The 533,098-nt window shown below is 36.5% G+C and overlaps 1 protein-coding gene across 1 annotated transcript; it reads right to left on the reverse strand.

Annotated features, from left to right (window-relative positions):
• Positions 1-30,638: 30,638 nt before the first annotated feature.
• RIT2 (Ras like without CAAX 2) lies at positions 30,639-420,649 on the reverse strand. Its single transcript, XM_041765099.1, has 5 exons — positions 420,364-420,649; positions 336,927-336,983; positions 278,291-278,364; positions 220,977-221,168; positions 30,639-31,120 (listed from the first exon to the last, which is right to left on the reverse strand). The coding sequence occupies exons 1-5, from the start codon at positions 420,464-420,466 to the stop codon at positions 30,893-30,895; spliced, it is 654 nt and encodes a 217-aa protein (XP_041621033.1). The 5' UTR covers positions 420,467-420,649; the 3' UTR covers positions 30,639-30,892.
• Positions 420,650-533,098: the final 112,449 nt, after the last annotated feature.

Consider the following 533,098-nt stretch of genomic DNA (forward strand, 5'->3'; position numbering starts at 1 on the left):
TCCAGGGCCACAATTCTGTAATTCTTACTTTTCCTAAGGTGGCTTCATTCTAGAGACAAGGCTAAGATGTGGCATAATCACCTTTTTTTTTTTAAGGACAGGAATTGCTTATAAAATACATAAAGAATTTTCTTTCTCAAGTCCCTGAACAAAGAAAATATAGCCTAAACTTTTGAAGTAGGATTATCTTGACTTTCAGAGAAAAGACAAGGAACATTAAGAGAGGTAGCTAAGAAGATAATTGATAACCAACAGTGTTGAATTAATGGATTAACTATAATTAATTACATAAGTAATTATTAATCTAACTTAAAGTCAGGAAAGTTGTGGTGCTTTATAAAAATAAGTTCAGAAACTATTTGATACTCTTACCTTTGAGAATAGAATATGGCAATATTTATGGTTTGTCTCTTTTGAAAGTAGACTGTAAAAAAATGGAATCTCCCACCTCTTTCTCTTACTCTCTTTGGTCACTTGCTCTGAGGAAAGCTGGTAGCTATGTTGAAAGCTGCACTGTGGAGAGGCCCATGTGGTGAGGTAGTTGTCTCTGGCTCAGTGAGGACCTGGGGCCAGTCTACCTTCCCACAAGGGACTGAGGGTTACTAACAGCCACCTGATTGTAACTGCATATGGACTACTCCCCAGTCAGGCCTTCAGACTGGATATGGACTGCTTCTCAGCCTGCCTGCAACTTCTAAAATGACCTGGAGTATAAATCACCTATCTAGGCATTTCTGGATTCCTGACCCACAGAAAATGGGAGATAAAAAATTATTATTCCGAGGTGTTAAATTTGGGAGTAATCTGTGATGTAGCAATAGGTCATATGTATGGAGTTCTCAAATTCCCATTCCGTTTCTTTGGGATCTCATTTGTTTTGTTTTGTTTTGTTTTGTTTTGTTTTGTTTTGTTTTGTTTTGTTTAAGACTTTATTTATTTATTTATAAGAGAGAGGCAGAGACATAGGGAGGGGGAGAAGCAGGTTCCCTGCAGGGAGCCTGATGTGGAACTTGATCCCAGGGCCCCAGGATCATGACCTGAGCCAAAGGCTCAATCACTGAGCCACCTAGGTACCCCTGGAATTTCATTTATTAAGAAGTGAAATATAAACCTTTAAGTCTGATCCCCAAAGTCCATTTCAATGTGTTTTTCTAAATTTGTCACACTTTATTTCTATATATACCTTAGGTCTCAGTCTACATGAAACTAGATTTCTTGCTGAAATTGTGTTTTCAGGCTAAGTCCTTACCTGTGGTTTTCTGAAGCATGGAAGGAAAAAAAAGAGCCCTTCCCACCAAACCATCCCAGAGTTCCAAGCACATCTCATTCACTGTGGCTCCTAGGGTATAAATATTTTGACTTAGAGATAAATGGAACTGAATTTGAGTTCTGACACTACTCATTGAAAGTTGTGTGACTCCAAGTGAGTAGCATCCTTACATCTAAAAAATTTGCCTATTTCAAAGAATTGATGTAGAGATTAAGACAGTACACGTAAAGCACTTAGTGCCTGATATGTTAGCATTTAATAACCATTTCTCTTTGGTATTGTTATTCTACTCCTTAATTTGGAGTTTTTCTATGTTATCTAATTCAGGTACTGTTCCTTCTTTTGAGACTCAACTGTCATTTTTTTGTTCTTCTCCAAGGGCACTTACTATACGTTTTTTATTATAATTATTTTGATCTCCTAATAATGTTGTATTGGGATAGTATCTTATCTCTATGTTCTTCAAAGTGCCTTACACAAAGTAACTGCAAATAAGTAACTCACTCCACTACACATTTGTTGACTTGAGTTGAAACTTGACTGTTGAATTATTTTTTGCAAATGACATTGGCTCCTAATTTTTTTTTTTCAAATCTCACTGAAAATCAGGCCATCCAGATGAATAGATGTCTAACTACCATGTTCTTAAAAATCTCTGTTAAAAGACTTCCATGAGAAAAATGAACACATGAGCTCTAGCTTAGACTCTCATCTTGTCTCACTGTATGATAGGTCAAGTCAGTCAACAAACTTAGTTTCTTTCAACTCTCAATCAAAGTCAAGAGGTTTAAATTCCTTTTCAATTTTGACTTCTGAAAGGCATCCTTTCCTTGAATATAAGGAAAAGATTCCATCTTTTGCTTGGGGTTAATCTGTAGATAGACCAAGAGATTAGCGTTTTAGTAGTTCAGGTTTTTTTTGTCCCTTTCTGCCTTGTATTATAAGAAATCATTTCCTTACAGGACAAATAACATTGACTTTTTTAAATGCTCACTTCAGTCTCCTTCCTTTGGTTTTACAACACGAGTAGTCTGACATGTGAATTTAATGACACAGATAAAATCCTGGTGTATGCACACAAAAACTGCATTTATGTGTGTTCCAGTTGCTGAGCAGACTGAAAGCTTATGTGCTGGTCCAAGAGACAAAGGGGAAAATGGTTATTTGAAAGGTAGTAAAAGTTTATTTTATGTCCTAGTCTCATTTATGCCACTAGCTGTGATTACCTTAAAGTCTTTATATATACATATACATATATATTTCTTTTGCACATAATAAAAGGCAAAGAAAAAGACATTTTTGTTCCTAGTAGATTATGCTGTTTATTAGCCACATAGGTATATTGATAGAATATATTAAAATCATAAATTTTTGGAAAACTGGAAGAAAATTAGGTTGGGCATTATTTTATCTAGTGATTTTTAATCCAGGGTTCCTGAGAGCTGTTTTCAAATATTTTTCAAAGCCCCATATAAATTATACATTGATCTACAATAGAAATATACAAAAACTATTTTGAAGAAAATTTAGACAAGAGGAGAAGGAATAATAACTGATAATGTTTAGGCTGGTATTTTTCAGCCTTATCCTTAAAGATAAGGAAATTAAGCCAAAATATTTCAATTATTTTCTCAGGTTGAATCAGGATTCTGGTGTCAGGACTCACAAGCCACTTGCTGACTCTTGTTCAGAATTCTCTCTGCCTGGGACACCTGGGTGGCTCAGCAGTTTAGCACCTGCCTTTGGCTCAGGGTGTGTTCCTAGAGACCCAGGATCAAGTCCTACATTGGGCTCCCTGCATGGAGCTTGCTTCTCCCTCTGCCTATGTCTCTGCCTCTCTGTCTCTCTCTCTGTCTCTGTCTCTCCCTCATGAATAAATAAATAAAATCTTTTTTAAAAAAGAATTCTCTCTGCCTTATCTTTTGATTAAAAATCATCCTGAATCTGAACTAATTCTTTGTGGTCACACCAGTCAGGGCCTTATGCTTCTATCTGTAAGCTAGAGAGTACCCAGGTAAAAGCCTTCAGAGAAGTAGACTCTTATTTTTGTTGCCTCACACCACCACACACCACCATGTTTATAACTCTCTCATGGTCAGCTATCCAGTTTTCTTTTTTGTATCTCTTCCTCACTTCTTTGAATCTGTGTATCCCTTTGCTTTCTGTGCAGTTAGAACCTGTCTGATTCCTGACTTACATTCAAAGTTATCATTTTGATAACTTTGATAACTCTTATTTTGCCATGACAAATTATTTACTGAATATCTGTTATATCACCATCATTTTATTAAATACTTTGGACGCATACTTCATTCAAAACTAACAGTCCCATGAGGTTTCAGAAAGTAACACTCATCTAATTTAAGTAGAATGTGACCTCTCAGCTTTGAGCATTTGGTCCAGGCATACCATTCAGGCATTTTGATTCTAAAATTAATGTGCTCTTAGTTCATAACGCAAAAAACTTGGACCTGCAAAAATCATTTTCCTTCATTCAATCAGGATCAAGGTCGTCAAAATTACAAAATAGAAAGGATTGGTAGGTAATTAGTATAGGTATATGTATTTATAAATATTGTGTTGAGATGTGTATGAGTTTTTTTTTAAACTATCTTGCTGTAACCAGCTTTTTACATAACTTACCAACTATCACACAGTGAGCACTATTATAAATGAGTAGAATTGTTGGAAACCATTTACCTCAGAGTTATGGGTTGATAAATATAGTTATCTAAAGAGGGAATCTATGAATTCCATGAAATTATGTATGTTCTGGGGTAAGGTTCTGTAAGTGTAGTTGTAGGCATGTTGAGTGGGTGTATGTAGGTGGACATATAGGTGTAAGAACCCAATCACACATGTGTAGGTAAATATTTTTATTATATTTCACTAGACTCACAAAAATAACAGGACACGAAAAAGATTTTAAAACAGAGCTTTTGCCTTCTAAGAGATTTAGCATCCTTTTTCACAATGACTGCATCTAAACCCAGGCATATCCTGCCTCACTTATTTCTAAGGATTTCTCATCATTCTCCCAAATCCTTTTGTAGATCTAACATACACTTCAGGCTATAGTGCAGGCTCATTTTTATTAGAGCTCATTGTAAAAAATGACTATTTTTCTAGCAACTCTGCTCCTTTTTCCTTCCTGTCCTGCTCATTCCACTTGATCTCTCTAAATACTTTACTACTATTTCTTCTTCCTCTGTTTCCCCTAACCAAATGTGATTATCAGCAGTTATTATTCGTAATTAGAATCTCCAAAACACCTGTCCAAATCTCTGGCCCAATAACATCTCACTTCCATGATGATAATCTCTGTTCTGCATTCCTATCCAAGTCATCTCCACCTGAAGCTGGCATCCTGCTTCAGCATTCCCATGATATTCCTAACAATTTACATGAATTTAAGGAATACAGTGACAAATTTTCCCTAATGAAATAAATTTTTCTTTGTTTAACCTCATTTGTTCCTTATAATAGGGAGTTCGGTAGGGTTCACTATTCTTGTTTTTTGAAAAAGGCAAATCCAAAGTCCAGAGAAATGTAAAATGTTTTCATGATCAAAAGATTCAGTCACCGATAGACCTGACACTGTATCTCACATTTCTAAACTATTCATCAAGACCTAACTGCAGGCATCTGTTTAGCTTAGTGACTGGATAGAACCAAGTAAATCTGGAGTACCAGAAAAGACAATGTGTTTGTAATAAGAAACTAGGTGCACCTGGGTGGTTCAGTGGTTGAGCATCTGTCTTTGGATCAGGGCATGATTCCAGGGTCCTGGGATTGAGTCCCACCTCGGGCTCTCCACAGGGAGCCTGCTTCTCCCTCTGCCTGCCTATGTCTCTGCCTCTCTCTGTGTGTCTCTCATAAATAAATAAATGAAATCTAAAAAGAGAGAGAGAGAGAGAGAAAGAAACTAGATTGAAGTCATAGCATTGCTGTTTACTAGATTTATGATTTTATGCAAATATTCAGATAACTTATCATCTCTGGATATTATCTTCAATGTTTAAAAAAGGAGCTCATGTTTGATTTTCTCTAGTCACCTCTCTGCTCTAACACATTTAATAGTCTTTTGTTCATTGACTCTATTCTCCCACTGGTGGAGGAGGTGGTAATGATCAGGTCAGATGTGTGCATAACTCTGTTTTGCTTTTTAGCATGGAGGGTAAGAAACTTGTGCTTCCTTGAAGGAAAAAAGAAAATGCTCCTGTAGAATGTAGGCTCATATGACCTTAAATATCATGTAATTCAGCTTCATGGGGGCAAAGGGGACCAAATGACCTGAAGCAGGATTTTGACACGCCTGTCTTCACCAATTCCTGCTAAATTGCTGATACTGTTTCTCTTTGTGAATCACTCCGCACTCACTCATTTATGTGATCGCCAACTGCTCTTGTTGGCAGGACCCTCTGAGGGCTTTCCAGGCCACTGCTTATGGCACAATGCCAAATGGATTGTGGAATGGATGATTGACAATCAAATAAGCATCCTGCCTTGTGGCCACACAAAACATAACTGTTATTATTACGTATGGAGCCTTTCAAAACACCATGTTAAATAGCCCAAGTGAAAGGAAATTAATGCCAAATTACTATGAGGAGCTACTTTTAAAACAGATGAGTTGAGAGGCCAAGGATGCTCCCTTCTAATCACTCATGAAGATTTTTCTCACTTCTCCCTCTTTCATGTCTTTTATAGCTCAGTTACCCATCATTTATCCATTAATTTGCTACAAGAGCCTCTTAACTAGACTTTTGCTCTTGGTCTTGTCCATTTCAATCTATTTTTCACACTGCTATATCCTTCTGGAAGGTCTTTTACATCATTCAAAATAAAACCCAATCTGCTTGGTGTTCTAAAAAATGCTTTTCCTGAGAGACACCCTTCCAAACTGTCTAGCTTCCTCCTCTGCCCCATCTCACTGCTCACCTTTCATATAACCCAGCCAGTCTGTTGGTAGTTTTCTCAAGATGGGCAAGTCCTTAATAAAAATGAATACTTAAATGCAAATTTTTATTGAAATCAGTTAGCTTATAGAGTTCTAAGTCAGATATTCCTAGCAGGAGTGAGTTTGTTTCAACTTCAATGTATGCAGCTGGCCCTGATCATGAAGCACAGCTCAGAAACACATAGTCTATATTGAATGCACTACTGGCCTGAATTGTGGCCTCCAAAAAGCCCTATCTGCACACCAGTCCCTGGAACCCAAGCATATCACCTTAATGTGGCAAAAGTTGAACATTACTATATGGCTTAGTCTGTTTGGGCTGCTGTAATACAATACCATACATGGGTGGCTTAAACAACAGAAATTTATTTCTCACAGTTCTCAAGGCAGGGAAATTTCCTAGATCAAGGTGCTGGCGGGTCTGGTATGTGATGATGGCACTCTTCCTGGATTCTAGATGACTGTTTTCTCATATCCTCACATGGTAGAGAGCACAGCAAGCTCTTATGTCTCTTCTATAGGACACTAATCCTATTCATGAGGGCTTTATTCAAATGACCTAATCACCTTTCAAAGGCCTCACTTGCTAATACCATCACACTGGGAATTAAAATTTCAACATACAAATTTTAGAGGGACACAGACGTTTAGTACATAATACCACATGTGATAAAATATATGGTTAAGAATCTTGAGAGGAAGGGCTTATCCTGGATAATCTGGATTGGCTCTAACTGCAGTCACATGTATCCTTATAGGAGAGTGGCATAGGGAGTCTTATGACAAAAGAGGAGAAAGCAATGTGACCAGAGAGACAGAGAGTTGAATGATGTGACAAGCCTAAAAATTCCCGGAGCCACCAGAGGCTAGAAGAGGCTTGAGGAATTTTTTCCTAGAGGCTTTGGGTCATAGAGCATAGTTCTGCCAACACCTTGATTTTGGAACTTATAGCCTCTAGGTCTATGAGAGAATACATTTCTGTTGTTGTAAGCCATTAAGTTTATTATAATTTTTTACAGCAGCCACAGAAAACTGATACAAACACTTTAGTGAGAAACACAGGTAAATAGCATAGAATCAAGCAGAAGGATTAATAAAGATTTATAAAAGCAGATAAATTGTTTGCCCGATGCCAAATCATCATCCTCACACCAAAAGTAACTTAGATATCATTTCACTGTACATTTTATTTGACAAAAGAAAGCTCAAGGCCACCGAGGTTCCTTGGTTTCCCATAGCTGTCTGTGTGGTGAGTGGTAGAACCATGACAAGAGTTCAGGTCTCCTAAGGACCCTAAGTCTCCCTTAATCATCCCTCACTGGCACCCAGCTAAAAATGGCACACTGTTCAATGTAATTCTATTTGTAATTGTAAAATGTTGAAATATGGCTAAGTCTCCAACAATGAAAGTAACTTTAGATAAATTGTGTTGCCTTTAATGTTAGGATACAGGGAGGTCATTAAAAATATTCTAGTCATGAAATAGATACTATAAAAATGTAAGAATGAACATTTTTCCCAGTATATTTTTAGGGAAAACAAGAAGTTCACACAGAAGAATTCTGAGCACAATCTCATTTTTATAAAGAAATCATAAAAGATACTTCAAAGTACAGATTTGCAAGGCTATATACCACAGTGTTACTGATAGCTCTCTCTAATCACAAGGATTACAGGGGGCTTTTATTTTTCTTTATTTTATCATTTCTCTATAATAAATACATATTGATTTATAATAAAAAGGATTTTATTCTTAAGTTTCAAAGAATTCACATCGTATGTCTATCCCTCAGGTGCTGTTCAAGAGACCAGATATAGACATCTTATCTATATACTATCTTATCTATATTTCACCAAGATGAGGTTAGGGTATTGGGATTCAGGGCTAGTGCAAGGCAGGAGATAAAGTAAGAATGAATAGCAAAGAAGTGAGCATGAATATGGTTGACAGATGTAGAAAAAGGGGAGCAGATACACTGGCCAGAAGGTGGCAAGTTTGTTGATAGCTTCTCAGTCAGCTAGCTATATATCCTGTTTTATGTTGCCCTTACCAATTCCAACAAATAGATTACTTTGAAGACCCAAAGTTTTTCCTTTGAGTCCAGTCTCAGACAAGGCACTCTCTGGAACATCTAGGCAATATCATCTGAATGGCATGGAGATGCACCTTCCATGAAAACGGGCGTCTGCTGAAGTCAGCCTGACCAGGGAGAGGATGGCTAGTGATGACAGGGAACAGTGAGAGGTGCCTGGACCTGCAAACAGGAGAGAACTCAGTCAAGGAGCAAAAGTGTGTACAGATCTATGTCTGTATTCATGTGACATTCAGCCCTTATGCTACCCTTAGAAATTTAGTGAAATTAAGTTTTCGTTGAGAGTGACTTTTGAACAGGGCAGAAGAGAGAAACATTAGAATACTCCAGCCTGAAACTAGAATGATAAGAAAAGTAAATCTTAAAAAAAAAAAAAAAAAATTGCTGGTGTTTTATATCTTGCCCCATAGCAGGTTCTAGCTGTACTTATAGCTGAAATAAATTGTTATTCATAGCATCTTTTGGGGATTGTAAATTGATGTGACGTACTTTTACTGGGAAACAGTTTGGCACATTTAGCAATTTGTCCAAAATCTTAAGGACATACTTTGAAAAGCAGACAAAAATCATGTATAAATATGCCATCACTGTGATAGTCCTGACATTGAAAGTCTAAACAAATTAAATATTCAAAATTAGATGAATGATTAAGTATTACAGATAAATATAATGGACTATTCTGTAGTCATTAAGAATTATGTTGATAAATAATTTAGTGAAAACAAATTATTGTACATGAAACTTTATACTAACCATACATAATTTGCATGGGTGTATGTGCATGTGGGTATATATACATACACACACATATATTTACATATATATACACATATATACATAAAATCCTTCGAAGGGTAGCTTTCATTTAATAAATTTTTTAAAAATGATCTTATGCAAACCAGTTTTCAAGAATGTACTGGATGCAGTGAAGTATCTAAGTAATGTCATATTGATCTTTCTTTTTGCAAAGTAATGAATATCTTATTCTTTCAATATCAGAAGTTCCAAAATATTGAAGAAAAAAATACAGACTAATTAGAAAAATGGAGAAAAAAATACATCAAAATAACACATTTCCTTCTTTGTTTTAAAAGACTGACATATACTGACAGATGTCACTCATTTCCTCTGCACTTTAGCACGTTATCGTTTATAGGTAAATTGTATGAATGCTAGGGTAGTCCTTCATAGTTCTGGGCCTTAGGGAGACAAAATGTGAAGTACAAAATCTCCCTCACTGATGAATTCCTTAGAGGAGTGCCTTGACACAAAAACTGAAACAGGAAAGATTTATAGGTAGAATTACCCACATTAAAATTCCCTCATGGATATTACCTGGCCAACAGAGAAGTCCCTGGCATATAGAGGAGATTGCAGCTGTGGTGAACTACTCAGAAGCCTACTTTCCCCCCTCTTCCCCAGCAGCAGCCATTCCCTGCTAAGCTAACTCTGATTTTGTCATAGAACAAAAGGCTTTGCATTTCAAGAAAGGCTGGATCAGACGGCAAATCTTGCTGTGTCTAAATCAATCATGGTAGCAACAGTCCCCTTACCACTGATATGTGATGTCATTCTGATCAATGAGATGTGAGAATAAGTGCAGATGTTGCTTCTGGGAAGAGTTCTTATCTCTTAAAGTAATAGCGAAGGGATAATGTCTTTTCTTATGGATATAGTTGCAGCCGTCTTGTGACTGTGAAATAGCTAGTCAAACATTAAGAATGACAGAGTTAAAGCTCAACTCCCAAGAATATGTGTCTTTTTCAAGACACTTTTCGAAACCCTAAATTAACCCACTGGGATTGACTCCAGAGCCGTCCTACCTTATCCTTATTTTTATGTAATGTGACAAAGCTCTTTTATGGTTTAAATTCTTCTGAGTTGGATATTCTGTTGCTCAAATAATTTGAACTGATATCAAAGGTAAAGAAACTGTTGGGTTGAATTCAATTATAAGTATAATGTGAGGACTGGGTTCCATCAGTAGACTCTAAGTGCTGGGAGAAAGAGAGAGGGTGCCTGTTCATATAGGACTTTAGAATCTGCATTAAAGCTTTGCAGTGATGGGGAGCCTTTAGTGGTTTTGAACAAGAGTGGTAAGATTTGATTTTGCTGTTTTTAATGAATTTCTGTGTGCCTCCAATTGTTTTCTCTACCCTATTTAGACTTAATTCTTCAAATATAATAAAGCTGTTTGCTTCTATTCTTCCCATCTTTCCCCTTAGCCTTTTCCCTTTTCATTGATCTTTTATAAGTCTTGTGATCTTAACCCTAATGCTATTAATCCAGCTCTCGACTTTTTGACCATATTTCTCTTCTGTTCTCTCTTCTATTTGGCCCTTGGCTCTGGATATGCTTTTCAGGGCTTTTAGTGTCTCCAAATATAAAAGTCTTTTAAATGCACAAGGTCAGGGTGAGGGCTGCATTTACTAAAGTGAATACCAATGTAATTGAAGAATCTCTTTGCAAACTAAATAATTAGTCTTGAATGAATTTTTCTTTTAAATTGAATTTCCGTTCTTAGGATTGATTTTTTTTTTTTTTTAGAAAGGCCAATCTACAAATGAATTTCTTTTCCCATTCTGAATTCTTTCTCTTTTTCATAATATGGAGTCCTTAGATTCTTTCTGAAGACTTAAATTTGTTACTTGTGTTTCAGTGGAATTTGGAGCCTATGTGAAATACAACATATTTGAAATTGAGATGCCTTTTTCTTTTCCTCTTCCCTGCAATTATGTTGTGTTCTGTTACATATCCCCTGGAATGTGCCTGCTTAAACATTTAAGCAATATTCATCAAAGACCTTTTAGATTTTATTTCCTTGAATAATTAAAATAGAACTAAACAGATCTGTGCATAACAAGGGCATTGGTTTCAAGCCTGTTGGCTGTTCAACTACACTGGGGAAATTGCATGTTCAACATCGGTTTAATTATAGAGCATTTAATAAGTTTACTGATGTTATGACATCAGTGGAAAAGTTCTTTTTTTTTTTAATGCCTTGATTTACTTAAAGGTCGGTGACTTGATTAAGAAATGAGACATAGGCAGCAGTGATCTGCCTTTCAATAGAGTTGGGCATACCTTACATCCTTTTGAGACTTCATTCTTCACTTTCTGGGCATTTTAGCAGTGGTACACATCAGGCTGAAGTTTTAGAGGGAGAACCTTCCTTTTTGACCTTCCTTTGTAGAGTGCAAAAGGAAAAATAAAGATTCCCCTTGCTTCTGTCTTTTAAGGATCATAAATTATTTTTGTTTTGCTACAAGCATGCTGGCTGATTCACTTCTAAAAGGAAGAAGGCTAATATTATTTTCCAAATGGACCCATGTACTCTCTTTTGAAGTACATTATGGCAAGACTCTCTTCTTTTCTATGGAAAGTCCAGAGTACAAATGTGTTATTTCACCAAAACTAGCTACATTTATTTATTTACTTACTCATTTAACTCCCATTGTATAAGAAACTATGCAAGGTTTTTTTTTAAAATATACATAACCTCATTTATTATTCATGCCCATCTGTGAAATAGTATTTTCTATTATTTCCATTTTACAGATTAAGAAATTGAGGCTTAGAAAAATTATGACTTGCCTAATACCGTACTGCTTATTTGGTTAAAACCATTTGTTTGAAATTAGGATTAGGGGAGGAGGGGCAAGATGGCAGAGGAGTAGGGTCCCCAAGTCACCTGTCCCCACCAAAATACCTAGATAACCTTCAAATCATCCTGAAAATCTATGAATTCGGCCTGAGATTTAAAGAGAGACCAGCTGGAACGCTACAGTGAGAAGAGTTCGCGCTTCTATCAAGGTAGGAAGACGGAGAAAAAGAAATAAAGAAACAAAAGGCCTCCAAGGGGGAGGGGCCCCGCGAGGAGCCAGGCTGAGGCCGGAGCGAGTGTCCCCAAGACAGGAGAGCCCCGTCCCGGAGGAGCAGGAGCTGCACCAACCTTCCCGGGCGGAAAGGGGCTCCCAGGGAGTTGGAACAGGACCCAGGAGGGCGGTGATGCCCTCGGGCTCCCTGGGACACTAACAGGCACCTGCGCCCCTGGAGAGTGCGCCGAGCTCCCTAAGGGCTGGACCCGGAGCAGCTCGGAGGGGCTCGGGGTGGGAGCGCAAATCCAACAGGGCAGGTGCCAAAGCACAGGGCGCCGGGAGGGCCCAGGACAGCCAGGACGCTGAGCAGATCAGCGGCCCCGCCCCGGAGCCTCTAGGCCCTGCAGATGGAGATCCCGGGAATTACTGCGGGGGCTGACTCCAGGGCTCCAGAGCTGGCCCCGCCACTGCGACTGTTCCTCCTGGGGCCTCACGGGGCAAACAACCCCCACTGAGCCCTGCACCAGGCAAGGGGCAGAGCAGCTCCCCCAAGTGCTAACACGTGAAAATCAGCACAGCAAGCCCCTACCCCAGAAGACCAGCTAGACAGACCAGTTCCAGGGGAAGTCAAGGGATCAGAAGATACTCCCCCATGTTTTTTTTTTTTTTTCGCTTTTTGATTTCTGTTTGCTTCCCCCACTATTTTTTTTCCTTTCTTTCTTTTTCTTTCTCTTTCTCTTTTTCTTCTCTTTTTTCTTTTTCCTTCCTTTTTTCTTTTTCTCTTTTCTTTCCTTCTTTCTCTCCTCTCTTTTTCTCCTTTTCCCAACACAACTTGTTTTTAGCCACTCTGACCTGAGCAAAATGACTAGAAGGAAAACCTCACCTCAAAAGAAAGAATCAGAAACAGTCCTCTCTCCCACAGAGTTACAAAATCTGGATTACAATTCAATGTCAGAAAGCCAATTCAGAAGCACTATTATACAGCTACTGGTGGCTCTAGAAAAAAGCATAAAGGACTCAAGAGACTTCATGACTGCAGAATTTAGATCCAATCAGGCAGAAATTAAAAATCAATTGAATGGGATGCAATCCATACTAGAAGTCCTAACGACGAGAGTTAACGAGGTGGATGAACGAGTGAGTGACATACAAGACAAGTTGATGGCAAAGAGAGAAACTGAGGAAAAAAGAGACAATGAAAAGACCATGAAGATAGATTAAGGGAAATAAACGAAAGCCTGAGGAAGAAAAACCTACATTTAATTGGGATTCCCGAGGGCGCCGAAAGGGACAGAGAGCCAGAATATGTATTTGAACAAATCCTAGCTGAAAACTTTCCTAATCTGGGAAGGGAAACAGACATTCAGATCCAGGAAATAGAGAGATCCCCCCACCCCAAAATCAATAAAAACCGTTCAACAACACAACATTTAATAGTGAAGCTTGCAAATCCAAAGATAAAGAGAAGATCCTTAAAGCAGCAGGGGCAAGAAATCCCTGACTTTTATGGGAAGAAGTAGTAGGGTAACATCAGACCTCTCCACAGAGACCTGGCAGGCCAGAAAGGGCTGGCAGGATATATTCAGGGTCCTAAATGAGAAGAACATGCAACCAAAAATACTTTATCCAGCAAGGCTCTCATTCAAAATGGAAGGAGAGATAAAAGAGCTTCCAAGACAGGCAGCAACTGAAAGAATATGTGACCTCCAAACCAGCTCTGCAAGAAATTTTAAGGGGGACTCTTAAAATTCCCCTTTAAGAAGAAGTCAGTGGAACAATCCACAAAAACAAGGACTGAATAGATATCATGATGACACTAAACTCATATCTTTCAATGGTAACTCTGAACGTGAACGGGCTTAATGACCCCATCATAAGGCGCAGGGTTTCAGACTGGATAAAAAAGCAGGAGCCATCTATTTGCTGTCTACAAGAGACTCATTTTAGACAAAAGACACCTACAACCTGAAAATAAAAGGTTGGAGAACCATTTACCATTCGAATGGTCCTCAAAAGAAAGCAGGGGTAGTCATCCTTATATCAGATAAACTAAAATTTACCCCGAAGACTGTAGTGAGAGATGAAGAGGGACACTATATCATACTTAAAGGATCTATCCAACAAGAGGACTTAACAATCCTCAATATATATGCCCCGAATGTGGGAGCTGCCAAATACATCAATCAATTAATAACCAAAGTGAAGACATACTTAGATAATAATACACTTATACTTGGTGACTTCAATCTAGCTCTTTCTATACTCGATAGGTCTTCTAAGCACAACATCTCCAAAGAAACGAGAGCTTTAAATGATACACTGGACCAGATGGATTTCACAGATATCTACAGAACTTTACATCCAAACTCAACTGAATACACATTCTTCTCAAGTGCACATGGAACTTTCTGCAGAATAGACCACATACTGGGTAACAAATCAGCTCTGAACCGATACCAAAAGACTGGGATCGTCCCCTGCATATTCTCAGACCATAATGCCTTGAAATTAGAACTAAATCACAAGAAGTTTGGAAGGACCTCAAACACGTGGAGGTTAAGAAACATCCTGCTAAAAGATGAAATGGTCAACCAGGAAATTAAGGAAGAATTAAAAAGATTCATGGAAACTAATGAGAATGAAGATACAACCGTTCAAAATCTTTGGGATGCAGCAAAAGCAGTCCTAAGAGGGAAATACATTGCAATACAAGCATCTATTCAAAAACTGGAGAGAACTCAAATACAAAAGCTAACCTTACACATAAAGGAGCTAGAAAAAACGCAGCAAATAGATCCTACACCCAGCAGAAGAAGAGTGTTAATAAAGATTCGAGCAGAACTCAACAAAATCGAGACCAGAAGAAATGTGGAACAGATCAACAAAACCAGGAGTTGGTTCTTTGAAAGAATTAATAAGAGAGATAAACCATTAGCCCGCCTTATTAAAAAGAAGAGAGAGAAGACTCAAATTAATAAAATCATGAATGAGAAAGGAGAAATCACTACCAACACCAAGGAAATACAAACGATTTTAAAAACATATTATGAACAGCTATACGCCAGTAAATTAGGCAATCTAGAAGAAATGGATGCAGTTCTGGAAAGCCACAAACTACCAAAACTGGAACAGGAAGAAATAGAAAACCCGAACAGGCCAATAACCAGGGAGGAAATTGAAGCAGTCATCAAAAACCTCCCAAGACACAAAAGTCCAGGGCCAGATGGCTTCCCAGGGGAATTCTATCAAACGTTTACAAAAGAAACCATACCTATTCTACTAAAGCTGTTTGGAAAGATAGAAAGAGATGGAGTACTTCCAAATTCATTCTATGAGGCCAGCATCACCTAAATTCCAAAACCAGACAAAGACCCCACCAAAAAGGAGAGTTATAGACCAATATCCCTGATAAACATGGGTGCAAAAATTCTCAACAAGATACTAGCCAACAGGATCCAACAACACATTAAGAAAATTATTCACCATGACCAAGTAGGATTTATCCCCGGGACACAGGCTGGTTCAACACTCGTAAAACAATCAACGTGATTCATCATATCAGCAAGAGAAAAACGAAGAACCATATGATCCTCTCATTAGATGCAGAGAAAGCATTTGACAAAATACAGCATCCATTCCTGATCAACACTCTTCAGAGTGTAGGGATAGAGGGAACATTCCTCAACATCTTAAAAGCCATCTACGAAAAGCCCACAGCAAATATCATTCTCCATGGGGAAGCACTGGGAGCCTTTCCCCTAAGATCTGGAACAAGACAGGGATGTCCATTCTCACCACTGCTATTCAACATAGTACTGGAAGTCCTCGCCTCAGCAGTCAGACAACAAAAAGACAATAAAGGCATTCAAATTGGCAAAGAAGAAGTCAAACTCTCCCTCTTCACCGATGACATGATACTCTACTTAGAAAACCCAAAAGCCTCCACCCCAAGATTGCTAGAACTCATACAGCAATTTGGTAGCATGGCAGGATACAAAATCAATGCCAATAAATCAATGGCATTTCTATACACTAACAATGAGACTGAAGAAAGAGAAATTAAGGAGTCAATCTCATTTACAATTGCACCCAAAAGCATAAGATACCTAGGAATAAACCTAACCAAAGAGGTAAAGGATCTATACCCTAAAAACTACAGAACCCTTCTGAAAGAAATTGAGGAAGACACAAAGAGATGGAAAAATATTCCATGCTCATGGATTGGCAGAATTAATACTGTGAAAATGTCAATGTTACCCAGGGCAATTTACACGTTTAATGCAATCCCTATCAAAATACCATGGACTTTCTTCAGAGAGTTAGAACAAATTATTTTAAGATTTGTGTGGAATCAGAAAAGACCCCGAATAGCCAGGGGAATTTTAAAAAAGAAAACCATAGCTGGGGGCATCACAATGCCAGATTTCAGATTGTACTACAAAGCTGTGGTCATCAAGACAGTGTGGTACTGGCACAAAAACAGACACATACATCAATGGAACAGAATAGAGAATCCAGAAGTGGACCCTCAACTTTACGGTCAACTAATATTCGATAAAGGAGGAAAGACTATTCATTGGAAAAACGACAGTCTCTTCAATAAATGGTGCTGGGAAAATTGGACATCCACATGCAGAAGAATGAAACTAGACCATTCTCTTACACCATACACAAAGATAAACTCAAAATGGATGAAAGATCTAAATGTGAGAAAAGATTCCATCAAAATCCTAGAGGAGAACACAGGCAACACCCTTTTTGAACTTGGCCACAGTAACTTCTTGCAAAATACATCCACAAAGGCAAAAGAATCAAAAACAAAAATGAACTATTGGGACTTCATCAAGATAAGAAGCTTTTGCACAGCAAAGGATACAGTCAACAAAACTAAAAGACAACCTACAGAATGGGAGAAGATATTTGCAAATGACGTATCAGATAAAGGGCTAGTTTCCAAGATCTATAAAGACCTTATTAAACTCAACAGCAAAGAAACAAACAATCCAATCATGAAATGGGCAAAGACATGAAGAGAAATCTCATAGAGGAAGACATAGACATGGCCAACATGCACATGAGAAAATGTTCTGCATCACTTGCCATCAGGGAAATACAAATCAAAACCACAATGAGATACCACCTCACACCAGTGAGAATGGGGAAAATTAACAAGGCAGGAAACCACAAATGTTGGAGAGGATGCGGAGAAAAGGGAACCCTCTTACACTGTTGGTGGGAATGTGAACTGGTGCAGCCACTCTGGAAAACTGTGTGGAGGTTCCTCAAAGAGTTAAAGATAGATCTGCCCTACGACCCAGCAATTGCACTGTTGGGGATTTACCCCAAAGTTTCAGATGCAATGAAACGCCGGGACACCTGCACCCCGATGTTTATAGCAGCAATGTCCACAATAGCCAAACTGTGGAAGGAGCCTCAGTATCCATTGAAAGATGAATGGATAAAGAAGACGTGGTCTATGTATACAATGGAATATTACTCAGCCATTAGAAATGACAAATACCCACCATTTGCTTCAACGTGGATGGAACTGGAGGGTATTATGCTGAATGAAGTAAGTCAATCGGAGAAGGACAAACATTATATGTTCTCATTCATTTGGGGAATATAAATAATAGTGAAAGGGAAATAATGGAAGGGAGAAGAAATGTGTGGGAAATATCAGAAAGGGAGACAGAACATAAAGACTCCTAACTCTGGGAAACGAACTAGGGGTGGTGGAAGGGGAGAAGGGTGGGGGGTGGGGGTGAATGGGTGATGGACTCTGAGGGGGGCACTTGATGGGATGAGCACTGGGTGTTATTCTGTATGTATGGTAAATTGAACACCAATAAAAAATTAATTTATTTAAAAAAAAGAAAGAAATTAGTGAGGATTAAGGATAGGCAATTTTGAAAGAACAAAATAGGAATATGTTTAATAGGATTAAAAGGATAGATAAAACAGACAAAGTGGTAGAGGAAGAGAAGACCCTGGGAAAGTTTCCTTGATTGTCTTGCCATGCCCTGGTCCACAAAGCAGCCTATCCCAAGAGCAGTCCTCTGGGCAGACTTTCCTTCTGTCTAACCTCTTCTGCATTTACCCAGCCCTCTCCTTTCTGAAGGTCCCAGACGCTACCATTTTATTTCTCTCTGAAGAGCTTCCTGTAGCCATTCTAAGTACTAGACCTAAAACATCTGTTAGCAGCAAATTTTCTTCCTTTCCTGTCATCTGAGAATGGGTCTGTTTCCCTTCCCTAGAAGATCATTTCACCCGATATAAGATTTGGTTGGCCAGTTCTTTTCTTTCACTATTTGAAAAACGTTATGCCACTTCCCTCTGGTCTCCTTTGTTTCACGTGAGACATTGCCTATCATGGACATTGTTTTATCTTTTCCTGTTAATGTGTCATTTCTCTCCAGTTACCTTAAAGATTTTTTTCCTTTGTTTTTACTTTAATCATGATGTATCTTAATATCGATTTCTTTGGGCTTACCCTGTTTATAGTTTTCTCAGCTTTTTGTATCTATATGTTTATGCATTTCACTCACTTTGAAAAGTTTTCCACCATAACTTCTCTGAATAATTTTTCAGTCTGCTCTTCTCTTTTTCTGGGACTTTGATAGAATGAGTATTAGATCTTTTGTCATTAAGCCACAGAATGCTGATGCTCTGTTCTCTCTGTCTCTCTTTTTTTGAGTGTAATTGACGTACAATGTTACATTAGTTTCGGATATACAACATAATGATTCAGCAACTCTATACATTATGCTGCGCTTACCAGAAGGATAACTACCATCTGTCACTATACAATGCTAGTAAAATACTATTGATTGTATATATTCCTTTGCTGTACTTTTCATCCCTATGGCTTATTCATTCCATAACTGGAATGCTATACCTCCCCCTCCCTTTCACCCATTTTGCCCACCACCCGCCCGCCCCCGCTTCTCTGTGGCAATCATTAGTTTGTTCTATATATGGGTCTGTTTCTGGATCTTTTTGTTGTTTATTTCTTTATTTGTAGATTCCACATATAAGTGAAATCATATGGAATTTGTTTTTCTCTCTGACTTATTTCACTTAGCATAGTACCCTCTAGGTCCATCCATGTTGTCCCAAATGGCAAGATCTCATTTTTTTTCTATGGCCTAGTAATTTTCCATTTCGTGTGTGCATGTGTGTGTGTGATACACCACATCCTCTTTATCCATTCACCTATTGGTGGACACTTTAGTTGTTTCCTTATTTTGGTTATTATAATTGATGCTGCAGTAACATAGGGGTTATATTTGAATTAATGTTTTCATTTTCTTTAGGTAAATACTCAGTAGTAGAATTACTGGATCATATGGTAATTCTATTTTTAATTTCTTGAGGAACTTCTGTACTGTTTTCCATAGTGGCTGCACCAATTTACATTCCCACCAACAGTGCATGTGGGGGTCCTTTTGCTCCATGTCCTCACCACTTGTCATTTTTTGTCGTTTTGATACTGGCCTTTCTGACTGGTATGAGGTGATATCTCATTGAGGTTTTAGTTTGCATTTGCTTGGTGATTAGTGATGTTGAGCATCTTTTCATGTGTCTGTTGTCTTCTTTAGAAAAATGCTTATTCAAATCCTCTGCTCATTTTAATCATATTGTTTCCCTGGTGTTGAGTTGTATAAGTTTGTTAAATATATTTTGGATATCAACTTTTTATTGAATATGTTGTTTGCAAATATCTTCTCCCATTCAGTAGCTTGCCTTTTATTTTCTTGATGGTTTTCTTCACTGTACACAAGAGACGGTTCTTTTGTTTCAGTCTTATTTCTCTTGTTTACATTGGGTGAATTCTGTTGATCTATTTTCAGATTTACTAATTCTATCCTCTATCCTCTCCATCCTACTTTTGAGATCATTTAGTGAATGTTTTTTATTTTTTAATTTCAGTTATTGTATTCTTTTATGCTTTCCATATGGTTCTTTTTTTAAAAAATATTTCTTTGCTTAGTTTTTCTGTTTTTTCCTTTGTTTCAAGAGAATTCATAACTAGTTGTTGAAGCATTTTTATGATAGCTGCATTCAAATCCTTTTAAGATAATTTCAACATCTGAATCATCATGATACTGGCACCAATTGAATGTCTCTTCTTATTCAGATCATGATTTTCCTCATTTTTGGTATCTGTTATATCCTGGACACATCAGTTATTTGGATAAAAGATTGTTGATCCTACTTAATTTCCAATTCAGATAGTTATGTTGCTTAGGTACATTATATAGTTCTGTTCTACTTTTATGGGGTTTCATTCCAATGACAGTTTACAGATCCCTTACAGTGTTAATTTGCTCTGCTTCATTATTCTAGTAGTGGTGGGACTCTGTCTCTGCTGGTGTTATGTACATGGGCAAAAGGCACCTCCTTTCTATCTCTAGTCCCTGTTCTATGTAAGCAAGAAGACAGAAGCCACTGAGTCTGGGTGTCTCTGTAACACTAGGTAGAGGGCAGAGAAGCAGGGCTCTGCTGATGCTGTCACTTCCAGATTAAATTGCCACATAGGGCTCCAGTTATGGGGTGGGAGTTGTTTTGAAGTTTTGCTGTAGCTCCTAATGTTGGTAGTCCTCTACTCATAATGCCCTGGTTCCAAAGTGAAACTGTGATGGCTTGGGGTTTCCTACTGCTAGTGGATCAAATTGCTGCCCTGCTAATTTGTGAAGTAGAAGCTTATATAGTTAAGGTCTACTGGTGCTGTTCTGTTGCTGGCTGATTGGGCAATTGCTGGGGCCTTGGTTATGAAGCAGAGCCTGGGACTCCCCGTTTTGTCTCTTTTGGGCTTTACTCTTCCCTATCTGTCTTCCCTCTTTCCTTTCTTCCTCCAGTATATTGTCTGGGAATATATGAGAAATAATAAAGAGACTCTGGGAACTTAAATTGTCATTCCTCAGTTCCTGAGTTTCCTAACTGGTCTTACAGTTTTCAGAATTATCAATGTCTGATGAAGAATTTTAAGAATATTTTATTTATAGGAATCAGGGAATAGTAAGTTTATGCCCCATCTACCCAAATTCATTTTAATCAGTACTGTTTGCTGGGAACTTGGGGTTCTGAAATTTCTACAGTCATTTATACAGGTCCCCAATGATATTTATATAATAGCTGATGAGGGGTAACACCAACCCTCTACTTGTCTCTTCTATAGTGTATTAAAAAAAATCTGATCCAGCACCTCTTTCTGAATGAGAAGGGATAACAAAGGAAATGGAAACAAGGAAGAGGAGGGGCCTAAGATTTTAAGCTGGGAGCCTCAAAACTTGTTTTGAAATGCATTCGTTTACTGCATCCCTAGTAAGGGCTTAGTTTTATAGGATAAATAATCTGGACTTTGTAAGCATCGCTGTCTTTAGGTACTTTGTTTACTTTTGTTTTCTGTTCTCCTTCAGAGTTCCGAAGGGATATAAAACTGTCTTGGAAAATATGAACCCATTTAGGTTACATTAAATTAGAGAAGTAGAAAAAAAAATAAAATAGGAAATATAATGAAAGATCACAGTGTTCCTTCTCTTTCTTTCTTTCTACTGAGATCAACAATAAGGTCAAACTAGAGGCTCAGAAAGTTTGAGAAAATAAAAAAAACAACAATACCTAAATGCCTTATTCTCCTGTTTCTCACGGATATGATACACCCTAACCTCGTTCATTTTCCTTAGGTACAACCTCTGATGGTTTGCTGGTCTTCTTCCCTTATGACAAGAGTCTTCAGGTATTGAGCAAACACATGTTGTTCTCTATTAATGAGGTTTGATATCTTTATCTTCCTCCTTCCTTCAGCTCTATGAGCTTGATTGGCTTCTCAATTATAATAAAACATAACACAACAAAATAACCTCAATCACTTCCTACAAATTGTGTTCTGAGTCTCCAAGAAGTGGCCTTAATGAATTTAGATGTGTTGCAGACATCAAAATGTTATAATAAGCAAAGGACTGATGTGTGGAATACCAGCAGAGTAGGGAACACTCTAAGGATGCTCAGTGAAATGGTGACATGCAGTAGCCATACTTTCCTACATAGAGTCAAAAGGATCCTTTCCAAGAGAGTTGAACAGATATAGTTTATTCAGCTTATCTGAATAAACTCCTTAGTCTGTTCAGAGAAGGGCTTTGTAAAATTAGATGTGAAGAGGAGGAAAGAAGGAATGGTATTACTATGAAAATGACAGCATCACATTTTCCAGGGTGACCCATTTTCTAAAATTTTTATTCAGCCCTGAGTAAATTATAGGTATTAGATTACATAATTTCTGACAAAATACAGTTATAGTATTTCACTGTATTCTACTTCCAATCTATTCTCCAGAGCTGGAATTACCATTTTAAAAGGCAAACAATTTATAATTCATCCATTTAAATCCTTTAACAGTCTCTTATTTTTCTCAGGATAAAGACCAAACTCATAACTCTCACCTGAACAGACCTGCATGGTCTTGTTCTCAATTTCTCCTCCTGGTCTCCTCATGTCATAGACCTCTGTTATCTTTTCCATCCCTACTATACCAATCATCCCTGCTGACCATGCATCCACTTGGTTTGGGGCCCATATGCATGCTGTTCTTGATGTCTGGAACACCTTAATTTCATCCCTCTCCTTGTGGTCTAAATAAATGGTGCTTCTCCTTCATATCCCAAACAATCTTCATGTCTTCGGGGAAGTCCTCATCTCTTTAAATTCTGCTATTCTGGACAATATTTACACACCATAACTCTCCATCATAGTATTGGTTACAGTCCCATTTTAAAATTATAAATCTAAATATTGCTCTCTTTCTTCCTGATTAGACTAGATGCTCCAAGAGTCCAGGGACCTTCACTGTTTTTGTATAGGTATCTCCAGAGCTTAGTGCAGTACTTGACACAGAGTTAGGTACTCAGAAAATATTTTTCAATGTATAGATGAATGCTTTGGTTTATTATATGATTATTGATAAGATAATAAAAAACATCAAGCAAGGTGTGCTGTATACAACATGAGCTCAAAAATACTAATAAATACATGAATAAATGAATGTTGAGTGAATTAACAAGTGAGTATATGTGAGTGAATTAACTACTTGTGAATTAGTAAATCATCTATCCTTTTAGTTTGACTTTTTCTGGCCCTATATTTATATCTATAGAATTCCTCTTTCCTCTCAAACAGGAGGAAGAATACAACTAATTTCTATTATTGACCTTTTAAAAAATAATAAATTCACAGGATGTGCTATAAAATAAATTACGCAATATGTGCCAAAGGCCAAGACAAACCATTCAAAGAATATCCATCTTTTTGTGTCCTGGTCCTATCCCCATTCTATATGGAAACTGATTAGCTCTTAGAAAGGAGGAGGATTTGGGTGAGCCAAAGTCACAAAGTCTGTGTGATTTAGGCATGATGTGACTTGTACATCTGTAATTCATAGTTGTTTTGGTTTCTGTAGCGTCTCCAGGGCAGTGGTACACCAGTAGTGCTTTTATTCCTCTCTTTACCTCTTCTGCACATAAATATACACTATAATTGCTGTAAGTCCAGCACATCTCAATAGTGGTATGTTTTAAATCTTGAGTAAACTCCCCTTAATTGACATGCTCACCCCCTTGTTGAATGCATCATCCAGAAAGATGACTTATAATAGCATTGCTCTCAGTATCCTATTGGCCTAAGCTAAAAAGGGAGGTAAAGAGTCCTCATATTTCATAGATTTTAAAGAGACACTACGGATCTATTCTAGAAACCATATTTTTTTAGTTAATTTATTAGCTAGTTTTAATTACACCTCTAGAGAAAGCTGAATGATGCCCAAATTGCAACATACAAAGTCCAGCAAATAAATTATTGCTGTGATCTTAGTGGCATGCTGGGCACATCAGAAAAAATGTTTTCCCTTCATATGAGATAATTTCCACTAAAAATGGAAGATATAATAACCTAAAGTTATTCTAACAAAATTGGTGCTTGGAGTTGATGACACCTCACGAGCCTGAGGTTGTCACATCTCTCTTCCCTCTCTGCCTCTTCGAGAGACAAGAAAACATTAAAGGGACAGGCATTTTCATGCTGTTTTTTGGCCTTGTAGGACCCTAATGGACAGTAAGGGGTATGAAAAAGGAGAATCAGAATGAGGGTGAGGAGACATGCCTGGAGGATTGTCTTTGCTCTGAACCTCAGTTTCCTCGTCTATAGGAGGGAACCAGGTTATGATGATTTTTATGGTTGCTTGAAGCACTACTATTTAATTGATTATTTTTCTTTAAGGTTTTTTAAGATACAAAGGCTAATTACTATGGAATATTTTTTTTTGTTTAAATATTTATTTGAGAGAGCAAATGCATGCATGAGTTGGGGGAGAAGCAGAGGAGGAGGGAGAAGGAGAATCCCAAGCAGACTCCCTGCTGAGTGGGGAGCCCAACATGTGGCTCCATCTCATGACCCTGAGATTATAACCTGAGCCAAAATCAAAATTGGATCCATAACCAACTGAGCCATCCAGGGGCCTCAGTATAGAATATATTTTTTAAATGAATTGGATATATATCACACTGATATCATTAGAACTTTGCACCCAATTTTACAGGGCTGGAATGTTGATTGATTGATATGCTTTCTTAGCCATAAAATTTAATTATTTACACCAGTATTTTGAAGGGAGAGAGTAACATTGGGTTATCTCAATATGTAATGAGATATTAGAGGTGGAGTGGGACTTGAAACAAAAAGGGTGAGGAAGTGTTAGGATACAGTCTCTCCACGTGAATTTGTGTACATGCTTACATTACAGTCTGCCTAGCTTTGATGTTTAGTATCCCTTTATCTGTGCACAATCCTCTCACTTTGTGGCCTCTGTTTCCATTGTTCTATCCTGTGTGTACCTGGTTCTCATGTACAGGAGGCTACATAGACCTGTTATCCCTTAAATGATGCATGGTCTAGGTGTTCTTCACCCATAAAAAATTTACATGTTCTTTGTGCCTTCCATCATAGGTCCATCTGCTCTACTTTTAAAAATAGCAATTAATCATATGACAAATATATTTATGTTGTTGACATTTTAATGAGAAATTTTCTACTTTTTTTTAGAGCTTTTATTTATTTATTCATGAGAGACACACAACACAGAGGCAGAGACACAGGCAGAGGGAGAAGCAGACTCCCTGCAAAGAGCCCGATGCGGAAGTGGATCCTGGGCCCGGGGATCATGCCCTGAGCTGCAGGTAGATGCTCAACTGCTGAGCCACACAGGCATCCTGTAATTTTCTACTTTCTTATATTTACATTTATAATGGATATATATATGGCCTGAAAAAAATAATGGCATTTTGCTATCTAACCCCAGATAGAAACTGTAATGGGAAAACTTCAAAGAAAGTACAAGGGTTCAAGTACAAGCTGACAGTAGAGGATTTAGGCTAGTTTGGTTTTAGGATGTCTTCTAGTATCATGTGAAGATTCAAACCAGAAGAACTACAACTTCGGTTTATATAAATATGGTGATGGGGATCATTATGTTTTGAAATATTTTAAAATATATTCTGTCTTGAAATTTTTCTTGACCCGTGGCTTTTAAAAATATGTAACATCTTTATTAAGGTAGGTTTTTATAGTCTGAAACAGATTTTGGTGCTTCAGAAGAACATAAGCCACCTATAATAAGGCATTTCTCATCTTGGACTATTAAATTCTATTTTCTTGTTTATCTTACATGCCAGTATGTTTTTGAAGGATAACTTAGAGAAAAGCATGCAGCCTACTTCCTTCCAGCAGATGGCTTATGGAAGAGAGACACTGAAAAGCAAATGGACTATATACATCAGGATCCTTTTCCTAATCCTACACCCTGGGCCCCTCTGGCTGACTAATGGTGGGAGGTTCCTTACAACCAATGACAGGAAACCAATGACTTGGGCTAGTAACCAAGTTTCCCATTCATGGACACATTTTGTGTTTATAGCTGATATGGTACATTCTAATTTATCTGTGCTTGTATATCACTTTTGCTAATTAATAAATACTAGGAATAAGCTAGATTACTGGGGGCAGCCCCACATGAGCTCGATAGAGGTGGAGGTAGGCAGAGCTGCAGAGCCTTACTGAGTCATTGCTCAGGAATCCCCATGACCTGTGTGTGGCATATGAGTGATCCCAGAGAGAGGCACAGGTGCTGGTAGAGTTGTCTGGAAGAGACCTGGGGTCGAATAAAGACACTGTGTTGGGAAGGACCTTGAAACTCAAAGGCAAAGAGCAATGCCATGGATACCAGTAGAAAGCTCCTATTTATCATGGCCCAACCTGCCTACCTTCAACATACCTCAGAGTTAACCAGTCTGGTAACAGAATCAGATAGTTACCAGGGACTGCAGGGATGGGGAGGTGGGGGATTATAATCAAAGGCTATAAAGTTTCAAGCAAGATAAATAAGCTCTAGAGATCTGATGTGCAACATTTTACCTGGTCAGCAGTAATATATCATATAGTTAAAAATTTCTTGAGAGGGTAGATATCATGTCAAATGGTATGATGACAATAAAATAAAGTTGAGAAAAAGAAGAATCAGGCCAGACCCTTATACATTGATTTTTGTATCCTGTCACTTTACTGAATTCATTTATCATTTCTAGTAGTTTTTTGGTGAAGTCTTTAGGAGTTTCTATAGATTTTATCATGTCATCTTTAAATAGTTTTGCGTTTTCCTTACCAATTTTATAATTTTTCTTTATGTTGCTGATTGCTGTGGCTAGGATTTCCAGTATTTTGCTGAATAAAAGTGGTATGAGTAGACATCTTTGTCTTGTTTCTGACCTTAGGGGGAAAGCTCCTAGTTTTTCACCATTGAGTATACTATGGGTTTTCCATATAAGGCCTTTATTACACTGAGGTATGTTATCTCTAAATCTGTGTTGCTGAGGGTTTTTATAATGAATGGATGTTGTACTTTGTCAAATGCTTTTTCTGGACCTATTGAAATGAGTAGGGTTTTTATCCTTTCTTTTATTGGTGTAATGTATCATGTTGTTTTGTGAATAATGAACCACTCTTGCACCCTGGAATAAATGCCACTTGATCATGGTGTGTGACTTTTAGAAATGTGTCATTGGATTAAGTTTACTAATAGTTTAGAATATTTTGAAGATTTTTTTATCTATATTCACCAATATATTGGCCTGTAGTTGTCTTTTTGTGGTACTTTTATCTGTTTTTCGTATCAGGGTAATGCTGGCCTCATAGAATGAACTTGGAAGTTTTCCTTCCTCTTTTGTTTTTTTGGAATAGCTTGAGAAGAATAGGTATTAGAGCTTCTTGAAATGTTTGGTAGAATTCCCCCAGGAAGCCATCTGGTCCTGGACTTTCATTTGTTGGAAGTTTTTTGATTACTGATTTAATTTCAATGCTGGTGAACAGTCTGTTCAAATTTTCTATTTCTTCTTGCTTTAGCTTTGGTAGGTAGTATGTTTCTAAGGACTTATCCATTTCTTCTACATTGTCTAATTTGTTGGTAAACCTTGGCTAAACAGATTAAAGAGAATACTGAGGATACACTATAGAACTTGGAAGAAGGGGGAATTCTATTGCCATGAGCTCATGTAGGCCATGCCTTTCTCTTATACCTACATATCGTTTTGGAAAGGAAAGGAAGCGGGGCAGAAGTTTGAATGATCAAACACTGACCTAAGTACATGATGCAGAGATTGTGTCATTTAAAGATACTTCTTAAATTATTGTTTCATATTAGCATTAAATTACTGCACTGAATTAAAATTTAGTAACCCCACCCCCCCTACAGCTACCCATTAGTCAGAGGGCTTGTGAGAAAGAACAGATGAGTTAGAAATAAAGTAGCTATTTGTTCCTTGCATTTCCGACTGTTATGTGAGTAATGTTTGACCCAAGTGCCCATGTTTTTTCCTCACTGGCCTTTTCTATGGAAGTTCCGGAACTCAACCTGTACCCACTAAATACAAAATATAGTATTTTAGATGGCTATCATCTCTGATCTGAGAAATTATTTTACCATGGGGAATCACAAGATAAATTAATGAAAAACACCTCAAAATAGATAAACGATATATTTCTAGATGGCAGAAAACTGTGTTTAGAATTTCCTCAGTGCTTTGGTACACATGCACACACCCATATATACATGAATGTGGTATCTAGAAAACTGCTTGTTACATACTAGGTTTTTAGTTACTATTTGATAGATTGTGCTGGAGAATTACACATTCATCTAACAATGGAAATGGATGTTTATTTTCAAGAGTTTATTGACAGTCCCTTGGCAATGCAGGCATGTGTACTTTGTGGTTTTCTTCTCTGAGCTTTTGAGATTGACTTAGATATTTTAGGTCTGGTTGGAAGTTTTCAGGGATAATGATCAAAAATAAGATCTTGGCATTTCAGTCTTATGGCAAGAGAGTGAATTAATAGCCCATGGACAGAAATAGCTAGGTTTTATTCTTCTGGAACATTTCCTTCTGCCTAGAAGAATGCTTGAAGTCTGCCTCAATCTCTGCTTGTAATAAGTATCTCAAATTCATGCAGCTCTCAGGTGATACTTTGCAGATCCCCTTCTATAGAGTGAATGGTTGAACCTGGCACATGTTACCTAACCTAAACCCCTCTAAAAGTTCCTACAATTTATAAATTATTTATTAGTACTCAAGGAGTATAAAGAAAGAAAGAGGAGTAGAAGAGATTTAGAAAATTCTAGAGCCAAAAGACAGTGGAGCTTATAGTAATAAATTTATATAGACTGAGTTATGTTAGGAAATGCACCAAACAGTCTTAGTACTCATAGACTGGGCACTCATCAAGTTTTCAAAGATGGAGTTTCATCATATAGAACTAAGTGCCAAGTACTATGTTTCCTAGATTGCATCTTCTAGCAAACAGAAGAGTCTGACGGAATATAGTATTTATAGGGTCTTCCCAGGCTTGAAAAGGTTCTCTGGGGTCCGGGGCTGCAGAAGGAAAAGAATGTGCAGGAGGCAAAGAATGTACTAACCCATTTTTAACAGGACAGAAACAGATTATTAAACAGAACCAAGGCAGGAGGAAGCAAAGAAAGACCCAGTCTGTAACTTTAAGAATATCTTTAAATGATCTCTATGTGTTCTCTTTTTTACTTTTTCTCCTAATTATGAAAAGATGAAGTAGATTTGGTTTCAGGACACTATGGAATGGGGGAAAACTGATCAGTTTGTGTCCTACACCATAGAATATGAGGGTTGAGAAAACACCAAAGGGAGATAGCTGGCAACAGTTAATTGCACGTCTAGGACATAGGATCAAGAACAGTGAAGTCCCTGTGGTTTTGACAAAGGCCTTAGCTCTAAGCAACAAAAGGACCCACAGGTATATTATTCTGAAAGACTAAAATTTTAGTTCGCCAGTTGAAAATTTATGATTTCTAAATTCCTTCTAGTTGTATCTATGTTACTATGTAAAACGTGTCCTCTCATCTAATAATGTATAATCCCACTGTTCTTCAGCCAAGTGAGTCTTCCAGCTATATGTTAAGCTACCTTGAGTCATTCCTGCGTTTTCGGAGATTAACAAGTTCTAGGGGCATTGTGAATAAAAGAATAAGTGTTTACATGTTGTATGATAACTATGCTCTTCATCCTTCCTTTTCTCCGATTTATGATAAAAAACTGTCTCCAACCCATGAAGACTGGTTACATGGTTTCCATCTCATGTTCAACTCTTATTTAATACTTGTCTGTTAAACATTCAAAACTGGGTAAGGTGCTTTCTAAGTTTGAATTTGAATAAACCAAATCACACAGTGGGATCAATGAGTGAATAGACAATTTCATTTTCCATGATGATCATTTGTAACAAATAAGAAACAAAACCTTCTAACTGATGGTATTTCATGGTTTGAGTAAGAAGAGATAGGAAATTATGGCAGCATACAGAGAATATAGAGTCTCTGGATCAACAAGGCTCTTGCCTTCCAGGTGGTCCCAGTGTAGGTGAAGCAATCCTAAGAGGGACTCCTAGTGGGAGGGAGCAGGGTGTCCTTCTACGAATATCTGAACCACCAAGTTCCTATCAGCCTCTCTTTGCCTGCTACAAAGACAAGATCCTTTTGCCACAGCTCAGCGACTTCACGGTGATAATTTTGCTAAAGCCTAACAAGGCAGAGCACTGCAAATACAGAGATATTTTCTTTCAGCCCTCCAATGACCCACAACTGGTTCCTATTATTAATAATTCCTCTAAGATTTATCTTCACAAAAAAGCACCAAGACTTCCACAGTTAAGGAAAGACAGGACTGCAGACTCCTGCTCTGAATTGTTTCCTGAGCTTCTTCATTATTTACTGAGATTCCTGAAATGCAAACAATCAGAGTCTTATCAGGCAAAGGCAGATCCCCTGAGCCTTTTATCATTCAGTCTGCAATTTTGAATTTCCTCTATAACCAGACAGCATACCAAATGAAGCTAGACTCTTTAAAGGGAAATGAGGCAATTGGAATGTCAATTTTATTTAGTAATATATTGTAAAAACTTAAACAGCATATCCGGCTGATTGACAAAATCCATCCAACTGTTAAGGGCAAAACAAAACTATCTCAAGAGGTACAGTTATGCAGATCTTGCTTTTACCTATAGGCAGATATTTAAAGAGAAAGAGAGAGAGAGACAGAAAATATTGAAGCAGAATGCAACATCTGGAATTGTCCAACTGATAAAATTCAGAGAAAGAATAAGGGAGTTAGAAGCAAGGCTATCATGTCATGTTTTCTTTCTTCTTCTTCAATGAGCCTTTTAACTTTTTCCACAGGCTGTCTTTTCTCTTCAGTTTCTTTTCCATCAAGGATGGCATGGACTCCTTCTTGCGGATTTCTCTCACGAGACCATGAAAGGCATCATCAATGCAGAATCTGAGGGCTGCAGAGGTCTCAAAAAAAGCACAGTTATATTCCCGGGCCAGACTCAAGCCTTCTTCTGTAGAGACCTAAGGAAAAATAAATGGTAGTAAAAAGAGAGAAAGGAAGAGATGCTTAAATCAAAAACTATGCTCTCTATCAGGACTGTGGACATGTTAAATGGAAAAAAATGTAAAGGAAAAGTATACTAATGAGAATTTGTTGTAAAGGGAGATTTCTAAAATTTCTTAACTTGAAGGACACATGAGAAATCAGAACCTCTAAAAGCGCAACTGAGTAATTAAAATTCTCTAAACTTCCAAAAAAACGGTCCAAAAAAGTGGTCAAAACCATGGCTTTAGCATAAAACTGCTTGGTTTCTAAGTTTCAGCTCTCCAACTTTTGAGTCTTGCAAACTTGGGTAAACTTCCTAACCTTTTGGCCTGAGTATCTCATTTGTAATCTAGGATAATGACACCTACCTCCAAGGCTTTTTGTTAGTGTGTTTGATACACCTTTACAGATAATGTTGCTGAGTACATACTGAAAACTTTATAACTTCTATTATTTATTAACTATAGTCCAGAGATTTCAGTTAAGAATAAGCCGTGAAAAAGTTGCCATGAACTTAAAAAACAATCTTCTGACAAAACAAAAGCAAAACACCACCATTATAAGTCTCTAGCTAAGCACTTTAGAGCATGGTTAGAGCTTTACGTAAGTTTCATGGCACTAAACCATGATGTGGTGCATGTTATTGCAATGGGTCCTCTAGAGATGATAACCTGAAGTCATAATTATGCCTTAACATCTCTTTAATGTTAACTACAGTGCCTGGTACTTAAGTCACCATTAGAGGAGAAAGGATGATTAATAAAAATACCTGGATTAAGATGCAAACATAAGTGATGCACAAATATTTAAACAGGGAATTATATGACACTGTAGTTGGGTGCCAATGATACTGCTCAAACTTTAGCATTACCATTAAGCTCTACTAGAGTATTCACATTGGCTTGAAGAAAGCAGGAATAATGCTGCTTTGACTCAGTATGTTCTGATGGCCTCTTTGTCCATACTGGTCTATTTATTAAAGTAACTTACACGTTTGTTTATTTGTATATTCATGTTTCCTGCCAAATTTCCATTTGTATATGGTGAACTGGAGGACTCCATCAGCCTGCACTCTGAAGTGACTGTGACTATGGGGAGTAGAGCACCCAGTTCACCAGGATGGACATATTCACCAGGCATAACTAAGGAACTTTGTTCTGTTAAGCTGCTGACATTTTGGAGTTGTTTGTAACTAGAACATAAACCACTTTTTCTTAACTGATACACCGTATTGTATTGCCAAAAAAGGGGGGTTGAGCTGGGATATAAAAACAGGTCTGATTTCAAAGCCAGGTCCTGTCTAGTCTATGAAAGATCAACCTCACTAAGGGCTTTTTATTCCTGCTGGCAAACACACCAGTCCTTTTTTGAGCTCATGTCTATCTTATAGTAACTAAAGAACGCAGCTAAAAACAACCAACTGAAGTTATTAAGATTCTGTCTTACCGGCAATTAGACAAAGTCATACATTAAGTTGTCTAATTTCTAAGGAATCACAGGTGACAATCTTACCAAATGTTTTGACACTACATACCATGTGTTGCCATTTATTTTTTAGTCTCCTACAACATTTTTCCCAACTCCGAAGCTAACGGACACATATTTTATGTGCTTTTTATAGTAACACCACATTTCTGGTACGATTTTCTAGATTAATCACCTTTCGTTAAGCCATACACACACACACACACACACACACACACAACTCCAAAATCTCTGCTGTGGTTTACAAAAGTGTTTTTGTTCTTACTGCTTATTAGCAGCTGGAGGGCAACTGTGTCAGTTTAGCTCCAGACTATGGATTGAGATCTGGTTGATCCTTTCTGTATTCTTATTCTGAGACTCAGACTCAAAGAACATATCTTATCTGGGATATGATATTCCCATGACAGAGCAGTGGGCAAGAGGTAGAGAGTATTTTATCTACATCCTAAAGGTCAAAAGACAAGAAGAAGAAACCTGAAGTCAATGAAGCAGGATGTATCCTCAGTTCACAAAGAATTATAAAGAAATAGAATTTACCAAAACCATTTATTTGAAAATGGAGCATACTATCCAGTTAAAAGAAGACAAACATTGTCAGTTAAAAAAAGACAAACATTGTCAGATAATTTAAAAAAACCAAAAACAACACTGATAGTTAGAACACCTTCCATGTAAGGATATTGAAAATAAAATCTGAATGGAAATTAATACAAAAAGATGTTATATTGATACATTATCAGACAAAGTAGATTCATCTTTTTAAGTAATAATTTTTAACTATGATGATGGTATTATACATTTGTATGTACTAAAAATCTAGCTTCATTTTATGTTGACAGAACTAAAATACAAAATCGTAATGAGATATTTTAAACTTTCTCCCTCAGCAATTGAAAGAATACATAGATAGGTCCATAAGGATGTTGAAGGTTTGAATAAAACACCACATTTGATCTAATTTACATATGTAAGATGCTGTCCCAAACAACTGATTTGTTTTCTTCAAATGAACGTAAAGCATTTATAGATATTGACTTCATGCTAAGCTATAAAGCAAGTCTCAAAACACTGCAAAGAATCAAAGGCAGAAAAACTCAAACTTCATGATCAAAGTAGCCACCTCAAGAACTTACCCCAAAAATCAGCAAATTAGACCGAAAGAAGCAAAGGAAAGTATGATAAAGACAAAAATAAATGAAATAGAAAATAATCATTAAGTGGAGAAGACTAAATCTGAAGTTGTTAAATTGATAGAGCCCAGACAAGACAAGGTTAGAGGTGGAAAAGAGTGCAAATAAATAGTATCAAGAATGACAAAGTCGACATAAGTACAGATCCTACAATCATAAAAAAAGGTAATTAAGGAATATGATATTTATGTCAAGAAATCTGACAAATTAGATGAAGGATAAATTCCTAAGACAAAATTTACCAGAATTTACTCAAGAAGAAACAGAAAATCTATATTATCCTATATTTTAGATTGTAATTAAATATGTAATTAAGACTTTTCCACAATTAAGTCTCTATAACCAGAAGTTTTGATGAATATGTGTGGCTATATGTACCAAAATATTTGTACAGAACTGTTCTTATCAGCATTATCATAGATGCAAAAAAAAAAAGTAACACAAATGTTGTAAGTGAATTTGATAATTTGTTGTATATGAATAGAATGGAATACTATACAATGCAAATGAATATTCTTATATAGAACTTAGATAAATCTTACAAACATGATAGTGTTTAGTCAAATCAGATCTATGAAACATTTCTAATAAACTAGTATATTTTACAGAAATGTGGCAAAGATAGTACAGATAGTTTTCATATACCTAACATCTAATTGCTCTTGTTATATTAATATGGTACACAATTACACTTTTAGAAAATTGAAACACAAAAACTAGTATTGAGGATCAATATGTATTTCCTTTGGGAGATGACACAAGGGGGTCTTCTGGGTGCTTTTTATTATCTTACTTGATCTATATGGTGGCTTCAGGTGGATTCACTCTGATGATTTACAAATATATACTTATAATTTGTGTGCTTCTGTATTTGGTGCATCAATGAAAAACTCAACTGTACTGTATAATAGGAAACACACCCTCTGAATTTGAAGCATCACCATTTCCTCAAGTACAGTAGTATTTCTATAGCTAAATGTCTCAACATTCATGGTAAATAGGAAATGTACAGTCTCATATCACATCAATCATGGTGTGTCACAAAATGAATTGGGTCTGGTCAGATTTTGCAAAATACGTTGAAAAATGTGTATTTTAGATTTCTGAAATCAGATAACATCATGGACTCACGTTCCTAGCAGGAAAGTTCAATACCATAAAGATTACAAATAATCTCAAAGTAATGTGTAATTTCAATAAAAAATACATTCAAATCCTGAAATCATTTGAAACATAGACTGTTCTACAGAGATAGTAAAATTCATGGGGAAGAATAAAGGCAAAAATAGGAAAGAAATATTTCAATTCTAGTAAGGAGGAGGCAGAGAAAAGAACAATGGTGTTGGACTCATTCTACTATACCTCTCTGTAAATTTATAGCAGTCCAGAGAGTGGGGTATCAGTTAAGGGCTAGACATACCAATCCAGTGCAATGGGGAAATCTAGAAACAAGATGATCAAATATATGGGAGCTTTATATACTATTGGGTAGCAGTCTAAATCAAAGTTTGGAAGTGAAGATGCATTTAGTGGTACCCTGACATTGAGTCATCATCATTTTGGGTTATTCTTGATATATGGAGATTATTTCTACCAGCACAGTAAGGTAATTTTTCTTTGGAAAGAATAGAAAAGGAAAGGGGTTTAAGTCTTTAACTAAATGTATATTTTTTTCTTACACATTTAAAAAATTTCTTTATACAAACACGTTTATTAAATGTTTCCTACTTATAAAGATGAATTACACAGCATTGGAAACATCAAAATTCAGTTAAAAGTCCAATGTGATGGTCTTAAAAATTAGAAAAATTCCATCCAAAGGTTCATATTGAAGTCACATAAGCAAATAATAGATGACATACTGCTTATTATTATAGCAGGATAAAGTGTTTTCAAATTTGTAGCTCCTCATTGCATTGGTAAATAATCATGAATTCTATTTCAAAGCATGAAATGTATATATTCTTAGATTCATTATTGGAATATTAATTCCATGTTACAACTCAGTAATTTTCACATTCATTATAATGAAAACCAAAAGGAAATTAAACTTAGTAAAATATTTGATCTCTTCTATAATTCCTGAAAAAACTCTTACTAGATCAATTACCTAAAGATTATCTAAAGTTTTTATTTTTAAAAAAAATATTAAAGTGAAAGCATACTTTAAAATTCCCATGTCTCAATAAATTTTATCTCACATCAATTTTGACGAACCACAATATGTCATCCCTACACTTGAATCCAAACCTATAAAAAGAAAATAAGTTCAAAAAACAATTTTTACAGGGGATCCCTGGGTGGCGCAGCGGTTTGGTGCCTGCCTTTGGCCCAGGGCACGATCCTGGAGACCCGGGATCGAATCCCACGTTGGGCTCCCAGTGCATGGAACCTGCTTCTCCCTCTGCCTATGTCTCTGCCTCTCTCTCTCTCTCTCTCTCTCTGTGACTATCATAAATAAATAAAAATTAAAAATTTTTTTTACAGATTCTGGGCTTTTATGCTTAGTAATTTTGGTCTATTTGAAAGCTATAAATATTTCAACAGTATCACTGGAATAAGTTTTATTCCACTAATGGTTCTAAGTGGTTCAGAACTGGAGTAACATAAGAAGTAATTGCTTCTATACTAGGCTTCAAAACCAGGATATGTAATATTCATCCAATATATTATATCTTAACTATCCAAATTTTAAGTAAAATCAAATATTTTTAAATGAAAAATATTTATCCATGCCAAATAGTAACTGCTAAGAAGCACAGTGTTAAAAGGGAGTTAATTTTTTTTTCTTTCTCAAGTGAGGAGTTTCAGGCCCAAAAATGATCAAGCAAGTGGTTCAAGGTCACATATCTAATCGAGTAAAACAATCATCAAGTTCTACTCTCTTCCATCATGTATTATTTCCAATCCTTGCTGTTTCTCATAGGATCTCTCCAGTTCCCTCTCCCTTCCACAAATATATATATATACACACACACACATATACACACACTCACTATATATATATATATATATATATATATATGTAATTGATTATTCTGATCTGAGGTTTGCTAACTTGAGATGATTCTTAAATTACAAAGAAATGATATAGGACATTTTATATTGTATTTACAGAAAAAGAAATATTTTAAATACAGAGACAGAGGAGAAAAATAAATATTGTAGAAAGATTATTTGGGGGTCAGGGAAAGAACAGATTTCAGATCTGTTCAGATTCAGATCCCATAACACCATGCCCCTCAATTGCAAGGATGGGGAGTGTGTGATTAAATATGCCACCTGCAGGCTTTAGAAAGCATTGGCAGAAAAAATGGAATAAAGAAAAATGTTTTATACAATAGAAAATTTCAATAACCCAAGGGAACCATCTTTTTAATATATGTGACCTTTTTCACCGAGGAAGATCATTGTGTAATGTGCCAGGTACTCCCTGAAATGCCATTTCCCATCTGCCTGAGGAGGCATTAAAGCACAGCCACAGCTGCATGGGGGTTGAAGAAACCCCTGGGTGTGATGGCAAACACAGCCTGTTCCAGTCCTGGCCCAGCTGCTTGTGGGAAGCGGCAAGCATGCTGGTCAATTCAAGTTCCTGTCCCAGCAATCTGCTGACTTTAAGAGCTTCATCACTCTTTATTGTAAAGGTAAAGGTACTCAGGGTAATGGGGGTCGACTAGTAAGCCACATAAGTCTTAGTAGCACAAAGGAAACTCTGACACTGCTTTTCTATATTTACTAACCTTGAGTGAGGGGAGATTGGCAGAAAGATGGGTCTGGCTCTTCCAAGAGAAGCTTTGCAAGTGTAATCTCTTTGTGGTTCAGCCTACTGGGTACTGTTAAAATATTCAGTGTATAGAACAAACTCTTCAAAATTTGTTAATATTTTTTAATATCTTCCTGTGTTTCACTTCATTCTTACCTATGAAGATATTAATTTTCATTATAGAGCCTGCATAGTCTAGGTAATAGGAATCGGTTTCTTGAAGAGTTGGGACTGAAACATTTTATTTGTTAATAAGAAGGAAAATTTGCCCAAACTTAGCTTGTTCAGTTTTCACTTCATTTAGTTGTGTACTTGATTTTGATCTGTTTTAATGAAGAGTAGCCTTGCCAGTTTCCTTGACCAGCTCCAATGAAAGTGCTTTTGATTTGTTTGCTTTTTTAGTCTGGAAGTTCTTTCTTAAAAGGATTTTTTTTTTTTTTAATTTTAGAGAGAAAGAGAGAGCCCAAGTGGGAAGGGGTAGAGGGGAAAAGAGAGAGAATCCCAAGAATCCCAAGCAGATTCCATGCTGAGTGTGGAGCCTGACACAGGGCTCAGTCTCACAGCCATGTGATCACAACATGAGCTGAAACCAAGAGTCAGACACTTAACGAATTCTGCCCCCCAGGTGCTCCTACAAGTTTTGTTTTGTTTTGTTTTTACACATAGCTTCCATCTAAAGGTAAGTGCATAGATGTCACCTTAGACTCCTTGCAGGGAACACCAAAACACAGCAATGCACTGGCAATAATTTCCCACCCTCAGCTGCAGTCACTGACATATGAGAAACTCATTCTTTTTAATTTTCATTCAAGTGTACAGTGTTATGTTAATTTCAGGTATACCATATCGTGATTCAACAGTTCCATATATTACTCAGGTCTCACCAGGTGTACTCTTAATCCCCTTCATCTATTTCACCTCTCTCTCCACCATTCACCACCTCACCTCTGGTAGCCATCAGTTGTTCCCCATAATTAAGAGTCTGTTTCTTGATTTGTCTCTTATTTTCCCTTTGTGTGTTTTGTTTCATGAATTCAACACATGAGTGACATAATATGATATTTGGCATATTTTGCTTTGCATTCTACTCTCTAGCTCCATCCATGTCATTACAAGTGGCAAATTTTCATTCTTCTTTATAGTTAAATGATATTCCATTGTATATATAAACTACAGCTTCTTTATCCATTCATCTATTGCTGGACACTTGAGCTGTTTCCATAGTTTGGTCATGGGAAATAGTGCTACAATAAATACAGGGGTGCATATATCCCTTCAAATTAGTGTTTAATTAAGTATTAGTTGTATATTTTGGGTAAATACCCAGTAGTGTGATTACTGGATTGTAGGATAGTTCTATTTTTAATTTTTTGAAGAACCTCCATACTGTTTTCCACAGTGGCTGCACCACTATGTCTTTCCATCAGCAGTGCCCAAGGGTCCTTTTTCTCTACATCCTCACCAAAATTAGTTGTTTCTTGGGTTTTTTATTTTAGCCATTCTGACAGGTGTGAGGTGATATCTCATTGTAGTTATGATATTCATTTCCCTGGTGATGAGTGATGTTGAGCATCTTTTCATGTGTCTGTTGACCATCTAGATGTTTTCTTTGGAGAAATGTCTATGTCTTCTGACCATTTTTAACCGGATTGTTTTTTTGGGGGGAGTTGAGTTGTATCGGTTTTTCATATATCTTAGATATTAACCCTTTATCAGATATTGCATTTATAAATATTGTTTCATTCAGTAGGCTTTTAGTTTTATTGGCTGTTTCCTTCACTATGCAGAGGCTTTATAATATAGACACAATAGTTTATTGTTGTTTTTATTTCTCATGCCTCAGGAGACCCATCTAGAAAAATGTTGCTGCACCCAATGTCAGAGAAATTACTGCTTGTGTTCTCCTCTAGGATTTTTATGGTTTCAGGTCTCAGATTTAGGCCTTTAATTTATTTTTAGTTTATTTTTGTATATGGTTCAAGAAAGTGTATGTTGCTGTATGTATGGTTTTCCCCAATACCATTTATTGAAGAGACTTTCTTTTTTCCATTGTGTAGTCTCGCCTTCTTTGTCAAAGATTGATTGACCATATAATGGTATGTTTATTTCTAGGCTTTCTATTCTGTTCCATTGATCTATATGTCTATTCTTGTGCTACTATTATACTGTTTTGATTACCATAGCTTTGTAATATAACTAGAAAATTGGAATTGTGATACCTCCAGTTATATTCTTTTTTTTTCAAGATTGCTTTGCCAGTTCGGGTCTTTTGTGGTTCTATACAAATTTTAGGATTGTTCTTGTTCTGTGAAAAATGCTGTTACTATTTTGATAAGGATTGCATTGAAGGTTTAGGTTGCTTTGGGCAGCATAGTCATTTTAATAATATTTGTTTTTCCAATCCATGAGCATGGAATGTCCCTCCATTTCTTTGTGTTGTCTTCAATTTCTTTCATCGATGTTTTATAGTTTCAGAGTACAGGTCTTTCACCTCCTTGGTAAGTTTATTTCTAAAGTACTTTATTATTTTTGGTTCAATTGTAAATGTGATTGCTTTCTTTTCTCTTTCTGTTGTTTCATTATTGGTATACATACGTATATATGATTTCTGTACACTGATTTTGTATCTTACAACTACATTTAATTCATTTATCAGTTCTGGGAGATTTTGAGTGAGTCTTTCAGGTTTTCGATATACAGTATCATATCATCTGCATAAAGTGGAAGTTTTACTTCTTCCTTACCAATTTGGATATATTTATTTCTTTTCGTTGTTTAATTGCTGTTAGGACTTCCAGTACGATGTTGAATAAAAGTGATGAGAACGGACACCCTTGTCTCTTTTCTGACCTTAGGGGAAAAGCTCTGTTTTTCACCATTGAGTATGATGTAGCTGTGGGATTTTCATGTATGGCCTTTATTGTGTTGAGGTATGTTCCCCCTAAACCTACATTTTTTTAAATCCTAACTGTTGTACTTTGTTGGATGCTTTTTCTGCTTCTATTTTAATCATAGGGTTTTTTCCTTTCTCTTATTGATGTATCATGTTGATTAATATGCAAATATTGAACCACCCTTGTATCCCACTAGATCATGATGAAAGATTTTTTGATGTATTTTTGGATTCAGTTTGCTAGTATTTTTTGAGTATTTCTGCATATATGTTCATCATAGTTTGATGTAGTTCTCTTTCTTGGTGGTACTTTTTTCTGGTTTTGGTATCAGGGTAATGCTGGCCTCATAGAATAGATTTGGAGGTTTTCCTTCTGGTTTTGGAATAGTTTATTTACAAGAGACACAAAGAGAGAGGCAGAGACATATGCAGAGGGAGAAGTAGGCTCTCTACAAGGAGCCTGATGAGGGACTCAATCCCAAGACTCCAGATCACGCCCTGAGTCAAAGGCAGACATCCAACCACTGAGCCACCTAGGTGCCCCAAAAAGAATAGGTATGTTTGGTAAGAATTCTTGAAATGTTTGGGTAAGAATTCTCCTGTGAAGCCATCTGGTCCTGGACTTTTGTTTTTTGGGAATTTTTTGACTACCATTGCTGGTAATCAGTCTGTTCAAATTTTCTACTTCCTGCTTCAGTTTTGGTATATTATATGTTTCTAGGAATTTAATCCATTTCTTCTAGGCTGTTCAGTTTGTTGCCATATAATTTTTCATAATATTCTCTTACAATTGTATTTCTCCAGTGTTGGTTGCTTTCTCCTCTTTCATTTGTGGTTTTGTTTGAGTTCTCTCTGTGAGTCTGGCTAGAGGTTTACCAATTTTATTGATCTTTTCCAAGAACCAGCTCCTGGTTTCATTGTTTTGATTTTTCTCTATCATTTATTTCTACTGTAATCTTTATTATGTCATTGCTTCTGCTAGTTTTAGGTTTTGTTGGTCAATTTCTAGTGCCTTTAGGTATAAAGTGAGATTTTTCTGCTTCTTGAGGTGGCCAGTATTGCTATAAACTTTCTTCTTAGAACCACTTTTGCTGTATCATTTTCATTTGTCTCCATGTATTTGTTGATATCCAATTCTGATTTACAGGTTGACTCATTCATTGTTTAGTAGCATGTTTTTAACCTCTATGCTCTATGTATTGTGTTCTTTCTAGATTTTTTCTTCTGGTGGATTTCTAGGATCATAGTGTTGTGATCAGAGAGGATGCATGGTATGGCTTTGATCTTTTTTAAGTCACTGAGAATGGTTTTTCAGCCTAATATGTAATCTGTTCTGGAGAATGTTTTCTGTGCACTTGAAAAAAAGGTGTACCCTGCTGTTTTAGGATGGGATGTTTTGAATAAGTTTAAGTCCATCTGGTCCCATGTGTCATCGAAAGCCACTCTTTCCTTGTTGATTTCTTGTTTGGATGATCTGCTCATCAATATAAGTGGGGTATTAAAGTCCCCTACCATTGTTGTATTGCTATCAATTAGTTTCTTCCTTTTTTTTCAATTAGTTTATGTTCTTTATGTTTCTTTATGTTTTCAATTAGCAAATACTTTATGCGTAAAGTATTTGGATGCTTACCTTTTGAGTGCATATTTATAATTGTTATATCTTCTTGCTGGATTGTTCCCTTTATGCTTACACCGTGCCCTTCTTTGTCTCTTGTTATAGTCTATTTTGTCCCATATAAACATTTTTACCCCAGCTTTCTTTTGACATCTATTTGCATGGTAGATGTTTCTCCATCCCCTCACTTTCACTATGCAGGTGTCTTTAGCTCTGAAGTGAGTCTCTTGTAGACAGTGTATAGATGGATTTTTTTTAAATCCATTCTGTCACTTTGAATGTAATGGATTAAATACTCCAATCAAAAGGCATAAGGTGATTATTTTTCTCTTTTCTCTCTCTCTCTCTTTTTTTTTTTTTTTTAGTTACATTAGTTTCAGGTGTACAACTCAAGTCAATTGTTGTGTATGTATTGCCATTTTGGTACTTGTTTCGTGGCTGTTTGTATAGTTCTCCTTTGACCCTTGCTCTCTTTCATGGTTTGCTGGCTTTCTTTAGTGATATACTTGGATTCCTTTCTCTTAATTTTTTGCATATCTATTACGGGTTTTTGATTTGTGGTTATCATTAGGTTTATTAACATCTTTTGCATATATCAGTCTGTATTAAGCTAATCGTTGCTTAAGTTTCAACCCATTCTTTACTTTTCTCCTTTCTCATTTTTTTAGGCATATGTTATATTTTATGTCCTTTTATTTTGTGAATCCCTTGAGTGATTTTTACAGATACACTTATTTTTACTGCTTTTGTGTTCTCCACTTTTTTTATTCCTATTCATGGTCTTTCCTTTCCGCTCAAATAGTCCCTTTTAACATTGCTGGTTTAGTGATCATGAACTCCTGTATGTATCTTTCATTTGTCTAGGAAACTATCTCTCCTTCCATTCTGAATGATAGCCTTACTGGATAGAGTATTCTTGGTTGCAGATTTTTTTCCAGTCATCACTTTGAATATATAATGCTACTTTCTTCTGTCCTACAAAGTTTCTGCTGAAAAATCAGCTGATAGCCTTATGGGATTTCCCTTGTATGTAACGGTCTTCTTTTGCAGCTTTTAAAATCCTCTTTATCAATATTTCCTGCCAGTTTGTTACTATGTGTCTTGGTGTGGACCCCCTTGGACTGATTTTTGGGGGGATTTTCTGTGCCTCCTGGATCTGGATATCTGTTTCCTTCCCCTGCCCTGCCCCAGTAGGAAACTTTTCAGCTATTATTTCTTCTTATAAATTTCCTGCCACCTTTTCTCCTTCTCCTTCTGTGATCCCTATAATATAAATAAATGTTGTTATGCTTGATAGAGTCACTGAGTTCCCTAAGTCTGTTCTCATCTGGCATATTTTTTTTCCTCTCACCTGTTCAACTTGATTACTTTCCTTTACTCTGTCTTCCAGGTTGCTGATTTGCTCCTCTGCTACCTCTCGCCTGCTCTTTATTCCATGTAGTGAATTTTAAATTTAATTTATTGTGTTATCTCTGATTGGTTCTTATCTCTTTGTTAAGTATCTCACTGATGTCCTCCACTCTTTTCTCAAGTCCAATGAGGATCTTTATGATCATTACTTTCAATTTTTTATCAGGCATACTACTTACCTTTTTATTTAGCTCTCTTGCTATGGTTTTGTTCTCTATCTCCTCATTTTGTCTAACTCTCTCTATGTTAGGAAAGTGCTCTTGAAAATAATGGCCTTATGAAAAAGTCCACTAGTTCCCTACAATGCAATGTTCCTGTTCACCAGAACATGGTGCTTCAGGAGGTGTCTCCTCTGTGTGTTGAATGTGTCCTGCTGTTGTGGGCAGTGTTTACTAAAACTCTGAGCCCCACCCTGGTGTAGGGCCAAGGTGTGTATAGCTCTGTTTGCAAAATGAGACCTGCAGTCACCACTGGGACTGGGTCTGGCCTGGGCAGATCTGCAAAGCAAGCAAAATGGGTAGGGTGCACAGTTGTAACAACATGGTACACGTGGGCTATCTTAGGTCCTGCCACTGCTGGGACCCAAGCTACACAAAATGTGCAAGTGGGAAGTCATGGTTTGTGCCAGTCTTCTGAGGGAAGGGAACCCTAGCTCACAGACTGAGGCAAATGTGACTAGGGAAGGTAGATCTGCTGAAATGGGAGAGGCAGGGATTGGTAATGAATGTCAGCACAGTGCTCATTCCTACAGAAGTCCTTCAGCAATCCCTGCCTCTCTAGAACATGCTCCAACCTGCCCTGAGACATACTTCCTCACATGCCATCTGTAATATCCTGGCCTTTGAGTATTGCACATTTCCTCTGCCTGGAGTGTGCCCCTCCAGTACTTCTTATGGCTGATTTCTTCTCATCAGTCATGTCCCAGCTTAAATATCATCTTCACTGAGACACCTTGCCTAACTCTTCTCTAGAAAATATTTTGCCCATTGCCAGTGATTTGTTCCATTGTTCTGCCTTATTTCTTCCTTAGCACTTAATTACTCTCTAAAATCATTTTACTAATTTATTCCTATGTTTATATTCTGTCTCCCTTCAGTACAGTGAAGCTTTGTTACAGCAGAAATTTGTCAGTCTTGTTCACTGCTGTACCTAGAGCCATCACAGTGGCCAACACTTAAAATGACACTACTGGATGCCTTGGCCATAGAATACAGTATTGGGATTATGATAAATAAGGGAGCTAGTTGTCAGGGCAATAGGAAAATTATAGTGATTTGGAATTTCCTTTTTAATCAGTGCCACGACAGCACTATGGTGACATTTATAAGTAGCGCCCAGACCCTTATTAGTGGTTCTTGGCTCCCTCAGGGAAGACAGATATCCTTGTAGGAGACCTAAATGACAAGTAGGGAGTGTGTGTGTGTGGGGGGAACCGGAAGTAGTCTCAGATGGAAGGACTAACAATGGCCTAAGGCAGAGGTGATAATGGTGCTTTTGTGGGATCATCAGCTGTTAATGTGGTGTAGAGGGAAGCATGAAGGAGGAAAGAGAGAATGAACAGCAGCACTATCAGAAGGAATGAGTGAGCTTAAGTGCCCAATTTATGTAGATTCATATGAAATTTGTTAGATTCATATGAAATTCTTATGAAATCCATCAATTAAGTGATTTTTTTTTAAAAGGCCTATTTCTTGGGTGCCTACTCTGTGCAAAGAAATGTAAAAGGTTTTCTCTCTCCTGTTGAAGAGACATTGATTGAATGAAGAGAAAAGCAGGACATAATAAATGGTATAGTCAGTCCTTCTGAGGCACAGGATGGTAATGGCTCTAGGGTAAAGAGTTTAGACTGCTTTGTATAAGAGACATTTGAAATCTCCAAGGCCTTGTGCTTTTCATCCAAGAAGCCCTGGTATGCTGGGGGGTGGGGGGATGGGGATAAGGTTGCCATGGCAGCCAGTAGTTGCTATGAAGGGAAAAAAGAGAAGATTAATGCTAAATATTTTGCTAACAGCAATATCTAGCTGCGGCTTTGAATTTTTCTCCTAAGGACTACTTTTAAAATATCTTGTTAAAATTATAAATCAATAAAGTTAGGCAGTATATGAAATATATATGTCAGTGTGTATATATATATATATATATATATATATATATATATACACACACACACACACATACACACACACACACACACACACACACATGTATGTCCATGCCTTAGGATATCTTCATATATTTGGACTAATAAATAAATGTGTGTATTTGATGTATATTAAAGAATGGTTTTCCCACACTTTATGAATAAAGAGTAAAATTTTGGCCACTTGGAGAACTTAAGTATAAAAAACATATTCTAACAGTTAATTTATTACATTAATAAATTCATATTAGATAAAAATAGAGGGAACTTATGATTATATTTGTAACACATATAACAATTATAATTAAGCAATAAATTGTATAGCTGTGTGATATCTGGATCCCCTACAGAATATAAGACCATGAGGGCATGGAACATTGCTTTCTCAGCAACACCTCACTATTTTGCACATGAACCAAGCTCAGTAACCATCTTTTGTATCTCTTCCTTGAATGGGTGGTGAATAAAGGAAAAGAAAGGAAACCAAGGAGGAAGCAACCAACGACTACAGCAAAAACTCTCCATATATTAACTAGAGAGCTCAAAAGCCCAAATCCCATTTGAACTGCCAAAGGTTTTGAGTCCCACAAAAGCACTATTATTTATATTCTCTCCATATAAAGACATGTGCACTGCAAAATCTCTAAGCAGAGAAAAAAAGAAAAGGCTGGGGCATGATGCTTTCTTGAGTGGAGTCTAGGGAACACAGTGGTGGATGATTGATGTGATCCAAGGGAAAGCCAGAGGTATCAGGATTCTTCCAAGTTTATGGTCAACATATGTATCTTTTTGCATTATATTCAGAAAAGGTATGCTTTGCAGAGAAGAATGAACCTGAACAAAGTAAGTTTGATACAAGTTCTAACTCTGGGATCTGCAGAATATAAAACTGAACCAATGTTCCAGGGAGCTGGGCATTTTTTTGAAAAATTTATAAGCCTGTACTTATTGGCACTACTATAAATTTAGTTTTCAATTTTAGCAGAGCCATCAGTGCCCTTGTCAATCATTTTACTTATTATTAGCTAGTACACTTTCCTATTCTCATTTAGTTCTTCAAAATCTTCACTTCTCATTTTCAGCAGATGATCTTGCCCTCTTACTTCAACTCAATGAGAAAATAAAAGCATCCAAAAATAATAAGTAAAACATTCCAAACTAGCACCTAGAAGCTCACCTGTGTCATTAGCTACCTTATCTTACTCTCTGTGTCTCAAATGAAGATAGGTTACTGATTCTGTCAAGTCTAATACCTCCATCTGGACTCTGTCCTCTTCAGTATCTGTTTAAATCTGCCAGCATGAGTTGTACCCCTTCTGTTTTATATTTTAAGCTTTTTTAATAGCCCCTGTTTTTCCCAGAAAAAATAATCAAGTCACCTTTTTTAAGAGCCCAATTCTAATTACTTTCTTTTAACTGTAGATTCTTCAGGAAAGCACTTGTACAAGGTTAAAAAGGGGGAAGAATTGGACTGAGGCATGAAAATGTTTGGAAGAAGGATGCACAGTCTTAAAATAAGGTACTGTACTGCATGGGAGAGGATATTTACAAATGACATATTCAGTAAGGGGCTAATATTCAAAATACATGAATAACTTATATAACTCAACATCCAGAAAACAAATAATCTGATTAAAAAATGGGTGGAGGACCTGAATAGAAATTTCTCCAAAGAAGACATACCACTGGCCAACAGACACATGAAAAGATGCACATCACTACTCATCAGGCAAATGCAAACCAAAACCACAATGACACCAGTGCATACCTGTCAGAATAGCTAGTATCAAAAAGACAAAAATGACAGGTGTTGGTGAAGATGTGGAGCAAAAGGAGCCTCACATGCACTGTTGGTGGGAATGTAAATTTATATGGCCACTGTGGAACATAGTATGGAGGTTCCTTTAAAAATGAACAATATAAATACTATATGATCCAGTAATTTTACTCCTGGTATTTACCCAAAGAAAACAAAAACATGAATTTGAAAAGACATATGCACCCCTAGGCTTACTGCAGTGTTATTTAACAATAGTCAAGATATGGAAGCAACCTAAGTGTCCACTGATAGGTGAATGGATACTCAGTCATTAAAAAGAATGAATGAAATCTTGCCATTTGCAACACCATGGATGGACCTAGAAGGTATTATGCTAAGTGAAGTAAGTCTGACAGAGAAAGACAAATACCATTTGATTTTACTTACATGTGGAATGAAGAAAGAGAGAAGAAAGAAAGAAAGAGAAGGAAAGAAAAGAAAGAGAAAAAGAGAGCAAAAGGAAGAAAGAAAGAGAAAAAGAAAGAAAGAAAGAAAGAAAGAAAGAAAGAAAGAAAGAAAGAAAGAAAAGAAAAGAAAAGAAAGAAAAAGAGAAACAGACCCATAAATACAGAAAACAAACTAGCAGCTGCTAGAGGGGAGAGGGTTGGATAGGCAAAATGGGTAAAGGGAAGTAAAAAGTACAGGTTTCCAGTTATGGGATGAATAAGTCATGGGGATGAAAGGTACAGAATAGGGAATAAAATCAATGGTATTATACTGGCATTGCATGGTGACAGATGGTAGCTACACTTTGTGGTGAACATAGCATAACATATCAAATTATTGAATCACTATTATGTACACCTGGAACTAATGTCACATTGTGTTTCAACTATACTTGAGTTAAAAAAAGATGTCGGAGGTTTACGTGCTGATTTAATCACTTCTGATTTGCACATCAATGTTCACAATCTGGATTCAGCTTCCCCCCTCACCCATTCCCCTAAAATGATTTCAAAGGTATAAATATGACCCTTGCTGGCAAACCCAGTAGGTAATTCCAGTGATCTTTCAGCATCTGCATTTTTTGACAAATTGACTACTTTCTTCTTTAAACTTCTCATTTGACTTGGTGATCTCCTTTCCTGATTTTTCTAACCTCTTTATGATTATTTTTTCTGAATATCTGAATATTTTCAGTGTCTTAAATACTCTTCACTCACTCTTCCCATAATTTACTTTGCTTCTATTCTTATTTGGCATTTGTTCCTTATATATTTTTATTCAAGTCCATTGCTTTAGTCATCATTAGAGTGTTCATGAGCCCCTATTGATGTTTTCAAAGCTCATCTTTCAGGTTAAGTCCAGAATCACATGTACAAGTCTCTGCTGGAGAATTTTTCTGAAATGTCATATAAGCATTTCAAATTTGTGATCAAATTAATTATTTTTCCTTGCCACATGTTCCATCTTGGCTAATGGCACCAATGTTCTCAGTAGTCTAGGCAAGATCTTTAAAATCCCTCCAGATTCCTATCTCCCATATCCTTAAATCTAGCTGATAATCAAACCATTTCATTTCCATCTCTTGATTATTGTATACTGACATCTTCCTTCTCCATTTTCATAGCCAGTGCCTTAGTTTGGGGCTCTTGTAAATTTATCCTCAAAATGATCTTTCTACCTTCAGACTTAACCTCCTCAAATCTATCCTTCATACTCTAACCAGAGAGAAATGTCCATAACATAAAAGCAAGTATTTAGCTCTCCAAGTTGTTTTTGTGATTCTCCCTTCATCAGTAACAGAGTGGGTAGCACATGATAAGTGCTCAAAAAAAAAAAACAACAACAAAAAACAGTGGTTTATTCCTGCAGCAATTAGTACTAGATGAAGTCAGGCTTAGCTCTTATTTGGATAAATAACCCTGCCTCTCAAACCCCAATTTCCTTCTCAAAATAAAAAGGATAATACCATCTCCTTCAGAAGGTTGCTATACAGATTATAAGTTATGTAGTAATATGATCCATAGCCTTCTAGCACACGGAGTGTATTTAATAAATAGTTACTTTCTCATAATACTAATAGAGCACTCTGGACTCTTAGAAGAATCAAGGGCATCAGTTGAGCTACCAGAATTAAAGAGATATGGAATATGCTCAAAATAAAAGAATTCAGGATTGCAATGGACTTTAGAGTCATCCTTCAGCCACCAAGTCATTGTATGTCATTCTACAACAACTCTATCAATTATTATTTTTTGTAGGTTTATACAGATGGCACATTCCTCTGTAAAATGACCCCTCTTTTTATCAAAAGGTTCTCATATTTAGTCAAAAGAGAATTTGAATTATAGAGCTGAAATTGCCCCTAAATAGTTTGAGAATTCCTTAATTTTTGAGATAATTTTTGAGTTCTTCTATGCTGGGGTTGGCACTAACACCCAAGACTCTTTTTACCACCACAGATGCATCACTATCTACAACACAAAGACTCTAGCCTGAAGAAATGGTGCATGTGACAAGTAGAGCCCACGGGGTATAAAAGTCCAGAGAAGAAACTTCCTGAAGCAAGCAGGCTTGCATGGAGTGAGGAAGACAGAGACTAGGGCCTTTTCCCTATTTAGTCAGCAGCTGAGGACTCTTGAAGTCTGGATCTGGGGCTTTCACTTTACAAAATTTAAATTTTTATTTTTAAAATGCATATTCTATACATTTTTAATAATAGAACACGTATCTGCTAGTTCCACCACTTTAGATCTGGAAGATATATGTAGATTCAAGCAGCTGCACAGATGACAGCTTTAACTGTTACAAGAAACCCCTCTGTGGCCTTAGCAACACCTTTCATTTGTTGCTTCTCAAGCCCAGTTGCCCAGTCCCTCCCCAGGTGGACAAAAGGACCTGCCCCTAGATGGCTGTGCATACAGCATGCCAGAGAAAGGAAGGTAACCTTGACAAGTCTGTTAGGAAGCAGCGGCCTGAAACTGCATCTCCAAGTCAGTGACACCTGTTTTCTCTTCCAGATTCTGGTCATGTCAGAGCATAGAGCAAACAACACTATCACAGCAATGACTTGTCAGCTCACTGACATTATCTGTGCTCTATCTTCCGCAGAAGCAGCTAAGAACATAGTCTACGTTAGTCAAAACAGCAGTTCTTTCTAAGATACAGGGAGAAAAGTATTCTACTTAAGAGGATGGTTTGTGAAACCAAATGGCCTGAGTTCTAATCACATCTCTTCTGCTTACTAATCAAGTGACCATAATTGAGTTACTTATCCTTTCTAAAACTCAGTGTCCTAATCTTAAAATGGGGCTAATAAGAGACGGAAAGGAGATAACAGTATACCTTATACTAATTACATAGTAAATGTACTATAATTTGGACTTTTTTATAAAAGATTTTATTTATTTATTCATGAAGAGACACACACACACACACAGAGAGAGAGAGAGAGAGAGAGAGAGGCAGAGACACAGGCAGGTGAAGCAGGCTCCATGCAGGGAGCCTGACGTAGGACTCGATCCCAGGTCTCCAGGATCAGGCCCGGGGCCGAAGGCGGCACTAAGCCACTGAGCCACCCGGGCTGCCCTGGATTGTTTGTTCATTCATTTAATACATAGAACTGGCTTGTCTCCAGTCAGAAATTATGTAATGCTGATGAATGAGAAGATTCTTATCTTTACACCACCTATCAGAGTGGGGGAGGGGGCCTTTTACTGTCAAAGTTACTCTGATACACTTGACTCCATTGCCATGTCTATCCTTAGAATGGTTGAATTCTCCTTTGGCTATATTTTATTGAATGTGGCATAAAAGCATTTTGCTCAAACCACAAGTCTCCCCCTCACCCCAAGCCACCAGTTATGCTGTTTTATCAGTTAGGGGATGGGGTTACTCTCCTCAATCTACTAAAAACCATGATTACTACACTTCACTTCTTCAGTTGTTTTCCTCACCTTTCTCCTTCATAGCCTCTGAAATTTCTTGTTTTCTTCCATTTTCCTATCTTCTATCTCTATCTTTTCTTCTCATCCTTCCTTTCTTCAGATCTTCACCATACAACATTCTACTAATCCTGCAGGTTTTTTAAAGTAATTACCAGACTCTGTTCCATGAATTGTTTGCTGATCCCCAGGCCTTCTCCCCATTTTTAAGTCCCCAAGCATTTGGTTTTTGTCACTCAGTTTTTCATTACAATTAATGTTTTTCTTCTTCTGTACCAAGGCTAAGTTTCATAGGCACACAGTGTTCCTTTCAACTCTGTGTCTTCTACATTTGGGATCATCATCAAATTGGCTTCAAAACTGCTCCTCTCCTCTCCCATTAATACAGTGTTTGCCATAGGGATTCACTTTTTCTTTATCTCCCCTTTTATAGTATGTGACTATCAACACAACCTAAATTTTGCTCTTGTGGTCAGATCTTGGTCTTTCACAGTGACATCTAATTCAGCAAAATTCCCAATTCCCTTAATCAGTTGTGAATTGTTTAAGTGCAAGCCATGCTGAGTAGAGAGGTAGACCATGGAATCATGGAATCATAGACATTAGAGACAATTAATGTTGTAAGGAAGTCAGACATCATTGCTTTTAAAGCATTCCTATGAGATGGGGCATAGAGACCTTTTTACAGACCTTTCCAATGATGAGTCTATTCACATATCACAGAATTCCAGGCTATGATGTGTATCTCTCACTGGCTAAAATTCAGTAATTTTAAGAAGAAAATGTTCTCCCTAGATTTTCTATCTATTGTCCTAATTATAGCCTTGGAAGGACATTCCAAATATTATTCTCCTACACATAGCCTTTTCTTCCATATGACAACTCTTTTAATACTGGAAAACATAAGTGATGTCTTCCGCTCATAGCTTTACTACTGATTACATTCAGAAGATGGTGCTGTCTCATTTTCAGAAGATAGTCTTCATCTTCTGGAATCTTAAACAACAAAAATACTCAGAAGAAAAATGAGCAGATTCTTCCATTTTGCTTTGTTCTTACAGAGTAATGTGTGACCCAAAAAAGTGTCTATGAAACAGATAAATAGCAGCAACAACAATGAAACTTTGGTTGTAAGATTATTACTTTTCTAACCACAGAGGATGCCTAACTGCTTAGCCATATTAGACATTAGTTTTTTTAAAACCATATTTGTTACTTCCTCTGCTAGGATAAGGGGAGATAGTTGGGCCTCTACATTTTTATTTCTTTGATAAACAAGAAAAAATATAATAGGGTGAAATATACCTTTGCAATGACATTATCAGTACTGTCTGCTTCCTAGGAAGTAGCCTCCTTTGATGACTCATTCAAAAATACATGCATCTTCCCTATTATCTAGCCTCTTATGGATAGTTGCAATTCATTAATCCATCTCAAAGTAACCAACACACTGCATTTGTATACTATACAGTCTCAGTACGTATATACTACACTAGAATAGTAAGGTGACCATTAGCAAGAAGAGTCCCATAATATATCTGCTTTTTGTGTGTCTAACATGGGCAACCATAAATTGACAGAGAAAGAGGAAGGTGATCCAGATCAAATAATGCTCTAGGGAAGAGGAAACCAATGGAATTTAGAAATGACATCTACACATGAGTTTCATTCTATGGAGGTGAGCTATGTTCGTGCTCTGCAAGGACACCAGTGTCCTTATCTATAAAATCAAGGGAAATGATGTCCTAAGGTTACTTCCACCCCTGAGTTTCTCAAAACTCATTATTTTTTTCCCTTTCTCTCACCATGGCTGCCTACTCTCTTTTTTTGAATCAGACTTTTTTTTATGTCCCATTCCTAAGAGTATTGCCAGTGCTCACCCAGTTGCTAACCACTCCCCATCCTCTGTACCCTACCCATTTAAAAGTCCTTGCATTTTCCCAAATGCATCATTCCCTCTGCCTAGATACATTTGCAAGGAATGTACCACATCTGTTAATTAACCTCTGCTGTCCTTGAAGTAAAACATTAGCTACACTCTCCACCTAGTATATCTTCCCAGGTACCTTATGGGCTAGATGCATGCCCCTTTGTTGTCATAAATAGCACTGCTTGGAGGTAGAAACTATCCCGTTCACTTTGTATTCTCATAATTTAACCATAGCAGCAATTTGCTAAATATTTGTTGAATGAATTGGATTCACAAATAAAGTCATAGCATCACTAATGTTATCTTCTTTTCTTCAGATTTGTATAAGAGATTGCTATGGAAAAACTTCCTACTGACCTTGTTATTTCACTAAGTCTGTACCATTTCTGAGAAAGCTATGAAGTATTAGCATAAATGATTAAAACAAAGGCTCACTTACCAAACTAATTTTAATGCAGCCTTAGTTTATAGTGTTTACTGGCTAGCTGATCTTAGATATTTGAGAGGTCATTTATCTAGCTATCTGAAAAGCCCTTATTGCCTTAATATTTAGGGGCACTCAATCTATCCTTCTCAATGGGGGCTTGGAATATCCATTAATTTTGCCATTAGTTTCTGGATCTGATGTTTGGAATGCATAATGAATGCATTTGCAAATTAGTGGGGTGAATATTTTACAATTATGAAGGCAATTAATATTTTGTTTGTATCAGAAGAAAAATATCTTTCCATAATCAGGCATTCAATAATAAGAAATGTATGCCTAAGCTGTATCTCTATGTAAACAGAATCATTACAGTAGAGTAATGCAAATGATCCAACTCATGGACAATTTAAGTATAGTAAACTAACATGGAAAATGTCTTCATTTTTTCTGAGGCCAGTTGCCATACAGCCTGTCCTCATGTAAAAGGAAATATTTACTGTCTCTGTGAGGTATTTTATAACATTAAAATTCTGTTTGTGGCTTTTGTGAACCTCCCCTGGAAAATTACAAGTGAGATTAAAAGGAACTCTGACAGCCTGGGGAGGAATTGATAGATGACCTGCCATATTTAAGACAGCCAGCTCTCTGCTAAGGTCAGCCCTCACATACCGAGAGGACAAAAGCAAAACATGAGGTCTAGGGAGAGCCAGAAGGCTGAAAGAACAAAGTGTGTTGACATCAGTGATCTGTAGTCCTGGCCTAAGGGGAAAGACTATTCTCTTATGTATGTGTATAAATACACTTAAATGTTTACTTGCAAATTTATTATTTATATAGGCACATAATTATATATTTTTATATAATTTATGCATGACTTAGTATATAGAATATTGTGTGAGTGTGTGTGTGTGTGTGTGTGTGTGTGTGTGTGTGTATCCACATGAAGGTAGAAAACAAAATGCAGTAATTTTCCCATGTCCTTGACTTACCCTTACAGGAAGATTTCTGCCCCGCATCCTGATCTAGTGGAGTTTGTACATTTACCTTTCTGAATGAGTTTGTCAGAATGATACTGGGATCAGCCCAGGATAGATTTTGGTGGGGAGTTACCATTAACAAAAATCATCTAAATCAGGATGGCAGGCCCAAGTGCTGGTTTTGAGGCAGCCTAGCAATAAATTGCCCTCTGGGTACCTAAGCCTGCCGACCACCAGTCATTAGAAGTTCAAGGTTTCCATGGATACCACATCCTGGGTACAGGTGAAATGATAACTCTTTAGAAGCCTTTTGCGCAAACAGGATGGCTTGGAGTTAAGTGGAGGTTAGCCTAATTAGTTACCAGAGGGAAGCAGGTTTCTATGAATGGCTTCCAAAGCCCACTTTAATTAAAGGTCAAAAAGGGGTGAGAAGTGAAATTGTAGAAGGCAGTAAAGGAAAATTCTAAAACTCAGATCTGATTGTATTGCTCTTCTAATACTACTGAGTGTTTTCCATATTGCCTAAGACAGAAATCCCCAGGTTTCTAGTTTTCACAGACAAGGGTTTTTTCTTTTTCTTTCTTTCTTTCTTTCTTTTTTTTTTTTTTCAATTAGTAGGAGGGCTTCTGTAGGCATCTACAACAAGTAGGTATTCAATGATAGACATCTATTTTTGCCTACCCAGATGATCTTCTCCCTCTTTTTGAAATAGCATCCCAATATCCTTTGGGACAGCTATCCTTTTTCTATTTATCAGCCCAATAATTTTGATGATGGGATTAACCCCACTTCTTGTTCCAGAGATAAGCAAATACCCTACCTAAAATTTTGGTTGCAAAATTAAATAAGACCTAAGTAAGGCTAGCCACCTTCCTCCCTCAGAATTTTGTTAGCACTATTCAGAAATAATCGTGGTAGCAATAGTTAAGTTTGTGAAGTGCAAGTGCATGGTTAAGAATAAAGTCAATAGAAAAGTAACAAAAATGGAAAGGTTCTGATGATATTGTTAGGGGCTCTAAATCTAGGTATACCTGAAGCAAACATAATTGGGTTTTCCAGTTAAAGGACCTAAATAAATTTATTTTTTGTGTGTTTTGTTGTTGTTTGAACTAGTATAGATGGAGTTATATAGGAATTGAATAGTTTCTGCCTAATATACTTGTCAAGTTTTTATTTCAGCAAATATTATAAAATGATGTAAAGTATTACTGAGACTCCTTTCTGGTCCCCTGTGGTTACCAATAACTATAGGAACTGTAGGAATTACTCTGGAACTCACAGTTGGAACAAAGATAAGTTTCAAATTGCCAGGTTTAATGAGAGCGTGATTCCTGGTGCCAGGTGTTCATATTTTGCATCAAATTTCAGACTAGCTAGATATTATTTGATTCCAGAAATATTTTTAAAGAGACTAAAAAACAAGAAAATTAATTTTAAGTGTGTCAAGAAAACAGTGAGCAGGACACTATCTTTTCTGTTTTCTATCACATGTGACTTAGAGTGCTGCTTTCTCTGTGATTGCTTGTAAAAATATGTATCTATATCCCATTCCTAGCTGTGCACTGGATGTTTCTGAACTGCAGAATAGGCCAACATGTTCAGAGCCATTAGACTATGAGAGATGAACCTTAGGGAAAGGGCAGAACAATGTAATACATTGGCAACTCCAGTACTGATTTCCACAGATCAAAGGCAGTCATAGCTGAAATTCCTAGGCTATCTTGAGGTCTAGATTAGGTTTGGGAAGAGATTTCAGTTTCTAGTTGACCAGAGACTGTCCCAGAGACCCAAGAATTGGTTGTCTGGGAGACAATGCAGAGATGACTGTGTGAGTACAGGAAAGAAGTGTAACTACAACATGGGATCTCCAATGTTAGAATTATTTCACATCACCTGGGCACTGAATGACAAGCTAATAAAGCAGAGATAATTCAGGTCCTTGTCAATGTCAAAGACGAACCTATACAGTAGTCCCTGGTAACCACAGCCAGCAGAGAAACCACAATGACCTAGAATCAGATATCAATCCCTTCTCTCTCATTATCTTTCTTAAGGTTGATGGAATGGGAAGAGAGAGAGTAAGAGGAAGGTGAATTAGCACCCCCTTCCTTTGGCATGAGTCTCATTCTGGATTTGTGAAACATCAGCCCAGGCTTTTGAAGATAGAACTCTGAACCAGACAGTGGCAAACCATAACACCTAGTCTTGTTTAAATATTTGCCCAAATTAGGATAGCCTTAAACTAGAACTGATTAAAAAGACAACAGGACTGATATTTTTTGGAAAGGACAGAGATAGTGTTAATTGGCAGTATTAATTTCCCACTTTCTTATGCTAGTTTATGATGGGTAGGAACATAAAAAAGCAAAATAGATTTCCAATTCAAGTACAGACACTTGAAGAGGAATGAAGAAAGGAAGGGGATGAGGGAGGAAAAACTAAACCTCAGTTCATTAAAGAAGTTCATTTTCAAAGTAAAACATCAAATGAAGTAGAAAGAACTAATATGAAAATAAAAGATGTAATTTCATACAGGGTACATGTGAAAAAAATCACCTACATGTTCCTTTGTTTTTCCTGCCTATTTCATGGCAGAATGGTGCAGATTTCATCATGGATTGGCATTGGGACATGATACAGACTTGCATGACACTTCTGTGATTCCTGCCCATTTACCTTTTCCTGCCCAGAACCATCTCTCACTTTGCCCCTGGACTCTTGACTGAAACCATACCAAACTAATATAGATTTTCTTGAATGTGATTTGCTTGTCTTCCCTTCATTATTTTTGAATAGTGGAATTATCAAATTCCAAATAGAATTATCTTTCCTTTCTTGTCAGCCTTAACAACCAATAATTGTATATCAAGACAGAAATGAAATGTCAGTTTCATTGTGATGCCACTCTTGACTCCGCCAAGAAGAGTTAAAATTTTTTCTTATGTATTTTGTGCATTCTTCTACATAGTATTTATGATATTTCTTTCCCTATTTGTTTTCATATTGATTAACTTGAAGTTAAGCTCTTTAAAGAAAGGGAGAAGCCTAATGTAATGGTTATAAGCATGAATAACTTTTTAAAAGATTTTATGTATTTATTTATGAGAGACATATAGAGAGATAGAGACATAGGCAGAGGGAGAAGCAGGGTCCTATGCAAGGAGCCCAATGTGGGACTCCATCCCAGGACCCCAGGATCACAACCTGAGCCAAAGGCAGACGCTCAGCCATTGAGTCACCCAGTCTCCCTTAAGCATTGATTCTTATACTAAGAGTTCAAATGAAATGTTATAAATGTGAATTCAGATGTTTGTTAAAATGCTTGCTCAGTCACTTGCTAGTTAGTGGCGTTAGGCAGACTCTTTTACTTCTCTGAGGCTCAGTTTATCTGTTATTCATTTTTTAACCCAAAACTCAGTATAGTGTTTACCATATTGTATGTATGTATAGATTATTAAAATTATGGGTGAAATTCATTTGAACAAATACATTGAAGATACTAAGACAACCTTCACCTTAAATAAGAGGAAATGTCCCTAAGTAATTTGTAAGACTTTTCTTTTCCAAATGGAATTATGTTATAGCTGATAGAATATAGGATAAGTAATTGAGTTTGGTACTTATTGACTGGTAGCAGTGTGATTCTGGGCATATTTATCCCTCAAATGTGAGCTATATTATAATGAAAGAATTACATTGACCTTTCACGTAAGGCAGGAATTAGAAATATTGACAAATTTCCATTTGTAGCATTTTTAATAACTGTCAGCCCATGTATGTATATTGTGTTAACATGGCATTTATCCCAGGTCCAAAGAAATATACAATAATAAAAATAGGGTCATTGGATGATGATGGAGGAAGAAATTCCATTGAGTGTAGTCAAGACACTAGGAACTAAAGGGAACTCAGAAGTTGTCTGGTTATAGGACTTGGGATCTCCAGAAATTAAGTGACTCATCCTAGATCACATAGCAAATTAGTGACAGAGCTAACATAAGCCCACATGTCTTCTAACACCATGTTGAATGCTTAATGACACTAGCATGACATAGCAATTGCTTCTTCTTGCCTCAGATTGCTCTGTGAAAATCAGAGACAGATTTCTCTGGAGACAGAAAATACCTGGCATTGACACAAACCTCCTCACTGTTCTCAATGGCAGAGTATTTTTTACCTTGTTTTTTCTTTTTTTCTTTTTTCTCCCAAAATCTACATCCTCCTGAATTTTAGTTCCTTAATTGCCTATACTCAACTTCTTGCTTAACCATATGAAGGCCTCTCTAAGTGGCACCTTCAAGTCTCCAGCCTCTTATTATTTGATATAGAAATCCTATGAAGTTCTAGCGCCACCCAGGGATCCCTAAGCCTTCTGTAGGTATTCAAATCCTGCCAGATAAAATTGTTCAAACCTCCAAGTTGATTCTTGACAATTTCAGCTGGATTCTCAATCCTTGGTAATCATTCTTTTGCTTTTCTGTGGCCATTACCCCTGTATTTCATGTAACTGCTTTACACATTCCTCCTGTCCTAGAGCCACCTACACTTCCACCATCTACCCTAGCAGATGGCCTGCCCCTCAACTTCCCAGAGAATATAAGTGAATGTAAGTGGGCTATTTTCTATTATCAAACTTCTGAGTTTGGACTCCACTGTTTCCTTTTTAGCCCTGTTTAAATGCTCATTTTTTCAAGGCAAATTTTTACACTTGATCTATGGATTTTACTCCTTTTCATTTCCTCCAGAAGTTATTTCTTCTCCCATTCCCTCTTGCCCTCAACGTTTTCTTCCTATACAGCTTCTTTCTTTCACCAAATAAGTTGCATTATATCTTGTATGCTTGCACATATTTTCCTGGATAACTTTTATTTGCTCTGATCACTATACCAGTTTGATTCACTCAACCCTCCATATACCTTCCATAGATCAACTTGCTACAATTAGTCCTTTGCTTTACCTTTCCACTGAAACTGTTCTGGCAAAAATAAACAATTACAAATAAATGGAAAGACATCTTATGTAAATGGATCAGTAAGCTTAATATTGTTAAGATGTTAATACTTGCCAAACAATCTACAGAATAAGTGAAATCTACCAGGACTAATAATGTGTTTTTACAGAAAAAGTAAATGGAATGTATATGAAATCTTAAGAGATGCCAAGTAGCCAAAATAATCTTGGAAAAGAACAAGTTGAAGCTCTCATACTTCCAGATTTCAAAATTTATTATAATGCTACAGTCATTTGAACAATATAGTACTGGCAAAAAGACTGACATAGAAACCAATGGAATAGAATAGAGATTCCAGAAACAAAACCTCACATATATGGTCAGATTATTTTTGACAAGAGTCGCAAGATCTTTCAATGGGAAAGGGTAATCATTGAAAGAAAAGATGTTGGGAAACTGGATATTCATGTGCAAAATGACAAAGTTGGACCTTTACCTTACACATACACAAAAATTATCTCACAATGGAACAAAGACCCAAATATAGGAACTAAACTATAAAATCCTTAGACAAACAGGAAGAAAAGCTTCATGACATTGGATTTGGCAATTTCTTGGCTATAACATCAAAGGCACAGGTAATAGAAGAAAAGAAAATAAATTGGACTATACAGAATTTTTAAATTCTGTACATCAAAAGACAGAATGAAAAGGCAACCCACAGGAGAAAATATTTGTAAATTGTATCTGATAAAGGAGTTAACATCCAGATTATGTAAAGAATCCATCCAATTCAATAACAAAAAAAAAAGTAAACCTGATTGAAAGATGAGCAAAAGACTTTAATAGACTAATTTTTAGGGAAATGTAAATCAAAGTGACATACCACCTCATACCTATTAGGATGGCTACTAACAAAAAAAAAAAAAAAAGAAAGCATTGGCAAGGATGTGGGAAAATTGGAACCCTTGTACACTCAGTAGGAATTTTTTTTTTTTTTTTTTTTTACTCAGTAGGAATTAAAGTGGTATACAGACACTATGGAAAATAATACATCAGTTCCTCAAAAAATTAACATATGATCCAGCAATCCCTCTTCTGAGTACATACACAAAATAATTGAAATTAAGATCTTGAAGAGCTATCTGTATACCCTCTTCATAGCAGCATTATTAGCAATAACTAAAAGGTGGACGCAACCCAAGTGTCCATGAACAAATGAATGTATAAGATGTGGTGTATACACACAATGGAATATTATTCAGCCTTAAAAGAATTTTGATGCATGCTACAACATGAATGACAGAGGAATTTGCTAAATGAAATAAACCAGTCACAAAATGACAAATACTGTCTGATTTCACTTAGATGAGGTTCTTATCGTAGTCAAATTTATAGAGGCTGAAAGCAGAATGATAGCTTTCAAGGTCTAGATAATGAAGAAAGGGGAAGTTATTTAATGGGTATAGTTTGTTTTGCAATATGCAAGGACTTCTGGAAATTATTGACCAACAATGTAAATGTACTTAACACTACTAAACTGTACACTTAAAAATGGCTAAGATGGTAAAATTTTATGCTATTTATTTTACAATTCTTAAAAAATGTTGTTACTAGGAAAAAAATGGATTAGAGGTTGACTTAGTGTTTATCTTCCTTTAAAACCAAACCAAAACAAAACAAAACCCTTTGTTATCATCTCCTACCCCAGTATTGTTTTGCAGTCTTAGCTTTTAAAAAAAAATTCTCTGTAGTATTTATCACTACTACTCTTCTTTTAAATCCCATCCTCCACTCGATTCTGTGAAATATGATTCTCTATCTCTCCTGTTGGCTCTTTGTCGTCTATCCATTCACTAAGGATAAGAATTGCACATATTCTAAGGATAAGAATTGTACTCAGTATCTTAATACTGGTAGTAATGTCCTTGGGCTTCAGTGATCAAGGCCTTTGCCAGGTGGCTCCCGCCCTACCAAAGGGCCCTCTGTGGCTCTCCTCTGCTGATACCCATCCACATAAAGTAAAGGGGTCAAGATTAGCTACTAACCTGGATTCCATACCTTTCTAGTAATTCATATCTGGGACCTTGGAATTACCTGCCCCAATGGTCTTAAACCTACTTTCAGGCCTCATCTCTAGATCCATTCTCCCAATAGAAGTCTTCTTTTTATCAGCATACCCCTAAAGAGAGAGGTGGTCAATTGGTGGCTCTGAAGAAAATGGAGTGTGAGGGGGCATATAGAGCTTGGCTGTGTGGGTAGAAGTTCTTTTAAGATAAAATACAACATCCTAGACGAAAAGAAAGGATGGATCTTGGCCTTGGAACCTCCATGGGCATTTATTTTTACCCTTGACCTAGGAAGGTCAAGATTACTAGAGATAGACCTGACTGTGCACATTCCCTGGACACATATATTCACTCCATATTTTATAATCCCACCAGCCTGCAATGGATTCCTACATCTGTTGCCTTGAGCACTATTCCCTCTGCTAAAATTTAGGTATGAATTTCTCATTGCCCCTCTGAATACATATCCATTTGGATTTCCCTTACTTTCAAAATAAATATCTAAAAATAAATTCAGCATACCTCTTTCTCACACATTTCCCTCTCCCTTGTGCTACTTTACTATATTAATAGCAAACCAACTTCCTAGTGATTTATTTTAAATCCATATTTCTCCTTCACCCCCAACAACCAAATCAGTTATTAATAATGTCCCATTATATCCCAGGAATCCCAAATGCAAGGTTCAAGAACTTTTAGGATAAGTTCAGGAATAGGAGATCATGATGGATTTTAGAGGCCAGCTGAATGTTTATCCTTCTTTGTGGGCTATTGAGGCAAAACATATATAGTATAAAAAAAGTGTTAATAGCCACAAAAAAAACAATCAAGATCATTCAGGAAAAATTGATTCAAAGTAAAAGTGAGCAAATTTTCTGATTGGAGACGTCCATCAGAATGAATGAGGTTCAGGTCACGGTACCCCAAAATATATATTTGATACTGAAGGTATTTGAGAAAACAGCAGAAGCAGGAAGGTGACTCAGATATTTCTACTGCTGCTATCTCATGAATAGATCTTAATACCTTCATGTGAAATGTGCTCTCCCTAAACCTGGAGGAAAGAATGTTCTTATCTTCAAAGACAAAGAGACATTGAGAAGAATCCAAACAGGACTTGATAAGTTTCCCCCAGGTTCACTTCATACTCTTTAACCTATCCTATTCCTCCATGATTTTCCACTTCTCATCAAACCCAGCATAGCCCAAGTGGCTTAGCAGTTGAGCATCTGACTTCAGCTCAGGGCATGATCTCAGGTTCCAGGATCGAGTCCCACATCGGGCTCCCTGTGAGGAGCCTGTGTTTCTCCCTCTATGTCTCTGCCTTTCTGTATCTCTCATGAATAAATTAAAAATCTTTTTTAAAAAATCAGCCTAAAAACACTTAGATCTGTTTATTTTGGTCTTTATGTTCCTTATGAAGTCTCCAATGTCAGCGAAACTTAAATAGGTTTTTATGCTTTTCTCCTATTAATCTATATTTGTCAGAGAGGAGGGTCAAAGAATACCTTTTCCTTCCCTACAGAAACTAATACTAAATTTGTATATATTAATTTATAAGCATTGGCTTCTAATAAAAGTGGACCGAGGGAGGCAAAGGCTGGTATATTTGGAAGGATGTTTGTCTTTACCTTTGGGATATTCTTTTTTATGTTGCTGCCATACAGTAGGACTAGGGTGGCCTTGGAGAGACATGGGTCTGGGTAAAGGGTCAGGAGAAGAGAGCAGACATATATATATATTTAGAATTCTCCTCTTGTTTGACATGACTTATCTTCTGAAAAGAACCATATCTGTACACAGTATAAAAAAGCCTATGTTTTAATACACTTTAAATACCTACTCCTCCAAGGAATAGTAAAATTGTTTTTTAGCCCCCTTCTGTGCAAAGCAAAGAGTAAATATTGGTATTTTCTTAATAAATATTTATGTGAATGTAAATAAGTAAAAGTCTTTAAAACTCCTGATATTTATGAACTGATCATAAAGTTTGAGGCAGAACTGACATCTCTGACTCACTGAGAAAAACAGATCGAAAGGAAATCAATTCAAACCAAAGTAACGGAAGGTAGCTCTTTGTATATGCTTGGAATAAATGAGAGAAGGAGAGCAATTGCATTGGCAAACAATTTATGAATATCAAGGATATAAATTGATGGATGAGAAAATAGTTTATTTTCTAGATCTTAGGCATGGCAAGCTAGGGTATTAACAATGGCAGACTTCTGTAGTTAGCCCATACAGAGATAAACCAAGTGAAACGTCATTTTTTAGGTAAACTTGTTTTAAGTTCTTAGTGCGAAATCTGTGCTATATACTCGATGAACAAAATCAGATATAGTCCCTGCCTTCAATGAATCTATATTCACTGTGTAGAACACATAGTAATTATTCAATTTAAAATAACAATAATTGCTATGAAAGATAATTGAGTGAAGCTTTAATGAATACAAACATTTGAATATATCCTGTCAGTTAAGGCAGAGAAATGAGCCTTAAGAAGTAATAATTGAATAGATGAGAACGGTTGGCATTAACTTTATTTCCCGTGTCTATCTCTGTCATGTGAAAGCTGGATTAGTCCTCTATTGTATTCTTAATTATTTTAAAAATACAGCAAAATATATGCTTTCATTTTATTTTATTTTTCTGTAAGTTCTAAAGGCTACATAAAAGAGTTTGTAGAAAATCTTGGACCTGGCATGCATGAGAAAGTAATGGAATTGACAATTTTACCAATGCTGTGAAAAGCAATTAATCAGTGTCATTAGGAGCCAATAGGTTAGCACTTCCTTTAAACAAAGTTAAAAAGATATTTCCAAGCCCATAGAATTTAAAAGAAGGAAAGTAATTCAGATCATTTACAAAATGTTTTCTCTCCTGAAAGATATTTATTTTGAAGTTTCAATTCAGGACTGATTTTGTTTCAACATGTACATATTTAAAGGGTAGACTCAATGGAGTTGATTTTATTTTACTCCTTTTTTTAACTCCATTGGTGTCTTAGCTAGGTCATTTTCTCATACCACTATCTAATAATTTGACTCGAGGGCAAAAATCAGTACAAGGCCAGAAAGAGGATTTTCCCCCTTTTCCTTAGAGAGTAGCATGCTCTCTCCCTGCCCTACAAATTGACATCATTCCACTGTCTGTGAAACCTGGGCCTGAGCCCAGAAGACAAAGCACAGAAACCCAATTCTGTCTTTTCCCTAGACATTATCTATGTGGTATAGAGACATATGGTCAGTCAGTTGACAAGACATTTTCTCTAGATAGAATTAAGTGTTCAGATTGACTAGGATTTTTTATTAACCAAACGACTAATTGGACACCATGCAGATACAGCCTTATTCCATTTGTTCATTTTTTAATATCAATATTAGCATACAATACAAGGAAAATTATATTTCTAACTAGCTGTCGTTTTTCCACAAGCAAACATTTTGTAAATGAGAGGCTCTGAGTAGATTCTGAAGTTCAATGATCTTTGACCTATAGTGATAGAGGCACAAGCACACCCATGACCATATGTATGTTTTTCTTCTAAATTTATATGCAAAAGTATGACAGCAGAGACTGAGACTTAAAATCATATTATCTTTTTTAAGTACTTAGCATGTTTCTTATTTATATTTTTCTCATTGCAAAAGAAACAAGTAGAAAATGACATTTTTGTTGAGAAGAGCAACTTATGGTAAATGAGAATAGGCAAGGTCATGTTGTAATAATACACACCGTAAACCTCAGTGGTACAAAATGACAAACCTCAGTTTGTTGTCTGCACCAAATGTTTATCACAGGTTGCCTGAGGATTGCTAATTGTAGTCACTTAGGGACACCACCTATTGGAACAGGCACCATCTTTAATAAAGTGAGTCGCAATGCCTAAGAAAAAGAGCTCCATAGAGCATCACAGTAGCATTAAATGCTTTGGACTATAAGTGACACATATTATCCCATTTAAAATTCACTGGTCAGAACCAATCATATGCCTCCATGCAAACATAAGGAAACTGTTCAGAAGGCAAAGATCCAAGTATATTTTGTATACAGTATTAATGACTGCCATGCCTTCTTAGGAGGAAACTGATAGATACCTAATAGGCATCTATGAATTTCCTCTTTGCTCAATTTCCCAAAACTAGTTTCCAGATGGAAGAAACCTAATACATGTGCACACCCACCCACTTTTATACTGTCTCTTCATAGAGCTACTCAGTAGAGAAGTATAACATTTAAGGCAATAAATTGATGTGATGAGAACATGAGAGGTGCCTTGAAGACTCAAAGGTAGGTTCAGCTTACATTGGGAAAAAAAAAAAAAAAAAGAAAAGGGACAGCTATCAGTGCACTGACTTTTAAGTATATTGTAAAGCAGAGTAGAAGAGGGAGTAAACTGAGAGGAAGGGTAAATTCTGAAGAAAGATTTTCCTAAGACCTGGAAAAGCCTAAGTATAGGAACAGTTGGAAAACAGAAAACCAGAAGGAGAAAAAGGAACTGAGGGAACTGGAGGGTATTATGCTGAGTGAAATTAAGTGAATTAGAGAAAGACAATTATCAAATGGTTTCACTCATGTGGAATATGAGAAACAGTATAGAGGATCATAGAGGAAGGGAGGGAAAAACTGGGAAGTCATCAGAAAGCAATAAAAGCCATGAGACACTCTTAACTATGGGAAACAAACTGAGGGTTGTTGGTAAGTAGGCATGGGGTAATCAGGTGATGGGCATTAAGGAGGGCAGGTGATGTGATGAGCACTGGCTGTTGTATGCAATTGATGAATTGTTGAACTCTACATCTGAAACTTATGTACTCTATGTTGGCTAACTGAATTTTAAAAAAGGATAGACAATTTCTGTTAGATTATTATTTCATTATTTCATTCATTCAACAATGATTTACTGGTCCCCTGATATGTACTAACCCCATAGTTGGCTCTGGATATGGAGTATACAAAATAGACCCAGTCTTTGTCTTCATGGAACTCACTAGTTCATGGAGGAAATATCAACATCACCATGATAATCTTTAACTTTGAGAACTTACTACAAACTCATTCTCTGTGTTTGTTAAAAATGATATAAGAAAGTAGAAAATGTCAGTTTTAAGTTGATTCTTACCAAATACCTTATTTACTTCTCAAAACTAACAACCTTGAGGTGTACTATTATCATGCCCATTTACAGGTAAGGATATTGAAAGCTCAGAATCTAGATTCAAATCTAAGGATTTTGACCCCATATTCCATATTCCCAATTATTGATTACTGGGGGGAAAACAGCACACATAAAGTCCTATTGCAGGAGTTAAGTGTGATGAGAAGCCACAGGGAGATTAAGGAGAGAAGTGACATTATCACAGACACGTTTTCAAAAAGATCAATATGTATATCAATAGACCACAGGGAGCCTACAATAGATTTCTTCTTAACCTTCTTTTTTTCTATCAAGTACTTTGAAAATATATGATAGCAGTTTAGGATGATGGTAGAAAAGGTGATGGAAAATGGTCAGATTTGACTGTGAAGGTATTACCCTTGGGTTGCATGTGGGCTTGAAGAAACACTAGGGATTGTTCCTAGTTTTGTGGACTGGTTAGTTGGGTGAACAATGTACTGTTCCACCAGAATTATTTACTGAAATGAAAAAGTAGGAAAGAAAAGTTTTAGGGGTAGGGAAAATAAAGAATGTTGTTTGTAAATCTTTTGAGAGGCCTTACTGATTATTCCAATGGAGAAGAGATGTCAGTCTGGCAGTTGAAAATACACATCTGGATTTCAAAGTAAAGAAAAATAAGACTGGGGACAAAAATTTAGGATTCAAACGTGTATAGATAGTATTTAAGCTCTGGTCATGGGTGTTTGAGTGTAAATAAATCTCTGGGGCTTTCCACATTTGCACATCAGGCAAAGGAGAGAACAGTAAAAGGAGACTTAGAAGCAAGCCAATAAAATAGGATAACCTGGGGAATGTGGAAACTTGGATACCAAATGAAGGGTGCTTCACATTTCAAGGAAAAAAAACAGAAAAACATGATCATTGGCACATGTTGCTTATAGGTCAAGTAAAATAGTTTTGAAACTAAGCATGGAACTCAGTATGATGGAATTCCCCAGCAATATTCATAGTATAATTTAGTTAAAAGTCATCCATCATTTCTGATTTGTTAGAGATTTCAGAAACAAAGCCTTATTCTGGAGTCTTATTCTATCTGTGGAATGTAATATTAACAAAAATTGAATTTTCACAGTTTATCCCATCAAAGATGCTGGCTACCTCCTCCTAAAATCCTATCCTTACTAGGAGGAGTGTCTGGTTATTATGAGAACACTATGAGATTAAGATCATTACAAACAGAGAAAGCTAGAATATAGAAACAATACCAAATTCTAGTATAGTATTCAGGCATTATAATATAACTATTATAGGAAGCATTAACTATATAATCATTACTACAAAATAATCATAGATATGCAAAATATATTCAGTAAAATAATTGCCAGTTCATAAAAAACAGTGACACCATTCTAATTCCAACTTTACTATTTCTCTTATTGATCTTCATTTACACATTGATTTTCAAGAAAAATTTTTTTGGTCTGTCCTACAGCTACCATCAGGAACTTTGCTATTCAAAGGCCTCATGTTGTCTGTGGCTGGCTGCTGTGCTTTTAAGAGCAGAGGCATAGAGAGGGACTGATGTATACATGTTTCTAAAATCCTATCATTAAACCCCTTAGTTAATTAGGTCTGGACTGTTCCTTTCAGCAGTCAGAGCAGGAATTATATGCTCATTTTCTCTCTCATAGTGTCACACACACACAAAAAAATCTTTACAGAAAATATGGCAGCTCCAGATGGTGAGTTTCTGTCAATTAAGAGAACAGATAATTTTAGTTAACCCTTGGAAATCTCACTGACAGTCTTTCCTCCTCTCCTTTTCATCTATACACTCTGTAAAATGTCCTAACGTGATCACTTATGATTACTTGTACACAAATATCTACTGGACTTTCCACAAGGACCTTTTTCTAAAATATGCTGACACAGATTTAAAATGACGCTTACAAAGACCAAGATATTTTCCGGGTGAATGCTTGAAATATGTTTTGGAGTAAAAATGACAACACACAGACATGGAGTCAAACTCACATTTTTAGAAGCCATTCTGCTGTAGGGCTTCCCTAACCATGCCATGTCAGTGGCTTTCTAGTCACCATTCCCAACTTTATCATCTTCTACTTGAAGTCTGCCTCCCTTTCCCTTGAGTCCCAGAGGCTACAGCCAGCACATGAGCATTCCAAATGTCTATATCTGAATAGCCAATTTCTCATTTCATGCATTTTCCTTAATTATTTCTTGAGCATCTTAAAGCTTTTGAGCACTTCCACTAGGAAATGGGCAAAGACAGCACATGCACACAAAGAAGCAGTATATTTGTAAGTCACAGTACTAAAAAAAAATTGCCTGGGATAAGACATTTGTTATGATTCATTAACTCCCTGATTCATTTGACTTCTCTGTGTAACTCCCTCAAAAAAATATTAACACAACTCATACACATTGTAAAAATAAGTTTCACTAAGATCTTTTTGGATTCCAAAGAAGAAATTAAAGAATAAAATAATGAAGCATGAGAGCACTTATTTTGAAAATTTGCAATCGTAAATTCATTCTTCATGTTTTTGAGATGTAAGTCTTCTACAACACAGGAATGTTTTTCTTAAGGTCCTGGGAGCCATCCCTTTGAAATGTAATCACTAAAAAGGATAGGAACCCTGTCTCCCATCTCAGTGGAAGGACAGGAGTCTAACTTCAATAAGCAGACAAGTAGCAAACAGATGCCTTATACCACACTGAACAAATTCCCTCTCCATTTTCTAGCTCGATTGCTTTTTTTTTCCTCCATTACCTCACCCCGTATTTAAAAATCCTCCCACCTTTTGTTTCCAGGGAATTGAGTACAGTCCCTCTGCCTGATTGCAATGTCTTGACCCCTATTTCAATGGTTGTGGATAAAGTCTTCCTTTCCATTTTTAACAAGTATCCAGTGCAATTTTTCTTTTATAGTATTATAGCAGGGGCTGAGAAAGATATGGAAGAAATATAAATACTCTTATCAACCTACAGAGTTTATCATCTGTTTAATATTAGATATAAAAATATAAAAAGAATTGACGAAAAAGTAAGAGGAATAGAGGTTCTATGAAAGGAGAAGTCAATGTGATTTGAAAATAGTCTATAAATGAAATCATTAATTAATGCCTATGTGAACCGAATAGTAATAGTTGTCCAAAGGGCATCTCTGACTTTGCCATTGACTATTTTTTAACTTGAGCAGGTTACTTAATATTATTGAGGTGCCTAGATGATTCAGTTGGTTGAGCTGCCAACGCTTAATTTCGGCTCAGGTTGTGATCTCAGGCTCCTGGGATATAACCCCAAATTCGGTTCTCCACTCAGTGGGGAGTCTGCCTGAGGATTTTCTCTCTTTTCTTTTCCCCCTCCCCACTTGCACTCATTCTCTCTCTCTGTCTTCCTCTCTAAAAAAAGTCTTTAAAAGTAATAATAATAACTGTATTCTTTATGAAATAGGAAGAATTAACTGATTTACTTATGTTATGAAACTTAAAAATAGCCAATAATTATGGAGCACTTAGGATGGGGCTGATGTTATGTTCTAAAATGCTTTACCTGTACAAATCGTTTGAGTCTCACAACTTCAGGTGTAACTATTTTCATCCTTATTTTGCAGAGGAGGAAACTGAGGCACAAAAATAGTGAATACCTTGATCAAAAGTATCATCTTATAAATGGCCGCTCTACAGTGACAATCCAAGCACTACACCCTATTGCTTAAATTTGTGAAAGTGCTTTCAAACCACAAAAAACAAATACATGCAAAATAATACATGCAAATACATGCAAAATAAATAAATATAAAAAAGAGATGAATGTCCACTCTAAGAGAAAGGGAAAACTTCGTTAATTTCTCTGACTTTATGCACTCTGGTATGTGGGGAATAATAAACATAAACTCTAAATTATAATTTTCTGTTACACCTTCCAGTTTCTACATTCTAAAAGAACACAAACCTGTCTTTTTCTTATTTAAAATGCTGCTTAAAAATCTATACTCTTGGATCAGAAGCATCATCTCTCATGAATGTTTTTCTTCATAATACTGAGGACAGATGGGAATTTGTGCCTTCTCTCCACTGAGAGCAACAGGGAGAAAGCCTTGGAGCTGTGAACCCTTCCTTTTGTTTACCCTGCCTGGCCACCCGCCCATAGCAGCCTCTTGGATCTCTCCCTGAGAGCTTCAATGGCAGCTATTCTGAAGGTCAGGTCTGTGCTCCACACATCTGTCACTATATTCCTTCTGATTTCCAGGCAGAAGACGGGTAGAATTGAGCTGGGTTATTGATAAATATTGATAGATGTGTATGAAAATGTATGACTTCATATGAACTAGTTCTGATATTGGAGGGATTTCTGTTCTCTTGACTAATCTCTCTTGTTTTTGCTTTTCAGTTATTTGCATACATGTTAATGCACAGCCTGTAGGACAAGCAAGGACAAGGAGAGCTATGCAGACTTAAGTGAAACCATCCAGGCAGAGTTTTAAGTAGGGGTCTGACAGGACCATGTTAGAAATTACAGACTTCTGCTGTTTGACATTTGGTTGTGGAGCAATAAAGAATTTTCCTTTTTTTTTTTTTTTCATTGTTCTTTTCTGGCCTATTTTTCATCATTGTGAAAAAAATAAACATAACACTTTGCAAATACATTAAGTATTGGCTTTATTTTTCAGAAAAGCATTAACTGTTCAATGTCTTTTAAAACATAAGCAAAATGTGCAGTTTCTTTGTATGTTCAGTATTAATTTTATCTGGATGCAAAGTATTGGGTCAACCACAGAAGTCTGGAAGAAAACCATTTAACTATTGATTCAATAGACATTAAGTTCGGCTGTTGTCTCTTGCTCCTATAGATTATTAGTAGCATTAATAGGAGTTACTGCTCATGTATTATTGAGTACAAACTTACTGAGCACCTAATACACTCTCAGTAATTATAAGTGTTACATGATGTATTCTCGAACTAAATTGTTATACCAAACAAGAAACAAGATGATCCGACTTTTTATTGTAGATATTTATCCTATGTAAATTCTCATTCCTTCATATGTTTTGGCTACCTGGCTAGCAAGATGATTGATAGGTAGGTAAGTAGAGGATACAGTATATTATATAAAACAATATTGCTGTATAAATGTAAGACAATTCAGATAAAAAATAGCATACAAAACACCATATAAGCTATAAAATGAATGTTCTAAGCATAAGATTTCTGGAGGTCAGTGTTCATATGATGAATCAAGGAAACTAAAAAGTATTTAAGGTTTAGCAATTTTGATTGTAAGCCCAAGTACAATATGACCCCCAAGGGAATCTAAATGCTTCAGTGACAAGACAGAGAGCCTTAAATGTAGGGCCTGGAGGAAGTGGAATCTGCTATCTTCTCCTGAGAAAAGTAAAGTGTCAGAGATAGACACAGAATAAGGAAGATCATTTCTAGGGAGCTGGGAAAATAAATGATCATAAGGAGCCAAAAAAAATAGAAGGTGAGAAATAGAGGGCATTAACCAATGTGTACAGTCATACATGATCAATCATCAGCTAATAGAACAGCCAGATTATTCCAGGAACTAAATTGGCACTGACAAAGTCTATAGATTCTAGTATTTGGAATGTGTTTAAGTCTCGTTCCTTTGGTTCTAAATATTAGTGCTTTACCGAACAAACACATGTGCAGATTCTAACACCATAAGTGGAATTAATCATGTGATATATATGTATAACTCAAAATACACAAGAAATTAAGAGGAACGTGAAAAAAAAAAAAAAAAGAGGAACGTGAAAATTAGTGAGGGCTGGAGTAGCTAGGGGAGGCCTCATGAATGAAATGGAACCTGAACTAGACATTGATGAATGGGCAAAAATGGACTGGCAGAGAGTGGTGAGAGAAAAAATTAGGGCACGAAAAATTCTAGAATGTAAAGAAAGGACTCAGCAATGAGGGGATGTCAAGATAAGTAGAAGGAAATGAGGCTTTTTACATGAATTGATCCAAATTAGTTGGCCTGTGCAATTTTAAATGCACCCCTGAACATTAACTTCAAGGGTAGCAAAATTATATTATTTGCTCAACATAAAAGACAAAATTTTTGCTAGTTGAAGTAAAAATGTTGACTTTTTAATTAATTTTTTTTTTTTAAATTTCCAGTGGCTGAACAGAAAGGATGATGGCGTACACAGCCTAGTGAGGCCAGCATGTGAAATATATGTGTTCAGGGTTACATTAAGTGCTATTTAGTTCTGTGGAAAGCCCTCCATGGGCAACCGTGAGGAGAAGAGTGAGTCTGAAGATGGAGAAGAGAGAATCCAATAGTTTTTCCCTAAGTTTTTTCAAATATCAAGCAAGTCTCACAGAATATGACACTGTAGCTGTCAATGTTAACTTCACATTAACAAGTTTATGTGCAAACAGTTAGTAGACAGAGACAAAAGTGTCAGATTATAACTTGACATCCAATGGAAGGTGGCAATTCAGTTCTGGCAAGGTCATTTATTATTCATTTTTGGATAATATATTATGGATATTTGTTCTTCCAACCTTTGGTCAATCATAACTCAACATCCATGTAATCCTAGTTGTTCAAGGAAAACTTTTTTTTTTAAAGATTTTATATATTTATTCATAGAGACCCAGAGAGAGAGAGAGAGGCAGAGACACAGGCAGAGGGAAAAGCAGGCTCCATGCAGGGAGCCTGACATGGGACTCGATCCAGGGTCTCCAGGATCACACCCTGGGCTTCAGGCGGCGCTAAACCGCTGCGCCACCAGGGCTGCCCCAAGGAAAACTTTCAGTGGAAGAAAATTTCCCAGAATTAACAATGGCAAAGCCATGTTTTTCTTTTTCACTAGTCAATTAGGATGAATGCAGTTACACGTACACGGTGCATCTATAGTTATAAACTCACTCACATTACCATATCTTTCCATACCCCTTTTGCATATCTAAATTGTAGAGTGTATATCTAAGTCTCTTAAGGCCAAACTCAATATATAGTCCCAGCATAAAATCTTCCTTGCCAATTCCCATCTTCACTAATCTCTCCCTCCAGACATTTTTTTTAACCTTAAAATAGAATGAAAGATTAAGGCAACACAGCATTATGGTTTATGAACTCAGGTAATGGATTTAGATATACTTGAGTATGGACCATTGTTCTGCTATTTTCTTTATGCTATTAGGCAAATTACTTAATCTCCCCTTAGCCTCAATTTTCTCTTTGTGAGAGAGAACAGCAGCAATCCTGAGGAATGTTATATAAATTGAATGAGACATTTTTGCAATATGCTGTGCTTGGTGCTTGACTGTAAACTCTCGATAAATGTAAGACATCTTTGGTGGTGGTAATAATAATAATAATAATAATAATAATATTACTATTAGTCAACGAAAACAGAGAAAATTTTTTTTAAATGGAATGACTGTTTTTAATACTCACTGTGACTACAATGCCTTTTCTGTCAATAAAATCCTAATTGTCCTTTAATACTCTGCCCATATCTTACATCTATCATTTAAGACTACCTCAAATACCTCAGTAACCATTAGTCTCCTTTGAAATATCCTAGTATTCAGAGGAAATTATACAAAATTTTAACATGCTTTATTGAATACAGAAGGTGCTTTCAATTCTAACACACCTGTGCTTGAATCCCTTCTCTGTAATATCCTAGCCATGTATCATTAGACAAGTATCTATATTTGATCAAATACAAGGGACTTTCCAAATTCCAAATGAGAGGATCCAAAAGAAGTTTTAAGTTTGTAAACTGAATTACATATTTGCTTATACATTTAATTATAAATTTAGTAATAGACTAAAAAAGAATTAGTTAATAATGTTAAAAGCATTCTTTTCTCATGCTTTATAAAAATGTATCTATACTCTTCAGAATTATCTTGGACATCAGTATCTAATAAATAGAACCATTTGAAAGGTCATCAAACACTGTTTTCCAGATCTGATTGAGACATTGCACTTTGAAATTTCTGAAAAATGCTGTCAGTGGGAATTTTACTTCAAGTCTCAAGTTTCATTTGCAAAGCTTTGGCACAGTTGATTTTTTTTCCCCCATTTGTTTTGTAGAAATAACTGGGATCCTAATGATTTACTTTATTGGTTTTCTAAATGATCTTCAGAAGTCTTGTTTATACTCACCCCCATTACCTGGAATCATTATTAAATCCACGTCAAATTTCTTGGCACCAAGTGTTTTTTCCAGTTCTATTTCTATAAACTGGCTATGACTGAGGTTTTTCAAACTATGGTGTCTTCCTCACATGCCATTTACTTGTGGAAAATGAGGTAATTTGATAGAGTACTCCAAATTTTGAGCACAACTGAAGAATTCCACCATAAGGCTATTCCTTTTATAAGAGTTAGTTTCCTCTCTGAACATATATAGAACTTACCTTCCTTGAGCATCAGCCATCTTCTAAAATGGTGCTATCTATATCTACAGTTATAGAACAGTTACATAATTAGCTAAATGAGATGGCATGTAGAACACCTGGTATTGTGTCTAGCACATTTTGCTTTTTTTTTTTTTTTTTTTTTTACATTTTAGAATTATAAGGAATCACAATTATCATCAAAGAATACAGATGCCTGGATAATTTTCCCAAAGCAATGCAGCTAAAATGAGAAGCCAAGTTTTCCAAATTTATATTCAGCTCACCCTTGGGTAAGCATTTAAAATGCCTTTTTTAAATTTAATGTACCATGAATGAAAGTAAATCACTTCAGAACTAGATTAGTGGAATAGTAATTTGTAGTGGATTTTTAAAAGATGAAAAAAAAAGGTGAGTGGCCCCAATCTCTGGTATATGGGGATTAAAAAAAGGCCAATAACCAGGAAGTTCTCACAGAAATATAACTGGCAAGTAGACAATACATTGACAATTATGTTATCTGTTAGGATTTTTTTATAGTTGTTTGATTCTTGCTTGTATAAGTTTGAGTTTTCCAGTACATAAGAGATTTGAATTTATTCTGATCATGTTTGACCTTACAAATAAGGAGAATTTCCTGATCAAACTTGTTTAATTAGATATCTGCCTTTCATATGTATTCTTATTTACCTGAGGCATTTAACAATTGGCTCACTGTTCCAGAAGTAAATATATTTATAGAAGAATTTTATATCACTACAATTATATCCTTATAACTAGTTGGTATATTTGTTACTAATAGAAATTAAATTCACTCATTAAAATACATACACAGCTATCAAAACATACAGATATTAAAATGTAAATGGATGTTTATTTAAATGTGCTTGTCTTTGTCTGCCAGTTCACATAGCTGTTTGGAAGCACATGTCTGGAAATTAGAGTCCAAAGTCCTGAATCTTAGGACTGCTGATCATCCTGTTTTATCACTGGTGGTAATTAACATTAGCCTTTTATGTGAACTCTTTGGCTATAGTCAGAGCTCCTAATTTTCACTCACACATTCTTGTAAAAATTTTCAATATTATGGCATTGTGTTACACCTGAAAAACCTGTACTTTTCTGTCCACCTATCAAACTGGCTGAGTTTTCAGGTCCATCTTTATCACTCTAGAGAACTCCCCTATGACCGAATATTGTTTTACCCCCATCTTATTCAGAGTTCATTTAGCTCTTATTGTCATACTAGGTCATATAGAATTTGAATTTCAGAGCAGAAGGAAACCTGAGAGGTCATGAAAATTATGAATAGGAAGACTGGACCCCCAAAGGACAAAATGAAATTTCCAGTTAAGGGAAATATGTTCATTTCAGCCTGTGTTGCCTATACTTTATCAGTGTATTGAGCTTTCTTTCCTATTTTCTTCTAGGGATTGTATTACAGTGTTAGGTCTTACATCTAAGTCTTTAATCTATTTTGAGTTAATTTTTGTGAGCACTGTAAGCTAAGGTTCAGGACCACACTCTTGAAAATTATTGAAAAGCCTGTATATCTTTCATTCATGTGAGTTCTGTTAATATTTCTATATTATAAATTAAAACAGAGACTTTAAAATCTTAAAATAACTAATTTACAAATTTTACAAAATTTACAAATTTTTACAAAATTTTACAAAATTTACAAATTTTAATATTTGGTGAAAATAGTATCACTGTTTTACATTTTTGAAAATCCATTTGGCTTCATAAAAGACAGGTTTTCATATCTGCTTCTATGGCTAATTTTATGTGTAGACTGGGCTAAGGAATGTGTGGTAAAACATTATTTGTGTGGTAAAACATTATTTCTGGATGTGTCTGTGAGGGTGTTTCTGAAAAAAGATTAGCATTTAAATCAGTAGACTGAGTAAAGATCCACCCTCACCACATCAAGTGGGCATCCTCTAATCCAATCCCTTGGAAGACTGAATAGAACAAAAAGGAAGAGGGAGGGTGAAGTTGTTCTTTTTGCTTGGGCTGGGACATCCATCTTCTGCCCTCAGACATCAGACTGAGACTCAAACCATAGCATCCTCTGGTTCTCTCGCCTTCAGACTCAAACTGGATTATACTGTCCACTCCCTTGTTCTCCAGTTTTCAGAGATAGCAGATAAAACCGTGACTGATAAAGCTACTTAATTCCTTATTTGCCAATATGTTATTTGGTTAAGGTATATAATGAAATACTGGGCTCACACAGATAGATAATTGGGAGGGAAAGAAGTTTTTTTTTTTTTTTCCAGATAGTTGCATATATTCCCTTTTGGCACTACACCATAACTTGGAAGGAGTTGTCTCTTAAAGGCTAGTTGCGATGTGGAAATTTGAGACCATATCAATAAACTCTTTAAAACGGTTTCACTTAAAATCCATTGGCCTATCTTGAATTTTGAATTAATCTTTATCCATAACTGGTTGAAAACTCCTTCAAGTTTCATTTGGAAAACATTGGTTTACTGACCAAAGCTGAATTTCTAAATGTTGACACATTTTATTATAAGCTGTCAAGAAGTCAGATTCATTAACACTGCCAGTGATTTTATCAGATAAGAAAAGTTTTTAAGTGTTCAATAGCTATCTAGGTTCATGTGGTACCTACAGATTTTCCAAAGTCCTAATTTTTATTTGAAAGTTTGATAATGCTGTCATTTGTTTTCCTTGAAATAAGAAGCTTATTCATTGCCTTTGGAAAATATCTACATCTGAATAACTATATTTTGTCAGTCAGCCATTATTGCAAATAAAAAGTAGTTTTCTATGAACAGAGTGGTTAATTTAGCATGTTAGTGGATTACCCAAGTGCTTTTCCTGGAGTAACTATCTAACATCACTATGGGACAGAACTACTTTACATGCACCTCCCATTTTTTCGTAGAATATTTAAGACCCATTTTCAAGGGTAAAAGTTTAATAAAATTTCTACTAATTCATCAAAGACATTCTTAAATGAAACTGGTATATGTTTACTTCAAGGGTGTGGTGATCAAGAATAAAAAAATTACTAGTATAATTTGGTATCATCACATTGACTTACTCTAAGGCACCAGCAGTTTTATCTACCATAATTTCAGGACTGTCAGTGCAAATGTCAACACACTAGGAAAAAGAAAAACTGAAAATACTAAAACACACTGTTTTATTATTAAAATAATTTTCACATTAAGGATTCTCTGAATAGGTCTTGGGGACCCCCCGGTCAATGTACAGTGCTTTGAGAACCACTAATTTAAGGTTGTATATTTGAGTGAGAGAGAGACAGAGAGAGAGAGAGAGAGAGAGAGAGAGACGAAGACAGAGAGAGACACACTAATGCCACTACTTTGGCCAAAATATGTTTTCCATAGCCAACAGCAGTGCCAGCAATTTTATACTCTCAGAAAATTATCTCCTCCTCTTAAACCCAGGAATGCTATTTATAAGGTCTCTAGTAGCAGGAGTTTCTGTAGTTTGTTTTCAATTATACATCTGTTAATCAGTCTGAGCTACCAACTCAGGATCAAGCACAGACTCATAAATTGACAAGTAGCTAATGACTATTATCATCTTGACTGTAACCCTCTCTTCTGTGGAATCACTTTGACTCAAGTATCAAATCACCACCACAAAGCACTTCATGTTATCAATTTTGGAAATAATTGGGGTATTATAAATATATTTTTAAAGCAGTTTTTTTCATCTTTCCTCTTTAAGATTACTTACGAAGCATGGCACTCTTTTATGCAACACCAGGCTGACTTCAAAAGAGAGACAGAATACCAAGAAAGGAAAAGAGAAGAACGATATAATGAAGAGTGAACACATATCTACCTGATAGTTGATAGTAACACATCCCAAATACATATGCAAAGGTAAACATATTTTAGGAGAGACGGAGGACTACATATGTGAGCGAAAGGAGGGCTTTTTAAAAATCGTGTTCAAGATTAAAAACAAAACAAAAGCATAACACCAAGGCTCAATAATCTCAACATCTTGGGAAAACCATTTATTTTGTCACCACATAAAATAGCCTGATGATGAGATAGCTCTACAGATTCCTCACTTTATTTTATATGGGCTGTAAACTTAATAATTACCCTAACAAAGGCAGTATTTCCTGAGATAAGAAGGAAAGAGGTAGACTCATTTTTCAGTTCAGGAGGCTGCATGAAGTGGTTGTCATAAATGAGAGTCCTCTACTAGAGTCCCCAGATAAGATGCTTTTTCACTCACTGCATGTTCTTACTTGGGGGACCATAGTTTAAAAAAATTATAATAATCAGGAAAACCGTATCAGTCTTCAGTTTCTTATTGGGAGTTTTTCCATTGCCTCGTCTTACATGTTTTTGTGTTTGAGTTCCACTATTGAACACACTGATTTTCTTTTTAATGACATGTTTTTCTATTTTCTTTGAGATTCCAAGAGAACGCTATCATGTGCAAAATGAACAGGGCAGATAAGGTTCCAATGGTTTATTGGGTTAATGATCCATAATATTGAGATATCTAACATTTTCTGTTAAAATGTAATTCTGCTTATCACCTTAAAAGATAGTCAATTGAAAGGGAGAAAAACCTGAACCCCAAATTAATTTTTTATTGTAATAGGACATAAAAATTGCCGTATTAATGTCAGCTTATTAATATCAAAGGTCTCATTCTACTCTTCCTACCCTCCTGTGCAAAACTGTAGTAAAAGTCCTGTTTTGTTAACTATATTTTCCTTCTTCAAAGCAATAGCTGATTATTGAGTATTCTTATCTGAACAGCAGGGGAATTTTGGGAAATTCTCCTTTCCCATGAGCATCTTCACTATAAACTTAGAGCCGTCAAAAAGAATATGTGTTTTAACACTCATGTTTTCATTAGTTTCCAACTCCTCATTAGAATTGTTTGAATTTATTTAGTAGTAAGACAATCTGATGTACTGTAAGTGGTTCCTTTAAATGTGTGGGTTACAGGAGAGGGCAGCTATATGTAAAATAAAATTCATCTCTTGAATTTAATTTGATCCATAAAATGATCCTAATCAAATTTTCTAAGCACTTTTCTCCATGCTACCAAACATCGACTCTCCATTTAAACTGAACTATTTAAAGAATAAATAAATAAATGAATAAATAAATAATAAATAAATAAATAAAATAAACTGAACTATTTTACTTCTTAGCTGCTTGGAGAGGACTCAGGCATTTTTAACCAGTTCCTATAAATTACACATGCATATATCCTTCTTCTCTGTCTAGAAATCTACTCTATCATTTAAAACTAGCTCAGATCTCAGGAGCTCCACCAAGCCCATCCCCATATCTTAAAACCCAGTCATCTTTCTTATCTGGACTCTTCTTATTTAAGGGAGTGGTCTTACCTAGAGAATAGGAGGCTTCAGCATAGTGATGATAAATAATATCATGAAACTGAATGAGATCACATAGTTAGAAAACAAGGTCTGAACAGTGGTAACATGAGGAAGAACCAAAGGAAGAATAACTAAGGAAGATCGGGCAAGAAATAAAAAGGGGGGGGGGCAGGAAAGAAAGCAACAGAAGATAGTATTTCATGTAGGAGAGAGTTGATCAACTCTGTCAAATACTGGAAATCATGAGTCCATCTATTTCCACATTCTTTTTATTCAGTGATAGGAGATGAGGATGGAGATTAACTACAAAGTTTCTTGATTTTTTTTTTTCCTTTCATTCACATTTTTCCTAGGACAGCCTGGTAATTTTTGGGAACACTTTCTCTCATCTCTAAGCCTTTTTGTATTCCTCCTTAGTACCCCCTACAATTAGCACTTTTCCTAATATGTCTGTTTTCTCTGCTACAAAGTTTAGCACTTAACTAGTATACATGAAAGAGCACAGTAATTTCATAAACATATATTTACCCCCAAGAGGGCCAGGCCCTCTCCCCTTCCTTCCGCAGCAGGGAGCTCGGCCACACATTACCACTCAGACACAGTAAGAACTGCGCAAAGCTTAAGTGTGGAGGCCGAGAAAAATCAAGGCCATTCCACCTCAAGTTTAGCATTAGCACAAGTACAACCATCTTAGGCACCTGTGAATAAGAGCTGAACTTTATAGGAAAAACTGCAGAATGTCCTCAATGTCCTCACAGAGAATCCCATATCAGAAAGTTATGGTAGAAAGTCCCATATTAGAATGAGAACAGAGCTCAATGCCCTTAAGCCTCATATCATAATGTAAACAGAACTTGAGAAATTCCTCTACCCCTTCTGAAAATCCCCTAGACCAGCCTATAAAAAACTCAGCTGTAACCCACTTCGGAGTCCAAGTCCCTGCTCCGCTGTGTCAGGTATACTTGGACCCAAGCTCCAGCTTGCTAATAAACCCTCGTGCGCTTGCATCGGTGTCAGCTCCTTGGTGATTTCTCAGATTCGCAATCTTGGGCACAACATAAGGAGTAGAATATACTAGTCTGGGCTCTAACACAACTTGGGACTATCAGTCAAGTCCACTGTCTTTTTAATCAGTGGAGATCTCATTTTTAAAGCATAAATACCTAGGCCACATCAAGTCAGACATTTACATCACATAGAATGATATAAATCATTGAATAGTTTATTATGTGAAAATAATGGGGTTAGCTAATTAACTAGTCAGTTCTGCATTAGTTACAGTACTTGTTTCTACATTATTTTTCCAGCATTCTTCTAAAAATTCTCTGAGTTATGAGGGTTAGAAACACCATTAACAAGGGTTTGCTTTTCTTTTTAATGTTAAAATAGGTAAGTGAGGGATCCCTGGGTGGCTCAGCGGTTTGGTGCCTGCCTTTGGCCCAGGGCGCGATCCTGGAGTCCCGGGATCGATTCCCGCGTCGGGCTCCCGGCATGGAGCCTGCTTCTCCCTCTGCCTGTGTCTCTGCCTCTCTCTCCCTCTCTCTCTCTCTCTCTCTCTCTCTCTCTCTGTCTATCATGAATAAGTAAGTTTAAAAAACAATCTTTAAAATAGGTAAGTGATGTCTTGGAGACACAGGTTATGCCTCCGGCTTTTACTTCTGATTTTAAAAATGGTTTACATGGATACCTCAATGCAAACAGCTAAAATAAACTACAAACTCAATAAAGGCAATGGAATTGTTGTATGGTACACTTTTATTATAGGAAACAGTTCATATTGTATAGTAAAAGCTGATTCATATCATATCATATATCAAAAGAGGAATGAAAAATCTTCAAGTCCTGCCTTGCTAACTGGGGAGGATGTAATTTTTCTTTCAACATTATGAGAAATAATACATAATAAAAATGATGAAAATAACTGTCAAGTAAGCTGACACCAGTGAGAGGCATACACTGTAGGTAAACAGTTTACCTACAGTGTATGCTTCTTCCACAGAAAAATCTGGAACATGTCAAAGGCTGTAGAAAAATCATTTTGAACATTTAAATTGTTCCCCTCCTTTGAAACTAGGGAGAGGGACAGACAAGAGCACCCACATATGCTCCTGAACACAGTGAACTGGGTGTTAGGTGAAGGGGTTTATGGGAGTTTTCTCCTGGAGTTGTCTTTCATTAGGTATCTGTATGAGGTGAACACTATTATCCTGGTTTAAAATTTTTTTTTTTAAATTTTTTATTTATTTATGATAGTCACAGAGAGAGAGAGAGAGAGGCAGAGACACAGGCGGAGGGAGAAGCAGGCTCCATGCACCGGGAGCCCGATGTGGGATTCGATCCCGGGTCTCCAGGATCGCGCCCTGGGCCAAAGGCAGGCGCCAAACCGCTGCGCCACCCAGGGATCCCTATTATCCTGGTTTAAAAAAAAAAAAAAAATCACATAGTATGTGACAGGATTTAAATACAGTTCTAAAAGATAACCATCTTTTATTTTTTGTTTTTTTTTTTAAACCTTGGAATGTTATTACCATAGGTTTCAATATTTTTTTCCTTTCACATAAGACCTTCATCTAACTTCCTCTAAACAATTCTGAACAATTCTTCAGAATCAGTTCCTCTTCCTGTTACCTTCGTCAATAGGAGTGATATCCTTTGTCTTAAATCCTCTTCAACAAATTTCCCTCATGTGTGTATTCTGGATTCTTCCAGAGAATTCAGTTACCAGAACTGCAATATAAGATCTAAATGGAATGAATTGCAAAGATAATTTGTCGCTGGTCTTGTAAAGTACCCAGCTATGGTTTCTGTCTCCTTAAGTAAAGAGAGGAAGTAGCTTGGAATATCAGGGTAGTGGATCAAATAGACTTCTGGTGACAGAATAAAAATAAGCTAAAATCTCATTTTTTTTCTGCAGTCCCCTGCTGCCTAATCTTAGATATCTCCAAATTCTTATGTGCCCATTTGTAATGAGAACTAATAGAACCTCACAGATGACTGAGCATTTTAAGGAATATAAACATGTTTCAGAGAGCATCTACACATCAGGCCCTCACTATGTATTAACCTCTTCCTCTCCTCCTTTGCTTACTTTGTAGCTGTGTAGAAGAAATGGGAGGATAAGAAACGAGGCACATAATCTAAAGAGGAACTCAAGATCTCAAGGAAGAGGGTCATTTAGGAAATCAGAAAACTTCACCGTTGGGGATTGCAGTACTGAGAAGATAAACTTTAGTGGTGGCACTATCTTTTCTTTACTTGAAACCCAGGAAGAAACACACTTCTATGGGAAATCCTGGAATGTATAGCCAAAATTTCATCTTTTTCTATCCCACAAGGTTAAAAACAAAACAAAACAAAAACCTGGCAAGTGAATAAGATTTAAGTATTATGGAGATTAGTTTATAGCCCTCTTTTATTTTGTTATAAATAATTTGAAAAATTGAGCATTTTATATATTATTATAAATCATGAGGAAGAGCCCTCACAACCCACCTCAACACAGGCAGATCTAAGACAATCAAGACTTGGTTGTGACTATCAGTCTGGGTCACCATTTGACTTTGAAGCAAGACTGCCCCAGAGGCTTTCAGAATACATTTGCCTCTTTAGCTGATGTTCAAAAACATTGCCTTGTTATAAACTGGATTTACATGGGAAAAACACATGGGAAATAACATATTTTTCACTAGTGGGAAGAATAAGGAATTTACTTATTTAAAAGGCAAATTTAAATGTCTCAGAGAACACTAAAATGACAAAGTATAATCCCCTAGAATACAGTAGCCAAATAATGGTAACAGAAGTTAAGACCTGGATTAAAATTCTGCCTCTAAAAAAAAAAAAAAAAAAAAAAAAAAATCTGCCTCTATCATTTCGACTAGGCTTTGAGTTTACATAACTTAGATACCAGATTTTCTGTCCACTTATTGCCCATCTTAAAAAAAATATTTTATTTATTTATTCATGAGAGATACACAAAAAGAGATGCAGAAACACAGGCAGAGGGAGAAGCAGGCTCCAGGATCACGCCCTGGGCTAAAGGCGGGAACTTAACTACTGAGCCACCCAGGCATCCCACCCATCTTCTTTATTTGCTCTCATGTCTGCATATTCTGTTATTCCAGATCATAATTCTTCCGTAAAGATATGTAGGCTGTTACATAGTTCCATAGAATACATAATTTTAATGATCGGATCACTGGAGCCATTACCCACCCCACAGAACTAGCCTATGTTTCATTTGGCATATGTATTTGAGATTGTTGTTTTGTCTTTAATCATTCATTACTCATCACTGTCTACCCCCAGGTGTGAAGAATCATTTTGAGTTCAGAAAGCTCTAATCAACTGTCTCAAGAAATTTCCCTTTGGAGTAATTAATTCTGAAGGAAATAAAACAGTCTAGGATTTGTGAAACTCATATTATGGACAATTTTACTCTACAGTCATACAAAGTTAAAACTGAAATCACTTCCAGGAAACAACAGAACCTTTCTTATTTTTAAAGCTTTGAGATTATATATAGTGGATGAAAACTAATTTGCTTTCATTCAATTTGCAATAGTTTATTATAATATTGGCTTTCCCTCCTAATAAAGTCTATAGAGCCAAAATTAAGTATTACAAAAATAAATAGAATAGAGCACATAACCAATAGATATTAAGTTGGAAAGATAATTACAGATCTTCAATCAGACTGGCCCGTCTAACGGAGCTATAGGAAAGCAAACTTGTTAAAGGACATTATATTGTGCTTTATGTTCAATTCTGACCTAGTGTCTCCCTAACCCCTCCCCACTACTATTGGCACCTAGCCAATTAATGGCTACACTGCTTGTTGAAAATTGGGTTACCACAGATTTCCAGACAATTGGTTCATAAAAGGGTTTTGTGTTTATTCACAAAGGCTTAATTGGAAACCTTCTGTCCCTCTGTTAGAGAAAGCCTAGTGATAACTCAGATGCAGATGGAGCCATAAAGAACCCTCCCCTCAGGATCTCAGCATGCTGGAAAGAGGATTTTCACAGGTCTTTAATCATGATCAACCCAAGGAAATGCACCCAATCTTATTGCATAAACTGTTTATTTTAGTTTTAGTGTTTGTTTGTAATTACTTGTTATCCTCCACTACTGTCACACTGTCAACATATTAACTTCAGCAGTTATCAGGAGGGAATTAAGTATTCTGAAAAATAAATAGGGCACCTCTGTCAAGCCTTCAGAGCTTGAAGAAAGAATACAATGAATCATGAAATTCTACCTCTTTGCCCTCCTTGCCCCCTGTGAAGCTGTGACAATGGATTCAAAGTTTATTCCCTTTTCATGAAATTCCAATATTAGTGTGTATTAAGGTGTTACAGCATAGTAAGATTATATACTTTCCTGGAATGGACCTTGGAAATAACCTAGTCAAACCTTTTATCCAAAGCACAATTTCTCACTCCTGCATTTCTCATAAATATTCATCTTTCATATCTATTCACACACCAAAATAAATGTATAAAAATATACTGAATTCACTTCTTCACCTTCACTGCCATTACTGTAGCCCAAGCTAACACTGTTCCCTGATTAAACTATTGCAATATCATCCTAATTATAACATCCTTATCCTCAGCCTCACTTGTTTTCCTCTCAGCTACTGGAATGATCTCTTAAAACCAGTCCATGTCACTCTCTTTCTTTGATGATTAAGTCTTAATATTAAAGACTAACATCTCACAGAACCTTCCCTGCATGATCTGGATTCTGCATAACCTTCTGGTCCCATCTAAGAATCCCCCTCCCCATGATGACACATCTCCATCCTACTGCCTTTCTGTTTGTTTCTTATGTCCAATGATCAGTTTTCTTTGTGCAGTTTATGGGCTTCCTCTGCCTCTTGGTTTGGCAGGCTTCTCTGTCACAACATTGCCTCCATCCAGAGCAGCCTTCTCAGAGTCTCTGGGACTAGCCTAATTCTCCCACTACAAGTTATGATAGATCTTACACTTGTGTTTGAGTTTATCATAATTGAAATTTAGTTAATTATTTGTATACAGGTTTTATATCTCTTCTCCTCAACTAGGCTATAGGCTCCATGAAGTAAGGAATATTCCTATGTCAGTCTCCATTTTATCCTTGGCAGTTGAAAAAGTATCTGACATCTGATCTGGCTCAATAAGCATTGGTTAATCAAAAGAGTAGCTGAATAAATGACATTCGTTTAAAACAAATAGCATTTCCAACTACTCCTTTGTGAGAGAAATCATTGCGCTAATGGCACAACAGATTCAATCCATTCTTAGTTTGGTTCTGGAGCTACACACAGTTGATCCTATATGGGTTTTGAGATAGTATATTTCTTATGCACGTATTGTTTCTTTCTTTCTTTTTTTTTTTTTTTAGGATGACTTTTACTGTAACTTTATCCACTTTACATAGCATTAGTTTTCAACTGCTAGCTGCTCTCCTCAGGATCTTGATTTCTACATTACTTCAGGGATTTATATTTAAACCATTATTCACACTCACTTTAACCTGCTTAAATTGCTCGAAGAGGTAAACTTCAGAGTTGAATCCTTAAGGTAATTGTCCCTCCTTTTGTTCTCAGGACACTGATTACTTCTTCAACCTCCCTTACATTTTCCTCGTAGTTTCCCTTTCCCTCTGAACAGCTCCTACTTTTTTGAATTAACAATCATATCCTCTCCATTCTATCAAGTCTGCATGCATTCTCTTGGCATTTTATCTTCTCCCATAGGCTTCACTAGCATCCAATGATTGGTGACTGCCATTCTTTATCTCTCTCATATTCAGCTTCTGAGTTACAAGGAAGTGTTTTTGAAAGTGTTTCTCAAGACAGTCTTTTGTTTAATATGCAAAAATATTAATTGGATGCTAGCGCTAGTAAATATAGTTGCAGTTTGTTGAACAATGAACTCACAGCTTATGACATTGGACCTCTGCTCAGCATCAGTTTGGACATCAGATTCAAAGAACTACAGGGCTTTGCCTGTCTGTAGCTTACTTTATCTATTTGACATAAAAATGACTTATAAAGCAGGCCATGTAAATAATACAAGAAACACAAACTGCAAAGCTCAAATACAAAATATAGGAGGAGATCTAAGAATCAAAATTGGATAGAATTAAAAATAGGGTAAAAACTGAAAGCATGAATTTTAAACAGGATTATAATTAGGATGTTATTTATCCTAATAGTTTTATACTTGGGTTCAAAAGTCGTGAAAAATGCAGAAATTCTTGAGATCTTATTTAAAAACCAGTTCATTCAGAATGAGAGCAGTTTATTAGACTGCTCAATGTGATGGAGTAGGTGTATGGTGTAGTTACGAAAAGGAGATGCAATTTTAGGCTGAATAAATATAAAAACATATATATATGTATTAAAAATTTAAATATAAAAAATACAAAGACTAAAAAATCAAGCAATTTTATTGCTTTTGGCACAGGTCAGAAAACATCTATTGTCTTGTTTGTAGTTTTGGGTATCGTGTTTTGAGAAAAATATTTATTGAGGTATGCACTAACATGGAAGACTGATGAGCAACAATGTCTAAAAACATTTCCTGTTTGTGCACTGACAAGCTAAAAATAGGAAACATTGCTAAAAAAGAGTAAAGACTAAAAAGATAGAAGAATTATTTCTTTTGTAAATCCTTCCTGGGATTGAGAGTATGTTTTATCATAAAGTGATTCTTAAACTATATAAATAGAGGGATTTTCCCCCCTCTATTCATGGTTAGAATTGATTATCCTGATAAATTGATATTGCTTATGACATAGATGTTTATATTCTCATTTTTCTCTCTAGGTGGGTGTCCTGGAATCCCCAAACTATGTTGATGTCAGGCAATTTGAAAGTTTATGCCCTATCTACTCATGAAACAAAGCAAAACAAACCTCTAACATTTCATTTTAAGCTTCTTTTAGTGGCAGTAAACTATGGGTTTGGGAATTAGATAGCCTTCAGGGAATTGTGGCTCTTTCACTTACTGGCACTGTGACTTGGGCAAGATATTTAACCTCCCTACCAACAATAAATTCCAATAACTTCATCTTCTCAACCTAGGGTTTTGTTTGTTTCTTTGGATAAATCAATCTTACCAAATTTTCTTAGTCTCACAATATCCAAAGTAAATAACTAAGCCACATTATTTAATACTAAATTTAGGAGAAGAAAAGTAGGCTGTTACCTTTTGAATTCACTAATGTTTTTATCTTTTTTTATTACAGAAACCAATACCAGCAGAAGTGGTATTTTAGATGATGGAGTTAATTATCTTTCTATCCCATTTACCCTTTTATCAAAACTTTCCCTCAAGTTATCCATAATTATGTCTCCTTTATCTGGTAAGATTACTGTAATTTAGACTCAAAGGCATATTCAGACAGGTTGTGGCAGCAATTAATAAATTAGCAGTGATCAACAGAGCTAGTAAATTATTAGTCTAAATATATTGAAATAATCTAAAGAGTTTTGTAGGCAACTGCATTTGAAGTTATAAGGCTACACAATGTTTTTTAAAAGGTAAAACAAATCAAGAAATGTAAAAAATAAACATTTGGTTTAAAATAGAAATGTTAGGCGGCGGGAGCGAGATTCCAACAGCACAGTCCCGGGATCCCAGGGCACCAAGCACACACATTCCACGATCCTGTGCTCCCCCCAGGACAGGAGGAGGTGGAGAGGGCACAGGACAGCGAGGACTCTCCTGCCACTGGGCGCCCCACACTGTGCAGATCAGCAACCTCAGCCCCCAGAGCATCCAGGCCAGTGTGGACTGGGAGACTGGGTAGTTACTCTGGGAGCTGAGTCCAGAGCTGGGGAGCTGGCCGCTGCCAGTGGTGTTGTTCCTCCTGATGTCACTCACCTGTGCCTGGGATGGAGTGGGGGCGCCAGGGAACAGGGGCCTCACGGGGTAAACAGCTCCACTGAGGCGGGCACCTGGCGGGGTTGGGGCAGCTCCCCCAGGTGGATACACCTGAGAATCAGCACAGCAGACCCCTCTCCCAGAAGACCAGCTGGAAGGATAGGGGAAGAGCCAAGTTCTTGACTGAGCAGTGCTGGAAAGCTCCAGGGGAAGTCGAGGGACTTACAGTATATAGAACCAGAAGGTACCCCTCCTTTTTTTTTCCTTTCTTTTTCCTTCCTTTATCCAGTACAACTCGTTTTTAGCCACTCTGCACTGAGCAAAATGACTAGAAAGAAGAACTCACCACAAAAGAAAGAATCAGAAACATTACTCTCTGCCACAGAGTTACAGAATTTGGATTACAATTTGATGTCAGAAAGCCAATTCAGAAGCACAATTATAAAGCTACTGGTTGCTCTAAAAAAAAGCATGAAGGATTCAAGAGACTTCATGACTGGAGAATTTAGATCTAATTGGGCCAAAATTAAAAATCGGTTAATTGAAAAAAAAAAATTTTTAAAAATCGGTTAAATGAGATGCAATCCAAACTAGAGGTCCTAACGATAAGAGTTAATGAGGCAGAAGAGTGAGGGAAATAGAAGACAAGTTGATGGCAAGGAAGGAAGTTGAGGGGGAAAAAAAAAGAAAAACAATTAAAATACCACGAGGAAAGGTTAAGGGAAATAAACGACAGCCTCATAAGCAAAACTCTATGTATAATTGAGGTGGCAGAGGGCGCTGAGAGGGACAGAGGGCCAAAAGCATATTTGTACAATTATAGCTGAGAACTTCCCTAATTTGGGGAGGGAAACAGGCATTCAGATACAGGAGATAGAGAGGTCTCCCCCTAAAATCAATAAAAACCATTCAACACCATGACATATAATAGTGAAACTTGCAAATTCCAAAGATAAAGAGAAAATCCTTAAACCAGCAAGAGACAAGAGATCCCCAACTTATATAGGGAAAAAATTAGATTAACAGCAGACCTCTCCACAGAGACCTGGCAGGCCAGAAAGTGCTGGGAGGATATATTCAGGGTCTTAAATGAGAAGAACATGCAGCCAAGAATACTTTATCCAGCAAGGCTCTCATTCAGAATAGAAGGAGAGATAAAGAGCTTCCAAGATAGGCAGAAACTGAGAGAAAATGTGACCACCAAACCAGCTCTGCAAGAAATATTAAGGGGGACTCTGTAAAAGAAAGAGGAAGTCCAAAGAAATGATACACAAAAACAGGGACTGAATAGGTATTATGATGACAATTAATATCTTTCAAAGTAACTCTGAACATGAATGGGCTTAATGATCCCATCAAAAGATGCAGGGTTTCAGACTGGATAAAAAAAGCAAGACCCATCTATTTGCTATCTACAGGAGACTCATTTTAGACCTAAGGACACCTACAGCCTGAATGGTCCTCAAAAGCAAGCAGGAGTAATCATTCTCATATCAGATAAATTAAAGTTTATCCCAAAGACTGTAGTAAGGGATGAAGAAGTATATCATACTTAAAGGATCTATCCAACAAGAGGACCTAAAAATCATGAATATTTATGCCCCTAATGTGGGAGCTTCCAAGTGTATCAATCAATTAATAACCAAAGTAAAGACATACTTAGATAATAATACACTAATACTGGAAGACTTCAACACGGCACTTTCTGCAAATGACAGATATTCTAAGCACATCTCCAAAAAAAAAAAAGAATCTTGAAATGGTACACTGGACCAGATGTATTTCACAGATATTTACAGAACTTTACATCCAAACACAACTGAATACACATTCTTCTCAAGTGCACATGGAACTTTCTCCAGAATAGACCACATACTGGGTCACAAATCAGGTCTGAAATGATACTAAAAGACTGGGATTGTCCCCTGCATATTTTCAGACCATAATGCTTTGAACTTTGAACTCAATCACAAGAAATTTGGAAGAAACTCAAACACGTGGAGGTTAACGACCATCCTGCTAAAAGATGAAAGGGTCAACCAGGAAATTAGAGAAGAATTAAAAAGATTCATGGAAACTAATGAAGATACAACTGTTCAAAATCTTTGGGATACAGCAAAAGCAGTCCTGAGAGGGAAATACATCACAATACAAGCATCCCTCAAAAAATTGGAAAAAAACTCAAATACACAAGCTAACCTTGCACCTAAAGGAACTGGAAAAAGAACAGCAAATAAAACCTACAATAAGCAGAAGAGAGTTAATAAAGATTTGAGCAGAACTCAATGAAATAGAGACCAGAAGAACTGTAGAATGGACCAACAAAACCAGGAGTTGGTTCTTTGAAAGAATCAATAAGATAGAGAGACCATTAGCCAGCCTTATTAAAAACAAAAGAGAAAAGACTCTAATTAATAAAATCACGAATGAAACAGGGATATCACAACCAATACCAAGGAAATACAAACGATTTAAAAAACATATTATGAGCAGCTATACACCAATAAATTAGACAATCTAGAAGAAATAGACACATTTCTGGTAAACCACAGACCACACATTTCTGGTAAACCAAAACTGGAACAGGAAGAAATAGAAAACCTGAAATAGAAATAGAACAGGCTGATAACCAGGGAGGAAATTGAAGCAGTCATCAAAAACCTCCCAAGACACAAAAGTCCAGGGTCAGATGGCTTCCCTGGGGAATTTTATCAAACATTTAAAGACAAAAAAATACATATGAGAGACTCCTAACTCTGGGAAATGAATAAGGGGTAGTGGAAGGGAATTGGGCGGGGGGATGTGGTGACTAGGTGACAGGCACTGAGGGGGGCACTTGATGGGATGAGCACTGGGTGTTATGCTATATGTTGGCAAATCGAACTCCAATAAAAAAAATACAAAACAACAAAAAAAATTTAATCAAAAAAAAATAAAAATAAAATAGAAATGTTAATTCTCAATTAGTTTTGATATAGTTTTCTTCTTTTTTCAACTGATACAATAATATCTGAAATAATTTTTAAATTATTCACCAATTAGAGAAGGAAATGTTGAACTACCTCAATTAACTAATCTTTTTATGATGCATTAATTGACCAGCAATAATTTTCTAATGTGATAAGCATAAAAAATTCCTATGCAGATAAGTGACATCGGCAAGATGGCCAAATACGATGCCTTGTCTATATCCCTTTCTTCCTCAAGAATAACTTGGCATTCATCCATAGACAAAAATGCCTTTGTGGGAGCTGTGGGGTCCAGTGCAATACACCAAGGGTACTCCCACTGAGTCCTGCTGAACCCTGCCTTGTGAAATGGGAATGCACATCTCAGTCCCATGAGCCCTGAGATGGCTCATAAAACTGTTCCACTCCCTCTCAACTCTAGTCCAGTACTGTCTGGAGAACTCTGAATTAGATTATTTGCCCAAGGTCAAGAGAGTCTTTGTGGAGTCCAGAAGTCCAGTGGAGAAGTCTCAGTACACCGTTAGAGAAAAAACAAAATCCAAGTTTGGACACATTGTATAAGAGAAGGGAAACTATTTGACTTTTCCCACATCACCCCCTCTCACAGTGTGGCACAGCTGAGTGTCAAAAGAACCCTTCTCAGCCATGATTTCTTCTGTGTGGGAAAGTGAGAGCACACAAATGAGTGCCCAGATTACCTAGCTGTGCAGGATACTGACAAAGAAGCCCATTTCTCCCTTGTCTCATCCAGAATACTGAATCATAAGCTATACAACCAGGGGGCAGTGAGCTGTTGGGAGAGCAGCACCTAGAGCTCTGAATATATCTAAAAGTATGTAGATCCTACAGATAGTGTCATAGACTCCTTTGGGAGGTCCACTCATGAGCCATGGGGGTGTCTTACCTGTGCATTTCCCCAAATGGTCCATGGGCATTCCAGCACTGTGGAGTGATGCCTTACCGAAACACCTCCCCACCCCATGTGTAGCTCCCTGTGGCCATTTCACAGTGACTGTGAAAGCAAGCTTTCACAAATGGTTAGTGAACATGCAGAGAAAAAACAGCTAAATCTGTGGGCAGAAAGACCACAAATTTGAGCCTTTACACTGCCCTTGGAGAAGCAAAAGGGAAAGTGTTGCACCTGGCATGTTGTATTATAAGAAAGCATGCAATCTTGGGAATTTTGCCACAGGAGGGAGCAATAAGTGTAGGGTAGATGCATCTATAAAAGGGTTTGAGAAAGTCTCAGAATCTCTAGCAGGGCTAACAGAATGTTTTTCTCTCTGGAAGGAGTAATAACTAGAGGAGGTGATTGTTACTTCAAATGTGAAAATAACAATGCAGGACTTTAAGGAACAAGAAAAAAAATCAATGAAACATGACATCAACAAAAGATCACAGTATTCTTCCAGTAACTGATCCCCCCCATAAAATGGAGATGTGAAGTTTACCCAATAAAGAATTCAAAATAGCTGTTTCAAGGAAGTTCAATGAGCTATAAGAAAACACAGACAATTCAGTGAAATTAGGAAAACACCGACACACAAAATGAGAAGTTTAATAAAGAGATGGAAATCATAAAGAAAAATAGAAATTCAGGAGCTGAAGAATACAATGAATGAAATGAAAAATGTAAAGCAGAAATAAATGAAATAGAGATCAGGAAAACAACAAGAAAGACTAAGGAAACTAAAAGCTGATTTTTTGAAAATATTAACAAAACTCCTAAACCTTCAGCTAAACTAAGAAAGAGAAAATTTAAACAAAATCAGAAACGAAAGAGGAAACATTGCAACTGATACAAAAGAAAGAATCATAAGAAACTAAACAATTACATATCAACAAATTGGATAACCATAAAAAAATTCCTAGAAAAAAAAATTCCTAGAAATGCACAACCCACCAGGACTCAATCATGAGGACTGAGAAAATCTAAACAGACCAATAATGAGTTAAAAGATTGAATCAGAAATCTCCCAACAAATAAAAGCTCAGACACAGATGATTTCATGGGTAAATTCTACCAAATTCACAGAGAAGAATTAACTTCAATCCTTTTCAAACTCTTCCAAAAATCTAAGAGGGAACACTCCCAAACTAATTTACAAGGCCAGCAATGCCCTCAAACCCAAGCCAGAAGTACAAGCCAATATTTCTGATGAATATAGATGCAAAAATCCTGAACATAGTATTAGGAAACAGAATTCAACACCACAGTAAAAAGATCATATACCATTATTAAATTTTTTAAATTTATTTATGATAGTCACACAGAGAGAGAGAGAGAGGCAGAGACACAGGCAGAGGGAGAAGCAGGCTCCATGCACCGCGAGCCAGACGTGGGACTCGATCCCGGGTCTCCAGGATCGCGCCCCGGGCCAAAGGCAGGGGAAAACCCGCTGCGCCACCCAGGGATCCCCCAATCATATACCATTATTAAGGGGGATTTATCCTTGGGATGCAAGAATGGTTCAATATACACAAATCAATAAATATGATATACTGCATTAATAGAATGAGAGATCGAAAATCATATGATTATCTCAATACATGAAGAAAAAGCATTTGACAAGATACAATATCCATTCATGATGAAAAACTCTCAAGAAATTGGGCACAGAAGGAGTGTACCTTAACTTAATAAAGATCATATATGACAAACACACAGCTATCATCATACTCAACAGTAAAAGGTTGAAAACTTTCCCTCTAAGATTAGGAACACAAGTGATCCATTCCCACAACTTTTATTCAACATAGTACTGGAAGTATCAACCAGAGCAGTTAGGCAAGAAAAAGATATAAATGGCATCCAAATAGGAAAGGAAAAAGTAAAGCTGTCTCTGTCTCAAATGGTATGATCATATATAAAGAAAATACTACAGACTCCAACAACAACAACAACAACAACAAAAACCTGCTGGAACTAATCAACTAATTCAGTAAAGCTGTGGGATGCAAAATCAACAGGCAGAAATCAATTGCAATTCTGTATACAAACAACAAACTAAAAAAGAAATAATCCCATTTGCAACAGCATCACAAACAACAAAATATTTAAGATTATATTTAACCGAGGTGGTGAAAAATCTGTATACTGAAAACTGTATGACTGTGATGAAAGAAATTGAAGACAACACAATATAAAGATATCCCATGTTCATGGATATGAAGAATTCATATTGTTAAAATGTCAGTACTCTTCAAAGCTGTCTATAGATACAATCCTTATCAAAATTCCTTTGGAATTTTTCATACAAATAGAAAAAAACACCTAAAATTTATATAGAAACCTAAAAGACCCTAAATAACCAAAACAATCTTGAAAAAGAACAAAGCTGGAAGCATTACACTTTCTGGTTTCAAACTATATTACAAAGTTATAGTAATGAATACAGCATGGCACTAACATAAAACAAATATAACCAATGAAACATAACAGAGAGCCCAGAAATAAACTCTTACATAAAACTATTATTTGGCAAAGTACCAATAATACTCAATGGGGCAGGATAGTCTCTTTTAATAAATGATATGGGGAAAACTGGATAATCACATCCATAAGGATGAAACTGGATCCCTATCTTATACCAGTTACAAAAATTAACTTGGAATGGATTAAAGACTTCAGTATAAAACCTGAATCCATAAACTCCTCATAAAGAAAACTTTAGAGAAATGCTCCTTGACATTGGTCTTAGCAATGATTTTTTTCAATATGACACTAAAAGCACATGCAACAAAAGCAAAATAAATAAGCAGGACTATATTAAACTAAAAAGCTTCTGCACAGCAAAAAGATCAATCAACAAAATGAAAAGGCAGCCTACAGAATAGGAGAAAATATTTGCAAGCCACATATGTGATAATGTGTTCATATGCAAAATATAAAAAGGAACTCCTATAATTCTATAGCAAAAAACAAAACCCCCCAAACAATACAATTAAAAATGGGCAGAGGACCTGAATAGACAGTCTTCCAAAGAACATATTAAAATCACCAACAGGTGCATAAAAAGATGCTCACTATCACTAATCACAGAAAAAGGCAAATCAAAACCACCATGAGATACCACCTCACAACTGTTAAAATGGCTATTATCAAAAAGACAAAACATAAGCATTAACAAAAACGTGGAGAAAAGGGAATCCTTGTGCACTGTTGGTGAGGATGTAAATTGGTACAGCCACTATGGAAAATAATAATATAACCTAGTAATCTTAATTCTCAGTATATATCAAAAGAAATGAAATCAGGAGTTTAAAGAGAGATTTCTATTCCTATGTTCATTGCAGCATTATTCACAATAACCAAGATATGGAAATAATCTGAGCATCTGTTAATGGATGAATGCATAATGAAGATATAGTGTAGATATACAATGGATTCTTATTAAACCATAGAAAGGAGGAAATCTTGCCATTGTGACAACATGGATGGATCCTGAGGACATTATGCTAAATAAAATAGCTGAGATAGAGAAAGACCAATATTGTATTGTCTCACTTATATGTGGAATCTAAACAAACTGAATTCATAGGAACAGAGAGTAGAATGATTGTTGTTCAGGGCTTGGGGTGGAGGAAAAGGGGAGATGTTGGTTGAAGGGTACAAGCTTCCAGTTAAGATTAATAAAATCTGGGGATCCCTGGGTGGCGCAGCAGTTTAGTGCCTGCCTTTGGCCCAGGGCACATTCCTGGAGACCCGGGATCGAATCCCATGTCGGGCTCCCGGGACATGGAGCCTGCTTCTACCTCTGCCTATGTCTCTGCCTCTCTCTCTCTCTGTGTGTGTGTGACTATCATAAATAAAAAAAAATTTAAAAAAATTTTAAAAAAGATTAATAAAATCTGGGGACCTAAGGTATAACATGGTTACTATTGTTACCATAGGTGTATTATATACTTGAAAGTTGCCAAGAGTGAATCTTCAATGTTCTTACCACCCTCACAAATGGTAATTCTGAGAGGTGATAGAGATGTTACTTATCCCTATCATGGTAATCATTACACAATATACACAATACATAAATGTTTATTAAGTTAACACATTGTACACTTTAAATGTATATGATGTTATATATTAATTATACCACAATAAAGGTAGAAAAAATTCTTATGCACTTCTATAGTTACTCAAGGTATTAACTAACTGAAATCATTATAAATTCAGAATCACTTGATTCTGTTCTCTGAACATTCAATTAACGGAGTAAATAAATAAATCTTGACCTAATCAGTTATATATCATATATTCATTTTCTCAGAGATATAATGACTATCCTGATCAACATCATTGTTCCCTTCTAAATGTTATTTTTCAATGTACATGAGACAGTGTCAGTTGTCACTGGTAAGATATCGGGGAGATTTTTTTTTCAAATTTGGTATTTCAATATTACAGCAAAACTTTATGTGTTTGCCTATAATTCATACACTAGGATATTTTTAAAAAACAAATAGGAAATTATCGATTTATTATTTTTTAATAATTGGTTATTCGTTATATATTTCAGTACAAGGGATTCTTCAAAGCCCTAATACCACAATGAGTGAGACAAGATTTTCACAGGTGACACACATTAACTGAAAATGAGGCACATATAAATTCAGAATTTTAAGAATTTATATTTTCTAAAGAAATATAGAAAAGTAAAGAGTAGGTAAAAGTAGACTGCTCAGGGGAGTTGTCACAGGATAAGTGGGGTTTTAATTACTCTTTGTTTATTTCACAAATAAGCCTTTTTCTTTGTTAAACAGAATGCTTTGAATCTGGATCTTTTTTTTTTTTTTTTGACATAAACCATAGGTAAAATGTATATCAATTCTGGATCAGCTATTGAAAAATTCTACATAACATTAAAATAATCTCCCAACCTAGGAAAACATTTTTAAAGAAAGGCCAATACAGAGCCATTTTGAATATTTCATACGATATAACATCATAAAGATCAATTGCTTTTTTCAGTTTTTACTTACACCTGTTTTCAAGCCAGTGATCTGATTGGTGAACAGACAACATTATGGGGTCATAATGGAGACAATTAGGCCAAGATCCAGGTCTCATCTCCTCTTCTGATTAAATATTGAAATTATTTTATTCATTTTAATAGCTTGGGAAAATTATTTGGCTGATTGTTGAGGAATAAGTTGGTGAAGGAAGGATTATAATAGGGAACTGGACAATACTTAACTATAAATATCCCCCAATTATAATAAATTCTAGTGTCAGTTTTAGAATCTCTGCTGGTAAGACATGTTAAAAGTCTCCAAATTATGATTCATTAATCAGTTCTCTAGTGTGTCTCCAGTATAGATATAACTGTCTTTGGCAAAACTTCATCATTTTATTTGTCACATATATAAATTTGAATCCTCAATGTCTTAACTTAGGCTTTTAGAATTAGAAGGGAAATCAGAGGCCAACTATTGTATCCAGGAAAGTTCTCAGAAATGCTCCTGACAGATTGTTTCCAGAGATAGTTGTCCTTTTGATATGAAGAACCTCAACACTCCATAATGTAACTCTTGAAGTGGTTTGATGATTCCAACATCTATCACAGAATTTATTCTACTGAACATTATTTCCTGCTATCGTTCTCCACCAAATTGTGTCAGTTCCTCTTATAGAACTGTATATAAGTAAGCTTAATGTCTACTTCATGGGCACTTCTCTCATTACTTAAATATGAGCCTCATCTCACCCCAGTGACAGACATGGACTGAGTGCCTATAGTTTTATGGGCAATGTGCTAGCCATCATAAGTTTGTTCAGTTTTAATCCTATGATTTGCCCAGGGGCTTCAATCACCTCTGTTCTCACCAGACTCCACTGAGGGATTCAAATATCAACAAACATATATCCCCCTCACATCATATATTATGAGTTATGATTACTATATATTATCACATCACATCATATATATGGTATCATATATCATATATCATTATATATCATGTTATATATTATCATATATGATATATCATATATATAGTATATATGATATATCATATATTATCATATAATAATCATATATTATGATTATACAGGCAAAAGTTCTGTAGCGTAATCACATGTCTTTTACTATATAACCTTTATATGATACCTGAATTTATTACTGTTGTAGAGAGGGGGGGATATGCTCACCAATCCCATTTTCTCTTTGTGGACACGTAGGAAGACTATTTCCCAGCTTTCATTATTCATACAGGGGCCATGTAACAGGAAGCTGACAAATGTAGGGTGGTCAAAGTGATGGAAGCTTCTTCCAGGTCTGGCATAGACCCCTGTGTCACTGTCACTTTTCTCATTCCCAAATCACAATGGAATTGTCACAAACCTGAGAGAAGCCCAGATCCCTGAACAAAAACTGTCCAAACTACATCAGGTTCTAATATGAGTAGCCTGCATCAAGTCATTGAGAGTTTGTTTCTCTTTAACTTTATATAACAGAGTTTAACCTCCTTAAATTTACTGAGTAATTAATACCTGAAGTGGGTTACTGTTATAACCCCAAATTAGGTTCATGAAGTTGGCTTGGTAATTGGAAGGCATGCAAGCAAAAAACTGATATCAGATGCTATAAAGATGGAATTTAGTGATATACAGTGGAAAACATATTAGTGAAATTGTTACTCCATAGATCCTAGAATGCATTGCATTTGCCTAGTGAGATTATGGCACTAAGGCAAGATTTGGAAAATAAAAATGTTAGCCATATGTGTTGGGTTTTATTGTCTGTACTTGGCAAAGGGTTATAAGATAGAGATAAGTTAATAAAATAACTTGTTAGTTTCAAATGGATATGAAAGAGAACAGAGAGAATCCAGAAAAGTGGTACCTTACTTGGACAATTGCTACTAGAGCAGTATTTTCAAATAGATATATGAGTCACATAGGTAATTTAAAAAAATGTTCACTAGGAAATATGGCTACAAAGCCATATTGAAAAAGTGAAAAGAACGTGGTGAAATAAAATTTAATATCTTTTTAAAATTTATATAGGAAATATTATTTCAACATGCAATCAATATAAAAATGTTAAATATTTTACACAGTTTTTAATCCTAAGATTTCAAAATCCAGTGTGTATTTTATACTTACATCACATCTCAGTTTGAACTTGCTACACTTAAATGCTCAGGAGCCATACATGACCAGTAAGTAAAACATCAGACAGTACTATCTTTTTAAGTAGAATTAGAATTTTGCAAAGGCTTTGTGTAACAATGAGCCAATTAAAGTTCTCAGTTGAGTAAAGTGATTCAGAAGAGGCCAGGTTAGGGTACAGCTATTTCTGTTATATCTTTTAAAGTTATATTTTTCAAAGAATATTGAGAGTAGTCACTTAAGCACATCAATCAGAAGTTTAATAGCTTGTTCTGTGAAATGCATTGCCAAAGAACCCATACGTTCAATTTAAACATGCCTCACTCTTCAAGACTTAAAATCGAGCTTTCAGTTCTCAACTTTTCATGGACAAGAATCAGCTTTTAGGTCTATATAGGCCCTGAAGACAGTACATTTCCCAATGATCAAATCAGATATTAAGATCAGGTATTATAGACATTGATGAGCAGAAGAAAGAGGCCCTAATCAGGTAACCCACATTGACTCCTGGTAGCGAGTCCTTTAAAATAACTGTGAAGCTGAGTTTCAGAATTACTAGGGAGTGGTGACTACTATATTTCTCATTTGTTCTATTTTCTAAATGGTAAAGTCTATTGGATTATTCAGTTTCTATTCCTGTATATGCACTGTGACAGGAGGTATATAAATAATTTAGTGGTACATAGGTCACTGGATGAAAAAATGACACACACACACACACACACACACACACACACAAACCCATGGTGAAAATAACTGTACTTCTACCATAAAACCACTATGTAATCACACATTTTCTTATTCTCTGTGCCAACTACAGATATTCTGTGTTGAAGAAGACAGCTTCACAAGATGGAAGGAGCCTACTCTGTGAGTCATTACTTGGAAAAAAGTCACTCAAAAGAACTGTTCGACCTACATCACATGCTCTTAAGCTACAAGATTTTTCTTGGTGGTTGTAGTAGGACCTGGCGAGCAGGACCTTCAGGAACCCCTTACTCTAGTGAAGCTTTTAGACTTTAGAATCAAAAAGTAGCACCCTTCAGCCATTATCAAGATACTTTGTACTTAACAGACTACAGAAAAACAATGCATGAATAAATAATAAGCCAATAATTCAAACACCCTAAGGTGGATCATGCTTAGACTCTCACTTGAAACAAAAGATCAATTGCTGAATTTTCCCTGCACTGGGAATGTAAAGCTGGGAAGTTAAAAGAATCTCTTCACGTGTTGTGACTTTAGTGCCCACATAGAAAGCCTTGCTGTCAGTTTCAACAGTTCCTTGAAAATAGCTGGTATCTGACCGGTTTTGATCTCCATCTAATTTTGTAACTGAATACCTTGTGTCAGTGTGAGTGTGTTTGCAGTCTGGTGTAAACAATGAGAACTCTTCTTTTCTCTGCAGCTTTTCTGTTAGCCTTTCTGTAAGTGGAGCATGGAATGTCCTATGCCCTCTTTTAGCCAGAGTGGCATTGTAGGATGCAAGGGTTGCCTTGGCAACTCCACCTGATATAAGCAATAAGACACAACAGAGCATGTTTTATGGGGCAATTAATACATGTTTTGGTACATTTCAACCTGATGTTATTTGCTGCCCAAGGTGCTTATTAATAGTCCTATAAAGCATTTTGCAAACAACATTGCTCTGATAAAAATGGAAGCATTCATTTTATAAATTCAATTTCAGCAAGAACTCTGTTTTAATTACTTTACAGAGATATTTCCATTTTAAAAAATAGAATCTGATTATTAGCTAACATAGGACTGGGCCCTGAATAGGATGGAGCACAGGTAAGTTTTGAGGCATCACGCTTCTTTAAAATAGTCAGTTACCCATCACAATTTTTATTACATTCATATCTAAAAGGAAACCATGAGCCAAAGGGGCTGAAGGCATTCTGACTAGCAAGTGAATCATACCAGTTATAGGTGAAGAATTACAGTAATAATTGAAGAATGGAGTCACAGATGGTAGGTTACATATCAAAAAAAAAAAAAAAGAAAGAAAATAAAATAAACTTTTAAAGACAAGATGGCCCAAGGGAACTTTTTACAAATACATCAGCATCTCTAGGCCAACAATATACCTATTAAACATAAATTAGACTAGAAGGAACATTCATCCCAACATGGATTAAGATTTATATTCTTAGAAAATTGAAGATAAATATCTTCTATGTATCCCCAAGCTTTCACCCATATCTAACAAAATATATTTGATTAGCTTATGTCCTTAGTCCTCAAAGTAGGTGTTAACTCTCATAGCTCACTATGACCCACGCCAGCTTTCTCTACTTGTTTGAGACTCTATCATCACCAGCTGACCAAAGCTCATAGTCTCTAACTCCCATTTTAATTTCCAGGTAGGATGAATTTAAAAACCTATACTTTGTCATTCTTTTTTTCTACTTGTGTCCTAATCAGGAAAAGGGAATATGACATAGGATGTGCAGTTTGAGGATACAGGAGACCTAGGGTTCTTAACAGAGACTTGAAAGTTATTAAGACGATCTTCCTCAGCCTTTTTTTTTTAATAGCAAAAGCAAAACCAAAAATAAAACACCTTTCTTTGTATATCAAAATATAAGACTAAGGTTCTAGATCAGTGGCTTCTAATGATTTATTTGAATTACACCTGCTTATATGTGCCATTTTAGAAATTAAAACTAATAATTTTAATTATTAATTCATTCAAAATATTTAAATATTTTTTAAAATGATGATAAATCATTGTTTGTTACCATAAAATAACTTTTTATTAAAAGTGCTTTTTCCGGAATGCCTGGGTGGCTCAGCGGTTGAGCATCTGCCTTTGGCCCACGGCGTGATCCTAGAGTTCTGAGATGGAGTCTGCTTTTCCCTCTCCCTGTGTCTCTGCCCCTCTTTCTGGGTCGCTTATGAATAATTTTTTTAAAGTGCTTTTTTCCAAAGCTAAACAGGTTTGTAAGCCAAATGGCATTATGTTACCTTTCTACAATCTTGTTAATGTCTGGACAAATATAAGAAAGTTGGATTTTGGTATTAGGTTTTTCATTTAATATGTTAGAATATATTATTTTTGCTACTACATGCAGACAATTTGGGCTTAATGAAGTTGCAAAAGGAAGGAGTATTTGAATAGACTTTCTGTGTAATGGTGGATATTGTTGTTATTGTACCAAAACATGATTGTTAGTTATGATGCTACTTGCATCATAGAAACTGAAACTGAGTGAATGGCTTGTACCTTCTTACATTTAAACCTATTTGTCTATCTTATATATATTTTTTCTATCTTACATTTTGAATGGATTTTTTACTCTTGCTTGATTTTGTAACCTCGTGTATTGATCATTTGGAATATATTGGTTCACTGAGCGATGCTGATATTCCAAATGTTAACACATCGATTATATAATATCAGAGAAATCACATTTATTAATATCATGGGCAAGCACAGAAGAGAAATTTTCATGTAGAGAAGCTGCAACTACTGTTGAGCTTCTATATGCTGCAAAACTGTCTTTTGTGACTTTCCATCTCATCAATAAAATACTTAAAAAAAGACATGTACTCAAGGGTAGAGATTCAGTAAAATTCATAATTTTTACTGATTTATCAAGGGCATTTTTAAGTGAAGCTGGCTTTCTTTTCTTCTTTCTTTCTTCTTCTTTTTTTTGAGGGGGGACTGCATGGCCTTGAAGAATACAAGGACTACTAATGCAATTTAGGTACCACTGCCTTGATTTTTTTTTTTGCTAAAGAGCCAGCCAGCAGCTTCATAGTAAAGGGGCTAGTAGCAACTTAGTATTATTATTAAAATACTTTTGATGTCATAGGGTTTCAGGGATCTGTGGATTGTGTTTTGACTCAACTATACTAGATTAACATCTTGCAAGGAAATTAACCCTGAATTTACTTAAGTAAATAATTACTTAATTTTCAAATGCAATATTATAAAAATTTTCAGTAATCCTCTAATAAAGGAAGCCATAATTAAGTAACACTGAGGAAATGCAAAACATCATAAATAGGAATTTCTAGGCTTAGCGTGTGAAAAAAATTTTCTTTTGAAGGAAATAACTTTATCACAGTAATTTTGAAGGATGATTCCTATGATATGTTTATGGGGGGCTGTATGGCTTTAAAAATATCTTGTATTGGTCACAATTGTTCATATTTTCTTACATTTTTGTGTTGATTTATTATCCCTATGGTATTGATTTTTTAAATTATGTGTCTCCAAGTTTTCAATTTATAAATTTGTTACCTTAAATTAAAAAAAAATAAGACCCTTTTATTCTGGGTAGGTCATTTCTCCCTTAGAATTTTCTTGATAAGACACAGTCCTTAGACAATTATATTTTTTAAAATGTGTTATGCTATTTTATAGTTGTAGACAGCCTTGAATAAAGCATTCACGTTCTGAGAACACTGCTATTTTAAAACATGGTATCTGAATAAAAGAAAAGCATGGTGTCTGAAAACTATATCATAGATATAGTCAGAATAAAAACATAAATAAAACATTTCCAGTCCTTGTGCTTTTGCTATTATGGAAACTACTGTCCCTTAGAAGCACAAGGCTAGAGACAAATTATTTTTTTTTATGATTTTGTTTATTTATTCATGAGAAACAGAAAGAGAGAGAGAGAGAGAGAGAGAGAGAGAGAGAGAGAGAGAGAGAGAGGCAGAGACACAGGCAGAGGGAGAAGCAGGCTCCATGCAGGGAGCCTGACAAATGGGACTCGATCCCCGGTCTCCAGGATTATGCCCTGGGCTGAAGGTGGCGCTAAACCGCTGTGCCATCCGGGCTGCCCAAGACATTATTTTAATACAATATGAGTTGTACATATTGAGTAATACATATGTACAATATGAGTAATACATATCTCATCTGAAATAAAGTAAATTAGATGTGAGTTTGCTTGGGAGCTTCAGCAGGTATTGGTATAAGGTACAATCGATGCTAAAGATGTTAAGGTAGGGTTTTTTATTATACTGGCTTATAGAAAAATGAAGAAAGGTTCAGGACTGGTTCTTTTAGCATATGTGGATGATGTGTTAGGAAGAACCCAGCAGACTCTAATGAGCTGTCAGGTGGCTAGATAGTCAAAATTCTCAGTATGCTGGAATAGATATGAACAAAGGCTTAATGAATATCTGGAAGGCTTAGCATGGCATCTCTCAAAGTTGTTTTGCTCAATGGTGCAAAAGTAAAATCATTTAGCATCTATTCTCTTACCTCAATGTTGAATAAGCTAACTAAAAACACGGAGTTACTGCAGGGAAGAAGTAAACTATTAACACAAAGTTCTACATCACAGATACTGGCTATTTAGCATGATTTGAGGCCTGCATTCTGTTTTGATATATCACAAGAATCTGGAAAATGGTGTACTTCACAGGAAAGAGATGATGCACTCATGCAAAGAACACATGTAACGAACACGTAAAGTCATAATTTTGTAGTACATAATCCCTAAAGAGATGAGCTATTGTTTTCTCTCTAAAGAGAAAGGAATAGTTCTATATCCTATTTCAATATATGTGCCATGATAAAAAAAAAAAAACTATGTTTAAATAAGCAAGTACGTATCATATGAATCAAAAAGTTGGATAAAAAGGAAAGAAAAGGGATCCCTGGGAGGCGCAGCGGTTTGGCGCCTGCCTTTGGCCCAGGGCGCGATCCTGGAGACCCGGGATCGAATCCCACGTCGGGCTCCCGGTGGATGGAGCCTGCTTCTCCCTCTGCCTGTGTCTCTGCCTCTCTCTCTATCTCTCTGTGACTATCATAAATAAATAAAAATTTAAAAAAAAAGGAAAGAAAAGGATTCAGTATCTTTTTACTTGGGGAGCAAGAGGAAAAGGGTACTACCAACTGAAAGTTTGATTAAACTGAAAATTAAATCATCTGTGCTTAGTATATAGTTCCCTCTTAAAACTACTTTGGCCCTATTTTGTAAATATATGGAAGAATGTAGGACATGTAAATCATCACTCTGTATAAAAATTCATCAAAGGCTGGACTCAATAAATAATTGTGAACTCTAGCAATAACCTAAGTATAATTTTACTGTTCTATTTAGACTAGTTCTCTACCAGTACCAGTTACTAAATGTAAAATGATATGGATACTATCAGAAATGTTAGCTTCTTAAGGTTTTACAAAAAAAGATCTAGCTTTCCCAAATTTTATATTTGTACCATTGTAATAAGACTTTACTTAGAATATGTTTATATTGGGGGAAATTTGTATTACATTTGACCTTATTTTCGAGGATTTTACAATACTGTTGAAATAGGATAGGTAAAACAAAAAGCTAAGGTCATACGTACTCATCATATTATATGATTAATAACAAAGAAGAAACACTAAATTCAATTTTAAAAATTCTGGTTATATTATGGTTTGAAAATAATCTGAGTCATATTTTAGTACCAGAAAGAAATTTAGAGAAAATGAAGCAAATCATTTATTCAAATGAGAAACATAGTGAGAACAAGATTAAAAGACTTGACCAAAACTCTGTAAGTAGAGGTAGAGTTAAATTACTTAAATTCAAACCTCCTAAATCCCTGTGGTATTTTCTTTCCATCACACTAAGCTGCTCAGTTATATGTTATGTGGATTTTTGTCAAAGCTTCATTTTGAGCCATGAAACTGGAAAATTCCAAATGAATTTTAAAAGCCATATTGAATTATTTACTTAGTTATTCAGAATCAATTCTAAATAAAATATTGTATATCTCATCTATTGGGATAAATGTTCAACCTTTTCAATCTTACTGTATGTATCTACTTTGTACAACTAATTACTACCAGCCCTGAAAAAGGTTTTACATGAATCTGCATGTAAAAAAATAACTATCTAAAGAGAAAGGCAGGGCATTAAAGAATTGTAGAGTAATATTTAAGAAGGTATGATTTGGGGATAATAAATAATGGGATAAATAATAAATAAATAATGGGATTCATTGTTGTGGGTTATTACAAATACTCCTGTCAAAATTTCCTACCTATGGAAAAGAAATCATTGTTCGCCTTTATAGTATAACTCCTCCAGTGAACTTGCAACACAATCTAAGAAAGACATGCTCATTAGTGGCTCATTACTTAGCTGGATAATTGCTGTTCATATCAGCAACACAAATCACAGAAAAAACTTATTAAAGTAACCTATTAATTTTTTTCCTGACGAGCTTCATTATACAGTATCTTCTCCTAATTAATGTAATCAGTACCATAAAAAATCCAAGATGAAAGAGAACTATTAGGTCATCTGCATTCAACTACCTGGAAATGGAGAGGCTATTCTTTGCAATGACCAGTCCATTAATCTCAAGCAAAGAACCTCATAGATTCTACTATAAATAACATCTTTCCCTTTAAAAAGCCCTACCTATGACATTAAGTCTTTTTAGTCATGAGAAAATTCCTTAATTTCTTTAAGAGGAGACCAGGAGTTCAAGGTCAGAGCAATTCCTTCACATGAAACTTGCAATGCCTTCTCACTCACTCCAGTATGAGGCTCCCCAATCTTAAAGATACGAAACCTAAACTACTTCCTTTGTGTGGCTTTTAAACAGTGTGGCCCACACTAGCTTCCAGTTTCAGCTTCCTAGTATTGCCTGCTCTCTTCATTTGATTGCTAAAGCTCCAGGTAAGTCTTCCCAAGTGTTACCTCTCCAAGAGATTTTACAGTTTTCTCTAGCTTTGCTTTACTTTGTGCCATTCTCTCAGTTTGGAATGCCAGACTCATTCCCTTCAACTTCACAGCTGTGCAGGAAACTTCAGACTTTGGCTAGGGAATTAGAGTAGATGACCCCAAATCCTCTACCAATACTCAGATATTATTATTTGATTTCTTATCAATCCCTGAGATACCATCTGCCATTCAGATCATATAGACCATACAGACAAAATAGAAGATCTGGAATGGGATGATTAGCACAGACATGAAAAAAAAACTTAAATGCTGCTTTGATTCTTGACCAGTTGCAACATTATCTATGGTTTCCACTGAATATGAAATGATAGTACCATATTACCATAACAGAAAACATTTTTCAGAGTTTACAAACTGTTCACATTAAAGGCACATTTGTAGAAGACAACTATGTGCAAGGATACATAAAGCAGAAATAGTTAAGCATGGTCACAACCAGAAAATAAAGACCTGGACTAAATTTGGAGGATCCTACAAATGCTTGATGCTACAAAGGACAATGTAGTAACAATTCAGGAATGTCACCCAGGCTATAAAGATCTAGGAAGAATTGAAAAAGTTATAGTCATGTACAATCAAATGGTTAAACCTGTGTTTAACCCCCTTTATCATGGGATCTGAAAATCTTTTCTTTTTTTTTTTTTTGGTAAAAGAGATAAATTTTCAAATAATTAAAGTGATAGTCAATAGATAAATACTATCTAGAAATCTACAAATCACCCCGTTTAGTTGAACAATATAATGAGAATTGAATGATTCATTTGAAACATAAGATACTAGAATTTTGGATATATGATCACTGACAAAAAGATGTAAAATATGAGAACATACATAGAATGGTAAGGGAAAAATCAACAAATTATGGAAAGATAATTACCCAATGAGTTCAAGGACTCATATTTAACGGCAAGCAAGCATAAGATAAATAAAGTATGCGGTACTTGTAAATGTTGAACATTTTTTAAAGATTTTATTACTTTGAGAGAGAGAGAGAGAGAGAGCACACACTCATGAGGGGAGTCGGTGGAGGGGGACAGAGGGAAAAGAAGAAGGAGACTCCCCACTGAGCAGGTAGGCCTCCCTGGTGTCAATCCCAAGACCCTGAGATCATGACCTGAGCTGAAGTCAGATGTTTAACTGACTGAACAGTCCAGATGTCCCAATACTGAACATTTCTACATGAATATGGAAGTCCTAGACCTAAAAGAAGATACTTGAAAGCAGAAGAAAACCTAGAGACTTAGAAGTATATGGAGTAGTGTGCCACATGACATAGGATCAATACAAGTATCTTGGTGTGGATGTTATTAATTTTGCTCCACCAACTATTTCTATTTTCCAGTATACGTAGCATTGTGTATTCTGGTCTCCTTTAATGTTAGTTGTGGCCATGTGACATGGTTCGGCCGATAAGATGTGAGAAATTTTAAGAACTGGTGTACAAGTCTTCATATTCCCATTTTCCTGCCTTGAGAGCAATGGAAGAACAGATAGGGAGCTTCCCTCAACCTCGATCCTTTAATGAGGATTACATGAAGTATAACTTTCTACCAACCAAAAATTGATAAGAGTGTGGACAAAAAATGAAGTTTTGCTCTTCTAACTCAATGAAATTAGAGGAACATTTTCAGCATAAACTACATCATCTTGAATGATATATTTACCTTGGGGGAAAACTGTTAAAATGCATCCATCTCTTTAGCACACTTGCTATATTTATTGTATAGCATGGCAAATGTTTGGTTAATGACTCTTTCATGCATAAAGACAGAATGCGTATCTTCCTTATTTTGTATCCCTAGGGCCTAGCACAATACCTGTTGTTTAACAATATATCTAATGCCTTTTTTTTTTATCTAATGCATTTTTATGGAAATAGGGAAAGAGGAAAAGAAATGAAAAAAGGAAGGATTGATGCAAGTGTCTTGGGCTTTTCATGATGATTGCATATATGAAAGAATGATCTATTCCAGAGAGTTTGTGAATTCTATTTACCCCTTCCGAAGATGAATCCATTCTAAAAAATAAAAATAAAAATAAACACCTTCAAATAACTGTAATGCTGCAATCATACAGGGAATATTTCTCAAAAAATGGAGTCTGTAAACCTTTTAGGTTGTTCACAAGTTATACAACAAATTTTAAAATATAAGTTTCCAATGGATGTCCATATTGTTTTTAAAGGATATTCTGGCTTTATTTGCATGACCACCTCAGTGAATAATGGATCCTGAGATTATGTTAATGTTACAGTTGATTTTGGTCCACATAAAAGCTAAGTGAATTTATGGCATGGAATAAAAGAGAAGGCATAAAAAAGTGTAATGAGCAACCCTTATTTTGCATATACAAACTTCCAAGAATTCAATAGCAGTTAATTGAGTAATAAGAGTAAATGAAGAGTTTTTACTTAAAGTTATTTTTATATACTCAGTATTTTGTTTTGGAGGTGTTTAACTAGTTGCCTTATTTTCGTTGCCAACAAACTCTCAGAGGGTGCTATGCTGCTGGTCTGAGGACCATGCTTCAAATAGCAAAAATCTAGATTTTAGTAAAATATTTATTTAGTTTCCTCAGTCTACAATCTGTCTCTGAAGTAAAAAAAATGAAGAAGCTAGATTGACCTTTCTATTCAAACTTGGTCAAGTTGAAATCAGAGCCCAGATACAGGCTAAAAACAACTCCTGATCATCTCAGAAAATGGCATTTTTCTGATAGACTCACACAGGCAGAATGTAAGATTGGTGGAGGGAGAGAAAATGTGTTTGAATCACATCAGCACTTTTAATGGGTCTGAACACACATGATAGGTAAAACATTCACAATTCAGTTGAAGCTAAATTGATCATTTGATCACAGTGTTCTCAAAGTTTATTCTCTTTTAATACTTTTCATCTACTTAAGTAGTTTCATAGAATGAAAGACAATGGATTAGATTCGCAGAGTTTTGTTGGCATAATGGAAAAGAAAATCCATTTTGTGACCAGTTTGATCTATAATAATTAGTTTCACAATTATTATACAACAGTGTCTTTGAATAATTAATTGGATAATGTTCATGTAGGTTTGAAATTACTTCCATCAAAAGGTTAACATTTATTAGATGTCATAATTATGATATGTACTAAAGGAGTTTAAAATAACAGATTAGCATAGATTTGAAGGCAATTGCAATATAATGGAAATAAAACTGGTTGAAATTCAAAATCTGTCTGTGCTGGGATTTTTTTGATATTACTTATCTTTAAAGGGAGATGGAGAGATGGAACTTAATCCAGGGAAAGAGGGAAGATTTTGGAACCAATGATATCTGGGCTTGAAATTTTCATTGGCCAAGTAATTATGTGTCCTCAGACAAACCAGGTTGTCTGACCCTCAATTTCTTTATAGATGACATAGTAAGAATACTATCTTTTGGGACTGTTGTGAGTATAAGATAAAATAAAGTAGTTAGTGGAGTGCATAAACAAAGCAGGCATGCAATAATTCACCATTTATAATAACCATTATCATGGTTAGTATGGAAATTTTTATATTATTCCCTATGCTACACTTTTTATTAAATAATATGCAATATGAATAATTTATTTAAATATAAAGCTTACATTTATACCAGAATACATATTGTTAAAGTAATATATTAGTCATGTTATTTTGGTATTTAAAGAGATCAGTTTTTATTGAAAACAGTAATCACTATTATTAATGAAACAACTGTTTAGTATGCTCAGTTGTTAAGATAAAATGAGATACTATATATGAAACTTCTTTTAAAAACTGTAAGGTAGGATATAAATATGAGTTAACTTGTCACTCAGAATGAATTGGCCACATATTGCAAGATATACACAGCCAAGATACTGATGCTCAGAGTGGGCAAAATTAGGAAAGCTAGATTCATAAGGAAACTTTATAATTCTACTTTGCCTGTTTCTACTATGCATTTACAACTGGTACTATGAGAAACATTTTAAAAGTATAAAATATGATCCTTTGCTCCTGAGAAATTTGACGACAGAATTCACATATGAAGCATTTAGACTCTTAAATGGTAGACTGTATGGTGTTCTTTTTGTACATGTAAATATTTAGAAAAGAACGAGCTCTTTGGATAACACAATCATTAAATAAGTCTGTGTGGAAGTCTTGGTATCTAATGTTTTGACTTTGAAGGTTAGGTTAGATTTGGAATGGTTGCTGCAGGCAGCAATAGACCACATTCACTTAGCTGAGGATGTCAAGGAGCATGGACAAAGAACAATGAATAAGCAAAGAACTCTGTAAGCACATCACTAATTGCAATGAAAAGTGGATCCATGGAAGACATGGTCAGTATAGCTGGGTAGAGGATGGGGCAAATTATGGAGCATCTGAATTATGATATAGCAGCATTTAGGAGCCATGTGATAGGCAGTAACACAATAAAGGCAGTGCACTCAGTCAACAATTAGCGTGGTCCTACGTTAGAAGAATTGGAATGGAGAAAAATTCCGTTACCATAAGGCTCATAAATAATGAATCTTTAAAGTATTTTCCCACTTCTCATTTATATTTCAAGTGTTAAATGTGATGAAAATACTGTACAGAATTGAGAAGAGGACAAAGAGTCCTATCATTATATGCCAATGTTAGACCAAGAAGTCATTTGTTCAAGAAAACAAATTACAAATGAAGTCAGAGATGGTAAGAAACTCAGTTTGTGAGCAAAAGTGGGAGGTTCTACAAAACAAAGGTTTCTCCTTCTGCATTATATGATGATATAACTGAAAAGGAACTGGTAGCATCCAAAATCATGAGAGTTACTAAATTTGTATTCAGCATGTCACAGGATTATGCAAAAACAACAAATGCTACAATCCTTGCATTTGTATTCTAGCACTTGATGCCAAAGCCCCTTAGTTCCGTTTCATTAGAAATCACCAGTTATTTGGACTAGCATGTGAGCAATATGTCAAACATAGAAAATATTGCAATTCATAAAGTATTTCCAAAGAATATCTTGTTAAATCATCATTAATTTAAATGTAATTTTGTATTTCTTCTTCTAAAGTAAGCCTGACTGTCTTTATGGTGTTGTGTTCTCCAGCACAGTGGGCTTTTATCAACTGTTTTTATACCTAAATAATGTACATCATTATGTAAAACTCATTGTACTCTACATATATGAATTCACCCTGTCCATGTTATCCCCAGGTCTTAAAAGATGGAGCTCCTATTTTATATTACATAGGGAAACAATAATTTTGCTAACATGTACTACTGACATGCCTGAAGTAATTGCCCAATTCCATCCACCCAGTTAAATTCACTTAAGTCAATAGATAATTCAGCAAAACACCAACAACAAAACAAAAAGCAGTAGGTAAAAAATACGAATGAACATGTACACACACACACACACACACACACACACACACCAATAGACTATTTGGGTCACTAATTTTTTTTTACTCAAATTGCTGAACAGTTTAGTAAAGTTGGATATTTTCTATGTGATTCCAACCTGAGTATTCAATTACATTTTTATTCCACAACTGGCATTCACCTTTAGTTTAGCTTTGAAGAACATTTATTCATTCATTTGTTCACTACCTTACTACCTTTTAAGCATCACACACCATGCTCAAAGCTAGAGATTTAAAGATGAGTATCATCAGGACGCTGACCTTGAACAGAAACTGAGTGTCTAATGTAGGAGGCAGAAACAAGGCAGTTTAACATCATGGCAAATTCTGAGGGTTCTTACAAAAGGAACACATGAGAGGGCATATATTCATTCACTTATTTTTTTGTGGTTAAAGAAAAGAAGGCACATAAATTCATTTACAAGTGAAGGATGGAGGAGTCAGAGAAACCTTATTAGGTTTAGAGGACGGTTTAGCGTCTTGAAGGACAAGTAGTTTTCTACGTGGCACCTGTGGGACGTTCTAGGAATCAGGAAGAATGAAGGCAAAGGAGCAAAACAAAACATGCAAGCATGATACTTGAAGAATTCATCACTGTGCAGTATTAACTGTAAAGTGAAAGTTGAGAAAAAGTAGGAGCTTACACAAATGTGATTAGTGAAAGCAAAATCACTGAAAAGCTAGAGGGCTCTAGAAAGGTTTAAGTAACAGAGTGCCATGATAGTGCATCTATTTCAAAACACACAAGTGGCAATGAGGAGAGTGAATGGGAGTGAGGTACCACTAGGAGATAAACATTAATTAGCAAGTTATAGTCTATCTCAACCATACAGCATATTCAGAGACCTGGTAGTTCATTATGGGATGCAGTCACTCCATTGATATTTTACCTATTCATCCTTCACTTTCTCCCAGGGCTGACATACAGCCAAATTATAGTTAAGCTGTACTAATTCCATTCCAGATGGCAGAAAACCACTACCTTGAGCCCCAGAAGAGCCTTCCACTTGCTGTTCCACTCATATCAGTCTCTCTTGGGGCATCTCAAGACTTTCTAAATCTACAGGATCTTGCTTTAAGTCTATAGTCAGCATCCTTCTTGGTAGGTGAATGCCAAATACATAGATTTTTAAATATTTTGAATGTTAATCCTGCTAATCATCTATCTCTCATTTTATACAAGTCTCCCTCTTGTTCTTGACTCTTGGCTCTCTCCTTGGTTTATCATCTTGTTTATTTCTCTTTGGACTTCATGCATTCTGTCTCTCAAGCCACTGACCTTTTGTGTTCTAACTTGGTGCTATTTGACATTTTCTCACTGCTTTTTGACTAACTTGTTAATACTCTTGACGTTTTGAAAACTACTTCAAATCTCTGTGCTAGGAAGGACAGGACAGATTCCAGCCAGTTCTTACTTAGAATACACAAAAGACAGGAGATTCTGATATCAGATAATCCACAGAGACTCAGGATTTCATCTAAAACACATCACATGAAGGATGAGATACAGCAAACAGATTTGAAAGTTATTTAGAAAATAAACTACATATATTTATAAAGGATTAACTATGGATAATTAGAAAGGGAAGCTGGCTAGGGTATTAGTTAGGATTATTCAGAGGTTTCTGATTATTCTGAGGTAGATAGCATTGTTATCATTTGATACAGAGAAACCAGGAAAGACTACTTTGGGAAAGAAGAAAGACTAACCCTAACTTTGGAAAAAATAAGTTTGAGGTCCTCTGTGATATCACATGATGATGCTTGAAAATACAGACTGAGGACTTGTGCATATGTAGGTATAATTTAAATCAATGAGTATACATAGTATTACCTACAAAGAATATTTGGCAAAAAAAAAAAAGAAATGATTATAGAGAACACTACCATTTATAGAGTTCATAGAGAAAAAAAAATGGGACAAAATAGAAAAAGAAATGGTCTGGGGCATCCCAGGTGGCTCAGCAGTTTAGCACCACCTTCAGCCCAGGGTGTGATCCTGGAGACCTGGGATCGAGTCCCACGTCGGGTTCCCCACATGGAGCCTGCTTCTTCCTCTGCCTGTGTCTCTGCCTCTCTTTCTCTGTGTTTCTCATGAATAAATAAATACAATATTTTAAAAAAGAAAAAGAAATGGTCAGAGAGTTAGGAGGAGTATAAAATTGTCATAGAAACTAGTAAAAGACAGTTTTGAGAAAAGGACAATGTCATCATTGTCAAATAATGCAGGGAGCTTGGATAGGAAAACAAAATAGCATGTCTACTGATACAGACTAATATCAGACCAAATTCAGTGCCATGAAGAAAGTGCCATACTAATTGTTGTGGGGTTAAAGGGTAAATAAGAGGTAACAACCACTGCTAGATGGGCAACAACCATCTAGCTCCAACCAATGATGTGGATGGAGCTAGAGTATTATGCTAAGCAACATAAGTCAGTCAGAGAAAGACAAATACCATATGATTTCACTCATGTGGAACCTAAGAAACAAAACAAATGATCAAAGTTGGCAGGGGCGGGAGGGGCAAACCCAGAAACAGGCTCTTAACTATAGAGAACAAACTGGTGGTCACCAGAGGGGAGGTGGGATGGAGATGGGTGAAATAGGTGTTGGAGATTAAGGAGGGCACTTGTGGTGGTGAGCACTGAGTGTTGTATGCAAGTGTTTAGTCACTATATTGTACACCTGATACTAATATTACACTGTATGTTAACCTCCTGGAATGTAAATAAAACGAAAACAAAAGCATATGGGAAGAAAAAGAAGTGACAAGAAAGAAGGGGACATTTTGCTTTAGGAGGTTGGTCGAGATCAGAATAGAACAAGCAAGAGATGTTTGTACTTGTCATGTTTTCCCCACTTAGAAATCAAAACTAATGTAAACAATATTATAACTCATCTCTAATAACCAACTATGTCCAAGAGAACATACTAAAACACAGTCCCTGCTTTTAAAGATGTTCAGATTCACTTTCATTGTGCGCTAACACATAAACAAGGGAGGATTTGTTTTTAAAAACAAATCAAGGCAATTAAGAAAGAGCTATTGTCTAGCATACAAGTTAATTTCACAGGAATAATATGAATTATACGTTATAAATTCTCAAGACTATTGTTTTGTTTACAAAGATAGAGAGAAAAGGAGAGCTGAATGGTCTTCCATTTGTCTCCCGCTTCACGTTCTTATTTTCTGCACTGGATCTCTACAACAGTTTGATCTATAGGAACTATATCAACACACCTTCTTATTCTAATTTTCTGTAGGATTCAGTCAATGGGAAACCATGAAAGGGATTGATGTGAAAAAGGGTGATATCAGATATTTATTTCCCTGACTTCCTCTTCAAAGGGTCGTTTTGCCTAGGACACTCTACTGAGAATCACAGAGCCTGTCATACATGGTGCCCTTTCTTCCTGGTTTTGTTTACCATTCTAGCTCTCTACCTTGTCAGGTCTTAGGATCTTAACTATGGGATACCATATATTTATGTGTGTGTGTGTGTGTGTGTGTGTGTGTATTTTTTTTCTTGGCTATACTTTGCTGACCTTTGTATATAATAGTCCATTTATAAATTTATTATTTTTTTAATTTTTATTTTTTTGAGTGAGTCTTCTGTTTCCCACTAGGATTCTGTCTGATAGGCAAAAGCTTCACGAAACAGATAGAAACTAAAACCAGGCTCCATAGAAAGGATTTGAGGGATTGAAGCCCATGAGGAAGAGGTTAAAAGAGAAATGAACAAAAATACTTTAAACAATGGCCTAAGAATGGTACAAGGTGGATTTACAAGACTATAAGTAGGTTAATTTTGATAAACTAGACAATTCATGCTGTGAAAATGGGGGAAATAGGCTGTAATTATTACTTTAAAGCAATGGTTGTCAACCAGGGAGGAATTTGCCCCTAGGGGATATTTGGCTACATCTGGAGACATTTATGGTTGTCAAGACTGGTTGGGGGGAGGGGGCTGAGAGATGGTGCGGGGTGGGGGGGGAGCAGGGAGGGAAATGCTACTGATCCATAGTGGCTAGATCCCAGGAATGATGCTAAGCATCTTACTGGACACAGGATAGCACAACAAAAAATGATCTAGCTTCAAATGTCAATAATGCCAAGGTTACAAAACCTTACTTCCCTGCTAACTGTGGAGCACATTCAGTACCCCTTCACTGCTTGTCCTTCCAGGAAAATGTAGCTTGGCAACAAAGATTCATTAATTACTTCAGCAAGTACTGATTCTATGCTTTGTGAACAACATCAAAAAGAACACAGTACCTAACCTCCCAGAGCTTTGAATCACGTGGAGAAAGACGACACTTGTCAAATAATCATGCAAATAAATGTAAAAGAGAAGCTATGTTAAGTGTGGCCACTGAAAATATAGCAACTTAAAATGGGTATGGGAAGGGTTGGTCTAATCTGAGATCAAAAAAGACTTGCCTGAACAGAAATTCAGTAGGAATTAAGTAAGTCAGGGAAGAAAGCTAAATTCAGAGGAGACAGCATGTGTAGCCACTGGGGATATGAACAACTGGCCAAGCCCATCCATATATGTATATGTACATGTACATGTATGTGTGTACTTGAATTGTAAAGTATATTGCTTTCTTGATAAAGTATTTTTATTTGGGGGCACCTGGCTGGCTCAGTAGGTAAAGTGTTGGACTTCAGCCCAGGTCATGATCTCAGGGACCTGTGATCTAGCTCCAGGATGGGCTCCCATCAGCAGGGAGTCTGCTTCTTCCTCTCCCTCTGCCCTCCCCCAGGCTCGTGCTTTCTCTCTCTTGCTCTCTCAAATAAATGTTTAAAAATATATATTTTTATATCATGGCTGAATTTGTGTTTGAAACTGTTTTATCTCCAACTAGAGAATGAATTCACCAGAACTAAGAGCTGTTGCCTATTCTTTGGAGGCTTCCATATCTATAAGGAATAGTCTATAAATGGCACTAATTATAATCTGTTCAGTGGCTAATCATGTGCAAAACTCTAGATCCAAAATTTTTGACAATGTCACTCATATTGAAGAAAACTTGAGTGCATGTTCGTGGAGAGGTGAGGGTAACAGTTTGAAAAGGAGCTATCCCAAATCTCCTTAGACCTTATATTCTAGACCATTTCATCTGTAATGCTTGGTTCCAGTCTGCTATAGTACAACATTAATAAAAACACCAGAGCACCCTGCCCCAATTTGGAGCACTGGGTGAAAGCACAGGAAACTGAGCAGCAGACCCGGTATCTAACTCCAGCTCTGCTCTAACAACTCTGATACACAGCAACTTCCTCAAACTGTAGATCTGTTTCTCTCTTGCTAATGAGATGTATTAATAGAATTCTCATTCTACATTTTTAAGACAACAATGATACCATGTCTTTAAGACAGTACTAAAATGCATAAAGTACCATGCATATGTAAGGGCATATGCAGCAATTTGAGAAAAAGAATTGGGAATTCACAACTTAAAAAGCATCCACATGAAATTCAAAATGCAAAACATTGGCCAACATCCAAAGAGAGTAACAACCACAATAAAATTGGCAAGGCAAGCATTTACCCTTGAAAGCACAGTTCAAACCAGGAAGGAGCTGATTGATACCCACTGCTGAGACTGCCAGAGAAGGCTATTGTGGGAAGCCCATCTGTGATAAAGAAATCAACATCAAAATGGCCCCAATATGGCATCTAGATCCTAATAGAAGCCTTGCTAGGAGAGAGGTATTGATAACTTCAAATCAGACAACCCTGCAGTCTGCTTTCTGATAGGTAAGGGCAAATAATACTTCCATCATTAGAAAAATTTCTAGGAGTGTTTCCTCAACTGCACTATTTTACAACATAGAGCTAGTCAAATTCAACTGTAGAGGGCATGTATCAAAAAGTGTCTCCCACATTTGCTTCAAAATCATGGAGATGGATATGGCAAATAACTAATTCCTGACAGATATTTCGGCTTTCCCCTTACACAGTGTGGATGAAAAATCAACAAGAGAAATATGAACCTGTTATCCATATATTTGAATTTCACAGGCATTTATCAAATGCCTACTTTGTGCAAAGCATGGTGGTACTGTAGGAACAAACATTAGGCAATTAAATAATTGCTTAGATAAAAAGCCTATTTGGTGGAAACAGCATTGTAGGAGAGTCAATGATCAAGCTCCTTCTAAAATCTACCTCATATGCTTATCCCGGAGGCTGGCAACTTACCCCTGTATACTTCAGTTTGCTAATAGTAAAAAGAGAAGCGGATTGGAACAAAATAATAGTAAACCCAATGTGTATAATTTGTTGCCTCTTATGGATGAATACTATATGAGGACTTTTTACAACTATAACTTATTTAAAGCTCACAGCAAATGTTTGACGTAAATATCCATGTTTAATAAAGAAGGAAACTGAAGGTGAATTCACAGAGCCAAATTTACAAAGTGGACAAGAGACAGAGCTGGGATTGAAGCCTATATTCTTTCCCTTCCCATTCTAATATGGGGGGCAAGGTGGCAGCAGGGTAGGGGGTGGTAAACAAGCATGTATTCAATTTTACTACCATTTTGTAAGGTTCGATAATAACATCAATCATTGTCTTTTCAGATGAGGTCTTTAGGTTCATCTTCCTATAGCTCCATTCACCTCCTTATTTATATTAAAACAACTTGTTAATAAATCACAAGAAAAGATAATTTTACTATTATAATGGCTTTTAGATTCACAAGTTTAGGACTGTGGGAGAAAGAGTTGAACTTTCAATGCTCTCAACATGTAGCACATTATTAATTTTGAATAGGACACACTGAAGGAAATGAAAGTGGAATTGGATAAATTTTCTTGGTTTAATTTCATACGTTCACTCTTTATAAGTTAAAGAATGGATACAAGGTCATAACTCAGGAAGTCAATTAGACTGTAACAAAGAATAGTCATAAACAAGGAATGACTTATAAAGATATGTGCTTTTTTTCACTCCATTGTCCCTTCTTGCTTGGAATTAAGTCAATATAAGGGTGCGATATTCACAGCTATTCTTGACACTACATTTCCTACTGTAACAGTAGACAGAAGATTCATATCCATGCTACTTTTCAACCTTTTTTCTCAAAGATGCATAAAATTATATGGTAATCTAAGTATTAAGCTGAGGAGATAATAACTGACATTTCAGATCTAATAATGCATAGTTATAAATCAGATAATTTTATATCTCTGCAGATATATTAATCTAAAAATCCATTTGAAGCAGTGGGATTTTAATAATGATATTCATATCAAATTATTCTCCTAGGCGAATCTCTCACTAAAGCTAGTTTAAATCCTGTTTTTTTTTTTTTCTTTTTCATTACAGGGAGAAAGAACTAAGGAGAAAAATTGTGAGAAAGAAGAAAAATGTAGACCACATAATATCACTGCTTTATTTGTAAAATTTCAACAAGTTATGTCTGCGTCTGATAGAAGGTCACGTTCAGAGGGCCATGTACATGAAGCTGAATTAACTTCCATTTACAGGCTAAAAGGAAAAATATTGGATTGGGCCATTCTCATCAATTCCAATAATTGCAGGAATTTGACATTTTGCACACATAACCAGTTCTACAATTTTGACTGAATTCATAATTCTATTTAGTCAAATAACTTGATGATTTAGTTAAACTTATATTTCTCAATTTAATGAGAAATAATGGTCACTTAAGGTATTTTTTTAATTGGTCAAAGCAATTTCCATAAATATACATAATTCATCAAGACAAAACAAATATTAATTATATGGAGAAAATGGGGTGAGGAAAAGATAACAGTAAGAAAAATGTAGGAAGCCAAATTCTTTCCATAATGTCTTAAATATGTTAGAGGTGGATTATGAATTGAGCTCTAACCTTTTAGTAGACAATGCAAACAGGGAGACATGGCCAGCCAGCCACATGAGTCCGTGTCTTTAAGATATTAAATGATTGCTCTATGAATATCAAGTATTTCTAGTATTAGGACCAAATAAATATTTTCTTAAAGGAGTAATTCATTGAATCAATGTTTCTTAAAACATCCTCCAAGTACACACCACTGGTATAGTAACATATAACATTGGCTAGAATACATTTGATTAAAAATATATAAATAAGGTAGTCCATAGAAAATTATAGCCCAATTTACTTAAGCATATAAATATAAAAATGCTGATGTATAAATAAACCAACTTGACTATATAAAATAATATCAGGGACAGTAACCGCTATATGACAGTGTGAATTTTATGTTTTTACATATACTTTCACATATAACATACATACGTGTACTTTTACATACAAAGCATATGTTTTACATATACTTTTACAACAGTATATGTATGTGTGTATTTGTGTGTGTATATATATTCACAACAATCTCTGGGGAAAATTAGGATAGATTTTTAAATGAAACAAAAAAATATTTTTTGATTAAAAAATAGGGATTATCCAGTGCATCCTCTGGGTTTATCTGATTACATACAATCTGTGTCTTTCATTGTCTTTGAACTATTTCACAATTCTGAAAATTATAGAGAACTGACCTAATACAAATAATTCTTGAGTATAGAAATGTAAATATTTGTGTGCTGTGGAATACAATTTATTATTGCCAGTGGATAGACCAAATTGGCATATCTTTGTAAATTTATTTCAATATTGCCTATTGCCTATATGTGTGATACTTTTAATTCTTCTTTGAATCAGTTGTGACACTTGCTGAGTCCCTCATTAATTTGGAGCCTGTTTATTTCATATTTGTATGAAAGTCAGGATTTTATATTTTCCTTAAAAAAGTTATTTATACACACACATAAAATAAGGTAGGCACTCTTTAAAAACTAAAATGTAGAGATATTAAGTAGCTTCTCTGAGGCTATTCATATAGAAATGATATGGCCAGGATTGAAAGACAAGGACGGTTAGGTTTGTCCCAATATTAGGATATCTATTATTGTAATAGAATACAGGAACAGGAGCACTTGGGTGGTGCAGGCAGTTAAGCCTCTGACTCTCAGTTTTGGCTCAGGTCATGATCTCAGGGTAGCGAGACTGAGCCCTGAATTGGGCTCTGCACTTGGTGCAGAGTCTGCTTGAGATTCTCCTCCCCTCACCCTGCCCTTTCTGCTTGTGCTCTCTCTCTAAAATTAATAAATCTTTAAAAGAAAGAATGCAGAAATAGATTAAGTGAAAAAAAAAACATTAAATTACTACTATAAAAGATACAGAGAGAATCTCATATAATTTTATATTTATACCTCCCTACACCAAAGAAAAAGGCATTAAAAATAAACCATCTTAGCACCCTGATATACTGAGAGCAAATATCATGTTTAATGTTGACATTTTAGAATTATAAAGTATTATCACCTTAACAATTTGATATTATACAGAAGTTCTAGGTAGTGTCTCAAGATAAAATGAAAGATTTGGAATATGTTATTTATAGAAATTAGGATTATCTAAAATAGAATATACTAAGAATTTCCAGGAAAAAATACAAAGAATTTAGCAAATTTGCTACATATAAGATAAATTCTCAAATATCAATAGCATTTTATACACTACAAATAAACATTACAAAATATGAAAATTCATCTTAACAAAATAAAATATACTTAGGATCAAGTCTCATGAAACTAAATCTTTAAGAGAAAAAAATTATATATGATTGAGAACACAAAAAGAGATAAACCATGGTCATGATAGCATTTAAAATATGTCAGTTCTAAAAATTGGACATAAAGGTCCAAGCTTGCAAATCTTAAGACAAAAAACAGAATACTTGCATGAGTTCAAAGCTTACTGAAATTCTGTGTACTTATAGTAATTAGAACAGAATGATATTCATGCAAGAATTAGCATAACAGAGGATTTAGACAACCAAAAAGCATATAGGCAATATTATATTTTAGATGAGATATTAGAAATTGTTGGGGAAAAGAATAAAGCTTTAATAAAGGATCTTGAGACAATTGACTTTCCATTTGAAAAAAAAAAAAAAGCATGAGATTTCTTCACTGAATCACGTACAAAACAAACATCAAATGGACTAAAGACTCAAGAAGAAAAACTTTAAAACACCAAAATTATAAGAGGCTGACTCTAAGATCTCAGGGTAGTAAAAGATCTCAAATCAGATTTAAAAGGCAAAAATCACATATAAAATAAGAGACATTTTTGTATAAAAAATCAAACACCTCTTTATAACAAAGAACTCCTCAAGGTAAAAATCAAAAGATAAATAAAAAACTAGGTAAAAATACCTGAAGCGTAAATAAGGGATCCATTTTTGGGAAACATAAAAAGAATTTCCACACAAATGTGGAAAGCAAACAAAATAGAACACAATAGAAATTAGCTATAGGCTATGAATAGGCAACCCACAGCAGAGAAAATATAATAGACACTAAATGTCTGAAGATATTCGATCCATAAATAGAAAAAAAGTAAAACAGAACAACAATGAAATACCATATCATCACCACAGATTAAAAAAAAAAAGGCAAGAAGTTTGACAATGCCAAATGTTGATAACGATGTATGTTGATGAGGAACTCTGAGACTGCTAGCGATATCATAAATTATTACAGCCACTTTGGAGAGTAGTTTGTCAATATTTATAATATATTATACATGTATATTCATCAATCCTAAAAATAGCTTAGGAAATATTTAGTGCAATTATTATCCAACACTTACAGCAAGTCATTAAAATAAACCTCACAGTTGTATGCCAATAGAATAAGTATATTATCTTGAACTTTACTTGAAGCATCCTTAAAAATTATATATTTGCAAAATATCCACTTAAGGTGACTTGTTTAATTTGCCAGTGGATTTCTTAGCTACCATCCAATCATGTGATGGGAGGCTTCCATTTAAAGTGGTAACTCTAGTTTTAGAACAGTTGACGTGTAGCCCCTCATTTTGGCAGAAATTAACAAGATCATTTGACTATTAAAGCAATGTAATTTGTCGAGTTAATGTAAGACAATGAATCAGCCAGCTTAGACAATAATGAGCCAAGACCCTTCACAGAATGAGAACTGATCCATGGTGGTATCCTGAAAGGAGACTCAACATCAATCCCAAGGAAAGAAATGTGGAAAGTCAAGGGAATTGTCATCATGTCCTGGAGCCTGAAGGTTCACAGTATCCTGCTCTCTTATGAGAAACAAACAGAAGACTGAAAAAGCCTTGCCTCAGTCTTGTCATGTTTCCCAAAACATGGGAACTAAATCTATGTTCTAGAAGTACTATGAGCATCCTTCTCCTTAGGCTCTGATATCCAGTGCAGGAGAAAGAGTATAAGTCCTGGAAAAATGGGGTTCTTCCCACAGGAGCATAGCTTTTGCCTATTTTGAGTCTCCTTTCACCACTGTCTATTGGCAGCAAGCACAGAGAAGTGCCTTGAGACCCTGCCTGGATGGTTGCAGGAGACCTGTAGATATGTAGAAGTCAGTATACCAGAAACAGGTCGGTGCCAGAAACTTGACTATTCTCCTTACACAGCTTCCCTGGAGCTACAATTGTATCTGATTCTTTAGCAAAACCTGTCCTGGCAGAAAAGGGTGGTAAAGAGCAAAAAGAAGGCATGTCTCTGAGGAAGACTTGCATTTTTTTTTTTAATCTTTGTGTTTCTGGCTGCACTTAGAATTGAATAATGAACAATATATTTTAGAGGATCACAACTCTTAGAACACAGTTTTAAAAACTAAGATTATAGAAGTGAAAAGTAACCTTAATATTAGGAAACACACATCCCCTCATATCAAGTCTAGACTGTATAAGAAGGAAGTAATACCATCACAAGTCAAACTATGCTACCTGTTTGCTACCCTGTATGCTATGTGCAGGGATAATTAGTCCTTGTTGGAGGGTTGTCTTGTGTGCTTCCTGTGTCACTAGGTGGAGCCTAGTGGGGGATATACTCTGAGGAAGAGAATAGCTCAGGTATGGTTTCCAATACTGGGTAGCATATGGTAGCTGCTAAAGGTCTAGGAGAAAGCCCCCTGACTATGTATTATTGGACTGGACTTTCTCAAACCAGTACCATCTTTCTATATATGTTTCTTAAAAATCAGCCAGAAGAGCAATCAAACTTAAGGAAAACTGTAAGAACAGAATGTGAATGTTATGAGAGGTGAGGAGATGTGAATTAAAAAGTAATTAAAACTAAAGTAAATAGGGGCACCTGGGTAGCTCAGTGGTTGAATGTCTGTCTTCAGCTCAGGTTGTGATCCCAGGTCCTGGGATCAAGTCCCACATTGGGCTCCCCACAGGGAGTTTGCTTCTCCCTCTGCCTGTGTCTCTGCCTCTTTTTCTGTGTTTCTCATGAATAAATAAATAAAATCTTTTTTTAAAAACCCTAAAATAAATAAAAGTAGTAAAAACAAAATCTATCATACAATTTAAAGAATTAAAGGACCAGAAAATAAATCTATTGCAAAATTAAAATGAAAAAATAAATATAAAATTAGATGGGTTTAAAAACCAATGGTAGGAATTTAAAAATAAAAAATATGAATATAGCATAAAAAATAAGATGGAGTAAAGCCATATTTAAATGACAAAAAAAAAAAAAGTGAGAAGAATGACAGAGGAGGAAAGGGGGAGAAATTAGCATGTCCAAAAACAACCAAGAGTGAGAATTTGTAAGAGGTCTCAGAGCTGTCCAGCTTTCCTTCTTGTTATTCTATGGTGCCCCATCACATGATACTCATGGGCAGAACTCAGAGACAGTGACTTGCCAGCTATACCTACTCAGCCATCACTTCCTTAAGGAGCAAGCAGATAAAGTTATTATCTGGAAAGATAAAAAAACAAAACAAAACATGAGTTTATATCACAGAGCCATTGATACAGTTTCTGAATTACAGAAGCAACTGCCAGTGTGGGCTGCTAAAACATCTTAGTTTGGTGTTGCCCGGTCAAGTGTTTTCTATTCATAGCAACTGTTTGGAATAGCAGCATACACTACTCTCCACTGTAACATGGTCAGCATAGTAATGGTTTCACATGGGCCACATAAATGGATGCCAGTGAGAACTCTCTCAGTAAAAAAACTTCACTCAGTCGCTGAAGAATGTTCCAGGAGGAAGAGCCTCTATAAATTGGCTGAGAGGAAATTCTATACTGCCCATTCACTGAACTTGATAGACTAGAGGGAAAAGATTTAACTTTGGATTTATAAAATGTATAGACTCAGACTTTACTGGAACTAAAGACAAGAATTTGTATTATAATCATCTGGGGCTGGAAACAGTTTCTACTGGAAAGTAAACCTCAGGAGTCTTCCCCATCGCTCTGTATACCTTGGCTGAATGCTCTTTAAATGTAAAATAGGTGATCTAAGAATTTGAGGTAAGATAGGGAACAAATCCTATCCAGTCATAGATTGGCTTATAATAAATGCTTTTGATGATTGTTTGCTGGAGTTTTATCCTTACCAGGACCTTAAATGAATTGAAGTTGAACAAGGTCTCCACTTAAAACCAGAATCACTGGGTCACCAATATTACTTTTTTTCCAAAAGTAATTGTAGAAATGGATTCTTTTTCCAACAGTATTTTTTAATTTACTCTTCTGAAGAAGGGCACAGAACAAAGATGTAGGAACTGGAAGTGCTTTTCCTTATTGCATAATGAATTTCTAGCTTGCTGACCTCTTGACCGTGATATATAAGTCTAATGATTTTAAAATTACTTTTGCCTGCTGAGTTGTACATTCTAGCCTGGGACTAACTAATTATCATTTTAAACTGAACAGATTATGTAAATGAGTGTGCTTGATAGTTTATTCTTTTCTTTGTGTATACTATGAGAGGCAGGGATGGTTTCTCAAATAAAATGAATTAAACATCTGTGCTTAGATCATCTAAGTGCTAAAATGCTTGTTTTCTCATAAAGCTGGTTTTATATCTAAACCAGCAAATGCTTCAGAGGAAGATTGATTTGAAGGACAGCAGGAAGCTCCCATTCTCCACAAAACTAGCTCCTGTTTTTGTTTTTGCTTTTTCTCCTAGATTTTTCCTTTTGGGTTAAGAATTGGCCACACTGATTTTTTTTTAATATAAACCCTCTAATAGTTGGGACATATTTCCCTTGGTATGGTGGTTTGCCTTATTTTCTCTTTTGAATTTTTTTTTACTTATATTTAATTTAATTAACATATAATGTAATATTAGTTTCAGACATAGGATTTGGTGATTCATCAATTGCATGTGACACCCAGTGTTCATTCCAGTGACAAGAAGATAAGGGTATGAATGTTCAGAGTGAGGGTGGAGGTGCAGTCTGTTCGAGGTCCTACAGGAAAACACCCAAAGAGCAGACAGAAACTGACAGAGTCAAAGGACATTTCTTCTTGGGAGAAAAAAGATTAAAGGAAGAAGAAAATTAAGTTTACACCTGTGAATGTTAAGGATCTTACATTTGATCCAATTCCTGTAGGTCTGGAACACAGACAAAATACAAACTAAAGTTAGAAAGGGATCTCCAAGGAGAGTTGACTGTTGTTCCTCCTCTCCTCACCAGTGTCAAGTAAGAATACCAGTCAGGAAAATTGTCTGAATGATCAACTCTGCTACTCTTCACTGCCTCTCCCCTTCCCTGCAACTGCTGAGATCCTGCAATGACCTCCTGGTTTCTAGACCACTAATTTGGATGATCAGACTTCAAACCCACCTGAATTTTGACCCTACAAGCACTTGGTCAAACCCAAGCCACAGGAAGATTATGTCTCTTGTTTTTATACTTGAATTTCTTTTCTGAGGTCAGACGCAGACTTGAGGAGAAAGCTTCAGGGCAGGCTATGACCAGTGGAGCACTTTCCAGGAAATACTGGAAATGGAATGGAAATAAGCAGTCAGGAAGGAGGTTGGTGAGGAGGCAGGTAGTGGTCCAGGGTGTGCTGCTAGATTTGGCCTTTAATCATTCAGTGTAAGAATGAACCTTAATCATCTAGGTAAGAATGAACTCACCCAAAATCTCAAGTTATCTCAATTGCAAATTAAACTAGAATCACTTATTCAAAGTACTTTTATGAATCCAATTCAAATCAGTGAATATAATTCAAGCATCAACTATGTCCAGCATTTTCTCTTTTTAAAAATATTTTATTTATTCATGATAGATACGCAGAGAGAGGCAGAGACACAGGCAGAGGGAGAAGCAGGCTCCATGCAGGGAGCTGGACGTGGGACTCGATCCCAGGACTCCAGGATCAGGCCCTGGGCTTGAGGCAGAGCTAAACTGCTGAGCCACCTGGGCTGCCCCTGTCCAGCATGTTCATAAGCATTGACAGAAGAAAGATAACAAGATATTGTATGGCTCTCAGGAAATTGTACAGGGAAGATTGTAGTGAAACACATATATCTGAAAAAAGTGGAAGGGGGAAGAAACATCACATTATTCTTATTGTCTGCCAGATAAGGTGCTTGGTAGTTTAAAACATACTACTTTAATCTTATAATCACACAAAGCACATATCGCTCCATTTTTACATGGTGGAAGCACAACCAGAGAAGTTGAGTAACTTGTTACCACACCCTTTGAAGTTGGTGTGGAGAGGACTCCGTCAGTCTCCTTTCCTCCCCACCATACTATGTTCTTTCCCTGAGTTTATAAAGAAATAAAACGCAAAACTCATCTACTACAGGAGTTCACAAGGAGGAGAGAATAGGTACAGAAACATGAACAGAGAAGCACACATGAAGTTAGAATTGAAGTCCAAGGTCCCTATTTGGTTTATGGTATAGTTGAAAGTTTTCTAGATTGAGGATCAAAAAGTCTGCAGTCTAATTTGCTTCAAGCTCATTTTGCAGACTTGAGCAATTCATGCAAAATGTACTATGAACCTTAATTTTCCTACCTATAAATGGATGGGTTGGATTAGACAAGCCCAAAGGTCCATCTTATTTCTAAAATAGTGCTTTAACTGATCTTCGTACATCTACATTAATTACATCTCTAAATATTTGCGACTCCACTATTTATACAAGCAATAGGCTAGGCAATGGAATTTTGCAAGTTCTCTCTCTCTCTCTCTCTCACACACACACTTCCCATAATGGTTTTGAATAGCTTTCAAAATTTATTTCCAATGAAAACAGGATTATCTCTATATAAATTACTTTCTACTAAGTAACAAGGGGAAATAATTTGAATTACAGAGATAAAGATTTTAAAAATTAGAAGAGATTTAAATGTAAAGCTATAGAGAATCATATTTTTTCTCAAAAATATCACACTGATATGTACAATAATTTTCTCCACTTGAATACATACCTAAAAAATAAGCTAAAAGGGATTGATGCCACAGTGAATTCATTGCATCTTTCAGAATGCTTTTGACATGCTTGACATAAATTAGTCCCATAACAGACATGATTGCTAAACTATCTAAGCACAGAACAAAATTCATTAAATTTTGCTGAATGAACTGGTCAAGCAGGAGTCCTCGAACTATCCTCACTCTGTAGTTCAACATAAGGAGACAAATGATTCTACTTAAGGTCCCCATGCAGTTATAAGTCATGACTCTTCTGGTTAAGATCCCTCACTTTATTTCTTACCAGAGTAAAATTTCAAATCAAAACTATTTTAGAAATCCATGTTCTACTTTGTTTATACTCAATGCTACTTGTAAAGACATTTATTTCTCCTAAGCTTATATTAGCCCACTCTATTCATTAAACATTCTCTTTTAAAAACTTTCACTTTTATTTGTTGATTCAAAGGTATCTACCCAAGATTCAACAGATGTGACAGATTGTGTACAAACATGTACAGAGAAGCACACATGAAGTTAGAATTGTACCTTAGAATGACATCCTTTAAAAAGAAGGTTTTCAATATGAAGGAAATAATGCCTGCAAATATTGAAACCAACTTTAAATAACATGGGGACCAGATACTTTCAAAATGACTCAAAGGGCCCCTGAGTGGCTCAGTGGTTGAGCATCTGCTTTTGGTTCAGGTTGTGAACCCCGGGTCCTGGGATCAAGTCCCACACTGGGCCCACCACAGGGAGCCTGCTTCTCCCTCTGCCTATAGTCTCTGCCTCTCTGTGTCTCTCATAAATAAATAAATAAATTATTTTAAAAATGACTCAAAATTAATGAGTCTTAAATGAATGGGTACCACATTGCTCTGACCAGATATTTTATTTGTTCAAAATGGAATTACTTACATAAAATTAATAAATTTGTATTCCTCTAAATATGAAATTGTTTCATTATCAACAATAATGCATTTTTTTGTATGAAAGCATCCAAATCATTTCACTTTTTAGGGTCTCATTTTTCTACTTAGTAAAATGATGGTGGAGAACTAGCTACTCATTACGTTTTCTTCCTGGGTATAAATGTACTTGTTTCTTACCTAAGAACTTATTTCTTACATACTTCCTGTGAGTTGTGGATAGAAAAGCAATTGGGACAGTAATAATCCATAAAGGTATATGGTAGACAAACTTTAACTAGACCAAAAAAAAAAAAAAAGAAAAGAAACCTTGCTTCATATTTGATTGTCTTTTACTGTTTTTTTTTTTTTTTTTCCAAGAAAGTATCTGTACTTCGTGACTTTCAGCTCACTGCTAGGTTAATGCCTCTCTGAAAGCAATGATTTATACAGCCACCATTTTAGATTCAGACTCATCAGTGTCTGATAGACGCTCAAGAGTGGGATGGGTGGGGCTGAAGGCACAGCAGAAGTTTCCTGTTCTGTCTTGGGAGCCTGGGCCTGTGGAATAGTTGGGAACTGTGGGGGCAGCATGATTGTCCTGGGTGTTGGACGCCAGAAGGTCAGAAGACAAAAGAGAAAAGAGTGATGAGAAGGTGGGGTAGGCAAACCTCACTTTAGAGTTTTACCTCAAAAAGGTACTGAGCTGGAGATAACAACTCAACTTTTCCCCCAGGCTGGGTCAGTATTCAAAGGGAAATTAAGCCCTGTAGAAATGATATGGGAGTGCCTGGGTGGCTCAGTTGGTTAAGCATCTAACTCTTGATTTTGGCTTAGGTCATGATCTCAGGGTCCTGAGACTGAGATCTGTGGCAAGCTCTGCTGAGCATGCAACATGCTTGGGATTCTCTCTTTCTCCCTCTTCCTCCGCCCCTCCCCTCCATGCACTCTCTCTCTCATGCTCTCTCTTACATGCACTGGTGTGTGGATATGTGTTTATAAAAAAAAAATTGATATGAATAATAGGGAACAAAAATGTCACTAGGTTGTTTAGCTTTTGTGATAAATACCTGAGTCCTGGTAGTGTTCACTTTATTTTGTGATTACCAAATTAGTCTGAGAGAACAGATCATCCTTTATGTCATCCTTCAAAAGGGAGTCATAGGTTGAATATCTCACAGTTTGTAAAAATGTCTTGTCATTTGTATAAGGATTTAATGATGCCTTTCCCTAATATCAAGAACCTCAGAATGCTGTTCTCAGTAGTACGGGCTATGGCTGCATGCAGGACAGGCCTGGACTAAGAAAAATTTCAGACAGACCCACTAGCTTCATTAACACAGTGTTTTTCAAACTTTCTGTGGGTAGGGCTCTTTTTAATTTTTTTTTATCCAGCCATCACAGGTAGATACATAGTCCTACTGTGCTGGTATGTATAGCTCAAGCCATACGCAAATAAGCGTGTCAAATCAATCACGTTAGAAATGGTCTACACCCTCTTCAAGAAAACAGTTCAATGTGTTAAGCCCTTGAATGTCATGGGAATGTTAAAATGCTCTAAAATTTTTGAAGTACTTTCCATTTTTGTATTATTTCATCTCATACTACTAATACACAATTCATGGATTGGCACCTACCTCTTCAAAGGACTACTTTGAGCAGAAATGCTATTGAAAGCTGTTAATCTGAGTAAGACTTTGATGAAATCTTTTCCAATAACATTCTGTACATTAGGAGAGCACAACTACAGGAAAGGAAGATGAATAAAGAAAATACTAAAACTTAGAGCAAATCATAGTCTTCCTGGTCCTGGTTTGAGCCATTAAATAAAACTAGGACAAAACTATTTTTTATTAATTTTTAAAATACCTTATTACATTTTTAAAAACCTTATCTTAATTGAAATTAGGCATTTTAAGAACCTGCATACTTGAGGTTTGTGTCTACATAGTACTGAGGATATCAGGTAAATGTAGATAAACAACAGCGAAACATTGCACAGAAAAATAAATGAAGCATATTACTAAGGAAAACACTTGAGTGAACTAATCTGGCAGCAGGAAGGGTGGGTTATGGAAGAAGGGAGTACAGATGTCATGGCAATATAAAAACTTCACCAATTTAAGGATGACAAATTTCTTCTCTGAAGTGTGGAAATCCAAGGTGGCATACATAATCTGATCCCTGATTATATATTTCACTATATTGTTGATTGTTTTATGTTTTAGAGACTTTTATCCAAGCAGACTAAAAGCTCATCAAAGGCTAGTTTCATGTAATACTGTTCTTTTTCTTTGACTCCATAGAACTGATGTTGACTTCTGCTGTACAGAGCAGAGTAAGATTTCAGGGAATAGCCCTTTCCACTTTTTTCAGCCCTTTTACAAACGTTCTTCCAAAGGCTTACTCTGCAATAGCATTTCTTATTAGAAAATATGATGCACTGGAGCCCTGTTAATTTAAAAAAAAAATAACTTCTAGATGTCCTTTTTCATTTTCTAATTATTATTGTTAGTAGTAGTAGTACATGTTGATGCCAACACTATTATATTTTATAATATTACCTCTAATTTCCCTCAGCAACTGGGTATTATGCCCAACTTCATAATGAGAAAACTGAAGTTCAGAGAGGTAGAATGCCTTGTCCCTATTCACATAGCTACTAAATGGCAGTGTTATTATGAAGTATTAAAACAGCTCTGTCTGGATCCAAAACTTATTTCCTTCATAGTGCTTTGTTTTTTCCTATAAAGCATGTTACCTTTATAAATTTCCAATATCTCTTTGTCTGAAGGCCTCAGAATTTGAAAAAGTTTCAACTTTTAGATACCCTAAAGCCCATGGATTCTGATTAAGCACTAGATAGCTTGCTTCAGCTGTTATTTACAACCAAAAAGAACAAGCATCAGAAACAGCCACATATGTTATTGAAACTGGCATACACAACTTTCCCTCGCTTGAGAAGAAGGAGCTTGCCAGAGTTAGTGCACACCTCAGCTTGCAGAACTACTTCCGGCAACAACCGCCCAAGGCAGATGGGTCCTGGCAGTATGCATCACAACACCCGGCCCAGAATGACAGGTTGATGCGAACATGACAGAAATAATCCCAGCCAGTAAACATGTTAAAAAATCTTCCTTCATCCCAAACCAATCCATTGTACACTGGAAAATGAGAAGAGCAAAATCTCAATAAACCAATAACAAAAATCAAGAAAGGGCCAAGCTCCATGTCTGACTTTAGCTGACCCCCATTAGAGGGCCATTCCTTCAGAATCAATACCCCTAATGCATAACTATAGACACTACTAATCAATGGAAAGTGATAAAGGAAGCAGAATCAATAAACATTAGAGGGGCTAGAGAGAGCAAAGAAAGAAAAAAATGCACTGAAAATACTGTACTTTGTTGAAATGAGAGGTATGGGAATTGCTTGAGAACCACCTGTTTTCTCATTAATCTAAACTATTTCCTGCACCTGAAAAAACTTATGTTTTGGCCTCAGTTGATTTTATGAGCAGATGGTTAATAGCAGTGTGACTTGAGGACTTTATTGACTTAAAAAGTCTCCTTAAGAAAATTCCATGGTCTGGAATTACACCATAACAGATTTACTTTGTCACACTAAGGTGTTCTCTTCTCCTTGGTCTTCTTATAAAATGCAAACACTCCTGGAAGACTAACATGCCATGCCATTACTGCTGAAATATTAGTCATATAGCGTCAACGTACTTAATATTAGTATTGCCAGATGGTATTCACAACACCATACAATATTCAGGGCTAAGAAAATGAATATATGAATGGACAATAGCCCTATATTTTATCTATACATATTTTTATATATAACATTATATATATATATACACATATATTATATTATACACACACACACACACACACACACAGAACTCTGACCCATAACATTCAGCAACCTGTCAAAGAAATCAACCTTTTTTCTACAATAAAAAGCCCAAGGAGCCCAAGAAGTAAGGCTGCTCAAAATCAGACTTATAGAAAGTCAGACTGCCATCTTTAGTGACACCCCAGGAAGCCAAACACTCCTTCTTATCCACTGGCCCAAAATGGCCAAGACTTGATAAATAACTGATTAAGCTTCCCTAATTTTTGTCCCTGCTTAGAATTTAGGACCAGCCAAAAGAAGCAAACTATGCACCTTTTTAACCAAACAGGATGCCCATTTCTAGTTAGCATACTAGCAGCATTTCTTTTTTAAACCAACAGCCTCCCTCCATCAGGGCATACCTGAAAACTTTTTTTTTTAACCATAATTCTTTCTCACTACTTTGCTTGCTTTTGAATCTCTGACAAAATGCAAGTGACAGCGGCTGATTCCCTTGCTGTGAATAAATAGACCTTGCTTGTTCTCATGCTTTAGTCTTCATTTATTTTCACAGAACCTACTTACTACTTGTTTATCTGAAATTCAAATTTAACCAACATTCTTTTTTTTTTATCATCTACTAATTCTGGCAACCCTACTTATTATATACCAAGAACTGCTGTGCACATTTGATGTATATTGCTTTTAATTCACAATATTCTGAAGTAGATATTGTCATTCCCAAGTGGGGCAATGGTAGTGTAGTGACAGATAGCAACATGCTTCAGCGCTAGAAAGAAAGAGTAAAAACTGCATGTGTCAGCCTGCAAAACCCATGCCCCCTTTACTACTCAACTTCCAAAGCCTAGCATTTCCACCTTAAAATTTGCACAGAATTCCTACTTAGGAACACCCGAATGCTGATCTATGAGCCCGAGAGGTGGCAGAAATTGGGACATAAAAATCCTAAGTAGAGGAAACACAGCTGATGTGCTAGATTGGGGAGAGGAAAGAAACAAGAGTAAATGAATGATGTGAATAGCATGTTTCTGTAAATGCTCTGATGAAAATCCCATTTAAAAAATTTCAAATAACAAGCATAATAATTATGATAGACATCTCAGAGAAACTCACACATATTTTCCTTTCTCCCTATGCCTTGCTCACCTTAAACTTGGGGAAAAAAAAAACCAGCCTTCATTTGGCATTATAGCAGCTTCTCATTCATAAAGCCTAAACTAAATAAACCATCAGTTTCCTTGAAGCAAAGTGTGCAGTTTTTAAATATGGAATGATAGAATGTTTTCTAATTTTCCTTCTCTAAAGAGCTTACATGATGAATTTAGGGGAAATGTGGTTTCTACAAAAAAAGAAAAAGTTTCTCGCTCTTTATGGTTTGCTTCTTTCGTGTAACAACAAAAATATCTAACCCATAACTTTTCCTCTTTATATACTGGCAACCCCAAATCACAGTCTAATTTGGGACTAATCTGAATTCTAATCTAAACTCTGCATTTCAGATTGCATATCCTAAGCCTCCTTTAAGATCTTACCTTCTCTATTTTTATATCTACCATTCAATAATTTTATTATAAAACAATATTTTATTACAAAACACTCAGTATATTAATTTGGATTTTGTCATTTATTTTCTCTTTCCATTTATGGGTTTTAATTTTCTTTTAAAATTATAAAATATGTAAATGCTTCCATGATTGTACAAGAGAGCCTCCTTTATTTTTATTACTTCAGCCTAAGATTCTCAAGCTTTTAAGGCAGTTGATTTTTGCCATGATGGCACACTGAGTCTCCAGTTTTACTCAGCCTTCCAGAGCTTTGTTTAGCTCATGCCACCTAAGTCTTGCATATTTTGCATCCTATATTCATATAAAGAATGCTTTTAAACAAAGTTAGAGTTTCACATTTATTCCTACTAAATTTCATTTCTGCTGTTTCCCCACTTTTCCAGGTAACTTCCAGCCAACTGAGGAGGTAAAGAAGCCCTTATTTGCTCTGGGATGATATGCAACTAATTTGTCTATTAATGACATTTTCCTTCAGGGGAAAGTATTCTTCAGGATCTTTGCCAGATTCACCTTCTGCTGTGATGCACGTTTGACTGTCATTTGTTAATTTTATTTGCTTTCATTGATCCATTAATATATATCACACCCACAACTTAACTTAGTTTCCATCTGGTGGAAAGGGTACAGGGATGTTATCAAATTGTCTAGGAAATAAAATCGCCTTGGGTCTCTTATTATCGATGTCTGTCATCCTTTAACAAAAGTGTATAAATTACCTAGTCAGAAAGAGGCTGAAATTGAAGATGCAAATATAAATTACTCATGTAAAATATTTGCTTTTCCCTCAAACCATCATTTTATTGAATATAACTCTCTAAAAAAGTTAATTTATGTACATCTATATTATAGAAGTGACTAGATGTCTTATAAATGTGTTCCTCAGATGTTTATCAAACATATAGGTAGAACTGGAACTTTAAGAAAAAACTCACTTACTTTACTTTCCTACCTCAAGCTGAGACAAAATTTCAATCCCTCACTTTAAGAAGACATGTATTACAGCTTGATAAAGAAAATACTCACTCCTGATAGTTTCCACTATGGCAAAACTAACTTTCCACCAAATAACTTAGTAGCTGAATCAATAAAGAAGTCAATGCACATGTTAGCATATGGTGAATGTCCAGTGTTGCCCTTGAGCTAGGATGGATGTAGGGAAGTACAAATATGTGAAAATATTTTTAATGATATACACCAACAACAGATGTATGTCAGATAAGTACAACTTGAAAATACAAATCACAATACTGGGTAGGATCCATATTCTTTTTAACCTAACAAAGTTTCCAAAGGACATATATTAGGAGAGAATGCTTTCACTCCAGATGTTAAATTTTCACTTAACATGTTTGAGGCACTAAGTGTTAATGTTTATGGCATTCATTTTTGAATAGTGACCATGCTTTCTCCTTACCTAGGTTAACAACATCAAATTCTCCATATAATTATCTTATTAAACATTTATATGGTTTAAATGAGACTGACTCAACCTTCCAACACAGGTGTAAGTACATGATCCAGGCCTAAATCAATTAGTGAATTATATCTCCTCTCACAACAGTAATAATGGGCATAGGACCACATTTTTTCAGGTCGATAAGAATCAGGTATAAGACTTTCATTCAAGCTATTAGGGAAGAGAAAAATCTCTTTTCTGCTTGTATAGGCCTTGAGACGTACTACTGGCAAACAACGTGCAAGCATGAAGAATGACTATTTAGGAATAAAGTCATCTAAAAGAAAAAGTGCTCAAGAAATGAAGTCAAACCAGTTCTGATCACTTCAGCCCCTTAGAATTATGATCTGTTAGAGTGGAAAGAAAACTTGGAGATAATCTCTTCTAATATCATTCTAAGGTATAGCAACTGAGGCCCAAGAAAGTTCAGTGAATTTATCAGGTCCTTCATTGATCTCTAAGCCAGTGATGATATTTTATTATCATGTCTTTGTTGGAATCAGTTAAATTCACCATTTTTACCTAGCAGCTACTGTACATTAGCTATCATTCTAAGCACTATGGATATGATGGGGAATAATATGAAGTCTCTTGTCATCATATAGCTATTGACTACTGGTCAAGGCAGTAACCAGGCAATCACATAGAGTGTAACGAATGCCACACGAAGGGTAAGCACAGTACTATGGGAGCTCCAAAAAGAGACACCATATTTGAATTATGGGAGAGAATGAGAAAGGGACAACATGTTCAACTAAAATCACCACCCATGAAGACTTCTTATATTAATGAGTAATGCCTGAAACCTGGGAACTTTAAAATCTGCTATCTCTGCCTTTCAAAAAAATCTTCAGCCACTTATAGGTCTCTTCTGTGAACTTCTCCTGTGTCCCTACTACTAAGATACCAAAAGGAAGCAATAAAATGTTAATCTCAGGAAAATAATTTTGAGATTATCAGATACAGTTTTATGAAACTCTTTCATGCTCTGGCTAAGATCTCTTCCAGGGCATAATTACCCATCTGAAAACTTGGTGCATAGAACTCAGACACAGAGTCACAGAGGAAAAGAACTAAAGTAGGAATACCTACCTACCTACACACACATACACACATACACACACACACACACACACACCTGTAGAGCTCCATATTTAAAGTACAACTCTGTTCATTTATCATTTTATTGGCCTCAGTGACATTGGAATAAAGCAAGCAAGCTCAGAGGTTTCCCAATTTAGAAAGTTATTGTGACCTCTTTCTGTAGAACTTTGACAGATGTACAACTGAGACATGGATATCAGAAAATTGTTGAGGTTTGTAGCAATGACCACAGAGACCATGATGAAACACGGTCTCTCTGTTAAGAGAAGTCTCAGAACACAGATTAAGTTTCCCAATGGAATTGATATAAAAGACAGCAGCTGAAAGACAATTTGAGTTACTCTGGCAAAGAAAAGGGATAAAAATATTCTTGGAAGAGTTATAATGTTACTTGCAGCAGAGATAGGACTAGTGTGACTTAACTATTAAAGATACAAAACCTAATTGATAACTTAAACAGTGCCATACATGTTAAGAGACATTTGAAAATATGTGATTATTAATTGTATAGAAGGATGATGAGGTAACTAAAGGTAATATTAAAGTTTCTGTATAGGGTAACTTACTGCACACTGCTGCCATTAATTGCCACAAAAACATAAGCATGTTTGAGGAAAGATAATGACTTCAATTTTGAATGCCTTGAATTTGAGAAACCTGTAGGATATAAAAATTGAGAAGCTGGATATATAGGATTGTATGTCCTATATATAATCAGTAAAAAATATCTTGATGATATAGATTTAGTAGCATTAGCATATTGAAGACCATTGGAACAATGAGAATGGAAGAGATTGCTGAGGTGTTTATTTAGAGAAAAAGAGTTGAAGATAAAACTTCATGGGCAATAAAAATTAAGGGCTAAAAGGAAAAGAGATTACGAGTCTAGGCAGTAATTAACATTTTCCATCATGTGAAGAGGCCAAATAAGATACTAAATGAAGACAGTCAATCAAATCAGACAACAAATAATTTGTTATAAGTTATTTGTAAGCTTGACTAGAGTAATTCCAATATGATATTTGGAAGAAAGGACTGAATGCATTGAGAATGAAGAAGAACAAAGAACGAAGCAACTAATCACCATGGTCTCTGATAATTAGCAGTGGTTAAGTCAACATCCTTTGAGAATCTTCCACAAAGATCCCCTGATCTCATGTCTATGTGATGACTCTCTGATGTGCCTGCATTATTTTGTTTGCTGTGTAACAAACTACCACACATTTAATGGCTTAAAAAAAACAACCATTCATTATCTTACTGTTCTTTAAGTCAAATATCTGGGATGACACCAAAGTTCTCTGATTAGGATCTCGCAAAGCCAAAATAAAGATGTCAAGTAGGCTAGACTCTCATGTAGATGCTCAGGGGAAAGAGACCATTTTATACTCATCCAGCTTATTGGTAAAATTCAGTTTTTTGTGGTCTGTAGATCTGAGGTCCTTGTTTTCTTGGTGGTTGTAAGCCTAGAAGTGTTCTCTGCCCACATTCCTTCTTTTATGGCCATCTGCATCCTAAAAGTATCAAGGCTGGCAATGTCTTTGACTTCCCTTCCTTATGCCATCAGCTGGGGAAAACTCTACTTTCAAAGAGTTTATGTGATTAGATTGAGCTCACCTGGAGAAACCCCCTTTCCTCAAATACTGTGAGAAGCTGGATGAGTATAAAATGGTCTCTTTAACCTGAGCATCTACATGAGAGTCTAGCCTACTTGACATCTTTATTTTGGCTTTGCGAGATCCTAATCAGAGAACTTTGGTGAGTCATCCCAGATATTTGACTTAAAGAAATACTCACAGAAGTGAGATCTCATCATATTCATGCACAAGTAGAGGGGATCATATAAAAAAAGCAAGGGTCATTTAGGATCATCCTATGTAACACACTTCTTTCTTCAGGAGAACAGAAATTTTACTAGAATTGTCACTTTACTTCTGTACAGAGTCCAAACCAATGACAATAACTATAAAGTCTCTGTATTATAATATATATATGAGAGCATGTCTAAAGTACAAATTGAGCATAAACTTATGCTATGAATAATAGTAATAAAAATAAACATTCCAAATTCTAATAAAATAACTACTGGTATTCTATTTCTACTACCAATGTCATAGGAACTTTGGATAAAATTTCCTGTGAATCTGGGTAGTCCGGGTGGCTCAGCGGTTTAGCACCTGCCTTTGGCCCAGGGTGTGACCCTGGAGTCCCGGGATCAAGTCCCATATCAGGCTCCCTGTATGGAACCTGCTTCTCCCTCTGCCTATGTTCTGTCTCTTTCTGTCTCTGTGTATCACATGAATAAATAAATAAAATCTTAAAAAAAAATTTCCTGTGAATCCACCCACACACACATAACAGGGCAAAAAGGAAAAATCAAAGCATGGATTTGAAGGCGTGAGAGAGCTACAAAGACAGTAGGAGCTGGAAAATATGAAAACCCAGAGTAGTCAGCCCAGAACATGGTATCACTTTTCCCTTCTATGAAGACCTGCCCTGATTCTTAAAAATGTAGGTGAGAGTCTCAGAAACAGGAATAAAAACCCCACAAAAAAAAAAAAAACACAACAACATTCAGATTCTCTGGGAAATAGGAGGATAAATTTTGGAGTCCTGGATCCAGTAACATTTGGTCCTAATAAATCCATGTGCTCTGGATCGGATCATGGAAGGTTCCATCATAGGAATGAGTCCAAAATGAATGGAATCTTGCAAAGGTCAAACCCAAATTCAAATAATCTCAAACACTGAAAATAGATTGTTTACCCCAGATTTAAATTGTCCTTAGCCACCACCTAGAAAAAAAATAAATACAAATTTTGCTTGAAAGGAAAATATTATACTAGGACTTATGCTAGTTCTAAACTATTTCATATAACAAGTCTTTAAAAAGTCAGGTCTTAAAAAATTAAGCAGATAATAAAAAAAAAAGAAGTTAAATCCAAGAGAAAAAATTGGTATTATAAACAGAACAACAGTGGATTCAGCCAATACAGTTACCCAGCATAGACTTTTACATAATCGTGACTAACAAATTCAAGAAATAAGATCAAGTTGAGAATTTAAGGGATACACTTCAAAATGCCAAAGAAAACTTCACAGTATCAGAAAAATACAACAATTCCACATGTAAATAATCTTAATAACATAGTCTCAAACATATGATAAAACTGACCTAATTTGACAGATAAAATTGACAAAAAATTCAGTAGAAATATACATTTAAGGTGAATTGTTAGCAAATTTGATCTAATTAATTTACAGAATATATCCAGTAACTGTTATATAAACATTTTTCATATGCATGAAACAATTACAAGTATTGACCATGTATTTGCATTAAGAAAGCTTCAAATTCCAAATAATAGAAATCATGGAATATTCCACAATAGTGAAATTAAACTTAAAAATCATTAAAAAATAGAAGTAGGATATTTTTATATTTAGATATTATTAAATATATAAATAACCAAGGCCAAAACAAACATCAAAATAAAAAACTTCTTCCCAGCAAAGGAATCCATCAACAAATAAAAAGGCAATCTATTAAATGGGAGAAGATATATATCTGATAAGGGATTAATATGCAAAGTGTAGAAAGAATACCTACACTGCTGAAAATAATCTGATTAAAATGAGAAGAGGACCTGAATAGACATTTTTCCAATGATGACATTCAGATAACCAACAGACACATGAAAAATGCTCAACACATCACTAATCATCAGGAAAATGCAAATTAAAACCACAATGAAGTATCACCTCACACCACTCAGAATGGTAAATATCCAAACAAGAAATAACAAGTGTTAGGGCAGATGTGGAAAAGAGGAAACCCTTGCACACTATTGGTTAGAATGTAAATTGGTACAACACTGTGGAAAACAGTATGGAGATTCCTCAAAAAATTAAAAATAGAAATATCATGTGATCCAGTAATTCCACCACCAGCTATTTGCCTAACAAAAATAAAAACATTAATTCAAAAAGATATATGCACCTCTACTTGTCACAGTATTATTTATTTACACTAGCTAAAATATGGAAGAAACTCGTGTCTATTGATAGGTTGATAGATGAATGGATGAAGATGTGATTCCTCCCTCTCTCTGTCTCTCTGTCTCTCACATGCACAGTCACACACCGGAATATTATTCAGCCATAAAAAAGAGTAATAAGATCTTTCCATTTGGGAAAATGGGTGGACTTAACGGGGTATTATCCTAAGTAAAATAAGATAAAGATAAATACCATATGATTTCACTTACAGGTGGAATCAAAAAGTAAAACAAATGAACAAAAACAACAATAGAAGAACAGTAAAACACTTATAAATACAGAGAACAAATTGGTAGTTACCAAAGGGGAGGTGGGTAGAAGGATGAGTAAAAAAGGTGAAGAAGACTAAGAAGCAAAAAATTCCAATTATAAAATAAGTAAGTCATGGAGATGAAAAGTGCAGCACAGAGAATATAGTCAAAATATTGTAATAACGTTGCATGGTAACAGATAGTGACTATACTTATCATGGTGAATACTCAGTAATGCAGAGAATTTTCAAATCACTATGCTGTACTCCTGAAACTAATACAATATTGTATGTCAATTATACTTGAATAAAAAAAAACTAATGCATGCATCAAAGAAGAAATTGATATGGAAATAAGAAAATACTTTGAAATAAATTATGAAGAAAACCTTATTGCCCAGCTGCCAGGAGCATGGCGGTCACTGAACAGTCTTCCCTATTAGTCCTTTGGGAATTGGTTTTCTCCAAACTGCCTGGCCTAAGTGCCATCCCAATGTGATACAAAGTCTGAACTCATGTTGAAATACAAAGGCCTGGCCATCTCAACACAATTGAGGACAATCCAAAAAGACAATTCTAGGTCTCTCAGACGGAATTGGCTGAGACTTCCTTAGAAATTTATTACAGTACAAATTCTCCCTCTGCTGCCTTCTCTTTTCTTCTCTTCCCTTTCACAGGTGTGGGATCCCAGGAAACTCTTTAATAAACATCATACATGCTAAAGTTTTATCTCAGAGTCTGTTTCTTACAAAAATCCAAACTATAACAAGTCCTATGGTTTTAAAAGGGTTAGGTAGTATAACATGTACAGGAATGTGAAGCCTGAGAGATCTTTTTCAATTTAAGTTAAATAAGTAGATATCTCATCACATAAAGATCTTCCTATATTCAGAGGTCTAAGTATTCGCAATTAGAACCTGGCACTTAGCGTAGAATAATATAGTTAAAATTTATGCAGTACTCATCCTCTGGGAAGTTTCTGCATATTGAGCCAAAATTCAAGCAGGCTATATGGCCTTAGAGTGCTTTCATCTATTAGGCTGAACTGCTTATCATTCACAGAAGCACTTTGTAAAGTTTTGTTAAATAGTGATAAATAGTTTCAAAGTATAGTTCTGAAGGGGCTATTATTAGATCATTCCATTTTAGGAACTAGTAATTGGAAAAACTTGATTGAAACAGCTATTTTGGTGCTTGCAATTATTGACCTAATTTTAGGAAAAACAAAATCACTGATTGTGATTTTTCTAAGTCTATAAGTATGTAGATCATTATTTCCAGGCCTCCTATCCTTTTGTAATTATGAAATCAGATTATGAGAAACCAGAGAGATGATTTGATTTATTGTGTTTGCCAGTGCATCTAAACATATTCTAGTCAGACTACCCAAATTCAAATCCCTACACCCCTACTTACTAGCCTTAAGACCTGAGGCAAGTTATAACTCACCTGAGTCTCTGGTCTGCCATGGATAAAAGTGTACTCACAATATTTCTCAAGCTAACTGTGAGGTTTAACTGAGATTATATATGTTAAATGTTCATCATGTGTGTGGCATGTGGTAAGCACCCAATACAATTATTAATATTGATATTAATGTACCAAATTATATTTGAGAGTGGACTTTGTCAAGAAGAAAAACCAGAAAAACCCCCTTTAACACAGAACTCTCCAAATCATACAGGGAATCATGGGGTATACCATCAGGGAATAGCCTCTTTTAACTCTAACAGGATAATGTCCATGAGTTACCTAATGTTAGCTAACCCAGTATGATGACCTGGGAAATCCTGGGGAGACAGGAAATATACCAGGTTCTCACCTCAACAGCACAGCCAATAATGATCTATAGAACCTGAGGGAAGCCGTTTAACCCTTTTGGACCTCAATTTTCTCATCTATATGATTAGGACTGCATAAAATAAATTCAAATTTCCTCTGAAATGTAATAATACATAATTTTCATGGAAAGTATTCTAAAACTAAGGCCCAAAGGACACTTCCCTCCTAGTTCTAAAATATTCTATGGAGCAAAATTTATATTTAAGCAAAGCCACCCTAAAAGTATAAAGTAACAAAGTGAATAAAATGAGAATAAATCCATTTTGGGGCCATACTGGGATATCTAGGGAGGAAATATATCTGGCAATGATATTCTTTGGAGTGCTCCCCCCTCTTACCTCTGTTTAATTTGCTATCAAAACAATCAGTTAACATCTGGCCAGGAAATTTAAAATGCCACCAGTTTTGAATCATTTTACCCTGGGGCATGGCTATCACTCAGTTTCACCATTATCCACATTATCTAAATTGTTTGAACATGTTTATGCACAGTTAATGGATTATATTGTAAAGAGTAAGGTTGGTCTGGACATAAATCTGGTGGCAGACCTCATTTGATGATGAATGTGTTAATAGCCTTTATGCATGAATTCCTTTTACAAGTCAAGCAGAATCACTGGCAAAGATATTCCTAGAAGATGGAGTGATTTCAAAGGCTGGGACAGATAATTGAGAATGGATGAATGGGAAGAAAAATTTTCCATAGAAGCCAGGTGCAGAAGACTCAGTTTTACCCTTTACTGGTCCTTTGGCCTTCATAGGAGATCAATTAACGTTGTTTCTTTGACAGAGAGGTTCAGATCCCTACCTATTCTTTCTTCCTGGTTGCAAAAGTCCCACTTTGTCCAGGATGCTTAACTCCCTGCTCCCATCCCCAATGATCTCATCCACTTCTGAAATTACCATCTTGACAGCTCATTAGGCATTCTCTCTACTAATATCTCCTGTCTCTATTATATGTATCATTCTCCAACTACTCTCTAATTCTTACAAGTTAGGAACCAGAGGTTATATTCTTTTATATCCTCCACATTGCCTCCCACAGCAGTGTGCATATAAGAGGTAGTCATGACTGAGGAGATGAAGAAAATAAATGAACCCATGAATTTATGAACTAAAGTGGTTAATGCCAATGACAAAAAATTTAATCTTTGCCTAGTTTTGTCTAATTCCACTATTTTACTCAGTTAATGCCAAAAATCCAGCAAAAATGAGACTACCATTACTCAGATGTCCCTATTTCAGGGTGGTCATTCTCTTTTCTGCCTCTGTAGAGCTACTGGATACTTTATATTTGTGATGTGCTTATAATTTATAATTTACTTTCTAATATGGAATCCTGTTTAATCTTGACAATAAGCTAGAAGCAAATGTAAAAATCCTAATTTTGCCTGTAAATTGTCTTAGAATCTGAGTATTACAGAACAGGACATGGGAAAGTAATATGTTTTGGAAATATAACAGAAACAAGCATAACAACACAGAAATGAAAGGTTAGAGATTCTTCAGAATTGTGCTCAATAATGCCTATCTTATTTATAGAATCAGAGACACCAGTAGAATGGTTGGTTGAAAGGCAGTTGTTTTCAACATTTTCTTCCTTTCCTTCCTTCTTTCTACCTTGGTACTCTTGAAAGACAGGTAAGGGTCTCACAGCAGGAAAGTAACACTTATGGGTAAAGTTTGCTTTCTGAGGGGCTGTTGAGCTGCGATGGGGTGCAGGATACATACAGGGGATTCTGTGTATGTGTGCAAAGTCATCCCTGATCTCTGCCTGCGGGCAGACACTAGGCCATGCATCCAACTTCAGTTAGAAGCATAGCACAAGGATGCAACAGTGCTAACCTGCAAACACTGTCATTCTCAATGTTCCAGCATGGATTTGTAACCTCTAAATTAAGTCATTAATTCTTCAAGACATTGATTCAAACACAAAGTATACCTTAAAAGAGTTAAGTGGCATATTATGATACTGCTCACTTGCATTTAAAGTTTAAAACATCTAGATGAATTAGTTAATCAGGCTCCTAGCTGTTGCTTTAAATCCATGATATGGCTCTAAAACTTAGGAAAGCTCAGTTTTGGTAGAAATTTAAGATGGAAAAAAGGCTATAATGAATTTAGAGCATAAAGGATCACAGAAAAAAATCCTAGTGGATTAGGGGCATGAGGAAATACCAGCAGGCTCTGAACAGCTAACTGAGTTTGAAGTAATGTGGCTTTTATCACAATATTCAGACCAGGTCTCCTTCTTCATTTGCACCAGCTGTTTGCTGCTCAGAGATGGTGTTGAGCAACACAGAGTCAAAGCTAAATGACAATGAAGTCCATTTCCAAACATTTTCCTTTTCAAAGATTCACCCTCCTTTGTGATCACATGCCCTTCCTAACTCTATTGCTTCTGCCTATGCAGTTTATAATTTACATGTCTTGGTAAAATTCAGTGGATTAACTTAATTCTCTTTTGAAATTTTCTTTTAAGGATTCTGTAATAATGTAAGATAAATGTGTGGTACACCTTGTATGTATGCTTAAAGTTATATGTTTACTATTGATAAAATGATTTTTTAAAATAGATCTGCTAGGACATTTGGGCTACTTAATGAGTTGCTATAGAATTGTCACAACTGGGACTGCTTTGCTGCATATGACAAGCTCTTATATTTTCATAAACCCTTGATTATGCACAAGTCAGAATTTAAATGCATCACTAGCATAAATTCAGGCTATGTCTAAGCAGAGCAACTAAATCCATCATTTAGAATAAATGGATAATGTCTCTGTTCTCTGAATTCCTATAACTTCATCATGAGTATTTTCTAACGTTTGCATGTTAAAAGCATAAAATATGAAGGAAACAGATAATCATCTACTTAAACAGGTTGCCAGTACTGTGGGATCCATTTTCTCACCTATGACTATATTTTAGGCTCCTCTCCTCAGACCTTAAACTATTATTGTTTTAATTCTGATTCTGAAGAATTGCTGAGAATCTGAGTCCCTTTCTTACAGATGTGTCGCTCTAGCAGAAGCTATTAAAATATTGTGTACTTAATAGTTTTAACTAATTATATAGGTTTTTAAGCTAGTTTTGGCTCTCCAGAAAAATGTAACTCAAATATTTCTCCCTAAATCTCTGACTTGTGTGTTTAAAAACAGGTTGAAATAAATGCCGATAGAGGAATTCTGGGTTCATACACTGATCAAAGGGTTAAATTTGATCTATGCAAAAGAACCTTATCTTCCTCTTGGAAGTTCTATTGAACTTCATAGAAATATCCTTCTCTGCCTTCTTTTATTATAACATGACTAGCACAGCTTATCACCTTGCTTGATCCTTCAACTGTATCATACAATTTAGCAATTTATAACTTTAAAAATATTTTTTACAAATTTTCTGTCTCTACAATTAGGTTGTGAACTCCTTGAAGGTAAGAGCCACATCTTACACTTCTTTGGTTTCCATATTCTACGGATCAGAACTTTGCCCAAAGTGATCACACACTATATATATCTTTATTGCTTTCTTGGTTAATAAGGATCCCAATTCCCCACCCAATAAGTCAGAGAGAAAGATAATGTAACTTCTGCTTGATTGGCAGGGGCCTATGTATTGTTCATATTATATTTCTATAGCTCCTTGCCTAGGATCTTCAATATAGTGAGCATATAATAACTAACTGGCAAGCAAAAGATCTGAGGGAAAAAATTCTACCCTGTACTCTCAATAATCACAGGGTTAGAGTGTTCTTATGTGGGGTTGTTTTGAGCCTTCTCTTACCCAGAATGCTCTGTTTTTAATATTAGTTTCTACATTTCTTTTAGGGTCTTAATAGTAACTGTGAATTTAAATTGACCTTTGGAACAGAAATGGACATAATTTTCCTTCCCCTCCTTATTGGGATCAGGCATATTCTGTCTATGTGTTAAACAATAATGGGACCAGGCATAGAGCTAACAATACTGAGAATGAGCAAAATAATTAAATTATTTGCTCTGGGAAATACTTCTAGAAGGAAGACTATGACTCAACTAAGATGGCTTTGTATGAAGGATCAAAACTTACTTCTCAAATCTGCGCTAAGATCTTTACCTTGTTGTCCACCAATCCATGATGTGATAAATTCTGAACTATGTTGACCATTTACTGTCTTTGCTTAGACCCACCTAAAGATTACATATCCCAAGTCAAAAATCATAACCTCCTCTTGATCTTCCCTGAGACACAACTAAGAGCCTCTAAAGGTACTGCTCTCTCTTATTGCACTTGCTATAAAACCCTGAAATTTGGGCAGCCCAGGTGCCTCAGCGGTTTGGCACTGCCTTCGGCCAAGGGAGTGATCCTGGAGACCCGGGATCGAGTCCCGCATCGGGCTCCCTGCATGGAGCTTGTTTCTCCCTCTGTCTGTGTCTATGCCTCTCTATCTCTGTGTCTCTCATGAATAAATAAATAAAATCTTAAAAAAAAAACACTGAAATTCATTTTATTAACAAGTTTTTATGATGATCTTTTGAGAGAGTCAATGGTAAATTTTAGAGCAAGTAGGAAATAGTCAGGTGGGGGATCTACATATAAGTGTTCTCATTTCTGAAAAATAGCACAATATTTTGCATAGCTAAGACATGTCCTGCATCAAATGTTATTTTAGGAAATTTGAAAGATTTTTTTTTTTTACATTCTTCACATAACAAAGACTGTTGGGAACTTGCTTTTGTTTGAAATCAGATTATCAGTAGAAACTTTTCTTCATCAGGGAATTACCCTTAACCCTTCTAAGAATTTCACTTAAGAATTACCATCTGAAATTTATATAGAGATTAAGAGATAAATTTTTATTCCAGAAGCACTTGGAAAGGGCAGAATAGTCACTCAACATATACAATTATAAGAGAGGTTAACCATCTTCTGCTCACTGCTATAATTCACCAAATGTATCACACAATAAAATTCTGTGATAATTCACTTTTCCTGACAAAATCTGTAATGAGAACAGAAAATGGAATAAATTCCTCTATTCACTTGACCCAACATATAAGTAGAAAGGGGGAAATGCCATAGAATTACACCTTCTAAAAGTCACCATTCAGCTGTAATCTCATGGTTTTCCTTAGATTACTTAGCAATCAATTTATCTTTTATAAATCTTACCTCTCTCCCATTTAAAAAAGTTCAGAAAGTCTAGTCAGCATTGCAGACAGTTATAGAGTTTAACCTAAAAGAATACACTGAATCCTGTTCTTTCTATTGTCCGTAGTACTACCTTATTTCAGACATATTATCAAAAGCAATAAAAAGAGGGAGCTAGGTAAACATTTGATTAACAGTAAACTATGTACTTGTCACTAGTTCTGTTGAATCACAGTACAATTTCAGTATTTTAAGATTTAGTATGTCTTCACTGTCTTTATTGAGGGTGATATCAAGAGGAACGCTGGACCTGAAGTCACAAAGTCTTCTAACCAGATTTTACTTTTACTTGAATGTCACCCAAATCAACTAATTTGAAATCACTAAGCTTCAACTTCCCTTCTCACAAGGAAAAGACTAAAAAGTGATTCTCAGTTGGTGGGGAGAAGAATTATTGTTCTCTCACCTCAAAGAAATATTTTTGATCGCCATAACTTGGGTGCTGGAATATTAGCATCACGTGGGGAGAGGCTGGGAATGCTAAGCATCCTACAACACAGAGGATCCCCCACTCCGTGACAAAGCATTATCCATCCCCAAATGCCAATAGTTTCACGGTTGAGAACTCTGAACTATGGTACTAGGAGACCCCTTCAAATCCTATGATTGTCTAACTCCTTTGTCCATGAGATTCTTTTCAATTAATCTTTACATTAAACTACACATTTATACAAAGCACTGAATTGTTATGAAATACACTAGTATTATTTTAGTGGTTTTTTTCTGACCTAGTCTGATCTTTAGCACATAACGTTATACATATAAGAATAAAATATAAATGAATTACTTGACTAAAGGGTACATATTTCTAGAACAAGATATTTTAGATCAAAGAGCTCAGACTTGCTGGTGTATTTGTATGACATTCCATACACATCACAGCCAATGCCTGGAACGGGCCTCCATAACTCACAATATTAGACTTGTGCAATGAAGTGGCCATGTCCCAGAATGGTTTTGTATCCATTGACCTGGATGGGGGTCCTTACATTTGCAACTAGGGTACATAGGATGCATTGTTAAGAAGTAGGTTGTAGGCTTAAAAAAAAAAAAGCTTTATGGAGGGAATTGTATGGTGTTTGGTGTTTGGGCAAGAGCCTAGAAGGGTATCAGTAATAGCTGATGGAAATACCTTCATTAAAGACTATGGTTTGGGGCTCAGGTACAATTATTTTGGCATCTAGGCAATAAAATGTGACAGTTATGGAGAGAGGGCATTACTCTGCTCTTGTATGAACACACATGCTGCTCTGGAACTTGAGAGATTTCAGGAGTATAGGTAATAGAGCTGGGGAGAGAGAGAGAGAGTGAATAGGGCATGTGCAAAGCTTGGGAGAATCAGAAATTTTTCTTTAATAAATACTGACTGCTATAAGCAAACGGCTAATGTTCAGAGGTTTGAAATGTTGACATTGACATTTTTTGAAGGTGTCCTCATTAGGTTTATGGTGAAGATTTTTGGAAGCCCTTCCTTCAACATTTCAGAAGTGGTCTTCTGTTCCATTACAATTGGAACAAAAATTATTATGTGGTTCCCTTTGAGCTCAGTTTGGGAGAGGATGGTGATCCCTAGGTTGCGATACAGAAACATTTTTACCAGTCTTTGAGTAGCACTTGGTAGGCTATTGAGGCCTTTGTAATAAACCTGTTGGTTATTTTTTTTTTTTTTAAATTTCAGGAGCAAGCCATTAGGCAGAGCCTGAAAAAGATGAACTAAAGATAAAAGTGGCATCACTCTGCCCATCCATGTTCATATAGCCCCAGGATGACAAGGGTTACACTTTGTGTAAGGAAATGATTTTCTTCCTCATTACCTATCTCTGAGAATTAATCTTCATCTTTATGAAGGCTATGTGTATGTGTGTATCTGGGTCACAAGTCTATTCATATTATACCCAAACATATGGAGAAGATATAATAACCTGTCTTTTCTCTAACTGATCTGATCTTTCTTAGAAGGCTTATACCTATGCATAGTGAGGAAACAAAACAACCGTATTTGGGGGCATCTTGTTTTATAAAACAACCGTATTTCGGGCCATCTGCTTTTAAGTCTGTTAAGACATAATAATTCAAATGATCCATTTTGATTTACACTGGATGATTTACTCAGTAGTCCACATTCATCTCCTCTTCTGCCAGACACTCTCAAATGGTATATGAGTATAGTAAAAGTATTTGAGTAAGCCAGTAACTAGGTAAGGAGATTTATCATTCCTTTCCTGAGTAGAATCCTCTGAGATGTATCTGTCCCAGTTTTGCCTCTGGATTCCACCATTAAGAGACTAGGATTTGGGGGGCACCTGGGTGGCTCAGTGGTTGAGCATCTGCTTTGGCTTAAGTCGTGATCCTGGAGTCCTGGGATCAAGTCCCACATCGGGCTTCCCACAGGGAGTCTGCTTGTCCCTCTGCCTATCTCTCTGTCTCTCTCATGAATAAATAAAATCTTAAAAGAGAGAGAGAGACAGACAGACTAGGATTTGGATAGCTGCAAATACCTATTTTTTGGTACTCTGCCCTGCCAGCTGCTTCAATTTTCTCTTGTCTCTCATGTCTCTGCCATGTATTTAATTAGGTACTTATTTCAGACTCTGTAATCTGCGTCTCTGTGGTGATACCACCAGGTACTCTTACACAGTGTGACTGACATCAAGCATGCTACCTCTCAATGGAACATTCACAGGACAGGAGAACAAAGGAAGACTTAGAAATACAGAGTCCTGTTTGCCTGACAATGCTGTTCCACCCCTATTAATAATTTGACATTTTTCTTATGTTGGTTTGGGATCATTCATTTTGTTCAGAGATCCTGCAGAAAAGTGTTCTTCTACAGTTTCTAAAAGTGTGTTAATAATCTCTGTCTTCTATTTCTGTCAATTTATCTAATATATCTTCTCTCTTCTTTGCTAGATGCTAAACAGGGCCTAAACGAGAGTAGAAAATTATCTCAGTTATAGCTGGTTTTTGATCTTGTCATATTAAAGCATACTACTATTTTTGAGCTCCAAAAGTTCTAGCTTTCTCTGTATTCCTGCTACCAATCTTAACCCCACTTTCGACCCCAGAAGCTGGATTTTTAAACTCTATGGGGGGATAAGAGAGAAAGTCACGCATGTCAAAAAGCAAAAGAGAAAAACACAATACTCTGTTTTTCTTTTTAAAAAATACTGTCATTACATACATCTGTAATTCAATCCAGAGAGGCAGAGAGAAACTCTAATTTATGAAGCCAAACCTATTTTACCGTAACGCTTAATACAATTGCATTAATCTTAGAGTAGGAATCAATAATTTGAGGCCGTATTTTCCAAATTATAACTTGTGAAATTGTCACGTCAATTCCATATTTTTTTAGTCCATCAAAACCTAAACTAATGCTATTTCTCACAGGATCTCTGTATATATATATATATATATTTTTTTTTTTTTTTTTGCTAAGTCCTTATTCTATGTTACATGCATTGTGCTCTATAACCCAAATTAAACCTGACTCCATACCTGTGCTTGTCAACACCAGTGACTTAGTTTCCTGAAAAGGTCTTGCTTTTCACCACAACTTTACTCTATTGTGGGCATAGGTAACCCTCCTAGTGAGATTAGGAAACTTCTGAGAAGGAGAGATGTGTTAATTCTTTATATTCTTACTAACAACAATGCTTAGGTTGGGCATGATGCTGAAGACTATAAAATGCATATTAAGACATATATACATAACTTACACAATAAATACATCCCTCTATTAATACTTAGAATCTTTAAATCCCCACAAATATATCAATTTTGGATCTGCACATTTCTTGTTTTATTCTGTTACCTTCTTTGGGGGGGGGATATCAAAAAGATCAAGTATTTTCATGAAATGATTTGAACAAAAGCCTTAGTCAGGTAATTATAGACTGATAATTACATATCATGATCATACTCATAGAATTCACTATGTTGACATGCCAATTAAATTTTAGATTAGAATTCTCATATAAGTATATTTAGCAGAATTTCCTCTTGTTGACTTTTGGCATTCAAGGGTATGTGCATGTGTTTAAATTTTTGGACTTCTCATCATTCAAAAGGCCACTTTGAAGAATACATGTTTCGACTCAGTAACAGAAGGATTTCCATCCATGCATACTCCTTCATAAATCTCGAGTATTTGTTTTAAAATGCAAAATCTTGCATCCTATTCAAGACATACTGAATCAGACTGGGGAACAGGAAACAGCTTTTAAAAAACAAACGAAATGCTTTCTGGACTAGAGGAAGTTTGTGGATCACTAATTTAAACCTATTGTGGGTCTTTGGGGCATTGATTTAGGCTGTTGTGGATTCAGTAAAACACAAGATATATGACACATCAGTCCAAGGTTGGCCATAGGACAGCATAGGAGGAATTAAAATATTCCTTCAGTGAAGCTTGACAAAATCAAGGGACTCTTAATTGAAACTGTCATAGTTTATCATTATTTTCCCATTAAATATGCCAATATTTAACTATTCTTGATTTTCCTTTTGATGTTTTTAAGAAATGAGAAGAAAATTTTCCTTCTATGCTTTTCTTAGCTTCTGTTGCTCAGCTAGATAGAAATTCTCTGGATAGAGTAACAAGAAATTTAACTGGATCTCTTATACAATAGTAAAGCAAATACTTTCCAAATGAGACTTGAAAGTGAAAGACTTGAAAGTTCCCTTAGAAGCTCCAGGAAGTGGGTTTCCCAATTATTCTTCTATAATAACTCCTAGGATATTCATGGAATCTTCCCCATTTCTCCAGCCTTGTTTCCACTACTGCTTGTTGAGTTATTCTCCCAGTGCCTAAACTTGGAATACATCTGCAAAATACCTCATTGCTAATCTCAGGTCATGCTATCTAATTATTTTCAAATAACCACAAAGGATGTATATGTCAAGAATACCTCTAAATTAGAGAAAAGCAGAAATAAATAATTAATATCATGAATTGGGAGACAAAAAAAATTGAATTAAGTATTAGTTTCATAGAAAATGAACAAACAATAATGAAATATCATAAGACATCGATCTGGAGAACTAGCAACTCTATCCATAAAATGAATAAAAGAATGTTTTAAAAAATGGAGAAAAACTATAGGAAGGTAATACTGTTAAACAGAATCAATCAACCCTTTCAATAACTTCCTGACCCAAAACACACTAAATAACACTTTTTTATCAATCACTCATGCCTGCCTGCTGCTTATCATGTCTGTCTGCCTTTTACTTGAAAAGCCTAAACCATCACAGAAGTAGGACCTGTTATCAACTCTTGAGATACCCACATCACTAATGAGATTTTCAATTTGCTTTTCAATTTCATCTTTTTCCACATTATGCCTCTGAATAATCGAAAAAAAAAGTTTTATAAATTACAAATCCCCATGAAACCTCTGTGTACAATAGTCATTTAATTATTCAATCCTTTCTACTGTTATCATTAATAAAGCAATCGGCATTTCCACTGCACACTCTGTACTCACTATACTCTGAATGGAAGTACAGTTCTTTCACAGAAATTAGCCAAAGTCTGGACACTGCCTCGGAATGAGAGAAGCATAGGAAAGAAACTAAGAATTATTTCTTTAGTTAGTTAAATACTTCAAAGAGACTCATCTTATACTGAAATTATTGGTCATTTTTGTAAGAAATTCAATGCCATTAGAACCATATCACTTAATCTGCCATTCCCTTTATGCATCATAAAGAACCACGATCCTTTTTTTACTAAGCCTAAGTCTATATTATTTTTCTCATTCCTACCCAGCTAGAATTCTATGAATTTCAATCTACAAGTTCAACACTGCCCAGTCCCCCCCTGACTTACAGAGTCAGGTTATTTTTGGGAGCTTCCATACACATTGGCAGGTGAGGGTTGCCTTAGACCAAGGTCACCATATGACCTATGTGCCCCTGGTCTTTGCTGATCTATGAAAATCTTTGCCTAGTAGGAAACCCAAAACACTTCCTTTATTTATGAGATGGACTGCTAGCTATTCTTCTGGTACCTGAGTATCCCTGTGAATTTCAATCTGATTGACTACAGTCCAGACTTTGTGACTCATTCCTGTCAGCTCTCATTCCTAAGAGGTTTGACTCAATACTTCATACCCACAACTGATTCTAGGCCAGTTACTCATTGAACTAACTGAACCTGAACCACAAGCATTCTCAACTAGTTTTCCTAATGACCACTCATGTTAGACCCCAGCATATTAATGCTAATCTTAATCCAGCATAAGATTTGAGGATTGATTGTGATAGCTGTCACCCCGATGTCTCCCTAGACCATGGTCTTCTGGGTCTCATTCTACAGCTGTTGAAGTCCCTATGCAATCTAGATCCAAGTATATCTCTTATTGTGGTTACTGCATACAAAGATTGAATTTAATCCTTTGACAGAAGCTTTCCTGTGACTTTCACATGGTATATGATGGTATTTCTAAAAAATTGGCAGATGAAATGAGTAAGTCTATTACCATGAAATTAAGCATATGAGATCTTCCCCAAATTTCTAATACATTCTAAATATCATTCACTCATTAACTTAAGAATATGTTCCTAGATCTTTTGGCAAGATAATAAGCAGCAAAATAATTTAGTACATTAGTTAGCATTTTCCAGTATCTAATTTTTAAATAAAAAATAAGACATTAAGATGCTAAGAAGAAATTATAGTTTTGAAACAGTTGGCATGAAAAGCTTATGGGTTATTTCTTTCCACCCCACAGTCTTAAAACATTCAAGTTACCAATGTATACCTTAAAGCAATGCACATGTCTTATCAATCATTGCTCGGAAAATATTTAATGTTTAAAATGAACAAATGTACATCTATATTAAAACACCCATAATGTTGCTAATATTTGTAAACAAAAATACTTTATAGACAAGTAATCTGTGGGCAGAGTCAACACTGGGCAAAACTCTGAAGAAAATATTACATTCCTGTCCCTTCTAGCCCCTAAATTCTCCAACAAACTACCTTTTCCTTGTTCTTCTATCTCTATTTTATCCCCGAATCAAGCAAGTACAACCTCATGACTCATACTGAGAATGGCATGCTTCTTCTCCAAGTTCTAAGGTTACATTCTTTTAAGAATTGGCCTTAGTGCTGTTCAAGAGAACAATTATTTCAGTATTTATTTTGTGCTGGTAAAAGGAGGATGATGAAGACCTGGTCTTCTGGGGTCATTCTTTTTTCAGATAATGTATGAATGTAATTTTATAATCTTTAGAAAATATCTATAACATTTATTCTATTCATCTATAGTATTATTTAGCTCAGATGAATAATTGATACATATATTCAAAGCATTATCTTTTAGATTTAAACATATTGAGACAATTCAAAAAGTCCTTACTGTAGAAATTTATTTCTTATATTCATCTTATATACTTCTTTTGCCTTATCTTGCTTGATTATACCTAGTTCTAGGTCAGCACTGGCACTTATTCATTGAATCTCCTGCCTCGGTTTAATACCTTCACATTTTAAGTTTAAAAATCTCTATTTTGTTAAAGCTGAGCCATCATTTATTCAACTCAAAATATTATTTAATGCTCCTCACAAGACTGTTCTTTACCTTAATTGGGAGGGAAGCTTCTTTATGACCTCCTCCTGATTTTCTTTCACTTTATTATTATTTTTTAAAGGTTTTATTCATCCATTCATGAAAGACAGAATGAGAGAGAGAGAGAGAAAGAGAGAGAGAGGCAGGCAGAGACACAGGCAGAAGGAGAAGCAGGCCCCATGCAGGGAGCCTGAAGTCAGACTCGATCCTGGGTCTCCAGGATCATGCCCCGGGCAGAAGACAGGCACTAAACTGCTGAGCCACCCAGCCTGCCCTTTCACTTTAAATTTTAATTCCCCTACCCCATGCCATTTCTTTAACCTGAAAACATTAATTAAATGTAGCTGGTGACAAGAGGCTTTGCAGGGATCCTTTAAATTTCATATTTCCTGTGTCAGTGATATTCAAGTGAGAATGCATTAAAAAGCCTGAAAAAATAGTTTTTTTGGGTCCTAATCCTAGATTTAGGTTTTAGAAAACCTGGAGTTGATTTTTAAAAATGTGTACTTCTAACAAGGGCCCAACAGATGCAACTGGCTTAAGGACCACATTTTGACAACCACAGTCCTATAGAATTCAGTCTCATTGTGTTCTGTAAACACTTAGTCCAACAGGCAATCAATATCCTAAATAGAGCAGGTGATTTTAAAAAGTGCTATTCTCGCCCACACAATTCTCAGCAATGGCTGCATGCTAAAATTATCTGAGTGGGGGTGGGGAGGTTCTTAAATCTCTGGAACTCCAGGTCAATTGAAGTAGAATTTCTGGGGTTGGAGATCAGGCATAGTAGTTTCCATAGGTGATTCCAATGTATAGCCAACCTTGAGAATCATCACCTTATTTTAAGAAGTATTTATCACAAGGTAAGTCAAAATCAGGGACACCGGTGTGGCTCAGTGATTGAGCATCTATCTTCGGCTCAGATCGTGATCCTGGGGTCCTGGGATAGAGTCCCACATCAGGGTCCCCACAGGGTGCCTGCTTCTCCCTCTGCCTATGTCTCTGCCTCTCTCTGTATCTCTCACGAATAAATAAATAAAATCTTTTTTTTTAAGGTAAGTCAAAATCAGTAAGTTTTAAAGTTGGGAAGATGAAATTTGTCTTATCAATTTACACTATATGATTTACCAATCTACAAAATGGACACAAGCATATTCTCCCATAACTCTTTTAAAATGACTAAGTTTACCTACTTCCCTGCCCAATCACACACATCAAAAAGAAAAGTGATTTAGATGAACAGTCATTGACTTGTGTATTCCTGTGTTTATTTCCCCAGTAGGATCTCTCATATGTGCCCCTTTATTTCCATGGTCCTATTCAATAACTTATTCATAATGACAGCCAACATTATGCGGGCCATTTGGGGAGGAAAAACAGGCTAGATTCTACTTTGAAACCTAATTTTAAAGAAACAGAGAAAACCACGGCTGGCTTAAAGATATTACACAATTTTTAGAAGGTCTTATTACTAGCAAGTTTAAGTACAACAGACAATATTTTTGATTTCACACATTCTTTCATTGAAAAACTATTAAATGAGTGCTTGTTATTTACTGGGCAGCATTATAGGGACTGCACATGCTTTGGACTTCTACTCTGTAAGAAGTCAATAAATTCTTGAGTAATGCTCAACTATATGAAGGTGAAATATATAGAGATCTATCTCATGAGGCAACACCTCCATCTCTGTTAACATCCAAACAAACAAGATTAGTGCAGTGAAGCTCACCAGTGACTTAGAGGTAACCAGGTACCAGATTGCTACAATTTATTACTGGTAGCATTTCACTGGAAATTAGAATATCATAGAATCACTGTAGAATCAAGAATCTCAAAGGCCATCCTTTTTCTCAGCCTTCCTCCTAATTTAGTTATATCTATCATAAAACTTCTTTGACAGATGACGGTTTAGTACCAGCTTGATCACAGAATGAAGGGGCTCTCACTTCTCTGCTAGACAGCCTGTCTCGTTGGTAGAAGCTCTAATTGGCTAATTCTGCCCCAAATGTGTTTATTCGTGCATTTTCCTTTTGGTTTAAACCATAATATCATTTGTGGGACAAATAAATTTTTTTCCCATATGATAGTCTTTCAATTCTGGTTTCTTAGATGGTAATTATTTAGGGGACATTTGTCTCAATACTTTGCTAAGCATTAGAAAATATAGTTTGTCTTCTGATGACTTTGTAATCTAGTTCAAATTTACATACGAAGTAAATATTGATAATCAGAACTCTTTGTAGTAATAGAACCAAGTGAGGTTTACCTAGTTAATATTCTGATGTTCTACCTTCTAAAGTCCTTATTTCCTAGGATTGTACTTTGTTACTTAGTTGGTAAACAACATTCTAAAAAGCATCATTTTAAAAACAAAGACTCATCTTTAAAGCATCACTAATAAAGATGGCATACTTGCCGGAACTCTGAGCAGGAAGCCAATCAACAAGATCACCTCACTCATTGCATTCCATGTGAATGGTTCCCTAAAAAAATGGGTAATATGACAACTCTTACGGAGACAATTAAAAAAAGAAACTAATTGATAACATTCAAGATAGAAGTTTTACCTTAAATCCTGGGAACTTCACTTTTAGCTGTTTTGCCAATATCCCACTTCATAGTTTCATAGTACACAACTCCTTGATGACTTCATTTTCTTCCAAAAGACTGAGTATTTCATTTTAGGGATTAACTTCCAAATCAATAGAAACAGGTCTGTTATTATCATTGTTATGTGGGTTGCTATTAAGCTATTAATTAACAAGCTACTGTATGCTCTGACTCTGATGACCTATATCACACATTGGGGCACTCTTGCAATAACTATTTCATGATGGGAGATAATTATTCATAATTATTCAGCTTATAAAGCACTTCTGAGAGTAAGTCTTCTATAACTGCTCCAGCCAATATTTACCTAAACCCTCTTAATGCTGTTGCACTAATAAGCAATAACACATTTTCTAATTATTACTTAATATTCCTCTGTCTGATCTTTATCTCAGAAACTATATTTAAAAAACATTTTAAGCTCTTTGTGCAAGTCATAAAAATATTTATCATGTGAAGATGTGTGTATATAAAGAGAGAGAGAGACTATAGTGGTGGGTGGTATGGGACTTGCCTTGGCCAGCAGGAAGAAGAGCTTGCAAACAGAAGCATTTCAGAGAAACAGTGAACTCCATCCCTCCACGTGTAAAAAAAAAAATGTATAGGTTAGCATAAGAGTTGCTAAGTAACAGTTTTTCTAAGGAGCTATTTCAAATTATCTGTGAATCCAGGAACCATAGTAGGGAATACATACAAGTGTCCTGGAAACATCCTCATGTGTCAAGAGTAGGGACATCATCCAATGGCCTCGTTCCAGGCTTGTTCAATCCAGGGAACTAGCTCCCTGAGAGGCTGCCAGATGAAGGAAGCAAGTGAGCATCCAAGGCCATCCCCATTTGTCTCTCATCAAAGTATTATAAAAAGTGATCCCTCCATATCTAAATTTGATATTAATAAAATTTTCAAAAACTAGGGTTTTACAGATTTTTGTTTTTCAAGGTAACATTTTAAGTTAGTTACAAATAAACTGGTTTTCAAAAGGGCTAAGACAATAAAGGCAATTGCTTGGCTCATAGAGCTTAAAAGTCCAGACACAGCACAGGATTCATATGTGTCTTGTAGGAGTTGTTCAAATGTCATAAAGATGCCAATTTCTCTCCTTTTTCCTCTTGGTCTACTGTTTGGCTTCATCTTCAAGGTCCACATTGTAGACCTGTGAACATTCCAAATACTGTCCACTCCTATGATCACAAAATCACTGCCAAAGAAAGGGAGTTCCTCTTCACAATAGTAGTTGAATAGTAGTCTAGTCCTAGAATTCATTGGCTAGATTTGCATTTTATGCCCATCCCTGAATCCATCACCTAATCCAGGTGAGCTCAAACTTTTTCTGTACACATCACTCTGTGTGTCAGTAGTTTTTTCACGCCTCAGGCTAAACAAAATACAAAATGTTTCTATTTATTAAGTAATTAAGTCCAAACATCTTAATAAGTATGTTTTAACAGCATAGTAGCTGTTCAAAAAATAAAATGTTCCTAAGTTAAAATTTTGATTTTTTTTTAAATAATCACAATTACTAATGGGATGCATGAGGCCCTGCATAACTTCTCAAACCTTGGAATCAGATTGGACAACACCACCCTTATTCCTGTTCCACTTCGATTTTTCACTCAGCACTGAATTTTTTTTTTTAAATCACAACCACCACCAAAGAACCAATTTCACAAACATAATGTCACAGAAAGTAAGCCTTTATAGTCCAGTGTTATTTGTGATGTCCAAGAGAAGACATAGAATCACTTTGTTTCTCTTGAAATTTTAGAATATCCCATGGCCCACAGTTTGAGAACTATGAATGTCATCAGAATGGCAGGAGATAGTACTTAGGTTTGGTTGGTCATAACTCAGTCCCTGACCACTGGGTGAGGTTGACGTGGAATTGACTGAGACTAGGAACAAGGGCTTCTTCAAGGGAAATAATTCAAACTGTTGTTAGTTAAAAGCATTCAGAGTGTTGCTGGGCAGTAAGATGCCCATTATATCCAGTTTGTTTTCCTTCTGATTGAGATGTAACCATTATTTGCTTCTTGTGTTTTTTATATTAAATGAAACTTCTGGCTCCTCAAAGGAAGAAACTTTTATATGGTTGAAACAATTACATTTAAAGTCTATACTTTTCCTACATTAAAGTCCTTCCCATTCATATTATTAGATTCCCCTCTGTGACTAGAGCAAGGCAGATCTGATAATAGGTGGTATTCAAGAACTGATTACTGGCTGACAATGAGTGTGCCGAACTGTTACCAGTGAAAACGAGGAAGCAAATCAAGGAACATTTCATTCTAAATAGCATCCCCTACATTTATTTTACAGTTTTGTTTTGCAGTGATTTTTATAGTTCTTGATTTTTTTTTTGGTTCTTCTCTCAGCTGCTCTTTGATGTTTTATTTTTTTTTAATTAAAGCATATTAAAGAGAAATAATATTTTTCTTAGGCTGAACAGAAAGAATATTCAAGATGATGAAAGCAGATATTGGAAAATTTTTAAAGCAATTCTTCCTCAAAAATGAAATTAAAAGAACCCTACATTCCTAAAAAAGTAATTTCTCTGGAGAAAAAGGGGGGCATACTTCTAAGCTAATAAAAGAAAATTAACTTCTCTGTCCTTGGCAATGGTTTTGAAGCAGGAGGCAGCTAGATGGCATAATGCAGAGAATATAGATTTGGGAATCAGAAAACGCAATGGTGAATGATCTGTGGTCCCTGGGAGAACACAATGTCACTTACTTGCTGATAATTGCTGAGTTTAACTTTAGAGAGTGCAACTTTAGATACAGAATGGGAAATGAAAGCTGATTCTCCATCACAGCATCATTCCACTGAGAGATGGACGGGAGCAAATTATGAATCAACATAACCCTGCTCTCGCCTCTGAATTATTGAGTATAAAACTAAAACCTTGGAGAGGCTTAAACAATCTATCAGCTGCTAAGCTTTCGTTAGAAAATTAGCTCGTGATATGTAATGGTCTTTCTTATACATTTTAATTCCTTTAACAGTTTAAATAGAATTTGAGTAATAGCTTCTTAATGTTCACCACAGAAGGTAACTAAATCTTTAATGGACTCCTGCTGCAGCCTTCTTAATATTGTAATTTAATTGAGGACTATGTAAAAGAGATTTTTTTTTCATATTTATACTTGCAGATTTGTTGAGATCTGTGTTTTTGTCAAACTGTTTTGCATAAACACAACTAAAATTTGTATGTGACTGAAATGGAGATCTTTACAATAGCCAGAGCCTCATTCTCTTTTGCATTGTTGAATTCTTAGATTTGAAGATATTAGATTTTAACAGAAAAAGTAATGTTTGGCTAAATGCTTATTTTTTATTCACACATGTACAGAACTCAAAACCTATCTTGTGTTTTCCTGGTCTTGCCACTGTGAAACTACTGTTTAATTTCCTGGTAACCAGTGCACTTCTCTCTGTAACAAAACTTTAGTTACAGATTCTTCATCATACAAAAATAATTTTAAAAATTTGTTTTCTCCTTTAGTAGAGAATTGAAATTTCCTTAGGGACCAAAATGTAAAGCTGTAGTTATAATGATTTTGCCTTCCATCCATAGTTCAGAGAAAATAAGTGAAATCCACATAAGGGACAGTTTGCATAGACTGTGGAGAAGGCCTGGTGCCCTGAGAATCATGCCACATGTTAGCCTGGAATCTATTCCTCCTAAGTTAGAACTGATCCTGTACATGAAGCCTGTAGTTTAATAGTATACACTCATACTTTGTACTGAAGCAGGTAGAAAATTCAGAACCAGCACAAACAACATGTCACTGTGACTGGCACCATAAAGAGCCATGGCCTCCACTACATCACTTCTGCATGTTCCCTCCCTACCCGACCACACTTGGTGCCATTTCTGTTCTGCAGCCCCTTCCACTCATTCTTCTCTTTCTTCTCATGTTTTGTATTCCCTCTGTAGCTTTAGCATGCTCTTCCTGTTCTTTTAGGCAAATGACAATGGATATGCTCTCACTTTGTTTCAAATTTTGGCTCTCCCCCTTGGGCATATTAATTTACTCTTTCAAAGTCCTAGTTGGAAGCCTTCTTGTCTTCCCTGCTTTAAAAAAAGGCGGGGGGTAAGAGGGTTGGGTCAGGGAGGTTCCTGGCTGACTCAATCTGTAGAGAAGAGCTAGCCACTCTTAATCTCAAGGTGAGAAGTTCAAGTGGCAAGGTGGGCATGGAGCCCACTTCAATAAACAAACAAACACACAAGAAAGCTACCTGTTTCATACCACTGCTGTGAGGCTTAAATGAGAGTGTATAGCACATAGCAGTTTACAAACCATAATGTACTAGGAAGGGTCTCCTGTTACGGATGCTTTTATTTCTGCACAAATAAACTTCTGAAGATATAAGAAACAGAGATGATTTATATACAGGCAAAACCATTAGTTGATGCCATTTCTGTACTCCTTATTCAATATGTTGATTCCATGCAACCATGCTATCGTTTAAAAACTTATTTTAGATTTGGATAAAGCACATTTAAAAACCAGGGTAATTTTTAGTACCATTACAGATAGCTTCAGGAAAAAAATAGGAGAAAAGATGGAATAGACCCTTTCACTAATACCACCATCTTAGTCTCCTTTAACCAGTAACACCCAAACATTCTTAGCCTGCTTTTTCTGGTCTCTCCTTTGGGGTAGACAGTGACCTAATCAACTTAAAGAGTTCTAGGGACACACTACATTGCCTGGCTGCTATTTGCATTTGAGAGAGTACAAAAAGGGAAAAGAATGCTTTATACCAAGGATTTAACCTTAGGTGATGTCATTTTTATTATGGAATTTGGGAAGGAGATGGTTGAGCAGTGGATTGCCTTAAGCTAGGATTCCTCCTTAAGGATCAACCTAATGACTAAATGTCAAATCACTAATACACACAAAAAACTCAATTCAGTTAGTCATTGCATTATATTAGTCAAAAAGTTTAGAGCTGGAAAGGTCTTCACAGACTATCTACTAGTTCAATACTCTGACTTTTTAGTATAAAAATTAGGTTTCAGAGAAGTGAGATGATGAATACATCTCTCATTCAGATAGCCAAGACTATCTAACTCAGGCCTTCTCCTTATTTTCATCACATATTCAAATACACATAATGCATTCTTAAATAAAACATTAATTGAATTGTCTATGAAGTTTTTTTCAAGAGAATACACTGACTTGTTCAGAAAGATTATTCATATGAGTTATTACTTCTAAGGGAGTAGAGAGAAAGGGAGTATCTAGGATGATGCAGAAAAGGAATGAGGTATTAAATTAACTTTGTTTTCAATTTCATGCCTCTTTGCTCTCCTTGGTACCTGTCACTTGTGAAAAAAGTAATCATGAGAGGTGAAAGAAGTAAAAACATTGAATAACACTATTACTGAATATTGTAAAGTTTGTAAATAACACTAGAAAATATGTTTCTAAGTAACTTTGAGAAATTCATTCTTCATGTTCATATATTTAGAATTCTATATTTATTTTAGTTTTTTTTCTAATAAGTAACAAATGATGATCCTGAAAGCAATTATTAAAATGATAGATAACATTGTGCTCTTACTTTTTTATGGGTACATCCAGCTTTTTGTTCTTGCCCAATTTAATACTTTGTGGAAATTAACTGCTATCATATGAATGAAAATATCTGAAAGTCAATTCTTATGAAATTCAGAGATCTAGATTTTATAATTCCTGCCAGCCCTGGCAAGTGCAATGGAAAACTCTAAGCCCTTTGAGATATATCCCTAAAATTTTAAAGTCTACTTTCACTAGATGGACTACTTTCTGTACTGAAAAATGGCATGGATCATTAGCCCTGGAGGGAATTTCTCCTAGCTTTCAAAGCCTTTTTCTTTTACAGATTGTCTTAAGAGCTTCATATTTCCAGGGTACCCAAGGAGTAAAGAATAATTCTTCCTTTCTTTCACTTCCCACGACCAATAGAAGGTATAATTTTTAGACTTTCACTTTTTGTGAGAGAGAGGCATTCTTGAAGCAAAACAAGATATCTATCAAACTATTAAAAAGGATCAATGCAGCTCAGATATAGGTAGAAAATATATGATTAGGACGTATATATACATGAAGTTAATGTGATGTTTCTCTAGAAATTTTCAATTATGTTCAATATGCCCATTAAGTCTAGAGTTTGATGGTCCATAAGATCAAGGATGAGGATTGTATCTTATTCATGTCCAGTAACTGATTACTTAGGTAGGGGTAAGGAAGGTGTATTGGCTGAATGAATGAAAACAAACTTGAATGAGCAAAACTGACTTTAGTCATAAACACCACTTGTTGTGTATATATAGGCAATGAGTAGAAAGAGCTGAATATCCAAAGAGACATATTTGTAGAGAGGAAAAGGTTGGGAGGGAGAAGACCAAAATTGAATTACTCATAATTTTGTTCAGATCTAATCCTGCCTGTGTCCATCAGCCTGTGTGGAACAAAAGAGGGCTTATCCCTAGTTCAGATTACGGCAGGGCCACGCTTGAACTCAATAGAGAACAGTCAATTTACTACATTCAGTCATGCTTTATAATAAGTAGTGAGGCAAAAAAAAAAAAAAGTAGTGAGGCAGTTGATTGGACTTATCATGCAGCAAGACAAATATAAGGAACCAGTCATCCAAGACCCTCCATGTACTATTGTCCAAGTTCACTTTGAGTTTCCATTCTGCTTTTCCTCTACTCAGTTTATGCTTTGAATCACATCATCTGAATGTTTTATAATGGAAGCATGTATCTTAAATTTCTAATTGTATTCTGGGCATAGGAATGGATCATTCCAGAGCACATTGTTCATTTAATTTTTTTCCACATGATTGTAAAGATCTTATTTTCTCCTTGCTACAGAAAATAAGCATTTCATGCTTTTTCCAAATTAGCCTCTGGTTGCCATTTACACCTCCCCATTTCAGATGAATGAGATCATGTTGGACCCTTGCCTTCCATTTGATTAGTTTTTAACTATTTATTTTCTGCCATTCAAGTTTACTGCTGAGCAGTAAAAGACAAGCTTAATGGGCCAATATTCAAGGATGGGAAATCATCCAGCTACTGAGGCATTGAAGATATCAAATTAGAGGCAATGGTGATCCATTCCCTCCATACTTGACATCTGTCTGCAAATACTTGTCAGCCAGGATATAAACTGGATCTCTGACTTTGGTGTGCTATTTATTATAAGTCTGAGAATTTTCCATTCTTTTATTTATATTTAAAAATATCTTGGCAGCAGTGTTTGTTAAATTCAGTGATGACCATTTACTAAAAACTGGGACTCTGGCTATATACTTTTAAGTACTTTGACCTGGAATAAATCATCAGTTCAGTTAAACAGCCAGGTAATTCACACTGATGCTTTACACTGCACTTACTACTATTGGCTGGTGGAACTGACTAGGTAATTCAAAGGGGATGAGTTTTTCAAGTCAGCATGAAAAGCTAAAAGTTAGTATCAAGATCTCAAAGTCTAGTCACCAACACTGTTAGCAGGCTTGACTTGGTCAATGAAACTCTAAACTTCGATTTCTTCCTCTGATAAATGAGGTGGTTGGGTGCGAGGAGTACCACAGTCTAATGCTAAGCAAATAGCCCTACTTGGATAATTACTTCTGGTTCTGGAACACCTTTTGCAGTCTCTGGGTATGCTGCTTATAATTATATCAAACTATGGAGAACTAAGGACATTCTTAGATTTATAATATGCCTTTTCCCAAACTTAATTTTTTATAGTGGGTAGGAGGTTTGATAACCAAGGAGGTCATTGTAGGATGAAAAGTGTTTTTGCAGATAGGAACTTTACTGACAGCACTTGCCTATAGCCTTCCTTTTCCAAATAGACATTTTACTCCAATAAAGCTCCCATGTTTATTGAACATTCCTTGTTTGCCAGAAACTATTCTAGGTGCTAATGTCACAGTGATAAATACTCCAAAGTTCTTCATAAGCTCACATTAATTGCATATGTGAGTATGGATGTTTATCTATATGGGGAGTGATTTTCTCCACACAAAAAGTAGTTGGGGGGGAACCCCAAAGCCAAAACTATAAGTATAAACTATTAAGGTTTCCTATGTGAGGAAATTTTCTTTCAGGAAAATTTTTACTCTGGAATTGTACGTACAGGAGAGATGTAAGTTTGTTTTGTCTGGAGCATTTTCAAACCAAATAAAGATAGCATCCAGGAGGATTTTGATAAACTATTTGGAAGCAGTAATGATAGCAGGGAATCTGATAGTGCAATAATTTCTTCCTTGATATGGTCCCTCTGATATTTTAAAAATTTACACATGACATACAAATATGAAATTATCATGTATGAAATTATATAACAAAAATTATATATTTATATTATAAATAATTATAATTATTAACATTATATTATTAAAATTATTATTATATATAATTATATGTAATATAATTAACATTAATAATGTTAATAATATAATGTTAATTATAATTATATTACACATAATTATTACACATATAATTATATTACATACAATTATTATTAACATTATATTATTAACAGAATCATGTAAGGATTGAAAAAATTCTTACCATTCAATACATACCACTACTTAGGTCTATAAATTACAAAATAAGAGTACTTTTGAATTGCAACTAAAAAAAAAAGAATGGATTGTGTGTGTGTGTGTGTGTGTGTGTGTGTATGTGTGTGTGTGATTCTAAAAATGCATTTCAGAACCCTGGGTAGACCTAGTATGTTAGCATATGTAAAATCCTGACTGCTACACAAAATGCCACTAAGCTAAGTTAGTTTTGTTCCTGACAATAAAGCCAGTAACACAGGAAGCTGGTGATCTAATATTGCTTAATGGACTACTGCACAGTGCACGATGTCATTGTAATTGCTCTGTAGTTAATTTGAGGTACTCTCTGTATTTGTTCCATCTATGACTATGTTAATTTCCTTGCCAAACATTATCATACTTCATGTGTAAATCCTCTGTCGAAGAAATTGGACATTAGAGCCTCAGCAGGAGACAGATTCCAAATAGCACTTTTGCAAATTGGTTACTATAGGTGAATGCTTGAGGTTTTTCTGATTTCCTTTTGCTTTGTCCAAGATTTGTTGGAAGAGCAAATCTTTTCTCTCAGTGGGAAGCCCCAGTGCTATTTTCAGAAATCATTGAATTGTGAATATGTAAATAATCCTTTGAAGCAGCATTTTTTGATTCTGGGTATATAAAGAAAGCAAAGTTTTATTCAATTGGTGGGGGATCCCAGATGTTTGGGACATTTGACTCCCCTGTCCATCCTCTGTTCAGATGACTAGTCAGTAAAACTATTACTTCTATAGAAGAGGACTTCAAGGTCATATAGTCTAACTATCCTCATTTTCTGATTAGAATCCCAGTAGTATTAAATGGTATCCCTAAAAGGATGTGGCTCATTAATAACAGGTCAGGATCTTTTCTACCATACTGTACATTATAGAAGTTTAAGAGTCATTCAGCCTTAAAAAAAAATCTTTAAAAGTTTGCAAGACAATAAAATTATATGTATTCCTACAAATAAATTTAAATTATAAACATCACAACATTAGGAGTTCTAATGTCCTGAGACTCAATAGTTTAGAATTATGCTCTTAAAACTCCTGCCAGTTTAAAGACAGAGCGTAGCAGTGAATCTCAAAGGCTTTTCTAAGAAGACAAGGGTAACCGGGGTCTAAAGCAGTCCCTCCTAGGAGCTGACAGCTCTTGAACTTTATATATCTTCTGAGGCTGACTTTCCCCATGGACAGTCAGTTGAATTTTCGGAGCACAAAGGGTACAGACTCTCAAAGAAAATCAATCTCTCAGACTTCCCTAATGTTAACAGTTATAACTAGGAGAACCCAAAGGCAATACTAGTCATCTGAGAGAAGTTCCCTTCGGAAATCTCCATATAGAACCCTGAAATAAACAAAAGGAACTTAAAGTCTAACTTTTGTCATAGTTGACAGGTTTCTATCACATATTTTCTTCATAAAGGTTGTTGATGTTATGTAGACCTCTTAGGTTGTGTCATTCCAGACATGCTGGATACCTAGTTTTCAATATTCATTCTCCAATCCCACCCCCATTGTTAGAGATGTTCATTCCAACTGCATGGAGAGTCTTGTCAGTGCATATTTATGTTACCTGGAATAGTAATCCAGTAACCTGCTCTTGTCCATAGATCACAGATTCATTTGTCAGATGAGCAAAATGCCACCTAACAGGCTCTAGTTCATTTTTTACTCAATTGCCAGAAGCTTCTACTACAGAGTCCTATTGAAATTGTTCTCAGGAAGGTTATCAAAGTGAATGGCTTAATATTCATTAGATCATTCCATTGGACTGACTCTCAAGTCAGTTGTCATATTGAACTGCTTCTTTTGCTATTTCATCTTAAATCATGTTAACACTTGGTTAAAAGAGGTGTGGCCAGAAGCAAGCTAAAAAGAAAGCATTGAAATGGAAGCAGGAAGCAAATACAGACAACTCAAAAACTTTAGGTACTGCTTTTATGAATAACATTCATTTCAGAGGTGACAAATTGGACTCAATTACACCTCTAATAAAAACACCAATCACTAATGGAAACAAGATGGAAAGAACACGTTTTTTTTTTTGTTTTTTTTTTTTTGCCAATGAGAGAATATTCAATTGGAATCCACAATAGGGAGAGATATAAGAAATATCACAAATAAATTTTCATGAATGTTTACTATGACAAGAGAAGGCTAGTGGGATAGCAATAATATCCCAGTAGTCTTCATATTGTAAGACTTCCTAAAGAGATGTTAAAGACCAACAACCAAAGTCACTTAAAATAAATGTAAGACTTTTTTGAAAGACTCAAAACTTATCTGCGTATACAATTTCTGGAATTCTTGCTTAATAATCAATTCCACAGCTTTATACTTTCAAAGTTCCCATATTTTTACAAACTTCATCAAATGCAAGGAACCAGACATGGAAGTGAACTTACTACATTAGTTCTCTCACATGACAATTAAAGGATCTAAGGCTAAAAATAACACTGCTTCCTCCTTAGGAAGTGTTTTGTTAGCAACAAGAATGTGTGATTAAATTAATTTAGTGGTTTTTTTTTTCTTCAAAATGAATTCTTTTCATTCTTTAAATGAAACTGGGAAATAAAGGCAAAGTGGTCATCTTTGATTTACTGTTGCCCATGGTTTTCCATGATAGGCTGCTGATTGAAGCATACACTTTAAAAGTATAAATTTTGAAATATATTTCCATTTGTCAGTTGCAGTATTGCTTTCCATTTAAAACATGAAAACTCCATCAGACAACAGAGGGATGAATATTTGAAGTATATTTAAATAATGTATTGTGAACAGAATAACATAATGAGCTTAATAACAAATAGTGGGGTATAAATAGATTTTAATACAAAAATGATGGCATGCTAGATTTCAAAATAGGAAAAGATAGACCATTAATAAATTGAGCTGTCTGGATTTTATGAACCCATATCCCAGCTATTTTATGTCTATTGTGAACAGAGAGATTCTAATGCCAGCCTTTCACAGTCTTTCATGGTCAAGTAGGTCTGCAGGAACATTTGGGAAATTATGTACATTGTTGTGAATCTTAGAAAAGGGAAGGTAACTGGGCACTTAGGTTTTATTGCCCTTTCTTGATTTAATGAAATGTATGCAGTATGTGAGTGGATTGGCACGTTATTTTGTTGCACATAATGAATGCTAACATAATTTCTGGTGTGGAGCATTAATACAACAAATGAAATGAACCAATATAGAGAGTAATAGGAAGGGTATGTGTAAATTAAACTACAAATAATCTCAGTAGTAATATTGGCTGTTTTCTAATTATGAGATAATGTAGGGATGCCTGGCTGCCCCCAAATTTCTTTGGATTAGATACAATTTATTTCCAAGAGCACACAAGAGAGATCTGATATTCTGTTTTTGCAAGACCTCAGTAACACATTCAATACCAAAGAATTAGGATTGAAATCTTATATCATTTAGGGTTCTTTCTAAAAAGAAAGGTGACAGGTCTGGTGTGCTATGAAATTATGACGTATAAAACAATTTTGTGACTAAAATTTGTCTACATTTGTTTAAGAATAATATTTTGCTCTATTTCATTCATTTTAAGATGTGATTTGGAAGAAAAAAAATGTAATGCCAATGAGACTAATCATATCTAATCAGATAAAATGCTAAATAAAAGCACCAAAAATCTAAAAAATTTGTTAGAGGAGTTACTATGGATAAAATATATACAATATAAATAATAAATATGAAGAGAAAACAGGGGTTTTCCTTAAAGAAAAATATAGCTTCTAGATGGAAAAATAATGTTAACTAGAATTTTATAACAGGTGATGTACATATTTGATTCCATGGTAACCCCTCCTTGAGTTTTACAAGCAGTTGGACATAGGAAGTTTCATAGTTTAGGTTTAGTTAATGATGTAAGAACTTGGTCAAACAGAGGTTCCAGAGGTCCAGGGAAACAGATGGTCAAGTTCAGAAAGATTCAGAGGTGGCTGACACATAATGTTATGGAAATGTGAGAGTACTGGCAACATGCTACAGGGACTCAAACACTGAGTATGCAATTCAGTATAGAGAAATTTAATTCTCTGTCCTCATTGGAGAGTGCAAAGTTGCATATTAAAAAAGATACAGAATCATGTAGTCAAACTTCCTTCAGTACCTTCAGTTCCTTCCTTCCTTCCTGAAGTCAAACCATCCTTCAGTACATTGAAACCTCACTCCCCCATCAATTTGTTCTTAAGATCTTCCACTTTTGGCCGTCTGGGTGGTTCAGTGGTCTGCTTTTGGCTCAGGTTGTGATCCCTGGGTCCTGGGATCGAGTTCCACATCAAGCTCCCCATAGGGAGCCTGTTTCTCTGTCTGCCTATGTCTCTGCCTCTCTCACTGTTTCATGGGTAAACTTGTGTTTTTTAAAAGAACCTCCACTTATTGGGGCATCTGAGTCTAGTTTATGAAGCAATCTATCTCGCTCAAGGGCACTCTCTCCAAAAACCACCACTACATGTGGCCTCAGGTGGGTACACTGCACCCTAATAAAGTGCTACTCTTCCTGCTTCTGTACTCAGAGGTCCATTTATGGACATTTATATGCAAGAAATCCCTAGTGCCCAGAAGTATAAACTACAGATATAGGGACAGGTAAAAAGGTACAATTGAGTCAAGCAAAGGGAAGAAACTATAGTTTCTAAAACTTGATTTTTAGAAATCCAACTTGATAATGGGAGAATGTTCTAGAGGCCAGGTATAAAAAAAGTGCAAAGTAAAGAAAAGCATGGGTTTTGGAGTCAGGCTGACCTTTATCAGAATCAAGTATGCCAATACTACCTGTAAAACTTGAAAAAAGATACTGAGTTAACTCTAGGCTTTTAGTTCTTCACCTGAAAAACTAATATATTACAAATTTGGTTATTAGTACTAGCAGTGTATTGTATTTATATTATTTATATGTATATATTCATATTTACCCTTTGCGATGGTTGCCATTCAATGTGTGCACAATTAGTTAAATGCTTCTATTAGTATTTCTGCTATTAAGGTTGCTCCAAGTTAATTTGTTTTTTAACATCTTAGTTCCAGACCTGCTACCACCTTGATGCAAAGGAATTGGCAGCTTCAGGATCTTATTTATTAAGATGATATCATATTGAACAACAGAAACAGAGTCCTTCTTGATGTCCATAGTCTTTGACATAAGAAAAGTTTCTTCCCAAGAAGGATTTTATCATGCAGAATGAGAGAAAACAAATCATCCATCTGCTCTGGGCCCTATAGCCCAGGGACTGTTAAAGAAATATATCAGAATGATAAAATAACTTCCAAAGATATCATCAGGAGCCAGCCAAGTCACTGAAAAAATCCAATTTCTTTTCTTGTCAGTTAACATAGAGGAAATGGATAGTTAGAAAGCAAAGGACTAGGAATGAATCACATAAGGTGCTAATATGGTTTGTGTGTGTGTGTGTGTGTGTGTGTGTGTGTGTGTGTGTGGTGTAGTAAGGTATTATGTTTCCTCTTCTCTTCCTTTCCATATCCTCTAATGTAGCCTCCAACCTGGAATCCTCAGCTAGTGGCCTCAAGCTAATCTTAGTTTCTCCAGTAATTAGCCATCTGATGAAAGGGTAAGATGTGAGGGCTGATCAATATTTCTAAATATCCTCATCATATTGTATAGTAGTGATTTACTTTGTCTCAAAACATGGATTTTGGGAAAGTAATTGAACCACATCTTCACATGTATGGATTAAAATGGAGTGAGAGGTATAAATCCTTAGGTTAAGCCCTTCTTAGACGATTGCCAAGAAGATTGCTGATCTCAATCTCACGTTATAATATTTGATTTTAATAATGAACTAATTAATGGACTTGATATCTCTTGAAATGAAGAACAGCTAGTTCTGTGATACTATTATTTCATCTGTCTTTAATTTGTAGATCTGGATATACTATCACTATCAAAAGAGTGGCTGCTCTATTTTATAATAGTGCAGGAAAATAATATTTTTCTTTTATATGCTCCTCCACATCCATCTACCTTGTCCAAAGCATATCAAATAAGATAGGAAATTTTCCTTTAATAGATTCCTTACTCAGTATGTTAGTTATTGATAAATTAAAAGGATCTATAATGTAATCATTTTAGCACCTTCTCCATACCCGCGTATACATGAATGTCTACCACTATACCTATAATTGGTCTTAAATGTGTATTAACTTTGCTGTTGCAATATGTCCTGAGATAAAACTGATAGAAATCTGGTATAACTGTAAAAAGTAGATGAATCCCCTAATGTAATTGGAGTTTTTTTTTTTAAGATTTTATTTATTTATTCATGAAAGGCACAGACACAGGCCGAGGGAGAAGCAGGCTCCATGCAGATGCCCGACGTGGGACTCGATTCTGGGTCTCTAGGATCAGGCCCTGGGCCAAAGCGGCGCTAAACCACTAAGCTACTGGGCTGCTCTATAGTTGGAGATTTAAACACCCTAACAGAATTGAATATATCCAACGAGCAGAAAATCAGTAAGTTCATAGTAGAATTCAACAGCACTATCAACTGGATATAATTGGCATCTATAAGCAACAGCAGAATATGCATTTTTCTCAAGCTTACATGGAACATTCACCAAGATAGACCACATCCTGAGCCAAAAAACACATCTTAAGTTTAAAAGAATAGAAATCATGCAATGTCTGTTCTCAGAGCACAATGGAATTAAATTAGAAATCAAGTACAAAAAAAAAAATGCTGGAAAATCTCCCAATACTTGGAAATTAAACACACTTCTAAATAATATGAGTCAAAGAGGGAAATCTCAAGATAATTTTATATATACACATACTTTAAGTGAAAATGAAATCACATCAAAAATTTATGGGATGTAGCAAAAAGCAGGACTAAAAGGGAAATTTACAATATTGAATGCATCTATTAGAAAAGAAGATCTAAAATCAATCATCTGATCTTCTACCTTATGAAACTAGGAGAAAAAAAGAGCAAATTAAATCCACATAAGCAAAAGAAAAAGAAAAATTGGAGTAGAAATCAATGAAATTGAAAATAGGATATTCAAGAGATAAAAAAAAATGTTTCCTCTTTGAAAAGATCAATAAAATCAATTGCTACTTAGAATAACTAAGAAAAAAAGAACACACATCACTAATAGCAAAAATAGAAGAGATCATTACAGATCCCATGAACATTAAAAGAAACACAAAGGAATCTTATGAACTCTGTTCCCATAAATTTCAACCTAGATAAAATCAAGCAATTTCTTGGAAAATATAATTTGCCTAAACTCACACAAATAATCAGACAATTTGAATAGGCCTATATTTATTAAAGAAATAATATTTCAATAAGTGATAGCTTAGAAAGTACCAGGCCCAGATGGAGTCACTGTAGAGTGAAAATTTACCATAACTTTATCAAATTACACCAATTCTCTATGATCTCTTCCAGAAGTTAGAAACAGAGGAAATCCTTCCTAGATCATTCTATGATACGGGATTGCCCTAATACCAAAACGACACTTTAAGAAAACTCCAGACCACTATCTCCCATGAAAAAAGGTACAAAAATCCTCAGTAAAATATTAACAAATAAAATCCAACAATGTATAAAGAATTATACACCATGACCAAGTGGGATTTAACCCAGAGTTCAAGACTGGTTCAATATTCAAAAACCAATTAATGTAATCAATTATGTCAAAAGGCTGAAAAGGGAAAATACGTGATCATATCAATACAGAAAAAACATTTGATGAAATCCAACACCCATTAATGATAAAAGTTCTGAGCACACTAGGAAGAGAGAGAAACTTCCTCAGGGTTTGTTTTTTTAATCTCCATAAAAAAAAAAAAAGAAAAAATCTACAACTAACATGACACACAATGGTAAGAAACTTGAAGCTTTCCTGCTAAGATCAGGAATAAGGCAAGGATGTCTCCTTTCACCACATATTCAACATGGTAGTAGTAGTCCTAGCTAATTTGGATAAAAAAAAAAAAGGTGTGTATGTTGGGAGGGGGATAGGTGTATATATTGGGAAGAAATAAGACTTTGTTCATGGGTCACATGACCCATCTATGTAGAGAATCTAAATGAAAAAACAAAACAAAATCCTAGAAGTAAAACCACAATAGCTAAGTTGCATAATTCAAGGTTAAAAAAGAAGTAAAGCATTAAAAGGCTCTCAACTATGGAGAACTGAGGATTGCTGGAGAGGAGGTGTGGTGGAGGGGATGGGCTAAATGGGTGGTGATGGGTATTAAGATGGGAACTTGTGATGAATACTGGGTGTTACACGTAAGTAAGGAATCACTAAATTCTACTCCTGAAATCAATATTACACTATATGTTAACTACCTAGAATATAAATTTTTAAAAAATGATACCAAAAAGAATACAGGGTAAATGTAAAACAATCACATGCTTTTCATATACTAGCAATGAACAAGTGAAATTTGAAATTATCATAGTTATCATTTTCTAATGTATAAAGATATCTAATTCAGGAAACCTGGGTGGCTCAGCGGTTGAGCATCTGCCTTCAGCCCAGGGTGTGATCCTTGAGACCTGGGATCAAGTCTCACATCAGGGTCCCTGCATGGAGGCTGCTTCTCCCTCTGCCTGTGTCTCTGCCCCCCTCTCTCTCTCTGTCTGTCTCTGTTTCTCATGAATAAATAAATAAAATATTAAAAAAATAAAGATATTTAAATCTTACCTTATGCATCTGAAATATTGTATGTCAATTATAGCTTAAAAACAATACCGCTTACATTAGCACCCCCCAAAATAAAATACTTAGATATAAACAAAATATGCATAAGATTCATATGATAAAAACTATACAACTCTGATGAGAGATATCAAAGAAGTAAATAAATGGAGAGATACACTGTGTTCATGGTTAGAAAAACTCCGTAAGATATCAAGGTTTCCAAAATTGATCTGTAGATTCAATAAAATCTCAAGCAAAATTTCAGTAAATTATTTTGTGGACATTGACAAGAAGATTCTAAAGTTTATACGGAGAGGCAAAAGACCCAGAATAGCCAACACAATATTGAAGGACAAGAACAAAATCAGGACTAACACTATTTGATGTCAAGATTTCCTATAAATTGGTAGTAATTAAGGCAATGCAGTACTGGTGAAAGAATATACAAATAGACTAATAGAACAGAATACAGAGCCCAAAAATATACCCCCATAAGCACAATCAACTGATATTTGCTGAAATAATAAACACAATACAAGAGAGCAAAAAAATCTTCAACAAATGTTACTGGAACAATTATATATTCATATGCAAAAAAAATCTACAAGCAGACTTTTTGACCTCCACAAAATTTAACTCAAAATTGATGATAAAAAATGATGATAGATTTAGGTAAAACTATAAATTTCCTAGAAGATAACATAGGATAAAACCAAGATGATCTTGGGTATGGCAATGGTTTTTTTTTTTAGAAAAAAAATACTTTTTTAGAAAGAATTTTCCTCATAATCCATGAAAAATTAATTGGTAAGCTGGAGCTCATTAAAATTAAAAATGTGAGGCTGGGGGCAAGATAGCGGAAGAGTAGGGTCCCCAAGTCACCTGTCCCCACCAAATTACCTAGATAACCTTCAAATCATCCTGAAAATCTACGAATTCGGCCTGAGATTTAAAGAGAGACCAGCTGGAACGCTACAGTGAGAAGAGTTCGCGCTTCTATCAAGGTAGGAAGCCGGGGGAAAAAGAAATACAGACACAAAAGGCCTCCAAGGGGGAGGGGCCCCGCGAGGAGCCGGGCTGAGGCCGGGGCGAGTGTCCCCAGGACAGGAGAGCCCCGTCCCGGAGGAGCAGGAGCTGCACCAACCTTCCCGGGGGGAAAGGCCTCGCAGGGAGTTAGAGCAGGATCCAGGGGGGCGGGGATGCCCTCGGGCTCCCGGGGACACTAACAGGCACCTGCGCCCCGGAGAGTGCGCCGAGCTCCCTAAGGGCTGCAGCGCTCGGCGGGACCCGGAGCAGCTCGGAGGGGCTCGGGTGGCGGCTCCGCAGAGGGGGCTGCGGGGCGGGAGCGCGAATCCAACAGCACAGGCCCCGGAGCACAGGGCGACGGGACACAGCCCGGGATCCGGCCTCCCCCCGGGACAGGCAGAGGCCGGGAGGGCCCAGGACAGCAAGGACGCTCCTGCCCCGAGCTGAGCAGATCAGCGGCCCCGCCCCAGGGCCTCCAGGCCCTGTGGAAGGAGAGCTCCCTGGTTACTGCGGGAGCTGACTCCAGGGCTCCAGAGCTGGCCCCGCCACAGTGATTGTTCCTCCAGGTGCCTCACGGGGTAAACAACCCCCACTGAGCCCTGCACCAGGCAGGGGCAGAGCAGCTCCCCCAAGTGCTAACACCTGAAAATCAGCACAACAGGCCCCTCCCCCAGAAGACCAGCGAGACGGACAAGTTCCAAGGGAAGACAAGGGGCTTAAAGTATACAGAATCAGAAGATACCCACCCCCGTGGTTTTGTGTGTGTGTGTGTGTGTGTGTATTTTTTTTTTTTTTTTTGGTTTTGATTTGTTTGCTTCGCCCACCCTTTTTTTCCCTTTCTTTCTTTTTCTTTCTCTTTTTCTTCTCTTTTTTTTCTTTTTTTCTTCCTTTTTTCTTTGTTCTTTTTCTCTTTTCTTTCCTTCTTTCTCTCCTCCTTTTTTCTCCTTTTCCCAATATAACTTGTTTTTGGCCACTCAGCACTGAGCAAAACGACTAGAAGGAAAACCTCACCTCAAAAGAAAGAATTAGAAAAGGTCCTCTCTCCCACAGAGCTACAAAATCTGGATTACAATTCAATGTCAGAAAGCCAATTCAGAAGCACTATTATACAGCTACTGGTGGCTCTAGAAAAAAGCATAAAGGACTCAAGAGACTTCATGACTGCAGAATTTAGATCCAATCAGGCAGAAATTAAAAATCAATTGAATGAGATGCAATCCAAACTAGAAGTCCTAACGACGAGGGTTAACAAGGTGGAAGAACGAGTGAGTGACAAAGAAGACAAGTTGATGGCAAAGAAGGAAACTGAGGAAAAAAGAGACAGACAATTAAAAGACCATGAAGACAGATTAAGGGAAATAAACGACAGCCTGAGGAAGAAAAACCTACATTTAATTGGGGTTCCCGAGGGCGCTGAAAGGGACAGAGGGCCAGAATATGTGTTTGAACAAATCCTAGCTGAAAACTTTCCTAATCTGGGAAGCGAAACAGGCATTCAGATCCGCGAAATAGAGATTCCCCCCACCCCTAAAATCAATAAAAACTGTTCAACAACTCAACATTTAATAGTGAAGCTTGCAAATTCCAAAGATAAAGAGAAGATCCTTAAAGCAGCAAGAGACAAGAAATCCCTGACTTTTATGGGGAAGAATTTTAGGGTAACAGCAGATCTCTCCACAGAGACCTGCAGGCCAGAAACGGCTGGCAGGATATATTCAGGGTCCTAAATGAGAAGAATATGCAACCAAGAATACTTTATCCAGCAAGGCTCTCATTCAAAATGGAAGGAGAGATAAAAGAGTTTCCAAGACAGGCAGGAACTGAAAGAATATGTGACCTCCAAACCAGCTCTGCAAGAAATTTTAAGGGGAACTCTTAAAATTCTGCTTTAAGAAGAAGTTCAGTGGAACAATCCACAAAAACCGGGACTGAATATATATCATGATGACACTAAACTCATACCTTTCAATAGTAACTCTGAATGTGAACGGGCTTAATAACCCCATCAAAAAGTGCAGGGTGTTAGACTGGATAAAAAAGCAGGACCCATCTATTTGCTGTCTACAAGATACTCATTTTAGACAGAAGGACACCTACAACCTGAAAATAAAAGGTTGGAGAACCATTTACCATTCAAATAGTTCTCAAAAGAAAGCAGGGGTAGCCATCCTTATATCAGATAAACTAAAATTTACCCCGAAGACTGTAGTGAGAGATGAAGAGGGACACTATATCATACTGAAAGGATCTATCCAACAAGAGGACTTAACAATCCTCTAAATATATGCCCTGAATGTGGGAGCTGCCAAATATATCAATCAATTAATAACCAAAGTGAAGAAATACTTAGATAATAATGCACTTATACTTGGTGACTTCAATCTAGCTCTTTCTATACTCGATAGGTCTTCTAAGCACAACATATCCAAAGAAACGAGAGCTTTATTTTTTTTATTTTTTTTTTTAATTTATTTTATTTATTTTTTTTTTTTTTATGATAGTCACACAGAGAGAAAGAGAGAGGCAGAGACACAGGCAGACGGAGAAGCAGGCTCCATGCACCGGGAGCCCGATGTGGGATTCGATCCCGGGTCTCCAGGATCACGCCCTGGGCCAAAGGCAGGCGCCAAACTGCTGCGCCACCCAGGGATCCCGAAACGAGAGCTTTAAATGATACACTGAACCAGATGGATTTCACAGATATCTACAGAACTTTACATCCAAACTCAACTGAATACACATTCTTCTCAAGTGCACATGGAACTTTCTCCAGAATAGACCACATACTGGGTCACAAATCGGGTCTGAACCGATAACAAAAGATTGGGATCATCCCCTGCATATTCTCAGACCATAATGCCTTGAAATTAGACTAAATCACAACAAGAAGTTTGGAAGGACTTCAAACACATGGAGGTTAAGGACCATCTTGCTAAAAGATGAAAGGGTCAACCAGGAAATTAAGGAAGAATTAAAAAGATTCATGGAAACTAATGAGAATGAAGATACAACCATTCAAAATCTTTGGGATGCAGCAAAAGCAGTCCTGAGGGGGAAATACATCGCAATACAAGCATCCATTCAAAAACTGGAAAGAACTCAAATACGAAAGCTAACCTTACACATAAAGGAGCTAGAGAACAAACAGCAGATGGACCCTACACCCAGCAGAAGAAGAGAGTTAATTAAAATTCGAGCAGAACTCAACCAAATCAAGACCAGAAGAACTGTGGAACAGATCAACAGAACCAGGAGTTGGTTCTTTGAAAGAATTAGTAAGAGAGATAAACCATTAGCCAACCTTATTAAAAAGAAGAGAGAGAAGACTCAAACTAATAAATCATGAATGAGAAAGGAGAGATCACTACCAACACCAAGGAAATACAAACGATTTTAAAAACATATTATGAACAGCTATACACCAGTAAATTAGGCAATCTAGAAGAAATGGACGCATTCCTGGAAAACCACAAACTACCAAAACTGGAACAGGAAGAAAGAGAAAACCTGAACAGGCCAATAGCCAGCGAGGAAATTGAAGCAGTCATCAAAAACCTCGAAAGACACAAAAGTCCAGGGCCAATGGCTTCCCAGGGGAATTCTATCAAATGTTTAAAAAAGAAACCATACCTATTCTACTAAAGCTGTTTGGAAAGATAGAAAGAGATGGAGTACTTCCAAACTCGTTCTATGAGGCCAGCATCACCTTAATTCCAAAACCAAACACCCCACCAAAAAGGAGAATTATAGACCAATATCTCTGATAAACATGGATGCAAAAATTCTCAACAAGATATTAGCCAATAGGATCCAACAGTACGTTAAGAAAATTATTCACCAAGACCAAGTGGGATTTATTCCCGGGACACAAGGCTGGTTCGACACTCATAAAACAATCAATGTGATTCATCATATCGGCAAGAGAAAAACCAAGAACCATATGTACCTCTCATTAGATGCAGAGAAAGCATTTGACAAAATACAGCATCCATCCTGATCAAAACTCTTCAGAGTGTAGGGATAGAGGCAACATTCCTTAACATCTTAAAAGCCATCTACGAAAAAGCCCACAGCAAATATCATTCTCAATGGGGAAGCACTGGGAGCCTTTCCCCTAAGATCAGGAACAAGACAGGGATGTCCACTCTCACCACTGCTATTCAATATAGTACTGGAAGTCCTAGCCTCAGCAATCAGACAACAAAAAGACATAAAAGGCATTCAAATTGGCAAAGAAGAAGTCAAACTCTCCCTCTTCGCTGATGACATGATACTCTACATAGAAAACCCAAAAGTCTCCACCCCAAGATTGCTAGAACTCATACAGCAATTTGGTTGCATGGCAGGATTCAAAATCAATGCCCTTAAATCAGTGGCATTTCTATACATTAACAATGAGACTGAGGAAAGAGAAATCAAGGAGTCAATCCCATTTACAATTGCACCGAAAAGCATAAGATACCTAGGAATAAACCTAACCAAAGAGGTAAAGGATCTATATCCTAAAAACAACAGAACCCTTCTGAAAGAAATTGAGGAAGACACAAAAAGATGGAAAAATATTCCATGCTCATGTATTGGCAGAAAAAATATTGTGAAAATGTCAATGTTACCCAGGGCAATTTACACGTTTAATGAAATCCCTACAAAATACCATGGACTTTCTTCAGAGAGTTAGTCCAAATTATTTTAAGATTTGTGTGGAATCAGAAAAGACCCCAAATAGCCAGGGGAATTTTAAAAAAGAAAACCATAGCTGGGGCATCACAATGCCAGATTTCAGGTTGTACTACAAAGCTGTGGTCATCAAGACAGTGTGGTACTGGCACAAAAACAGACACATAGATCAACGGAACAGAATAGAGAACCCAGAAGTGGACCCTCAACTTTATGGTCAACTAATATTCAATAAAGGAGGAAAGACTATCCATTGGAAGAACGACAGTCTCTTCAATAAATGGTGCTGGGAAAATTGGACATCCAGATGCAGAAGAATGAAACTAGACCACTGTCTTGCACCATACACAAAGATAAACTCAAAATGGATGAAAGATCTAAATGTGAGACAAGATTCCATCAAAATCCTAGAGGAGAACACAGGCAACACCCTTTTTGAACTTGGCCACAGCAACTTCTTGCAAGATACATCCACGAAGGCAAAAGAATCAAAAGCAAAAATGAACTATTGGGACTTCATCAAGATAAGAAGCTTTTGCACAGCAAAGGATACAGTCAACAAAACTACAAGACAACCTACAGAATGGGAGAAGATATTTGCAAATGATGTATCAGATAAAGGGCTAGTTTCTAAGATCTATAAAGAACTTATTAAACTCAACAGCAAAGAAGCAAACAATCCAATCATGAAATGGGCAAAAGACATGAAGAGAAATCTCACAGAGGAAGACATAGACATGGCTAACATGCACATGAGAAAATGCTCTGCATCACTTGCCATCAGGGAAATACAAATCAAAACCACAATGAGATACCACCTCACACCAGTGAGAATGGGGAAAATTAACAAGGCTGGAAACCACAAATGTTGGAGAGGATGTAGAGAAAAGGGAACTCTCTTACACTGTTGGTGGAAATGTGAAATGGTGCAACCACTCTGGAAAACTGTGTGGAGGTTACTCAAAGAGTCAAAAATAGACCTGCCCTATGACCCAGCAATTGCACTGTTGGGGATTTACCCCAAAGATAGAGATGCAATGAAACGCCAGGATACCTGCACCACGATGTATATAACACCATTGGCCACAATAGCCAAACTGTGGAAGGAGCCTCGGTGTCCATTGAAAGATGAATGGATAAAGAAGATGTGGTTTACGTATACTATGGAATATTACTCAGCCATTAGAAATGACAAATACCCACCATTTGCTTCAACGTGGATGGAACTGGAGGGTATTATGCTGTGAAGTAAGTCAATCGGAGAAGGACAAACAGTGTATGTTCTCATTCATTTGGGGAATATAAATAATAGTGAAAGGGAATATAAGGGAAGGGAGAAGAAATGTGTGGGAAATATCAGAAAGGGAGACAGAACATAAAGGCTCCTAACTCTGGGAAATGAACTAGGGGTGGTGGAAGGGGAGGAAGGCAGGGGGTGGGGTGAATGGGTGACGGGCACTGAGGGGAGGCACTTGACGGGATGAGCACTGGGTGTTATTCTGTATGTTGGTAAATTGAACACCAATAAAAAATAAATGTATTTAAAAAATTAAAAATGTCTGCTCTGTGACAGGCAATGTCAAGAGAATAAAAACACAGCCACAGACTGAAAAAAAATTTGCAAAAGACATATCTGATGAAAGACTGTTAGCCAAAATACGCAAAGAACCTTTAAAACTTGACAAGAAGAATAATACAATTGAAAAAGAGTAAAGATTTTATCAGACACCTCACAAAGAGGATATACAAAGGGTTAACCATATGAAAAATTGTTCAATAGCGTATGTCACTAAAAAATGCAAATGAGATGTCACCACATACCTATAAGGATAAGCAAACTCCACAACAGTGAGAGCACCAAATGCTGGTGGAATGTGGAGCAATACAAACTCTCATTCATTGCTGGTGGGACTGCAAAATGATAGAGCCACTTTAGAAGATAATTAGGCAGTTTCTTAAAAATTCAATATTATCCTTATTGTTCCAAAAAGCTGTCATGCTCCTTGATATTTACCCAGAGGAGTTAAAAATGTATGTTCACACAAAAGCCTGCACATGGATATTTATAGTAGCTTTACTAATAATTTTCCACATTTGGAAGCAACCAAAATGCCTTTCAGTAGGTGAATGGATAAACTGTGGTACGTTCAGACGATGGAATATTATTCAACACTAAAAAATGTATTATCAAGACATGGAAAGACTTGAAGGAACCTTAAATGCATATTACAGTCAGTGAAGACAATCTGAAAAAGCTACATACTGTACAACCCGACTATAGGACATTCTGGAAAAGGCAATAGTATGGAGACAGTAAAAAATTAAGTGGTCACCTGACAATGAGGGTGCTGGGGACAGATAAAGTACAGAGGATTTTTAGGGCAGCTATTCTATATGCTACTCCAATGGTGAAAACGTATTGCATTACTCTAAAGTTGTCAAAATACATAGAATGCATAATACTAAGAATGAACCATAATGTACAAGATGGACTTTGAGAGAAAGTAATGTGTCAATATAGCTTCATCCATTTTGACAAATATACCACCAGTATATAGAATGTTGATAGTAGGGAAAATTATGCACGTTTGGAACAGAGGGCATGTAGAAGCTCTTTATTCTTTCCATTCAATTTTCCTATAAACCTAAACTTCTCTAAAAAAATAAAGTTTGTCAATTTAAAAAGATTTAAAAATTAAAATACATTTTACTATAGCAGACAGCAATTCAATCAATTGCATTTGTTATATATGTTCCAAAAATAAATATTATATACACTTTATAAGACATCTAGGTATCCAACTTCCCTTAGGTATACTGATATATGAAGAGATTCTACTAACTCAACATTAACCAATGTATTTGCCAAGGTATAGTTATAGTATGTAAGTTAATTTAAATAACCTCTTTTTAACTAGGGTTTCTTGCCTTGACCACATGCTAAAATTTTTTATTTCGCTTCACCTTAGATGCATTATATTATTTCTGTCATTATAATTGTATGTGGCTAGCTGCATTGCTTTCTCATAAGGAAATAAAGTAGACTCACCATTGACCATACAACATCATGGATATCTAATTTCTTAAAATCCCTGTCATGGTGGGAGACTTATTATCTTGAACATGTTAATTCAAAAGGGTTATTACTAGAAGAAAGTTGCTGTTTTTACAATGATCCAACGGGTAAGTCTGTTCTCTGCTTTAGAATGGGATGATGAATGGCAAATATGCCTTAACGCTAAGGAGAAAGTCATTTTGTGATGGACATATTATTGACAAGCTTCCTTTTAAAAATGTATACTGCTATCAAACATTTATACATACAATTACAGAAGATAAACACACACACTGTATCTCATGTAACATAAGTAGGCATGTGTGTTGACAACAAAGGGACAGAAAAATGCAGAAAGAACATTAGGTTGTATTGATATTTATACTCTTTTACTTTGAATAATCTCAAGCAGGGATAAGAATCACTGCTCGTTTGACCAGATTTGCCTTTGTGCCATGAATTTGTTTTGTTTGCTTCTAAGGACATACACATCTATAGAGAGTAAACCTCTCTCATTCCCTCCAAATGGTCAGATACTTTTGAGTTATTTCTTTTAATGATCATTAAATATATTTATATGTTTAGACATTATGGGATTAGATACTAAGCATTATGCTATCATGCAAGAAGCTGGGTGATCTGGGCACCATTTCTGGCTACCACTGAGATGATCTTAAGAAAATCATTTGACTTGAGTGGTTTCAACTTATAAAGTGAGTTTTATGGTGCCTTATTACTATATTGCCTTCCAGTCTATTTTTGAAGCAAACAGTTATTCCTACTATTCATTATACTATTTTAAGCAATGTCTAAGCAGAAACTTTCAAAGCTACCAGTAGCAGAAAAAGCATAGAAAAATATACCTAACCTTGAGAATATTTCTTTCTAATACTCCTTCCTAGATAGCATGAGAGCCATTTTGCAAGACAAACTTAGTTTTTGTAATTCTTTAAATGTGAAAAAAAGAAAAAGAGGAGAAAAAGGACTTAAGAGCTAATAATAAAAAGGTCCAGAATATTTGCTGTCTTAGGCATTTGCTATGTAGTGGCCAAGGTCATTAATACACCTACAATTTAGGCTCAGTTTGGTTCCAAGTTCTCTTAGCTACATTGCCAAGTCTGAAAAAACAAACATCAAATCAAAAAATAATAAAGATAAATAATCTCACCTCTGCTTTCTTAAGCTTCCATAAATACAGAGCTATTTTAAGGAATGGAACAGCTGCCTAGGGTATAACTGTGGGAGGGAATCTAAAATATCATTGGAAATAGACACAATGAAGAAATTTATATCTACCAGAAGTTATTCGGTTTGTAGTTGGAAGATTTTGATAAGCCTTTTTGCATGAAGGGGAAATTTGAGCCCTCTGACAGACATATTCAACTCAAAATAGATTATTCAATAGCTTAGAAAAGTAAATATCTAGTTAACTGCAGAGCCTGTATTTGGCAAAATCCAGAGTACAGGGGCAGGGCAAAGTGATAAAGCAAAGATCGGCACTAGTACCATTAGTTCTTCTTCCTTGCCTTTCCCTAATGCTATATCCAGCCTTAATCTTTTTCTTTTTAAAGATTTTATTTATTCATGAGAGACTCACAGAGAGGCAGAGACATAGGCAGAGGGAGAAGCAAGGTCCATGCAGGGAATCCGATGTGGGATACAATCCCGGAACTCCGGGATCACATCCTGAGACAAAAGCAGATGCTCAATCGCTGAGCCACCCAGGTATCCCCAGCCTTAATCTTCAATTAAACATTTTACTCATATTTTAAAAATAGCCACTTGAATGTACATCAATCTTACCAGATATTTATGAGCTTTTATATATCATAGTCCTCTATCTCCATATTTTTAAAAAAAGATGATTATGAGGACCTCAAGATAAGGTCACTCAATTTATTAAAATATTTTCTCTATATCTTATTTACATGTGTCATAAAACTCTATCACATATCCACCCAAAAACCTGCATAGAGATGTTTACAGCAGCTATATTCATAATTGTAAAAACTTGGAAGCACCTAAGATGTCTTTCAGTAGGTGAATGAATTAACTGTTGCACACTCAAACAATTGACTATTATTTAGTGCCAAAAAGAAATGAACTATCAATCTGTGAAAGGACATGGAAGAAACTTGAATACATATTACTAAGTGAAAGAAGCCAATCAAAAGAAGGCTATATACTATATGATTCTAACCATATGACATTCTGGAAAAGGCAAAACCATGGAGACTGTAAAAAGTTAAAAGTGTTTGCCAGAGGTTGGGAGGAAGGAGGAATGAAGAAGCAAAGGATTTTTAGGGCAGTAAAACTACTCAGATACTGCCATAGTGGATATGTGGGCATAGAATGTATAACACCAATGTAAACTATAGACTTTGAGTGATCATGATATATTGGCGTAGTTTCATTGATTGTGACAAATGCACCACTCTGGTGAGGAAGGTTTGATAGTCAAGGAGGCTATGCATGTGTAGAGATGGAAGGCTTATGGGAATTCTGTACTTTATGCTCAATTTTACTATAAACATGAAACTTGTCTACAATAATGGAATTTATTAAAAACAATAAAAATAACAATGAGCCTATCCAGGGTTGAAGGTCCAGATCAGTGTTACCTCCTGCCACATTTCACACTTGCCTTCTCTGATCTACACTCTCTGTGTTCATTTCTGAACTCTAAGCACTTCTCACTTGGACCACTAATTCAGACCTTAGCATATATCCTGGCTTGCACTGTTAAAAACTCTTTCATAGATTTAGGCCACATTTTCCACGAAGTAAACATTTTTTTCTGTAAAATCTAACCCAGAGTTGGACTTACTATGATTACAAAATCCTCATAAATTAGTGTATTTAATACTAACTTAATTGGAGTCCATTGAATTATACATATCCTTATGCTATTTAAAAAAGAAAAATCTCTGTTCTCAGAGTATCTTGCTGCTTCAGAGAAAATAATCCTGCTTAAGAAGTTGAGATCTGCATTCATAAAGGATTTTGCCCATATTAAATCTCATCTGCTATTGTGCTGCCTGAACCTTAAATGTTCAAAATCTGAAGTTGCTTTGTATCTTAACAAAGCCCACTATTTGAAAATGTAGTTGGATAAAACACCAAAAGCTGCTTGGGAAATAAAGCTACTAGAATTATTATATAAAATATGCATTAGTGACAAAATGTTTATGAGAAAACAAAGAACACCTATTTTTTCCTTCAGAGAAAGATGGCTAAATAAAATTACCTGCAATTATGTTTCTTATAAAAAAGACCCTCTAACTCATTCTACTCTGCCTGGGAAGAAGTTTGCATACTGAATTCACAGTGTAGCATTAACAGGTCTTTGGTTGGTCCATTCTCAAAGTAGTCTAAGTTAGGTCCCTTGAATTATGAGAAATAACACTGCTTATCTCTGCTTACTACTTCAACCTTTACCTGACTTTGAGGCAAAAAGGCATTACTACAGTATAGTGGACTTTATTGAATTTTTATTACATATACATAAGCAGTGAACCCTAAAATCCAAAGCCCAGGGCATTTGGAGACCTCAGGTTTACTCTAGGCTCTAAAACTCTGATTGTAGGATCTGAAAAATATGGAATTGGTTATATTAAGAAATGAACCATATTAAAAGTGAAACACCACCTTTGAAATATATTTCTGTATGTTGTTAGTAGGAGGGTTACAAATATCTGTAACAAGAATGAAAGAGAAAAAAAGAAAGAGGCAGTCAAAGAAAGATCCATCATCTTCATTCTATCATGGGCTGCTTTATCACTGCCATTTTTGTTCCCCTGGTTTTTTTTTTCTCTTAGTCAAAACTCAATTATGGAAATGTTTTTAGCTTATCAGCTTAAAAACAATGAACACTGGCATATGACTAAACTATAGGATTAATTTCTTCATGAAATCTTTGCATCTAAAAGGTCAAATTTTAGTAATAATGATTTATCAATGGAGAGATTGTGAGCTGTGTCCAGGGTAGCAAGCCTGATAGAGCTCTTTGTCTATGTCAGAAGGCTGACAGCATTCAGTGGCAACAGCACAGCTTAGCTGAGCCCTTGCAGCTATACATCACTACTGTCAGATCCCAGTGTACTCTCTGGTGTTAGTAACAGAAAAATGTGGAGATGGGACATTGCCATAGTCAAAGCAGTGAGTACTTTGTAAGGTAGCTGGCAAAACAAAAAGATTGTCTATCACAAAGGCAGAGATGTCACAGACGGTGAATTTCTTGGAGGCAAATTTTAGCAGAAATCAACAGAAAACCAATGGGAACCCAATCATCACCAAGACATATGGGAAAATTTCAATCTCCAGAGAAGAAAAACTTATCTCAAGTAAGCAGCAGGCAGAGGTTGGTAAAAGGGTACAAACTTCAGTTATAAGATGAATAAGATCTGAGGATCTCACATCTAACATGGTGAATACAGTCGATAATAGTGCAATATATAATTACAATTTGCTAAAAAGTAGAACGTAAAGGTTCTTATAAAAAAAATAAGTATGTGAAGTAATGGATATTTTAATTACCCCCAGGGTAAGAATCAAATCATCATGTTGTAAATGTTAAATATATTACAATTTTATTTAACAACTAACCCTCAGTAAAGCTGAAAAAAGTTAACTATTTAAAACTGTAACTCCAATTTGTTAAAAATAAAATATTCCCTTTTCTAGATGGTAACACTCACAGATTTTGAGGATTAAAATGCAGACATATCTTTCACAAGCACAATATTCAATTTACTACAAGGAGTAAGACATCTGACCAACAAGAAACCAAGTTTAGATGATAAAAAGGAATTTGAGTCCCTGTAAGCATATTAAGATAGTGATAAAGAATAAGCAGTTGAGGAGCAAAGGGTAAGTAAGAAAGGACCAAATGATGTAAGGGGAGACATACATTAATAGACTGGGCAAAATAAAGAGGACAGTTAGTCCCTGGATAGAACTAGGGTAGAAGTTCTAGATCGGAGCTGTCAAAATATTATACATGAATCTGACTTGATAAGTGGAGATTTGGAGATATAATATGGGCTCCATAGGGAGGCTGAGTTGGGCTGTATTTCTCACATTGTGGTCTGTAGACCATCTACCTACCTACAATAGCATCACCTTGACTCCTGGTCATCATACAGATTCTGCTGCCCTGTCATAGCTATAGGGTCACATGGCCACAGTGAATCTGAATCTGCAGATAAGAGATAGGAAGCTTCAAAATTGATGCTGGATTATTTGTATATCCAGAGAAATGTAGGAACTTTTGGGGTAGTCTCAAAGTTAAGATGCTTCCATTATGGGATTTGGTGGGTGAGACAGAGATGCAGAATAACAAGAGAGATGAAGATAGTTGAGATTCCTTGTATAAAGAACAAGGCTATGTTATCTGTGATGCCCACCTCTGCTTCTTCTGTACCCCTGATGTCTGTTTTCCTCATAATTTGCTCATCTATTCTATGCCTAAAAATTTTTCCTCTAGTATATATTTAAAAAAAAAGATTCCCTAATCTTCAAGACTCTGTTCATATTGGTTTGTTACACATGAGTTCTAAGATAATCACCTTTATGTTGATGCACGGTCAAAGGTGTAAGGTAATGCAAACCTGAGGTGCATTAAAAGCTCAACTTTGAGATATTCATTTCCTTCCTGAAATACCACTTAAGATATAAAAGTGTTTGAACATACTCTGGAATTTGGATATTCTAATGTTTAAAGCAAAAGCCTATCTTGGCAGCATTTCCTTTTCTTTCTAGTGGGAGAATTTCAAGGCAATTTTTCTATACATATTACTCATTCAGATGAGTTGGTTATAAAATAGCTAAGAAAACATGACCCAAAACATTTATGTAGTTAAACACATCAGGAAAGAGTATTTTTCTCCAAATGATTACTGTATTTAATTCAAAGAACAGCATTTAAAAAAATATTTAAGAAATTTTCATAATACATCTGGATTACTTTATGTCATTAAAATATGCCGCACCATTTAACAAGAGTTTACATTTTAAAAAAAATCTTAGTGAAAGAGCACCTGGGTAGCTCAGTCAGTTGAGGATCCATCTCTTGATTTCAGCTCAGGTATTGATCTCAGGAGCCGGGGATCCAGCCCTGCGTGAGGCTTGTGCTCAGTGCCGAGTCTGCTTGTCCCTCTCCCTCTGTTCCTCCCCCTCTAGCTTGTACTCTAAGATAAATAAAATCTTTAAAAAAAAATCTTAGTGAAAGTGCATTTTCTCAATGTTGTACTACATAGATAATCCCATATACTATTAAATTGAGCAAGTTAGACTAAAAATATGAAACTATATAATCTCAAAACAATGGGATTGAATAAATGAAAATGAAAATAAATAATCAGAAACGAATTGATTATTAAATATTATTACTGGGATCTAGTTAATCAATTAGTACATACTGAACATGCATATTTCTTAATCTAAAGTAAGTGTGTGATTAAGAAACTTAATTTATCTTTAATGATGTGATTATCATTTTATAAATTTAATGCTATACAATTTGGTGAAATTTTACTTCTCTTAGGTGGAGAATAATACAATATTTCACATGTGATAGATATTGCACAGTCAAATAATTAGTTTTAAAATTACAATGTCTCTGGAGTTTTTTACAAAACCTACTTGGAATCAATATTCTATGTGGGAAAGTGAGATTAGTAATCCAGCCATGACAGAGGTAGGGAAGCACCTGTTAAAATTAAGCTAATCCCCAGTTCTAAATGCAGGTTTAGGATGTGCCAGGTCAGAACTGCATGGCTAGTACATTCATTGTACCATAGCTTTCAGTGAGAAAGAAGCTAAGCAGCACATCTGTGAATGCCTTTTAGTGAAAGTTTCTTTTGAAGGTACTGGCTTTATCGAAATACCATGCCATCACCTCCCTGGTTCAGACTTCTACCACAGGCTTCCATAAAAGGATAAATATTCTATTAAGCAACATTCATTCCCTTTTCTCTAAGATCAGTATTGATAGTATTTCAGTGAACAAGATATATGAGGATAATTGATTCAACTTTGTAGGATGAGGCAGAAGGACTCAAAAGTAAAGGAAAAATTTGAAGATGTTAAATAGGAAAAAAAATTATGTAATGATATACCAGAAAAAATAACAAGAGATATAATCAAAAAGTAAATAGTGATTCTCAAAGTGTGAAACATAGAACTTTGGGCATTCTTAAGACTCTTTCAGCAGATCCAAGAGGTCAAAACTATTTTCATACTATTGTTAAGATTTTCTTTGGCATTTTTCCCACGGTGCTGGCATTTGTACTGATGTGTACAAAAACAATATTGGGTAAAAAGGCTGGGGCTTTAGCATGAATCAAAGTAGTGACACCAAATCAAACTAGTACTATTGTATTCTTTGCTGCCACATACTCATGGAATAGTAGTTTAATTTAAGAATAAACTTGATGAAGCAGTTGAAATTAATTTCATTAAATATTGACCCTTGAATTAACATATTTTAATGAAATGTAAAGTGTGCGTAAAGCAGTTCTCTGCTGCCAATATACAATGGCTTTCTTGAGTTAAAGCACTTACATAATTGGCTGGAGTTATGCCCTACCTAGCCACAGTTTTAGAAAACACTATTTTTTGCCTGAAAAACAGACAAACCATAGTTATTCAGGCGTAAATACCTGGCACACATTTTCTTGACAATTTAGAAAATGAAACTTTCATTTCAAGGAGTACTACTGACAGTATTTGTGGCCAACAATAAAACTTAAGCATTCAAGCAAAAATTAGAATTTTGGAAACTTTATATTCTCAATCATGAAGTTCCCAATTCTAGAAGACTTTTAAAATGAAACTGGTAAGTTAGATTAGTGAACCTGATACTTTTATACTATATAATTAAGTGTGTTATCATTTGGAAGATCTATATACCTTAATGAACCAACATTTTCCAAAAGACCAGTGCGTGATATTCGAAAACTATGTATGTATTTTCATTAAAGGTCTATTCAAAAATGTAAGATAAATCAATGAATTTTAAGGTACAAGAGTATGAAATGAAATGAAATGCCGGGACACCTGCACCCTGATGTTTCTAGCAGCAATGTCCACAATAGCCAAACTGTGGAAGGAGCCTCGGTGTCCATCGAAAGATGAATGGATAAAGAAGATGTGGCTTATGTATACAATGGAATATTACTCAGCCATTAGAAACAACAAATACCCACCATTTGCTTCAACGTGGTTGGAATTGGAGGGTATTATGCTGAGTGCAGTAAGTCAATCGGAGAAGGGCAGTGTATGTTCTCATTCATTTGGGGAATATAAATAATAGTGAAAGGGAATATAAAGGAAGGGAGAAGAAATGTGTGGGAAATATCAGGAAGGGAGACAGAACATAAAGACTCCTAACTCTGGGAAACGAACTAGGGGTGGTGGAAGGGGAGGAGGGTGGGGGGTGGGGGGGAATGGGTGACGGGCACTGAGGGGACACTTGACGGGATGAGCACTGGATGTTATTCTGTATGTTGTTAAATTGAACACCAATAAAAATTCATTTATTAAAAAAAGAGTATGAAATTCCATTGACATGGCTTATAGATTCTACTAGGCAACTTATTTTTAAGAAAATATCCCTTCTTGAATTTCCTATATTGTCAAAGAAGGATAGCCACAACTATCTGGAACAGCTATGAAAATGTCTTCCCTTTTCTAAGGTCAAATTTTTTCCATATGCTGAACCAAACTATGTTCATTGTAGATTGGATAAAAAAGCAGCTATGAGAATTCAGCTGTCTTCTTTCAGGCCAGACATTAAAAAGATTTGCAAACATTATAAAACAATATCACTATTAGTAACTTTGGGGGAAAATATAGGTTAATTTCATTTAAAAATATATTATTGATCATAACATGTAATTGGCTTACTATTAATTTTAATGATGTATAAATAATAAATTTAAAAGTTCTATTTTAATGTTTAATATAGTAAATATCAATAGATAAAATTCAGATAAACAGAAGATCTTTGGAGGTCTTCAATAATTGTAAGAATGTAAAGGGACCCTTGAAAACAACTAGCCTTTATGTTTTCTTGCCTATAAAATGTGTACAAATATGTTATGATGAGGACTAGTACATAGACATAGTAAGAATCTAAATTAAAGCAAATTATTAATATAAATTCAGAAGAGGACAAGAGGAAGATGAAATCACATAAAGGACGGTAGGGAGATTTAAATGTTACTAAGAAAGTTCTGATTCTCAAGTTGGACATAAAGCTTATTCATATGCATTTTACTACATATTTCACAATTTACATATATTCTGTTATATCAACTATCTCAAAATTTTAAAGTTAGAAGTAGGATTCTAAGTAACAACTAATTAGAATATAGGAATGGGAAAAATTGGAGGTCAGTTGAAGTATGCTAATGTTTTGTTTCTCATAAAATAAAAACACCTATGAATTTTGTCTTCTCAGGGGAAAATATGTTTGTGGCACACTGGAGGATGACATATGAAGTATAAACTAGAACTTCCAAACAATGAGATTTTTTTAAAGTTTGTTTTAAAGTTATTAAAAAATAAAAATTATTTTTTTTAAAATTGAAAAAGTTATTAACTAAAGAATGCATCAAAAGAAGTCATACCATGCATCTTTTCCAACCACAAATGCTATGAAACTAGAGATCAACAAAAACAAAAATACTTGAAGAGGTACAAATACATGCTATTAATAATGAATGGATCAACTAGGAAATTAGAGGAAATAAAAAAATTACATGGAGACAAATTAAAAGTTTTTTCCCTTTCAATTTATTGAGAATTGTTTTGTGACCTCATATATGATCTATTCTAGAGAATTGCATGTGCACTTTAAAAAAAATTGTGTGTTCTACTGTTTTACGGTGAAATGTGCTAAGTAATACACCTGTTAGATATATCTTGTCCAATGTGTCATTGTTTAATTGTTGATTTTCTGTTTAGATGATCTATCCATTGACATAAGTGGGGTGTTTAAATCTCTACTCCTAATGTATTACTATTGATTTCTTTGTTATTAGCTGCTTTATGTATTTGGTGTTCCCATGCTGGGTGCATAAATATTTACAATTTTTATATCTTTTGTGTGTTGTTCCCTTGATGATTCTATGGTGTCTGTCTTTGTCCCTTGTTACAGTCTTTATTTTAAAGTCCATTTTGTTAGTTCTAAGTATTATTACCTTGGCTTTCTTTTTACTTTCATTTGCATGATAAGTACTTTTCCATACCTTAACTTTCAATCCACATGTGTGTTTAGGTCTGAAACAAATCTTTTATAGGTAGCCTATTGATAGGTCTTGCTTTTTTATCCATTCTGTCACCCTATGTCTTTTGTTTGGAACATTTAGTCCATTTATATTCAAAGTAATTATTGATAGGTATATACTTTTTTCCATCTTATTCTTTTTGATGGCTGTTTTTATAGTCTTCTGCTTCTTATCTTGCTCTCTTCTGTCAAAATTTGTTGGCTTTCTTTAGTGATATACTTGGATTCTTTTCTGATTATTCCTTGCATATCTATTACCAGCTTTGATTTGTTTTTACCGTTAGGTTTGATATAACATTGTGTCTATATAGCAGTTTATATTAAGTTGATGGTCACTTAAGATAGAAACCATTCTTTACTCCTCTTCTCCCAATGTTTTAGGTATATGGTGTCATACTATATAACCTTTTATTTGTGAATCGTTTGGTTTTTTAAAAATTTATTTATTTGAGAAAGAGATGGGGAGGGGTTGACAAAGAGAAAGGGAGAGAATATCAAATATATTTCCTCTTGAGCACAGAGCCTGATGTGGGGCCCAATCCCATGACCCTGAGATCATGACCTGATTTGAAATCAAGTCAGATGCTCAAACAACTGAGCTATCCATGCACCTCTATAGATAATACTTAATTTTACTGCTCAGTGTTTCCCACTTTCCTTACTTCTATTTGATTATTTTTCCCACCATATTTTGAATATATCAACAATTAAACAATGACACATTGGACAAGATCTATTTAACAGGTGTATTACTCAGTACATTCCACCATAGAAGAGTAGAACACACAAGTTTTTAAAAGTGCACATGCAATTTTCTAGAATAGATCATATATGAGGTCACAAAACAATTCTCAATAAATTGAAAAAGATTGAAGTCATACCATGCATCTTTTCCAACTATAACACTATGAAACTAGAGATCAACGACAACAAAAAAACTCGAAAAGGTACTAATACATGCTATTAATAATGAATGGATCAACTAGGAAATTAGAGGAACTAAAAAAAAAATTACATGGAGGCAAATTAAAATAACACATTGGTCCAAAAATCTTTGGGATGCAGCAAAAGCTGTTTTAAGTGAAATCTTGAGCAGCCCAGGGGGCTCAGCAGTTTAGCACCACCTTCACCCTAGGGCCTGATCCTGGTCCCGGATGGAGTCCCACATCAGGCTCCCGGTATAGAGCCTGCTTCTCCCTCTGCCTGTGTCTCTGCCTCTCTCTCTCTCTCTCTCTCTCTCTCTCTCTCTGTGTGTGTGTGTGTGTGTGTGTGTGTGTGTGTGTCTCATGAATAAATAAATAAAATCTTAAAAAAAAAAAAAAGGAGCGAAGTCTTAGCAATACCAGCCTACATGAAGAAGAAAAACAACCACTACCTAACCTTACTCCTAAAGGAGTTAAAAAAAAATAAAAAGAAAAAAGAAGAAAGAAAGGAACAAACAAAACCCCAAACCAGTGGAAGGGAATAATAAAGATTAGAGCAGAAATAAATGACACAGAAACAAAACAAAACAAAACAAACCACAATATAACATATCAATGAAGCCAGGATCTAGTTCTTTGAAAGATCAACACAATTGACAAACCTTTAGCCAGACTCATCAATAAAAAACAAAAAAAAACAAAAAACAAAAAACAAAAACAGAGAGGACTCAACAAAACTACAAATGAAAGAGGAGAAACTGACACAACAAAAATACAAAGCATTATAAGAGAATATTATGAGAAATTATATGCTAGCAATTTAGACAATCTTGAATAGATAAATGCCTAGAAACATAATCTACGAACATTGAAGCAGGAAGAAATAGAAAACTTGAACAAATTACCAGCAATGAAACTGAATCCACAACCAAACAGCTCCCAATTAAACAGAAGTCCAGGACCAGAAGCCTTCACAGATGAATTCTACCAAACATTTAAAGAGTTCATATCAAATAAAATAAAAAAAAAAAATAAAAGAGTTCATATCAATTCTCAAAAAATTCCAAAAAAAAAAAAAATAGGAGTAAGAAAAGTTTCAAGTTCATTCTATGAGGCCAGCATTACCCTGAAACCAAAACCAGATAAAGACCCTACAGAAAAAGAAAACTGCAGACCAATACCTCTCATGAACACAGATGCAAAATTTCTCAACAAAATATTGGCAAGCCGCATTCAACAATACATTAAAAAAACCATTCACCATGATCAACTTAGAATGATTCTAAGGATGCAAGTATGTTTCAATATATGCAAACCAATGTTCTACATCATATCAACAAGGGTAAAAAACCATATGATCATTTCAATAGATGCACAGAAAACATTTGACGAAGTACATCCATTCATGATAAAAACCCTCAATGAAGTAGGTTTAGAGAGAACATACCTCAACATAATGAAGATCATATATGAAAAACCCGTAGCAAACAGCATCTGAGGAAAACTGAGAGCTGTTCCCCTAAGGTCAGGACCAAAACATAGATGACCATTCTTACTGCTCTCATTGAACATAGTACTGGAAGTCCTAGCCACTGTAATCAGACAACAACAACAAAATAAAAGGCATCCAAAAGTAAGGAAGAAGTAAAACTTTTACTATTTGCAGAAGACCTGATAATATATATTGAAAACCCAAAGGCTACACCAAAAGACTATTAGAACTGATAAGTGAATTCAGTAAGGTCACAGGATACAAAAATCAATATACAGAAATTTGTTGCATTTATATCTACTTACAATGCAGGACCTGAAAGAGAAATTAAGGAAAAAACCCCATTTACAATTGTACCAAAAATAATTAAAAACCTAGAAATAAACTTAACCAAGAAAGTAAAACACCTGTACTCTGAAAACTATAACACATTGGTAAAAGAAATTCAAGCAAACACAAAGAAATGTAAACATATTGCATGCTTGTGGATTAGAACAAAATACTGTTAAAATGTCTATACAATCCAAAACAATCTGCAGATTTAATGCAATCCCTAACAGAACACCAACAATATTTTTCACAGAACTAGAATAAACAATCTTAAAATATGTATAGAACCACAAAAGACCCTGAATAGCCAAAGCAATCTTCGAAAACAAAACTGGAAATATTAACAATCCCAGCTATCAAGATACATTGCAAAGCTCTAATAATCGAAACCATATGGTACTGGCACAAAAACAGACTAATAGATCAATGGAAGAGAACAGAGAGCCCAGAAATAACCCCATGATTATATGGTTACTTAATCTTTGACAAAGAAGAATATGCAATGGGAAAAAGATAGTATCTTCAAATGCTGTTGGGAAAATTGGTCAGCAACATGCAACAGAATAAAACTAAACTTTCTCACACCATACACAAAAAACACCCCTTTAAAACGGAGTAAAGACCTAAATCTGAGACCTGAAACCATAAAACCCTAGAAGAGGGCATAGGCAGTAATTTCTCTGACATCGACCAACATTTTTCCAGATATGTCTCCTGAGGCAAGAGAAACAAAAGCAAAAATAAGCAATTGGGACTACATCAAAATAAAACACTTCTGCACAGCAAAGGAAACAATCAACAAAACTAAAGACAACCTGTTGAATCGGGAAATATATTTGCAAATGACATATGATAAAAGGTTAGTATTCAAAATATATAAAGAACTTATACCACTCAGCACAAAAAACCCAAATAATCCAATTAAAAAGAAAACATGAACACACATTTCTCCAAAAAAGGCAGAGATGGCCAACAGACACACGAAAAGATGCTCACATCACTCATCACCGGGGAAATGCAAGTCAAAACCATGAGCTATCACCTCACACCTGTCAGAATGGCTGACATCAAAAACACAAGAAACAAGTGTTGGTGAGGATGTGGAGAAAAAGAAATCCTTGTGCACTGTCAGTGAAAATGCAAACTGGTGTAGCCACTGTGGAAAACAGTACAGAGGTCCTTCAGAAAAATAAGAATAGAACTACCCTATGATCCAGTAATTCCACTACTGGGTATTTACCCAAAAAATATAAAAATATGAATTCAAAAAGATATATTCACCCCTATGTTTACTTGGGCAATATTTACAATAACCAAATTATGGAAACACCCCAAGTGTCCATTGATAGATGAATGGACAATGAAGCTGTGGAACACACACACACACACACACACACACACACACACATATATTACTCAGCCATAAAAGGAATGAAATCTTACTATTTGCAATGGCATGGATGGATCAAGAAGGTATAATGTTAAGTGAAATAAGTTGGCCAGAGAAAGACAAATACCATAAGATTTCACTCATACATGGATTTAAAAAACAAAGAAAAAAAGAAACACACCAAGTAACAGACTCAACTGTAGAGAATAAACTGGGGCCACCAGAGAGAGGTAGGTGGGGGAGGGAATGGGGAAATAGGTAGAGGGGATTAAGAGTACTCTTATCCTGATGAGCACTGAGTAATGTGTAGAATTGTTGAATCACAATACTGTATACCTGAAACTAATAATACTATACATTAGCATTCTATCCTAGAACTAACATTTTATACAGAATTAAAATTTAAAAAAATGATTTGGACTAGAGCAGGCCTAAAGTTTACAATGCATTTTGGTGAATTTATAAATTAGTCTATTATTTTGTTCAGTAAAAAAGAAGCAATTTGGAAGATTCAGTAACATACACCCATGTGTTTCTAAGAAAATTATCTTGCGTATGACACAATCTAATGAAATTATTAGAAAAAGTGGACAAATCTTCAGTCTTATGAACCTCTCAGACCTCTTTCACAATTTGACATAGTAAAGAAAACAACTAGGAAATTTATATAATATATTGACCAGCAATACCAGCTCTATATCACTAGAGAAAAAATTTTTAGGCAAATCTCCAAATACAACTCACAAACTTAAGATAAGCTGAAAAAAGAAGTGACATATTAGTGTTTTGGGGTGTGTGTGTGTGTGTGTGTGTGTGTGTAAAATAAAGAATCAGAATATTTAAGAAACTCCTATTAATTCATATACAAAGGTATGTAATAAGAAAAATGTGGGCAAAGAGTAAAAGGGTACAACAAACATATGAAAAAGTGTCCAACTTAATTGGTAATCACAATAATGGAAATCAAAGGAATGATATATTTCACATTCGACTGGCAAAAATGTAAAAATCCAATAATTAGTATATAGAAAGGATTTTTAGTACATTCTACAGGGTGCAGAAATTGATACAATTATTTTGGAAACCAGTTTGTCAATACCCAGTACATTGAAAATATGCATGTCATCACCCAGTTCAGTTTTTTTTTTTTTTAATTTTTATTTATTTATGATAGTCAAAGAGAGAGAGAGAGGCAGAGACACAGGCAGAGGGAGAAGTAGGCTCCATGCACCGGGAGCCCGATGTGGGACTCGATCCCGGGTCTCCAGGATCGTGCCCTGGGCCAAAGGCAGGCGCCAAACCGCTGCGCCACCCAGGGATCCCAGTTTTTTTTAATTTATTTTTTTATTGGAGTTCAATTTGCCAACATATAGCATAACACCCAGTGCTCATTCCATCAAGTGCCCCCCTCAGTGCCCGTCACCCAGTCACCCCCACCTCGCTTTCCACTACTCCTTGTTCGTTTCCCAGAGTTAGGAGTCTCTTATGTTCTGTCTCCCTCTCTGATATTTACCACTCATTTTTTTCTCCTTTCCCCTTTATTCCCTTTCACTATTTTTTATATTCCCCAAATGAGTGAGAACATACACTGTTTGTCCTTCTCCGATTGACTTATTTCACTCAGCATAATACCCTCCAGTCCCAGTTCAGTTTTACCTCAAGCTATTTTTGCTAAGGTTGTTTTTGCACATATGCTTGAGGAGATGTGCAAAGAAATGTTCATGACAGCATTGCTAGTAATGTGAAAAAGCTGATGGAAACATTTAACAATAGATCAATATAAATTTCAATGTATTAATTGATCGAAATATTATGCAACCATTAAAATGAATGAGCTAGGTTCATATATGTCAAAATATATATATAATAAAATAATAACCTTGTGTGAAACAAGAGCAAGGTATTTGCATACACACATAGATAGGTAGACAGACCTGTATACCTATATATATGAATATGTGTATCCTATATATTTAAATATACTCAAATTCTACAATATGCAACCTATTATTTCTAACTACACATGGTTTGTAAATGTATAGAAACATGTATTTATGATTAGAGAGCAGATATGGTAAGGAGGCTTGCTCTAGAACCCACAACTAGGGATAAGGACTGAGGAGGAAAAGAGGAACTTCCATTTATAAGCAATATTTTTTTCTTTTATTAAATAAAAGTAACTGAGGTAAACATATACACATACATATATGTATATATATAAATATGTATCAGCCTCCGCTAGGAATATTTTCATTTTAAGCCTTGCCTCTCTTGGAATGAAAGTCTTTACTCCTCAATATTGAATAGTAAGTTTCAATAAGCAGGGAGAGATGTGTTCTGAGCTTGAGAGCAGCCAGCCAGTCTGAATTCACATTACATATTCAGTTATACGCTCTGCCTATTATTATGACTCTATGTGCCATCAGGCAAGAATCAAACACAAGTTTTCTTTTGTTCTAAAAACAAAAACCAAATCCATCCTCTCTTATAATGTCTCATTTTTATAGACACATATGCTGAATATACAGCAAAATAGAGTAAAAAAGGTGCTAAAATCATATTACATTAATGTCATTACCACATGAATTTCTTTATAAGAGATGTCTTTATAAGAGATGACTTCTTTGATTATAATGTCTATTTCTTGATCTTTTCTATTTAAAGCAAATTTTATAAGAAAAAGATAAATCTTTATTTAAATAATAGCATGTTATACTTAAGATATTCCAATGATGCTTCTAACATTATTGGTTTCTTAGAAAAAAATCATCTTCTATCCAGGCTCTCCCCTGCTGCTCCTCATGGTAATTTTAATTGCAGATTATTCTCATTTTGCAGCATTACTGATAGGTTGGAAACAGATGACATACATCATTAATTGCTGTGTATAGAACACTGCATTTCAAAAACCTGTCTTTTTTGCCCAAGATTTTGTCTGATATTAGAAATGGCTTTGTTTTCTTCATTAGGACAATCGCTACTGAAAACAATGCAGCTTTTCCAATTACTCCCAGTTTCCTTACACTAAACTCAAGGCTAGGACTAGCCTTCCTTCCTGTCTGGTCTCTCTCATCATTTCCTTTATATACTTAGTGTTGGTCCTTTAAAATATGTCCATACATATTTTTGAATTGCCTTTCCTTAGCATGGTGATGTTTCATGGAATTATCTGAAACTTTTTGTTTCTCTCCATCTTTCCTCAGTTTGCATCTAATGAAAAAAACAAAAAGGAGTATTTCTTTGCCTATTTTTGTTTATAGTCTTTCCTCTAGGGACACCTTGGTGGATCAGTGGTTGAGCATCTGCCTTTGGCTCAGATCATAATCCCAAGGTCCTGGGATTGGATCCCACATCAGGCTCCCCGCAGGAAGCCTGCTTCTCCCTCTGCCTATGTCTCTGCCAATCTCTGTGTCTCTCAAGAATAAATAAAATATTTTTAAAATTAAGTCTTTCTTCTATGTTTTAGTTTAGCATAAACTAGTTCCCTCTTCCACTTACTCTACAGACCAGTTGTGTAGGCAGATATATATAATATGGACAGTGTGAAAAGTACAAAGGCACTAGTGAGTGTAGAAGTCACAACAGGAAGGGCACCTCAGTGTGTGATGTTCAGTGATCAAGTGGTTTAGTGTGCTCATGGTTTAAAATTTAAGGCATAGGAAGTTGGCATGATAGAGGTACACAAGGGCTGTGCTTAGATTGGATCAGGCATTGGAATTAACTCTGTAGAATATCAGAAGGATTGTGTACAAAGGACAAAATTATCAGATATATATGCATTTGGAGGAAAAACAAACACTCAGCTCAAAGGAGGGACCTACCAAGGTTGGTAGGTGATAGTTAACGTATCATTAAAATTTGAGGGTAAGTTCCCCTTCTAGAAATTGCCTATGAGGTAATTTTGAACAACCTTCCAATGAAAAAAAAACCTACTAGCCCTGGAAGGACAGATCAAGACAATGTTCCCAATTAGATTAAGTTGATGTGGGATTTTTTTAAATTTATTTTTATATTTAAGTCTTTCTAGTTTCCTACCAGAAGTAAATTTGATAAGTCATAGTGACTAAAATATCAAAATAATTTTAAAAATCTAGGTGGATAAAAAAGTTGTTATTCATCACATTTTTAAATAAATGTGTTTAGCATTTTCAAGGACATAAAAGATTAAAATTTTTAGCAAGTAAGATGAAATTTTAAAAGCAGAATTGCTAGAATTTAAAAACAATCAATTTAAAAATAACTCAGTAGGTAAGTTCAATAAGATTAGGTATAAGAGAAATGGTAAACAAAAAGAACATTCAGAAGAAAATATCTAGGATGAAACACAGGGAGATAAAATGGAAAACACAGAAAAAAAAAGCATAGCTCAAATACAAGATAAGGTGAAAAGGAATAACATAAGTCTAACTGGAATACTAGAAGGGAATACTAAATAACAAACACAAAAGTAATGTAAGTAATATTTGAAGAGGTAATGACTATGAAAATTACAAATCTTTTTTTTTCAAAAAATAAGCCATAACTCAAAATGCACAAATTTTAACAAACACATACACAGAAGAAAGTAAGCAAGCAAGAGAGAGAAAGCCCACAGGTACATCAGAGTAAAATTCTTAAAAATTAAAGACAACAAGAAAAATGTTAAAATCACCAGGGGTGGAAGACGTGGTATAGCAGGTACAGTGGAGAATACCTTCTATTAACTATTCCTCTTTAAGAAGAAGTCCAATGGAACAATCCACAAAAACAGGGACGGAATAGGTATCATGATGACACTAAACTCGAATCTTTCAATAGTAACTCTGAACGTGAATGGGCTTAATGACCTCATCAAAAGGCGCAGGGTGTCAGACTGGATAAAAAAGCAGGACCCATTTATTTGCTGTCTACAAAAGACTCATTTTAGACAGAAGGACACCTGCAGCCTGAAAATAAAAGGTTGGAGAACCATTTACCATTCAAATAGTCCTCAAAAGAGGCAGGGGTAGCCATCCTTATATCAGATAAACTAAAATTTACCCCGAAGACTGTAGTGAGAGATGAAGAGGGACACTATATCATACTGAAAGGATCTATCCAACAATAGGACTTAACAATCCTCAATATATATGCCCCAAATGTGGGAGCTGCCAAATATATCAATCAATTAATAACCAAAGTGAAGACATACTTAGATAATAATACACTTACACTTGGGGACTTCAATCTAGCACTTTCTACTCTCGGTAGGTCTTCGAAACCCAACATCTCCAAAGAAACAAGAGCTTTAAATGATACACTGAACCAGATGGATTTCACAGATATCTACAGAACTTTACATCCAAACTCAACTGAATACACATTCTTCTCAAGTGCACATGGAACTTTCTCCAGAATAGACCACATACTGGGTCACAAATCGGGTCTGAACCGATAACAAAAGATTGGGATCGTCCCCTGCATATTCTCAGAGCATAATGCCTTGAAAGTAGAACTAAATCACAACAAGAAGTTTGGAAGGACCACAAACACGTGGAGGTTAAGGACCATCTTGCTAAAAGATGAAAGGGTCAACCAGGAAATTAAGGAAGAATTAAAAAGATTCATGGAAACTAATGAGAATGAAGATACAACCGTTCAAAATCTTTGGGATGCAGCAAGAGCAGTCCTGAGGGGGAAATACATCGCAATACAAGCATCCATTCAAAAACTGGAAAGAACTCAAATACATAAGCTAACCTTACGCATAAAGGAACTAGAGAAAAAACAGCGAATAGATACTACACCCAGCAGAAGAAGAGTGTTAATAAAGATTCGAGCAGAACTCAACGAAATCGAGACGAGAACAACTGTGGAACAGATCAACAGAACCAGGAGTTGGTTCTTTGAAAGAATTAATAAGATAGATAAACCATTAGCCAACCTTATTAAAAAAAAGAGAGAGAAGACTCAAACTAATAAAATCATGAATGAGAAAGGAGAGATCACTACCAACACCAAGGAAATACAAACGATTTTAAAAACCTATTATGAACAGCTCTACGCCAATAAATTAGGCAATCTAGAAGAAATGGACACATTCCTGGAAAGCCACAAACTACCAAAACTGGAACAGGAAGAAAGAGAAAACCTGAACAGGCCAATAGCCAGCAAGGAAATTGAAGCAGTCATCAAAAACCTCCCAAGACACAAAAGTCCAGGGGCAGATGACTTCCCAAGGGAATTCTATCAAACGTTAAAGAAGAAACCACACCTATTCTACTAAGGCTGTTTGGAAAGATAGAAAGAGATGGAGTACTTCCAAATTCGCTCTATGAGGTCAGCATCACCTTAATTCCAAAACCAGACAAAGACCCCACCAAAAAGGAGAATTATAGACCAATATCTCTGATGAACATGGATGCAAAAATTCTCAACAAGATACTAGCCAATAGGATCCAACAATACATTAAGAAGATTATTCACCATGACCAAGTGGGATTTATTCCTGGGATTCAGGCTGGTTCAACACTCATAAAGCAATCAGTGTGATTGATCATATCAGCAAGAGAAAAACCAAGAACCATATGATCCCCTCAATAGATGCAGAGAAAGCATTTGACAAAATACAGCATCTATTCCTGATCAAAACTCTTCAGAGTGTAGGGATAGAGGGAACATTCCTCAACATCTTAAAAGCCATCTACGAAAAACCCACAGCAAATATAATTCTCAATGGGGAAGCACTGGGAGCCTTTCCCCTAAGATCAGGAAGAAGACAGGGATGTCCACTCTCACCACTGCTATTCAACATAGTACTGGAAGTCCTAGCCTCAGCAATCAGACAACAAAAAGACATTAAAGGCATTCAAATTGGCAAAGAAGAAGTCAAACTCTCCCTCTTCGCCAATGACATGATACTCTACATAGAAAACCCAAAAGCCTCCAACCCAAGATTACTAGAACTCATACAGCAATTTGGCAGTGTGGCAGGATACAAAATCAATGCCCAGAAGTCAGTGGCATTTCTATACACTAAGAATGAGACTGAAGAAAGAGAAATTAAGGAGTCAATCCCATTTACAATTGCACCCAAAAGCATAAGATACCTAGGAATAAACCTAACCAAAGAGGTAAAGGATCTATACCCTAAAAACTATAGAACCCTTCTGAAAGAAATTGAGGAAGACACAAAGAGATGGAAAAATATTCCATGCTCATGGATTGGCAGAATTAATATTGTGAAAATGTCAATGTTACCCAGGGCAATTTATACGTTTAATGCAATCCCTATCAAAATACCATGGACTTTCTTCAGAGAGTTAGAACAAATTATTTTAAGATTTGTGTGGAATCAGGACAGACCCGGAATAGCCAGGGGAATTTTAAAAAAGAAAACCATATCTGGGGGCATCACAATGCCAGATTTCAGGTTGTACTACAAAGCTGTGGTCATCAAGACAGTGTGGTACTGGCACAAAAACAGACACATACATCAATGGAACAGAATAGAGAATCCAGAAGTGGACCCTCGAGTTTATGGCCAACTAATATTTGATAAAGGAGGAAAGACTATCCACTGGAAGAAAGACAGTTTTTCAATAAATGGTGCTGGGAAAATTGGACATCCACATGCAGAAGAATGAAACTAGCCCACTCTCTTGCACCATACACAAAGATAAACTCAAAATGGATGAAAGATCTAAATGTGAGACAAGATTCCATCAAAATCCTAGAGGAGAACACAGGCAACACCCTTTTTGAACTCGGCCACAGTAACTTCTTGCAAGATACATCCACAAAGGCAAAAGAAACAAAAGCAAAAAATGAACTATTGGGACTTCATCAAGATAAGAAGCTTTTGCACAGCAAAGGATACAGTCAACAAAACTAAAAGACAACCTACAGAATGGGAGAAGATATTTGCAAATGACCTATCAGATAAAGGGCTAGTTTCCAAGATCTATAAAGAACTTATTAAACTCAACACCAAAGAAACAAACAATCCAATCATGAAATGGGCAAAAGACATGAAGAGAAATCTCACAGAGGAAGACATAGACATGGCCAAGACACATGTGAGAAAATGCTCTGCATCACTTGCCATCAGGGAAATAGAAATTAAAACCACATGAGATACCACCTCACACCAGTGAGATGGGGAAAATTAACAAGGCAGGAAACCAAAAATGGTGGGGATGCAGAGAAAAGGGAACCCTCTTACACTGTTGGTGGGAATGTGAACTGGTGCAGCCACTCTGGAAAACTGTGTGGAGGTTCCTCAAAGAGTTAAAAATAGACCTGCCCTACGACCCAGTAATTGCACTCTTGGGGATTTACCCCAAAGATACCGATGCAATGAAATGCTGGGACACCTGCACCCCGATGTTTCTAGCAGCAATGTCCACAATAGCCAAACTGTGGAAGGAGCCTCGGTGTCCATCAAAAAATGAATGGATAAAGAAGATGTGGATTATGTATACAATGGAATATTACTCAGCCATTAGAAACAACAAATACACACCATTTGCTTCAACGTGGATGGAAATGGAGGGTATTATGCTGAGTGAAATAAGTCATCAGAGAAGGACAAGCATTATATGGTCTCATTCATTTGGGGAATGTAAATAATAGTGGTAGGGAATGGAAGGGAAGGGAGAAGAAATGAGTAGGAAATATCAGAAAGGGAAACAGAACATGAAGACTCCTGACTCTGGGAAATGAACTAGGGGTGGTGGAAGGGGAGGAGGGTGGCGGGTGCCAGTGAATGGGTGACGGGCACTGAGGGGGGGCACTTGACGGGATGAGCACTGGGTGTTATTCTGTATGTTGGCAAATTGAACACCAATAAAAAAATAAATTTATTATTAAAAAAACCAATTAACTGATTTTCCAAAACAAGGGATATAATAGAAATGAAATTCTATCTTCAAATTGTTGGAAGAAAATGACTGCAAATCCTGACTTACACGAATCACCATCCAACAGTATATATTCTTATCAAATATATACATGGGACATTTACAAAATGTGATCAAACGGCATGCTAAAAATCAACACTTTACAAATTTCAAAGGACTAAAATTATACAGATAATATTAAAAATAGCAGACAATAAGTAATAAATTCAATAACAAAATACCTCATAAATCACCATAAGCCCAGAAATTAAGGGCTCTACTTCTAAAAAGCCCATGAGTCAAAGCAGAAATCACAATCAAAATTAGAAAATATTTTGAATTTTATGGTAAATAGGATGTAACAATTTAGCGTATAACTATAACAAAGCCTTCATTAGAGGGACAGTTACAACCTTAAATGCCTACATTAAAAAAGAACAGATGAAAATCAATGAGCTAAGCATCCATATCATGCATTCACAAACAGAATAGCAAATAAAACTCCAAAAAATTAGGTAAAAGTAATTAAAATAAAAACCTGGCAATTATAAAATACAAAAATTCTAAGATAATCTAATAAAAACAGAAGATATAAAGGATAATATATTAAGATGTGGGCTTATTCCATGACTATATGGTATGTTTTACAATGAAAATGAATCAATAAAATTCGCTATTAATAAAATAAAGCCCAAAGTTGGTGCTTTGAAAAGACTAACAGTACTAAATTCATGCCAATGCTGTTCAGTAAAAAGGGAAGCACAAATTAATACTAGCAGGTATTTAAAGGAGCTATCATTTCAGTTTTTACAGACACAAAATGAACAGAAGAACTTATAACAATTTTATGCCAGTATATTTGCAAATTTGACAAAGAATACAAAAAAAATTAACAAAAAAACACTCACTGGATGGTCTCTATAGTAGAGAAGGCAAACGATAGAATTAGTAAATTAAAGACAGATCAATAGAACGTACTCAATCTGAACAGAGAGAAAACAGACAAAGGAAAAAATGGAATCCTCTGCTGAAACATTGTAATAGGGAAGGAACAGCCTTTTCAATAAATTGTGCTGGAGCAATTAAACATCCATCATCAAAAAAAAAGGGGGGGGGGGCAAAAAAAACCCAACCCAAACACTTTAAACAGAAAATAATTCAGGATGAATCATGCTCTTTAATGTAAAACATAAAACTTCAAGAAAAGAATAAGATGAAAATCTTTGGGACCTAAAACCAAGTGGTAGTCTTTGATTTGATACCAAAATTATGCTTTATTCGATAAAAAGAAAAAAAAAACAGACTTCATCAAAATGAAAGTTTTTTCCAGCAAAAGATCCTGTTAAAAGGATGAAAAGGCAAATTATACACCAGGAAAAAATATTTGCAAATCACCTATCTGACAAATGCCTTGAATCTCAAGTAAATGAAGAATTCTCAAAACTTAATATTAAAAAATAATCAATCAATGGAATAACTCAATTATACGATTGTCAAAGGACAGACATTTCACTGAAAAGGCTATACAGATGGCAAATAAACATATGAAAAGATGCTTAATATTATCAGTCATTGAAGAAATGCAAATTAAAACCATAATGGGTTATCACTATACACCTAACAGAATGTCTAAAATGGAAAATAGTGATAACATCTAATTCTGGCAAGGGTGAGAATGTAAAATAAGTACAGATGCACTGAAAAATACATTGGTATCTCCTTTCAAAACTAAAAATGGACATATTATAAGACCTAGCACTTTTCGGCCTTTTATCCCAGAGAATTATAGACTTGAATTCATTCAGGAATTTGTAAATAAATGTTTATAGCAGCCTTATTTATAATAAATGAAAACTGGAGACTACCCAAATGTCTTTAAAGGGTGATGGATAAACAACCTGTGGTTATACCCAGAATGCATGTTATTCAGTAATAAAAAGGAACAATTACTGATAAGCAAAACTTGGATGTGCCTCAGGATATAGTACTGAATGAAAAAAGCCAATCTCAAAAAGATGTGTACTGGATGATTCCATGTATGTAACAATCATGAAATAAACTCTTTGCATAGAGATGGAGAACGGACTGGTGGACTGATGGTTGCCAGGAGTTAGGGTTGGGGTGGGTAGGGGATGGACGTGGCTATAAGGAGTAGTATAAAGGAGTCTTATAGTAATGGTACAACTGGGTATCTTGACTGTAGTGGTGGTTATGCAAGCAACATTGATGTCAGAATTGCAGAGAATTATACACATATACATACAAATGAATATGTGTAACTGTTGAAATTCAATAAGCTCTATGGATTAAACCAATATCAATTTCTTGTTTTTGATATTTTATAGTTATATAACAATCATACTGGGGATGCTAAGAGAAGGGTACACAAGGCTTCTCAACATATTTGCTTGTAATCTGTGCCTGTATAATTATTTATTTATTTATTCATGAGAGACAGAGAGAGAGAGAGGGAGAGAGAGAAAGAGAATGAGAGGCAGAGCCATAGGCAGAGGGAGAAGCAGGCTCCCTGCGGGGAGCACAATGCAGGACTCGATCTCAGGACCCCAGGACCATGAACTGAGCCAAAGGCTGACACTCAATCATTAAGCCACCCAGGCACCCCTGTATAATTATTTCAAAGTAAATTTAAAAGCAAGATGATTGTGTAATTTCCTAAACACGTGATTGAAGTTGAAGAATTTCTAGTATGCAAACAAGAAGTGTTCCTCTTTCAGAAAATAGGTTTCCTTCACTACTAGAAAGTTCACTTTAGAAACTTTGTTTTTGCTAAGACCTACATTACTATCTGTTTTGGCTATTGGAATGAAAACTGAAGATGATTTTCACTTTTACAAAATGCTATTTACTTCTTTGCTTTACGCCCTTCTGGCTCACGAAAGGTTTCATAGGAACACTCTCCTATGCAGATAGAAAGGAAAACCTGTATTTGTAATTCAACCTATCAATAATATAATTCTTTTGGATTTAGGATTGTCTTGGTCTCTATGATAGCTATACTTATACATATAACTGCGCACACATACACACAATGTTTTTTTTTCATTTTTTTTGTGGGGGTTTTTTATATAAAGCCATAAGTCTGAGAATTTAAAATCATCACAAATATCAGAGTTTGTCTACAACAGGATACCTAGGGAAGGGCACAGAGAGTTGACATCTCCCATGGGATAATAAAAATTGTAAAGCTTCACTCACTTGGTATTTCTTTTCAGGTAGCTGTTTTAAGTGATTGGTTTGAAAATTTTCAAGAGATCAGAACAATTTTGCAATCTTGGATTTCACTTCAAAGCTCCAATCTGATTCCCCATGCACATTTTCTTTCCTCTTTTCCTTAAAAAGAAGCTTATTTCTATATGCTGCTTCTGACTTGTCAGTTTTACAAATGTGGCCAATGATCCGTGAAAACCAAACAATTCACTTTAACACCATTTAAATAAGGAAGGGAAGCAAACAGTTATGTCAGTTCAAGCCGAATAGACACAACCTGTGTTCCAATGAAACATGAAACTGCCAAATGGAATGCGACTTAGTTGTAGGTGAATATATGCAGCAAAATTTAGATTTTTTATGACACATTTGATTGGAGAAGTGGACTTAATTCATGTTATTTTCATCATTGTTCTTTTTATATAAGAATTAGTTTTTACTTTAAGATTTTTATTTCTTATGTATATAGGTGCTTGTGTGTGTGAGCATGCATGTGTGTTTATCTTTTAGGTTTCCAATAGCTCATTTAAGACTTTGAAAATGCTTCTAGGGTCTAGATTCTCTCTTATGGAGTCTTATAAATGACCTCATGTCTTTTCATCTATATTCCTTCTAGCCCAATGGTTTTCTAGCTTGCTGCAAAATCGCTCCATTTGTTCAAATAGATTTCTGTGCCTACTTCCATTGTTTCTGATTTATGAGGACTAAGATACAACTTGAGAATGTGTGTTTCCAACAACGGTTTTAGGTGATGCATGTTCTTCTGTTTAGGGGACTATAATTTGAGAACCACAGGTCTCATCCAGGGTGTTTGTCCATACATAGTAAAATTAGCTTTTCTGGAATAGCTAGTAATCTTTATGTCTTTCTCATTTATTGCCAGTTTTTACTCAGTTTGACTTTGTTCATGATCTAATGGGGAAAAAAAGCGCTGATTCCTCCAAAGCTCTGTTCAAAATTCATTTACTTAAAGTTTGTTTACCTAATTATCAGATGTGAAACAGAGTAACAATTTCAAACTTGAGTTTACAAAATCTGTGCACTAAAGCCTATATACTTTATCAGAAAACTCACTGGGCCTTCCTCCAGTTTTAATTACTCTTCTTTTTGACACACATCTTACACATTTCTTCCTGTGTGATTTTTTAAAAAAGATTTTACTTATTTATTCATGAGAGATACAGAGAGAGAGGCAGAGACAAAGGCAGAGGGAGAAGCAGGCTCCACGCAGGGAGCCCAATGTGGGACTCGATCTCGAGTCTCCAGGATCACGCCATGGACCCAAGGTGGAGCTAAACTGCTGAGCCACCCAGGCTGCCCGTCTTCCTGCGTGATTTGTAGTCTTTCCCAGTTCAGGGACCCCAAGGGTAATAAGGAGCTCCTTTCTGAGTCCCCCCCTACAGGCTGTAGGTTTCTTTCTGGGTTCTCTTGCTTTTTTCTCCCCCTTTAACAGAGGGCACCCTGGGTATCTGTCCTTGCCTTCCTGATTTTACAGGTTGGTGCTTTCCCAAGAACTAAGTCACGGGCTTACATGCTTCCCCCTCCCTTAGCGTCACCTCCCCTAAGGTGTGTGCTTTGGCCACCCCTCCCTCCTCTAGGGATGAGTCCCCCTCCAGAGGAGATTGAATCAACCTGTGCCGTCCTGGTCCCATCCCACTCAGACAGGTCCTGCTCTCATTTCTGGCTATTGAGTTAGACTTTTGCGTTTTTGAGGTTTGTTAGCAGGTCTGCTCAGGAACTAGACTAACCAGTAGCTTTAAATTGTATAACCCCAGTATATTTTGTTTTGGGGGCTGATAAAGCAGGTGTAGACCTCATTTTAGATCCCAGTGATATGCCCTTTAGCTCCCCACCCCCAGTCTCCACGGGAGTAACAGGAGTGATGATAAAACTTTTCATTCAAAAAAAAAAAAAAAAAGACACATTTGCTAGTGTCTAACTTGTAAAACAGCAGATAAGAACATATAAACCCAAAGTAAACAATCCAGGTGAAGGATGAGGATGTAGTACATAGTAGTTACTGAGTCCCTGGTTTGTACCAAGCACTGTGCTAGATAATCTAATGACATTATGTCATCTACCATACCTGAAAACCTATGAAAGTCCCTGTTCTACAGAAGCAGACACTGAGACAGACTTTGGAGTGCATAATACTGGTTAGGGATCAATACTTACAAAGGAAGGAATAGGAAGCTGGATCGGGTCGAGGGAAAAGCTGAATAACAATGCAAGTCCAACAAAGTTTGCCAAACCAGCATGGGGATCTGGAGCAAGATTTGCTTGTCATGGTGTCCCATTGGGTTGTAATGGCTAGATGTATATGCCCATACTTCACTGAAAATGGGCAAACCCGGAAAGAGTAGGACCTCAGACAAGGAGGCTTTGTTGGCTAAGGGATGTCCCTGAAGCAGTCCGTGGACTATGCCTCCTATCTCTGTGCTGGGAGTGAGGTACTTCTTTGAAGGAGCATTTGGGTGTTTATCAAGTTTGTCACTGATTTGTCCAAGGATCATCTCAGTGAAAATTCAAACTCAGGTCTGATTCTTTTTACAATATACTTCATTATTTTCTGAAAAGTATTTGCTAAGTATATGTCTTAACCTTGTCTTGAGGAATTCATCATGGACATTCAGTGCATTGTGTGACAATGCAACCATGACCTCAGGTATCACTGAACAATGTAGCAGTTTTTCCCTACATGAATGGTCTCCAAATTTCACTGTAATTTTGTCACCTGTCATCCGGTCAGGGTGTTGCATGAGTATGGAATCCATGAATAGTCTACTGCTTTCACCCACGCTGCCATCATTTTTCATCCTGATGACTAAATCTCCTGACTGGCCTTCCTGCTTCCATTCTTGTTCCCCTCCAACAACTAGATAGATTATGAAAATGCATTCTTGCCACAACTCTGCTCAAATATTTGAAGTTATTTCTCTTCCTATGTATGTATGTGTATATATATATATATTTATATATAAATATATACATATTCTAAGTGTGTATAATTTTATTCATGACACCATTTTTGCAGTATGCAGTTGTTACATACACACTCAAACTGGTCATTATCTGTATCTCCCATACTATAATTTCAGATTCTTCTAAAGTTTTTATCTGTCATGTTCACTCCTGAAAACCAAAATCTAACAAAAAAAACCTTTTGTTACCCATTGAGTAATTACTAAATATTTTGTAAATACTAATTGAATGAAAGAATGGTGTTAGTAAATATATATATCAGAAAACTGATTTGTAAATTGAGTAATTACTAAATATTTTGTAAATACTAATTGAATGAAAGAATGGTGTTAGTAAATATATATATATATATATATATATATATATATATATATATATATATCAGAAAACTAATTTGGGTTCAAAGTCTAGTTTTAAAACCTACCCATCTAGTTAAATTACACCAAACTCTAAACTTTGTTTTGTTTTCCATCTTAGTTGAAGTTAATACATTGACATTTAAAATATATATATTTATTTGAGAGAGGTAGAGACCGAGTGAACGAGAGGGAATGAGTGAGAGAGCAAAGAAGACTCCCCACCCTATCAGGAAGCCTCACATGGGGATCCCATCCTGTGACTCCAGGATCATGACCCAAGCTGAAGGCACACATCTAACCTAACGGAGAGAGCTACCCAGGCATCTCAATACATTGGCATTTTTAATGAAAAAAATAGCATATAAATAAAATGCTATGGAAATATGTAAAGAAATGCTTTATATATTTATGTTTTGTGTTTGACAAAGTTGGTCTTCAAACAGGTCCTTATCTATGAAATTATTTTGAGGCTGCTTGATATATATGTGCTAGGCAGCCTGGTCCTCCCAACTCCATGGCTTATGCACACTCACAGTACCCCAATTCATTACCTCCTTTCTACATCTACTTTTGTTGGCCCTATCACCATTCACCTGCTCCTTCTACCTGGTCCAGATGCTTCTCCATTCAGCAACTTCCCTCCTCAAAAATACTACCCACATTGATCTTTCCTGGTTTTCAGAAACAATTGCAATTATACATAGTGTCATACTGTTCAATATTCAGTTTTGTTGTTTAATAATGTTCTATATCACATGCATAGATCCCTTCTGAGGAGAGAGAAGTCCTTGAGGAGAGAGATGGGTTCTCTCTCATTCTTTTTACTGTGCCACAAACTTGCCATCTCTCCACAAAGATAAGCAGATGCTTGACAGAACTCTAAATAGAGGTTATTTTTCTTAACACAGCAATTTCTGATCTCTGCAGCTTTTATATGCCCCCTCTCAGTAAAGGAATTGAACCATTTTCATTAGATAGATTACTGAAGAATAAGCAAGGAATATTTCCTGATCCCAGACCTACATTCAAAGAGTCAGCCTGTGGAAAGCAGGGTTTCAAGGCTTCAAACTGAGTATTAAGCTCCAATTAGACTGCCTGTGCTGAATGGTTTGTCATGGTCTATCTTCAGGATAAAATAGTTTGTGGTCTGCGACTGATATAAAACTTTCCTAAACCAGCTCCCAGATCCTTGGAACTCACTCCATTCATAGCACCATTTTTACTTTGTACGAGTGGTCATGGTTTTGCAAAAACAAAAAAGCAGAAATTCTTGCCTTCTACTCCCTAGTGTGACAGCAGAAGACATAATAGAGATGAAGACCATGCAAGTTCTGAGACCTAATGTAGTCTGGGAATTTAAAAAGAGGACTTTAGAATCATCTGGATGGACTCTGGACAAAATTATGCTTCTAATAAGGAAACATTGCCTTTCAGTGGTTTTGAGCATCATTTCCTTGTCCTTATTTTTCCTCACATGCTTCCTAAGTTCTGGCTGTTACTGGCTTGTCCAGTACCTGGAGCTCGTCACTCCATTTCCAAAGAGCTATCATTTCGCTTCTTCCTGCTCCAATACAATGTAATTGCTTATGTTCTATCCTCTGAAGAGCATGGTAAGATCCTGAAGCTGATTTTAAAAAATTTAAGAAAAGAAAAACAGCATTGACTTGGAGCCCCAAAGTATAATGTAGTGTGATTTCAAATCAGACATACTGGACATGTTCTCGTAGCCCTAACTAGCTGTGTGACCTTGAGCAAGTCACAGAATGTATTAAAGCTTCAGATGACCCATCGGTAAATAGGTATCATAAAGGAGCCTACTTGGTGGCCTTGTAGTGAAGATGAAATGAAATTATGTGTGATAAGTGCCTGGTATGGAGCCTTGCAATACTAAATGCATCATGAATATCAGTATCAAAATGGATATTGTTCTTAGAGAAAATAAAACTTTAAACAGAGCCCTTCAATATTTTTGTTTAAAGACCTCATTAATAACAAAGGACATGAGGCATCAAAACTTGTTTCTTTTTCTTGGTATAAAGGGACTTGGATTCACCAAAATGCATTCAGGATGCAGCCACCTACTCTACCAAACAAGCATGACAAGAAACAGCTGTTATCATCAGTGCTTTCCTTTCAATCACTTTCAATGAGGGGGAAGAAGAGCCTCCAAGTAAAAACCCTAATTTCTCTGCCTCATAGCCCTGAACAGAAGCACCAGCATGATTTCCTTTAGAACCTTCCAGACTTTAACATTATTATTCTAGGATTCTTCACAAAACTCTTCTGAGCTAGAGATGATGCAGGTGTCAGCATCTTTGTTTTTACATTAAAAAAAATAAATAAAATGGAGACCTAACAGTTGAAGACTCATATAAGAAAAAGAGTACATGTGATCAGGGTTTTAGTCTCAAATTTGTCACTAATAACAGCATTATTTTACTAAAATTAATTTCTACCAGTATATTTACTTCTCAAATATTCTCGCCCATCAACTGCTTGCCTTACAACTACACAGGGCAGTTATAGGATTAAAATAAAGTGTGAATGGAAAGTATTTTGAAAAAGAACAACTACTCTACAATTATAGGAACAATTATTCCCATCACAAACACCACAGCCAGAAGCCAAATTTGCATATCAACACTTCATTATTGGAGACGTTGGTACGTGAGCAATTTTAAAAAGATTGTAATTTGAGTTTTCATGGTTTTTGCACTTTCTGTGACTATCTTGTTTACTTGCTTTTCTCTAAAAGGAAAAGTCTGTCAAATCTGCTAAATTACTCAGTTTACTGTCATTTTTCATATTTGTTTCAGTGATGTTTGTGAGTCACACCACTGCTAATCTGCAATTACCCAGGCTGAGACAGGGGTCCCATTGAACACCTTTGAGCCTGGGGAAGCAGAAGCAGAGCAGAATGGTGAGGGGAAAGCAAGTGTCAGCCAGTGTTGGAATGATGGAAAGCAATCATTCTATAGACAATCTGATTAACTTTTGCCCGAAAAAGGTTCCCTCATGTTCTCAAATCCACTAGCTTACAAGAGCCACTTGTAGCTCTCTTGACTGGCATTCAATTAAAGGTTTATGTTCTCTAGGAATTCTGAGAAGTGCAGTAAAGGTGGTCATATAATCACCAATGGTATACTTCCATTTCTCAGGGTGCTCCCTCATGTCACTTCCCAGAGGTCCTTAAAAAAAAAAAAAGAAAGTAGAATATCCCTACTTTTAAGAGGAGTACCTGAAAGGTTCATCACTAGACCTATACTTACTTCTCTTCTTCCTTTATGACAAATATCACACAATAGATTCATATTTAGCTGGTGAGACAAACTTGAATTCCTATCTAACCATATTATTCTAAACATTGCTTTGGAGAAAGAGAAACAACAAAGAATGTAGGAAAACGGGTGCAGAGGAGACATATTATAGCTCCTAAAAAACAGCTGCCACTTTAAGATGCTTAGATTTTCAAGTAAAATATAGAAAAACATGCAACTACAAAAATGTACTGCACTAAATCATAGAAATGTTTCTGTATTAAGCATAGATTTATAAGCATTGACTCTATGAGATATTTTCACTGTAAGTAAACATAAAATGCATTGGATACAAAAGTCCAAATATATATAACATTTAAAATAGAAAAGAATTGTTTTAGTAAAGATTCTTACCTTACCAAAAGGCTTTATTAGGAGGCTACTTTAAGTCTAAAAAACATTAACTGGAAACATACAAACTATTCAAATCCAGTTCAAATTTAAAGTCAATGCAAGTAAAGATAAAGTATCTAAAATTAGAACTAAACCATACCATTCAATTTAGAGAATTTGATTTACAAAAATTTGATTTGCATGCAACTTCTTAGCAATTTGATTTTGTACAAAGTAAGTCATGGCAATAGAATTGTGAGATGATTTGTCTGCTCCCTGAACTAGGTTTTGGTCATTTAATCTCTTTAGGAGTACTAAGGACAACTGAAGTATTATTACCCTGCAGAGATGAGGCCATCTCAGCTTGCACATCAGGCTCTGATAATGTCTCATCAGAGAAGAATAAACCATAATGAACTACGTGAAATCTGGTAATGGATCACAATCCATGGTTCCTATATTATCAGAAACTAGCCATGGTTTCTGCATTATCAATTTTGTTGGGAGAAACGAACTGAGATCACAATGAGATCTCAAGCTACAGGGGAAGCTTGAAGCAGATTGATGTTATATGGAAGCCATTTATACAATCTGACAAGTGGGGCTTGTTTTAATTCTGGAAGGTGGAAAGGGTCCTGTGAACTCTAATGGTTAGTCTGGTCTTTACATGGTAGCTGGATCCCAAGAGCAAGCATTTTAAGTGGCAAATGACGAAGCTACAGAACTCTTACAGCTCAAACTCTGAAAGTGTATAGCATCACCTCTACTAAAGTCTACTACCCAAAACAAATGGCAAAGCCAGCCCAGATCCAAGGAAATGGGAGAAACAGATTATGCCTCCGGTTGAAGTGGTGAGGATGCTGTAAAGTAGCATGTGGGATGAGATATTTTGTCGCAATCTACCACAGGATTTCGAAGATTTCTTAGAAAAGTCACAGCATCATTTATTTCTCATAATTCTCAGTATGAACCTCGGTAAGCGGTCATACTTTACCAAGTACTATATACCCTTGGAGTTAGGAACAAACAAAAATTTGGCACTCACCTGGCGGAATTGTTCTAGGTCGATTTTGTTACCCACCAGCACCAGGGGAATTTCGTAGGTGTGGCGGACTTGAAAAATGAGCTCTTTAAACTTGGCAGCTTCCTGGAATGATTGGCGGTCAGTGACAGAGTAGCAGATGATGAATCCCTCCCCACCTCGCATGTACTGCTCCCGCATGGCTGTGAACTCGGCCTGCAGGAAAAGAGCAAAACTGTTATGTAATTTAAAACAATGAAGCCAACCCGTCAATAAAATAAAAGGTCAAAAGTAGATAAATTATGAGATGAAGTAGTTGGGTGGAAATTTTGTAGAAGTTTATTTCTGGGTTTTGGATGTAGAAAAGTATGAGGTCTAAATGTATAATTATGAAATCTGAATGCTTTAAAGTGTGCTGAGTGTTGATCTTTAATCATAGAAAATTTGATTCAAGAGATCTTGGGAGAGATATGTTAAATAGTAGGTTAACGAACTCTTAGGGATTAGATATATCCTTTTCTACTTAATGGTCTAGTTTTAAGAAAGAGAATCTAAATTTGTTTACTTTAAAACCTAGAGGAACTTATTTTCTCCTCAAAAAGATGAAAAGAAACACAAGTTTAACCTTGATTATCCCTGTGAACCGAGGAAGTTATAAATATAGATAATCCCAGACCCAGTTATGTGCTTGGGTTTTCTTAGATTTGTCTCCCTAAGGAGCATAAAACAGAGGGCGCTTGATGGTTAGTTAAGTCATGGGGCACTTTCCACCTTGTGTTCACTCTTATATCCTTTTCTCTCTCTGCAGAGGACAGGATCACCTTCCAAGTATACCTACGTCCCAACCTGGGAGATAATGCTGTATCAGTTTTCACATTGCAGCCCACCTGAACTACAATTTCCTGGCAACTCAGAATTTAGGATTTGGTCTGAGATTCAAGCCAAAATATTTCTTTTAGTCTGAAATAGCTGTTTTCATTCACTGCTACTCTGCTGAATCTATTGTTAAAATCACAAGGGCTAGTTAGATAAAAGCAATGGGAAATATAAAACTTAAGACTATCTGTGGAACAAGCCATGTTAAACAAAAGAACACAAGAACACATTGTGAATTGGAAATAAAGTCATTGAAGAAAGAAAGATTCGCATGAGTTTGAGCTGTATTTGAAAATTTGAGGAGGTGTGAATTCTTCACCCCCCCCCCCCGTAAGCTATTTATAAGAATTACTAAAATGCCTTCATCAGAGTAATTGTTGAAACAAACGTTAATTTGATTTAACATGGCTTCATTTTTGAGAGGTAGGAGCATTTGCATAGATCCAGAAATTTTGGAAAACTGAGGTGCTTACAAGTGGAGAGAGGATAATAAAGCTAATGGGGTCTTGAATTAGTAGGCGAATCTTTCAACACATCTTCAGTTAAAGTGGAATGGATGTAAACAGTATACTAGGTTTAATCAATCATTTTAAAGCTTTATGAATTTGAACATGAATGCAGAAAGGAAAAAAAAAAAAAGGAAAGACTTTTCCAAGGATGAACGGTCAGCTAATATGAAGTTGGTTTGAATAATTTATCTTATCTCATTCACACTAAATCAATTTACTTAGTACTAAAGTTTACCTCAATCCTACATTTCACCATGTGAGTGTCATGGACTAACAGGGGAGAAAGAAATCCTACAGGGCCTCAGTTTCTTCATCTCTAAGACAAAGTTGGCTGATAAAATTTCTGACATCCCTCCCACGTCTGGCATTCTCTAATTCTGAAAACCATTTGCCTCAGTAAGAATCCCACAGTTGATGTGGGCTAACTAGAGCAGTATGGACTAAAATCGATAAATGAGTTTTCTCTGACATGTAATTATGTTTTTCAAATAGAAATGGTAGAATCATTGCAGAAAAATATGTGATACTCAGAAAACATAAATGGATGACATCCGTGTATATGATCAAAACCATAAAAGTGCAAACTAAACTGGAGAAAATTCACAATTTACAGTTCTATGTATTTGCCAATTACTGTCTTAAGCATCAAAATTATTTGTCTATTGTATATTGAAAAATAAAATACACATCACAAAATATCCAAAAGGTACAGAAGTATATAAAATTTAATTTCCTTATCTCCAACCCCAATTTTCTTTTCCAAATGCATGACAGTTAATAATTTCTTTACCCTTACAGAAAAGTAAGGGCATACAAGCAATATTCCACCTTTGCACACTTTTTAGACTCAAATGGGCACGTAATATATACAGTTTTAACTTTTAACCCTAATTAAGATTTAATATCCTTAATATACCTGGAAGATCATTTCACATAAACACAAGTATTATTTGCCATGAATGTACAATTCCTTTAAAGTATGTAGCATAATTTATGTAACTAGTTGCCAATGGATATTTAAAGGTCTTCCTTTTATTTCTCTAGTCGACTATGCTGCAATATAGATTCTTATGGAACTGCATTGCACAGATGTATATCTGAGAAGTAGTATTGCTACATGAGAGAGAACAAACATTTTTACTTTTGAGAAATAGTGCCAATCTCACCAAAGATACCATACCAACACTCTTTCCAACGTTGTATAAAAGTATCTGTTTCTTCTCATTTTCACCTATGCCACTTATCAAATTTTTCTACCTTTTATAAGTTTTTGAGTAAAAAATAGAATCTTGTTTCTTTTGTCTGTATTTATAGGAGTCATACTGAACATCTCCTATGTTTCTTATCCAATGACAAATTCTCTCTGGACATGGTTTTATTTTTAAAAATGAAATGTTTTTTATTCTTTGATTTGGGGATTTAAAAAATTTCTGAGAAAGTTCTATGTGAGACATAAGAAAAAAATACATTTGAAAAAATTAACAATAACTACATCATAGGGAAAATACTAATAAATTTGAAGAAGTCTAACACCTATTAGGAAGCCGGGCAAAGTACAGGAAAGTAAAATTCACAGAAAAGAATATTGGATGAATGAATGAGTGAATATCTAACTGTGCAAAAGTATAAATATAGAAGTATTTCTCAAATATTGCTTAATCATAAAATTAAGGTTTGGTTGTGTTTTTTTCCTCCAAATAGGAGAATCTTTCTACCAATAAAACAGATATAATTAAGCTATCCCAATGAAAGGGGAGGATACTTCCTCTTAGCTGACCTTAACTATACTAACTCTTTTCATAGCATATATATGTTTTTCTTAAAGATGCACCGGAGGCTGGTGTGGCAAAGAAGTTGAGCAGAATCTCTGCAGCTATTATCAACTTAATAATATATGATACTGAAATCATTTTATAAGAAAAATGCTATCTTCAACATGTTGCTTCCATCTCTCTACACCCATGAATTAAAGATCTCTGTGCTTTATGTTCGGTGTATCCTGAATGTTAATATCTTCTTCATTTGCTTCTTGCTATAAATGAAACTTGTTGGTTAATTATTCAGGAACATGACTAGGTCCCATTTGCTATCCATAAGTAGTAAAATATCTATGAAAGAGATCTACTGTGCAAAATGATACAAGCATAACCAGTTTTTAATATTTTTCTCTTTTTTTAAAGAGAGAGGGAAGGAGGGGCCAGGGGCTGAGGGAGAGGGAGAGAGAACTCCAAGGAGGCTCCACACCCAGCACAGAGCCTGATGTGGGGCTCGATCTCACAACCTCAGCTAAGATCATGACCTGAGCCAAAATCAAGAGTTAGACACTTAACTGACTGAGCCATCCAGGCACTCTTTCTCTAATATTTTCCAAGCTATTTTGGGTACAGTGCTGTGGCTTTATCAGTTCCCTTTGATAGATTTTCTTGTATTAAAATAGGGTGAGAATACTCTATTTTAAAAGATATTTTAAGAAGTTTGTTTATTCATGAGAGACACACAGAGAGAGACAGAGACATTGGCAAAGGGAGAAGCAGGCTTCTTGCAGGGAGCTCGATGTGGGAGTCAGTCCCCAGACCTGGGATCATCCCCTGAGCTGAAGGCAGATGCTCAACTGCTGAGCCACTAAAGCATCCCACGGTGAGAATACTCTTAATTCTGAACACAAAGTATTTTGATTAATCTCAGTTTCTTGACTATCAGAGTATTTTAAGCAGGCTATCAGAAATGTAGGGACTGGACCAGCTACCCATTGCATTCAACCAGTGCTACTCGATGTATAGGTGCCATGCTATTTACAAAATGCACTAGCACTATGGTCAGGCCAACTCTCAAATGCTTTCTAGCACAACACACACAGATATACCATTGTCTCTACTGGTTGCCATATTCATGATAGCCACATCTCCATACCAAACTTATGTTCCTAGTACACCAAAAGTAAATGAAAAAATAAGTCATTCATGCAGTTGACAGAATGCCAAGTGGTCAGATACATAAGTTAACAAAAAAGTCTGGCCTTGTCCCAATTGGGCAAACTTAAATAGGCCAGGAGAAAACATATGAAGAGCAAGGAAATACTACCTGAACCAAGGATTTAGAGAAATGCAAGAGCAGTTTGCAGGAGGGCAAAGAGCACTTGGTGGAAGAAATGAGATGTGTTATTTTTTCTTAAATTTGTCAACTGCAAAGGGCTCCTCAACTTTCATGCAATCCTACTTCCAAAGATTATGTATTGTTACCCTTAAATAACCTTTCATGATCCAAATTCAGCATCAGCATGGCACTTACACCTGCATATCAGTTCACAATTCAGTTTTCGAAGGCTGTCAGAGGAGCAAAATGGTTCTTGTTGCTTTTGTTTGCATGTTTTTTAAAAAGGAAAAAAAATTAAAACACTATAAAAGTGATGAAAGTGTAGGTATCATAAATTTTCTGTAATTGATACAAAGAACCAAGATTGAAATCAACAATAGGGTGGTTCTTCAGTCTCAAATGGATGCCTTATAGTAGTTGAGGATGTTCAATTAAAATGAAAATGAACAAAGAGCTTTTATAAATGCTGGTGACAAATGGTCAAAGATGGTATCTGAAAGGCCAAATATAATTAATGAGTTTATACTATTTTGTAGTTTTCAAAGAACATAACCATGTGCATTATACATTTCTCTGTCATTGTCTTTCAATATTTGACACTCATGGGTTTTCAGGAATGCATTAAACCATGGAATACTACCTAAACTCATTCCTCAAATATTTATTGAGCACTTATGTGTGACAGACATGTCAGATTTGAGATGGCTTAATATGTATAATGAAACAAAAATATGAGTAAATATGGAAAAGAACAAACAGAAATTAGAACATCAAAACCAAGATAAAGTGGTTTGATCTGAACATTTGACTCAACTTGTAGACAACCAAAGCTACACTGGAAACATGATCAATTCCATCATTCTTGTGGTCAATAACAGCAACATTCTAATGTGTCAAGTGACATGAGTCTCTCCCTGAGCACTCAGAGCTCAATACAATTTCTCTTATAAGGTTTCAAATAAGGAACAATACCCTCGATGTCAACAGGATCTGCAGTAGCAGGTTTTCTAAGGCTAAGTGTCTGTGATTTTGCAACTTAAATGTCACCAAGTATTTTGTAGATTTACTCAATGATAATGCAGCAACACTCAACTAGGGTAACAGAAAAGCTGTTCTGTAGAAAATACAACATGTTAAGATTGTGGATGATAGTTAAAATATTTTGATTTTAATGCTCAAAAAACTAGGAAGGCCCTAGATTTAATGCCCAGATATGGCATTGAACACTGGCAGATTCATAGTGCCTACAATCTGGCTATAATGAAGATTACTCCTACATGTAAGGCTCCTGCCTCAATGCAACTCAAAATAAGTGCTGATGTTGCGCTACAGGTTACATAATTCATGGGGCCCCATGCAAAATGAAAATGTGGGAACCCTTGTTTAAAAATTAAGCATTTCAAGATAGTGACAGCAAAACACGAAACCACTTATACGACGCTTCTCAGCATGGAGCCCTGATACAAGCATATTCCTGGGTGATTGCAAATTCCTGACCCATGAAGCCAGCCCTACTGACATGGTAGGATCACCAAAGAGCACCAAACACCAAGGATCATGGTAGAATCACCAAAGTGTATGTGAGAAGAACTTCAAAAAGATGGCGGTCCCTAGGGAGGTCTCTCAGTGAAAGGGACAATGTCAGTTCTGCTCTGAAGCTTCCTGACCCCAGTAAGGGACACTAGACTGGATAATAATAGATGTACAGGGTGGGAAGAAGTGTGATATTGGGAAAAAAAATGAAGGATACGTGTGTGGTAGGGGACTAGAATAGATACATCATATGGGAAATGTTATTACTGAAAAAGACAGAAATATGGCATAGGTAAAGGGGTGGCATGTTCCTTTTACTGAGTGAAGTCATTCTGGAAAGCCCTGACAATCATGTTTCAGATTTGATGTGATAGGAAACCAAGAACTTAAGAGAGTTTTGGGGTTCTTTATAGGAGTAAAGTAACCTGCAGTCCTATTTCAGTAGGATTGATCCAGCAATGGGAATGATGGAGAGAAGAGAAGTTAAAGGCAGGGGAAAACACTGAAGTTTTTTTTCTCAAAAATCCTGAAGTGAATTTCCATGGGGGAAAGCACAAGGGGAAAATACTTGAATGAGAGGTCACGAAACAGAAATAGAAGAGAAATATTTCTTACATTTCAAGGAATAAAAAGGAAAGACTTGATGCCCATCAGTTTGGGCATGAGAGAGAAGAAATGGAAACATGCTATTGATGGTTCTATCAAGAATACCAGGTTATTGGGCAGCCTGGGTGGCTCAGTGGTTTAGCGCCACCTTCGGCCTGGGGCCTGATCCTGGGGACCCGGATCAAGTCCCGTGTCAGGCTCTCTGCATGGAGCCTGCTTCTCCCTCTGCCTGTGTCTGCGCCTGACTCTCTCTCTCTCTCTCTCATGAATAAATAAATAAAATCTTTTTAAAAATAATAGTAATACCAGGTAATACGTTGGTCTTTTACACATGCCCTGACTAGCTCCCATATTACATAGAAAAACAAAAAGAGCAAACTATAGAAATACTAAATAATATGGCCAAAGTCCTATATCTGTCAGTTAGGAAATCAGAGACATATATCACATTTCCTCTCCAGAGACAAGAATGAAATTAAATATAGCATCGGTTTTGTCACTCTGGAGCCTGGGAAACTGCAGAAGTAGTAACAGAAAGAATCAGATTAAGAAAGTCAGTAACTTAAGGCCCATTTTGTCTCACATAGATTTGCACTTGTCTAGTCAGAGTTGACCCCTAAACACCTGGTAGGAACTGTCTATGAGTAACTGAAAATCTGGTTTACAGGAAATAATGACTGAATGAAAGAGTATGGAAAGCCACAATCAGAGGACATGTCTTTTGGGCCAACCAGAGGATTTGGGTATAGAGCAGCATTTGTATTTTCAGCACTAAGGGACCATGCCTGGATCAGAGTCCAATAGATAATTATATTATCATTTGGTTAATTACTTACTTTAAGCTAAATGTTTTTAAGCAAATGTTACTATTCCCTGGATGATGAATATTTAAGAAGAGGCTATAGGATGAAGACAAAAGGAAAAGGAATCAAATATCTAAACCAAATGGATAAGACATTTACTTACTCAACCCTATACATCTAAGGCCAGGTCTAGTTTAACTTTTTTTTTAAAAAAGATGATATTTATTTATTCATGAGAGAGAGAGAAAGAGAAAGAGAGGCAGAGACACAGGCAGAGGGAGAAGCATGCTCTACACAGGAAGCCTGACGTGGGACTCGATCCCGGGATTCCAGGATCATGCCCTCAGTTGAAGGCAGGCGCTAAATTGCTGAGCCACCCAGGGATCCCCTAGTTTAACTTTTATGTAAATGCATTTCCCATTGAATTCTGCATCAATTAAAAAGTAATTGAATGTTCCTTATTTCATTCTTTACTTGCAATCATCCATCTTATTCTGAGGATGAATCTTCTTGTCTTTGGATGCATCAAATTTCTTTCCCATAGAAGTCTGTTTGCCTATCCCCATCTGATTCCTTAAAACTTAGTTAGTTAGTATTAGTATACTTAGTTAGTATTCCTTAAAAACTTAGTTTCACAACTGCCTCTGGTGGTACAAATCCACTAAAAGATATACGTCATCACAGCTGGTTTCCTGTTGATGTTGGAGGTCACGCACACTGGGAGCTGCTTTCCTGCTGATATACAGAAATGCATTTTAGAAGGTTGCCTAACTGTGTCATGAAAGGATTTTGTCCACTGCATTTTAGTCCTTCTCAATGTGACACTGAAATGATGATCCTTCCAAAAATACAGTGACTAGGAAAACCCACATGGAAAATTGCATTCTCTAATTGACTTAGGGCATGTGATATGATAATACTCTAAGGAAAAAATGATATATGTACTTGAAATATATAGTATCTAAGAAAAAAATAGGTCATATATAGGTCACGTGCTCTAAAAAGCTTATCACACAAATTCATATTTCCATAGCTAAAAGGCAAAAAAGATACTGTTTCCTTCCAAAGTAAAAAGCAAATCATCTTGTTTTATAATACAATAATTTGCCTCTAGATAACCCCCAAAATTTAGAATTTATTGAGAAAGTGGGATAGAAAGGGGAAAAGATGCTCAGAGAAGATGTATTCATCCTCCTTAATATCAGAATTACACTGACAAAGTTTATTTCTTTGATCAAATTCTGCCTAAGCTCCCCTAAACCTATCAACTAAGTCTCAGCTTTCAAGCTTTTCTGTGTATATACTGTCAAATCTTAGCAAGAATCCTGCTAAGTTGATTTAGCTAGAATTTCCCATTATCCTCAATATCTAATTAGGGTCCTCAACCTCTACCAACCTCCAAGTGATGTCCGATTACTCTGGCCTGCCTTCAGTGAGACTCCTGCTTTGTCCATTTATCCAGTAATCCCCCCATCCCTTAAGGTTTCTTCTTAGCAATTTCCTATCCACAGAATCTCCACTCTGTTCCTTAGCTATAAATTTCCACTTGTCCACATGTATTCAGAATTAAGCCTGATGTTGTACTGAGGTCCTTTTCCCCTTTTGCCATATTCCTGACTACAGCCTACTTTCTTTTTTTTTTAACCACTTTAATTGTCCAGCTCTGATTTTCCTTCAACAACCAGGCAGAGATTGCAGGAATCCTGGCACTTGTCAAGTGCTAGCTCTACCTAACTTCTAGTTTAGTTACAGCCTCCTGTGTTGCTGCTGTAACCCCAGGCTCTCTTTTCCAATCAATCCATCATTCATTTATTTCCCTGTCCAACTAATCTTCTTTAAGCACTACAAATTCATTATGTAGCTCATCTGCCTCCAAAGGTCCAATGGTTACCCATTTGCTTTCACATCAAATCTATACTCATCTGCCTTATTTTAAGACCTTATGTAATCTAATATCATGCTGCATATCCACCTTTATCTCCAATTAATCCTGAATATGCACTCTCTGCTGTAATGGGGTCACTTCCTCCAATGGCTTGATCATATTAGTTGTCTCCTCTCCCAGTTGTGTATACTGTTCCACACACTTGAACTTTTTCTAGCTAATAGAGATTTTAGTGATTATCGACTACAACTCTTACTCTGCAAATGAGAAAATCTGAGCCCAGAAAAGTAATGATATTACCATTTTCTCATGCCGGGTCAGAAAAACTAGTATTCTAATCTCTTTTATATTGTTGGAAAGTCAATTTTCATCTCAGTGATTTAAGTGCATACTCTTCATGGTCAATTATTTTTTCTTCTTGTATGCATCTATGTTAACAAATTAAGCCCTGATAATTTTTCTGTTTTGAATAATTTCCTCACTTATAAATCTCAAAATTTAGCAATTGTTTCGTATATCATTATTTGAGTTAGATTTGTGTCATCAGGTAGATTCTGGGAGTCAACATCAAGGCTTAAACTGTTTTTAATGTTTATATTGCCCAGATTTTTGGATATATGAAAACTTCAATTAAATTGTTGCTATTTGAATGGCTAAATGCCAGTTAGGATAAATTATGCTTGTTCTATATAGAATGCATATGTTCTAGAAAAGATATAATCAGGCTTCTAGAACCATAGGAGTATGCAAAAGACTTAGAAGACACATTTTCCTTGATCAGTCTTAAAATTTGGAGGAAGAGTTTTAAAAATTTATACTTTTAAAGGACATGTCTGCATAAGCAAAATTAGAAGTTTTATTCATGTCAGCCAATATCCCTCTTTCAAAAACAAGTTTGACACCTTGTATACCAATATGTAAAAACAACTTTGAATACATACAAAATTATTTGCTCCAAATTATTTCAACTTCCTGCAGTAATTGTGCTTTCCAAATAATTTGGTTACATGAGCATAATTGTGCTCCATTCCATTTTTAAATTCAGTGAGTTCCTCAATGTGTTCCTAAAAACAAAATAACTTTGTAATTCTAGTTTGGTAATTTCAGAATAATTTTCATCTAGCTATTTAAAATGCAATAATTTCAAAATTACTCATTTAACTATAAGCCAAGAAAATGATATAATGAGAAAAGATAATGAGAACTGAGTTTTGAAACTATTAACATGGGTTACTTTGTGTTGTAAGATGCCTCAAAATGGATTTGGTGGGGAAGATAACAATTCTTATGAATTTAAGTTGAATAAAAAAAGCATAGATATTAATATAAGCTTACAAAACATATAGGCTTTATTATTTTAAAAATGTACTTTGGTGCCTAGTCCATATAAAAATTTGAGGCATTCTCAGAAACCATCTCTATTGCAGTGATATTTAAAATTTGGAGGTTTGCTGTTCAAAATGGTTAACAATTTCTCTGTCCCCTTTGCCCCTCAAAAATACAATTGAATTTTAAAATATATATAGTATCATTGGAAACAAAATGATGGCAACAGTACCTCAAAATTTCTAGGATGTTAAAGATGAAAGCAGAAACAAGATCATCAGAAGGCCTCCTAATGAAATTTTGGGCACTGTCACTGAGTCACCAACCTATAGAATAAGTAATAGTGGGTCAGGGGGCAGTTATAATCACTAAAGGAATAGCTGGGACAAATGATACCTCTTTGCCCCCCTTCAGCATCTATGGCTTTTGTTCCCTGCAAAAAGCCCACTGATGCTATTAAAGAGAGTGGACCCTCCAGCTAGACAGCTAGGGAATATCTTGATGGATTTGAGGAGGTGAGGAAAAGTGTTGAGAAGGTTAGAAAAATGTCTAGTGCCTCTGATTTTTAACCTTAGTTTTCGGGGAAACAGGCAAGATGGCGGCAGAGCAGGGTCCCCAAGTCACCTGTCCTCAACAAATTACCCAGAAAACCATCCAATCATCCTGAAAATCTACGAATTCGGCCTGAGATTTAAAGAGAGACCAGCTGGAACGCTCCAGTGAGAAGAGTTCGCGCTTCTATCAAGGTAGGAAGACGGGGAAAAAGAAATAAAGACACAAAAGGCCTCCAAGGGGGAGGGGCCCCGCGAGGAGCCGGGCTGAGGCCGGGGCGAGTGTCCCCAGGACAGAAGAGCCCCGTCCCGGAGGAGCAGGAGCTGCACCGACCTTCCCCGCGGAAAGGCCTCCCGGGGAATTGGAGCAGGATCCCCAGAAAGGCGGGGATGCCCTCGGGCTCCCTGGGACAGTAACAGAGGAACTGCGCCCCGGGGAGTGCGCCGAGCTCCCTAAGGGCTGCAGCGCTCGGCGGGACCCGGAGCAGCTCGGAGGGGCTCGGGTGGCGGCTCCGCGGAGGGGGCTGCGCGGCTCCGGGAACAGCTCGGAGGGGCTCGGGCGGCGGCTCCGCGGAGGGGGCTGCGCGGCTCCGGGAACAGCTCGGAGGGGCTCGGGCGGCGGCTCCGCGGAGGGGGCTGCGGCCGGGAGCGCGAATCCAACAGCGCAGGCCCCGGAGCACAGGGCGCCGGGACACAGCCCAGGATCCGGCCTCCCCCAGGGACAGGCAGAGGCCGGGAGGGCCCAGGACAGCAAGGACGCTCCTGCCTGGAACTGAGCAGATCAGCGGCCCCGCCCGGGAGCCCCCAGGCCCTGCAGACGGAGAGCCCCGGAGTTACTGCGGGGGCTGACTCCAGGGTCCCAGAGCTGCCCCCGCCACTGTGGCTTCCTCCCGGGGCCTCACGGGGTGAACAACCCCCACCGAGCCCTGCACCAGGCAGGGGCAGAGCAGCTCCCCCAAGTGCTAACACCTGGAAATCAGCACAGCAGGCCCCTCCCCCAGAAGACCAGCGAGACGGACCAGTTCCAAGGGAAGTCAAGGGACTTAAAGTATACAGAATCGGAAGATACTCCCCCGTGGTTTTTTTGTTGTTGTTGTTTTTGTTTTGTTTTGTGCTTTTTTTTTTCTTTCTTTCTTCTTGATTTCTGATTGCTTCCCCCACCCCACCCCACCCTTTTTTTTTCTTTTTTCTCCTTTCTTTTTCTTTCTTTTTCTTCTCTTCCCCCCCCCTTTTTTTTCTTCTCTTTTTTCTTTTTCTCTTTTCTTTCCTTCTCTTTTTCTCCTTTTCCCAATACAACTTGTTTTTGGCCACTCTGCACTGAGCAAAATGACTAGAAGGAAAACCTCACCTCAAAAAAAAGAATCAGAAACAGCCCACTCTCCCACAGAGTTACAAAATATGGATTACAATTCAATGTCAGAAAGCCAATTCAGAAGCACTATTTTACAGCTACTGGTGGCTCTAGAAAAAACCATAAAGGACTCAAGAGACTTCATGACTGCAGAATTTAGATCCAATCAGGCAGAAATTAAAAATCAATTAAATGAGATGCAATCCAAGCTAGAAGTCCTAACGACCAGGGTTAACGAGGTGGAAGAACGAGTGAGTGACATAGAAGACAAGTTGATGGCAAAGAGGGAAACTGAGGAAAAAAGAGACAAGCAATTAAAAGATCATGAGGATAGATTAAGGGAAATAAATGACAGCCTGATGAAGAAAAACCTACGTTTAATTGGGGTTCCTGAGGGCGCCGAAAGGGACAGAGGGCCAGAATATGTATTTGAACAAATCCTAGCTGAAAACTTTCCTAGTCTGGGAAGGGAAACAGGCATTCAGATCCAGGAAATAGAGAGATCCCCCCCTAAAATCAACAAAAACAGTTCGACACCTTGACATTTAATAGTGAAGCTTGCAAATTGCAAAGATAAGGAGAAGATCCTTAAAGCAGCAAGAGAAAAAAAGTCCCTGACTTTTATGGGGAGGAATATTAGGGTAACAGCAGGCCTCTCCACAGAGACCTGGCAGGCCAGAAAGGGCTGGCAGGATATATTCAGGGTCCTAAATGAAAAGAACATGCAACCAAGAATACTTTATCCAGCAAGGCTTTCATTCAAAATGGAAGGAGAGATAAAGAGCTTCCAAGACAGGCAGGAACTGAAAGAATATGTAACCTCCAAACCAGCTCTGCAAGAAATTTTAAGGGGGACTCTTAAAATTCCCCTTTAAGAAGAAGTTCAGTGGAACAATCCACAAAAACAAGGACTGAATAGATATGATGACACTAAACTCATATCTATCAATAGTAACTCTGAACGTGAACGGGCTTAATGACCCCATCAAAAGGCGCAGGGTTTCAGACTGGATAAAAAAGCAGGACCCATCTATTTGCTGTCTACAAGAGACTCATTTTAGACAGAAGGACACCTACAACCGGAAAATAAAAGGTTGGAGAACCATTTACCATTCAAATGGTCATCAAAAGAAAGCAGGGGTTGCCATCCTTATATCAGATAAATTAAAATTTACCCCAAAGACTATAGTGAGAGATGAAGAGGGACACTATCTCATACTCAAAGGATCTATCCAACAAGAGGACTTAACAATCCTCAATATATATGCCCCAAATGTGGGAGCTGCCAAATATTTAAACCAATTAATAACCAAACTCAAGAAATACCTTGATAATAATACACTTATACTTGGTGACTTCAATCTAGCTCTTTCTACCCTCGATAGGTCTTCTAAGCACAACATCTCCAAAGAAACGAGAGCTTTAAATGATACACTGGACCAGATGGATTTCACAGATATCTACAGAACTTTACATCTAAACTCAACGGAATACACATTCTTCTCAAGTGCACATGGAACTTTCTCCAGAATAGACCACATACTGGGTCACAAATCGGGTCTGAACCGATACCAAAAGATCGGGATAGTCCCTTGTATATTCTCAGACCATAATGCCTTGAAATTAGAACTTAATCACAACAAGAAGTATGGAAGGACCACAAACACATGGAGGTTAAGGACCATCCTGCTAAAAGATGAAAAGGTCAACCAGGAAATTAAGGAAGAATTAAAAAGATTCATAGAAACTAATGAGAATGAAGATACAACCGTTCAAAATCTTTGGGATGCAGCAAAAGCAGTCCTCAGGGGGAAATACATCGCAATACAAGCATCCATTCAAAAACTGGAAAGATCTCAAATTCAAAAGCTCACCTTACACATAAAGGAACTAGAGAAAAAGCAACAAATAGACCCCACCCCCAGCAGAAGAAGACAGTTAATTAAAATTCGAGCAGAACTCAATGATATCGAGACCAAAAGAACTGTGGAACAGATCAACAGAACCAGGAGTTGGTTCTTTGAAAGAATTAATAAGATAGATAAACCATTAGCCAACCTTATTAAAAAAAAGAGAGAGAAGACTCAAATTAATAAAATCATGAATGAAAAAGGAGAGATCACTACCAACACCAAGGAAATACAAACGATTTTAAAAACATATTATGAACAGCTGTACGCCAATAAATTAGGCAATCTAGAAGAAATGGACGCATTCCTGGAAAGCCACAAACTACCAAAACTGGAGCAGGAAGAAATAGAAAACCTGAACAGGCCAATAACCAGGGAGGAAATTGAAGCAGTCATCAAAAACCTCCCAAGACACAAGAGTCCAGGGCCAGATGGCTTCCCAGGGGAATTCTATCAAACGTTTAAAGAAGAAATCATACCTATTCTACTAAAGCTGTTTGGAAAGATAGAAAGAGATGGAGTACTTCCAAATTCGTTCTATGAGGCCAGCATCACCTTAATTCCAAACCAGACAAAGACCCCACCAAAAAGGAGAATTACAGACCAATATCCCTGATGAACATGGATGCAAAAATTCTCAACAAGATACTAGCCAATAGGATCCAACAACACATTAAGAAAATTATTCACCATGACCAAGTAGGATTTATCCCTGGGACACAAGGCTGGTTCAACACTCGTAAAACCATCAATGTGATTCATCATATCAGCAAGAGAAAAACCAAGAACCATATGATACTCTCATTAGATGCAGAGAAAGCATTTGACAAAATACAGCATCCATTCCTGATCAAAACCCTTCAGAGTGTTGGGATAGAGGGAACTTTCCTCGACATCTTAAAAGCCATTTACGAAAAGCCCACAGCAAATATCATTCTCAATGGGGAAGCACTGGGAGCCTTTCCCCTAAGATCAGGAACAAGACAGGGATATCCACTCTCACCACTGCTGTTCAACATAGTTCTGGAAGTCCTCGCCTCAGCAATCAGACAACAAAAAGATATTAAAGGCATTCAAATTGGCAAAGAAGAAGTCAAACTCTACCTCTTCGCCGATGACATGATACTCTACATAGAAAACCCAAAAGCCTCCACCCCAAGATTGCTAGAACTCATACAGCAATTTGGTAGCGTGGCAGGATACAAAATCAATGCCCAGAAATCAATGGCATTTCTATACACTAAGAATGAGACTGAAGAAAGAGAAATTAAGGAGTCAATCCCATTTACAATTGCACCCAAAAGCATAAGATACCTAGGAATAAACCTAACCAAAGAGGTAAAAGATCTATACCCTAAAAACTATAGAACACTTCTGAAAGAAATTGAGGAAGACACAAAGAGATGGAGAAATATTCCATGCTCATGGATTGGCAGAATTAATATTGTAAAAATGTCAATGTTACCCAGGGCAATTTATACGTTTAATGCAATCCCTATCAAAATACCATGGACTTTCTTCAGAGAGTTAGAACAAATTATTTTAAGATTTGTGTGGAATCAGAAAGACCCCGAATAGCCAGGGGAATTTTAAAAAAGAAAACCATATCTGGGGGCATCACAATGCCAGATTTCAGGTTGTACTACAAAGCTGTGGTCATCAAGACAGTGTGGTACTGGCACAAAAACAGACACATACATCAATGGAACAGAATAGAGAACCCAGAAGTGGACCCTGAAATGGACGGTCATCTAATATTCGATAAAGGAGGAAAGACTATCCATTGGAAGAAAGACAGTCTCTTCAATAAATGGTGCTGGGAAAATTGGACATCCACATGCAGAAGAATGAAACTGGACCACTCTCTTTCACCATACACAAAGATAAACTCAAAATGGATGAGAGATCTAAATGTGAGACAAGATTCCATCAAAATCCTAGAGGAGAACACAGGCAACACCCTTTTTGAACTTGGCCACAGTAACTTCTTGCAAGATACATCCACAAAGGCAAAAGAAACAAAAGCAAAAATGAACTATTGGGACTTCATCAAGATAAGAAGCTTTTGCACAGCAAAGGATACAGTCAACAAAACTAAAAGACAACCTACAGAATGGGAGAAGATATTTGCAAATGACATATCAGATAAAGGGCTAGTTTCCAAAATCTATAAAGAACTTATTAAACTCAACACCAAAGAAACAAACAATCCAATCATGAAATGGGCAAAAGACATGAAGAGAAATCTCACAGAGGAAGACATGGACATGGCCAACATGCACATGAGAAAATGCTCTGCATCACTTGCCATCAGGGAAATACAAATCAAAACCACAATGAGATACCACCTCACACCAGTGAGAATGGGGAAAATTAACAAGGCAGGAAACAACAAATGTTGGAGAGGATGCGGAAAAAAGGGAACTCTCTTACACTGTTGGTGGGAATGTGAACTGGTGCAGCCACTCTGGAAAACTGTGTGGAGGTTCCTCAAAGAGTTAAAAATAGACCTGCCCTACGACCCAGCAATTGCACTGTTGGGGATTTACCCCAAAGATACAGATGCAATGAAACGTCGGGACACCTGCACCCCGATGTTTCTAGCAGCAATGTCCACAATAGCCAAACTGTGGAAGGAGCCTCGGTGTCCATCGAAAGATGAATGGATAAAGAAGCTGTGGTTTATGTATACAATGGAATATTACTCAGCAATTAGAAATGACAAATACCCACCATTTGCTTCAACGTGGAGGGAACTGGAGGGTATTATGCTGAGTGAAATAAGTCAATCGGAGAGGGACAAACAGTGTATGTTCTCATTCATTTGGGGAATATGAATAATGGTGAAAGGGAATATAAAGGAAGGGAAAAGAAATGTTGGGAAATATCAGGAAGGGAGACAGAACTAAAGACTCCTAACTCGGGGAAACGAACTAGGGGTGGTGGAAGGGGAGGAGGGCGGGTGTTGGAGGGGAAGGGGTGACGGGCACTGAGGTGGACACTTGACGGGATGAGCACTGGGTGTTTTTCTGTATGTTGGTAAATTGAACACCAATAAAAATTAATTAAAAAAAAAAACAAAAAAACAATTAACCTTAGTTTTCTAAAATTTCTGAGAATGATGGCAACAGTACCTCAAAATTTCTGAGATGATTCTGAACTGCTTCATAGGACAACAGAGTGGGGCTGTGGTGAATGAATGATAGACTCCTTAGATAGAAAATGTACTAACAGAATATTTTACATCATCCCTAGACCAAACACCTCCACTCCCCTCACTTTTTTTTTTTTTTTTGATAAATATTTGCCTGCAAGTCTTTCAGATTTCAACATCTATGGATGCCTCCAGACTGGTTAAGTGCCATATGCTCTGTACTAATCTATCACAGTGCCTGATAGACAATATTAGTTCAATTGTCTATGGTACCCCGGTGTGACTGGTAGATCCATGAGGGAACCTGTCTAGTGTGTTCATCCTTATTTAGCCTTCACACGATAGCATCTGATATATTAGACACATCATATGCTTTTAAAAATCACAGCATCAGGAGCATTATTATTTCACTGATGAAATTTTCAGGATGCTATAAACTTCCATTTCCCAATCAGCTTTTGTAATAACAAAAATAGAACCCAAATCTCCAGTCATACTGGATATTAGGGAAGTTCCACTGAAATAGTTGAAACAACCAAGAAAAGTACAATACCCCACCTCCTCAGGACACTCATAAATAAGAAACATTCTCAGAAATTTTAGAAAACTAAGGTTAAAAATCAGAGGCACTAGACATATTTCTAACCTTCTCAACACTTTTCCTAAGTCCTGGTCACTCTGTGATACCCAGCTTTTAAAAGCTATCATACTTAGAACATTAACATAATCCTGAAATAAATGTTCCTCTATTACATGTGATGGTCTTAATCTACATCAAAGTCAGATTACAGATCATCAAGGTGATATAATAAAGAAGAGTCCTATAAACATGAATTTGCTAGGCAAACTTCTTCACTTTGCTGACCATCTATTTCCTCATCTAGAATATGGAAAATCAATGCTTCTCTAATACCAACAATGTAGAAATTAAGTGATATAATGTGTCATACATATATAAAAAATTACATATACTATGTTTGGTTCTAAAATGTTTTGCCACTGAAAAATACTAGTGAAAAATCCCTATTATTTTTATCCATCCCCTTGGAAATGAAAGTAACAAACCCTAAGTGCAATGTTTTATTACTAAGTAATTTAGTCACCAACTTAATTTGCAAAGCCTTTGAAAACACATCTGCTTTTATGTGCCGTGCCTATGTGGAGAGTACAGTTATCAGAGTGAGTCTAAAATTATGTTTTATGCTACTTGGACTTCAGAAGTATATTAGAGAAGCTGAAAAGGGGGAATAGTAAGAGTTTGACATCCCAGAAACATGGTAGCAAGTAGCTTGTCTTGCATAGTTTCAGAGGTAAGCAGAAGGGGGTGGGGGCGATAAGTAGGAGATGTGCTCTGGAGAACATCAAATCCATATGCAAAACTGATTTAGTTATCAACTAACCACAAAGCTTCCTGCTCTACATATTTCAGAGCTGAATCCAATTTGCTCAATTAAAAAAAAAAAAGCAACTAAAACATGGATGGAATATTTCTGGGAGTTACATAAATTTACAAATAGAGATAAAAATGCATTGGGGAAAAATAAAGGCCTATCTAATCTTATCAGATCAAAAAACCCAGGAAATGGTAATTGTGACTATTTAGGGAGGTAATGGGATAAATAAAACTCTTCAAGAGGCAAACAATTGGTCATGGTTATTTGAGAGGCAAATGTAGGATGGTGGCCAAGGCTTCAAGAATTCCCTACCTCAGATAGAGGACTCCAATAGCTCTACAAGGTTGCCTCATGTTAATAAAACCTCAGAATCAGGCAGAGAGTAGACAAATGGTAGACTGTTCAAATATGAATTACCAAGGTAATTTGAGAGTTTAGTATTTGACACAAAGGTAATAGGATTGATGTCAGAGAGAAAGGCAAAAAAAAAAAAAAAAAGGAAAACAGAAAGAAAAAAAGAAAAATTGCCACTGTGTTCTTGATACAATAAACGTTTAAAATTTGGTATTTGAAGTTTATAAATGAGAAAAGAAATCATTCATGGAGTGTGGTTGAGAGGATAAAACAATAATGAAAGAAAATAAAAACAAGACACTTTTAATCAACATATGCAGAAAATCTTACCGTAAAAAGGTCTGTCTAGGAGATATTTGCAATGAGACTGTGCAAGTTTGAACCCATATATTTCATGAGATTTCTGTCCCACATGGAGAAGAACAAAATGGCACTTGGTCTTCAGGATTGAGGAGAGGTGAGCACACTGAAAGGAGGCACTCGTGAAGTTTCCAAATCTTTTTCTCTTCTCCCTTAAAAATACCATCCTTCAAAGCTGCTGAAGGAAAACTTGACCAGGTGACAAATTTCAACTTTAAATCTCACTCTATGCCAATTTAAATGCCTTTAATGTCTTTTTGTTGCCTGATTGCTGAGGCTAGGACTTCCAGTATTATGTTGAATAGCAGTGGTGAGAATGGACATCCCTGTCTTGTTCCAGATCTTAGGGGAAAGGCTCCCAGTGCTTCCCCATTGAGAATGATATTTGCTGTGGGCTTTTCGTAGATGGCTTTTAAGATGTTGAGGAATGCTTCCTCTATCCCTACACTCTGAAGAGTTTTGAACAGGAATGGATGCTGTATTTTGTCAAATGCTTTCTCTGCATCTAATGAGAGGATCATATGGTTCTTGGTTTTTCTCTTGCTGATATGATGAATCACATTGATTGTTTTCCAAGTGTTGAACCAGCCCTCTTCGCCGATGACATGATACTCTACATAGAAAACCCAAAAGCCTCCACCCCAAGATTGCTAGAACTCATACAGCAATTCGGCAGTGTGGCAGGATACAAAATCAATGCCCAGAAGTCAGTGGCATTTCTATACACTAACAATGAGACTGAAGAAAGAGAAATTAAGGAGTCAATCCCATTTACAATTGCACCCAAAAGCATAAGATACCTAGGAATAAACCTAACCAAAGAGGTAAAGGATCTATACCCTAAAAACTATAGAACCCTTCTGAAAGAAATTGAGGAAGATACAAAGAGATGGAAAAATATTCCATGCTCATGGATTGGCAGAATTAATATTGTGAAAATGTCAATGTTACCCAGGGCAATTTACACGTTTAATGCAATCCCTATCAAAATACCATGGACTTTCTTCAGAGAGTTAGACCAAATTATTTTAAGATTTGTATGGAATCAGAAAAGACCCCAAATAGCCAGGGGAATTTTAAAAAAGAAAACCATAGCTGGGGGCATCACAATGCCAATTTTCAGGTTGTACTACAAAGCTGTGGTCAACAAGACAGTGTGGTACTGGCACAAAAACAGACACATACATCAATGGAACAGAATAGAGAATCCAGAAGTGGACCCTCAACTTTATGGTCAACTAATATTCGATAAAGGAGGAAAGACTATCCACTGGAAGAAAGACAGTCTCTTCAATAAATGGTGCTGGGAAAATTGGACACCCACATGCAGAAGAATGAAACTAGACCACTATCTTGCACCATACACAAAGATAAACTCAAAATGGATGAAAGATCTAAATGTGAGACAAGATTCCATCAAAATCCTAGAGGAGAACACAGGCAACACCCTTTTTGAACTCGGCCACAGTAACTTCTTGCAAGATACATCCACAAAGGCAAAAGAAACAAAAGCAAAAATGAACTATTGGGACTTCATCAAGATAAGAAGCTTTTGCACAGCAAAGGATACAGTCAACAAAACTACAAGACAACCTACAGACTGGGAGAAGATATTTGCAAATGACGAATCAGATAAAGGGCTAGTTTCCAAGATCTATAAAGAACTTATTAAACTCAACAGCAAAGAAACAAACAATCCAATCATGAAATGGGCAAAAGACATGAAGAGAAATCTCACAGAGGAAGACATAGACATGGCCAACAAGCACATGAGAAAATGCTCTGCATCACTTGCCATCAGGGAAATACTGATCAAAACCACAATGAGATACCACCTCACACCAGTGAGAATGGGGAAAATTAACAAGGCAGGAAACCACAAATGTTGGAGAGGATGCGGAGAAAAGGGAACCCTCTTACACTGTTGGTGGGAATGTGAACTGGTGCAGCCACTCTGGAAAACTGTGTAGAGGTTCCTCAAAGAGTCAAAAATAGACCTGCCCTATGAGCCAGCAATCACACTGCTGGGGATTTACCCCAAAAGTACAGATGCAGTGAAATGCCGGAACACCTGTACCCCAATGTTTATAGGAGCAATGTCCACAATAGCCAAACTGTGGAAGGAGCCTCAGTGTCCATCGAAAGATGAATGGATAAAGAAGATGTGGTCTATGTATACAATGGAATATTACTCAGCCATTAGAAATGATAAATACCCACCATTTGCTTCAACGTGGATGGAACTGGAGGGTATTAATGCTGAGTGAAATAAGTCAATCGGAGAAGGACAAACATTATATGTTCTCATTCATTTGGGGAATATAAATAATAGTGAAAGGGAATATAAGGGAAGGGAGAAGAAATGGGTAGGAAATATCAGAAAGGGAGACAGAACTAAAGACTCCTAACTTGGGGAAACGAACTAGGGGTGGTGGAAGGGGAGGAGGGCGGGGGGGTGGGGGTGAATGGGTGACGGGCACTGAGGGGGGGCACTTGACGGGATGAGCACTGGGTGTTATTCTGTATGTTGGCAAATTGAACACCAAGAAAAAATAAATTTATTATTAAAAAAATAAAAAAATATAATAAATCTCACTCTAGGGCAGCCTGGGTGGCTCAGTGGTTTAGCGCCGTCTTCAGCCCAGGGCCTGATCCTGGAGATGCTTTATCCTGGGATCAAGTCCCACATCAGGCTCCTTTGCAGGGAGCCTGCTTCTCCCTCTGCCTGTGTCTCTGCCTCTCTCTCTCTCTCTCCCCTCTCTGTGTATTCTCATGAATAAATAAATAAAATCTTAAAAAATAAATAAATAAATCTCACTCTAAAGAGGACATTGCCTCCATAAATAGGAAACTGTCTGCTCCAATGTTTGAATTTAGAATAATCCAAATATGGAAACTATTCTTTTTATATTAGGCCAAAAAATATAAACAGAAACATTAACCTACTCTGATAAAAGATTAGTAACACACATGATATATTACATCTGATTTGTTTAGAAGAGATCTAGTACAACTGACTTAGAAATTTTTTAAAGAGTCATTCAGAACATAAATAGAGGATTTGAAGTCTGAAAAGGTCAGAAAATTAAGACTGGGAGGAGAGGGAGAATAGAACACTGCTCCAGAGCTGCCTGGGTTTAATTTCTAGGACTCCCAGGGACTCTGCTTTTTAATTTATGCAATGAAGTTAACAAGAGTATTTACTTCATAAAGTTTTTATAATGATTAAGTGAATTAGTACAACCACGGCTTTGTGAAAATTTCTCCTTGCAAAACACTTCCAAGAGTTTCTGCTACACAGTGAGACCCAATACCACCTACCCCTGTCCTGCTAGGTCTGTTTCCTCTGCTTACCCCACGATAGACCCAATAGCTCTACTTGTCATAAATGGTCAAAAAAGGGATGTAGAAGATGCAATTTGGACTTTCCCCTTCTAATCACCTATTTTAGACTCACAGGGTTACAAATGAGTCTAAAGCCACAGAGAATTTTCTACAGGAGGAAATTTTAATTATCCCCTAAAATGATTTATTGATGATTAACCTGGTCTAACTACTAAAAGAAAATAACTATTTTAAATTAAAATTTTTGTTTTATTTCACATTGATTTCAAATGTGTATTTTTTAGCTTTAGTTCTTCAGCATTAGTTTTTATTTCCAAAAAGAATCGCAGTCTGATTATAGACCTTATTCTCCCTTTCAGCACTGTGCTAGAAAACGTGACTTTTGATAGCTCTTGGCACATCATATAACAGAAAACAAAAATACCTCAGTTTTTTTTTTAATTTCCATAAGTACCAGAGTTTGAATATAGGACTCGAGCCAGAAGGATCTGCTTGAGATGATTAAATACAAAAATTCATAGCAATTTGCATTAATCTGGCCATTTCCCTATTGTTTGTCTACCTGAATGAAGGTCTTGTAGGTATAAATCATATAGATTAACAGTCTGAGAAGCAGCCAACACTGGTGTTTTAACGCATTTGTGCAAGTTAATGTAACTGAGGCTGAATAACTATGCCTCAGGAAAGATTTATTTTAACGTCCCTGTGCATTTGCTTATGCAGTTCCTATGCCTTAAATTCCCTTTCATTCCTCAAAGTTCAGTTTAAATGTTGCAGGTCAAATCTCCTCAAGTTTCCTTTTAGAGCAGAAATGCTCTCTTAGATTTTCAATGTGTGTGTGTGTGTGTGTGTGTGTGTGTGTGTGTATATATATATATATATATATATATATATATAATATATATCCTTGTTCTACATTCTCTACTGCATGGTGGACTGCCTGATAAGGTGACTATACACTGCACTTAGTAGGCCCTCTACAAATAATTTGTTAAAGGAATGAAGATTCACACTTTATACGGTTTACTTAACATATTAGGAAAATGAAGCTCAGAAATATTCAATACTTGGACCAAAGTCATAGAGTTAATGAGTAGGATGAGGATTTCAATTGAACTCTACCTGATGCTAATTCTGGTGCACTTTCCACAATTCCATGCTGGTAAATTTGCTAACTCTTACAGCAACAATGCCATTTGTTTCCTTGTACAAAATCCCAACAATCTAGGACCTTAAATGCAACCGCTGATAGTGTAAACCAAGGCCCCATTTATTCCTAGTTTAGATCTTGGAAAATTGCATTCATTCATTCAGGCTTGACACTCGGGCTTCTAACACATATATTTGGCTTACTGACATTCAGCAGAAGGGGAGTTTTAAACCACACCTAAGGGAGAGAAGGAATAGTTTAATCATGAATGTGGAGAAGGGATATCCAGACTGAGGTTTTACAGAAGCAAAAGAGAAATGAGCAAGTGGTGTATATCATTTTAAGCAGATTTGCATGACTGGAGCCAAGAGCTTCTGTCAGGGAAGAAAATAGACTGGTTGTACACAGAATCGGGATAGGAAACTGTCAAGATGTTATGATTTGAGGGATACTAAAGCCATTCCCTTGCCTAAAAATACTTTCCCTACTGACCTCCCTCCCATCTAGTATGACTTATTTTCCTGAGTTAAAGCATCAAAAGTTTCTGTTTACAGACATATTCATTTTCTGAGGGAGACGAAACTTCTATTGTTTGCTGTTCATAGGCATAATATGAAGTAGTTGATTAGCAAAGAGTAGTGCAAAGGGTAATTAATTTCTTAGAACAGTGAAAGTAAATCCAGAATGAGGCACATAGACAAATGTTTCTAAAAACAACTCCCTTGAATTCATTACTCTTGTTACTCACCTACCCATTTACAATTTTGGCCAGAGCAGTCACAGATAAATAATCAGAACTCGAATAGTTTCAGGATACTATAATCCCACAATGTTATGCATGTCCCTGAAAGAAGAGAAACACTGCCACCAACTCATTATGTGATCTTCAGTAAGTAAGCCATAGTCCTCACAGGTCCAGTTTCTTCATTTTTAGAAAAGGTAATGATAATCCCTATCCTTCTTAACCAAGAGGACTTTGGGAATGAGTCACATCAATTTCCTTTGGGAGAAAAAACTCTAGACATATGTAATGGATTTAAAATCGATTATCTGATATATTTAATATAAGAACTCATTCATTTCATAGCTATCAGCAAGTGTTATTCTGGGACATATTATATATAAAATTTCACTTTATTTTTTAAAGACTTATTTTAGAAAGAACATGCATGCATGAAGGAGGGGAAGAGAGGAGAGAATCTCAAGCGACTCTACATTAAGTGGGGAGCCCATCATGGGGCTTGATCTAACAATTCCAAATCATAACTTGTGCCAAAACCAGAGTCAGACACTTAACTGACTGTGCCACCCAGGTGCCCCCAAATTTAACTTATTTTTAATAACAATCTTTTGAAGGAGCTAAGGAACTAAAGAGAAGAGAAACTAAGGAACTAAGAAGTTAAATAATTTGTTCAAAGTCCCATCGCTAGTCATGTGGTAGAACCAGGATTGTGATAGGTACTTTTATTTTTCTCATTTCCACTGTACCAGTTTATAAAAGAATAAACTATTTTCTTACTGATACTCAAATCCTCAAGGTATCATTTAAGTGTAAATCCTTAGACATGTCACTTTAGAACTGTCGTCTGAATTGTCCACGTTAACAAAATAGTATGTCAAATACCTACACTGATTTACCATTTGCCTTTCAAGGTAGAAACACTCTTGGAAGCTAAAAATAACAATTGAATACACAAAAACTACTCAGTGTGGATTGGCATACAGACTGTTTCTGTCTCATGCAGAGACTGGAGGATACTATCGCGAGGTCTCAATCTCTATAATTAGGCAATATGCATGACCTTCAAAATTTGGGACAGTAGAGAAGTAGATTCTCCTCCGCATCTGAAACCCAATTCAGGGATCCCATAAGTTGCCTCCTCATACACATAAGATACAACTGAATTTCACTGCTACATACAGTCTTTCCTTAATGATCACTCTAGCTTTCCATTGCTTCAGTCCTAAATTATGGAATCATCCTTGACTTTTCTTTAGTTTTCTATGACTTATATTAAATCAGCATATTTTCTCCATTTGCTGTCAAGATACATCCAGATCCCAGCTACTTTTGTTTTACCACCGATGTCACCTTGGTGCAGGTCACCATCACCTCTCATTCACTTGATTATAATAGTCTCTCAGAGGCTCTTCCTGCTCCTACACTTGCCCCTTCCAGGTCTATATCAACACAACATTCAGAATGAGCCTCTTAAATATGTCAGATCAGGTCCTTTCCCAGCTCAGAACAGGCTAATGTCTCCCCCTATCAAAGTCATGACAATGGGCCACAAGGCCTTAGGCAGACTGCTCCTCACGCCTTGACTCTCTAATCATGTCTCTGAATACATTCCCCTTGCTTTTCACACACTAGCCATACTGGCCTCTTCTCTGTGCTTCAAATATGCTGATCACGCTCCTGTCTCAAGGCTGTGACATTAACTGGCCCTCAGATGTCCACATGGCATCTTACCTCTTTCAGGGCTTTACTTGAATGTTGTCTTCTAAAAAAAGCCCCTCTCACTGCCTCCTTCTCCCTACACTCCCTGCTCATTTTTTCTCCCCATTTCCACTGAGTTGGCTTATAGGTCCCCCCTACTACAATGTAAGCTTAGGGAGGTCAAAGATTTGTGTCTCTTTTATTTCCAGCTATAGCCCTAGTCCCTAGGCTATGCCTGGCACAGGGCATGTGATCGCAGAGTTTAAGAAGGGGAGATCGGCCAGATGGGCATTTATGATTTGGAGAGCAAGTATAGATCTTAATGAGATAGCTTCTGCTTAGCTCTAGAATATGATTTTTACATGGTAGGAAATGTCAAAAATCTGAATTTTTGTGATATATCTCCTGATTTTAAGACCGAGAAATGATTTTTTTAAGTTGTTGTTCTAGCTCTTCAAACAATTTCTATATAGATAAAGTTACACCCACAAATCACTACTTTGGGGGCTCTACTCTGAGCCTCTGAGATTCTAAGAATCCCTTAGAGCTAACAGTCAAAAGATTTTACCTAGGTCCCGTTTACTGAATCATACTTATTTCCATGAAAATGTGTAATTTATTAAAACCAATATTTTCAAAAAAAAAAAAAAAAACCAATATTTTCCTTATGATTTTATTTATTTATTCAGGAGAGACACCCAGAGAGAGAGAGAGAGAGAGAGAGAGAGAGAGAGAGGCAGAAACATACATAGAGGGAGAAGCAGGTTCCTTGCAGAGACCCCGATGTGGGACTTGATCCCTGGACCTGGGATCATGCCCTGAGCCGAAGGCAGACACAGTAAACTGCTGAACCACCCAGGTGTCCAATATTTTCAACTATTCCAAGAGAGAGATTATATAGCTTTTGGGAAGTCTCTCTCCATTTACCCTTCTAGGAGAGATAAGAAGACAGTCCCAATGGCAAATAGAGTTTTGAGAGGGATTGTTTAAATTATTGCAAACCAAAAAATTTTAAGCATTAGTTTTGGGGTTTTGTTCACAAAATCCTATTTTGCAACATTTTCTTTAATTACTTTATTGAATGTAAAAGATTCCTACCTTTTTTGTCAAATGTAATTTCTTTCCATCTGATCATTTTAGTACTTGTACTTTATTAGATAGAAGTATGTTGATGTGACTGACCACTTAACATTAACTTAAACTGTTCATTGATATCTACTTCCTAAGAAATTTCCTGCATAGGGTAATCACATTCTATCACCAAGAGTAGTTGATGAGTGAATCTTACTATTTAAAATTTCTTGTCTCATGGAAAAGAAAATGTTGGGATAGGAGTTTAACACACGTTTAGGCATAGGACTTTTTCTTTAAGAGTCAAAGCAGATTGACAAAGATTCCTCTTGTTAGAACACTGCAGGCTTAACATGTCTCTGTGAATCTGGGTGCCAACACCACATGAACTGGGTATAGATTTTGACACTAGAAAACTACATGAGCAAACATGAGTTTTATTGTTGCACATTTCCCTATGACAGAATAAACACAGGCTTACTTCAATCAGGCAGTGGTCACCCTACATTTGATTTGGTTATTAATTATTTTGCCTTAGTGTGATCTTTGACTTCTGGTCACTTTCCTTTTCCAAAAATTTACTTCTCAGACATGTGCAATGACTTATTGTATCTTATCTGTTAAAAACAGGGTTTACCAGATGAGCAAGCTACAGAAAGCAAATCTGACATTAAGATCAAATCAGTTTATCAACAACTAAGAGGCAAAATTAGTCAAAACTTTTGGTAGATTTTAAGCTAGTTATTGTATTTGATTTGTTTTAGAAAACACAGAAAAAGGAAGTACCAAATAAAAAGAGTCATTGTAGACCAAAAAAAGCACTTATTGGGTAATGTTTTTAGTTCTTTTTAAAAAATCATACAGAAACAAAATTTAAGTTATGAATACTTTGGATACACATCTTATGCAACTGCACGTTAACCTTTAAAACAAAAGTTCTTCAAATATAAAATTAAATATGCTGGCCACGATATGTGAACACTATTAAAGAATATAGTAATTTAGTCTAAAGTGGTATAAAACTTGGGAGCTGATCAGGCATTGTTATCAAAAAGTCAAGCTTTAACTAACTTCTAATGTAGATCAGTGTTTTGGAAACTAGCAAGCATCAGCATCACTGTGAGGGCTTCTTCACACAGATTTCTGGGCCCCAGAATTTGCATTTCTAGCAAGTTCTCTTGGTGATACCTGATACTGCTGGTCTAGGACCTATACTTTGAAAATCACTGATGTAGCTGATGTGTTTCTATATCCACTTCTTTTTTGGAAAGTCTGTTACAAAACAGTATTAAACACAATACAAAATAAAATTCTTGTATTCAGGAAATAGTCTATGCTCTTTTAAGCTGCAGTGAATCTGTTTCCTATTAGTTTTGAAATTATTAGGGTATATTTTTTTAAACATTCTGTTTATTATACCTATAATTCAGAGAGATTACAATTGATTAAAGGCTATTCACATATTTTAAAAAGATTTTATTTGAGAGAGAGAGAGAAAGAGTGAACACAAACTGGGAAGGGGGGGCAGAGTGAGAGGAAGATGTAGACTCCCTGCTAAGCAGGGAGCCCAAGGCAGGGTTGGATCCCTGGACCCTGAGATCACGACCTGGAGCCAAAGGCAGATGCTTAACCAACTGAGGCACTCAGGCATCCTATTCATATTTTTTATTTGCTAATGGGGATATTATTTTAGGTATAGAACAGAGTATTCTTGCTAAAATGTTTAAGCAGCTTTATAATCTAAATCTTCCCAACTTTGTTCTTACTAAGAGAGTTGTAAAACAACTAGGAACTAAGAATGACCAAGGATAATGTACTGACCTAAAAATATCATTCTTGCTATAGAAGATTTAAGATAAAGTTCCCTACCAGTCCAAAGAGATGTAAATAAAAGTATATTCAGTCCATCACTAGGATCCAAAGATAGTAAAGAAAATTAAAAATCAGGGCCAAAGTTAGTCCTGACAGTCCCTTAGTAGCCTTGAATTTTCTGACCAACTATGCTTTTAGAAACTAAAAAAAAAAAAAAAAAAAGTAGAAAGGATCATCTTTTAACATCCATTTTGGAAGGTTCTAGACTTTCTTTGCCTGGCAAGAGTTATGTTGGACAGAAAGAATATGAGTCAAATAAAGGAATCTCTCTCATCTAAACTCAGGGATAGAATTTAGACATTGCAGATACAAGGCAAACTCACTCTATAGGAGCATAAGTATTCACAAAGTCAAGGAGGTTGGAAATTGAGGTGCATACATGGTGAATGATTAGTGGTTTTGTTTGGAGAGAAAGTTTACATGAGAGCGAACGGCATTCCTTTGTCCTGAAAACAAGATTGACAGATTGATTAATTCCTTTGTGGAGTTCTGGTCCAATCGTTTGTGAATGTTGTGATCAGTTGAGTCTTCTCAATTCAGTGGCAGCAAGCATTTCATTGCCCAAAGCTGAGCAGATTAAGGAAATGGAATTTTCTCTAGTGGCTTCTTTTGCATTTCCTGTATGGACCTTTTTACTTCCGGTGCCCTTTCACGACTGATTTTGCACAGCATGTTAGATAGAACAGCCCCTCAAAAAAAGTTACTGGATTAAAATTTACTGCACTTAAGAGGAACTTTAAAAGGTACAGACCTCAAGATGAAGGATTTTCTGTACAGAGAATGAGGCCATGAATAACAACACTGATATTATTCCAGCAAAGTATACTAAGCAGGAGCCCAAAGAGTGAACACATAGAAAAAAGGGTCAGTAGCACATGAATGAAGTATAGTTCAAACTCAATCAGAAAAGAGAAATGAAGCGCTGAAAACTGATATACAATACCACTGCTGAATGTTCTTAGTAACTGCATAGAAAAAATAAGTAAACAGAATAAAAAGTACGTAGTTCTTATCCTAGAGGGAAGGAGTTATCTTTCCATATTTTTTTGGTCCTATGCCTAAATATCTGAACTAAAAATACTTCCAGGTATAATCTGTATATATTTATATCTGTGTCTGTACCTATACAAATTAGATGGATTGTATCTAATTAAAAAAAGTTAACAGAACTACTTACAGAATGCCGTTTTCAACAGACTTATTTCTGTCTGTGTGATACATCATACCTCCTACCGTTCTAAATGTGGCACATATAATATGTTTTTAATTGGAATGAATTCAATTTAATTTTATGCAGAGAATATTGAAGCATTTGTGATATCTTTAAGCATAAAGAAAGATGGGAAGCAAGGTTTGGGAATAATTTTCTTATAAATACAATAGTCTCATATGTTGTTCAAATGTTGAAAGGCATTAGCAAGCTCAGAGGAGAGGGGGTGGTTTGGCAGTTCCAAGTTTACACCAAGTGCCAGATCTTTGGTATTTGATCTTCCTCAGCAGCAGTCTGAGATCTATAGAAGTACAGGAGGGTTTGCTATTTAGAGCAAAGTACCAGTTCTAGGGCCATGACAAACAGGCATTTTGTTGGATTTTGAGTCTTTCAGCCACATCAGATGATAAGAATGACAATCAGAACACAAAGCGTAAGTTCAGGAAGTACATATGTGTTCTAGCTAATGGCCCAGGGCAGAATGCAAACTAGGGGATATCCCCTTTGCCCAAGAAGTTCTGAATTATGCTGATTTATCTTGATTCTTTACTAATACATCCTTTATATACTGAAAAGTGTCTGCTTTGGATAATAATTACATGGTCATTTTAATCAGGGAAAACTCAAGAGAGAAACACTTCATTTAAAAAGGGATTGCTCCCTTAGCTAAAGTAAGCAAAACATTCTAGTACCAGAACCCTTCTCCCAAGTCTCCCTCTAGCCACCCACGTTCCTCTCCATTACACCTCAAGATACAGCTGCACCCTAAAGCATAGGGAGAGAAATGAAAAAGTAAGAGAATCCTGCCCACCCTGGGACCTTGGAACTCTCAGAGCAACTCTGCTTTTGTTAAAGCTTCATTGGTTTTTCAACTCACTTTTCAATTCTTCTGATTTCCCACAGCTCTACTTCCCATCTGTGTTTCAGCCAGTTGCACAGCTGGGGAGAAATTAAAATAGAGATTGCAGAAGCAATACTCACAACTAGGAGCTCTAATTAGATGCCCTGTGACACAGACCAGGGTTTCCAAGTCAAAAAGAACTACATCACTCATCTTCCTGCTACAAAAAGTGTGTGTGAGTGGGTGGGTGGGAGGTGGGACCCAATGAAGTGGCAATCCATCCTCTTTGACTTGAGGGTGGTAGGAAGCTGGGAATGAAGGACCTGTGAAAGGACAGGACAACCTGGGGCTTTGGATTTAACAGCCTGAGAGCTGTCTCACAGTAGGGAGAACATGTGAAGAATCAATTTCATTGAATACAAAAGGAAAAATCACACTGAATCTCCATCCCAATTGATCTGCATTCCAATCTGTTCCCTAAAGGGGCTCTCTTAGGATATGGACTATATATACGCAAGAAAAAAAAATCAATATCTGCTTCTCAGTTATATCCATGTGATAGAGAAGCATTTCCTAGCAGTTCTAAGTTTTTTTTTTTAATTAAAACTATTCAAGTGCAAGATGGAAAAAATTGAGTATTTCAAGACATATACCAAAAAACATCATTTTATTCCTCCCAATATTTTATCTTTCTGCATAAATCTTTAGCTAATTCCTCTATCCTTAACCTCAAACCTCATCCTTTTTAGCTAATAAAAGATATTTTTGCAATGTTACTAAATACAAAAGCTGATATATATGTGTGTGTATGTATCTCACAGATACATACAGTTATGATAGAGTATCTGCAATGTGTAAGGAATAATAGAGGCACCACCCAGCTTAAGAAATATATTATTCTTACTATTCAAATTTCCTATATATCTTTTTGAGAACAAGGCTCTTCCTCTTGAGGTATATATTATCTTGCTTTTTACCCTCTCTTTGTTTATAATTTTATACTTCTGGGTTTTTTCAGTACATTATACTTCCATTTCTTAGCTTTTCCAGGAATCTATAGAATAAATCACATTATTTTTCATTGTTGTCTTTGTCCACAGACACCTAGGTTGTAGTTTCCAATAATGTACAGAATCAGCCCATTCATCTGATTAGTTTCTTCCAAAAATGTGCCGTAATCTCTCATCTATTGTCTTCTCTTGTGAGTAAAATTTTAGTCTTTTAATATCAAGTTTCAGTCTTTCAATTTTAATGTCTTGAAAAAGTGAAAATAGGCATACTAATCTGTCATGTTTATCTGTACATCATGATACATCATGTAAGTATGAATTTAAATCTCTCCCAAAAACCTTCCTTTTTATTATGGTATTGATGCATGACAAAGGGATTCCAAGAGTCAACAATTAGATGGTGAAGATATTTTATAGAAGAATCAGACATCTCAGAATTTCCTAAAATTGAACGTTCCACACTAGGGCTAGATACAGCAGTTGTTTTGGAAGTATGGGAAGGGGACAAGGAGGACATTATTAGAGTGTGTGAGGTATTTTCAGAGAAGCCAGTGCTGCTTTGACTCCCATGGCCCTCTGATTCTGGTTTATCAGAGGTAGGAATGTTCTCAAAAGGTATTCAAGCTCAATATTTGGTTAAGACTAGTTGCTTCTTACAGAGTCATCAAAATATGTGCCATGGAAGGGTCTTACTATCCTTGTAAATGACAATTTTAAAGGCTTGGGACACTCCACACAGTCTCCTTTCCAATAATATACCAAGTTCTTCAAAATTTTATTGTATCCTTTTAAAAAATTCAGTTATTAGCCTTATATATAAAGGTTTAAAAGAAGTATCAGAAAGAATGGGATTTTAAAAAGTAAAATACTAAAGTATAACTGGTTAGGATATCTGGAATCCTTCTAGCTACAATATTTCAGGCTGAGCATTGACACAATTCTTTCATTATCTTCCAAAAGGGATTCTATTTCTCACCTAACACTTGAAAAGAAAGGCTCTCAAGTTTGCTGAACATGATTCCCTTGCAAACTACTGCATTTATGTTACTCAATTTTCTTAAATCAATTTTCTTAAATCATAAGAAAAAAAAGTCTCAGAAGAATGAAAAAAAGTAGTATTACATACTTTAAATAAATAAAATTTTAAGGGGTATCAACTTCAAAAAGAAACTAGATGAAGGATAAAAATTTGGTCTTATATAGGATTTTTTAGTGAAGCATGTTCCTTCTTATTCAAAATGTTCCTACAAGTTCCATGTTATGTAGATTTCAGTTTTTTGAGTTTTTTACTAGCTTGAACCAGAGTCTATTTTGAACTTTCATTTTTTAAAAACAACATTTAAGGGCTTAATGAAGTATGTAACCTCAGAGTATTTAATGGATTTTCCCAGTGCATTTTTTAGGTCCCTAATATCCAGCCCATCAATGCTTCCTCTATTTTCTACCAGAAAGGTCTTTCTAGGATAGATCTGGCTCATGGTAGGATGGAGCAATGATTCTCATAACTTCCTTTGGCTTACAAGAACTGATGTGAAACTGCATTTTCTTTTTCTAACACTGATACGGAGCTTTCAATTCTAGGGAACAAATATAAAAAACCTATCATCTCACCCCTATACTTGACAAAACCATTACTGTGGAAGTGTCCCAATTATTGACAGGAATGTCAATTGAAATGTTGCTCAGGACTATGCAAACAATCATCAATATACAAGAAACTGTCCCCATTCTTCTCTTCTCTTAGAATCATGCAGAGAAGTTTGGGAACTTATGTAGAATAGAGAGAAATGGCCAAAAGCAAGTGTGCTAATAAATGTAAAACAGTTGCTTAAACACAGGTAGAATTCTGAACAAATGTATTCATGAACTACATACAGCTAAACTGTTTTAGAAATGTATTTTTCATTAGTTTATTTCCAGAAGTATAAAACTGTACTAAACAACTTTTGGAGACACTGAACTGTGCCTCTATCAATTATCAAATGGAGCATGACCTCTGTTTCTATCCTCTCCATTAAAAACTTCTATCTTTATCTCCTCAAATATATAAATCATTTCATTTTGCATTTATCATCTCCCTTACCATCTTCATTACTTGAGATATGGTGAATCTAATCACAGATCTATCTTCATTACCATTCACCCCACTTTTCCCTGTATAAATAACAGAATTAGGTCACAGGAATGAGTAAGCAACAAGTTGTGTTTTTCTTGATAATACTCGTGTTAGGAAGTTTATCAAAGCATTTTACACCAGACAACTCATTACATGTGAAGCTCTGAAGGCCAATAGGGTAGACTATTGTTTCTGTGTTAGAGAAAAAGAGACTAAAAGATCACATAATATCATATTTTAACACATTTCTGAGGCAGTCATAAGCAGTGATCAAATTATCAGAAAAAAAATTGTGTATGATAGTTCAAGTTGAACATAGAAACCATAAGAGGCAGATTGATAGGTTGAAATTGTTCAATAGTACTATTGTTAATTCAGCCAAGAGTTATTGCTATTGGAGCCCAAACTGCATGAAGAAAGGGAGAGCCTGGAAGTACCCAAGAATTCAGATTAAATGTGTGATAAATGACTAAGAAATACCCAAAGTTTCTAGGTTGATAAAGAGAGGCCAATTGACCATGATTGTACATGTACAATAATGACTTGACCTAACCTTTCTTTGCTATTCAAGTTGCTCCAAAACTTCCTCCAGTAAAGTTTTAAAGAGGGTACTATCAGGTTAAAGCTCAACATAAGGGGATCCCTGGGTGGCGCAGCGGTTTGGAGCCTGCCTTTGGCCCAGGGCGCGATCCTGGAGACCCGGGATCGAATCCCACATCAGGCTCCCGGTGCATGGACCTGCTTCTCCCTCTCCCTGTGTCTCTGCCTCTCTCTCTCTCTCTGTGACTATCATAAATAAATAAAGATTTAAAAAAATGTTTAAAAAAAAAAAAAAAAAAAAAAAAAAAAAAGCTCAACATAAGGGTAAAAAAATCCATCCATTTCTCTCATCTGGTATGATTTCATGGTTTTTCCACATGAAAGGGCTAGTCAATGTTAGAACAAAGATCTCTATTACTTAGTTATATGCCTGAGTCTCTGAGTCAGATGTTCTGATGTAATTGGTTTGGTGTAGCCTGATCCTCAGGATATTTTAAAATTATAATTGTTTGAGATTTAATTCTTATACTATAAAATTCATCATTTTCAAGTACACAATTCAGTGTTTTAGTACACTTACAAAACTGTGCAACCATCAGCACTGCATCTAGAACACTGTCATCACCACAAAAAGAAACCCCCAGACCATTAGCAGTCATGCCTTATTCCCTCTCCCCTCAGATCTTGCCAACCAATGATTTACTTTAAGTCTCTATGGACTTCTATGCCACAAGATTCATATAAAACTGAATCACTGGGGGATTGGCAAGTCTAGATTTATTCAGGATATTGAGACAATCCTTGGCATTCAGGAGAGACTAACTTCCCTTAGCATCATAAGGGCAATGCTAGCTTCTACCTATGCCCCACATCCCTGCTGGGGGACACTAATGATTAAAAGAAATACATCACATCCCTACTAATCCAGCCACCACTGACTCGGGGACCCAGAAATAGAAGATCATTTTTATTCCTCTATGTGACCCCCTTTTGTGATCTTTCTACTGAATCTTTGATCAGTTAGGTATCAAAATAGTGCGTCTATAACCTCCACAGACTTTTCAGGCTTTGTGGCACAAGACGAAGGTTAGAGATAAATGAAATGTACTGAAATTGGATTTCTTCTCTGCCCCATTTCACTGGTTTGAGATACGGTGAATCTAATCACAGATTGATCTTATTAAGGCTAATGACCTAATGATTAACAAGAGAAATGCATCTGTAGTCAAATTGCCTGTTTTAATTATTCCAAGGAGCTGCACCATGAACGGGCAGCAGGCTCTTGGATGAGCATTTCCTTGCACCTGGTGCTATCTTCATTATTATTCTCTTGGTATCTAGTAGAGGAAAAATAGCCAAAAAGCTTTGGTGTACTTAATTTCTCTCTACTTAGAACAGGCAGTCTGTGGCAGAGGTAAAAGTTTTGATCCAAATATGGATCACAAATTGCCATGGAATCCAGGTGTCAGAGAAGGCAGCTAAGAGAGGAAATGAGAGCAAGCTATGTAGACATTTGGCAGGAGGCCAAGTGTTGTGAATCAGAGAAGCCGTATTCTGACCCAAGAAAGTAAAGTTCTAGAGGACAATATTTACAGGACAATATTTACAATCATATACAATGATTTGGGCAGACAACTTTTGGTGTCTGGCTGTCCTATGGCCAGGGACTCTTAGGGACAGTAAAGACTTGATCTGGTCTCCCCTCTAAATGGTATCAGTTAAAAAGTGTAGTAATTTTAGATGATAAACATTTTATATTCATTTTAAACACACAAGTGTGTATTCATCCATCTTTGATGGTGAGCCAACACACCCCTTTTTTAAAATAAGTCTGCCAAATGGAGTTATATTTTTGCACAAAACATCCATAATGCATCGTTCATGATTTCAAGTTTTGATATCTTTAAAGTAGAGCAAAAATTTAAGACACTTATGATTCAGAGTTTAGAATCATAGATTTTTAATGCCACATTTTAAAATCATCTTGCCTATCCCTGTTTCAGTGACCATTTGAGAGGCTGGAGAGCTGAGATTGACTGTTAACATGTCATTTTGAAACACTTAACTTTGCTTATTAAATGCTGTCTGTTCTATCACTCTTTTATCAGTACATTTAACTTACTTAAATTAAATCATTACAAAATTATGTACAACTGGGATAAACTGGTTTATCCCAACATCCCCAAATCTTGATAAGCCTACCGGAAATAGCTTAAGTGGAGAATAATTTGCCAGGATTGATAATATAATTTAGAGAGGAAGTAAGGAACACTGGTTAACCTAGTGGGTGAATTAAAGAGAACTCTGGTTAAGAACTGCTGTTATAACAGGTAGCAATAACAGGGTGAGATTTTGTCACAGGCTTTGGGAGCCACGGGACTGCCCATTTTTACAAGACAAAAAATGGTTTATAAAAATGAGTTTTTTTAAATCAAGGCTTTATTTCAAGAGTAGCAATTTGGAGATTTTTGCAGTTTTATAAACTTGGATCTACATTTCAGTTTTTAAATCTAATTTTGCAATGGCATCTTAGCAATTTTCATCTGTCAATCTACATAGGGGATAAAGTCCAGATCTGTTATGTTGCAAAATATATAGAAACTTATTGACCAAGGTATTAGCATTCCAATGCCTAAATATTCATTCAGAGACAAGAAATGACCTGTTAGATGGTTTAGGTTGCTGGAATAAGTACAATTTCTGATCAGTATAGTAGTATCAGCAAGCAGGAGTTAATAGAATAACACACCCCATGCTCAGAGTACCTAAATAAATTAGGAGTATTTGTCATCAAAATTATGGGAGAAGTGTTTTTATAATAAGATCATTTTGCAGAATATATAATTTGAACATGAAAAATATTGTCAGACCATGACTAGAGTGTCATGATATTGTCAGTTTTTTTAACTCAAACATTTCCCTGAATCTTATTTCTACATTTTATTTCCACATCTAAAATGATTCTAGAATTTGCCACTTCTTCCATCCAGCTGGCCAGACTATAATGCTTTGCCTGGAGTTCTATAAAGGCCTCTTAATGTTTTTCTACATTTACTCTATCTCCTTACAGTTCTTTCTCTACACCATACCAAAGTGAACACTTAAATACAATCCTGATACAATTCCTATCAAAATACCAACACTTTTTTACAAACCTAGAATAATCCTAAAATATGCATGAAACAAAAAAGATCCTGAATAGCCAAAGGAATCTTGATAAAGAACAAAGCAGGAGGTATTACAATCTCAGATTTTAAAAGATACTACAAAGCTGTAGTAATCAAAACAGGATAGCACTGGAACAAAAATAGACACAAAGAACAATGGAACAGCATAGAGTCCAGAAATCAATGATAAAGGAGGCAAGGATATACAATGGGGAAAAGACAGTCTCTTCAACAAATGGTGCTGGGAAAACTGGACAGCTACATGCAAAAGAATGAAACTAGACCACATTCTTATACTACACACACACAAAAATAACTCAAAGTGGATGAAAGAATTAAATATGAGACCTGAAACCATAAGCTCCTATAAGAAAACATAGGGAATTTTTTTGGACATTGGCCATACAAACATTTTTCTAGATAGGTCTCTCTCCTCAGGCAAGGGGAACAAAAGCACAAATAAAATATTAGGACTATACTACAAAAGCACAAAGCTTTTGTACAATGAAGGAAACCAATAAGAACAAAAAAAAATGTAACCTACTGAAAGATATTTGTAAACAATATATCCAATAAGAGGTTAATATCCAAAATATATAAAGAACTTAAACAATACAAAAATAATTCAATTAAAAAATGGATAGAGGGTCAAACAGACATTTTTCCAAAGGAGACATACAGATGGCCAACAGACACATGGAAATCTTTTCAACATCACTATTCATCAGGGAAACGCAAAGTAAAACCACAATGAGATATCACTTTATACCTGTTATAATGGCTAAAACCAAAAACACAAGAAATCAGTGTTGGCAGGGATGTAGAGGAAAAGTAACCCACATGCACTGTGATGAGAATGCAAATCGGTACAGCCATTGTGGACAACAGTATGGAGGCTCTTCTGAAAATTAAAAATAAAATTATAGTATGATTCAGTAATTTCACCACTGAATATTTACCCAAAGCATGAGAAAATATTAATTTGGTGGGGCAGCCCAGGTGGCTCAGCGGTTTAGTGCCGCCTTCAGCCCAGGGCCTAATCCTGAAGACCTGGGATCGAGTCCCATGTCAGGCTCCCTGCATGGAGCCTGCCTCTCCCTCTGCCTGTGTCTCTGCCTGACTCTCTCTCTCTCTCTCTCTCTGTCTCTCATGAATAAATAAATAAAATCTTTAAAAAAAATACTAGTTTGGAAAGATACATGCACCCATATGTTTTTTGTAGCATTGTTTACAGTGGCCCAGATATGGAAGAAACCCAAATGTCCATCAATACATGAATGGATAAAAATGATCACACACACACACACCCTCTCTCTCCACATGGTGGAATATTACTCAGCCATAAAAAATAATGAAATCCTACCATTTGCAACAGCATGGATAGACACGAGGGTATAACTGTAGTGCTAAGTGAAATAACTCAGTCAGAGAAAGACAAATACCATATGGTTTCACTCAAAAGAACAAAGGTTTTTTTAAAAAATGGACAGACCAAAATACAGAAAATAAACTGGTGGGTGAGGGGGATGGGTGAAATAGAAAAACAATATGCACAATCCTGATTACAACTTCTAAATTTGACTGGCTTAAAAAAAAATACAACCCTGATTTTATTACTTTTCATCAAATACCAGTATTCTTGAAGTAAAATTCTGAAGGATTAACTTCCCTTGGCATGATCAGCCTGACCTCACTAGCCCCAGCTTGTCTCATTTGTCCTCTCACATGTGACCTGCTGGCAAAGTACTGGAACCTCTCAGTTTGCAAACCTATCATGATCTCCCCTGCTACAGATACCTCCACAAGCCAATTTCTAAACCTGGAATTGTTTTTGTTATTTCTGCTTCTATCTGCTTCATGAACTCAAACTCCTATCTCAACTTAAAGCCTTCACTCAATCCTCCACATTAGGCCAGGTTTTCTCTGCATCGTTGCTGTTCCTTTAAGTTTACAGCTTTTCATCTGTCTTCTACATGGAACTTGGTTCCATGAGAGAAGAGCTTATCTCTGCTTTGCTCATTCACTTCCTCAGTTCAGTTGCATATGCTAACTATATAGTCTCCTAATCAACATTTTCTGACTAAATCCATTATTCATATTATTTACAAGATAATTCAGGGTCTTATTGTTTGACTGTTTAAATGCTGGAATTATAAACTGCAGTAAATTTGTTAATATTCAGACAGTCATTTTAAAACAACCAATAAAATACTTTTTATAGCAACTTTAAAAGTTAAGGTAACAGGTCATTTCTGGTCAAGGATTAAAATATACATGTGTGTCATATTCTAAGATATGTATCTTTTTCATATATAATGTGTATATAAAATGAGAATATGACAAGTATTACATCATTACTCTTAAACTCTATAATTGAAGAGCATTCACTGTAGATCCTCAGTAGACACTGTTAAGATGACAGCTTTGTGGCTTATTGAAAATTTTCATACCTCAGTCAACTTTCTCTGGGATTTACATGTTAAGAGGCAGTTTATTTTATTTTGAAGCAAACAGAATTGAAGGCCCAGACCAGAATGTTGCTATTTTCCTAATAGGCTATAAGGATGAGTCATCTGTCAGATTAGGCCACAGCTGTCAGTTTAAGATTAAATCATGGGATGAAATTGTTGCACTAATAAAAGTTTATAATTTACTTTTACTATGAACCACTGCTTAGAGGTTTACTTGTTCCAAAGGGAATCAATAGCCTAGTGAAGACGTTATAACTTTTGGAAAAATAACTGAGTCATTTATCTTATGCCTACATGGATTTCTAAAAAAATTCTGAGATGATGTCTATGCATGTGGACCCCCTGAAGCAATCAGCAGGTACCTCTTCACTATCGTAAATTTAGCAGTCAATTTCCAAGAAAATGCAAATGAGACTATGCACATTACCAATGAGAAAATGAGAGCAAAAATATTTTTAAAAAATAAATGGTATCAACAAATGATTAGCGGCTAGTTTCCAAAATCTATAAAGAACTTATTAAACTCAACACCAAAGAAACAAACAATCCAATCATGAAATGGGCAAAAGACATGAAGAGAAATCTCACAGAGGAAGACATAGACATGGCCAACAAGCACATGAGAAAATGCTCTGCATCACTTGCCATCAGGGAAATACAAATCAAAACCACAATGAGATACCACCTCACACCAGTGAGAATGGGGAAAATTAACAAGGCAGGAAACCACAAATGTTGGAGAGGATGCAGAGAAAAGGGAACCCTCTTACAGGGTTGGTGGGAATGTGAACTGGTGGCAGCCACGCTGGAAAACGGTGTGGAGGTTCCTCAAAGAGTTAAAAATAGACCTGCCCTACGACCCAGCAATTGCACTGTTGGGGATTTACCCCAAAGATTCAGATGCAATGAAACACCGGGACACCAGCACCCTGATGTTTCTATCAGCAATGGCCACAACAGCCAAACTGTGGAAGGAGCCTCGGTGTCCATCGAAAGATGAATGGATAAAGAAGATGTGGTTTATGTATACAATGGAATATTACTCAGCAATTAGAAACGACAAATACCCACCATTTGCTTCAACGTGGATGGAACTGGAGGGTATTATGCTGAGTGAAATAAGTCAATCGGAGAAGGACAAACAGTGTATGTTCTCATTCATTTGGGGAATATAAATAATAGTGAAAGGGAATATAAAGGAAGGGAAAAGAAATGTTGGGAAATATCAGGAAGGGAGACAGAACATAAAGACTCCTAACTCGGGGAAACGAACTAGGGGTGGTGGAAGGGGAGGAGGGCGGGTGTTGGAGGGGAATGGGTGACGGGCACTGAGGTGGACACTTGACGGGATGAGCACTGGGTGTTTTCTGTATGTTGGTAAATTGAACACCAATAAAAATTAATTAAAAAAAAAAAACAAAAAAAACAAAAACAAATGATTAGCAAGTTCATTTCTATAGATTAATTGGAATGTCCCAAACCCTGTTAAAGCTTTGCTTTTTTGTAGAAATTTCTAAAAAAAAAAAAAAAAAAAGACAAGTTCTTCATAAGGGTTCACTATTCTGAGGATCACCAACAGAAAATTTAAGAATTGTCACAGAACTCTGTATTACCCAACATCATGAACAAACTTACATCAGCAAAAATCCTTAGAAATTGAGAAGATTTGGGGCAAATTCTTTGAGTTATTGCCAACGTATGCAGTCGTTTTCATAAATGATCAAGAGTCCAAGCTAATGGTTAATACAAGCTCTATGATATTAATAAACTATGAAGGTATAGCCCAACTTAACTTTCTTAACAGATCTTATACCATGGCATAAGCTAGCACATATTCAAGATTATATATAGTTTACTATTATCAGGAAATATGTTGACTGTCTTTTTTTTTTCCAGACAATGCATTGCTCGTCATGCCCTGAGTATAGAAAGATCTTTGTGTTATTGAACATGCTTCTCAAATATATTAACATATTTGTAATTAAAAAAAAAAACTTTAGAAGAAAGGTGACTCAACACTTAAAATACTTGTTAGGGTTTTTTGTTTGTTTATTACTTATGCTTCTGAAGTTTCTCAGTGCATCTTAGAGAGTCTGATTTGTAGGATTCCAGATGTAGTGCTGTATTTCAAAACTATGTTATTCATGGGTTGGCTGCACAGCTAATATAGCTTTGGGGATTATTTTAAAAGTGATTCTGGTTTATAAGATTTATACATAAAAATGAAAAATCAAATGTTATACCCACCTAGCATTTACTCCAATTCTCTACTATAAAAGCAATTCAAGAATTTCAGTTTTTTTTCTGAAGTGACCCCAATCTTCATGGTCTTTCTTCCCTCAAAGATGGATAAATGCCCAGTTAGAAGTATTATTAAAGTTGTTACCGGTGATTGTAGAAGTGGAGTTTTGGAAATGCCTACACAATTTGTTGCTGGACATATAAATACAGGTTCAACACTGGAATTCTGAATCCCTAAAATGATTACCCATGTACTGAGAGTTCTCATCAAAACCTAGCTAAAGCTATTCAAGACTCAAGCAAGCTCATTTTAATTACCCCCACACACACACGTTTCCCTGCTGTTTCTCAGTTGTAACCACACATTTGTAATCCAGTACAAGATCAACATCAGAGCAGACATGGACCTATGACCAAGTCAAGAGAACAGTTGTGGCATCATCATATCTATCGTGAAGATATTTGACTGCATGAGTGATTTGATCTCAAGTTTTATAAGCCTTTCCCTGGAGCCACCACCTGTATCACTATTTAGATTACATTTCCAATGGTCTCACCAGAGCTACTAAGTGAAAGCAGCAATAAATTCTTAACCACCACAACTACTAGAATGAAGTCATCTGATAGTTTGATACCAAGTATTAGAAGAGCTTCCCCAATTGGTATTCATAATGATTAATTTTAGGTGTCATCTTGATGGGGCTAAGTGATGACCAGATACCTGGTAAAACTATCTCTGGGTCTATTTTTAAGGGTGTTTCCAGAAAGATTAGCATTGAATTGCTGAACTGAGTAAAGCAGATGGCATTCCCCAATGGGGTTGGCATCAACCAACCTGTTGATGGTCTAAATAGAACAAAAATGTGGAGAAAGAATAAATTCACTCTGCTTGAGCTGAGACATCCATCTTCTGCTCTCAGACCTTAGAGATAGTGGTTCTTGGGCTTTTGGACTCCTATTGGAATTTAAACCATTAGAAGGACCCCAGTTCTCAGACTTTGAGGATTTTTAACTTATACCATAGACTTTGATTCTCCAGACTGCAGACAGTATATTGTGGGATTTCTTGGCCTCCATAACTGTGTGAACCAATTATTGTAATAAATCTCCTCTTATCCATATCAATATTGATATTTTATTGGTTCTGTTTCTTTGGAAAACCCTAATACAGTATTCTCTCAGAAGAGAGAGAAGACATTCCTTTCACATAGCACTGGCACCAGACTTCCTGTCAATGTATTGGTTCCTTTGACTTTCTACAGTTTAATGAGATGTTCAACTGAATTTAGTTCATTAGTTTAAATAAAAATGAATGTCTCACTTATGTCTATTTTTTATTGCTCTATAATTCAGTGTTTTCTCTCCCTCTCCCCCCACCTTCTTTTTTTTTTTTTTTTTTAAGGTGCAAGACTAAAGGAGAGAAAAGTTCAGGAGTAAGAATGGATAGGAGCTATAAAGGTAGATTTATACCACATTTATACATGAAACCTGCCCCAAATAAAATAGTCATTCTACAAGGAAGCATTTTGGCTTTCCCAGAACAGCAACTTGGTTTTGAAATCAAAGTTCAACATTTGCAAAGAAATGTAATAGCATTTTATCGTAATGGGGCTTTCCTGTATTATAGTTGGAAAAAAAAAAGTGGGAAAGGGAACCTATTTAAAATGGTTTTAAAACTATTTCTAGCCTTTGAGGGACTCAGCTTATGAGCCATTAAAAATATTACTGATAAAATGCATTTTGAATTTCCATTAGATATTTTAGCTTTCATTTGAAACTTGAATTGATTCAGGATGAGAGAACAGCACTTTTGGATAATAAGCTGCAAGAACCTAGATAACTGTCAGAGCAACTCACAGAAGTATTATGTTTAGGTATGAAAGTGTATTTATCTGAAGAACCTTTGGGAGTTGAAAGCTTTGCTTCAAAGATGAAAGCAGGGTGCAAAATTTTTGGTTTAGGAGCCTGGCAGGAAAAACATGTCTCTTGATTTCTTAGTGATATTAAAGATACTTAGTGGGTAGACTCATCATTTAGTTTCAAACTGCCAGCCTAACAGAGACCCCCTATAACTTTGAGTAATCACTAAATGAGGTGCTCATTATCATTTTCATTTGTATTAAAAAGAATTCAGAATTTAGAGGATGTTGGAATACGGATAAACTTAGTCTCCAGGATCATTTTATTATTAAGTGGCTCTTCATCAAATTCCATTGATTAGAAGTTTCTTACTTTGAAGGCACTTAATGGCCCTGGGGCAATATATTTTCTAAATCTTTTGGTCACAGTTTGTCTCCAGTTGCTCATTGAAGCCAAAATCAGCATGCTATTTACCAGTAGTTGGTCCTAAGAATAACTCAAGTTACTTGAATGACAGCAGCTCTGCTGCCTATTTGCAGAATTGATTTCTAATGGAGAAGTTTGGTTTCCCAAACTCCATCTGTTTCTGAATTTCATATGAAATGCAGCACACTTATTTTCCAGAGCTTTTAAAGATTCTTAGGCATAGAATAGGTTTAACAAAAACAAGTTCACCAGGAGTCTTGAATCAAAAAACAAAAAAGCTAAATTCTTTTCTTCCCTACTTGATTTCAAAACAAAACAAAAAAACTAATGAGACACTAGACAGTGACAGAAGACATAGTCCCTCACTTAAAGAATTTTTTAATCTTCCAGAGGAGACTGGCACAATTTTGATATATTAACTATGAAGTATATAAGGGCTACAGGCATTTCCCAAATGATTTTCTACAGTATTGTATTTACCATATGTAGGATCCATAATCATACCAACCAAATTCATGTCCTTATTTCTGGATAAGTTTTCTTCCCCTTATTATATGTTCCCAACATGCCAACCTGGGCCATAAAGTATAGAAATATGATCTTCAAGGAATCATCAAGCTTATTTCTGTTAGGCCTTGATTTTTCAAGAACCCAGTTGGGTTTTTTAAAAATATTTTATTTATTTATTCATGAGACAAAGAGAGAGGCAGAGACATAGGCAGAGGGAGAAGCAGGCTCCCTACAGGTAGCCCAGTGTGGGACTTGATCCCAGGACTCTGGGAATCACACTCTAAGCCAAAGGCAGATGCTCAACTGCTGAGCCAACCAGGTGTCCCAATAACCCAGTTTTCTATTTTCTTTTGAAACTGCTTAAAAGCATAAGAAAACAAAAATCAAAATGGCTGCACTAATGCTTCGGTGAAGCTCCATTCTAAAGTTAACTTTTCTTGTCCACAAACCTCCCTTCCTCAGCCTTTTGTTTCAGGAACCTGGTACCACCCTGAAAACAACTAACTAGGCTGGCAGCACAGACAATTCCTGTCAAAACTGGATAGATCTTGTATTTCCCCATAAAACTCCCCAGCCCTTTCCTTCTGGTGGGCTTGTAGTTTTTGAAGGCCATAGCCTGCTGGAGCCTCCTTTGCCCTGCAAAGCAATACAGCTATTATTTTTCCTCTTTATCCCAAACTGTCTTCATGTTGTGTTTTGGCTCCAAAGCACAGAGGTTGATTTTCAACAACTTTCCTCTGATTCCTGTGCCTTTCTGGCTTTCCTGATTTTACATGATGCTCCAAACACACCCAGAATCACTCTATCCCCCACTCCAAAGAGAGAGAGAGAGAGAGAGAGAGAGAAAGAAAAGCTTATCATAATTTTGCTATATTCCTGAAGAAAAGAGAAATCAAATCAAGGGGAAAGTCTTTATAATACCTTTGGTTTTATCAAAATTATCTACTCCTGAAAGGTGTATGAGGACAGGGCATTATTACCCACTTGTTTTTAACATACTCAGGTGTTACAAGTTATGCATATAAATATACCTCTCAAAAACTAACAATTTACTGGGAGAAGCCCTTGCATGTTATCTTTATCTACTTATCATTTTGCCTGAGCAAAAACAGTGGATTTTCATTCTTTAACTTGAGAAGTATTTTATGATGAATTAGTGACATATTCTCTTAATTATTCAGGTATCTCTTGCCTCTACAACTAAATTGCAAGTTTCTTAAAGGCAGGAAACATTTTTTAAACTTGTTCCAATCTATCATAGCTACTAGAGCTGGTGAGAGAGCATGAGCAGTATTTGGTATGTAATAATTCACCGTTGAATGAATGCAATAGTTTTGAGAACATAATGATAGAGCACAAATATTTTTAGAAAACATTTAAGTTAAGCTATTTTAAGAATGCAAAGAGTGATTTAGAGACAATATTTGTCTAATTCTACATATCCCCCTTATGCTGGATATGGGAAATATATAGGTCATATGCCCAAATGTTTCATTCATATTTTTTGGACTACTTATTCTTAACTGGGTTACTCCTTAAGGATAGAGATGTATAGGAGTTCTACAAGTGGTATGGGCTAACCCTATTATTCTTGCTACTTTGATCATTTGTAGAAATATCAAATGTATGCAATATTATTTTTAATTTGTATCACCTAAATCCTTTCCTAATGGACCAATATACTGAATGTAACTCAAGGAAAAGAACTGCAAACACACACCCTTGAGATTTAGGATTAGGGATGATAAACTCTGTGCAAAATGTTATAAAATACATAAAGGGGATAAAAGATGGTGGCAAACAAACTCTTATACTGATGGTATTCTTTTTCCTTAGATTCTTCCTGGGTTTTACCAGGTTTAGTTTTTGATTCATTGTTCTTGTCAGCTTCCTGTACTGGGGGTTTTCAACTAAGATTCTTTTAATCAAAATATCATTAGTGCTGTCAAAAAAAAGTGATACACTAATAGCAAGCAGTACCAGTTGTGAACAGTTCAATATTGTCCACAGAAATGGTGTTTAGAGGAGGCAATGTAGCCACACCACTGCAGAGTTTCAGTAATGACTCCTGGGCATAGCATGACTTTCACTCAAATGGTGCTATTTAAAAGCCACATAACCTTGGATAAGCCAATTACCTCTTCTGAGCTCTAGCATCTGTAAACAACAGAATCTAAGACATTTGATCTCTAAACACCCTTCTAATTTCAAACGTTCACAATTAGAGCCATTTACATAAGTACTAAGAAAAGACATTTAGGAATGGACTAGAGATTCTACTAAGGACTTTGTAGAAGTTCTGTTTACACAGGAGCCCAGCAGTAATTATAGGCTGCAAAGCTGTGCATGGTCCACCACAAAAGGGGAATATGAAAGGAAATGTTTTGAATGATGAGGTCATTGAATGACAGTCTGTTTTTCAGCTATTTTTATTGAAAGTATACTTCAGAGTCTTGGTAGTCATTTTACTTAGTACATTTAGACTATATATCAATTTTTTTTAATTTGGCAGTTTTGGATTTGAAATTGCCAAGTTTCAGCTAAAAATATAAATGATAAATATAAATCTTACTGTTCCACATATCACTTTGGTGAGTAATTAGATGCTTAAAACATGGTTTAATAAGGAATACTCACTCCATATAAGAGAAAGCTAAAGAGGTGATATGATTAAAGACACAGAAATGAAATTTGACATGTCTGTCCTCAGTTCTGAGTCTAGATTCTTTCTTAAATATGTGCAAAAATAAAAATTCAAGCTCTTTAAGTCCAGGGACTATAATGATTTTGTTTCTTTTGTCCTTATAAAATGATTAATCCGGTGTTGTAAACCTATGGATGCCCAATTAATCATGTTGAGAATGAGATATGTGTATAGATATATATAGGCACAATCTCATCATTGCATTTCACATATACTGAATTACTGAGGACATTGTAATGTGCTTCTGTATCTCTTAAAGATTTTTATACAATTCTTGGTCTAATTATTTTCTCCTTATGTCAATAGAAATTTGTATTTAGAACTTTTAAAAATGGTCATCTTGTAAGTTTTTTATATCATACTTTGTCTTTAGAAAATCCAATATAATTTATAATTTTTGATAGTAGTATTATTTATGAATATCACTGTACCTAGCTACAGAAATGCCTGCATTTAAGTCAAATGGTCCCAGATTTACATGCTTCTAAAATATTACATTTCATTTTGTTTTAAAATAATTTTCTCTTGCTCCTAAATTATAGGTTGTCAGTCCTTTTCCAACTATAAAAATATTTACTTCCAGAAACCCACTTCTGAAAATGTGCTTCTAAAAGTACTGTAAGGAAAAAAGCAACCAGCATGGATTATATCTGCCTCCAACAAGAAATAGAGACTGAGAATGGAGAATTTCCCTCATCATGAGAAAATTCTCAAGGAATACAGGAAATTTATTCCATGGATTTTTTTTTTGACATTTGGTTTGGCTATTATAAGTCCTATTTTGTTTCTGGTTTATGGTTTTATTTACACAGAGGTTTGCTTTTCCCAGGCATCTCTCAGTTTGTACTTTAATCTCTGCCTATATTTTCAAAATGTATTTTAAAATTTTTCTTTTGCTTTTTCTTCATACATTTGACTATTATGGCAAGCCCTTATGACAAAGCTTTATTTCTAGAGTTAAAATAGTTTATATAAAAATTTACTAAAGGGAAATCCCACTTAAATACAGTCAGGAAGCTGGAAGGGGGAACCATATCACCAGTGTCAATTACAGGAAAAATTGTCAATTCTAGATCCCATCAGAAGAATCATCAAGGCCTCAACCAGGGAAGAGGTACATCAAAATCTTCTACAAGAAATCAACTACCTTTGCAATTCAGCGAATGATGAACTATCATCCTGAACTCTTGTTTTCCTCCAATTAACTTGCATTTAAAACAGTCCTCTCAGCTTCATCCTTCTCCATAAAAATAACATTCCTCTCCTTTGGTAGACTTCTCTACAATTTTGCCATAACTTGCATGTCCTGTCTTTTAATTCTCTACTATTTCTGAATAAACTCATTTCCGATGGTAAAATAAATTTTTAAGGATAACATTATTGAATGATCCGAGGTGGGTTCCAGAGATGACCTCTAATAATTGAAGCTAGTTAGGCAATAGGTTCTAGGACCCACAGAGCCAATTGAGTTCACTTGGTCTGTTGCTAACCCTGCAATTTGAAGTGAAGTTTTCTCCTGATTTTGAGCTCTACCCTGTGCATTTTGAGCTCTCCAGGCTTTACTCACCATCTGTTTTAAGGATTTACTTACCTTTTTGAGAATACTCCTTTTGCCTTTGGTCTGACTCCTGTCAGACTCTAGTCCTGTGGGACTGGACTATTCTTATTGAAACTGTGCTGTTTAGGACTTTTTTTTTTTTTCCTCTAGAGAAAAACCTCTAAGAAATGGGATCCCAACCATCCAAATGCTTTGAAGGTGCCCCACGCCCCCATTCTGGGACTCTGGCCAGACTTTGGTTTAAAATATTACTGTCTCCTCCTCATATGCATTTTTAAAAAAGATTTATTTACTTGAGAGAGAGAAGAGGAGAGTGCATGAGATGGGAAAGCTGGAGGGAGAAGGAGAGAATTTCAAGCACACTCCTGGTAACACAGAGCCCTATGCCAGGCTTAATCCTACAATCATGACCATGAGATTATGCTCTCAACTAAAACTAAGAGTCAGACACTTAACTGACTGAGCCACCCAGGGGGCCCCTGATAGGCATTTCTAACTAAATGGATCAACCCAACCAAAAGTAAATTAGAACATCAATGACCATTATGGGGAGTTTTTCATCTCCTCAAACTCTTCTCAAAACGAGTTGGACAGCATGGTTCTAAATTATCAGTGAATGGGATGTCTATTTTGATTGGTATTTTGAAACTCCCAAACACCATCAGGAGTCTAAAATTGCCGCTGTGCAAAATTCAATGGCTAGACTAACTGAGGCAAGCAAACAAAGAATAACAAAAAGGCTTCTGAGGCTTTTTCCTTTCCCATCTCCTTTGTCTCAGGACACATGGCAGCCACCTAATGCTGAGGTCCCACCTTCCATGATGTCATCCTCCCCATCTGCACTGGGTCCACCACCACTATACTTTAGTATCCTTATTCTAATTCTCTCACCAAACTTCCCTTTCCTTCTCATCTCTCCTCTGTCTCCTTCTTCTCCAACTAATTAAAACCAGCCCCTTTAAAGTTAAGTCATATGATTCAAATAAACCCATTTATTCTGTTCCCTGGACTAAAGGGGACTTGTGAGTCATGCAGTTTCCTGAAGTGAAAGTGACTGAAGTGACTCAGGAGCCTCTCATTCATTTGCTGAAGAATTTGACATAATTATTCAAGCCTACCAACCTGGTTTCTTAGATTTACATCTAAGTTAGCCAAACATCGGATGAAACTAGCCTGACAGAAACATTTTGAAAGGGATTTAGAGAAACTGACCCCTAATTTTTGGCAAAATGCTAGAACACTTGCTGTGTAGGTATCTCCACCAAACAGTTGCGGTAGCCTTTCCTAAGTCTATTGATCGAAACAAAATTAGGCTTGTACATAAACATCTGATGAACCTATTTATTACTATTTCAATCGACCCCAAATTGTCCTTTAGATGTTCAATCTACCTGAGTAATTTTAACTTTATTAATGAGCTGAACCATAATCTCTTAGTTAAACGGATGAGGATGGAATGGAAACTATATCCACACTCCAGATTTAGTTAATTTGGTAAACCAGCATACTTGTACCCTATATTAGTCACCTAAAAGAGACCTCTAAAATTCTTTATTTTCAACTTTGGTATAAGAAGGCCCCTACACAAAACCCAAACCTCCTGGCTTCTGCTATTATTGTCAGGGGCCAGGATGTTGGAAAAAAGACATTTTAAGTACTTCAGCCACCTTCAGCCTATCTTACATTCTCCTGAATCTCAAAAAGGGGGTTCTAAGGAACTACAGGGGCTCTTCACAATCCTCTCTTAATTGGCTCCAAAAAATCACTTTCCAGGAACGAATCTCTGTCCTTATTGACACTAGAGCAACATTCTCACTGTTTTAAAGTAGCTCCTGCTTCAGAGTACTGAAACAGTTTAAATAGTGAGGGTCTCTAGTAAACCTCAACAGGTTCTTGTCTCTAAACCTATTCCCATCATCCAGGTCCTTTGAGAGATACACACTTCTTTGTCCTTAGTTCCCTGCCCCTATTCATTTAGGACATAGAGATTTCTTAGAAAAATATACCAGAATTTATTTCTCTCGAAAGACAGAAATAACTCTAGAATTTGACAATAGTAATCAAAATAGCCAACTAAGTGAATTCAATGAACTTTCAACATCTTTTACTTGCTCAGTCTGACAGTACTATAGTTACCTTCAGATCTATGGTCTCAGTTTAGAACCACCAGATAATTTGGGATTGTTATACTACTTCTGTACAATTATTTTAAGTCTTATATTTTGTTGCCTAACTTTAACAATGATTACCCAATAAGATGATCTTCACTGTTTATGATCTTGATAAATATGGGCTATAAATGAGAAATACCTGAGAGTTTTCCATCATCACCTCCCTAGTCCCCCAAACATAGTCATAAGTGGTTTCCAACTCCTTATGCATTTGCCTTGTCATGTAGAACATGATAAGCAGGAAATAGTCTTTCCTGGCACTGAGGAACAAAACCACTAACGTGGTAGAAAATTGACTTTTCATCAGTGATGCTCCTAAAGAAAGATCTTGATCTAAAGGGAGAAATGTGACAATTAAAGAGAAACCTCACTAAAGTAGAATCAAGGGCTAGAAGGGAGAACCATATCCCTCAATATCAGTTACAGAAAGAACTCCCAATATACACCCCAACACAAGTTTCAACAGGAAAGAATTATCAACTGGAAACCTCAACAAGAAAATATATACATTGAATCTATAAGAAATAGACGACTCCTGCAACTTAGCCAATGAGAAAATATTATGAACTCTTGCTTTTTAATGAAAGACTTTCATTCAAAACACCCGCTCTCAACTTCTTTCCCCATAAAATAACATTTGTTTGTTGGGCTTGCCTATGAATCAGCAGCAGTGAGGAGAAGGACACAAGAAGGGGTATTAGAATCAGGAGAGCAGAAATCTCTAGACTCCCTTAGTGCCAGGATGGCTAAAGGACTTGCTCTGATTACAGAGTTGGTTAGGGGCTAAACCAAATACAATATTACAGTGACAATTCCCATTACTTCAGAATACATTAATACAGGCAGTAGCCAGGTACTAGTAGAATGGATAGGTCTAGGAAGTTTCAGTGACTGGATATATTAGCACATCTAAAAAATATAATTTGAAGTGTTTGGAGGACAACTAATATTATTTCTAATAAGGAAGAGTAAGATTCAATACATCTATAACTAAACTTACTTTGTTAGTTTCACTTAGATGTAAGAATTATTTTTAAGCCTCTCTTCCTTTATTTTTTATTTTTATTTTTTTTGTATTTAGGCCAGAACAAAAAATAATTTAGGCATCTTAGATAACCCACTGCCAAAATTTCTACATTTCTGCTATACTTCTTATCACAATTTGCTGCAAATTTAGTATTCTCCCATTGCCCCAAATCTCAAGCATTTTAAGAACACAGGCCCAAATTTATTCTATTCTGCATCTTTTAAAAGATTTAATTCATTTTAGAGAGAGAGTGCTTACAAGTGGGTAGAGGGGCAGAGGGAGAAAGAGAATCTCAAGCAGACTCCTTTCTGAACACAGAGCCTGATGTGGGGCTGGATGCCACAACACTGAGATCATGATCTGAGCCAAAATTGAGTCAGATGCTTAACCAACCGAGCCATCTAGATGCCCCTCTTCTGCATTTTCTTGAACTAGGATAATACTTCATACATAATAAGGGGTTGGAAATGAAATAAGAAAAATCTTGTATAGTAGTATAGACAGACTCTAGTAATAGCTGGCTCAATGGCTTGCTATTATTTTAGTTAAATCATTTAACCTCTGTAAGGCTTAAATTTTCCATTTCTAAAATGAGTAATAAAATTTTTTTAAAGGATCTGAGACCAATAGATAGATATAAAAAGGAATATTTAATCTTATTGTAAGAAAATCCTTAAACATAATTAAGTATCCTAAAAGCTCTATTTGTCTGTTTCCAGAGCAGAGTACCTAATCAACTGAAGTGGTCAAACATAGGCTTAATGAGGATTTGGCATGAGCATTGAGAGGAAAATTGAAATATTGGAAGAATGGTTAAGGTTAAAGTCCTTTCCAACATGGCATTTGGTGATGGCCAACAATTCTTCCATGGGATCATTGTAGCACTGCAAGGCTTTGTGCATAGCACACTTTGGAAGTTGGCCCTACTACCAGTATTGCCTCCAAGAGGTAATTTCTTTGTATACCATTTTATTCAAATTCTTGGTGGCAACAATAACTTTTCCATCTACTTCCTGGGTTTGTTGTAAGGATAATAAATTTTGACAAATGTTGAATAGGAATAGATATAAAAGAAAAAATGGTATTATTAAATGTGTTTCAGTGGTGTTCTCTACTGTCCCCTACCTTGACATAAGTCTTATTAATTCAACTGTATAGATTATCTCTTATATGTGAGAGGTTAATAGTTTGGAAGCCAATAAGTCACCACCATCTTTTGAGCCTGAGGCATTCCTAACTATGTTTGACTGCAACTGAAGCTAGCTCACAAAAATAAGGGTATACACATGTAATGATTTTTTTAATTGTTTATTTACAAGTTTTTCATTGATTGCAGAGCAAAGAATCTCAGAGTTAGAAAGCTCTTGAGTCAGTGTATGCAGATTTCTCTATCACTTAGCATTTCATCTATAAAAAGGTAATATTCTTGATCTCTAAGCATACTGCTGCATCAGCAGTCAGCTATTGTCATGATAATGCTGTGTGACAAAGCTACTCAAACTTAGGGGCTTGAAGCTAAGTCTTCATGTTAAATTAGAGTACATGATTTTTCTAGTTTGCCAATCTGTGCAGATGTGATTCAGGCTGTGAGTGGGCTGGGCTTTGCTCTAGTCTTTGATTTGGGTTTATATCTGTTCCATGTGTTTCCCTCCTTCTCCTGGGACCAAGAGTTACCTGCCTCATCTTCGTGCCTAGCAGGAGTACCCTAGTGCTTTTTAAGAACTCAAACCAGAATTAGGTTGAGTCATCTGCCTACATTTCATTGACCTCAGCAGTGACATGGCCAAGCCTACACGAATGGGGAAGAGAAACATCCAGTTATCCACGATTACATTAGTACCAAATGTGACCAGGTAAGTGCTCATACATACTTGTAGACTGTATAACTATTAGAAATACAAAGAATTTCACTTTCTTCCAAAGTATAATTCTAGTTAACTATTTTGGTTTGAGAATTTCAGTTGCTACAAATATCTTATTGTATTGAAATTTAACCTACTCTATCTTCTTCCAATTAGGTTTAAATTTCCCCTGAAATGGAGTATATTTCCCCTTGGATAATGCAACTCTTTCAAGTAACTGAAATAATTTCTACATTCTAAATAGACCCAATGGCTTCAGTCCTCTTTCACCACCATAAGCCCATCATCCAAATGTCCCTCGAAACAAATGAGTTTGTTAATATATGGATTTCAAATAGTCTTAATATATCTCTTAAGTATAGAAAGAAACCATGTATTTTCAGTGGCTTATACCAATATACCATTTAATACATTTTTAAATAGTTACATCAAATAAACATTTAAACATATACATTCTTTAAGTACAAAAGGAAAACAATATAATGAAGATCTGTATACCTATGACCTAGATTTATAACTATTAACATTCTCCTTTACTCAGAAATTTATGAAACATGAATCATTACATACATAGTTGAAGTCCACTTTGTATCTCTACCCTTCCTGCAGGAGAGGTAGCCAGTAGCTTAAATATATTCCAAAAAATGATCACATCCTAAGCCACAAAGTAAAATTAAATAATCAATCTGCAATAGACTACATTTTTTGCAATTAGATTTAAGAATCAAAAGTATAAAAACTTATATGAAAAGAATACCTACTCACATACTGACAGCAGCATTCAAGTTAAATGTGTTCTTAAATCTACAATTTCACTACTTTTTGATGTAGCACTTACTGACAGAAGTACATTAAAGTTTCCCACTATATAGGCTTTCAGATTTATGCTTTTTAAGATTTATACATTTGTCTTGAATATTATACACCAGAATTTATCTTTCATTTTTTTCTATTCTAATGTGACATTTTTATACTTTAATAATGCTTTTTGCAATAAAATCTATTTTGTCTGATATTTATACAGTTATACCCAGTTTAGGTTTGGTTACTTTTCACCTAATTTTTTTCCTATCACTCTTTGATTTGGCACCTTTCTGTATTCTTATGTCTCTTTTAAACTAAAGAAGTACAGTTAATTTTGTTCTTTTATTCAATATAATGCCAAAAATTTACTCGACTATTCTGGGAGAGACAGTATATCCATTTCCATTTATCTTAATTCCTGGTATATTTATTATGTTTCATTTATCTTCTTTCTTTTCAACTTTATATTAATTTTTTAATTTATTTTTCCTTCTCTTCTAGTTTTTAAGTTGTATTTGTAAGACTTTTCTTTAAAAAAAAAAAGTTTTAGGTTTACAAAGGAAAGGTGTTTTATGTCTGGCATTTGATATGTTTATATATAATGATTATATTTAAAGTAAGAAATGAAATAAAATCTCCATCTTCCACCCAAATACAGCAAGGTTTTGATTCTAACTCTTTTCCCATTTTACGTATAATTGCCACAGAGTATTTTAGTCCTATATTTTTCTATCACATCAGCTATGCTCTCATCATCTTTCTTCTTGTTCTTATCTACACATCTGTAAATTAGTGTATTAGATTATGCTACATCTTGGTTATGTCACGCATTCCACCTAAGTATCTCTAGCCTTGGTTTCATGAGCATATTTGCTAAGTAGACCTTCCCTTTTTTTATGTCACTAAAATTTTTAAATAAAAACTATCACCAGATTACGGTCTAAGACGAGCTTTGCATACATCTAAGTCAAAGGAAGCTATTCTGTTAATTATATAACCTTAGATGGCAATATTACATCTACACTCATTTTCATATTTCAAAAATTAAAGGAATGTTAAAATATTCTAGTTGGCAATGAGTCACATTTTCCTGCCAATTCTTATTTAATGTCTCATCACTATTGCAAATTTGCTCTTGTCCTGTTTGAATTGTTAAACTCTTCTTTGTGGTAAATGTATTTGAGATTAAAGACTAAACTGGTCTCAGAGATCGGAGAGATCTAAGAAAATTACCTACCTGACCAGCAGTGTCCAAAATGTCCAAGTAAGCTGGCTCATTGTCAATCCTAACCTGGGTCTTATAAGCATCTTCTGGAAAACACAAGACAGAGTTTACATTGAGATATATTCAACTGAAAAGGCATGATCCATTTTTAGATTTTATAACAAAGAATTTCTAAATAGGTTAACTAAGTAAGAGAACCCGATATTCTAGTCAAGTACACAAGGGGAGAAGGATATAACCCAGGAAAACATAAGAAAGAATTTCTGCTTAAAGTGAAGTCAGATTTATTTCTTCTTCATTAGGAGAATTATGATCTGAGGTACCTTGGTCCTATTACCTACAGAACAAATCTTGAAACAAATTCATCTGGTTTTCATCATGCACTGCAAATTTGCATTCCAACATCATATTCAATAAAAGACTGAAGGCTTTTCCTCTAAGATCAGGAACAAGACAAGTAGGCCTGCTTTAACTTTTATTTAACATAGTACTAAAGTCCTAGCCAGAGCAATGAAGCAAGAAAAATAAGATAAAAACCATCCAAATTGGAAGAGCAGTAGTAAAATTTTGTTTATAGATAACATGATCATATAAGTAGAAAACTCTACTGTACGCCAATAAATTAGGAAATCTAGAAGAAATGGATGCATTCCTGGAAAGCCACAAACTACCAAAACTGGAGCAGGAAGAAATAGAAAACCTGAACAGGCCAATAACCAGGGAGGAAATTGAAGCAGTCATCAAAAACCTCCCAAGACACAAGAGTCCAGGGCCAGATGGCTTCCCAGGGGAATTCTATCAAACGTTTAAAGAAGAAATCATACCTATTCTACTAAAGCTGTTTGGAAAGATAGAAAGAGATGGAGTACTTCCAAATTCGTTCTATGAGGCCAGCATCACCTTAATTCCGAAACCAGACAAAGACCCCACCAAAAAGGAGAATTACAGACCAATATCCCTGATGAACATGGATGCAAAAATTCTCAACAAGATACTAGCCAATAGGATCCAACAACACATTAAGAAAATTATTCACCATGACCAAGTAGGATTTATCCCCGGGACACAAGGCTGGTTCAACACTCGTAAAACCATCAATGTGATTCATCATATCAGCAAGAGAAAAACCAAGAACCATATGATCCTCTCATTAGATGCAGAGAAAGCATTTGACAAAATACAGCATCCATTCCTGATCAAAACCCTTCAGAGTGTTGGGATAGAGGGAACTTTCCTCGACATCTTAAAAGCCATTTATGAAAAGCCCACAGCAAATATCATTCTCAATGGGGAAGCACTGGGAGCCTTTCCCCTAAGATCAGGAACAAGACAGGGATGTCCACTCTCACCACTGCTGTTCAACATCGTTCTGGAAGTCCTCGCCTCAGCAATCAGACAACAAAAAGACATTAAAGGCATTCAAATTGGCAAAGAAGAAGTCAAACTCTCCCTCTTCGCCGATGACATGATACTCTACATAGAAAACCCAAAAGCCTCCACCCCAAGATTGCTAGAACTCATACAGCAATTTGGTAGCGTGGCAGGATACAAAATCAATGCCCAGAAATCAATGGCATTTCTATACACTAACAATGAGCCTGAAGAAAGAGAAATTAAGGAATCAATCCCATTTACAATTGCACCCAAAAGCATAAGATACCTAGGAATAAACCTAACCAAAGAGGTAAAAGATCTATACCCTAAAAACTATAGAACACTTCTGAAAGAAATTGAGGAAGACACAAAGAGATGGAGAAATATTCCATGCTCATGGATTGGCAGAATTAATATTGTGAAAATGTCAATGTTACCCAGGGCAATTTATACGTTTAATGCAATCCCTATCAAAATACCATGGACTTTCTTCAGAGAGTTAGGAAAAATTATTTTAAGATTTGTGTGGAATCAGAAAAGACCCCGAATAGCCAGGGGAATTTTAAAAAAGAAAACCATAGCTGGGGGCATCACAATGCCAGATTTCAGGTTGTACTATAAAGCTGTGGTCATCAAGACAGTGTGGTACTGGAACAAAAACAGACACATAGATCAATGGAACAGAATAGAGAACCCAGAAGTGGACCCTGAAATGTACGGTCATCTAATATTTGATAAAGGAGGAAAGACTATCCACTGGAAGAAAGACAGTCTCTTCAATAAATGGTGCTGGGAAAATTGGACACCCACATGCAGAAGAATGAAACTGGACCACTCTCTTTCACCATACACAAAGATAAACTCAAAATGGATGAAAGATCTAAATGTGAGACAAGATTCCATCAAAATCCTAGAGGAGAACACAGGCAACACCCTTTTTGAACTCAGCCACAGTAACTTCTTGCAAGATACATCCACAAAGGCAAAAGAAACAAAAGCAAAAATGAACTATTGGGACTTCATCAAGATAAGAAGCTTTTGCACAGCAAAGGATACAGTCAACAAAACTAAAAGACAACCTACAGAATGGGAGAAGATATTTGCAAATGACATATCAGATAAAGGGCTAGTTTCCAAGATCTATAAAGAACTTATTAAACTCAACACCAAAGAAACAAACAATCCAATCATGAAATGGGCAAAAGACATGAAGAGAAATCTCACAGAGGAAGACATGGACATGGCCAACATGCACATGAGAAAATGCTCTGCATCACTTGCCATCAGGGAAATACAAATCAAAACCACAATGAGATACCACCTCACACCAGTGAGAATGGGGAAAATTAACAAGGCAGGAAACCACAAATGTTGGAGAGGATGCAGAGAAAAGGGAACCCTCTTACACTGTTGGTGGGAATGTGAACTGGTGCAGCCACTCTGGAAAACTGTGTGGAGGTTCCTCAAAGAGTTAAAAATAGACCTGCCCTACGACCCAGCAATTGCACTGTTGGGGATTTACCCCAAAGATTCAGATGCAATGAAACACCAGGACACCTGCACCCTGATGTTTCTATCAGCAATGGCCACAATAGCCAAACTGTGGAAGGAGCCTCGGTGTCCATCGAAAGATGAGTGGATAAAGAAGATGTGGTTTATGTATACAATGGAATATTACTCAGCAATTAGAAACGACAAATACCCACCATTTGCTTCAACGTGGATGGAACTGGAGGGTATTATGCTGAGTGAAATAAGTCAATCGGAGGAGGACAAACAGTGTATGTTCTCATTCATTTGGGGAATATGAATAATAGTGAAAGGGAATATAAAGGAAGGGAAAAGAAATGTTGGGAAATATCAGGAAGGGAGACAGAACATAAAGACTCCTAACTGGGGGAAATGAACTAGGAGTGGTGGAAGGGGAGGAGGGCGGGTGTTGGAGGGGAATGGGTGACGGGCACTGAGGTGGACACTTGACGGGATGAGCACTGGGTGTTTTTCTGTATGTTGGTAAATTGAACACCAATAAAAGTTAATTAAAAAAAAAATAAAAAAAAATAAAATGCATTTTCTTCTAAAAAAAAAAAAGTAGAAAGCTCTAATTGCATGGCAGTGGGGGTGGGGGCTGGGCTTTTGGAACTCCTAAAAAAAAAAAAAAAAAAAAAAAAGCAGTTGTAGGACACAAAAATCAAACACACAGAAGTCAGTTGTGTTTCATACACTGATGATAAACAATCTAAAAGGAAAATAAGGTGTTTTCATCTATAAAAGCATCAAAAGGAATCAAATACTTAGGAAGAAACTTAACCAAGAAGGTAAATTGTATACCAAAAACTATAATATGTTTGTGTACTTGTTAACTTGTACAAGTTTATACACTCTGGATTCTAAACACTTATCAGGATTTGTAAATGTTTTTCTTCCTATTCTGTAGGCTTTTTTTTTTAAGTAATATTTTTTATTGGTGTTCAATTTGCCAACATACATAACACCCAGTGCTCATCCCGTCAAGTGCCCCCCTCAGTGCCCGTCACCCATTCACCCCCACCCCCTCCCCTTCTTTTAACTATACTAATAATGGCATCTGATGCATGAGAGTTAAATTTTATGGAAAATAATTTCTTTTGTTGTTCAAGTTTTTAGTGTCCTAGGGATCTATTCTAAAATCCAAGATTATGAATATTTAACCCTATGTTTTCTTCTAAGATTTTCATAATTTTAGCTTTGCCCTTAAGTCATTGATCCATTTTCAGCTAATTTTTTTGGGGACACCTGGGTGGCTCAGCAGTTGAGCCTCTGCCTTTGGCTCGGGGCGTGATCCCGGGGTCCTGGGATTGAGTCCCACATTGGGTTCCCCATACACAGCCTGCTTCTCCCTCTGCCTCTGTGCGTCTCTCGTGAATAAATAAAACCTTAAGAATTTTTTATTTGTTGTTTGGTAAGGATATAAATTTATTTTTATACAATACAATCCTATCATCCTTTATTTCTGTAAGGTTGGCACTAATGTACCCAATTTCTTATTTGCGTAAACTCTTTTTAGTCAATCTAGGTAAGGATTTGTTAATTTTGTTCAGCTTTTTGAAAAAGTAACTTAGTATCATTGATTTTCTCTTGTTTTCTCTATTCACCTCTTCTAATCTTTAGTATTTCCTTCATTCTATTTGCTTGGGGTTTAATTTTATCTCCCCCTCCTCCATTTCTCAAGTTTTAAAGTAAGGTAATTAGAGTTTTTTTTTTTTTTTTTTTTACATTTTATTTATTCATGAGAGACACACAGAGAGAGGGAGGCAGAGACACAGGCAGAGGGAGAAGCAGGCTCCATGTAGGAAGCCTGATGTGGGACTCGATCCCAGGCCCTGAGCCAAAGGCAGACACTCAATCGCTGACCCACCCAGGGTCCCATATCTTTTTTAATGTGAGCATCTAGTTATACATTTTCCCTTCAGCACTTCTTTTGCTCCAAATTTTGGAATGCTGTGTTTCATTTTCATTAATTTCTAATTATTTTCTAATGCCCTCTGATTTCTTTTCTTCACTGGTTGTTTAACTTCCTCACTTTTGTGTATCTTTGTTTTTCTTCTGCAGATTTCTAGTTTCATTCCATTGTGACTGGAAAAGATACTCTGTATGATTTCAATCTTCTGATATATACTTGAAAAGTCAAGGAATGCTTCATGGGAGAAGTAGCACCTAACCTGAGTAGGAGTTAAGATAAAGTTAAGACAGAGAAAGGCAAACTGAAAGCCAGAATCCCAAATGTTATAAAATTGATGAAACAAAGGGGCACCTGGGTGGCTCAGTGAGTTAAACATCTAACTCTTGATTTTAGCTCAGGTCATGACCTCGGAGTCCTGGGATCAAGCCTGGTATCCAGCTCCCCACTCAACAGGGAGTCTGCTTGTCTGTCTCTGCCTCTGCCCTTCCCTCTGCTCATGCTCTCTCTTAAATAAATACTTTAAAAAATGATGAAACAAAAGTAACCTAAATAATTTTAGTGTGATTAAATCCTTGAGTTTAGTGAAGAAAATATAAAATTTAAGAGCTAAATCAGGTTTACCTATGAATATATTAAATGGAATCATATTTCTGAGTGAGGTGGTCAGACTGCTGGGGTTTAATCCTGGCTCTACCACTACCAGCCATCTGATCTTAAGGGGGTGGAAAAATCACTTGGTCTCTCTAAAATGCATAGTACTCATTTGCAGGTTATAATATTTCTATTTAACTCATGGAGTTTTTCAGAAGATTCAGGAAGATAACCCATGGAAGGCATCTAGTACAGTGCCTTGTGTTTAGAATATGCTCAATAATGCTTATGCATAGTTTTTAAGAAATTTGGACTATCATAACACACATTATCAGATATTTTAGAATGCTCACGTGGGCTGAATTGTGGTGAATAGATTTTAAGGTGGGGAAACTAGAAAGATTAAGTTGATACTAGTAACCTAAGTGAGAAAAGATGGTGGCCTGTATTATGACAGTGGCAATAGGGTGGAAAAGAGTGGACAAAAAAAAAAAGAAAAAAAAGAGTGGACAGATTTGCAAGATATTTAGAAGGTTGAAACTATAGCACTTAATAGTATATAGGGGCCAAGGAAGGAGGATGATGCAAGAGTAGCTCCCCAATTTCTGAAATTTGCAGATGGGCAGATAGCTAGGGTGTTTACTCAGGGAGGAAAGGAGGACCACCACAAATGAAACTTAGAAAAAGACTTTGCCATGTCTCCGTAATTCAAGTGGAAACAGTAAGTGCCTGGGTCTGAGAGAGATCTGAGGGTTTTATTTCATTAAATCCATTTATTTTCTCATTTCTTCCAATCATGATTGGAAACATGGTTGGACCTCCTGAGCCTGGAATTCAAACTCCTAGAATCTGGCTATAGCTTCTGTTTTATCCACAATTTATGTTGTAAGTAAAGAGCAACTGAACTACTACTAAAAGCATTTAAAACAGCATTGAATTTTGGCACAACTTCAATAATTATTCATACTGTTGATTTTGAACCACAAATGAGTTATTTTCAGAACCTTTTGGTTTACAAATAATAACATTCAATAAAGGAGGCACTTTTGAAAATGAGCACTTCCTCAAAATTAGGTTTTTGCTTGCTGTTAGAGATATGAAGATAGACCCACACATGCACACACAATTAGGTCTCTACTCCTAAAAACTTAATTATGATGAAAGACATACACATGTAATGGGATGTTGAGATTCAATAATTTATAGGACATATACCTTATCCTTTTCAAGGAAATTCATTTCTTATGACTGTGCTCCAGAAATAAAGTTGTGGGAAGTATAACTTGCAGGGTTGTCAATCTGGTGTTGTTTTAGCAACTACCAGCCATTTTATAACACCATTCAGTATATGGACAACCACACAGTCTATTTTCCATTCCACCACTCTTTGTTCTTTCACTGATCTTGCTCTTACACAAGAGAAATCTTGTGGATTTTTTTTTAATGTATGTAGTTGTTTTTCAATTTCATAGGGAAATAAGAATAGTTACTCTGAAAAGAATGCTATGACCTGAGAATCACATGTGAGTCTTTCAGATTTCATGTTTGTTTATTTAACTCAAAGGCCCCAAAAGGAGCCTGCTGAGGCCAGGAGCATGCTGAGTAATCCAGACGAGAACTGCTCTGTGTGATTATCTGAGCCCTAGATAAACCCAGCACATGAAACGTATATCAAATAAAAGCTTCTCCTGGGATCAGAAAACCCCTTCAAAGAGACTTGATGTGAATTGGCTGGAAATTAAGCCAGGCCTTCTATCCAAGATTCTTTCTCTCTTTTAAGAAGTGTCTATCACAGTACACATTCCAGTGTTGTGAATCTAGGTCACCTCCCTGGCCTCCATAGCAACTAATCCCTTTCATTTCCTTCCAATAAACAATCTTCCCTCCTGTTTCCATCCATCCACTCCCTTTGAGACCTCCCATGTAGAAATGCAGTGACAGAAATACTCTCTTGAATACATATAAACACCTTCCTGAATTTCAATCATCTGCCTATAGATGCAACCCTGAAGTGAGCTCATTTATCTTCCAAAGCAAGAGGCCAAATGTATACAAAGCTTTATCAGGCAGAAATAGAAGCAACTGCCTGCTATGTTATTTGCACTGAAAAGCACAATGGAGCTACATTCTTAGAGGTATCTCTAAAATTCCACCTTAAGTTCTAAAATTCTACCTTAAATGCCACTTTAAAATTCATTTGAAAACACTGGTTTTTGAGATTCTTGCTTCTCTTAGGATAGGTCTTCAGTGTCCTTCTCCGGAAATTTACAGGAGAAAATTACCAAAGACCTGTATTAAAAAACCTCACATCCATCACTAAGTTTTACTGTTATAATTGGCCAACCACTTAATCTTACCTGTAAGACGGAGTTAATAGTACATGCTTGTCAATGCATAGGAAGGAGTTCTAGAAGGATCAACTAAAGTGGAATATAAAATGGTGTGAGAAAGAGAAAGAAAAGGAAGGAAACCACAATTCAAACTCAAGGCATGTTATTTAGTAACTTTTTAAAAAATATTGCTTTAAGTTAATCATAAAATCATATTAAAATTAAACCACTTCTACTTCTGCCATTTGTATTTACACATGTGGGAATGCTTTTTTTCCCCCCAACATGTAGATCAGAGACTTTGTTAGTATAGGTTAGTATAGGTCTACAGTAATCTTCCAAAATATTAATGTTTATATAAAAAACTTTAAGATGTTTATTTAATTCCTTTGCAGAATATATTTAAATATCTTTAAAGTATGTTTTTATAAATATAAAATTGGGATCATTTAAAACCGCAGTAATTAACAGAAAATATTAGGTTATTGTTGAATTTTCACCAGAAGACTCTTTAAAAAAATCTTAAGATACTTGAGTAATTTTTATATGGTTTACCTGAAAGCCTGAAATGTATGATAACTGGTATTACATTGAAGATATATTTCTGTAACTCTGAGGTAGTATACATCTCTAAGATATTAATCCTAAATCCCATGATCCTAATCGTTAATTCAGTTCTTTAAAAAATATGTAGGTTCAGGTTCAGATCATTTATAACAACTTTCTCAACGAATTTCCTAAATAAATCATCCTAATTGTGTATATGTTTATAAAGCTGATACATCTTGGAACAAAGTACACTGGAAACTTTCTCTTGAACAGAAAGAAACCATGGCTGAATCAGTATTGATATAAATCTAATGTATCAAATATGTGCTTCAGTAGATCATCTGTGCTGCACACACTGATGAGCACAGAATCTACCATGTTGAGAAAGATAGTGGATTTCTATCCACACAGTTGGTACTCTTGGGAGAATACATAAACAGGCAATTGTACTGTACTGGAATGAGTGCTCCATTAGAAGCATTCGAAAGGTGCTTATTTAGGAAGACAGCAAAAGACACCAAGCTGAAGTTGAGCTAAGGTCAGTCCTCAAAAGCAGCAGATAGAAAATAGAGTTTACAAGAGGGAGGCCTGGTTAGAGGTCAAGAAAGACAGGGAATTGCATGGATTCTAGCACAGCCTCTCCTCTTGAACATAAACATGCAGTGAAATCAATTGAGGGTATATATGCCTGCTGGATTTCAAAAAGGAATTGAAAAGTAGTTGAATTCAGCTTCAGAAAAGACTCAGAGTAAATGAGAACACACTTTCCTACCATGGTAATAAGAGCTGAAGAAAGGGCTGTCATTAGAAACTAAGTCCTGGAAATTCATGGGAATTTTCAGGCAGAATCTCGATTTTTTTCTCATGCTACAAAATTGAGGACCGGGCCAAATTTATCTACGTCCGGGAGGGGTAAGGACTCTGATAATGCTGCAGGGAAATGCCCAATGTCATTACTCTGGGAAGTTTAACTCCAAGGTGGACAACCACATGCATTCCGTAGGGTCCTCAGGTAGATTTTCCACGTAAGACCTTTTGAGGTGGTATAAGCAGGAGTGCTTCCATTTGGAATCAGAGGACACCACCTGGAGATTTCTACCTGCAAAAGGCCACTACTGGTAGATGCCATTCCAAACAACGGCTTCTCACAGAAAGGATAACCCAACAGGTCCTTAAAGAGAGGTAATAGTCCCCATTACTGAGTAGACCTGCAGTCTGGCAAGGTGTCGCAATTCTTCCCCCAGAACTGTCACCTACAAAAAATATTTTGGGACATCCACATCCTCTCAATGGTAGAGCCTTCTAACCCTTTCCTTTCAGCCAGTTAGAGGGGTTTTGTGGGAAACCTGATTTCTTGGCTCTCTTCTGCTACATAGAAATGAGAGGTAACAGGATTGGGCTACACTGACATTGAAACTTTGAAGTCCTTGGTCTCTACCTCACTTCTTTTGGGATGAGGAAAAGAAGAGTAGATTTCTCCTCTCCAGCTCCTTTAGCAAGACATGACAACATCTCATTTCTACCTTTCTTGTTCCCATTCATTGTAATCATGATGAATGGCTACATGATCCTAAGGCCATGATCTGTGGAATGGTTGTCCCTGATTTTAAAAGAGAGTGCATTTACATACAGACTATTTCTTCACAGAGATAACTGGCTTTCATGGTGAGAGCAATTTTGGGAGTCCCATAATTTCTCCAGCTCTCTCCCCTCCCTTGATGGACACTTTCAGAAGGGTTCCAAGAACTCCTGGAGCCCACAGATACAGTATGAGAACATCTAGTGCCAGATATTTGATTTATAGCAAAACCATGGTTCCTGGGAAGATGAAACAGATGTACTTTTCCCTATGCCTCCTGCTCCATACAACATAAAACCATGAAATTTATTTATAGGACAAACTCAAGACTCTGAAAGGTGGAGAGGAAAAGGCAAACTGGCTAGGAACTTCAGGATCAAAGTAATAACCCAGTGGGGAGTTCTCTGGGTTCTCTTTGCCTCAGGCTTGGAACTGAAAAAGCTGGCAGCCTGGAAATACCAATGGGTACAGAAAAAACAAAAGCCCAGGAGAAATGAAGCAGAGTAATCAGTCAGGACACTCTTAGATTATAACCCACCTAATAGTAAACCAACTTAGAACTCTTCAAAAAAAAAAAAAAAAAAACTTAGATGTAAGTAGAACAAAATATGTGTAGGTCTTATAGGCTAAAAGCCATTTAATACTGATGAAAGAAATTTTTTAAAAATCTTAATGCAGAGACATACCATTCTCATGACGTAGAGGCTTCAACATGGTAAATATGTTGATTCTCAACAATTGATGTAAAGATTGAACACAATTCATGGAGAATTTATGTGTACATATGGATATGGGCAAAATTCTTAAGTTTTTAAAATAAATTTATTTATTGGTGTTCAATTTACCAACATACAGAACACCCAGTGCTCATCCTGTCAAGTGCCCCCCTCAGTGCCCATCACCCATTCACCCCGATCCTCGCCCTCCAACCTTCCACCACCCCTAGTTCGTTTCCCAGATATAGGAGTCTTTGTTCTGTCTCCTTTTCTGATATTTCCCACATATTTCTTCTCCCTTCCTTTATATTCCCTTTCACTATTATTTATATTCCCCAAATGAATGAGAACATACACTGTTTGTCCTTCTCCGATTGACTTATTTCACTCAGCATAATACCCTCCAGTTCCATCCACGTTGAAGCAAATGGTGGGTATTTGTCGTTTCTAATGGCTGAGTAATATTCCATTGTATACATAAACCACATCTTCTTTATCCATTCATCTTTCGATGGACACCGAGGCTCCTTCCACAGTTTGGCTATTGTGGCCATTGCTGCTATGAACATCGGGGTGCAGGTGTCCCTGCGTTTCATTGCATCTGTATCTTTGGGGTAAATCCCCAACAGTGCAATTGCTGGGTCGTAGGGCAGGTCTATTTTTAACTCTTTGAGGAACCTCCACACAGTTTTCCAGAGTGGCTGCACCAGTTCACATTCCCACCAACAGTGTAAGAGGGTTCCCTTTTCTCCACATCCTCTCCAACATTTGTGGTTTCCTGCCTTGTTAATTTTCCCCATTCTCACTGGTGTGAGGTGGTATCTCGTTGTGGTTTTGATTTGTATTTCCCTGATGGCAAGTGATGCAGAGCATTTTCTCATGTGCTTGTTGGCCATGTCCATGTCTTCCTCTGTGAGATTTCTCTTCATGTCTTTTGCCCATTTCATGATTGGATTGTTTGTTTCTTTGGTGTTGACTTTAATAAGTTCTTTATAGATCTTGGAAACTAGCCCTTTATCTGATACGTCATTTGCAAATATCTTCTCCCATTCTGTAGGTTGTCTTGTAGTTTTGTTGACTGTATCCTTTGCTGTGCAAAAGCTTCTTATTTTGCTTTTGTTTCTTTTGCCTTCGTGGATGTATCTTGCAAGACGTTACTGTGGCCAAGTTCAAAAAGGGTGTTGTTGCCTGTGTTCTCCTCTAGGATTTTGATGGAATCTTGTCTCACATTTAGATCTTTCATCCATTTTGAGTTTATCTTTGTGTATGGTGCAAGACAGTGGTCTAGTTTCATTCTTCTGTATGTGGATGTCCAATTTTCCCAGCACCATTTATTGAAGAGACTGTCTTTCTTCCAATGGATAGTCTTTCCTCCTTTATCGAATATTAGTTGACCATAAAGTTCAGTGTCCACTTCTGGGTTCTTTATTCTGTTCCATTGATCTATGTGTCTGTTTTTGTGCCAGTACCACACTTTCTTGATGACCACAGCTTTGTAGTACAACCTGAAATCTGGCATTGTGATGCCCCAGCTATGGTTTTCTTTTTAATATTCCCCTGGCTATTCGGGGTCTTTTCTGATTCCACAAAAATCTTAAAATAAATTTTTGTAACTCTCTGAAGAAAGTCCACGGTATTTTGATAGGGATTGCATTAAACGTGTAAATTGCCCTGGGTAACATTGACATTTTCACAATATTTTTTCTGCCAATCCATGAGCATGGAATATTTTTCCATCTCTTTGTGTCTTCCTCAATTTCTTTCAGAAGGGTTCTATAGTTTTTAGGGTATAGATCTTTTACCTCTTTGGTTAGGCTTATTCCTAGGTATCTTATGCTTTTGGGTGGAATTGTAAATGGGATTGACTCCTTAATTTCTCTTTCCTCAGTTTCATTGTTAGTGTATAGAAATGCAACTGATTTCTGGGCATTGATTTTGTATCCTGCCATGCTACCAAATTGCTGTATGAGTTCTAGCAATCTTGGGGTGGAGGCTTTTGGGTTTTCTATGTAGAGTATCATGTCATCAGCGAAGAGGGAGAGTTTGACTTCTTTGCCAATTTGAATGCCTTTAATGTCTTTTTGTTGTCTGATTGCTGAGGCTAGGACTTCCAGTACTATGTTGAATAGCAGTGGTGAGAGTGGACATCCCTGTCTTGTTCCTGATCTTAGGGGAAAGGCTCCCAGTGCTTCCCCATTGAGAATGATATTTGCTGTGGGCTTTTCGTAGATGGCTTTTAAGATGTTGAGGAATGTTCCCTCTATCCCTACACTCTGAAGAGTTTTGAACAGGAATGGATGCTGTATTTTGTCAAATGCTTTCTCTGCATCTAATGAGAGGATCATATGGTTCTTGGTTTTTCTCTTGCTGATATGATGAATCACATTGATTGTTTTACGAGTGTTGAACCAGCCTTGTGTCCCAGGGATAAATCCTACTTGGTCATGGTGAATAATTTTCTTAATGTACTGTTGGATCCTATTGGCTAATATCTTGTTGAGAATTTTTGCATCCATGTTCATCAGGGATATTGGTCTGTAATCTTTTTGGTGGGGTCTTTGTCTGGAAGACCACACTCCTCAGACCATCTTATTTGTTTCAGGATAGAATCTGATTCATTCTGGAGATACTACCTCAAGATAATTGAAATGGAAGTCCGTTGTCAAAAATTATTAGCCTTAGGTAAGTGCAGATTAAAACCACAATGAGCTATTACTATATATCTATCAGAATGACTTGTAAAAAAGTTATAACACTTAATACTGGTAAAGATGTGGAAACGGGATTACTGATAAAAATCTTTGGCTGTGTATATTTTTAAAAAGATATTCCACATGCTGGGGTGTGTAAGTGGTTCAGTTGGTTAAGGGTCTGCCTCTTGGTTTGGCTCAGGTAAGGATCTCATGGATTATGAGATTAAGCCCCTACCCTAGGCTCCCTGCTCAGCAAAGATTCTCTGCCTCTGCCCCCCCTTATGTGTGTTTGCACGCATGTGTGTGCTAAAATAAAATCTTTGATTATTATATATATATATATATCTCAATATATATATATATATCAGTCTTGGAAAATATATATGTATATTCCACATGAAATATGTAAAGCAGCAATTGCATTCTTGGGCAATTATGGAGAAATGAAGACTTGCATTCATATAAAGATACTCATTTTTTCCCCTAAGTTGTTTGTAGTGGCTTTATTCATAATAGCTAAAAATGGGAAACATGTCAAATATCCTTTTTTTTTTTTTTTAAGATTTTTTATTCTGAGAGACACAGAGAGAGGCAGACACAGTCAGAGGGAGAAGCAGGCTCCATGCAGGAAGCCTGATGTAGGACTCGATCCCCAAACTCTAGGATCACACCCTGAGCCAAAGGCAGATGCTCAACCACTAAGCCACCCAGGCTTCCAGTCAAATATATTTCAATGGGTGAATAATTATACAATGTGCTATACCCATATCATGGAATGCTAACTATTCAACAATTTAAAAAAAAAAAAAAAAAGGAATGGAAGGTTGATATATGCAACAGCCTTGATGAATCTCCACAAGTATGCTAATTGAAACAAGCCAATTCCAGAAGGTTACATATTCTATGATCCTGTTTATATGATAATTTGTGAAGTGACACAATTATAGTATGTATGACAGATAAGTGTTTGCTGGGCATTATGAAGGGAGTGGGTGTTGTTTACAAAGTCTATGTAAAGGATCCTTGTGGTCATGGAAATGTTCGGTATCTTGACTATCTGTATCCTGATTGTGATGTTGTATTAAGTTGAAAAGTGCTACTATTGAGGGGAACTCGGTAAAAAGACATAGAATCCTTTTCTTACAGTGCCATATGAATTTATAATTATCTCAAAATAAAATAGATTATCTGCTTATGTATAAAAAATTCCAAAATCTCAAAAACTTTTTAGCAAACTAGGCATAGGGCAGCTTGCTTTACTTCTAGTACTGAGTAGTTAAATCAAATTTAAAGCCAATATTATGATTAATGAACAAGTACTAAAACCATTCACTTAGATTGGATATAAGATGAGAATTTTCTTTATAAATATACTTTATGTTGGTGGTCCCACCTGTTCAGTTAGGCAAAAATATGGCTGGTATAAAAAAAGTTTCAAAAGGTAAAATGTCACCATTCATAGAAAATGTCTTTTAGGTTTGTAGAACTTTCAAAGATTCCGTAGATAAATTCATATATTACTAATAAGTTAGCTAAATTGATTTATTCAATCAATTTTCTGGAAACAAAGTCAATACAGAAAAAAAAATCACAAGTCACAAACAGAATAAGTGAAACTATGGTATTAACATAGCATCAAAAAATATCACATCTTGGGACGCGTGAGTGGCTCAGTGGTTAAAGCGTCTGCCTTTGGCTCAGAGTATGATCCTGGGGTCCTGGGATGAAGTCCCCACATGGGGCTCCTGTATGGAGCCTGCTTCTCCCTCTGCCTGTGTCTCTGCCTCTCTCTCTCTCTCTCTCTCTCTCTCTCATGCTCTCTCTCTCTCTTTCTGTGTCTCATGAATAAATAAAATCTTTTAAAATATCACATCTCAAAGAATAAATCTTGCAAAAGTTTTGCAAGACTTAAGGAAGTTGTAAGACATTATGACAAGAATTAAAGATGACATAATAAGAAGTATATACCATGTTTATGAATCGGTAGATTAAATATTTTAATGAGGTCAATTTTCCCCTAATTGATCTATAAACACATTATCAAACAGACTTGAGTGGTGGGGGGATGTGTATAGATTCACCAACTGATTTTAAGTCAATATGGAAATGAAAACGGACAAAAATAGTTGAAACAATCTCCAAAAAAGAACATAAGCTCTACCATATATCTAGACTTACTGTTAATTTACAGCAATTAAAGGTGATATCATATTGGCACACAAAAATAAACTGACAGAATGAGAACCCACATACTAATGAATACTTTTTTTTTCTTTTGGAGGACAGAATTGGCATTTCAAAGCAATAGGAAAAGTATTTTCAATAGCACTGTCAAACAGGTATAAAATATTGAAGATAACAGAAGCCTACTGCTATCTCAATATATACAGAAATCAATTCTAGTTGGGTTGTGTGTAACTATGGCAAACAAAACTTCTAGGAGATACTGTAGGAGAATACCTTCACGGTTTGGAGTGATAAGACGTCTTAATAACTAATATAAACACTAACTATAAAAGATTAACAAATTAGAATTTCTACAAATCCCTCAGAGTCAATCTTCTCCAATAAAAAGTGGGTAAGACATTGAGGGATTATTTTTTAAAGTAATAGCATTTATTACTCTCATTCATTAAGCATTGAAATTGTGCTAGTGTGATAAATATATTTCACATTAATCATGTCATTTAAATATTGTAATAACCATATGAAGAATTATTCTCACCTCCAGTTATGGATGAAAAGTTAAAGGTCATAGAAGTTACATCACTTGCCCATTATTACACAACTTGTAAAGAAAAAGCATGCTATTTTAGAAACATTTTCCCTTATCCATTTATGGATAGGAGGCACCAGGGATGTGAAGATCAATAGCAACATGGCCCTTGTCTTTTTTTCTTTTTTTTAAGATTTATTTATTTATTCATGAGAGACACAGAGAGAGGGAGGGGCAGTGACACAGGCAGAGGGAGAAGCAGGCTCCATTCAGGGAGCCTGACATGGGACTCGATCCCAGGACTCCAGGATCACGCCCCGGGGAAAAGGTAGGTGCTAAACCGCTGAGCCACCCAGGGATCACCCTGGCCCTTGTCCTTAAATGAGAACACAAATGAAGTATAACAAAGTCTCTCTGGAGTTGGAGGTTGGTAAATAGGCAAAGACTTAGGGGAGGTGACCCCTGAGCTATCTTAGAAGTTACCTCACTGAGAGGGGTAGGGAAATAAAAATATCCTAGGTAGAAGGAAGAATATCAAAAAGAGTACAAAGTTTCTTCCTCTTCTTTCCCTTCCTTGGGGTTAGGAGGCATTGATAGTGACACCAGGGTTTGAGGAGAACAGTAAAAAATATGAGATGCTGGGACACCTGGGTGGCTCAGCGGTTAAGTGTCTGCCTTTGGCTCAGGGCCTGATCCTGGAATCCCAGGATTGAGTCCCACATCGGGCTCCCTGCATAGAGCCTGCTTCTCCCTCTGCCTGTGTCTCTGCCTTTCTCTCTCTCTCTCTCTCTCTCTCTCTGGCTCTCATGAATAAATAAAAGTCTTCTAAAAAAACAAACAAACAAAAATATGGGATGCCTCACAGATTTTCTTAGGACCATGCTAACTTTTCAATTTAAAATTCTTAATTTAAAATTTTTTTAAAGATTTTATTTATTTATTCATAGAGACACAGCTAGAGAGAGAGGCAGAGACACAGGCAGAGGGAGAAGCAGGCCTCACGCAGGGAGCCCGACGTGGGACTCAATCCCAGGTCTCCAGGATCACTCTCTGGGCCGCAGGTGGTGCTAAACCGCTGCGCCACCGGGGCTGCCCAAAAATTCTTAATTTTAAATTTTAAAACTGCTCCAATTTTAATAAATGTAAAGTGAGATTCAGATGGCTGATAAATTTAAAGCTGTACAACCTTCCTAATGATCAGTAAAAAGTGAAAACTACAGGATACAAATGTTCTCACAAGAGGACAGATTTAAAAAACTGACAATACCAAATATTGCACTGCTGGAACCATGGAGAATGGTCATCTACTACCGGGGACACATAAACAGAAAACTGTCTAGAACTGTCTGCTAAAGCTCATCATACTATAACATGTGTAACATGGAATTGTTGGTCTCACTTCTTCTCTGTATGGATATTGTATCTGTACACCTTACCATGGAGTGTAGGTGTACTTACACCTTATAGGGCATGGAGTATACTTACCCATTCTTTGATTTTTAAGCTTGATCATATGACCTACCTTGGCCAGTGGAATGCCAATGGATGTGATATGAGGCATAAAATATACATGTGCAATGGGACTCATGCTCTTTGATTCTTTTATCACCATAAAATTATACCCTGAGATACCCACTGGTTTCAGAAGATAAATACTAGTTTAAAGGCAAGACATTCCAACTAACAGAGATGAGGGGAAAAATAGGTTTTTACCAGATGTGGGGCAGTCTGTTATAAGCATTTGCATGCATCAAGAATATATACACATGTGCACAAAAGACATAAATGAAAATTTGTAGAAGCCTTATTCATACAATCTCTAAACTACAAACCCCAACTTCATCAGTGGTATAATATATAAATGAATTCTATTTCACTCATATAGTGGATTATTTTTATGTGAAATTTAGACAACTAAGCATCCAACATAACTGAATCTTAGAAACCATTTTGAAAAAGCTAGACATGTTTCCATTTATGGAAAATGGAAAAATAAACATCCAAACTAAACTGTATTTATTGGAAAATCCTTTCTTAACCAGGGCAGATATTATTTGGATATTTACTTCCTGATAAATCATTCAATTTTTTTATTTGTATTATACTTTATTTTTTAAAAAAGTTTCTGATAAAGGAATATTTTAAGCTCAAGTATAAAGAGGTAGAAAATACCTAGTTCTAGGTCCCTGATTGTTCATTTTGTTTAAGGTAATATAAGTAGAATCAGGGGGTCTCTGGAAAAAGACGTAACTTTCTTGACACAATAGTCCTATTAGGCCCCTAGCCATTTTGTGATCTACACCTAACCCATACTAGTTGCCCAAAGAACATTTCTTGCAGAACTTCCTGGGATATACAAAATAGACCCTGGTGGATAATGATTTTAAGAGAACAAAATAATGTGAGGACAAACACCCACTATCAGGCCAGGAGATAGCCTAATCATATCAGAGACAATAAATCAGTGGTCAAACTCCCAGTGCTGGATCAAAAGTAAAGATTGACCTGGTACACATTCTTGAGTTACCTTTGCAGAATTTAAACCCCTTAGAAGACTCAAATACCACATCAACTAAAGACAGGATTGATGATGTTGACTCTTGCTGTCCATCATGACTTTGACCTGGACTAGCACCTTAAGCTGACTTTTCCCCCAGTTCTATTCTGAACTCCCCATTGAGCAAGCCCCTTCATGAATATGTATGCACCCTCAGCTTAAAGCTGCCCTAGTTTTATTGCTCAAGGAGACACTGCTTTGGGAAATCTCTGATGTTCTCATTTACTTGTTGCAAGTAAAACCCTTCATTTTTCTGCTCTTTGGCTTTCTTCGGCTCTGTTGGATCCTTTGGCTTGACACCCACCAAGAGGGAGACCCAATTTCAGTTAACAGTAGCACAATATTTGCACAAAAGTAAATGATGACTTCATTTTTTCATGATCCTTTTTCCTTTGTATCAATTTTATCTCATGTACTAAATGACAACTTCAAAGATATTTAACCTTCATATTAAATAAATTCTGACAATGCTGGCAAATATGGATTACAGAGATGGAAACAGAATGGTGCCAAAGGATCTTTCTGTCCAAAATATCTTTCTCATTGGCCTGGCATGATGCCCCAAATTCTACCCCTCTGCTTCATTCTCTCTAGTTAAGAAAGCCATTTTATTTCCAGGAACTCTCTATTAAAATGCAATAAAACTACAGGAGAGGTAAAATATTAAGCTATTATCAAGCACAAACACGTTACTCTGAGATTACTTCTGCACAAAATTAGCTGTCATGAGAGAAAGCAGAAAAGCAGGGCCCAGGGGGAAGATCAGGAGGGATGATAAAGAGGAAGGATGGGGAGGGAAAGCTGCTAACAGTTGTGGGCAGATACTGAGAGTGTCAGGTAAGCAAGCAATGGACTTGCAGGAGGCCTGCAGGCACTGGAGGACCAGAAAGGACCCAAGGTTGGGGCAACAGCCTGCTGAAAACAAATGGGTACATAAGAGGAAACAGTTCATTCACCTTCCTCCTCAAAACTGATGACAAAATGAAGTTCTGCTCCCCAAGCTTGCTAACAACCAAACCCTACACACACACACACACACACACACACACCATATATATATACTATTCACAATGCTAGTCTTGCCTCTTGTGAAATTGAATAATCTTTCCTATGTCAGCCTCTCTCTGAATCAGAGCTGCAGTAAGGAAATTTTTACTACAGGAGAAGGATGAAGAGGGGTATTTTGAGGACAATGGGCTAAAGTTCACAAACTCTTCTGTACAGAGAGGTCTCCTCAGGATCTAGTTGAAGGGCACATTCTGATTCAGTAGGTCTGGGGCCAGGATTCTGTATTTCTAGTAAATATACCCAGGCAACTGGTCCAGGATGAATAGCAGTACTACCTAACAGAAATAAAACATGAGGGCAGCCCGCGTGGCTCAGCGGTTTAGCGCTTCCTTCAGCCCAGGACATGATCCTGGAGACCCAGGATCGAATTCCATGTCAGGCTCCATGCTTCTCCCTCTACCTGTGTCTCTGCCTCTCTCTCTCTCTCTCTCTCTCTCTCTCTCTCTCTGTGTGTCTCTCATGAATAAATAAATAAAATCTTAAAAAAAAAAAAAAAAAAGACAAGAGCCATCCACAAGATTTAATGTTTCTGGTAGCCATAGGAAAACAAATGAAAAAAAAATCTTAATGTGTTATTTAACTAAAAATTTAAGATATTTAACTGTGTAAGCAATATAGAAAACCCAAGAGATATTATACCTTTTCCTTGTAGTTTCTGAAAATGTATTTCACACAATAAGATAAGGAGATCTTGGTTTAGGCCAGTCACATATCAAGGGCACCACAGCCCCATTGGCTCATAGTTACTGTATTGGCCACAGTAAATCTAGAGAAAAGAATATTTTGGAATATTCTGTCATTCATTAGCAGCCTTTTTTTAATTATAGAGGAACAGATGTGAATTTAAAATATAAGTGACTATATATTAACTATAGGATTTAAAATAAAGTAAAATAAAACACAAGTGAATGATGGCCTTGTGTTCAAACCACTACTATTAAGTGGTATCTTATCAGTGTTCTCCAGAAAAACACAGTATGTAATACTTTTATTTAAGATTTTTTTTCTTTATTTTAGAGAGAGAGAGAGAATCTGAAGCAGACTGCCTGCTGAGCATGACACCTGATATAAGGGACTCAATCTCACAACTCTGAGATCATGACCTGAGCTAAAACCGAGAGTCGGATGCTTAACTGACTGAGCCACCCAGGCTCCCCAGTATGTAATATCTTTAAATAACATCCTATTTACACCTTTAAGTTGCATCTTAATATGTGGTTAATTTTAAAGAATTGGCCAATTCACTTATAGAGACTGAGAAGTCCCAAGACCTGCACTTGGTAAGCTGCAGACTGATAGTGTATATTGTAGTCCAAGTTCAAAGGCTTGAGTAACAGAACAGCCCAAAGCAAAAGTTACAGTTCAAGGGCCAGAAAAGACCATTTCTCCAGCTCTCCAGGCAGGCAAGATTCCCTCCTTTTACTCAGCTTTCGTGTTCTAGTCAGATATTTAAAACTGATTGGAGGAGGCCCACCGATGTTGGTAAGGGCAGTCTGCTCTACTCAGTCTAACTTTAGACCTTAATCTCACCTAGAAATACTCGTGCAGACACACCCAGAACATTTGACCAAATGTCTGGGCAACTGATGGCACAGTCAAGTTGATACAAAATTAACCATCACATTTCCCTTTGAAGCCTTCCTATACTTGCCCAATGAGAAACTTTATACCCCATCCCAGGCTCTGTAATATCTGCCAAATAGCTCTATTAAAGCACTTTAACCATTCTGTTTAAATAGCTTTCTTAATCTTAGCTATTTCAAAGCATAGAATCTGATTTATTTATCTTTGTATATGCATTTTCTATCATTGGGACAGGCACATAAGTGGTCAATAAATTCAGTTTACCTTCTGTGTGTAGCATGCTGCCCAGTTCTCTCAGATATATAGCTTACTTGTACATCACACTGTATACATAGCAATATACCCAATTTAAATATGAAAAACCCCAGAGGTATTAAACTTTACAAAGCTCATAAAGCTAGTAATAGGTGGTTGGAGACTAAACTTGGTCTGCTAAACACTAGAAGCTATTTTGCCGCACTGGTTGTTTGTCAAATATTATTCAAATGCATAAAGGGTTTTATATTGAAGATTAAGTCCTGCTTCTTAAATGAACTGAGTGAATACATAACTCCCAAAGCTGGTCCAATCTTAATACTCAAATATAGAGAGCTGAGTCTTTGATGAAACTACATTTAGTAAAAGACAAAAACCACCACCACCACGACCCAGCATAGTGGACAATTGTTAAGTTTATGGTCACTGTGAATTTTTCAGACCCTACATTCCATGACTGAAATAGAAGCAGCAACCCACTTTCCCAGCTGCCTTTGCAACAAGGCTACAGACAGGTGACCTAGGTTCTGCTAAGAAGATGTATCCAATCAAACTCTTGATTCAAATATAAACCACAGGTGGGTGCCTGTGCCATAGGTATTTGAATTTCTGGGAGTATGATAGAGCATGGAGAATACCATGTCCATGCATAGAGGCAGTAATACCAGCTTTATTACTTGACTGGTGCAACCACAGAATTTAGGCCTCATTCAGGATGCATACACTTGTAATTTCCTTCACTATATCCCCTAGTGATTATGTGAATGATGTATACCTAAGTTCTTTCTAATTTAGGGCACCTTCAAGGCATCCTGTGGAAGGGACTACCCATACTTTCAAGAGGACTTGAGGTTGGCCACCCACCAGCTTGGCTCTTCTAGTGAGATAACCCAGCACTGATCCCCCTTCCTTATTAGAGGATTCTACACCAGGCAATATTTAGGTTTCTCATCTTGTCCACAGCAGCAGTTCTCATTTAGAGTCTAGGTGTCACCATCAAACATCTGGTCTCCATTTACCTTTGCACTACTCAGTGGGAGCAGCCTAATGTTTCAGAGCTATGCATTAGAGCAGAAGACAAGAGCACACAGCTGCTGACTGACTTTTATAGTACATAATTTACATTTCAGCTTCTCCCTTCTCAGGCACTGAATGTAGAAGATATATGCCAAGTCTGGAGGCTGTGTGATTGGCACATGTCCCTCCGTACTTGGTTAGATGCTTACAGATGTGTGTCTCTTTTCCCACTTCCTCCTCCTCCTCTCTCTTTTATGTCCCATGTCATGGTTGACTTTTGGAAAAACAGTGTTTGAGAGACAAACTGACCTGAAGTTACTACCTGTCTAAAAGTTCACTTTGTTCCTCTCATTTATACCAGACATGGCAGATGATGATGATCTTATAAATCATATATGTTATCACGGGTTTCATTCATTCAAAAAAAATATTTTGACCACTTTCTATATATTTTGTTCTGGGGAATATTAAAACATATATCCTCACTGCCCTCACATGTTTTTTAACCTAAAAGTGGAAAACTTAAATACACAGTGATAAATACTCAAGTACAATTTTATTAAGTCAAAGTGTTTCCATCAATTCTTGAAAAATAGTGATTTTGAAGGGGTTCCCCTCCCCCTAAGAATGTTCCACTTTGGCATATGGATTATTTTGAGCTGAAGGTTCAAATTCATTTTCCAAACTTACTTCCATTCACTGCTGTGCATCCTGTATTCTAAGAACACTGGGGTAGTTTTTGCTAAGAAATGCCTTTTTCTACATCTCCAGTATGCAAAATACTGCTCATGCCTTAAGGCCCAACACAAGTATTATCTACTTTGTAAGGTTTCCCTTACCTGTCCTTTTCTGAATAATTAACAATTCTCTTCAGCTACTCCAAACCAATTTACCACACCTCTATAAAAACACAACTTTTACTTCTGCTCTGAAGAGTCTTCATGACTGAACAATAGAAGCTGAACCATAACACTCCACTACTTTGATCAGTTCATATTAATCTGAAATTCAAGATGCAGGATCACATTCAAAAAAAAAAAATACTGTAGATTATATATGGTAGAGTTCCAGATGGTCCCATTTCCCCTCAAACTCCAATGTGAAAGAAACGACCTGGAGTTGTGAAAAACAAAGGTGCAGACGTAAGGAAAAGGGAGGATAGGTAATATATTTAGGTGCATATGTACACCTCCCCCTCACCTACAGCTAGAGGAAGCGTTGGGATATTTGTAGAGCAGGAGAGGATGTTTCTACCAGAGAGCTAAAAATCAAGCTGTCCAACTTGGAAAATTAAGGACATGTTTCAAAACCAGAGATGGCCCAGATAATTATGAAGTGATTTAGGAGAAGAAACTGGATGAGAAACAGTACTTGGCCCACGGGGACATTGGAGATTTTATCAGGAGATGTGAAGGTTTTAATTTCACTTCTTTCAAACTTTAGAGATGATTTGCAAAAGATACAAAAGACAATATATCCAGAAAGATGACAAAAGCAATGTATAATGCTGATGAATGGCGAAAACATCAGAATTTCTCCTTTTTCTTAGAACTGTATTGAGAATCAAAAGATAAAACTAACATTTGTGAAGAGAATGAAATCCTAAGATTGTGATCAGATTTTAAAGCAGTATGTTGCTACTCCAGTGGAGTGCAAATCTGTTTTAGATTAATGACATTTTAGGCTTCTACAAAGTATATGGACGGCATTTTGAACCATTGCTGTGTAGGGAAATGGGATTCAGATGGATGTTGGACTTGTAATCTCAGTTGATAAAATGGAGAAGTATAGACTGGGCCCAAATATGATTGAAGGGATTAGTAAATGTTCAAATTACTCTATCCACAATGATAAATGGTAAACCATTTCAGTACATATGAAATTTTCTAGTAGTTATCTCTATACTCTGTCATTTGCCACAACACATTTTCCATTTTTATTAATAGTTTTGATGAAGGTACAAAATACTATTCACATGGAGAGATGGTTGAAAATAGAGATAGCAAATATCGTAAATGACAGAATAGGTTATGCAAAAGGTCATTGACAAGGTTGAAAAAACGGACTGTTTTTTAACAGGACAACATTTGCTGGGGATGGATATAATTTTCTGAGTATAGTACCTATCTCTCTTAATGTCTATGGACAGCATGAGGTTTGAATTCAGTTTTATCAACTATCTGAAAATTTTTCTATTGACAAGGATCCTATCATGAGTTAAGGAAATAAAGTATTTACAAAAACTGGGCAGAATCTCTTGGTTTGTAGCAGGTTAGAATTAGAAAGGTACAAATGTTTCCATTTATTTAGGACAAGGAGTTAAGAACACCATATTCTCTACTGGTCAGGCCATAAACTATTTTAGCTATTGCAGTGGGATACCATTCCAAGTGAGATATTGATAGACTGATGTGTACAGGGAGGAACAGGAGGATGGTCTGAATTTGAGATCTTACTACAGAAGAGTTTAAGGAATAGAGGATGTTCAGACTGGAGAGGAGAAAGGTCATGCAGTAGATGTTTAATATTTTTGAATATTTTAAATGCTTTCATGTGGACAAGAATTAAACTCTTTTGCATGTGTGGTTTTAAGGGAGGATAAAGAAGACAAAGTGGTTAAAGGACAAGGAAAAAATAAGAGCTGAATAGAAGGGAAAAACCATACAGGTAAGGAAGAACTGCAAAAAAAAAAAAATAGAATGAATTTTCTTGAAAGAAAATACATACATACAGGTAAACATGGGTTGTAGTCAAAAGAAATGCAGTACATCAGGTTCAAACAAGAAATTAGATATAACTTCCCAACTTAAGACTACTCCATCTCCTTGAGGAGGAACCACAGAAACAGATGAGTGAAATGGCCATAAGGACATTTGGGAATATAAATTGAATGAGCAATAAATAGTACTTACTCCATAGGGCATTTGGGATTTTATCTGGAGGCTTACAATTTTATTATCTTTTAAACTTTCTCTTTGTTACGCATCTTCTCATTACAGCTTTTTTTAAAAAAATCTTTTATCAAAGGTCTATTCTTCAGTTACCATGGGATTGAATATTTTTTTCAATTTTAGATTTGGCAAAATTAAGAAAACCAAGAATCCCTTCTACCTTTCCTGCTATGTATGTACACATACAATAGGGCTGAAATTTCAGAACTTCAGTAGGAAGAAATAATTCAAGAAGGATTCCTTCATATCAAAGGTAATTTTTAGAAATACCCAAATATTGCTGACAAAGTATCACCCCTCTTCCTGAAGATAGACCTCAAGACATGAAGGCATGAATAAGAACAAATTGGCTTCACCTTCCAGCTTAGCCCTTGTAGAGACTAGTATATCACTGAATCACTAGAGGAAGGAGTATTCTGAGCCACTTGAAATAGAAATCATGATCTAATATCTGTGGAAGGAAGAATACTACTCCCCCTCCCCCATCCAGCTGTATAGGTCTTGATTCTCAGAACCTCTAAACACATTATTGGGCAAGAGGACATTAAGGTTACAGATAGATTTAACATTGCTAATCAACTGACCTCAAGATAGACTCATTATCCCAGATTATCCAGATGTGCTCAAGGTAATCACAGGACCTTTAAAGAAAAAGAGGCCAAAGGGAAGAATCAGAGAAAGACTTAACTAAGGAAGCAGGGCTGGAGAGAAGCCATGTTGCCAGCTTTGAGAATGGAGGAGAGCCACAAGCCAACCAATGTAGGCAGTCTGTAGGAGCTGAAAAAGGCAAGGAAACAGATTCTTTCCTGGAGACTCCAGAAGGAAATGCAGCTATGCTGATGCCTGGATCTCAGCTCAGTGAGACTTATATCAAAGTCCTGATCTTTAGAAATTTACAACAAATTTGTATTGTTTTAAGCCGTGAGGTTTATAATTTATTATTAGCAGAAAGAGAACATCCAATCATAACCTTTATTTAGGAAACAAAGAACATATCTAAAATAGGATTTCACTTCAATGCAGTTTTAAATCTTTAAATCTTGCCAATGCTAGATTTCCCCTCATTTGCATAAATATGACATCTTTGAGTGAAAACACTAGGACCTCAGAATACCTTGAGAGTAATAGAGTTGATTTGTTTTATCCCTTCAAAATGAAACCTCTTAATATAGTAGGGAAGAGCCTCAGTTTTCCCCTAGCAAACATTCACTAAATCAAAATGAATTTCTTCTATGCTACTCACATCTACTTTGACTTCCATTTTGTTGACCCTGATGCCAAGGTCTATAATAATTTAAAAGGAAAGAAGCTCCAATTCTTTGGGGGTTTACTCTGCTTAGCCAGCTAGTAAATTAAAGACTTGAGATTAACACTTTTGTCTTCCTGATGCTAATTCTAATTCATTAGAATTATAATGTTCATTATAATCTGGAATAGTGTGCCTAATGCTCCACTTTGAAAAATCTCTCACACTCACCCACCTCCCAAGATCCTCACTAGGGCCTCCTTTTGTGGCAACAGATTTTCTTTCTCTGATGCCTCTGTGTCCCATTCAGCACATTAAGAGGAAGATCTGGGTATGATACAGACTGCTTCCCTCTCTGCCAAGATACCTCTTTTCAACTGCCAAGAGTAGTACAGAGTCCTTTAATCATCAGTAGTGATGACAATTTTGCTTAGTCTTGAAAACTTTTCTGCTTAAAACACTGTGCATTTATGAAAAGCGCTTTCATGTCAGGCTACTATTTATAAGCACACCTTTGAGATTGGAGAATTCTTTAGAATAGGGTCTATAAGAGGAGATCCAATTATTAAATTTTTCCCATTCCTGTGACCTAGGCCTGACTCAACATGCCTATCACAGGGAGACACACCCAGCAGGTCAGGTTTTCCTGCCCTGCTTAAAGTTTAGCTCATTCAGAACTGTGGCTAGAGAGGCTTTGTGAAAACATGACCTACAATCCTTGTGCATTATGGTATTTCCAGTACCTCAAGGGGTGCTATAAACATTTAAGACTTTTCAAAAGCTTTTGTTTTTATTGTTAGCATGAGCCATGTAGTGGGACTTAGCAATAAGCAGATTTAAATCTATTGGGAAACTTCAAATGCCCCCCTCCCATGTGCCCTGAGCTTTCTGGGAAGTACAATTAGTCCATTTTGCTGACTCTGGACTTTGCTCTTACACTGATCTTCCCTCTGGAATGCCCTTGTACCACCTCTGCTTCACAATTCAACCTCACAGACTCTGGCTAAGTACTTCCTCTTTTTCATGAAACCATTCACTAGATCGAAGAAGTAATTGCCCTTTGCTACTCTCACTCATTCATTATCCTTTGTTGTAAGGTTTTTCACATTGCACTACTGTAATTATTAATGTTGTCTATTATCTCTCTATTAGATCATTAGATCTGCAGGCTCTGTGACTGTCTTCATGTTTGCCTGTCTCCACAGCATTGACCATGCTAACTGGGTGACAGAATGGAAATCAAACTACCAAGAGAGGGGTCAGGGAAAAGCCTATTGTACCAGAATCTAGAAAAATTATCATGTGTAGCCCTAAGATTCCTTAACTGTGTGCCCTTAAACAAATCACTGCAGTCCTCTTAAGACTCTACTTCCTTGTCTAGCAATTTCTGCTATAACGTTTGTTTTGTAAATGCAAATTTGTTTCAAAGCAATCGATACATTAGGGGATCATTTGAACACAAGTTTCTTCTTTTTAAACACAATTTGGTCCTTGAGAAACAGGTGAAAGAACTTGACCTATATGAACTGAGTAAAAATATAACATGTTTACACACACACCCTAGCTACACCTCAACACACCATGTATTATGAGCTTCACTCATGCACATTGGGTTATTACTACTTTCTGTCCACATTCAGATCACTTTTCTTCCACAATGTCACTATAAGCTACAATTCTTGTAACACCTACTTCCACAAGCACCTTTGGATCTTTTTCCAAAGAAAATTATCATAGCACTTATATTATAACTATGTATAAATGCCTTATTAGGTTCCTATCGTATTAAGGTTTTAATAGGTCATTGATGAAGTTAGTGTTGAGCCTCTTTTTTTCCCCCCATAAACTCATTTTCCAGTTAGTATAACTTTATACAGCATGGTGATTTTTAGGAATGTATGTTTAATTTAGAACTGACTAGATAAGGGAACCTGGGTAACTCAGTAGGTTAAGTATTGGACTCCTGATTTCAGCTCAGGTAATGATCTCAGGGTCATGAGACAGACCCCTGGCATCTGGTTCTGTGCTCTGTGGGGAATCCGCTGAAGATTCTCTCTACCCCTCTCCCTGCTCACACACATGCTCTAGGATAAATATATTAATCTTTAAATAAGAAAAAGAACTGACTATATATAAAATAGAAATTTATATAACCTCCCTATTTCATACTTTATTGCAATATGCTTATGTAATACCAAAGTGCTTTGAAATGTTAGCATTACAACAAGCTTCCGTTAATATGTCCTCCCCCTTTCTCAGGCTTGCCTATGTTTATAACTGCCATTATTGTGGTGGATTCGTTAAAGTGCTTGCGCGCGCTCTCTCTTTCTCTTCTTCCTATTCTTGGATCTGTTCTCTATTGCTATTTAGCAGTTAACACAAACTTAGCAGCTTCAAACAATATTGTTATGGACAGAACTGTGGTCTTTCAATATTCTTATGTTGAAGCCCTAACCTTCTCTGTGTGACTCTATTTGAAGATAAAGTCTTTTAAGGAGGAAACTAAAATTAAATGAGATCATAAGGGTAAGGACCTACCTAGATAGGACTGATGTCCTTTCAAAAGAGACACCAGAACTCTTTAAGCATGTGCACGCGCGCGCACACACACACACACACACACACACACAAGGAAAGGCTAGTGGAGACACAATGAGAGGGCAGCCATCAGCAAGCCAGGACAAGTGGCCTCACCAGAAATGAGCCCTGCCACCACCTTGATATTGGAATTCCACCCTTTAATACTGAGGAAAAATAAGTTTTGTGGTTTAAGACATCTGGTCTGTGGTATTCTGTTATGGTAGCAAATACAAACATCCATATATTAATTCACAGTTCCTGTTGGTCAGAAGTCTGAGTATAGCACACTTTCTATTACAGTCTCATATTATTAGAATCAAGAGATAAGCAGAGTAAGGTTATAATCTACAACTTTGCATCCTCTAACAAGTTCACTCACATCATTGACAAAATTCAGTTCCTTGCAGTTATTGGACTGATATCCCAGTTTTCTTGTTAGCTGCTGACCAGAAGTCATTCTCAGTTCCCAGAACCCACCCACCTGCCCCTGCACCTCTGCAGCCCCACCACATGGTCCTCTCAAAACAATGCCTTTTGTTTTGCCAAAAGGAGAATTTCTGACTTCTTCGTCTCTGACCTCTAAACTCTAAGGGTTTATCTGATAATCTCCCTTTTGGTTGACAGACTGTATTGTAAATAGTACCTAAACCCAACTGATTAGGAAAGTTAAGACATTGGAGAGATACCTTCACATTTGTCAAGTCATGTAACATTTCATGGGAATGACATCCTATCACTTTTGCCATAATCTAGTCATCAGAAGTTACAGGCCCCTCCCACACTCAAATTGAGGGGATTACATGAAAACATTAGTCATTGAGGTCATCTTGCAATTCTACTTACTGTAAAGGAACCTTCAGTATGTTCAGAGCAGCAGTGTTCTGATACATACTAGTCCCCTAATATTCTCTTGCAGGTAAGGACAACAATAGGACGTACTTATGTCAATATCCTAGATGAGGCTTCCAGGAAACCATTTTAAATGGGGGAAGAATGGTCTTCCATCCATTTTATCCTTTGATGTATACCCTTCTGTCTTGAATGTATGTGTAATGTCTAGATTTCCTGGAGCTACCTCTTGTTCATAAAGATTATAACAGGAAGGTGGAATAGAAATTCACAAGAATATTGGGCCCAAAGTCCCCTTAGCTGTCACCATTTCTGGGTTCTATGCCTCCAGTACTTTTTATATGAGAACAAATCATTTTCTGATTAAACCCTGTAAGTCTCTATTATCATAGCTAAATAAAATAGAACTGGTAACACAATCAAGAGTAGCTTCCCCCTGTGGCAGTACTCAGAAATATTTCCATTAATATCCCTTCTTCCTAACACAGTTCACTTCAAATAATTCAAAGAATGTAAATTCCCTTATGTACTTCCTAAGGCTTTAGAGAAATAAAAAGCTCATGCTTTTAAGCAAATATTGTTTAACCTTTCTATGGGAGGGAGGAGTCACAATGTAGGGTAGTAAGTAAGCAGGGAAAATAAAACAGGGATAATCACATAAAATTACTAGATTATTTTGTCTCTAGTCTTCAACGCTTTACAACCAATGCTTGAGATAATTCTATCTCACTTTATTCAAACTGGTTTCAAAGCCTGCTGTGATTAACTCTTGGTAATCAAAGACTTAGAATATGAAATTTGATTGTAAAAAGGAGATATTTTGCAAGTTATTTTTTTTCTAAAGTTGATTCACCAAAATGAGATAAATTGGCTATTAACAATTTACAATAATCAATATACAATAGATAACTGTTTTCTATTTCTATATACAGAAGCAATTGTTTACAACAGCAATATTTTAAATATCCAAATTAAAAGTTTCTGTCATCTGAGATTAGAAGACAATGTTTTGAGGCTACAAGATTAAGGTCTGAAAGGATAATGAGAAAACAGTGTAACAAACATATCTATTTTCCCCATTATGAGGGATTCACTGTATTACCCTAAAATCCCATGTTGGCAGTGATGGCACTGCCCAACTCTATGGCAGTGATCTAAAACAAAACTATTAGTGTTAGTTTTCTCAAGATGGGAAGACGATGGTGGCAGAAGTTTTGAAGCTTCTTCAATCTCCCCATCCCCACACAAAAATAATCTCTCAGGGCAAAACCATAATCTAATTTGCAAAGTATCTCATCTACCCTAAAGAACTACAAGTCTTAATTAAGGTTGACATCTGTGCAGGAGAAAACTGAGGTAATCAACATGAGGCCTAATGAATCTGAAAAGTTTAGTAATGCCAACTAGCACACACTCAAAAGGTCAGACAGGCCACCTGGATAACAGTGGCTGAAAGTGGGAGTGATTTGCATACTTCAATAGCGGAAGAGGGCAAGGATACTCAGGAAGCATGAACATGGAGTAGATTATTCTCCCCAAGTACTTACAAAATTAAGCAGCTTTCTTCCAGAAACAAGTTCTACGGGGATCCCTGGGTGGCTCAGCAGTTTAGCACTGCCTTGGGCCCAGGGCATGATCCTGGAGTCCCGGGATCAAGTCCTGCATTGGGCTCCTTGGATGGAGTCTGCTTGTCCCTCTGCTTGTGTCTCTGCCTCTCTCTCTCTCTCTGTCTCTGTCTCTCATGAATAAATAAAATATTTAAAAACAAAGCAAGTTCTACAATAGAAGAAACTTGGGTGGAAAAAACTACTAAGCATGACAGGATTAATAGAGACAAAGGGAAAAAAGTTTTAGATAAAAAGTTTTAGGTAAAAGTAAGGGAAGAGAAGAGGCATCCAGAAAATAAGCTCCAAATAGGAAAAAAAAAATGTGCTTTATACCTGTAAAATGAGAAGAAACTATTCTAAACAGTGCTTCTTGATGGAAGTTTGGGAAAATATTTCCTGTAAAAATTTCTAGCAAGATTGAAGTTAATTTCTATACAACAACAACAACAACAACAACAAAAAGAACTCCTGTAGAAGAAAAGCAGGCTAGAAAGCCCACCAATTGGAAATGTTACTAAATATGTGAGTTAAAATGCATTAAGAAAATACAAAGTAACAAATCAGAATTAGTAGAACTGAAAAGTAACATGATAGAAAATTACAAGTGTCAGAAATAAAGGCTAAGCAGAAAAGCACATAAAAGTAAGTAAATGTCATGCCTTGGTTATAATGGAAGATTAATATTTTTAAAGGAAATAATTAAAAATGAAAATGATTTAAGTACAAATATGCAAAACAGGCAAAGAATTTCCAAACTATTAATAGTAGCCTCTAAAGGAAAACAAAGACAATATTAAAAACTATAATTCAAGAGGATTTCCTGAGATCAAAACAAATTTGAAACTACATATTAAAAAGATTGTGAACCTGAGAAATCAACCCAGAATCATCACTAAGACAAAGCCTCATAAGATCATTGGACTTTATAAAACAAAACAAAACAAAAAAATGTTCCTGGGCATGCAGGCAAAAAGCAGTAATAAAAAATAAAAAGATTATTAGAGTGTCATCATACTCCCTAGAAAACTGTATTTTCAGATACTTAAGGATGTGAACCAAACTTTCAAGTATAAAGGCATTAGAAACACTATCATCAGCATGCCAAAACTTAATGTTGTTTTGATAAGCTCTATCTTAAGAATATACTGATGGAGGACCTTCAGGTGTTCCCAAAACTGGAGAAATGGATATAAATGGTGATAAACATTATTTCTAAGTTATATTGGGAATTGTGCCTACATGAGGGAGCTTATATAATGGCCTTATGTTCAGACAACAGAGATACACTATAACCATACAAAAAATTAAGATAATGGGGCCAGCATATGTGAAATCTTAAGTTTCAGTAACCATTTCCCAGTTCTGCTAACTATAAAGGACTAGGAGCATTGAAGCTCAGTAGCAATGATTATTCCTAGCACATAGGTTGCAGTCTTAAATTATCATTTTGCATACAATTAACTAGGGCTTCTTCGAGAAATAGCTATATCAGGTTGTGTGGTGGGAACTGAACAACACACCCCTAGAATATCTTGTCTTAGCAGTTAAGAAAGCTATCAGTGATTACTGGAGATGTGTTCAAAAGACTCAGGAGTCAACTCGGAAAGGCTCCCACTGGCAAAAAAAAAAAAAAAAAAAAAGTACAATATAAACCTCACTAAGAACAATGATTGCAATGAAATAAGATCTACCAAATATGTTTATATCTATAAATTAATGTAAAAATCTGGGCAGCCCGGGTGGCTCAGCAGTTTAGCGCCACCCTCAGCCTGGGGCGTGATCCTGGAGACACAGGTCCAGTTCCATGTTAGGCTCCCTGCATGGAGCCTGCTTCTCCCTCTGCCTGTGTCTCTCCCTCTCTCATAAATAAATAAATAAAATCTTAAAAAAAAAATCTAAATAATCACTTTTAGAGAATCAATTCATTTCTTGGAATACTAGTAAATAAAGGGAAAGACTCAAGCAAATATTTTGCCATCCCTGTACAAATCAGGTCACTGAGTAACCAAGTAGTTTGAGATTAATTTAACTACACAATGCATAACATTAGAGGATAATTATAAATTTAAAGCCATAAATTCCTTGGAAACAAAGTGACAAAGGGGAGATCTATAGATTGTGGGATTATAAATCCTCGCATATAAAATCATACATACAGGGGATCCCTGGGTGGCGCAGCGGTTTGGCGCCTGCCTTTGGCCCAGGGCGCGATCCTGGAGACCCGGGATCGAATCCCACATCAGGCTCCCGGTGCATGGAGCCTGCTTCTCCCTCCGCCTGTGTCTCTGCCTCTCTCTCTCTCTCTCTGTGACTATCATAAATAAATAAAAAATTAAAAAAAAAAAATCATACATACATATAAATATTTGGGGGGACTCGGGAAGATAAGGCTAAATTACAGTGAATTAGAGGATAAAATTACAAAGGCAAGTTCAGAAATTATTTCATAAGACAAGATTTCATATAGTAGAGTGGGTATAGGGAAAGCTTTTGGGTGACTGCTAAAGTTCAGTTTTCTTTTACAGGTGGTTATTCCCCCCCTCCCCCCACCACAGGTGGTCATTACAAGAACGTTTTCCTTATAATTCATTCAGCTGTACCATGCTTTATGTATCTTCAATAAATAGCAATAAAAGTAAAGAAAACTAAAGTTGGTCATTTCTAGATCATTTATTTCTTTATGAAATAAGCCTTATTATATCATTCAATATTAATCCCTTGAGCACATCTTTATTTCCATGAATTTAAGATACAAAGTTTGGATAGTTGTATGTAAATGTTCTTAAAATACTAATATTCTTTAAAATAATCATATTACTTTAAAAAAAATTACTCTTCTAGTGAATAGCATAAATATGTTTGTTACAGCAAATGAAGAAAGGATTCAGAAAATTTTTTAAATATAAACCTGAAAAATCAGGTCTCTGTGGAGCTCAGTTTCCTAAGTGGTTAAAATATGTAAGGATTAGGTATATCCTGTGAGAGTTGTGTGGGGATAAGATGCAAGTGAAATGAAAGAGCAACAAGGCATTACTTTAATCAAGTATATTAATTTCCACCATTCCAAGTGATCTTCAAATTTTAATACAATTTTGAAGATTTAGTATTTGTTCTAAAATATGAATTTGACACCAATAAGAGGAATGTCCATACAGAATCTCAAACTTACCTAAACATAATCTATGGCATTTCAATTTCCCATGTCTAACTCCTAAGGATTTTGGCTAAATATGTACAACCCAGTCAAACGTTATAAAAAATATTTAGAAAATGTAATAGTGTTGTTTTTCAAAGAAGGAAAATAAATGCAAGAAATTTTGGTTCTATTTTTTAGTAAATTGATCTAGCCATATGAGTAGGTCATTTAAGACAAAATGGCCCAAATGGAATTTGTACTTAGTTTTCCTAGGGTACTTTGATGCCATCTTTGTGGGGATAGGAAGCAGTAGACTTCTTCAAAGAGTTAAAATGCTTCCACTTTCAATACAAATGGAGTAGAAAAAGGGTCAGGCAACAGAAAGTTTGTCATTGGTGGAATTTAGAGAAATTCAGCATGGAATAATCTCACAACCCACCCCTTCTTTCAACAGCTTGAATATTTCCATGGTCTTATTAAAGACAATTTCAGAAATATTTTTCTGCATCACTGGATACCATTTTAGCCAGACTAAATCTTATGGAAATTTATGTTTAATTCTAAAACATGTTCCACCCACCACCCTATTCCAATTAAAGCATGACATTGACACATCTCATGCCCCCGCCTGATACACTGTTCAGAATCCACACGATTTCACATGCTGGTATCTCTCCAAACCAGGAAGACACTTTCACCTCTAATTTGCATGATGCATTCATTCTCAGATCAGTCACGTGATTAATGAGCATGTTGGAGAGTGTCCAGTTTTACCCACTCTGTCATGTACGCCTTATTCCCATCACCAGACTCAATTAACTCTCCCAGCTGTTGCCAAGTGGTTGCACTCAGTATAAATTATGCTTGTTCATTTGTTCCAGAAAACAATCACATCCACTGCAATTTAAAAATTATTTTCCATTGGTGGGGATAATTAATTGTTAAAATGTGTTTCAGCAAGTATTTCTCCTTACTATACAAAGACCAAACCTTTCAACTATTCAATATTCAATATTTATCACACTCCAAACTTGTACTCCACAACCTTCATCTCTGCTCTCTGAATAAAACACTGCAGGTTTGTAGAGAAATTTTCATAATAAGCTATTGCTGTCGAACTTGAATTAGGCTTCAGGACTCTACTAGAAGGGAATTAGTATAAAAAATGGCTTTATAATGAGGAAACTGAAGAGATAAGTTATTGTTTTCTCACTATCCAATTTTCCCCCTCTCGCAACTCAATTGAACTTTGCACATTTTTATTCCTTGAACATTCAGCCACAATATGAAAATGAAGTTCTTTTTTTTGTCCTCCATATCATCTCAGTTTGATGACTTTTCCAATTCAGACATATCCAAAAGAGGAAGTATCCTATATCTTCCCTATTTCATTCATGTTGGGGCCCTTAATAATTATTACAAACTCTTGAAAATAATTTCTTTTTAAGATCATTTCATTTCAGTGGAAGTTCCAGGATGTACTTCTGTTTCACAAAGGAGGAACAGCCACTGGGGCATCTAAGATTGTGTTATTTGCGGGTAAAATAACAGTTTAATTGAAGAACTTGAGAATTTTTTTTTATTTGAAAATGCACCCATATGCACATGTAATCAGAGCTCTGGGCTGTGACTAAGTTTTATGGGAATAGAAAAAAAAATGCAGAGGTAATGGTGTGATCGAGAAGTTTCCACAGGCTCAGCTTTACATAATTTGGTGAGAAATATGGGAGAACATTGCTTTCCAAGAGATAACAGTTCCCAAGATACAATTCTGGGTGCTGGGGACACAGCACGGAGGTAGACGAGGTCTCTGTTTCTGTGATAAGACAATGAAACAAATCTATATCCAAGAAAAATAGCAGATATTGATAAGTGTGCTAAATAATTTTATAAGGTGGTATAATGGATGGATTCTAAAAAGGAAAAATTTATGATGATACTTGAATGACAGAAAGAATTTAGCCAGGGAATTAGGTAAAAAGATCTTTGGGTAGAATTAGTGGGTACGGTCACCAGAATCAGGATCAAGCTTGGGGTGTTCAAGGTACAGCATAAAGTTGATGCTATAGGACTGGAGAATAATGGGCAAGGGATAGGGTGGGACAGGATGCAGATCAGAATCACAGGACACAACTAAAGGTGCTAGACAGCAGGGTCACGAAGTTCAATATGAAGCAAGGGATGGAGAAGTCTCTCAGGCTGCTGGATGGAAGACAACAGACCAAAGTGGGGCAAGAGAAGAATCAAGGGGGCAGGGGAATTATCTCTACTGTAAATCACTATCTTTCCCCATTTTGGTTTTATTTCAAGCAAATTTATATCAAGAAGGACTTTGGTAAGGAGAACAGAAATTAAGATTAGGCAAATCATTTTTATCCTGAAAATGAGCTATTCCTAGGTCTAACTGAAGAAATGTACATTAAGCTCCACTGATATGAATTTGGTCCTTTTATCTCTGTTCACTCTCCTCTCTGCTTCCATGAATACTCCTTTCCTTCTACTAATCCTACAGTTATTTCAGGGTCAGCATGTTTTGTGTTCCTACCACTTTGAAAGTTCTCTACCTTCAAGAGATCATTTTGCTTTCTGCAACTTCTGAAAAAATATAAGTGTCATTCCCTTGAAACATTCCATGGAGCATTAATGGTTTCATTGTACATTGACCCTGGAACAACACAGGGATGAGGAGTACCAACCATTCCTTGTGGAGTTGAAAATTGGCTTAGAACTTTCACTCCTCCCCTCAAAAAACTACTGTTGATTAGAACACTTACCAATAACAGTTGGTTAATATATTTTATGTTAGGGGTACCTGGCTGGCTCAGTCAGAGCATGCAACTCTTGATCTTGGGGTTGGGAGTTTGAACCCCATGTTAGGTGTAGAGATTACTTAAAAATAAAATCTTTAAAAAAATATTTTGTATGTAATGTATACTATATTTTTACAATACATATTTTGTAGGTTTTGTTTTCTCAGTAATATCTAACATTGTTATTTTTGCTGTTATTTCTAGGGTATGTGTTTTGTCTGCCAGTTCTCAAATTGTTTCAAATCTCAAAAAATTTTTGATTTATTGAAAAAGAAATCCCTATGCAAGTGGATCCATGCAGTTCAGACACCTATTGTTCAAGGGTCCACTGTGCTTTTATGTTTTAATAGATGTCAATATTTTGATATTAAGTGAAAGATTGTATAAGTTATACATGGTAAGATATTAGGGTCAGAAGAGTTTTCTGGGATCTCTGATATTACTCCAGTGGCTATGCTTAGGTCTGCTTAACTTAGTCCATAACCTTGAACAGCATTAAAAAGAGTAGAGCTGTGAGCAACATCAGTTGTGAAAGGGTTAATATTAAAATTTAACGTTCTTTAATGCTCATCTCATTTCTTTCATATACAGTCTGACCCTGAAGTATAAATTACAGAGGACTGAGAGTTATTCTGTAAAGGTCAAAACTATTTGTTTAAAATTTACTGGATTGCCAAGCAATGGAAAAATACCTTATTGCCTTTTCTGCCTTTTTTTCTTTGCTTCTATAAATCAAAATTAGTGTTTTTCAAATGGGAAAAGTAATATCTGTATGTGACCTCTCCAGAGCTGCATTCTAAACTCAAATTGATGTACAATAGAGCAGTCATATTTAACATATAGTACAGATCATTTATTTTTGGGAGATTTGTATATCATACTTCTAAGGATACCAGAGAAAACTAATAAATTCAGATTTCAGTTAAACTTATGGAAATACAAATGGTTATAACTTTATTCCAGTATCTCTTTTTCCCATTTCTGACTTTTGGAGTGTTATCTCCACTCAGTTTTTTTTGGTTTTACTTTTAATACTCCATGCCAAGGATAATTCAGCTAAATATTTTATGTGTTTATATATAGTTAAGAGCATATATTTACAGGGTATGATTATAGAGGTTTTTATTTTTAAAACAGGACTTTTGATAGTTAAATCACATACTAGTTGACTCAGTCCTTATCACAACCCTATATTTTAATAAGACAGATAGATATTAACCATATTTTATGATTGAAGAGACTCTGGTCCCAAAAGGTTAAGTAACCTGCTAAAAACAGATAGTTGTGTGTGTGTTGGGGGGGGGGGGAATCCATCACAGAAAGATGCCACAAACTTATCAAAACCGATTTTATAAATATTTTAGTTATTCTATCACATAAATTCCAATGTGATTTGGTAATAAGCCATATAAGTGGGGGGGAAAAAAGCATTACTACACCGTTTGTATATAAAATGCACTTCTCCAAACCAATCACTTGTTTTCCAGATGTCCGATCCTCTTTAAAAGTGAACATTGTATGTGCATGTGAGTACAGTGTACAATAGTCCTATTTTCCAAGATTACAACATCATTAAAATGATGGCTATTCAAAATGATGGTTTTGAAGAAGCTCTTGTGAAGCGCTGATTCTGGTACTTTTATTTACAAATTGTTACACTATGATGATCAACCAGTGCTTTTGTTTGTTGTTTTAAGAGCAAACTGAATAGGTGATATAGCTAGCTAGCATGCATGTGTGTAATGAATATAAATATGTGTCATTTTCCCTTTTCCTGTGCTACTTAGTGATATAGTGTCTGGGGACCAGGACTAAGAAATACTGCACTTGTAGTTTGATTCCCAGTGGGGAGAATATTAATCTTTCATTATCCACTGACAAAGTTTGTTGCTCCTACTACTTGTAGATGAGCACAGAAAAAGAAAACACAGCTCTAACAGTAGAGCACACCATCATTTGGGGCCAAGACAAGCAGGGATATTTGTTATACTACCATTTTTTTAAAATTTTATTTATTTATTTATGATAGAGAGAGAGAAAGGGGGGGGCAGAAGGCAGAAACATAGGCAGAGGTATAAGCAGGCTCCATGCAGGAAGCCCAATGTGGGACTGGATCCTGGGACTCCATGATCACACCCGGAGTCAAAGGCAGATGCTCAACTGCTGAGTCACCCAGGTGTCCCATACTGCCATTTTTTAAAAAAACATTTCTGTACCATAACTGTTTTGTTTTGCATTAAAAAGACCCAAAGCATTGGGTTTTTTGGACTCATTTGGCTCTTTCATGGCTATGACTTTAGTACTGTAAGAATGACTATCAGTATAATCTATTATTCCACTAAAATTTTTGGTACCTAATGTTGTGGTCTAGGAAACTAGGTAAGTGCATTACAATTGCGGATGGGTAAAGAAAAAAAGGTAAATGCAGTTTGACAAGGGATTCCAGGTTCTCTTTTGAATATCTTTCATAAAAAAAGTCCTTTTTGGTTTCTTCAAGGTTCATCAGCTCTAGGCTGTGTATATGAAATGCTGCCATAATTTGATCACTAAGCTTCTCTTGTGGACTAAAGAGATCTAAATTGGCTCCACAAATACAAATTGAGTTTCAGGGCTCTAGGATTTCAAAAGCAAACATGATCTTGAAACCAGTGGTCACATTCATGAAGACCTGGTGTCTCAGGGTAAATGGATGGGAGGGGGGCCAACTTATCCTCAAAGAAGGGATATTTGTGATGAGTTCTGAAGCAAGAATAGATGTTAACTAAGCAAAGCCAAAAAAATGAGTTTAAATGTGGAGGTGGGCCAGCCCCGGTGGCGCAGCGGTTTAGCGCCGCCTGCGGCTCAGGGTGTGATCCTGGAGACCCAGGATCGAGTCCCACGTCGGGCTCCTTGTGAGGAGTCTGCTTCTGCCTCTGCCTGTGTCTCTGCCTCTCTCTGCCTGCCTCTCTCTCTCATGAATAAATAAATAAAATCTTTAAAAATAAATAAATAAATGTGGAGGTGGAACAAGGCATAACATTTTAAACCTTTTTTTAAGATTTTATTTATTCATAGAGATGCAGAGAGAGAGAGAGAGAGAGAGAGAGAGAGATGCAGAGAGAGAGAACCAGGCACCGTGCAGAGAGCCTGACGTGGGACTTGATCCAGAGTCTCCAGGATCACACCCTAGGCTGCAGGTGGCGCTAAACCGCTGTGCCACCAGGGCTGCCCCATTTTAAACTTCTAGATCACTTTGTGAAGGAGCATTGTGCATGGAGGAAAGGCATTGTATTTAGTACAAATAGGTAGTATTACTTAAGGGCAGAGAGAAAGGGGAGAGAGTCATACCCAGGAAAGCTTAAAAGGTTGACAAAGAGCAGCCAACTTACAGCTTAAAAAGACATTTATTCTCCAAAATGCCAGGAAAAGTCATTATGATAAACAAAATGTTAGGGTCTCCTCAAATACATATGTTGAAACCCCAATGTGATAGTATTTATAAGTATTATTTTTTTGGAGGTGATAGGTCATGAGGGTACATCCTCATGAATGGAATCATGCCCTTGTTAAGAGTTAGGGAGCTAGCTCTCCTTCTACAATAGTAGGATGGGGGGGGAGGGGAGGAAGCCACCTAAAAACCAGACTATACTGGCACCTTGACTCAGATATCCAGACTCCAGATAATATGTGAAGTTATTATCAGATTTGGAAACTTTATTCCGGACTTAAAAATCTAGAAGTGAAGAGTTAAGCATTATAATAATCCCTTAATTTGCCAAGAAAGAGTTAGTTGCTCCATGGATTAAGAACTGAATAATACTTGAAAAAGGAGGAAAAGTGGGAATAAAACTGAAGGAAAAAAAAAAACAGTGAATAGAAAACATAAAATAAGGCAGCAGGAATGTTTCCAAATACAGCACTAATTTTTTTAAAAAGTGAATGGACCAGACTATTCTATTAAAAAAATAAATTATTGAGAAGCCCGGGTGGCTCAGTTAAGCATCTGCCTTCAGCTCAGGTCATAATCCCAGGGTCCTAGCACTGTGTCGGGCTCCCTGCTCCATGGGAAGCCTGCCTCTTCCTCTCCTGCTCCCCCTGCTTGCACTCTCTCACTCTGTCAAATAAATAAAATCTTAAAAAATTATTTAAGTAGAAAAACTCATGAAAACTACATATGTAAATAGCAATAGAACATTTTGGAATCTGTACAGGGTCATATCATAGAAGCAAAAATTAATTTTTATAGCTTCATGCAAAACTAGTATGAATTTCACAGAAAATATTAAGAAGCCAGATGCAGAATAATACAGACTATACAGTTTCATTTATAGAAGTATTAAACAGTCAAAATTAAGTTGAATGTTTAGGGATGTTTGTTTGTATTCATGACTTAAGAAAACTAATGAATTTTAAGTTCTAGAGAGGGCAGTTATTCGAAGGTAGGATGATGAGGTTTCTGAGATGCTGACTCTATGCCATCTTAGTTATGTGCTGCATGTGAGTGGCTACTGTGTGATAAATGAGTGATTGGTACTTTATTTTGTACACACTTCCATAGGTTATGCTTTGAATTCAAAACATGTTTAAGGCAACTCAAAAATCAAGGATATAGTTCATTCATTTGGCCGAAAGTAAAAAGTGAATTTTTAGTATTGAGCAAGCTATAAAAATTAAGGACTCTAGTCCAGAATAGATAGTATAGGTGTTAGTGGGAGTAATATAGTAGAGATAATAATTAGTGGGGGTAAGAGGGTTGTCTTTTTTGTATGTTCAAATTGTCATTTTATTTTTATGTTGTTTGCGGATGGGAATATGGTAAGTGCGGTGCTGTGAGTCGTATGTAGAAGTATAGGTTGAGCAAGGCAGTGATGGCTATTAGTGTTGGGAGAATAATTATTTTTTGTTAGTTCTTGAATAATTATTCATTTGGGGATGAAGCCGGACATACACCAACAGGGAATTTAATATATCTGCTCCAAGGGTAATTTTGTGATTTTTCTTTAAAATGTAAAATTCATGTGCATTATGACCTAGCAATTTCTATATAGGAGTCTGTAGTCTACAGAAACATATACATACCCAAGGAGGAGGTTTATTGCATTGTTGTTTATATGTGAGAAAAGGTAGAAATAAGTCATCCATCCTTAGGAAGTGGCTAAAAATCACTTACAAATAATTTAATCATCCATAGTTACATATCAAGAAGACTATGATATGTAGGATATAGCTTGAAATACTACCTGTTAGCTAGTAAGGTTGACATAGCTATGTTCTGACCTGACAAGTTCTCTATCTACTGATATGACCAGCTCTAAGACAGATTTTTGACTTAAAAACACAAATTGTAGAAAGTTGCATCTGATCCAAAATCACTTATATATATAAGACGACATAAAAAGCAGTATTAGATCTTTTTCTCAGATATGGGATTATGTGAAGGCATAGCAGCTTTTCCTAGCCAATATTAGTCATTATCTCTGGAGTCCAGGGGATAGTCCAAGGGATGGTTAAAGATTACATAATATTTGTATAAAGTAAGCTACTGTAGATATACACTATTCTACAATTACAAATTTTCTACAATTACAAATTTTTTTAGCTACAGGGTAGGGATAAGGAGAAGCTGGAGCATGAGAAGGATGATACAATGCCCTCACTGAGAAAGCTGTAGGAATAATTTAAGAGAGAGGAGCTATAGCCTTTATGATAGTGCAAATGTATTAGATCAATGATAATATGGCTGTAAGTGGTAAGTAAGAAGACTTAAGGAGGACTCCTAGTTTTGGAGTTTGAATTACTAGGTGAATAGCAGTGTCATTCACTGACACAGAATACTGCAGGAAGACATTTTCAATAGAGGTCAGATCATGAGTTTAATCTGAAAGAGTCAAAACTGATACACATCAGGACACCCAATAGAGGTCAAGCTAGTAGTTGTATATGCAGGTCTAGAGGTGAGGAAAGAAGTTGGACATAGTTCTTTATATGTTAGATATACAAATGTAGGCATTAGAGGCATATTAATTCTGATAAACACCATGCTAATGGGAGAGATTGCCTAGGAAAAGAGCCAAAAGTGAGAAAAGAGTCTATGATTAAACCTTGAGGATTGTCTAGACATCATGGCTACATATAGGAGGAGGAGTTTTCAAATGCAGCAGAGGACTGCCTGAAAACTTAAGAACCAGGAGTTTAGGACGTCGAAGAAAATTAAGGCTTCCACAAGGTCCTCATCAGCAGTATTGGTTGCACCTGAGAAGAGTAAATAGACGATCAAATGTTTTTTGGATTTAGAGCATGATGAAGATTTAGGGGTCCCCCCCCCCCCCCCCGGCCAGTCAAATATTAGTTGTGGAAGCCAGATTAGAGTAGCTTGAAGAGCTAATAGGAATTTAGAAGGCGGAAACAACTAGCATAGACAATTCTCAAAAAGATGATAGCAAAGAGGACAAAGGAGCAACTCACTGGAAATACACAACTTCAAAAGTTAACATGGGGAGGAATATATGGAAGTGTAAGGTAGCTGCGCCGACCACATGCTGTTAATTGGAGCCTTTGCCTTTCTTAGTCTATTATTCTCCCTCATGACCATTGCTGAGCAGTTTCCTTTAGTTAACTTGGTTCTGAGAAAGGGAAATTTCATTATTCCTAGATGGAAGATATAAAGGAACATGAATTTTCTTTTAAAAAAAATGCTACTATCTAGCATCTAAATAAGAACAATGAAGGTATTTTAAAAAATATATGAAATATTTGGATAGCTAAGTCAGTATGACAAGGAGTCACCTTCGCTTAGGGTGGGCATGATTCTAACCCCTAACAACTTGGCAAATATGTCTGAGTTTCATAGACAAACTACATGTCTAGAAAATTAATTCCTGTCATTTTACACGACAAATAAGATAAAGGTAACATGGTCCATTATAAAAACAGTTGCTCTCATTGCTGTAGCACTTCATAATTTTCAAACTGATTTTCCACATAGCTAATTTTTGCCTCAAAACAGGTGTTTCCTTTTTAAAGAAAAATCTTTAAAATAATGTCTGACACTCAAAGACTCACTTGAAAACATACTAATTTGGACTCTGTGCTTCTGACATCTAATCTAGTCCCTTTACAGTATGCAATTTCTAATCTGTGCAGGACATACTGTAACATGAACTTATAAAAGAAGGTTGTGTTTCTTCCCCTAGGTAAATCATACATACACTAGCTTAAATAGCTGAGTCAGGGAAATAGTCTACGTCAAAAGAATATCTTTGTCCTAGTGAGGATGCATGCTAGGAGACAGTCTTTAAATAAAGGAAGAAAATTGTAGAACATGGATAGATGTAGGACATGTTCAATTTGATTATTTACATGACTCTAACAAACCAAAAATTTCTAAAGGTCTCTCATTTCATGCTGAGTCAATACATGCTGATATGGACAACTTTGATGTGAAATGTTAAAACTGTTGACCTCTATTCTACAGGAATCATTTTAACATAGTAGTTAAAGTTACACCAGTTAAATTAAGAGTCTTAAGTCAAATCAGCCATGATTAATAAAGATTCTCTTTGAAGACAGCGTAAATTAGGAGACAATAGTTAAAAAAATAGGTTTGAATTCTAGTTCTACAAATTTCTAAACATATGGCATTGGGTAAGTAGATCTACACAACACTAAAAGATGGAAATACCAAGAGGAACACTACACTTCTGAAAGTTTTTCCTGAGAATATTATACACTTGCCATCTTTTTTTTTTAATTGAGATTAGAGAATTGGAGACAGTGAACAAGTTGTGTTAGCTCTTTTAAGATATGCTTAAAATAGTTTTTTTGATCACAAGTTATAGCCATCAGCCAATTTTTAGGTCATGCCAATAGGAGTATTTCTTAAAAAAAAAAAAAGAAGATGATGATTCCACTTATTTATCTGAGCAAGAGCAGAAGGAAGGGTCAGAGGGAGAGGGAGAAGCAGACTGCCCACAGAGCAGGGAGCCCAGTGTGTCAGGGTTGATCTCAGGACCCCCAAGGTCATGACCTGAGATAAAGGCAGATGCTTAACCAACTGGGCCACCCATGTGCCCCCCTTTTATTATAATTGTTTAAGGAAGGGTGGTCATTAGGAGCCAACAGAATACTAAAGAGGTCTTTAAACTACTGGGGAAAAAAATGACAGTATTAATACAAGTCATTGGACTCCATACTAAGTTTCCACTTATTATAACTACTGAGTATAAAAAGAAATGTTGAGAAGTATTTCTGTTGTAGGCATGTGATTTTCCTCAAGGGCATCTATATCTACAAGAAATGACAGAATTGGTGCATGTCTTCTTGCTTAGGTTGACCGCAGATCATTTTAGTCAGCTGAATACAGTTGTCACAGATGGCTAACTAGACGTTGCCATGGTTATGGTGCTATCTCACAACTGCATTGATAATAATAAGAACATTGTTGTTACATAACTTTGCTATGGACTAGATTTTGGGCAAAGAGTTCTGTATAGGTCTATTTTTTTAAAAGCGTCCCCCCCCCACACACACACACACACACTTCCCCTTCAGACTCAAGCAATTTAGGGTAGGTTTAGTTATCTCATGGGGTGTATACATTTCAAAGAGGTGGAGCTTGACATCATCAAGGAATAAAGAACATGTGTTTTTTTTTTTCTTCTAAAATGTTAAGGGTATATTTATTATCAGAAGTTTAGGATAATTATTAAAGTTTTCTTTGTATGAGGGGTCACACTGCATGGAACTCTTCATCTCTTTCTTTGTTAATTACTTGAACATCCTCACCTGTATGTTCCTCATTTCCCCGGGGATTCCACCTCTTAGCTATTCAACTAGGTGTTGTCACAAACTCTCAAACCTTAATCTGCAGCACTTTGTGTCCTCCTAGCTTTGCAAAATGCCACTCTACGGTCTCCACTTTATTCTGCTCCCCCACCTTGCCTGCCAGCCCTGAGGCCAGCAGATTAGTAACAACCCCACACCCTTCTCTAATCTTAGCACTTCTTCCAGCCTTCCAACTATAGTTTCTGCTTCTAGTTGCACATCAGTAGCCAACTGAAGCACCTGTGAAAGGTCCATCCCTTTGCACAGCCATGCATTTCCCTCCTTTGCCACGGTGTCTATGCACAGTTCCTCAAACAAGAGAGAGCAGTTGTTTGGGGGGCATCACCATATGCATGAGACGGTGTCCAGAAGCAGGTACATGGGCCACCCCTCCCCACACAGAGGTCAATGGCCAATTTGGGACTTCCCCCAGGGCTGCCTATTTCCTCCAACCCATTTCTCTGATCTTTTGGCTGGCTCCCCAATTGTTGATTCAGAAAATGACCCTTGTCCATGGAGGCCATGGAAAAACCGAAGAAAGAGTCAGAATATTAAGATTAGTAGGTGGCAATTTTAAAAAAACAAGGGAACTTACAGAAACTGAGGTTAGGCTTCTGCAAGACGAGCAGCTCTCTGGACCTGCCTGCCAACATCTTGAGAGTTTATATAGAGGCCTTAACTAGGCTCATTCATGTGTTACCATCCAGATGGTGTCAATAATGCATTACTCTCTCAAGACTGCATCCTTGAAATGTCTCCAGTGATACAAATGGAGTATGAAACATTCCAAAGAGAGGGACAGGAGTGAGGAGCCCCCTGTTGCCCCAGGCAGGTTTTCAGGTCAACCAGAGGTCATGTCTTCTTGATGACCTTCTTCAACAGCAGTACTTTATACTAAGATTTACTTATTTATGCACTAACAGTACTTAGATTTATGGGATGATTACAGTATACTATGTTCTATGCTGGGCAATTCGCATCTACTATCTCAACTAATCCTTATAGTAGCTTTATGTAGGAATAGTTATTATTTTCATTCTTCAGGTGGAGAAATAGAGTCCAATGTAGGAATGTAAGTATCTTCCCTGGGGCAAACAGCTGGGAATCACACGATATTTAAAGCCAGATCCATATTCATTAGCGTTTCACATATGAGGTGGTAGGACTGGCCTTTAGTGGTATAGGGTTCACCTTATTTACAATGAGTCAATAATATTATTAATTTCGGTAGCTAAAGGGAGAAAATTCTCTTTGCAACCTTACACACACACACAGTCCAGAATTGCAAATTTGTTGCAGTGTTGCTGGGTTTGTGCCAATGTGAACTTTCTCCCCACCCAACTTTTTTTTTTAACCTCTTTATGATTTGGTAGGAAGGTGCTCTAGCAATGTAAGCACAAAATCAAATAGTTTCGTAAAATTAGTCAAAGTGACAGCACTTGGTTCAGGCCAATAGACTGTGACATAAAAAAAAAAAAAAAAAAAAACCTGAAGCTTCAGAGCTGCTCACCTGCAGTGGTCCATTCCAAAGCTTTTTCCTCATTTCATATTCAAAATTTTATCAGTGTTTTTCTTAAAGAGGTAGGAGTATTTCTGGATGCTATACCAAGTGAGCTAGCAAGAACTTGACTATACATGGAAGCGACTGCCAATCAAATAGATAATGTGTGATTACACTCAAATAAAATATGTCCCCAAATTATCCTCCTGACATTATGTGTTTATTTATTAGTTTGAGTGATCTTCTCCTCCACTGAATTATAATCTTTATGAGGGCAGAAACTTTGTCTTGTCCATGACTATAGCCCAGCTCCCAAAAGAGTACACAGTACACATTAGGTGCTTATTCATTATTTATTAAAGAATGAATGTAAGTGAGAATATTAATAGGCAACACAACCTGAAAGAGTCATAATTACTCCTAACCCACAGAACTCAATAGAAAAAAGATTATGTTAATTTAAATAAACAATGAATGTCAATTCAGTGAATGTCATTCAGAAGGGGATTAGTTTATCATATATACTGAGAAAACAGCAGGTGTTATTTCAATTATTTCCAGGAATGATCTAAGAATAGTCCACTCTGGAGCCAAGAAGGAGGTGCTGTAGCCTCCAGCTCAAAACCAGTGTGGTCCTGGTGATGTCCCTTGTTCTTAGCCTGACATCATTAAACTTCCAGTTCTATTAACTAACTCCCTTTGGACTGATTCAATGCCTAACAGGCAACTTTTATATTTCCATGTAAGATAGCTGTCATGGAGATAGTATGCTGCTCATATCTACTCTTTTTTTTTTTTCGATAGAGACTTTATATGGTAAATTGAATCAGGGATTTGTAATTATGATTTGTTCTCCTTTATGTAGGCTGGCCACAGGAAAAATGTTCATAAGCATACAAGCATACATGCTTTGAGTAATTCCAGTTGCAGTGACAGTAACATCATTGTAAGTTAATAAATTGTCATTCTGGTTACTTTGCCATCTGTCCAGCATGGATTCTCTGGGTCTTCAAAAAAAAGCACAAAATCTAGGTGGTCTTTTCCTGACAGCTTTTCTTATTATCATTTTTGTCTTACAGTTCAATTGACTTCTACTGAGGAAATTACAATATTCATTTTGTCTTGAGCAGAGTGTGAAGCAGTCATATATATATTATCTCACAGAACAATTATGAGAAATAGTGTCATCACCTCATCTTTATAGATGAGGAAAGGTCAGCAATGTATGCTAATTTATTCAAGGTTGAAAGGTCAGTATTTTAAACATTCATTCATTCAATTTATTGATCAGCTCCTATGAAACAGGCAGTGATCTAGATTCTTGGGAGTCTTTTGTGACCAAAACAGATTATGTTCTAGCTAAGGAACACAAATGTAACTATAGTGAATTAAAAGGTGATATATGCTGTGAGAAAAACGAAGATAGTGAGTGTAATCAGGAGTTCTGGTGGTGTTTACTATAAGCCTGACTGAAAAGAAGCATCCATACCCAAAGGAAAGACTTGAAGTAGGTAATGAGGTTAGCTCTGTGAGTATCCCATGGAAAGAATGTTCTCAGAAAGGGAAAATCAAGTGCGAACAGGCCAAGATTAGAAATTATCTGGCATGTTCCAGAAAGAACAAGGGGATTTATGTGGCCGAAATCAAATGAATGAGGAAGAACTGTAAGAAATAAAGTCAGAGGAGCAGGGGATGTTGTTTCTGAGGACTTCTAAGGCCTTTGCCAAGATGTTAGCTTTTACTCCCAGTGAAATAGGGAACTACTGAAGGGTTTTGAACAGTGTGATATAATGTAGATTAACTTTTTAAAAATAATATTTTGCCTGCTGTGGTGAAAATAGACTGGAGAGCAGGATAAAAGTAAAAGCAGAGAGACCTCTTAGAAGCTAGAGTAATAATCCATCCTGGAGATTCTGCTGGTGTATACCAAGATAGTAACAGGAGCAATAGTGAGAAATAAGCAGATGTGGGATATATTTTGAGAGAAAAAGCCCACAGGATTTCCTGAGGGCATGTTGTATGGACAAAGAAAGGATTCAAAGTAGACTTAAAAGTTTTAGGCCTGAATGATGGGATTGCCATAGAAATAGGAAAGGCTATAAAGAAAAAAAAATTCTTTTCCCTTGTGGAAAAAAATAGAAGTCAGTTTTTGACAGAGTCTATTAGGAATCCAAATGGCAGAGCTGAATAGAAAGCTAGACATACAGGTCTAGAATTCAGGAAAGAAAGAAGAGTTCGAGATAACATTCTTGAGTTGTGGCATATAAATAACATCCAAGCTGAAGGAGATCACCGACAAAGAATATGTGGATAGAAAGATAATAACAGGACCAAGCACTGAGTCTTACAGTCACTCCAATATCCAGGAGAAAAGGAAGAACCAGAGCCAGCCAGGAGTCAGAGAAGCTGACATAGTAGTTAGGAGAAAACCAAAAGTGGATGTCAAGTAAAAAAAAAATTTAAAAATAAAGAGGTTTGGATGAAATCTGAGAGTGGTAGACCATATCAAGTGCTACTGGTAGATCAAAATGGATAGAATGAAAATCAGCCATTGGATTATCCCCTATAGAGTCAAACTGACCTTGATTAAAGCAATTTCAGTGGAGTGATAGGATTGAAAATCTGGCTAGAGTTTATTGAAGAAAGTAAGAGAAGAATTAGAACTGAGGATATAAACAACTCTTTGAGGGGCTTTACAGCATAGATAGTGGGAATATGTGGTGGTAATGGCAGAGAAAAATCAATCAAAAATTAAATTCTTTTTAATATTTAAGATGCAAGACATAGCAGCATGTTTTTATGATGATGCAAAATGCTCCAGAAAAGAGAAAAAAAATTTACTTGAGTGGGATTCTTCAGCAGAAGAGGAGGATGGGATCTACTGACTGGAAAGTGTGGTACAAACTTATATAGGAACATGGATATCTAAGTAATGAAATTAGTAGGAGGACTAAGTATGGATGTAGAGAGGTGGGTAGCTTTGGAAGAGTCTTAGGGTTGAGACTCTTTGGAAATTTACCTTCTGATTGCTTCAATTTTTCTCAGTACAGAAACAAGCAAGGTCAGGGGTATAGCTCAGTGGTAGAGCATTTGACTGCAGAAATAAGCAAGGCCATAGAGAGTGTGAAGATGGGAGAAGTTGCTGGTGTTAGAGGTGTTAGAAAATGAGTAGACAATGGCCTGTATGTATTTGCTGAGCTTAACTCAAAGCCCACTTGAGGTATATCTAAAGTGAGACCAGGAAGCATGGTCATGCTCAGTTGACCCAATGCTGTTTCAGAACAAGCAAATGTTTGGGTTTAGCCTGGACAGTGCTTAGCATACTACATCAAATATGAGAAAGGAAAGAGATCTGAAATTCTGTGATTATGGAATATAATGTAGATAAGAGGGGAAAAGAGGACACCAAAGTCATTCACACATTCTCTAATTCAGCAAGTATTTTCAGCATTCCCTGTAAACCATTCACTGTGCTAGGTCCTGTGTAAAATACAGTGAACAAGGTAGACATGGTCCCTACCATCATTAAGCCTATATCCCACATGGAAAGACAGACAAAAAACAGCACAGTTTTCAATGTGGAATTTAATAAATATTATTAAGGAGAAAAGACACGTGTTGATATTGAGAATAAATTTGTATGTTACACAGGTGGTGGGGATTTATGTGTTGAGCAGCTAATTGAGGTAAGTTGGGAAAAGAAGACCTTTTTGGGGAGGTGATATACAAGCAGAGTGCTAAAGGATGAAACGGAACTTTGTAGTGAAAAGCAGAGGAAAGGTGTTCAAGGTAGACAATGGCATATTGGCAAAAGCTAAAACTCAAGGAAGAGCTTGCTTGGGATATTTCAGGAACTGAAGGAAGACTGGTGTGGCTGGAGAAGAGCAAACAAGAGAGAGTTACAGGATGAGTGGAAAGAAAATCAGGGGGCAGAGTGAAAACAGAGTTCAATTTCTGATCTGATTCCATACTTACCTCCTTTCTGTTCTAATATGTTTGGCATTCCAGAGCTACTAATGCAGTCCTTCAATTTCAGTTTTTTAAACCTTAATTTCCTTCAAGAATTATACTCTGGCACTTATTCTACTTGGTAATAATACCTTCCACTTCTCCAAATCTCATGCTATCCCTTCAGTGCTGCTCTAAGGACCATAGCATTGTGGTTTGCTCACTAGAATAATCAGACACATTAATCTATGCTAATGTATAAATGACTCCTAATGGTTCTGGGCATTACCTCTCCCCTGAACATTTACATTTTAACAGGGATTTTCTAGTGACACAAAGAGGTGACTCTATTAGTGTACATTTTAGACACTAAGCAGAACATTTCAGTTGATTCAAACACACTATTTCTTTAAAATTCTTAGCTTAGGAATTTTGTGTTTCAGCAAAGATACTGAGAAATGTATACTTAATGTGGTACCGTTCTCCTACACCGGTCTAATCACATTGATATTTTTCACACTCACATATTGTGGTACAATCATAATCATTAGACATGGTGCTATCCACAGATGACCTGTCCATATTGTTGATGTACTTTGCCACCTAAGTGAAGCCCTTGCTTTTTTTTTTTTTTTTTTTGAATTTCCTAAATCATTCAGGAAGACTTAAATCTCTATATGACATTTTCTTCTTTTCTTGTAGAGCTTGTTACAGTCTTTACCAATTGTTCAGAAAGAATATAAATCTTTCAGGTGAATGCATTATGCAGTATTCATGCATGGTCTGTAAGTGAAATTGGAGGTCTAAAACACTAAAAGAGGAAAAGCATTCACAGCTGAGTCAATTATAAAAGAATATGTACCTTGAAGATAGGATAGGTAAGTATAGCTGGAAACCTGTAGGTCATATGGATTTCTGGACACCATAAGAACCGAATAAATGTTTAGACAGGTAGATTACAAAGTGATAACTGATTCCTGGGTTGTGAAAGTTGTTTTCTTTCTGCAGGAAAAAGCAACCCAAAGAAACAATTGGATAGGTCCTTAAGACCAATTTTCTTCTAATTAAATTATGTGATTGATTTACTTATACAATGACCTCAAGTTATCCTAATGCAATGAGGGAAAAAGGATAATTTGACTCTGGATAAAGAAAAATTATCAACTCTTACAGATAATGAAATAAAATTAGGCAGAGAGGCTCAGTGAGGAATGCATTCCCGCTTATTTTTGGGTACCATTCATTACCATGCCTTGTACAATGCCCAAATCATGGTAGCTACCCAACAAATATGTGTTAATAAATTAACATTGAATAGAGAAGAAGAGGAGAAATAGTAAAAAGAGAAAGCAGAAGAAATTATAATTGACATTAGTATAGTGCTTTTAATTTTTCAAAGAAATTTTCTTCTGGTAACCATTTCAGGTCAAGAAATAGCCATTAACATGTATAGGGAGTTTCTAGGGAAGACACTAACACACTTTTGATTAATTATTAGTCTAATCACTCCCTAGGACTCTAAAGTTAACTGTAGCAAAATGTAAAAGCAATTAATTCTTTTCTAGAAATATTTATTCATCCAGTCTTTATTCAATAAATATTTATTGAGCATCTACTATATGCCTGGCATAACACAAGGTCTGGGGAAACACTAGTGAATAATATATTGAAGTTCCTATCCTTATGACACTTTAATTAAACAAATAATTTAAAAGGTTATTTAGTTATATATTGATAAGTGATGTTAAGGTAATAGTCAAGGTTCTGAATGAATGTATGAAAGTAGAACATATTTTTATTCCAGGTAATCAAAGAGGACTCTTAAGGAAGCAATATTTAAGCTGAAACTGGACCAATGTATGACCTACCCAGGCAAATATGGAGAGTGGAGAGGTAAAGAGCCTTTAGGGCTAAAATATATGCATAAATGTTTCGAGGCAGAAAGGGGCTTAGGAAGTTTGTTCATCTAAAATAAGGTAGATTTGGTTGAAACCCAAAAGGAGGTGGAATGTGACAAGTGTGTAAGCAACAGTAGCAAGACCATAAGAATCTTTATTCTTAGAATTTTATTCTTCATCCTAATAATAACTGGCAACACTGGAAAATGTTAAGAAGAGCAAATTTGTGTTTTTAAAGATATTCCTGGACTCCGTGTAAAAAACAACTGGAAGAGCTAGTCTAAATTGGAAATGGGGGATAGCTTAGAATAAGAAGGCAATGGTGGTTACAGAGAGATGGGGACAGTTTCAAGATATTTTTAGGAGGTAGCAACAACAGAATTTGCTGAGTGATTAATATAGGACAAGTTGAGATAGGTATCAAGAATTCTGTTGGGTTTTTGGCATGAAATCCTGTGGATAAAGAGGCTTCCTATGATAAATAATCCTAAAAGAAGTAAAAGTCTATTAAAGATAATCCATTACTAGCTAAATTTGAGGTTTACTCTTTTCTGCCACAGAGCTATCTAAATGTAAAAGTTAAGTGGACTGTCAATAATATATATATATACATATATATTATCTCAGATAATAGTACAGGACTGTAGATATTTAAACCTTTAGTCAGATGTTTAAAGACCTGGAGTCTTTCCCACCCTCTTGCAACTCTGCACATTGTATCATTATTATTTCATCTTTAGGACTTCTAATTCCAGAAATGCCCCAACTCAGTCACATGTTGTATCATATTACTTGGGTGCCTGTATTTTTTGTTCTTCTGGGAACGTCTTTTCTTCCTTTCTTCACTTGCCTAACTTCTATCCATCTTCAAAACTCAGTAAGGGGAATAGTTTCTCTCCACGTATTTGTTCCCCTTCAGGTCAGGTGAGATGTTCCCACATTGCCCTTCTTCTGCATCTTCTGTTTTTCTATATCATGAACTCATTGCATGATCTTGTTTGCTAATTTATCTTTTCCACCTAACTGGGAGTGCTTCGAAAGCACTTGTGTTTTTATCTCTATATATCCATGTATAGTATGGTACCTGGCACATAATAGGTGCTAAATATCTATGTGATAAAATTTTATAGGCTTGCAGAGAAGGGAGGCCAAAACATTACTCTTTGAGGACAGTGAGAGATAATTACTAATTATGTACATGACTTGATCAAAGTTATGATACTGTGTAACTGAGAGGGAACACAAATCCTTCATGGTTCAAAATTTTCCATCCAGTATCAAATCTCTTATTCAGAGCAATCTATTTGATGCTATATCTTGTTTCCACCCATATAATTTGCCAAGTAAAGTTACCTGGTTTCCTATGCTCACAAGTTTGCCTTCATTTGATTACCAATAAAACATGAAGAGAAACAATTCTCAACATATAAAGATATCAATAAATAATCATTTAAACTAAATAATCATTTGAACTAAATAATAATCATTTGAACTAAATATACAGTCTACAAATGAGAACCTGATATTTATATTGTTGGTTTTGAGGAAAGGAACACTGTACTGTATTTCAAAAAAAAAAAAAAATTTGATATCCAATTGATATTAAACTAAAATTACATACAATAAGATTTTTAATTTTGAGCAAGTTACAATGAAATTTAAAGGACATAGCAAAACAAAGCATCCTAGGTCATTTTCTCAAATAACTCAAGTCTTTGAGAAATTCGGACTTCTCTGAAAAGTCTCCTCAAAGGATCCTGAATTCTAGAATGGACAGCAGGAATCTCTTGGGTTTTTTTTTTTTAATTAGTTAATGAATTTTTTAAAGATTTTATTTATTTGATAGAGATAGAAAAAAAGAGAGCACAAGTAGGGGGAGCAGGAAGGGAGAAGCAGGCTCCTCACCCAGCAGGGAGCCTGGTGTGGGGCTTTATCCCAGGACCCCTGCCTCAGGACCCCCGCTGAAGGCAGACACTTAACTAACTGAACCACCCAGACACCTCCTCTCTTGGCTTTTAAACATTGGAAACTGTGATCTGAAATCACAGTGAATACAACTTTAGGAGGGGGTCACTGAACTTCCTCCCCATCCTTTCAAAACCTCTCAGCACTTTGCTTCTTTTTTATAGTAATAACTAACTTCATAGATAACATAAATATTTGTGTATTTGCCTGAATTCTTTTTGAGTTGAAAATTTCTTAAAGGCTTGAACAGTGCTGTATTAATCTTTTATTTCTAGAGGACAAGCAAATTGCTTGGCAATGTAGGCATTTAAATTTTTTGCCGATCAAATTACATGCAATAGTTATTGCTAATGATTTATTACTAATTAAAAAATAACGTGTGTTTATTATGAAGGGTTGAACATCAGGACTTTGGTCAAAACATTTCTTATTATTCCATAATTACTTTACTATGGAAAAAAATCAAACCATACTTAATGTCTAATGCTTAGATATACTCATTTTAAAGATTAAATTAAAGCTTCAATTTATCCATATTTGGCACCTAATTAAATTAAATTAAGTTCCTTAATTTAATTTTTGAGTGAAATCTTCTTATGAAAGAATAGAATCAATACCTTTCAATATCCCTTTCATAGGTATCTTCTGTGGATTTGCAGATGCTAGACCCATTGGTTACTAAGATTGAAAATGTTGGCACTTAAGAAAAGCAATTATGCCTTTGGGTACAACATTCATTGGTATCAGATAATATCCCTAATTCTTGTCAGTTAATAAAGGGAATCTAAATTTTCAGAATTGATGTAGATTTGAAAGAAAAATAATTTTAAGATGAATGTAAGGAAGAAAAAAAACATGCAAATCCTTCAAACATTTCAGAGAAAAGCTCTTCAAAAACCTCAGTCAGTAGGATGACAAACAAATCTGCACAGAATTGAAAAAATATTCATTTCCTATATAAATTGTGAAATAAGTATCCTTAATAGGCATATTCTTCTCTAATTTGTACGATTTCAAAATGTACTAATATGAATTTCCCCTTGAGGGGCCATTAAATCAGCCAGACTGAGTTATAGTTATGTAGCTTGAGCAGATGAAAAGTAAATTATTGGGATTTTTACCTTCCTCAAACAGGATACCAATGGAAAATTATTAACCAATATTTTCATTAGAAAAGACAAGACATAAAATGATGGGAAATCGAATTGATAGTAATAAAGTGCTCTGTGTCTCCACTTTCAAACTTCTTCCTTTAAAGCTATTTTATTTATAGCCAGATAAAGGTACAATTTTAGCTGTCTGTTAGTGCAGAATGTCCAGTTAGCTTAATTTCAAATGATGGATGTACTTTATGGAAATCTAAAGAAATCATCATCATATTCTTCTTATTTCTTCCTCTTGAAAGAGCCATTTATAATTTATTCACATATATTGTCCTATTCAAGCTGTAGATGGGAGAGGCTGGTGAGCAAAGGTAGCTTTTTCAAATACCAAAGCATAGAAAGCTTAAACGATGATGAAAAGTAATGAACAACAGAGTGAATTTCTGATTTCACAAATGATATATTATACTGTTGAATTTTCCAGACTAGAGATTTCTCCTCTTCTGTAATTCATAGTGGGTTATGCAAAGTCACCAGCATTCCAGAAGCAAGATATTTAGAAAATGGATTTAGAGGATTCCTTCTAAAACTTTACAAAGTGATTATTTTCTCTTCAGAAGTAAGACCCAACTCCTTGAGGAAGTGCTTTCTGATTAACAATGCATAAATTTCCTGCACTGAAATCTTACTAATTGGTTTAACTGATGAAGTCTTGCTGAATTGTGGGACATTTAAAAATGAGTACATTTTATTCATTTCAGCAGCAGTATTCAGGCAGATACCTTATATCTTATTACATATAGGATAATATTTTATATACACAGTAGGACCTTGAATTAAAATTGCTTGATGAGCAAAATAGGAATTAGAGGATCATACCCCATGGAAGTGATGGTAGAAGATACTCAGACAAAGGGAATAAAGAGGATAAGGGATGAGGTGTATAGTCAAAATTGCTCACAATCTAGGCAACCAAGCAGCCATGAGGGGTCCAGAACTATGTGTTTTCCTTCTTCCATGAATTAACATTTGATGTGTTTTCAACAGTAATATGTTTCTAGACAAAAAGTCCTATAGCAGACTCTGGGAATTTCCAACTGATCCTTCAGAGTAGCTCTTTGCAGGAGTAAAGCAACGTTAAAAACATCTTTTCTGCTTTGAGAGAGGAAGAAAACTTGTTCCTAATTGTAGTATTTTTGCTCTTAGCATGATAAAAAGAAAATTGGATAGGAAGAATGAAATATGCCTGGATTTTTGGCTCTAACAATATTTTGACTCTTTGGATCTCAGTTTCCGCATTTACCGGATGAGACTGGTGAACAAACTTATATCTGTATCTAAAGTCTTTTCCAAATGCACCATTAACATGGTTAACCAATTCTGCAATAGAAGATCCAGACACTGGATCCAGACACTAAGTGAGCAAATGACCAAATAAGCATACAATCAACATCAGTTATATTATCCAGAGCAGAGCTTTTCAAATGCAGGTAGATATCCATTAGTGGATCCTGAAATCAACTTAATGTATTCCAGCCATCATTTATCAGGAAGAAATAGAATAGAATGAAAAATATGAGAGTACACAGTCAGAAGTAGGTACAAATACTGTTTCTCAAAGCTTGTATTATGGTAGCTTATAAGCTCTATATTTATGTGTATGCGTACTGGGTCATAATGTAAACATATTTCTTATTCTCCATAAACATCAATGATATTTGTCAGCCACTTATTTAGACTGTCTTTATTTGGTCTAAAAGAGAAAAGAGGCTCATACTCACCAATAGTGGGGTCGTGATAATCAGGAAACTGATGGCTAATAAACTGCATTGTCATTGCTGAAAAAAAAATAAATTCAATTTAATAAAAATTCACCAATTCATCAATAAGTTATTCACCAATGTAGTTCATCAGTCTTTTAATAAGATCTAGTAAGTGACTTATTTCTCTGAGTGACTAGTTTAATTATGCAACATGAACCACCAAATGATAGAGAAAATTCTAGAGGAGAAAAAAGGTTTTCTAGAAAGAAAATAATGCCAGATACTTCTCTGGAATAAATATATCAAAACTTTAAGTGTATTTTAATAAAAATTACATTGTAGTAAAAATAAGGCTCTTGGCATAATGAGAATATAAAGTAGCTATAGAATCCTTCTTGGCTTGCCTTGGTGTAAAAGTTGGTATTGGTTGAGAACCTTTTACTAAAGGTTCTATACATATTCTGGGACTTACTTATCTCCCTCATGTTTAAAATAAGGAGATAATCTCTGAGGCTCTATTAGTCATTAAAGGTACATGATTATATGAGTTTTTATCCTTAGCCAGCTTTTTCATTAAAATTGTTTGTCACTGGGATCCCTGGGTGGCGCAGCGGTTTGGCGCCTGCCTTTGGCCCAGGGCGCGATCCTGGAGACCCGGGATCGAATCCCACATCGGGCTCCCGGTGCATGGAGCCTGCTTCTCCCTCTGCCTATGTCTCTGCCCCTCTCTCTCTCTCTCTCTCTGTGACTATCATAAATAAAAAAATAAAAAATAAAAAAAATTTAAAAAAAATTGTTTGTCACTTTTATTTTGCTACTTAGGTCCTTTTATTAATTTTCATTACTTTTGGGGGATATTTCCTCCAAATTCTCCACATTCTTTTCCAATCAATAATTTTACAAAATATCCATAATTTTTCTATTATAGCTTCCTCATGTAAATGTCCATTATTAGGAGACAAATAGGATGCTGAATAAAGCAAGAAACTTGGAAAAAGACTTGTATATAGTAGTTCTCTTCCTTCCTTTGCCCTTGCTAGACCTGCATAGCCCAGTGATAGCAAGAATCCTAAGTCAAGTTGGTGAGAAACTCCCACTCATGATATTTGATCCCCCTGGACTGTCTTCAGCAAGAATCATTTTAAGTCTGATTGGTAAGAATTCCCCTACTCCTGTTAGTAATTATCCATCCACCATTGCCTGTCCCCCCATTCCTTGCCCATAAATCTCCACTTTTCCTTGTGTTTACTTGAGTCCGGGTCTATAATGAGTTCTCTTTAACCTTATTGCAATAGTTCCTGAATAAAATCTATTTTTACCATTTTACTGTCCAGCCCTGGTTTCTTTTAACAATGTGTTCATGCTCCAGCAAATGTTTAAAACAGAGAAGACAGTTAAATTCAGCAAACCTGCACAAGGCACTAGACTAAACCTGCTGAGAAATGCAAAGAAACAGAACCTGACCCAGTGATAAAGAATTTCTGTTTACACTTTAATAGTGTTGACTGCCTGTCTTTGCATTGACAAAGGAAGTCTTCATATGAAAGTATTTCTTAATTTGACAGTTTAGGGCAAATTTTTGAAATGAAAATTAACATTTCTTAGAGATGACTTAAAGAGTTAAATATTAAAAAAAAAAAAAGAGTTAAATATTTCAGGTAAACAAACTGAAAGCAACATGTTTATTAAGTAGATATCAAGGAAAATTTGGATTTTTTTTGGTGAGTTTTTAAAAGAGCAGTATCCTCTATCTCTTACTGCTTGGCTGGTTTACTCCCAACTAGAGTGCGGAGATTGGAGGCCTAGCCTCACAATGAACTTTTGGCTTGGCTAGTCAATCAACTAAATTTCAAAGACAGCTCAGACTTAGTAACTTTAGAACTAAAAGGAGATTACCCACTCTACTCAAAGTGAAGAGATATGTACCTATTCACTAAGTGACAAAAGCTTCATCATCCACCTTATGATAATCAATTATCTAGGCTAAAATCTTGAAGATGTCTTTGGACATTTCCCCTCTCATATCTTGCATAGTTTCCATGAATTTTTATTTTACCTCCAAAATATCTTTCAAAATGTCTTAATTGTGATATTACGCTAGTTTAGAATCTTTTATTTTAAATCCCTGTTGCCATGACTTAAAATTGATTTCTCTGGAGCTCTTTTCTTTAACTTCCATTAACTTCCACAGTGACACCAGAATCTTTTTTTTTTAATCTTTTTTTTTTTTTTACCAGTTATTCATATGTAAGCAACTGTTAGGATAAAGAATAAATGTGGTCCTTCATGGGTTCACTACATCTCTTCAGGCTTGACCTCTACCACTACTCAAACCCAGCTACTCTGTGTTCTCAGACTTAAAGAAGGAAGGACGTTCTACTCATGAGTATGCCTTTATCCTGTAGTGTAGCACAGACTTCACCTTCTCCTTCATTTTAATATCATACTAACAAAGGCTCTCCTTGACCAAACCTTCATTAGGCTCCTCTGAAGCCTCCTTCTAAACCAGGCCATGATTGTCAGGCATCCATGCTCATCTCTGCTTTGCTAAGTTTTAGCAGTACCCTACCAAGTCAGTTTAGAGAGAATTTTCCACATTGATATATGGTCACCCTTGATATCTGATCAAGTTCTTCATTTCCATCTGCCATGTTTACTTTGGCTGACCTTCAGCAAGAATCCTATTAAGTTCATTCAGCCAGAATCTCCCCTGATTTTCCATTCACTAATTTCCAACTTGCTCCTTGGCTATGCATTCCCACTTGTCCCTATATTTGGAATTGAGCCCATATCTATACTGAGGGAGTTCTTTTTCCCCTATTATAATTTTTGCTGAAATCTATTTTCACCACTTCACTGTCCAGCTCTGCTTTTCTTTAGCAATATGATAATATCTCCACGCAAGTGTCATACTATTCAATCAACATATTTAAATTCTTCATCAACCAGGAGCCAGTACATGATAGTCCTCAAAGTTCCCAAGAAGCATTAGAAAACACTATGTATAACTAGTGTTTAAGTTAATTTCTATAAACCTTGGAAAGAATTTTAAAGGTGAAGAAGTTTGGGACAAATTTAAGGAAGAATATATAAGCATTTTAAAAACTGATATATGTATTTGATATAACACTTGAGAATCACAAAACCAGTATCAGAAATAAATGAATCAAAGATTTACTTCTTCACTTATTTATAAGAATACCTAGCATATATTTAGATGATGGAGTTTGTGCTTTCATGGAAACCTGCTGCTTATTGTATAATTGAAAAAGCCCTTCAATTCTCAAATCCTCTGACCTACCACTGAGACAGAACCAAAGAAAAGAGAGCCAGCTGAGCTTTGTTCCAGAACTTCAAAAGATAATTTTTAGAAAGATTGATTTGTAAAAGTTTCTTTTGTGTTTTACAAAGTGGATGCCTGATGGGATATGTAAGAGCCAGTTCCCTTTGCGAAGATGACATGTAAAACAAACAATTTTTAAAAAATCTCGCCTAAACACATGTCAAATTCAATGTCGGAGATAAGTAATCTGCTAAATATCTATTGATTGTATTGGAGACTAAATTTTATTTATTTTATAATATACAGGTTTACATCCTTAAAATCTGGGGATTCTACTTTCTTTTGCCAAAGAGCTATTCTGGCAGAAACTCAATAATAGCTCCTCCTTTCTTTTTAGAGATTTTATTGTATCTTTATACAAAGGCTTTATAATGTCTTATACATTGGTTTTTAAGTATCTAATGAAAACGAAGGTTTTTGCTGCCTTCCCCAAATATACCTTCCTATACATACATGTACACAATATATTTTTTAAGATTTTATTTATTTATTCGTGAGAGACACACAGAGAGAGAGAGAGGCAGAGACACAGGCAGAGGGAGAAGCAGGCTCCATGCAGGAAGCCTGACATGGGACTCGACCCCGGGTCTCCAGGATCACGCACGGGGCTGAAGGCGGAACTAAACCGCTGAGCCACCCGGCTGCCCACCTGTACATAATATTAAGAGATATTGTCCTAGCGAATAATAAATTTCAGAAGTCAATCTTTTGGTTAAAAAGAGGACATCTATAAATATTGTGATTTAAGAGCATCTAAAAACCCCAACCTCACATCTACCTCTCAGGCATTCCTAATATTCAGTGTAGATACCCATTTCTTATTATGCATTTTGGTTTATTTTTAAGGATTTTATCCATTTATTCATGAGAGACACAAGGAGAGAGACAGAGACATAGGCAGAAGGAGAAGCAGGCTCCCTCCTATGGGGAGCAGGACGTGGGACTTGATCCCAGGATTCCAGGATCACACCCTGAGTCAAAGGCAGATACTACTGAGCCACCCAGTGGCTGTTTTGTTTTTGTTTTTGTTTTTGTCTTTGTTTTTTTGTTTTGTTTTGTTTTTTTAAGTATCCCTTGAGGAGTAGTATACAAAATTCCTAAACTTGAATGTGAACCAGTTTGATGGATCAGTTGACAAAAAATACACCTGGAAATCATGAAAAAATTATATGTTCAGAAAGACTTAGGAAAGGAGGGCAATATATTACCAGAAATAAATTTCACAAATATTATCCTAGAGTTATTCTGTATGACTTTGTTGTTCTGTAAAAGATTATGAGTCACTTTGGAAAATTTTGAAGAGGAACAATCTCATATTTTCCATACACTTTAGAAAAGTTGCTGCATCAACAGAGTCAGAACATTTTTCAGGGATTACCAAAAAAAAAAAAAATAGTCTTTCAATAATGGACAGGCTTGTTGTGAGTTTTTTTGTATATAAGTATTTATTTGAGGGATCCCTGGGTGGCGCAGCGGTTTGGCGCCTGCCTTTGGCCCAGGGCGCGATCCTGGAGACCCGGGATCGAATCCCACGTCGGGCTCCCGGTGCATGGAGCCTGCTTCTCTCCCTCTGCCTGTGTCTCTGCCTCTCTCTCTCTCTGTGACTATCATAAATAAATAAAAATTAAAAAAAAAAAGTATTTATTTGAAATAGTTAAGAAATATTCTACAAAGTACTGAAACTCTGGACAATATAAAGAGGTTTATTGTATTCAGAGATTCACTCAGAGTCAAAATCATTGCCAGTGTACATTTAGCAGTTGTCTCAGAGATAGTATTACTGAACTCGGCTGTAGGCTGTGTACATCAGCCAGAAATAAGAATGCTAAGGAGGAAATGGGATGGGATGATGGGAAGCAAGCACAAAAATCGGTTGTATCCCTTTAGGTATCTTAGAGCCCTTGATCAATATAGACTTGTGTGTATGAATTAGATAAATACTGGCATTGGACCACAGAATCTCTGTATCAAAGGGAGCCATTGGGGTAGTTATTATTTATTTTTATGAAGGTTATTGATTTGTATATGCTAATTTTAAACTCTCTACCTTCCTAAAGGATTTTATTATTTGAGCTATTTTTATCATACATTTTAGGAGTTTCTATCATATATATATACAAATAGAAACAGCTTCCACTTCTTGTTTCATAATTTATCTTGTTAATATTCATTGGTTAATTCATCTATCCAGGAAAGAATTAAATAGCAGTGCAGACAATGATCATTTTGACTTTTTTCTTGATCTCAGTGGGAACAACTTTTATTTTCACAGTAAAATACTGGCAGTAGTATTGTGATATATTACATATTTCATCATATTATGGAAGTAGTAATTGATTTCTGCTTTTTTGAAATCAATAAGGAATCAGTTGTACTTCTTCAAAGATTTGTTTTCAGTATAATGTAGATAATCACATGATTTTTCTCCTGAAAACCATTAATGGATAACATTTTTTGATGACTTATTTTAATAGCCATCCATATATTAAGCCAAATTTGCATCCAGGATTGAATCTATTTTGTCACAATGCCTTATTTTTCTTAATGTGGTATTAGAATATACTAATAAGTTATTTAGGATTTTCAAGTTCCTATCCATAAGTAATGTTTGTTTTCTTTGTTGGGTTATCTTCACCTGGATTAGTATCAATCCTATGTTTCCCTTATAAAATAATTTGGTAGATTTTCATTCATTTTCTATGCTCTGAAACAATATAGCATTGGAACCATATGGCTTTGAAGGTTTAGTAGAACCTATGAAACCATCCAGGCCAGTTGTCTTTTTCATAGAAGTAGTTCCTTGGTAACCTTTCTCTGCTTATTCTGTGCATATTTATCTATTCAAGTTTTCTAACTCTGCTGGGCACAGTTTTAGGAAACTATTATTCCAACAACTTTTCCATTTAGATTTTCAGTCTTTTCAAAGAAGTGTGCCTTGTGATGTTTTCAATTTCCTTTTTATTAGTACAGTTTCCTCCTTATAATTTTTTCCTGTCTCCATTATTTCTTTGTTTAAAGTAATCAGTTTGTCTATTTTGTAGATTGTTTTCAAAAGATTTTAATGCTTGTTTCATTGTGATTACTATGATTAATAATAATAATATCCATGGATTTTCTTTTTTTCCTTTGTTGCTTTTGTCTGTATTATTTCCCTGGTTGTTTTATTATTTCTTTGGTTTACTTTTTTCATTAACTCATTCATTTATTTTTATTCTTTTAAATTTTGTTGATAAACTTATTGTAGATATGAATTATCCTCTGATCTCTACTTTCTATCTTCTATATATTCTATATTCTTCTTCAGAAATTTATGATTTCTACTTGTATTTTTCCTTTCATGTATGAGTTGATAAGTAGGAAGCTCTTTTCAATTTCCAGCTGGTGGAGATTTTTTAATTTTATTTTTAATTTCAGTTTTATTGCCTTGTGATCAGAGAATATTACTTCTAATAACTGCACTTTAGGTAACTTACTAATATTTGGGGGTACTTAAAATATAATTAATGTGTTTAATAAAGCAAAATATATTGATAAGAAAGTAGTATTTGATAAATATATCAATAAGATTTATTATTTTTAACTGTTTCATATTCTTATATTTTGTCCACTGTTCTTTGTGCTGAGAATGATGTATATGTTCATGAATTATAGATAATTATAGTCTTATTTGGTGTATAAGTATTGTCACCAGTAATATCTTTGCTGTGGTTTGTGGCTTTTATTATTTAAAAAGTGTCTTTCCTCATCTCATGTAATTATTTTTGTCTTTTTTGTCTGATACCAACATTATAATTACTGCTTTGTTTCTAATTTGCCTAGTTTATCTTTGCCAATTATTTTGCTTTTAAATCATTTCATTTTAGGTGGGTTTACTGTATACTACATTATACTACATAGTGTTGGATATTGTTCAAGAGGCAATTTGGAAATTGTTTTCTTTTAATAGGCAAGTTTAGTTATTCACACCTACCTATTCTTATGTTCCTCCATGTTTTTTCATGGCTTGATAGCTCATTTTGTTTTAGCACCACATAATATTCCACTGTCTGGATATACCACAGTTTGCTTATTTATTCACCTATTGAAGGACATCTTCATTGCTTCCAAATTTTGGTAATTATGAACAAGGCTATTATAAACATCATTTGCAAGTTCTTTTGTGGCTGTAAGTTTTCTTTTTTTTTTTTTGAATATTTTATTTATTTATTAATGAGAGACAGAGAGAGAGGCAGAGACATAGGCAGAGGGAGAAGCATGGTCCCTGCAGGGAGCCCGATGTGGGACCTGATCCCAGGACCCCAAGATCATTCCCTGAGCCAAAGGCAGATGCTCAACCACTGAGCCACCCAAGTGCCCTGTGGTTCTAAGTTTTCAATTCCTTTGGATAGATACCAAGAAATATGATTGCTAGATATGTTTATATCAAATATGTTTTAGTTTTCTAAGAAACTGCCTAACTGTCCTCCAAAGTGCCTGTACCACTTTGCATTCCCAGCAGAAATGAATGAAAGTTTCTTTATTTGAACTTTAGCTCCATATCTTTGCCAACATTTGGTATTGTCAATAGTTTTGATTCTGACCATTCTAATTGGTATGGAATGGTGCTTTGTTGTTTTAATTCATATTTCCCTGATGACGTATCATGTGGCACACATTTTTATATGCTTAATTGCCGTGTAGATTTTTTTTCTTCAGCAAGGTGTCTGCTAAAGTCTTCAGCCATTTTTAACTCATGCTGTTTGCTTATTGTAGGTTTTATGAGTTTGTTGTATATTTTGAATGTCCCTTTCTTTCTTCCTTTCTTCCTTCCTTCTTTTTTTTTTTTCTTTTTTTCTTTTTTTAGAGAGAGAACACACAAGTAAGGGTGGGAAGGAGGGGCAGAGGGAGAGGGAGAGAGAATCTTAAGCAGGCTCTACACCCAGCATATAGTCCACGCAGGGCTCAAACACATGGCCCTGAGATCATGACCTGAGCGAAAATTAAGAGTCAGATGTTTAACTGATTGAACCACCCAGATGCTCCTGCATAAGTCTTTTATCAGATGTGTCTTTTGAAAAGAGTTTCTCCTAGTCTATAACTTCTCTTCTAATTCTTTTGATATTGTCTTTAGGAGAAGAGAAGTTTTTAGTTTTTTTTTTAAGATTTTATTTATTCATGAGAGACACAGAGGCAGAGACATAGGCAGAGGGAGAAGCCTGATGTGGGACTCTATCCCAGGCCCCAGGAACACAATCTGAGCCAAAAGCAGATGCTCAACCGCTGAGCCACCTGGGTATCCAGAAGTTTTTAATTTTAATAAAGTCCAGCTTCTTATTTTTTTTCTGCCTTATGCCAAGATATTGAATCTCAAAAGACATTGCCATACCCAAGGTCTTCTGTTTTCTCTTATGTTATCTTCTAGGATTTTATAGGTTTTTATTCTACATTTATGTCTATGATTTATTTTGAGTTAATTTTTGATCTGTATAAGGTCTATGTCAAGAATCAGTTTTTTGTATGTGAATCTTCACTTTTTTCAGCACTGTTTATTAAAGAGCCTATCTTTGCTCCATTATATTGCCTTTACTTCCTTGTCAAAGATCAGTTCATCATACTTATGGGGCCATGAGGCTGAGATGTATTTCAGGAAGGAAAGGAAATGGATTTTGTTGAACACATAGTAATCTGTAGTATATGGAGTAAAAGATCATCAGAAGTAAATGTGAAAATGTCAAATGAAGAAAAATAAAATGTCACCCTTTTCACCCCCCCCAAAGAATAATCAATCATTCCCTGAAAAACTAAGGTCTTAATGTTACTATTTTTCTTTCTAATTTCCATGAAAGATGTTTCTACATTTTTTAAAAATAAAACATCTTTAAAGATGAACACCTCAAGGAATTATCAAAAAAAAAAAAATCCACACCTGTTTCACTTCTTACAAGTTGAAGCAGTCTACATGGTGGAAATCTACGTAGAACTTTGTACATTTTAAAATTAATTCTCTAGCTAGGAGTATTTCTGAAATGATGGGTAAAGGTTTTTTGTTTTGTTTTGTTTTGTTTTGTTTTTCAGCTTAATTCTGTGGTCATCATGAAAAATCTGGGACAGGAGATAGTGATGGGAGGTTTGTCACGCTCATGCACATCAGCACTTCTCCTTAAATTAGTTTGTCTTTCACTGGCTTTATGAATACAAAGAAAGAGTGGAGTGCATACAGGTAGACATTTAAAAATTAGAAACACTGAGTCATCCATTGTAATCTTAGTAAAAGTAATTAGGGATAGAAATAAAGAATATTTGGTGGACTTGTACTCTGTCTTTTTGATTTCTAAGATTATTACAGTTAGCGGATGACCTTTGCTAGCAAATAAGATACTTCCCCTCTCCCCACTATTGAAATGGACATTAACTTAATATTAAGCTACAGATCAGGAAGTACCTGATGGATTTTGTATCAAAGACGCTTTTCTGTTACTAGTGGTCATCCCATTAACATATGTTATGTAAATGTAGTGATTGCTTAGACTTTATAAAATATTCATTAAATACATACAATAAATAATAGGCAATTGCATCTTCAATGTTCATACAAGAGTATGGTAAGAGATGAAATATAATCATTTTTTTAAAAAACAAACCCATTTTGATTCGACTCCTCTTTTTTCATGCATATGTTCCTTATTTAAATTTTCATTTTATTATTCAGATATTCCAATAATTTACTCTTTCATTTTAAAGTTAAATTTATATCAACTGCTTCTTGTTTTGCATAATTCAGTATTAAACCATCAAATTTACCTACATGAAAAATCTGACAATATTATATTCACCTTGCTTGGAATGTCAGAGGTATTTGCCCCAAGGCAGAGACTAGCAGTTATGAAAAAGAGAATTTATAGAAAGGAGTAATTTTCTACAAATTTTTTAAAAGATTAAAATATTGCATAAAATCACACTACTTTATTATTACTCTCCTCAGCTTCCCGACCCCCAAAGGAGTTTAATATTTATGGGAAGTACTGAACTGAAACTTTGGAGAATGATATAATCTAATTACACAGAGATGGAGGTTGACAAGTCAATGCTTTCCCTTTGGGATATTGAAGCCTGTCAGTGGAGTAGGGAAGATGACGGGAATCTGGTCAGGTCACTAAGACATACTGCCATTTGTCTCTTGGTTTGTTGTGGTACCTTAATAAAATTACTTAAACTTTCTATGTAATTTTTCTTATCTACAAAATGAGAGGAAGACAGAAAGACAACTTAAAAATGCATCCAGATTAAGCATTCTGCAATACATCTTCATTTTATTCTCACTACCATCATTTGTTCTCTGTCCATTTAGGATCGTGTTCTGTTATCTCTATTCTAATTTTGTCTTCTATTGAGTCATTGTCATATGTTCCAGCCATACACTTCTTGAGGGTTTTTCAAGCCTCTCCAGCCATGACCCTTTCCAGGGAAGTCTTTGCTGGTGCTATTTCCTTTGCTGAAATGCTCTATGCCCAGATAACTGCTTGGTTTGCCTGTCTCAGATTATCAAACACATATGACCTCCTTTGGGAGGTGCTCTCTCACCAATGAATTTAAATCAAAACCCATTCCTCCTCACTAGAACTCCCTATGCTCCCTTCCTGATACTCATTCATTCTATTCAAAAATATTTATTATGGACCAGACACTGCTTTATATAATGTGCCACATCCTGCTTTCAGGTGCTTCAGACACAGCATTTAGGAAAATGGACTTCTGCCCCTTAGGGTCTTACATTCTAGAAGGTGGAAAATTGGAGAGAGATACAAAAATAAAAATGCCACACATTTGCATATACATCAACAGTCTGTTAATGGTGACAACTACTACTATAGAAAAAGTAAAATTATTATAGGATTATGTTAAAATATAAAAATATGTTACATTAGGATGGACTTCTGTGAAAAAAAATTAATGGAAATATAATTCCCAGGAAAAATAGGAACAATGTCACATTTTTAACTACTAGGAAACTTGTTCATGTAGTTTTTAAAAAGAGAATGTCTTTTATGCCTCAATGGATATATTTATTAGTAATATATCATTATTTAAAACATCATTGCTTAAAGTAAGCTGAGAATTATATCCTATAAAAAATTTAAATTTAGGATAAAATTTTTAGATATCAATCTAAAAGTATACAAGTTGAGGGCACAGGGTGGCTCAGTCGGTTAAGCATCCAACTCTTGATTTTGGCTCAGGTCATGGTCTTAGGGTCATGAGATGGAGCCCAGTATCCAGCATTATGCTAAGCCTGGAGTCTGTTTGAGATTCTCTCTCTCTCCCTCTCCATCTGCCCATCCCCCCACTTGCATGCTCTGAATAAATACATAAATACACAAATAAAATCTTTTTAAAAAGTGTACAAGTTGAGTACTTAATCCTTCAAAATTCCTTCATGGAATAATATAATAAAAATGTTTTAACATCTGTATTAACTTGATCAGGGTCACAGATCTATCATGGAATCAAGTTGGTTGGTCCATAGAACTCACCCCAAAGCCAGAGCTTTCCATTGTACTAATTGCTTCTTATTAATTCCCCTCTCTTTCTCTTTCTCTCTCTCTCTCTCTCTCTCTCTCTCTCTCTTGGTTTCATTTATCTTGGTTTTTGAGAGAGGTTAGGGAAGGGAAGAGGGAGAGAGAAAGAATCTCAAGCATGACCATGCCCAGCTCAGAGCTCCACACAAGGCTTGATCTCACAACCCTGAGATCATGACCTGAGCTGAAATCGAAAGTCAGCACTTAACTGAGGCTCCTCTAATTCCTCGCTCTTAACTGAAAATGTGTGCTCTCTCATGAGTGGGCCATTTGCTGAATAATAGCATGGATATGTGAGAAATATTTTTATTTTTGAATGGATAAATAAGTGAATAAGTCTAAAATTATCTCCTGATTTAAACTAAGGTGAAAATGGTTCATAGTTCTATTATTTTTGCACTAGAACTCCCAGTTACAAACATTTTATAAAATTCACTGAGTCAAGGGGTCAGAAACAGCCTCATGAAAAGCCATAGCATGAGGTATTTCTCAAGGAGGTCAGGCCATCCTGTAGAGTACTTGAGGTGGCTCTCAACCTGGAATGCTCCAAACAGGAATAAACAGGATCCTTTTAAGGTCAAGGTAATATGGAAGTATTAGTAACAGCAATATAAGAGGGTCTTTATGGAGTTTACAAAGCATCCAAAGATTTTTCTTTTCTTCTTTGAAGCTTTTAATACTGAAGAGTTTAAACTGTTGGGTAGACTGAAAAGAATACTGACTCAGAAATCAGGTGAGAGCACTCATCTTGACTCTGATGCCACCATTCTTTTTCACCAATTCATATATCTCTAACATGAATGGGGGTCTCCTGTTCATCTCTAACATGATAAGGTTCTCCTCATCTCCTGTTCTTTCTTTTTTTTTTCTCCTGTTCTTTCTAGGGCTACTAAAGTTTCTAAATTTTTACAAAATCAGCATTTAGAAAGTGGAATTCAGCAATGGGAATTTAGTGCCTTCTAAATCAAAAGTATAATTTGACACATTTATATGAGGATTCAAGAAGCTCAGTAACCCAGATGAATGCCAAACCTATGCCTACAAGATCTGGATTTTCTCCACTAATTATTATATTCTTAAACTAGAGCCATCATAGTTCAAAGGCAGACAGGTAATCTGAGAATATAATTTAAATTTTCATTTAGTTATAAAACATGTATTGCAAGTCTGATATATTTCCCTGTGCCCATACATCTGTGGATATAGGATAAAGATGGTTGAGAGGGAAGATTTGAGATCTGGAGGTTAAGGAGTAGATTAGAAAATGGTATCATTTGAGGGCACCTGGGTGGCTCAGTCATGTAAGCATCTGACTCTTCAACTTAGCTCATGTTTTGATCTCAAAGTCATGAGTCAAGCCCCACATGCCCAGGATGGTGCCTATATAAGGAAGAAGAAAGAAAGAAAAGAAAGAAAGAAAGAAAGAAAGAAAGAAAGAAAAGAAGAAAGAAAGAAAGAAAGAAGAAAGAAGAAAGAAAGAAAGAAAGAAAGAAAGAAAGAAAGAAAGAAAGAAAGAAAGAAAGAAAGAAAGAAAGAAAAAGACACCATGTGGTTGGGGGAATGGCACTAAACCAGGGAAATGAATGGGAGAGGCAACCTTGCAGTTCTCCATTTCCTTGAGGGTTTCCTCTTCCATGTAGTACTTCCCTTCCCTTCCCCTTTTCTTCTTCTCCCCATAAAGTATCTGCCAACAGAGAGAAATGGTGCTTTCTAGGACATTAAAAATTCTATTTATCTTCACTGACTGATTTTCAAGGATGATTGATGGGACAAAAAAAGAAGTGATGGATATTAAAACTCAATATTACCAGTCATTCCTTTTTGCTCTATTCTGACGGATTATTTTGTACTCAATGAAACAAAGAAGAAAAATAGACATTTTCACCAGTCATTTCCCAAGTATTTTATCATTTAGGATAAACTTCATCTCTTTAAGTAAATTAAATACTATTGATGCTGTATACACATGTACTAACATAGGTAAATATATCTTTATCCCTAATTCTATTCTTAGAGTATAATAATTAATGGAGACAATTATTGGAGTCTGATTCATGTGAATGGGTAATGGTAACCAGAAACTCTTAAAGTGCTCAGATTTTAGAATATATTTGGTTTGCCATGGGAGTTATAATAGATGTTAATATCTAGTCTATATCTTAATATTCTTATTATTTGCCACAGTAAGAATTTACTCTGTCTTGACACCTTGATTCTGCAGTCAAAGCATTTCCTGGGATTTCATCATGTTAGTAACTGATAGACATCATACATCTTGGGACTGAAGGCTTTTCTTTCATAGCTTTGGAAGATTCCCAAAGCAAAAAATACCTGTGATTTATAGTACTATAATATTTTCATATTTGCTAAGAATTTTTCTTTTTTTGGTGAATCTCCATCTTATTTCTAGGAATTGTGTACTACTCTGAAGACTAAGTCATAGGCCGCTAATGAGGTTCAGGACACACTACCCCAAAATATGGCATGGTGGCATATTGAATATTAAAGTGAAGGAATGGGGGATCCCTGGGTGGCGCAGCGGTTTGGCGCCTGCCTTTGGCCCAGGGCGCGATCCTGGAGACCCGGGATCGAATCCCACATCAGGCTCCCGGTGCATGGAGCCTGCTTCTCCCTCTGCCTGTATCTCTGCCTCTCTCTCTGTGTGTGTGTGACTATCATAAATTAAAAAAAAAAAAAAAAATTTAAAGTGAAGGAATGTGAGAAACAGCAGGTATAAGAAAGATTCTCAGTCTCCCTTGAAGCAGGTCATAAAGCCCTCATGTGAAGGCTGTCCTCCTATACTTAGAGGAAAAGAGTTGAAGAAGGAGGGATGCTGAGAGAATCAAAACAAACTGGCCTTAATAAGTCCCCCCACCTACAGCTCCCCCATTTACCACCCTTAGGTCGTATCCTTTTGTCCTATCACATTTTTTTGTAACTTTCCACTCTTCCTCCAACCTATAAAAATAATTAGGCTTACCCACTTCTTCAGGTCTTCATTTCCTTGTGAAGACTCCAATGTCATGTAAAACTTAAATAAATGTATATACTTTCTCTTATGAATCTGCTGTGAGTCCAACTTACAGGGCTCCAATTCGGGGACCTAAGATGGCTAGAGGAAGAGATGTTTCCTCTCCTACACTAGTTAGCTGCTTGCCTTACAAAGAAGGACATTGGAGTGTATGGATTATTTTCTCTTGCCCCATTATAGCTCCCTTCTTTCTAACTGAAAGTTCCCTTTTAATGCCTTAAATGACTCTGGATTCCAGGACTTTCTTCTTAAAACATTATCAATTTCTATCAGTTTTTATAGTCAGTCCTTCATGATACAATAGATGCTTCAGCCAGGGAGAAAAGCTCTGGAAAGGGAAGATGGGTGATACACTGAATAAGAGGCACACTTTTTCTGTGGCCTCACCCAGATCATCATTACATTAATAATTTTACATTAATAATGCTAATAATTATAACAACCTTTATAACACTGCACATTTTTTTTTAATGATAGTCACACAGAGAGAGAGAGAGAGAGAGGCAGAGACACAGGCAGAGGGAGAAGCAGGCTCCATGCACCGGGAGCCCGACGTGGGGTTCGATCCTGTGTCTCCAGGATCGCGCCCTGGGCCAAAGGCAGGCGCCAAACCGCTGCGCCACCCAGGGATCCCCACACTACACATTTTTAAAAATATGCTATATACTTTTAAGGACATCTTTTGGTTTATACAGTATTTTAAGCTATACACTTTTTTTCACAACAGATACGAAATGACATAAATCTAAAAGTAAAGGCTAATAGACCAGGTATCAGAAGGAAGATTTAGGGCAATCCTGACAGGATAGAATGATGGAACAAACTCAGAAATATGAAAAGTATCAGATTAATGCAAAAGTCTTACATCTTAGTTAGAATAATCAATTTTACAGTTACAAAAGCATAGAATGAGTTGGACCTGGTACAACATCTGTTCAAATGAAAAATGACATGGAGGTTAGGATTAGGTCTACATAATTATGACTCAAGATAAAATTTAAAGTAGATGCACAGTTTAGGGCAGATTGTGACTACACTATTAAATCTCAACATGTTGCTGGTTGATTCTTTATACTGGATTTGTGATGGTGACATGAATAAATCCACTGGCTGGATTCAGCACTCATCCAGCCTCCATGATAAACATGCTTCCATCCCAACAGAACTCTGAAATGAAGTCTGCCTGCAACTGGGGCTTCAGAGGCTTTCAAACACCTGATGGGTCAGGAGACCAAAAGCACAGTGATGCAGACAACACAGGTGCTTACTCTGTTGACATTTACAGAACTGAATCATGCTAATTTTGTCTACAGAAGTGGTTCTCAAAATACATTCAAAGAACTGAGGGATCTGAGAGGCCTTTTTGCAAGGGTTAATGAAGTTCTATATCTTCCATCTCTGTATCTGTATGAAACTGAATTTTTTTCATAAACAACCAAAACAACATACTGCAGTTTATTGAATACAGAAGCAGATAGGTAACTCCAACTGTCTTTTAAGCTAGATTATCTTTGGAAATTTTAAAATATGTAAAATACTGTCATTCTCCTCAAATTTTTTGGTTGTTCTGGAAAATATGGGTATAAAATATCATTTCTTGGGGCACCTGGGTGGCTTAGTTGGCTGACTTCAGCTCAGGTCATAATCAAAGGTTCCTTGGATTGAGTCCTGCATGGGGTTCTCTTCACAGTGAGGAGTCTGCTTCTCCCTTACATGCTCCCTCTGTGCATTCTCTCTCTCTTTCTCAAATAAATAAATAAAAAAATACATAAAATAGTTTTAAAATGTTATTTCTTGAAATATTTTCTAATCTTTTTATTTTATTTTATTTTTTTATTTATTTATGATAGTCACAGAGAGAGAGAGAGAGAGGCAGAGACACAGGCAGAGGGAGAAGCAGGCTCCATGCACCGGGAGCCCGATGTGGGATTCGATCCTGGGTCTCCAGGATCGCGCCCTGGGCCAAAGGCAGGCGCCAAACCGCTGCGCCACCCAGGGATCCCCTTGAAATATTTTTTAAATTAATATTTACTATAACTTTTTAATGCATTGCTTTAGTTCTATAAAATTTTAGTTTTAATTCATAATATGCTACATAGCAATAGAAATAATCCATAAAATCAAAAATTTGGGGGGTCCTCAATAATTGTCAAGTGAATGAAATGATTTTAAGATCAAAATGTTTGAGTACCACTCATCTAGAATAAAACCTCAGCCTTGGTTAAATAAAGGCAGTTGAAAAAAACTATGATTATTCATATATCAAATAATAATATTTTAAAGCCTATAATTAAAAATTAAACAATAGGGCTTTTGGGGCAAGATGGTGGAGGAGTAGGCTCCCCAAGTCACCCAGCCCCACCAACTTACCTAGATAACCTTCAAAACACCCTGAACACCTACGGATTCGACCTGAGATTTAAAGCGAGAACAGCCGGACCCTACAGAGAGAAGGGTTTTCGCTTCTTTTTTTTTTTTTTTTTTTTAAAGATTCTATTTATTTATTCATGAGAGAGAGAGAGAGAGAGGCAGAGGCACAGGCAGAGGGAGAAGCAGGCTCCATGCAGGGAGCCCCACATGGGACTCGATCCCGGGTCTCCAGGATCACACCCTGGGCTGAAGGCGGCGCTAAACCACTGAGCCACCCAGACTGCCCCAGGGTTTTCGCTTCTAACAAGGTGGGAAGGTGGGGAAAAATAAAGAAGAGTCCGGTGGGGGAGGGCCCGCGAGGAGCCGGGCTGAGGCCGCGGCCAGAGCCTCCAGCTCGGGAGAGCCCAGCCCGGAGACGCGGGGACTTTAAAGATCCGCCCGGATTCTCCCCGGACCGAAAGGCGCTCGCAGGGAGCTCGGGCGGGATCCCAGGAGGGGCAGCGGAGCCCCCAGCCTCCCGGGATCACTAACAGGAGGTGCGCCCAGGGGACAGCGCCCCACACCCCGCCGAGCTCGGGAAAGGGCTGGAGCGCCCCGGCGGGGCCTCGGGAGAAGCTCCGGGGGAGGGGGGGCTCCGGGGGAGGGGGCTGCGCCCTGCTGCCTTCGGGAGCCGAGGCCCGGGAGCGCGAGTCCAGTGGCGCAGGCCCCAGACCCAGGGCGCGGGGGACACAGCCCAGGGTCCTGCTCCCCCCGGGACAGGCGGAGGCGGGGAGGGCCCAGGACAGCGAGGACGCTCCTGCCAGGGGCCCCGAGCTGTGCAGATCGGCGCCCCCGCCCCATGAGCATCCAGGCCGGTGCGGACTAGGACTAGGAGCTGCAGGAGTTACTGCGGGAGCTGACTCCAGGGCTGGGGAGCTGGCCACCGCCAGTGTGGTCGTTCCTCCTGGTGTCACCTTGTGCCTGGGATGGGGCAGGGCCCCAGGGAACAAGGGCCTCACGGGGTCAGCAGCTCCCCCAGGTGCACACACCTGAGAATCAGCACAGCAGGCCTTTCCCCCAGAAGACCAGCTGGAAGGACAGGGGAAGAGAAAGTTCTGGACCCAGCAGCGCTGGAAAGCTCCAGGGAAAGTCGAGGGATTTACAGTGTATAGAGCTAGAGGGTACTCATCCTTTTTTTTTTCTTTTTCCAATACAACTCGTTTTTTATATCAGACTATAAATTTCCAATATGTTTTTCTCTTTTCCCACCTTAACTACAATATTTTCAACGTGGATGGAACTGGAGGGTATTACCACCTCTTCATTTTTAAGTTTTTTCCTCTTGACATCCATATTTCTACAATTACAGGTCTTAGATATATTGTCCACTTCTAGATTCCTTTTTACATACTCAACTTAATTCTGGGAGATATACAATATATGTTTTTGGTTTTGTGTTTGTTTTCTCTGCCTCATGTTGTTCTACAATGGTGGAAGTTAATACCTTCTAAAACATGATCAGCATGCACGCAGAAACAAGTGGCAAACCATGCTGGTTCATTCTGTGACATTATATTCTCTCTTCATTCCCATTCTGCCCCCCTCCTTTATCTCATTTACATTTTGGTGCTCAATGATGGGGCCCTCTACAAGTATTGTTTTTATAAACTTGGGACTGAGCATCTTCTAACATACAGAACTTAATATACTCAGAACCAAGAGGATTTACCCTCTAGGAACCCTCAGGTAGACTACATTCCCCCTCCACTACAACTTCGTCACCACCACCATCTCCCAATTCCCAGTCCCCTCCCTTTATTTATTTATGTATTTATGTATTTATTTATTTATTTATTTATTTATTTATTTATTTATTTATGATACCTGTATGATCCAGTAGATCTATTTACCATGTATGGACATTGCCCTGCACACTTTAGACACTTTAATTCATTTAATTCTCTCATTCCTACAAGTACTGCTATTACTACCATTATTTCCTATTTTATGTGGGAAGAAACTGAGATACTACTTTTCACACAGCCATAGTGGTGGAGCTTGGCTCTGCACATGGGCAGGCTGATTCTGGAATGCTGTCTTTTAACCAATGTGAGATCAGCTCCTAGAATGTACCTGTCAACATGTATTAGTCCACTGAGACTTTTTTTCTAAAACTTGGGTAGATTTGATGGTTTTACATGGAAAACATTGATGGTGAAAATTATTAGAACAGAGGGATAGGTTGGATTGGTGGAATAAATATCAGAGAAAGATCAGAGAAAACCACTTTATAACCGCTTTTTTTATAATTACAGCTTTTCAGGGATTTAGAAAGTGAGCTGCTCTGTTTTCTTGTATGTACATATATCTTTGACTTAGGGGCTGTATGGTGAAGAATGTGTAAAGCATCTTCCTATCATTTTTAAGCAGTTTCTGTTTCACTCTGCACTGAACAAAATGGCTAAACTAGAAGGAAGAACTCACCACAAAAAGAATCAGAAACAGTACTCACTGCTACAGAGTTATAGAATTTGGACTACAATTCCATGTCAGAAAGCCAATTCAGAAAAACAATTATAAAGCTACTGGTGGGGAATCCCTGGGTGGCTCAGTGGTTTAGTGCCTGCCCTCAGCCCAGCGAGTGGGCTGGAGTCCTGGGATTGAGTCCCACATTGGGCTCCTTGTGTGGAACCTGCTTTTCCCTCTGCCTGTGTCTCTGCCTCTCTTTCTCTCTCTGTGTGTCTTTCATGAATTAATAAATAAAATCTTTTTTTAAAAAAAAAGCTACTGGTTGCTCTGGAAAAAAGCATAAAGGATTCAAGAGACTTCATGACTGTAGAATTTAATCTAATCAGGTCGAAACTAAAAATCAACTAAATGAGATGCAATCCAAACTAGAGGTCCTAATGATGAGGGTTAATGAGGTGGAAGAAAGAGTGACATAGAAGTCAAATTGATGACAAGGAACAAACTGAGGAAAAAAGGAAAAACAATTAAGAGACCATGAGGAATGGTTAAGGAAAATAAATGATAGCCTCAGAAGGAAAAATCTACATATAATTGGGGTTCCAGAGAGCACTGAGAGGGCCAGAGGGCCAGAAAGCATATCTGAACAAATCATAGCTAAGAACTTCCCTAATTTGGGGAGGGAAACAGGCATTCAGATACAGGAGATAGAGAGGTTCCCCCCAAAATCAATAAAAACCATTCAACACCTTGACATTTAATAGTGAAACTTGCAAATTCCAAAGATAAAGAGAAAATCCTTAAAGCAGTGAGAGACAAGAGATCCCCCATCCCTTATAGGGGGAGAAATATTAGATTAACAGCACATGTCTCCGCAGAGACCTGGCAGGCTACAAAGGCTGGCAGGATATATACAGGGCACTAAATTAGAAGAAAACACAGACAAGAATACTCTATCCAGCAAGGCTCTCATTTAGAATAGAAGGAGAGATAAAGAGCTTCCAAGATAGGCAGAAAATGAAAGAATAGGTGACCACCAAACCAGCTCTGCAAGAATTATTAAGGTACATGATACTGTACATAGAAAACCCAAAAGACTCCACCCCAAGATTGCTAGAACTCCTACAGCAATTGGCAATATGGCAGGATACAAAATCAATGCCCAGAAGTCAGTGGAATTTCTATCCACTAACAATGAAACTGAAGAAAGAGAAATTAAGGAGTCAATCCCATTTACAATTGCACCCAAAAGCATAAGATACCTAGGAATAAACCTAACCAAAGAGGTAAAGGATCTATACCCTAAAAACTACAGAACACTTCTGAGAGAAATTGAGGAAGACACAAAGAGATGGAAAATTATTCCATGCTCATAGATTGGAAGAATATTGTGAAAATGTCAATTCTACCCAGGGAAATGTACACATTTAATGCAATCCCTATCAAAATACCATGGACTTTCTTCAGAGAGTTGGAACAAATAATCTCAAGATTTGTGTGGAATCAGAAAAGACCCCGAACAGCCAGGGGAATATTGAAAAGGAAAACCAGAGCTGGGGGCATCACAATGCCAGATTTCAAGTTGTACTATAAAGTTGTGATCATCAAGACAGTCTGGTACTGGCACAAAAAGAGACACATAGATTAGTAGAACAGAATAGAGAACCCAGAAATAGGCCCTCAATTCTATGGTCAACTAATATTCGACGAAGCAGGAAAGACTATCCACTGGAAGAAGGACAGTCTCTTCAATAAATGGTGCTGGGAAAATTGGACAGCCACATGCAGTAGAATGAAACTAGACCATTCTCTTGCACCATACACAAAGATAAACTCAAAATGGATGAAAGATCTAAATGTGAGACAAGAATCCATCAAAATCCTAGAGGAGAACACAGGCAACACCCTTTTTGAACTTGGTCACAGTAACTTCTTGCAAGATACATCTATGAAGGCAAGGGAAACAAAAACAAAAATGAACTATCGGGACTTCATCAAGATAAAAATCTTCTGCACAGCAAAGGATACAGTCAACAAAACTAAAAGACAACCTACAGAATGGGAGAAGATATTTGCAAATGACATATCGGATAAAGGGCTAGTTTCCAAGATCTATAAAGAACTTATTAAAGTCAACACCAAAGAAACAAACAATCCAATCATGAAATGGGCAAAAGAGATGAAGAGAAATCTCACAGAGGAAGACATAGACATGGCCAACAAGCACATGAGAAAATGCTCTGTATCACTTGCCATCAGGGAAATACAAATCCAAACCACAATGAGATACCACCTCACACCAGTGAGGATGGGGAAAATTAACAAGGCAGGAAACAACAAATGTTGGAGAGGATGTGGAGAAAGGGGAACTCTCTTGCACTGTTGGTGGGAATGTGAACTGTGCAGCCACTCTAGAAAACTGTGTGGAGGTTCCTCAAATTGTTAAAAATAGAACTGCCCTACAACCCAGCAATTGCATTGCTGGGGATTTACCCAAAAGATACAGATGCAGTGAAACAGCAGGACACCTCCACCCTGATGTTTCTAGCAGCAATGTCCACAATAGCCAAACTGTGGAAGGAGCCTCAGTGTCCATCAAAAGATGAATGGATAAAGAAGATGTGGTTTATGTATACAATGGAATATTACTCAGCCATTAGAAATGACAAATACCCACCATTTGCTTCAACGTGGATGGAACTGGAGGGTATTATGCTGAGTTAAATAAGTAAATCAGAGAAGGACAAACATTATATGGTCTCATTCATTTGGGGAACATAAAAAACAGTGAAAGGGAATAAAGGGGAAAGGAGAGAAAATGAGTGGGAAATATCAGTGAAGGTGATAGAACATGAGAGACACCTAACTCTGGGAAACAAACAAGGGGAAGTGGAAAGGGAGGTGGGTGGGGGGTTGGGGTGACTGGGTGATTGGCACTGAGGGCGGCACTTGACGGGATGAGCAATGGGTGTTATGTTATATGTTGGCATATCGAACTCCAATAAAAAATATTTTAAAATATACAAAAAAGTAACAACAAACAAATAAATAAAAATAAAACCATAGATAAGCTCGCTTCATCATGGTATGTAACTCTAATTTCAGACCTCTGTTTTGCTTTTCTCATTTCCTTTTTTCTGCCTTCTCTTCTCTGCATCTCTATGTCATATATTCATGGCTATTATTTTGATGTGTTTTCCTTCCTCATTTTCATCTTTCCCTTTCCCCTCACTTTTTCTCTCTTCCACACACACCTGTTTCCATTCTTTTATTTTTTTAAGATTATTTATTTATTCATGAGATAGGCAGAGGGAGAAGCAGGCTCCCTGCAGGGAACCTGACACGGAGCTCAATCCCAGGACCCCAGGATCACTCCCTGAGCCAAAGGCAGACACTCAACCACTGAACCACTCAGGCATCCCTGTTTCTCCCCATTCTTATCTTTCTTATCTTCAGAAGGAGATTTCACTACTACCTCAAATGCACATAATATCAAATTATGGAATTAAAAATAAATGCTTTCTTTAATAAATAAAATTTTAGTATATTTCTATCAGATCTCTCTCTCTACTCTTTCCTCAGGATAAATAAAATTAATATTTCTGAAAAACAAAACAAAAAAAAATCCACCCAATTAAATTTCTAACTTACACTTTAATGTAATGTTTGAGTTTCTCTTTAGAAACATTTTTAACATTCTTAGAAAAAAATGTAAAGAGAAAACAAGTATTTATTTATTTGTTTGTTTGTTTATTCATTCATTTATTAAAAGATTTTATTTTTTATTTGAGAGAAAGAGAGCACACAAGCAGGGAGAGAGGGGTGGGAGAAGCAGGTTCCCTACCAAGCAGGGAGCTGGACACGGGGCTCAATCTCAGGTCCCTGAGATCATGACCTGATCTGAAGTCAGATGCTTAACTGACTGAGCTACCCAGGCATCTCTCATTTATTTATTTTAAAGAGGAAGAAAGAGAGTAAGGTGGGGGGGGAGAGAGAGGAGGAGCTCTGGGAGAGAGAAAGAGAATCTTAAGCAGGCTCCACACCTGGGCAGAGCTCTACATGAGGCTTAATCTCACAACCCAAATATCATGACCTGAGCCAAAATCGAGAATCTGATGCTTAACCAACAGGTGCCGTGAGAAAACAATCATTTAAAATATATTTTTTATTTATGAAATGAGAAGTGAGGAGTTTATGTGTGAAGAATAAGTGAAATGTGAAGAAAAAAGGAAGAGATTACTCTGACAAAGTATAAAGCCAGGGGCTTATTAAAAATCAAGATTTGTTTTTAAAGTCTTCTTCTGAAATGATTTCTTTGATTTCTCCCAGAGAGAGGGTACATGCCAGGGAGAAACACTGCAGTGGGTTATGGCTAGAAAATTTGAGGCTACTTTATGACAGAAGTTAAATTTGAAGCTTGTTTTAGCTTTGTGTTGAAATTCCATTCTGTTGTTCCTTTTCTTTACTGAAACTATGTTATATATAAAATGCTGGAGCATTCTACTATGTAGACCCACCCTGAAGTGGAAGCTAGTTGCCTATGGATGATGGCAGCCTTAGGAACTGATCGCAAAACTGAGACCAGTGAAGTAGCTGCTAATGGAGGTTGACCCAGGGAAATTTAAGTCACCTTTGGAATCACCAAAGGATCCTGCCTTCACACAGTGTGTTGTGCTGGGGCTTAAACCATTAAACTGAGAGATTTTCTGACTCCTAGCCCAGGTATTTTAACTACCATTATATTACATCAATCAGTGTCTTCTTCTACTAGATGTCAAGTTAAATTCAAAGCTAACTAAGATCAGGGATAAGGATCCTATTTTTCTTTTGTAACCATATTGGTTTTATCCATTATTAAATGTGATTCTAAAGGTAGTAGGTGTTTGGTAAAGACTGGTGACTGATTTGCCACTGATAACAGATGAATACATCAAATTTTTTTAAACCAATAATTCAAAGAGATGGATGTTTAGGTTGTAATATTAAACTCAACTGTCAGTCTGGTGAAATAGTTAAGAAGTATTAGAGGATTGAGACATTTTCTGGATTTGAGTCTTGACTCTGGTACATACATGTTTGTGTCTTTGAGAGAGTCAGGAAATATTTTCTTTGATTTCTCAGTTGTCTCATTTGTAAAGCGAGGTTATTAATAATATGTATAATGGGTTGCTATAAAAAGTAATACATATAAAGAACTTAGACTAGTGAGTGGGCAATTCTAAACTCTCAGTGACCATTATTTTTTTTTCAGTGACCATTATTTATCAAGATTTTTAAAACTCTTTTATGTGGAATTATTTATATGATTTCTCTTTTCCAATATTGCATTGTGGTCTAAGGGTCAAATTAGCTAGAATACAATGTTTTTGTAAACTATGACTCACATATGTTCATATGATACTATCCCATATGTTTGAAATATAACATTTCAATCAACTGGTGTTTTGCTTTTATGAGTACACTATGTTTCATAGTCCTTGTATTATCCTGGGAATGCCTGTTGTTCATTTATTTTTGTTGTTGTTGTTGAATTAATGAGTTAGTAGAAGAGAATATAATCAATGCACTGGTTTCTAAAATTGTTTCAATCAGATTACACTAAAATGAAAAAAAAACTGTGTGTGCCTAGAATATGCACAACCAACCCTGCTTACTTGGTTAGGGTTATTTTCTGTTATTTGCTCTTCTCAGTATATAAATAGCAACACTACTAGTATAGCATCCAACTCTCTGGAGCAAAAGGTAAGTGAATTAAGAAAAAATAACCAGCAAACTGGCATTGATATTCATGAGGATAGCGAGCACTGGCACATGAAATCTCAAAGACAGGCTGTACTTCCCTCTATAAACAGTGACACAGTAAGAACTACCTGGAAATTGTCCAGGATTTGATAGAAAGATCATTGAGTAATAGTGTCAAGAGAGCGGAGTTCTCAGAATGGCTAATGCTAGCTCATTAATACAGACAAATCACAGTAACAGCTCTCATTCAATTTCTTTAGTGCTAATCCACAAGGGCCATACTAGATATATTGCTAATTTTTGTTCTTCTATACTTTTATTTAACAAACACTACACTTAGGTACTCTGTTAAGTTTTGGGACACGAATTGAGATAGGTAAACTCTTCAAGGAATTCACAGCAGAGTAAAGGATACTAAATGTTATGATAGTTAATCACAAGTTCTTATTTAGGCAAGGAAGAGAGACATACAATATCATCTCAGAGGTGAGTAATTATTTTTCTGATGGGAAGGGGCAAACCTGAATCTTGATGGTGAATATGTGTTAATAATGAGTATAGAGTAGGAACTAGTAGAGACTTCCAAGCAAAGGAAACAGCATGCTCAGGAGTTCCAAAGGCTCAGGCAACATGCTACATTTAGGAATTTCTAGTCCTCCAGTATAGAGCCCAGGGTATGGAAGGGCCAGATGGAGGATAGAGAGAAAAGCCATGGTCATATTACCAAGGGCCCATTATGCCATGCTAAACATTAGAAAGCAATGGGTAATCATGAAATGATATTTTTAGAGGGAAGTGACATATTCTAAATTGCATATTGAAAACAAAACCCATAGCAAAAATGAAGCAATAGATATGAAGTGGACTTACTGGGTGCAAGGAAGCAATAGATATGAAGTGGACTTACTGGGTGCAAGGATGCCTGTTAGGAAACTGCTGTGGGAAAGCAAAGTAAGAAAAAATGAAGGCTTGACACAAGACTCCAGCAGCAGAGATGGGAAGGGAAGAATGGAATTGATAACAATTACAGGAAGATAATTTGCTGGAAATTAGAGACTGATTAAATGTATGAGATGTGAAAGGTAGTTATTTTTCTAGGTGAATGACGTGGTACCCTTTGTTGGGAGGTCAGAGGAGAGGGAAAAGGTAGAAAAAGAGGATGGATTTCCATATAGGATAGGTTCAGTTCAAGGTTCCTGTGAATTTATAATGGAAGACATCCATCAAAAAATTGGACATGACGGGATGAGCACTGGGTGTTTTTCTGTATGTTGGTAAATTAAACACCAATAAAAGTTAATTAAAAAAAAAAAAATTGGACATGAATCTAGAAATCAGAAGAAAATGGCTCAAACATTTTTCAAATAATATAACTCAATTTACAAAAAAAAAAGAAAAACTAAGAAAAAACTTTAGTGTTAACTGTATGCTAATCACTAGTCTAAATATGAATCATTGAAAAAATATCATTTAAGTATTTGTTATATGTATTGCTCTTGCTTTGAAGTAGCTCATTAACTCAAAGAAATATGAGACTTGTCTAATAATTAACCCACAAAACAGATATCAGAAATGCAAAAGAAATGTTCAATTTTTAAGTCTTTAATGTGTTTATGGATACCTTTCAGTCACCTTTACCCAGACAAAATTGGTACTTTTTCCATTTAGAGCTTTGTTTCCTTCCCACTCTATCCTAATCTTTTTGTGTGGCATCTTGTATGATCACAACACTGCTCATATCCTGTATAACCTAGAGATAGACAGGGGATTCAGGGCTCTTCCAAAGTTTTACAAACCAAGTATTGCCAGATACTTCAGCCTCCTGAATAGCCTACCATGGATTCCTCCTAAGCTTTTTCTCCTTTTGCTGCCATTGTCCTTCTGTTCAACAATGACTAATAAATAACAATCAAGTCGTTTTTCCTTCTTACTATGTCAACCCTTAATTATTGCATTAACTTTTATTACATGTATAATTAAAAAGTTAAATAGTACCATTGATATATGTGAAAAATATATGAACCTAAATCATTATAAAAATATGGGTGCTCTAAGACGTTTAATTAGGACTGCATAAAGAATGAAGAGCTATGTATAGGGGTGATTTATTAATTGGACTTATTTGTTTCTATTACAATGTTCATGGTGATTCTTATGATATAAAATCTAATTTTAAAACAGATGATAATATTTCCTAACCTGAACTACCTGAATCATACATAGGGTTTATCATAAATCCCCCATGTAAAACTCTTATTGCATATTGAATCAATTCCAAACTTTCTGGTTTGATGCTCAAAAATCCTTCCTAATGTGATAGGTTGAATTTGAACATAAAACTGTGAACTCCACACCTGTGGTTTGGCTCCAGCCATGTCTCTTATGTGCCTATTTCCTTCTCTGTTCTAAACTCAACATTTAGCTCTGTTTTTTCCTAGTCTCTGAGAACTTCCCTGATCCTTCCAGTCTTCGGTAATTCTAAATACCTTAAGCCTTTATTCTCTGTCTCCTTTCCCACTTTCTTCAATTATCCATGTCTGTTTCCCCAAGTAGCCTATGAAGGAGTGAGGGGGGAGAGGTAAGTGGCTTTAGCAGTGAACCTGGAATAAGTTAGACCTTGCTTGCCAGTTGCAGACACATTGTATGTTTTCCCAACTTTCAATAGTATTATTGGATAGATATTAGTATTTGTGGATAATTAAATACAAGGTTCAAAGAGAGGTTCAAATAACTTGCCAAGGCATCCTTCAGTAGGGAGCTGGATTTGAATCCAATGCTGCCTGGTGTGTTCTTCCTCCCCTCACCCATGGCCTGAGTATAGTGGTTGTGGGCTTTGAAGACAGGGGGGGTAACAATGCTGCTGCACACTAACTGTGTGGCTTCACTTATTAAATACTTTCTATGAAAAAATAAATAAATAAATAAATAAATAAATAAATAAATAAATAAGCACTTTCTATGTTTTCTGTCAAAGATTTCACACACCTTATTACAAGTAGAATTGTGAGCAAAATCCCCAAGCCGTGGTACTAAAACTATCCTTGCTTTATAAATAAGAACATTGAAGCACAGGGAAGTTGGGTAACTTACCCAAGATCATGGAACAGGAGCCACAACTGGACTTGAATCTGAGCCCACACTTTGAATCACTCTGTTCATCATTATGCATCTATGGGAACGCACCTTAATTTCTTTAAACAGCAAAAGTGTCCTTATGGATATAGAATTGTTTTTGAGGATTAGATCGGATGATGGGGAAAGATTAAGCTTATTAGCTCACACATGGTAGTAACTAGATATATAATATTTGTTGTTATCTTCATTATTTTACTGAAACACAGAAGGGGAACAGCAATTCAACCTTTTTATCTTGTTCTTTTTATCAAAAAGTAGTCCTGTATCTCATAAATACTTACTGATTTCATTATTTAATATATTAGCTGTTTTGAAAGATAGTGAGGAGAAAAAGGGTGTTATCAAATATTGACATACATTTGTAGAGCACTAAACTACTTTGGGTTTAAACCATTGTAAATAATCATGCCTTGTTTTATGCTACCATACAATTTCTCCTTGGAGGAGAAATTTCCTCATTGGGTCTGACATCTATTTAATAGAAGAAGTTATTAACATAATCTACCTCAGAATCTGAGTACTTGTTTTACTCATATTTGTCTATAATACAATAATTTAAATATATTTTGGAATTTGTTCCATCATTTTCTATCATGACTCCCTTTAAGATACTCTGATATTTAAAAGTGCCCTCAGTAGAGCACCTGGCATGCATCAAGTATGTGGAACTCTTTATTTGCAATTCTATACCAGGAGAGGACAAGTAATGGTCAGCCCTTTGTTGAAAGTTAGTTTTTTTGTGCCTCCACCTCCAAATTCTAGTCAGTATCCCTCTAAATATCTGTCTATGATGGCAAAGGTGGCAAGGATGAAGGGTGCAGCTGGGTCAGTATTCAGATATGCCCCCTGAAAAAAAAAAAGGATGACCTGACGGTAGACAAAATAATGACATCACCCAGTTGAGCACACGGAGAATTCCAGAATGAGATCCAAGTGTCCCTTTGAGGCAATTTATAAATGTGTTACAAATAAGATTAGAAAGATTGCTGTATCTCAGAAAGAAGACTAATCTATAACTCCTGGGAGCTAAATTGGATGATGTCGAGTAACACGTTAAAAAAAAAGAAAAAAAAAGGCATATCTTCCTCAACTTGAGATGGTATTACAGTCTGATAAACCCAATGTAAGTTGAAAAGATAGGTTGAAAATGTATTTAATATACCTAACCTATAATCATCATAGTTTAGCACAGCCTATCTTAAAACTACTCAGAACACTTGCATTATCCTGCAGCTGGGCAAAACCATCTAACACAAAGCCTATTTTATAATAAAATTGCTGACTATCTCATGCAATCTATTAAGTACTGTACTTAAAGTGAAAAAACAGAATGGTTTTATGGATACAGAATGGTTGTAAGTGTATAGATTGTTTACCCTTGTGATTGCCTGACTCACTGGGAGCTGTGATTCGCTGCCTGTAACCTGTATTACTGGGGTATTGTACCACATATCACTAGCCCAGGAAAAGACCAAAATTCAAAACTCAAAGTACAGTTTCTACTGAATATCACTTTTGTACATTGTAAAGTCAAAAAATCATAACTCAGACCATCATAAGTCAGAGACCATCTGTAATAAAAAGGAGGGTCCATATGGAATCAAGAAAATTAATTGAAGAGTAATCACATGCCAGGGTTCCAATAATGTCTAAGGAGATATAAATGATATATGGAAAATGAGTATTTTAATCATCAGGAAGACAGACTCTTAAAATAATCTGGGTAAAATTTTCCACAGCCCTCCCCAATTTCTTATACTCTGTTTCAATTTTTAAAAACTACTTGTTTTCCTATTCTGTTTACTTGGTATCTTGATAATAGAAGGGCTTCCTGGAATAACAGAAAATATGTTTCTGGTCATTTGAAAAAGCATAATTCTTATTGTAAATTAGCTATTCTGGTTCTTAAATTACTCTCTATTTTATAAAAAAATTTGATTAGAGTGAATTAGTCTCAGGATTTATTAATCCCATGGTGTACTCATAAAAGTTTGTTTTTAAATCTGAAAAGCAAAGAAGATCTTGATTATGTAGAGATGCTCCCATGGTGATATTTGTGGCTTTCGATCTATTGATATTTTTTTATCCACTCTCTGGTTATTAAATCTAGTTGTGCCTTGAATTCACCTTGGTTGCTTTTGAATGCATCTGTTCATGGGTATCCCTCCAGACCTGTGGAATCAGCCAGGGGCTTATATATTATTATTATAACAATATCTTCAGCTGATTTTGATGGTGCATTTGCTGTGCCTCCTGAACTACAATAATACTATGTTTATGAGAAAAGGGCAGCCCAATAAATTAGGATAGCTGCTTGATTATTCATGCAAATAAACTAAAAAATAGAAAGATATGGGCATATTCTCCTTATGGAGAAAACCTGGGTGTGCAGTATAATTCCCTTTGTGTGGGGCCTCACCCAGGCCCATGTCCTCTGATAGTGCTTGATGGATGCCTGGTGACAAAAAAAAAAAAAAAAAAAAAAAGATGAAACGGCACTAAGAAACCAAGACAGAAATTATACTTGTGGCTGAATTAGAAGAAGTTAAGTTAGGTCAGTTTTCAACTACAAGTTATCTACCTCAAGGTCAGAACATGATGTTCTTCAAGTTCTCCAGAAAATAATAAAAAATTATTAAGTAATAAAGTCAACCTTATCCACAACAGGGAGGATGCTACTTTTTTTTTTCCTTGGTATTTCCTTTAGTAACTCCTTTTTAAAGTCACAGACAAAAAAAAAAAAAAAAAAAAAAAAGATTCTTCACCGTGTTTGAGGAAAATGATGTAATTTAAAATATAGCACAAAGTGGAAGTCCAGTTCTCACACGGAATGGATGATATTGTCTAGTAACAGGGGCACTATTATAGGACTGATTTGGGGGTTTTGTGCACGCTGTTAGCTTAAGAGGGAAGAATTGGGATACAAAGGAACATAAAAGTTCAACCAATGGGAAACCATGGGTCTACTAAGCAAGGAAGTAAACGTAGAGAAGGAAAACAAATGAGCAAGGGGTAGGCAGATACTGTAGCTTTTGGCAACGGGTCTTTAGAGGTTTTGGGTTAGTGATATCAACCTAAACATTAGGATCCAATTACGTGGATACTGTACTTAGCCCTCAGCTGTTCTCTGAATAGTATTGGCTTCCTTGGTGTATGTTCATGCAGAGGCAGAGTCCAGTCCTGTTTGTAAAATCAGAATTAAATGAGGTAATTCTCAATAACAAGTGTGCATCTACTCATAGTGTACACTCAATAATTGGTCATTAGTATCACACCTAGAGAAGCCAGAGCTGACTAGGAGTGTCTTGTACAATGATATATGTAATGGTACAAGAGGTTTTTACACTTTTAAAAGTTCCTGGTAAAGACAAAGTCTAGGATGCTAAAGGATGATTCAAGCTCTGGGTAAAGCTAAGCTATCACTGCAAAATCCATCAATACCCCAGCACACTGAATGTGAAAACCAACAAAAGTAATATTCCTCCCAAGACTGTGCAGACACTGTCATCAAAGTTAATAAACATTTATTGCAAAAGATTATTGGGAAGCTTCCCAGAGCTGTTTTCTCCCAGGGAAATATATACTTACAGAAGCTGTGGTTTAAAGGTAACTCGATCACCCATCATATTTTAGGTTGAGAAATGACCAATAGGGACAGTGTAAGCGGTAGCACTTATGAAACAAGAACTTGGCACTTGACAGCTGTTTTATTACACTTTGAACATATTGAAGAAATAAATCAGGAAGGTAGTAAAGAATTTGGATTTCTAAAACCCTACGCTAGGGAACTCAAACCCTATAGAGTCTCAGAAGATAGATTGTAGGCTCTGAATGTGTGCAAATTGCTCTGGGCATCAGTAAGGACCTCTGCCATCATGGGTCCCCCAGGCCTTGCCAGGAGGAATGACCAGGACAATAGCTTTTCACTGAACAAAACTGTTAATCTTTGAGTTACCTTCAGCAAACAAAGCAAACTCCCTCTTCCATTATTCTTGTCTTCTCTTACTAAATGTCAAAATATACTTTTATTTAAATATATGCATGGAATTTTGCTTTTCCATGGTCTGAGTTCATAAAAAAAGAAGGAAAGCAAGAACTAAAGCAAGCAAGCGGGGAAGCAAGCAACAAAGAAAGTTCTTTGTTCTTGTTCCTATGGTGTAAGTTAGATAAGCAAGTTTAACCATCTCAGAGTGTTATATAAATGTGAGGTGCCAGTAAAGACTATTTCTGGATATAGTACATTGTGCTATCCACTTATTAAGGCAGGGAGGATCACTAACAGAATGAAATGTTTATTCATATTTATTGTATCCTGATATTTTGCCTCTTCTTGTCCCCTAATATATTGTTCTAATCAGCAGACCTATTTTCTGCCTTCTTTGATACCACAATCTTACTTATTGTTTGAGTTAAATCAGAGAAGGCTCTAGCCCTTGGCTTTCCCAATGTGAAGTACTATATATAAAATGAGTTACTGCAAATAAGACAAGGCCAGTGCCATAAACCTGTCAACCTCATCTCCAGGATTTTCTTTCCAAATAGCACCACACACTTTCTTGATATTACCTCGCATTGAAAAAGGGCAAGCCTCTATTAAAGTTAGGCATTTATGAATCTCATGTTTCAACACATTCTCAATAATGTAAAGGATATGGGAGTATTAAGCATGGATCATTTTGAATGGGTTTTGGTGGGGATTCATCACATGTATGTGCATTAAACCCTTCCCTTGCAAGGGTTTGAATAGTTAGTTAGTGTGAAAAGCAAAAGGCATTTTAGTTTGGGTTTAAGATTGGTGATAGCACTCTTCAATTTGCCACACTCCATCCAAGAACATCAAACAATCATGGAGCAGCAGATGTTGATATTTTCTCTAGCAATGGAGCTAACCTCCAAAGGATTGGCACTTCCTCTTTTGTATATCATCTAAAGCAAAGCCAGATGCAGCAAATGGCCTTGGCCAAGAAATTAAAATTAGATCAGAAGCCAAATATCTTTAGGAGGATTTTGGTGTGTCCTGCTGGGCAACACAGAATGCAATATTGGACCTTCTGGATCTATATGAGAAGAGGCAACACACAATGAACAAACTAAGCTAATTAAACTGTATCGGGAAGATTTTCTTTTTAGCATGGCATCTGGTCAGTTTATTATATCTAAGTAAAAGTGGTAATTAAAATGAAAAAAAAAAAGCAACTAGGCAATGGCTTAGAAGCCAAGTACTTCACTGCTGTCCTAGATAGTTTAGAATCATAGTCTGGATGTAACTTTGTTTATAGTCATATTGAGGCATTTATATATATGTGAATACACATATTAGATAAAAATAACTACTTGAATATACAGTGACCCAAAAATTACCTTTGGATCTGCAGAAATATGTGGCCAACATGAGAGGCTCAGCTGTGAATTGTGACTCCGAAATTAAAATTCTACATTACCTTGCTATTCAAACAGTGATTCAACTTTGGATTCTTCAGGAACCATGTTAGAAATGCAGATACTAAGGCTACACCCCAGACCTACTGGATTAGATTACATTTTAACAAGATCCCTGGGTTATTTGTATGAATATTAAAGTATAAATGCACTGCTCAATTATACTAAAAATATGTGATGTATCTGTGTCTGTGTATGTGAGTGTGTACGACACACACATAAGAATCACACTGTCATAGAAAATCACAGTTTATAAAAGATGCTCTTTCATTTTTAAATACACTACAGTTTTGAGCCTATAACTAACACTGTTCCCTGTCTTCTCTTTGGGAATCACTTGCTCCCAATATTCAACATGGTTTTCCATCCCTGCTGACCTCAAACAAAGGAAAGTTTTCACAGGGGCTATAACCTTGAGGAATGAGGGAATAAAATTTCCTCTATATTTTTCCAAAGAAGGATGCTATGAAATTTTTTAAGATAATAAGAATAATATATTGTATTTATTGAGCACATACAATGTGCAAATGTCTCACAAGGATTTCATATGTATCATCTCATTTACCTGCCTAATGACACTATTATGTAGTTATTATTATTCCCTTGTTCTATAGTTGTTGATAGTGAGTTTCAAAAACTTTAATAAATTATCTAATATCAAACAGGTAGCATGTGGAAGGATCTAATCATATTCATATTCATAATAGCTATTCAAATAAGCAATATGCTAGTCTCATTTGAGTCATGCCACCAAATTACAAGGATTTGACACAAGTTCAAGCTTGAGCAATATCAGGATATAATAGGAATTATCACAGACTAGATATATACCAGAAATTTGGCTATGAAATATCACTGAGCTAGAAATAACATAAACAGAAGTGAGTCCATTGTCGTCTCACCTAAATCAATTTTCATATTTACATGGAGATTTTTAAAACTAATACACAGTTATTCTAACCCCTTTGAACTTCTATAAAAACTTATTGGACTCAAATCACTTTGACTACTTACTAACCTAAATTCCTCTATTGCCGCAAGACATGTGTAATTTCTCCAGCTATCCTGTGAGCTTCTTATAGAGACAGAGACCACACACACCTTTGTCTTTTATCCCAGAGGGTGGATGGCACCATGCCCTGCCTTTAGCTTTTTTCCCCCTGCCTTTAGCTTTTAACATGTTTATGGATTAATTGGGACACTCTGGACAACCTCTGATTTTAAGAAATGCCCCAAAGTCAGAACGGTATTTAGATATTTACACCAAGTGGGAAGTAAACTACAGGTCATCTGCCTCTGAGGCGAGTTTTAGGATGTTAACATCAGGGACAGTCAGGCTTAAGACACAGTCTTTATTTCCTTTGATAACTGAACTTTATCCATGACAATATAGAGTTTTAAATAAATAAATCATTTGAAAGGAAATATTGAGAGGTACTTTTCAGACAACAATAGAATTTTAGAGTTGGAGAATAAAGAGAACAGTATTCCAACTCCCTGAATCAGAAATCAGAGTTCATAGAGGATCTGTGAATTGCCCAAGATAGCAAAGAAAAACAGACTCAAATTAAGTCTTATACCCTGATATCCTATCCAATATTATGTCCCTTATAGGATGCAGTATCCACAGTCAAACACTTTCTTTGACTGATACAACTCCCCAGTCAGGGAGGATGTTGAATGCCATTAATCTCTTTCAATGAGGTACTTGATTTCAAATCCCGCAATATAGTAATAATGATGCCAAAATAACCCAGCAGATTATATTGTGCTTGTACTTGAGTGCCCAAGTGGTTGGCAAAGGAATTAGAAGAGACTCTGAGAGAAATGGCAACATCCCTCAGTATTATTCTAGAGGGTATTTGGTACAGCTTCCGTTCACAAAGCTAGATCCAATAACTTGGTTGATGGCCATAACACTAACTCCATGGAGGAAAGGATTAATAAACATGTGAGCTTTAAAAATATGGTCATCTACTAATTGGATAAAGTGAACCCGAGGTAATTCAGCAGAAAATAAGCAAATGAACTAAAAAGTGGTCACAGAATGTCTCTTGTATATGGTAAGAAAAGAGTCTCATGTTAGATTATCAGTCAAAATCAGTCATTATTCAGTTGCATCCTTATATAAAACTGAGTGCCCATACTACTCCAATCTGAGGAAAGTATTTCTCACACATGGATGAACATGGTAGAGAACAAACACCTACAACTTTCTAAATCATTATTATAGCAACTAAATAGTTGATCATGGCATACTCTATGGCAAGTGTTTACCACACACTCATTTAAATTATTATAGTAATCCTTGTGAACAGATATTGTAATCCTCACATTATATATGAGGAAAATGAGGATCCAAGATACCATAACCAGCACAGTATCACATAATAAATAAACGACTGAGACAGATTTTGACCTCAAATTTGCCAGGTTCCAAAATCAGTACTAACAATTCTTTTATGATAGGTTATTTCCTGACTCCCTAAGACATTTTGGCTTTCCTTACTATTTTTTTCATGATAATAACTTTGCAACTTTATTAATTAGACTCATGTGAAAGAATATTCCACAAAATAGACTGCTGTTTCTCAATTGTTTTGACTCTCAAGAGTTTTTGTTCCATATATAAACTTATTCACAGAAAATCCAAGACTTTTTTGTCCATGACAGAAAAATAATAAACATGGGAGATCAGATTCTTGTCAGAGTCCTGTATGCTACAGGGAAGGTAACATGTCTTAAATGTTTTATACAAATTGCTATTTAAATATTAGGGATATGGTTGGGAAAAATTACCATAGGGTTGTGGTTATGTATGTTATTCAACACCATTATGGATTGATACAAATTACAAATTAGTTTTACTATACAATATATTGTGGAAACTTATTCAATATCCCTTCAGAAAAGTTGAGAGTGATTATATACATGGTATTTCAATATACAGAAGAGGAAATTCCTCTGCCAGCTAGTATCGCCATGCTGGAAAACAGTATGGAAATTCCTCAAAAATTTAAAAATAGAGCTACTCTAGGATCCAGCAATTGCACTACTAGGAATTTGCCCCAAGGGATATAAATGTAGTGATGCAAATGGGCACCTGCACCCAATGTTTCTATCAGCAATGTCCACAATAGCCAAACTCTATAGTTTGGAGAGCCCAGATGCCCATCAATTAATTAATGAATAAAAAAGATGTGATATATCTGTATACCACGGAATATTACTCAGCCATCAAAAATGAAATCTTGCCATTTGCAATGATGTGGATGGAACTAGAGGATATTATGCTAAGTGAAATAAGTCAATCAGAAAAAAGACAATTATATGATTTCCTTCATATGTGGGATTTAAGAAACAAAACAAAGAAGTAAAGAGGAAGGGAGGGAAAATAAAACAAGACAAAATCAGAGAGGGAGACAAACTATAAGGGGCTCTTAGTCATAGAAAACAAACTGAGAGTTATTGAATGGGAGATGGAAGGGGGGATGGGGTAACTGGGTGATGGACGTTAAGGAGGGCATGTAATGTAATGAGCACAGGGTGTCATATATAACTGATGAATCACTAAATTCTGTATCTGAAACTAATACAATCTATTTTAATTAATTAATTTTAAATTTAAAAAGAAGAGGAAATTCCTCAAGATGGTCCCATTACAAATAAGACTATCAATTCCATTTCCCTCTATATGTTCTGTATATCTCTAACATACTATAGTATCATCTACCATCCTCAATGTCTGAAGAGGTTTTGCTGAGCTTTATCTTTTGCAGTTTATAATATGGGAATTATGAATCCTAATATTCTATTGAAAATAAAATTGGACTATAATATTGAATATGCATTTTCAAATTGCATAATATGCCCAGAGATTTGATAAGCCACCCTTTGTTCCCATGAGAACCAGTAAATCGGTGAGTTCCACAATACTAAGGTCCTTAGTTTCAATATCCTCTCCCAACAGCCTAGACTTTCTAGAACAGTACTGAGAAAAGTTAATATACTTTTGATAAATATTCATCTTACTTGACAGAGTGGAATGCCTATGTGTTAGTGATACAGTATCATCTCAGTGCATGAAATAAAAAGCAATTCTGACGTGCAAATAGGCATCTAGAGTGGCATATAAAGCACTGATTAGACGAAGTCTTCCTAAGCCAAGTAACGTGGATAACTTAGAGAGTGTGTGGCAGCCAAGATAAATGAACCTTATTAAGAAAAAAAAAAAAGAAACTTGTGGTTATTTTTAAAAGGGAAAGGCTGGGGACACACTGAAGCTAAGGACATACTGAAGAGATGGCTTGGGCAGCAATTACAGGTCTACTTTAAGAGTAAAAACAAGAGCAAGAAGCTTCAATCACAAAACAGCAGATTTAAGTAAAACCATAAATATTAGACTGTAGCTGGAATCATGCCTTTCTTTTAAATTGTTTTTTCAGTAAATATTAGATTTGAGTAAAAAACGAGATACTGCATTTTATAAATTTTAGTATGAAATCATTATATTGTATAATCAATCTATTGGAAAAGAGGATAGTTTAAAATAAGAGTCACCATGTGTGTCTGGAACTCTTATTCCCACCCAGCCATTAAAAGCAGAGTCTACACCTTTAGCTTAAGAAGCTTTGAACAATATGGACTGACTTGCTTGGTTCTGGGGGTCATCCTTGGGGTTGAAGAAGTAGCCAACCTCTGTTTTATATGCAGGAATTAAAATACAAAACCCAAACAGGACCTTTCCAATTCTATAAGAAATGGGGACTGCTAACTCTAAGGCACTGGCACATTTGATAAAAGTCATTTCTATTACCTCTTTTTTTGGGGGGAGGGGGTAATTGATTTTAAACGGTATTGGAGAATTTTATAGTCCCCTTTTTGGTAATATGATCCCATCCAAAGGCTTTAAAGTTCAATTTTGATTCAAAGTTATTTTCCCTTGTTCAGGGTATAGATTTTTCTGTCAATATGAAAATGAAAAAAATATAATTCTTGAATGACAGCTTAGAAAATTAAAACAGTGAAAACTAAAACTAAAATCAAGGATTAGAAACTTCTTTAGTTTTGTTACTAAACAGACAACCAAGCATGTTAGACTACAGATAAAAAGTGGGCCATGGGAATGATGATGGAAATGTCCATTAGGGGAATTGTGATTCATGGAAATCACAGGAGGGAGTGAGCCCTCAACCAGGTGCCAAGTCCTCAGAATTCCAATGTCTTAAAATGAAAAGCATCCCCAAATTTAACATATATATATATATATATATATATATATGTATATATGTATATATACAAATTTGTAAACATATATATATATATATATATATATATATATATATATATGTTTTGGATTTGGTTAGGGACATATAAGCTAAGCAGACATAAGATGTCATGATTTCCCTAACATTCTAGGGAATAGAATAAAATCTATTAACTTAATGGATGGATACCCTCATATGGTGGTCACAAATTTCAGGACAGAAATGAATGGAATCCAATCTAAATTTTGTTGAAGGAAAATAGATTGAGTCAGGGATAATATTGGCATCTTCCCAACTCCAGAAATCCCAATTTACCATAAAGTCACAGACTAGAATATATAATAAACTAATAAAAACATTTGTTAAGCATTGGTTTCAAAGTTAGAGCAATGCATGGCCTTTTCTGAGGAAAGTTAAGTGCATTTATTATTTGTGAATAGTTTATTCCCCTGACTGCAGTACCTCTAAGTAATATACATTTTGGAGGGGAGAAATCTCTTTCACATCCTATTATTAAGCTATGCACATTTCTTCAGGATAACATGGGAATTAAATAAAGAAATGTAATTTCAGACAGAACACAGTACTTGGGATCAGTAGATGCCAGGCAGGTCTCCACTAAACATTTAAGGAACACCAGAGCAATATGATTGCTGAAGCAATTTTTCTTCTGTGTTCATAAGATATATTTTAAAAGAAATGTCTTTTACAATGAAGTTCTGAAATAACAATGGTCTCAATAAGGATCCTTTTCTAGAAATCAGAGCACTAAATTCTAATGCTTAATGAGTTTATTGGCCACATGTCACTACAATTTCACCAATTTTTTTTATATTCTCTAATCCTCACAATAAAAATTCAAATAGATTTATTTTATTGAGAGGTATTAAGTTTTAGTGAGTTTCTTCATCATGACCTCTGTCCCCCCTGACTTTTACCTTTTCTGAGCATGTGAAATAAATCACAGGATAGTAACTCATTTCATTTTAAATGGATACATTTCTGGTTTTGCTTTTACTTCTCTATGCTTTCCTTCAGTTAATGCTGCTAATCAGTAAACTTTTGGGGATATAAGGCAAATATCTTCAACCACTGGTACATACACAGGTTCTTTAACAGTAATCGAAGTGGTTTATTCATTCAAATGAATAATACTTCTATTCCCACCCACCCAACCTTTGGCTTAAAAATGGAAAATATTAGGTATGTATACGCACTATTAAGAATTGTGTGGTAAGCAGCAAAAAAGGGGAAAAGAAAGCAGAACTAGGTAATTTGAACTTAATACAGTCATGGAAGGTTTTATAGAAAACAGAGCATTTGAGTGAGAGTATAAGCAATAAATATTAATTCAGAGAGGCAGAAATGGCAGGTGGAAAAATCTTTCATTTATATAGGTAATGGCCTAGTCCAGAGCATGGAGTTGAGGAAAAGCAAAGAAACATCATTTAAGTGGGTAGCATTTGTGTTTAGACTATAAAATTATTTTCAGATCACTAGAGTGCTTATATTGTAAGTCAGTAGATTTTTAACTTAGAGCAATATTCCTCAATTTTATAACCTTGTGGATCTCAAAAAGAAGAAGAAAAGAAGAAGAAGAAGAAGAAGAAGAAGAAGAAGAAGAAGAAGAAAAAGAAAGAAAGAAAGAAGAAAGAAAGAAAGAAAGAAAGAAAGAAGAAAGAAAGAAAGAAAGAAAGAAAGAAAGAAAGAAAGAAAGAAAGAAAGAAAGAAAGAAAGAAAAACACTTGGTATGACAGACATGGATTCCAGGTGGACTAAACTTGAGTGGCAGCTATCTAAGTGAACACTTTATGCATCATCATTGCATTAAAATGTAAGCACATACACTGAAATGACATGGAGAGTCTAAATTGCGAAGTGGCTATCCAGAATGATCCAGAATATACTTGTATTGATTTATAAATTGCTATTTAAATGAATTCACACAATTAAAAAGAAAATTCATAGAGAAATGCCATACCCTGATAGGAAAGATCTGTAAACCTCAATTTTATTTTATTTTTTTTATTTTTGTAAACCTCAATTTTAGAGGCACTGTTTTATCGTCGATGTAGACCCAGTAGAGTTTAAAAACACAATCATATTGGCACTTTAAAAGAAATATTTTAGAGAATTTAATCTTAAGAGACACTGGGGAACTTTTGAAGTAACTGGTTCATTAAAGGATTCTGTCAACTAACATTTAGCTAAGCCCCTAGATTCCACCTCGGTGTTAGGTGCTAAAGAAACAAAGATGAATGCCTGGTTCTGCCATAAAGCTCATGGTCTAGTTGAGGAAATAGTCCTCTTGACATATAAGAGTAATAAAATATGGAGATGCAATGGTAGAGAGGTTGAAAGAGAAGAGCTTTTTAACCCAGCTTTGAGACTAGGGAAATGAAATGATGAGGCTAAGTGTTCCATACTGAACTGAAACTGTGTTTAAGTTTGAGCATGAGTGTATGTGTAGGGGCAGGGGTGGGGCATTTAAAGAAGAAAGAACAGCATGAATAGATGTTCCTTTAAAACACTGCCAAAGAGAAAAGTTTGAGGCAGGAGATGTTAGAGAATGAAACTGGAAAGGTTGACAGCAGCTCATAGTCAATTGGCATCAAGGTGCTTTGTCTTCTTTGTTTTTTAAGATTTATTTATTTATTCATGAGAGACACAGACAGAGAGAGAGAGAGCAGTGACATAAGCAGAGGGAGAAGCAGGCTCCTTGCAGGGAGCCTGATGCAGGGCTCAATCCCGGATCCCGGGATCACAACCCAAGCCAAAGGCAGGCACCCAACTGCTGAGCCACCCAGGCGGCCCAAGCCTTTGTCTTTAGGCTATGGAGAGGTAGTAGAGCAGGGAAATCAGGGGATGACATAGCTGACTGGGTCTTTAAGTAAGATAACTCTGGGGAAAAGAATAAAGAGGGTAGACAGAGGACTCTTGTAATGTTACTCAAAGTGATGATGAGTCCCTGGACTAGAATATTCGTGATAGAGATGGATAATAGAAGAATTAAATTATATGTAGAAGATAAAATCAGTAGGATACTGACTTTACACAGGGAGTGATAGAAAGGAGCAAATCGAGGATATATTGGTTTTCCAGGTTAGAGATAACTATCAACTGAGAATGAAAATATAATAAGAAGAAAACACATTAAAGAGAAAATGATGAATTTAGTTTCTGACATGTTGAGAGTATAAGGCCTGTGGGAAACCCAATTAAAGACTCTACTGAGGGATGAATATGCAAGCCTGAAATAGTATGGCCTAGAAATACAGTAAGATTCAACAAGTTCACAGTGGAACAATTTGGTGAGTGATATAACTTGAGTGATATAACTTACTGAGCAATTAATGGGGAGCTGGACTGTTTCCAAAGATCTTTAAATGAATTATTTCATTTACAACTCACAACAAGTCCATGGAGTAGGTGCTGGTAAAATGTTCATTTTACAGATGAGTAAGTTGTAAGTGAGCTGGCCCAAGGTCACACAGCTAGGGAGGGTTGGTGCTTAGACTGAAGCTCGAGAAATCTGGTTCCATGGAATCCACCTACAACTGCTCAATTATATGACTTTCTGGGAAAATGTGTAGTAGAAGGAGCTATAGTTAATGGCCGAACCCTGCAGAGCACCAGCATTTGCATTTCATATTTATTATCTTGTTAGAAGGTTAGCTGATGAGTGAGATGAGTGAGAAAATGAGATATTCATGGAGAACTAGGATGCATGGTGTTACAGTAGTCAAGAGGCTGCAGAAGAAAGCAGTGGTCAATTATACAATCTCACTTGAGAAGCCATTAAACAGTCATCATTTGGTTTGGCAATTATGAGATGACATCTGTGAAAGTGGCATCAGGAGAAATTTTGGAATAGAAGGCATATTACGATTGGTAAGGTAGTAACTGACTAACGTGACTATAACTCCTATTTTGAAAGTTCAGAAGAGAAGAGTGAGAGATTCAGGGAGGAAGACCAGAAGCTTTGATCTGTGTTGGTGCCAATCTGCATGATTATGTAACTTTCAAACTTTCCCTAAATTCAGCTTGTTCTAGATACTCTGTTATTTCTGTTAACTTGGAAATTCAACCAGTTATATCACCTCCTCTTTAATCCCAGCTGGATTCAATTTGTCTCCACCATCTAAGCATCCTCTCTGCTTTTGTCCTTACCCACCTACCTCTATTGTTCATGGAGCAATTAGAGTTATACTTGGAAATATAGATCATATAATTTCTTCACTCCAAGTCTCCCAATGCCTTCTTATTACACTTAATATAAAATCTAAAATCCTCACCAAGACCTTTATGGCCTTTCTGATCTGCCCCCTGATAACTTTGTGACCTTACACTTTAATGAGTCTCTTTCTGGAGTATTCTTTACGCAGATATTCATACATATTTCCCCACTCATTCCCTCCTGGTCTCTGTCCAAGGTGACACTGCCTCTGAGAGGACTTATTTGAACACAATAGGATAATAACCTTCCCATGACTCTCTATCCCTCTTTTCTTGTCTTTTATTTGTCATAGCACTACCCATTACCTTCATTCCATATAAATAAGAATATTTATATACTTATGCTTATATATGTATAAGCTTATATGTATAAATATATATGTAAATATATCTGTATCCTCTAAAATGTTAATTCCATAGGTCCCTGAGCTAGAACAAAGTCTTATACAGAGTACCCTTCAAATATGTGTGCTAAATGATTAGACAGAGAAAGAATGTTTATAGCAATATTGTATATTGCTAGAAAATAAGGAAGGTACCTATTCCCTTTAGAAGTTTTCTCTGAGGGGGGGGGTAAAAAAAAAAAAGAAGTTCTCTTTGGGAAATAATTCCCCATGGCTGTATTTACGAAGGCATAACACTGCACTCTCAAATAGATAATATGGAGGTAGCAGAAATTGATAATCAATAGATAACAATCACTTCACCAGGATCTGAAAGCTTAGGAACACAAAGGAAAGCTATAAGCACAATGTCTCTTTCTTCACATAGAACCATTTCAAGAGGCCAATCTTGCCATGGCTCTCTAAATTCTTCATTTATATCAATGAAGACTATAATTAAAAGAGTGATGATTTGGGTTCAACTCAGTAAAACTACAGTGAGTCCCTGAGTGCCCCAGTCTGTGCTAGATACCAACAATAGTATGCCATTTTAGAAAGAAAAGTATGGCCTGGCCAAAAAAGCAGATTTGTTGTCAGGTCACACAGGGTGTATTTTTAACCAAAGTGAATGCAGCACGGGAAATAGAAGCAGCTTTTATTGATCTTGTTATTTATATGAAAACATGATTTGCCTGTTTACCACAGTGTTCATTAAGTGCATCAGCTATTATGTAATGAATTTCTCCAACACAATGAGTATATTCAGTTGAAAATTACCAGGGCAACCCTTTTACAGAACGATGATTCCTGGGAGAAATACAACAGTAATCCAGTCAGTTAAGTGTCTGCCCATAGATTTGGGTATTGCTATAACAGTCCACATGCTTCCTGCAATTCTAAGCCAGGTCTATATTTATCAGCTTATTTTCCATACACAACCAGTTTTATCACCCCTTATCCCTATAAAGGAGCTGGTAATTAACCTTTTCTTGTCACATGTGTATAAAATGTGCCCCTGAAACAACCTAGCATAGAAATGCACACGAATAGTAGCTTTTCTGTGGTTTTTATTACTTCAAAGAGAAATGTTTATTTTTCAGTATCATTTTCTGGATTCCTCTATCTGAATGATAGAAATCATGTAGATTTATTCCATTGCATCTGTGAAGAAGGAGAATTTCTAATCCAGAGGCTTGCTTGAGTGGCTCAGTTCCTCTGAAACTTGGAAGTAAATATCTGTAAAATTCTTCAAGATTCTCTCCTTCAAAAATGCCTTGGAGTCCGTCTTTTCTTTGATAACTCCAAATTATTGGAGTTTCAGATTTTAGGTTAACTCTACTATCTATAAATATTATCCCTGGAGAAGCCAAAATAAATGCAATTAAATCGCAAATTCTCATGTAGGGGTCAGTGAATTTGAATGGGACAAACAGAGGGTATCTTTATTTTTAACCAACCTCTAATTGACAGGCATTTCCTTTCATTATGAATATAATCAACCACCTAGAGTACTATGAACAGGACCTGTGACTTTGTCATGAAGAGAAACGACAGTGATTCTCAAATCATCTGCGAGTTGGACAGCTTTCTCAAGACATAGCTGATGATTATCACTACTTAGAAATTATTTTCCCTTCTGATTGACCTTATTTAATGTGCTATTAGACAAGCAGTTACATTACTGTATCACATTTATTAATACTGTGATAAGTAAATTTCAATGTAATTGGTTTCTTTTGTAATTCCATGCCCTTTATTTTCTGTGTGTGAAAGCATTATTCTGAAGAGGAGCACTAGCTTCCCAGATTGTCAAGTGTGTCTAGGACTTAAAACCCAACAGGTTTTGGGTGTAGCCTGTTCCTTTTTTGTTCACAAACTTGGTCTCCCTTGAATCAGATAATTGCCAAAAGAATTGTCAGTTTTCAGAATATTCCTTCATAGCTCTAGGTGCTCTAATTGTGGGTATTTATATTTCTATGCAGTTCACCAAGAAAATTCCAGAGGTGGAATCTATTTTCTAAAGCTTTTTTCCCGATCAATCTGCTCTCAAGATTGTTGGCAGAATTAAAAATTCAGTCAGTCATTTAGGGCTAAGAGTTCTTTTGAGCTCTTTAATGACTATACAGAATTGCATAAAGGAAATAAACTGTCACTCTTCGAGATAAATGGGAGAAGCCCATCAAGTCTTCAGGAAATTACAATCCTAATATTACAGTGAAAAACAAAACAGTCAGTTAACAAGCTAGCATCAATTCCAGCCAAGCAGCTGCGATGAATTGCTGGTCCAGTTTTTGGTCATAGAACATTGGAGATTTCCCCGAATGCTGGTTTCTTCCACAAATCTTTCCCTTTTTAAAAATCTCTGTGCTAAGGCAGCCCAGGTGGCTCAGCAGTTTAGCGCCGCCTTGGGCCCAGGGCCTGATCCTGGAGACCTGGGATCGAGTCCCACGTCGGGCTTCCTGCTTCTCCCTCTGTCTGTGTCTCTGCCTCTCTCTCTGCATCTCTCATTAATAAATAATTTTTTTTAAAAAAATCTCTCTTCTACATTGCATCCGCTTATTCTGAATCTCATTTGCTCCCGCTTTTTGCAACTTCACATATCTCGCAAGGTACGTAATCTCTTAATGGAATTGACACTGATAGGGAAAAAAAAAAAACCTGGGAGGAAGTCTATTTACATCCACTTATTCTTTCATTTAACATTTGCTGAGCACCTGCTAGGAGTTTGCTGCTGTTGGGGAATAAGAAGAATAAAGCTGGGTGCCTCCTCTAAGAACTCTTAGGCTCTCCAGTTCCCTTTTCTTGCTGCACTATGCCACCCACACTTCCCTTTGGTGTGTTTCAACAGATATCAGAACTACCTGAATTTTAAAAGTGACCTCCAAGTAAATTGTTATTTCTAACTAGAAGTGAGACTTAACTACAAGACTATCCAATTGGGCCATATTCCAGTTGTCTGAGGAGAAAGGGGAGGCGGCATAACTGGGAGAATTTAGTGTCCCCATCTCCCCATACAGATGACAGTCCAGCTTCCCTTTGCTTAGCATCAGTCCCGATGGACCCAGTAAATGTTGCTCCAACTTGTTTTCATACTTTTAAGCCAAAATGAGAACATATTGTGCATACTGTTTCATACCTTACCTTTTTCAGCTAACAATTTCCATATTTCCGCTTGAATAAATGTTGATTTTATCTAAAATCCATACTCTGTTCAACTTTTCCCCAATAATTCATAAGCTATTGTTCACAGATCATTTGTCTAAACTAGGATTCCGTCCAGACTGTGCATTGTCCTTATTTGTTTTGTGTCTTAAGTTCCTCTGTAAAGACATAGTATCAAAATGTGTCTTAAATTATTTATCATTCTTAGTTTTGTGGTTGTTGGTTAAAGTACAGGGATGCTGGGTGGCTGAGTGGCTCAGTTGGTTAAATGTTGGTCAAATATCTGCTTTCGCCTTTGACTCAGGTGATGATCTCAGGGTCCTGGGATCAAGCCTCACATGGGGTTCCCTGCTCAATGGGAAGTCTGCTTCTGCCTTTGCCCCTCCCCCTACTCATGCTCACCCTCCTTCTCATATAAATAAATAAAATCTTTAAAAAAAAAAAAAGCTCTGCCTCTTATTTTTAATATGCCCACAATTACCAATGAAGAAATCCATTCTTTCACACCAATCTATGTATGATACAAGCAAAAAAAATAATGTATCTTTTCATGAAGGGCTATGAACAGAGATTATGGTAACAGAAGTTTGCTGACATGTTTTTTGTGTGTCCATGAATGAATTTCTTGACAAGAAATTGACTCCTTTGTAAATGTTCATGTTTAATTAGCTCAGAAACTGTCAGAGACTTAGATATAGCCAGTCCTGAGCTTGCTCAATATATACCTATTTTATATTTCTTTTACAGTTTGGCCTTTTATAGAAAATTAAATTGAATTCTATCTTAAGGCATACAATTTAAAACATGCAGGTCCTGTGGAATTTGGTTAAATATGTTACTTGTTTCTCAGCCTAAATATACATGCATATTATTTTCAGCATAATTTAATCATAATTGGAATTGTAGTTGCAACCATCATTCAAAATTGCTGCCATTTTGCATCTTGGCACAAAGGTTCATTCTGCTCCCCTTCCACTTTGTCTAAGAACTCTGTCAGCCTCATCAAATGAGCAGAAATGCCCTAGCTTTTTTCAAACTGCACGAGACAAAAAGGAAAAGAGAAAAATGGGCTTTTTGAAGATGATTGAATTTTGTATGAATCCAAAGCTCATTTCCTCTCTGGCTTTAGTGAATAAAAAGATATTTGCAAAATCCTGCAATACCAAGTATCATTTTTTATCATTTTAACATGGGGAGCTAATTCAATAGAAACAAGCTGAGATGAAGGACAGTAACACATAGACCTGGTTTTAAAGTGTTGTTGGCATTCCTAGAAAGGTTCCTTTTTTGTGATAATATCTAAGTTCTGTTCAATTTTCTCTGCTTTATAACGGGGTACTTACAACATCACATTATTTGAATTCTGAGAATATATTATTTCTTCCTAGTAAAGATCTTAAAACAGGAGTGAAACCCAGATATATAGGATATTGGCAAAAACAGGGCAGTCCCCAAAATGTGTTGAATGATTTCTGCGGTTCATTTGGTGCTTATGAATGCCTGTCTACTAGTGCTGCACAGTTATAAACTTCCCTGATATTGATATGTTTTATTTAGTCAACAAGTGTTTCTTGAACATCTACTATATGTGAAGCCTGGGAGACAGCAGCAGTGAACAGAATTAAAAAAAAAAATCTTGCCCTAGATAGTGATAAGAAGTAGACAATAGGGAAACAAAGGTATGATACTAATTCTGTTGGATATGGTAAGTGCCAAGAGGACACCTAAAGTCTAAGCAAGGGTTGGGGATGGGGCAGTTGCCAGAGGCAGTCTCAGAGAGAAGGTAATAATTGATGAAAGCCCTGCAGGAGATAAAGGGACAAGCCTTGCAGGTATAAGAAGGGATATCCCTACATGTTTCAGGGGAAGGTAGGGAAGATTCCTGAAACCAGGATGTCCTGGGCATGAGTGAAATTCTCAGAAATTCAGTTTACACTGTAGACTCTCATTTGGTCTTACTGCACCTCTGAGTAACTTGCTGAGCTTTTAGACCTCATGTGAAGGTTCAGCTGGGTACTTAGCACTTTTTTTTTCTCTTGAGGGATAATAGAAATTATTATAACCGTTTAAGTACTTAATACTTTCCAGGCATTTTAAGGTTTTTACCTACAGTGTATATTTTAATCCTCTCATCAATTCTCTGGGACAAACCAAGGCAGCTTATTTAGCAAGGGAGGGTACCGAACTCCGTGCTCAGCTGGTAGAAAACAGAACTGGGGGGAAAAAAAAAAAAACAGATCCAAAAGAGGTGTCTGTCTGACTCCACACTGTGAATTCCTGACTGCCCTGCCAAACAAATACCAACATGTCCTGAGATGCATGTGTGGACATATGCATATATAGAACAAATAACATTTGCATAGAATCTTCAATTTTCAAAGCAATCATACATTTACTTTTTATTTATATCTCATAACCACCTCATAACATTGTTAAATTCATGTTATCCTTATCTCCCAAATGAAGAGTAGGCTTAGGATTATGAAAATATCTTCTCAAAGTTGCATGCCTAATAATTAATGGCATCTGGTTTGAGTCCTGCTCTTTGGCAGTGAGTCTACAACTCTTTCCACTAGCTCTAAAGTTAATTTCTAAATTTCAGAGAGTGTAGGCATAACTGACAGTCACCAATACATTGCATTTCCATATTTAAAATTTTGTTATTATTTATGAAGCAGTACTTAAAATGTTCTCCATGAAAAATTTCACAACATGCAGACACATGAACACATACGCACAGACACACATATATTAACTAAGTTGCGGCAGTCACACTGTGTAGGAATTTCAGAACCTGGTTTTGAACGGCATCTGCCTCTAGAGCTATATTATTACCCTGTGAGCAGTCAGCATGGGTGATTTCCTCCCTCTTGGGGCATCATCTATTAAGATGCACAGGGGCTTATTTTGCCCTGAGATAACAATGTCAAATATTTAGCTGTTTGTTTTTAAGAGACTCATTTCCAAAATCTTCAAATACTGCTATTATATGACCGATAATTTCTGTTTCTTCACAAACACTGTCAGAGAAAGCTCAAGTATGGGATGTGGGAGGTGGTGGTGAATGACCCCATAAGAGAGCTTTCTATGGAGAAAGCAAAATTCTGCTTCTGCATATTTACATGTGTATCATAGAATCACATCCCGAAAGTAGCAATCTATCACTAGCTAACAGCATCAAGTGCAAACTCACAGTTGGGGCAGAAATTCTTTGCTCTTGTCCCTGACCAGATGGCCGAAGCATCTCCTTGAACACTTCTGTCTGTGATGTTTTGTATTTGGATAGCTTCTGTCCCAGGGAAGTACTTTTTCATGTTGAGTTTAAGTCCGGCCTTTTGTAACTTGAGATCCTATCTGTTTTATTTCTATTACATTTTTAGTGAGAATAGTATATTGTCAGGAGACTCAAGTTCTCATCCAGTATTGAACACTAACTAGTTTTATGGCTGTGATGATTCATGTAACATCTTTGGATTTAAACTGTAACATGAACAACATAATAAGTCCTTTGTGATCTGACAGCTATTGTGTCCCCTATGCTATCATCCTACCTATTTCTACAGCCTACACAAAGTCTGAGTGCATTTACCTACGTAGTCTTTACTAGACTGGACTGAAGATTAAAACAATAGTGTCCAGAAGAAGTAGTATATAGCATTTTTCCTAGGACATTGAATTTTTTTTTAAATGGCATTATATTTCTGTTTTCTGAGTAAGGTGAGGCAAAATTTACCTAGATAGGGCAGCCTGGGTAGATCAGCAGTTTAGCGCTGGTTCAGCATGGGGAGAGCCTTTGAAGACTCTCCAGCCAAAGAAGGAGAGTCTTTCCCTGTCCAGGTTCAACAATCTTATACTTGAACCCAGAAAATTTCATGTCATAGACAGTTGAGCTTTCTGCTGTTTAAGTCATGACTATTAATACATATTTTGTGTTGTTAATACCTACTTTGTTAATTGGAATCTCCTTGACTGATATTTCAAATCTCTCCATAGTCCATCCTCATCTCATTCATCAAAGCACAGCTCCACTTCTGCACAAAACTAAACTCTCCATGTACTGAGCCAGAACTCTGATGGTCTCTCTGTGAGCCAGGGTCATTCTTGCCTCTATACCTTTGTGCAAGCCTGACTGTAAGGGCCTGGTCCTTTCCTTCAGCCAGTCTTCCTTCCACATAAAGCTAAATTCCCACCTTGACAAGAAATCCCTTCCTGATCACTGCAACCTCTTTAATTCTGTAAACTCTGAATTCCAGAAGTGCTAGAATTTATTGTTATGGACAAGTCCAGCATCCTCAAATAGTCTGTAAATTCCTTTAAACCACATTGATCATTGATTGTATGCATGCTAAATATTTCTGGTTGCACAAATATCTAGCATTCTCCGATTTCCTCCAAGAGGAGGCAGTGAAATAACATATGGATATAGATTTGAGGCAAAAGAAGGAGAAGGGTGAAGGACAGCCCAAACTCCTGCTCCTCCAGACATTACTGGGCTTGGTAATGGAGCTTTGGACTCAGGAGAGCTAGAGGCAACATCCCGGATTTTCTTTCTTAATTATTCTTCTGATTTGCTTCTCTGTAACTGCATCCCTTCCATCTGAGCTGTATTAATCTGTGTTTGAAACAGGAGGGACCAGTGAATAGCTCAGAGGAGTAGATCAGGGAACATAGTCAATTTAAAGGATGTACCCTGGCTGTACTACAGGATCCACTCTGCAATTAAATATAATTCCAGTGACAGAGCAGAACCAAGTCAGATACAGTATATTGTTTGGATACTGAGAACTCTCTCTCTCTCTCTCAGTCAAACACTAAAGATAGTTTGTTTCATTTAAAAAGAAAAATAGTACCTTGCAGTTGCTATTCATTTATAAATATTGTTCCAAAAGGTATCCAGATCATTTACAGAACTAGAGAGCCCTACAAACCACTTAATTCAATTTCTAATTTTTCAAATGAAGAATCAAACAAAACAAAAACACTACCACTAACAACAAATGTCACAGAGATTTGTAAAACTCATTTAGGACCATCCCTCAGTGAATGCTGGAGGTAAGAAGACTGGTGTGCATGTGTGTGGATTTGCTTTGTTTTGTTTTTGTTTTGTTCATTTTGACTAATAAGGTTGGTGAGGGGAAATAAAGATTAAATTGAAAAATAAGAAAGGATTTATTGGACATAATATAATTAATGTATTTTTACCTCATTACGAAAATTTGGTGGCCAAGTACTAGACATTAAGAAAATATTCATCAATCTGATATTTTCATCTGAATTCAGATAAAACTAATTTCCGAGTGGAAAAATTCCATTTTTTTTTTCTATAGGACTGGCAGGATCCCCATGAGTCATCCTAAAGTAGAGCTATGATGACAACTAAAGCCATCAAGTGGCTTCCATATAGTAATTGAAAATGAGGATGACCTGATTTATGACAGGTGAGCCCAGAAAATGGTTTTCCTTCCTCATATCTGAAGTCAGTGTTATTTTTTCTTTTGTATTCTCAGCTCTAGCAGCATGCCCAAGCAAGCCAGAGACACACTACCTGTGAAAGTAAGCTCAGGGTCTATAATTCTGGTTTCATCAGGCTCACTATAGGTCAGTGAATTCATCATTATTGGACTTCTCACCTACAAAGAAAACGAAATCTCTCCTGTCTCCAAAGTTCTGAGCTCTTGTCAAATTAGAATATGAGAGACTACTAAGCATCAGGATACTGCAGCTGCTGGCAAAAATTGCCTTCTGTCATATGCTTGAGTCTTGTTACAAAGACTGCAAAACTCACTGCCATCACATGTAAGGAAAAATGCTATTAGATACTGATTTCATTAAGATTTTGGTTAATTTCCATCTTCAAAAAATAATCAATGAACTGAGGCATCAAGGCCTTAAATTTCACTCAATGCAGTATTCACTACACTTAGTTTTTACCTTTCTATTTATTTATTAAGAACTAAAATCTCTGGATCTCACTGACCTTTAGACCACCAATCTTCATTCAGTTCCTATTCTATGCAGAGCACCATCCTCTGATAGAGAACATGTACATATTGCCCTAATTCCTCACCTTGACTCTGCAAAGGCAAATATTATTGTTCCATCTTATTGAAATGAATAATAAGGTATATAGACAGTTTTAAGAGTTTTGCCCAAGGCCATACATGCGGTAAGTGATAGGTGTGGGATTTGAACCCACAGCTTTCTGATTTCTCATGCTCTCTTGTCACTCACTTATTACTTGTGAATTATACCATTGACTAGGGCTTTTGCACAACATTTGGATATTTGATCACATTGACCCAGACATCTAGCCCAGAGTAATTCCAAGCTAAGTGACAAAATAACCTACCTGCCTACCTCACGCCCCTACTGTTCTGTTCTGCCCCCCCTTTTTTTTCTGCCACTTGACGTGAAAAATTGGCAGAGACATTAAAGAACTCATTTTGTTTTTCAAAACTCATTATGTGCTTATTTCATTTGATACTCTCAAAAAGCAAGGGAGGGAGGGAAACTGAGTCTTCCAATATAATGCAGAAGAAACTGAAACTCAAGGAAGCAGTTCAGTGATGAGCTTAATGTCACCTGCTGCAACCCACTTACTCCAAGGACTGGACTCTTACTCCTATCAGGACCTGTGTACTTTCCTGGGGTTTCTTTTTCTTAAGAATGATGTCCATATAATTTATTATCCAAACCAGAACACTTTTGAGAATGAAAGAGCCTTCTGCTAGTAATTAAGCCAGCACAACAGGAATAAACCGGGATCCCTGGGCAAACCTGAGCAGATGGTTACCCTAGTCATAAGGAACTTGCAATTCTTTAAAAATCATAATGTTTATTAGCAAACTGTCAGAAGTTCAAGTAACATGTGATGGTCTCTGTTATGTAAGAAAACTAACTTAGTTTCTCAGTAATTGATATAACAATCATCATATATATGTCCATTAATGGACATGTACAAACACTTGTCAGAAGACTTCAACATATTTTATTCTTTGAGCTTTTGAACTTTTTTTTTTTTACATAGAGATACTTAGAATAATAATTATAGCATGGTTTGTGTCTCAACTTTTGTAATTTATATACTACTCTTGTAAGCAGCTAATATATCTTACAAAGTATATAATAATTTTCACGATGATATCATGAAGATGGTTTGTATTTACTGAGCAATTATTATAACCTGACTGATTTAAATGCATTCTCTCAATCAATCCTTTCAGTAAACTAAGGAGTGAGTATTACTATATTCTCTATATTACGGAGATAGATTCAGAGGGAAATAGAGGTACGGTAACCTCATTGCATACTGCTGGTTAAGTCTGATTCTCAGACAAGTATTCTTAACTACTATGTGCTATTAGCTTCTCCACTCTGCTTCTTCCACAGATGAGCAAACTAAAGCACAGAGAGGCCAAGTCCTTCGTAACTGTCTCTGATTACTATACAAGAGAGCACTATTTAAACTCAGGTGTTTTTTTCCTTCTTATTTTAGAAGGGAGGAGGGAGGGCAAAGAGAGAGAGAATCCCAAACAGACTCCATGCCCAGCACAGAGTCCCAAGCAGAGCTCAATCTCATAACCCTGAGATCATGACCTGAGCTAAAATCAAGAGTCCAAAGCTCAACCAATTGAGCCACCCAGGTGCCCCCAAACTCAGGTATTTTAACTTCCTATTTTCCCCCTTTTACCAAATAGTAGTTCATGAATAATAAATTTCTTTTTAATAAATATGATAGTTCACAGAATCATGCTTTGACCCTTTAATGTGTGCTTCGAGGCCAACACCAACCTCACATCCTCTTACTCTACTGAGCTTTCCTTCTTTCCTTCCTTCTCCCTCTTTCCAATATTTTTTTTTCCTTTCCTCTTTCCTATGTTCTACCATCCAACATCTCTGAGGACCTACTTTATGTTTAGCACAGGCTAAGAATACCTGAAATGGACATTCTCATATGGATATCCATAGGATACCTGAAACAGAGGGTAGTACTGAACTCTATATATACTTTTCTGTGTTATGCTAAAAGTTTAATTTATAAATTAGGCACAGCAAGAGATTAACAACAATAACCAATAATAAACTACAACAATAATAATATACTATAACAAAAGTTTATGTGAATGTGGTCTCTCTCTCTCAAAATATCTCACTGTGCTGTACTCACCCCTCTTCCTGTGATGATGAAAGATGATAATGCCTACCCGATGAGGTGAAGTGATTAGAAGACACAGGCGTTGTGACATAGTGTCAGGTGACTATTCACCTTCTGCTGATTTTTCAGGATGATCACCTATTTTGGACTGGCCAGGTTGACTGCATATAAGTGCATAACTGAAATCCCATAAGCAAAACCATTGATGTGGGGAAGAGGACCGCTGTGCTCTATGAGGGGACTGAAAGGTATTAATCAAGAATTACTGTAGCCTGTGTCACAGAGATGTGTGAGGAGCAGTGGGAGCACTTTATGGCCCTAAGGATAGAAGTGGGATGGGAGGAGGGGTGGAAAAAAGAGAAGGAAGGAGGGAAAGGCTTCTTTGAGGAAATGCCATAGTGACAGTATAGGCAAGCAGGAGATAACTGAAGAATGAGGGAGGAGAGCTTCTGTAGAGGGAGCTAGTGAAGGACTCACAAGTGGCTAGTGAGGCAAAAGGAGAGAGATCTTGAATCATCTTGAATGACCCACTACACCTACTTTAATGTAAAAGCTGGGAATGGTGACTATGCCTCACTGCACCAAAGGCACTCAAGAGCTGCCCAGAACAGAGGCTCAGCAGCCACATTGACCAGTCAAATAAAGCTGGCAGGGAGAATCACAGTGAGGGCTACAGACACACAGCAGGAAGCCTATGGACTCCAGACCTCTGGGTGAGAAGATCATGTCTGGTAACTCTTGGATGTGTTTCAATAATAACACACTGCTCTTACTATGTGCCAGGCACTATTCAAGCATTTTATGTATATTAATGTAGCTAATCTTTAAAACAACCCTACGAATCACTTAAGTACCCTTTGAGCCCCAAACTCTTTGGTATTTGATTAATTTTAATTAATTGTAAGTTGACTTTACTCAGTCCCACCCACAAGTAGCAGCACAGTTCTTTTTTATTTCTGATCCCAGAAGAGCTGTTTGCAGTGATCCTGTGACTGAGAACCACATGTGACCCTATTTCCAAGTGCCCTTCAGAGGTTATATTTTTTGTACCACCTTAGTCCTCTTAGTTTCAGCGATGAGACTGAAGGAATTTGTCTACCTAACCAAACAGCACAGAGAACATCCATGGGATTATTGAATGGAACTTGCTCTTTATCATTCCTGCAATAAAGTTGCTGTACCCCTTTGGTGGTTTTTGGTGTGGTAGTGGAGGGGGCCAGCTGACATTCTGCTGCTCACCAGTCTAAATGCCACTGTTCTAGTGGACACAGAGAGGCTGGAGTAGAGAAGCAAACGGATGTGGAAAGAGGAAGGGGAGGTACCCAACTTCTTGTACAACCATGTGTTATTTCAGTGACATTCACAAATATAATGACCCCTTTTTGGAAACACACCAAGTGACAATTATTTTAGAGATACGTCCAGAAGTCAAAATTTGCCTCAAGTTAAACAAACTTATTAGTCTATTGTGTCTTAATATTGTATTGTGTTTCAATTTTACATACTTAAATTTTATTATTCATCTAAGAACAGTTACAAAGCTAATAACCAAAAATCAGAAGGGATGAGCTCTAGATCAATCTTGGCCAGGTAACAGCTGCATAGACTTGAGCAAAACAGTGTCTTTGATTTGTCACCTTTGAAATAGGCACTCTGTATACCAGCATTAACTGGCTCTTAGAGAGACTGCAAAAACAGAGAAAAAACTTTATAGACTTCTGAATGTTATTATTAATGACATTATCTGAAGCAGTCTTTCTAGAGATGTTTTGAGCTACCTAACATTTTTTAAATGATGATGTATAAAACAATCATGCTCAATCATAAATTCTTCAGTGTTGACATACTTTTAAAGAATGGTGTTTTCTTTGTAAGCAGTAGAGTAAGAGTAGTTAATCAGAAAAATTAAACAGCGTGGAAAGCTGCCTAGTTCCTATATTGTGAGAGCATAGGAGGTAACTTTTATGATGCTTCTCTTACATAGATCATTCTTATAATAAAAAAAAAAGATTAAAAAATACTGTTGTAATTCAGGGGAAGAATAGAAACAGGATAGTGGGAAATATACTAAGTTGTAGCAAATTAGTCTATCATAAATCATTTTGTGATTTTATTAACAGCTAATACAAAATTCAAAATGAATTATTCATGACATTTGTCCACAAACATTTTCTTGAACTTGAAGTGAGCTTTGATGAACACAGCATATTTGGTTAAAAATATATATTTATTGTTATTTCCACAATTCTTATTCCTCTCTCCTTGGATCATTATCAAACAGCTGCACTGAATAACTTGAATCCATAGTAACCAACAAAGAGAAACTCGATTGGAACATATCAATGCTCAATATTCTCCACATAATATTTATCCCTGACAGACGCAGTTGAAGGGGGTTTACGTGAAAGTGTTAGTTGTGGAGAAAAGATATTGTAAAAGTTTCATCATCAGTTATTGGGGGGAAAATATAGAATGAAGTTTCATTTAAAATAAAGTTAACTGAAAGTCTGGCTATACTTCTTCACATATATTTTTTTTAATCAAGTCTCCAATTTTTTCTCCTAAATTTATTTATTTACTTAAGAATTTATTTATTTAAAAATGTATTTATTGGGATCCCTGGGTGGCGCAGTGGTTTGGCGCCTGCCTTTGGCCCAGGGCGTGATCCTGGAGATCCGGGATCGAGTCCCACGTCGGGCTCCCGGTGCATGGAGCCTGCTTCTCCCTCTGCCTGTATCTCTGCCTCTCTCTCTCACTGTGTGCCTATCATAAATAAATAAAAAATTAAAAAAAAATGTATTTATTGAAAAATTTATTTTTTTTATTTTAGAGAGAAAGAGAGGATGGGGAGGGGCAGAAGAAGAGATAGGAACTCCTAGCAGACTCTACACTGAGAACAGAGTCCCATATGGAGGTCCAATCTCACAACCCATAGACTAAACTTGAGCTAAAACCAAGAGTTGAATGCTTAACAGTCTGTGCCACCAAGGCTCCTCTGCCCTAAATATAAAGGTAACTAAAGAGAACTATTCTGTTCATTTTTTTAAAACATATATACATTAAATGTTTACTCTGTTCAAGGGACTAGCCTCTGTACTATACCACAAGACAAAACGGTACAATTGCTGCCTTCAAAATGTTTATATACTAATTCGTAGGGAAGACCAGACTATGCATACAAATCTTGAGACAGAGGCATGCTTTGTTTTTTGTTTTTGTTTTTTTCTCACCATGACCAAACTTGTTCAAAGTCTGAACATTTGTCTTGGCACTTATACTGTACTTTTGCTTTGGTGTTGTAGCAAATGAGGGTATGAAACATATTAAGGAAATAAAATGTTAAATAACACAGCCTTTCCCATGGCCCCACTGGGAAACTCCTTGCTTCTGGTAAATGTGGCTATAAGTAGTTCATGATTACCTTCACTTGGATCCTCTCCTGTGGCTGGGACTGTGAACCTGATTTCTGGGGAGCCACATGTGCCCCAGAGTCCTTCATCTTAAACTGGGTCATTCTCCAGAAATTAAAACAAAATTGGCTATTCAGTTACATAGCAAGAAGAAAAAGTGCTACAAAAGAAATTACATTATATGCTCCAAAGACAAAGATGACCTTTGGATTATCTGTTATTTAGGATTCTTAATGCTCATGGTTCCATCTCTGCCTGTGATAACTGAGAGAAGATATCATCTGTTTTATTTAACCTTTCCTTCTTTAGTATTTTTTAAAACATCCAAGTCCATTCCTCCTCGGATCTTTGCTATATCTAGTTAAGCGCTAGCCGCATGTATCTAAATGAGACAATTCCAAGCATTGAAATGATTCCAAACACTGATATCCTGAATCATTTGTCACTCCATATACATTACCTTATGGATAATTGTAGTGACGGAGCAGGTCACCACCTTCTTCTATCTATGGCATCACATGCAAACACAATATTTTTTTTTAAATGCCTACCTTCCAAGCTAGCAAGTTACCCACTACCTTTGTAAAATTGTTAGAGGCCATAGAAACAGAGTCTTTGGTCTGAAGATGCACATGCAGTTAGGAACTACATGTTTTTTTAGCAAGAATTTCAAAGAGATCTAGTCTTTAATCTCTACAAATTAAGGCTCCTAGATTTCTAAGACTTGAGGCCCCATCTATTTTCAAGAACCACAATCCAGACCTAGTTCTTCATGCTTAAAGTGAAGAAATCATACCTGCCTTATCAGCTTGCACTATTATGAGATTTGAATGAGAAGCCTTGAGATACTTTCTATAAAAGTGCTTTTATTCTGAAATCTATTTAATTAAAACTAAATATTTGTTATCTCATCACATGAAAATGGTATCTCACTGAATATGGAGTATATATTTGAGTGTCTGTAAGTTAAATATAGTCTCAAGATTAACTCAGGGCATTCTGGGAGCATTTTAGACATCTTTTTGGATGGGAGATCAATGTGAGGATAATGGCTTCAGATATAAGCTCTATATTGACTTGTAAGGTTAGAGGCTCAGCATGCAAGAAATATTTTGTGCTCAAAACAGCTTATTATCAAGCAAATGCCTGAGAATTGACAGGGAGGCAAGATGGCATTATGTAATTGCAAACAATATAGTATTATTAAAGCAAGGAATTATGACTAGAACTTAGGCCTTATGATATAGGCTTCTTGTTTTGCCTTTGTGTTGAGCCAGTCTGGAATGGCAAGGGGAAGTTTCATTTCAGCCTTTCTGTTAGTGAAAGAGACAATTTAATGATGTGATTTTCATCACCAAACATTAGCTAATGGGAGCTTTGACAAAGACATGGTATATTTTTTACGGAAGCAGGGTTATTTCTACACAATGGCTATCATAATTTTAACAAAGGATAAAATTACAGTATAATCCTACTAACACTTATTTTATTAGCTTGAGTCGAACAGAGAAACTTCTTGAGGAATCATGTGAGCAGGTGGGGGATTTTTTTTTAAGTGCTGGAAAGCATCTTGAGTTAAACTAATTCAGTGCTTTCATTTTTTAAATGAGAGAAGTGAGCCCCAAAGGAGTGAAGGTTACTGTGGTATTTCTTATTAAATTGCATCACTGTCAATCAAGGAAAAATGCTCATCTTCCTGAGTCCATCAGAGTCTGCTGTAATTCACCGTCTACTAACAATGGCAAAGCCTAACAACTGGTTTTCACTGAGAAGATGAAAATGTGCTTCCCCAATTTTCTGTAGCAATAAATCACCCTTACTTTAGCTATATTGCAGGAAAAGGTAAGGTTTTTTTAATGTTTATTACCACCAACAATTTAGTGTTATAGACCTTTCTCTTCTACTGACTCCCCTCTCTGTTTTTAGGAACTGAGGACTAGTGGGAGATGTGTTTCTCAGAAGTAGGCACATTTAAATATGTGACAAGTCAATCGGAGAAGGACAAACATTATATGGTATCATTCGTTTGGGGAATATAAATAATAGTGAAAGGGAATAAAGGGGAAAGGAGGAAAAATAAATGGGAAAAATCAGAAAGGGAGACAGAACATGGAAGACTCCTAACTCTGGGAAACAAACTAGGGGTGGTGGAAGGGGAGGTGGGCAGGCGGTGAGGGTGACTGGGTGACGGGCACTGAGGTGGGCACTTGACGGGATGAGCACTGGGTGTTATTCTGTATGTTGGCAAATTGAACACCAATAAAAAATAAATTTATTATTAAAAAAATAAATAAATAGTGACTATCCTACAGGTGATGGAACCTGTCAGCATGGAAAAGACATGCTTTCCTCACAATTGAAATTTTGCTTCTTTGCTTTCCAAAGAAGTCAGTTCTGTGGTAGCTCAGTGAAAAAGGAGAGAAAACTTGGTCTTTGCATGATTTATTTCTAGCACTTTGGTTAAGGAGAGAAATTTGAGACAGAGACATCTGAGGGATGCAAACTGTGGAATCTAGTCGCCACTCATGTCACTGCTGACACTGTCTCTCAGAAATCTAAATTTTACTTTCATCACACAATCTTCATCTTTTTAAAGATTTTATTTATTTATTTGACAGAGAGAGAGAGAGAGAGCACAAGCAGGGGAAGGGGCAGGCAGAGGGAGTGGGAGAGGGAGAGGCAGAGTCCCCACTGAGCAGTGAGTCCAACCAACGTGAGGCTTGATCCCAGGACTCTGGGACCATGACCTGAGCTGAATGCAGATGCTTAACCAACTGAACCACCCAGCTGCCCAACAAACTTCATTTTTACATTATATCAAATATCTTTGGGATGCCTGAGTGGCTCAGTGGTTGAGCGTCTCCCTTCAGCTCAAAGCATGATCTCGAGGTCCTGGAATCAAGTCCCACATTGGGCTCCCAGCAGGGAGCCTGCTTCTCCCTCTGCCTATGTCTCTGCCCCTCTCTGTGTGTTTCTTATGAATAAATAAATCTTTTAAAAATAATTTTAAAAAGACTGAGCAAAATGAGCTATCAAGTTTTGGGCTACAAAGGTAATAATGTATATGTGGAACAAAATTAAAAGCCAAGATAGAAATAGGGTGAGGCAAACACAAAATTTAGGGGAACCAAAAAAAAAATCAATACTCAAAAAAATAATTTTAAAGCAATATTTTAAATTTTAAAATTAATGCAAAAATCCACCAGAATATTTTTTTTTCATTTTTGTCTTAGGATCCTATGTGGCTTGGTATGGCTCTTATGGAAAGTATGGAAGATTCAAAGGAAGCTGGAGAGAAATAGATATTTTCATGGCATTGACTGTCATATCAGTGGGATTATAGAGATTGAGTATTTACATAATTTTGATTGGAGCTGGATATGAAATGTCTGCATATAGATTGGCTTTATATTTATTTCCCTCTTGCTTTCTAGTCATTCTATACTGTGTATGTACCAGTGGTCATATAGTGTGTAATATATTTCCTCTTTAACTGGTTCTTGATAGCACTATGAATTTTTAATTACTTTGGATTGAATTGAATGTCATTCAAAGGACTAAAGAAGACACTCAGGGCAACGCAACAGGGTTTGATGATACAGAAAATGACAGTAGTTTTACATGAAAATATGTTTGGGGAAACTGTGTTGAGAACATGCCTGCACTGTTGGGATAAAAGCTTCACAAATAATTAATATAGATATTTGGAATGGCATATGGATAGATAGTTTCAAGAAATGAGGGATTAAAAAATAAGTCAAAATAATGGTCATAAATTAACAAGCTGTTATTCCCATCAATAAAAAAAAAAAAACTGAGATAGTAGATCCAGTATGAAACCACAAACAAATACACAAATGAATTTAAAGTTTACTACTTACGAGAAAATGTATTCAAACCACCAGCTCATATGTAAAAAGACAAACTTCATTTAAAATTTAATGTAATCATATTATCTAAACCAAATGGCATAAGGGAAATTATATCTCTAATATCTATTTATGCATTTATCTGTAGTATAACTTCATGTACTGGCTGATTTTGTAAATTGAGTAATACTTCAAAGATACAGTTTCTAAGTATTTAACTCAATTGCCATGACAATTTGATTGGACAAGATATTTTACATTAGTATTTCCGGGAAAAAAATGTATACAGAATTTGGATATTATCTACTCTGCTTCTTTCTCTCTAGTATCAAAGGTAAGGAATTTAAAATTAGGAGCTGTTTGTTACCTTGAGTCTCAGTTCAGAGATTCTGACTTACTAAGACACAGTGAACATTTATACATAACAACATCTATATTTACATAATCAAAACTTTGCCGAAGTATCAACAATCAGGAAAAGTCTCTTGTAGGGTACATGTTCAAAAACCAGCACAAGCAAAGCAGAGAGAACATTTCACATTAGAGAAAATGATAAAAGGAAGAAAAACAAAGGAATGAATATAAACACCAATTTGTCAACAAGTGTGTACCTAGGGCCTGTTAGGAGGTCCAGGAAAGAACATTTTCTAATTAAGATAGTCTGGATCAGTCCCAGCCAAACAGACACAGAAGAATTGAAGAGAAATATAAAATTTGGCCTATTTGAATTTTCATGGTCCATATGTTAGTAATTCATAGAATTACTGAGCCAGGGATCATGTTCTTCCTTGTCAGGTTATCACACACTATCCCTTGAAATTTAGAAGAGGAACAGTCCTCCTAAACCTAAAAATGAATACACACTTTTTTTTTTAAAAAAAAAAAGCAAAGCATGCTCATCATATCACAGGATTATAAAGATAATTTCATAGCATGCTAAATTCCTGTTAAAGTAACAATAATATATACTCATATTTTTGTTCCAAAGATACCGTGAAAATATGTTATATGTATAACGTTTTGAAGACTGCTGGAGGGATACTTCTGCCTTTATTTTTCTCTTTTGTCAGACTATAATATCTAACATGGTTTGAAAATTATGTTAGTTTGGTCATTAAAGATATTCAATAAAACAACTAGAATCACCCATTTTAACTAATGAATATGTGAGTGTCCAGTACATGCTTAGCCCTGGCTATTCTGGGAAAGAAAGGAAGCTGTGTGGGGGCACCTAGGTGGCTTAGTGATTGAGCATCTGCCTTTGGCTCAGGTCATGATTCTGGGGTCCTGGGATCAAGTCTCCCCATCAGGTTCCCCGCAAGGAGCCTGCTTCTTCCTCTGCTTATGTCTCTGCCTCTCCCCCATGTCTCTCATCAATAAGTGAATAAAATCTTAAAAAAAAGAAGAAAGGAAGATAGCTGTGTGGAACATTACAACTGATACTACAGAAATGTATAGGATCCTAAGAGACTACTTTGAACAATTATATGCCCGTCAGTTAGATAACCTGGAATAAAATGGATACATTCTTAGGAACACATGACCTACAAGACAATTAGGAAGAAATGGAGACAAAAGGAAGTATGATACAGAGAACTAATTCCCAAATACTGTTGCACAATATAACCATCTGGGGAGTTTTGAAAACATCCCAATGTCCAGGCCACACCCCAGACCAAGTAAAATCCAAATCGTGGGGAATGGTATAGGTAGCAGTGTTTTCAAAACTCTCCCAGGTGATTTTGATGTGCAGCCAAATTCAGGACAAGTTTGGAGTTCACACTTGAGTTTATGTCAGTAATACCAAAGCGGTTTGCTAAAGTTCAAATTTCTGGGTTGCAACCTCAGAGCTCTAGTTCTATAGACCTGGGATGAGGGAGAAATGCATTTCTCATAAGTACTCAGATACTGCAGCCACTAAGAACCAGGGGACCACACTTCAAGAACTATTGGCATACCATAGGAGTATAGAAACACCAAAAGGCAAGAGTTAATTAGCCAGGCCAGGCTACAGGTTAACCACCTGCAGTAGGTGATTAGGGTAGGGGGAGAAGGCTGGCATGGCCTTTTCTTCTTTCCTGCTTAATTCCATCTCTCCTCTCACAGCTGGCTGTCTGCTCTGACTTTGCCAGGGTCAAAACTATAGGGAGTGGTTGAGTTCTTATCTGGCTGATGCTACTGTTTGGTTTCTTTTAAAGATTTATTTGAGAGAGACAGAGAGAAAGAGAGAGAGAGAGATTGCACAAGAGAGCATAAGCAGAATGAGGGAGAAGCAGGCTTCCCACTGAGCAGGGTGTCTCACACAGGGGCTCCATCCCAGGACCCTGGGATCCAGACCTGAGCCAAATGCAGCCACTAAACAGACTGAGCCACCCAGGCTCTCCTGGCTGTAACATGGTTTTAAGCAGGCTGGATTTGGCAATTTTTTTTTTTAGTTTTTTTTTAAGATTTTATTTATTCATGAGAGACAGAGAGAGATGCAGAGACAGAGAGAGAAGCAGGCTCCATGCAGGAAGGCCGATGCAGGACTCGATCCCGGGACTCCAGGATCATGCCCTGGGCTGAAGGGAAGCACTCAACCACTGAGCTACCCAGGCATCCCTAGGTTTTTGTTTTAAAGCAGGCTCCACGCCCAATATGGGGCTTACACTCATGACCCCAAGATGAAGAGTCACATGCTCTACTGACAGAGCCAGCCAGGTGCTCAGCAATTATTTTAAAGCTGACTCTCTCAGGGCCACTTTGGTACCCACAGCTGATCTGATCTGCAATTCCCTTGACCTGAGTGAATACAGTTCATTCAGTCAGGATTTCTTTCTTCTTAGCTCTTAAGGAATCCACATATCCATCCTGGACTGTCTTCTTCTGAAGCCTCTGTACCTCCAAGCAACCCTTTTATACAGTATCTAAAATAGAGTCCCCATGAGGGCTCACTCTCCACACGTAGTATCTGGCCCTTCATAAGCACTCAAGCAGTTTTTGTCAAACCAAATGCTGAGAGTGCAGAACAGCTTAATCTCCCTTCATTAGCCAAAGCACCTTACCAGCCCTCTCAGGTTCCAGGTTTCCTGAATATAAGGAAACAGTCATACTTCCAGAACAGCAAGAGATTCCTATCAAGCTCTCCAAACTAGGTTTGAGAAATACGTACCTGCTCACCCTCCCACTCAGGCGGCTTTGTAATTAGCTTTGTAATTTTCTTTCTCATTAAATGCATTCTTAAATTCATAAGATTATCTACTCATCATACTACCATATGATGCAAGACTGAAGACAACACAGCATTTACATATAACTAAATTAAGTCCATGGCCTAAATGGAGTTGGGGATCCACATTCTTGTCTAAAAGGATGTGTATTCACCTGTAATAGGATGAGGGCAAGAGAGAATTTGCACAGAAATAAAGTCCTCAGTTCATATATAAAAAAAAAAAAAAAAAAAAAAAAAAAAAAAGAACTATTGGCATAGTTAAATTATTAAACTAGATTTTAACTTAAGGAATTTGTAGTATAGTGAATGGATAGGACATACACAGAGAAAGTTAAAAATATAATCAGAATATGTTAAGTGTTAAATGAATAGTATGGCTATTCTAGCAAAAGCTAGGAATATTGAGAGGAAGACAAATTACAAATTTACAAATTACAAAAAACAAATTACAATAGGTTTGGATGTTTATTTCCTGGTTCTTCAAGAACAAATGGAATTTAAATAGGCAGGGAAAATTCCAGAAGGTCATTGAACCTGGGTGGTCATTGAGTAGGACTCCTTAAGCAAAAGTTAGGTAAGGATGAATAAAATCTGTTTAGGAGACAGGTCCCACAGGGGGTGGTGCTAAAGGATCTACATAGAAATCTGAATAAAAACAAAAACAAAAATAAAAAATAAACAGAACAAAACAGTTTATCCATCAGTTAGTAGGCAAGTTCTCAAAGACCTGAAGAGTGTCCCTTATAGGGCTGTTTATTACAGTGATCTCCCATGGCAGGTTTCCAGCTAGACTCCAGTGAACTCAATATTACATAAATCAAAACCAGAGTCCTATCCTTTGGAAGCCCATTCATCACTTTCAGGAATGAGGCATTTTTAATATCAGCAAATTAAACACAAATGGATATTAAAAACTCCAACAGATAATTAATCAATAAAGGTGGAAGCGGAGGACCTTATTAGTTAGATAGGGATTAGCTGGTGTAGCTCAAGTGCTAGCTATAAAATTTGAAAATTAAAAATAATTGCACATGCCAGGAGTGATGGAGAGCAACCCAGAGAGACATAAGAGCTGTGACCTTCTATGAAAAGCTCAAACTGAACAGACTATTGAAGCTACCCTGGCTTCTCTAATTCTCCTACAAATTCGTTTGATTTGAAAATCTCATTGTACATAGGGTTTTTCACTTAAAACATGAGACAAAAGCTTGAAGTGTTGGAATAAGTATTAGAAAGTTCTTCTTTGAGTGTTCAGGATGATTCCAGGTAGTGACTCTTTACAGACAAATGGAGAGTTTTCAGAAAGGGTAGAAATATGTCTCTTACTTTCTGAAAAGGACCAGGGGCTTGGGATTCAATAGCCACCTACTTCCGTAGAAACTGGTTAGAAAATCTGGCCCTAACTCCCCATCCCTCTAGCCCATTTATTCAGGGTTACATAAATATTTTTACCTTAAACCTCAAAGAGCCATTGTTGCAGGTAGGGAAGTAGATAAGAAATGCTTTTCTAGGAATGGGAAAGGTTAGTAATCTCAGCCCTGAACAAAATGTAGAAAACCTAGTCCTCAGCCTGAATTAGACTGAATAAGTTCTCAGAGAGACATCATAATTAATAACGGGGAGAATAGTGACAGCAGTCACAACAGTAGCTAGCACATACACAGAAGTGCCCGGTATGGTTCTAAGCACTTTATTCTCCTTAATTCATTGGAAGTACGTGCATTAATTCCTTGCAAGACCAGGGTATCATCCTCCCTATTTGACAGTGAAGGAAAGTGAGACACAGACACACTGGGCAATGTGCTTGAGATCACAGCATTATTAAGTGATGGCCAAGCATTTGAATGTTGGTAACAGGATCTCAGAACTGTCCTCTTCAGCTACTGTATGTACAAAACAAACCCAGTCTTGGATGAGTGAACAGTCCTATGGGTGTTTGGGATGAAAGAAAGAAGGTGAAACAGGAAGAAAGAAGAAGGTGACATCTGAGCCATGCACCTGGGAGAAATCTCCATGCTATTGTCAAAACCTCCATGCTACTGACAAGAAAGGATCAAATAAGGACAGCAGAGGAAGGAGATTCCTGATTTTCTATTTTGGTTATGTCTAATGCACATAAGGCACATTTATGTGGAAAAGATAAGCAGAAAAGTGAACACCAGCAATGCCAGCTTTCAAGCTTTGGTGACATTAATTTTCCCAGTTTCTCTTTACCATTATGCTAGTTTTTGTGAAGGTGGGAGTGGAAGTTGTGTTTCTCAGTACCCAGAACAATGGCTTGAAAGCAAGAACTCAGTATATCTAAGCTGCATATTAAATGCATGAGGAGATTCAAAAATCTCCTTAATAGAGGGAGATTTCTAAGATTACTATGATCTATAAATAAGTTATTTACTGTTTCCACTAGAGTGGGTAAGTGTAAATTTGCATATTTACCTTGTACCTATTAATGTTTCTCTTTCCTACTCACCTCAACTATGAGCCATTTTATTAATATAAAGAATTTCAAACATTTATCAAACACCTACTCTAAGTATGACCACTGCTTTATTTGGATTTAATCTTCATACCAAATCTGCAGTATGAGTTCTATTTGAAAAGGTTCTCAACCCAACTGGAATATAAGCATCCAGTAATGGGTCTATGTGTGTCTCTTTACAATGTCAAGAGCTATGCATACTTTCTTTCACTACATCAGATTAAGAGAGGGGCACCAGGCTGGCTTAGTCAGAAGGGCATGTGACTTGATCTCAGGGTCGTGAGTTCAAGCCCCATGTTGGGTGTAGAGATTACTTATGTAAATAAAACTTTAAAAAAGAGAGAGAGAGAGAATAAGCTTCTGGATTTTTAGTGCCAAGAACTTTATATGTAATAAACCTATTGTGCTCTATGGCAAAAACCACCCTTCTAATTGTTTGGGCCAACAACCTTTTCCTATCAATTCTTTCCTTTCCTTTCCTTTTGACATTGCTTTAAAAACCTACCCAGAATCTTATTTCTTCTCATCTCCATTGCTATTATCTTGAATCTAACAATCCCCTGGCAAGGGTGGTATTATTATCCATGCTTTAGAGATAAAGAAATGGAGTCTTCACAAGTTTAGGTAATTTTATTTCATTTATGCAATGGGAACTTGAGAAAACAAAGACATTCTGGTTGGGGAAAGCCAACAATAAGCAATAACATAATAAATAATTGACTTAGAAAATAATGGGTACCATATGAAGAAAAAAGTGGACTCAAGATAAAGATATTATAAGGAGGCGTTTTACATAGGTGAGAGTTTTCAATAAAATAAGCTAGTCAGGGTAAGCCCATTGAGACAACAATAGAAGAATCTTGGAAGAAACAGAGCAAACCAAGCAGGTATCTGGGGAAAATTATTCTAGGAAGAGGAGAAAGCTAGAAAAAGACCCGAGGGGGAGAGTGTTCATGTCTGGCATATTTTAGGAACAGCAAGGAAGCTGGTGTTGCTGTGGCAGAAAGCAAGAGAGATAGTAGGAGGATCAGAGAAGTGACATGGGCCACTGGGAGCACTGTGAGTGAAACGGGGCCCATGGTGGTGTTTTAAGCACAGGAATTACAAAGTCTGAATTTTAATTTTAAAAATATCACCATTCTGAGGGGCACCTGGGTGATTCAGAGAGTTAAGTGTCTGCCATTGGCTCAGGTCATGATCCCAGAGTCCTGGGATAGAGTCCCACGTAGTTGGGCTCCCTGTTCAGTAGGGAGCGTGCTTCTCCCTCTTCCTCTGTCTGCCACTCCCCCTGCTTGTGCCCCCCCCCATCAAATAAATAAATAAAATATTAAAACAAAACAAAACATTCTGAGAAAAGGCATCCTTTGTGTGTTGCTGGAGAAATGTGAATGGGTACAGGCATTATGGAAAGCAGCATGGAGGTTCCTCAAAAACTTAAAAATAGAACTACCAAATGATCCAGAAGTCATTTTATATGTATCCAGAGGTCTCCTTTTCTCAAAACTCAGCTGTTAACCACCTTGGTCACAGGTACCATTGACAATCTGGGTATTTATCTTCAAGAGATTAAATTACTCTCAAAAAAAATTGATGAATCTCAATGAAGTCATTTTCAGGTTTATTGCAACATTACTCACAATAGCCAAGATGTAAAAACAACCTAACTGTTCACTGATGGATGAATGGATAAAGAAAATCTGGTGTGTGTGTGTGTGTGTGTGTGTATGCACACACAAAAGAAAAATATTCAGCCCTGAGGAAGAAAGAAATCCTACCATTTGAGACAATATGGATGGACTTTATCAAGGGTATTATGCTAAATGAAATAAGTCACAGAGAAAAAGACAAATACTATATGATCTCATATACGGAATGTGACAAAATTTTAAAAAGGACCACTGTAGCTGCTGTGTTAAGAAAATTACAAGGGGATATAAAAGCATGAAGAAGAGTCAGGGCAATCCTGCAGATTGTAGATAGTACCTGGGACCTGGGACAGCTGAGTTTTGAGAAAAGGAGACCTCTGGATACATATAAAAGACAGAGTCAAAAGGACTATGACTTGGATGTGGTAGTATGAGAGAAGGACAGGAGCAATCACAGCCTAAGATTTGGGGCTGAGCAACTGAAAAGATGGAGGTGGCATCAATCAATTAGATGAAACAAGTTTGGGAAGACCAGTGGTTTAGTTTTGGACATATTTGAAATTGCTACTGGCTATGTAAGTGGAGATGTGAAGTAGAGAGTTGAATACGTGAGTGGAGTTCAAGAAGGAAGTCTGGAATGGAGATACAATGTTTCAAAGCTTCACAAATCTTTCCTCTGAAGTTTGGTATCCTTGAAAGTACACAAAAGAAAATTTTTACAAATTATATGATTGAATCTATTCTAAATTGATTCTATGATTGATCTCAAAGCGAACACTCCTGCTACTACAACCCACCTGGAAACATTTCCAAACTCCAGAGTTCTCATGCCCTTCTCAGTGACTGTCTCCTCCCTCCCTCCCTCAACAGGCAACTAATATCCATATTTCATGGGTGTTCCTTTTTTTGTGATATATATATATATATACACATATGCACATATATACATATGCACATGTATATGTATACCAACATATATACATACAGATAATATGTACATATATATGTGTATCAATATGTACACACATATAGATAATATACATATATATATAAACCTTATATATGTAATGTTAAATCTGTTCTAACACAATTGATTTATTCACTCTTATACAGATGAGCATTTTGAGGATTTGACTTTTAATTTAGGGGATATTAGGAATAATGCTACTATGAACACTTTGGCCATGCCTCTTGGTCCGTACACGTGTGAGTTTCTGTTGGTCATATCTAGCTAGGAATAGAATTGCTAGATAATATGGTCAGTTTACACAACTCTTCAACTTAATACATGGTGCCAAGTCATTTTCCATGGTGGTTGTATTAATTTATACTCCTTTTTTTTAATTTTTATTTATTTATGATAGTCACAGAGAGATAGAGAGAGAGGCAGAGACACAGGCAGAGGGAGAAGCAGGCTCCATGCACCGGGAGCCCGACGTGGGATTCGATCCCGGGTCTCCAGGATCGCGCCCTGGGCCAAAGGCAGGCGCCAAACCACTACGCCACCCAGGGATCCCTTAATTTATACTCCTATTACATCCTTGTCTCCATTTGGTATTTTTGGTCTCTAATTTTATACATTTTAGTGACATCTCCTTCTGGTTTTAATCTACATATGACTTTAATCTAATTTCATCTAAAGATACAAAGATATATAAATGCAGCCATAGGGCTGGATGAAATAATCTAAGAAATTAAAGTTGAGGTGAGGTTCAAGGTATAAGCCCTGGATCCTCCAACATGAAAAGACCAGGAAGAAGAAAAAGAAAAATCAGCAAAGTCACTCACCTTATAAGTAGCAGAACCGAATTTCTTTTTTTTCTTTTTTTTTTTTTCAGAACTGAATTTCAATGCAAGACTATTCATCTTCGAAGTCCACACTGTCTCAAACATGCTGGGCTGTCTCAGAATTACACTCAAGGAAAATGCAAATAAGCCCAGAGAGGCAGATAACTTGTGTGCTTGTCACAGCAGAGTATTCTATGTAAAAATGTTTTCCATTTGCTTTTGTGTGATGAATGAAGTAAGTGGGAGACATTTTTGAAGGCAGAAAAATATTAGAGGTGTTTGTGGTGTGGGTCTAAAGAAATTATAAAAGCTGATACTAGATTGCTTAAACTCTTTCATGAAGTAAGTAGGTAAACAACAGGAAAAAAAAGGGCGGACTCTTAATACTAGCACAGAATTTTTTCACTTTTTTTCTTTTAACAGCAACAATAATTTTACCTATGAAATGCATCTTGCCTGCTTGATTTTAGAACTTCATAAAACCAGAAAGAAAGTATGATACCTTGATTAAAATCTGGCCCTGGGACTATCTGCTATTCTTCGGGGTTCCTCTTTTCCTTCATTTTCAAGTAGAGGTTGTCAAAATGAAATCATGACCTGGGATGATTATCACCCTCACAGGAAAAATATATGGAAACTCATGGTTGGTTTGGAATTCAGAATTACGATCACAATCTAAACTCAGTTTTTCTCAGTGTTAATCAAGAAATAATTTTTCACTGAGATGTTAATAAGCATTTTGAACTAAAAAATGCAGGAGTGAGCAAAGTTCTACAGGCTCTTTACTAAGGTTTTCCAAGAACATTTTTTTAAAGATTTTTACGTATTTATTTGGGAGAGAGAAAGTGAGAGGCAAAGCAGAAGCAGGGGAAGAGGAGAGGCAAAGGGAGAAGCAGACTTCCCACTGAGCAAGGAAGCCAGATATGGGCTCCATCCTGTGACCCTGGGATCAAAGTGTGAGAGGAAGGCAAACCCTTAACTGACTGAGCCACCCAGGTGCCCTGAAAATATTTCATCAAATATTCTTCTTGCACCCTACCTTCTTCCTGGTATCCAGTGGAAAATGGTTTGGTGACTAAAACAGGAGTTATTTTCAGTGTCTCCTCATCTGTGTTCAGCTGCCAACTGTCCCCTGCATTTGGCTTTCAAGGATTGTGCTCTATTCCTGATTCCACAGTGACTGCCTAGGGCACCATCACTTCCTACAAAACAGCACATGCATCTTATTCTTGCCTATCTGCCAGACTTTGGTCCACAATCTTACTTTGACCTCTTTGTGTTTTTGAGCATCCTAAACATACAGCAGGCTTATTCACCTTCAAATCCATTGTCACAAAAGAGTATTCATGCTAGCCTGAGCCTAGGTTCCTCCCAAGCCGTAGTCTCCCCTCCGCTCACATACCTACTGTACTTCTATTGGTTCCAGTTTCTTTCTCTGTATTCAGGGCTCTTTGCATTGCATAATTTTAGAATATCATTTAGTTTTATTTCACTACATAAGTGTGGTGTCTTACTCCCTGTCCTTTCTCAAAGATGAAAGAGGGAAATTGAATGTATAAATATTTTTGAGAATTTACTATCATATGGTTTCATGGGAGAGAAAAGACAATGTAAAATCTATTTCTTATCCTGCAGGAATTTGCATTCAAGATGGGAGATAAAGTATAAAAAGACTGCAAGTTACATAAAAATGCAAGATTTAAATAACATTTTAAGACCACAACCAGACACTAGAAGAACCTATGTGATTATGAGCAGTTATGAAATGAACAGTCAGAAAGAATTTTAAGTGTAAGGGGACAAATGTTAGGCTGGGGTAGACTGGGAAGATATGAAGGAACAGAAAATACTTGTGCAGAAATCTGAAAGGAGAAATAACATTGGAGAAATTGAGAGAAAGGAAGAGAGCGCTTTTGTTGGAATAACTATGTGAATACTATAAGATAAAAACCTCCAGAATTTGAGGGGTAAAAGTAAAATGATTGGTCTAGAAGACAGATCCTTCTGGTAGTTATGGGTCTTTTTAGATCAGGGCACAGCTCATACTGAAGGAAGGGGAGAGACAGACAGAGACACAGAGATAGAGTGACCAAGAGAGAAATGAGAGATACGGTGCCACAAATCCTATCACACCAGGACCAACAGAAAATAACATTTCTGCAACATCTAGGCCTTCATAACCTCAGTTCTAGATCTTCCTACTTGTACTTCATTGGATTCTACTAACAAGGTTTTCTTGGTTTTCTACTTCAACCCTTTACTGATCCCTCCTTACTTCTGATATTTGTCTCTGTTCCCTGGTTCCCTAATGTCTACCCTGTTCAGACTGATTCCTCTTATGCCATACGACACAATTCTACCTCCTATATGACAAGCCTTGGGGATGCCTCCTGGATGATCAGTTGATGGACAGTCCCACATGGTCCATCAGGAATCCTGTGAACTTTGGGCATTATTATTGCTTGTTGGTAAGCCCGTGAAGATGTTTGAGCAGGAGAAGAAAAAAGTAAAATGGACAACCACCTTGATGGTGAAATGGGGAACAAAACATAGTGGGATGTCCATGTGGGTTAAAAGATAATGGGAGGAGATCAACTAGTTGAAGTATATAATTCAATTTCAAATAACAGATGTACCCCTTGTGCTTCTAAATGTCTGATTTCTTCCACTTAATAAAAATCTGTATATGTAGTTTACTATTAGCCATTCCTGCAACCATGAAAGAGGGCTCTCTATTGCAATGTAGCAAAGCTGCTACTGTGGAGAATGAAGGGAACATCTTATTATTTGAAATTCATTAAAACGACATATGCATTAGGGAAATTTCAGTCCAAATTCAAGCACAGGCCTGCTTTATTATAAACTGTAGCCCCTTCAAGAAGACCATTTGCACCTAGTGTATAGCAGGCCAGGCAACTGTCCTCAAATCCTCAAATCCTTTCCCTCTGAGGCAGTGGGGGTGGGGTGTGTGTGCGTGTGTGTGCATGTGTGATGGGTCAATTAGAATGAATACAGGGATTGTGTACTAGGGTAACTAGCAAACCACCATTATTATTGTCAGTGAAATTGCTACTCAAGAGACTAAAGCTGCAACTAATCAATACAAGGACCCAGAGAGCAAGAGTAGGCCTAGAGCGAGTGGAAACACAATGACACATTTACAATATTCAACCCAAATTGCATTTTCCTATAACCCATTGAAACATCTGCCCTCACTCACCAACCCCCACCCTCTTGAGGTGAATGGCCTTAGGTGGAGATGTGGGAGAGCAGAAGCAGAGAAAGAGGGAGGGCAGCAAGCAACTGCTTTTATAAAGATAAAATATCTCAGGTACTATAATTCACAGTATTTAATATTTTCTAATATCATCTACACGGCAATCTTGAGGTAATTTTAAAGAATGTCATTTTTTTTTAGGATTGGGGAAAACAGAGACTCACAGAGTCTGAATGGCCCCTGCAAGCTCAAACACTATCAAAGACAAAGACAAATTATCGATTTATGTTCCGTGCACTATTTGGCACTTGTTGTGTGCCAGGTTTTTGTTATACATACTCAAGTACGCATCATGGTGGTTGGTATTGTTGTTAACCTTATTTACAGAGGAGAAAACACAAATCTAGGTTTCTCCAAGTGTAAGCCTCCAGTTCACATTGTTGTGTCAGAATTCCTATGCTGAGGCGTCACCCTACAGATCAAGGGCAGGTGGAGACCATGGGGCGGTGAGGGGTACAGTGCAGGATGGTTCGGGGCCTGGGATCTGGCAAAGGCTAACTCCTGCAGGCCACCACAGGTTCTGCATGCCTGCGTGAGTTCCCCAGCTTCTACAAGCCTCGCTTCTTTCATCCCTAATCTAAAGATAATCACCACAGCTCCACTGCAGTGTCTTGTGAGGATTCCACAAAATAAGGTACAGAAGGCATTAAGAACAGAAATAGGCACATTAAAGACTCAAAAATCCACATTATTTTCATTGAGGCAAGAAAATGCCAGCCAGGGTCCGAGTTTGGACAGAACAAGAATCATCCCTCCTGATGAGTAAACATGGGCTTAAGCACAGGCAACGCTGACATGCTTCTCATTTTAAAGCATGTTAAGAGAAACTGTGGAGTGATAAACTCTCTAAGATTTCCTTTTCCATTCACTAAGGAACTACCCAAACACCCAAACAATGCCTTCCCTGTGCAAGCAGGCTTCTGAACAAAGACCTTCCCCTACCACACAACTTATTAAACCAGTTAAAAATCCTTGTCTGGTATCTTATTGTGAGACCACAAGTTTTCCACACAATCTTATTCTAGTTCAAGTAAAGATCTCTTCCAGGGATTCTAACCCTTGTGCATTCCCTGATTCCCTTCTCAATATAACATCCTCAGCTTCCTCCAACATCCCCCAGCATACTCCATGCTTCACACACACACCCTCCAGGGAGGACCTGGCACCTCCTGCTATCTCTTCACTACAGTTGGCAGTGGCAGTGGCAGGATGCTCAAGTACCTGCAAGTGTGGAGACCCAAACAGGTTATATTCCGATGGTGATGTGATGGTGTTGGCAGAGCAGGGTTATGGTGGGCAGAAAGGGCAGGATAGATTACCTGGCACAGTTGTCAGTCGTGACACTTGGCTGGTTCCCGCTGATGAACCAGAGGAGCAGATGGCATTGCTTAGTGATGGTCGTCAGAGAGCTGACATTTATGAGCAAAACCCAAGTGATTGAGTTGAGAACATCACTGGGCTTTGTAAATAACAGCCAAATTCAGTGATAAGAGAGTTTCAGGCATGCTTGGGAGAAATGCAGAGGACTCCATCAGTGCATATACATTCATGATGCCATGATTGGTTTGTACAATTCTTTCACACGAATCATTGCAAATATACAGACTCACACACACACACAAACACACACACATACAACAGTCACCATCAGTAGCCTAACCTCCAATGAAGAGAAGCATATTTTATTCTGGTTTATAAGAGGCAGCATGGTCCCATAGAAAAATCCACCATCCAGGAAATCAAGAGGACTCTGTTTCCAGAAGGAAATAACCTATGGGAGGTTATTCTAACTTCTTGAGCCACAGTGTACCTTGCTTTAAAAATACCATGTGTACATCTTTCCCTTTGCACCTACGCCACTGCACTACAGTTCTCTGTTCGCACGCCCCTTTCACCCCACTAGACAGGGTGGGCATTGTCATTCTTGGTAATAGTTCAGGGCCTTTCATAGGTCTAGGCACACAGACTACACACACGCAAGACACACACAGACATACACCAATATGCACACATGCACACAGATATAAACACAGACACACATATACACACCTTCTATTATTATTAAATAAATGGACAGAGAAGATTATTTCCCATTTGTGGCCTGGAGTTTCTTTCAATTACTCTGTAATATGTAAATATAGAGAAAACATTCTCTCTAAAACAGATTGGCACCTAAGAGATTTCACAAATCCACCTAATGTATCCAGCAACCCATTTACTTTCTTTATTAACCTAATCCCAGTTTTTAATAATTTCTTATTGCTAAGTTACTTGATTTTGCCAAGCTACTCAGGTTGTCATCACTCTCTATGTAGATGAGGCCCCCAAGGGTCTCAGAATGGACCAGAACGCATGATGTCCTTGGTGCCTACACCTTGTTGGGTCAGAACATCCCACGCCTCCCTCAGTTGTACCTAGTCAATGTTCCCCATTGTTTTATACAAAATTAAAATCAACCATATACTTTGGTGTATATGATTTTATCTGATGTCTCAAATATATCTATGAAGATTTACCTGAAGTCAGAACTCAGGTTCATTGTACCATCTCCTCAAGAAATACAATGAAAACTCTCAGGATGGAAAAATGAAAATAGTGTAAGCACTGAACTGATAGATATGTATGTGCCTCGGGCTCATCATTTCATATCTCTGTGACTCTGGGCACATTACTTTTTTCTGTGGGCCCAGTTTTCTCATGTATAAAATGCAGACACTAATGTCTACCTCACAAGATCGAGGTGAGGAGTAAATGGGGTTGGGTGAATGCAATAGATCATTGGCACTGGGGCTCCAATGTGACTGTGTACATGTAAGACACCCAGCAGCATATGGGTAGTCAGGGATCAATACAAGTTCATTCATCTCCAGGCCTTCTTTCTGATAAAGACATAGAATGATACAAAGTCTTTTTTATTACCTTAAAAATCTATAGAGGGCATATAGTCTTGGAAATAATTGTTCATCAACACCTTTTACCTGAATTACACTTTCAATTGTTATTTGAGCCAGTGGCTACCAATTTGCTTCTCTACTGAGCTTTACTTGGACCTCTTGGCCAATCCTTGCTAACAGGAGTGCAGTGAGTGATAACATACAGTATGATTAGGGTGTTGACAATCAAGGATGAGAGCAGAGGGCTGCCCAGTCTTGAAATCTTTTCATTTTTCCCTTGTTTATTTTTTTCTCTTGCCTTTGCAATTCAGAGGGTTCAAATAACACATGGTCATGATGTGGCGATTATTCAGCTTTGTCAGATCCAAAGTTCTGCTAATGAGGTAAAACAGAGCCTTAGGGACATGGAGAATGTACCTGGTTGTTTGCCTTGATTTAATTCATCAGATAAAGGCTTGATTTTCTACCTGCTTACACCAATTCATTGTGGTTGAAGGAATCGGTTTTGTGCTGCTTTCTGTTTACTTCAGAAAATACTGTTATTGCTTTCATTTTATAAAATCCCACTTCACAAAACTCAGTGTATTTAAGAAACAAATTGCAGAAGAGTGTGAAGCAGAGCAGGATTGCCTATTTTATGAATGAGTTTTCTTTTTACAAAAAAATTCACAGTAGAGGCATGCTAATGAATTCTGAGTTCCCTAATACTTTTTATGCTTTCAGCTTCTTTGCTTTGTTTTGTTTTACTTTTCACAGTTTCCTGAGATAGTTTGAAAGCATGACTCAGGGGAGATTCTTCCAAATGCCCCCAAAGGTACCAAGTTATCAAGATCCCACCATCATTGTGATCACTCTCACATTGCTTTTCCTCTTTGTATGCTCCGTTCCTGTTAAATTCTCGTCTCTATCCCCTGCTCTCTCTGTACTTTTCTTTCTCGACTTCAAGAGATCCTGTTCATCCAATTCAAGTATCATCTCTGCTGAGATTCCTTCTTAGCTTTTGTATGCAGATTTAGCCACCACTGAGCTTCCACAGACCTTATGTCAGAGGCCTCATATAAACATATCAGTTTGTAGTATACAATATATTCCCCGCCCCCCATGAGATGGTGAGCTCCTGAAGGCCAGGGGTCATGGCTGGAACAGTAGTGAGGAACAACACCCTCTCCTGCCCCAGTCACTTGCACACTATTTCACACAAAACTTCACCAAGGTAACTCCAAAATGTGTCCTAGGGAATGGAAAAGTCCATGTAGATCTCATCTGATATTCAGATACTCTCTCTACTTTTCTAGTGAAATTTGATAGAAAACAATTTCGAGCTAGAAAACATGAGTTACTTTCCTATTTCTTAGATCCTTCTGTATGCTCTAAGACAAAAATCAATACTTGTGTGCCTTGTCAGAACACAGGGAATAGATGACCTGCTCGTCTCAAATTATTTTATCCTCAATTCAGATCAAAAAACAGAGTAGGAAAAATGTATCTTGGAAAGTAAGATCTTATTATTGTTGTATAAGATCTGCAAAATAATTTGAGTCTGAAGTAGAAGAACCAGACGTGCATGCAGGGGAAGAAAGCACACACTAGCTGTGCTCTGTCATGGAGGAAAAGCCTTTATGTTTCAAACTACAGAGACAGAGAAAGATTCATGTTTAAAACAGCTACAAGGATTGTTTAGATTCCATTAAACTCTTAAACCATAGCTGTGAGATTTTATTTTTTTCTCTGTTTTGAGGGAGGAGAAGAAATGGTAAGCAGGAGAACAAAGAGATGGAGGCTAGAATGTGCCTAATTCACACCAAACTCATTGGGTAATTGATCCAATTTTCACTTACAATACCCTGTGTAAAAACTTGGATGTGGAGTAGAAAATTATTTCAAGGGAGTCAGGAGGGTTGTGTTCTAGATGTGACCTCTGTCACAACTGTGGCATGAATTTGCCAAGTCCCTTCAACTTCTAGGGCCTCAGTTCTTCCATCTTTCAAATAGGGTGGGGACTCTTTCTTGTTTGTCCTGTTTTCTCAGTACTTATAACACTCTTAGATAACATTAAGTGTAACTTTTAATTATGAAAACATAAATATTATATAAATGTTTTTATTTATAAATAATATAAATAGTATGTTTGTTCACTTGTATTCATTTAAAGATTAAAAAGGTACAGATGCATAAATGAGAATGTTAGTCTAGATGGTAGAAATCTATTTTAGATATAACACTCAAGAGGTAGAATGTTATATTTATAAGCTATTTCTTTTTTCCTTCTTTCTTTTCTCTTTTTTCCTTATTTCTTTTTTTCTTTCTTTCTTCCTTTCTCTTTAGAGAGAGCAAGCATGTAGGGGGTAGGGAAGGAGCAGAGAGAGAGGGAGAGAGCAAATCCCAAGCAGGCTCCACACTGAACTCCACATGGGGCTTGATCTCACGACCCAGAGATCATGACCTGAGTCAAAACCAAGAGTCATATGCTTAACCAACTGAGTCACCCAGGCACCCTATTTCCTTCTTCATAGTAATTGGTAGGACTCTTTGCTCTTCCTTCTAGGATGTTAAATATAATGTAGAAGAGTCAGATAAAACATCACAGAAATCTACTATTACCTCCATGACCAAGGACAAGTGGTTACTCTGGGCTTTAGCTTTTCCATTTTTAAAATGACAACAGCTATTTATATTGTGAAGCCTGGAGATTATCATGAAAGCCATGTCCCCATATCTGCCACATGAATATTCACTTCCTTCTTATTTCCTCTCTATGATAACTAGGGCAGGGCCCATGCATCGTATGTGCTCAAAAACTTGTTGATCAGTGACTTGAAATTTCTCAAACACAGTACACTTTTTTATCCATACATTTTAAATCTTGTGAGAATTCCTATTTCAGTGAAGTTGCAAATCCTTCCAAAATTTCCTACTCACCAAAGGATGTCTTAGTAAAATATGGATAGAAAAAAAAAATAAATTTCACAGTAAGCATAGACAATCTCCAAGATTCTGTTCATTTAAAAATTATGGTTCCAGTAAATTGAGTTTCTCATTCATGTTCAAGGCAGACGCAGAATGACTCAGAATTAGAAACAGATGATAGCTTGATACATCTTCTTCAGTTTCTTCAGAACAGCAGATTTCTCCTTAAAATTCCTTCAAATAAACCCACCTTAATTGGTCTGTACAATTCTTTCACACAAATCACTGAAATTGTGGGAAGAAAAGTAATTTGGGGCTCAGGTGATCTAGATATTCAGTAATACAACGTGGCTTTTTTTATTAAAAAATCTTTTGGTTCATTTGAAAGCAAACATTTTAACCTTCAAAAGAGGTTAATGTTGAGAATCAGTGCTTGAATATTTATGTACTGTTAACACCAAATGAATCACAGGGGCAAAACCCAAGAGTAAGACGTGATTCCATCACTCTGATCCCAACATTTAGCCATGAGGACAGCATTTTTTGGACCTGGGATTGTCCTATGAATTATATTCTCTCTAAAGTAAAAGCATAGCAGAACTATTGACCTTCTTTTATTCTTAACTATCTCAGAGGTGATCTGGCTACTCCTGTGTTAATCACACTGAAAAAGTTCTTGCTCAACTAATGTACACAGTGAAGGTGGGAGAAACTCAGCATTTTGTGATGTCAAAAATTTCTGCCAACATTTCATTATGTCAAAAATGCCTGGTTTTGGGGAAGGTGACAATGATTGGTCAGCACACATAGTATATGGGGAAGGTCAAAAGAGTGGATGTTATATCACCTCCAGGATAAGTATATTGCTGAAGGATGCTCATATCCCACATCCCCTCTCTCCACAGTGCATTTCCACGGAATATATGACTAAAAACCAGTCACTTCATTCCCACATCTCCCAGGGTCCTGGTGAAATAGAAAAATACTCAGCCAGGAAGCAAAGGTAATCCACAGGCATGCTGTGGGACTTTTGCAGCATCTCTGTGACCTCACAGACTGCTGGTGGCATTTCTGCTGATTTGTCTCCTGCCTTTTGCTTAGAGCTGTTTCTCTCCTATTTTATACTCTCACATTGCTCTTCCTCCTTGCATCTGACTGACTATATTCTTTCAAAAGATAGTTTTATTTTGTGTGGATCGTTTTCTCTTTATCCTTTTTCTGTCTTTCCCTCCCTCCTTAACACTCACCTATTTTAGTTTTTCCCCTTCAAACCATTACATTAAAAAAGAAGAAAGACAGCCTTTTAGAAAATTCCTCATTCCTACATCATTGCAAAGTTTTTCACTTCACATTTCCTTATTAGAAGAGATGACTTATTTTTCTAACTTAGACAAGCATTTAGGGACTGACCAAATCCAGATTCACCTATTTCTTTTCTTTTTATAGTAATGCCTTGTGGCATGTTGAGGTTTTTTTGCAGGGAGGGGGGGGTGTTGGGGGCATTCAGTTTTATGTCTCTTCCTATTTTTCTAACCTCTTTACCTTTGTTGTTTGCTAGTCTCACTCCCTATTCTCTTTTCTTTACTGATCAACTTTCTTGCCACCTGTGGACTCACTACCAAAGTTATCAGCTTTCTTGAGGTAGGGATATTTCTTATGTCAAGAATGTTGGCCTCAACTTTGAATCTTTTTGTTAAGCACAAAGCCAGGTATATATATACTTTTTGTCCATGTTAACTCTCGTATTTCTTCTGTCTTCTGGTATCCCCACAAATGTATCTCCCATGGGGACTTTTTTTGAATTTACATAAAAAGTTCTATTTACCTTTTTTATTTTCTAGTGCTAATCATAGCCCCAAAATAGTCACCATTTGATCAGCCTCAAACACTACTACTAGACAATATCTATTATTTGAATTTGTTATGTTTGGCCTTTTGAGCCCCTGACCACTGACAACTTCTGGGTTTTTTCTTTTTTAATAGTGTAGCAAAACAAATTTACCAGTCTTTACCTCCATTAGCATCCCATATCCCTTTAAGCCTGTATCTCTCTCTCTCTTCTAAACCTGTTAAACCACAAAATTTGGTTTGATCACCTTGCACAGGTCCCACAAAGAACAGCATTCCTTCAACCCCTGTAACTTTCAAAAACCAACTTTCCTCAGGGCTTTCAAAGACTGACCACACTCTGTCAGAGCGGAGACAAGGAGAAGGGGACAGGAAGTTCCTAATCAAAGAAACAAACACAGCAATCAGCATTGATAATCCTGCCCCGGGTCTGTGTTTGCATCTGTGTGTTTCATTGACTATGCATAGCACCTCTTTCTTCCTGTGAGTATTTCTGAGACCAGGAGCATATTTTTCTTGATATCATGGCTATTTTCACAAGTACCATGTTATTATTTTTTTTTTTTTAAAAAGGACATATATACATTATGATCAAATATCACCCAGCAGGGAATCAAAGGAAAAAAATAAATAAATCTTTAAGTTCTACACGTTCTCACTAGCTGGCTTTCCATTCTTCTGACTCGTCCACATGTTTTCAACCGCCCTTACTACTTTTAAACGTCCTGCCAGACCCCTGGGCTTCACTGCTGCTGCCTGCGAGCCCCCCCTCCGGCGTGAGACCACCACATCCCGGTCCTTCACTCCGGAGACCCGCCTCTCCGCAGCTCCCTTCCTTCCCGGCCTTCGGAATGAAAACTTACCGCTCTTCCCAACTCCCCCAGCTCCCAGCATCACCACCTTGTACTCCCGGGACCCGCCTGATGCGCGGCTGGGGGAGCAGCCGGCTTCGTTCTCCAGCTCCATCTTACCGAGAGACAGAGACGGGAGGAGGAAAACGCAGAAAGGAAAAAGTCGCCCGTGTCAGATAGTGAGCAACGTGCTCAGATAGTGAGCAACTCCCAAACTGTGTCAACAGAAAGGTCTAGGACGAGGTGGGGACCAGCAGCGCGGGGCTGGCGGCTGGTCCTCTGCTCCAGCGAGTCTCATAGCAACCACTTCAACTGCTTCCAATAAAAATCTGGCTTTTACACCCCCCCCCCTTCCTATCCTTCACTCTACGTCTCCCACGATTTCTCTCCTTCTCTGTCTCTGTCTGCTTGTTGTTGGTGACCCCCCCCCCCCCCCCCCCCCCCGGCTCTCTCTCCATCCCCTTCCTCACGCTCTCCGGTCCCTCCCGGCCCCCGCGCGGAGGGTCGCAGTTTTGGGGAAGCTCGCATTTGGCCACTTTCCAGGCTGGGCTGCTCGGATGGAGTCAATCTGAGACTTAGAAGATGCTACGTCTCACAGGCTGACTTCTGTAGCCACAGCTTCAAAGACAACAGTTTTCTTTTAATCAGAGTCAATTAATTAAGAAAGAGGTCTGTTGCTTATTTCCTTGCTTTTTTATCATCAGCTTCTTGCATGGTTTTCATTCTGGGGGAAAGATATGTTACCAATTGAGAAAAAGAAAAAAAAAAAACACCCCACTCCAGTAACTCAGGGCTCTTAAGGACGAGTGTTTAGTGTTGTTGAAATAATAGCTGGCTAGCAGGAATTGTTTCAGCTCACTTGACAGCTGCAGCTCTAACATAAGGAGGTATTTGAATTAGGTCATTGTCATGTTTGGACATGGATCGTCCTTGTTTACCCTAGTTTATTACGGATAATCTAAAACACAAGGAATCTGCCAACCATGGAAGAGATACTTGATAAATATTTTTGCTGACAATTATGGCAGGGTGAAAGATCCTAGGTGATTCTTTTTCAAATGTCCAAACTCCTACCTCTCACTTGGATTCTTTCAAATTCTGCTCTTCTCTACCGTGTCTCTGCTTTTCTTTGGAAAGCTTCTAAATTATAGAATTTATTGAACGCTTTCAATAATCGTTGATTGTCAGTCAGACCCTGTCTTTCAAACAAGTGATGATGATGCTCTGTTTTCTGACTGTAAAACTGGATTATGATTAGATGTAGTCAAGTGTTTGCTTATCCTTCTGTTTAGATGTTAAGCTCCTCTAGGAAAGGAATTATATTTAATGAGTTCCTTATGACTCTATAGTGTATGGCCACGCATTGGGCACAGAGGAGATGCTCAATGTTTTTGCTGGTAATTGGAGAGGTAGCAAATAGCCATAGTCAAGAGCATAGGATATGCACCCTGACTGGGTTCAAATCTGGACTCAGCCACCTTAGTAGCGTGTGACCTTAGGTCAATTACTTGACCTCTCTGTGCCTCAGTTTCTTCATCTATAATATGGTTATTAAAACCTTGCTCTATTAACTCATTAAGTCAGTTGAATGTTTGCACAGTGCTTAAAATAGCATCTGGCAAATTGTAAGCCCTATTTAATTGTATGATAATTATGATTAGTATTATTTTGAGTTAATGGTGCTCCCAGCCCACTGTTTATAAGCACTCACCAGAAGAGAAAATCATCTCTGCAAGTGTTTATTGGCCATCTGCATGTATGCCTTCTTTGCTAAAATATCTATCCAAACTTTCTGTCAAAATATATCAAGATGTTTGTTTCCTTATTACTGTGCTATTGATAGTTCTTTATATATTCTATATAAGCCTTTTATCAGATATGTATTCTGCAAATATATTCCCCACCCCCACCCCCAGGTCTGTGGCTCTTCTACAGTATCTTTTAAAGAGCATGAGTTTTGAATTTTGTTGGAGCCCAATTTGTGTTTTCCTGCTGAGCTTTTTTTTTTTTTTAAGATTTACTTATTTATAATAGAGAGAGAGAGAGAGACAAAGACACAGGAGGAAGGAGAAGCATGCTCCATGCCGAAAGCCTGACGTGGGACTTGATCCCTTGACTCCAGGATCGCGCCTCCAAAGGCAGGCACTAAACTGCTGAGCCACCCAGGGATCTGCCTCTCTCTGAGCTTTAAAGGTGAACCTGCCTCCTGGACGCTCCCATCAGACACCCTGCTTGTATCCCTCTTATCCTCAGTAACAAGGTCAACATCATTCTCTGTCTCTACAAGGAGCATGTCACCCTCCAAGTTTAAGCTTTAATTCATCCTCTTCTTGTATTTGACCTCTGTGCCTGAAGAGTCCTACAACTTGTCCTCCCCGAGTACAGTCTCCCTTGCCCTTTTCCCTTTCACACCACTCAATTCATTCTGCATGCTAATGTCAGGGAAATCTTCCAAAAATGTCGACCTGGCCAACCCTATTGTACACATATTTGTGAATCAAATGCCTAAATAACATAATCTAATAGCCTAGAATGGCACGCAGGGACACAAAGCATTCTTGTGTCCTAGCACTTGATAGAACAGAGTCAGGCAAAATGGGCTACTTGCCTTTCTTCCAACAAAACTGTCATTTCCATAATTGGATCTAATAAAGAATTGTCGCTTTAGTATAATTATCCTTTAATTGATTCATTGAAACTTTATTCCTCAATGAAAAGAGATATGTAAACAGTAGCATTTAGCTTCAAGGTCTTTCTGGTTTTTTGTTTCTACTTCTGGTGCAAAATTCTTATGACCTTGAGCAAATCACTTGCCCCTCTGGCTATCTGTTCCACCATCTGTTACTCTGTTTTCCATATCAGCCATTCTGATTTGGTGGTAAAACACAGGAATTGTCATGCCAGATGTGTCGTTGGTGTGTTTTTTTTCAATTATTTTAATATTGGTTAAGAGAAAAGAGTCCATGGAAATACCTTTTAACAGCAAGTAGATGAGTGGCTTCTCAAATATCAATGGACATTGTGAGAGGGAAATTAAGTGAATTAGCTTTCTCCTCAATGTTTAATGCATCTGTCCAAATTCCTCAAATGGAAGTCAGCAAGATTTTTCCTTATTTACATGGAAGATGAAAAACACGATGTGCAGGGGGACTTTCCTAGTCATAAAGCTTTCTTTGTCTATCTCTTCTTTGAAATACTAAGGTACTCTAGTTACTTCTCTTGAGATACTAAAGGCCACAAAACTCCTGATTGATGTTTGAATTTTGAAGCATTTTAATGCTACTGACTTTCAGTTTTAGTTCGTGAACTTTTGCGAATTTGCATGCCTGGTTCCTCGGCCAGTACACCCAAAAGTATACAGGTGTGTGTGTGTGTGTGTGTGTGTGTGCATGTGTGTGCGTGTGTGCCTGTGTGTTTGTATGTCAGAGATGAAGGAGAAGAAGGAGGAAGGGAGGAGGAAACGAAAGCAAAGTAGGGGAGTGAGTGACGAGAGAGGAAGGTATCTTCCAGGTATAAAAATGATCATTGAAATGCAATAATTAAGTAACTAAAGTCATTACATGGCAGATTATTAAGCTTTTAGGGAAATCATTAAATGATTGAAGTTTATTTTTGCTTCCTCTACCTATCTTGGCATTTGCCATCTTTTTTGAATGTCACATGATTCCCTTTGAGGGCTCATGTCCACCAGATGAAGACCCAGGTGTTCCATGTTGTTTCAGAGCAACTCAACTCCCTGAGCAAGATACAAGTAAATGCCACCTCATTTCTGTCAGCTGCTGCTCACCTTTTCAGTCCTTACAGGACAAGCAATTCCTTCAAAGGAATACATTAACCTATTTACATGGATATCATTCTCAAGTCCTTTAGGCACAGCTAAAGCATCCAGTCATTGTGGATGCCATCCTACTTTATTCTAGCAGGAGGTTAGACACATCCAGAGTTCCTCTCTTACTTATCTAGCCACTTAGAGGCAGACCTCCTGACACTCTTGTCAGCAAAGCCACTCTTTCCTTTATTAGAATATTTATGATATTTATTACAGCGATTTATTTACATTCCATTTCATTTTACTCAAAAGTGGTGACCCAGCCACCATCTTTATCTCTCCAGAGTTTAATACAGTGCCTGGTGTGTGCTACATGACTAAGACATTTTTATTAAATGAGGTAATTAATTGTACCAAATGGGTGACTGTCTATTGCACTACTAATTAAATTAGCCTTTCAAAAAAATAAATAAATAAATAAGTCTTTCACAGTGTATTATTTACTATTTGTATTCTAATGTATCTTTATTTAAAAATAAATCATAGAGGGAAGAAATAGTTAGCAACTTAGTTGATACTCCCTGGTATCATGTCTGGACACGCAGGTTCTCGCCATGAAATGTAAACCAGAAGGTAGCACCACTGCTCAGGACAAAAAAAAAAAAAAAAAATGGAAACCTCAAATGGAAAAGAGCTAATTTTGCAAATGAGAGGCAGAGTTACATCTGCACAGCACAGACTTCTGTATCACATTGACCTTCTTATAATAATAGTAATATTTACATTAGATGTTAATAATTCCTGTGAAATAATGCAACTTTTTTCCTGAAGGTTTATTAAAGTTGAAATATCTGAAAACAGGGCTCTTGTATGTGATCTAAAGAACCTGCATTCAATCATTTATTCATTCTAATATAGATTCATTCTTTAAATATGGACTAACTTGCTTATTCTCAAAATCATTCATTCAACTCTGTTAGGGCCTTTCGAAAAATAAAGGAACACAGTTCCTGAGTTCAAAGTGGTTATATCTTCATGTGGGAGAAAGACACTGCATATCAGTTTCTGGAATATGCGAGAATGTGGCTGGTAATTGGATAGATGAATGAGCAGAGTCTGTTAGGAACCTGAGGAAAGGAGAAACTGATTCAAATAAAAAGACAAGGTAAGGTGTTAAGGAAGGGGGAGTATCTTGGACTATATTCAAAATAGGACTTCAAATTTGTCAATTGTTTGACAAAAACAGGAATATTCAAAGATTAGATAATAGAGTGGTGAATTGCAAATTAACAGTATATGGCTGATGTATAAGAACATAAGAACATAGTCCAAAGGTTGGATGGTATGTGAATCACTGTGAACTTTATTTTTATTTTTTTTAATATTTTATTTATTTACTCATGAGAGACACAGAGAGAGAGGCAGAGGCACAGGCAGAGGGAGAAGAAGGCTCCCTGCAGGGAGGGAATGTGGGACTCGATCCCAGGACCCCGGGATCACGGGATCATGACCTGAGCTGAAGACAGACACTCAGTCACCAAGCTGCCCAGGTACCCCTCACCGTGAGCTTTAAATTGCAGCCTACGGAGTTTGGATTTCTTTTCTTTTCTCTCTTTTTTAAGCTTTATCTTTAAACAAAACACGATGCCCAACTTTGAACAGTAAATAATACAAGCTTATTATTAGAGGAAAATCAAGGCCTTGCTCAAATTACTTTTCTTTCATTAAGCTTTTGTGACTTTTTCAAATCCCACTCATTTGAAACTAAGCTAATTTCTATATATTTATTATTCTTGTAGTCACTCATTTCACTTAGCATTCCACAATTTGCTAAATTGTAATCTACTTGAGAAGGAAGCCTCTTACATCTTTTAAAAAATATTTCCCAGGTGCTAACATATCAAAAAGGATCAATAAAAAAATGTTAAGACCTTTTTAACAAATAAACTTCATAGTAAAATCTGATATGGTTACTACATATTGCAATTGATACTATTCAGTCATCAAAACTGACTTCCACCTTGTAAAAGCAAATATTAGGGCTTAGCCTATTTAAACACATGGACAAGATAATGGAGTAAATATTTAAACCACAGGAAAACAAAAAATTTTGTATGCGAATACATTTCAGAGAAATATCTAAATTTCTATCTGCATTTTATTGACCAGAGATTTCAGTTGTCTTTTATTTTCATATATCTATGGTACAATTATATTAATATACACAATGATACCTCTGAGGCTATGAGATAATGTAATATGCAAGAAATATTTTTTTCAGTATTATTTTGATACATTCTACTTATTGTGATTTTATCTTATAATAGATGCTAGTCAATTAATTATCAGCTTGAATTATTGAGTATCCAGAATATATTGTGTTCAAAATCTGGATATATAAGAGGCTACAAAATCTACAGTAATGTACAAAATGGTGCTATATCAGACTGAATAAATAATCAAGCTTTTTACTATTGTATTTGGATAATTTTATATAATTTTATATTTAATTTATATGTATTTCCACACAGCCTTGATGTTAACACTAAGATAATAGCTTTCTGGCACTTAAAAACTGAGATATTATTACAATTCTACCAAGAGTTAGTGGTGAAACTATCTCAGTTTCCCCTGAGAGCAAAGAAATTAGAATTGGGGAAGTGCCTTGAATTAATTTAGGATAACCTTCCATCTGGGGAAGAGATCTCATACTCACTGATCACTGATCAATTCTTTGAATAATGAGTAACAGAGAGTTCATTACCTTACAAAATATACCACTGTGACCACCTAAGATAGTGGAAAAACACTCAGATTTTGGAGTAAGAGAGGCCTCATTATTAATCTGACTTCTTTCACCAACTAAGCAACAGTGTGAAAGTAAACAAATCTTCTCATCTCTCAGAGCTTTAGTTTCTCATCTGCAAAATAAAAACAATATACTTGGTATTTGTGAAGTTCAAATGAGATGATATAAATTCAGTGCCTGAGAACACTCGTTCATGGTGTTAAAATCGAAATATTGGGAAGTTCACTCCTTTATCAAACACCATCCAATAAAGAGAGAAATGCTCAGAGGATCTTGGTCATTTTAGTCCCATGCAAAGGGAATAATGAGTTGAAGCAGGGACAGGTCAGTGGGAGAGGTACACTGTTTGGGCCAAATCATGGAAGAAACAGCATTTACTGGTTGAGGCTGTTGTTCTGTATAGCATGTGCTATGTAAGAGGGCATATATGTATAGGATGGTGGGGAAGAAAAGTCAGAAAACATAGTTTGGAAGTAAATTCATGGCTTTTTTTTTTTTTTTTTTTTTTTTGCAATTCTGAGAAGTTTGGACTTACCTAGCAGGTGATGTGAAACCAAGGGATAGGTTTTAAGCAGAGATGTAATATGAAGGAATGTGTGATTTATAAAACTTGCAAAAGCTCTCTCTAAAGGTAGTATGGAGAGTGGATTACAATGAAAATAAGCTGGAGACCAATAAAATGGCTTGGGTGGCTCTTTCAGTCTTCCAGCAGAGAGTAGATAATAATTTGAACTTGATGAACTAGGTCTATGGCTGAGAAACTGGAAAAGGGGAAAGTGATCCATGTCACACAAGTAGAGGAAATTTGGCAAATATTAGTGTTCTGTAGGTCCATGGGAATAAGCGAGAAACAGGAACTAAAACTGGCTGAGGTGTTTTGCTTCGATCACTGGTTACACTAGAAAGTTAACAGTAGGGATCCCTGGGTGGCGCATCGGTTTGGCGCCTGCCTTTGGCCCAAGGCGGGATCCTGGAGACCCGGGATTGGATCCCACGTCGGGCTGCCGGTGCATGGAGCCTGCTTCTCCCTCTGCCTATGTCTCTGCCTCTCTCTCCCTCTCTCTCTGTGTGTGTGACTATCATAAATTTAAAAAAAAAAATTTAAAAAAAAAAGAAAGCTAACAGTATTAACGCTTGAGGTACAGAATTGAGAAAGAGTGGGCAGGGCTGACCTCAAGGAGGGAAATGTGAATAATGAGTTAAATTTTCATTGCATTAAGTTTAAGGTACTGTTGGAATATCTGGTTAGATATATAAAGAGAACAGTTTCAAAAGGTAGGTTTGGAGTTCAGAAGAAAGGCAGAGACTTAGACATATGGGTATGGGTTAGGAAATCTTCAGTTTATTACTGGTAAATGAAAACATAGCAAAAGATAAGATACCCTATGGAGTGCCTGCTAGAAAGAGGGGGAGAATAAAAGGTGAATGGACTATAATCAACCAAGATAATATTGCTGAGTTCTCTGAGCAAGGTATTGGATAAGAAATTTTTCATCATTTTCTTATTGAATCTGCACAATAATACTACAAGGTGTATATCTACATTGCCAAGAGGATACAAAAAAGACACAGAGATGTAGGAAATCCACCAGAAGAATAGGATGCAAACAAGGAGAGCCTTCCTGAAGCAAGAGTTGGTCAGTTCTGTTGGTCATGTAAGAATAGAAGTGACAATATGCCATTGTATTTAGGAATTGAGAGCTCATTCATAAAGAGAGAAATCTTGGTAGAAAAGTGAGCATGGAAGTAAAATAATAAAAGACAAAGAAATGAGTAGGAATTGAGGAATTAAATACAAACATATATACTTTTCATTTTGAAAATTTGGTAGTGACAAAAGAGTGTGATAAGATCACATATTGTCTTTGTCAAAGATATGACTTGGAATGATTATAGAACTGGGATAGGAAATAATTCCTAAATTATAGCAAGCCAATATTCATATATAGCAATTAATGTTCTTCTCATTATGTGTATTTAAAAATACCTTATCAAAGATGCTACAACTAGGGAACAGGAAGTGTCGAGACTTGATCTTAATTTTGACAATGAATACTTAATAATCATTCATCTTTATTTTTTAAATGCATTTTTTCTATTCTTGTAAATTTTTTAGACAACATTTTATTACAGGTCTGTGACAGATCTTGACTCTTGTGTGTTAGTTATGTTGCTTGGTTTTGCTTTCAGCTAAAAACTTTCTCTTTTTATAACCTATTATAAATGTTCCCTCACTTAACTCCAGACAATCATTCTTGTCCTATTATCTTTTGTGACTGTAAATAATTTGCTTTGTTTATTTTGTTACCTTGACGATATTTATAGATCATGTCATAGAGATCCTCCCTTAGAGACCTCTCTTTTGTAGACCGTATAAATTTAGTCCCTTATGTCTAAACTCATATGTCTCATCCTCTAATCCTGGGATATATTTTGTTGACCTTCTAAAGTTTTTTTTTCTCAACTCACCTCTATAGCTTGTCAGTATTACAAAAAGAAATTATGGTAGAAAGCTAATAATTTGAAATGATATCTACTAAAGAGCCAAGATGTAACTTCTCTAACATTCTAATTAAAATAGACAAAGCCAGGGAACAAAAAGGCTAACTAGAGAAAACAATATCACTGACATTTGTGGACTTGGCTTAATGAAATCAATCAGGTAACTGCCCCTAAAATTAATAGGAAAATCTGTGAAATATATACACTCTGCACCCACTCCACCCCCAGGTTAGAAATGAGGGATTACCCCAAACACAAAATGAAGCATAGATTATTCCATTTTCCAAATGCTGATTTTTGAGATGGTCAGAAGCCCACTTTCCTACCATCTCCTAAGAAAATCTATTCATAACTGCAACTCACAGAAATCGCAGTGTGTCAGCTACATGAGTGGAGTATGGATATCTGAGTATTGCACTCTGGAAAGTTAGTCTCAACAAAACCAGAGAAATGAATAGCCTTAGAAGGAAGGCATACTAGATACTGCGTATTACCTAAATACTCCTGTTCAAGAAAGTAAGAATGAGGACCATTAGTCTGGCCAAACAGATTCAGACAGATCCACACATCTGAGGATGGTGAGAAACCAGACAAGGAGTTTCTGAAAAATACTGTGACACCAGAAATAAAAGTTATCCTGATGACAAAGAGAAAACTAAGACCTCTGAAAATCTTAAAACTCTTTAATTTTTGGTCTAAATGAATATTTACAAATCCTTAAGAGTATGTCAGAATATGGCCTCTAATGAAAAATAGAAATTTCTAAAATGAGCAAAGTCTCTACACAAAAGTAAAAGGCTATCTCAGAGGAAAATAGAGCAATGAGAGATACAACATAACAAACATAAAGTAATGCATGTTACGTTAGTACCAGATACCAGTACTGGCACATAGTAGGTTCTCATTAAATATCAGTTCTTATCTGCAATGACAACAGATTGATGAAAAATAATAATAATAGAAAATAGTGAAAATGCAAAGAAACTTTTTTCCAATAATGGAGCTTAAATGCAAATCAGAGAGTAAAATCAGATTTGACATTATTAAAACTTAAATCAGTAAAGTGGAGGTCAGACTTAAGAACTCTTCCCAGGATGCAGAGGGAAGGAATTTGATGACAAGGGTGACAAAAATCATAGAGGTGGGAAACCTCAAACTGTGACCCTACTCATTTTCCTCTTCATTCTTCTTAGAGAAGGAAGAATAAGGGCGTTAGGCACAGTGCTGAGTTTGATGCAAGGCACCAGTTAAACTGTAAGGTCAGAAGCCAGTTGCAACAGGAGCAGATGAAGGTCAGGGAGGAATTAGAATTTTTTTTCTCCAATTAATTAACTGCTATGTGTGTTTCTTAGGCAAGAAATATAAGTATCTTTGAAAGATACCAAATAGAAGCTAAGAGAAGCTACTCTGAGGAGGATGTCAAACACTGATGCGGGTACAATGGAACTCCAGCAAAAACAAAAGAACCCAAATCAGATGCTGTGGGATCCAGCCAGGAGAAATATCCTGAACTGATAAATCCATGTTTAATTCAGTGCCTTCAGTGTGTTATATGGGAAATAGCTCTTCCAGAAGTGAACTTTGCCTAAGAAGAATCTGATTTCCAGAAAATATCAGTTAACTAAGTCTAAATAATTAATTTATGTGTCAGTTAGGTTTTGAGCCCCCCTAAGAGGTCTTGTTTTGTTACTGAGCATAGTTCAACCCAAGATGCATAAGAAAGAGTGTGTTGGTCTAAATGAAGATGGAGGGCCAGCAAGAAACCTAAAAAATGAAATGGAAGTCAGTGGAGAAAGAGTTACAGGGCCTCAACCCACGTACCTTTGGTCAAATCCAGAGCCCCGGTCCGTGATTGGGAGAGTTCTAGGTGCCAACAGAGCCTGCTGCTGCCTTAAGCCTTGGATTACATTAGTCCTGCACCCACCAAGCAGAATTCTGGTATAAATTTGCCCTAATCTGAATCCTGAATTTCAGAAAGACTTTATCAGTCACCTTCGCCTCCTGGTCCATCCCTGCAATATCCCAGAGTTGCATTCATCCAGCTTTGGCTCAATACTTCAGAGACTGAGAGCTCAAGATGAACTAATTCAGTGTTTTAACATTGTTATCATTACAAATAATTTATTTACATTGAGATGAAGTCTTTCTCCTATCTTCTGCTTATCTTACTTTGGCCTTCAGAAGTGAAGTAGAAACAGTCTGGTCCCACTTTGATGAGGAAGCCCTTTGCATCCTTTAGCACAATTACTTTATCCCTTTTGCTCTTCTTTCTAGACACAACATTCCCATGAGTTTTGTGGCACAGATTAGGACTTTTTAGTATCGTAATAAACCCCATATAAAGGTGCTCTTCTAAATTCTTTCTGTTGTTAAAGCTTCGAAAGCTCATAATATGTCTGTCCACCCAGATATTCCTCACAATGAGATGGGAGAAACTGATAAAAATCACCTGCAACTGTGTATTCAACAAACATCCTGCACTGTTCTATGTGGCCCCAAAATCTAAGTGAAGTAGTTCTTGGGTTTAATTGTCGCTTTATATATGTGTGGAAATGGTTTCCATTTTTTTCCCCCAAATACAGATTTGTCTTGGATGCAGAAACTCCTCAACCAACTTCTTAGACAGCAGAAGCCATGAAATATTCACTAGCTGTGCATTTCTCCTTGCTTGCTAAGGCATTTAGTGCCTCTCATAAACATTCCCAAATAGACCAGGAATGTAAAGTATAGTGGATTTTGGTGGTTAATCTCAATCTCCAATGGGAGAAGACATTGACAACTCCAAGGAAATAATGTGGACTAAATGTTAGACAAATTAAAAAGTAAGACAAAGTCCTTATTGAGATTGGAAGGTATTGACTCATCGTGAGACTAAGGATACACATTAAGCCTCTTAAAGCATCAAAAATGCTGCGAAGTATTATTGGGTTTGCTGAAGAAAGATCAGGATACCTGATAGAAAAAATTACTATTCACCATGAATTACAGACGTCAGTTCTCTGCAGGCTGTGAACGGAATGAAGTTGGCTAAAGATAGAGGCAAAAATATCATTATTTATCTGTTAGACGCTTAAAGTAGAAAGTAAAAGTCTCCCAAACTGAAACCCAGCTGGGCTTTCTACAGAGAGCAGCACTAGGAAACTTAGATTTTCAAATGAGAAAAGGATTGGTTGAAGATAACCTATCTAAGTCATTCTTGGCCATGAACAAGGTTAGCAGAAACTGTCTTATGAATTACTTTGAAGACTCTACAAAGTCTTGGAGCAGCAAAAGTGTTAAGAGTTTGTCCCAGCAAAATTTGCCAGCTAATTAGGGACCCCCACAGATGGTCCTGCTGTGTCTTCTTGAATCCTTGCAGTGACAGACAGCAAACCAGTCTTTAGCATGAATCCAAGGTCCCAGTGATGGCTAGTTCTGGGACCTAGCACCAGAAGACATTATTTAATTCTCACCCCTGCCATCTACTCCAAGGATGAAGCAACGTGCTTTATATTTCCATTTTATATAAAACAAAACAAAATTAGGAATAGCATTCATCATAGACTATACAAATATTAGTGGGTTTTGTTTATTCTTAACTATAAAACCAACATATGGTATATAGTTCTTTCATTATTAGTTTGCTGAACACTATAATATATTGACATGTAAGAGGTTTCTTTGTAATTTCTTCCTATTTGCTTGAGTGTTACTATGTGCAGTATCAGAGTACAAACACAGTCCTTCTCAAAAATAAATGTTCAAATATTTGAAGTTATTTTTCTCCAGCTTAGATTTGTCTCTTAGAGGAAAGTACTCTAAGTTACTATGAGGGGTTTCTCTTTCGACACACTCTCCATTACACTGCTTACCTTCCTCTGAACATAACATACTCAGTTGTTATGAGAGTCATAGCATACTCTCAATGCTGCTTACAACAGTGGGCTAGAAATGAGCATAACATTTCCAGGATTACCGAGTGCTCCTGGGTGCAGTAGGATGAAACAAAACCAAAATTCTACGTTTTTGTTTAGGCATCTCTTAGCCTAGTTATCTGTGCATGTGTTAAAATGATTTTTTGTTTGATTTTTGCATATGAATGTTCATTCAAATCTTCTTCCCTTTACTGTGTATTTTGTGACCATTACTTCACTAAATGGATGGTCAAACTTTTAAGAGTGTGGATTACTCCTTTGAAACCCTGATGCTACCCGGCATGGCATAGTTCTGGGCTCAGAGTAGGTCCTCAGAGAGATTATGTATTAAATTGAGTCTAATTGAACTGTACTTGAAACTTAACAGACAGCAGTCTAGCTAATGTCCCAGCAGTCTCCTAAAGGAATGTTCTTTAAATATTCTTCTCACACAAGGTAAGAAAATTAGAATCTCAGGAAAGAAAAAAAAGAAGCTGGCAAAGACCACCTGCCTCCAATGCAATTAACCTCTGTTCACTAAAAGCCTCAATGTGAATATTCACAGTGTCCATATGTAAGTTACACAATAGCATCGCACTGCATCATGTCCACATCTAGGACAGGCTAGCTTCTTTAAGAAAATGGGTATGCGTTGATCAGAACTTGCTAACATGTGAGTAAATGATTATTCCCTTTAAAAAGCCCACACTGTGCATCCCAGTCTTTGCATCCCCAAATAGCATCCCAGTCTCCCAGTACATTTCATTATTTCCAGATCATTAACCATTTGATTGAGAGGTCGTGGGGAATGGAGAGAAGGGGAAGTGGGATTTAAAGCTAAAGGTTTGGAGCCACTTCTAATTGAAGGTCAACCTGAAAATGAGCATCTGGGAATGAAGATCTAAGTCAGAAGCAAGCAAGGATTTTATTTGTAAAGGTTGTAACTTCTCAGAGAGTTGTGCAAAGGACTGACTGCATGGGATGGAGGTGCGGAGCGCTCACCCAGCAGCCCCCCACCAGCATGGCACTGCGATTGTGCAGGGCTGTTCCTGAAAAGTTATAGCAGACCCATGGGGCCTCCACCACTCAGCCTGCTCTTCTAATTCCTGGCTCATCCTTTTCCCTAATGATAGCTCTTTTGCTCTTGCTTCCCATGTTTGTGTATATGTGTGTTGTTGTGTAGTATTACATATTTATAGCCCTCATTCTTACATTGTTTTCATTCTTTTATTTTCCTCTCAGCATTCTTAAATCAATGTATTCCAAATTGTGAGTTTTTTTGTTTTGTTTTGTTTTGTTTAGCTATTTTAGGAAAATACCCAACTATGTGTAGCAGAAATTCTGACATTTTTCTCAGATCAGGGAAGTGATTTTAGACAGTTGAAGACTCTTGTCACATCCCTTAGATTGGGAGGGGGTTCCCAGAGAGGGAAGCTTGAGTAGTTTGGCTACAAGGAATCCAAGAAATAACCCAGCTGCCCCCTGCATCAGTGGTAGGAGGGAAGGAAAGATAGCATTTGGGATTTCCCCCTCAGTGGAGCATCAAGCCGCCTTTGCAGCTGAGGGAACACTGGGCTTTCTGAGGCAAAAGGTCAGGTTGGATTCTCCGGATTGTGATTTTGAGATTAATGAGCCCCCCAGGGAGCTCCACTGGAGAGGATTTTTAGAGATGTAAGAGTTTTCAAATAGAGAAGCCAGGCCTCTTTGAGCAAGGTGTCTCCACACCAGGCTGTGTGTTTAAGACAACAGCCACTTCCAGCAGATGGCACACTGCTATGGGGGGAAGATTCAAAACTAATTTTGAGTTGAAAACAGTTGATTTTCATAAAATGATTAAAATTTGCATGCAGCCCTTGCTAGTTCTGTACTTACAAAAGGACAGAAACCAACCCGTTGTGCAAGCAGGCCTAAGTGGAGTTTTCTCTGTCATTTTTCTCTCTAAATAAAAATATTAGCTCTTTAAAAACTCCTAACTCTGGGAAACGAACAAGGGGTAGTGGAAGGGGAGGTGGGAGGGGAGATGGGGTGACTGGGTGACAGGCACTGAGGGGAGCACTTGATGGGATGAGCACTGGGTGTTATGCTATATGTTGGCAAATCAAAATCCAATAAAAAATATACAAAATAAATGAATGAATAAAAATAAAAAAATAATCAAAATCATATTTGCCATGGTTTATAGGTGTAAATAAGCCCAGGAAGGCTAGAATAAAAATTAAAACTCAAAAAAATTTACATTTTGAAGAGGCATTTGGGAATTCATGCCACCAGATATGGCCCTTTTTTTGATGAAGCTGTATATGAAGTAAGCTGACATTGAGACTGGGGAAAGTCTGCCTCACACTTCATAGTGGCATATGATACAGGTGAATGATCTGTTTTTAATTTAAATGCTTGATTACCATTTTTAAATAACAACCTGATGAAATATGCATTTTAATTTGAATGGGAAATAGGACATTTTGAAGGGAAAGTAAAATTTTACTGTGATGTACAAAATATGTTAAATTTTGATTACTGATTTGCAAATGGAAAATAATTCAGGTACTTTTTCTGATTTTACTTAAAAATCATTTTAAAGGCACTTCTCAAGTACTTGGAATGTGTACAGCGCAGTTTTCAGTGATACTGCTTTAGATATAACCTATGCCCAGTCTCTCATCTACTCGTTTATCTGTGTATGAGTTGCATACTTTGCTCAAGACTGTCTATGAGCTGAGATTGTGGGTGGGAAACTTGTGTAAACTGGTCTTACTTGTAAGCAGAGTATATAGGTCACCTTTATGAGGGATTTGGAATCTTACTGTCAGATGTCTACATCATACAAATGTCCTTATGTTACAAAGTCTAGTGTTTTAGATATAGCATGTTTGAGTTCAGAGGGATTTTTGGAGATGGTTTATTTACAGCTCCTCATTTTAAACATTAAAAATCTGAAATTGACAGAGACTTGGTGATTTAACCAGGCTAACCCTCAATTTTGTTAGTAGCTGGGTTAATCAAGGTATCAGGCACCTTGACTCCCAGTCTAATGAGGACTACACTCACCTCTTCTTCCTAAATTCTACTTTTAAAATCTGAGTTTTCCTGAGACAAGTTAGGTTAAGAACCAGCCCAGAGATTTTCCTTTTGTTGCTTTTTCCTATATGTAAGTTTGCTGTTGGGGCCCAGGAGAGGAAGGGATGGGTTGGTAATTGCAAAATGGCCCCATTGGAAAATGGAGGGTAAAAAGACACCTAAACAAACTGGGTTGAGCCATCTAAACACATTATTTTAGAGCAGCTGCAGCTTTTGAGATATATTAACTCAAGCCACAGTAGTTCTCTCAAGACAGGATTCTCTGATGATACCTTTGGTATTTGATCATCTTTCTATCCCATCCCTGACTCCTCAGTCCCTAGGAAGAAAATGCTGTAATGAACATGAATGCCAAGTTGCAGAAGCCAGCCCCATTCACATGCCATTTCCCATGTGGAAGTGTGTTTCCTGCATGCTGAAGGGTAGTCCAGGGGGAGATGGCACAGGCAGGCCCTGGAGGCTTCCTACGAGGTATGTACATGCTTACACTTCCTTTTCTTTTCTTTTTTTTAATGAAGAGATTTCCCCCACCATCTAATTTTATTACATTTATTATAACTGTGCCTCTTTTGGTATTTAACATAAAATATCACATGCCTGATCAATGTAAATGGGAGCAAGAACCAGCTTATTTTTGATGGGTCAGAAGTGGATTGATTAGAGACAGAGTGATAAGCTGACTGACAAATGCACTGGATGTGTCCAGAGGGCAAAAGCCTAAAAATGGCAGGAAAGACTGAGGAACTCAGCTAGAAAATAGAAAGAGAAACACACCAGAGGGGATTTAAATAAATTGGAAAGGACCTAGTTTTTGCCTCTATTAATATGCAACTGTGCAACCTTCTCACTTCACCACAGGAGAACCCCAGCTGGATGGAGAAGTGAGTGGGGCCCAGCAATGTGTGGTGTTAGAGGGAGGAAGAGCTGGCTTCAAGTATTTGTAACATGCATGGGTCCTACTGCCTAGGTGTAAACACCTTACAGGGGGATGGCCTAACAAATAGATAATTCAAGGGAAAGTAAACATTGACAATGCTGGGGGGAGACCATTGATTGGTTTCCTAAGACAGAACCCCTTAGACTCTGGGGAAAGAAAGAATGTCCTCATTGAGGGAGATGCATTTGACTGGGAGTGTGTACACTAAGAGACTCTAAAGGAGAGTTAGTCCAGATATAGAACTTCAACAGAATGGCGATATGATGCAAACCTGGCTCTTAGGCAGATCCTGCATCTACTCTCTCATTTCATCCTTAATTAGGTGGGCATGAGGTAAGGGTTAATAGCACCATTTGTCAATGAGGAAAGAGAGGCCCACAGACACCAGTAACACACCCAGGACCACTATGGCAGGAAGAGAATTCAAAAGTTGGATTGTAGCCTTTCCATTATGCCTTGGGACACTTGCTACATAGGCATGTTATAAAATGCAAATCAAGCAGAAAAAAAATATAAAAACATTTTCTGAGGTTTTCTGCTCGGTAAAATGGAATAGTAAGAGTAGATACTACCTTATAGGGGTAAGTCCTTACAGGCACTCTCCCCACAACTTGGAGGAGAAATCAGCACCCCGGCATTCTCAGGATCTCTCTATGCACTAGGACACAGTCATTCCTCCACGAGGCTGGCACTGGTTCCTATAAGTGAGAGGGGCTCCCACTTATTTAACCAGTAGAAAATGTGTGATTGGGCTCTTCAATTCACTTGTTCCTCTATAATAGACAGCCTACTTTTTCATACTATCTCTCTTTGATCCTAATTAAAATGCATACAAATTCAAAAATTATTCATCATGTCAGTGTACTAAGGGAAAAAAGGTACTGGACATAATCTATAGTTTACTAGGAAATTAAAGTTCAGAAATCCCATGATAATTGCTTTCAAGCTTGAGATGGCCAAAAATGTCTGTGATGAGACTGAGAAGTAATACAAAGGAAGAATAGGCCAAGCATAGGGAGCCTCCAGATGATCAAATTCCATCCCACTTTGCCATATTCCATTCTTTATTACCCTGTTGATAGAGATAGAAGTGATACTTACTGAATTTTAAAAGTAACTATACACCAAGGTGATCCATGTGCTATCCCATGGTTTTTCCAATCCCTGCTTCACCCTTCTTCTCCATCAGCATTTAGTGTAGCACTTGTGGGAGTTTTCCAGAGACCATTTCTAATGGAATGAATTGCGAATATTCCAACCAAATTTAAATCATTCAGACTTTTTAAAAAAATTTTTTTAAAAGATTGTATTTATTTATCCATGAGAGACATAGAGAGAGAGAGGCAGAGACATAGGCAGAGGGAGAAGCAGGCTCCACGCAGGGAGCCCAATGTGGGATTTGATCCCAGGTCTCCAGGATCACACCCTGGGCTGAAGGTGGTGCTAAACTGCTAAGCTACCCAGGCTGTCCCAGACTTTTTAAAATTGCAATTGCATTTTAATGAAGACTACTACAACTTTTGCCTTTTACTATGAAGAAAAATTATTTCTAAATTAAAAAGGAAAGATTTTTTTTCAAAAACATATAATTACCTGCCTCTCAATTCTATAAGCTCATAATTATTCATATCAGATATGTATTTTAAATTAATGGGATTGATATTTTTATAAGTAGATTAAAGTTCATGCACGCAGTTTAATGTTACTCTAAAGCAGTCCCTATATAACACTATTATAGTTATTATAGCTATTTTTGAAATGCCTAAATATTTCCACAATTCTTCTTCTAGACTTATCTTCAGCTTAATTTCACAAAATGCAGAAAGTATAAGCCTCATAAATTTATTGTGTTTGGAATTATTGATTACCCTATCCAATAACGGTGTCGAAAAATTTACCTCATACTCTATGGAAATTCCCAAAGAGAATATCTAAGATTATTTTCAGCAAAATAGCATCTTTGGTTTAGTCTAAGTATATAGTATAATGGGCCCATTGGCACCCATTAGCAGCATCTAAGATAAGGAGTTGTATAAAAATGGTTCAGAGGAAGGAGATCTGAAGAAATTTTGAACTTTATTTAAGACCAAGTTTACATTCTTCAGCTCCTGACAAAGTGAAATATTCCTGAATTTAGTCTTATTGTTGGACTATTTGGTTCAAAGTTCTCTTGAAAACTTTTATGGGTGCCTTTGAATTTTTGTTACTGAGACTCATGGCCTTACCCAGTCTGGCCTCTATGAGCTGCATATGCTGGTACTGCTCAGGCCCCTGGTTCTGATTATTCTCTCAGGACTCCAGAAGTGATGTGTCACTTCCCAAGATCCTCATTTGGAAAACAAGTAAAAATAACTTTCACTGGAATTACATATTTTGTAATATGTAATTTAGTTTTGTTTAAAACTCAGTTATATTACTTGGAACCAGTAATTAATAATGACTCGTCTCAAGAGTTGGAGTGGAATTGAATTCACTTTCCAAAATAAATATGACTCTGATCATATGAACAACAGCAAAATAAGCCAGAATATGAACCCAGCAGGTGCCAGTGAGGGCAATTCATTCTGCTTTTCTGTTTAGAATGCTGTCCCCAATTCTCCCCTTAGGAGCTCCATTCGAGTGGTCCCTCCTGTTAGAGCTTTCTTTAACCATACCACCGCACAACTGTCTCTTTCTTTATCTATGACATCACTCCACAATCACTCATACATTTTCCTGTAATTTCTGCTACATTGTCAGTTAAAATATCTATTTAAAACCTCTAATACCCTTTAATTTCTTGTGCTGATCTTGTCTCCCTGAATTCCCTGATTAGAATGTATGATGCTTTAGAGCACCAGTCATGCCTTGTCTTCTTCTATATGCCCTATATCAAGAATAGCTTTAATGTTACTTGTTAACTGATAATCTAATGAGGATTTTCTGCATGGACCTGCTTATCTTGTAGGTATAAAAATTCCATTTCTGAAAGCACTGCAACTTTATATTAACGTTTTCCACTTCTTCTTCTCACTTTGTTTTTGGACACTTGAAATTTTGGACAAAATTTCTGGGTTCAGGAGAAAGGGACAGGCCTTAGTTCATGAGGCTCCCCCTGTAGTATGTACTTGACTTGAACTGAAACATGGCTGCTAAGGCCTACCGATGTTAGGGAGTCTTAGAGAATAATACAGAAAGCCTGTGAGAGAAGAGCATTCTGCTAGGACTAGTGACCAGAAAATACTGGAGGGCCTCATTTTATTTGAGAATTCCCTCCATGACAATTGCCTACAATGTGTAGTGTGTAATTACTGTTTTAGACCAAGTCCCAAAAGTCCAAGAATCATAAATGTGCAAAATCAATATGTAGCACATTCAGGGTTTAAAAGACAAGCTGAAATTTTACAGAAATAATGTTAACTCTTACACCTAGATTTTTTTTTTAAGATTTTATTTATTTATTTATTTGAGAGAGAGAGAGAAAGAAAGAGAGAGAAATGAGAGGCAGAGGGAGAAGCAGACACCCAGCTAAGCAGGGAGCCTGCTGTGGGGCTGGATCCCAGGACCCTGAGATCAGGACTTGAGCTAAAGGCAGTTGCTTAACTGACTGAGCCACCCAGGTGCCCCTTTATACCTAGATTGTGTATGGATATGTGTGTGTATGTTCTAAATATTCCATCTTAAAATATGTATCAGCAGATGAGATTGACAAAAAAATCCAGATTTTGGTTGACTACAAATTACCGTTATGACCACTATGAAAATCAACACTAGCTTACATGAACAAAAATACAGTCTAAATCACACTTTCCTATATATTCTACACTCATCAGCTCACACCTGAGTATGGTCTTCAGTTCTGGATAAAATACATTAAGAGTGCCATGATACATTGAGGCAGATCCACAGCGGACTGGCCAGGATGACAAGTTTAGAAACATAGTTACACAAGTAAGAGTTCCAGGAGGTGAGGCTGTCAATAAAAGAGAGAGCTAAGAAAAATAAGATAAAGAGGAGTTCTTCAAATATCTGCAGTACTAATATGTGGACAGAGCACTGTTTATGTTGTTAAAAAAAAAAACAAAAACAAAACTATTACTAGTCATTGTATATTAAGAGAAAGTTCAGCCAGAGAGATTGCCTGACAAATTGAGTTGTGCATAGTGGGGCCCGATGACTGCATGGGTAGGAACTCCCCATCGTGGAGCTGTTCACTAGATATTGAAGAAGCACTGGTTATCAATGCTAAGAAGGGATTCTAATTCTGTGGACAAGATGGCCACTGAGGTTATTTCTCCATATCCTGAGATACAGATGCGGCAATAGAGAATCAGAAGGACTTCACTTCTCAATAAAATTCAATTACCATTAAAATATTCAATGCTTTTGAGACTTTCTAATTTTTTAACATATTAAGAAAATCTTTGTTGACGCTTGCATACAACACAAAGCAAACTTACAATATGAGAGCAAAATAAGAGGGCATTGTCTTCCCATGGTACGTTTGGTTTCACTGTGTAGTAACTATAGCACAACTTGTGGCTACACAGGACAACCTGAACCATGTAGTTATTTGTTAAGAAGGACTTTTAAATGAAATGGTGCACAATTAATGCCTATGTTTTTTTCCTTGTGCATAAGCTATCCTTTTTTTTTTTTTTAAATTTTTATTTATTTATGATAGTCACAGAGAGAGAGAGAGAGAGAGAGGCAGAGACACAGGCAGAGGGAGAAGCAGGCTCCACGCACCGGGAGCCCGACGTGGGATTCGATCCCGGGTCTCCAGGATCGCGCCCCGGGCCAAAGGCAGGCGCCAAACCGCTGCGCCACCCAGGGATCCCATGCATAAGCTATCCTAAGCACATGTCATCAAGGCCAGGGAAATAAAGTGAACTTCATCCTGCAGGATCACAAGCAATGCTAATTCTCATAGAGCCCCTGAGAATGGGGAAGAAACCTACCATTTCCCACATTTGTTTTTATTTTAGAAAAGTTCAGCTAATTTAACTGCCACCTGACTTTTATTTTCCTTCATGAAGGGATGCCAGATATGATAAGGACCCAATAAGTCAAAAGCCATTTTTGGCCTCATTGTCTCTGTGTTAACAAAGCCTCATAAAAGCAGATGGATAGCCCAGGCCCACTTCTTTCTATGATCAGCCAAAGATAAACACTCCGTGCCTTATCAGCTGAAAAGGGAATTCTTCATTTTTATCAGAGAATAGACTGTAGTTGCTTAGTTTGAAATAAAAATCAATGGCTCCATTTGGCATTGTTTTTTAAGAATCTTTTTTTTTCTTTTAGTTTTATTAAAGCATAGAAAAACAACTAGATCTTCCAATTATTTCCCTCCTATATAAATTCTGTGTTAAACAGTGAATGCTAACTCTTGTCTAACAAACTGAATGAAAATGGAAGTGTAGACTCTATATACGGTATCAGGAATTTTAATGAGATCATAAAACTAAATTTTCTCATTATAATTATTTTAAACGAGTCATAAAAAGTTTGTATCCCAAGTTTATACCCAAAGTCTTACCTAATATAATGCACTTTACTAGGTCCCATTGTACTATCTCACAGACCTCCCCTCACCTCACCCTCACAGACTGCCATGATCCTGTCCCTTCACCCCTCAGTTCACAGTGACCCCCTACCTTTTAATTTTTATATTTTTGTAGCAATCATTTGAGAACCATATAATGCACCACCCTGGTATATAACTTCTGACATAGGCCATCCTGTTTCTTGGAATGGACCATAATATTCTCAAAACTGGAAACCATGTAACTCCAGTGCTATATCCAGAGGTGCTTTATGAGTGAGCAAAGGACCCTAAAACCAATGAATGTATCTGCAGAAGTGTGTATGCCCAAGTAGTGGGACACCTGGAATTAGAACGCAGGTTGTCTGACTCATGAGCCAGCTTCTTTCCCCTTCATCACCTGTATCCATTGCATCTCACTCCAAAGTGTTGGTCACTCTGGAGAAGGCCTAAAGAGTTATTTAATCCATATGGCACCTTAGTTTCTCTTTCTTCTTTATTTTAAAGGAGGTAAGGGAAAGTCAATGATGAAACATCAGGTGTTATAGTAATTGGGTAGATGGTTTTGCTCAAGTAGGGCATCGGAATCATAAGTTTCATAACAATATAAACCACTGCCAATTCTGCTTATTGTAAAGCCAGTCTCTCCAGGGAGTGTGCTGGGATAATGATAGTGCTATAGTCCAAGCAAACTGGGCTCCTCTGTCCTCAGGGTAGCTGTACTTGAACACAAATGGCATGTCATCCATGTCATGTTTACCATTATTTCTCCCAAAGCTGACAGGTACATTCTGGCTTTCTAGCCTCTGCATGTTGGCTTTATCTGATATAATATAGTAAAAGAGAAACTATACACATAAAGAGAAAAATAATCAAATTGTTTGCCCATTAACAATTATTAGTGCAAAAGATATGATTTCTAATTACTAAACCTAATGGTGCAAAAATATGTAGTAATGACAAAAATGTTCATAACAATTTCCCATCTAATCACTTTCTGTGGTTTTGTAAGTACAATTTGTACCTAAGCTCCCAGCCAACAATGTAAAAGAAGCAAAAAGGGGGATCCCTGGGTGGCGCAGCGGTTTGGCGCCTGCCTTTGGCCCAGGGCGCGATCCTGGAGTCCCGGGATCGAATCCCACGTCAGGCTCCCAGTGCATGGAGCCTGCTTCTCCCTCTGCCTGTGTCTCTGCCTCTCTCTCTCTCTCTCTGACTATCATAAATAAATAAAAATTTAAAAAAAAAAAAAGAATTTAAAAAAAAAAAAAAAAGAAGCAAAAAGGAATGCAAAGGGAACATGAGAAAATGTCCCATCCTTAAGGAAATGATAAATTTAAGGAACTCTTATGACAATAAAACATGAGACAAATGAAAATAAAGAGGGCACATCACTCCCTACATAATTGTTTGTGTAACAAAATCAGAGTGGCTCAAATATGGGAGAGATCATTGTAAGATAAAATCGTTGACAATGATTGTTGGAACCATGTCTCAGAAGGTAAGGGTCTCAGCTGTCAAAACTGCCCAATTTCTATCCAACTACTTTCTGGAGTCATATTCTTAAATATTGGTCATAAAGGCAATAAGAACAACTAGGTTGTTATAATATTGATAGCTGACATACTTGGAGTTTACTTTATGAATGGCACTGATCTCAGGACTTTACGTACATTAAAACCTTAATTCTTCACAACAATCTTTGGTACTAAGTACTTTTATCAGGCCTATTTACAGATGAGGAAATTGAGGCAGGGAGTTAAGCAAATTGCCTACGGTCACACAGCCACTGGAACTCAGATCTCACCCACTATACAATATTGCCTCTTTTAGCTATCTAATATTTCCCCTTTTTATAGACATTTGTTGAGTGTATACCTGAGAATTTGTTTTTACTCATATCTTGACACCCAAAAGGAATCAGAAGAAAATAAAAGTCTAGCTTGTAGGGGCCCTGGGTGGCTTACTCAGTTAAGTGATGGCCTTCGGCTCAGGTCATGATCCCAAGGTCCTGGGATTAAGCCCAGTGTCCTCAGGGCTCCTTATTCAGCACAGAGTCTGTTTGTCCCTCTCCCTCTGACCCTCCCCCCACTTGTGCTCTCTCTCACTCTCTCAAATAAATAAAATCTTTTTTTTTTTTTAAGGCTAGCTTATAGTGAACTTAGAGTATAGACAGACGTTAAACAATTATGCAAATGGCCTGTTTCATCAATGACTTAATATAAAAGAGTCAAGAGTTCTTCTGGGAACCATGGTTGATTTACATGAGCTCTTGCTAGCTTGATTGCCAGAAATTAGCCTACTTGGAGTGATCCCCTGGTTTCTGAAAGTACCCAAAGTTGCTACTACATGCAAGCTCAAGATCAGCTTCCTGGAGTCTATGTGTTTTTGTTGTCACCCGTTTTGATGATGCCTCTTCTAAAATTACTTTTTTCTGGATACAACTCTTTCAGTTATCACCACTGGGCCACCTACACTTTAATCCACCAGTAGATCTGATAATTCCATAAATCCAACAATTTTTGGTAAAATCTTACTAAGGAAAGCAGATACAACACAGAGAAAGAGAACTATTGCTAGTTGAAATAGCAGTATTTGGACTTTCAAAGGCTGCCTTCCTAAGCCTTTCTAAGGCTATCTAGCACTCATTCCACACAAGATCACCTTATACCCAATCAGAAATGCCCAGGACCTAGCATGCCCTATACTCTAAGCCCAATTGACATATATCTCAGAGAGAAGGCAATGTTTCTTTGTTACTCTTGTCTAGAGCCCATCATCCATATTCTCATGTCCTTTCATGGAGTCAATTCCTTCTACTGGTGATGAACAGAAAAGCTCCCATTCCCATGGGTTATTGTATTGGCCTAGAACGTTCCTTTGGACAATGAAATTACATCAAAATATAATGAACTAACCTGTTATGTTCAGGACATTATAAATTAGTCAGTTTCATAAGGGACCACATCATTGGTCCAAGCTAGCTACTCTTTTTCTGACTTCTCTCATGTGAGGTGAAGCTCATGACTCTCTGCAGTTGGATGGGTTGGGTAGGATGGGCAGAGATATTAACCCTATTTTCTTGCTTAAGCGACTAAGAGCTCACAAAAATGGTGAGGCACAGATCAGAAAGATACAGAAACTCAAAAGAGTCTTTAATAAAGACTGTTTACAAAGTTGACCAGTAATAAAGGGGGCCAACAAGGAATGGCAAAGCTAGTAACAGCAAGAGAGCCATTGTAATGGGATATTCTATTATGGAACCAGTGAGACCTGTAGGTATAAGAGATGCTCACCCCACAGAAGAAAGAAACTGAGCCACTACTGCACAACCACCCATCAGCAAGGCAGAGAACTAAGGAAGTAAATACCCCAGTTCTTTCCTCTATCTTCTTCTGATCTCTTGCTGCTATATCCCCTTTGATGAATCCAACCAGAAGCAAAGGACAAGGTGACTAGCTGATGAAGTCTATAAAGGTCAACCCTGACAGTCTTGCAGCTTGGACCTGGAACAGAGAATGTTGACTAAAACACATAAGTCAGTGTGCCAGTAGATACTTTATAGTATAAAGAAGTTGTAGATCTATACAAATGTAGCTTCTTGCTCCCAAACAGAATTAAAGACCACAAAGGCTTGACTCTGCTAAGAGTTTTTCTGAGAATAAAAATGCAATAATTTACCTTAAAGGTAAATTCTATTTTACATTTAAATGTAGTTTTCTGAAGGGAACAAAGATGCTTATAAATTTTAATTACAGTTGTTATTATTATTATTTTTGGATCTATCTGGTTTCACAAGAGGATCTTAGATTTAACAGTACATTCTGGGATCCCTGGGTGGCGCAGCGGTTTAGCTCCTGCCTTTGGGCCAGGGCGTGATCCTGGAGACCCGGGATCGAATCCCATGTCAGGCTCCCTGCATGGAGCCTGCTTCTCCCTCTGCCTGTGTCTCTGCCTCTCTCTCTCTCTCTCTCTCTATCATGAATAAATAAATAAAATCTTTAAAAAAATAAAAAAAAATAAAAAAAAAATAAAAAAAAAACAGTACATTCTTACAAAAGGACAAGAGAGGAGAGCCAAAACTGAAGTGGGCGTGGTAATTCCAAAATAAAACCCCAGCCAAGGACATTTGTTGAAATTGGGCATAAATTTTAGTTCAAGGCATCCTGGAAGACTAGAAATCTGATGAGTCATTGATCTCACATTCTAATAAGAGAATTTGTCTGAAGAAACAGCCTTTTGTCTTATGACTTTTGATCAGGAGCAAGATTAGAGAAATGATTTAGAAAAGCAACAGGGTTGGAAGGTTTAGATTTAATCAATGAGACAAGATAGCAGGAAGACTACTTGGGGTGAGTGAGGTAAAAGATCTGCAGGGGCATTAGAGATGGGGGGAAAAGAGGTGCTGGGTCCACTGATGTGTTAAATGCGAACAGGATTTGGTGATTTCATGGAAATAGAGGTTGATGAAGGGAGAAAATTTTCAAAATACTTAAACTTAGGGGGCAGGGTAAGGAAGATGATACAATGAAGAGGGAAAGGAGCCCTCTGCAGTACAAGAGATGAGTTCATTTGGGGAAGTCCACAGCTTAACACTACCTTCATCCATTCCCATTTTATGATATTCACAGAAAGAGCTAGCAAAGGATTCTATCTTAGATGGACAAGTATCCAAAATAGATTTATCTGTTGTGCCAGAAATCAGGCTTTTGATAGACATCAATATATGCATTCAACCTCTTCCTTCTATTCTCATTCAAAACTCCTCAAGAAAGGAGTGTAAGGCGTGCCAAGGACTACATACATACAAGGATACACTCATTGTGAAGCCACTGTAGAATAAGGCTGACCTTTCCCTGCATCTGAATTAAGAAATAGAATGTTTGATTGAGACAAAATACCTGTGTGTTGGAAGTAACCAACAGTACTTGGTTGCCTGAGTGAATGAGTGAATGAATAAATGGGTTCTGTATTGAGGAGGCTTAAAAGAGTATCAATGTTATGTATTTGTAAGAGATTTCAAGATAGTAGTAGCAAGTCTGCTATATTAAACAAATACATATTGTCTACAATGTGCCAGGAAGAGTGTCATGAGCTAGGGAGACTATACTAATAAGGAAATGTGAATTCCTGCCCTTAGGGATCTGGGACTGCAGAGATGCAACTTACTTTGCAAATGCCTCAATTCAGGAGCTGAAAGTTTCTGATTAGTGGACAAGGTGAAAAGAATGAAGCAGGCTGACAAATTCTTGCTCTGATTTAGGCATGAGGGAGGAAGATAAAATAATATTTATGAGACTTCTTCAAAATCTGGCCTGGTGCATCTCAGGAGAAACACAAAGGAGGATTTGGACAGAAGCTTTAGCCAGGGGTATAGACTATACTATACTGTGAGCTTCATGAGAACTTAGGTCTTGTTTTATTGCATCTAGCAACTCATTAGATTCTCAATAGACATTTGCTTTGGATAAAATAAATGCATTAGTCTAAAAAACAAAGAACAGTTAAAATATTTTGAAAAAGTAAAGATTAATCAATGATGGCATTTTTACTCAATATTCAAACAATGATGTGGTACTTTGGTAAGCATTGATAGATTAATAAAACAAAGCAGATAATCCTGTACCAAACATAGGTGTGTATGTATATGTATAAAATTATGAATATATATGAAATTATTAAATGTATACATGAAAAGAGAAGCATCATAATATTTATTACATAACACATTATTCAGGGAAATAAATGATCACATCTTATACAGAAGGATTTTAAGCTACATTACAAAGTAAAAAAAGAAAAAGCATAAAACGCAGAAAAAAAATGCAAGTGAATATTTAACATGCCTGTTCTTAATGGTTCACATTAACCCAGGGCCCTTGTGAAACAGGCCTGACTTTCACAAATTACTTTTTACTATTTCAATTTTGCCTCTGGCTTATACCATTAGCAATAAGCGATCTGTAAGAGTTATGACCACTAGAGGAGAAAGGCATAAAATATTCTAAGATGTCCAAAACATTAGATTCCTTTTGTCTAAGCCAGTCAAGAAACCTAAATCATTTGTAGTTGAGTTTTGAGAAGCATATGGACCATTCAATTTCCCCTGCAATAGAGTGACCGAATTTAGGGCTTGACAGTCAAGTTCATTCAGATCTAGGACTTATTACCATTGTTTTATTGAGAAATATTTTCACTACTTTTCTTTCTCTGGAAACTTTCTTGAACTCCTTAAAAATTCACTCAGGGAGTTCCACATTTGTTACTAGAGTTATAGAAATAATAGAGTTAATTTCTGAGACTGTCCAGGCAATCACTGGCATCTCTTTGGATATCTAGAGTTATAGAGTGAACACAACTTCCAAACAAGCCCTTCTTCCAATATTCAGTTCAGTTTTAGAAACAGTCTCATGAGACCCTAAATAGACATTTCAGAACTGAAACCTCACAGTTATATATACTTACAAGCCCATTCTCCTCTGCAAAAATCCCCTAAAGCTGCTTCTTTCTATCTCTATTAAAATAATCTTTTATCTTCAATGTGACAACACTTCAACTCTGTGCACACCCTGTGCTTTTTGTCCAGCAGTTAAGGTCATTTTAATGAAAATACAGAAAACTTGATTTGGTCTACAAACTTCTGGGTCTAATCTTGGCCTAACTTCTTAATTCACCGGGTCTTCATTGTAATTATTGACAATAATCATAAGCTACTGCATTTCAGCTCTGCATATATATTATCTTCACCCATTGGCCAATTTCTCATTCATCTAATCTACATGGCCTTTCTTCTTCCAGTCTTTTATCTATTTGCCATTTATAAACAGTTAAATCAGTACTATACATTATTAACTAGTCTATTATTTTCAATGTGAAAAACATAAATCAATATCTCACCAAAAGAGACAGTAGTACATAATTACAATGACTATACATCCACAGAAGTAGGAAAAATAGAGGTGATGAAGATTGGAGATTCGTTATTTAGTGGCAGCCTTCTTCAACACTTTCTTCCTCTTTTTTCTTCTTTTTTTTTTTTTACTAAGGATTCTTTTTAAATTCCTTACATTGAAATTTTCTTAAAGCATTACTTGACACCCACCCACACTCTGATGGACACTCAGCAGCATTTTGTAAATAATTGTTGAGTTCAGGAACTTCTCCAGATGGTCGCCCATATTTCTGGATTGGCCAGTACTACTGCTCACACTTAGTACAGCTTTGCATTTCAGCTGTGGAAATGCCTTGTGTTTGAGACATGGGTGCGTTTATTATACTTTTTTCAAAACACAATTGAGTCCTTCAGCCACTCATAGAACATCCACAGTAATAAGAAGCTTTATGATTTTTCAAAATATTTTATTTATCTATTTGAGAGAGAGAGAGAGAGCAGGGAAGAGTAGAGGGAGAGTGACAAGTAGACTCCCTGCTGAGAGCAGAGGCCAAGGCAAGACACAGGGCTCCATCCCATGACCCTGAGATCATGACCTGAGGTGAAATCAAGAGACCAGTGCTTAAATGAGCCATCCAGATGCCCTGAAGTTTTATGATTTAAATAAAATATTATATGTGACACAGTGCTCAGTACACAGGAAGCTCTCAAATGATGTTAGCTATAGGTTTAGCTTTCTCTCCTGGTGTATTTTATAAAGCATAATTGAAATTCATTGAATTTTGATATAAATTTCCAAAAGTTTTTAAAAGTACTGGCTCTATTTGCAGCAACTGTAACAAAGAACAGAACAAAGATCGTGGAAATTATGCAGCATCAACAGGTAAGTGTGAGAATTAGTTAACAAAGAATATGAAAGTAAGCTCATTCATGTTTTAAATCAAAAGAACAGTTTATGGTGAGTTGTGATTTCTTTGGAGTGACTACAGTAAACTTTCTGGGCCTCCCTCAGTAATGACAGGCAATTCATCATATATCACAATAAATATAAACTTAGAGTTGAAGATCAGAATGAATGTTAGTCCAAGCAACAGTGGTTGGATTGGCAAATTACTCTCCACCATGAATAGAGTAACCTTGGAAAATTGTTGAGCCATAAAATTCACATCACAAAGACATTCGATACTTGAAAAAGGACCCTGTATTAACCAGTGAAAGAGGGCCATCAGTCTTCCTGATAGATGGGTACAGATTAATCCTGTTTTCTGGTTCATAGCAACTCATGTAATGCTGATCTTCTTCTACACCAAAATACTACACGCTGAAATGTCAGACAGTCTCTTTAAACATAGATTAATATTCCCCCCTTCTATGCATACTTGTAAGATCAATCTTATTTCAACTATAATAACCGCATCCTATTTTGCATATGTCGTGTTTAAGGCCTCCCTAGGGGACTGCTTGTATTAGACGTCAGTACATTTAGGTGAATCGTATTTATAGCCTACTTATATGTGTTGTTAGAAATTTATTTTCTCTGATATATTTGAAGAGATTCTATTGACAATGCTAAAAAGTTCGGCCCAATAAGAGGCTAAACAATTAATTGTTAACCACTATTTATTTCTAGGTTGATAACATCAAAAAGCTATCAAGTTTCATTTTCTTAGGTTTTGAAAGTTGATATTATTATTACCCATAAGCCATATTTTATGGTTAAACATTATATCACCCTGCTGGTAAATATAAATATTGTACATGTTGATTAAAACTTCATCCATACAAGCATATGGGGGGATCATATATTTCAGACCCAATTGTCATAAATAAACATGTATTAGCTTGAGAAAATATTTTCACAAGTGGTTCTCAAAATAGAGAAATCATAAGCCTTGTGCATTTTTTCTGAAATACTAGCTTCCAAACACACAGCTAATAAGACTGCCTAATGTGTTGAAAAAATAAATAAAAATAAAAGAACTAAATTGAAATCTCTAATACTTGTTTTGATTTTTTTTTTCTGATGTATTTTGGAAGTGTTCTCACTCTTCTATGAATTCTAAGACTTGAATATCTGTAGCATTTATATTATAACTAATCACATGTACTATTAGACATCTGTTCTGTTGTTTCCAAGCAAATAAATGTTGCTTGTTAACTTTTCTCATACCACTATGAATGTAAGAACAATTTCTCAAGCAACTGTATAATCATTAATGATGATCATGGTTTGTTAAACTTCAGGGGAAACAATTCTAAAGTTTATCAGATACGTTATTCTGTAGATATTAGTAGAGAGGTTCACAGAGTTTAAGTGACTTGCACAGCATCATTCTAATTATTGCAGGCAGTTCCAGGAAGAAAATGGATCTCTTCCTTCTTGCCTGATGTTCCTTCCTGTCATCTCTTTGGTAATACATATGATTAATTCTACTTAGGGAGTCTACAGTTTGTGTTCTGAAGAAAAGGCTCTCATTACAACCATAGACTACGTTCCTTGCCAGAAACTTAACATCTTGCCTCTTTGTCTCTTTTGGTGCCATCTCAATACATCACACACACATATACACCATAACATTTATTGGGCATAAAATATTTGTAAGTTCAGCCTTGAAAAATGCACTCACTGGCACAACTTGCTTACTACTGTCTTTGGGTTCTTCTGTGAACTCACAAATCATAACTTTGTTTTACTTCTATTGCTTTGCCATCACTCCTTCATTGAAGCATTTCAAGTATCAGGGAACAAGTGTGATCAAGGGGTAGAACACAAAATTCCCAATGGTCAATTCCAAGAAGGAAGAGAGAAAGTCATGGCCAATAATATTACCTCAGAGTTTATCATTCTCCACAGAACACAGTGCCCCATAGATGGTAGGCATACAGATATATTTGTTGAATTTGTTTCAACTTAATTTTATTTTATTTTATTTTTTTTTTTTTTAAAAGAGAACAATTTCTTTTTTTTTTTTTTAATTTATTTATGATAGTCACAGAGAGAGAGAGAGAGGCAGAGACACAGGTGGAGGGAGAAGCAGGCTCCATGCACCGGGAGCCTGACGTGGGATTCGATCCCGGGTCTCCAGGATCGCGCCCTGGGCCAAAGGCAGGCGCCAAACCGCTGCGCCACCCAGGGATCCCTCAACTTAATTTTAAAATAGGATTTTTAGCAAAACACTGATCAACTGTTCACAATTGCCTATCACTTACCCACTGATTTAACTTGGCCAAATATTAGGCCGACTTCTCTCTTCTCTGCAGGTCTCTGAACTCCAGCTTGCCCCTGAATCTAAGCCACCACTTAAGTATAGAACATCCCCTCATAATAGCTCATTTAGAGGATCAACTGACCAGACCTAAAAATATTTCCCAGCAGACCACCATGATCATGCTGTCACCTCCATTTGCTTGCCCATTTTCCCCTCAAAAGTTCCCACTAGCCCTGGTTACCCTACCTTGCAGATAAAAGTCTTTTTCTGCTTGATTTTGAGATGCTTGCAAATCCTGTGGTTTGGACGCTATTGTAATAGCCTTTTAAAAATGAAGTTTCTCCTTACCTAAGTCCAGATTTGACATTATTTGACATTATTATTAGGTCATAGAAGAAGAAAATTCATTTAATATGTCGCATGTCATTCTCCTATAAAAAGAAGAAATCTAATAGCATTATATTTTTGGTGTTAGAATACCCTGTGAATCAAACAAAGCTCTCTATGTTTTTATTCTTAATTCTTCAGAAAATTCAAGCAATGGTATTGGTGTCAGTGGGTTTGTAATAGAGAACAATGAGGTATTCTGAGCAGCTGTCAGCTATGTCAAACTCTTAACCATAAAGGTACTGACTGCAGGGAAGACTAATCAGAATTCATATTTTATATCCCAATTTTATTTTTGAACAGCAATAAAACAGGCTCACTCAGGAAATTCTGCATAACTGAAATCAGTGGAACTTCAGTCTGGTGTCTTAATACCATCTGAAATGCACTAAAGATTGCTGCTTCAGGATGATAAGGCTTGAAATATGGTTACTGGTTTAAATTTAATGTACGAAGAATAATAAAACCATTTCACAAAGAAAATAATGTAACATAAAGGGAGATAAGAAAAGACTATCAACGTATCTGGCATTCAGAAATCTACATATCAGAACATTATTATTAGAACAATTTACTATTATATCTTATTTAAATACAACATTATTTCTGAAGCTGTTACTACCAGATATAATTTTCACTCTTCTATGGCTCTATTCCATGGCTTCAAAAAAACTTTGCAACTATTTTAGAGTTATCTTCTTCTTCAAGAGTTAGAAAATGAAGGATGGAAAGGTTAAATTGTTCAGGATGCAGCATCACAGATCTGGAAAATGCTTGGCAGCACTTCTTATTTCCCTGCATGGCAAGACCCTCAGTTTATTGGGGTTCATGCAATTGGGCCCTCATTTTAATGGAGTCTGAGTTCTACTATCCATGATTTGTAGAAAGTGGTGTATTCTAGAGGATGGAGGAGTTGAGACTTTAATGCTATTTTTATATTTTAAGAGATAATATCTGAGGAATACACTGAAATAACTATGGATGCATTTTAACCATTTCTGCCTTTACATCTACAGTTTGGAAAAATCAGTCACATCACTATGAAGGGGACAAAGAAGTTTAAACCACAGTGGGATGTTGCTCATTTTTTTAGGTTTTAGGTTTTTTTTCTTTTTACTGACGTATGATTTGCAATTACTGAAATGCACAGTTCTTAGGTACTATAAGTTACTGATTTATTTGTGACTTTCTCCATATATATGTATATGTTTATAAATATATATACATTATATAGAGATATATAGAGATATAATGCACAATAGCATATGCATTATATCTGTACCTATATATCATAAAATAGTATAATTTTACAAAACCAGCAGGCAGGAACACGCGAAGTGTTTTAGGGACACAAGGAGAAATAGGCTTGGATGAAAGCTAACAGGGAATCTTAGGACTAAAGCATGGAGGCTCCTAAAATCAGGTGGCGAAATGTGTGTACTTTCTTATGGCTTATTAAGAGCAACTAATGTTGGATTTTGATAAGCTTAAAAAATCATCCATCCAAACAACTTTTACCTGATGTGGATATTCTGAAAAGTTGTGAGTGATAAAGCTGAAGACCTTTAGATCATTTCAAAGGGTATTGTACATAAATCTTTTATGAAATAGCAAGAGTCAAGAAGGATGGCAGAGTAGAACAAACCTTTGGTTTTGAGTCAATTTGCAAAGGACCACAGGGAGTCACTAGCCTTCTCTGAGTCTCTGTTTCCTCATCTGGAAAATACGGAAGGCAACACCTGCTTCATCACAGTGTTATGAGCATTAAATAAGATAACTCACCCAAAGTCCTAAGTACACACTGCATTTTTACTGGAAGACACAACTACATGAGAGCACCAAGAAAGAAGTAATGAATTCTAGCCAGGGAAGGAGAGAGGATGGCGGGGAGCATTTAGAGAAGAGATATGAATCAGACTTGGAAGACTTTCAACAAGCCAGTTGTGCTTACAGGCTTTTTTGTGACCTCTTACATTTTTAAGGGGCTTTCTGCATTTGTAGGTTAATTTTTAAACTGAAGCAAAATAGTATGAAAAATGACTTTGTAATTTGATAATATATGTTCTGAGCAGTCTTTATTTTGTTGCAATCAGTTTGTCTGAATTTTTCTTCTTATCAACACACACATTCTGTTACTGGTATGAGTTTCTGCACATGCAAGAGAGTCTTGAAGCAACATAGAAATATATATGTTATAATTTTCTTAGCCTGAGATAATAAACATTTTTTTTCCAGTTTTGAGGAAATCATTCCTGGCAGCCAGCCTTCTTGTGATTGATTAAAATTCAGGAGAGATGGAAAGAATGTTGGCACATTGAATGAAAAAAAGGGAGAGTCTGGGACTGTTTTCCAAGGATATTACATGGTTATGGTCCATGGAAGTGTTGCTTGCCCTCATAGGGTTGGATTATCTTCTCTTGTTAATAAGCTTAACAAACCCTGACTCACTCTGAAATTCTAATTGAATCTAGATTTTTTTTTTGAGAATTTGTTAATAATGAATACCAGTTTGGGCTTTATCTGGCAAAGAACTGTGAGCTAATTCTTTTTTTTTTTTTTATCTAAATTCAATTAGCCAACATACAGTACACCATTAGTTTCAGATGTAGTGTTCAATAATTCATCAGTCATGTATAATACTCTGTACTCATCCCATCATGTGCCCTCCTTAATGATCGTCACCCAGTTACCCCATCCCCCCACTCATATCCCCCCCAGGAACCTATGACTTAATTCTGAAAGTAGGCTGCTGTGGACTGAGACCCAAGACATATAATCTCACCACTAAATTTGGTAGTACAATTATCAATTACAAAAGCCATTGCCTTGACCATTTGAACATAACAGGTCTGTAAGTATTTGAGTGGGGCTTTTCTTCACCTTTCTCCCCTCTTTACTCAAAGATTCAAAAACAGAGAAATTTCTTCCTAAAATGCTGGACGAAAGGCTGGCTTTGCTTTGTAATAAGGGTTAAACTGGCTTCAGGCAGAGGGGTGAGGAGCACTTGTCAACGCAATAGAATATAGAGTGATTCAAATGCTCTGACAAGGACATAGAAAGAAAAGAACAGTGCTCTGTGGTTTGCCAGGAATTCATCCAAAGAACACTGTAGTTGTTCTTATAGAAAACTATGTATTATAAAGCACTAAATCCCCTTGTTTATATTACAATATATGCCGCCTCCAGATGAGAGCACAGTGAATTAAATAAGCTCTCTTTTAATATATAATAATAATAGGTTGATAGTTCAAAGAAGTTTCTATCAAAGCATCTGAGGGAGCTATATTCACTCATATATTCACTATATTAATTGACTTAGCATTAGTTACTGATTGAAAAGTTAGTATTATTACTCTTCTCATTTTGTGTTAGGGAATTTTATCTTCCCCCAGTTGATACATTTTATTTTTGTAGATCCCATCATGAATTATGACAATAGAATTCATCATATATAATTAATAAAAACTATTTGATATAATTGCAAAAGTAGAATAATTGCAGGATTTATACTATGAATCAGATTTTTTCTTTTTTTCTTTTATTTGCTAGGTATACTTTTCTTCCCAAGGCTCCCTCTGTTATTAGGACATATTATGTCATTCTGCTGTTTATCAGAAAGCTTTTATAGAATCATTCATTCTTCAGACCTCTTTGCCTATTGAGAGTTTTGTTTTTCTTGCAGGATCAACACAGTTCCTACATTCTGAGGAAAGAACCCCCGCTGTGTGATCCAAGTTTTTCTTTTTAATTTTTTAATTTATTTATTCATGAGAGACACAGAGAGAGTAGGAGAGAGGCAGAGACACAAGCAGAGGGAGAAGCCGGCTCCATGCAGGGAGGCTGATGTGGGACTCCATCCCCAGTCTCCAGGATCACGCCCTGGGCTGAAAGGCCGTGCTAAACCGCTGAGTCACCTGAGCTGCCCTTTTTCCTCCTTTTAAATTTGAGAATAGTTCTGTAATAGACCTCAAAATTACTTACCTAATGTCTTTCAAAGGTTGAATCTGTTAATTCTTCTCCAAAAAGATTGTTCTATTCTTATTGACACATTAAAGGCAATTCTGATTTCTGCTCTGGCTTTGGCAGGTCATATCTGACTGATGCCCCCACTGGGAAGAACTGGAAAAACTGGATAAAATATTTTTGGGGAAAAAACACAACTTTTTGAAGGCTTTGAAAAGCTATCATGCCTCTAAGATCTAAAGGGCTAAGTTCTTTGACATTAGGAAAATACAGATAGGTGAGCCTGACACTTGGTGCCCCATTTTCCATCATCATATTTTCAAATTCAAAAGTCAGCATCTCAGGACTAGACAGAGCTCTGGGCAGTCTGGAGGGATAGGGTTCAGACTCCACAAAATGGAGCAGCACTCAAAGTTTCATAGAGTGACCCTAAGGCCTATGTCCTTAGATTAAATGTAAAGCAGCATTTCTCAAAAGGGTACATTCAATATTTAATCAATTAAATCCCTGATACAAATTATGGAAAACTATCCCTTACCCAAGAATATTCAGAAAACAAGTTCTTACAGAGTGACAGCAACCAAAATAGTGTGGTATGAGCATAGACAGACATGTAGACCAATGGAATATAATTAAGAATCCAAAAATTTAAAAAAAAGACTCCAAAAATAAACCATCAGCATCATAGTCAATTTTTTTTGACAAGGATCTCAAAACAATGCAGGGAAAGACTATTCAACAAATGGTGCTAAAACAACTTGATGTCCACATGTAGATAAATAAAATTGAATTCCACATACAAAAATGAATTCAAAATAGATCAGAAACCTAAATGTAACAACTAAAACATATAGCTCTTAGAAGAAAACATAGAAGCAAATCTTCATGACCTTGGATTTGGCAAAGCATTCTTAGATATAACACCAAAACTACAAACAACAACAACAACAAAAAGATAAACTAAAAAATTAAAACCTGTGTTTCCAAAACACTGTCAATGAAGTGAAAAGAGAACTCACAGAATGGCAAACAGTATTTGTAAATCATATATCTGATACAATATTTGTATCAAGAATATATAAAGGACTCCACAATTCAACAAAAAGAAAATCCAATTCAAAAAGGGCAATGGGTTTGAAATATATTTGTCCAAAGAACATAAACAATTGGTGAACAGGCACACAAAAAGATGCTCGACATTGTTAGTCATCAGAGAAATTCAAATCAAAACCATAGTGAAACACCATTCCACAGTGAGTGGAATGGCTATAACCAAAAAATAGAAAATAAGTGTTGGCAAGGAGCTAGAGAAATACATAGCTAGTGGGAATGCAAAGATATGGAAGACTTGAACAGCGTGGTACATAGATGTGAACTAATTGACTTAATATTTTCAATATACATATGTCTTTAAAATTTACATGGAAAATTACTAAAATTAACTTTAGTTAAGAAGCTGGTCTTCTATTTTAAAAGACTGAAATAATTCAGAAAATGTTATCTGAACACGAGTGAATTAAACTAGAAATATAAAACCAAAAACAGCTTGGATATTAAGCAAAAGAGAATTAAATAATGCATGGGTCAAAGAAGAAACCACATTTGAAATAGAATGCAATTTAAGAAATGTTACTAGGAATATATACCCAACTTTGAAGTGCAGCTTAAGGGATGCTTTGGGGAAATTTTACTGTCTGATCTAAGGCCAATATGAATAATAGACTCTTCTCCCATACACAAATAATAAATGATGAAAAATGAAATTAATAAGTAGAAACTTCTTATTTTTTTAAGTTTGTATTTGTTTATTTGAGAGTGAGAGAGAGAGGATGAATGGGAAGGAGAGAAAGAAGCAGGCACCCTGTTGAGCAGGGAGCCCAACATGGGGCTGGATCCCAGGACCCTGGAATCATGACCTAAGCTAAAGGCAGACACTTAATCAACTGAGCCACCCATGCATCCCATGAATCCCTTTTAAAATGTTAAAAATAAATGTGAAATAAAAACAATTCAGTGGAATAAATCCAATGAAAGGTGGAAAGCCTCCACGTAGGGAAATAGAAAATTTTGAAATAAATTCAAATTATACACAAAACACTTGATATTACAAAGGTGCCAATCCTACTAAATAGATCTTTAGATTCACTGCCATTTTAATCATAATCCCTGTAGATATTTATTGTAGATATTGACAAACTGACTCTAAAATCCATAAGAAAACACAAAAGATCAAGAAAGCTTAATTAGTGCTGAAGAAGAACAACATTGGAAGACTTTGGTATGCTGGAAGACTTTGGTATGCTGGAAGACTTTGGTATGCTGGAAGACTTTGGTATGCTATTAACAATGATTAAAATAAAATAGTGATAAAAACAATGTGATAATGAAACATTAATAAACTAGTATAACCATTGGTACAAAATAGTCCCATACAGATTTGGAAGTAAGAATTATAAAAAAGATATTACTTCAGAGCAGTGAAGAAAGGATGGTTTTATCAGTAAATAGCACTGGCTTATTTGGATATCCATATATAGATGACTAGTCATGGAAAATCCTTTTACTCAATCAGTTTGCTGCTCAAACAAGTCCTAATTTGGATGATCTGCAAGAATGGACAGCGTGGGCCTGCCCTGGCCACACAAGGCGTCAGATACGGGGAGTCAAATGAGTCTCCTCACTAATATTTATTTTTTTAAGTGACTCATCAAAAAATTCCAAGTGCCTAGGCATAATTTCCCATTTGTTTTTGTCTAGAAGACTTGTAATGTTCCCTATGATAGAATTTCAGTGCAGTACATAAGTGAGTAAGAATCAGGAGGAAATTTGTATGCAGTTATTAAAGATATTAAAATTAACAGCATTATTATTTAAGATGGCTCAGACATTTGTATCCAGAACATATTACTATCTCTGTGCCTTCCCAACTGGATAATCTGGTTAGGATTCACTTTGTATTTCTAGCACAGACGATTATGTCACTGATTTCGGGTCATGCAAAAATTGTGTAAAGCTCCTTCTATGTTAAGGAACTGTGCAGGCACTGTGGGATACATAAGTGAATGAGAAAGAAATTCTTTGATTCTATGAAGTGTGAGAAGTGATATCAGTTGAGTCGTTTAAAAAACACAGAGAGAGAGAACAGCCATTCCATTTTGGAGGGAATGCCTTACATGTCCTGTTTTTTTTACCTCTGAAATGGGGCAAACCACCAGGATACCAAGAAGTCAGCAAGAACAAGAAAATCCTGCTTGAAGAGACTGATGAAAATGACCACTTTGCCTGACAAATCAATGAGGTACATACAAATCTAGCCCTATTGGACAGCACCAGTGAAATCTTCTTCAAAACTTACCTGATCTTCCTTTTTTCCATAAAAGCCCCAAGTTCACTGTAAATGGGACCCTATTTGGGTTTCTACCCATATCTATGTACCCTGAATTGCAATTCTTTGATATCCAGATAAACACCTTGCTTCTTGAACTGGTGTCTTGGTTTTATGTTGACAGAAGTTTATAATTTAATGTGATATTATAAAAATATTGGTATTTTTATTAGTCAATAATGGGTTGAAACCATTCTTTTTCCCCCTAATTTCCCACAGTGGCTAAGTACCAGAGACTGTATGTTTTTCAATCTGTGTTGCCTCTAGGAAATATTATGTTTTAGGATTTTGCTTCTCAAAATGCAGAGGAGAAATTTTTCTAGTTTTAAAACACTCATATGTTCCTCCTTGTCTCCAAGTATATTCAAAATAATCTAAAAACCAAGTTGTGTTCAGCAACTCAGGGATGGCTACAATCTTTTGAAATAAATAAGCCCTTCAGTTTTAGTCTGAAGAAAGCATTGGGGTCCTGATTACTTTATAAATAAGAGAAGTGATTATACCGTCTTCCATTCCAAATCCCCATAGGTAAGAATAGCCACCTTGCAGAGACTGAGAATTTTATGAATGCTTATTGGAATGAGACATAAATCCTACTTATAATTGAAAACATTGATTTACCTTTCAAAAGGTGAATAGGAAAAATGTATAGGAGGGAAAAAACGAAAGAGAGTGAAACTCATTTGAAAAATTTTAGTTGGCAAATCTTTTTGCAGACATTGCAAACTGTATTTTCTTGATTATATCTTTTCTTGTACTGCATGGTGTGTTTGACACCACACAATATGACATGTCAAAAGTAATATCACAAATGGAAAACAAGGACATGGCATATTTGGGGCCTCTGAATTGCAGGGTCTGATTTTGGTTTTTTATATGTCTTAATAACTTTGATTTCCCCATATATCGTCAAAAAAAAAAAAAAAAGAATTCATAGACTCACCTCTAAAATTGTTTGGTGGTTTTTGTTCAGTCCTCCCAAAGTCTCATTTCCTTGAAGAAAATTAAGAAAATTTAAATTCACATTATTTTAGGACATGATGAATATTAACCTAAAAACTATTTTTTTAAATGTAACTTTAAAACATGTCCTGTTTTCTAAACCTCTGAAATGGGGCAAACCACCAGGATACCAATAAGTCAGCAAGAACAAGAAAATCCTGCTTGAAGAGACTGATAAAAATGACCATTTTGCCTGACAAATCAATGAGGTACATACAAATCTAGCCCTATTTGGCAGCACCAGTGAAATCTTTAAAATCTTTAAATAATCTATCCAAAACTGTTTTAAACTACCATGTGGCACCCGGATGTCACAGTTGATTGAATGTCTGACTCTTGGTTTCAGCTGGGATTGTGATCCCAAGGTCATGATCTCAGGGTTGTGAGACTAAGCCCCAAATCAGAGCTCTCTGCCCTTCCCTACCTCTCTTTAAAAAATAAAATAAAATAAAAATGTAACAATATCCAAATCATTTTACAATGTTTTAAAGCAGGTAGTTTTATAATATGTGTGAGAAATGTGCTGCAATTCAGTTTCCAAAGGCCAAATTACAACTACAATCACCAATTATAACTGGAATTTCTAATTAGATAGCTTCTCAATCCAGCATTCAAGGAGGTGCTCAAGCATATTCTGAGAGGTTATTGAGGTCTTTGTAAAAAGCCTTGAGTGCTTTTATTTTTCATGATAGCATATATTCTGAGCATATTCGTCATTGTCCAGTTACATTTGTAACCCAGTAAAGCCACTTAGTTTTATTGCCCACTTTTGCATCTGGGCCTGAGATATTATTTCCACCAAGTGAAAGCCCAATAATCTCTCAGTTCATTTAGCATCTGGTAAGTCCACTGAGCAAAGAAAGAGAATTTTAGTGAGTGTGGTGACATGGCTCATAGCGGTGATGGTGATGGGAAGGCATGCAGAGGTCAAGAACCACAGCATTTTAGGCAGGTTAATATGTGATGGTCCTTGGCAATGTTATGAATACTTACTAAAGTATATTGTGCTTCCAATGTTAGCAAATAATTGTATTGGATAACTACTACAGATTTCAGTATGGTTGCAATATTACTGGAAAGATTTCATACAGTTATCAAGTAAACTTCATTTGAAATGAAGAGTTTCGCAAAATCTGAAATCTGATTTCCTCAAACAAAAAAGCTTTGAAATTATTGGTAGCATCTGTATGGAAAATCTTAGGAGGATAGTTATTCTCAGAATAAGATTATTGATACATTTAAAAATATAACAATGTAAACAAAGGTTAAATATAGAACCTTCTCCCAAGCTACATTTTCATATCATTAGACCTAACATTAGTGATTTAATTTCAGAGGAAAAAACATAATCTATGACAAAATTTTAATGTTTAATGTCATAATCTATGACAAAATTAGAATTTATGGGTTTTATAGATTGGTCTTTATCTCATTTGTAAGATTGTAAGATTGTATAAGAATTATAATTACGTAGATTTTAGTTAGCTTTATTTTTGCATACTAAGGATCCAGGAATACGTTTTTCCCTCTCAACAATGACCTTAAATATGGCACATATATAATTTATTGTCCCACTGGGATACTTTTGAAAGTGAAAGGGAATACAAATAGTAATTACTTGGTGAGGCCAGGTATAAATAAGGTATTTTCTGGGCAAACTGAGATGTAGGGTCATTTAATATACATAACTCAAATTTGGAAATTATTGATTTAATCCAAATGTTTTGAAAATGAAAAACTAGCACTCAAAGTCACATGACTTGTTAATGGCTAGGCTGACACTTTATCTTATGATTTCTGAAATTATTCCTTCAATGCCCCTGGTTACATTATAGAATTATAAAAAGGGTTTTCAAATAACTACAGTGCAAAATCTGTTACCAATTTTCAGCTGGTCATAGAGCCTGGAAGGCTTAAAAAATAGAATACAAGCACCAGCAGTGATATTTCCACTTTGCAAGTGATACATACAGCAAAATAAGCTTCCATTCACCAATATTCTCAACTAATTGAATTTATCACATTACAATGTGTGGTGTTGAATAGCAACAACGTAAGTCAGAGTTACAAATGCATTTGACATCTCATGTATGTCACTTGCTCACACCATATCTGGGCATGTGTTAGGCTCAGGGCAGTTTGATTCATTCCACTTTCGCTCATCTATTTTCTACTCTCAACGTTTGACAAAAATATATGATCTATAAATCCAATTCAATAACATTCTTAATGCCAACATTTTAATCCAAGAAAGTGAAAATATGCATTTTACAAAGTATCTCAACAAGTGTGAAAGAGGAGAGAGAATTCAGGGTAATCATCCACAGACCAGGAAATTCAGGTGGCTAGAACACTTTTCCTTCTTCACTAGCTTTCCAGATGATGGAGGTTTTATTATAATGTGCTTTACATTTGCTAATGTAGTTCTACTAAAAGTCACATATTCTAAAATGATATTTTACTTCTTCTCTCTCTTCCCCATGCATGCCATCATTAAACACCATTGATACAGAGCCACCTGTGTATACAGCACTCAACCAAGCATGGCATTTCTGAAGTAATTTGGAGAAAGATGACAGCAGGTGAAATTGGAATATTCCCAGAGGATGCTCATTCTGCATTCAGAAGCATTCCAGATATTTTTGAAGAATTTCTTTTTCCAATTTGCATTATTTCTAAATACATTTCACATACTTCTCCAAGTTTACTAGCTGTATTGCAATATGTACATTAATATTTAAGCTTATGTCAGGCAGGCTTAGATATATGAATTAACTAAGAGGCATAAATTAAGTGAACATTTATATAATACTCTGTGGAAGACATATTATTGTGGCTCATAGCTTTGGAAAGGAGATAAAGGAGCCTGAGAAATCCTTTCTTATTGACCCTGCTATGCCTTAGAGTACCTTTTTCTGCCATCCTTAGGCTGCACATGGCAGCAAAAATTGCCAGCAGACTTCAGTAAATAGAAAACTGAATTTGTTAATAGTTTAAATCACAATTATAGAGGAAAATCACTTACTGTCAGGCTTGAAAAGGGCCTCACCTCAGAAAAAAAAAACCACCAGACCCCATTTTTCATCCATTCTTTCTCTCAAACAGGTCTACTTGAAACTTTCCAATTACCATCATTACTTCTGAAAGTTGGCTTTCTACAGCTCTAGAGGTTCTTTGAATATCACAATATTAATGTTAGATAGAATTTTAGTCTTTATTATCTTCAGTCTTTGGTTTTACTCTCATGGCATATTATGTTACATGGCAAACGAACTTTGCAGATGTAATTAAAAGCAGAAAGGAAATCAGAGATTGAAAGCCTGAGAAAGGTTCAGAGTACAATTCAAGGAAACAGAGACTTCAGTTCTTCAACTATGAAGAACTAAATTCTGTCAATGATCTGAAAAAGCATGAAGTAAATTCTCTCCAGGGCCTCCATATAAGATACCAGCTCAGTTAACAAGGTGATTTCAAATTTGTGAGACCCCAAGCAGGGAACCAATTGAGCCACTCTGTGGCCAGATTTCTGACCCATGGAACTGGGAAGTGATAAATAATGGTGTTTCAAGTCACTAAATTTGTGGTAATTTAACAAAAAGCAATATAATACAATACACATTAGAAGTATACAAGATTCTAGAGAGCTTCTTATTCAACTCCCTCACTCTTGAGGAAAGGGGACTCACCCAAGGTCACAGTTTATAAGTGGTTCTGTCATTACCATTACGTACTAGTCTCCTAATCTTACCTACTGCATTACTTTTTGACTTTTTCATTAAAAATATTATTTGAATGACTCTTACGTAAGGAATGAAGACAGGGAGTTTGGGATCCTCCAGGGGTGTATTTTTAACTACTACTATGTACTCAGTATTTCATTTGATGCTTTAGATGGATTTTTTTTAATGTTGGTATGTAAATGACTTAGTACAAAAAGTTATGACATGTATATAAATAAGAATATTACAAAAATATAATAAGCATTAAATCATATATAGGAGCTATTTGATAAAATTGGGTTCAGAAAAGGAAAGCTTAAATTTCAATGGAAGGAATCAAGGAAATTTCCATAGAAATTCTAACATTGGTCTTGGGATTCATACATAGTGAGAGTATACTGCATGTTAGCTCCTCTAAAGATTTCTGGCTGTTCATAGATTGTCTTTGAGCAGCCCAAATAAAGGCATCAAAAGCAATGCATGCTTATAATCATGACACTTGCCCTCATCTGCCTTTCTTCAATCCTTTAAATATGTTTCTTTTATTGGGAACCCAATTTATTTAACTTTACCTAATACGCTTTGAATTCAATAACCAGTAGTATTAGGGTATGTCTTATTCTTTCCTGATTTCCATCCTTTATGACTTCTTCCAATACTTTATTCTCAGTATGATACACCACAACTATAAGCAAATGTATTATTCCTATCCAGGCTATTCTTATATACCAAGCCTCACTGGTGCATAAGGGATATCTAAAGATAGAATGTGAATAAATTGAAACCAAGAGCATGACAATCCCTATAGATGTAATACATGAGCTGAAACACAAGCTGGCATGCAACTACTTTGCCATAGTAGTTGTACTGTTCTGTTTACTTGAAGTATAGGGTGTGTGAAAATGAAAAGTCTATATTACAAAATTAAGTTGTCATGAGATAACAAAAGATCTTATTTTTATATATACAAATTTATTTTTTATTGGTGTTCAATTTGCCAACATATAGAATAACACCCAGTGCTCATCCCATCAATTGCCCCCTCAGTGCCCATCACCCAGTCACCCCCACAACTCCCACCTCCCCTTCCACCCACCCTAGTTCATTTCCCAGAGTTACCAGTCTCTCATGTTCTGTCTCCCTTTCTGATATTTCCAACTCATTTTTTCTCCTTTCCCCTTTATTCCCTTTCACTATTTTTTTATATTCCCCAAATGAATGAGACCATATAATGTTTGTCCTTCTCCGATTGACTTATTTCACTCAGCATAATACCCTCCAGTTCCATCCATGTTGAAGCAAATGGTGGGTATTTGTCGTTTCTTTTTTTTTTTTTTTTTTAATTTTTATTTATTTATGATAGTCACAGAGAGAGAGAGGCAGAGACACAGGCAGAGGGAGAATCATTTACGATAGGCACACAGTGAGAGAGAGAGAGAGAGGCAGAGACACAGGCAGAGGGAGAAGCAGGCTCCATGCACCGGGAGCCCGACGCGGGATTCGACCCCGAGTCTCCAGGATCGCGCCCTGGGCCAAAGGCAGGCGCCAAACCGCTGCGCCACCCAGGGATCCCGTATTTGTCGTTTCTAATGGCTGAGTAATATTCCATTGTACACATAAACCACATCTTCTTTATCCATTCATCTTTAGATGGACACCAAGACTCCTTCCAAAGTTTGGCTATTGTGGACATTGCTGCTAGAAACATCGGGGTGCAGGTGTCCTGGCGTTTCATTGCATCTGTATCTTTGAGTAAATCCCCAATAGTGCAATTGCTGGGTCGTAGGGCAGGTCTATTTTTAACTCTTTGAGGAACCTCCACACAGTTTTCCAGAGTGGCTGCCCCAGTTCACATTCCCACCAACAGTGTAAGAGGGTTCCCTTTTCTCCACATCCTCTCCAACATTTGTGGTTTCCTGCCTTGTTAATTTTCCCCATTCTCACTGGTGTGAGGTGGTATCTCGTTGTGGTTTTGATTTGTATTTCCCTGATGGCAAGTGATGCAGAGCATTTTCTCATGTGCATGTGGGCCATGTCTATGTCTTCCTCTGTGAGATTTCTGTTCATGTCTTTTGCCCATTTCATGATTGGATTGTTTGTTTCTATGGTGTTGAGTTTAATAAGTTCTTTATAGATCTTGGAAACTAGCCCTTTATCTGATACATCATTTGCAAATATCTTCTCCCATTCTGTAGGTTGTCTTGTAGTTTTGTTGACTGTATCCTTTGCTGTGCAAAAGCTTCTTATCTTGATGAAGTCCCAATAGTTCATTTTTGCTTTTGTTTCTTTTGCTTTCGTGGATGTATCTTGCAAGAAGTACTGTGGCCGAGTTCAAAAAGGGTGTTGCCTGTGTTCTCCTCTAGGATTTTGATGGAATCTTGTCTCACATTTAGATCTCTCATCCATTTTGAGTTTATCTTTGTGTATGGTGAAAGAGAGTGGTCCAGTTTCATTCTTCTGCATGTGGATGTCCTATTTTCCCAACACCATTTATTGAAGAGACTGTCTTTCTTCCAATGGATAGTCTTTCCTCCTTTATCGAATATTAGTTGACTGTACATTTCAGGGTCCACTTCTGGGTTCTCTATTCTGTTCCATTGATCTATGTGTCTGTTTTTGTGCCAGAACCACACTGTCTTGATGACCACAGCTTTGTAGTACAACCTGAAATCTGGCATTGTGATGCCCCCAGATATGGTTTTCTTTTTTAAAATTCCCCTGGCTATTCGGGGTCTTTTCTGATTCCACACAAATCTTAAAATAATTTGTTCTAACTCTCTGAAGAAAGTCCATGGTATTTTGATAGGGATTGCATTAAACGTGTAAAATGCCCTGGGTAACATTGACATTTTCACAATATTAATTCTGCCAATCCATGAGCATGGAATATTTTTCCCTCTCTTTGTGTCTTCCTCAATTTCTTTCAGAAGTGTTCTATAGTTTTTAGGGTATAGATCCTTCACCTCTTTGGTTAGGTTTATTCCTAGGTATCTTATGCTTTTGGGTGCAATTGTAAATGGGATTTACTCCTTAATTTCTCTTTCTTCAGTTTCATTGTTAGTGTATAGAAATGCCACTGACTTCTGGGCATTGATTTTGTATCCTGCCACACTGCCAAATTTTGCATGAGTTCTAGCAATCTTGGGGTGGAGTCTTTGGGTTTTCTATGTAGAGTATCATGTCATCGGCGAAGAGGGAGAGTTTGACTTCTCCTTTGCCAATTTGAATGTCTTTTATTTCATAACAAAATATCTTAAATACCAAGCTATAAAGTTTGGAGATATAAGACCTTTAAGAAAAGAAAAAAAAGTAACCAGATGAAGATTTTATCTCAAAATTAAAAAAAAAAACTTTGTTAAGAAATTAGAGAACTAAAATTTATTTATTGAATAGCTAATAGATTGACCTTTAGCAAACCTTGAAATCTTAAAAAGATTTCAATAAAAATTTTTACACCCATACTTTTTCTTATCTGCTCACTTCCCATTCCCCAACATATAATCCAATATTATTTTTGTTTCCGACTCCAGAATTTTTCTACAAATCTAAGTGTGTGTGTTTACACACATGCCTGTGCACGAACATGTATGCTTTTATCTCCTTTAGTCTAAGAAAAATGGTAAAATATTTTGCTGTGTTTTGCTTTTTTTATTTAATAATGCATCTTGGATATTATTCCACAGTAAGGAGATTCTGTTTCTTCTATATTTATAAAACTCTACCTTAAGACGTTGGAATGATTCCAGCCTTTTATTTCTCCAATAAATGCTGAAATCAATAGTCACATATTCCTACTTTTTTGCACGTTTAGAAGTATAGCAGAACAACATTCTGAGGCCTGAAACTACTCTGTTAGTGCATCCTGACCACGTCATCTTCATCAGAAGTTGTATATTGATACTCTAACCATCAAGCAGGAGAGCCGAACACTGAAACTTAAGTCATATTTCTAAATTCTAGTCAAATTCCTGCATTTTATATACATATATATTATATTTTATTTATATGTTATGTGGGGCAAACCAACAAACCATCACCATCATATTTATCAGATATTTAAAGGAGTCTCCTTAAACGGCAATGTTCAATATGGTCTCATTAATTTGGGGAATATAAATAATAGTGAAATGGAATAGAAGGGAAGGGAGAAGAAATGGGTAGGAGATATCAGAAAGGGAGACAGAACATAAAGACTCCTAACTCTGTGAAATGAACTAGGGGTGGTAGAAGGGGAGGAGGGCGGGGGTGGGAGTGAATGGGTGACGGGCACTGAGGGGGGCACTTGACGGGATGAGCACTGGGTATTATTCTGTATGTTGGCAAATTGAACACCAATAAAAAATAAATTTATTATAAAAATAATTTAAAAATGCAAGAAAAAAATAAACTGCAATGTTCAGGTACTGGAAACCTGTATATATACCTTTAGGTGTCAAAGTACTAAAAATAAAGTAACATAATGGTGAATCAGATTGGAAACAAATTATATACCTTTCACCACTTCTGAAACAGTGTAGACTATAAAAAGACTTGAATCTTCTTACAATCTGTTGATTCAAATAAAAATCAAGACCTGAAGTTTCCACCACACACACACACACACACACACACACACACACATTGATTGTCCCATTTTTATAAAGATTTATTTAAGAGAGAGAGTGTGCGTGAGAGTCGGGGGAGGGGTAGAGGAGAGAGAATCTCAAACTGACTCCCTGCTGAGCTTAGAACACTCTGTGAAGCTGGATCCCAGGATCTTGAGATCATGACCTGAGCTGAAATCAAGAGTCAGCTACTTAACCAAGCCACCCAGGTGACCCTGATTGTCCCATTTTTGTTTATGAACAGAAAAGTACCTTAAAGAACACTTGACTGAACATTTGGCAGCTTGGGGTTCTCACTCCAATAACCGGATTCTCTTTTTATTTTTTTTAACTTTTTAATTTTTCTTATTTTTGGATAAATTGGAAAGTTTAGCCCAGTAGTATGCCAAACCTCAGAACTAGATGAACTTTAATGTTCTTTTTGTTTTTGTGTTGGAATGATTTCATAGTGTCCCAAGTCAGTTCAAAATTCAAAAATAATTTTAATCTCATTTCTTACACAGATGTCTAACCATTTCTAAAAATTTAGTAAAGTCCAAAGTAAAGTCCACATTGTTTCTCAGTTTGTACTTTCTTTCGAATCTAATGCCACTGTGCTATTTCATGTCCACTTTATTTCTTATTTGTATTATTATAAAACTCTCTAAAAATTTACATAAACACACACACATATATGTATATATACATATTCATATATATACGTGTGTGTGTGTGTGTATACAACATACACACACGCACACACACACACACACACACACACACACATTCCCCCCTGGGATTATCTATGTATTTCAATTATTTTTCACCACACTTATTTCTCAGAGCAATAAGAAGCTGGGAATTCGTATACAATCTTATGAAAGTATGCAATAGTTCTATTCAGTAAAAATTTATGATATTAACTAACAAACATCACATAGAGAAATTATGTAAATACATTATTTAAAATATTTTAGGTTACTAATAGTCACTAAATTTGTTAAATTAATAAAATGAAAGTTATTTCAAGAAGATATCACTTGAAATGCATGCTCTTGGCGTAAAAAAATGTATTATTGTTGGCACCTCAGGAGGAAAAAAACAATAAAATATCATGAAAAAATTCACCTCAGAGAAGAAAGTCAGTGGGAAAGAAATGAAAGTCAGATTGGTTTATATATAAAAACAGCTGGAAGGCTCCTACTTGGCTGAATTCAATAATTTCTAGGTTATTCCAAGGTAAATGTATATGCATTTTAGGTTGTTTTTAAGGTGTCTCACAATTAAGACAACATTGTGTCCAATAAATGTGTTTACAATTAGAAAAGTTATATTAATATCTGAATAAGAAATTCTCTTTTTTAAAAAAAATTACAAGTGAATAATGTATGGGCAATGTCTAGTTATAATCTGGGTTTGCACGGACTATATATAATATTACCAACATTCAAATATATTTCTCTTTTCACTTTAGATAATAAACCAATGACGTTGAGAACATGGCACTGGACTTGTAGGGCTAAGCTGAAATGTTAGTAAAAGATTAGTCTTTTATGAACATGGGCTGGGTTTAATCCCTTCTGCATTGACTGGCTGTGTGATATGGGGAAAGCCATTTTACATTTATAATATTCAATTTCTCCATATGACAATAACCTTAATGATTTAACTCTATGCTACCATTTTGAAGATATCTAAAATAATATAAAGCATTTAATGCCACAGTAGGCACAATATTTTCATCGTTACCATCATCATCGTCTCCTGTAGGTTTATTTATTTATTTATTTATTTAAATATTTTATTTATTTATTCATGAGAATACACAGAGAGGAGAGACAGAGAGGCAGAGACACAGGCAGAGGGAGAAGCAGGCTCCATGCAGGGAGCCTGACATGGGACTCGATCCAGGGTCTCCAGAATCACATGCTGGGCTGCAGGCGGCGCTAAACTGCTGAGCCACCAGACTGCCCTTTGGTAGGTTTAGATTATGTTGGGCCATAATGTATGATCTTGACCCACAAGGAGCTAAATACCTGGAGTAAATCTTTTATGGGTAAAATATGAACCCCTTGTGGGTGAAGATCATGTATGATTCATACTTAACTCCCCCAAATAAGGTCAACAGTAGAATCAACCAGTATTAACAGAGCATCTACTGTGTGTCGTACATTGTTAAACATTTCCCAGACATTCTAACAGAAGTGCTGTTAACTCTACCTGAACTGAAAATCCTTTAATGCATAAGAACTGGTAAGTATGGAACCTGGCCACAGACACAGGTCTCTTTCCCCACAGGTTGTAGCTTTACTATAACATCCCCTCATTTCTCCCCAGGACCTAGAATGGTGTCAGACACACACTAGACATTCAGTTCAAATTTGTGGAATTAAAAGAAAATAACCTAAGAAATAAAGCCTGACTATCAGATTCTTTATGAACTAAAGGTTAGCTTCATTGTAGACACCTTTATATTTTCTCAGGGAAAATTATTCTTTGTTCTGAATTAAAACTTAGGTTTATTTACCTACACTGTTTTTATGGAAACTTTGAAGAATTATGTTTGTGTATCACTAGTAAAATCAATTGAACTAAAATATTAATTTGGCTGGTAACATCGCAATATGCTCCTATTTTCCTTTGACAAGTTAGTGCACATGATGAACTTAATTTGGCCCATATTTTTAATTATAACTGTTATTACAGAGTTTTTACTTTAGTGTCTATAGGTTTTACTTCCAAAGCCAATAAAAATTAATCCCAGCAGTAATTTATGAGCACCATTTCCACTGTAGGTAGGCTCTGAATTAAACCCACTACAGTTCAGTGTCTGCCAAAGATGAGCCCTGAGGAATGGCTATCCAGAAAGCTGCATGCTATCATCAATATGGACTTTTCAAGTACTGGTTCTCATCATTTGTTCAGTTCATTAGTCATACTGCTTTCCAAACAAGCAAATCCAATTATTGTAGGACAATGGCCCAAATATCCGTGGATATTACTATTCTGAGAATTCATTTTCAAGTTATAGTGTAGATATGCTGGAAAAGCTTAAAACGACTTTCTTCTCTTGAATCAATTCCTCCAACTGTCAGCATGAACTCAACTCATATCCAACACATTTGAGACTATTGGAAGAGAAGTTCAATTTAAAGTAGACACAATTAAGTCTGAAAATAACTTGACTGAAAAGGAGCTTTCTTAAATGCACATGGAGATGTAGATACATATATATAAGCGAATTAATTGGAATTAAATGGTTATTGATTAACTTAATAAAGTCTGATTTCCTAAAGTAGATAAACTCAATGTCCTTCAAAGGAGTCTAAACTGACTCATGCTGGTTTCTCCTTTTTATTAATTTACTTAGTGTCTTTTATTTATATACTTGAATTAAATAAAAAACAGACTCATGTTTGCTTTCTTTGTTTTACTCAGGTATGTAAGTGGATGGGATTATGATTAATATAAACAGATGAGATTAGCACTTAGTTTATAACAGGCCTCTGGAGGCAGAATCAATAAATCAACATTATTAAAGCACCTGCTTTCCTTGGGAACGGGTTTCTTCACAATGGAATTTTTGTCTCATGTCCAAAGAACTAAAACAAGTCTTATAACAGCTCATTATACAGCTTGAAAGAATAAAATATCTGTGTAAATGTATGCCTTCTCTTCTAAAAATAAGCTTACACACCTCATTAATAATCTACAAGAGTCAAAATCAAACTGCTCCATAAATAAAGAGATAAAGTAAAATTCCAAAGAAATTGTTCAGCAAGATTATCTGTATAAAGTCTCTAAAATGATCAGTTTGTATGCCTAAGCTCATGGAAAAGTCAATTTCTGAATCAGAGAATCAAAGATCTTCGAGTTGACTGGAAACAAAATAATCATCTGATAATAAAGAAAAGACCATCAAATTAGATGGGGCCTATGAAGGATTTGGACAGTGTTCCACACACTAGTATTTTCATCTTCATCACTATTGTAATCACTAGTAATATTTTTCACACATTACTTCAGCACTCAGGAAAATTAACACACTCAGTCAAGAGGACAAAATTCCAAGCTTTGTTACCCAATTACACATTTAAATCTCACCCAAATTATGGTCTAAAAGGCAAATATCAAGCACAAGAATGTAGTGTTACTACATCCAGTTGAGGGGACAGAACTTTGCTCAAATACCACATTTTGATATAGTGTACATCATTCCACTTATTGTTTATTAATTTATAGGTGATTTGTCTTCCCAATTTGTTTTTTCTAGAAGGGGAATGTAATGTTAAGCACAAAAAGATTGTTAAATTCTCATATGTCCATCCTTTTCAAATATAATAAAAATACATCTGGTCACACCCAGAAGTATGAAGGACCCCATGAAGCCATAGAAAAAGCTTGGCACATTGTCTTAAAACATTGTTTTTTATAAATGTTAAAATAATAAACTATTATTATTTTGATATTGAATAATGGGTTAGAATGCCACATTTGTATGAACTCTAGTGATGAGAAACATAACTTGAATTATTGTTCCTATAGATTACTTGAAAAAAATAAAGAGAAATCAATTCTGTTGTTGACTGGCAAATGTTGTTAAGAGTCAAACTTTCAAGTTTATGTTTTCTCTGTGCCACTTGAGTCTTGTGATCTTAGTTAAATTCATCTTTTCAAATTCCAGGTTTCTCATCTTTCAAATAGGGGGCACATTAGGACTTAACTCAGAGTTGTTGTGACTACTACATTGTTTAATGCATGTAAGATGATTCACATAAAATCTGGGAAATACTAAGTGCTCATTCTCAGGCATTGTAAGTGATATATGGTTCACAGTATCCATTTTCTTAAAGAGGAGAGAACTTCAAGAAAGCACATAATATGGAAAGATACAATGTGATACGCAGAGACAGGAAAGTGCTGGAGGATGCCAAGTAAATTTCTACATTATAAGAGGTCATTCTTCTCCTTCTTTCAATCTAACACCTTATTCCAAAGATAGTCACTGGGAACTCATTGATAAAGAAGTACACATGGACTTTGATTTTCTTTCTAGAGGGAAAAGACAGAAAAATACAGATGAGTATCAATGATTAAATAAGCACTACCAGACTTGTACTTCCATCTTTATTGTGAGGAATGAAGATATTAATCATATAATTACACTGAAAATATACAATAATTGGAGAGTGTGCCATGTTGACATATCAGGAAAGGTGAGTGACTAAAGGTTTTACTTAGTAAGATACATCCAAATGGGCTCCTTTGAAGAACCTCGAGAATTGTAAGATTTCTAAAATGATCATGAATTTACCACATAGGAAAGACAGCCAGAGACAAAATGGTGAACAATGTATACTCTGAAAACTATAAAATACTGATAAAAGAAATTAAAGATAGCACATGCAAATTGAAAGATATTCATGCTCATGGATTGAAGGAATTAATATTGTTAAAATGTCTGTAATATCCAAAGCAATGTAATCTCTATCAAAATACCAACAGCACTTTCCACAAAACTAGAACAAATAATACTAAAATTTAAATGGAACCACAGGAGGCCCCCTGAATAGCCAAAGCAATCCTGAGAAAGAAGAACAAAGTTGGAGGTATCTCAATACCAGATTTAAAGATATACTACTAATTTTTAGTAATCAAAACAGTATGGTACTGACACAAATATAGACACACAGATCAATGGAACTGAGTGAGACCCCAGAAATAAACCCATGATTATACAGTCAATTAATCTATGATAAAGGAGGCAAGAATATGCAATTAAGGGGACCATCTCTTTAATAAATGGTGCTGGGAAAACTGGTCAACTACATGTAAAATAATGAAACTGTACCACTTTCTTACACTATACACAAAAATAAACTCAAAATGGATTAAAGACCTAAAATCCTAGAAGAGAGCATAGACAGTAATTTCTTTGACATGGGTTATAGCAATATTTTTCTAGATATGTCTCCTGACATGAGGGTGGGGGGAAGCAAAACTAAACTATTGGGACTACATCAAAATAAAAAGCTTTTGGCTCTCTTCCTCCTCGGAGGAGGAGAGCCCGTTTGCGCAAACGTCCAATAAACCCTCTTGCTAATTGCATCTGCCTGTCTGGGGTCTGAGTCTCTGGGGCGTCCGCCGGGACACGTTGGCACCCGTGAGCCAGGGTCCAACATTTGGGGGCTCGTCCGGGATCCGAGACGCCCCAGGCTCAATCCTAAGACCGGTAGGAGGTAAGACCGAGCTCGCTAAATGTCATATCTGTCTCGTCCGTTTGTCTGACTGGCAGGGTCTGTGCCGGGTCTGTATTGTGCCTGCAGGACGCTGTACTCTGTATTTGGACCAGCGGGGGAGGCACACGTGCCCGAGACCCCTGGTCCCCCTCTGGAGTCGGACTCCGGAGTGGTCTGGAAGAGGAACGGAGCCCGGCACTCCCTCCTCTTCGGGGAGGGTCGTTGTTGGCGACCGCTCCCGTCTGAATCCCCCGTGCCGGTCCTGTCATCTGTGTGCGTCTGTCTGTTCTGTGTCTTTCTTCCTGTCCTCCTCCCCGCTCACCTCTTCTCTACACCCGCGGGGCAAACTGTAACCACCCCTTTAAGCCTCGCTCTAGATCACTGGAAAGAAGTCGCCGGCCGAGCACACAACCTTTCGGTCGAAGTCAGAAGACGAAGATGGGTCACCTTCTGCTCCTCAGAGTGGCCGACTCTCAACGTCGGGTGGCCCAGGAACGGAACTTTTAATATTGATATTATCTTGCAGGTGAAGGCCCCGGTCTCTCAGCCAGGACCCAGTGGGCACCCTGATCAGCTCCTGCAGACTCTCCTCACCACGGAGGAGAGACCCCGCGTCTACAGAAAAACGTCCCGGGGCGATGGGAGGCCGACCCAGCTGCCTAATGAAATCGAGGATGTTTTCCCCTTGGTTCGCCCGACCTGGGACTACGACACTGCTGCTGGGAGGGAGCGGCTCCGTCTCTATCGCCAGGACAGGCTAAAGGCGCTCCAGATTATCCAGTGCCAGATCTGGAAACCCCTTGCGGCTGCCGACCGCCCTGGAGACACAACCGGCCCACACCCGTTCCAGATCGGTGACTCCGTCTAGGTCAGGAGACATCAGTCCAGGACGCTTGAGCCCCGCTGGAAGGGCCCATTTACTGTACTACTAACCACCCCAACCACCTTAAAGGTAGAAGGCATTGCTGCTTGGGTCCACGCCTCACACGTCAAGCGCGCCCCATCAACGAGCACCGAGCACCGCTGACGCCAGCCAGGACGGACCGGGCGAGCCACTCCAATGGAAGCTCCACCGCACCCAAAACCCGCTCAAGATAAGACTTGCAAAAATTGTTCAATGACAGTTGTTATATTCCTACCTCTCCTAGCGCTCTTCACCTCCGCCAAAGGTGACCCTCATGCCCTCAAAAAGGTTAACCTGGCAGGTACTAACGTCTGGGGGTGACCAGGTCTGGTCTATAACTAAGACCGCCCCTGTGGGAACCTGGTGGCCTAACCTATATCCTGACCTATGCAAGCTAACCATAGGGGCCCCTAGCCCATGGGACCTAGAGGGATACTTCGACACCTCTAGAGCCCCTAACCGAGAAAGCCCTCCAGGGCGACTGGGATTAGACCCATGGGGAGGATGAGGCACGCCTGACAGAAGGGCCATGCTAAGCACTCTTCCCTTTTATGTCTGTCCCGGGTACCACAGAGATCGCAGGCTAAATCCCACCTGTGGAGGAGGGGAATACTTCTATTGTAAAAATTGGGGGTGCGAGACTAGGGAGACACAGGATGAGAGGCCCTCCTCCTCCTGGGATTACATCACTGTCAAGGCTAACTATACTCACCCGGGGTTACCAGGAACTCTGCAATACTACCGCCCCGATTTTAGGGACTGACTCTTACCTGGAGCCCCAGCCGGGAACTTGGTGGGCATGCAACAAAGTCCTCACCCCCTGTGTGTCAGCTAAGTTCTAAATAGCTCAAACGACTTCTGTGTCATGGTGCAGATCATACCCAGGGTGTTCTATCACCCTGCCGGAACTCTAGAAAATCAGTATGATGAACATCCCACCCGTTTTCCGCGCGAACCTGTCTCCCTAACCCTAGTCGTTATGTTGGGACTAGGGGTCGCTACTGGGGTGGGTACTGGCGCAGCTGCTCTGATCCAGGGCTCACGACGTTATATAGAACTCCAGGCAGCTGTAGATGAGGATCTACGGGCACTAGAGCAGTCCGTTTCTAAGTTAGAACAGTCCCTCACCTCACTTTCAGAAGTAGTACTTCAAAACAGGAGAGGCTTGGATTTACTATTCCTGAAAGAGGGAGGGCTGTGTGCGGCCCTGGGAGAGGAATGCTGTTTCTATGCAGACCACTCTGGAGTCATCAGAGACTCCATGGCCAAACTCAGGGAAAGGCTAAATAAAAGACAAAGGGACCGGGAGGCCCAGCAGGGCTGGTTTAAAAGCTGGTTTAATCAGTCTCCCTGGTTGACCACCCTAATCTCTACCATTATGGGCCCTCTAGTTATCCTGCTCCTGCTGCTAACTTTCGGCCCCTGCACCCCTGCATCCTCAACTGGCTGCTCCATTTCGTCCGAGAAAGATTGTCTATTACCCAAGCTCTGGTATTAACTCAACAATGTTGGGCCCTCCAAACTGAAAAAAATAAATGTTCCCTAAGATTTTAAGATTAAAATCAGCCCAAACAAGAGGAGGGAATGAAGAAACCTCCCCCCTTGTAAGTAGGGCCAGCCCTAATCTAGAGGCAGCCCATCCAGGCGCCTTCCTGAAATTTTAGCAACTAAAAGCATTCTGTTTACAATAAGAAAACCATTTCCCCCCACACCCTGATTGGAATGTCCCTGAATAGGTTCATGTTGACCCTCTGTGAAATCAATAACCTGAATGCTATGCAACTCCCGAAGTTCTTTTGTCTTTAAGCGTTTTTTTTCTTTTCCTTTTGCCTTTAAAAGATACCTGTAATTGCTAATCGGGGCTCTCTTCCTCCTCAGAGGAGGAGAGCCTGTTTGCGCAAACGTCCAATAAACCCTCTTGCTAATTGCAAAAAATAAATAAATAAATAAATAAAAAGCTTTTGTATAGCAAAGGAAACAATCAACAAAAAAGACAACCTACTGAATGAAAGAAGATATTTGCAAATGATAAATCCAATAGGGGTTAATATCCAAACTATATAAAGAACTTACACAACTTACCCTAAAAAAACACCAATCCAATTTAAAAATGGGCAGAGGATCTGAAGAGACATTTTTCCAAAGAAGATATACAGACGGCCAACAAATGCATGAAAAGACATTCAGCATCACTAATTATCAGGGAAATAAAAATCACAACCACAATGAGATATCACCTTACCCCAGTTAGGATGGCTAAAATCAAAATGACAAGAAATAACAAGTGTTGGCAAATAAAAAGGAACTCTTTTACATTGTTGGTGGAATTGTAAACTGGCATAGCTACTATGGAAGCAGTATGGAGGTTCTTCAAAAAATTAAAAATAAACTCCAATAAAAAGAAATTAAACAAATAAAAATAGAAATACATATGGCCCAATAACATTACCCAAAGATAAGGAAAATGTTGGGGTACATATACACACACACTCACTGGAATATCATGCACCCATAAAAAGCATGAGATTGCCATCTGAGACAATGTGGATGGACCTGGAAGACATTATGCTAATTGAAATAAGTCAGATTGAGAAAGACAATTACCATATGATTCCATTCATAATTAGAATCTAAAAAATAAAAACAATGAATAAACAAATAAAAGCCGAATCAGACCTAAAAATACAGAGGACAAACCAATGGTTGCCAGAGGGAAGGGAACTGGGAAGTTGAGTAAAACAGGTGAAAGGGAGAGGGAAATACAGACTTCCAGCAATGAAATGAATAAGTCACAGGAATAAAAGGCACAGCATAAGGAAAATATGATGTAATATTGTAATAGTGATGTAAGGAGACAGATGGTAGCTACACTTGTGGTGAATATGGCATAATGTATAACTTACCAAATTACTAAATTGTACACCTGAAATCAATGTAACACTGTGTATCAACTATACTCCAAAAAAAAAAAAAAGAAAGGGAAAAAAAATATGAGGTCCAGTAAAGGTCTACTGTCTTGGAATCACTCATAGTTCATGGTCTTTTATTAATTCTATCTGGTTAAAAACAATTGTAATGAATAATATTAAATTCACATATTTCCTGGGCTTCTGGTTCTTAGAGCGTGTTCTCAAATCTATACCACCAGCATCACCTGGGAACTTTTAAGAAATGCAAATCCTCAGGCCCCACCAAACACCTACTGAATCAGAAATTCAAGGGTGGGGTCCTACAATCCGTATTTTAACAAGCTGTATGGGTGATTCTGATGCAGGCTAATGTTTGAAATTTGCCATCCCAGATAAATATTTATGGAAGTTATTTTTTTTCTTTTATACAGTCCTTTTGTTTGACAACACAAAATAGTACATTTTAAAAAATCAACAGCTTCAGTCTGTCAATAGTCTTTAGTATTTCGGGGATACTTTTTCAAATGATAGCTGATTCCTCTTCTTGAAAACTATTCAGAATAGGACAAAAAGCCTGGAAGACCTAATTAAGATGCTCAAAACACTTGTGTTTATTATACCATTTTAAAAACATACAGCAAGAATCAAGGAAAAGGAGATGAGGTAAGCTAACACCCTTAGAATGGAGTCTGTCTGTTGTGGGCTGAATTGTGTCCCCCATCAAATTCATGTTGAAGCCCTAGCCCCCAGAGTGACTGCAATTGGAGCTAGGACTTCTAAGGAAGTAATTAAGATTAAATGAGTACATAGAAGTGGGACCCCAATCCAATAGATTTATTGTACTTTTAAGAAACACCAGAAAGCTCAGATGGAAGTTGCTTAGAGCCAGCTAGTCATACTTGCTCTGTTACAGAATGGAAGGGTGCTGACATCTGCTACTATTGTAGTCTACAGGCCAAGATGCTTAGCAGCTCTAGGTTTTATCTTCATGAGGCCAGAACTGGACCATAATGTATGTCAAACAAGCATCGTTTTGCCAGATAAAACACGGGCTGCAAGTTAAATTTAAATTTTGGATAAACAACCTTCATTTTGAGTGTAAGTGTGTTCCAAATATTGCATGGGTCTTAAAAAAAAAACCCAAAACTGTACTGTTTACCTGAAACTCAAATCTAATTGGGTGCCCTATATTTTCCTTTGCTAAATTTGGCAATCCAACATCAATGGATATGTATTTAGGTTTAACGATCTTGTCAATCATGATCTGTTACCTATATTTAAGATTTAATTGGTGTTTGTATCCTTTTCTAAAACACTTTTGATTATTCCATCCTTTTTATCTACAATCAAAACACATGTGCCCCCTTTATTCTATGACTAATACATCTCACAAGTTACTAATCACTATGTATATTTATCATTTTTCATGAGTTTCATCTATCCCATTGTGTTTCTTCCTTAGAAAAGCTGAATAAAATATTCTCAAAGAACAGCAAGCATTTATTGTACCAATTTTCCTAATGATGATCATGTCATTTCCATCTCAAACCAAAATTAATTTAGGAACAGAGTACACGTTTGACTCATCTTTGGGGGGTGACCCTGTTGCACCTCAACCTCACTCATTGTTGAAGCTAAAAGTTCCTACCAAGATTCAACCTACCCAAATTCTGGACCAATACCTGCAGAAGCAGGTGAAATTTCTTCTGGATGGGAAAGAGATATGAAACTATGGAAATAAAACCATTGTCTGGTGGGCTTGAGCCTACCAAATCAGGAAACCTTTGTCTTCTCCTTGTCATTTACATATCACTCCTGTATTAACATACTTCAGTGGAACATAACTGCTCTTAGGAAAAAGACCACTACCCTTCATGTGGCATATAGGTTAGCCCGAGGACAAATTTCAGTTCCTTGTATATGCACTGCTTTTCATGAGGTAGACACTTTTTATATGACTTACCTACCAGCAGAATTTTGTTTGACTCCAATCTTCTCCAACATTACAAACTTATCCTCTATATCCCAGGTAAAATATCACTTTCCTCATTCTAAATTAGGTCCACTTATCACACATTTTCATCCCACTATGTTCTGTTCTTTATAGCATTTATCTCAAAGGAGGTTAGGGGCTTACTTTTTTATTTAATTAATTGTTGGCCAATAGCATATAAATTTTATTGCATCATTTTTTATGATGAGAAAACATCCAGAAGGGTCATCAGTGGACAGTTTTGGGATTTTACATCCCTTACACTTAAGATTGGTATATAGCACATGCATCACAGTCAAGCTGAGATGGATTTCTCTTGGGCCTGACAAAAATAAAAACCTAGACAAATTAGACTAATATTCTCATACAATTTATAATTTAATTTTTCTAAAGGGTTTTATTTATTTATTCATGAGAGACACAGAGAGAGAGGCAGAGACATAGGCAGAAGGAGAAGCAGGCTCCTGCAGGAAGCCTGATACAGGACTCAATCCCAGGACCCCAGGATCACAACCTGAGCCAAAGGCAGATGCTCATACACTGAGCTACGCAGGTTCTCCTTATCATTTTTAAAGATTGATTTTATTTATTTATTTATTTATTTATTTATTTATTTATTTATTTATTTATTTATGGGTGGGGCATGCAGAGGGAGAAGCAGACTCCCCACTGAGCAGGGAGCCTTGTGCAGAGCTGAATCTCAGGACCCTGAAATCATGACCTGAACGAAGGAAGCCACTTTACCTTAAGACTGAGCCACTCAAGTGCCCCTATAATCATATTTTAAAGATAAACTCCAAGGATGTCTCTCAAATCGGTTTAGGAAAAGCAGCACTGATAGAATGAGTATAAACTTCTCAAAAGGAGTTTTATGAAGGCTTGCCTTTATCTTAGTTTGATGTTGGCATGTCTATTTAAAAATATTCTTATTCCCTGATAATAGTAAATAAGAGTTATGATTTTATTTTTACATTTGGGCTAATTTTAATTTTTATTACACTAGAGACCTTAACTTCAGTGGTGCTTATTTATGCATTTTGGAGTATCCTAATTCACTGGTTATGCTCTTCTAATGAAAAGTCTAATTTGAGCGAAACTTCATGCAACTGGAACAAGAAACCTTAGCCACCATATGATGATAACAAAAGATGCCACATGCATGTTAAACTGACAAAGGCTTCAGAATAAGTGAGGAGACAGGTGTCGTCAAGCTTTGTCATCTTCAGTTCCCAAGATATTTTACATTTTTCTAAACTGCCTGAGACATAAGTTAGGAACCAAATGATATCATTAAAATTCAGTCAGCATCCCAGGCTAGAATTTCACTCTGTGTTTAACTTAAATCCCTGTAAAACTTTTGGATGCCATTTGTGCATAATCCCCAAACGCTTCTTGTTGCTCTCAGAGTTGTATCTTTCCGTCTTCTGCTTCCAAATCATGTCTAACAGCAAAACAGGCAAGGTGAAAATAAGAGAAATATGAACGTTTGAATAAGAACTGGTTAGTAGAATACATCATACCAGATAATAGTATTCAACACATTAGCCATGTCCTCCCTTTACTTTCCATGATGGGGATAATCAATATAAATGGACAGACGAGGGTGGTAATGTAAATATTGGCCACATAATATGAACAAAAGCTGACTTTAAAAAAAAAAGAGAGAGAAGACATTATTTACACTTTCTGAAAAACCCATCATAATCAATTTTATTCATTTCAAAGATACCTCTCTGATCCCAACAAAAGGCAGGATTCATTGAAATCTCTCTTGCTGCCAAGATGTGCACCAATCTTCCACTGATGGTTCTGCTATTTGTTCATTGAGAACTCTGTGAGCCATTTAGCCTCCTATAAGCAACCCATCATTTGGATTGAGGAACAGAATGATAGATGAATATGCGCTGTGAAAGCAAACCATGCCTCTCCTGAGTGGTATCCAAACACTCTCTCTACTTGTGCACAGTTATAACGCTGAAAAGTAATGATGCAAGAAAGAACTTCAGCACAAACTAGTAACAAAGCTCTAGTGGGAATGAGGTGGGTGTGCAGTCTTATATACAAGAGTCTGAGTGCGTGTATGGGTGTGCACATGCATTTATGTGCATGGACTTGTGTATGTCTGTATAGAATAGAGTCAGCAGGAGCACCTAGGTGGCTCAGCTGTTGAACATCTGCCTTAGGCTCAGGTCATGAATCCAGAGTCCTGGGATTGAGTTCCACATGGGGCTCCCGGCAGGAAACCTGCTTCTCTCTCTGCCTATGTCTCTGTCTCTGTCTCTCTCTCATGAATAAATAAAATCTTAAAAAAAAAAAAAAAGAACAGAGAAAGCAATGGAGACCAGAATAGCATATAGACAGGTAGTTAGCTTCAGTGGCAGAGACCTAGTGCAATTTTGTTTTCAAGCCAATCACCAAGCACTGTGCTTGGGACAGAGGAAGCTTTTTAGATAAAATATGGTTGAAATGACCAACCATTGATAATTTATAAGAGAACAGAGACTTTGTTGGGTTAGTAATTTACCATGGAAAATCACATCTTAGCATGTTTTTGCTGTCCAATAAAAAGCATTTTAAAAGCTTAGAGATGAATGCTTTGAGTCTATAAATTGGGATGTCTTTATGTTTAAGTTTCTTTGATATTAGGGTCCCATAAAAGCTGTGTTAAATGAACATAACACTTCAAGAATGGTTGCAAAAAGTTATTTTAACTTAAAACTGTCTGCATTTTAGTGATGGTTCCCTTGTTAAACAGCTGGTAGTATTTTAAGTGAAACTTTCATTAGTAGGAGCCTCACAAATGAATATAAACAGGGTACTGCCCCTAAACACTGCTCTTTAAAAACCTGTCAAATGTTCTTTATTTCCATTTTCCTTATTGAGTGAATTATTTCAGCACTAAGCAATTTGTGCATCATGTATATTAGTTTTCCAGGCTCAAAAAAAGGTAATAATTTTCTCATTTAAGCTCTTTTGAAGAGGTATACTTAATATGTCAGGTGTTAAGTAAATGAATGAACTTTATAAACTCTGGCTTATAATTATTAGAAAGTGATCATAGCATTATTCAATCTTCAGGTTGGAAAATGGTCCATCATGATCATTTTCATTAGAGAAACAATTTATGCAAGTAAAAACTTAGGCAGTAATGCAATACATAAGTATTTAATTACCATAAATGTATTTTATGAGTTTAAATTAATAATTATGTATTACAAAACTAAATAGAATGACTATTTTATGACCACAAAAATTTCAAAGCCACAGTTTTATACATGAAATATCTGGCTCAACATTTATTTCTGTAATTTGTTTAGGTTGAAATCCTGGTATAATGAGTTATATTATTATAAATGGTTAACATTTTAATCTATGATTAAGAAATCTATGATTTTTTCCCAATGAATTGGCCTCAACATGAAAAATGAAATTTTCTGGGATGCCTGGGTGACTTAGTTAAGTATCTGCCTTCAGCTCAGGTCATGATCTCCATATCTTGGGATCCAGTCCCACATCAGGCTCCCTGCTCAGTGGGAAGTCTGCTCCTCCCTCTCCTTCTGCCTCTTCCTCTCCCCTCTGCTTGTGCTCTCTCTCTCTCTCAAATGAATAAATGAATAAATAAAATATTTAAAAATATTTTTTAAATTAAAAAAAGAAAATAAAAGAATTTTCTTTCAATTTTAAATGTTCAGTTTTGAATTTTCAAATTTAATTTTTAAATTTTAACTTTTTACATACTTGTTAATTTCTAACAAGATTATTGAATAATTTAGTCAGACATTTATAAATATTCCTTGCTTAGACCAAAAAATTTTCTAACATATGTTATAAAATTTTAAGCTTTGAAAATGTCAGATACATAGTAGGCTGTCAGTATAGATTAAACTCTTAAAAAAGGATCATTATAGAAATAACACAGCACATTACATAGTTCAAAAAATGAAAATTTTACCATGTAAAATGAGTTTCACTCCACCTTGACACAAATTCTATGACTCATCACAAATTACTCTTGTCAAAAATGTATTGTGTATTCTTCTATACTCATTGTGTAGACATACTAAAATTTATTTAATCTGTTTCCTACTTATGATAGTGGTTTTTCCCAGTTTACTATATCAGCATTGCAATCAGTATCCTTGTACATACATTTTGGAGCATGTGAGTGAGTGTTTTTATGAAGTATGTTGTGCTACAATACCAAGTCCCCAGTGGTTCAATCAAACAGTTTATTTCTCATCCACAAAGTCTGGTACAATTTCAAAGAATCTCATAAGGAACAGTACTGCACGTGATGACATAGCGCTTCTGCTACTTTGAACTTTTGTTCTGCTATCTCAACCAGTTGCTAACTCCATGATCATCACTGCAAGGAAAGAAAGGCTGAAGAATCACAGCAGTAACTAAATGCTACCATGTCTAAATGATACTTATCACTTCTGCTCCCAACTCTTTGGCCAGAATGAGTTATAGGAGTCTAACTGCTAAGGGATGGAAAATTCTAATTCGCTCATTTGTCCAGAAGGGTAGAGGTGGATGTGTAGGGGCAATAGAAGTCTCTAAAACAGATAAATTCTAGAATTGATATTACCTTGTCAAAATCCATCCCATATGCTCATCAATATATTAAAAATGTGATATTTTGATATGTCAGTTATCTCAGTACCCATGACTGTCAGATATTTGTCCAAAATTTCCAAGGAGTAAATTTTATTTAGTTTTGCAGGTTGTCTAATTTGAAACAGGCTAACTTTAAGACCCAGCACATCTGAATGGTGATTCTTTGTCTTACTAAATTATAACCAGGAAGTACCCTAAAATTAATGAATTATAATACACTATTATGAAAAGGAAGCTTTTCATGTTCACCAGTTGCTGTACTACAATCATGCCAAGACAAGAATATGAGACTAGAAAGCTCATCTAAGTCCTTTCCCATGTTCAGCATAAATAAGCTGTCCATATGGTGTCAGTTTTCTTTGGTTAGTTGTCCTATATAAGCAAAACTGACAAACAAAACAATGAAGCAAATAGTCCAAAGGAAAAGACCAGTAGAGTGCTGAAAACTTGCACCATGAAACATTTCCAAGAAACTTAACTTATGTATGTACAACACTAGTGGGAATTTTATTCTATAAACTAATGGAAACAAATTAAACTTGGCATGCCAAACCAATTTGTCAGTCATTTCTTGTATGTTAAGTTTAATACTTAATGTTTATAAAGTGATCTTGTTAATTCCCTAAATTATTAGGAATATGTTAAAATCTAATTTTTAAACAAGCATTTGTGTATAAACATACGAAGGAGTACAATTTGAAAAGTGTTGCCTAAGGACTCACAGAGGGATGTTCATTTCATTAGAATGTAACAGGTTAGAGATATGGAATAAAAATCCAGATCGATCTTAAACAGTATGAAAAGCTGACGTAGTATCAGGAATTGCTTAAATTAAAGCAAGCTCCAAATGTAGTTTAAGTGTGATTTTAGCGGATTTATTTACTCTTCCAAAATGAATGAAGTATTTACCTTGGTGGTTAAGACAGAAGCAAACTACAAGATTGTCATTGTGCATCTTTATATGCCTCTTTACATATCATTTTCTTGAGATATAAGACATATATAACTTAAGACATGTAAAATTAAGTCACTAGGCAGTTACTTAGAGACCAATTATTTTTCCAATTATTTTAAATGCCACTTTTATAGTTTATTAAAATGTTTACTATTTTGTAAGTTCTTATAGTTAGTATATTATGATTCTAGAATCACATCATGTTAAATACTGTGGCATCAATTTTAATGTATTTAGTGTACATATTTTAATATATGTGGTAATATTCTTGTTCAACAAATTCTGGAAGTTATATGTTATTCCCATGAAATATTATGTTAATAATTATTTATATTACTATTTCCCATAAAATATATATATATATTATTTTCCATGAAATTTAGGCTTATTTTATTAACTTAAAAAATCTTTTACTGACATTTAGTGATATTTAGATTAATTTTAAAATAATTTTATCCTTATAATATTCTACATTACTATTTTAGAAACAGCAACTTTATTCAAATATTATTTTCTATTGCTGGATGTTGTATAATTTTTTCATATATATAGAACAATTTAAATAAAAAGATGCTGTGAATATTTCACGTTGTATCATGTAATATATAACTGTATGCTATTCAAAAAATATATATCATATTGAAATAGCAAATTATGTTTGCATAATTTTTCTCATAGCTTATTAATAGATGAAAAAATGATTTTGATGTTTGCACATTTATTGACTATTTGATCACATTATTAACCATTTATATTACCTCAAAAGTTTTTCAGTGTTTTTTTGTTGTTGTTGTTGTTAATTTTATTTATTTGAGAGAGAGCACAAGTGGGGAGAGAGGTATAGGGAGAGAGAAAGGGAGAACCATACTCCCTGTTGAGCAAAGAGCCTGATGAAGAGCTTGTTCCCAGGATGTTGAGATCATGACTTGAGCTGGAGTCAAATGTCACCTACGTACCCCTCAGTGAGTTTTATTAAGATTTTTTAAAAGATTTTATTCATTCATGAGAGACACAGAGAGAAATGCAGAGACACAGGAAGAGGGAGAAGCAGGCTCCTGACAGTGAAATTGATTTGGGGACTTGATCCCAGAACCCTGGGACAATGCCCCAGGCCTAAGGCAGGCACTCAACCACTGAGTCACCCAGGTGTCCCAATTTTATTAAGTTTTTTAGATGACCAATTATATTAATCTAGATTAATGATATTTTTATCATCTTCTCATTTTTTAACTTCTAATCACATTGCCCCATCTTCCACTAGGATGCTGCATAATAGATGAAATATTTTTCTTTTTTTCTATGTTTCGTGTTTCACCTGTTCAAATGAATCTAATAATTGGTTTGTTTTAGATATTTTATTCATGTTTAGAGGACATTCTTTTATTATTAGATTTGGTATGGATAATCGATTTTATTAAATATTTTTCTAGCATCTATTATCCTTATGACTTTTCTGAAGTTTTAATATAATTAATTTTAATGTATTTCCTAATATCATAGCCTTTCTTTTATTCTTGTAATAAGCCTTAACAGATCTTGTAACAAAACAAAAAACAAAACAAAACAAACAAACAAAAACAGATCTTGTAACAGTATTCTGACTGAATGTACTAATTTTTTAATGAAATTTACATCTCTACACACAATATTGGAATCAGGTATATTTTAACTTAGTAAAACGAGTGTGCAGTATTTTTTGTTTCATTCCCCAGGCTTTTAAACAGTATAAGAAATAAATAAATGATATGGTCTTTAAAGAGGTTAAAAAAATTTTTCCTCTATACAAGATAATATTTTTTTCCCAATTACTTGGTCTATTTATTTTGGTTTTGGTAACTAATTCTTGAATCAGTGTTAATCATTTATACATTTCCATGCCATTCTTACTTATATCAATACTTTCAAATTTATTATATAGATTTGAATGTGATAATCTCTTAATGTTTTTTCCATCTTTAATACATTGATATTCTATTAATTTTTTTACATACTGTTGTGTTTTTCTCAATTAAAAATATATTGGCCACTTAGTATCTGTTTATTCAAAGAACCAGCTCTTCAATTGAGTTATGAGGTCTTTTTACTGTCAAAGTTTAATCAATTTATTAAGTAGTTTATTAATAAAGTAATTGCTTATTAATTTGCTTTTTAATTTATTAGTTTATGCTTCTAGGTCTTATAAGACAATGATCAGTGATCTCTTTGCATTGATGCACTTTGTATTGATGAACAAAATCCTTGCCATTCACCTTTTGATTTTACATTAAACAAAAATCATTTCAGTATCTTAATATATATCATTTCAAATCTCCATTCTCCTCACTGTAATGAAGTGGGTTTTTTTTAACCTTTTTTTAAAAATCGACTTTCATTATTTATCTTAGAAATGAGAAGAAATAAAACAGTCTTCACATTCTATAATTCCATACTGGAGCATTATATAAATATCACTCTAACTTTTATGATCATTTTTTCTCAATCATTTTCCTCCAGAGATTATTTTTTTAAGATTTTATTTATTTATTCATGAGAGGCACAGAAAGAGAGAGAGGCAGAGACATAGGCAGAGGGGGGAAGCAGGCTCCCTGCAAGGAGCCCGATGCGGGACTGGATCCCCAATTCCGAGATCACGCCCTGAGCCATAGGCAGCCGCCCAAGTGCTGAGCCACCCAGGCATCCCATACTCCAAAGATTAAAAGGTGATTTTTTTTTAAATTTTTTATTTATTTATGATAGTCACAGAGAGAAAGAGAGAGGCAGAGACACAGGCGGAGGGAGAAGCAGGCTCCATGCGCCGGGAGCCTGATGTGGGATTCGATCCCGGGTCTCCAGGATCGCGCCCTGGGCCAAAGGCAGGCGCCAAACCGCTGCGCCACCCAGGGATCCCTAAAAGGTGATTTTAGACATCTTACCTATCATTTACAAGCTTTAGTTCAAGGTACTGTCCTTCTGATATTCAAATTTTATAGAGTTACATTTCCTGTGATTAACGTTACCTTTCTCTGTATATGTATTTTTATTCCCATCTTAGATTTGGGCTTTTCATAGAATTTACTATGTGAGTAAATGAATAATGAAGAATAGGTTCAATCCTGGCTTTCTTTGTTTGATTGCTTCATTCATACAGGCGTTTTTGTGTTTAGTCAACTTCATTTAGATACAATTTACATAAAATTAAAGGTACACATTTTAAAGGTACAAATACAACATCCCAAAACTTTTGGTATGCAGCAAAAGCAATAGTAAGAAGGATGTTTAGTGATAAATGCCTACTTTAAAGAAGAAAAAAGGTCTCATATAAACAACCTAACTTTACACCTCGAGGAACTAGAACAAATGAAAGAGATAGAAGAGAAAAAAAAGAGAACAGAAAAGCAAGAAAAACAAATTGACCTTAAAATTAGAAGAAGGAAGGAAACACTAAAAGGCAAAGCAGAACTAAATGAAATAGAGACTACTAAACACAGTTGTTTGCTTCCCTCTCCATTTTGGTCTTATTTTGTCTTCCCTTCCCTTCCGTTCATCTATTTTGCTTCTTAAATTCCACATGAGTGAAATCATAGGGTATTTGTCTTTCTCTGCCTTACTTATTTTGCTTAGTACAATATACTCTAGTTCCATCCACGTCATTAGAAATGGCAAAATTTCACTCTTTTTTGGTGGCTGAGTGATATTCCATTATACACACCACTCTTTTTATCATTCATCAGTCCATGTTTAAAATTGAATTCTAAAGGTTTATATATATTCATAATATGTTGACAGAAATAGTATTGTGAATATTTTTGCCCACCCTGTAATGATTTTTATTGTTCATAATAATTCATTTTAAAGAGAAGATTTTTTATTTTGGTCAATTTCAACTTACCAACTTTTTTGTGCTTATTTTTCTTTCAGTATTCTTATATTTCAACGTTTATATTTAGGTCTATTACCCATTTTGAAATAATTTTTGTTCATGGTATGTGGTCAGGGCCAATATTCAACTTTTAATATATTTATTTATGCCAGTCTCATGTCTTTTAAAGGAATGTATCATATCGCCATACTGCCATGATTCAAAAAATTGAATATTTGCATATGAATTATTTCTGGATTGTCATTTTGTTCCATTAACTTATATATGTATTTCTATATGAATGACTATTTTTAAATGTCTGTCACTTTATGGTAGGTCATAAAATTTCTATGTCTACTTAAGTTTATTTTTGTTATTCTAGTTAGAGCAATTGCCAGTTATAAAATATTCATTTTCTTTCTTTTATTTATAATTTTATTTCCTCTGTTAAATTTCTTGTTTCCTCATTAAAATCAAATTTTTCTTTAATTGTGTGAGCATATTTTAGAATATGCTTCTTTAACAATGTTTGCTAAATCTTATATCTGGATTATTTCAAGATCAGTTTTTATTGAGCACTCTCTTTTCTGAACTATGGGAACAAGTTTCCAGTTTTTTGCATATCTAGCAAATTCTTTATTGCATTCTGGGCAATGTAGATACTATGTTGTAAAAAATTTGGATTCTGTTATCTTTTTCTGAAGAATGCTGATTTTTGTAGTAGGTAGTATAATTACTGAGTGATTTCCCTGTCCTACCATAGGCTTGCTTTAATGCATTGTTAGGGCAGGTCTCTGGAAAACCTAAAATGTTTCTCATACCCCTCTAACTAGACGGTACTCAGAGTCTATCTTGCATATCTTGCAAGGATTTGATTTATTTTTTTAAGATTTTATTTATTTATTCATGAGAGACACAAAGAGAGAGAGGCAGAGATACAGGCAGAGGGAGAACCGGGCTCCACGCAGGCAGCCCGACATGGGACTAGATCCCGGGTCTCCAGGATCACGCCCTGGGCGGAAGGTGGCGCTAAACCGCTGAGCCACCCAGACTGCCCAAGGATTTGATTTAGATTGGATCTAGAGTAGGTCCTATTTTAAGGTGTGGTGCTTGCTTCTTATAGGAGAATTTTCTGAAGTCCCAGCAGGATGTCTGAATGTTAATGATATAATAGGTATTTCTGCCACTCTTTGAAAATATAATGCCCCACCACCATCACTAGACCTCTTGGTATCTCTGTTCTACTCTCAGCTTCATGGCAGCTATTCTTGGTGACCCTCAAGTAGTCTTATTCTTTGCATGTGCTGCCCTGTCCTCAGCTGAAGACTCAACTGAGACCCAAACAGATTTCTGGAAATAACCTTCCTTCCTCAATTCCCCCTCTGTGCTGCATTACAGATACAGACTTGCTTTAGCTTCCCTTCACACATATCTCTGTCCCTTCATCTCACCAAATCTGCTGAGTTCTGATTGTATTCTAGCTCATTATGCATTCGTCCTTTATTTCTCCAAGCAAAGAATGGAACAATATGGGAACTTATCTCTTGAGTTTCCCACCTCTCTAGACTTGCAATCTTGTTTTGTCTATTGTCTAGGACTTTGCCTTTCTTTCTCTGTTTCTTGGTTTTCTAATCTAGAAAATGAAAACTGTAATACTGATTGATTTCTAAGTTCTTTCCCAGTTCTAATCTTCCATGAGTCTGGAATATAGAAATTACTTTCTTTGTGATTTTTATTTTCCACGTTTATCAGGCACTAAAGTGTTTGTAAAGAAACATTGATATATTTTTATTTTTATTTTTATTTTTTAATTTTTTATTTATTTATGATAGAGAGAGCCAGAGAGAGAGAGGCAGAGACACAGGCAGAGGGAGAAGCAGGCTCCATGCACCGGGAGCCTGATGTGGGATTCGATCCCGGGTCTCCAGGATCACGCCCTGGGCCAAAGGCAGGCGCTAAACCGCTGCGCCACCCAGGGATCCCCTGATATATTTTTATAATGAGAAACTATTCAAAATATATAATCAGCTTATACAAATATAAACAAAAATACATTGCAATTTCTTGAAATTTGTGTCTAAAACTAATATTGAAGTATAAGTTACTTTTCATTTATAAATCATTTCTGTCAGCAATGTAGTTCAGTATTTCAGTCAAGTATTAAAAAAAAAAAGGCAGTACATCTAAGAGGCTGAAGAATCTACTTCTCCAGCTACTTGATTGCCCTTAGAATGGAATAGCAGAAGAATCTCCTCATAATCATAGCAATTCAGTCTCATTTAACCAAGAGTATAATTATCAGAGGTGATTTTGCACCTGGATTTATACCTAGTATTGAACTCATGATGAAGAAAACACTATCTAAATTATTCAAATTAATAAATTAACTAGGTCAAAAAGCACCTTATAAGGAAAATTTTTCTGTTTCTTGCTAGACTAAAAAGGTAAAATAAAAAGTGAAAGCCTTTCTTAAATACTATTTCAATGAAAAAAAAGTATAATCAATTTTAAGTTTATTTAAAATTGATCCACTCCTATATGTTAAAGTAAATAACTTATGGAATAGCAGTAATCAAGTACTACAAACAATTGAAAGTGTGTTGAATGTGGGAGAAAATATAAGCAACTTCTGAGCACATTCATGATTAAAATAGATTTGAAAGGAAAGGTTAAAATGGTTGTATTTCAATTTGGATAATAAAAAATGTTCTAACAAGAAAATTGTCAACTTGGCATTTTGGTCAATCTCCATTTCATACTTAATTTTTTATTAATAATAATATTTAAGTAAAATATTATGGAGGAATATATTGGAAATATATTAGAGAACTTAAAAATCAGCCTACTCTCTTCTTATAAAATTTAAAGCCCATTCTTATCTGTAATAGAAATCAGCAGAAATGTTCAAAACGTTGACTCACCAAAGGAATAGAAAAAGAGAATGATGTAACAGAGTCAAACGCAGAGTAAGCACACACAAATAAGGTCAGCTGATCTTTGACAAATGCAGAAAGAAAATACAATGGAGACAAGATAGTTCTTTCAGTAAATGATGCTGGAACAATTGGGCATCCACATGTAAAAACAAACAAACAAATGAACCTAGATGCAGAAAAAGATGAACTCAAAATGGATCACAGACCTAAATGTAAAGGACAATAATATAAAATTCCTAGTAAATAACATAGTAGAAAATCTAGATGACATTGGGTTTGACAATGACTTTTAGAATAAAAAAAAAAAAAAAACCAAAAAACTTCTGATCTGCAAAAGACATTGTCAAGAGAATGAGAAGATAAGCAATAAACTGAGAGAAAATACTTACATAAGACATCTGATAAAAGGACTGTTACCTAAAATACACATGAGGAATTCTTTAAACTCAAGAAAATATTCCTTTAAAAAAATAAGAGCTCTGAATGGATATATCTTACCAAAGAATACACGAGTATTGGAAGATAGGCCCAACGTCATATGTCACTAAGGGATTACAAATTAAAACAATGAGATACCCTACACATCAATTAGGATGGTCAAAATCCAAAACAGAGAAATCAAAATTTAGCAAATATATGAAGCAAGAGGAACTCTCATTGCTAATGGGAATGCAAAATGGTACAGCCACTTTGGAAGACATTTTAGCAGTTTCTTAACAAAACTGAATATATTCTCACCATATCTTATAACAATCATACTCCATGGTATTTTCCCAAATGACTTAAAAACTTATGTCCATAAGTAAAAACCTACATATGAATGCTTATAGAAGCTCTATTGATAATTGCCAAAATGTATAAACCATCAAGATATCTTTCAGTAGATATATGGATAAGTCAACTGTGGTAAAAATAGAATTTTTTCAGTGCTAAAAATAAATGAGATAATCAAGCTATGAAAAGACAGGGGAATCTTAAATGCATAATACTAAATGAAATAAGCCAATCTGAAAAAGAATACATACTATGATTCCAGTTACATAACATCCTAGAAAAGGTAAAACTATGAAGACAATAAAAATACCAGCAGATTACAGGACATAGGGGAGAAGGAAGGATGAATGATAGATTTCAAAAGATTTTTAGGTCAGTGAAGCTACTAGGTACTATCATGATGGGCACACATCAATATACATATCCTAAAACCCATAGAATATACACCACCAAGATTGAACCCTACTGTAAACTACAGATTTGGATAATAATACCATTCAGTTTAGATTTGTTGACTGCAACAAATGTGTCACTCTAGTGCAAGATGTTGATAGTGTCAGAGGCTGTTCAAGAAGGGGTATAGAGGTTACTTAGGAAATACGTACTCTCTGCTCAATTTTCCTGCAAACTTGAAACTGCTCTAAAATTGAAGTCTTTATTTTTTAAATATACTTGAAAGGTTTTATTTATTTATTCATGAGAGACACAGAGAGAGGCAGATACACAGGCAGAAGGAGAAGCAGGCTCCTTGGGGGGAGTCTGATGTGGGACTGGATCCCGGGATTCCGAGACCATGCCCTGAGCTGAAGGCAGACGCTCAAACATTGAGCCACCCAGGTGTCCCTCTTTTTTTTTTTTTAAGATTTTATTTATCTATTAGAGAAAGAGAGGATGAGCAGGGGGAGGAACAGAGGGAGAAACAGACTCCTCGCTAAGCAGGGAGCCTGACAAGGGACTCTATCCCAGGACTCCAGAATCATGACCTGACCCAAAGGTAGATGCTTAACCAGCTGAGCCACCCAGGTACTCCTAAAAATGAAGTCTTAAAAAAAATCAAACGAGATTAATTTCAAAAGAATTGAATAAAAATACATACTGAAAGACAATTATGAAAAATCTGTCCTAACTATAATATAAATAATATGATAGGACTACAAACCTATTATGAGTTACAATTTTGCACCCATTTCTGATGTAAGAAATTTTTACCCTTATTATGCAATTCTCAGACACTAGTTGTTATCCTTTTTTTTTTTTAAGATTTTATTTATTTATTCATTCATGAAAGACACAGAGGGAGAGGCAGGGACACAGGCAGAGGGAGAAGTAGGCTCCCTGAAGGGATCCTGATGTGGGACTTGATCCCGGGTCTCCAGGATCACGCCTTGGTCCAAAGGCAGGTGCTAAACTGCTGAGCCACCCAGGGATCCCCACTAGCTTTTATGTAATTTAACTCAATTCTGTCACAGTTTACCAGGAGATAGAATCAGGTGCCAAAGGTTAAGGGCTCAGTCCTATAAGACTCCCTCCCATACACACCTTTAAGGAAATTGCAAGTCCAGGTCATTGCCTATACTTCTGACTGGTTATAGATCCAAGGTTCCCAAACCCCATTTTGGGCTTAATTTGCTAGAGAACAGAACTCAGAGAAACATTTTAATTGCTAGATTATTGGTTTATTATAAAAAGCTATAACTCAAGAGCAGCCAGATGAAAGAGATGCATAGGTCAAGGTATGGGAAAGGGTTAAGAAGCTCCCATACCCTCTCCAAAAGACCACCACTCTCCCCAAATCACCATGTTACTCCAACCCAGAAGATTTCCAAACAGTGTCCTTTTGGGTATATGAGGAGCATTATTACACAGGCACAGTAGAATAAACCGTTGGCCATTGGTGATCAAATTCAATCTACAACCCCTCTATCTTCCCAAAGGTCTGAGAGTAATACTGATTCCAATCCTCCAATCATATGGTTGGCTCCATTGGCAACCAGCCCCCATCCTTAGGTGTTTCTCAAACTCACCATATTAATCTAAAAAAAAGACACCTTAATGGTTCTCATCACAGGAATTTCCAAGAGTTTTAAAAGCCCCTTGCCAGGAAAAGAGTTGAAGACCAAATATATATTTATAATTATAATTCACAATGTTACATGAGTCAAATGGGAAAAAGGTAGCAACAGCTACTAAAAAACATGTATTTACATCTTAGATTCCATTAATTGAGGGTGTTTGTTCAGAATAAAAGTAGATAAAAGTTATAGACTGTGCTACTCAAATCACATTAAGATGTGTGTCACTTTGAGCTTATTACGACATAAATATACCAAGGGGATGGTATTAGAATGAGAGAAAGGCAAATTATAAAACTCTAGGGTAAAGTAGACATTTTAAACTTGTGTTACCAATAGCATTTCCCGTTGTCAGAAAAAAAAGAAAAATGGAAGTGTCTCCTTGGATAAAAGATAATTCTAAAATGGTCTTGGAAAGTATATGTAATTAGCAATATGTTATTCCAAGTAGGATAGTGTTCAATGATAACAGATAAATTCCCAGTCAGAGTAACTCAGCATAACAAAGGTTAATATCATCACCTTGGAGTATCCAACATGGATGCTACTGGTCGTGTTCTCTGGGGCCATTATCCTATTTGTGCTGTTTCATGGATTCCGACTTCCTCTGGCAGAGAGAGGACTTCCATTCATAGGTCTTTGCCTCCAGGTGCACGAAAGAAATGAAAGCACCCAAGAGAAGTTTTACAGCTAAAGACCTAGAAGCGACTTATATCACTGCTCCCCACAACCCACTGGCCAGATTAGTTATATGTCCTGGCCTAAATACCAGGAGAAGTGGGAAATTGAATTTTTGTCTGCTATAAATAACTCTCTCCAACATTTTCCTTGGCAAACAATTTATTCTTATAACAACAGTTTGGCTTCATACACTAATTGGTTTCTGTTTTTTAAATCCCATTCATTAATATCACAATAATATTTACATTTATGATAATGTATAAAACTTTCAAAAACGTTTTTTATATATAAATTATCCTCACCAGTATAGCTATTTGTGAATACATAGAGGTACCACAAACTGACTTGTATTAATGTTTTTCAGTTGGTTAGGTAGGGGATTATCCACTGCACAAATTCTTCACTTTTCTGGTTTGTACTTAGCACTCCCTATGAGACTACTCTAAGAGACCTTTTACTAATCTGGCGTTCACAGAGATTTCTTCAGCTGACTTGGGTATTTCTTCAGTTGCTCTGGGGTTTGGCTTATCCTTTCTTCCTAAACATTCCCATTTTCCCCACTCAGAAGCATATAATGTGCTGTATAGTATTCCCCTAAAGTCATTTTATCTCAAAACAAATGTGAATTTGAGAGGTGTTCACACACACACAAAACCTCAATGAATTAAAAAAAAAAAAAAAAACACCTCAATGAATTTAGTAAAATCTAGCAATAGAGCAGTTCAATCTGTGGGAAAACATTTGTAATGGCCTTAAAGATATAGATGGATAATGTATGTGGACATTTGGAACAGAAGAAACAAGTAGCTACCATTTTTCATAGCTTCATGGGAAACATGATAGATGGGAAATAGGGAGAGGAAAAAAGAAACAAAGGCTGGATATACATGTGATGTTTCTACAAAAACCCCCAACAAATGATGAAGAGATTGGCGGACAGGTGGCAAGCAGATATTCCCAGAGCAGACAACCGACAAAAACCAGAGAAGCACTAGTTATTGTTATCCACCTGACTACAAGTTAATTAAGTCTGGTATGAATAAAATAATCTTGTTATTACCTACAGATGTGATCCCAGGGCAATTTTAAATCATTTGCAAGATCATGTAGCTATTGAGTGAATCTTGTTTTCTTACCTTCATTCCAGTATCTCTTTACCTGAGGACACATGCTGCTCTGCCTCTGAACTTTCTCCCACTACACCTTCCCTGAGCAGAGTGCCGACACAGGGGAGGACGCTTTCGTTTTTGAGGATTGGTTTAGAATCACCCAGACCTGCAGCTGTACTAAAAATTGCAGAGAAGTTTCTACTCCATCCCTTACCCCATCCCTTTACTTCCTTATCTCCAGCTCTGTAGCAGAGCAACATTCAAAAACAGCAGAGCACATGCAGAGAATGGTTTCCATGTCCACGAGCCCATTCCACTAAACAGCGAAAGCAGGCAGTGATAAAAATGTTCTGATCACTTCATTTAAACATTAGACAACTTTTAGCATGTTTCACTATCTTACAGAAGCTTAAAAATATTCTAAATATGCATTCATCCAATCAAAATCAAAGAGACTTAATATCTCTGCTAATCTGTGACTCTTATACAATAAACTGCAGGGTTACTACAAAGGCAGTGCTCATTCCCTAAACTCTCCTTCTTAGGACTTTCAGACATCTTCCCTTCTTTCTCCATTATTAAAATATATCTCTTGGATGTGCACAATGACTCTTCCATCAATTCTATAAGTCTGTTTTGGATTCTCTGGTTTGCTGTAAAAATGTTTTCTCCTTGACTTATTTTCTTTCCAATGAGAAGTAATGAAGACATTATCAGCTGACTGCATGCATAAGATTTTTCTTCCAAATATACAATTCTGTTGTTCTATGATTTATGAGAAGGGAGGGAAAGGCCGTAGTAATGGTAGTAAGATTTTTTTCTATTTTCTGGAATTCTATTTCTGTAATAAGTGAAGAGAATGAAAGCCACTTCAGAAGAAGATATCAGGTAATGGATGATAGCAGGAAGGATCAGAAATATACTGAAACACAGATTGGCAGGGGAAGTGTAGAAAACGTTTCTTCCAGTGAGCCCTGGGGAGAATAAGTTGGTCACCAAACATGGTTGAAATTGTCATCTCTTGTTCAGTGCAATTAGATCTTTTCTGGGACGTAAGATCTTTATTCAGCCAAGTCACCCACTCTGACTATGGAAGACATAGGTCAAAAAAGGCCATATATTGGGCTGCCTGGACGGCTCAGTTGGTCAACCATCTGCCTTCAGCTCGGGTTATAATCTCAGGGTCCTGGGATGGAGCCCCATGTCAGGCTCCCCGCTCAGCAGGAGTCTGCTCCTCCTTCTCCTTCTGCTCCACCCTCCTCCCCTCCACCTCTCGTGCTCATTCTCTCTCTCTCTCTCTCTCTCTCTCGCAAATAAAAATCTTAAGAAAAAAAATAGGTCATATAGACATGTGGCAATAAGGAACTACCTTTCTTTTCTGATATAAAACTCCAGAAATGAGTGGAATTCTAAGTTTACACAGAAGTTAATGGACATTTCTTTCCCAGGAAGGCCCAAGTTCCCTGTTGCAGCATGGTTTACTGAGTTTTTTTTTTCCTAATAAAGTTACCCAGAAACCACTCATTAGTCTTTTTGCCTCTCACATTCAATAAATAATTCATCCTTCAATATTGTGCCTATAAAAATAAGAGAAGTCAATCAAGCAACGCTTTTATAAGCCATGGGAGGAAATTTCTCAAAGATTGCTCTTTATGTCATGACTTTCTCGCAAAACGGCACTAATCAGACAGACTACAGTGTTTCTTACAGCCTATTTATCGCTTAATTTTTTTTTTCCCTTCTGCCCTAATAAAACTCTTATTCTGAACAGTGAGTATTGAATAATAGATCCCAAGTAAAACCATTCTTACTGATTGAAGGATGGTTATTTTAGTACTGTGGCTGTTGGCAGGTCCTCCTTAATCTTCAACCACCTTGGATTTTGTTTTTTGAGGTTTTTTAAATCTATCTCCCTCAAGATTGGACATTGTCAATTTTATCTCATATCAGAAGAGAGGTCGCTGGATTTGAAACATGATACGAGTGTATAACATAAAATTCTAGCACTATCCATATTCACAGCTGACTAGATCTTTATCTATAAACTCCTTTCCTGGCTGTAGGTTCACAACCTCTGGGAGCTTTCCCAGCTCCCGCATGTAGAGGGCAAGGAGAGGGGATCCCTGGGTGGCTCAGTGGTTTGGCGCCTGCCTTTGGCCCAGGGCGCAATCCTGGAGTCCCGGGATCGAGTCCCACGTCGGGCTCCCTGCATGGAGCCTGCTTCTCCTTCTGCCTGTGTCTCTGCCTCTCTCTCTCTCTGTCTCTCTCTCTCTATGTCTATCATGAATAAATAATAAATAAAATATTTAAAAAAAAAAAAAAAAGAGGGCAAGGAGAGACCAAATAGGCAGCTACTCCTAGTAGGTAGGTGGCAGTGTTAATGACAGCAAAGCGAACTTACTTACAAAGCTCGTCTTCTGTGGCAGCAAGACAAATGGATCCACAGACCCATCCTTTAAAACTTAAAAGCTTTTAAAGAGGCTCTAAGTGGATTCAGGCATGTATACTATGCAGGTGTTTTCAACATCACATCACCATCTCAAGGCTGTGTCCTTGGAGCGGCCTCTAGGAGCAGGAAAGGCAAGCAGAACCCACAGTCTGAGGACAGGGGAGGGGTGAGGAGCCTCTGAGTGCCCAGGTTCAGCTCAGGGGTCCATTGCAGGTCACCTCTTTTCAATCATGTCCCGTAACACTGGCATTCTAATGCATCTGAACTCTCTAGAGAATTGTTTTTTGGTCTCCTTTTACGGTCTCTGATCAAGTCATTACAAAAAAGAAATTTGATTTGAAATGTAATTGATACGATGATCTTGTTTATCAATACTTCTTTTGATGGATAAGCCTAAATATTCTAACATGGGCCTAGGGATTTTATTATAAACTACTTAAACTTAGTTGGCATGACTAGATCTATTGCAAGGCCAATAAATCACTTGATGCTCCCCAAAAATAGTTTCTAAGGGTGGATATGTTCAGTATTTTGGAAACTTTCACAGAAGGAAAAATCATTCACCTGCTTCAAGGAAATCTGTAAGAATAGGGGGCTACTTAAGAGTAAGGCATACAGGATCTCTGGGTGGCTCAGCAGTTTAGCACCTGCCTTCAGCCCCCCAGCATGACCCTAGAGACCTGGGATCGAGTCCCACTTCAGGCTCTCTGCATGGAGCCTGCTTCTCCCTCTGCCTCTCTCTCTGTCTCTCTCTCTTTTTCTCTCTCTGTGTCTCTCATGAATAAAGAAATAAAATCTTAAAAAAAAAGAGTAAGGCATACTTCATCACTGAAGTGATTGGAAAAGATGCTCATATGTTCAATAGTATTGAAGAAGAAAGCATTGTAGGCTGCCATAGCCAGCTGAGGTGTCCTGTGAGAGAGGTGGTTCTTGAAAGCAATATAGATTTGATTAGGCAGAGAGGAGGACCAAAAGTTTAGGGAGAGGTGTAAAATGAGTAAAACATCAAGTTGAGAATTAATTGTCTTTAATTGTAGGTGAGTAGAGGAGGCAGTTGAAGTTTTCTGGGTAATATCGAGAGATCAAATGTCCGAGAGGGCCCGTGCAGTGTTCATTAAGTACCCAATCAGCCAGTATCCATACACGGTGTCCACCTTGATTGAAACATTGATTTTGATGGAACTGAAATAAAATGTAATATGATGGGGTAAAAAAGACTAAGTTTTTATCAAGATTCTGCTACTAACTAGCTGTAATCTTGGAAAAGTTTATTAATTTCTCAGTACTTGAATTTCATTATCTATAAAATGAAGTACCTGCAAAGGATAGTCTATAATATATACCTCCAAAACAAAAGTAGTAAGTAATGAGTGCCAAGTTCGATGACCGTCCTAAGTGAAATAGCATGTTTTCAAACAAATAACATCTTTAAAAAAAAAAATATGTGGGGCACCTGGGTGGCTCAGAGGGTTAAGCATCTGATTCTTGGTTTCAGGTCTGGTCTGATCTCAGAGTCCTGAGATTGAGTCCTGCATAGGTCTCTGCACTCACTGGGGAGTCTTTTTGAGTTTTTCTCTCTCCTCCTCTCCATGCTTGCTTTCTTTCCCTAAAGTAAACAAATAAATGTTAAATAAATAAATAAATAAATAAATAAAATAGTGTGTGAAGTTTTTTTTTTTTCCTGAAGTTCTATGATTGTTATCTGATTTGCTTGTAGGAAAACTTTCACATTTTCTGTCTCAGTCCACATCTTGCTCTCTCTGTCTCTCAAATTTAATGAAATGAAAGGTCAGTGTGGTTTGAGTGCAGTAAGCAAATAGGACAGTGACATCAAGCAAGACTGACAAGTAGGCAGCATAAAGATCAAGGAAGAATTTATAGTCCATGTGGGTTAGATGGAAGTCTTGTAGATTCAAGTGTTAGAAGTCCAGCTTAAACCAAGCAAAGTGCTAAGAGGGAATGTATTAACTTAAATTGCTGAAAATTCCAAAGTGGAACTGGCTTAAAAGTACAGCATGGGGATCCCTGGGTGGCGCAGCGGTTTGGCGCCTGCCTTTGGCCCAGGGCGCGATCCTGGAGACCCGGGGTCGGGTCCCGCGTCGGGCTCCCGGTGCGTGGAGCCTGCTTCTCCCTCTGCCTGTGTCTCTGCGCCTCTCTCTCTCTCTCTCTGTGACTATCATGAATGGATAGAAATTGGGAAAAAAAATAAAAGATAAGAAAACTGAGTTGAAGGGGGGATTTCTAATCAAGGGAATTTCTCTTGGATATAGGACACAGTAGCCAATATGTCAGAAAAATAATTCAGTACTAATCATTTAACTTTAAAAAAAAAAAAAAAAAAAAAAGTACAGCATGATGCAGGAATCAAAGCAAACAGCCAGGAAACTCTTGTCTCTCCCTCTCTCAGGCGACTTTTACTGTTTCCTTTCCTCTCAACCACATTCTCCATTCACATGTAGTGGGCATGATAGCCATCAGCAATTCTCCTCTTCCTTGTCCTGTGCATCTCAGAGGAGGCATTGATCCTCTTTCCATTCTCCCTTGTGAAGATTCTCATTGGTCAAGCTTTGGTCACATGCATGTCCATAACATTTATGGAGGGCATGAAGCTAGAATGTGCTGATTGAATGCACATGACTCAAATAATAATGGGCATAAAGTCAGCCCGGCTCCAATCATGTAGGCTGAGGTAAATTCCCAGCAAGAGACAAAAAAAAAAAAAAAAAAAAAAAAAATCACTGAAACTGTAGCAGATGTTCACATTACCGGAAGGAGATCAGACTGCTTTGTAATGAGATGGAGAGACACAGAATGGTTTTAAGCAGGGAAATGTCATTTTTGAAATCATGTTTTCAAATTTGGTTCACTGGTTTCAGTCTGGGAAAAAGATCTCGGAGGAGGTGTGACTTCTGTGCTGTGGATGCCATAAAGTATATTTCCATCACTGCAACCATGTGGAAGGCAGCAAAGCCCTCTACTTTCACAAGCAAATCATCCTCAATACCCAAAATACTTGCAGGTATGATTTGAGATTATTCGTTGGCTACTTAGTCTACAGGAGAAAGTTTTCCATGTAACCTAAAGGCTATTGGAATGTAGCTGAGGTTACAGGAAAGCTTTTTATTTTTTTTTCTTTGGCATTCAAAACCATGGGGCCACTAAAATGAGTGTGAAGTGGCCGTATCTTGTGTGGTAACTCTGTATCCAAGGAAAGACTCAAACAAATTTTTTTGGGAGGTTTGAATTCAAGCCTTGTGAGAAATCCTCAAACTTATTCTTCCTCTAAGTAGCTAGGAATCTTGGGTAAGATGTTGAACCTCTGTAACCTCCTGTATCCTCAACCTCACAGGGCTTAGGTAAGTATTAAATATAATAAAACTTTTGTCATGCCTAACATAGTAGTGGGCAGTGTAGACAATTAGCAAATGTTCTTTACTTTTATCACCTGTGAAATGATATACCTGTACCTGATAATCCCCAAAGTCTCTTTTTCAGGGCTGACAGTCATGGATCCTATGTTATTTTTTTTTCTGTACCTCAGCATTCTTTTATGTAAAAATGCAGATAACATGCATTAATATAAAGAAACTACTGTGAATTTAAAAAATGCATTGAAGATGTTGAAGAATGCAATGTAGCATTATTATGGCAAAATTCTTCGTGGAATTGATTATGACATCTGCTTCCTTTTTGAGACCCTTCATACTCCTAAGCCCTAGCTCTCATATAGTACACTCCACATTGCAGGAATGTTGAAATTGTAGTGTGTGGGATGAGATACTCTATGTGTGATATAATAGGAAGACATTGGAAGACTCAGACTCTTACAGACTCCAGTAGTTTTTATTCTACTCTGCCCCACATTAGCTGTGAGATTTTGAATAAATTATTTAACTGTTATGTTCATTAGGATCTCTATCTGTAATAAAAAAAGGGAGGAAGATAAATGGCTAATATCATCTCTGTAGGATTGGTATGGGGATTAGCGATGTTTGTAAAGTTCCTAACACAGAGTTATGATTCAATAAATGATAGCTATTAATACTAGGCATTGATGAATTACAAGTACATAAGAAATGATCCTTTCAAGAATATTTCAATCTAGACATAAAACAAGAACATATGCTCCCCTCTCTACTATATCACCGAGGGGGAACTTTTGACATTAGTTCAGACCATTGGAAAACTGCTGACATCTGACCTCACGTAAAAATAAATACCGCCATGCTTGGAGTTATTCATTAGTACCTGTAGCTATCAAATAATAGGAACACTGTAATGGTGTCCTCTGCTTAGTTAGCATTACCTCTGGGGACTTCAAAGTAATTTGCAGGTGGAAAATTAAATGATGCAGTTCAGGATAGAATTGAATTCCAAATAATTGTTAGAGAATTAAAATGCAATTGAACCAGAAATTCTAATCAGATATGAATCCAAGCATGTTCCTGCTGAACTGTGAGGAAAACAGTTTATGGAAGAGGATGTTATTTTGCTCCTACAAGGGCTTCCATGACATATATTTATATCCTTTCTCATTGTAAGGATGTTGTAGTGGGGAAATAGGAAGAGCATCCGAAAGAACTTTCTCACAAATGAGCTCCATAAATCTTGGGGCAATTGTTTTCCCTCTCTGGGGCTCACATCTTACATGCAGCCATTCACACGTTACTCAATAGGAACATTAAAATCCAAATCAGATCTCCAAAGTTCCATCTTGCTGTCCCCTTGCAACAGACTCTGCTACTCTGGTGTGAATGGAAACTGATCAGAGTGAACAGACAGAGGCATCAGAAACATGTTCGCCTTTATTCTAAATAATGGGAAGAAATGGCTGTATATATGGAAGTCCTTTCTACCACCCTTTACAAGACAGGGAGAACATCCAACTGAGCACGGTAGAAATAAATGAAGGCCATTCAAACTCCACGGGGCAGAGTTCCTTGAATGTTTGAAGAGATGTCTGACCCCACCCTCTTTCTCTTTGTTTCACTCACCCTGTATGTCAGAAAGCAGGGCATCATGGCATTTGCAGCTGTGGCTGGCCAAGGGCAAGGTACATTGTAGCCCTTTGGTACCACTAATTCCAGTAGCTCTTGCTTTCAAAATGACACTTTATCCCTAAGAGACATGATTCTCTGCTAAACAAAAACACGTTGTGACTTATCATCATCCTTATAGCTTAAACATACACATTCCAAGAACTCCTTAAATATGAGGAAAGAACAATACAAAAGCTGCCCCCCTTTTTTTTCCTTCTCAGGGGTTACCATAGATACCAAGATTGCAATGGCAACTGCTGGCAAATTCACCTAATTGGACTTATACAGGGGTTAAAAAAAAATGCAATTACTAACTTACAGGCTTGTGGTTTTATTGTGAAATAGTTAATTGCCCTCAATTATTAGCAAGCTTCTCTATAGTGCCATGCATTATTTGCAAACAGCTTTCCCATTTATTTTTCCTCATTATGCCTACAATAACTCTCAGTGCTATCCCTGAGAAAGAAATGTATATGGTGTGTGTGTGTGTGTGTGTGTGTGTGTGTGTGTGTGTGTGGAAATGACGGAGGCACAGCTCAAGATAAAAACTCCAAAAAAAAAAAAACTCACAAAAAAACAGATATAGAGATATAGAGGAGTTACAAATTGCCAAGTTCCTTCAATGAGTTTAACAATACACCCATTTCTTTATTCAGCTGATTTTTTTAGACATTTGTTGGACCCTCCACTGTAATATGTGTAGCCCTAAACACCTCAATCTTGTCTCCCTTTTCCAAAAGTAATGGGGGAAAAATGTGTTGATTCCAAGCATCACAAAATGATTGGATTTTAACTTTTTCTTTGTCCCTTCCTTTTTCAAGGATTCATTTTTCTCTGAAAAATATTGTCAGCCTCTGCTTGGTATGAATGAAATAGTTAAAATGCTAAAGCTCGCATGACACATTGAGAAGTTGCTGCATCAGACCTCTACAATGTATTACCTTAGGGACTAGTTCCCTGACGTTTTCTTCAATTTACCTTTTTTGCAGTTTCCTCACATTACCCAGAGAGTTAATTATACCCTTTTGTATCACAAGTAATTCAGCATTTTCCCATGGTATTTACATCTGTATGGACTTGTAGATGGTTATATTATCTTTAAGACCAATAGTCTCTCTTCCTTGGACAAACAAGAACATACTCACCATTAGACCAAGTCCAGAATGTAAATAATTCAAGTCAGGTTAACACTTAAAAAACAAATGGAATAACAAGGGAAAAATTAAAGAATAATTTGGTATCCTTAACAATTAAGAGTTCCTTTTCATTTGTTTTGTTTTGATTTCTTTTCACCTTAACAACTATTTTTAAGACCCCTGCTACAGGGAAATGTGAAAGAGTACCATTTTAAGCCTAATGATTTATGACTAATTTACATAGAAAAAGTAGGTCCAAGGAAGAAAATAATATTATTGTATAGAATTTAGGGACAAAAGATCCATATTATGGCCATGGTTCTTTGTTTTCATGTATTGCATTGGTAAATTAATTTTTCTGGGTTTAACCCTCAGAATCTCACCCATTTTCAGCCACAGACCCACCACCACCTTCACTTGATAAATGATACCTTCTCTCAAGAGCTTAACTGCCACCTATTTTCTTGGCTTTCACTAGTTTCCCCAACGTATCCAATCTTCTCAGACTTTGGCTCAGTTCTCACCATGAAGTAGACACCAGGAAGCTCTGGATTCTATCCCCTGTTAGGGACTATCATTGACAAATATGTTCACTTTAATTTAGTGTTTCCTGAGTCACATTCCTTCCATTTTACTCCTACAGATCTAATTTAGGTTCCTGTACTCTTTACTTAGACTACTATAATAAAGTCCTAACTCATCTGCTCACCTCCACATTCCACTCAGTTCCTCACATTAACATAATCATCACACAGTGTGTGTGTGTGTGCATGTGTGCATGTGTGTGTGTGTGTGTAAGTGAGCACAAGAAGGTTCCAATGATTCTCTGTTGCCTCCTGGACAAATTCCAACACCAACCAACAGCATGACAGAATAAGATTCCTCTATTAAAATGCCTTTTGTCCAAGTCACTCTTTATGCTTATACCACATTTATTTTTTTGCCAAAATCTCTTCATTCAAGGCCTAGATCAAAGTTTTGCTTCAGAAAATCTTCTCTTAATAGGCTTGGTTGGATTTAAAAAAAAAAAAAAGAAAAGAAAAAGAAAAGGAAATCTTCTCTTGGCTTCACCTGGGAGTTGGTAACTATTTTCCATGTTTTTTCTGTGAATGCTGCACCTGCCTCCAGAATAGTGAAGTAAAGAAATAAGCAGATGAATGTATTAATGAATGAAAAGTTTTGGTGAACAAAATCTCCACAATCACTAGTACCTCTAAAGTTCTACATTCTTGACATTATCCAGCTACTGGTGAGAAACCTAGACTAACTAAAAAAGCATAAGCAGTGTGCATGGGACAAAACATGCAAGTAGCATTTCTAATAATCATAAGCATAACAAACATCATTGTCATTAGCCCAAATATTATCTCATTTTAAGCCTCACAAAACCCTTTAGATAAGCGGAAGTGATAATATTACTATATTATCAAATTCAATGATAAGGCAAACTGAAATTCTTGATAAAATGCAAATTTCTGTTCTCTGTCTTGTATCTACCGAGTCAATTTTAGGAGAATGGGTCCGCAAAATCTGCATTTGTATACTCTCTCTCCATCCACTTGATTTTTACACATGCTATCATTTGAGAACTGTTGCAAGAGGATATTTTGGTTCATTAGACTTATCAGATTTCATGCACATGTCTGAAGCCTCCCCACTTATAAGAGAAATCTAACTGCTGACAGAAATAGACTGAAAAATAGAAAGGGTTGAGAGGTTGGCCAGGGGAATCAGAGACTTAGTAAAATCAGAGAAAATGCAGAGTAAAAATAAGTAGTAGTCAAGAAATCAAGGAGTCTATGGTGTATATATACAATAAATTAAAAGGAATGAAGCCCTGTCATCTGCAAAACATGGACGGACCTAGAGGGTATCATGCTAATTGAAGAAAATTAGTCAGAGACAGACAAATACCATATGATTTCACTCATATGGAATTAAAGACACAAAACAAACAAAGAAACAAAAGACAACAATGCAGACTCTTAAATACAGAAAACAAATTCATGGTTTCCAGAGGGGAGGTAGGTGAGGAGATGGGTGAAATAGAGAAGGGGGATTAAGAGTACACTTATCTTGATGAACACTGAGAAATGTATATAACTGTTGAATTATTATATTGTATACCTGAAACTAATACTGTATGTTAATTATACTTGATTTTAAAAAAAGTAAATCAGGAAGTCAAGGTCAGAATCCATATTTGGTTGGGCAGATCTGAGATTGACAGGTAGAGTAAGGAGGTTTATTACTCCAGAGTTAACACTTGCTTATTTAAGTCATTCTCACTAACTTGTATTTGAAATTATTACCTTGTTTCTTCAATGTTAATAAGAAATTTGCTCTTAAAGGGGAATTCTAAGTAATGAACCTTCACTGAAGTTTGGATTTCTTTAAGAGCAGACATATATGATAATATAGAAATAAGTATTAAAGCAAGTCATGTACGGATGTAATAATCATTCCTGGGTCCACTTGGGTTAGTGGGCTGACTACTTCCTATACTTAGAAAAAATGGAAATGGAGATAGTGTACATCAATACTCTTTGCATGTGTTTTGGTGGTAACTTCCTCAATGAAAGGCACCTCTTGCTGAAAATAACTTTTTAACTAACCTTTGGTCAGAGAGAAAACTTCTTTGATGGTTTACATCTGATCCTGTGAGAAGTCAGTATAATACCCCATCCTACCATAGCTTGTCTGGAGCAAAGCAATAAAGCTGTGGATAGAATATGTGTCTAGAGCTTTTATAGAACAGAAAAATCCTCTTGTATATTGAAATAATTTCTATAACTTCCCTTCTTTGTTTAATTACTTCACAAGATAAAATGAACCTCCCTGCAAGACTGCAGCCTGCCAATGATTTGGAATGAATTTAAGACAAAACTCCTTTTAACCAAACACCTCTAGTTCCTTCTTTCCTCCATGATATGGTTTGTTTGTAACTTCACCAGCTGAGTTCCTTCCTGGACAGGCTTCATCTCTGTTCAGTGCTTGGAATGTGATTCAACCAAGGAAAAAACTCAATCGAACTTGCATGTCCTCAATTCAAGTAGTCTAGTTCTCTCTCTCTCTTTGAAAACTAAATAGTGTTCTCTTCTTGGAAGCAGTTTTGGTATTACTGGAACACAGGCTTAAAAAAAAATGGAAGAGACCAAGATTTAATCCCAGCTTCACACTCTTATTAGCTCTGTGCATTTGTCAAGTTGTTTAACATTTTGAGCCACATTTATATTACTTATTTAATGAAACATTTTAATGAGAAATGCAGGATTATTTTGAGAGGATTAAGTGAGATAATTAGGTAATTAGCATAGACCGAGTCTTTACCTTAACTAAAATCGTCAAAAAAGAAATTTTAAGGCAGCCTGTATAATTGCCTAAAGCTACTTTTGTATAGGAGAATGTATTCCCTTAATTTAATTAAAGGTTGTCTGACAAACCACTCAGTTGAGCAAACATAATGTAGAACAATTAAACTTTATATACATTTCAATTTATACATTTTGCCCATTTAAATGGCTCAGCTGCCTACTTATGTTGTAATACAGGCTTGAGATTTCTAGCCTATGCACATGTGTTCTATTGTATATGCTGAGTATATATCATTTTTATACTGTAATACGCTTCACAGAAACTGTCCAAGGGAAAATGGTGAAATATGGACAGATATTCAAGAACATTCAAAAGAATCAAAGTATACTAACTGGGATCTCAGATGAACAAAATAAATATGCTAGAAAGGCACTCTAGAAGAATAAGAAGGCAGAAAAGAAGAGACTCAGCTTGGACACTGCCCTTACTCCTGGTGACCATGCTCTCATACACAGGGACCTGTGTGTCATCACCTGTAAAATGGGGAAAACATTCCAGCTACTAAGTAAACAAAAAGATTAAATGTGAAATGATAAAAATAAGATAGAAACTGGTCAAAGCTATTTGCAACATATATAACATGAACGTAACTAAACTAAATAGTGTTAATGTCTTACATTAATGAAAACAATCACACAAGTTATTGAAGGAAAATTTGATTTCATGGGAAAAATAAGCAAAAAATGTGAATAAGAGACTCATTAAAGAGGTAAACTAATGAAATAAACAAAATATATGGCTCTATATATTTAACTCAGACAAACTTGGGGGAAGAGATTTATTTATTTATTTTATTTACTTACTTTTAGTTACTGAATTAGATTTACTGAATTACCCTGGTCTTATCAAGTTTAAAGCAAATAATATGGTGTCATTACCTGCCTCATGAGACAGAGTTCAACACTGTTTTTCTCTTACACACTGTCTCATATTAACAGGCTGTAATTATTCTCTTGAATATCCTACTTGTCAACTTCTTACTTGGTTCTTAGCTACTTGGGAGTCAAAGATAGAGAAAAGAAAAACCTACTAAAATGTCTACTCAATCTCTTTGATGCTTGTTATCAGAAAATATCTTCTAGTACTTTGACCAACTTAATTGTAGGTGATCCGAGCAGCAGAACTTTAGCAAATTCCATTAGGAGGGTTGTTTACTGCCATAGTCTGGCCTCTGTATCCCAGCCAATTTTTACACAAGTCACTATTTCATCAAGGCCACATAACTGTCAGACTTACGTGTTATTATTTTATAATAATACTATATCAAATGCTTTTTTCAAATGATTTTTTAAAATTTATTTTTAAGTAATCCCTATACCCAAGTTGGGGCTCAAACTCACAACCCTGAGACCAAGAGTCGAATGCTCTACTGACTGATCCAGCCAGAAGCCCCTTAAATACTTTTTAAAATTCTAATTCAATTACTTCTACTCTTTGGTCGTTTTGACTTTCACTGTCAGTTTCTTAAGAAAACATATCTACTACTTTGGAGCAAAAGACTGATCTAAATACTCCCATGTTGACCTGGCGTTTTGAACACAAGGGGAGCTTGAACAATATCACTAAATTTGGGTTTTCAATTTGCTCTATATCTTTGGAAAACTAATAAATTTTAAATTAATTTAGGAATTAAATTAGAGGAACTTGAAAAATATTCTCCTGCCTTTACTATTGAAGTTCTATTAATACATTGTTTTGTTTGTGTGTCCCCCCCACCACCACTGATGCAAGAATTAATTGAACTCAGTCATCATCTCAAATTTTGTGATGTAGAAACCATATATTTTCTTATTTTATAGAGAAAATCATGACAAAATTAGATTTTTTACTTCCTTCATCCATTTATGCCCCATAAAATTTCCTCTTAGATCCACTTATAGATTTAGAATTCTTTTAAATGTCTTAAATCTTGGAGTGATGATGCCGTACAAATTAAGTACAAAATGAGATGGAAAAGAACTACCATGTCATGAATTCAAATGTATTTGATAGTTTTGTTTTTATTTTTTCATATTTTGGAGAATGACCATAGAAGAGTCACATAATCTCTTCAAGTTTCTATTTCCTCATCAATACTTTCTTTAGTGTGTTTTTACACTAATTATCTGGATAATTTAGACCTACTGGCTTCATCTGGGAGTTTTCCACTTTTTCTTCCCCTATACTTGATAAGAGGTAAGATATCCTTTAAAATCAGCTTCATTCTCCCAGCCATGACGCAGTCAGGAAAAATTATAAACTCAGATGAATTTGTTTAGATCTTTCAGATTATGAACTAATATATTTTAGTTCACAGCAACTAATAAATCTTGCCTTTCATATACAGTGAAATTTGTAAAGGAATAACTTTTTTTCTCTTCGCTGCCCCGGTGAAGAAATATTCATATGCTTGTATACCCAAACAGTAAGAATGTAAGGGCTAAACACACATCGATAGATCCAGTTTTTTCCAGCATCTGAAGATCTGATTTCAAGTATTATCAGAGGTTGAAGTATTTTCCCTGATCTGTCCTTATGTTCTGGTCCTTCTTTTGTTTCTCCTACAAAATCAGGGACTCAAAAGTTGAACATCTCTTTGTCTCTATTCAAAATGAAATTTCTATCTGTGCAGACTGACTGATTGTGAAGTGCCAGAGAAGGAGAAAGGGATTACCATAACTCAATCAAGCAATTTCTCTGCACAAATTCTCCAAATATCTACAACACGCTCAAAACAGTAAGTGTAAATTACAGAACAACACTTACAAAGGTGTGAGATATAACTCAGAGATTCAAGATGAACACACAATAAATAAGTTAATCATGTAATATATAAACAAAACTAGATATTTATTTAAGTGCCTTAGATTATAAATCAAGAATGGATTCAAGGAAGTGGAGGAATAACAAGAGCTGGAAGAGCAAGTAGTGGCTTCACAGAAAGGGCAGGTCTCAATATGACATTAAAGGGATGAGCTGAATTTATTTATTTTTTTATGATTTTATTTATTCATGAGAGCCACATACACACACACACACACACAGAGAGAGAGAGAGAGAGAGAAAGAGGGGCAGAGATATGGGTAGAGGGAGAAGCAGGCTCCATGCAGGGAGGACTTGATCCCGGGTCTCCAGGATCACACCCTGAGCCAAAGGCAGATGCTCAACTGCTGAGCCACCCAGGCATCCCGGGATGAGCTGAATTTAGATAGGAAGAGGAACAATAGTAGAGACTAGTGAACAGGACACAAATACAAATAAAAGAGACCCAAATCTTACGTCAAAGAACGAGATAGGTGTCATTACGTAATAATATGGCAAATAATATATTATTAGAGGCACAAAGCCAAGCTCTCCACCTGCAGCCTTTTTCTCACATTGTATAACATTAACATTACACTGTTTTGACTACTGACTATAACAATGGGAAGAGAAAAAACTACCCCATTGTCTGCATCCTAGTGACTCATTTTTCACTGAATCTGTCTTTCCTATAGACTTCTGCTAATTTGCTTATCTTAGCACTGCCTCTGTCAGCTCCCTGCTTAAATTCTTAAATATTTCCTGTCTACAGTTCTAGTCTTTGTACTCAGGCCCTTCAGTGATCTAGCTGTAATCTACCTTTCCCAGAATATTTCTCACTTCTCCACAGATGTATCCTGGACTTTAGCCCAATCTGATTTTGCTTTTCCTAGAATGTATTTGGTTTGAAGCCTTCACTTAGAGTGTGTCTCCTATATTCCAGTCTTCAAAATTCCTTCAGTGCCTTAATACTGACTGTTTCACCTACTTCAGTCTTTGGATAATCCGGATGGAGATATCACTCACTTTTCAATGTGCCTGCATTTATTTATTGCGTTGCTCTAAGATGTTAGCTTTGTATACTATACTCTAGCTAATTCTATCTACTTTAGCTTCCCCTCTGGTTCAGGTAGGAACCATATATCACAAATAGCCCAGAACCAAACATTTAGTTATTGCTCAGCAAATGGATGTGAATTGAACTGAATCAAATAGAATATATTATGCATGAGCAAATGTCATGGCCCATGGGATCCATTTATCTGCAAAAGGAAATTGTGAGGATAATTGCTAATTTTACAGAAGAATTTTCCTTAATCCCAACAATGACTTGAAAATGCACTTTAACACACTCTGCCATGAATTTTTCCACAGACTTGAAAGGCAGTAGAATATTATTACCCTATTTTACAGATAAGAAAACTGAAACTCAGAGACAGTAAATGAAAGTTTTGTTGAGGGATTCCTGAGTGGCGCAGCGGTTTGGAGCCTGCCTTTGGCCCAGGGCGCGATCCTGGAGACCCGGGATCGAATCCCACGTCGGGCTCCCGGTGCATGAAGCCTGCTTCTCCCTCTGCCTCTCTCTCTCTCTCTGTGACTATCATAAATAAATAAAAAATTAAAAAAAAGAATGTTTTGTTGAAAGTTTTACAATTTGGAAATTCCAAAGCTAAGCTTAGAAGTCAAAGTCTTCTCGTTTCAAGACTGGAGTTCATTCTAATAAACCACTATGAAACATGCACATCAGAACATGGTAAATAGGGGATACATGTACAATGGGAAGGCTATAACCTATCTGTCCACTTCTTGTATAAACCAGTAAAATCAGATCCATGTATTTAACAAACATTTGTTAATTGCCCCACTATGCAAGCATGAACACACATGTATGCATGCGCATGTACACACACACATACACACACAGTCACTAAGATGATCATAATTGCTGGAGTTCCACAGTCCATATGGAGCCTCCCATGACTCTGGGAAATGGGAGAGAAATAGCGAATGCACTAGTCATCCGGATGCTTCTCAAACATCCAAAAATTAGACATCTTCAGTTTTAAATTTACCTGCGAATGTTTGATGTCACGTTAAACATAATTGCTGCTTACATGGAACTGAATCTAATGGGTTTAAATCACCTCAGTTCAGTAGTTGGATTTGACTAAAAGAGAAGCAATCAATGAATGAAGATTTAACAAAAAGCCAGAGAATTTTCACTGGGGTCTCAATAGAAACTAGAACCAATGTCTGTATGCTAGGCATTTCACAACTGTAGTGTCTTTTTTGACATTATGGATATTGATGAGCCCTCTAGGGTCAGGATCTCAACCTTGGAAAAATTGCTTATTCAAATGATCTGCAATCCTAAGGCTGCTGAGTGAGATGCAACTCAGCCTCTTTGTGAATATTCCCTGGGCTTCTCAGCCTGGATGGGAAAGTGGCAAACGTGCTCAGCTTGCAAAACCTATGTGCCATTTAGGTCAGTTTCTGGATGGAAATAGGACCTAAATTATGTTGAATGATGTAAACATGTGAGGAGTGGGAATGGTCGTAGCATTGGTCTCGAAACACAAAAGGTAGAAGGAAATGAGGTCATGATTTAATTCACTTGGTCCATTTCTTGTGCTTACATACTTATGTGCTTATAATCAACAGTTGAATGCCTGTGACTTTTAGCCCACATTTCCTATTTGTCAATATCAGCACTGTTACTGATAGCTGTAAGCAGGCAAATACAGAATGGGCTAGACATAGCTTTATAGCTGAGATACACTGTACAAGGACTTCTGGGGAGAGTTAGTAAAAAAAAAAGAACATTTGTGAAGCTAACTTGACTTCAGTTGGTAAACACCAGGTTAATGCTTAAGGTGGCTGCTGAGACTAGAAAAAATAAATTTGACTCTGGGGATTCTATGCTGGTGTCTGAGAAGGGTCAAGCAGAAAACACAATAAGATGCAAGGAGTGAGTAGGTATGCGGCTGTTGAGTCGAGCAAAATATAACATAATGTAAGTATGGTAAAAATGTCATTTATAAAAGTTCAGGAAGGATCTGTGTCCAAACTATGAAAAGGGGAAAAAAAAATGAGGAAAAGGAGATAAGACAAGGGAGACTTGTTCAAGGATTGCCAATCCCAGCTGATTCACATGTGTAGGTGCATATAAAAGCATAACTATGTGAGGGAAACATGACTCCAGCCAAGTGTTATCTATTCTTGACCTCGGTGTCATGTACTCTTGCTATATGAGGGAGATGAAAGAGTAGTGCACAAGTGTGAATGCTCTGCCAAGCAGCCAGTATTCCACCAAGCAGGTCTGATGATTACAGTAGAGCAGAAAGCAGATTCAAATCTGGTTCTGACATTTTTAATCGCTTTTAATCATTGGTCATCTAAAATTTGTCAAGCATTTTACATGCATTTTCTCAAAGGCCTGCAAGGTTGGTCTTCACTGCACCATTTTACAGCTGAAAAACCTGTTCTCAGGATAAGTTGCTCAAAATCACGGAGCCAATATTGAAAACGATAAGGTCCAAAGCATGATCAGTGTATTGGCATAGTCTATACAACTTTCCAGAGATGCCAAGCTGCCCCTTGGGCAGTCAGAGTCCTAGCTATATGATCAGGGGTTATTATCTGAAGTTGACAAGGACTAGGAGTAAGGAAAATAAAAACATGATGATTTTATAACTTCATGAATTTATAATGTGCCTCCATGTAATAAGGGGACTGCCAATACAGCAAGTTTAACCCTCTCAAATACAACAGTATTTAATAATAACAAAAAGTTTTGGAAAGCTATGATGCTGATGACAATGTGACACTAAGTATTAATAATATGAACATTTTGCTCTGAAATACCAATAAACATCATCATCTCCACAAATGTAACCAGAAATGTGTGCACAAACATTTCAACGAATGCAACATAAATTTCTCCCCCCACTACAATGAAATGATTGAGTCATTCTTTTCTAGATTCCTTAGTATTTGAAGAGAATTATGCATATCTTTCTATCCTCTGGAATAAATTTCAACAAAATATGCATAATTTGCATAGCATGGTATCTGATCTGAAAATAAATAGGCTTGGCAGGGGGACTACCTGAGCTCTTTTGCCAGTTGTACTTTTAGCATATGATTCCAGCACTGTCAGGTTTTCCTTTCATCTTGCACAAGTAAATTGTCCTAAATTCACGGTTTAAAAATAGTATTTGGGTTCTCCACTTGTGTTGGAATGAGACATTCTTCAAAAAAAATCTATGGTGTGTTAAAATTAGGCTTGAAGGGAGCAAATTTAGTAGCATTAAAGGAAGGCACTTCTACAGTGGCATCAGCTTTGACAAAGACTGAACATATGTTGGTTCCAAAAGGATAGGCTAGATGAACAGAGTTGCTAAGGAAAGGTTAGAATTTAAGTCTGGAAGCAGAGCAGAGTGAGAAAATCACACAACTGACAGTAGGATTCTAGAGTACTTTGCTTCAAACCAGTTCGACCTTGGGGAAGTCCTATTACTTCTTAGGTGAGCACTTTCAAAACTTGGGGAATAATAGCAAATTATTGCAACTCCCAAATCTCAGTGGCTTTAACCACAGCAGAGTAGCCCTGAGCTCAACTCCACATCCTAGGAGTCCAGGATAACAGAGCAATAGCTCCATCTGAAATATTGCTGAATACCAATCCGGGCAGAGGCAAAGGAAGCCGGAAGAGTACTCCTGCCTCTTCAAAATTCCACATAAAATGACAACATAGTTTTTGTACACATTTAATTGGCTCAAGTAAATAATATGGCCTTACCCACTTTCAGGTATAATCTTTTTATGGCAGCAAAAGAGTGGGAGATTGGAAGCTGGGAAGAGTTATCAGTTACCTTCTAACATGCCCTGGGAACCCTATTCCTAAGACTGCAGAGCACTGCATGAGGAGGCAGTGCTCTACATGGGTGTCCTCCGATCCAAAAGAAGCCCTAAAAATAATAAAAATAAAAATAAAAAAAGGAGCCCTAACACCTACCATCACTCCTAGAAGAGTTCTGGAAGCAGGTTGGTTTTCACTTAATCAATCTTTCTGGACCCTAGGATGGTAGCATAAACTAGCCAAACCAACTGAATAGGTTGGATTACCTGATCAACTCATAAAATTTATTTATACCACACCAAAAACATAGCCCAGTCATAATAGGAAATGGGCAAAGTCTATTTTCATAAAGGGGAGGGAAGTTCCAGCCCTGGGAGTTAAGGTGTCAGAGGATTCAATGTAATTGGGGACAGTGGAAAAGTAGCCCAAAGTTCTGGAGTTTGAGGAAAGAGGGATAAGGCAAGATAGTTTCTGAAATTAATTCTTATTATTATTGGTAGTGTCTGTCATCATGAGGATAATTACAATTTTATATCTGGAAGGTTTATATTTTTACATTACCATCTCACTCGATCTGGCAAGAAACTATGAGACAGAAGCCACTTTTGTTGGCACTCGTAGAAGGTTAAACCAGGCTCATTTGATTAATGTACAATATAGTCCCAAGAAATAATATACTTGATACAGACAGGAAACCAAGAACTGAGACATCCCCTTGGCAGGCAGAGGATGGAAGGAGGGGAGTTGTATGATTTGATAGCAACCACTCATGAAGATATACTATCACTGTGCCACTCCAATTTATTAGCAAACCTGGGAAAAATATATGACACGAAAATTTAACTTTCAGCTTCAACTTTTGTTTTCATTTGCCTAGAATTAGCAATATATATTTAAAAAGAAAAATAATTTTTCAGCCATCTACTGAGATTATATTTTATGGGGAAGAAATAAAAAATAAATACATAAAAACCACCTGATATGCGAAACTCTACACCTGTTTCCTTCATTTTTTGGGTTAAAGACCAAACCCAAAAGCGGAGGGAAACAATAAAAAACAACTTTCAATTTACTCAGTCAATACAGAATAATATTCAAATTCCTTAGCAGATCATTCATAGCCTTCCAAAATCTAGTCAAAACATACATTTTAACTCCTGATCGCAATGGATTACTTGATAATTTTCAACAATCCATGCACTTTCTTTTGTTTTACTCTTATTTTTCCTTGTATAAATGTCTATTGATATCAGATTTTAAAGTTTTAGCTTAAAATTGCCTCTGCAATACCAGTAGTTTTTGTGTTATAATTACTCTGTCCATTTCCTATAATCCCGTCCTACTTTATATTATTATTACAACGTGGAACACATTCTGCCCTGTACTTTAAGTCTTGTACACATGTCTATTTTCTTTTTGTGGAGGCCTTGAGGGCAAGAACCATGTTTTATTGATCTCTTAATCCCATCAATTACAATTCTACAAGCATTTATGTGCCTAATACTTTCCTTTATTTGAAAGAAATTCCCATTGGTCGTCCAGTATACCACTTGCCTCCAAAGTATCCTGCCACTACACAGATATTATTTGCTGCTTTTGAAACTTTCCTGGGTCTTTAAAAGGCCAGACTTTTTAGATTAGGTAACCGAGCAATTTCAAAATCTCAGAGCCCTGGTTTAGCTTCTCAGAGATAAGAATTTGATGATTCATTATATCACCATGATAATTTTGCCAAATACTTAACTTGAGGTCAGCCCATTAGTGCTGGGAGAACAACAGAGATCATCTGACTCACTATCCCAATTAATAGGAGTCTACACAGCACAAAGCAGCCTCTGCTTACCTCGGGATTTAAGGATGGTTGGAAAATATGTAGGGGTCTTAAAAGGACCCTGTTAGTGTCCTTTTTACATGATGCCACGGAATCCAAAGAGAGAAAAAAATCAGACGTATAAATTAAATGTAAAGGTTGTGTGTCAGATAGGAGGGGGCAGTGCAGGAAGATTGTTCATACCACGAGAAGAACTCATTCCGTTTAATTTCCACCTCAGCCCCTTTGGGATTATCCCTGGGAAACTGCATGTGCAAATTAGGGCCACAGCTAACTGGCAGAGTGAAAACTGGAAGGCCTCTGAAAAGGACTATTTTAATTTGGTTACAGGAGAAGGAGAATCTCTAGGACTCATCTAATTTGACGCAAAATTAAAAGGCAGGGAATTTTCAACATGTCGGTGGAAGACAACATTACGGTGTGACCTCCAGGCTCTGGAAAGTACCAACCCCTTGCACTGGCAGTAACGGTGGTCTGAGCCAATGGAGCAGCTTCCAACAGGAAGCATTTGTTTGCAGCATGAGCACTGCCAGCAGAGCTAAGGCTGTGGCAGGAGGAAGCTTGCTGTGACTTTAGAGAAGAATCTCTGGAGACCCTGATGTTTCCAGAACATCACCACAGGAAGAGCAGGAGCAAATGGCCAGTGTTGAAAATAGACCATTGTGTGCATATGGGTGATGTTCCCCAGGAGCTCTCACAAGTGGAAGATCACGTGGTGCTGGGATGGAATGATGGGAGATGAGCCAAGAATGTTGGAACCAGAAGCATTTGAGGGAAGATCTCAACGACTCCTGCTTCTGGCTGTGAGTGTGATATCAATTGTCATCCCTAACTGGTATGGCCAGAAAAATAATAACATCTTAGAGGTGAACAAATAGGCCAAGCAAAATGAATTTTTCCACAACTAGAGTGAAAGCTGACATTTCATTTCCTGGTCTTTCTTCAGTATATTCTAGAGCTCTTACTCCCCACCCTTAACTTTCACAGAGAATCAAACACCCTCATGATGCTCTTCATCTGGCCAGAGGACCTGACTTCCAATTCTCTATGATGCATTTATTTCCAAACCTCTTGACTCGCATCAGACCTAACTATCCAGGAAGCCAGGCTCTTCCTTTCTGATAATGCAAAGGCAATGCGTAAACTACTCAGAAAGTCTGAAATGTGAGATACTGGAAAACGACTATGCCTTGTCTGTGCAAACCCAGCTCTGCGAAGTGGTATATAAGCCTACTGCATGTCAGTAGGTTTCACTGGTGACACTGTTATTTACCAGGCACCTCACCTAAGTCGTGTTATCTATTAATTAAGGATGTTAGGTTAATTAGATCTCTATTGTATCTGCTAGTCCTAAATTTCTATCACTCGTATTCCGATTAAAGCTTGAGATTTTGTAAAAGAGCCCTGCATGTTTGTTGCCACTCATGGGAATTCCAGGGCTGCAGGATGCTGTAGGATGGTGCATCTTGCCCAGGAGAGGGGAGCTGTCTGCTTTCATCTACTTTTAAGCTTACAGACCTAAACCTCTTCTTTTGATCTGTAGGTTTTATGTAACATAGCATGTTATCGGTAACATTTTCCTCTCTTGGAAGTTACTTCAAATCACAACCCAACAAAAGGGGCAGTCTCCTGTCACCGGGTGGAATTTCATTGCACCCACTTTGCTTCTAGCATGCCCATGACAGATTGAGCCTTTTCACCTTCATTGCAAAGCGGGAGTTGTCAATCGAAAGCAGATGACAGCCATGTTCCAAAGGTCAGGCACAATTTCTAAGAGCATTTTGTGCTTAAGATTCAGGAGAGAAGGTCCTGCATAGAGTCGCCTTCCAACTTTTTTTCTTTTTTCTTTTTTTCCTATTTGGGCCTTCCTAAATTAAGAAATTGGATGAAAGTAAAAATTGAAGAGTACAAATTTTGTTTTTAGCTACTTGCTTACATTCCTTTGCCCATCTTCCCAATGGCGATTAATTAGGGATTTAGGCTCTTAAGATGTCCAAGTATTGTTAAATTGAAAATTGTTAAATACATTTTTAAAGGTATCCTAGAAGGAGGTTTGGAATAAAGTCACATATTGAGGAAAAAATGAAGGGACTGGCTCTTCTTATCCTCTATCAGACATGAGAAAATACAAATCACTTCCTAAAGAATCCTAGGGAATCCTAACCTCCAGATCTGTTTCTTTGCACTCCATGGATTCTAGGAGTGGACACAAAGGAAGGGGTTTCACGTAAAGAGGCATATAACTCATAAATATCAAGTGCAAATTGAAAAAGTTTGCTTTTAACATTTGTGGGCCCTGTTTCTCTCATGCATACATCTATTTCACAAATGTTGACTGAAGTCTTCAAGAGGTATAAGATGTGGGAATGAAGAAACTGGGTCATTATTCTAAGGTAAGGCCTCCATTCTGGTGGTTGGAGATGGAACATCAACAAATAAATACTTAGTTTCTCAAGAGGAAATAAGAACTACAGAGAAAAATAGTGAAGGTGGTAGGGGAGGCAGGAGATGGAGTTCACAGAGTTTTCCTGATGAAGGGACATTGAGTATACATCTGGAGGAAATGAAGGAACAGAGTACACTGGAATTTAAGGCTGGGGCAGTACTTCTACGGGTGCTGAAAGCAGGTGTTTGATGTGTTTCCAATACACAGAGTAGCATGGTAGTGGTGGAGATGCTGAGGTGTTTTAGTGGACAGATGTGCTACAAGCTGGTTGTATGGGTATGAAAGAAGGAAAGGAATTTACATGACTATATGATTTGGGACTGAGTAACTGGAAAAATGGAAGGGCCATTTCCTGAGAAGTAGAAGAGCATGGTAAGAGGTTTTGCAGCTGGCGGAGAGCTGATTCATTGTGAGTTCTATTTTGTTTTTTGTTGTTGTTGTTGTTTTGTTTTGTGAGTTCTATTTTGGATGTGCTAAATTTGAGACACCAAATTTAAACATCCAGGTAGAATTCCTATATAAAAAAACAGAAGGAAATGCCAACTGAAACAACAACAAAAAAAACCCTATACTCTTCAGAAAATGAGAAATGAGAATTCAGAAAATTCTTCACATCTCAAAAGATAAACTTTAAAAAATAATCTCTATGGCATGATATTGAAGAATGGATATAAAACGTAGAAAATAGAAGACTTAACTCAAATCCTCCTTTCTTCCACTTTGCACAAGCTATATAATGCCCTTGAGCTTCAGTGTCCTCATCTGCAAAATGGGCTCAAAAAATAACTATCCTAAATTATTCACACAGCTTTTTTTTTTTTTAATTAACTTTTATTGGTGTTTAATTTACCAACATACAGAAAAACACCCAGTGCTCATCCCGTCAAGTGTCCACCTCAGTGCCCGTCACCCATTCCCCTCCAACACCCGCCCTCCTCCCCTTCCACCACCCCTAGTTCGTTTCCCCGAGTTAGGAGTCTTTATGTTCTGTCTCCCTTCCTGATATTTCCCAACATTTCTTTTCCCTTCCTTTATATTCCCTTTCACTATTATTCATATTCCCCAAATGAATGAGAACATACACTGTTTGTCCTTCTCCGATTGACTTATTTCACTCAGCATAATACCCTCCAGTTCCATCCACGTTGAAGCAAATGGTGGGTATTTGTCGTTTCTAATTGCTGAGTAATATTCCATTGTATACATAAACCACATCTTCTTTATCCATTCATCTTTCGATGGACACCGAGGCTCCTTCCACAGTTTGGCTATTGTGGCCATTGCTGCTATAAACATCGGGGTGCAGGTGTCCCGACGTTTCATTGCATCTGAATCTTTGGGGTAAATCCCCAACAGTGCAATTGCTGGGTCGTAGGGCAGGTCTATTTTTAACTCTTTGAGGAACCTCCACACAGTTTTCCAGAGTGGCTGCACCAGTTCACATTCCCACCAACAGTGTAAGAGGGTTCCCTTTTCTCCACATCCTCTCCAACATTTGTTGTTTCCTGCCTTGTTAATTTTCCCCATTCTCACTGGTGTGAGGTGGTATCTCATTGATTCACACAGCTTTTAAAAGGAATATTTGATGAATTAAAAGTGTATCAAGATATATAAAATTAATGTTGCTTAAAAGTTGCTGGTGGTAAGAAGTGCCCGCTGAGGTTTCATTTGGTTTTGGCCAATTTGTACGTTTGCTTTAAAACTTATTACCTAACCCTACCTGAAGTCTACTAAGACAGAAACTTCAAGAGGGGGACTTGTTAATATTTCCAAAAAGTAAAGGTGCTCAATTTTCCATTTCCCTGAGGTTTAAAACTCCTTGCTCCAAATCCATCAAATACACACAGTATATTTTAGAAATTTTATCCCCTTATATAAACAATTCTATGGAGTCAAATCAGTATTAAATAGGATTTGATACACAAAACTTTGTTTTGTTAAAAACTTTCCAATTGATATCTTCTTCAGATAACACAAATTTGATAGCAACTCTATGGCCAAACCTACAGTACAAATTGGAAGAGCATCAGGTTTACCTTCAGAATCCACCATCTTTCACACATTCTTTCCTTTTTCATTTGCCATCTTCCCCTCACAGATAGGAGCCCAGGTCCTCTTGTCCACGTAACCTTTGTGATTTACAAACATTCACCTGAGCTCATAACATCTTATGTATTATACTTCTAATGTAACTTAATGTCAAGTAATATGTCAGCATATTCCACAGTGAACATCTGCAAGAGTTAATATTGAATCCTAAGGAAAGAAAAGAAGAAAAATAAAACCCAACAAAGTATCTCCAACTAAACAGCTATTTAAAGGAAGGCACTATTTTTTAACTTTTTATACCATGCTCTTTGGGAAGTAGTCTCTTTTACCTGCAGAGAAAATAGATCTCAATCAGTCTGAAAGAAGATGCTGAGAGAACATGGTAGCAGCAGAGGTTCCAAGTCAGTCTCTGATGTCAGCTGATTCTTTTATTTCTCATCTGTCATGTCTGGGTGGGGGCAATGAAGGAGCAGCTAGGGAGAAACCACTACAGAAAGAAAAAAAGGCCCACATGACCAAATATGAGTCTTGACTTCAACATTGTTGCTTGAAATTTCTCTACTGTCTTTTTTTTTTTTTTTTCCTGTGCTGTCGTTCATGAAAATGCAGAAGAATTGAATTGGCCAGAGTTGTCAAGGAATTAAATTATATCACAATAGAAGTAGGTTATCTTGGGTCCTGCAGATGTATAGGACCTTAAAATATTAGAATGGAATTGATTTCCCATGCTAATAATAGAGATTGGATTAAAATGATATTGAAAAAAAAAAAGATATTGAAACCACTGGTCCTATTTCAATCTGGCACTGTTTCGCACTACTTTTTTTAATAAGTTTTTAATTTAATATACACATTTTTATGACAACATGATACCATTATAAAATAATTTTTCATATTTTATAGCAAATTCATTATTACTTTTAGCAAAAAAAAGATCTATAGTTTATGGAATGACTAGTTTTGGTTATATTTTTGTCAGTTATGATGCAGCCAATCAGATGATATCTGTCTCTCCTTTTTTATTTTACAAAAAATATTATAAGTATTAATTATATTGAAATGCCTGGTACTAGTTTATTCCTACAAAATGTATATATAGAACAAGCTACAAAGTTTAAACTATCTCTCTCTGGACAAACCGTTCTTGTGACTGGCTTTTGGGAATAAACAGACCCTGTTGTCCACATACTTCAAAAGGAGGGCAAATAGAAAAGTCTCCATATCAATGTGGTATCCAGAAGTTCTACAGTGATTATAAAATAACATTTCAGCATACATTTAGGGGACTAAAACTCTCTGTCTCTCTCTCTCTGTCTCTCTCTCTCCATTTATTATGGGCTGAATTATGCGTCTTCCCCCAAATTAATATACTGAAATTCTAGCCCCCAGTGTCTCAGAATGTGACTTTATTTGGAGATAGAGCCTCTTTAAAGAGGTAATTAAGTTATATGAGGTCATATGGGTGAGCCATAATTCAATATGACTGGTCAGCTTATAAAAAGAAGAGATAAGGACTCAGAACATACACAAAGACTAGGTGAAGACACTGGAAGAAGACAACCATCTTTAAGCCAAGAGAGGCCTTTGAAGAAACCAGCCCTATGAACACCTTAATCTTGGGCCACTAGCCTCTATAACTATGAGAAAATAAAAATCTGTTGGTTAAGCAACCCAATCTGTGGTATTTGTTACAGCAGCCCTAACGAACTAATACACCATTTATCTTTTTTACATTCTTCAGAGTGCAGATCTATACACTGTCACTGTATAATTAATTGAATCATTTGTTTCCATTATAATTGTTTAAACAACATTATTATGTAAAATTAATGATACTTAATGATGTTCATCTTTACAAATACTCCAGAAATATTTGCCTTAGTATGATTTCTTTACAGTATTGGAAACTTAAAAAAGTAAAAAAAAAAAAAAAATTGCTTTTGCTCCTAGTAAACCATTTGATACAAGGCACCCAGGATTCTGCATGTATATAGTAATATTCATGGATGAAGGTAAAGCTGCATTAACATAACAATAAAATAGGTCGACCAATAAAAGTGATGTTTTAATTAATCCAAAATAAAGCATTTTTCTAATTTCATTTTATTTAAAAAAAGATTTTATTTGAGAGAGAGAGCTAGAGAGAGCACATGCTGGGGTCAGGGAGAGGGAGAAGCAGAGTCCCTGCTGAGCAGGGAGCTTGATGTGGGGCTTGATCCTAGGACCCTGGAACATGACCTGAGCCAAAGGTAGATGCTTAACTAACTGAGCCACCCCAGGTGCCCCTCCAATTTTATTTTAAATAAAATATTTTTTATAGAGGTGGTATTATCTCTTTGTTCCCTTGACCCCATCCAATTTCCCCATTATTCATGCCATGTCTCCACCATGATGGTTTGGAATTTTTCTAAATCATAATTCTTTTTCTCTGTTTTCTGTGTGTTTTGTCTCTGTCTTACCTTAAACCTAAACTGTGAAATGCTCTCTAGTCCTACAATTTTTCCATACCCCAATCGCCTCCATTGGTAAAATACAAAAATTAATCTCTGATAAATCACCAAACTTGCAAATGATAGGAAAACAAGATCTTTCCTACCGTCTTCATGAAATCATTGTAAGGGTTAAATATTAAAATGGTTATAACAATATAATGTGATAGAACTATAAGCTTCTAGAAGCAGTTGGACTACTAACAGATATCAATACCTATTTTAAAAGACTTGCAGTTTAATTTACTAGATTTTCTTTTTTTATTTCTTTGGATCCAAAGAAATTCAATACACATTTTCTGAAACCCATCTCCACATAGAATTAATCATTCTCACCACTATTCTATGCAATCTGGACATTATGTTATGATGGAATTATTATCACCCTTTTTTTTAGAGATAGAAATTAAGACATAGAAGTGTTTAATAATAAACAGTTCTTACACAGCTAATAAGAAATGAAATCAAGATAAAGACCAAGGGAACCTAAATATGGAACTCGAGCTTTTTTTAATCCATTAAGACAAAAAGATAAAGTATTTTATATGAAAGAGAAGTTGATCGAATAAATAAATTTGATCAATTCACATTTTACCAACATAAAATCAAGAACTATGGAATTTTACTTACTAGAGAATGAATGGAAATATTTCCTTTAAACTAGGAAAAACACTTTCCAGTATATAGATAATTAAGCCCATCAGGTTTTTGTTAAGACATGGTTTGGCCTCATAATCCACTTCAGCATGGTTTTCCACATAGGTCTGACTACTGGATTAGCACTGGTATTCACAAGAACTCTGAGTTTTCACCTCTGTGTCAAACTTTCAAATATTAACGTCCAGAGAAGTAAACAGAAGTTCCTAAAAACTTTTAGTGGAAAACCCACACATCCATACCCATTTTCATTTTCTATCACTGCTAACATGTTCTGATGGTTGTTAAACATAGCAAGGAAAACTTTATTTAAGATTAATGCAATAAGGGAGAGAGATTGAACTCCAATCGGAGTACAGCCAAGAAAATTAGGGATTTAAAAAACAATGAGCAGAGTGCAGGGTCAATGGATGTAAGATTACTAAGAAGAACTTCATTAGATATCAAGAGTAGAGAGATTCTTAGTCAATTGGCTTGCCAGAATCCTTGCTAATGGCAGGCAAAAACTTAGATATCAAAGATGGGGATGAGAAACATGATCAGCTATCCAGAGTGGGGGAGGGGATTTTCAATAAGCTGGCTTAGCAAAATTCTTTGCTAAAACTTGGTCAACAGGCTAAGGTTGGGCATCAAGAAGAAGAAGGCTTGTGGAAGCCCGACCACCAAAGTTTGGCCAAAGGAGTCTTTGTTGTATGATCTGTGTTAAAGAAGGAAGGAAGGAAGGAAGGAAGGAAGGAAGGAAGGAAGGAAGGAAAAAAGAAGCAAAGAAGGAAGGAAAGAGGGAAGGAAAGAAGGGAGGGAGGTTAGAAGGAAGAAAGAATGAATGCACAAACCTAGGGAATTAATGCAATCATTATTTCACAGTATTTTCAGTGTTTGCCGTAGGAATTGGGAAAGAAGTAAAACACATGATTCTGTGCCAGCTTAAAAGCAGGTCAACGTGATGCTTATACACAAAATGAGGACCTAGCATTCAGGAGGCCCCAGGTGCCATCCCATCTTTGCCACTGTGTGGTTCAAAATCAGATAAGACTCTGATATTTATCTTTATCATCAGGAGAACTAAAGGAGTATTACCTACATCCTGGGTCGTGCTATACATTAAGTGACATAAATTAGAAAATGCATTCTATTATTGTTTTAAATTTCAATCCAATGAATATTCGCACTACCTACTACCATGAATAGATATGTAGGATGCAGGAATGCCTATCACAGAGAGATTCTCCATCAGGAAAGAAAACGGACTTTAGACAACTAATTCCAAGTGCAAGGTAGTGGTTGTTAGCACTAGCTATAATACAGATTCTAGTGTCATCAGTATTCTCTGCAACCTGGGTCAGGGGAGCAATTTGGGGTTGAGAACTAGATGTATTTCCTATCCCAAAGTCATGTGTCTTTATGGGTTTTCTGTTGAATCAATGAATGACTTATCATCATAGCAGAACCTGTGGCAATATTTTGTGTGCTCCTGCCTTCGCTGCCTGAGCCACATGGCCATTCGAGGTGTGGCCTGGGCATCTACTTGCTTGCTTGGATTTCCCAAATGCTCTCTGTGACTTTGCATAGGACACTCAAGTAGGTCCTTCAGGAATTTCCTGCTCTTAAAATATTTTGCTTAGATGAATTTTGGTATTTCTTCGGGCTATCTTTCATGTGTGCTATACATTTTCAATGTTAGGATTTCAAATCATCCACAGAAAATATTTTTTTCCCTCCCTCATCTACAGTAAATTTTCAAGTGAAATCCATATCCAACTGGCTTTTAAATTGTCTTTCCTTGAGCTCAGATGATGTCCTTTAAGGGAATACACAATCACTTTAGTACTAGCTTAATAGTAGAAATTGTGATTATAAATCCAATTCTAAGAAATAAACAGTAAAACATAGTTCATCCCAAAACTAATATGAAAAAGTTTGGCATACCTATTATATTCATATTTCTTCTTATATAATAAATTACATCAGAAGGACAAAAAAATCCTTTTAGACCTTGTGGTGACTTTTTTTCTACCATCATTCCTTAACAATAGTGGTTTTTACGGTTTTTCCCATATAATAATCAATTAAATTTGATTCAAATCTGACAGTGACTTTTACTTTAATTAAATAAATATTCATTGAACTTCCTATATGCAGCCTAGCTACTTTAGTTATGTAAAGATCAATAAAATACATGAAGGCCTTATGTTATAATGGGAAAATAAACACAAGTTCCCAAATAGCCATTCAAAATTGATGCTGTGAAGGATTACTATATAGCCATAAAAAGGAACAGGTCTTGCTCTACATGCAGCCAGGGAATGATCTCCATGATATATTGTATAGCATGCTTTTGTTCAAGTAATAAACAGGGAGATATGAATATAGGTACACATTTTTTTACATTAAAAATAAGAAGGATGAAACTATAGCTTTCAAAAGTCATTATGGGGCACCTGGGTGGCTCAGTCAGTTGAGCATTTGCCTTCAGCTCAGGTCATGATCTCAGGATCCTAGGATCCAGTCCCACATCAGGCTCCCTGCTCAGCAGGGAGCCTGCTTCTTCCTCTCACTCTGTGCCCCCTCCTGCTCATGCTCTCCCTCTTTCAATCTCTCTCAAATAAAGAAATCAAAATCTTAAAAAAAAAAAAAAGTCATTATGTATGGAAAAGGAGAAATGGTTGACTGTAGAAATATAAGAATGGGCTTCTGTTAATATACTGTGTTTTGTAAATGGATCTTAAGGAAAATGCTAATATTTAAATATTAAATATGTGAATATTTCATAGAACTATAAAACAAAATTGAATTTAGAAATCTATTTCTTAAAAATAGAAAAGCAAACAAATAATGTGCTTTAGTGAATGAGTTGATGGCAAACTTCCATAGGAACCACCTCAAAAGACCTTACAAAGCAGTCATCTAACTATATATTCCTGGGGAGCTATGTGTTAAGAGAAATGAATTGCCCCCAATGTGTGTTAAATATTACTAATATTCAGAAATCATATTGCTGGTAGTAATACCATATTTCTGGTAGTAATGTTAGTATTATTATCCCTGTTTTTTAAAAAAAATGGTTATAGGTGGCTTCTATTGTATGCTTTTTTTTCTTAACAGTTTTATTCAGGGATAATTTATATGTAATAAATTGCACACATTTAAAGGGTATGATTTGATACATTTTGATACATGTATCTATTTGATACATGAAACTATTATCACAATCAAGAAAATGAATATACCCAACACCCCAAAATTTCCTCCTGTTTGTAATCTCTCTCACTCACACCTCTCCATACTCCCCCTTTCAATTCCAAGTAAACACTGATCTGCTTTTATCACTAAAGATTAGCTTGCATTTTCAAAAATTTTCTATAAATGAAATCTACATTATATATTCTACATTTTTTGGGGGGGTCAGGGGAGATTATCTGAGTATAATTATTGTTAAGACTCATGTATGTTCTTGCATGTATCAGTAGTTCATTTATTTTCATTTTGGGGTAGTGTTCCACTGTGTAGACACAGCACAATTCATTTACCTGTTGATGAACATTTAGATTGAGTACAGTTTTTGGCTATAACATGTAAAGCTGCTATGGACATTCATGTATAAGTGTTTGTGTAAACATACACTTTAATTTTTCTTAGTAAATACCGAGAAGTAGAATGACTGGGTCATATGGTGAGTATATGTTTAACTTTTAAGAAACTGACAGCTTGTTCCCCAAACAAGTTTTGCTTTTTACATCCCCACCAGCAGCATAGGAGAGACCTAGTTCTTCTAAATCTTCATGACACTTGACATATTCAAATTTAAATTTCAACCACTGTCATAGACATGTAGATGTATCTCACTGTGGTCTTAATTAGCATTTCCCTAACAAACAACTCCCTAGGAAAATCTCCTCAGTGTCTCTGGTTGCTTCTGGCAACTAAAATATATTTGAACACTTGAATATAATGGCCAACGACCTCTTTGGACTTATCTGTGCGTGCTCCTAACACAGTTAATATGATTTGCGACAAAAATATAATGGCAACAAGTCCTAGTTGCATTCCACTTACAAGGCTGTTTTTCCAAGTGTGTTAACATAGAACTCCTCTGCATAGACTGGTGTTATAAACAGTGGCTGATCCTCCAGTGGCAGGTCCCATAGTTCCCATTCACTTTTACTGGTGTTTGATGGGAACACTGCGGATGTCCTGAGAGTTTTTCCCCTCTCTTTCTAAGGAGAAATAAGATTTCCACATCATTTTTCTAACCTGATCTATCTGGTGCAAGGATATGGGAAAAAAATGAAAAAGAAAATAAAAAGCAATAATATGTAATAGGTAATGAAAGAGACTAAAATAAGATCACAAAAGAAAAAAAAGAAGAGTAAAGAATAGTGCTAGAAAATAGTGAAAAAGCTCTCTCTCTCTCTCTCTGTGACTATCATAAATAAATAAAAAAATTAAAAAAAAAAAAATTAAAAAAAATAGGGATCCCTGGGTGGCGCAGTGGTTTGGCGCTTGCCTTTGGCCCAGGGCGCGATCCTGGAGACCCGGTATCGAATCCCACATCAGGCTCCCGGTGCATGGAGCCTGCTTCTCCCTCTGCCTATGTCTCTGCCTCTCTCTCTCTCTCTCTCTCTCTGTGACTATCATAAATAAATAAAAAAATTAAAAAAAAAATTAGAAAATAGTGAAAAAGTAAGTACAATAGGGAAAAGTGAACATACTGTAGAAAGGAAAAGTCTTGGGGTGCCTAGGTGATAAGCATATGACTTGGACTGAGGTCATGATCTCAGGGTCCTATGGAAGTCTAAGTGTCCCTTTCCCTCTACCTCCCCCCACCCCACTCATAACTGTCTCTTAAGTAAATAAAATTAAAATCTTAAAAAAACAACAACAGAAAAATAAAAAAATATGGGCATTATTCCCTTTAAGGGTCTAGGGGATCCAGTTGATGAGGACTTCTCCAGGAG

This window comes from Vulpes lagopus, chromosome 1, assembly GCF_018345385.1.
Source record: "Vulpes lagopus strain Blue_001 chromosome 1, ASM1834538v1, whole genome shotgun sequence".
In the NCBI taxonomy this organism is placed as follows: Eukaryota; Metazoa; Chordata; class Mammalia; order Carnivora; family Canidae; genus Vulpes; species Vulpes lagopus.

Coding starts and splice junctions, on each gene's coding strand:
- RIT2 (XM_041765099.1), bottom strand. CDS start 420,466: ATGGAGCTGGAGAACGAAGCCGGCTGCTCCCCCAGCCGCGCATCAGGC. Junction 336,984..420,363: donor TGGGGGAGTTGGGAAGAGCG/GTAAGTTTTCAT, acceptor TTTTTTTTTCAG/CAATGACAATGCAGTTTATT. Junction 278,365..336,926: donor TTATCACGACCCCACTATTG/GTGAGTATGAGC, acceptor TGTGTTTTCCAG/AAGATGCTTATAAGACCCAG.